Here is a 576,716-nt window from a genome sequence, read left to right as displayed (position 1 = left end):
TCTTCCACCACCACCACTACCACAATCCACCAGAAATGAGGTCTTGAGCAGGATGCAGCAGTGAACTCTTGGCAACAGTCTCCAGCCTTGGCTGGGAAGACAGCCCCATTCCAAAATAATAGCTGCTTCCACCACCGGAGCCTGGGTCTCTTTCAACCAACTCTGACAGCAGCAGCTGTGGTGAGGCTGCTCTCTTCTGCCCTACATCCCATGAGTACACCCAGCCACCCCACAACTGCAGGACGAAGATCCAAACTCCAAGATATCTCATTATGTGTTTGCAAGTCTTCCAAAATATTTCTTCAGTTTTTATAGCTTACATATAAACGGGAAATACAATGGCATGGACAATCCTAACTTTAGTATTCAATGATACATCTTTATATTTCAGGGTCTTATCTAGTTACTTCATAGTTGCATTTCCAAGTTCTAGCTTTCTTCTACTATTCATTGTCTACTGTCTACTTTAAAGTTATGTAAATAATCTGTGGCCATTGTTTTTGTTTTCTTAATGTAGTGCAGCCTTGCCTTATGCAGGGATCTGTTCCGGACCCCCCCCCCTCCCCCGCATAAGGCAAATACCACATAAACTCGAGCCCCAATCGAATGGGGCTTGTGTTTGTGGCAGCGTGGTGGGAGTGTGCCATGAGCGTGTGCGCCATTCCACGTAAAGTGGAAACCGCATATGGTGCACCCACATATGGAGTGGGTGCGCTGTATTCAGCTGTAAATCTGCCTTTGTACTTTCTTTTTTGACTTTCTTCAGTAATTCTTCCAAGTCTTTGCTATTTTCTGCTAGTAGTATGGTGTCATCTGCTTATCTTAAATTGTTGATGCTTCTTCCTCCAATTTTCATGCCTCCTTCCTCTGAATCTAATCCTGCTTTTCTGCTGTATGTATGATGAGTTCAGTGTACAAGTTAAACTGATAAAATGCAGGCTTGCCTGACTCCCTTGCCAATTGGAAACCATACTATTTCTCTGTATTCTCTCCTAAAAGTAGCCTCTTGTCCTGAGTACAGCTTATACATCAGGACAATCAAATTTTGTGGCACCCACCCAAGAAATTGGTCTATGCTTTATAGATTATAGCAAAGTCTTTGATTGTATAGATCTTGAAAACCTGTTTCTTTTGAAATTCTTTGCTGTGCACCATTATGCAACATATGGCCCCGTACAAACAGGCCAAAATAAAGTTGCTTTGGGCCACTTTGGAGATATGCTGTTTAAATGATGCATGCATCCTAAGAGTCTGGAAGCCACACCAAAACCATGCTCCAGTCCTAAGGATTAGAGCGTGGCTTTGGCGCGGCTTCTGGACTCTTAGGACGCATGCATAATTTAAACAGCATGTCTCCAAAGTGATCTGAAGCAGCTTTATTTTGGCCTGTCTGCGTGGGCCCGTATGTTAGCAATATGATTCCCAGTGTCTCTCCATTCCTGAACCCAGTTTGAACATCTGACATTTTTTGCTCTGTATGTGGTAAAAGTCTTTGTTGTAGAATTTTGAGCATCACTTTGCTTGCATGGGAGATTAATGCAATGGTCCTGTGGTTACTGTAATCCCGGGTATCCTCTTTCTGAGGGGACTGGATTTTGAATGCTCAAAATATCAAATGCTCAAAATATTGAATGCTCAAAATATCAAATGCTCAAAATATTGAATGCTCAAAATATTGAGCTTCACTAGCTGTTTGTTAAGAAGAGATTTTGCTTAAAAGTACAGTGACATTTCTCTAACTAATGCTAGGTGGCAAGCATCTGTACTCCCTTTCATTCCTTAAAATAAAGTACAATCTGAACTACCAAATGCTGTTTTTCAGAAAGAGTATTTCCCTCTTAAACATTTCCATTTTTATAAGTTTATACTATTTGAATGGCTTTTTGCCAAAGCTGCATTCAAAATCCTTCTTTCCCAGTTCTTTTATTAGGACTGTGATGGGGTATAATTTTTCAGCCTGGTTTTAGACTGTCTGAAATGTAAAGAACGGGATAATTTAAGAGGGGACTTAATAGACCTCAAATACATTCCTTAACTAGCATCATATTGAAAACATTTTGATTTCTGGTATAGCAAATATGCTGTGGTATTCAGTCTTCATTAAAAAGTGAATGACCACAGTGCCAGGATGTGGGCAGTCTTAAAAAACTAGTGTGCACATTTATGTTGATGTAGTCTTTTGGGAACTGACTTGCTTTTTATCATAAAAGTCACGAGGAGTTACTTGAGGGATTTATTCTGAAACTCTAAACTGCATGTAAATTCCTGAGGATCAAATTAAGCTGAAGGTAAACAGCATTCTGAATGGAGTTTTAGTAAATGGAGATAGAAGCAAAGAGTCCCTGCTTAAAGAAACATTTCTGGCATTGACAGACACTACATCAAGAGGCTCAAAGATGTTGTACATGGATGATAAAAGAGTATCTTTCATAATTTGATATTTGAATCCTCAAATGATCAGTTGTCAGCCACCTAATGAATAGTCAGCAGTTACAGGATGAAACGGTAGAAATGAGAAGTTGCTCTGTGTTGCTTCTAGGATGAAAGACTCAGTTCCTTGTGTGTTACATATGTATAGTGGGGTTTTGTTTTTATCATGGAGGCTGCAGTGACAGTCCGGTTTAGGGCAGCCACTTCTACATCACTTCAAAGGGGAAACTCATAACAGCAATAAAAACAGGCAAAGATGACCCAGAATTATATAAAGTTTGTGTGTACTAATTTATATGTATAGAAGGAAGGTTACAAAAGAAATATGACTAAATAAATGATAATAGAATATATCCCTTACCATAGCAGGGAAATTGGGCTGGGGGGAAATGCCAACTACCTGGCAAGCATGTTCTTAAGCCCTGTCCACTTGTTAGATAAGGGAGTGGAATCAATGTATCAAAATGCAAAGGGAAGAAAATGCAGAGAGCTGAATTGCCAGGTCTCAGGGTCTGGCTGGTCCCTCTTCTTTGGTTCTCAGGGAAGAATCTGAGGCTGAAAGCATTGCCTTGAAAAGTGTGTTTATTTTCTTTATTTGTTTGATGTTGTGTTTCAGTGATACATTCTGTGCCCTTAAGGTGTTGATGCTTAATGTGTCATGCTTAATGATATCACCATGGGCTGCCCCCATAACATCATGGAACTAGGAAGGAGGGGGCAGACCTAGGACCTTATCACACTGCTTAAATAACCCGTCTTACCTCTTCCAAACTGGAGTGCAATTCAGGAGGCAGCTGGGTATTATTGCACAGATTTTGCTGCTGAAGCCACCAGGCAAAGCCAGCCCGGCTGCACCCCAGTCCCAGGCATGTTTCAGCAGCCTTATTTTGAAATTGGGAGCTTTCTGACTGCAAAAAAATGGCCACCAAAGGGCTCCGGGGATCCGGGCTGCAGCCAGGCTGGACTTGCACAGAGGCTTCAGTGGCAAAATCCTTGTGATAGGAGCCAGCTGCCTCCCGAATTACACTTCAAGTTGGAAGAGGTAAACTGGGTTATTTAAGTGGTGCTATAAGGTTCTAGGTCTGCCCCCTCCTACTCTCCTAATGTGAAACTGACAAGTCTGGAGAATTTCCCCTACATATGGATGCTCTATAGACAACTGGGAATCCTGAGTTTGTTTTGTGGAAAGTGTCTGTGCACAGGGGACGCTCTTCTATTCAGATGTCACCCTCCACAGGCCACCAGCTGCCTTTGCCTGCCTGCTTCATATTCATTCTCCTGCTGATCAAATAAATGCTGTCTTGGTGCAGCCATTCCAACCAAAGCTAGTTTACCTCTTGCCACTTGAGATGGTGATTCTTTTAGAGCAGTGATTCCCAAACTTTGGTCCTCCAGGTGTTTTGGACTTCAACTCCCAGAAACCCCAGCTAGTTTGGCCAACAGACAAGAATTCTGAGAGTTGCAGTCCAAAACATCTGGAAGAGCAAAGTTTGGAATCGCCGTTTTAAAGGTACATGCTACTGATTACTATGCAGGTGGGGAGGGATGAATCTACTTTGGGCTTTAGTGTGAACTTTAAAGCAAACTTCCAAGGTGCTGAACATATTGAGGGCTAGGGACCAGGACCTTAGCTCATTTAAGAGAAATTACCAGACACATTTTGCTGTTGATGCTGCCGGCAGACTGCAGCCTGGCTAACTTCCAGCTAGAATCCAAGCTCAGATGGCCTCTTTTCAAAACTGGGAAGCTCCTGGCTTTGCAAATCAGCTGGCTGAGCTCAGATTCTGGCCGAAGTTAGCCAGGCTGCACTCATCCGGTGGCATTGGAGGCAACATGCATCTGATAATACCTGGCTGCATCCCGAATTAGAATTCAAAATGGGAAAGGTAAGATAGGTTTTTTAGCGATACAATAAACTTCTGAGACTAAAAGCCAGAGCACCTCACTGACATGGAGGTCTCCAGCTACCACCATGCCACCTGGGTGGAAAACACAGAGGAAAGGGATTTGAGTCACCATTCACCTTTTATGGAAGGGACAGTCCTGTTCTACAATAGCTGCTGCACTTATTCTCACACTTTTGAGATTGAGAATAGAGCCACCTGTATGCTACCTCTCCTGATCAGGGCACAGGTCCCCATGAAACCTAGGATGATAAGTGCATCCTTGTTTGGACGCCTTCCAAATGAAAATGGGACTCTTACACACAAATCCCTGCACCTGTTCATCTGAAACTTTGCATTTTGATTCCTTCAAAAGACACTATTGTGTCAGGAAATACCCCCCACAACTGCAAAGAAAGAAAAAAGTCATTGCTGTTTTAAAAATTATTTTAAGAAGTCCTAGTGGGAAACACAAAGTTTGAATTTCCATATCTCAGCATGCATTTGGTAACTGAGTCAAGGTGGATTTCTTCTAGATTTATCCATGCTGAATTGGGGCACCTTACAACCAAATCAGTTTGGATTACATAGGCAGTAGTTCCTGGAGATAGCAAAATTGAGGACAATGAGAGGGGGAAAATTATGAAATATCAGGACCTACAAACAGCAATTCAGGACTTCAGAAAAAAGAAAAAAAAAAAAAACATGGTGAGAGGTGTCCTGGGTTCAATTCCAAACAAATAGACGAAACATCTGAATGTAGGTATCTGGCCTACATTTCTTTCCTTCTCTGATATGATTTTTAAAAACATATTTTGCTTGATGAAGAAGCCAGTGGAGCTTCAAAAGCTTGCATGTGTTTTGTACATTTTGGTTTGTCAAAAAGTTTGTACACATTATAATTATTCTGTACTGTAGTGAACATCTGCCATACATAATTAATTTAAATACTGAAAAATGATGAAGGATGTACTTTTATTTTATATTATGTGAATTTCCTTTTAATCTAATGGTGCATCTTCTGGTATTAATTGCATATACAGTACTGATTTTACACTTAATTGTGAAATGCCTGCTTGTGGGGAACAACGTATTATGCAGAATGCCTTTTTAAAATACATACTATTTCTTTCAAATCTCTTATATTTTAAAATAATTCTGTTATTCTTTATACTGGAACTGAGCTAAGTAACACCATTCATTTATTCAAACAAATTTGCTAAATGGCCAGCACAGCTACCCCTGCATATTTTCTCATTCATTTATTGTTTACAAGCTGTAGCATTTTGCTCTTGACAATTTAAGGACACAGAGTCCTACTTTTCTTATGAATTTCTAAGTGACTATTATACATATTCTGGCTTTAATCCACATTTCCTGCTTCATTTTAATGCTTGGCAAACAGAGAGAGGACTCAAACACTATCTGTATAAATTGACATGCCTCAAGCCATGTTGTATGTTAATCAGTGTCATTTAGGGAAAACATCTATTACAACAGCTCAGATGTCAGCGTGTTCTGTTGTTGATTTGGCTGACAATTTCTGTCTGATGCAATTAAAGGAATAATTTGTACTGAAGTACCTGAGTAGGGGGGGGGGTAGATGATATAGTGACTTGGAGGTCTCTCATTCATGAGATCTCCAAACATCGAAGTCAACTTGACAGTAGTTGTTACAGGGCTGGCACAGAGTCATCTTTCATGTGGCCATTGGTAGTGCCACATTGGATTAAGAAACCAGTAATTCCTTTAATTGTTTCAGCAAATCTGTTAATGCTTCAGCGATATAATCTTTTTAGCTAAGCATATAACTTGAATCACTGCTTATCACTGGAAACAGGAGACTAACCAGAGCATGGAAACTTTCTTTTTGGATTCTTCTTCTTGTGTCTTCAAGTTGTTTCTGATTCCTGGTAATCCCCAGGCAAACCTATCATGTTTTTTTCTTGACAAGTTTTTTCAGAGGGAGCTTGCCATTGCCATCTGCTGAGGGTGAGAGAGTGTGACTTTGGCCAGAATCAACCAGTAGGGTTTCATGGCCGAGTGGAGATCCAAACCCTGGCCTCCAGAGTCATAGTCCAGTGCTCAAAACCACTACAACATACTGGTTTACAATTCCCAAAATCCCCCAGCCAGCATAGTCACTGGTCATGCTGTCAGGGATTTGGGAAAGTGCAGTCCAAAAGGTAACCTTCCCAAGCTCTGGCTAATTTGTGTGGCTTTTAAGAAAATAGAGAAGCCACACAGTTAAAAGGAATTCATTGAACAGGTAATGGTAATTTCAACACATGGACCTAAATATCTGTATAGAGAAGGCCATGAGAGGGCACTAGAGTGTACATTATGAGTCTATTGCAAACAACTCCCATTTGAGTGAAGCAAAGGTTCTCTACAGGAGTTCATTTCAGGTACCATGGCTGGAAGATTAAATCCCCATCTGGTCAACAATGACAGAAAAATGTCATTTCAGGTACCACAATAGGAAGGTTAAATCCCCCATCTGGTTAACAATGGCAGATAAATGTCTGCTCAAAGTCGCAGATGTGTGTTCTTAAAGCAGATGATAAAGAGCATTTCAAGGCATTGCCCAACAGAGTTTGCCTTGACATGAAAGAAAGAGTTTGAACTGTACTGACAATAATACTTCAAGCATCAAAGAAGGGAAGATGGAACAACAAGATTGCTTTTATTTGGGAGGAAGGAGGGAAGGGAGTGTAGGGGAATGTAACGGGGAGAGAGCAGAAGAATCTAAGTGATCGGGGCTAGCTTAAAATGTGGATCCTTTAAAATAAGAGACATTGGACAGTTCTAAAGAGAATGTTGCATACACTTTAAGCAACAAGTTCTCTTTTAAAGACCCTGTGCAGACCAGGAATTGAGGCTGGCCTGGGGGTGGAATCGGGGTGTGGTGTCCACATGATGCATGCCCCAACTCTACTCCCAGGTCACCGTGATGCTGCATGCTGCTCCACATGGCGCACAGTGTCACAGCGCTCCTCTGGTGCTGTGCCCACATGACATAGTGCAAAGGAATGCCTTCAAGCTGTGGTGCTGTGGCTATCATGCCCTTTCCAGGGCACAAAAAGGACCCACTTTTTCTGGTTTCTTTTTGCACCCTGGAAAGGCCAGATTGGGGCTGCAGTGTGCAGTTGCTGCAGCCCTGAACCAGTGCACCTGAAGGCAGTGGCAGTCTGCACAGCCCCAAAGTGTCCCTTTTTAATAAGGGAAAATTCATGAAATGTTTTGCATAAATGTTTTGCAGTTGACCCCATGCAACAGTCATATGTAGACCTCACTATTTCCCCTCTTTGCTGGCAAGACTGTAAAATTAAAGGCTCCTATCGACAAACATTGTGGAACTGTGGTGAAGTATCTGAAATTTGGGATCCAGTATTCTCTGAAATAAATAATATCACTAACCAAAGACTCCAGAACTGACTTCCTAGGTTTCTTTCAAGGAGACAATTCAACGACATCTCACAAACACTTAACTGGTTATTTATTAGTAGCTGCCAGACTGATCATCACTTGATTTTGAAAAGATCTAAAGGACAGATCTGTGACAACTTGATATAATAAGGTATGGGAACTAGCTCTGATTGAAAAATTATCTAATATACTTTAAATAGCCAGAAGAAATGAAGAAATACATGGTTTTACTGTGATGAGGAGTAGTTTTGTTGCACATATGAAAAAATAATACTGGTCTTCCAACAAATACAAGTCTTTTGGGCTGTCTGTGTAAGGAAACACAGGCCTGATTTAAACGGGCGCTATGAGGCACCCCCGTCACGTGCGAGGGGCGGCGCTTTCAAACACCCCTTGCCCCTCGCATGTGATGGGGGCATAAAAATGGCAGCGCCCTATACACATGGGTGCTGCCATTTTGACGTGACGGATGCCTAGCGTCCGCACGTCTTGGCACCTTCATGATGCTGCAAGTGTGCCATTGGTGCCGTGCGGTGTCATAATGGTGTCGCAGAAAGAAGGCGCTTTGTGTGGCTTTTTGTTGCGCGAGGGAGCCACGCGGTTTGTCCGCTGCGGCTCCCTCGCGCAACAAACGAGGGCGGTGGGAGAATGCCCTTTTTGGGCAGTCTGTATCCCACCACTGTTAACATGTTTTTATTTTTGTATTATGACTGTGTAACTTAATTGAAAAATAATTTTGCATACCACTGATGGGGGTGTTCAGGGATGGTGTGACAATATAAAATCAATAAAAAGAATTTAAAAACAAACTAAGCAATAAGATGTGAATGCATCCAAAGACATAGTCATATTAGTTTGCATCAGTACATAAAGGGATCTATTATCACATACAATCCAATGTTTCACAGATGAAAACTGTGTGGCCCAGCAATATCAAAGATGACAAGATGGCAAAGGTTATTAATGAAAAAGAAGACACAAGATAGGAGGGATTACAGTGGTTTACTTTATTCACTTTGGAGCAACTGAAGTAAGCTGAGAACAAGGAGTGTGGTATATTGGTGTGAGTACTGGACCATGACTCTGGAGACCAGGGTTCAACCCCCTACTTGGCCGTGGAATTTCATTGAATGACACTCTCTCACCCCCAGAGGGAGGCAAAGGCAAATCTCCTCTGAATGAATCTTACCAAGAAAATCCTGTGATAAATCTGCTTTAGGGTCTCCATAGATCAGAAACAACTTGAAGGTACACAACAACAATGAAAGAAAGAAGAGAAGAGAAGAGAAGAGAAGAGAAGAGAAGAGAAGAGAGGAGGAGGAGAGAGAAACTGGGACATTTAAAAAGTGGGACAACAGAGGATTAATTGGGTCTGCCCCTGTCAGATCAGGATTCTTGAAGAGAATGGTAGCACCTTTGATATAACTAAGAGAAAGAAATGTGTAACATAAGGTTTCATAGACTCAGTCTACAAAAACTTTTGTTACAAACTTCTTTCTCACAGTTATTCTGAAAGCGATACAAGATCGCTTTTCATGATGTCAGTACAGTTGGTCCTATTGCCATTCTGTTAAGTCAATAAATGTTGGTAGTATTACCTCCATTTGTGAAATAATAAGCTAGTAGAATGCCTCCGGCAATGTCTGAAGTGGTATAGAATGGAGAAAATGTGAGAAACTGAGAAAAATGAAGAACAACTATGGAAATGTTTATTTCAGTGTAGGAACTCTTGTGTCTCCTTTTCAGCTTCCAACAAAGTGCACATTTTGTAACTCACGTATACCTTAATACAAAATGCATGAATACTGCATCTACTGCATCAAGGACAAAAGGTCAATATACAAGCCATATACCAAACAGCCTTTTGCATGATTATCTGTGAGGTGAAGCATCAGCAGCTGGAAATAACAATTTAGAATTAACTCATTGCTCCTTCTGTGGTGAAACTGTGACTATTAATTGATGCAGCTGAGCAGTAAGAACTGAAGCATATAAACCAGGCAAAACACACATAACCTCAGTTTAAAAAAAACATGGGGGAGGAAGGCTGTTCAATTACTTTTTCAATTTGGGAACAGATTGTACAGAACTCCTAGTACAACAAAGCAAATATGATATAATAGGCATCACTGAAACCTGGTGGGATGAGTCTCATGATTGGAATGTGGAAATAGAGGGGTATAACCTTATTAAGAGAAATAGGCCAAACAGGAAAGTAGGAGGAATAGCACTATATGTCAGAGATATTTACACCAGTGAGGAGATCCTGGACATCAATCATGGAAGCCAGGTGGAGAGCATCTGGATAAGAATCAAAGGGGAGGGAAACAACAAGGGTGTTACGGTGGGAGTCTACTACAGACCCCCAAGTCAGACTGAGGAATTGGATGATATCTTTCTAGAACAGATGACCACATAGTCAGAAAAGAGAGATGTAGTAGTGATGGGCGACTTCAACTATCCTGATATTTGCTGGAAGTCAAACTCAGCAAAATCCTCAAGGTCTAGCAAATTCCTCACTTGCCTGGAAGACAATTTCATGGTCCAAAAGGTGGAAGAGGCAACAAGGGGGTCAGCTATTTTAGATCTGATCCTAACCAACAAGGATGACTTGGTTAATGGGGTGCAAGTGGTGGGATCATTAGGTGGAAGTGACCATGTTCTCCTGGAGTTTGTAATACAGTGGAAAGGAGAAGCCAGGCAGAGTCAGACACGCATCCTAGACTTTAGGAGAGCGGATTTCAGTAAACTTAGAGAAGTATTGAGGGCGATTCCATGGTCAGAAATACTAAAAGATAAAGGAGTTCAGGACGGATGGGACTTTCTCAAAAGGGAGATACTGAAGGCACAATTTCAAACAGTTCCAGTGAGAAAGAAAAACGGGAGGTGTCTCAAGAAACCAGGATGGATGACTAACGAACTTTCAACTGAGCTGAGTTTGAAGCGGAACATGTATAAGAAATGGAAAAAGGGGGAAATCACAAAAAAGGAATTCAAAGAAATAGCAGGCATGTGTAGGGGTAAAGTCAGAAAAGCTAAAGCGCAGAATGAACTCAGGCTTGCTAGAGAGGTTAAGAACAACAAAAAGGGCTTTTCTGGATATGTCCGCAGCAAAAGGAAGAAGAAGGAAACTGTAGGGCCACTGCGTGGAGAAGATGGCAAAATGCTAACAGGAGATAGAGAAAAGGCAGAATTACTCAACACCTTCTTTGCCTCAGTCTTCTCAGAAAAGGCAAAGGGTGCTCAACCTGAGGATAATGGAGCAGAGGACAGAATAGGGGAATTTCAGCACAGAATAAGTAAAGAGATAGTAGAGGAACACCTTGTTAATCTAAATGAATTTAAGTCTCCGGGACCAGATGAACTCCATCCAAGGGTATTAAAAGAACTGGCAAAAGTAATATCAGAGCCATTGGCAATCATATTTGAAAACTCCTGGAGAACAGGAGAGATCCCAGCAGACTGGCGAAGGGCAAACGTTGTCCCCATCTTCAAAAAGGGGAAAAAAGAGGATCCCAACAATTATCGTCCAGTTAGTCTGACATCAGTTCTAGGAAAGATTCTGGAGCAGATCATTAAACAGAGAGTCTGTGAACATCTAGAAGGCAATGCCATAATCACAAAAAGTCAACATGAGTTTCAGAGAAACAAGTCATTCCAGACAAATCTAATCTCTTTCTTTGATAAAATTACCAGCTTGGTAGATGAAGGGAATGCTGTGGATATAGTATATCTTGATTTCAGTAAGGCCTTTGACAAGGTTTCCCATGACATTCTTGCAAACAAGCTTGTAAAATGTGGGCTAGACAAGGTAACTGTTACATGGATTTGTAACTGGTTGACCGGCCGAACGCAAAGGGTGCTCAACAATGGCTCCTTTTCATCCTGGAGAGAAGTGACCAGTGGGGTCCCACAGGGCTCTGTCCTGGGCCCAGTGCTATTCAACATCTTTATCAATGACCTGGATGACAGAATTGGGAGCATACTTATCAAATTTGCAGATGACACCAAATTAGGGGGAATAGCTAATACCCCAGAGGACAGGATCAAGATTCAAAATGACCTGAATAGACTAGAAAGCTGGGCCAAAGCTAACAAAATGAAATTCAACACAGAGAAATGTAAGGTATTGCACTTAGGGCGGAAAAATAAAATGCACAGATATAGGATGGGGGACACCTGGCTGAATGAAACTACGTGTGAAAGGGATCTAGGAGTCCAAGTAGACCACAAGTTGAACATGAGTGAACAGTGTGATGCGGCAGCTAAAAAGGCCAATGCTATTTTAGGCTGCATCAATAGAAGTATAGTGTCTAGATCAAGAGAAGTAATAGTGCCACTGTATTCTGCTCTGGTCAGGCCCCACCTAGAATATTGTGTCCAGTTCTGGGCGCCACAATTCAGAAAGGACATTGAGAAACTGGAGCGTGTCCAAAGGAGGGCGACAAAAATGGTGAAGGGTCTGGAAACCATGCCCTATGAGGAACGACTTAGGGAGCTGGGGATGTTTAGCCTGGAGAAAAGAAGGTTAAGAGGTGATATGATAGCCCTGTTTAAATATTTGAAAGGATGTCATATTGAGGAGGGAGCAAGCTTGTTTTCTGCTGCTCCAGAGAACAGGACCCGGAACAATGGATGCAAGTTACAGGAAAAGAGATTCCACCTGAACATTAGGAGGAACTTCCTGACAGTAAGGGCTGTTCGACAGTGGAATGCACTTCCTCGAAAGGTGATAGAGTCTCCTTCCTTGGAGGTCTTTAAACAGAGGCTGGATGGCCATCTGTCAGGGATGCTTTGATTTGGATTTCCTGCATGGCAGGGGGTTGGACTGGATGGCCCTAGTGGTCTCTTCCAACTCTACGATTCTATGATTCTATGATTCTAGAATAAAAATTGGAATTTGGAGCAAAGGACCAACTTCTTTGGTCTTACAGTAATTACTATCCTCTGGCACCTTTTTGCTGTATTCATAACTGATGGAAATCTTATAAACTGCAGAGGAATTTAATTCTGCATAAGCATGTTATCATCACAACCTTAAAGTATGGGATCCTTAGGATGGCAGTTGTAGGTGTGCAGTTCCTGTTTCCTAGCCTATATCCTAAGAATAGGGTGGATTGGGAATAAGGATTGTTAATTTAATGAATAAATTGTGTCCCCCCGTATGCTCAAGTATTCTGTTTATTTATGTCCCTTCATTATTGTTGGTCATCTTTCCCATTTAACCGAGAGGAGAGCTATCCTTCTTATTGGCTTGGTTAATGAACCAAAGCTGGTAATGTATTTCATCCAAGCCATGTTTCGTTTTGCATCAGGTTAAGCAGATTTAGAGTACTACTCCCTTCAAGCCTGGAAAGTTAGGCTGATGATTCATCTACTACATAAACGAAGCCCTGTCTCAAAATGCCACAAAATTTATCTCTGCTTTTCATGTCAATCTTTCTCCACTGTAGCATCATCAATCAGCCAGATTGCTTTCATATTTCATTATGTTTCCATGGTGATTTGTCCTGCAAAGTTAAAAATAAAGTCCCTGCTCTATTGCTGAAATTTGGAGGATGAAAGTCTCTCCCTGTAATTGCCTAATAGGTGTCTGGATGAGAAAACATTGGTACACATAGATATGCATACACATACACACATACTGTAATATAAATACACACACACACACACAGAGTTGTGGATAACAAATATTTATTGAAAATGCATGGTTGTTCCATAAGAGATTACATATTGAAAATCAAACAGACAAGTGTACTCCAAAGATTCTACACAATGTTACCAGTAAAACAATTTACATAGGATCGTTCTATTTTGGATTGATCAATTTTCTTGTCTCCTCAATCACCCTTTCTGCTATAAATTCTAACACAGTAGAAAAATATTTCATACCCTCCAACATTTCACAGGTGAAAACCAAGACATATGTGGCAGAGCAATATCAGAGTAGGGTCAAGATGGCAAATATTATTACTGAGGAAGAACATACAAGCTAAGAAGGGCTTCAACTGTTAGATTTTCTTTGAGTCTACTGGAAAGGCAAGTCTCTGCTCCTTTTCATTCCATTGAGTTAATTAAGTATAGACGACTTTTGTGCTTTAAATTCAGTTTTTCAACAATTGAGGTATGCTGAGGACAAAGGAGAAGTGGGAGGAGGAGAGATGAAATGGAGCATTTTAAAAGCATCTGAAAAAATGGGGATGACAGAGGATTAACTTGGACTGTTCCTGTGAAACTGGGACAGTTGGAGGATGTGACAATTATGTGTGCTTTTAACTGGTGTTTAGTCAATACAGTCAAGACTGGCCCAAGACACTATGCTGCCTGGGATAAAGGACAAGATGATACCCTTTGTATTCTTCTTAATGGAAACTGACCAGATAGTTGTCCACCACAAATGAAGGCAACAGCCTTGTTGATGGGTAGTATTGCACATCTGTAATACCCTGTCTATACCTTGAACGGACTTCATGGATGAAACAAAAAAGAGTTTATTGAAAATCAGGTTCAGCATAGTAGCAGCTCATTGCCAGATCTAAAACTATGGGATAAGTTTCACTTCTGTAACCCCTTTCCCAATAGCCAACATTCTTTCCCATTCAGAACCAGGCACCCATATGACCTTGGTTTCCACACAACAATTTGTCCCAGCTGCACACCATCCCCCCTCCCACACTTATTCTTAACATGGTTACAGCACAGCTAAGGAGATCTAACTTAGCATGGCAGAGAGGTCTGAGTGGCAACTCTGGCAACATCTCACCATACCTCCCTGCAAAAAAAATTCTGCCATCCTAACCAGATGCTCCCTCTGCTTAATGGTTGCATTTACCCTGAATGCTCTGAAAAGGCATGTAACTGGTTTTCTAACATTGTCTAACAGCTGGAATATAGTTTTTACACTGATGTTGTTGCTGTTGTTGTTGTTGTGTGCCTTCAAGTTGTTTTTTTAATCCAAAAGTAAATATTGATGTGTCACGTAGACATGCAGACTGTGTGGACTTTTGTTGTTGTTGTCGTCATCGTCACCATCATTGCTATTGCATGCCTTCAAGAGGTTTCCAACTTATGGCAACCCTAAGATGAACCTATCATGGGGTTTTCTTGGCAAGATTTGTTCAGAGGAGGTTTGCCATTGCCTTCCCCTGAGGCTGGGAGCAGGTGACTCACCAAGGTCACCCAGTGGATTTTATGATTGAGTGGGGAATTGGATCCTGGTCTCTAGAGTCACAGTCCAACACTCAGATCATTAAATAAATAAATAATTCAAAAGAACATGCACATCTCTAAATATTAAAGAGCTTTCTAGTACCATGTTTATCTGCCTAATTACTTCCACCCTAAATGAGGTCTTCATGGGCCATTTCCATAACGTATGTGTGAAGAGGCATTAGCAGCATTAGATTTCCAACGGTTTGCTGATTTAGATAATCCTTTCTTTAAAAGATACTGTGATAACCAATAAACCTGAAACAGCAATTTCTGCTGTATAAGATGCCATAATGTTTTGTATAAGTCACTATATGAGCTATATTCATACTTGTTATAGATGTTAAAACAATTAATCATTGGCTAGCCAAAGTTGGTCATTCCAATTTCCTATTCCATTTCTGTTGTAGAGCTTGCATGTCATATTTATTTACTGGCAACAGATATATATATGTGTGTGTATATATATATATATATATATATATATGGAGAGAGAGAGAGAGAGACAAAGGTACAGCATTGGTTAGCCTCAATGAAAGCTTCTAATATTAAAGGAACCCCAAAAACACACAGGGGCTGCAGTGCCAAATCTGGATTGTAGCAAATGTTTCAGTTATAAACTGCCATTTTGCTGATAGAGGTAAGTTAAACAGCTCTTGTAGAATTGAGAAGGGTAGAAACTCCTTGTCCTGCACAAGTATTTGATTTAAGGTAACAATCCCATAATCAGCCCATATTTTCCATAAAAATGTTTTTTTTAAAAAACCAGTCTTCAAATCGGGATTCATCCATAAGGCCAATTTAGCAGAAACCGACCAGGACTAACTAAAGATTAAATAACTTTTTGGACCCTATTAGCTACAATAGCTATCAATATTTTAATGTCACAATTAAAGTAATATAAAGATCATTTAATGATCAGGAAAGGGAAGTTGCTTTCTAAAATATAGTTATACAGTTGAAGTAGTCTTGGCACAACCAAATAAGAAAAAAAACAACACCCCACAACTTTACTCCATTCAGTTGGAAGCACATCAGGACTCTCAGATTTTGCATTTTTCATGCTTGTAATAGCATCATAAAGTTCCACCAACTTTAAGGGATCTGAATTTTTTATTTTTTATTTTTTGTTGTGCTGAAATGTGAAAGATTAATATGAGAAAAGTAGATCTCCATGTTGTTTTGGTCTATTTCTTTATCAAAGCTATAAATATCAGCTTAGAATTTCAAAACTGTAGATTTATGTCTGCAGGCAAGATATATAAGTTGTTGCTTTCATCCTTAATAGCTGAAATAACATTGCACTTGTGGCCTTTAAGGCAATGTGCCAAAATCTTTTTAGGGCATTCCCCGTTCTCCCAATATGTTTGTTGTATACACATCAGGGCAAATTAAGGTTGTTGTGATAGAATATTATTCAGTTCATATTATTATTATTATATTGTTCACTTCATATTCAGTTCATATTTAACTTTTTGCAATTCTTGATAGAGTTGTCCAGATGGAAAGAGAGTGAGTTGAGACACAAAGGTTTTCAGCTGCTTACATAATAATTCTTTTAAAAATACTTTAGTTCTTTTTAAATGGCAAGAATAGGCAATAATTTTATCTTGACTTTAACTTTCCCATTCAGTAACATATGAACTCATGATATCCTTGTTCATTCTGAAATACTTGATCAGATCTGCTGACATTTGAACCCTAAACTGATTGTTGTTGTCAAGAGAAGTATTAAAATGCCCCAAACCTGAAGGTTTAGAGGTGTTAGGAAAATGCAATTTTAAACATACTGGACTATGATCTGATATCACTGTATTACACACCTTTATATTACTAGGCAAAGATGTAGAGATTAAAAAGCAGTGAAATATGAAAGATTTGTGGTGAACTGATGCAATAAAAGTAAATTTCCTAATACCGATGTGTGCAGTTTTCTATGCATCGGTTATGGTTATATTCAGTCATATTTGCTTGTAGAGTGCCTTTCACCAAAGTTTCTCTCCTTGGTGGAAATGTACTTCTATCTAACAAGGGATGCAATACTTCATTAAAATCATTACCAACAATCAAATAGTCATATTCTAACAATCAACAAGGTTACTAAAGCAGTCAAGAAACATTGCAGATATATCACAGATAGGCCCATAAGCATTAGTGCAGGCAATTGACTTTTATCTCACTACTAAAATAAAAACAAAACTTGCCCATCTAGGTCTATTATCACCTGCTGAGCTATAGTATAATGGTATTTATGATTTAAGATTGCCACTGCTGTGCACTATCGTGAAACGTTGATAACATACACCTCTCCAACCCAATCTTTCTGCAGAGTATTTGCATCTTCTACCTTCAGGTGGGTTTCTTGTAGCAATGTTATATCAAGCCTAAGTTCTTGTAGTCAAGTAAGTACTCTTTGCTGCTTTTGAGCATAGCACACTCCCTGGATGTTCCATGAAATTATGTTAAGCATTGAACCATAAATACATTGTAGCATCTACCTCACACCTGTGATTTCCAAACTCACAGAAATTACTAAAAACAAAGTTTGCATAATATAGCACATCTTTCCTAAGTTGCCATAAACACCTATTAGTTCCACAAATCATCTCATCATCACCAGCTCTGATTGTAAAATGCACTGTGACTTGAAAAGGTTTTAACACATGTACTCTTTCCCTCTATGGGAATATTCCAGGATGTTTTCTCTCTCTCTCAAATGAGAGCCAGCTCAGCGGCAATTGTGCCATTGGAAGAGAAGGTGACAATACTGCTAGAGTGGTCGATATTTTTGTACACGGGTGTAATAGCGAGCTAATGGCAACACAGAAGCCAAAAAATCTCGTGACTGCGTTCCACACATCTCTACCAATAAAGTGTTATTATGGTTGTTTTGCACATGCACTGTTTGGGCACAACGGCACATGTCTAGACCAATTGTGCCCTTTCCACACAAAAAAATAAGTCAAATTAAAATTTGCCATTCCCTTTTAGCCAGTGAAAACAAATTTATGCCCCATGCCTTACAAATAAGACCTAAATCCACTGCAACACCGATCATACTCATGAGAAGGAAGTGCCACCAGTGAAATGCATTCTGGGTAAATGCTTCCTCAGTCGTGAGAATGAAATGCCATTGACTTTTGCACCTGCCCAACCGTGCTTCATACTTACGATTGAGAAGTAATTCACAGGACTTGTTGCTGGAGCATTCTGGGGTCTTCACGGGAGAAGCCCCAAATAAGTGCAATGTCGTGCGAAAAGCTTTTCTACAAACTCATGATTATACATCGTACATATCCTTTCCTTGGCACTTCCCCCCTTGTGTGATAATCTCCTCTCTCTCTCTCTTGCAAACATTGCTCTTAGATTAATTAAATGTTTTCTAGATTAACACCTTTACTGCCTTGATTAATACTTTTGATTTCTTCTTGCAATCCTAAAAGAAAAAAAAAATATCTGGGAGTAGGCCCTTTTGATAACATTGCAATTTACTTACAGTTTATTAGTTGCTAATACAAAGAACTGTGATAGAAAGGCAAGGCAATGTAGAAAAAGTACCCATTTTCCTAAGCAGTTCATTAATGGCAATTATTAGGCAGAATTAAACATTTGCCTGTGATGGCAAATGTTTGCTGGGTGGCATAGAGTAAAGGTGAGGTGTTGGGGAATAGATCTGAGTAAGACAGTTATATGCTCCCTCTCATAAGCTAAACTGCTGCTCTCAGAGCTTGTTTACACTGGCCAGAATCCTCTGAGTTGCTGACAGAGTATTCTGGCTCTGAGATGTCCCCAGATTCCCCCATTACTTCCACATTGTATGTATATGTGTGCATGTGCACAATCTTTTGGTGTAAAGAGGGCTAAACCAATAATTGAATCTGCTGAAGTTATCTGTTGTTCTTTCTAACTCATGGCAATCCTAAGGCAACCCTATCATGGGGTTTTCTAACCTTCAAGTTGTTTCTAACTTAAGGCAGTCATAAGGCAACCTATTAGGGGATTTTCTTGGCAAGTTGCTTCAGAAGGGGTTTGCCATTGCCATCTCCTGAGGCTGAGAGATTGTGAGTTGCTTAAGGTTACCCAGTGTATTTCTATTGCTAAGCCAGGATTTGAACCTTTCTCTCCAGAGTCATAGTCCAATGCTCAAATCACTACACTATTGTGCAGCTATTAAAGGTGTTGGGACCTGTGCCACAATATGGCAGATCTGAGGGATCTTTCCTATTTACCCTCAGATAGCCTTCCTCAGCCTGATGCTGTCCAAATGGGACTACAGCCTTCATAATCTCCCCCAATTTGGTGCTCTCCCACTCGAAAGAAGGCATGAGTTGGATTTTAGTTTCTTCCAACAAGAAATTCATGCTCTCTCCATGAAATGAGCTGACTAAAAATGTTACTGAAAACACCTCAGTTTTCCACTGCTCTTCTGATAAATTCCAATGCGTCATGCAGGTGAAAAGGGGATGAATGGGGCTGCTATCTTTTATCTTCTCGATTACCCCCCCCCCCTTCATTGTTAAAGTAAAGGAAATCTCAGAATAAGCCTGACTGAGCAAACAAGGCCATTTGTGTGAAACAAGATCAAGACAATGTAGATGAGAATCCACTTTCTTTTGTTCAGTTCACTCTTATTGGCAATGGAAGCTATCTTCCATAATACACAATTTTGTTTCCATTTACACTGCTGAAGGAAGCTTAGAAACATGAACCCTTTGTACTGTACAGCTGCATTAAGCTGGTGTTGTTGTCATACAGAGATTTTCTGTGTCTGGAGGCTGTTACTAATTTTATGTCTGTTTTCAATGGGCTTCTTCAAGGTTATGAAGAACTCAACTTTATCTTCTTTTCCTTGACAGACCAGTGGTGAGCAACCTGTTGCCCTAGGGTTGGATGTGGCCCCCAGTCTTCACCATTTGCAAAGCTTTAACACAAAAGATCTCTTTCTCCTCCTCTCAAGCAATGAATAAATCTTGCCAAGAAAACCTAATGATACTGCCTTAGAGTTGCCATAAGTCACAATGACTTGAAGGCGCACAATACACAGATGCCTAAATAGCCTAAAGGCATCAGATCCTGTTTGATCTTGGAAGCTAAGCAGGGTCATCCCTGGTTAGTACTTGGATGGAAGACTGCCAGTTAGAATCAGTCTATGGGTGTTTGTGAGTTCTGTGGGCTCTGTTTCAGAGGAAGGAACTGGCAAAATCACCTCTCAGTATTCCTTGCCTAAGAAAACCCGATGAAATTAATGGAGTTGCCATTAAATCAATGGACAACATGAAGGCACACATGCACATCAGACAGGGAGAGATGCTGAAGAGAAAGATATGGAAAATGTTATGACACAGAGAGTGAGAAAGTAAAAGAGAGCCCTGTCCATTTCTTGCATATAGCCCTGAACAAATTACTTTGGCGGGGATGTGGCCCTTGACATAACAAAAGTTGTTCTTTTCATCTTTTAAACTGTAGAGGTAGAATGGGACTATACTGGAGATTTCTGTTTAGGAACAGAATGTGGATATCCTAACCAGAGCTGCAAATGTAACTTTTGTGGGGGTGATATCTCCCAGAAACCCTCAGCTAGCCTGGGCAGCAGCCTTGTCAGCTAGAGAATTCTGGGAGCTGTCATTCAAAAAAGTTACATTTGCAAGGTCTGCCTACACAAACTGTAAATAAATTGACTTATCAGAAGCTGTAGCAGATGTGATGGAAGTTACAAAATGTATATTACTTTCCTTAGAGCTCTGGCTTGACTATGTATTATTCCTGTAGCACTTTTCAGCATACAAAACATCCCCCATGTCAACTTCTTCTGTCACATATTTTAATATCTTGCTATATTTTTGGAAGGAATGCTTGTTAGTCTCCATCATAGAAATATACTTGGAGAGCCCTTACTGTCCTCCTTTGTGTCTTTTATCGTCTTTATGTCCTTTCTCTTTCTCTTTCTCACGTTATATTTCTGGTGATTCACAGCATTTCCTTTGTGAAAATCACTTTAGTTGCTGCTGACCTTTTTTTCTGGTTTCTTTGAACTGATTTTCCAGATGTTCCTTCCTTCTTTTCATGACCTTGCTGTTATCAATGGCAACTAACTTTTCTGACTCACTCTAGAAAAGCAGACAAAAGGCAGCTAGATCATAAATGCCAAGCAAATAAAAATGTCCTTTGCTCCCCCTTCTGGAGAAAAAAAATGCAAACTTAATAGTGCATATTAAATTTAACTTATCAATTATCCTTTTTCTCTTCCCCGAACCCAGGTTCCTCTCCAATAACCAAATTGTAGACTTACTTAAAAAAGAGAAAGGGAGGGGAGAAGAATTTCCTTCCTAGTCAGAGACCTATATAGAACAGTAATAAATGAGTTGCCATCTGCACTTCTAATTAAAAATCCAATCATATAATGTAATGAGTTTTCTAGGTACAATTAGTGACTGCTGGTGGTGTCTTTATGGAAACAGCTCCACAATTATGAGACAAATTGACTCCATTCATATGTTTTTTGAAAGACCCATTTAAAAGTTTGTTCTCTTTTTATTTTGTGAAGAACTTAGACATAAGTCAGCTGGTGCTCTTTAAGTCACATGGAGTGAACACATTAGATATCTGTATGAGCCTAGAGACATTTACAAGGTGTTTTTACACTTAACTATCTGTTTCTACCCTCTGTGAATGAGGATATGGACAGGACTGCAGGTGTTGTAAGCATGCCAGCACCAGTACCTGGGAAAGTTACGTGTTTGGACTACAACACCCAGCATTCCTCCCACCAGCATGGCTACTGGCTTTGCTGGCTGGTGAATTCTGAATGGTGTAGTCCAAAAAGCAGCTGTTCTGAGCTCTAGGCAATAACAGTGGATACAGCATAGGCACAATGCCGTGCTATTGTGCAGTGTGAGATGTAACTGTATTAAGCAGTGATATCCTGACCCAACTGTAGACACCAGTGATTGTAAGCCAAAGAATCAAGGTTCTAATGTTGAATGTTCGGAGTGCCAAGAAGACCACATGTCAATACTTGTCTTTATAGCAGACCTCATATCTTTCTTTACAACATAATAACCATAAATTTATAACTACACAACAGAATTTGGGAAGGCAATGTCAGGAGCTCTTGGGATCTGTAGAGAGCTGCAGTATATCATGAGACATATGAGGCTGCAGATAGCAGCTGCTCAGTAAAGTGTATGGAGAGACTGGACCGAGTCTGTCCATCTAGGCTGGCATCCTGTTAGTGATATGTGTGCGTTTATCTGTGCCTTCAAGTCACCTGTCAACTTACAGTGACCCCATGAATTCCATAGGGTTTTCTTAGGCAAGAAATACTCAGAGATGGTTCTGAAAGTTCCTTCCTCTTATAGTCTACAGCACCTGGCATTTGCTGGTGGTCTCTGGTTTAAATCCTCCTTACACCTGCTTCTGTGTTGCTGCTGTGGTTTGTCATTGCAGAAAGTGATACCCTATTTCAGCCATTGCAAAGCACCCTCCTCAAACTTCACTTACATTGTGATAGCCTGCTTGGCCTTTCCATGGCTGGTGCAGAGCAGAGGGCAATAGATAAGCGCTTGACTGTGTTCCTATACCTGGAGGCTCCTGGGGTCACACTCAGGTATACACTTCCTTGTAGCTGTACTTTTTAACTATTGCCCTACAGATGTATTCAGTTTGTGTAAGTGGAGTTCTACAAGTGTAACTATTTCACATTCAGCTATGCATTCTTGGGTAGTGTGTAACTATTCATCCATTCTTTCAATGTATTGCTTGATCCAGTAGGATTATGGAAAGTGCCACTGTGCATTTTCCAGTTCACTATGGGACAATAAGCAAGCATGCTGACAGATTTACAAGTTGTTGCAAAATGTCAGTGCTCAGCAAAAGAATAATGTAGCACAATCATCATGTTACTGGGTGAGTGTAGATTTACACTATGTAAATGAAATGTCAGATCTCAGATCTTCTTGACCATCAGTGTCTTCCTCGCTTCTTCTTTGCCTCGGCTTCTTCATTTGTTCTCTGATACTGATCTGCTCTTTGTGGTTCTGGCTAGTGGATTGTCCTGTGAGTTATGCTTTCAAGCTCCTGGCTCATTACAGATTACTTGCAGTGGTCTTGACCTGAGATACAAGATCTGAAAAGTTGACAGGTTGTAGAACAGGACTATTAAAGAGCTCACTACTGAAGGCTAGAGCTGAGGCTTTGAGGACGAAGTGGATAATGTTACTTCCAAATTGCTGATATATTATGGACATTTTAAGATTCCCCCCCCCCAACACCCCACTTTAAATCCATTGTCTTAAACATTTAAATAGACCCCACCCCCCAAAATGGAGCTATTAGTAATGAAAAAGTAAAATGAAATATGCAACAGGTAGTGGAGATGAGCAAAAAGGAAAATAAATACTGTACTAGTTTTAAGTCCCTTTCAAAAGAAACTTTTCAAGCTCTAATTTGGATTGATCTATACTGGACTATAGCTGTTTCATGCTCAGTTAGATGCAGACATTTTCCTTCTGAGGACTTTATCACACAGTGTTGTAAGGCATCACAATTGTGTTAGTCTAGGAAATGCAAAAATATTGGGTTGAGGACACTCATTATTGCACAGCACTATGGTGCTGCGTCTGTTCCAGACTCTGCCTTCCTCACACCAGCATCTATAGCCCTGCCTCACTGCCTTATCCCCTTCCCAACATGCCTTTTGGTCTATATTTAGTTTTAATTTTAGTGCAATTGTGTGATCATGGCAATCCATTAAGTAAAAAAAATAAAGAAAAGAAACTGAAAAAAAGAAAAGAAAAATAGCCTGCTTGGGAATACGAGTGGGAGGGAAGAAAAGGAGAGAGGAGAATAATCATGCCCATTTGCACCATATGACTGCCTACATATGAGAACTGCTTTGGGAGGAATTTATCACATGTGCATAAACAGTGAGATGCATATCGTGTGTAAAAGCAGTGCATTTGGGAGACATTAACGGGTTTTGCCCATCAATGCAAAGGTCAGCTCCAGCAACAGATGGACTACAGACCAGCTACTGGACAGACACAGTGTCATGTGATAAGGTGCAGCTATAGAAGTACTATTCTGTTTTAATTCCACTTCTCAAGCCTCATACAATGAAGTACTGCATTCCCCAGCATCATCAGTAATGTTGTATAACAAAATCACAAGACATTCCTAGAAATATAGGCAAATTGAGAGGCATTACTAGCATAATATCTTTTGACCTTACTATGTTTCAGACTCTGACAGTCATAGATAAATTAGAGACACTGACCCCATACATTACCCTTGCATGTTTTGATCAGGATAAACAGAAAAATATGGGAACCATGTCTGGACAGTCTGAATAATCTGAACATATGTAGTAGCTTTCTGTCCCTACATGAACCTTATCTGAGTTTATGAGAAGGTTAAGCATATTAAAAAGAATGATTGGGTATCCCACTGTGCCATCTTTGTTGTGCAGCTGCAGTGCTGTTTCCAGTGTCCCCAAGGAACTTGCAACTCTGACCTTGAATCTGTTCTCATTTGGTAACATTCTCAGACAATTTCTTTAATCACTGGAAATCTCTATAAAGAACACAAGGGACATACAGACAATTGGCATTTCTAATTATGTGTCACAACTATGGGCACACTGTAAGTCCTATAGCTGAAACATACAATCCCCATGGCAATTTTTCGTAACGCATTTCATTTCTCATTGAAAAACTTCCACCCAAGAAACTTAACTTTTGCTGGGACATACACATTTGGTGAGTGGTTTCTTTTGAAAGTCAATGTTGCATGGTTTGTGATGAAAACTGGACTCAGGTTTATTTTTATTTTTTTATCAGTATTTATTTCAGACCTGCTTAAACACACAAACTTTCACTATTAGATGAAAACAAACACACACACAACTTTGAATTGCTCTGGAGAATATTCTGCAAGGTCTCTGAAAGGGAATTTAACAATTAGAGAACAGATCTATCGCCTATAGATTATTGCAACAAACTCAGGAGAAAGTAAAGATAACACAGATACTTCTATACTTCTGAGAATAGCAAAAAGATCCTTGATGTTATTGCATGGCAATGAATGAGACAGAGGCAGGGCAGTGGTAAGTGGCTGTCAGACAGAATGTGGCCATGCTGGCAGAGAGACTGAGGAATCTGTAGTCTCCAAAAGTAAATATTGCAAGCTCTGTTTTGTTTTTGTGCTTTTGCCCATGGAATTATAACATACATGATATCCTGCAAAAAATACTAAAGTGAGTGGGAAGCAATATTCCCCATTTATCCTGACTAAAAAGTAAAAATAAAAATGCTATTGTTGATACTTAAAGGATCACTGTGGTATGTTCCTTCTTCAAGGAATTATTTAAAATTCACTTTCCAATGCCCACTGAGTTCCAAAGAGGTACCAGTCAGGTTGACATCAATTCCAGGAAAGGTTCTAGAATAGTTAATTAAACAGTCAGTGTGAGTGAATGTAGAAAGCAATACTGTAATGAGCCAGCATTGGGAGCCCCCATCTCCCTAGGTGACACTTGACTGGTCTCTAATCTCCCTGTTCTAAGTAAGATCCTAGAGCAATTGGTGGCAACACAACTCCAGACTTTACTAGAGGAAATGGATTGCCTGGACCTATAGCAAGCTGGGTTCAATCCCAGTTATGGGACAGAAGCAGCCTTGGTCACCTTGGTAGATAACAGAGGCATTGCTTTGCAGTGGCTCTGGCCTTTCTTGCCTGAAAGTTCTCACAGAGTAGTGCTGGGGGACTGTTGGCCTTTTGGCCATCAGTATCTGGCAGTCCACAGAGGTCAATGCAGTCCCCTATGCTTTTCAACATCTACCTGAAGCTGCTGGGAGAGGTCATCCAGAGCTTTATGATTGGGTATCATCCTGAGGGCCCCACTTTGCCCACCCCTAACTTAAACATTAGGAAGAACATCCTGATGGTAAATACTGTTGAACCAAAATGGGCTATTTCAGAGAGTGGTGAGCTCTGCTTCATTGGCAGTCTTTATACAGAGGTGGATGGTAACCCTTCAGGAATGTTTTACCTGTATATTCTTTCATGGCAAGGAGTTGGACTTGAGGTCCCTTCCAACTCTGTAATTTTATGACCACGGTGGTACCATTGATGCTTTGCATTCCACTCACAGACTACCACAGTGAGGCTAAGGCAGTGGCCATATTTTTAGGCAAAAATTTCTAGATTCAGTCTCTGGCAACTCCAGGGAAGGCAGGGGAAAACTTTCATGTCACTAATTACCATGGCTCCATCTTACAAAATCCTGGGATTTCTTCTTTGGTGGGAGACTTAGATTTCTCTGCTAGAGATGTCCAGTTCAGTGCTCTCAGCTACAGCACTAGAGAGATGTTTGCATGAAACATTTAAATCCCTAGCTTCCATAGTATAGAGCAACAAGCAGTTAATTTTTTTAAACATCGGACTGCTGCAACTGAGGAACATATACTCCTGTTCACGAAAAACTCAGAGAGCCATTGCTTGTCAGTGTAAGTGAATGCTACTGAGCTGGATGAATCAATGATCTTGTCAAATACCTCATATAAGTCAGCTTCCTATGTTTATAAATCTCTTGTGTATTTTTATATTATATGCACAACATGCACATGCTTCAGAAAGCCCATCCAAGTACTAACTATGCCCAATGCTGCTTTGCTTCTGAGATAAGATGAGATTGTGTGTGAGTGTTCAGGGCAATTTAGCAAAGCTACCTGCTTAGCTTTAAAAATACTACAGCATCAGCTACTCACAGACCACTCATGGGTTTTTGCACAAAGACTTTAAATCATTCCCTCGCATCAGTGTGCCATTGTCTATTGACAAGCCGCACTGAACAACAAAGTGATTAGAGTGTATATAATGGAATCAGTGATGTCCTCTACTAACACTGGTACAGTTTAACAACCTGGCAGTAAGTTATCTTATAATGATATTCAAATGTTAGCTCAGTGTTCTTCAGTTTAATAGTTCAGGCTAGGCTGCTCTGTTTCTTTCCTGGGGTAGACACCACACTTTGGTATGAAGCTTGAGTTTTCCTACCATTCTCTCTCTCTCTCTCTCTCTCTCTCTCTCTCTCCTTGTTCTTTGTTGGCTAAGAAGTTGGATAAGGCAGAGCTGTCATTCAGCCATCCCCCCTCATCCCCACCCCATTCTTTTAAATCTTCAGGCTAAAGTTCCACTAGTGAATAGAGTACAACAATACAACCTATTTATATGCCTGTCATACAAAGGCAAATCTATTTCAAGGGAAATGGATTTGAGCATTTGGGGAAAAAAAAACAATAAACAGACTGACAAAAAGAGGGGAGAGATACAGAGTAAGCCTTACCTTTCCATGAATAATAATAATAATAATAATAATATGAAAACCATTTTAAGCGAAGCTCTCAGAAATGAAAACTATAGAGGATCTATGTTTGGAGATATTTCCTGGAAATGTCTATAAGGGATTGGTTTAAAGTCGTGAATAAAATGTCAACTTGCATTTCCAGCAAAAATAACTCATGGGAGGTTTATTCTGTTTTGTCAAAATGAATTATGTGTGTATAAATTGCCTGAGATCCCTGTGTAAAAGTGCATTACAATCTAATTCTCTGAACAGTGTGCGTATAACTGAATTATAGTCGGGGTGTGTGTGTATTGTATACACTGCTGCTATTGAATCTGCCTCATTTTGTTCAAACCCTCTAGATATGTAACTCTCCTGGTTAGCCACAGAAGTCAGATGATATTACGTTCTTACAGTGTCAAGCCTCTGTTATTAATTTTCCAAACTCTTCTGAGCTTCATTGATGCAACCACATTGTCTGCTGTCTGAATCTACCAACCGCAGGGCAACATACTGAAATCCATTGAAAAGCAACCCCTATAGCAAGCTGGTTCAAGTCTAAAGCTATAGTTACTAATGGTCTTGAACTGGGATGTTAGAAGCTTGAAAAGTTCATCCATTCAATGGAACTACTGCTACTTCTGTTATTATCAAGGCACCATGCTGTAGGGGCTTATGGAGCATTGCATTGTTACTACCTTGGAATGGACAAAGGGTGCATATTCAGTGCAGACCTCCAGTCGCTGAGGCAGAATCAGGCCCCTATAGGGTCTGAATCTGGATTCCCCAGGGAGCTGTGCCCTGTTGCTCATGATAACATCATGATTTTCTAGATTGTATACAGTTTCGTTTCATCAGTCTTAAAAGATAGAGTGCTTTCCCTGTGCCTTAGTTATTAGAAAAAAGAATGGTAAACTAAAACATTATTAATTTTGGTCTCATGGTTTTGCCTTTTGCTCCATCCACCATTAGATTGAGGTCCCTGATAACTTCACTGAAACAGAACTTGACAGTTGGACTGAGATAGTTTCCTGACTCTTGGTGCAGGGCTATTTGAGTAGAAGTAGCAGTAAAAAAAGTGACTATTTCAAGGGTCATAGGGCTCAACATCTTGATTGCGGGCTAATTTTGCACTCCAGACTAATTGTTGAGGACCATGTTGGACCTGAAGAATATCATTCCCACCACAACATGAACCATTCACCCAGGATCCTTTTTACAACCTGGGTTTGTGACAGGTATCATCACTCCCCTGCCCCGAGATAGGTGAGAGTCTTATAAAACCACAATCTCTTATTGCAACACCTCAACCCTATTACTGGGAACAATGTCCTCCACACCTTTACTTCTTACTCTCCTCCAATGCCATGACTGCCCTTACCAGGAAGTTGTGATAAAGTTACTAAACTTTTGAATCACTAGTTTTACAATTACATGATGCTGTGAAGAAAGCAGCACTCCCACTCTCCCTGTTCATGGTTTTGTTTTGCATTTTTACCTATTTCCATCTTCTCAGTCTGCTTTGTGTTCCTATTTGCTCACCTACTGTGATGCACAATTTATAACTTACCCAAAGCTTGGGAAACCATGCTGGCTGGGAGATTTGGGACTTATAAATTTTTAAAAAGTAATGTTTCCAAGCTCTGGATGTATCAAGTGGAATGAAGGAAGCCCACCATAGCAGCCAAGATAGTCAAAACAGTAGGAGCTTAAAATAACCAATCCCAGTCCCTTCTTACTTGTTTTAGTAGCAACTGGAGCCATGGATATCAGCATCTTATACAGTTCACAGCATGGAAATAACCATTATCGTCACCCACTGCTACGCGTGGGTTAAATCACTGTAATAGGGCAACTGCATGGTGAGCATCCTTTTCTTTCATTATATTGAAAAACATCCTATTTCTGAAGCTTTACATTGCAGAATTATGGTGCTAAAAGATGGATTCGTTTTTAATACAAGTGCAGGAAGCTTTATTGATGGACATCATTATTCATCAATCAATGTCCACTTGTCAGTGGTGGATAAATATGCCTCTAGCTATTTGACATTTACAAAAATAAGTTTGGTCTGGAATAGATGGAAAAATATTGGAGAAAATGAGCCCATATACACTAGAGGTACATCCATAAGGAATTGATTGAACTATTGGATCTGACCTAGAGCTGCCTATATTCTACAAAGGTGTTGGTTAGATAAGATGTGATGTTAATGGCAATAATGCATTAAACTAGAACTTGAAAAGCAAAAAAAAAAACCCCATCACTTACTGACAGTTCTAGTACCAAGGTCTTCAAAAGAAATTAGTTCTCATTATAGTTACAGTTTTCAATAGTAACATTTTACATTGCCATTTCTAATAACTAACTAAAATGGTTACATAGAATCTCAGTGCTATAGACTAGTAGCTATTCTGGCTGGGGAATTCTCAATGATGTTCAGAGAAATAATGTTTCCAAGGTGGCAGCTGAATATTTTCTTTAAGAATAGTGATGGGACAATGTCTTCCACTGCACCTAAAGGCAACAGGTGACTTTAGTGGGTGGAGGGTAAACCACATGAAACAGAGAACACTGTGCTACTCTCTTCCAGAATTAGCCACTTAAGGGAATCATCTCATCCTGCCCAGTGGAATACCTAGTCCTGCTTAGATGTAGGGATGGCTAATAGTGTAAATCATATTTTAGAAAGGATTTGGTCATAAACGATATCTCTATCGTTTCAAAATTGAATGTCCCTATTCTGAGTCACTATGACAGGGATCCTGTATGGCACACAGTAGAGCCATTGCTCTACATGCAGCACTATGCTACATCTGTCTTTCAACACCTCCCAACTCACTTTTTAGCTGCTACATCCTTCCTGGTGATTCTGTTGCTAGTGTAAAATGAGGAGATTAGAGAAGCATGTCCCAGTAGCCAGAATGATTGCATCATTTGCTGAAATCCACCAGAGTCCTCCAGAGAACACACTGGATAATGTAATCATTCTGTGTCTGGCTAAGGAGACATAAGCTGATGCTTCTCTGATCCTTCTTCTCTTCACCAGACACAGAATGCTCATAGGATGGGGACTTCATTGGTTAAATGGTGATTCAGGGAGGGCTTTGACTAGTGCAGAAGGTGGAAGGCAATACCAATTTCTGCACTGACCCAAAAAGACATATTAGTATGGACATATGCTACTAATAGGATACCATTTTAGATGTAAAGAGAAAATAACAGTGAATGATTACCATTGTTCATCACTTTGTGGGATCATGAAGTTGGCCACACTGTTGTAGATCAAATGCTGGACAAGCCAAGCCTTTGGCTCCAATAAAACAACTTCTATATACTTAATGAAGAGCCTGAAACCAACATTTTATTTTGTGCTTAATTCAGTCATAAACTGAATTCCCTGAAAGTGTGAAGTTCAAATTGTGCAACATTTAGATTCATTGTCAGATCTAAAAAAACTATAATAATAACATGAACTTTCTTCCAAAAACAAACAATTAAAACAAACAGCTCTGATTGCTTTGGTGGTGACCTAGTCACAACCACACAAGGCACAAGTTAAAATTATATTAGCTGATTTCAGTCCTGCAATTAATTGTAGCACTTGTTGACACAGATAATTCTATTGTAATTCTGGGTTTTGTCTTGCTGCTTTACAATAGCTCATAATTATCTTTGGCATGTTTTCATTATCATCTCACTGAAGTTATTTTCACCCCTGTAATTTAAGCTAGTTTAATTCATGGTTATCATTTTGTAACGCAAAGTTCATTTGACCCAATCCATTTTGATAACTATAGGTGAAAATTAATTTTTGAGTTACATGATTAAAAAATCCAAATAAACCCACAGAACTCAATTTCATCAATTTGAATATTCTTCAAATGAACAAAATGTAACTCTTAACCAGTCTCAGAAGTTGCCAAGGCTCCACCTAGAAGCCTTCCGGTTTGTGCAAGACTATTAGAAGTGATAAAGCACTGAATAGCATATTGCAGCATGTACCTAGTTGACACTGGATTGGTTCTCTTGGACAGAAAGAACTGTAAGAAGGTTTTTCATCTAGTAAGGTCTTGCTTGGGTAACAATTTCATCCTCATCTGTTGCATTATCCTATATAGTTTGGTCCTGACTTCTGATTTGCATCTTAATCCTGCCTCCTGATTTCTCCTTTGGTCCTAATTTTGACTGCGATTCTCACTCTTATCTTCTGGTTGTCCTTCAGTTGAACTTAGGTCTTTTATATTTGCTTTACCCTACAGTTCCTGGTTCCTGTTCCACCTTATATTGCTGCTACAGCGTTGTTATGAGATGTAATGCTATATTGAACACAATGATTATGGTCCCAGATTGGATAATTGTTTTATGACAGAGACTGTCTGCAAAAGAAGGTTCCTTATTCCTAATTTCTTGCTAAATGAGAAGTTTGAGAGGAAGGTCCATGGCGAGACAGATAGAGGATAGTGGTAGATAGAAATATTGGGGAAGAAAACCCGTGTTGATATTGATCCTCCCAGGTACAGAACATAGTACGTAGAAAACGATCTTATGCTGTTGCTTGTGGTATAGCTAGCCCAGTATTGTTAGTTCTGACTGATAGCATCTGTCCAGAATTTTAGGTAAGATTTTTTCCTAGATGTAGCCAGAGATCCTGGTGTCTTCCATACAAATACTAACCAGGCCTGAGCCTGAAATCAGATAAGGTCAGGTATTGTCATATCCAGCAGGATACCAAATTCAGAAATCCAGGCTTCGGTAGTTAATACTCAGAAAAGCTTTATTAAGAAAATATAGAGCTTATTGTCAGAAATGACTAGCAAAATTTAACATTGTCTAATTAAACTGCATACAATTTAAAATTCCAGGTGGTCTTGATTCTTATTTATTATCATTAATAAACATATTTCCCCCTCTTGTTCCTATACCATCCCTTCTATGTTATTACAGCCAGATTTTTTTCCACTGAAACATTATTGAACAAGGTTATGTTTACCTCTCTCCTGTTGTTATCTCAGCATCTGTGTCTGAGATCACCATGTCTCAGCAATAGCCCTTTCTACTCTTTCTACTGTATAACCCATCATTCCAACTTCCCAGCATTTATGGCAGGCAAGAGGCTTATGGAACGCCTCTCGGATGTGTGATGCTCTGTCCTGCATTCCGAATATGATTTTTTAGTTTCAATATCTAACAAACTAACAAATCCAGTATCTGCAAAAATGTTATATGCTGACATAACAAGCTATTTGTACAGGCCCTTCAGGTCAAAGATATGCATATTACCCCACTAATTTAACAAAGTAACTGTACAAGAATAAATTTATGCCATTTGCAAGAGGAGATGAGAAAATCCAAAGAGATTATTTGTTGTAAATGGCCTTTTCCCAATGCAGCTCTCAGCATGAATACACATCATCACACACTGATTCTTATGACTTGGTGCTGGAAAGAAACATTTAGTGCATATTTTATGCTGCTTGTGCCATTGCCAGATATCTGGTAATGCAACTAAAATGGAGTTTTAACTGCCAGCAGAAGATCTACTTTCAGGACTTTGTTTCCTTAGGGAGAAAAAGGGAAAGTATGTTCAGTCACACACAATTACTGTTCTGCTCCTTGGTGCTGTAATTCTCTCCCCTCCTTTTAAGTTTAACTGGGATCTTCCTAGCAAGATTTACATTGATTGGTGGTCTCAGACTTGGATACTGGATATGTTGCTTTAATTTCCTTTACCTGGGAGAATTAACGTGTGAGTTCAAGAGAGAGAAAGAAAAGTAGGAAGGGGAAGATGCAATGAATATGAGGGCGAGAAAGACACAAGAAACTAGACTGTTTTTTTAAAAAAATGGTGAAGAGAAGCAAGTAATTAAGCTGGAGGAAGAAAGAGATGTGACAAATGTGACTGTTGTATCTGCACCAATTTTTCCTGCAGCGAAGTATATTACTTACAAAATATGCAGGTATTCTTCAATTCCCCACTCATTCATGAAACCCACTGGGTGACTTTAGGCAAGTCATATGCTCTCAGCCTCAGGGGAAGGCAATGGCAAACCTCCTCTGAACAAATCTTTTCAAGAAAACCCCATGATAGGGTCACCTTAGAATCTCCATAAGTCAGAAACAACTTGAAGGGACACAGAAGCAGCAGCAGCAGCAGCAGCAACAACAACAACAACAACAACAACAACAACAACAATTGTTTGATGCATCAGATCCAGCTATGTTCCTACACCTCAGAAACAGGCAACATGCAGCCCACGTGGAGTGTGTGGCCTTTGGGACCTCTACTGCTGTCCCTGAAGTCCCTCAGAAGTCCTCAGACCCATTTTTTTTTTTAAAAAAAAATAGGGCTGAGTTGTCCACCCCTGCTATAGCTAGGTGCACAATGACAAAGGCATCCTCCATGATTTCCCAGGTGAGCTCCAGAGATTTTGGAGGATGATGTCAACCAAGTGAGGAGGTAGAAATGCCCAGGGCACTTTGGAACATCTAAGGGCAAATAAAATAAAATAAAAATGCGCTCCAAGTTTCCTTGGGTTGCCACTGTGGCTCCCTAAACATCAACAGTTGCCCACACTTCCAGTAAATGAATAGTGACTTGGTAAATCAACACTTAGGTACATGCCACTGATTTAATGGGTCAAGTTGAACAATAGAATTCAGGCAATTGTCTTCCCAGCAGCCCCATGAGGTAAGCTAGGCTGAGAGACAAGTGTGGGATTTTAGCACTGTCCTCCCCAGTCCTTGCCCTGTCTGTCTGTCTGTCTGTCTGTCTGTCTGTCTGTCTGTCTGTCTGTCTGTCTGTCTGTCTGTCTATCTATCTATCTATCTATCTATCTATCTATCTATCTATCTATCTATCTAGATTGCTGCCCCAGGAGTGGAAAAGAAAAACACATAGTCAGGAGCAGCTAAGTGGATATGCGGCTGCAGCTATGGCAAATCCACTATAGTTTTTATGAGCAGGTTCTTTCTTTTAAAAAAAATCCCATTATTGGTTCATGTTGAAGATACATATAAAATATTACTTCTTACTGGGTATGTCAATATTAACACAAACATACGTAAAATAACTAGAACTTTGGATCCAAGATAAGTACATGTAACTAGGAAGTCAGAATTATTATTACCAGCTTGATTTGGTGTCCTCTTTTTTGTAATATGAATATGGCAACTGTTGTGCAACTGAGTCCTCTTGTTATGATGTAGTGACATTACAATATAATGTGGGCTAAATTAAGTATTTTCAGCCTTTGATACACAAGCTGGCCCATGTCAGGTTACTTGTCTTAAAACAATCTATAGTTCCCATGAACTGATCAAATGGTCATTTCTATTTGTTGTTTTCATCTTACTAGAGCTTTTCATAGAATGCTGTGGTACAGACATGGTTAACCAAGCATGTATGTAAAAATCTGTTAATGTTTTCCACTTCATGGAGACCTCCAACCTGGATGCTATCTATAATATGTATGTACAGTTTGTATGTGAGAGAGTAGATCCAACGTGTAATAGTGGTTTGAGTGCTGGATTGCGACTCTGAAGACCAGGGTTCAATTCCCTGCTTAACCATGAAACCCTCTGGGTAACTTTGGACAGTCATGAGCTTTCAGCCTCAGGGAAAAGCAATGGCAAATTTCATCTGAACAAATATTGTCAAGAAAACTCCTTGCTAAGTTCATCTTAGGGTTGCCATAAGTCAGAAATGACTTAAAGGCAAACAACAAACTATCATTACGCACAAGGACAGAATGAAGCAGGAGTGGTTCACAATGAGTGATGGATTGTCTAGTTATGTCGGGTGATGTTCTCTATTATGGCAAAAACATCTGTCCAAAAGGAAGTCCCTTTGGGACATTCCAACCAAAGATATAAGTCTCAGCAGTATTTGCCACAGTTTCTTCCACTTTTAGGGGAAATGGTATGATCAGTTTTGTGGAGTCTTGTAGATACATAATTTCATCTATAAATCTGAATTCTGCTTTCTTCAAATGTGACGAGATTGATTTAAAAGGTAATCTTGATCAGACTGCATTGTATTCAAGTGCCCACACTCCTTCAGACTCACTGGACATGCCCGATAATTTGTGAGGGCTTTCGGAAACCTGCATCCTTTTCTGCCTGGATAATTCCATTTCTGCCCTTCAGTAAGTGGATGTGAGCTACATTCACATTCATTACTAGCCTAAATTCAGGAATATAGTCAAATTCAAGAATACAGTGGGCAGGCAAGATGATTCTCCTCCTCCCCCATTTCATGTACAAAAGTTCAGCACATTAGCAACTGAATCTTTTTCTGATTGTCATAAAGGGATAACATCTTTTATTGTTCCTGTGAACAGCAGGGTAGCTAAGGGGGCAAAGGGAAAACTTTATAGTGCATGTATCTCTGCCCACTTTATGCCCTTCACTATCTTCTGCCTGAGAGGGTTGATTCATTCTACCAAATGATAGGTCTAGCTGTGTATGTGAGTTTGAAAATGCCACTCAAATTTGTCCAGAGGCCACAATGTTCAGGACTAATTCAGGACTAATTTAGATACACAAAGATACATCTCTGGCATTTTCTGCTTTTGAAAATACAGTACATGGAGACTATGTGAGAATATGAGAAGGGCTTTTATTATAATCTAATAATTTAATAATAGAATTATTTAAGAATACAATAATTATTTTATTAGTCTAATAATATGATATAATAATCATATTAGATTGCAACCATGGGATTAGATTGGTTTGTTTCCTCTTGCTGCTAGGGATGTAAAGAATATTTGCATATTTTCTCTTACTTGATGAGAACAGTGGTCTTGATGCATTAACAAAGTTGTCAAGATTTTTCATTCATTAGCAAGTTCTTTTTTCATTTTTTCTATTTCCTGTGGAATTTATGCAACCCTCCCAAAGTTTGTTTGTTTATGCACAATTTTTGTATTCTATGAGTTTATATTTGTTTTAGTGCAAAAACATTGTAAAAAACATCCTAGTGTTTTTGCACAAACAAAATATTTGTGAGGATTCAGAGTTAGCCTGACCAAACATGAGCTAGAGCTCAAGCCTATGCTTTGGCAGTGGTGGCAGCAAAGAAATCTTCCTCACTTGGATCTTTTCTGACTTGGATGCTGTAACTGATACAGGTCCAGTGGATGTAGCATTGGCCCCTGCTTGTCCTGCTATTGAACATGTTTCAGTTTGTGCCACCTTAGGATGTGGATAGGATCCTTGGAGACGTGAGACCCATGTCCTTCCTTGCTGGTGAAAATAGCCCAAGGAGGACTGGTGCAGTGGGTAAGGTGTATACTGAATGCCTCACTACAGCAAGGCAGGTTTCCATCTTGCTGAAAAGATGCTGTAGTGATCCCATTATTGGGGGAAAAAAATCCTCGTTGGACCCTGCTGGACCCCTTGGACAGTACTGGAGAATTATCAGGCAGTCTCCAATATCCTTTTTTTGGACAAGGGTCTACAATGTGTTTTGCCCTCCCAGTTTCAGGAGTTCCTGGATGAGACGAATCACCTAGATCCATGCCTGGCTATCGGACAGAGACCATTTTGGTTGCCCTGGTAGATGCTAGGCAGGGAACTGCACAGACAGGGTGTGCTCCTATTGGTCCTGCTGGACCTCTCAGTGGCTTTTGATGCCATTGACTATGATATCCTTCTGGATCACCCCTCTTGGATGAGATTTGTGAGGCATTGTTTTACAGTTTTACAGTTTGATCTTCCCTGGAGGGGTGGTCTCAGAAGGTGGTGGTAGGGGTACCTGTTTGACATCTTGGCTTGTGGTGTCCTCTCAGGGCTCAGTTCTGTATCTCATGCTGTTCTTCGAGTTGCAATCCAAAAAACTAACTTTTCCAACCACAGTCTGCAGCTCCTGAAGCATATCAGCTGTGAATCAGGATACTGATGTATTTTTTAAAAATGTACATGCACTCTAATATTGGCACAACTTGCTAAGGTGGGTTTCAGTATACACATAACAGTGATGGGATGCTCTCTATACCAAAAACTAAACCTGGCCAGAAGGCAGTGCCCAGGAGAGAGAGAAAAATACTTTGTATTGTCAAGCTAACAACCTGTGGGATTTTGTATGGTTGTGACCAGAAAATTAGCCTGTTAAAATGTTGTCTTCATATTCTATAGTTCACCCATGTTATAAGCGGGCGTGCTATACACGGATTTGAGCATATGCTCAACTCGCACGGAGCCGCATGGGAGCGCGTGGGGTGCAAGGGGTGGCACGTCCCATTCTAATAAATGGGGTGTGTGTCCTTTGCGTGCGCATGCGTGTGCTGCACTACCACCACATGCATGAGCCCCATTCAAGTGAATGGGCTCGAGCATACGCGGTATTTGGCTTACGTTGGGGGGGGGGTCCGGAATGGATCCCCTGTGTAAGCCAAGGGACCACTGTATATTTATTCCCTTGGGAATAGATTACCATTTTCACTTTTTCTCATTCTGCAAAGGAAACAAAACATTTTCCCCAACAGCTAGATTGTCCTAATACTAGGGGGATACACAAAAGCAGATCATGTTTTCTTCTTTACTGATGAGAACAGAAATAGGAATCTGTTTTTGCTAGGCAATGTGGTTGAAGTTACACCAGATGATGGAAAATGCAGCTGGCTTTGACTGTGCCAGGTAGATAGGTTTATATTACTGTTAGGGGTTTCCTATCAGATTTCTATGAACAGGGCTGTCAGGGTAGGTTGCATGAAGGCTAGACCTGGCCTGAATCCAGTTCTTGACAAAGGAATGTTGATAGCCTGTGTATATCCACAGGGAGCCTAAGACAGCCCAATAAGACTATAAGAGGTGGTCAGAGAACATTATCATCCTTCATGCAAGCTAGCTGCAAGTGGAGCAAAAAAAAAAAAAAAAGCCTTCACTTTGAGTCAGAGAAGAAGAGAAACATAAAAGAAACATAAGAATTTGTTCAAGTACTGAGGCTGAGGCTGAGTAAGCTAACAATATTTTCAGGTGTTGGCTGCTTTTTTCTAGATAACTGATGCAGGTCTAATGCTGACTGTCTCTCTCTAGAAATTTTAAGCAGTGTCTCTGGCTATGATCAGCCTGTGCATTTGTAAATAAACTTGAGAGATACAAAAAGCTCAAAGGTTCCAGCTATTACCTTCCAAAGAAAACCAACCCCCAAGTAACATGGCACCCAAAACTTTTTGCTGGTCAGTATACAGCATAGTGAGACAACCAAATTAGGGGGGTGAGAAGCAGGGGAAGTATCTTTGCATTGGAGGACAAGCTATTAGAGTTACGGGGTTTATTCCTCACAATCCAAACTAACTTGAAATGAAGTGAGGTGGAGGATTCTCTCTCATTCCCAGTGATGATGTGAAAGTAAACTACCAGTCCAGTTTGTTTCTCTATGTTGACCATATGGGCGAGGGTTGCTATGTTTTCTTGGGCGTCAAGCAACAAAATCCTTGCTGTGCAGAGAAGTGGAGTAGAATGTAACATGACATAACAATCCTTCTTCAGGACCAAACTGGCCATGGCATTAAATGCGTCTTTAAAAGTAAGGCACATGCTTTAAAAAGATAGATAGCATCCATTGGGAGATGGGACCAATCTGTATCAGGATCTTAGCATGCTGGGAGAGGAAATTCAACCTGGTAAAGTCTAGAAGAAAGGCTTCTTTCTGCAACTGCTCTTTGCATTCGAGGGAAATTCCATGTTGGTACCAGTGGGGGATTTCTTTAATAAGGAAAATAACAGATTCAAAGCAGCCTAAGAGGAGATCTTTTTTTGTCAGAATCACAGCAGGGTAGGGAAAAGCCATCCAGTTGCTCATGGGAAGTCCGCAAACTAAAAATGAGTACGACAGCACTCTCCCAGAAGGTCCCTGGTCCAGTTCTTGGCATCTTTAGGTATAGATAGGAAACTTCTCCTGTCTGAGACCTATAGGCAATACTGGGCCATATGGTTTGACTCATTGTAAGGCAGCTTCTTTTATATTAATAGTGCATCAAGTCCCATGCTGCTGATTATCTTCACGTCCAGGACCTGTCTTTTTCTGTCATGCTACAAAACTGTGAAGGCAGAAGCCCAAGCTTCTGTTTCATCACCATAGCTCACAACAATAACACATAAATGAAACAATGGTTAGTGCCTTAGTGCTTTATGTATCTTACCTGGGAGAGGCGGGAAATAGAAATAAATAAATAAGTTGGGAACACCCCTAGAATGACACCTGAAAGTTGACTGTGCAATATGTACATTTTCTAATGATCTGCAGTTGTCTTCCATCTTGCCTACAGATGGATATAAAAGCAATGTTGTGGGCTGAATAGTGAACTGTGAGGATCTTTCATTTTAGGAAGGTAGCTTCCTGACTTCATATGTTCAAGTTGTTTTGTAGCATAATGTGGGAAGCCAGTACTGAGCACAGTGCAAGGGTTTGTTCTGTTACAAGACAAGTATGTTGATCTAGGGAGGAGACTTGTTGAACTTACTCAAATACTGGCCCCTCTTATGAAAACACTGCAAGTAACAAATAGTAAATTCCAGTTTAATTAGATTACACATTTAAAGTAATTGAAAGCATGGTCTGAAAAGGCATTTGCAATCATGAGATGCATTAGTGGCTGAACTTAGAATTTATGATGATGAATACTATCTTAGAGAACTGGAGAGACTTATTGTGAGGCAATTAGTACAGTTCTGTTTTCACCTGAATTAATCTCTGACTGTAAAGCTAATCTAAATTGAAATGCTTTTCACCATCTGCTGCCAAAGTCCCCATAAACATGAAAATCCCACAGCGCCAGGGCTTCCTCCACTTTGCTGAGGCAAAGTGAGGAAACCAAGTTGAAAGAAAACCTTTCCTTACTCAAGAAATGTGCCTGAAAGCTGCATTCATAGCTGTGTCTGGGGAGTACATTGACAGTTGCACTGTCTCTCCACACAATGTGTGTTTGTGTATGTTTGTGTCAACTTGAACTGTCAACTTTCAAAAAAAAATTCACAGAAATTGATGACAATTATAGTGATAATCCCTTCTAAGAGGGTTGTGACAAAACAGGAGACTGGCAGTACATGTGGTTAATGTGAACTCAAGTAGCAAGTTCTGGGAGAAAGTATTAAATTGGATAAGTCAGATGTTAGGCAAAACATTATATTATAGAAGAGCTTTACTGTTGATACTGTTGTTGTTAGCTTTCAAGTCATTTCCAACTTTTGGCAACCCAAAGATGAACTTATCATGGAGTTTTGGTGACAAGATTTGTTCTGAGTTTCCTGTTGCTTTCCTCTAAAGCTGAGAAAGTGTGTCTTGTCCAGTGGATTTCCATGGCCAAGTAATGGTTCAAGCCTTGATCTCCAAGTCCAACACTCAAAGCACTGCTCCACACTGGCTCTCTATTGTTAATATCAATATCTGAAAATGAAAATGAAAGACGGCCAATCAAAGGACCTTATAGCATTTTTGTTAAGACCTACAAGACTGAAAATTGTGAAAACATGGCAAACAATAGAAGGTCTTGCTATATAAAGATAGCATTTTGAGAAAAGCTGACATAGAGTTAGAGTAACAAGTGTGTGTGTGTGTAATAAAAGTAACATAGGTAATAAAGGACTTACAAATTTCTTCATATATATATATATATCTTTATATGTGTGTGTGTGTGTGACTTACAAATTTCTTGATATAAATTTGTAATTCTTTTATTACCTATGTTACTTGTTTAAATTCTGGTTTCAGACAACCATCTTACCATTCATATAATAATTTATGATGGTTGACAGAGATATAGATTCATTATTTCAGGCAGTGGGGTGAGAGGGAGAGTGAAGGGCAGTTGATGGATATGCTATATTATATTCATAAGGTAAGAGAAAATTTGTAGTGGAAAGTGTAATTTAAAAACAAACTGTTCTAAAAGGACAAATTTTCAAAATAATTAGTGCTAGGAGTTTTGTGCAAGAGAAGCTTTTACATTTGGATTCTCAAAAATGACCTTGTTTAGCCCTTAAGTTGTTATGAGCAATTGTAATGGAAAGTAGCCCTGATTAAGAAACCTGCAAAATTTGAGAAAGTGAAAGTAGAGTTTTGATCAAATGGGATCTGGGGTGGATTTCCTTCTCCTTACTTAGTGGTGTAGTGTTTGGGCTTTTGGGATGGGATTTGTACGGTAATGGAAAATACTACAGAAATGTTACTAAGCAAGATCCCTACAAAAATTCAGAAGGACAGGTGCTGATAAATTACAAGCAGTTTATAGCTAATTTCATTTTCTTTTCCATTGGAAACAATGGTCCAGGAAGTGAAAAAGGACAAGGGTGGATGATGGATGTAGAGCACACAGAATTTGAGCACCCATTAGTTTCAAAGTGGTCACTCTATGTTATGTCATCCCAAGTCCCAAAACACTTTTATATTTCTGTTTCTGGGAGAGAGAACTATTGAGGAGTACCAAATACTGGTTCAGTCCTATAATAAGCCCAACTTTTCTCTTCCAAAGCATTGTGATTGGAGAGACCTGATAAAACAGTACAATTATCAGTCACAGCATTACATTTTTCCTCCCTCCCTCTTACTGTCCTGGGATTTCCTTTGAGGAGATATGGGGGGAAAACTATTAGTTCTTGTATACACGCTATATATCTGCATTCATGAAAACCCAAACTGCTAAATCCATACTGAACTGCTATTCAGAAAAGTCAAGATTTGCATTCATGAGTCTATCCAAAAGTACCTTGATTTGGCTGAGGATTCATCTGAATGTGAAGCACACCCTATTACAAAAAATAATAGAGCCTTCATTGGACTGAAATGAAAATGTGTTAGTGCTGTAACTAATTTAAAAATTCCCTTAACCACCAACAAAAAGTGAAAGATTCTTTACGCAGTGTAACATACCTACATGGAAAACTCAGTTATATGAATTATACGTACAACCTGCATAATGCAGACATGAACACATGAACACTCTGGCTTCAGCTTAAACTGGGAGTTAGCTATAGGCTGCTGCTTTCCATCTGAGATACGCAAACAACACATTGTACAGTCACATATGATTTCTGTGCTGGCTACATATGATTCCACTATTAAAATGTTTTTCACATAACTAACTGCAATTTGTGAAACCCTCCTCAGAGCTAAGCTTGCAAATATGCCGAGAGTTTACTAAAAGCACTGGTGGCCCTGTCGGCTCCTGGTCTACATATAGCCTTGGGCCTAAATTTCGGCATTCCATGTTCCAGCTAAAAGAGTTGCTGGCCAGATGAAACAGAAAACTAGATCAGATGAGAGAGGCATTTCTTTCCAGTAGGCTTTCTTCCCAGTTGGCTGGGATTATATATGAGAGCAGTGCTTGGAAATGTTACTGTTTTCGGTTACATCACCCAGAATTCCCCAGCCAGTAGGGCTACTAGCCATGTTGGCTGGGAGATTCTGGGTACAGTAGTCCAAACAGGACACATTTCCAAGTTCTGACATGAACACATGGCTAAATAAGAGCCTTTAAATGAGCATCAGAAGGGCTCTTCCACATGGGAGTTAGATCCACCTAGCCAACCTATACATGATAACAGTAACCAGAATAAGCTATTGTCTCATAGGTTAATGGACCAGTGAATCTGCTCTAGATTTTAATCCACCTTTAAAGGAGTTATTCAAGCTGTGCAACCCTGTTCTCCAAATAGATTCATCAGGTTGGATAGTGCCTTTAAAATTCCAATTAAAATCTGGATCATAATCAGTGCCCTTTTAGAGCCAGCAGCTCCCACTGGCTGTGACATCCTGACCAGCAGATCCAATCACTTTATCTAGGCAGGATCCACCACCACTTAACTGTGCCACAGCATGAGAATTTTAGGTCAGGGTTTCCATTCATGAGGATATTCGGGCATTTTCTCTTTTCCAAGAAAATTCAAGCTGTGCCAATTCACTGTAACATGCAGACTAATTACTGCTTGTTTTATGTACCTGACAGGGTGCATTTGCTCATAAGGAGAGAGCTCTTGATCTTAGGCACTTTACCAGTCTACATTCACTCAGACTTCATAACTGTAATCAAGGATGAAAAATAATTGAATCACTTTGCCCTGCAATGAATAATGTATGTCCTCCATATAGCTTGAAAGCATGTAATACAAACAAGAACTCAAAATAAAACACTATGCCCATACACATGCGCTTACTCACACATACACATGGACACACACACACTCTCTCGCACACCCCACACCCATTAGATTATATTGGGAATTTTTGGTCTGTTGTAAGAGAATACTGTTTAGTATGCATTAAAACACTGCCTTGTTCTTTGTTATCGTTTTCAATGCCAGCTTCTTCAGCCATGGAGGAAAATAAAATATGATCTTTTAATAAGCAGAAGAGAAAGGGAAAAGCTGGCAGGTGGGGGAAGCAAAACCTGGTTCAAGAGGAGCATGTGTAAAATACGTTTTTAATGTTGAAGCGTCTGGAAATCTGGAAAGCATAATACAAGCGGATTAGACGATCCAAGATGTTTGAATGAATGTTATTACCCTCTGGGGCTCTATAAGAAATTCCTGAGGAAAGCTGAGGTAGATTGGCTGGCTTGTTTGACAAGAGCATAGTTGAGGTGAAGTGCCTCTAATCTTCCCTTTTGACAGTTCATTACTCTCCTCCACTCATAGTGTGTGCTACACGAGGCTGCCTTTGCAAGCAATGGTTACAAAAGAGAGAACCCTATTTTATATATATATATATATATATATATATATATATATATATATATATATTGCCAGTGCCACTCACAATAGATCTCAGGGCAACTCACCCACCCACCAACCCGCTTGCCCCATTTATGATCCTGTGCCACAATGTCATCTTTATCACTTGCAGTGAGCTTCAGAGGCCCAGTTCAATATGAAGTCATAGAGGCCACAGAAATAACTAAAACCAGATCTCCTTTTCAGAGTATCAAGAGTTCCTGGGTTTCTTGCAAATGCCAACCTTCTTTAGCTTGGTGCCCTCCAGATATTTTGGGCTGTACTTCCTGCCAACTTCAGACAATCTAGCTAGGGGTCAGAAATTATGTGAACTGACAGAAGGACACCAAGTTGTGAAAGGATGGCTGAACCCCAAACATGATTTTCCAGAATCCACAGCATAGTCCTAAGCAGTGGAGTAGCAGAATCCAAAATTCAATGTGTTCAATGGGATTTCCTCACAATCCCTTTGCCTTCAATGGACCTTGATAGCTAATATTTTATATCAGTGTTAACATAGTGTAAATCTGTGAGTGGGCTTGTGCATAGATTGTAAAACACAACCCTTGAGCTGAATGACAACATTATATAAATGAGTGCCCAACACTAATGTAACACAATCAAATGTGCAGCTGAATGTGCAACTGAACATGCATCTACATGCATAATGGCATCATGTGGAACTGTGTTCCATGATCTTAATATGAATGTGGATGCCCTGCATCAGACAAAAATGTTCAAGCACTTCTATAAGAAAACATAGAGTGTAGTGAGATTCCAGCCACTATGAAGTAATTACATTTTGAATTGCCTCATCAGTGCTATCCTACCATATATTCTTAGGTGTAAGTGTTATTGCGGTTGTTGTTGTGTGCCTTCAAGTCATTTCAGACTTATGGCAACCCTAAGGAGAACCTATCATGGGGTTTTCATGGCAAGAATTGTTCAGAGGGTTTTTTTGCCTTCCTCTGAGGCTGAGAGAGAATGTGACTTGCCCAAGGTTATCCAATGGATTTCCATTGCCAAGCAGGGATTTGAATCCAGTTCTCCAGAGTTGTAGTCCAACACTTGAACCACCATACCACATTGGATCCCTGAAAGTGCCCTTGTTCTCAGTGGAATTTATTCTGAGGCAAGCATGCACACTTATGTGGGAGTAAGTCCAATTGAATTCTGTGGGGCTTGCTTCTAATTATACATGCTCAATAGAACTTCCAAGTGAGCATATTGGATTTTGGGTCTAAAACTTTTACCATTGAAAGAATAAGTTTCTTATGCCTCCCACGTTTTATGCACTTTTGATGCCCTTCACTCAGGCAGGAACCTTCACACCTGGGTTGTCATCTAACCTGACAAACTGACCTGCTGTTTCTCTCTCCCTTTCTTTCTCAGCATAGTCATTAGGCTAGGCAATGGTTAGCTTTAACTATGCATATATTTTAAATGAATGGAAATGCACAGATTAAAAGACTTTTATTTCCTCTGGCAAAGTGAGCAATTTCAATTCACACCAAGAGTTTATTGCACAAGAGCAGCAGGAAGCTTCTGTGTGATAGTCTGTCACACAGCCATAGCACTGTAACTGATTAGAATGAAATTAAATACACCCCATGGACAGCCAGCCTAGACAGCCTACAGCCACTGCAGTGTAGTGGTTTGAGTGTTGGGTGAAGGCTTTGAGAGACCAGGATTTGAATACCCACTTTGTCATGGAACCCCACTGGGTGACACTCTCTCAGCCTCAGAGGAAAGCAAATGCAAACACTCTCTAAACAAACCTTGCCAAGAAACCCCCATGATAGGATAGTTTTAGTGTTACTGTAAATCAAAAATGACTTGAAGGCACAGAACAACAACAGTCGACAACTTGAAGACCTCTGGAATATAACCCCAAAATGATGTCTAAAAACATCAACTGCCATGATGCCCTGAGGCAGCAACCTCAACCTGTTTTCCTCCAGATGATTTTGTGCTACAACTTTCATCACCCCTGACTGTTGGCCATGGAGTGGCCATGTAATAGCAAAGTAGATAATTACAATTAACATAGCAGGTCCAATACAATGTAGACCAGTGATTCTTAGTTCTCCAGAGGTTTTGAACTTCAACCCTGGCATCCCTGACCACTTGCCATTCTGGACAGGTGAGAGCATTGCAGTCCAAAGAATATCTATGGTACTAAAGAAGGGAAGGCTGTGAGGTATCTGGGTGAGTACTTCGAGTTCTGTAAGATTATTATGGAAGAGAATACTAGGGCCATATGATTGAGCTTGTTGTTCTTGTTGTGTGACTCAAATTGTTTCCAACATATGGCAACTCTAAGGTGACCCTATCATGGGGTTTTCTGGGCAAGTATTTTTCATAGGAGGCTTGCCATTACCTTCCCCTGAGGTTGAGAGAGTGTGACTTGTCCAAGGTCACCCAAAGGGTTTTATAGCCAGCAGGGAATCAAACCCTGGTCGCCAGAGTCATAATCCAATACTCAAATCACTATGCCAAACTGGCTGTTTGCAGGTAGTCATACAGGAAAATTCCAGAAATTATTACTAATATTAATATTCCAATAGTTTCCATAGTGCTTTACAGAGTAAGGAGACTGGTTGCTGCTTCAAAGTGGAAATGGCGTGCAAAGGGAGGAAACAGAGGCAAGGAAGCAAAGAGCATTTTTTAAAAAGTTAAACACAGACCCCCTTCTGGACTGAACCCTAAACATTTTTACCAGCTTTCCCCCCCCCCCCCCACCTCGGTTGGCCCTGTTCATAACACTTCTTGTACCAGTCCTTTATTGTTTTGAAGAATGGCTTGCATAGGCTGAGAGATGCTCTCTACAGACCTAAAACAAGGTTTTCAGGGGGTCCTGAAAAACATGATAAAATGGTTAACTGCACACCTTTGAGATGCACATGATTGCATGTTTCTGGCTCTGCTGAACAAATGTACTGGTTTTTATTCTGTCCTTCTGATTCTTTTCTTTTTTTTAAAGTGTGATCTTTGATCCTGAAAACAGTGCCGCAGAAACATCCGTTAACAACAACAAAGATCTAAAGTGAGAAGGACTACATTCTGTGAAGCACCACCACATAACAGAAATAATTCTCTTTCTAATGGCTGCCAGAGCTAAGGCACAAAAGAGTATTCCTGGCCTCCCCCTCACTTTCTGAAATGTCAAAATACTGCCTAGCTACAAATGTTACAGATGTTGTAATGATTTCAAGCTGTAACTCAGAGGATGTTTCTGTTGCCAGCATTTCTGGCAGCGGTCGGTAAGCTCCACCAGATTTCTCCAGTGAGGAGAGTTACAGTAGTACATAAAACTGATATAGCTAGTGACTCATTTTATCATTATAGTATTGGATAAATTTCACCCCCTTCTCCAATTTTGTGGAAGTGAAATCAGCAGTTGGAAAGATGCATCTGTGGGAACAAAATTGTACTGAGTTAGCTCACATAATGAATAGTGTGCCAGAAATTTCAACTGCACAGAAGTGATAAAATAATTATTATGAAAATGTACAGATCTCTGTGGGCAAGTTGTCATCATTTTTTAAATGTATACATTTCATATCCTGCATATTTACTAGAAAAGTCTTGATACTCATGTTTCTGACTCTTGACTTGCCTGAGATAATTTACTATCTCAAGGAAGTGTCAAGAAAGAAACATTTTCCTTTCCCTTAAAAAAAAGTATGTGTATGCACACGTGTGTGAGTGAATCATGTTATATGCTTTCCACAACTATGGGCTCTCTAGATATTGAACGACAAGATAATTCCCATTTCTCATCAGCATTTACTTTGCTGGCTGGAGTTGATGAAAGCTGTAGTCTAACAATCTCTGTCTGCTTATCTATCTATCTATCTATCTATCTATCTATCTATCTATCTATCTATCTATCTATCTATAGGCTTGATGTCTCTTGTATGTCTTGTCTGGCAGTGGCTTCCTGGTGTTTTTGCAGGACTCTCCTATTCCTGCTTGCAGGCTCTAGGAACTGAATTCAGGAGCGATTGCCAGCAAAGCAAATGTCTCAGCACTAAACTATAGCCCTGGTTACATTTGTAGTCTAAATTATGTTGGCTCTGCTCGGTTAACTGCATTATGTGCCACACCAGTGGCATAGGTCAACTGATGAGATCTTCAAGGTGTGTGTGTGTGTGAATCGAAGAAATATTTCATTTGTTTGCTTGTTTATAGCATTGGTCTATTGGCTTTCTACTCACCAGGTCCCTGTGGCAATGTAAATGGGTACAAACATCTAAAGCATTAACAGCACAAATAATAAAAAAATGATATCCTGCCTTTCTTCCAGTACCAAGGTGCCCCATAACATGATTTGAAACAAATAGATAGAGGTTGAGTCTCCCTTATCCAGAATTCTGAAATCCAAAATATTCCAAAATCCAAAATTGTCCACATGTGAGACTGATATAGTGATGTCTTTGCTTTCTGATGGCTCAATGTAAGCAAACTTTGTTTCATGTACAACATTATTTAAAATATTGTGTAAAATTACCTATGTATATAAAGTATATATGAAACATAAATGAATTTTATATTTAGACTTGTATCCCATCTCCAAGATATCTCATTATATGTAAATATTCAAAACTCCAAAATCCAGAACACTTTTGGGTCCAAGAATTTTGGAGAGCGGAGACTCAACCTGTGCAATTAAAAACACAATGGCTGAGAACCCACATTAGGAGTGTGTACTAGTGCACATCTTTGTATGCAGAATTATGCATTAAGGCTGGTAGGTTAGTTCTACCTAGAGTAGATCCATTCATTTGTTGAGAAGTGAGTGAGTCAACATGTAGGTAAATCTCACTGTTTCGTTGGGTCTACTATAGTCAGGACCAACAACAGGATTTAGGCCCATTGATTCTCTGCCTTACCCTGTTGAATGATTGTGTTCAGATTTTGTATAATTTGTATTAGTGGATTTTATCTATTTTTATGAGATGTTTTTAATGGTTTTTATATGGTCTGTAAACTGCTTTGATCAATGGAAAAGCGGTATACAAATAAATTATTATTATTATTATTATTATCATCATCAAATGGGCTATGCAGGCTTTGGTTTGAATGGTAGTGTTGCACAATTGAACTGACAGAAAATGTGTGACTGAATGCACAGCTCATGCATGTACACATCATGTGAAATAGCACCACATGCACAGTTCTGCTTCTGGAACCTTGGATTAAATGCAGACATTCCACATTGGACAATAATATCCAAAAGCTTCCAAAGGAGATCTTACGCATGTGTATGACACCAGCAGGATTCTGGTCATTAAGTTATCATATCAAAATACAAAATTATAATCAATCAAAAAAAGACAAGGGTTGAGGGAGGAGGTAGAGCACCTCCCCTGGAAGAAGCCAGTCAGTTGAAGAAAGCCTGCCTCATTTAAAAGTTATTTGGCTGCTGGGAGAAAAATAGAAGGGAGAGAGTCATCCAAGCCACTCTTGGAAAGGAATTCTAGAAAATGGGCACAACCATTGAGAAGCCTTTCTCCTGTGTCCTTGACAGAAGTGCTTCTGAGCATGGTAAGACAGCATTTCATCTATCAAATCTAGAAGAGCAGTCAGAAAATTCAAATCACTATCAGGTTCATGTGGATTCCCCTTTGGGTGTACATTTTGAAACAGAAGACTATCAGTCTTATTACCTAAGTTTTTTTCCTAGCATATATCCCTAAATATCACATCCTTTCCCTAATGCTGTTTAAATAGAACTCACTTTTCTGTACTTAATATGGAAGCATCCATTGATACAGTGTTTTTCAGTAAGTAAAGAACTTTGCAGGCTCTCCTAAGATATTTTGGAATATCCCATCAAGGAAGTTTTGGAAATGAAGGATGTTTATGCCGGGGAAATTGGGATCTCAACAAATATTTGCACTGTTAATTTACTTATATACACAGCCAAGGGGGTTTATATAAGGCAGGTGCCAGATATGAACGTGTTTCCTTGCACAGTTAAATGACTACTGTATGCTTGAAGTTACCTGCACCTATACACAAACATAGCTTATGGGTGTGTATGTGAAGAGGAATAAAGGGGTAATGTCAGTAACCTGAATTTAAATTTACTAAAAAAGCTCTGAAACTGCAATATTTCCAGAACTTTCAAGGTCTCCTTAAGCCTGTTAAATATAAAATGATCATTATAACACCAACTTATTTGTCTTCAGGCAGTCCGACATGGAAGGTAATGAACCAGCAATAGGAAAAAGAGGAGCTTTATGGCTGGGTGAATTTTATGACCATTTCAACTTGTTTTGTTTCAGTAAATGTGGGGCATATGTGGAACAGAAGCTGTCAGTATTGGAAGGTATTCAAAGCACTCACTGTTTGGTGTTTGTGCGTGTGTGTGAAGGGGAGGAGGGAAGAGGTTGAGGCAAAAACATTAAAAGCAAACAAACATCTCTACCGCTGCTTTTAATAATTTTTCTCAACTGCACTGGAGTTTACTGTGTCCTTCCTTGGTTAAGACTAAGTTTCCTTGCCAAAGTCAGTTTGACTACAGTAGCTCACTCTGCAGATTTCGAGAGTATTTTCCAAAACACTTAAAGGAAGCATGAACAAAGTGAACAAAGTGTTCATGTGTCAAGGACTTATTTACAAAGTGTGTCTCCCTGACTGTTTGGGTTGTCCCCATGGCATGTGTGAGTATGCATTTTTAATTTCCAACAGCTACCACCTTATTACCAGGTGTGTGCCAAAGATCAGAGATTAGAAAAATCCCTCTTATCTTTTCTTTTTTTGGATTATAACTCCCAGAATTCCCAGAACCCATGTGTCAGCGTCCATGTTGGCTGTGATATTTTGGGAGTTGTAGTCTAGAAAAGTTACTTTCCCAAGCTTTGAAACTTTCAAAGACAAGTCTTAAGGAAAACTTCTTGAGGGTAGAATTCAGAGACATAGCTGTGTTAATATGGAATACCATTATGCAAAGGGATCTTGCAGCATCTTTGAGACTGTGTGAAAGAAGTCCATAAGCTTTCATAGACTTGATCTACTTCCTCAGATGCATGGTGACTTCTTGACTTTTTAAGTTACTGGATGACCCTTGTGGTCTCTTCCAACTCTATGGAGATTACCACACACAGCCAGGATAGGGACAGGGTTGCTCCTCATCCTTATCCTGTCATTAACCCATCCATGACTGCGATAGCATGAAAGGCTCTCAGATCGTAGCACCGATCCCATCATTAACCCATCATTAAAGTGACATTGTAATAACACAAACTTCCCTTAATGCAAAATGCTGGCCAATGTTACTTTAATGACAGGTTTATGATCGGTTAATGACAGCTTAATGATGGGATCTGCACAACATCATCTGAAAGTCTTTTGCACGATCGTTGTCATTCATGCTTCCCAGATGGGTTAATAATGGGTTCTGTTCAATGTCATCTGAAAGTCCTTGCCATGATCGCAGTGGAAGGATGGAACAGGAATGGGACAAGGATGGGATAACTCCCATGTGATAATTTCTTATGATTCCATGAAGAACAGGAGGGGACTGTTCCTAGCTGTCTAAATGCTGTTGGGCTGCAAGTTGGCTATGCTGACTCAGAATGGTGAAGGCCTTTGCTCAATAATATCTGGAAGGCTACAGTTTTGCCCACCCCTATTGTAGAGCATTAGCTTGAGGAAACCTTCCCTAGCAAGGGTCAAATTGGGTTTCTAAGTTCTGGCAGGGTCAGGCCCTGCTTACCAAAGTGTTACAAAGGAGATTATCACACACAGACTGGATAGGAATGGGAGTGCTCCCCTGTCCTTATATTGTCCATGACAGCGATCATGCGAAAGCCTTTCATAATGTAGTAACACAAACTCCCATTAATACAGAATGCCAGGCAATGCCATTTTAGTGATGGGACAACGATGGGACAATGACAGGATCAGCGCAATGTCATATGAAATTCTTTCGCACAATCGCTGTCACTCACACTTTCTAGACGGGATAACGTCTGGATAAGCATGACGTCATCTGAAAGTTCTTCCTGAGATCATGTGGGAAAGATGGGACATGGGTGTGACAATGATGTCCTGTCCCCTGTGCAATCATCTCCAAAGACTCAGCAGGAGTCAAGATCTAGCTGCAGCGTGTTCGTATTGCGCTCTGCCCAGGAAAAGGAAACTATAGCAGTGAGGGATTTCCCTTCCACCCCATTCCTTTCCTTTGCCACTGTGCTATTGAGAATCCTAAGCAATACTTCCCTTTTTCTGTAACATTATGGAGCTCCAAGGATGCTCTTAATACAGATCTGGCCTTTGGAGGGTACAAAATGGAGCTACAAAAAGAAACTCCCTTTTGTACTCTCCAAAAGTTGCCTTAGCCGTGTCAGCACAGCTCTATGGCGCCCCTTTGGGGCTGCGTCATTTGGACACAGTGCTGATGCGTCATGATGACATGCACTGTCTGGAGCGGCATGTGCAATCATGGTGGCCTGGGGTCAAATTAGAGCAAGTATTGTCAGGACACTGCACCCTGACTCTGCTCATGGGCCGGCCTTTTGGGCTGCTCTGTACAGGACCTTAATCTGTTTATGGTTTTATGTGTTTGAATATATTTTGTACTCCTCCTCAAGCCTTTGGGAGAGGTGGGCAAAACCAACCAACCAACCAACAAATAAATAAATAATAGTTAATAAGGTTGGAGACATGCTGAGGTCCCTAAAGAGGGAATTCCACAACTCATGTGGTGCATGAAAGAAAGCCCTGTCTCCTCTTCTCATCTTCACATCCCCTCAGGCTGGTGAGTTACACATCACAGCCAGCAGATCAGTTTTTTTCCAACCCAGTGAGATGTACAGGCGCCCCTCCTAATGCACGGATCTGAGATCCGTGCTCTTGAATACATGTAGAGGGGCGAGCTCCGCTAATTGCAATGGTGCATGCACAAGGCGTGCACACTCATGCTGCATGCATGGGGGCTTGCTCCCTTCAAGCCTATGAATAAGCTTGAGCCTCCATTTTTGTGGGTTCCCCCCCCCCCCCCCGGAATGGATCTCTGCAAGAACGGAGGGCCAACTATATTGTATTTCTATTTAAATTATAGCAATTCCTATACAGTGAGCCTACTGTATTGGTAGGCTGGCCATCTGGAGATTAGAGCTATCACAAATTGCCCTGCTCCACATTAATCAATGGTGGAACATAAATGTAGCTACATTAATGTGGGCATGTTGTTGCCCATTGACTAATACAGGTTTGAGCTCCCATTATTTTTTCCATCTGTGAGAGGCCTGGAACTGAACCTGCACAGATGGGAAGAGCCCACTGTATACTTTTGTCTATACATATGTATTTGCCTTTGTATTTGCACATGCGAAATTTATCTTTAGTCTTTTTGATGTTATATTTGTTCTTTTCTGGCTATGTGTAACTGGGCACCCCTTGCTATACACAGACATACAGTTAGTAGGATTTTCTTTAGGCCAAAGCAGAAAGGTGGCAGGGTGTGGGTTGCAGGACTTGTTTGGAAGGGTGTTAATTCAACTTTAAGGGTGTTAATTCACTGTTCCTAACAACTAAAACCTTGTTTATTCCAGAGCTTTATTGAAGGTTGGTGCAGATTAGAGGCCATATGTAATGACTCCGTACTTGGCAAAACATAGTTTGCAAGTCAACATGTGCAGGAGCAGACTGCAGATGTGTATAAGAACATTTCAAGCTGAATTGCACTGAGCCATTGAGTTTTATTTTTTTTAAATATCAGCCTAGATTTTTTTTAATGTTCCCATCAAAAATGGCTACTGTAGTACTGAAATCTGCACTATGATACATACTAGGTCAGGGAATATGTAATATTTCTTCCTTAAGCACCCCATAGAGAGAAACTCGCTGGTTTGAATAATGATCTCAAGACCTTGTTCCCCAGTCCTCTCTAATCCTTATTTAATCTGGAAGCAATAGTAGTGGTAACCATATGAAGCTCAGAGGAACACTTCTTCTGCAAGACCTCACTCAGAGAAGACATCACTCTTCCTCTTCAATAAGCCTGATGAAATGTCTCTATAGAATGAGGAATGATGTCACTGCTCTGCAGTTGCTCTGTGGAAGGTGCAGGGGGTAGCTTTGGCCACTAAGGTGGGAGGAAGGGAATACCTTCAGATGCTGCCTGATCAGCTAATTATGTTTCAGAAATAAAAAATAAACATACACCGGTGTAAGATTAATTACTAACAGAATATGACTGGAATCCTGTTGGTGACTTATATGTATGTAACTCAGGGTTATGTACCGTATATACTCGACTATAAGTTGACTTCATGTATAAGTCAAGGGCAGGTTTTGGGGGCAAAATTATAGATTTTGATATGATCCGTAGATAAGTCGAGGGTAAAACCTAGGAGCATGTAACTAAATATCTAAAGGGTGAAGCAAAGGAAAGCAATGCCAAAGAACTTACAAAATTCCAGCAGACATAAATAAATGTTTGTGCTCACACTAAAGGTTGGAAGGATGAGAGAATAGAAGGGAATCAGTCCTTCCAGGACAGATTATCTTCTTGCCCTTCACCAGGGGATTGTTCCCTTTTTATAAGAGTTAAAGTGCAGGACTTACATTGACCCATGGATAAGTCAATCCAGGTTTCTGGGTTCCATTTTTTGACTAAAATTTCTAGACTTATACATGAGTATATACAGTATGTATATGTCTTTTGTTTTGGACATTGTGTGTGATGACATTCACTAATTCCTCATGCAACTTCCAAACACATGGGGGCCCTATCAGTCTATACCACAGGTGTTCCACGGCTGGGGCAGGGCGCAGCGATCAGGCAGCACCTATCCTAGTGGTAATCCTGCAGCTGGTAAAAGAGCTATTCCTCTCTTTGATCTCCATCAAGTCACTGGGGATCTGGGAGAATAACCTAGAGTGCATCTTCACAGTGGAAATAATTCAGTTTGACACCACTAAGTGATGTAACTCTATCCTATGCAATCCTGGGATCTGTAGTTTTACAATATCTTTAGACTTCTCTGCCAAAGAGTGCTGGTGCCTCACAAAACTACAAATCCCAGATACTATAGGATAGAGCCATGGCAGTTAAAGTGGTATAAAACTGCGTTTATAGATACACCCTTAATTTCCACAGTGCAGATGCACTCTTGATTTTTCTTCCCCTGCTCCATCTGGTGAATAAATGGCTGTGCCAGAGCCACTGGGTCTTGACAACTACCAGGGAGTGTGGGGGGTGGGGGTGGGGTGGGGGGTAGGACAGTCCACTATGCATGTGGACTGTTATACTCTGCACACCCTGATGCAGGATTGTGAACTATGGCCGAAAACACATGGGCCAAATAAACTAGTTTACGCCCAGTTTCAAGGTGGGGCATTTAGGTGATGAACACCTTAATACCAGGCAGAAACTGCACCCAATCCACACTCTGGGGCTAAAAAGTGGAATAAGAAGAAGCTGGATTTTTCTGACTTTTCCCAGAAAAAGTGTACCTTCACCTGTACATGTAAATGTCCCAATGCCAGACCAATTCTAAAGAAGCCATCTATCCTAACCCTAACCGTGCATATAAACGTCCCAGCACAGGAGCGCATAGAAAAAGGACTGAACTGCCATACCCAAGTGGTGGGGGTGGCAATGCCCAAGTGAAAGTGTGACACCTCCAATGGATATAACTACAACATACACAAACCAGACAATCCAAGAGGGGCAATGGAGTAAAGGGGGCATGATTGGATACTCCAGTGCCCTGTACTGGTGAAAGATCACAGGTACAAGTGTGATCCAAAACACACTGCAGTAATAATCCAGTTTGAGACTGCTTTAACTGCCCTGGCACAATGCTAAGGAATTATGGGAACTGTAGTTTTGTGAGACATTTAGCCTTCTCTGTCAGAGAGCTCTGGTGCCACAATAAGCCAGAATTCCCAGGATTCCCTAGTACTGAGACAGAAAAGTTAAAGCAGTCTCAGACTAGATTATTTCTGCAGTGTGCTTTGGACCTTAGTGGTTGATCAAGAGGGGGCTACCATGGGATGGCATCTAGGGAGGAGGTGGTCACCCTTGGTGGTGTGTTTGTGTGACGGTATGCAGGGATGGTGAGAAGACAAAACAAAAATTACTCTGCAGCACAGCTTGATGCTGCATTGTGCAGTCAGATCGTACACATCAGGGTTGACTTGGGAGCAGCCAGTGCAGTTGGTGAGGGTTCAATTCGGTTTTGGAAAAAGGAGCCTTGAGCTGCTTTTCCTGCCTATCTGTTTTGCCCCTATGTCTTAAAGACTGTTTGCTTCCTTTTCATAGTTTTCCTCACTGTGCATAAGAAAAATGTCTAGTTGACTCCCAACTATATAGAAATAGGTGGTAATGCGCTATTGAGCCAATCTACTGCTTCTCCTTAAGGCAGATGTTTTTAGGACCTATAGTTCCCATCATCCTTATCCAGTATAGTCAATGATGAAGGAATATGGAAGCTGCAGTCTGAAAGCAACTGGAGAGCCACAGGTGCCAACCTCTGCCTTAAAGCAGGGGTGTCACTAGGGAGGTGTGGAGTGTGTGGGCCGTACCACTTAAAAGAGGTGACACTATTGTTCCCCAAACTTCTGTTTTTTTTGGCAGAAATGGGCTGTGGTGTTCACTTGCATCCCTTTAAAATGCTGGAGCTCAGTGGAAGAGATGGTGTGAGTGGCGCAAAGTTCAGTGGGAGGAGAAAGGAGAGGCCACAGGTTTTTAATTCTTTTTTTAAAAAAAATAAAAAAAATAAAAAATTAAAATTTTATTTAAAAACACCACATTTTGCCTAAATTTCACTTTAGTCACGGTATACATGTAAATATATTTAGGCTGTGTGTATGATATTGTAATTTAAATGTATAATTTTAATTTTGCTAGTTGTCTATGTCACAATTATTGCCATTACATTCAATGATTTTTATATGATTTATGAATAACAACAGTACAAAAATCATTACTAAGGATTCTGTATGGTGTAGTGTGGTTGGAGGTCCATGGGGGACTCTATGAGCTTTTGCACTGCTGATGCCAACCCTAGTGATGCCACTGCCTTAGAGTAGGTTTCAATTGGTTGCTGAACCTTAGAGGCTGAAAATGCTGCTTATTCATATGGTTATCTATTCTCCTTGGCTTTAAGCAATATCTTTCCTCCTGGCTTAGGCTCCCAATGACCATAGTTAAAATGGAACTTGTCACATTGGTCCAAAATACACTGCAGAAATAATCTAGTTTGAGACTGCTTTAACTTTTCTGGCTCAATACTAGGGAATCCTGGGAATTCTGGACCCATCAAGATGGATGTGTCATGGCCTACTTTTGTTCTACAGTATCATACTTTGATTCTGCCTCATATCCTCTCTCTTCCCTAAGATATGCCTTATCTAGAGCTTGGAATTTAAATTTTTAAAGGGAGCTAGTTACTTTACTTATTATCTGATCATGTAAAAGGTCATTGCTCCCATTCTTCAGACTGAACGTCAGCACACACAGTAATGAATACTAGACAGACAACCTGTTCCTTTTCCAGTGAAAAGTAGTATATCAGTAGTGGATATGGCTACTATAGGCAAAAAAAAGTAGCTGTTTCACATTGCTGTGGCAAAAATAACTATTTACTGATCCCTCCATCCTGATCTCATTAACAATATCCTGCTTACTAGGTCTGGTGTCACTTAGTTTCAGAGAGGAGTCTGAAGTTTTCCATTGAAAACTAATGGAAAAGTGGTGCAGGAGTGTGTGTTTGGGAGTTGAAAAGTGATACCTCATTTTGAAGAAACATCATGGAAAGCATTGTTCTGTGGTATACATCCTGTTAAAAAGCAGTCAGATAAACACTTCTACAGTGAGAGGGGCCTAAAAACCCTAAAAGCATCAGACCTCACCTGATTTTTGAAACTAAGCATGGTCAGGCCTGGTTAGTTCTTGGATGGGAAACCACCAATGAATACCACCAGGGTGCTGTAGGCTATATTTCAGAGGAAGGGAATGACAAAACCACCTCTGAGTATTCCTTGGATAAGAAAAACTCTATGAAATTCATGAAGTTGCCATATGTTGATAGGTGACTTGAAGATGCGCAAACACACACAGAGCAGAGCTTGAAAAAAATGTTTTTTTGGAGTAGTGCATTGTCTTTACTGGCTGGGGGATTCTACAAGTTATAGTCCAAAGAAGTAACCCTCCCCAGCTATGTGTTCTGTCTTCCACTGCACAAGACATTTATCTGGATCAGTTTCCTTTTTCTTCTCTACTGCATGCCTTTTACTACAGAATTGTTTTCATAAGCTTTTAACCTTCCTCCCCCCTTCAGAAGGAGCTATATGCCTTTAATGCTTCCTATTACTGCATTTTATTTAAACCCAGAGAGCAGCAGCCCCGTTGGTGGTGGGGAAAGGAAGCCATTCATTCCCAAGAGGCTTTTGGAGAATTAAAAAGAAAACATTTTTTAAATGTTTGATTTTGCTGGCCACTTTGATCTATGAAAAATCCTGACTCCACCAGCCTGAGGTTAGCCAGGCTGTGCAGCAGAAACTCCCCCAAGGCTTTTCTTTAGGTTCTGTATGCATTTTAAATGAAGCCAGGCAAGCCTTATTTATCCATTGATGGGTGAACCTCAAAAGCTTTGGATGTTTGGTTTGGATAAACATTGAAATGTTTAGTGATTTGTCTAAATTTAAACCACCACAGATGCAAGGGAATGAAATGTTAAGCATTTTACTAGTGTATGCACTTAGTTCCTCAGTATAGACATACATTTTCCTTACACAATATTGCTAAACTACAGAGAATGGCCAGATTGGTCTCACTCTTCTCTATTCAAAAGATAGGAAAACTTGTTGTCACCTAATTGGATTTGACACATCCAAATTTATCACATGGTGACTCCAGCCAAACTTGCAAGTGTAAAGAGATCACCAAGAACCATTAGTTTCTGCACATTTTGTAAAATATGCAGCACAGATATAATTTCCACGCCTTCTGTGTTGTCTGATGGAAATTCTTAAATGCGTTTTACATTGTGAGAGGTCACAAGCTGTGATACACAAAACCAAATAGAGCTTAGCTGCCATGAGATGAAGTTTCACAGTCCATTGACCATCTTTCTAGTTGTAGTTACAGACTTTTCAGCCTGCTATCTGTTAAATCTTGATATATCTGTGGTCTGGCAGTAAATTCTAAGAGTCCCCAAAGCCAAGCTTCTGAGAGTCTGAAAACACATGTAGCTTTGTCAATTCATATTAATAAACTAATTCTAACAATTTTCTACTAGGAGCAAATCTTTTGTAAAGCCAAGAGGTCTTATTTATCCATTCAAGACCAAGGCACCTCAAAATACTTAGTGTAACTATAGGGTCTGCTAATCCAGTTTGACACCACTTTATCTGCCATGGCTCCATGCTGTGAAGTTCTGGGAACTATAGTTTGTTGTGGCACCAGATCTCTCTGACAGAGAAGGCTAAATGCCTCACAGAACCACAAACCCCAGAATTCCAAAACCACAAACCCCAGAATTCCATAGCACTGAGCTATGACAATTAAAGTGGTGTCAAACTGATTATTTCTGCAGTGTGTAGCCAGGGACAGTTTACAATAATGGTTGCTAGGAAAATTCACCTCACCTGCCCTTCACTCCAGCCACAGTAAAAATTGCAAATAAGCTCAAGAGGCAACAGAAAACCTCAAAGTAGATAGTAGATGATACAACTGAGCCTGTTAATCAAAAAGCACTGGTGCTTCAACCCTCTGAATCCTAGCTCCACTACCCCACCAATGTATATAAACTACTATATGAGGTCCATCTAGGGTTGCCATAAGTCAGGACCTCCAAAGCGGGACAAATGTAGGACAACATTTTCAAATGTAGGACACATTTTTTAAAAATGGAGGACATGCGAAAAAAATTGATGATTTTTTAAAAAATGTTAATATAAATGCATGTTTCTTAGGCATGATCAAAATGGAGGACATTTGGGCATTATTCCTAGACAGATGGCAGAAATGTACTTCCCTTTCTGGCCACCACCCACCACCTCCCAGTTCCAAAACACACAACAGCACATTTGGGCATTTCACATGGCTTTATTTAACATGGCCTCTTGCATATTTCAGAGGCTTATTCCATAACCAAACCCTTTGGGTTTCACACTTAATATGGGTTAACATGGGTATGCATATTGAACATGTCAAGGTGGTTTAACAAGACGTGGATTTGCCTTGGGTTTCAGGTTTCTTACATCAACTGTACTTCTCAGAAGTGTATACTTGGCCAAGGTACTTTGATTTTAATTCATTGCTCATGTGTTTGTTACATTGGCCATGCCTCTGAGGCTTGCTGAATATCACCATCTTCATCACCATCATCATTGTCAAAACAAGACAGACTTGTCTTAGCATTAAAAACACAAAAAACACACCAAACTGGATTAGATATCATTCATTGGAAATGAAAGTCCACAGAACATTAGCATTGAACCAAAAGCAGTCTCTTGTGCCAGCAAACTACAGGTCCCACTCCTAAGCAAGCTTAGCAATTCCCCCCTTCCTCCTTCTCGTTGCCCCCTGCAACCCCCCCCCCAAACCCTCACCCCCTCATTTCCCCCAGGTCTGTCTCAATTTACTGTAAGGGCGGGATTTGCGGGTCTGATCTCTTGCAAAATCTTTTTCTTGCCTTTTGCAAGGGAGCAAAGCCCTAAGAAGCCCTGGATCCGAGACGAAGAGGGGGGGGGGGCTTAGAGAGAGGGGGTAAATAGATATAGGGTTAGATAGAAGGAGGGTTAAATAAGGGGGTTTGAGAAAGGGGGGCTAGAGAAGGAGGGCTAGAGGGGGTACCTAGAGGGGGTTAGGATTAGATAAAGGGGGATTAGAGAGAGGAGTCAGATAGAGAGGGGTTAGAGGTGGGCTTAGAAGAGACTTAAATAAGGAAGTTAGATAGAGGGGGGTTAGATGGGCTTAAATTCTAAAGCACTAGAGTCATTCTCTCTGCAGGGCTCTCAGACTACATACACACTGCAGAAATAACCCAGTTTGACACTACTTTAACTGCCCTAGCTCAATACTATGGAATTCTGGGAAATGTAGTTTGTTGTGGCTCCAGAGCAGAGCTCTGCTTGTTCAGTGCCAGGAGCTGATCTGCCTATGTAGTTTGGCTATCTGTGAATTTCACAAACTGCTCGGATTGCCAGTGATTGGGCACTATTATTATTATTATTATTATTATTATTATTATTATTATTAAATAAGGGGGTTAGAGAGAGGGGGAGTAGATAGAGAGGGGTTGGAGGGGGGTTTAGATGGAGAGAAGGAGGTAGATAGAAGGGGGTTAGAGAGGGCTTATCTAAAGTGGGGTAACAGAGGGAGAGAGGGAGTCAGAGAGAGGGTTAGAGAGGAGAGGGGTGTGTGTTTGGGGGGCCTTGGGGAGGGGGCTTCCAATGTCCGACGGGGGCGATCCTGGGGGGAGCCTGGGGCCCAGAAGGGGCGTGGAAGGTGCCCTTTTGCCGCTCCCAGGTGCCAGCCCCTTCCTCCTCTTCTGAGACTTGCCGATGCCTCTTCCTCCTTCTCCGACGGCTGGGTCCCTGAGGCATCCCTCCCTTTTGGTGAGGCAGCTCTCCCGGCTCTTCAGAGCCCCTTCCTTGCAAGAGGAGGAGGAGGAGGAGAAGTTGAGGAGGAGGAGGGCTGGGGGGCAGGGGTTCCAGGAAAGGGCCCTTTCCTTGCCCCCAGGCCAGGCTGCCCCAGAGGCCAGGGCCCTTTCCTCCTCCCCCAGCGGCCTGCTGCTGCCAGCCTGCCTGGCCCTGCTCCTCCTTGCACCTTTGTTGCGTGCCCGCGCGCAGGCGCAAAACAACTGAGGCGAGCCCTGCCTGCCTAAGCCTGCTCCTTGGGAGGGCTGGCCAATAGGGGGCAAGGCAGCTCATCACAGTATAGGGATGCAGCAGGGCGAAGAGCCGGGCAGCCACCCGGGACCTGAAGAGGGTGGGACGGGACCGGGAACGCCCCCTAGAAAGCAGGGCAGTACCGCCTCCTGCCGGGATATGGCAACCCTAGGTCCATCAGAGGCACTTCTTTGACTGGGAAGGACTTTTTCACTGGTGGTATTCCATATGTGAAGTGCTCATTTTGGATATGTAAGGAAGGTACCAACTGTTAGCATTGTAGTGCAGTGATGTACCACGCTGACGTTTGGCACCAGATCACCACCTCACAAGCGACAGGCAGCTGTGTGCAAACTAGAGAGATGCCCCTCCCCTTCCAGAAGCTGACAAAAGAGACTCTAGCCAGATGTCTCTTCATGAGGCTTTTATTCTTCGAAGTTTCACTATATACAACACACCAACAAATCATATACAACACACCAACACCGTCCTCCATTGACCAACAACGACCCACAATGTGACTAGAGGCACCTCCCTTATATAGTAAGGGCTCCATGTGGCCTTTTGGACCTGCCTCTTTCTCTTGTGTCACACTGATCCATGGTGACTTTGCACATTTACTGCCTTTTGCAGCAGTTTACTGGACTTGGTGACAATCATCTGAAGTCACTTCCCATGACTCAGCACTGGTGGGAAATGATTTGTCATTATGGCTGACAGTGATCCTTTATATATCCCAACACCAACCTCTGTTATTAAACTTCAACTGTTTATGAGGCTTTTAACAACTTTTAATATTTTTAAGGGCACATCTACCCAAGATGAAAAAAACAAACCTGTAACCTGGTGTAATCAAACCAGATGATGTATGGCCAGTTCCACTGCAAAACTGCTCCTTTTAGCCTTCAGTACAGTTTAAGAAAATTTGCCTGTTTCTCCAAAGCTTGTTGGAAACTCCAGCGTGACCATGGTGTTTTTAGGAGTGTGGCCCTCTAGATCAGGCTTATTGGAGCGGGTTGCAATCATTGCCACTGTTTTCAAAGGGCCAGTACTACTTGCCACCAACTCTAAGTCCAACCACTTGTTGCAAAAAACAAACAAACAAAAATGTTCCTTTATCTTCCGGTCCTCTGCTGCTGCCACCTTCCTGCTCAAACACCCTCTCTGGCAGATCCTCACAGTTGTCGCATTATTTGCCTAGCATTGGAACGATGCACCCATCCATGTTATCAACAAGGAGGAAGAGGTTGCTCTATTTCATCCCCACTGATTACATGGCTGGAGGCCTTGTTTTGACCTCACCAGAAGTGATGTCTCCAGCAATGCTTTTCTGCTAAGGAGCTCCTTTCATGACCAGTGAGGCAGTGGCAGTGGCAATTATTCAGAGGAGGACAGGGCACTGGTGCCAATGCATGGTCACCCCAGCTGACCATCTGGACTGCAGAGAGGCTTTACCATGCTGTCATGCCAACACATGCTTTTCTAGTAGATCATGGGCAGCTGTATCTGGATTTTTTTGGCTGGTGTAGACACTCCCTAAGTTTTGGAATTTGCTGTTGTTGTTGTTGTTGTTGTTGTTGTTATTATTAGCACTGTACATTTCCACAGCAAACCAGTTTTTGTGTGTAGCAAACCAGGTTTTTGTGTTTTATTATTGTACACAAAAAGGAAAAGAATTAAGAGCTGACCAAAATGAATAATTGGTTATCTAATGATTGGTTATCTAATGATACTCTCCACACTGGAATACCTGTCCAGAAGGAGGCCACTTTTTGGTCAATCCAGCCACAGGTTTCTTCTTCTTCTTCAACAACAACAATTATTTCTATCCCATCTGAGCCCCAGTTTGGGACTCAAAGCAGTTTATAACAAATTTAAAAAGGTTAAGCATCCCTTATCTGAAATGCTTTGGACAAGAAGCATTTTAGATTTTTAAAAGATTTTGGAATATTTGCATATATATATTCAGGTATGTGGAAGATTGGACTGCAGTCTAAACATGAAATTCATTTATGTTTCATATACACTTTATACATATAGCCCAAAGGTAATTTTAAAACCATTTTAAGTAATTTTGCAAATGAAACAGTGGCCTGGAACAGACAAGCTGAATGTGCCATGCTGGCGCCGATTTTAGGGTTAGGGACTGCGCACCAACCGCATGGTCCCTAACCCTAGTACGGTGCGGCAGCGTAGTAATGGCAGCATTCCGTCCATATAGGTGCCGCAATTTTGACGTAAGTGACATGCAGTGTCTGCACATAGCTGTGTGTCACTTACATAATGAGTGTGCCATTGGTGCACTTGTTACATCTGCCTGGCGGCCCAAAAAGAACCTGGTTTTTCTGTGTTCTTTTTACTCTGGATGGATGCCATGTGGTCTGCCGTGTGGTCTGTCCCGCACTGGTGTTTGTGTACTTTGAGCCATTAACTTGTGGTGTCATGTTGGTGCTTAGAAAGTTTCAGATTTTGGATTTCCAGATCAGGGATGCTCAACCTTGTTGAAAATCCAAGAAATCAAAAGTTAAAATGAGATTAAACAAATAATTAAAAACAGATTAAAATGTATATCATTAAATCCACACATACACACCTGATAGCACAACAATTAGCAAGAGCCTGCATGTTATTGGGGTGAGATGGGCCTTGTACAATCAGTCATCAAACGTCTGTTTAGGGAGACATACTGGGGTGAATTTTACTCAGTTTCGTAGCTGCCCAGTGCCATCCATGAATGCTTTTTAAAGCTGGCTCTTAAATTTGTGCAGAGATTGATTTGAAGGGGAAGCATGGCCACACTGTGTTCCAATCAGAGTAATTTATAATGGTTTCTAAGTCAGATTTTCACATTAGTCAAAGCCCACGTCTAGGTCATATTTAATATTCAATACGTACTTATAAATAATGGATGCCTGTCATTTCACTTCCATCATTGGGGCCAAACACAGCTTCTTGGAAGTAGGTAAAGGAATCTAGGAAGAATAAAGTCTTTTAGAAGTGCAATTCTTCTCCGGACAAGAGAGAAGATCCACTCCATGTTCCTTCTTTCATTCTTTCTTTCTTTATTTATGTACAGCTCATTTTTCAAGATGCTTAAAATTTCTGTCCCTGAGTTGATTTTAGTCCTTGGTTACTGTAACCTCAGTTGTTTTAGGTCCGAAGTGCTTAGATGAGCCTCTGGCTCATATTTGCTGACTATCTGGGAACACGTTCAAACATAGGAGATCAAACTTCTTATCACTGATTCTGAACGCAATAAAATGTTTCAAAGTGTACTTCAAAACTGGAATCAATTGTAAAGGGTTTGTAATGTAGAGTAAAATATCAGCTACAAAGTGGGTGATTACATGGGTTCTTTGTACTTCATATGTACCCTATCTATTTAGGTGTTAGATCAGGCTAGCTGCAAAAGAGGTTTGATCTCAAACAAGGAGAGCAGAGTTGAAAGTAGTTCTGTTGTCCATCACAACTGAGACTGAATCTATTCCATTTGCCCTGATAATAGGCTTTGAGGTGTTGTAGATCTCCTGCATCAAGCCAACAAAAGCTGCAACAAAGTTTAATTTGCTTAGGGGGTTAAAGAAATAATACCATTTGATATAGTTGAACATCTTAAGGCCTCAAGCTAGTTTGATTTTGAATGTGTTGCAGTGTTTTATCACATCTAAGATGCTGTAGATGATGTCTGTGATTTTCTTAGATTTCTTTTGGATTTATGGAGTTTGTGGCAAAGTAATTTGCCTTTTCTCCCCATTTATATCCTGATTCAAAAGCAACAGTACTCTGTGGGTAGGATTTTATTTACGATCCATACCTGGCTTGATTTCACCCTTTTCTGAAAATTAGGCACTGGATGACAGCTTTGAATGTGTCCAGTAGATTGCTGAGGGCATGCCTGAGGTGGTATTCTCCTTTATAGTAATTATTAATAGTTTATCCAACTGTTTATCAGCTGTTTCCTATCATACAAGAAGCTTTAGCCTATTTGTTGGTGGCTAGCCCCATACTCTCAGGTGTGATTCTTGTGTGTGTGTGTGTGTGTGTGTGTGTGTGTGTGTGTAGATGAATGGTTTATGCATATAGTGAGAGCAAACTCATATGTGTGCGGTGGACATTATTTATAAAAAGCTAACTAACTTAATAAATACACTTCAGGCTAAAAGCCATGTGAGTAGTATTATCTAGCTGCATTGTGCTGCGGCCCACTCCATGTTTCTCTAACCCATTCATCTCATTCATCCTATAAAATCAGCACTCTATTTAGATGAGGAAGGTTTGCAGCACCTCAGACGTCTGGATAGGCAAGTGTATAGTTTAGGGCCATGTGCTTGCATTGGCCAAGCCTTATGCCACTTGCAAATAAGATCTTGGCAATTGTATTTACACCTGCATCACAACAATAACAGAAGCAACCCCTGCATGCACTTAGTTTGAAGAACCTCCCCTCCCTGTCATCGATACTAATTTAAGAAACAGTGTGCTGGAGTAGTCTGCTGAAACACTGAAAATGAAATTGAAATGAATTGCAGAGCTGGTCACTTCAATGAAAATTGCAAAGGAAATAGCCCTGGTGGATGCCGTCCCTCATTTACTCTAACAGTAGAGCCCTTATAACATGGGCCTCCTATATCTGCAAGGTACCAACCGACCAAGCCTTGCTAGTCAGGAACAACTGCAAGGATGGAAAAACTTATAAACTTGAGCTTTTGCACAGAAAATATCATAAAGCTTTTGGTTGGGAAAACACACAGGCTCTCCAAATGGAAAAAAGTAGAGGAAGCTTTTAGGTCTTTTATTTTTTATTTTTTTGGAGGAAAAAAAAGTGAAACATAAGTATGGAATATGTAAAGACATCACAGGTTTGAGTTACTGAAAACAGTAGAGTGGGAGAAGCGGGTATGTTTAACTAATCCACTTCCAGTCTTTTTTGAACTGTAGCGTAGAGCTGCGAAAACTCCTTTGGATTACAGCCCTCTTTTGGATTACAGAATACAGATCTGTAGTCCAAAACCAATGTTTCCAGTCTTTGCTATTGATACAGGCACAGTCATCCTATTTGGACCATAAAAAACCATTGCCAGAGATTATACAGCACTGAACCAAGTAGCACATACTTCTGATTATGTACACCTAGAATTTCACTCTATTTTATGCTCTTGGAATACCTTGCATACTGGAACAGTGTTATAAATGATTAACATCATTTTACAATAAATGTTTTAAAGATGGTCCATTTGATTAAAAGACTTTAATCACTTGACTACTTGTGATTTCAAAGTGATTGATACAATTAAAAGAAATGTCATAGTTTCTCATTACAGATGACATTTAGGATGTGTTTTAAGGCTGTGAAGCTATTCAAAGATGTCCTTAATTGATTAGCTCCCTTTTTAAAAACTGATTGAAATAAGTAACAGTAATATCAGAATTTCTTGACATTCACTTGACAGTAAAATGCAACTAGTTCTTAACACAATACCAGATAATTGAAGCTTACCATTCCATCATTCACATGAGGGGCAACTCTTGGCTTCTATCATGTCAAGATTTCTGTGAATCTGCTCTGGGTTTTATTCCAGACTTTAAAGGAGATGTCCAAAGTGGTAAACATTATTTTTCAAATAGATCCAAACCTGTCTGGAAGAAAGCTCAGAGTGGATGAATCATTTACATGGATCCCTCTGGCTGGCTTAATTCACACTGAAACACAAGTGAAGAAAAATAAATGGCTTTATGAGCACAGTTCAAATGCAGCTCAGTTGGTAAGGTAGGATACCTCACTTTTCAGTAAGCACAGTGTCTTCCAGTTCAAGGAGCCCTGGTGGCGCAGTGGTTAAATGCCAGTATTGTAGCCACAAGGTTTTGTGAGTTCGATCCCACGGACTCCAAGGTTGACTCAGCTTTCCATCCTTTCATAGGTTGATAAAATGAGTACACAGCTTGTTGGGGGCAATTAACTTACAGATTGCAAACCATTCAGAGTGCTGAGTTCACTGATAAGGGGTATTTCTGTACATGCTATTGCTAGTGCTATTCATCCAAAGCAGCTCACCTAGCGTTCCTTCCATACAGCTTGCTTTCTTAAACCCACACATCTTAGTGATAGTAAAAGCAATTGCAAGAAAAGAAAAGAAAACATAGTACAAAAATTAAATCTAAACTTCAAGGAGATATCTGCGGGGCTGTATTTTAAAACTTTTTCAACAGGTGAAGAGACAATTCAAAGTTCAGTACTTTTCCCAAGCTCTGGGTCAGTTTCCTCATACTTCCTCTGGTCCATTAATTTTGTTACAAGCTCCTTTTCTTTTTGTGGTCCAGCTGAGCGCATCTGGAGTTCTACTTGTTACAGCTGCCAGGACAGACATCATAGGAGCAATGAAGGCATGTAATTTATTTATTTATTTCATAACTTTCTTTTCATATGGGTCCCAAGGCAGGATACAGCAATTTGATGCAAAGTACAACTAAAATCTTGTTAAAAGTTTTTAAAAATTAAATATCTGTTAAAAGCCAAAGAGCCTGCCTAAATGAAAAGGCAAAAAAAGAGTAAAGAGGAGGCCAACCAAACTTCATGTAGGAAGGATTTCCCCAACCTGAGAACAACCACTGGAAAGATTTTCTCTCTTCGGTGTCCTTATCTGTGAAAGTGGATAACCCTCTGATGGATAACCTTCTGCCAAAGATCTTAAAAGGTTCATATAGGGAAATAAGGACCTACTGTGAGATATAGGGTAGAAGAATCTATGACAACCACATGTCTTTCCACACCTAGATCTCCCCCCCCCCCATGTCATAAGCCACATTCCCTTGGGGTAATCTGTTGGAGGCAGGATGCCAGCAATGGATCGGGTAGAATGCAAAGCAAAATACTGAACATTTCTGTGGATTTCTGCAGAAAAGGCAAAGCCTTTTTCTGTGGAGTTAAAAGAGTTTTTTGCAACACCACCACCCCTGCAAAAAGCCCAAACTCCTGTGAATCGCATGTGGATGGATCACATTCTATTAGACTGAAATGAGGAATATTTAATTGTGTAGACTAGCTTTTGGGAGAGCTGGGGCTGATGGAAGTTGAAGGAGGGTCAATGGTACTCTATGACTGGGTCAAGGGCTGCAGGTTTGCCAGCCCTCCAACTTCAGTCTCTGAGTTTGAAGCTTTCTCTCAGAATCAGAGCCTTATCACATTATAAAAGACAGACAAGAGATAGATAGATAGAAGTGGCTTTATGCTTAACTTCCCAAATGACATCATAATACTCCCATTCTCACTCCAGAGGGATCCGGTGGTAAACACGTGGATTTTGCCAAACAGATTTTAGTAGCAGGACAAAACGTACGTGTTTACAGCCGTCTCCCTTGACAGTAGAACAGAAGCGAAGCTGTAAACAGAAAGTTGCTTCTATCTCACTCGTCTTTCTTTTGTAATGGATAAGACTCTCTATCTTAGGCCTGGTTGAGTCATTGTATAAATTCAGACTGGAGGCTTCCATTTTAGGTTGTTTTCCCAGATGAAAAAAAAACCTATTTCATATGAAGGATAAAAACTGGAAGGAAGGCCTTCTCTTACTATATAAGTTTTCTACTTGTAGGGTCTTTATTTTATTGTTGACTTTATTTGTTGGTGTATTAAAAGGAGTGGGAAAATTAAAAGATTCCTGAAGGGGTATTGTCCATTCGACCACTATAGACTTACAACCTCCCTCCCCCACCACATCTCAGTGTAATATTAGGACTTAAACCTTTTTTAACATTTAAGTCCCAAAGCAGCAAATAATAACAAAAATAATAATAAGTTGTTAAAAGGTGGGAGGAAGAATGTTCTTACCCCCGAATACCCCTCCAAAGTAATATTTGACAGGTAACATTGTTATTTACAAATTAGATTTTGATGTTCCAGGTGGCTTAGGCAATAGAGGAACAGTTTACAAATTCAAGTTCAAGCCAATGACATTTCTTACAGTCATGGACACTTGAGACATATAATTCGGTGGAAATGCCAATCAGCTCATTATCGGATGTCTCTGCCTTGCTTTGAACTAAAAACAAAAAACAAAAACAGACTAAACTGTTCCTGAGTTTCTAAGCTTTCTAGATGCTTTCTAAGCATCTTTCTAAGCATCTAGAGGAGAAAAGAGTCAGGAAAGGCATAAGAACCATGAGATCAACCCCACCTCCACCCCAAATGTGTGATGATTCACATAGATATATTTGTTTTTCATCCAGTGGAAGGGGTATGGGAGTCCTGAGTAGGATGCTCCTTGCCATGTGGCAGCTGGTGGCTTCCACATTAGTGGTGTGTTCAAACCAAGTTTTACTTCAGACATTAAAGGAGCTGTCCAAGGTGATGCATTCTAGCCCCCAAATAGGTTTGGTACATCGGACAGCTTCTTTAAAGCTGGGGATAAAAACAGAAAGGGAATTGTGATCCATCCCTGCCCCATCATCTTGCTAAGCAATCAATTTCTCTCAGTTTCTCCAATCCTCCATATTTCTTTCCCTGCTGGTACTTTCCTTCCCCACATGCTGGTGCCTTCTCTCCCCATCCCCTCCTTCTCGTTCTGCTTTCTTTCTTGATGCTCAACCTCTCTCCACCCCCAGCTCTTTCTCCCCACCACATACCCAATGCAGCACACACTCTCCCTCTTCCACACTACCTCTCTTCTTTTGATAAGGTGCCAATATAGTTTTTTTCTTTGGCTCCCCCCCCTCTTTCTTTCTTAAAAAACCAAGCATGCTGCAGATAAAGTTGCAGCCTGGCATCTTGATTCACTCCTGTGTGCCTCTTGGCCTTCATGGGCACTCCAGATGCTTGTTTCAAAAGTGGAGATGTGGGTTGAGACTTCAGCTTCCTCCACAACATACTGAAGCTTTTCTAAAAATGTAACCAAAGGAAAAACAAAAGAAAGCAAGGTACAACTACTTTGTGGGGGGCTACGTAGTGTAGTGGTTTGAGCATGTCTGGGGGCATAGGTCCACAACACACGGCAGAAATAATCAAAGTTGAGACCACATTAACTGCCCTGGCTCAATGCTAAGGAATTTTGGGAACTGGAGTTTTGTGAATCATTTAGCCTTCTCTGTCAGAGAGCTCTGGTGCCACAATAAACTACAGTTCGCAGGGTTCCCTAGCACTGAGCAGAGCAGTTAAAGCAGTCTCAGACTGGATTATTTCTGCAGTGTGTTTTGGACCCTGGTTGTGAATCCCTACTTGACCATGGAAATCCACTGAGTGACTTTGAGCAAGGCACACACTTTCAGCCTAATAGGAAGGCAAAGACAAACCCCCTGTGAACAAATCATGACAAGAAAAACCAGTTTCATCTCAGGGTTGCCATTAAGTCAGAAACGACTGGAAGGCACATAACAACAATCATATTGAAGGAAGAAAAGGAAGCGTATGTAAGAAGTGGATGGTGATGGTTTTTGCAGGCTTGCTTGAATATACTGCTCCTCTTCCAACCAACATGTGTGCCAACTGAAATATGAACCCTCGAAGTTGCAGGGCCCCATGGATCCATCCCATGGTCTGGTCTTCAATGGCAGCTCTGTTCACATCATTGATAACCCTACACTTCACGGTTGGCACCAAAATGTATCATCTAGTTCCCACGAAAAGTAGTTGCATTTGAGACAATGTTGAGGAAAGACTTATCTGTAGTATGAGACTGGTGATGTTAGGCTTGCATTAGTTTTCCCCCCCCAACCATGCTAAAGCTGTGTCTGTCATATTATAAACACACATGTGTGAACAGCCTTACATGTGCATGCTCATGCATTTCTTACATCTACAAGAGAACAAACCAAAGGGAAGGGCATGGAAAGAATTAATGTAATGTTTCATTCAGTTCTTGCTTATGTCATCTGGATGCCGACCGAGATGGCAACCCAATAACATTCTCTATTTTAGTTTCCTTGTTTTAATTCAGTGCTCCAATGTTTAACTTTCTCTGAACTGTGACTTCTTAAACACACACACACATTCTCAGAAAGCATCATTTTGGGAGTTCTGGGTGGCCCAAGCTTAGGCTTGTGTGAGTTAAAAACCCTCACCTATTCTTCAAAGTCTTTTTCTTTAAAAAAAAAAATCCTTGAGCATGCTTCTCTCCCCCCCCCCCCCCCTTCTCCACAATATGTTTCTACAGCCTGTAACCAGACTCAGTAAAAACAAATCATCCGGTACTAGCTGGATAAAGAAGAAATATAGTGTCCTCTGCCTTCGGGCAAGAATAGTAGGTTTGTTTTTGTACTGCTGTGGTATTTGGAATGTCCCCATGTGGCCTACAGTAGAATGCTTTCTTTCCTTCCTTCTATTTCACTCTCTCTCACACAGAAGTTCACACATAGGAATCTCACACATACTTTAGCCTTAGGGTTGCTTTCTACGCTACATTGCGTAGGCGCAGGTTGGCTCTCTCCAGTCACTCTTGTGTCTAAAATATACATGAGAGAGGCTCGTGAGAATGAGCAATTTATGTGACTGGATTCCTGTCGGACCCCGGGGTCTAGCTAGCACTTTATGTAGAACAGGTAATTCCACATGTATTATTCATCTGTACAAAAGGTTTCCTTGGCTTGTGTCCTCTCTTTGCAAAATACTGCAAGGAGACCAATAACTTCAGGGCTAATTGTTATTTAAAAAAGACATTAATTAATGTTAATGTAAAGATGCCCATGTGCTAGAAGGAAAGAAAGAACTATAATTTAAAAGTACTGATCTACTTCAAGCTTTCAGTGCTGTTTTTAGTCAGAAGGTGGCAGACTTTCCTAACCAGCACATAGTTTGGCAACACAAGTTGAACATGGGGGGGGGGGGGAGAGTAGTCTGAGGGACGAAGTCAGAGCTTACATAAGTTACTTTTTTGGACCACCACTTTCAAAATGCCTACTGGTTGGGTTATTCTGGGAGTTGCAGTCCAAAATAGTAGCCTGAACTCTGGGGAAAGCTATAGGACTGTCTCTTCATGTTGATGTGCAGCAAAACATCATGGGAATGGGGTGAGCAAGTGAGTCCCTAATAGGTCCATAAGGATGTGCCATGGTAAGATGTAGAGCTAGATGTACCTGTGGTTTTATTCATACAGGGTGAGTGCTGTACCTGAAGGCTTGGATGGGTACGGCATTAAGAGCTATTTAAACCCATGACAGTCAGGTTCCTTTGCAAAGTAAATAAAAATGACCTTTTTGTCTTATTAACTCACTACAAAATCTCACATTATTTCTTAATTATTTATTAGTCTTGTCTAATCCATTTCTTCTGTCCAGGTGGCTACCATTGTAACTTTTCGGGTGGAAAAAAATCTGAAGAAAGCATTTTCATGATGATGTGACAGATTTAATTAAAGCTGAACATTTGATCTATCATTTGCTGGGCTATCATTTCTGGGACTTCTTTCTTCATATTCCCAATGTTCACCCAGTAAATTTCTGCCAATACAAACTTCAGATAGTCATTACATAAGTCTGGTTCAGTCTTTCCACATATGTAATAACGTTCTAATAGATTCTGTTGTTTGTATTTTATTGATTTGCAACATTTGTAAACTGCTCAGAGGACTTTGCTTATGGGTGTTATTAAAATTTCAAGAATGAAATGAAATAACTATTTGTCTACTTGGACTAGTAGTGGCTCTCCAGAGATCTCAGGTCAGAATTGGCTATCAGCTGGTTCCTGAACATTTAAACTGAAATGCCAAGGATAGCACTTTGACTTTCTGCATATAAAACCTATGCTCTCCCTTGCACTACTGTTGTTTTTCAGTACACCAGAATTGACATCATGTTATTTCAGCCACAATTTTTGCCTATTTTTAGCTGTGTGTGTGTGTGTGAAAATAAACTGCTGTTTTAGGGTGTTTGGGAAGAGATTTTTGAGTGAAACATTGTCTGAAAATTGGCACAAGAATTAAATAAAAACATTTCGGTGCGTCTGAGAGCTGGCCTGGGGGCTTCTGTGCAATTTAAGGGGCTGCACTTTGGAGTCTCAAGGAAGCCTGTGGCTGTGTTTCACACTTTGCCTAGCCTTGTATTAGCCCAATCCACTGTCACCATTGGCCAGGCTATTTGGGAATGAAGAGAACTGGAGGCCAGCATCTGGAGAGAGACGGGAAAATAGAAATAAAACTTATTATTATTATTTAGAAGGCCACAAGTTCTCCAGACTTGTTAGGATCCTTGGCTGTTCTCATGCCCATCTTCTTTCCCATTTTTTTACATGCATCTTGAATTTCAATTATGTGGTTCATGCTACATGCCATTTCCCCCCAATCAGGGCTATGTGGTGAAGAGCATTTCTGTCCTGACAAATTTTGTCCAGTGCGCAGAGGTCAAGAGGTTTAATAGAAAGGTTTGAAAGTACCTGAATATTCTTCCAATCTGTGAATGTGAAACACACTATTTCCTCTCCCCTCTCTTTCTCAAAATTGTTATCTAGTTGACTTTTGAATCCATTTCTACTAATTGCTTCACCTACTTTATCTCATAATAATTTATTCCTTGTGCCTATTACCCTTTGATTGAAATAACGCTGCCTGCCTTCCCCTTTCGCTCTTAATTTCCTTTTTATTTTTATTTTTAAAAAACATGCATTCCTTGTTTCTTCAGTCTCATCAGGCTGAAGTGTTTATCTCATTCCACTTGATCAAACCACCTCAGAATCTGAATATTTTTCACAGCCCATTAAGATGTCTGTTTTTGTTGTAATCTTTTTTTTCAAGACAAGTGAATTGATGGAGTATCATTTTGTTTTAATCTAGACTACAGGTAAGAAGTAAATGCTACAAAATAATTTTGCAACTGAATTATATACTTTGTTGACATCTATATTTTCAGATTGTTATATTCTGTTCTAAAACTATGATAATTTTCTTCTAAACTCCAGATAATATCTTGTGACTGAATGATTTGTTGTTAACTGCCATCAAGTTGACTGGTTTATGGCAACCATATGAATCAGAAACCTCCAAGCAGAGCTATTGCTCTGCTCAGGTCCTGCAGGCTCAGGGTTGTGGCTTCTTTGATAGCACCTATCCATCCATAATGTGGTTTTCATCTTTTCCTACTGCCTTATAACCTTACCAACCACAATTGTCTTTTCCACAACACCATGCTGGCTTTTATTTAATAACATCATATTTGCTTAGGAAGAAAATAGCTCAGCAGTGCAGTCATTCAAAAGTGGCACCTGGACAAGTACAGGTAATGTATTTCAGTCTTCACCAGTATGGAATAAGCAATTCTGGCTAGAATCTAGTACTTTAGATTAAAATCCAGAGTGGATTGATCACCTTGCTGAGATGAAAACTGGAAGCCACTAAGCATGAGGTTCACTGTAGTTCTATAAAAATTATATTGGAGCTCTATACTAGGATGTGAACCTCCACAAGATTTGGTTTGGATCTCAACTAAAAAATGACCCAATTTAATATGGAATCAGAAGCCATCCAATTCAACTGAGAAAACACTGAAATTAAGAGATCTGAAAGTTCAGACCTGCTACTGACTATTGCTGGATTTAAATATATATATAGAATCATAGAGTTGGAAGAGACCAAAAGGGCCATTCAGTCCAACCCCCTACCATGCAGGAAATCACAATCAAAGCACCCCCAATAGATGGCCATCCAGCCTCTGTTTGAAGACCTCCAAGGAAGGGGACTCCACTACACTCTGAGGGAGTGTGTTCCACTGTCGGACAGCCCTTACTGTCAGGAAGTTTCTCCTAATGTTGAGGTGGAATCTCTTTTCCTGGAGCTTGCACTCACTGCTCCGGGTCCTAGTCTCTGGAGCGGCAGAAAACAAGCTGGCTCCCACCTCAATATGACATCCCTTCAAATATTTAAACAGGGCTATCATATCACCTCTTACCCTTCTCTTGTCCAGGCTAAACATTCCCAGCTCCCTGAGTCTTTCCCCATAGGGCTTGGTTTCTAGACCCTTCACCATTTTAGTCGCTCTCCTTTGGACACGCTCTAGTTTCTCAATGTCCTTTTTGAATTGTGGTGCCCAGAACTGGACACAATATTCCAGGTGGGGTCTGACCAAAGCAAAATAGAGTGGCACTATTATTTCCCTTGATCTAGACACTATACTTCTATTGATGCAGCCTAAAATTGCATTGGCCTTTTTAATTGCCACATTGCACTGTTGACTCATATTCATATAGATTTTGAAAAAACAACTATAGTTCTCTTTGCCAGAACTGATGGGATTTGCAGGCATAATTGCCTTTTCTGAGATAGTCAAAGCTGCCAGATTTTAGATGAAAGGGTAGAGAGGTTTTTATGCAAGAACAACTTTTTCATTTGGAGGATATCTATAAAACAATGTGCTTATTCCCTCAGGACCCATCTGGACCATCATTATGATGACCAACAACATAGAGGTGCACCTATATAACAGCCTTGCAAAATGTCAGAAAGATAGTTGTAGGGGGGTTGTGCCAGATTCAAATATTTTTAGAGAGAATTATTAGTTTTTCTTTTCCTCCTTCCACAGCTTGTTTTTATGCATTTCTGGATGTATTTATAAGAACATGGTAAGTTTAAGAAGAAGAGTTTGGGATTTAGGAAATTATGACAATTGGAAAACAGTTCAATGAGAGGAGTTCTGTTGAAAGAATATGGCTACTTTATGGTCACATCTTTCCTTATGACCCATTTCTTTTGTACTTGCCATCTTTCCTAACTGAATTGTATCTTTGGGTTTGTTGTTGTTGTCATGAGCCTTCAGTCATTTCTGATTTAGGATGACTCTAAATTGGGCTAACATGGGGTTTTCTTGGCAAGATTTGTTCAGCGTAGGTTTGCCTTTGCCTTCCTTTGAGTGAATGTGACTTACTCAAGGTGGTTTTCATGAGCAAGCTGCAGTTCAAACACTCAACAATGAAACCACTGCACCATGCTGCTTCTCCTCTTTGAGTGTGTGTGTGTGTGTGTATAATCTGAATTGACTCATAGGTAATCATGGAAGATTTTGCTGTGCAGGAAATGTTTTTTTAATAAAATAAAACTGTGATTAATGAGTTTAAAATGTTGTAAAAATAGGCCAAAAAAGAAATCATTTTGCTCCAGATGCTTGGTGCACCGTGTTGTCACCAAGTGCTATCCTATTAGTACAAATTGGAGCTTGATGAGACCAAGCTGAATCAATATGCCAAATGTCACACATAAGCAGAGGGGTCAGGTTGTCAGTAGGGAATATGAACATAGAAACCAATAATGATTAGGAAAGATAGGTGTAAAGGCAAAAAGCAGGATTGTTAGAAAATCTTGACAAAAAGTATTCCTGTGCAAATAAAACTTATTTTTGATGTAACTATAATAATACATTGTTAAAACGACTTCTTTCTGTGCTGGCTCATCAACTATTAAGAGTAGATATTTACAGGCAGAGCAGGGGTCACTTCCAGTTGCTTGCTGAACACCTTCATATCACCTTCTCAAATCTGTTCATTCTTTTTGCATCCTGAAATAAAGGACAGAGCTAACTAGTATAAAAACATTAGTTTGCCTTGTACTGTTAAATGTCTCCCCTTTCTCTTTTGTAAAGTAGAGTAGCCTTTTTGTAAAGCAGCAATATAGAACAGTCAGTTTATAGCTCATGAATGACTAGGACCATGTGAAGGAGACCAGTATAATGCTACCTCAAATCTTAAAAAAGCAGAGCCTCTCACAAGATCTTTGTCAAATTTCATGGGAAACCATAAACCCAAAAATATCTCACAGTGGTTGCTACTTGACAGCAGCAAAAAACTGAAGAAGAGTGGGCACCAGCTCTGTACTTCAACAGCATTTGGTGGGATATCTGAAGCCATTCTGCTTCACATCTGATGGCTCAGCTGTGCTCAGTTATCATAGCTTGACTGAGGAGTCTTGGATCTGCACATACTATTTTATCTTCTTGAATTATTTGAAGTTGTTTTACATCATTGAATGTTGACTTATTGTCTGTACCGGACTCCAAGATCTCTAGATCAGGGGTCGGCAACCCCTGGCCCGCGGGCCTGATCTGGCCCGCGGAGGTGGCAGGACCGGCCCCAGCCCGGTCCTGCCGCCGATTGCCACAGGCGGTATTGCGGTGGTGGTGGCGAGGAGGGCGGGCCACAGACAGTGCGCTGCCGCCGCCGCCGCCACCACCCACCCGCCGCCGGCTTCCTCTAGCCCTGCGTGTGCCTGCAGGGCCGCGCGGAGGGCTAAATAGGAGGAGTTTCTCCTCCTGAGGCTGGCTGGCCAATGGCTACAGGCAGGGGGCAGGCTGTTGGAGCTCCAGCCTGCCCCCATTGGCCAGCCAGCTTCAAGAGGAGAAGCTCCTCCTCTAGTCCTCGGCAGGGCAGGAGGGGGCGGCAGTGCTCCTCCTCCCTCCCGCCCTGCCTGCAGTTGCCTCACAGCTGCGGGCCGGGCGGGAGGGAGGCGGGGGTCCTCCTGCTCCCTCCTGGGTTCCCTGGGGGCCTTTCCTCCTCCAGACCTCTCTCTCCGGAGGGAGGTTTGGCAGAGGAATGGCCCCTGAGGGAGCCCAGGGCCCCAGAGGGCCAGCATCCTGGGCTCTCTGGGGGTTTTCCTCTGCCAAACCTCCCTCCGGAGAGAGAGGTTTGGCGGAGGAAGGACCCCTGAGGGGGCCCAGGGCCCCGGCGGGCCGGCATCCTGGGCTCCCTGGGGGTCTTTCCTCCTCCAAACCTCCCTCCGGAGAGAGAGGTTTGGCAGAGGAAAGACCCCCCAGGGGGCCCAGGGCCCCGGCGGGCCAGCATCTTGGGCTCCCTGGGGGTCTTTCCTCCGCCAAACCTCCCTCTGGAGAGAGAGGTTTGGCGGAGGAAAGACCCACAGGGAGCCCAGGGCCTGGCAGGCCAGCTCCCTGGGGGCCTTTCCTTCCCCAGACCTCCCTCTCCGGAGGGAGGTCTTGCAGAGGAAGGGCCCCTGAGGGAGCCCAGGGCCTGGCGGGCCGGCATCCTGGGCTCCCTGAGGGTCTTTCCTCTGCCAGACCTCTCTCTCCGGAGGGAGGTTTGGCGGAGGAAGGGCCCCTGAGGGGGAAGCCTCCAGTGCTGGCGCCCCCAGCCGGCTCTTTTGCCAGCCTCTGATGGGGCTTGGGGCCCCCTCAGGGGTCGGCAGAGAGGGGGAGGCCTCCAGCGCTGGTGCCCCCAGCCGGCTCTTTTGCTGGCCTCTGATGGGGCCTGGGGCCCCCTCAGGGGCCGGTAGAGAGGGGGAGGCCTCCAGTGCTGGCCCCACCCCTGGAGGGTGGAAGCTCCCCCCCCCCCGCTTCAGCCCCCCAGTTGTCTGAGGGACAGCAACCTGGCCCCCGGCTCAAAAAGGTTGCCTACCCGTTCTAGATATAGAATGGGATAGAAATATTTTGATAAAATAGAAAATAGTTTGACAAAATAAAATAAATAATAAAATAAATACATATTTTTTATTTTTTATTTTTATAACATTACAAACAAACAAACATCTAAAATATGCTTCAAATAAATTCTATACAGAAAAATAGAATGATACATTGAAAAAGCAATAACTTCTATTGTCTGTTTTTTATACTGTCTCTTTTTTCGCTTTTTAATTTTTATCTACTCCCCTCCCCCGCATTATTGAAATTCCATTTGTCTCCTTAAAGTATTATCACATTCTAAACTCTTTCACTATGTCAATTATGTTTCATTAATACCTTTTAATCTGTTACTCAATATCAGCATTTCATTGTTTGTTTGTTTTTACAATATAATAACATTCAGGGCCTCTCTGCTTCGATCAAGTCTGCATCTTTAAAATAAATACATATTTTAAAGCTACATAGAATGGCTTTCTGGACCACTGAAATATCTGTTTACTAGCTGAGCATTCTGTTTCTCTCTTGCTCTGTCAGGTATGGCTGGAAAATTCATAAACAGGGCTCAGTCCCATCTCATCTGCATCTTGTCTTATGCCAGTTGGAGAAGGTAGTGGTGGCTGGTGGTTCTCATACCAGTGGAGCAGTGAATCCACTCCAGGCTTTGGCCCAAAGAACCTATCCAATATGCTAATCTTGGGGACTGGGTTCAGCATCCTGAACAGCACCAGTACAATTGAACTGAGCCCCTGGAATGGATTTACCACCTCACTGACATGGAAGCCACAAGCTGCCACTGGAGGGCCTTTATGACAACCTTCTATAAACTGGTACTTTCCAGATGCATTGGACTACAGTTCCAACTTTCCCCATCAGTAATGGTCACAGCATCTTTGTAGGATTGCAGGAATACCCTATGTCAAAAGGGAGTTGAAATATATATGTGTGACATGCCTCTGGATTGTGTTTATGTAGAAAGAGATTCAATGAGATGTGCTTTTGCTTGAGGACATCTGGGATATGCAGCAGACTCTTGGGAAATGAATGGGAGAGTGACAGCTTTTTTTATTTCAAAATACTGCATAATGACACGCCAGTCTACCACATTTGCCATACAAGATAGGCAGATTCTGCTTGCTTGATAATTAACATAATTTGCATTGAAAGGATTGGAAGCCAAGTCCCATCTCGCCAATGGAGATTTTATGCCAGCTGTGCTGACCAACACTCTCTGAATCATTTGCCCCAGCAGTGCCATCATAAAGCTTGCAAAAATATGAGAAATGAATACATAATAAAGTCACAGCTCTGAAATATTTGTTGCCATCATTATCAAAGATTTGAACACATTGCACCCTGATGTCTGCTCTTTCCCTAGAGGTAGAAAGCATATGATGCTGGGAAAGGGACAGTTTAAACAAACAGAAAAAAAAAATAGAAGACAAAGAAAAGTGACTTCTGCTACTATTGCTTTTCTTTTGGTCCTTTTAATTAATAGACTCCACTTTCCCTCTTGAACCCTGGCAAGAGGTTCAGCCACTTTGTGCTTGTATTTACATGAAGGGTGAGCAGCTACATAATGGCTAGAAGTTAGTGACTGGACTAGCAAAGGACTCTGAGAATTACAGTTAAATGATAGCCATCCAGCCTGCATTTTATGCTTGCTGAAGTTCCTGAAGGGAGTATGACATCCCCCCCCCCCCCCAATTCATATTTATCCCATCCCAGATGGGGAAGTGGACAAGGTTTGTGCATCTTTTTTATAGTTGTAAAAAAAGTGAATTTTAGCATGCACTTGGTAAAATAAAAGCTTAGATGCCCAGGTAAACATGCTGGGTGAGATTTGGGGAGTATGGCAAAAAAGGTAACTTTCCCCAAATCTGCACTCAGACCCATTTCTGCCTACAGTCTTGTTCTCTTTCTGTTCCTGCTGTTTCCTCCTCCTCTTCCTCCTCCTCTCTTCATTCACTGGGTCATACCTGCAGTCTGTCGCGCCAGCTGAAGTTCATTGGGGCACAGTGGCATCCTTGCTCCTGGTATTACCTAGTGTGGGGGGCATAGCTTCTAATGCATGGGGCCTTCCTCAGTGCCTCCACACTGTTCTCCTCTTGAGGAGAACAAGGCAATGGCTTCAAAGTGAGGGGTACAAACTCTGCCTTCCTCAGTGCTGTCATGTCATTTGCCTCATGAAGAGAATGAGACAGCAGCCCTGAGGGGGGCCTTCCTTGGTGCTACCGTGTCATTCTCCTCATGAAGAGAATGAGGCAGCCGCACTAATGTGGGGGGACTGACTAGGTGTCATGTCTCTTCTGTGGTGACACCCAGTGCTGTCTGCACCCCTGTAATCCCCTAGTGATGCCACTGTTGGGGTAGCTGACGTTTCTGAATGTTCTTCAAAGGCAAACCTACATAGCTGCATTGCAGTAATCTTAATTGGATATAACTGAGGAAATTAGCATATCAGCTTTCATTCCCACTCTAGGCACAGGATGTAAACTCACAGGGATGTATTGTATCGCACAGCTCTGTCCCTGGGCAGTACTCATCCCATATGTGACCAGGGCTTCTCTAAGACCCCCCATTCTTTAAAAGGTCCAGGAGAAGCCCAGGTCACATTCAGGATGAGTACTGCCCGGGATGGAGCTGTACAATATCATCCGTTCCTTGTGAGTTTACATCCCGCGCCTAGAGCAAGAATGAAAGCCAGTGTTCTAGTCTCCCAAGGCACCCGGCACTGCAGCCACATCTGAAGTAAAGTGTAATTTTTTTCAGAGACAATAAAGACCAAAAAAGACACCAGTATCTTGGTGCTGGCTGTTACTTTTGTAGGGTGGGGTGGGGGGCTTCATAGCACTTTTGTGTCATGAGTAGCTGTATTGTGGCTTAAAGGCCACAGGTAAAACTTTCCCCTTTGTTGACTTTCCACAGATCTTTGCATCGTGTAAAGAGGAGCAATGGAGCTTTAGCTCTATCATGCTACTATTAAAGACATAGGAGGGTTGTGTGAGGAGGTAAAACTGCAGATATATTGAAAAAGTGAGTTGCTGGCCAGGGCCTATGAAAGGTTGGTGATCCAAGGATAACTACTTGAAGGAATGGGGCTGGTAAAGAAAGAGATGGTGCCACCACCTGAGCAAAGTGACTTTCTGTGACTTGCTCTCATCCTGTGAGCCTTAACTCCTTTGATTGTCTAGTTACAGAAAAGCGGGATACAAATAAAAGTATCATCATCATCATCATCATCATCATCATCATCATCATCATCATCTCTACTGCCTCACTGGCCCTGTGTTATAAGTAGCCATTGCAATTTTACCAGCCCCACTCTTGTAGAGTGATTTGAGGCAAAAGGGGATAAACCTGATAGGGGATTTTTACACTCAGAGCACTTGTTTCATTACTGTTGCACCCCTCTCTTCTCTTTAATGTGCTGATAAGTCCAACCTTTCAAGAGTTTAGAAAAGTTTTGTTTAGACTACACCCCCCATAATCCCCCAGCCAGCATGGCTAGTAGTTAGGCTGGCAAGAGTACAATATTCTGGAAGTGATAGTCCAAAACAACATTTCCCCAGGCTCTGAACCTTGTTACTGAAAACATTTATCTTAAGGTTAGCATTTTCCTTTGCTGTTTCCACTCACCCTTTCTTCCAGTTTTCTCAATCCTCCCCCCTCCAACTCAGAATCAAGGAATACAGAAATCTCTGCAGTTCCCAACCACCCACTCAGTGGTCAGTATGCCTGAATCATACATATGAAGTCATCTGTCAGAGGTCCAGCTCTTCCCATTCTGTTATGAATGACAAACTGTCCTCCGCCAGCCTTTGAAATCCCTTTGGTCCTTTAGGCCAAGTTCTCAAGTGCAGCCCAGGGCAGAGGAAACACAGCCTTGCTTCTCAGAAGCAAGTTGGCAGAGAAACATGTGTGTTGCTACTCTGCCCACCACCACCAGAATTCTCTCAGCATCTCCCTCTATGACCATCTAGCTTTCACTACAGCCATTGCCACCCCTGCTTGAATTGTATTTGTGTTACTTAAGGTCAGTTTTTATAAGGCTCCATTCTGTTAGCAGGAATGCTATTAATTCAAAAGCTCCATGAAAGGCGTTTCTATTGGGCGATCCCAGTGCACCCAGATTTCAAACACCAGTAAACCCTGATTCCAATCTTCTGCCCCCTCCCCTTCTCTCTCTTTCTCTTTCCTACATTAATGGTTTCCAGCTGTGTGTTCTTTGGATCTGTCTCACCATCGGCTTTTTCCATAATGTGGAGCCAGCCCACTTCCAAATCCCAGATGTGCTATTTATTTACTCAGCAGCATCTGGGTCTCGCTATGGTCCTGTCACTGCGACGTGGCAAACTTGTGAAAAATCAGACTGGCAGCCAGTTAACAAGCAGCATTACCCTGTGAGAACATTTCAAAGGGGAAAGTTAAAAGCCAGGAAGGAGTGTGAGGTGGAGGCAGGTGGGGGAGTAGAAAAAGCTGGAAATAAGGAAGGAACACAGAGTGTTTTTCTGTGCTATGTTTTACAAGGTTACAGATGACTAGTACTGACATTAACCCTGGAAGTCAGGGATCTTGGTCTTTTTGAAGGCATTGCTATAAACCATCTGAAGCTAACAGGTTAGGCCAGGGTTGTAGCTAAGCATGTGTTGCAAAATGAGGACACTGCCCTCCATAAGATCTCTGCCTCCTGCCATCAAATGTTCCTTCAGCCCACAAATTTCTAGCATTGCAATATTTTAGAATTTCAGTCAGGCATTTAGAAATATAGTTTAGGCATCCAAAGAAAAGGGACAAGCAAAGTTACCAAGAGAATTCAAATACTGCAAATAGAAGAATTCTAGCTATGAAGTACTTAGACAAGGTCCTGAAGCATAATGATATATCATTGAATACCAAAGTTAGGATTGCCCATGCCATCATATTTCCCATTTCTATGTATGGTTGTGAAACGTGGGCATTAAAGAAAACTGATAGGAAGAAAATCAACTTATTTGAGATGTTATGCTGTAGGAGAGTTCTGCAGACAGCATGGATCTGAACTCTCCCTAGAAGCCAAGGTGCCTAAAATATGGCTGTTATACTTTGGCCATATGATGAGAAGACATGACTGACTACTAGAAATGACAAGCATGCTTGGCAAGCAGAAGGTAGTAGGAAAAGAGGAAGTCTACATTTTAGATGGACAGACTCAATAAAAGTAGCTACGTCCCTGAGTCTGCAAGACCTGAGCAAGGCTGTTGAGGATAGGAGACTTGGGCCCCATTCCCACTGGCTTATAAAGCGGATCAAGACTTGGATTATGGGGGCATCATTCCCATTTGAGCATGCATTCAATCCTCATTGCGCCAATTTTGTTCCCATTGTAATTCGGATCTGATCCCCATGTAATCGATTTTTCCAGGGAAAACCCGAATCAGGGGGCTCGAACCTGGGTTAATTTGACTGTACTTTTTTGGAGGTTTTTCCTGCACCTTCCAAGTCTAATCTGGGGCAAATGAATGGGAAGGGTGTCCGATTCAGGAACTTGGGGATGGGAGGAGCAGTTCTGGCCTGGGGATGGCTGGCCTGGGGCTGTCACCCACTTTGTTCCCTTTCCTGCATTACCGGTGCCATTTCCCCCCATTCACGTAGCCTTTCCCCCAGTGGAGTGGGAAGCAGGCTAAGGCAATCACATGTGTAGACAAATTTATTTTTTTAAAAAATAAGCTTTCGATCGCCTAGGTGCTATGTCAGGTGTCCAAACATAGCAAATTGCTACATTGACCTCCAAACGCAGTAAACACATTACGCCCCCTGCAACTTCCCCCCTGCTCCACATTCATAGACTGACATGTGAGGAGACCCACTGAACACCATTTTTAACTATTATTACATGCCTGCTCGATCGCCCCCCCCCCAGACAGCCCAGGGAGCAATGGGGGAGGCAAAGGGACTTGGGGAATAGAGGCTCCTTCTTCTTTTCCCAGAGGGGTTCTGGGAAGGCAAAGGAGATCTTGGGAGGCAAAGCGACTAGAGGGAATAGAGGCTCCTTCTCCTTTTCCCAGAGGGGAAAAGTGCCCTAGCGATTGATTGACTGCTTAAAAACAAAACAAAACAGAAGAACAGGTTTGAAAGAGGCAAATGGGAACGGGGAACAAAAACAGCCTGCACCAAAATGCATCGAAGCAACTGACATCACTGTGACGTCTAATCGCCTAAGTGCTTGACTGACAGCTGCTTTAAAAAAAAGAGGTTCCGGAAGGACAATGGAAACGGGGAGCAAATTACTCCACTTTAAAATACAGCAGGGAAAAATCAAATTGGAACGAAAACATGGGTCAAAATAAATCAAGTCACTTTACAGCCTTTCCTAATGGGAACGAAGGACCAAATTTGATTAGGACTCGGAAAAAAAATTTGAGCCAGAATCGCAACAATATATGTCGCTTTTTGTGCCCAGTGGGAATGGGGCCTTGAAAGTCTCTCATTGATAGGGTTGCCATAAGTTGAAGTCAACTTGATGTCAGCTAACAACAAGGGTGTGAATTATTTTCACTGTTCCACTCTTTGCAGTGCTAGAAATTTGGAAATGTTCATTGGAGGACCAAAGATTCTAGTTTGGGATGGGGGCAATGAGGGCATTTAAACATAACACATTCAAGAATTGAACACTCAGATCCCAGAGCTTTATGGGGCAATTGCTTTCTCTTGCATTTAGTTATTTAAAATCGCAAGTTCTTTGTGTTCCAAATAAAAATAAATTCATGATTTTGGTACATTGTTATGAAAAGGAAGCTGAAATGGATTTCTTCCTCTTCCTTAGAAGTTATAGGCAGATATCTTAAAATGTACTAACACTTGTCATTATACATGATTCCCTTTGTTTCATTACAGGATTAAGAAATATAAGAAGCCAAGTATCCTTCCAAAATTAGACATTAAGGACAGGAATTTCCATAGAAAATGACAAGACCATGACAGTATCAAAGCTAGGAATGTTGGCTTTCACTTAACTTGTCTTGAACCAAGATTTTATTTTTTTTTTACAATGGGACCAAGGTTTAACTTTCCATTTTATGTGACCCACAGGACACATGTTTAAACGGATGTCAATGACCATTAAAAAGGAATAGGAGTTTCAGATGTGGAAGGCCAAGAAGTCAAAGGTTTATTAAGGCCACCTTCTCAGAAACAAGCTATTCTCCAAAGCTGAAATTTCCTACAGTCCGTGTTTCACTTATAAGTGTTTACACATTTAAAGTATGCATATTTTCATATTCCATAATGTACCCATCAATGATCTATCATTTATGTCTCAAAGAAATACATGTGTATGTCTCCTTCAGATTTCACCAAGAAGATTCAGAGGAAGAGCTTCTTTAAACATATCTGAAAATGAAATATTCCTGCACATTCCTTCCCTCCACCTTGGGCAATGCAGGCTAGGAACTAATTCATTTTCTCTGCCTAATGTAGTTGTAGCTTTTTTGTGGAAGATTTCAGCCAAGCCAATTTCCATCTAGACAGCATCTTTTAGACATTGGTGGTAACCAATAGGATCTGAAAGAGGCACAAACAGGATTTAGAGTCCAAGGAGAAATTATCATGCAGCCAGGGGCATTTCTGGTGGTACAGGGTGTTTGGATAGCACTGGATGACACCTTGGGGTAGGGGTGGGGTTGTGTTTGCCTTCTGGTGTGGAGTGCTCCACTGCAGCTCTTTGCAGGTAGACAGGGACTCCTAAAGACCAAACACTGTGAAGGACTGGGTCTATTTGCCTGGAGGCAGCAAGGAGACTGGCTGGGAGGCTGTTGGCATGCCATGATGAACGCCTAGGTTTCTCAGGGTCTGGAATAGCCCTAACCTGGTTACCCTGGTGATTGAGGTGGCAAAGAGCCTTCAACACTTCAAAAATTGACAAGGTCTCCTCTCCCCACGTGAAGCCGTGACTCAAGTACAATTACACACTTCAGAGCAGAGGGATCATTTTCTCCAGTTTGAGGGACATTCTGGCTTAAAGAATAAGACAGTAAAAAAAAGCTGAAAGGCCCAAGACCACAAGTGCAAGAAAGGACCAGAACAAACCAGTGGTCTTCATGGTGGAAATGGGAGACAAGCACTCAGGAGTCTATTGAAACTGGACATTACTTGGAAGAATGCTCAAGAAGACAGTCTGAGCATTCAGGGAAATGTATATTGCTATGATGCATACACTTTCCCTGCCACAAAAAAAAAAAAAAAAAAAAAAAAAAAAAAAAGGGGGGGGGGAGAGATAATTTGACAACCAGATAGGTAAATTAAGCCTGTGTTTATCTTCCAATGAACAGTCACAAAACAAAACTCATTAAAATGCAAAATAATCCATGTTATTATGAATAATGCACTTGAGGGGGCACCTCTTCTAAACTAAACTAAACAGTTTGGACCTAAGAAACAGGGCAAGTTGTGCGGGAAATATATAGGGGCCTTTTTACTTTCCATTTGCCTGAGAGTCTGGTTAGAGTTATCATCAGTTAGGAAAAACAGAACTCCACAAGAGTGGGGTCAGGGGCACAATTCTCCCCTTCCAATGTGTGAATTCAGAAAGTTTCAGAATTTTTTAAACAAAAATTTCACACTTGCAAAATGATTTTTTGTGAAATTGCTCCTATTGTCCAAACAGGTCAAGTAATTTTAGACTTAGAACAGGGGTAGGCAACCTGCGGCCCGCGGGCCGGATGTGGCCCGGCGAGGCCTTGGGACCGGCCCCAGCCCGGTCCTGCCACCGATTGCCGCCGGGGCAATTGTCTATAGAAGCCTCAGAAACATGCATTTATATTAACATTTTTAAAAAAATCAGCAAATTTTTCGCGTGTCCTCCACTTTTTTAAAAAAAGTGTCCACCGTTTGAAAATTTTGTCCTACATTTGTCCTGGTTTATTTATTTATTTAAATGTTTTTTAAATTATTTAACTATTTATTTTTTGGCTTCGGCCCCCCAGTTGTCTGAGGGACAGCAACCCGGCCCCCGGCTCAAAAAGGTTGCCTACCCCTGACTTAGAAGGATGAAAGGTGACTTAGGAATTCTTGATGCCTGAGAAATCTCTTTTGTTTTTTTTTTTATATCTCCCAGTTAATGTTCATAGGATGAAGTTTGTTAACTCCAACGGAGAAATGTCTGCAGTAAATAAGTGTGTACTTTCTATCATTCATCTTTGTTCCTAAGGGCATTGCAGATCTGATAAGCTGTGGGTTTGTCTTTTTTTGGTCCCTGCTTGGTTTGAAACAAAACAAGTGAATATCTTTTTGATTTTCTCTTCCCTCCTCCCTTCTTCTTCTAAACATATTGTCTGAGAGTTTTGCCTCCAGAGTCTGGCGTCATTGAAAGAAAAACAGACAAAGCAACTTAACCCAACTCCCTATTCTTCTTCTCAGGGACATGTCTTTTTTACTTTTGCTTATTCTAAACTGGCATTTTGTTTTTAGCTTACTTCTTGTTTCTGTTAAATGTTTGGAAAAGCCAGAGAGAGAAATGTGAAATGACCGATTATTTGTGATATATGTAAAAATACTGTAAAAAGAAAGCCTCTCTGCATATCAGGCAGAATTCATTCCTAGTAATACCTTTCCAGTGATAACCCCCTTCTTGTGGAATAACATTTCAAGAGAGGAAGGGTATTCTGTAACCTACTTTATGTTTGTTTACCTTTGGGAGGGGGGGCAAGTTTCATTGTCCCAGATTTTTAAGTCCTCCAGTTTTGTTTTGTTTTTCTTTATCATTGGTAAGCATCCTGTCCTAAATTCAGTATGGTGCTCACAGAAGCACTGGACCTTTCAATCCTGCAGGATGTACTCCTGCAACTGTCTCAAGCTGCAGGGGACAAAAATGCTGTAGAGAGTTCTCCAGCCCCCCCCCCGAAGAGATTTTAGGGTGCTTAGGAGCTGCAGAGGGGAATAGAGACTGAATCCATCCTCAGTTCCACTTTTGCACAACTAGAAGCATTTGATTGTGCTTTTGAGGTTTCAGTGGTGATGCTGGTTTGACTTTTTTTAGTCTGTACCTGTTCTTATTATTGTTCTAAACTTGAATGCTAATTTTATGGTTTTAGCTCTGTTTTATGGTATAATATAATATAATAATTGTTGTTATGTCCCTTCCAGTCATTTCTGATTTATTACAACCATATCATTGCCATTTCTTGGCAGGATTTATTCAGAAGGGATTTGCCATTGCCTTCCTTTTAAGATGAGAGAGTGTGTATTGTCAGAGGCCACCCAGTGGGTTTCCATGGCTGAGTTGGATTTGAATGCTGGGCTCCCAGAGTCCTAGCCTAATACTTAAACTATGACACTATGCTTTCTATTATGGATAATATCCATAATATCATCTTTGCCAGTATTTTTTAAAGAATGTTTTTTCTTTTAAAACTGAAGATGATGAAGAACATGCTTTTTCAAAGTCACCGGATAATACTTATTCACACAATAACGTGCTGGTAAATTTCAAATGCATCTTGCCTCTTCAACTTACCCATGGCAGGATGGTATTTTGTTGTTGCTTTTCTTGTGTTCTGTCCTATCAGAAATAAATACGCCTGGCAAAGTAAGCGAAGCTTTGCAAAACAAGATATGTTTTAAAAGTTTAGTGAGGACAGCAGGCGTAACATTACATTACACACCACTGTGAGGGATTTTGCAGGGTGTGCAATCAGCAGTGGAATTCTGAAAGCTTTTATGGAGTGTGAAGTTTCACAGTTGTTTTGTAAGAAAAGTCCCCACTGTGCAGAGGTCAAGGAAGGAATTCGTTTTTTGAAATCATAGTGGCTGAGGCACTCCTTCTAATTTTAAAAATACATTGCACTTGGTGCAGAGATTAAAGACATTGGCGTAAATCCAATTATTAGTTCCTACTACAGTAGACCAGAAAGGCAGAAATGGGAGGGGGAGGCAAAATAAGGACATTGTGCCCCTGTCAAATGATAATTTCCCCTCCAAATGAAGTTTTCCTCCAGCAACCAGGTGGGGAGAGACAACAGACCTTTGAGCTAGCAGATAAGGAAGTGAAGGTTTGGGGGAGTAGCAGCTCATCTGCTTATTTTTCCCCATCAGCCTTTGCTGAAGTCACTGTGAGCAAAAAAGCAGCCAGGTGGGGAAAGGCAGCAAGCATTTTTAGCCAGCAGTGTGCACCCTGAGATGTGTGCAGTTATATCCCATATAACCCATATAGCTATTACAGGGACAAAGGAGAGAGAAATAACTGCAGAGATGGAAGCAGAAGGCAAGATCATTGTCTACTGCAATGTATGTACGTACAATCTTTGTCTTCTTGCCAATACACCTCACACCAATTACACCAGCAGCAAGTGCAAATGGGTAGCTGTCTTGGAAAAGGTCAGTGCACTACAGCTACATGTTGAGACCCTTCAGTGCATCAGAGAACATGAGGACTTCCTGGATGAAATACAGGGAGAACTGATCCTACAGAACCAATGAGAAGAAAGTGCCAATGGAGAGACCTATCATAGTGAAGAAACACTCTGGAGGGCAGTCATGAACCATAGTGAGAAGATTCAGAACCTCTCCCACAAAGCAGTCACTTTCTACATCTTTATGATCAAACAGGTAGCTAACAACAGAGGATACTGCATGCCATGGAAGGAGTCAAGGTAACCCCAATTGCAACAGAAAGAAAAGAAAGGTGGTGATGGTTGGAGACTCATTGCTCAGGGATATAGAGGCACCAGTGTGCCAGCTTGACAAGATGAATCAGGAAGTGTGCACACATATCCTGAATGTCGCTAACAAAACTCATCAAAACTCATCAAGAACACAAATCAGTACCCCTTTCTTCTTATTCATGGGGGCACCAATGATACTGCCAAGAACATTTTTGAGAAGAGCACCTCTGACTATGAAGCTTTAGGCAGGAAGCTGACAGGGTTTGGGGCACAGGATGGCATTGTCAATAATGCCAGTGAAAGATAAAGGACTACACAGGAACAGGAATGGAACCAAGGTCTTAACTTCTTAGGGGATTATCACATGGAGGCTTATCCTTTACATGCCTTTAAGAAGACGGATCTCTTCTGGTGGGCTTATCCATCCAACCTCTTAGAGGAGATCTTTAAGATAAAATGCTTCACTTCTGGTTATGATGTATGTTTTCTAAATGTTTTAGATGTTCTAGATCAGGGGTAAGCAACCTTTTTGAACCGGGGGCCGGGTTGCTGTCCCTCAGACAACTGGGGGGCCGAAGCCGGGGGGTGGAGCTTCCACCCCGGGGGTGGGGCCGTGTGCTGGGGGTGGAGCCTCCACCCTCTGGGCGGAGCTTCCACCCCAGGGGCGGAGCTTCCATCCCCAGGGGCCAGGCCACCTCCTCTTTGCCGGCCCCTGACGGGGCCCCAGACCCTGTCAGAGGCCGGGAAAGAGCCGGCGGGGACCGCCAGCGCTGGAGGCCTCCCCGTCTTTGCTGGCCCCTGATGCCAGGGGCCCGCCGCCGCCATCGGAGCCCTCCTGGAGGGCCCCCCGATGGCAACTGGCCTCCCAGGGGCCTACTGCCGCCACCAGAACCCTCCTGGAGGGCCCCAGCGACGGCAACGGGCCTCCCAGAGCTCCGGTGCGGCTGCTGGAGCCCCGTTTCAGGGCTCCGGAGGCCACAGCGGGCCTCCCAGAGGCCCGGTGCGGCTGCTGGAGCCCCATTTCAGGGCTCCAGAGGCCGCAGCGGGCCTCTTAATGGGCGCCGCCATTTTGAAGGACAAAATGGCAGCCGAAGCCACCGAAATCGGTGGCGATTTTGGCGGCAGGAGGGACCGGGGGCTGGCGGAAAGGCACCCACGGGCCAGATCCGGCCCGCGGGCCTGAGGTTGCCGACCCCTGTTCTAGATGTTTTAGCTATTTTACTGAATTAATAATAATGTCAGTGTTTTATTGATTGTATTTTATATCTGTACTGTGTTAATTTGTTGATGTAATCCGGCCTCGATCCACAGGGAGAGGCAGGAAAATACAAATAAAAATTATTATTATTATCGTCTCATAAATGTCGCTAAGTCATCCATAAAGTGCGAGGGTGTGATCGCTGGTTGTGCTTTCCCCCCGTGATTAAATTGTCATGGAGGCATCCCGTCATTCACGGAGCAGCCATTTCTCTACATAACGGAAGTTCCAGTTATGTAGAGAAATGGCTGCTCCATGAATACGGACTGAAGTCTGAAGATAACTGTCACAGAGCACGTGGAGGGTTGACTGCTGTAACTATAGCAAAACAATTTCATTTTTGGGTTTGTTTATACCCTTAAAGCCAATCCCAAGTCACCAAGATTCTGTGGGAAATCAAAAGTTTGATTGCTCCTTGATGGATCCTGGAAAGGTTTCCCAAGTGGAAAGTTTGTTCTGATATCCGGGAGATGAGAGAGGTTTTTTGATTGATGATGCTTCATGGACTTTACAACACCTAGACAAGACCTGGGATCCCCAGGAATGGATGACAGGAAGGGGGTGTTTTAGGAATACACAAGAGATAGAAGGGGGATTCTGGTTGTTTCTGATTTGTCATAACTCATTCTTTGGCTTTCATTTCTCATCTGAAATTCAGAGTGAGGGTGAGTGTATGGGGGTGCTTCTTTGTAGTAAGCTCCTCCATCCCCACACCTTTCCACATGTCTGGGTGTACGTGTCATTCACACTAACTGCACTGGTGCTATAGATGCCCTGGCAAACCACATCCACTCATGCTGTTATCTTAATATTGCATATCTGAATTGATAAATATATCAGGAGATATTCAGATACAATTTCGACTAAACATTCTAAGAAACCTTTTGACAGTAAGAGCAGTTCAGCAATGGCCTCATTCACACTATGTAATAACCGATTTTTGAGTTGAATCAGTGAAGTGATTTAGCGCTGAATAGATGTTCACACACTGCTCATTTCAATTCATTCCACTTTGCATTCACATTCATCAATATGATCAAATCAAAATGGAGTTGCATCACAGGGGTGACTGTGCTACAGGGAACTGAATCCAATTGACAGTGCATTCACACTTGCACTGAATCGAGTCATTTAAAAAGATGCCATGGATTTGGAAGAACTGGTTTAAATGGGTTCAGCACTGTACCCTCCTGGCAAACCACACCAGAAATTCGGCGCAAGTGCAAACAAGGACTCTTTAAACAATTTTACACCAGTTTGAAAACTGGTTTATTAGGCAGTGTGAATGAGGCCAATGGAACCAATTGTCTAGAGAGGTGACAGGGGCTCCTTTTTTGGATATATTCAAAAAGAGGCTAGACATATATCTTCTGGGGATGTTTTAGCTGGAGATCCTACACTGAACAGGAGGTTGAATTTGGCTCATGAACCCTTTTCCAACTTTATGATTCTATGAATCCCTAGCAGACATGTTTGCTGGAGGATTTTGAAATTTATTGGCCAACAAAATAACCTTAATAAGTCTGGGTTTGACTCAGAACATGTCAGTTTCAAAGGGTTGGAAACTACATCTCCAAAATCATGACAGAAGTTACACCAGTGCTTAATTTGGACAGAGGGAGCATAATCCTCTCTGGGCGATTTGCCTCTGCATAATTTCTCTAGACAGACTGCATTTCCTCATATAACAAGACTGACTTTTCTAAAAATAAAATGGGTGCTTTCTCTGAATGTCACACACACCAAAATTGTATTTGTTGAAAGTTCCATATTAAGTCCTCTAAACCCTCAACCACACTGTCTAAAAATTACAGTGATTATGAGACTCGAAGCAGAGAAACCTACATAAAACTATTTTCCCCTTTGTTGAGATATTTTTGTTGACATTGTGGAGTTGTAATTTCACAGTTGCCAATGGCATCAGATCTCCCCATAGGTTGACCTACAGTTCTAAAGATGAAGTACAGCATACTAAACAAGTGCCATGTATTAAACCCCAAATTATACCATTAGGAGTTGCAATTTACCCTACAAGGTAAAAGAAAAGAAATCATTTTTTTATTTTTTCACAAATTCATAATTTGAATTTATTAGAAGGCTTTTCCAAGGTGACATGTTATTCTTTTTAGTGAGGCTAGCCTCTTTAATGTTATTGTCCTGAAACTTATAGGGCCTCGCATTTAAGAACATGTGAAAAGGCCAGTTCAAAGTGCATGGGTCCAGCTAGTCTATCAAAAAATTAACTTATTGCTATTCAACTCCTAGAAATTGTCAACCAGCATAAACAATGTTTGTGCAGACTGGGGGATTCTGGGAGCTATAAAAAATCTAGTAGCTATAAGAAATCATTTCCCCCAAATCTCTGGCTGTTCTCCTGTTTCCAGTGGTAAACAACCAGCTATCTCTAGGATGCTCCTTTAGGGTATACAGTTTAGCTTACTGGGATAATGCCATAGCATTTTCAGATAGGCTCAAACAATCAGGGATAAGACTACACAACAAAGGAGGTTTGGGCAAGGAGATGACAACACCAACACCCAAATGCCAGACATTGCAAAACTCAGCAGTGTCTGCTTTTATTAGCCAACATGGGATGATAAAATCCACACTATGCTATGAGATATTAAAAGGAAACTATGCACGGGAGGAAGTAGACTCAAGTCTGCAAAAGCTCATTGGTACCAGCTTCTTTCTTTCAGTTAGTCCCAAAGGTGCTACAAGATCCCTTTGCACATAAATGTTTGACTATAATAACTGAGTCTTAATGAATGTTTACTATGATGAATATGAAGAAATATGATGTAAGGTGTGTGATGCCTTAGAAGCAATGTTAATGATAAGCAATGGCAAACCTCCTTAGAACAAAGTTGCCAAGAAAACCCCATGATAGGTTCACCTTAGGGTGGCCATAAGTTGGAAACAACTTAAAGGCAAACAACAACAAACAACAACAAATATGCCTAGACAATGTGATGTCTATGTTCATCCCTCAAGGGTAGTAGTGTGTGTATCTGTGTATGTATTGTATTAATGAAATAGCCTAAAAGAATAATAGAGGGTCTGTCGATAAGTGGAATGTTAATGCTAAATCTGTTTGTTTAGCATGTACAGCCTCCACATTTGCAGCTTGGACTTTTGTGGGTTTGAGTATTTGTGGTTTTGATTAATATGTTCTCTCTAGGAATCTCTAGGTCCTCCAGTACAACTTGCTGGAAGCTGATCATAGAGTTATGCTGCAGAACCTAGACATTTCTAGAGAAAACATTTCTCTTGGCATTTTTAGGTCCTCCAGCATGATTCTTTGATCACCTTCTGGCAGATGTTGACCATAGAGATGTACTGGAGGACCTAGAAATTCCTAGAGAGGTGTCCTCTCAGATAAAAAGAACCATGTTTTATTTTATTTGCAGTTTTTCCAAATTCATGTGGGTCCTTCATCCCACAGCAAATGTGGAGGGAGCACTATACTATATATCACAAGCTGGGAGCACAGGTAATAAGAAGTGACAGGAAGGACCAGATATAGATTACTTAAGAAATAGCAAACAACCTTCAGTTCCTCAGTCTTAAGGCAATGGGGTGGGGAGCTACACCTACTACAAGTTCCCCACAGAAGCACAGAATCATAGAACTGCAAGAGTTGGAAGTGATGCTAAGGGCCATCATGTCTAGCTGCTACTCAGTGTAGAAAACCCACAACTAAACCATTCCTGCTAAATGACCACCCAACCTCTTTTTAAAAATCTGCAACAAAGAAAAACTCACCTCTTTGCGAGGCAGACTGCAGATGAGTAAATCTCATTGAGTTCAGTGGCACTTACTCTCCTTTGTTCCCACCAAAGAGCCTGAGAAACTGGTGGGACAGAGAGTAGGGCCTCTCTGAAAGATCTTTGATCTCAAAGAGGCTCATACAGGGAAATATCGTCTTTCAAATAAAAGCATCCCCTCCATTTTTCCTCAGATAAGCAGCATATTCCTTTTTCCACACAAGCAGAACATCTTGGGCTGGAAGTCCTTCATAAAAGCAAATGGTTTGCACACAGAATCCTTCAGTTCTCTGGAAAAGGGTTAAGACGTGGGTATATAATATCATCCCCAATTCTGCTGCCCTAATGGATTCACTCAGGCTTTTGTCTGCCTGACCCTGGTACATCTTGGCATTTTATTTTTCCATTTGAAGCCCATTTTGCTTGAAAAGCCCCAGGATTACAAGCATAATTCAAGACATCCATTTCCTGCCATTCAGACCATAAAGGTCAATATATGATGATGTGCCTCCTATTGATGTCATGATAAACAGTGGCTGGAGAATTATAGGTTGTGTTCAGCCTTACTGATGATTACCTAGAGCAGCTACCAGGAGACAGAAAGTAGGAACAGGATGTAACATACTATCTATTTCCCCTCCAAACAGGGCTTGATGCAGGAAAGACCCTTTGTGCATAGATCAGCTTCATATTTTCAAATGTCATAATACTAGCCCAAAAGGTACTAGATTACAGTAAATGTTTCTCTGAGTTCATTTCATTATTTTTTCCAATTTGCAAAGATATATTTGATGCTTCCTCAAGGTCTTCTTGGTCTGAAGGCACAGCGTATGAAACAGAAAGTAAACATAACAATTTGTTCAGAAGACATGGTTAGACATACTGACTGCTGACAATAACACTCTTGCCAAGTGTTTACAGAATGACAGACTGTAACTGTAGAACACCAGTGGGAATCATGTAGTTTGCCCCCCAGACTGTTTGTGATCCTCCAAGGACCTCCAAAACAAAAGAAATGTTTATCTATATTTTTTCAAAAAGCGAGTGAATTTTGCCTCTAGTGGGCATGATTTTCCTCTTTTAAAAGGGCCTCCCCTTACCTTATTTGAGCAATCTGTTCTAAAAGGAAAGAGGTTTCACTTTCATGGGCTGATGCATCCCCTAGAGCAATGATTCCCAAACTTTAGTCTTCCAGGTGTTTTGGACTTCAGTTCCTAGAAGCCCCAGCCAACTTGACCAACATTCAGGAATTCTAGGAGCTGAAGTCCAAAACATCTGGAGGACCAAAGTTTGGGAACCACTGCTCTAGAGGGTCCTCAGGTTGAAAAAAGGATCTTGGGCTCCGAGATCTTCATCACCCATGCTCTAGAGTTTGGACCAATATAGGTTTGCTCCATAAAATGGGAATGAAGATGAAAGGAGTTGGGAAGCTCTGTGTGTTTTTGATATATCACTGGACTCAACACTCAGAAAGGATTCATAGGACCTCACAGCAGAGGTGTTTTGTGCAGCCAATGGGTCACCTTATTCAGACACCAAGCGAAAGTATTCTGCCCCAACTATAGCTTGTGAATCAACCTTAAGAATGGCTACTGACAGAGCACATTCAAATAGTCCATGATTGCTAAATGGGTGGCACAAAATGTGAGCATTACCACAATAAGAATTCTGTCCCGCAATGAAATTTTCCTTAGTCCTCAAATTTGAGCATTTTTGAGATTGAGACGTTGAAAATAATTTGCACCTAGAACTCTTCTATTTGCTGTAGAATTCAGAGACATAGCCATGGTAGTTTGGAAAATCAGTATACAAAGGGATCTTGTAGTACCTTTGGGACTGTGGAGTTTATCAGACAAGGGAAATTGGAAGCATAATCCAATGGCAATCTGAATGCAGTCATGGGGTTTAATGTTATTGCATGATAACCCACTATGTGCAAATTTGGGCAATGGGAAGTCAGTCCAAACGCAATCATGTGGTTTCACGTTATTGCGTGATAGACTGCCACATGCAAATTCGGGCAATGGCATGCTATTTTCGGGCAATGGAAAGCCAGTTCAAACGCAATGCACATTCACGTAATTGCGCTAAACTAGCGACTTTAAGTGAATGCATTCTGGCCCCACTTTCTTTTCATTCGAATTTAAGAGAAATTCCTCCCGTTTGATAAACTCCTGTGTAAAAGAGGCTGTAGCATAAGTTTGTGTAAACTTGGTCTATTTGCATCTGAGGATGTAGACCAAGTCTGTGAAAACTTATGCTACAAATTCTTTTACACGGTTAGTTTCAAAATTGCTACAACATCCCTTTGGATTCTTCTATTTGCTCTGTTTGTATTCCACTGGTCCATTTTATGGAGCCCTTTTTCTTTGGATACCTAAATTGGATTTCTAAATGCTCAGCTGCTCAAGTGAACAAAAATTTCATAGGGAGGGGGGAGAATTCTTTTTGGACCTCCCTTGTGTTATGCCAGCCAAAACCAGTTACAACTGGTGTACAAGCTAAAGCTGATGAAAAGTAGTCCTATCTATGAAAGTCAGCTAGACCTCCAATGACAGTGATAGATCATGGAGCATTCCATGCACTTCTTCATAGGGAAAGCAATTCCATCGTGAACAGGTAGTCTGTGTATCTCACAGATTTGGGAACTACAGTAGTTGCTCACAAGGCATCCATCTTACTAGACTTCAGCCTCATTTTGTTGATCCATTTCTAATCAACCATTGTGCATCCTGGAATCCACAAACATCTGGATAATTTCAACCGGAAAGAAGAAACCCTTAAAGTGAACAAAATTTGGCTACCAGTCCTGAGGAATAGCAAAATAAGGACTCAGCAAATGCAAATGGGAAACCATTCAGAGTAAAGGGCTTTCCCAGAAGATAATGATCACCAATTAGCAGACATTAATACTCTTTGGCATTAGCCTCCCAGCCTGAGGCTGGCCATCAGCACAGAACAATACACATGCAAATCACGCCTACATTCCCAGGCTCACACAGTATATATACACCCAACTTTTTCCAGGTAAAGCATTCTCTGAAGATGCCAGCCACAGATGCTGGCGAAATGTCAGGAAGAAAGTTTTATAGAACATGGCCACATAGCCCGAAAACCCCACAAAAAACCATGGATGCTGGCCATGAAAGCCTTCGACTTCACATTGGAAAATCAAGGTTTGATATTTGAAATACTTTTTTTGAACATTTTCAAACTGTGGATGCTTGAATCCGTGTATATGAAATCTGTATATAAGAAGGGCCGACTGTATGTACAAATTACATCGTTACGTATCTTTCTGTCTCAGACTGATGAGAAAATGGGATAAATAAAACCAAAGACTGGACAAATGAGTAACTAAAATGGACTGATTTATCCATCTCTACCTCCTCTATTTTAAATCTGCTTTTTAAAAAAGGGCTTTGCTTATGCATGCAATATACATTTCCCAGAATTTGCCAAACCATGCTTTCTGAAAATCCTTTTCCCATTCCCTTTCCCTCCTGGGAATTTCACAGACCGCTTCTTCATAAACAAGATGCCAACACGTTAGGAAACTGAGGGTGGGTGGGTGGGGAGGAGACCCCAGAAGCACTGGAAGAACTTCAGTCCATTACTGCCAACCCCCATCCCACACAACCCATGTAAATACCAGAAGGGAAGTGAGTCAGAGTTGGATCTTTTCTTATGTGGACAAGATGTTTTGACAGAGATATGTCTGTGGGTTGACTGGGACAGAGACTCACTCCAGTCTTGCTGGTCATGGGAAACAACAGATCAGTATATGTTATCAGACTCGGCCTTGGGCCAGTCCAGCTGAGATCAAGCAGGAAGTGATGTGCTGACGTCCTGGGAAGCTCTCAACTCTGGGTTCTTTTGAGTACAGTATAATATTTGTACCCTGAGGAATGAGGCTCAATGTGTTTACTGTTTTTCATCACTGAGTTTCCAGGCTATTCATGAATTGACTGCTTGATAGATAGATGCTGGAGAAGGGGGAAAACAGACAGTATAATTGCCTTGAAGAGGTTGCATTGTGTTTTAATGCTAAAGCCTCAACACCAAGCTGTCTTTGGGATGCACCAGTATAATTAGATGTTGAAAGACACATAAATGCACCAGCACGGGCAACAAACTGAATGTAAACACTGGTTAGTGGGCAATAATGTCCCAGGACGGTGGCCTATGTTTGCTGAAAGAAAGGAAAACACCACTTTAAGTTGCCACTCAGCATATTCCCATTTCAGATCAATTGCAATAGGATCAGAGCCAAAAGATTAATAGGCATCTGACAGATCTTGTTGGAAAATGTGTTCATTTTGTCAGGTTTCATGAGTGGTAGCTATTTCTCCATTCAAGCTGAATGATAGTATTCACCCTCCATATTTACTCATCCCGACAGCTAGCAAGATAAACATGTCAGTATATGATTGGCCAAATACTTTCCCATGGAATCTAGAGAAAAGATGCCAGCAGCACTTGCTTTGAAAAGGAAGGCCAGTGCTTTGGAAACAATACAGGACCTGAAGCTGCAAAGCAAACATTTCAGGGACAGAAGCCAAGAGTTTGGATTTAGTGACACAAGTCATCTTTGCCCATCATGACCTTCTCTTCCCATCATGATATATTTCCCAAGCTGGGAGCCATGCCAAAGTGATAAAACCTAAACCGGAGAGGTGGGCGGCCCACAAATGGCCCTTCAGGTGTTGTAGGAGAGACATCTCCCATGATCCCTTCTCATCAGTCATGTTGGCGGGGGCTTCTGGGAGTTGACTCCCATAGCAACTGGAAGGCCAAGGATTCTCTGTATTAAAGACCAAGCCTATGCTACTTCAACAAGAATATCCTGGGGCCTAAAACTATGGCCATGTCCACTTGGATGGGAAAACTTGGCTTACTATTTTGGCTTCCATATCCTCAGAGAGGACAAGCAGTCCATACAATTGGTCCCCACAATGGGTCGATACTAGCAGCGCTGTGTGTACACGTTGTGTGAATGTGTGCTTGTGTGATCAGTTTGTGTCGGTGTGCTGTACTAATTGTATTATTGTACTAATATGTGCTTGTGTGATCAGTTTGTACTTCTGCAAAAGGAATGGCACCAGAGAAAACATGCAAACCTGAAAGTGAATGTGCTGTGTAAGAAAGTAAATTGTAGTGTAGTTGGCACCATTTCAGAAGGTGGGAAAAGAACAGAGAAAGTTAACAATATGATAGGAAAAGCCCCAAAGTGGCAATAGTAGTATCACATCCCGTGACTCTTGAAGCAGTTCAATATTTCCCCACCTTGTTTGCTCCTTCTTGTTGAGACCTTGAGCTGCCTGTAGTTTGAGAAACTGTGAGAAAGGGTGGAAATTGGAGAAGGAGTCCACATGGATACCCTGGAAAGTCTACAGCAGCTGTTGAGTCAGTAGCAGAACACAGCAATAAAAATGAATAAATGAAAACCCATTGCCTTTGCAAGACAATACTGTCATCTTACAATATTACCTTTTCACTCCTCCTGGGTGAAAAAGGCCAGGTCCTGAGATCTGAGAACTCTGGTAGCAATGGCTACCCTCTTAGCATCTACTGAAGGTCAGTTCTTAGCCTTTATCTCTGTTGTCCTTTCAGACATATATACTAAGCTGAATTGGGAGATTTTGTCATTTTAAAGGCCCTTTCACACTATAATTCTACTTTAAGTGACATGGGGGTATCCTATGAAATCTCTAGTGTTGTAATTTAGTGAAGCACAAGAGTTGCTCTCTGCAGTGGCATCACTAACTATGGTGTCACCCAGTGGGGGGAGCGTGCTCACTCCTCCTGTACCCCTGTCTCTGGGCTTTCTCTCATGGGATGAAGCCTGGGGAAGGGCACACAAGTAGCTTCCTGCACTGAAGGGAGAGGAGGGTCCAACTGGGTATCACTCCTCATCTGAGCTGTCCGCAACCTCTACACTTCCCCAATGATACCACTGGTTCTCTGGCTGGGAATTCTAAATATTCCTCCCTAAACTGCAAACCCCAGGACTTAATAAGATGATGCTATGACTGTTAAAGGGGAATAATAATACTATAATTGTGTAGTATAATGAGTTGAATCTGAAAACTATGGCCTTATATGCACAGACCAAAAGGTCAGTTTCCCTCTCTGGTCTGGCAGCATCCGGTTTGGACGATGCACAGCCCAAACCCTGGTTCAGGTACAAAGAGTCTGGAGGATTGTTACATTGGTATTTTGAGAGAGGGATGTGGTGGGAAGGAATGTGAGTGGAGTGGACAATTGCCCATCCTCCTGGCTTTACTAATGGAAGCAATGCCATCAGTAGAACAACTCTGGCCATTGTGTTGGACACACTGGCTCTAGTTCATTGTAACAAGCTTTTGTCCTTTTGAAAGAGACAGCCAATTTATGATTGAATCCACTGTCTCAAAACTGCAGGACACAAAATCTCACCTTGGGGAGATAAGTATGTTGATTCATACTTTCTTGCAGTCCTGACAGAGAATGATTCCTGAAAACACATTTGAGAAAACAATCACAGAAGGTGACAGTTCATTTTAAAGGTGTAGCATGAGTTTCATCTCTTAAGTGCAAATACTGACAATTTCCTGTTGTCAGGTTCTGATGGAAGCCGATTTCAGTGACACGATACAATTAAAACCATTTATCAAATATAGAGCTGGGAGTTGACATGTGCAAAGGTGGATGAGTGATTGCAAGTTATTATAAAAATCATCGCATACTACTTCAAACTTTCCAACGTTAATTTCCCACTCTGCAAAAAGATGCCACTGATATTAACTTTGTTTGGTTAGATGTGAAATAAAAAGTGAGATGTCTGTGATAAGAATAGGGTACAGCAGCAAAAACCTCAAAATGTCTGTAATTACTAAGGACTTTGAAAGTGGTGGTTTTTAAACTAAAGAAAAAGCAAATGTTCTTGGTTGTAGATCTGTCCAAATTTCTGGCTATTGAGTAAGGCTGTGGAATATTAACACAGTTTAAGGCAATACAGCATAGGGTTGCCAGACCACAACTATCCCAAGTCTGAGATTTCAATGCCAAACCTGTGCCTTCAAGTTGCCTGTTGATTTATGGTGACCCCATGAATTTCATAGGATTTTCTTAGGCAAAGAATATCAACATTACCGGTCATTATATTAGTTCCATATCATTATGTCTTCCAGGTAATGAGGGGTGGGGTGGGGGGGTGGATGGCAGGGTACTACTTACAAAAAGTGACAATACTTGTCATGCAGTACTTCTAGGCTCTGTGAACTTTCCCCACTAATTCATGTATACAACGTTTCATGTCTAAAGCCAAAAGGGTTTGACTTTAGTTTACCACACATGGCATAGTGGTTTGAGTCTCGGTTACAACTCTGGAGACCAGGGTTCAATTCCCCACTGGGCCATGTAATCCCATTGGGCCAAGTCACACTCTGTCAGCATCAGAGGATGGCAATGACAATCCCCATCTGAACAAATCTTGGCAAGAAAACCCCATGGGTTTACCTAAGCTGGAAATGGCTTGAAGGCACATAACAACAAAAAACAATCCAAAGAAAACCTGTCAGGTCCCCAGAGGCTGAAACAAGAAAAAGTCTTGGGGCATCCCAAATCCTAACAAGTATTTATGGCCAGTGCATTAAAACACCAGAGCTGGTTTCATAAGATGCATGAAAGGTCAGCCTCTGTTGCCAAGCATATGTACACATCCAGTGTACCTTCTGACTGAGCACACAAGGATCTTAATGGAATCTGGTCTGTTTTGGTCTTTGAGGCCTCATTAGCCTTTTCCTTGCTTTCCCTGAAAAAGATTAACATACCTCTGCCTCCTAAGACTGTTTACAAACTGAATCTTTTTTCCTGCACTGTGATGGTATGAGCATTCATAAAAGCTTAAACACACACACACACACACACACAGAGAGAGAGAGAGAGAGAGAGAGAGAGAGAGAGAGAGAGAGAGAGAGAGCACAAACATTGCTTTTCATCTGGGGCAATGCCATTCTATCTAACAAACCTCCCCCCCCCCAAAAAAAAACATAGTGTTTTTTTTTAAAGCTCTCTGAAGGATGCACTAAGAACACACTTCTCAGCACTTAGCACACATTTCCCATGCCTTTGTGTGTGGATCCTGTTTCGTTAATGTAAAGCATATCACTATTTCTCGCAGAAAGCCTGCCCCTCATTGTGGCAGGGGCACCGAACCTTCTATGTACTTACATTTGAGCATTGTGGTCATTTCACGCCCTTTGCTTTTGTGTATCTTGTACACAACATAAGCTATCTGGAGCTGGGTGTAGGTATTTACAGCATAACAGGGTTGCATTAAAAACAAGGGGGCAAATGCAGAGAAAAGACTGAACTGGAGGACAACTGCCAAAGGACAATTCTAGACATTTTTTCCCCTTACAACCAAGGGATGTGTATTCATGGCAAGGTTGTGCTAGCTTTGTTGGTACACAGTTATGTGCTTGTGGAAAAATACAAGTGAGAGATTTAGGTCCCATTGTTTTAGTAGACCTATTGAATCAATAGAGGGCCAGCATGGTGTAATGGTTTGAGCGTTGGACTAGGAATCCCCACTCTGCCATTAAACCCACTGGGTGACCTCGGGCACGTATGCCCTCCAGCATTTCACAGATGAAAATGGGGTCCTATATAGCCACAACATAGGGTGCAGTCAAAGTGGCAAACGTTATTAATGAGACATAACACACAAGCCAAGGGACACTGCAGCAATTTGCTTTTGTCTGAACCTACTGGAAAGGGCAAGAGTCTGCTCTCTATTCCTTTCCCTCCTGTTGAGGGAGTTTGAATTCAGTTTGAAAGTTTAACTACTTTTAAACTTGTGTAGACTGTGAATTTTTATATATATATTTTATTTTTTTGTAATTTGCCTCAACTCTCAAACTGGGAGGTGATCAAATGAATTAATAAATTTGATGATGAGGAGGAGGATAGCATTAGCATCTGGCAACATCTTGACATACCTTTCTTTAACAAGTGAAATTCTTAATTTTTCCTCTCCTGGAAAATTTATGTGTTCCATTTATTGGTTGAGTCATGACTCTTTTGAGTCTCAGTAATTACTCCGAGGTGAGCATCCTCTGAGCATTACCTAAGTTTGATCCAGCACACTGTGAAGGAAAAATGAAAGGCAAGATCTAACTTTTGCCAAAGCTTTGAATAGACACACATTGCACTACAGTCCCCATAATTCCCCATGGCTAGGGAATTCTGGAAAGTGTGTGTGTGTTCATGGTGCCTATCAACTTATGGTGACCCCATGAATTTCATGTCGTGGGTTCATTGAAGAAAAATAATAGAATCATAGAGTTGGAAGAGACCACAAGGGACATCCAGTCCAACTCCATTCTGCCATGCAGGAACTCACAATCAAAGCATACCTGATAGATGGCCAACTAGCCTCTGTTTAAAAACCTCCAAAGAAGGAGACTCCACCACACTCCGAGGAAGGAGTGAATTCCACTGTCAAACAACTCTTATTGTCTGAAGGTTCTTGGCATCAATGTATAGTGAAACTAGAACAAAATCAACATGGTTGAACTTTGAATTTGAAGTGTTTGTGTAATCTGAACAGAATCTGTGCAAAGAGCAATCAACAGAGTTGAGAGTGATTTGATTCATATTTTAATGTGAAGCAATAAAATCCACATTTTCTAAAAAAAAGAATTATCCTTCAGTACTCACACTTCTCTAGGTTATGCAGTGCAAAAAGAGATGTGTGCAAATATGTGTGTATTAATAGAAACTGCATATTAAAATATATACTTTAGGGAGAAATGTATACTCAGGGAAAGAGCCTGCATACAAAATGCATTCACAAATTGATACAAACCTTTTTTAAAAATATCATCATCTGATAAGGAAATGAGATGAGACAAAGTTGTGACTGGGAAGATCTAAACATTATAGAAAGTGAAAGAGACAAATTTATTCTTCTCTGCTTTAAAAGAAATACTTCATAAGTGAATGGTCTCATTCAGTCTGCAGGGATGGTGGAATTTACTTGCTGCTGTGATTTTTAAAAACTGTTAATACAAGTTGAGTCTGCCTTATCCACAATTTTGAAATATTCCAGAACCCAAAACTTTTTAAATGGGTGGATGAGATAATGACACCTTTACTTTCTGATAGTTCAATATGTACAAATGAACAAAATTATTTAAAAACACAGTATGAAATAACATTCAGGCTGTGTGTATCAGGTGTATATGGATCAAATTAATTTTGTGTTTAGACTTGGGCCCCACCTCCAAGATATCTCATTACGTACATTTATGCAAAGAGAGGTATTTTGAGATATTTTTTAAAAATATTAAAATCTAAAATACCTCTGGTCCCAAGCATTTCAGATAAGGGAACTCAATCTGTATGGGAATCAGGTCTGTCTCCCCCACCCCAGACCATAATATATGTGAAGCATGTATTTAAAGGACGTTTGCAAATCTTCATGTCCTCAACAAGGTGAGTATCATGGTTTTATTGTGGTTTTAATGTTTGTAATTTTATATTGTTTTATGTAATGTTTTCATTGTTTTATTGCAATAAATTTTTAAAGAGTTTTTATTTGTGAGCCATCTTGGGTCCCTTTCGGGGAGAAAGGTGGCATGCAAAATAAATAAATAAGAAAGATAAGGTGACTTGAGGGTGATACTTTCAGACATCGGAGACTATCACATGGGTGAAAATCAGGGGATTAAAAAAGCATTTTCCCAGGAAAGTCACTTGATTGCAGCGAAGATTTTCACACACATCACGATCTGAGAGGATTTATCCCAGGAAGAACTAGGAATGCTCCAGCAATAAACTATTCATGTGAATTTCCCCATGAATGGTTTGTTGCTGGAGCATACCTGGTTCTTCCCAGGATAAGTCCTCTTAGATTGTGACATCATCTGAAAAATCTTCACCGTGATAATGTGACTTTCCCAGGAAAATGCCTTTTTAATCCCCCGATTTTCTCCATTGTTCTGCGGGGGGAAATCAACTGTATTGGTTTTTGCTCTCCCATCTCCAGTTTCCCTCAAAAACCCTCACCCCAATAACTTTTTGACTATATCCTTTTCAAAGGGACAACCAAAGATTACATGGCATCACTTCCAGTTGCTCCTCCTGCCTTTGAGTCTATGCCTACTCTGTGCATGATATTTTCAGCATACAAGCAGAATAAATAGGATGATCGTATGCAGCGCTTTGCAGCTGGGAACCATTCTGTTTCTCCGTATTCAGTTCTGACAGCAGCCCCTTGTCCTGAGTGAAGGTTACACATCAGGACAATCGAATGTAATAGCACTCCCATTTCTTTGAGAACATTCCATGCATTATGCATTTGAGGAAGTAGGCTGAAGTCTATGAAAGCTCTATCTTCTATCTTCTGTCTTTCAGTCAGTTTCAAAAGTGCTGCAAGATCTCTTTGTATTCTTATAGTTAAAGGAAGCATAATTAAGTAGACACTTAACTTGCATTACAAATTTTATCCCATGAGTGATTTTAAAGTAAATGATCAAAGAGAGAAAACAAAAGGAATTCAAACCCAATTTCCATTCTGGTTGGGAGTGAGAGGAATTATAGTCCAAAATTTGGAAGACACCAGATTACGCAAAGACCTGTATAGTATTTAACCAGTTCAAGCCCTTTTACCAGTTTTACATGTTCCTAATTTAACCACTGTACTTCACATCTTAGTAACACCCAGACACTGGACTACTACAATGTGCTCTACATTCACTTGCCTTTGATAGTTGTTTCTATTTTAATAACTTTGTTAGCCACCTTGTAGATTTTCAGACTGAAATGCAGAATGTAAATAGTTTCAGGAGTAAATATAAATAAATTTTACTCCCTCAAGTCATATAAACTAATGTGAAAAAAAGTTTAAAAAACACAATTAAATAAGTCACCTTTATTAAAATACAGTCACTCTTCCAAGTCCGCAGACTTGAAATCCACGGACTTGAAAATCCGCGGAGGGGCGACTGCCATTAACCTTAATGGGGTGCATGCCCGCGGTGCACACCCCACATACACACACCTCATTCAAGCTCATGGGGCAACGGATCCCCTGTGCGTTCCAAGGGGCGACTGTATCAATATTTAAAACAGCATGAAATCATTTAAAAACTTGACATTAACAATAAAAGTGCAGCATGAGCAATCTATTAAAAGATTTTTTTGTATAGCCAGTTAGTCACCAAATGCCTGTTCAAATAAAAAGGTTGCTACCTGACAGCAGAAAAAGAGCAGAGAGGAGCCCAGCTTAGTCTCCCATGGCAGAGAACTCACAGCCTGAGTGCATTCACTGAGAAGGTCCTGTCTGGAGTCCTCACCAAATCTATCTATGATGGTAATGGGACCAAGAGAAAACCCTCCCCAATGATCTCTGTTTTGTTGTTTTGACCCCAGCACCACAAAGTCTTGAGTCATCTCTAAGTAAATTCTTAATTTGTTATGCACATCCTGACATGTAGCCCTACATGGTGCAGATTGGAAAATATGGTAGCAGTTCCATTGGCAACTGCGATATGCAGGGAGAACATATAGCTACACAACAGGTGTAGGCCAAAATCTTTGGAAGGCCAGTTTCCTACCTATCTTCACACTAACTGCAGCAGTCAGTGTCTACCATATAGTAAACAAGTTGTCTGCATTCACCTGAAAAAAACTAGCTGAAAAGTCTTGTTTTCAGCTGTGGAGATTTCAGATGGATGTGAATTTTTTCTTGCTGTGTACAGCAATTATTCTTCCTTGCATGTCAATAAATAGTGCTCAGGGTGAACATGTTGCTGAGTATTTGAAGCTCCCTCTGCAGACTTTGCCAGCTGTTGATGTCTTACTTAATCCACTGCCTTAAACAGATTTGGAAGCATTAGAATGACAGCTGAAAGACTAATGGCACAGATGAAGAAAACATTCAACAACACCTAATACAGAACATAAAATAAATGTCTGCACTGCCTTTCCTCTTTGAAGGCATCGTCAAGGGCTTCAGCAAAACCCACAACTGTTCTGGCTGTTCTGGCTGGAAGAACTGAAATGCACAGATATGGAACATGAAAAGCATTTCATATGAATGATCTCACAATTTGGTGGTGACAACATTGTAAACTACATCTCAATGACACTTCCAAATTTGAAAGATATCCAAGTGGAGCAATTATCAATGGCATATAATTGTAGTTGCTGGGTGTTCTAAGACAAGTTCAGCCAGTCCTCAAGTTCTACCAAAATCTTATACATTTGAATAAACCTGCACAAAAGCCTCCAGCCCAGGTTAAAGCTCTTAAAGCTCCACTATGGAAACATTATACAAAAAATCACTTTGGAAGACTTTGCTCTCAGGCTGCATAGTCAGGTATGAGAGGAGGAAAAAGGAAATGTGATGCCCTAAGCTCCTGCACTGGGTAACACCAGTCTTAGTAATGCCTCTGGTTAGGACATATGGAAAATAAGATTAAACACTACTATAAGACTGAATCTACAAAAGCTTAGACTACAAACATCTCTCTCTCTCAGTTTCAAATGTGCTACAAGATCCTTTTGTGTATGGAAAATATGAATTCATGTTCCTTTTGCTTGAGATTTTCTAGGCAATGTATTGTTTAGTGGGTTTAGATAATGTAAACCTACTGTTTGGTATTCCTTTAATTAGAATTCTCAAGTTTCATAATTTTTCACATATCCACAATGGAAAGATACTCCCTTTAAAAAAAAAAAAAGAAGGCAGAGAAATTGAACCTGGGAAGTCCCTGTTAATATTAATTTTTGAAGAATTTATTAGCATTTTTTTTCAAATTTGTGATGGAAGAACTGGACAGTGAAGAAGGCAGATAGAAAGAAAGTCAACTCATTTGAGATGTGGTGATGGAGAAGACTGCTGACTATACCATGGATGGCCTAAAAGACAAACAAATGGGTCCTTGAACTGATCAAGCCCAAATTCTCCTTGGAAGCCAAGATGACTAAATTGAGGCTGTTGGCTTAGGCCACATCATGAGAAAGCATGAATCATTGGAAAAGGCTAGGAAAATACAAGATAGAAGGCAGCAGAAGGAGAGAAAGCCCACATGCCAGATGACTAGACTCAGTTGAGGAGGTCACAGGCCTGAACTTGCAGAACCTGAGAATAGGGGGTCTTGGAGATGTCTCATTGATAGGATTGCCATGAGTCAAGGTTGATTCAAAGGCAGTTAACGACAACTTTCTTAACTATGCCTGTGATGTAGCATCTCAGCCAACATGCCTAGGAACACATCTACTTCATCAACAGAGGTGTACTTATAATTTGTAACTTGGTTATAAGATACTAGTTGGGTTAAATTTGTGTTCAGTAGTCTCTATTCAGCACTAGTACTGCCTAATTCCATCCTAATGGACACATTTTCCTTCTTCTAGCCTAAAGTGAAAAATGCAAACACAACAGTGAACTCTTCTAATTGAAGAAATGTCTTTAATTCCTCCAGTATGCCAAGGAGAATTGAGTGCTTGGTAAATCTCTATGCAAGAAATGCTATTCACTTCAACTAGCAATTAATGGTTACATTTCTATCTTGTGCTGTCATGAGATTTTTTATTATGCTAATCAATAAAGAGGAGAAAATTAGTCATTTGGGTATGGTTGGAGGGGATGTATATTTCATGAGATGGATATAGATGTTGAGATCACTTTGATATTCACTGGCAGTAAATGGAAGTGTTTCAGATTGTTATGAATGGAAGATAGATAAATACAAAGGGTGCTCAACAATGGCTCCTTTTCATCCTGGAGAGAAGTGACCAGTGGGGTCCCACAGGGCTCTGTCCTGGGCCCAGTGCTATTCAACATCTTTATCAATGACCTGGATGACAGAATTGGGAGCATACTTATCAAATTTGCAGATGATACCAAATTAGGGGGAATAGCTAATACCCCAGAGGACAGGATCAAGATTCAAAATGACCTGAATAGACTAGAAAGCTGGGCCAAAGCTAACAAAATGAAATTCAACACAGAGAAATGTAAGGTATTGCACTTAGGGCGGAAAAATAAAATGCACAGATATAGGATGGGTGACACCTGGCTGAATGAAACTACGTGTGAAAGGGATCTAGGAGTCCAAGTAGACCACAAGTTGAACATGAGTGAACAGTGTGATGCGGCAGCTAAAAAGGCCAATGCTATTTTAGGCTGCATCAATAGAAGTATAGTGTCTAGATCAAGAGAAGTAATAGTGCCACTCTATTCTGCTTTGGTCAGGCCCCACCTAGAATATTGTGTCCAGTTCTGGGTGCCACAATTCAGAAAGGACATTGAGAAACTGGAGCGTGTCCAAAGGAGGGCGACAAAAATGGTGAAGGGTCTGGAAACCATGCCCTATGAGGAACGACTTAGGGAGCTGGGGATGTTTAGCCTGGAGAAAAGAAGGTTAAGAGGTGATATGATAGCCCTGTTTAAATATTTGAAAGGATGTCATATTGAGGAGGGAGCAAGCTTGTTTTCTGCTGCTCCAGAGAACAGGACCCGGAACAATGGATGCAAGCTACAGGAAAAGAGATTCCACCTGAACATTAGGAGGAACTTCCTGACAGTAAGGGCTGTTCGACAGTGGAACGCACTCCCTCGGAGGGTGATAGAGTCTCCTTCCTTGAAGGTCTTTAAACAGAGGCTGGATGGCCATCTGTCAGGGATGCTTTGAATTGGATTTCCTGCATGGCAGGGGGTTGGACTGGATGGCCCTAGTGGTCTCTTCCAACTCTATGATTCTATGATTCTATGATTCTAAGATGGTCAGACAATTTTTCCTGCTGTAGAGGTGCCTGCAGCACTGAAACATGAGACTCATGGGTTTCAGCTCTCAGCCTAGTGAATCATCTCCATAAATAGTTATGATACAGATGTATTTTCTTCCATATGCACATACACATGGCTCAGTCTTATGATGTAATTCTCTATCATTATTTAAAATGCTTGATGGCTAAGAGAGCTCAAATTTAAATAGTTTTGATACAGATGTATTTTCTTCCATTTGCACATGCATGCTCACACACAGACACCAACACACACACAGGGAGAATAATAAATTATAAGGCTTTGGACCAAGGCTAGGCAGTCTACCAGGAAAATTTACACACGTGTAAATGACTGGTGTCAGGTGGTGGCTTCCACAGCAGTGGGAAAGTGAAGTCATTCCAGGTTGTAGTCTGAATCCTGGTGGCACAGTGGTTAAATGCCGGTATTTCAGCCACAACATTGTGAGTTCAATCCCAGAGGGTTCCAGGTTGACTCAGCCTTCCATCCATTCATAGGTCGGTAAAATGGGTATCCAGCTTAATCAGTTTACAGATTGTAAACTGCTTTGAGAGTGCTTAGTTCGCTATGAAGCAGCATAGAAATGTTAAGTACTATTGCTATTGAACGTTAAAGGAGATATCTAGTGTGCTGAATCTGTTTTGGGGATTAAATTTAGTATATCCAATACATACTTTAAATTTCAAACTCAAATCCAGAGATGATTCACTGCCCCACTAGAATGGAATCTACCAGCTGCCACTGTAATTGACCATGCACACATATATTGAACATACCAGATCTATTTGAAAGTTATTTTTTTCATCTATAACTCCCAGAATCCTCAAGACAGAAAGAAATGTAGTTTCCAAACTACAGTCGTCTGTTCTCACGGACTTGGGATCCATGTCCCTTGACTATCAGCAGGAGGCAGGGGATTAAAATGGGGTGCACGCCCATGGCATGCACCTGCATGCTTCCATGGGGGCATGTTTCCATTCAAGCCAATAGGGCTTGAATATGGGTGATTTTTCATTTTTGCCCCGGGGGGGGGGGGGGGAACGGATCCTCTACAAAAATGGAGGGAGGGTTGTATAACTCTCCAGGTGGGTGATTTCTGTTTAGGAAAGATACATGCTTATCTCCTTTTAGGAGACATTTTTGAAACATTCTAAGCATCCCAATTTGTTAGGGGCATTCTTCCTGTTGTTCCACTTTTTCCTGTTGCTTTTAAAATGCCCTGTTTTCTCTCTTCTTCTTCCACTTTCCCCTGTTGTCCTTAGTATTATCTGTGTACTGAGACTGAAATGCAAAAAAATAGTTTGAATTCAGTTAACCCAGAGGAGGAGGTGGGATAGAGAGAAGGGAAGGGAAGGGAGGGGAGGTAGGTTTGCCATAATTCTCTACTAAAAACTGGGACAAAATGTAGGACAAAATTGAGACCACAATATAGGACAATTGTAGGATAAAATTTAGCCCAAAATGTAGGATATTTAAGAAAAATGGAGGGCCTTCATTTTGGGCTAAATTTTATCCAACAATTGTCCTATATTTTGGTCTCAATTTTGTCCTACATTTCATCCTGGTTTTTAGTAGAGAATTGTGGCAACCCAGAGAGGGCTAAACCCTTCCCAGTAAAGCAAATTGTGGCAACTTCTACTGGTTTCTGAATTGTTTCTTATTAATAAATTTTGCTATCATGACCACATTTTAATGTTGCTTTGCAAAATGTTGCAGAATATGAAAATGCTGCCCACCATAATTCCACCCTCCTCAAAATAAGGTGAAACTGAGCATCTTCTCCCCAAATTTACAATTGTGTTTGTGTGAGCATGCCACTTTCTCTGAGTGGTTGCTAGTTTGATAACTCTTTGTGGCTACTGGAATAGGCGGCGGCGGCTGCTGCTGCTGCTGCTGCTGCTGCTGCTGCTGCTGCTGCTGCTGCTGCTTCTTCTTCTTCTTCTTCCTCCTCCTCCTCCCCCTCCTCCCCCCTAACCACCTCCAGTTTGCTAGAAATGCATATTAAACAATGATTTTTTGACAGAATAATATAACAAATTTATTGTAAGTTTTTAGCAGATAAACAGGTCCATTTGCTTGCTGATGACTCATAAGACACTGCAGAATAGAGACAGACTATAAAACCCCACCCCTGAGAATTTAATATAAGTAGCAGAAAATAAACATCACAAGTGGAAGATATTTAATCAGCAAACTGAAACTAATAAAAGTGGCATTCCTAAAATTTCTAGAAGAAAGATAGTTTTTGGAAAAAATACAGGTTTTTTTACAACATTAGTTACAGTAGGTCCGATGCTTTCATGATTTGAATCTGAAAAGATCAACCCTTTTTTCTTGATTTTGTTTTTTAAATTAGACCGGCAACTTCTCTTCCATGTCAGCAATGACATAAGATGCAACAGTCCATACAGCAGCACAGAGATTCATTTCCCTTGGGTTCTGAACTGTCATAGTGTCTCCTTGGGAATGATGAAACCAAAAGTATTTAGTAATATCGTCATGCAGGCTGGCACCTGTGGAAAAAGGGAGAAAAGGTGGTTGCTTTGTTATTCTGGGAAATTTATCAGCATAATGTTGACTTTTTAAATTTACTTTGGCGGGTTACACACCGCCATTTAGTACGTATTCTATACGTACTAGGGTTAGGAAGGGGCGGTGCTTCCGCACCCCCCCTAACCCTAGTACGTATAGAATACGTACAAGATGGCGGCGCCCTGTTCATACGGGTGCCGCCATCTTTACGTATCGGACGCATAGCGTCCAGACGTGTCGTGGCGCCTATGACGTCGTGAATGCGCCAGCGGCGCCTCGCGATGTCACAGAGGCGCCGCAAGAAGGAGCTCCATTTTGGAGCTCCTTTTTTGCTCCACGCGGGAGCCGCGCGGTGTGACTGCTACGGCTCCCACACGGAGCAAGCGGTGTAGCCCATCTTTGGCTTTGATGAAATCCATACAAGCTACTGATAATCTATATATGGAGCAATAACATCTATTCTAAACCAAAATGTTAGGGCCCTTTGTGACTTCCTTGATGAGTACAGTTATTGTGTCAGCTTTGTATGAGTAAAAGAGACAACAAAGATTAAGATAATTACAAAAAGAGGGAGCAGTGTTATGGTTCCAGTGAGCATACTCTCCAACATTTTAAAGATAAAACCTAGGACATGTGTGACCAAAGAACATCTGAGGTACAAAACACACTGCAGAAATAATTCAGTTTGAGAACTCTTTAACTGCCCCAGCTCAGTGCTAGGCTGTCCTGGGAACTCAGTTTATTGTGGCACCAGAGCTCTCTGATGGAGAGAGCTAAATGTCTCACAAAAATACGGTTCCCAGAATTCCATAGCATTAAGTCATGTTAGTTGAAGTGGTATCAAACTGAATTATTTCTGCAGTCCCGATGCAGCCGTTGTTATCAGTTTGTAATATTGTGTGTTGCTGTGCACCATAGCAGAATCTAAAGTTGGATATTTTATTGCTTTGGTCTTAAAGAGTTCTCAGTCTAAATGAAAACATATTCAGGGTTAGCTGTGTTCACCATATGGCAAAGTAAATAACATCCAAAATTTACAAAACAGTGATACCTTTATTCAGTCAAGCAAAATGCACAAAATACATGATGCAAGCTTTCGAAGCTTCATCAGGCTAAGGTGTTAAAAATCAAACAGGAGAACAAAAAATTGAAAAGTGACAATGGAGTTTATCACATAGGGGAAAACTGGAAGTTTAAACAGGGTTTATCCCATGAAAATTGTGTAATTACTATTAAAGCATTATTAAGATTTTCACACACAATGTTCATTATCCCAGGAATAACAAGTGAATAACCAGGCAATAAACAGCAACAAATTATTCACGGGATTATTTTTAGTTAATGGCACTTTAATCACTTTTGATTGTGACATTGTGTGAAAATATTTTCACAGTTTTCACAGTATATTCCCCAGGATAATTGTACTTTAATCATGGCGTCTTGTGAAAATCTTAATTGCGAATGCACGATTTTCACAGGATAAACCCCATTCACACTTCCAATTATCCCTGTGTAATAAACTCCTATGTTGGACATGTTCGTGCATGCTGTGTGTCTTCAGGTAGTTTCTGACTTATGGTGATCCTATCATGGGGATCTCTTGACAGTATTTGTTCCTTTGAGGATGAGAGCATGTGACATGCCCAAGATAACCCAGTGAGTTTCATGGCTGAGTGGGAATTGAAACCTGGTCTCTAGAGTCTTAGCTGAATGCTCAAAGCACTACACCACACTGGCTCTCAGGCCTGCCCGATAAAGGCATCACTGTTTTGTGGATTTTGGATGTTATTGTCCAATGTAACTAAGGCACTGCATCACTGTGGCCAGGTCTGATCTCATCAAGTACAGATACTTGTAGATTATTTCTATACAATATTGCCAAAATCCGACCGTATCTCTCTGCCTCTACTGCCAAGATCCTGGTCCATGCCCTAGTGGTCTCACGACTTAATTACTGTAATGTCCTCCTGGCTGGGCTTCCTCTTTCTCACCTCCATCCTTTAATCTCTGTCCAGCATTCAGCTGCACACATTATCACATCCGCCCACTGCTCTGACCATATCTCTCCTGTGTTGGCATCCCTTCACTGGCTCCCCCTCCTATTCAGTATAAGCTCCTGCTGTCGACGTTTAAAGCCCTCCATGGGCTGGCCCCTCCTTATTTATCAGACCTTCTCTCTCCTCACATTCCCACTAGGGCCCTCCATTCTGGTAGTCAAAGTCAGCTGTCCCAGCCCAGGATTTCCTCTGCCCCATCTTGGTTTCACTCCTTTTCACTCGCTGCCCCTCACTCCTGGAACCTTCTTCCCCCACAAGCAAGAGCCATCACTTCTTTAACCAGCTTCAAAATGGAGTTGAAGACCATCCTGTTCAGAGAAGCGTTCCCAGGCATTGCATAACTGTCACTTGCTATTTGATGTTCTTTTGTTGCCTGTTTTATTGAATCATTTCCTGTATTTCTATGTATTTTATATGTATTATCCTACTAGAGAGGCAGGCTAACTCCAACAGGCCTCCCTGGAAGAAGTTTACCCATCCATTAAGAAGCCAAGCCCTCCCTCCAGTCCATCTGCCTTGGTCCTGGCCTTGGAGGTAGAGAAGAACTGCTGGCCCTCATCCCCTTCCCCTCCACCACTCCCTTCCCCTTTTATGTCGTGTCTTATTAGATTGTAAGCCTGAGGGCAGGGAACCGCCTAATTAAAAGATTGTATGTACAGCACTGTGTAAATTTACAGCGCTTTATAAATAAAGGTTAATAATAATAATGCAGCTTATGCAATATCTTGAACTGGGTAAAGACATTCTTGGCTACAACTGCTACATGTAAAGATGAGTCCAGAAACACCCTCATACTGTGAATCTGATACAACTGTTTAAAACAGGCTGAATTCCTGTACCAGAATCCATTTTCCTTTCAACCAGGAACACCTTGTTCAAATTAATTTTCAGTTTATTAGCCCCCCCCCCCCGACTATTACTGGATCCACCCCATATTCAGTTTATCTAGCCCCTGGCCATTTTCCCAAGGTAAATGCTTCCAGACACCAGTTCAGAACATCAATAGCTTTCCTAGTAACCGATTAAAAATAAAAAAAATAGAGTTGAAGTTATGGAAAGAACTAAGATTGTTTTTTTTTAAAAAAAACAACCTTATGTTGAGTGCTTTGTCTATCTCTAAAAAGGGATGTGATTAACTATAGAAACAGAAACATTTTTATTTAATCAATATTTATTTATTTAAATGCTTAATCAATATTTTATTCACTGAAAATATTTCAGAATTTTTCTTGCCCAGCATATTTCTCAGTGATGGGATTATAATGTTCACTTTGTACATTGAATGAACACGTGTGAGGGGAGAGCCGCTTCTTTTTTTTAGTAAACATTTTGGCCTAAATACAGTTGCTACGTCTACTTCAAAGTAGATCCATTGAATCAATTGGAGCATAGTATTTCAAGTTTTAAACAAAGTTCCATTTATGCAAAAGGCCTTTGCTTTTTAGGACTAAAAATTGGATTTACGCTATTGACAAGATAGGATATGTGTATTTAATTTGACTCTGTTGAAAGCAATTGAATTGTCTAGGATATCAGTCGCCCATGAAACTGGCTGTAGAATTGCCTGCAAGCTGCTAAGGTCATGGGTTTTCTTACAAAAGAAAGCTTCAAACCATTCCAACAGGTTCACTTTAAATTATTGTTCCAAATGTTACTCCATGTGTACATGTTCACTCACGCAGCTGTAGAAAATCTTTTAAGACCCATCTTTTCTAAAGATGAAGGAACAGCTTAATTATACAAACAAATGGAGTACCAGGTGTTCCACTAATCCAAATATGTATGGGATATTTTGGTATAAAATAACACTTAAACTTTGTTCCATTCAAAGAATGCATTCAGTTGGGGTACAGGTTTTGAGATTAATAAACCCTAGGAAAAGTTTAAACAAATTAATAAATCAAAATGTAGATGTGTTGAAATCTCAAAGGTTGTGCTCCAAAGTACTGAGTGTGGTCTTCTGCTTACATACAGAGGTTTTTCAGTCCCTAAAAGGTCAGGGCATCTTCCAGAATACACCTTCTGAATAATGGTTGCCTGCCATGCGAAGATACCATCCCCTTCTGTACATACATGCTCACATGTAATGGTAGTGTGGTTTCCATCCCAACAAAGTGCTTAATGCTCTTTCCCAAAGATTTGGGAACAAATATTTGGTCTACTCTAATGCTAAAGTTGGCTACTTATGATTGCCCCACTGAAGGAAATGAAATTCTGTTCCCAGGTTGACTTTGCAGATTTCATTTCATTTTAAGGTTTCCAGGTTAGCATTATCCCAAATCCTGAGATTTCAAGGTAAAAATCTGAGACCATGGTACAGCGACTGACAATGGCATTGGTGAGGACCCTAGCAAAGTCATTAAATATGATACATTAAGCATTCACCATAGCTGCTCAGAGTATTTCATTAAAAAATAATAAAACCCCAAAGCAACTAACTGTATCAAATGATAATATATATATACACCCCCATACTTTACAAGACAGTTTTCTCACCCTGAGATTCCTCCCCACCCCCCACCACCCCTTACCCTGAGGGCTAGAGAAAAAGGTCCAGGCCCTGAGATCTGGGAACCCTATTTTGAGTTTGTCATTTTGATTCCACTCAAATACTTTGGCATGTCTCATTGATGAAACTGTGGCCAGGAAGATCAAAGGTTGTATAAGTTCCCAGCAGCCTTAGAGGAAGTTAATAGTTTCCTAGCTAGGAGCACCTCCTTGACTGGGAAATAAAACTGTTTTTCAACTCCAATGAGGTGTTACCGAGAAAGAATTTAAAATAGAGTTTGAGAAGTCCCTTAAGCATCTCTTTAAGGAAAAGATGCATTTCAAACAGATGCAAAATACTAAGCATTATGTATGATTGCAAGGAGAAAAGAATAGGGTCAATAAATAAATACAGGCAGAATTCTGTATAAGCTTATACTTAAATAACTAATTAACTAAGTAACTTCTCCTGGCCTGACCCCTCCCCCCCAAACCTGGCAAAAACATAATTCAACCCTGCTCTAATTGCCGACAGAATGGTCTTCTTTCTCCCTAATCAGATGATGCCTAGTAAAGAAGGTGGGGGGGGGGGGGTGAGTTGCATAGCAACACTGTCAAAATTGACCTGAAGTCACACAAGAACAAAGTGATTCTGAATCAGAAACAGTTACATTTAGGTAACTCAAGGCATCCTGTGACCAGAAGAGCACTGCAATGTCTTTTCCAAGCACCCTGATCTCCAGCACTTTGGAGATGCTTCCCTCTAGGTGCTATCAGGCTGCAACAGTAGGCTGGAGGGATAGCATCATCAGCCATAACTATGATGACAGAGCTCTATCACTGTAGTTACATTGATGGTGCAGGCTCTTGGCAAATAGTCACCTAAAAGCTTGCATGAAAGAACCTACACTCAGATGCAAAGGTCAACAACAGAGTTGTTTTGTTATCTCCTCCTAGATACTCAGGAATCTAGGAAATTGGAGAGCTTGGCCTCTTAACCTTATGGCCTGATGGCCAACCACAGCTGACTGGCATAGATGCCAGGCAGTAAGCTTTAAAATGCCAACTACAAAGTTTCCAATTGTATGAATGAAAAGTTACAGTTACATAACGGACATACAGCACTAGAATGGAGCAGAGCAAATGCAGGCCTGTCTACCCATGCAACAGAATTAGTAGCAGGACCTGGAATAAAGGTAAGAATACATAAGTACACTTTTTGGTTGAAGTAGGGGGTGATGTTTTTGACAATATAAAACCTTGCAGAAGATTGCAAAACCACCCAGATTCCTGCCATGTTTGCTATGATTACTTCCTCCATCTGCAATGATAACAATCCTTTCCACCATATTCACACTTTACCACATCTTCACAGCATGTCACAGATATCAGAATCATAGAGTTGGAAGAAAACTGAAAGACCATCAAATCCAACTTCCTGCCATGTGGGAAGACACAATCAAAGTACCCCCATCAGGCCATCCAGCCTCTGTTTAAAAACCTCCAAAGAAAGAAATTCCACCACCCTCCAAGGGAGCATTTACCACTTTGAACTGCTTTTATGGTCAGGAAGTTGTTCCTAATGTTTAGCTGCAGTCTATGTATTAACCAGGAGAAGGCCACAGATGAAGAATCAAACAATTTCCATTTTCTTTATATTTAAGATACTTAAAGAAAGTGAATGTGCATGTGTATGTGTGGCTGGAATCTTGCTGGTTGATCCTGAGCAGAGTAGACTCATTCAGTCAATTGTTGAATAGTGAGTCAACATGTAGGCAAAGCCAATTGATCCAATGGCTTTACTCTACCCAGGCCGAACAATAGGATTCATGTTTGTATAATCCTGTGGCATGGCTTTTGAGGTGCTGCTATTTATGGGGGATTTAGAGTAAAAATAGCCTGATGATGACATTGGCAATATAGGATCTAACTTCCATGTGAGGTATTTCAGTTATTTGGCTGTTGGAAATACACTGTTTTTTAAAAGTAGAAAAGCATCTTGTGTAATGCCTGGAAGCATGTGAGTGGGTGATGGCAGAGGGAGGATGGCAGTCACTAGAGTGTGGTTTCGCCCTCCCACCGCAATCCTCACAATAGCTATATCTGTTCTGGTTAACTTGGGAGCCCTTTAGGATAAGTTATTTTAGATTCTTGTCAGCTTTTGTGCTGCCGAGTGGAACCCCCTTCCTTTTCCGAGACCTGATTTCACACCATTTTAATGCATGCCTAGTTTCCATCTCCAGCTGCCACAATTGCTCTGCGGCAAAGAGTGAAAGGTTAATGTGCTGCAAAAATAACTGATAATCCTGAGCTGTAATTTAGTCTATTTACTGTATCAATAAGAATTAATACAGTGGTACCCCGGGATACGAATTACCCGGGGTACGAATTTTTCGGGATACGAATAAATCCCATAGGGATTTATTGTTTCGGGTTACGAAGGTTTTTTCGGGTTACGAAAAAACCCCGGCGCTGTTTTAAATGGAGCCGCGGCGGAGCCGCGGCTTTTTTTCCATTAGCGCCTATGGGAATTCGGCTTACGAAGGTTTTTCGGGTTACGAAATTAACCGCGGAACGAATTAATTTCGTAACCCGGGGGACCACTGTACTCAGATGAATTAAGCAGAACAGGAAATTGGGTACCCAGCATCTTTTCCCCCCTCTCACTTTTCATTGGCAGTCCTCATTTAATTAGGCACCGAGGCAGCTGAACAAGTGCTTTCCCTTTTGCCATTTTGTTTAAATCTTGAATTTTAAAGGCTTTCAAGAGCAGTGATTCAGGAGGTAAAACAGCAGGACTTCTGATGTTATTTATAAGCTCTATGCCGGAAACTATTTCAAGGTCTGTAACAGGGTAACTCAAGCACCATTTACTTCACCCAGTAATTTCAAGCGTAGAGACTCAATGACAGAGTTAATGGCACCGTTGCCCCACTGGAACTACATTAACTTCTTGATCATCTTGGCTTGATTTGACAAAATTCTCAAAGCATTGTCCGCTGCCAAAGGCACCAACCGGCTCAGTTAATCTTGTGGGATGGTGCTGGCTTTGGATGTTGCAGTGTCTGAAGCGAAAAATTGAAATAACACACACTCTCTCTCCATGCACATTTTGCCTCTAAAATATTGGTGGCAAGCCATAACATTTTTAAAAAGGCAACAACCCAACTTACTCTCAGAGTTAAGGCTCATTTACCTGATGATATCTCATATAGCAGATCTACAAGGAAAGGTCCACAGGGTATCATGAACAGCGGAACTAAGGGCAAACTAGAAAAACATCATAAAAAGACAACTGCATTTAATGATCTGGGTGTTTTTTTTAAAAAAAAAAATAGGGAAAATCAATGTGTTTTAGAGTTTAACCCTTCACCAGACCATGGAAAAGTTACTTTTTTGAACTTCCTGTTGTTGATTGCCTTCAAGTCATTTCTGACTCATGGCAAATATAAGGTGAACCTATAATGAGGATTTCTGAGGCTAAGAGTGTGTAACTTGCCCAAGGTCATCCAATGGGTTTCCACAACGTGCGTGGGGATTTGAACTCTGATCTCTATAGTGGTATTTGTCAGCGCAACTGCTGGGGTCCAACAACCACTGTCAGCAACTCAAACGAGTCCTGGGGTTAAATTGGACCCTTGTAACAGAGCTGGCAATTTCCAGAAGCTGAAGCGTGGCTCCAAAGTCCAATTGGGATGACAGCAACTGGATGTCTTCCAGGACTGCAGCAATGCAGGAACCTCCGGGGACACACAGCAAACCGATGCTGTAGCTTCTTCTGATAAACCACCAGAGAAACAAAGTCCCCAAAGTGCTCTTTATTCACAGTGCTATAATACAAAACCAGATCTCTAAAACTCCAAAACATACCAATCCAACTCCTACTTCAAACCCACAAGCTATCCCTTGCAACCCCTGGGTTTATATAGTCTCCAGACCATGTGGTTTCCCAAACCCAGTGAGTTCAGGTGTGTAACCATGTCATGTGTCTCCTGTGCAATCCAGACACATGTTTCATCATCCATGGCTATATGCACTTGGACACTGAAGTGTCCTTGAGCCAATGAGCTTCAGCTGTGCTGATCAGCCTTGCCACTCTGCTGAATGCTCATGGCCAAACACACACACATCAAGCATTTCCCTGTGTGCTGTGTTTTAACCCTTCAAATCCCTGACAGTATTCCATTGTTCAAACCACTATAGCACATTACCTCCCTTTTTGAACTACAACTCCCCAAATTCCCCAGCCAGCATGGCTGTTGAAGAATTCTGTGTGCCACCATCTAAAAAGTAATTTTCCTAAACCCTGCCCATCAGTTCTGTATCACCATCCCAATGACTTTTACCTTCCTTCCCCACTGCTACTTGCTGGTTTCATCAATGGCAGCTTTTTTCACCAGTGCTATTTTCTGAGTACACTGAACCACCAGAAAGGAAAGGTGTCACTATCCTGTATGGACAATTTTGGATTTTGGAGTATTTTGGATTTTGAAATTTCAGATAAGGGAAAATTAACCTGTACTACATTCATATAATTGCTGAAATGTTTAAGATGTAATGTAGTAGGCAGCCATCTTTTTAGTGCCACCACTGCTTCTCATAATGAAAAACGTTTTATATGTGTGTGTGTGTGTAAAAAATAAAGATAAAGGCATGCAGAGAATTCACAAAAGGCTCCACTAGGGTAATTGACCAAACCCTGAAATTATTCTTAGCCTTTCTCTAATTATCATGGTGGTTTAACCAGATGAGCTACAAGGAAAATGCTAAATACTTTGTAACTCCCCACTCTGCTTGAAAGCCATTAACACTATTAATGATGCTGGAATGCAAGGAAGAGAGAGCAAACCCAGTGGGGAATATTCAGTGCAATTTATAAATGACACAAAGTAGTTACTTTTCTGATGAATGCAAACAAGTTACTATTTCATGGGCGGGGGGGGGGGGGGGAGAAATGGAAAAGAAATGTTGGGTAAGGAAATGAGAAAGGCTGTTGGGATCCATTTTTTCCAAGGAATCAGCTAAGTACTTTGAAAATAAGACTACAAACACGCCGGGAATGTTACTATATGGCCTGGCTCTTTGAAGGTTGAACAAAAATTTAAAATGAAGAAGTATATATTAAATACTTTAACCTTCTTTGGTTGAGGAGATGGTGGAATGTTTAGCTTGTCTTGTAACTAAAAAAGAAGAGCACTCTCCTTCATCTTTCAGTTACCATGGCCCTACTACTCTGACTGCAGAGCTGAAGTAAAACTCACTCTGGCCTCTGCCATGAAACCTGTGTTTGGGGCAAACACCAAAGACCTTTGTGCCAACAGGCCATGATAACTTTCGCATTTGATGGAAGCTACGAAAAGCAGGTGAGGTTTGATCAGCTACCAAGAGATCTTCTTGTAATTGTCCACAAAGTGTGTTGCAGCAAATCAAGACACTCAATACTACTACTAATACTACTACTACTAATAATAATAATAATGAAGTAAACTGATTTGTAAAGAGCCTGATTATTTTTTAAAAAATTACAAGTAGGTATGTAAATGCAAATCTTTACTTATTCCATAATCATACGCAGGTATCAAACAATCAGGACCCAGTGGGTAGGGCTCAAGGTTTCTAGGGTGTGTGACCCCTGTCAAGTCTGATGGGAAAGAAAAGGAATCTCAGAGAAAGAGCACTGCCATGATTTTTTTTTTCTTTTAAAAACCTGTACTGTTGCAGATTGCTCTGTGATAACCAAGGGTCCACATGGCCAGCTCTGTCCTTCCCTCTTCCTCTCAAAGTCTCTTTGAAATACCACCTATATAGAGGTCAGTAGGAGGCAGTGGTCACAATCTGCTAGTGTTAGTGCCTTCAAATTTTCTGTTCTTTCCTCTTGAGCAGGGAAGAAGAAGAACAAACAAGGTGACATTAGAAAGAGGATGAGAGAGATCTCTGAATCTGGAGATAAATACTGTCTTATCTCTGACAAGAGACTGAAGGAACCCATAGTAGAATCAGTGAGGGTGGGATGGAGTAGGAGGCTGGTTTGTGTCAAAAGACAATCTGAGGCACAGAAAGGAGACAGGAAGAAATAGCAAAGGAAGGAGAGCCAAATTCTTTCTTTCTTTCTTTCTTTCTTTCTTTCTTTCCTTCCTTCCTTCCTTCCTTCCTTCCTTTCTTTCTTCTAGCATGCCCAGCCAAACTGCCTTGAAAATGGGGGACTGTTGCTTCTTGGAAACCTTGTGGAGCACTGCAGGGTGTCTTGAGGCTATTGTCTGATTTTTAAAAAAACCCTGCATGTGTTTTGCCTCATTTGGGGAGGGGGTAATGAATGTGTGCAGTTTTGCCAGAGTGCAAATTATGTGCTAACCATGTGTTTTTGAGGGATAGGAGATTGCTATCTGGGTAAGTTTGTATGGGGTTGAAGGGGAAGGGGATGCTATCTATGGAAGAAATGGGTACCTAGGAGGCTAAAGTGGCCAAACAACCTGAAGTAATTATTAACTGTCAAGAAGACATGTTCTTTGTTTTGTTAGCTGGACTTCAAGATGGACTCTTTGATATGTTTCTCCCATAACAAGGCAAATATTTTTTCCCAGTAGCACTGGAAAACTGCAGGCTTCCAAACAGTAGGTGTTCTGCTACTCCATACACATGAACCAAAATAACTTCATATTTGAGAATAAACTAATGATATCCAGAGATATCCTATGCCTGGGTTGAAAGGGATTCTCCATTTTTGGTGATACTGCATTTCAGAAGATGAACTCAATAGACATATGTAAGACTGTGCTGCAATGCCTCAGTCCTATACACAACTACCCAACTGATTTCTCACTGAATCCAGGCCATAAAAACAAGTTCTCAGCAGATATGAATAAGATTCAATTATTAATGAAGAAATTCATAATCAATTCTAATTATGTTATGTATTTGACAATTACTGCTCATTAAGAATTTCTTAAAGGGTGCAAACAATATTTGGATTTTTTCTCATCCTTAATGTATTAGAATACCCCATCCAAAAACAAAACACCATATTAAGTACTGTGATATACATATATTTTGGTCCCTGTTTAAGGGCAAAAAATCCACTACTTTTCCCAGCTAGAGTGAAAAGGGTGCCATCTTGTATTTTTCCTCAAGCAGAAATTTGGTATTTTTTTGGGGGGGGGGGGGGGAGATTATTTGTGTAACAAAAAACTTCATGAAATTTTCACAAAAGGGTCCTAAAATAAATCACTGAAATGTGTAAAACACACACACACAAAACAAAACAAAACAAAACAAAAAAACCCAGAATTTTGACCAGAGGGAAGAATTTATTTTTGGTTCTTATGAATAAGAATGGCATAACCAAAGATATAATAATAGCTCCTGATGACAAAATTTCTAGATTCCTTGATTTCTAAACTAGGATTTCCATGGCTGTCAATTCTGAAACCAATCTTTGGCTAAACTACTCCTTCTCAAAGAATAAAAATGTCTATTCTGTTCATCAGCATTTTTAATTTAGAAGAAAAATCATCCAGTCTACAAAGAATGGAATCTTCAATTCCAAATATTTCTGGATTGTGAAATGTTTATTTTTCTTTAGCCAAGCTTCAAATAAGAAAAGCAAACACAATGCAATGGAGAATACAAATATGTAATTAACATTCTATCTCTTCCACTGGATTAGTTTTGTTGTGTTTTCACATTGTAACAACATAAATCAATTGAAACTGTAGTGATTTAAAGCCTAACCAAGTTGTTATTTTATTACTGAATTTATTCTACTGTGCATGGCACATGCACAATGAAGGAAGTAGATTAAGTAAGGCCATCAATTGCCAGCTAAGCACAAATAATTTCTTCAGGTAATTTCTTTGTTAACCAGATCAGCTAACTTACAGCTCTGGAATGCTGATATGTAAGGAATGTTAAAGGAGATGAAATAAAATGGATACACCTTAACTAATGTGTATGTGTGCACATGTGCCTTCAAGTCGCCTGTTGAGTTATGGTGATCCCATTAATTTCAAAGAGTTTTCTTAGGCAAGGAACACTGAAGAGATGGTTTTGCCGGTTCGTTCTTCTGAATGCTTGCAGCACCTAGTATCAATTGGTGGTTTCTCATAAAGTACTAACCAGGACTGAGCTGTCAAGATCAGAGTGGATCTGGGGCCTTTTGGGTATTAGTATGGACAAAAATGTCCAAACTAAAACAAATAGCAAGGCTATCTAGACAGCACACAGTCTGTTTCTAGCTCATGTCATTTCTACTTTTCCTAAATCTGCTCTGACCTATTTTCAATCAATCCTTGATTTTTTAAAAAGAAATCTGAATGAAAATTCACATTTGCCTCCATTTTATCACAAAAGATGCCATGTTGTCTATATTTTATCCTAATACATGCATTTTAATAACACATTTTGGGGGAAGTTAAGAATTACTTGGGGTCTAGTGATGAGACGTTGGTGTGAGGCCACTGGCAGCTATAACATCAACAAATCACAAAGATACATAGATTTGGAAGTAAAGTGGCCACAGCTTTACTATTTTGCAGCCCTTGGTCTGGAATAATAATAATAATAATAATAATAATAATAATAATAATTTGTTTTATTTATATACCGCTATTCCAAAGATCATAGCGGTGAACAGCAAGTAAGCTAATTAGCAAGTAAGCTAATTGAGGCACAGACCCACTGTTCAGAACCAGCAAGTGAATGATGTAATATATTCTATTGTCCCAGCCTCCTGACCCAAAGCAGGAGGCAGCTACAAGGATGGCAGCTGAAGAAAGCCACTTGGGTTTCCCAGCACTGTGTGGTTCCCTGCCAATGCAGGGTTGAGCAAGAGTGTATGTCTCCACTCCATCCCTGAAGGGGACTTCCATGGGCAATGATGACTTCAAAGCTGAGGTCCCCTCTCATATTGAATCTTGTCCATGCTACACCTCCAAATTTGTGACAAAACATTAAATGAGACACGAGAAAACATTACTGGTACATTTCATAAATTAGTCATGGAAATGAGGGTTAAATTATTTCTAATTTGGAGACATTGAAGACATTAAGTATCTGTAAGAGCAGGGATACTCAAGCAGCAGGTAATGAGGGGCAGTAATGGTAGTCCTTTCCTCTTCCTACCAAGTTTTTGAGTTGAGTACTTCATAGAGTTTGTTTTTCACCCTCTAAACTAGAGGACTCTTTCCCATTGCCAGTGTCAACAACTGCTCCAGCGAGAATGGAAAGAGTGTCATATTGACTTTTGCCTCAAGCAGGAAAATGTCTTGGGTTGCTTTGCCTAAGAGGAAGCAGTATAAAACAAGGAACCAAATCCAATTGCTAGTCCCAACTAGATGGTAAGTCAGCAATTCCTTGAGCGATTGGATTTTGGCTAAATCATTCAGTGATACCACCAAGAGAGAGAGAGAGAGAGAGAGGGAGGGAGGAGGAGGAGGAGGAAGAAGAAGAAGAAGAAGAAAGAAAGAAATCCTCCTTATAGAATTAACATGAGCAAAATGGAAAAGAAAGATTGTACCAAAAAGCAAAGCAGGTCAATATATGCTCTGCAGCCATTCTAGATCTAAAATTGTAGTCCAAAAAGTAATTTTTTCAAGCCTTGGTAGAAGTAATACAGAAGACAATACTGCAGCAAGGGAGGACAGCGTCTTGACAACCTTTATTTTTTATTCGGTTCACAAAGTTAGTTAAAAATTCTGAACCCTATTTCCTGAGGAACAACTGTCACACTGGTAACAAGGCTCGAATAAGACTTCAGTATCTACAGCCAGGCACTAGATACCAGTGAGGAATCATTAAGCTGGACCAGGCAGCTCGAAGGTGAACAGATTTATTTACAGTGCTAAGAGCAGGAACTGTATAGACAGAGTTCCTCTCTGACCAAACGATAGCTCTATCACAGTAACTCACACAGCAACTTACCAACTACTTGTAACCACTATCACCTACGACTGTAACCCACATTGTTTACTTTTAGACACAGCTTTATATATCTTTGGCTCATGTAAAGCATAAACCATTAGCTAATCCTGCTGACACACACACTCACACTCACACAGGTGTATAGAAGAATCCACATCATGGTGTCTGACTTCAAGGACATTTATCTACACATCCTGGCTTTGTCAGACATACCACACACACATAATGATTTAGCATACTACAGAAGTTAATTTTCCACTGCCAACATGGCTGACAACAATCACTCTGAAATTCTTGATAGTTACAGAATCTTCTTAAAGGATTTCTGTTTTGTCCATATGTTTACATTTCTTTTTGCATTAAATCTTGTGGTGAGAATAAATAAATAAAATACTGAATGTAAAATAAAAAAAAACCTGTGTTGAAAGATTGTAAAGGAAGTTAAGGGAGATCACCATCCAAGTCACCAACACTACATTCAGAAGATTTCTGTGTAACGTACCTATGCAACTATGCTTAGTACTGCAGCATGACAGACATGAACCAGCATGCCTGTTGCACATTTAGAATGTTTCCTTAGCTGAAGTGCTATTAATCACAAGGGACTTTCACCACTGTACGTTCTTGGACACAGTACACCAAAGTTCTCCAATGCAACCTTCTATACAGCTGTTTTCAGCTTCTGGAAAATGGCACAGTCCAGGCTGAACTGTAACACAAGGAGGTTATGTATTTTTGCATTTTGTTTGATCTTGAGCAATATAGTTTACACTAAGCCAGCATGGCTTAAAATTCCCCTGCACTCACTCCAACATACTATGACCCTGCCAGAGCCCTATCCAATTGCTCTAGCAGTCTTGCTTTCATGGTGATTTTCTCCTTGTTATACCACACAAACTGAATACTAAACTCATATAACATTGTGATGACATGATGTAGACCATTCAAGGGATATTTTATGTCTGAAAAACAGAATAGAAAATGTTCTCATCTATGCAAATGCATTGGTTTGGGAAATTATGCTACCATTTCTACAATCAAATCTGAATTAATAGATACTTTTGAAATAATTTAATTGATTTACTACTCCAGTTGACCTTCACTTCACTGGTCATTCATAGCTCTTGGTAACCGAAGTTTAATATATGCACTATATGCTTGGGTTCCAGGCTTGCTTATCAAGAGGAGAGGCACCATGAATGCAACTACAAGTCACATACTCCATTAAATATTCTCCTCAAAACAAATGTCACTTCCCAGGCACTTCTACCAAGGACTGTGGAATTGTGTTCCACTAATTTGAAATCAAATGCAAGTGAATGGAAGAGAAGAAAACCAAGCTGGATGTAACACTCTAGTGCCGTCCTAGCCAGGTCAACTCATCTTTAATGAACACTGCTCTCCTGTATATATGTGTGGATGGTCTTGTACTTGAGACACCATTAGTCCATCTAACTTTGTGTCCTCTGTACTGGGCTTCCCTACCCTGATTACTTCCAGATGCTTTGGACTACAACTCCCATCAGTATCAGACAGCATGGCTACTATGGGTCGATGAGAGTTGTCATTCAAAACATCCAGAAGGCACCAAGCTGGGGAAAGCAGGTCTGTCCTGCAGTGATGTAGGAGCTTATCCCATGGCTTACTAAATCGATTTACCTGTATCTGGCTTAAAGCTTAATTTGGGCGGTATCCAGAAGGTTTTTGCCCCTGCTTCCAGGAGCATTCCGGCAGCCATTTTCTTAAACTGGAAAACTCCTGGATCTAAAAAGAGCTGCGAGGATTCTCCAAAGTTCAAACAAGAGACTTCTCCAACTATAATTAAGATTCTGGAAACTGAACCTGGGCCCTTTAGAGTGCAAAGCATGTGCTCTGCCATTGACATAAGCAAAGGATTATTTGTTTAATGTCTAAGCTGGATTCCCCCCTTTATGGAAGACTAGCCAGCTAAGCACACATAGTGACATCACATTAGATATAATAAAGAAAGTATGGGTAGCTGTGTTCTGAGGACTTTGGAAGATTAAAAAGAAACAAAATTCTGCCATTGACACAGACCATTCAGTTTTCAAGTTACACAGACATTATTTAAGAAATTCAAGAAAATGTGCCACAGGCCTGGTACATACCTGTAAAATGGTCTGGAGCAGCAGCTGTTTTTTTCTTTCACAGGGAACCACAGGTGCCAAACCGCGCGGCTTCCCTGCGGAGGAAAAAGAACCTGCAAAAAGTGGGTTCTTTCCCCCTGCGCCAATTATGTCGCAAGTGTGCAACATTCGGATGCTATGCATTCATTACATCATAATGGCAGCACCCGTGTACATGTGGTGCTGCCATTATTGCGCCGCCAGTACGTGCTAGGGACTGTGTGGTTACCGTGCGGTCCCATAACCCTAGCATGGTGCGAGCATGGCACTTTAGTGCCATGTGTACCGTGCCAGAACTGCATAATAATCCATGAGTCATAAAGCACAGAACCACTCTTGTTCATAAATTTAATTCCTAAATTTAGGATTCTTAGAGGTTATTAGTCTGGAGAGCCGTAGTTTGCCAACCCTTGCTTTATACAAACAGCCAAGAGTCCACAAAATAATTCCATTTGCTGATTTCTTTTTTTTCTTAACTCATGTTTGGCCCTAACTTCCAACTCTTGATTTCAGTAAAAAAAAAAAACAAAACACTGCAGAAATAATCCAGTCTGAGACTGCTTTAACTGCCCTGGTTCAGAGCTAGGAAATCCTGGGAATTGTAGTTTATTCTGGCACCAAAGTTCTCTGACAGAGAAGGCTAAATGTCTCACAGAACTACAGTTCCCAGAATTCCTTAGTGTTGGCCAGGGCAGTTAAAGAAGTCTCAAGCTGGATGGACTTTTGTTCTCTGAAGCTGAAATAGGGGTCCACAGACTGCCCCTAAGGGGCAGCGAGACACTACCCTTTTCCAGGTCGGATCAGGGCCGATCTGGCCTTTGGAGATGCAGTTGTATGGAGGTGCCCATCATCCGGACGCAGCACTGGAGGCACGCCATGATGCCATGCGCCATCTGGAACAGCATGTAGCATCATGGCGCCCTGGGGTGGCGTCAGAATCAGGATGCTGCACCCTGACTCCACCCACAGGTCGGCCTTTCTGGCCCGTCTGTATAGGACTATACTCTCCATAGCAGGGATGAGAATCAAGCTGTTGGATATCTCCAGATGTTTTTGGATAGAAAGTCAGCATAACCAATGGTGAGCAAAGCTGGAAGTCGCAGTCTAACAACCCCAGGGTCATTCTCATTCCTGCTCTACAGATACTTTGATGATTGTGAAACATTATTTGTATAAAACACTGTTTGAATTATTTTCTGGGCACCTCTATTACTTGTTTCCTTCCTTTTACTATCTGGTTGCACTTCCTAGAATTATCCACTATTCTGGAAGTTCATCGTGTGTTAGAACATTCTTGTTCTAAAGACAAATAAATAAATAAATTTGGGATCATATTTTGATAAAATGTATTGGTCTAAAGAAAAATAAGTTATCTTCAGCAGAATTCCCTTTAAGAAGACTGGACCAGTCAGCTGAGCAATACAGAAATATCTCCACATCTTTTCATCAATATTGGAAGCCTAGGAAGTAATTATGAAAGCCTTCTGTCACAGGCACTACACTTTTGAAGACATCAATACTTTGTGAAAATACTTCAGAATATAATGCCCTGATTGGTTCTGATGGAAACTGGCAATATATTGAATCGCTTTGGATCTGTTTGTTGCTGGTGTTGTTTTGTTTGGGGACATGTTTGTTGTTTTGATATTTTTCCAGCAGCACAGAATGGGGTAATTTGTTCTATGTCAATCACTAATTTTCTTCATTTGATCTTACATAACAACACATCAGTGAATTCAGACTGCAGTTAAATAAGTTCATTGGAGGTTCCTCAGCATAACAGCAACATAATACTCAAATTAACTGCTTGAAATCTCCAGTTTGCTGCCTTTCCTCACAAATATGGACATTTATCTTTCCAAGAAGCAATGTTGTCTTTTCTATGATTAGAGCAGAACTGGACACCAACTTTGTGGGTGGCAAGAAACTGATGTGTGTTGGCACACGTGCACACACACACACACACACACATGCATTTGCTAAGTCTAACAAACTAAATTTAGTACATTAATCATGACAATAAAGACTAAAGAAGTTGACTTATCCCTATCATTTGTGCTCCCTCCTCAAGTGAAGTATTTGGGGAATGGAGCCTGGAAAAGTTACTATTTTGGACAGCCTCCCAAACCCCCAGACAACCAATGGCTATGATGGCTGGGAGATTTGGAGAGTTGCAATCCAGAAAAATAGCTTTCCTATGGTCAGTTCCAGATAGATGGACATTCAAGTGAAATTCAAAATTCTGACTGTAATACAGTGGAACCTTACCTTATGCAGAGGATCCGTCCCCCCCCCCCCCCCCCCCCGTGTAAGGGAAAAATGCATATGCTCAACTCCATTGAATATAATGGGGCTCGTGCTCATAGCTTTATTCATTATTTTGCTGTGCGGCTTCAGCATAAGCTGAAAGCCACGTATAGTGCGCCCGCCTATGGTGGGGATGCACTGTACTCTAGATGTAAAAAAAGTTGTAATAGGGCATTTTCATTTTTTAAAAAATGTATTATATAATATATTTAGAGCTGACCTTTGAGTTTGGTTCTAGAATTCCCATAGATACCAACATCTGTGGATGCTCAAGTCCCATTAAATACAATGACACAGTGAAATGGTGTGCCTTATATAAAATAGCAAATCAAAGTTTGCTGTTTGGAATTTATTTTTTTAGAATATTTTCAAGCCATGGGTCCATGGCTAAAGAATCTGTGGATATGGGGGATGACTGTATTGCCAATCATGCTATATGCACACATGCAAAATATTACATCTATTGAACTGAGGGTTTTTTTTTCTTTTGCTTTTAGGCTTTCCTAAGCTCAGTACATAAATTCCTGGGTTTCTTTGCTTTAAATGTTAGTTTTGTTTCTTCACTACAGGTTGTTGCCTGGCCACACACTTGTGATCACACTCTGATGTTAACTCTGCCAAATGTGTTCCAGTTTTCATTTGTGAAATGATGGAGGGTATGGAAAGGACTGCATTTTTCTTGAGTGCTATATAGACAGATATGACTCAGCTCCTCCCAGAAGATGTTTCAGATTTTTTAAACCTTATTTTCAGTGAGTGGTGATAAATTACGTGATCACAAAAGTGGTCTTGTAGGTAAACACTCTCTTCTAATACAATCAAAGCTTAAAAAAAAAGACAAATGGGTTTAACATCTGTAGTTGTTTTTCTAAGTGCCAAACAATTAAAAGTGTTCCCTTTGCATGATGCTTCAACTGAATAGCCCCTACTTGTCAGAAGTGCATACTTTTATTGTGGTGGTATTTTCCATCAGGACAACATAATTTGATGGGAGACTAGACAGCTTATGGAAGCAAACAAATGCACATGTTTTCTGTTGTCTTTTCAAAAATTATGTGTGCAAATTAAACCAGAATTTGAAAGTCATGCATTACAAATAATGAATTCACTTGTAACATGCTATTTCTGGGGTCGTGAACATTCAACATTCCAGGGGGAGGAGTGGTACTTATGTTAGGTTAGGGAAAGTGGGTGAGGGGGAGGGATTGCCTTAGTCCATAAGAACATCTATACCCTGACCAGAAAACCTGTCTGGAAAATGAACCACAGTGAGTGTATTTACCTGACCCTGAAGGCTAGGGACAGTCTGGGGATCCTGTTGGTCTACTTTCCACCCCGTGGCCTAACAGACTCCCTAGCCGAGCTGACACAGCTGGCCTTGGAGCTAGTGCTGGAGTCCCCCAGACTTCTTGTTCTGGGGGACCTCAACATCGCCTTCAAGGCTGGCATAACAGATCTATCAGGTGCAGCTCGGGAGTTCATGGCTTCCATGACAGCCATGGGCTTGTCCCAACTAGTCTTGGGTCTGACACATTGTGCTGGTAATACACTCGATGTGGTTTTTAGTATGGAGCAGGAGCAGCCGTGGGCAGAGGTAACTCAAATCTCTGCTCTGTCATGGTTGGACTATTTTCTGGTCAAGGTGGGACTGAAGGCGACTACCCAGATCCCCCTCGGGGGTGGAGGACCTATTAAGATGGTCTGCCCTCAAAAGCTGATGGAACCCAAAAGGTTCCAGGAAGCTCTAGAGGGACTTATGAATGGGACTGACGGCGATTCTGTTGAAGCCTTGGTCGATAAACGACATTACCAGGGCTATAGACAGTATCGCTCCCGAGCTTTCCTACCCGCTTCGAATAAAAAATCTTGGTATACAGAAGATCTTCGAAGGATGAAGCGGGCCGTGCAATGACTAGAGCGCTGCTGGCGGAAACATCAGCGCTTATCCGATAAGACACTCCTTGAGAACTCACTGAAGTCTTATGGATTGGCGATAGGTGCAGCAAAGAATTCTTCCTATGTTGCACGTATCGCGTGTGCAGAGTCCCATCCAGCGGAGCTGTTCAGGGTGGTTAGAGAGCTGACGCAACCGCCTCCCACCCGGAACCCTTTGCTTCAACCAACTGTAGCCTGCTGTGACGCTTTCAATGACTTTTTTGCAGATAAAATCTCCTGGATAAGGGCTGATCTTGATGCCAGCTTTCTTACAGAATCAGTAAGACAGGTGTCCAGAGACTCCGTGGACCATGTAAGACTGGATCACCTTGAGTTTGTGAGTACTGATGAAGTGGACAAGCTCCTTGGAAGTGTAAGGAAGACGACATGCGCTCTCGATCCTTGCCCATCGTGGTTGACCGCCCAGGGAGGGGATGCTATGACTACGCTATTATGATCAATAATTAATGCATCCTTTAGGGAGGGTAAACTTCCATCACAGCTAAAATTAGCAGTCGTGAAACCACTTTTAAAAAAGCCCTCCCTAGATCCCCTGGAGAGAAACAACTACAGACTGGTCTCCCTATTACCTTTTTTGGGCAAGGTGATCGAGAGAGCAGTAGCCTTCCAACTCCAGGCTGTCTTGGATGAAACTGATTATCAAACTGGCTTTAGGGCGGGATATGGAGTGGAGACGGCCATGGTCGCCTTAATTGATGACCTCCGTCTGGGCACAGAGAGGGGAAGTGTGGCCCTGTTAGTGCTCTTGGACATCTCAGCGGCTTTTGATACCATTGACCATGGTATTCTTCTGGAACGCTTCAGGGAGTTGGGTATTGGGGGCACTGCGCTCCAGTGGCTCCGATCCTACCTCTCGGGCAGGTTCCAGATGGTGAGGCTGGGGGACAGTTGCTCTTCTAGAAAAGAGCTGACATCTGGCGTCCCTCAAGGCACCATTCTGTCCCCCATGCTATTTAACATTTACGTGATACCGCTGGGAGAGATCATCCGGAGACATGGGGCATGGGGTTATCAGTACGCTGATGACACCCAAATATGCTTCTCTATGCCCCTGACTGCTACAGTGACTAAGGATGACTTCTCCCCTCTGAATCCCTGCCTTGAGTCAGTAATGGGCTGGATGAGGAAAAACAAACTCAAGCTGAATCCAGAGAAAATGGAGGTACTTGCCATAGGTTCCTTAGGTCCGGGGAGGGAAATTTGTCCACCACTCCTTGATGGGATCACACTTCCCTTGAAGGATGAAGTTCGCAGTTTGGGAGTACTTCTGGATCCGTCTTTACGTTTGTCATCTCAAGTGGATGCAACGGCCAGAAGTGCTTGGTACCAACTTCGGTTGATACGCCAACTGCAACCCTACCTTGACTGAAAGGACCTTGAAGCTGTAGTATACGCTCTGGTAATCTTTCGTCTCGATTTCTGCAATGCGCTCTACATGGGGCTACCCTTATATCAAGTTCGGAAGCTTCAATTAGTACAAAACGCGGCAGCCAGGCTGGTCACTAACTCTTCAAGATTTGACCATATAACACCTATCTTGAAAGATCTACACTGGCTCCCAATTAGCTTCCAGGCACAGTACAAGGTGTTGGTCATTACCTTTAAAGCCCTACATGGCTTGGGGCCGGGTTACTTACGGGAACGCATCTCCCTATATAATCCACCCTGCACTCTTAGAACAAGTGGGAAGAATTTGTTGGAAATACCATCATCCAAACATGTTTCTACTTCCCTGAAGGCATTTAGTATAGCGGCCCCCAGACTTTGGAATGGACTCTCAGAAGAGACCCGCCTTTTTACATATCTAGAAATCTTTAAGAAGACAGTAAAGACAGAACTCTTTTGCCATGCTTATCCTCCTGACCTCCTATGAAGATCATTAGTATGGAACGAGTCCTGCTGACCCCTTGATTGATGGATGCTATTGTTTTTAGATTTGATGTTTTTTATGTTTTATGTTTTTATTTTATTGTGGTTTTAATGTTGTAATTTTAACTTTGTGATTTTAACCTTGTTGTGATCCCACTTCGATCCATGGTGAGAGGTGGGAAGATAGAAATAAATATTATTATTATTATTATTATTATTATTATTATTTTCATCAACAAGACATATAACTTTTATATTGAATTTTTATCCTGTACTGTAATGTTTTAAATTTTGTAAGCCGCCTTGATCATATTTTGGAAAGGCGGGGTAAAAATAAAATTTATTATTATTATTATTATTATTATTATTATTATTAAGAGGTTACCTAGAAGATAAGACACAGAAACCATTCCGTTCTTAGGAAGTACGTGCTTCCTATGGCTGACAGCTAAATGGAAGTCCACAACGAAATTACTGAGTCCAGTAAACCAGAAAAAACAAAAAGCCTTCTATTATACTGGCAGTCATTTATAGATTTATAGTTATTAATTATTGTCAATACTAAAGAAGTAATCGCAACATGTTCATTTTTGTATTAGCATGTACATACTCTGGTTTATGTCTAAATCAAATTGTTAGTCTGAATTAGAGTAGAACCACTGAATCAATGGAATTTTCATAAAAGTGGACATACCAGGTGCACCTTGATTTAATGGGTCTACTTTTGTTCAGACTAACAGTTTGATTTAGGACTTTGTTTTTAGGGCATCATATGGATAGTATGTGTCACGAGACTAGGAAATATAATGAAGACCAGTAATTAGAGCTGTCTGTACATGGATACGGAACGTTTGAGTTCAGATCTTCAGTTAGCTGTGAAATCCACTGGGCTAATCATAGAATCATAGAATCGTAGAGTTGGAAGAGACCACTAGGGCCATCCAGTCCAACCCCCTGCCATGCAGGAAATCCAATTCAAAGCATCCCTGACAGATGGCCATCGAGCCTCTGTTTAAAGACCTCCAAGGAAGGAGACTCTATCACCCTCCGAGGGAGTGCATTCCACTGTCAAACAGCCCTTACTGTCAGGAAGTTCCTCCTAATGTTGAGGTGGAATCTCTTTTCCTGTAGCTTGCATCCATTGTTCCGGGTCCTGTTCTCTGGAGCAGCAGAAAACAAGCTTGCTCCCTCTTCAATATGACATCCTTTCAAATATTTAAACAGGGCTATCATATCACCTCTTAACCTTCTTTTCTCCAGGCTAAACATCCCCAGCTCCCTAAGTCGGTCCTCATAGGGCATGGTTTCCAGACCCTCCACCTGGCTTCCATGATTGATGTCCAGGATCTCTTCACTGGTGTAAATATCTCTGACATATAGTGCTATTCCTCCTCCTTTCCTGTTTGGCCTATTTCTCTTAATAAGGTTATACCCCTCTATTTCCACATTCCAATCATGAGACTCATCCCACCAGGTTTCAGTGATGCCTATTATATCATATTAGCTTTCTTGTACTAGGAGTTCGAGTTCATCTTGCTTATTTCCCATGCTCTGTGCATTAGTGTAGAGACATCGCAGACCATGGTTCCCTTTTACTTGCTGCCTGTGCAAGTTTTTTTGCCTCCCACTGTTGGGCCCTTGCACTGTTTGCCTTGTTTCCTCTATGTCAGTTTGACTATTTTCGCCATCCCTTTCGCCTTCCTTAATATTGTCTCCCTTCCCCTCGGAACTCAGTTTAAAGCTCTCCTGATCAAGTTCTTGAGACTGTTGGCAAAAACATTTCTTCCAACTGGCGTGAGATGCAACCCGTCTGTTGCAAGAAGTCCCTCCTCATGGAACCGCAGCCCATGATCGAAGAATTCAAATCCTTCTCGGTGGCACCATCTGCGAAGCCAGTTGTTCACATCTGCTATTTTCCTCTCCCTTCCTGGACCATGCCCTTCAACTGGCAGAAGAGACGAGATGACAACCTGTATATCCATTCCTTTCAGCTTCCTACCAAGCGCCTCGTAATCCCTTTTGATGTTCTGAATGGTGTGTCTTGCAGTATCATTAGTTCCCACGTGGACCAAAAGGAAGGGGTATTTGTCAGTAGGCTTGACCAGTCTTGTCAGCCTCTCTGTCACATCACGGATCTTTGCACCTGGAAGACAACACACCTCTCGAGACATCTTGTCAGGCCTACAAATCACTGCTTCTGTACCCCTCAGCAAAGAGTCCCCCACTACGACCACACGCCTCCTCCGAGGTTTAGCAGCGACTGTTCCCTCGGGTGGGACTCTCGGGCTCCCCTGCTCTGTCCCTGAAGTCTGTCCATGCTGCTCTTCTTCATCCTCCTTGATAAGGGAAAGAGCTTCGAATCGATTCTCTAGCTGCAAGCTCCCCGAACAATTCCTTCTTGGCTTACTTCTCTTTGTGACATTCCTCCAGCTGTCTGCCTCCTCTGTTTGGCAAGTGACCTCTTCCACCCTAGCATCTTCCTCTGCGTGGTACTCATCCAAGATGGTTAGTTCTATTGTGTCCAGGAAATCCTCTTGTTCCCTAATATGCTGAAGTGTAGCTACTCTGGACTCCAGCTGCTGCACTTTCTCCTCCAAGAGTGCTACCAACTTGCACTTGGTGCATGTGAAGTTCTCCACTTCTGTAGGCAAGAAGAGAAACATCCCACAAGAGATGCAGGTGACTGCGGCAGATCCCTCGTTGTCCATACTGCAAAGTCTTTAGTAATAAATATAACAGTCAATCTACTAGGAATACTTCTTTAAAGGTAAGTACTGGCTGCTATCTTACACTTAAAGGGAAGGTTCTGTTTCAATATCTGATTCTAACCTGATGCCACTTGAGCAGAGTTGTTGAGTTAAAGAAAATGAAAATTCTGGACTGTTCTGGAAGGCTCTGGAAGTTGGTATATAAAGCTAGTCTGCTAGCTCCGCCCCCTTGTGACTCACAGATGTGACTCACAGAAGCTCCGCCCCTTCAGCAACGAGCACACGGTCTCGAGCACACGGTCTCAAAATGGCTGCCAAGTGTACCTTGCTTTGCTGGGTGGCTATGCAAATAAATAAGAAAACTCCTTAGCTCCTTCTTAACCTTATTATTAACCATACAAATATGATTATTATTAATAACATAGAATAACAGAAATATTTAATCCATATTTGGTCATTATTGCAAACTAGCCTCCTGCAATCTGAGTGTCCTCCAGATGTTTTGGACTTCAGCTTCTAACAGTTCCAGACAACATGGCCAATGGTTGGCGGTTATAAAAGTTGCTGTCCTAATTGTCATTGATAAGTGGCAGATTTATTTTATTTTATTTCAAGCCTGCTTTTTAGGGCAAAACCTTCCTAATTTGAAAAATACAATGAAAATCCAGCATAATAATAAACCAACAATGAAGCTATGGGTCAAAATAACACTAGCAAAAAGTATAAACATGTAGATAGGGTGAATGTTGCTTCAAACTTTGTTGAGATTTTGTGTGAAGTGGGCATGAAAGGCATCTCTACCCCATCCCTTGCCTAGCAGTCCTGAACCTAAACTTTGCGCCTTTGCCACATATGCTGGTAACGACAGGAAACAGTGGTGGAGACAGCTTGGCTGCAGTTTTCTTTTTTGAATTTATAATGGCTTATATATTTTAGTTTTTGGGCCTCTCCATTTAAAAACCCATGTTTTAATTAATTTTTCAGTTTTATAGTTCTGAGGTCTAAATTCAATTGTTAATCCCAACTAGAGTAGCTCTATTAAATTGTTAGTCTCAGCTGGAGTAGAGTCATAATGTTCAGCCAACATTATGTGAACCCCATTGATTTAGTCAGTTTGTTTTAGATGGAATAGAATTTAGCTCCTATTATTTTATACTGCATTTTAACACTGTATGTGTTTTGTGAAGCATCCAGAGAACTTGTGGTATGGAGCCTCTATCTAAGTACAGCAATAAAATAAAATGATGTGTGAACTGGGCGTTTATTGAATGTGTATGGATCCTTTAACCAAGGTTAAGTAGGAATGATGCTCTACAGACTCTGTTCATTAAACACCCTGGAGTCATTCCCACTGGCAGAATAACGCGGGTTGTGATTCGGCTCTGACCCCCCTGGATACACAGTTACAGCCACTTTGGCTCCATCCTATGGTATCCTGAGATTTGTAGTGTCATAAAGTATTTAGAATTATGTGCCAGAGAGCTCTACTGCCTCACAAAACCACAAATCCCCAGGATTCCACAGAATGTAGCCATGGCAGTTAAAAGAGTATCAACTACTTTCACTACTAACTGTGAAAGCAGCCTCTATTGGAAGTAATTCTGAAGGACATTATGAGAAGAACTTTGAGGAGTTACTTATTTGGGCTAAAATTCTCAGAATCTCCCAACCAGTTCCCAACCTTTGGTCCTCCATTTGTCTTGGGACCTCAGCTCCCAGAAGCCCCAGCCAGCTTGGTCAATGGTCAGGAATTATGGGAGCTGAAGTCCAAGTCTTCTGGAGGACCAAAGGTTGGAAACCACTGCTCTAGAATGTTATTGTAGTGTGCAGATTGGCCTCCCTTGGGTTTGTCAGCCAATGAGAGCAATCTTTCCCAGAGAAGAATCCACTTATTTTTTAAGGCATATATAGCAAGCTTGGCCACCAGGTAAATGGGCTTTAAAGTCCTTCTTAGCACCATGACGAATGTGCAGTGGCATAAAAGAATTAACTTGTATTTGTGACCTTCTAAAATGCATTTTGCATTTGCTTTGCAGTGTGAGGCAGGATAAATATATGAAGGCTGGGAACAGACAGGGGGAGTCAAATTTTCTCAGTGGGTAACATTTGCTCAGTTCTCATAATTATTGGGAGGGAGATGGGTCATATTTGTGCACTTTGGTTTTCTCTGTTTGCTTCTGAACTGTATAACCCTTGGGAGCCCATCTTCCATTGGTCTCAACCTGGGTAGGGTAACCCCAGCCCAAGGGCTCCCCATATATCCCACAATGGGGACTGGATTTAATCACTGGTTGAGGGATAGCGTGGGGAGAATTTATATTCTTGTAAACAACCTCTGCTTTCAGTATGCACTTTAAAGATGAACAGGACTTTCCAAGGATAGACTAAGTCAAAGTGAAGTGTCCAGTCACTCAGAATTTAACCAGCCAATTCATAAATTGGATTGAGTAGCACCTTTTTTAATGAGTGGTTGTGTGACTACTTGTCTAATGAGTTTCAGAATGGTTCCTTCATTGGTAGCCAGTTCTTTTTGAATAATAAAAGCAACCTGGTTTTTAGTGCCTCCTTCTTGGTCTATTAGGAGGCATTTATATTACAGTTTTCAGGGGATATGAAAAGAATATGAATAAATTGAAGTGGGAAGATATGGCTTGGATTTATGGTATTGTGTTCCTGTTTATAAAAAGAGAGGCACATGGGCAAGATAGCATTGAACTGAATTTTAGATATAACTAATTATATAAATGAAGCTATCAAATCTTATCTGATCTTGGAAGCTAAGCAGAGTCAAGACTGGTTAGTACTTAGAATAATAATAATAATAATAATAATAATAATAATAATAATAATAATTTATTTATATACCGCTTTTCCATTGATCAAAGCGGTTTAACAGCATATATAACATACAATATAAATATTAAAACATGAAGAAGAGGGACTACCATGGAATATCAGGTGCTGTAGGCTATATTCAGTGGAAGACAATGGGAAACCACCTATGACTTAATCTTGCCTAGAAAATCCTGTAGGAATGTTACCATAAACTGGAGTTGACTTGAAAGCACATAGCAACAAAATTATATAAATAAGGGGGGGGGGGGGGGGGAGAGAGGCTGAAGTTGCCATAACTTGAAGGTGGCACACCTTTTCATACTAGCATTCACTAGCTAGCTAGTTACAGATCTGACTTCTGTTAATGAGACAAACTAACTGAAAATAAAGGCCTCACTTGCATTGCAGAAATAATGCAGTTTGACATTGCTTTAACTATCATGCCCCAATGCTATGGAATACTGGGATTTGTAGTTTTGTGAGATATTTAGCCCTCCCTATCAGAGAGCTCTAGTGCCACAAAAAACTACAAATCCCAGGATTCCATAGGATGGAGCCATGGTTGATAAAGCGGTGTCAAAAGGTATTATTTCTACAGTACAGATAAAGCCAAAGGCTTGTATCCAAACAAGTATGGCTAGAATTTCTCTTGATAATGGAGATTTTCCTCTTCCATCTTCCTGTTTAACGGCTTCTGTGCCTCCTAAAAGGATAGCCTGTAAGATCGGGGCAGCACTCCCAGAAGTTATTTTTGTGGATCACAATTTCCCAGATCATCCAGTGAGTACATCTACTGGCCATGCTACGTAAGGATTTCTGGGAGATGCAGTCCAAAAAAGGAACTTTCCTCAGCTTTGGCCAGGGTCATTGTGGGATGTAACAGGGAGATGGAGTGGGGAGGCAGGGACGTAGCCAAGGGGGGGGGGTTCTTGGGGTCCGGACCCCCCCTTCCATTAGAAAAATGAATGGTGTGTGCTGCTGCACCGCTGCACCCAAACCCCATTATAATGGTGGCACTTAGTCTGGACCCCCCCCCCCCCGCTTCCTAAAATCCTAGCTACATCCCTGGGGGAGGGAGACTGTAGCTGAGAAGGAAACTGGAAGATGGGCTTTTAATTCATGCAAGAGGCTCTGTTCAGTTCATGCAAATGTTTCTAAAGAAAAACTCTTGCATATAGAAAGGCATTTACCTAATGTAGAAAGAAATACTCTAAATTTTCCCCTGAGGAGTAGCAATGTTAGTCTGTTACAACAAATATAACTTGTGGCAGTTTAGATTAATGCACTTATATGGAGATAAGATTTTTGGATGAAGTGGACTCTAGTAAACAGAAGCTTATCTAATAATAAATGAGTTAGGGTCAGATCTAGTGTGAGATATATGCAATTAAATCTCTCCTCCCAATGTGCAACTCCTCCAGTCCCTAAATGATGCTAGAAAAACCTCTTGTAAACAGAAGACAGACATTGGGTGAAACCCATTAGCCTTAAAAGTGCCAGACAATTCTTTGTTACTTAATTGTTGACTCATTTTTTATGGCAAACATACCATATGTAATGTTTTACAGCTCCGTGGTACTGCTCATACCATAGATATACTTTTCAGTTTCAATACTTTAAATGGGGTTCTATAAACTGTAAAAAACCACTCATTTTCAAGGAAAAGGAAAGGAGGAAACTTGGTTCCCCAAATGTATTTACTTATTTTAATAGGTGTATATATAAAACACAGGCACTCACACTCCCTTCTGGGAGAGCAGTTTATGGTTCATTACACCCTAGTTATATACTTTTAGCAGCTAGCATTGTGCACGATTTCATCGTCTCTAATATCAAAGTTAATTGTTTATGGAATAGTACTAATCCACACATACCTATGTTGTCATTAACATTTTCATTCAGAAATGGAAACAATTAATGTGCTCAGAACTATTTATTTGATTCTTAGAAGAAAGGTCAGATATTTCAAAGGATAACCATAATTCACACAAGACACTTTTAGAAAAGGCATTTTGTATAGAACCCTTTTATTTAATGAGTGAGACAACAAAGTCCAAAAATGACAAAGTTGTTCAGTAAACAGTGCCTGGAAATAAGACTGGTCTTCCCGAAACCTGTGTGACTGAGTTTGTTCAGGGAATGAGAAGTGAAAATCTAGTGCTGCAGGAAACTAAATTGGACAGCTGTACTAGATGAAAAGGTTGAATTTATAATCTGCAGGGTTAATGTAGGCTCATTACACACATATATACACATTCTTGAGGAAGCTGCTTTGGAGAATGAGACACACCTGCAGTCTGTTGGAACAGACATCACCTCACCACAAAATCCTTCACTTTCAAGATACAGTACTAGAAAAGTCGAGCTTTCTTTCCAGGTTGAAGTCCAAAATATAAATTGATGGCAGTAAAATGCAATATGACCAATTCAGCACTGAATCTATGTTATTTGTTGGTGTTGTTGTTAACTGCCCTTGACTTGACCCCAACTCAAGATGACCCTGTAGATGAGACATCTCCAAGATCTCCTGTCCTTTTCTGCTCTGCTCAGGTCATGTAGACCAGAGATTACCAAACTCCAATCCCCCAGGTATTTTTGACTTGAAACTCCCAGAAGCCTTAGCCATCTAGGCCGGTGGTCTGGCATTCTGGGAGCTGAAATCTGAAACACCTGGAAGATCAGATTTGAGAATCACTGCTGTAGACTCAGCCCCATGACCTCCCTGATTGAATCTATCCACCTTTCTCTTATTCTGCTGTCTTCTACCATTCCCAGAATTATTGTCTTTTCTAGTGAGTCATCATACCATTTTATGATATGACCAAAGTTATGACAGTCTCAGTTTTGTCATCTTGGACTCCAAGGAGAGTTCAGCCTTAATTTTAATCTGTTCAAAGATCCTTAAAACAGATTTTAAAAACTCATATTTTGCTCTGGATCTTCCCAGAAAATCCAGAGCCCTCTGGAGTAGTTCCAGGCACCTAGTCACATGTGTGTCCCACTGTGCTGTCACTGCTGGAACAAGTTGCTGCCCCTGACCTCAGAATGGGGCAACAAGCCATGCAATCAATTTTGGGTGCCTCATTTTCAGACTCAGAGGGAGCGACTTCCAATGGTGCCATGACAGTGGATGGCACAATGGGGCCTGCATTCAAACAGCTGCCTGGCATCACTCCAGTGTGTCCAGGTAATGGGGAATTTAGGGCAACTTCAATTCCAGAATACTCCAGGCTGCTCCTGGAATATTCTGGCCCATATGAATGTGTCCTCAGAGAGGGGAAATTATGCTGAACAGCTGTAAAGTTCCTCATCCCTTTGCTACTGAAGAGAGATTGAGTAATTTTAACTGACTTAGGCCTGTTACAGACTGCCAAAATAAAGCTGCTTCGGGTCTCTTTGGAGGTATGCTGTTTAAATGATGCATGCATCCTAAGAATCCAGAAGCTGCACCAAAGCTGCACTCCGGTGCTTAGGAATGGACTGTGGCTTTGGCGCAACCTCCGGACTCTTAGGACCCATGCATCGTTTAAATAGCATACCTCCAAAGAGACCCGAAGCAGCTTTATTTTGGCAGTCTGTAACAGGCCTTTGACTGAGTAGGGAAAGAAATACCTTATAAAGAAAACCAAAGTTCTGGAGGCTATTGTGCCTTTCTGCTACAGAAGTTTTCTTCTGGAAAGAACTGCTTAGCATTAATAGCTTTATTTATACCATGGTGAATTGTTCACCTTTAACATTACCTTCTCAGTATATTAGTTATGTTTTTCCCAGACAGACTTATACCAGCATCTGTTTGTATCTTTTTAATACCTCCATGGTAGCTCACTCCTTAGCATTTTACTTCAGGGTTGTTTTCTCCTGATCCCAGGGGAGAAACCCCCTCATACGTGATGTGTTAATTTTACTGGAATTACATTGGAAAAAGAAACATGTTGCAAAGCTGTTGTGCCAGACCTTTAATCCATCTAGACCAGTGGTGGGCAAAGTGTCCCCCTGAAGCCCTCCAAGTGCCCACATGGTGTAGTGGGTTTTTGCTTTGGACTAAGACTTTGGAAATCAGGGTTTGATTCCCTGCTCGGCTATGGAAATACACTGGGTGACTTTGGCTGAGTCTCACAGTCTCAGCTCCAGAAAACCCTGTGAGGTCACCCTAGGGTTACCGTAAGTCAGAAATGACTTGGATAGACACAACAACAACGACAATCAATTAATTTCTAAATGTTATACCAAGAAACTGTAAAAGCACATTCTGTTTGTACATATACCTAGCCTGTGGTTTGATAGGGAACTCCACTCCTTCAACAGTTTATGGATTACCTGTGGTGGCTGGTGGCTTCTTTGACAATGAGGTGGTGAAGCCACTCCAGTTTTTAATCTAAACTTTAAAGGAGCTATTTCAGGTGTTGAGCCTCTTTTGGGGATGGAATCTATACTTTGGACATCTCATTTAATAATAATAATAATAATAATAATAATAATAATAATAATAGTTTTTATTTATATATATCCCGCCTCTCCCTGTGGATCAAGGCAGGTTTACAGCAACAAATTTAAAATTACAGTTAGTTAAAATACATTCTCATATCATAAAATCTTAAAAACACATCAGTAACCTATACAAGTATAATATCACCATCTAATTTCCCATACATGTTCTGAATGAAGTGTCATCTTAAAGCTATTATAGCAGGTCAGGGGGATAGACTCGCCAGAAGAGATCCGTCTTGAATGCCTTCTTAAAGGCATCTAAGGTGGTAATAAGACAGATCTACTCCGGCAAGCCATTCCACAGTTTGGGAGCCATAGCAGTGAATGCCATGTGGGAAGTAGACCTTAGTCTGGTCTTTTGGATTTAAAATTCAGACTATAACTGGGAGTAGATTACCATCCTATTGACATAGACTCACTTGTTACAAAAAATGGTGTGGGATGCTGGGAGAATATCCTTGAAATTATAGCACAGAGTAGGGTTGCCATAATTCACTACCACCAAACTGGGACAAAACATAGAAAAATGTAGGACAAAATCTAGGACAAATTGTAGGACAAAATTTAGCCCAAAATGTAGGACATTAAAAAAAGGACACAACCAACTAAAAGCAAAAAACATTAATATATATTTTTAAAAAACACATTAATATAAATTATTATTATTATTAACCTTTATTTATAAAGCGCTGTAAATTTACAAAGCGCTGTACATACAATCTTTTTAATTAGATGGTTCCCTGCCCTCAGGCTTACAAACTAAAAAGACAGACACAAAAGGAGAAGGGACTGGTGGTGGGGAAGGGGATGAAGTCCAGCAGTTCTTCTCTACCTCTGAGGCCTGGACCACGAGAGATGGACTGGAGGGAGGGCTTGGCTTCTTAATGGATGGTTAAAAGGAGGCATCCTGGGGCAGAGAGGGGCTCACCCCTGGGAACGCGTCTCTAAACAATATAGTCATTAACTCAGTTTTGAAACTGGGTAGAGAAGTGATGAGGTGTGCATGTGGTGGAAGAAGGTTCCAGGAGTAAGGGGCAGGAAGTGAGAAGGGACGTATCCGGTAGGGGGCAGTGGCAATCCTAGGCTGGGACAGGAGACCTTGACTACCAGAGCGGAGGGTGCGAGTGGGAATGTAAGGAGAAAGAAGGTCAGATAAGTAAGGAGGGGCCAATCCATGAAGGGCTTTGAAAGTCAACAACAAAAGCTTGTACTGGATGCGGAAGGGGAAGGGGAGCCAATGAAGGGAGGATAAAAGAGGAGATGGAGATCTTGTTGCACCTCTGAGACTAAATGCATCTGAGGAAGCAGGCTCTTTCAGATAATAATAATAATAATAATAATAATAATAGAATTAAGGGACATGTAGATTTTGGAGCACCTCTGAGACTAAATGCATCCGAGAAAGCAGACTCTTTCAGTTAATAATAATAATAATAGAATTAAGGGACATGTAGATTTTGGAGCACCTCTAAGACTAAATGCATCTGAGAAAGCAGACTCTTTCAGTTAATAATAATAATAATAATAATAATAATAATAATAATAGAATTAAGGGACATGTAGATTTTGGAGCACCTCTGAGACTAAATGCATCTGAGGAAGCAGACTCTTTCAGTTAATAATAATAATAATAATAATAATAATAATAATAGAATTAAGGGACATGTAGATTTTGGAGCACCTCTGAGACTAAATGCATCTGAGGAAGCAGACTCTTTCAGTTAATAATAATAATAATAATAATAATAATAATAATAGAATTAAGGGACATGTAGATTTTGGAGCACCTCTGAGACTAAATGCATCTGAGGAAGCAGACTCTTTCAGTTAATAATAATAATAGAATTAAGGGACATTAGGAGGCAGTGGTAGAGAAGGACCAGGGTTCAATCTCTTGCTTGGACATAAAAAAAAACCCCAATGGGCTAAATCACACTCTCTCAGCCTCAGAGGATGCCAATGGCAACCCATCTCTGAAGAAACCTTACAAAACCCTGGGGAAAGTAATTCTCTCTCAGCCTCTCTGGGGAAGGTACCCCCCCCCCCGAAGAAACTATGCCAAGGGAATTCTCAAACCACAAATCCCAGAATTCCATAGCATTGAGCCATGGCAGTTAAAGTGGTGTCAAACTGCATTATTTCTGCCGTGTGTTTTGGACCTTCAACTGCCATGGCTCCATCCTACAGCATCCTTCCTGGAATTTGGGACGCACCAGCACTCTTGGGAAGAGGAGGCCAATGACCTGTGAAAACTACATATCCCTCTACATGGTAGAAATAATAATTATTATCTTATTTACTTACATTCCACCTTTCTCCCAATATAGGAACGCAAGGCAGGGGACAATGAGTATAAAACAATAAACTTTTAAAACAATACAATTGGTTGGGTTTTTTTAATTTTTATATTTATACATTTTAGTGCTTTTGTTGTAGTTTTGTGAGGCACCAGTATTCTTGGGCAGAGGAGGCCAATGATATTGTATAGCCCTCTACGCTGCAAAAATCATCATGATCATGATCATGATCATCATCATCATCATCATCATTATTTTGAGAGCCAGAGTGGCGTAGTAGTTTGAGCTCTGTGTTATGATTCTGGAGATGAAGGTTCGAATCCCGACTCAGCCATGGAAACCCACAGGGTGACCTTGGGCAAGTTGCACTCTCTCAGCCTCAGGGAAGGTAATGAGCTTCCTCTGAAATCTTGCTAAGAAAACACCGTGATAAATCTTAGGTTTGCCATACCTTTTGGCAAATGATAGCCTTTTGGCTGAAGAGCAGTTATTATTATTATTATTATTATTATTATTATTCCTTGGAAAGGAAGCCACATAACAATAAGTAGATGAATGCATCCCTAGACTTTGTATCCTCCCCTCACCTGTCCCAATTAATTTAATAAAAGGAAATTGTTAAATGAGTCTCAGCTTGTACTCCAGAATGGTCATTAGTTAGAGATAATGGGATTTGTAGTCCAGTCACAGCTGGAAAATAGCACTGACCTGGCCTTATTTTACTTCCTTCGCCTTCCGGGCAGGGTTGCCATAAGTCAGAAAGGAGTTGGGCACACAACAACAACAACAATGACAACAACAGTGGAGGAAGGGGGGAGGAGGAGAAAAAAGAAGGGGAAGGAGAAAGAAGCAAAGGAGAAGAAAGAAGAAGAGGAATAGGAAAAAAGATAAAAAGAAGAGGAGGAGGAGGAAGAGAGGAAGAAAAAGAAGAAGAAGAGGAAGAGGAGAAAGAAGAAGAGAAAGAGGGGGGGGAGAAGAGGAAGAGAAATTAGGCCCCAGCTTGCCGGCAAAGCCCTCTGCAGCCCTCGGCCCGCGTGGGGACGAAAGAGGAGAAGCTCTTCCTCTTGAGGCTGGCTGGCCAATGGGGGAGACTGGGGCTAGAACAGCCCCACCCCCTGCTAGCAGTCACAGGCTCTTGCAGCAGGAGGCGGGCTGTCCAGCTATTGGCCAGCCAGCCTGAAGAGTAGGAGCTCCTACTCAGCCCTACGCGCAGCCGCGCAAGAGTGCACAGGGCCAGGACAAAGCAGAAGCGCCGGCAGGCGGCGTGAAGGTCGTAGTAGCGGCCGTGTTGGTGGCGATGATGGCTGCAGAGCGGCCGCGGGCTGCTGCCACTCTGCAGCCATCGCCGCCACCGATGCGGCCGCTACTGCGACCTTCACGCCTCCCGCAGGTTCTTCTACTTTGTCCTGGCCCTGTGCGTTCTTGTGCAGCTGCGCACAGGGCTGAGTAGGAGCAGCCAACTCAACCTGCGGTGGCCAACTCAACCCGGGGCAAACCTGGGCAAGGGGCAAACCCGGGATGGGACCTTCCCAAGCAGCAAAAAAACGAGAATGTCCCGCCCCCCAGGTGGGATATGGCATGCCTAGCGCAGAGGCAGTTTGGGAGAGGAGCATAACTGCAGGGATCTTTTTTTCATCTGCATATACCAATACTAACTGCAGAGAGTACTCCAATTTTCATAAATAGTTTTATTTAGAAATGTACAAGGGTACACACAACCATCCAAAAACCGAAACAATCTTAAAAATCATACAAGGCTACTTAGAAGACAGGTATGAAAAGTTGGATAGATAGAAGTCAGGGGCTGTAAAGGGTGATAATTACCAATCCTGAAGAGAAGGAAAATGCAGCACTGCCTACAATGTGGTTTAGAGTGGCTCAGACCATATCTGAGAATTACACTGAAGGATCCTGATCAGTGAACAACGTGATTAGGACTGGGGCAGATATGTTGTTGTTGTTGCTATTATTATTATTATTATTATTATTATTATTATTATTATTATTATTTTCTTATATCCGGCCTTTCTCTCATATCCTATTTCATACTCTCAAGAGGTGTACTGTGTGATATTCTGTGTGACAAAAGCTTTGATCGCTTTTTCAAGGGACCAACAAAAAGGTCTGGAATGGCTTAATGGCTTTAGCACAAAGGTGACAATGCACTGATTAGATCTGAGACTGATTATTGGGCAAGAAGGTGGTTGTAGGGATATCAAAAGAAGGTGAGGTAAAGGATATATTTACTGATGGCTTTACAATTGCTTCTTTTGCTTCCATGGCAAGAGGAAATGCAAAGAGCCTGGGGGAGTGCAGGGTGCTCAGCAAACCCATTTTCTTGTATTTATCTGTCTCTGCATGTCCTCTGGTCAGCATGATTATTACACGTGTGTAATGCCTAGCTTCCTCAGGTCATCATGACCTCAAACATACCCAACTCTGGATATTAATTATCAAACCGCATATCCAGCAGGAGGAGTGTAAGGTATGCTAACACATTGGAATTTAAAAAAACCAAATAGGCCTCTTTTTGTTCCACCGAGTGGCTTGTTTACTTGGTGAGAACATCAGAGTGCTTGTCTAGTTGGAGCCCCAGCATGCCTTTCCGAACAAGAACACCAAGCAAGCAGGACTGTTTTACAGCTGCACGCACAACATCATGTTCTCATCACAAGCTCTGAGCACAAACTCTTGGTTGGAACATGTGTGGAGTCATAAAAATGTTTTCTATGCAACTGAAGTTTAGAAACAAAACACAAACTGAAGGAAATTGATTGAGGAAGACTTCCTTATGATGAAGCTATGTCTCATTGGGCTGACAAACAAGACAAATCAAAAGGCCATCAGATGTAATTGATTTCGTTTAATTCAAGTGCATTTGGTTTGCATTTGCTAGAAAGGAAGAGGCCACCCACATGTACATATTGTGGATTACTTAATTTAAAATTAAAAACGGGGGGGGGGGGGTTACTGTTACTAAAAGATTTTCTAATTATAAAGAGTTCTTCAGCTATTCCAAAGAAACAGGGCCACTGGAAATAGCTCTTTGTGTTTAATATTGCGGAGTTGTATTCAGTGCTGAGCCGATTTTACAGAAGAAAAGAAAATTGCTAAAATTATTCATAGCTTCTTTCCAGAGTGAAATTAGTGAAGAATTATCTCCTTACACTAAGAGGACAGAGTGTATCTTTACTCTGACAAAGCTACACAGCAGTTGTGAAATACTGCCTTGTTAGTGAACTGAATGTACAAGTGCAACATGCAGAGTTCATCCATGCACAGTGAGCATCCATGTGCAATGGCTGCACATGTGGAAATCTCCTTCTATGACTTTGAATTGAATATAGGCATTATGCATCAAACCAAGTTGTCGACCCACTTCTATAAAACACAACCAGGATCCTGGCCACTGAGCAGTTTGAGAATTTCAGTCTAGAGAAAAAAGAGCCCCAACTTAGGCCTGTTCACTTTGTTCTCCAGAGCCTTCCCAAAATACATGTTTGCTTCCTCTCGTGATCTCCTTATACATTCCTAAACATAATATATAATGCAACCATATGTGCAGGAGGTCATGGATTGTGCTATACACTTCTTGCTTTTATTTTTTAGCCAACTATTCAGTGTGAATCAGACAGGGAATGGAAAAAAAATACAAGACTATATTTCAGTGAGTTATATTTGGTTGGCATACTTTCCCCCTTGTTGTCAAGTAGAGTGGAATGTCCTGCTATTTTTAATCCACTGCTCTAGTAAGAATTATTTTAAACCTTAAATCCCAAAAGGAGATCGTAGGCATATTGCCCTTACATGATTTAAAAAGTTTAAAAACAAAGCTCAGGCATATATTATATAGCCAACCTTCAGAAGCCTTGCGATATTTACATGTTTGAGAGAGTATTCAAAGTAGTAACACAACTGCAGACCAAGGACAGAAACATACTGAAGCTGCATCTGCACTGCAGAAATAATCAAAGTTAACGCCACTTTAAATGTCATGGCTCAGTACTATGAAAGTCTGGGAATTGTAGTTTGTTGTGGCACTAATGTTCTCTGATAGAGAAAGCTAAATGTCTCACAAAACTACAAATCCTAGAATTCCATAGCATTAAGCCATGGCAGTTAAAGTGGCTGCATGACTCAATCAGAAATCAGGTTGCATGATTTTTGCAGTGTGGATGCAGCAAAAATGACAACAGTGCAAAATGAACAAAACCCAGAGTAAAAGAAAACACAAAAATAATATAAAATTCAAACAAAATAAATGAAAGGAGATGTATTTGTGCCAACCTGTACACACAGCAAGGGCTGAGCACACAATCAAAGCCCTTACCATGCCGCTCGGGTGCCATCTTGGTGCATGCCTGTCTACATAGCGTGCCCCATGATGAGGCTTGTGTGCAGCGCCTAAAAGGCACTGCGCACAAGGGCCATCATCATGGTGCCCCTTCTAGGACACAAAAAGAACCTGTCCAGAAGCTGGTTCTTTTTGGTCCCTTTGGAGGCAGCAGCATGTGGTTGCTGTGGCCTCCTTCTGGGGGAAAAATGGGCAGTGTTGAGCTGCCCATCTGTAGCGGCCCTTAGCCCATGAATTTAGACAAGTAAAGCAGGATATGCTATCTCAGTTTGGGGGGGGGGGATGAGAAGCACTTTATTAAATGTAACACATAAACTTAATTTCTGATAGAGAGCTATTCCTGAAAAAATATTGTCAAAGCTGCATCTGTCACAAGAGGGGGGGGGGGAGTAAGGGGGGAAAGGAAAATTGTTGGGAGAACTCAGCAATTTTCAAAATTCATTCAGGAATCTCACCTGGTATTCCAGCTTGCACCCAGTAACTGATATCTGTTCCTTCACCATTTTCAAAGACATCCGTAATGTTGATAGGTTTCAGCAATTTCATTATCTCCTTCATGATTCTACGGGCCTTATCACTGCCTGTGAAAGCCAGGCCACTGGGCATGAACGTTCCTTCATCAGACTCCATAACAATGTCAAAGTTGGAAATATTCACCTAAAAATATGAAATGAACATTTAAAAATGAAAAACTTAAACACAAAGAACTGATTTCAATGATAGTAGTGATTGCAAAACTGGAAATACCAAAGTATTGGAAACTGCTGAAAGGAATTATCATTAGAGGATGGATAAACAGAATCTGGGAAACTGAATTAGCAGCAGGGGGGAGAACTTACCAGAAATTTACTGGAAATTAATACCACACACGACATTCAAGTGACAACTTTAAATTACTTTATTAATTTTGTCATCAGACATGAAATAGCTTATGGACTCCAAGGTATACTGTGATTTCTTTTGAGAAATCCTTTCTCAATATGACCTGGTATGAAAAGTCTCCATTATCTGGAATTTTAAATATTTCAGAAATCCAAAATATTCCAAAACTAAAACTTTTTTCACAGGTGGCTGAAACGATGACACCTTTGCTTTCTGACAGTTCAGTGTATACAAACCTTGTGTCTTGCAATATGTATAAGGTATATATGAAACCTTATTCATAAATGAATTTTGTGTTTAGATTTGGGTCCCATCTTCAAGATGTCTCAGTGTGTGTGTGTGTGTGTGTGTGTGCGTGTGCAAATTCAGGTATTTCAAAATAAAGTAAAAAATCTGAAATCCAAAACCCTTCTAGTTCCAAGCATTTAGGATAAGGGACACTTAACTTGTAGTTGTGTTTGACTGCCATATTATAATGAATGTATGCATTTGAATCTCTGTTCTGCTATGGAAACCGACTGGGTGATCTTGAGCAAGTCATACTCTCTCAGTCTCAGAGGAAGGCAAAAGCCAGGAACACCCTGTGAGAGGTTCTCCTTAGGGTGACCATGTCACAAATGACTTGAAGGCACACAACAGCAACAGCAAGCCAATGACAAGGAGAAGCCAGGCATACTCAGACACGCACTCTAGACTTTAGGAAAGCTGATTTTAGTAAACTTAGAGAAATACTGGGGGTGATCCCATGGTCAGGAATACTAAAAGAGAAGGGAGTTCAAGATGGATGGGAGTTTCTCAAGGGAGAGATAATGAAGGCATAATTTCAAACAGTTCCACTGAGGAAGAAAAATGGGAGATGTCTCAAGAAACCAGGATGGATGACTAAGGAACTTTCAACTGAGCTAAGTTTTAAATGGAACATGTATAAGAAATGGAAAAATGGGGAAATCACCAAAATGGAATTCAAACAAATAGCGAGCATGTGTAGGAGTAAAATTAGAAAAGCTAAAGCACAGCATGAACTCAGGTTTGCTAGACAGGCTAAGAACAATAAAAATGGCTTTTTTTGATATGTCCACAGCAAAAGAAAGAAGAAGGAAATGGTAGGGCGGACTGCTTGGAGAAGATGGCAAAATGCTAACGGGACAGAGAAAAGGCAGAATTATTTAACACCTTCTTTGCCTCAGTCTTCTCAGAAAAAGCAAAGGGTGCTCAACCTGAAGATAATGGAGCAGAGGACAGAATAGGGGAATTTCAGCACAGAATAAGTAAAGAGATAGTACAGGAATATCTGGTTAATCTAAATGAATATAAATCTCCAAGGGTATTAAAAGAACTGGCAAATGAAATATCGGAGCCATTGGCAATAATCTTTGAGAATTCCTGGAGAAAAGGAAAAGTCCCAGCACACTGGAGGAGGGCAAACTGTCCCCATCTTCAAAAAGGGGGAAAAAGAGGATTCCAACAATTATCGTCCAGTTAGTCTGACATCAATACCAGGAAAGATTCTAGAGCAGATCATTAAACAGAGCGTCTGTGAACATCTATCACAAAAAGTCAACATGGGTTTCAGAGAAAGAAGTCATGCCAGACAAATCTAATATCTCTTTTTGATAAAATTATCAGCTTGGTAGATGAAGAGAATGCTGTGTATATAGCATATCTTGATTTCAGTAAGGCTTTTGACAGGATTCCCCATGACATTCTTGCAAACAAGCTAGTGAAATATGGGCTAGACAATGTAACTGTTACATGGATTTGTAATTGGTTGACTGGCCGAACCCAAAGGGTGCTCAACAATGGCTCCTCTTCATCCTGGAGAGAAGTGACCAGTGGGGTAACACAAGGCTCTGTCCTGGGCCCAGTGCTATTCAACATTTTTATCAATAACTTGGATGACAGAATTGGGGGCATACTTATCAAATTTGCAGATGACACCAAATTAGGGGGAATAGCTAATACCCCAGAGGACAGGATCAAAATTCAGAATTACCTTAATAGATTAGAAAGCTGGGCCAAAGGTAACAAAATGAATTTCAACACGGAGAAATGTAAGGTACTGCACTTAGTGCGAAAAAATGAAATGAACAGATATAGGATGGATGACACCTGGTTGAACGAGACTACATGTGAAAGGGGAGTCCACGTAGACCACAAATTGAACGTGAGTCAACAGTGCAATGAGTCAACAGTGCAATAACAAGGCCAATACAATTTTAGGCTGCATCAAGAGAAGTACAGTGTCTAGATCAAGGGAAGTAATAGTGCCACTCTATTCTGCTCTGGTCAGGCCCCACCTGGAATATTGTGTCCAGTTCTGGGCACCACAATTTAAAAAGGATGTGGAGAAACTGGAGCGTGCCCAAAGGAGGGCAATTAAAATGGTGAAGGGTCTGGAAACCATGCCTTTTGAGGAATGACTTAGGGAGCTGGGGATGTTTAGCCTGGAAAAGAGAAGGCTAAGAGGTGATATGATAGCCCTGTTTAAATATTTGAAGGGATGTCATATTGAAGAGGGAGCAAGCTTGTTTTCTGCTGCTCCAGAGAACAGGACCCGGAACAATGGATGCAAGCTACAGGAAAAGAGATTCCACCTCAACATTAGAAAGAACTTTCTGACATTAAGGGCTGTTCGACAGTGGAACAAACTCCCTCGGAGTGTAGTGGAGTCTTCCTCCTTGGAGGTCTTCAAATGGAGGCTAGATGGCCATCTGTTGGGGATGTTTGATTTAGATTTCCTGCATGCCAGGGGGTTGGACTGGATGGCCTGTGCGGTCTCTTCCAAATCTATGATTCTATGAGGCAATGGAGAGTTTTGTTCAATTTGCAGTTTGATTACAAACCAGCAATATCACATTTCCCAAATCAATATGCAATTATCCTTGGGCAGCTGAACTTCTCAGAAATTTGTATTGCAATTCACCAAAAGAAAGAAAAGTGTCAAAACTGTGTATGTTAGGGCAAGAGACTTTACTGATTTGGGTTTTTTAAAGAATTTTTAAAATTTGTTTTACATTGGTTTGTTCCCATTTTATCTTGTTTTTTTCAAAAATGGGACCCACAGTGGATCATCCATGAATTAAAAGAAGGTACAGAAATTAAAAATTAGTAATAAAAAGTTTTTTTAAAAAAATAACATATAATACCAGTGCATCAAAACATTGATATTTTAAAACAATATAAAATCATTTAAAACCATGTTAAGTACAATGCAAAATGTCTCCTCCCCTTTAAAGCCTTTTCTACATAGTTTATTAGTCACCCAATCATCGTTCAAATATAAAGGTTTTAATAATGAAAGTGGATCAGAGCCCATGAAAGTGGATCAAAGGGAGCACCAGCATCATCTCTGTAGCAGAGATTTCCACAACCTGGAAGCAGCCATGAAGAAGGTTCCCTCCTAGGTCCTCACCACACCAAATATACCTGTCAAGGTGGTGGGTCCTACAGAAAGCCCTCCCCATACAAGGCAGGCTTGTATGAGAATAGCTGATCTTTGAGACAGTCTGAACCTAAGTTGTATAGGGTTTTGTAGATTTTGATAAAGAGACATATGCACACATAAGCCACATTTATAGGCATGTATGTCACCAACAGGATCTGACTAATATAAAACAAGTGTGCACCAAAATGTGTATACAGTGAATCCTTGTTATACGCTGGGGTTTGGTTCCAAGATCCCCCATGTATAACAAAATCCGTGTATGCTCAAGTCCCATTAAGTATAATGACATAGCAAAATGGTGTCTCTTATAAAAAATGGAACATCAAGGTAAATTTATACTTTTTTGGAACATTTTCAAACCGTGTATGCTTAAATCCGTGTATAAAATATCCGTGTATAAGAAGGGCCGACTGTACTTGTACGGTAGGTGTGGGGATGGACATGAACAACCTGGAGTAAATTTAAAAAACAAAACAAAACTGATTTCAGACATGCATCTAATAGCAATCCTGTGTAAAAAGTATGCACTTTGGAAAAATGCACATAGAAATGCAGATGAATTTTTGTGGTAGATTTTTAAAAAATTCACAAGCTGGTGGAGAAACAAAATATAATGAACCCAAGACAGATAGAGATTCAGCCATATCTATTAAGGGCAAATCCCCAAATAGTTAAAAAAACCAAACACCTCAGGATAATTTAAAAGCCAAGAGGTTTAATACAAGCAAATACTCTTAGGAAATCTCTCAAAACAACATGAATAAATTTGCCTCTGGATTATGCAGGAAGACTGCTAACTCTGGAGTTTGACTATAGGAAGAAAAGTGATTTCTCCATAGGAAATGTTGTGGAGATTGCTTCTAGTAAATCAAATATTTTCTAGATCAGCAACCCTTTGGCTTTTCAGACCATGTGTAGCATTCCTATCACTACTTCTTAGACTAACACTGAGATATAATTAAGTACCTAGCACATACTTCTTACAAGTTCTGAACAAATATTAATTAAATCAGACACATAGTAATGCAGATACGTGTTACCAAACTGAATAGCTTCATCATAGAATAATACGCTCTTCTGAAGCCTGCAAGCCCTTTGAGAGGTTTTTGAAGACTGGAATTTATATGTTTCATTTTCTTTCCTTCTTTTCTTTCTGACCATCCAAGTGGCTATGATCCACTGTAGAAAAGAAGGTACACAGCAAACTTATGTTCCAAATTCTGTCAGAGACATACCTTCCTTGGGAGCTCCAGAGTCATCAGCAGAGGGAAATCTGTTCCCTAAGAAGGCCCAAATCTTCCATCACAGTCTTCCATAGATAAAGATCTTTCTCAATGAAGGAAAGCTGTGACAGAATTGAACTGATTCTTTGAACTCTGTGTAGACCTCAAAGAGTTGTTGGGACATCTCTCCCTCTCTGTCAAGCTTGTCACCCTCCTTTCAAATGTTGGTGGACTGCAATTCCTGTGATCCCCTACCCAGCAAAACCAAAGATTGCCATTTTCTAGTTTGACAAATCTGGGTACCTAATTTGCATATTAATTGTTCTAGTCCTTTTCTATTACTATGTTCCACACTTTATATTGTTTATATAGTAAACTACTCTGAAAGAGTCAGTACAGTGTAATGGTTAAGGCTGAGAAGGGCTGTTAATAGCAGGATCTCTTGAAGGTGTCTTATTCGTAAGGTTGCCATAAGTCAAATCTGACTTTATAGTATGTACATAACAAAAACAACAAACATCACAGGGGGAGCATTTTATTCCAGATGACATTTTCAAAGGCAGTACTGCACAAGACTATACAGTCATCCCTCCATATTTGCGGCTTTGATATTTGAGGATTTGATTATTCACGGATTTCATTAATATGTTCTCTCTAGGGCTGTCTAGGTCCTCCAGTGCAACTCTATAGTCAACTTTAACTAAAAGTTGCACTGAAAGACCATTTGTAGCTACTCCAGTGCCATTCTATGGTCAGTGTATGTTGGACATTGACCACAGAGTTGCACTGGAGGACCTAGAGATTCCTAGAGAGGTGTCCTCTCAGGTAAAAACAGTGTTTATGTTATTTGCTGGTTTTCCATATTCACGGAGGTCTCGTTCCCTAACCCTAGTAAATATGGAGGGACAACTGTATTACAGTTGTCTTGTCTGACTGTAAGCAGTTCATGAGTACTGTAACTGAGGCTAGACTAGGTCCAATTTGTCCTGTCACAGCTAGCATACTAACTCAAGGTGGCATTCCTAGCTATCAGAGCCACTGGTTTATGCTGAGTATAGTCCTCTCAATGAACCCCAAAATGAAAACTTGGTGTTATTCCAGGGAACACTAACAAATGGGAAAAGAGAGGTCAAGTGTCCTGCCAACTCCATACTGATGCTAGTATCACATGCCAAACATTTGCATGACTTCTTCAGCAAGTATCATCTAGTGTAGATAAAAAAATGTTGGGAGGCAAAATATAACTTGGAGTCATCTCATACATCAGAAGTAGGAATCATGTGGCTTTCCAGGTGCTGTTGAACTGCAGCTCCTAGTATTTCTTTCCACTGTCAATGCTGACCAGGGCTGCTGGGTGTTGCAGTCAAACAACATCTGGAGGACCACATTATTCCCACTCTGCCATTAGTAAATGACCATGAGGTGGAACAGAACACCATATTGTTGGTTTTGATCATCCAGCAAGGATCAGAATCACCACACCATTTGTCTCCTAGGCTCAGCTTATTAAGAGATCGCAGAGGAGACTTTGGCTGAAGTTACTGAAAGCTGCTGAAAGCCCGAGAAGAACCACTGGGGTTGTAGTTCCCCACTTTGGATCATAGATTTTGTCATTTCAAAATATTTCATACATCTTCTGTCTAGCTATTGCCATTTTGGCATCAACATATTGCAACTGCTGTTATTTATCTACAAAGGAGGAAATCACATACAGTCCCGTGTTTTTTATCTCCTCAACAGGAAATGAATGCTTTTCTACAGGAATGCCATAGAATCAATAGCAATCCTCTTCCAAGAACAATGGAATCTTAAGAATATAGGTTTGAACTTTCTAATATGACCTTTAAAAATGCTTTGCACACATTCCAAACACTGGGATAATATGAACTGTACATAAACAATAGGGCTGCATATGTAGCATTACTATAGTTTGACTCTCATGGGAGATGATACTTAGCATCTATATCATACTATACCTGCTTTAAAACAAGGATGGTTAGACTATGATCTATTGATACATCTCTAGATGACATGCATTACACTGCCAAGGATTTCTGACCCTTAAATATTTAACAATAGGAACAACAAGAAGGCTGCTTCTTTCTCAATCACATAGCTGTAATAAAGAATGCTTGTAGGAAAACCAGAAATGGATATGAATAGAATGACGGTGGTTTATAATTCATGGATGGTGTGTTTCAAAATATTTTTAACCAAATATTTTTAAAACACAAACTATTTTAAACAACATTACCTTGCACAATTAAACATATAAAGACAAACCTAGTACAGTGGTCCCCCGGGTTACGAAATTAATTCGTTCCGCTGCCCTTTTCGTAACCCGGAAGACTTTCGCAAGCCGAATTGCCATAGGCGCTAATGGGGAAAAGCCGCGATTTGGTGTGAAATCGCGCCGAAAAGCACCAAAAGTTTTTTCGTAACCCGAAAAAACTTTCGTAACGCGGAACAGTTTTTTTAAATTATTTTTTTTCGTAACCCGGGAATTTCGTAAGGCGGTGCTTTCGTATCCCGGGGTACCACTGTAGTTGACAAGACTGTTAACATATAGACATCTACCATGTTGTAACATAACATTAAAACATTGAACATTTAACAATAACACAATTAACAATAAAATGATTTCCTAAATTTCTGTCGCTCCAAATATTATGCCATAATTAAATAACTTTTATCTCTATTGGAGTTTTTTATATTCCTCTGTCTTATTTATCTAAGATATATACTATCTTTAAAATTAAGGAGGAAAAAAAGAAAAACTAGATCTACATGTCTCAAACTATTGAGACATTTCTCATCAGAGATTTGAAATTTTGTGAATATTTTTACCTCCCCAACCTTTAGGGGCACCTGATAGTTTTGGAGGTGCAGGACAGCCCATGTGGCATAGGCAGCTCTACCCTCCAACAGAACAGAATGGCCAGGAGACTCAGGAGGAACAGCTGGGTGGCTAGCAGCACTGTATCTGTCATTTAAAGTGCTTATCTCATTCTGTTCGGGGGTGAAACCACAGTGTGTGTGTGTGTAAAAATGATGCCCCCCCCCCCCCCAAATAAGAATTCTGTCATTCAGAGGAAATTGTCCTTCAGTCCCAACATTTCTAGCATTGTAGTAAATTTAAACTTAAGTTGAGCATTTGGAAACACTTTTTAGGCATTCAAAGAAAAGAGGAAGACCAAGGGAATGCCAACATTGCAAATATAAGAACTTTAGCTATGAATGATTTTCAGTGATTTGCTCTCGGCAATGCTTGAAATTTAGGGACTGAAGGAAAATTGATTTGGGAGTGCAGAATTCTTATTGTGTAGGATCACCTTTATTTTTTCCCTTCCCAAAGCTATACCTGATTTTGCCTAATAGTAGGGCTGCCACTGCACCTATTCTTATTCTGTGAGGAGGAGTGGAACGGTACAACAGCTCTACATCCTTCAAGCATGCCATATTCTGTGAAAATTATACTGCTGGCTTCTATTCTACCCAACCCCCTTCACAAAAACCTCATAGCTTTTCTAAAAATAATATATGGATCTGGCAAACAAACACACAATCTGGCATCAGCTCTGAAATAAACAAAACAAAACAACAACAGCTAGTTGGCAATCTTCTGTGTCACAGTAATGTAGCCCAGCATGATTTTTTTAACAAATCAATCACAGCTACCATTTTGCAAGTGATGTCAGGGGAAAAAAGTTAGTCTTATAATGGTGACTGCAGTACTGAATATCGCTTGCAAAAATATCTCTTTTTCTTTGGCCATGAGAAATGAAATATCTGACTCAAGTGAATAAGGATAGTAAGTAATGAAGATTGTTATAAGCTAGTCTGAGAGGAGTTAAAGGGAGTAGCAGCAATGCAAGATAGGCAGAACAAAACAAATCTGTGTTCACTTGACAACAATGGAAGAAGAGAAACCAATAGCCTCAGCATGCTAATCTTTAACATAGTAAAAATTCTGACACAAAGAGAGAATGTTTTACTATGTTGGAATTTCATAAGTTGTTGGCAATGCTGCATTTGTCAATTGTTATACATTTCTATAACTGTCCACATATGTTTCTAATATTAAAACATGAACATGATCCACCCTTAGCACATGATATAGCTGCATGCTCCCCTTCCCAACCCCACCCCTTCATTCCTTATGTATTATTGTTAACTGTTTAATTCTGAGCACATGTTGGGAGATGTCTTAAAAACAGTATGTTTCTGTAAGAAAAATCCAGGATGAAAAACAAAGCAAAACAGAGTACAGATGTGTAAATGACTTCTTTGCCTTTGAAGGCCATCCTGCAAGACTTCGGTCACTAAGTCAGAAGAATAATTGTCAAGTATGTCCAAGGGAGTCTCTGACCAGCAAGTAGCTCAGAATTTTAGAATCTTGACTTAATGGTCCTACAAGTCCCCCACTTGTGTGTAGTAACTGTATTACTACAGTTGGGGAAAAAACAATTTATATTTCTCTATTCTCTCCACAGTCCCTATCATGTTTTATAACTGGTTCTACAGTCTCAGAATGTTAAAGAAGCAGCAGCCAAGATGCTAACTCTGGCCAACATACTACACCATGTTCTATGTGTCATAACTTTAAGACTTTGTATGCAAAGGAATCTTGTAGCACCTTTGAGACTAACTGAGAGAAAAAAGCTAATAGCATGAGCTTTCATAAGAAGCTGGTAGCATGACCTTTCATAGACCTGAGCCTACTTCCTCAGATGCATATATGACTCCGATGTATGTTTCTGTAGATATGCTGCAGTATGCAACAAAACCTGTTAGTGAATTGCAAAGATCCACGTGAATTATGTAGAGTATTCTAATGTGCACTGGGTGCTTCTGATGCACATGAACATCAGACACTTCTCATGCTCATGGTACACTTTTGATGCCCACGGGCCTCTTCTGATGCACATTAGATGTTCCTGTTGTGCTCCAGCACTTCCTAGCTGGTGTTTAGATGCACATCGGTGCCCAATGCACATAGAACCCATAGTGCTTCAGTCACTGCACTGGCAACCATTGTGCAAGGGATGTCTGTATGGTGTAATATCCCAGCAGCCTCTAAGTGAATACAGATATTGCAAAACTAATCAGTTATATTTCCTGAACATATAAGTCCACTTAGAAAGACATAAATCCTATGCTGAATTTGAGACATCGGTTTTAAAAAGAAGAATAAACACACTGAGCATTTGCATTTTATTTTGACTCATATGCAGAATTTCAGTGAATAGACTGGGAAAGGTGTGGAAACAGAGAGAGCGGGAGAAGCCCAGAGTCTAAGAAATAGTGGATAGGTTTGAGGAAAACCTTTTTCACTGAATTATCCAAGAATCTAACACTATATGAATCATACACTAAAGAAGTGCAATGGGTGTCATTGTATTTCAACCCATTATAGTGAATATTATACAATAATATAAAATATTATACAATAATATACAATATACAATAGAAACTCCAGAATATAATCAGTGAAGTAGAGTTACTGAAGAGAGTGCACTCCCCAGAAAGACTCCACAGACTTTCCCTTCACACCTGCCTTATGCCTAAAAGGCCTTTCTGAAAAGGCCTCAAAATATTATATGTTTGTAATACAGTCAGCGCTTGACGTTTGTGGCTTTGACACTCGCGGCTTTGATTATTCTTGAGGTCGTGTTTTGTTTTTGTTTTTTGGCTACATCCAGCTTCCCTGGGCTAAGAGAAGTCTGGGAAGGAAGGGGGGGGGCCTGTGCAGCCCCTCAGTTATTTGCAGTATTTCCACTTGCACAGAGGTCTTCTGCCCTAACCCCCATGAAAGTGAATGGCCAACTTTATATACCACTAGGGATGCGGTGGCTCAGCGGTCAAGACACAGACTCTGATGCACGATTGGCAGTGATGGAATGAGCTCCCATCACCAGTCCCAGCTTCTGCCAACCTAGGAATTTGAAAGCATGTAAAAGTGCAAGTACATAAACAGGTACCACGTCAGTGGGAAGGTAACAGCGTTCTATGCAGTGGTACAAGCCACATGACCACAGAGTTGTCTTTGACAATGCTGGTTTGTTGCAAAGGAGATGAGCATCACCCCCTACAGTTGGACACAACTTGACAACCTTGTCAAAAAGGCATACCTATACCTTTACCTTTTATAATATACCACACTATACAATAGAGACCAATCCAGAACATAATCAGAGGAAAAGTTACTGAACATAGTCACACTGCATGTTGGTCAGTAGAGAGATTCCAAACACTTTCCGTTGATATGGGTCCATATAGGGGTATTCTGAAAGAGAATGGGGACCTTGGTATCTTGCTAACAAATCACTCCTCATTCCATTCCATTCCAAGACATACTTTTTTCTTCTTTCCATTCTGCTTCCCCCACCCTTCTTTGCCAAGCTTAGCTGTTCTTTAGCTATCTCACCTGGGCTCCAGAAAGTTCTCTTTCTTTGCCTCCCACCTGTCATTTCAAATAAATCACATAGTCTGCTGTTAACCTAACAAAAGAGCCACATGAAACACTTCCTCCAGTTCTATTATTCTCCTCCCAGGCTCCTGAGGCAGCAGGCTTTCCTTTTTTTTACTGAGTGTGACAAAGGGAGAGATACCCACCTAATGAATACTAACAACTTTATTCAATAAAGCATAGCTTTAATTGGAGGATCTAGAAAATTAAGTGAAATTAGTGAAATGTGGTGTGTTAATAATGTATAAAAGTTACTTCCAAGCTCTGATCATATGACCACACGAATCCTGACCACAAGAAAAAAAATGGAATTAATTCCTGTAGCCCTTATCTAAATCCATTTACAGGTTGAGTCTTCCTTATCCATATAAGGTGTTGGTCATTACCTATAAAGCCCTACATGGCTTGGGTCCAGCTTACCTGAGGGAATGCCTCCTCCCATACAATCCTTCTTGCACTCTCAGATCCTCTGGGAAGAATCTCTTGCAGTCTAAGAAAACCAGACTGGTAACGACTTCCCAGAGGATGTTTTCTGTTGCCGCTCCAAAAATCTGGAATGACCTGCAGGAGGAGATCCACCATATAACATCTTTAGAGGCCTTTAAGAAGGTAATAAAAATGGATCTCTTCCGGCAGGCCTTCCCTAACTGACCTCCTTGAAATGTTTACTCTCCAGTTGCATAGCCGTTCCCACCAAACTGTGATCGTGATTGATTTTATTGGGAGCATTTTATTGGGAATTGTTGTTTTAACGTTATTTTAGGGTGGGAGGGAGTTTTAGGGTGTTTTTCCTATGTTTTTACTTGTGACTTGCTGTGTAGCATTTTTATTGTTATTTTGTTTGTTGTTACCTGCCTCGATCCAATACAAGGAGAGGCGGGATAGAATAATAATAATAATAATAATAATAATAATAATAATAATAATTATTATTATTATTATTATCATCCAGAATTCCAAAATCCGAAATGCTCCAAAATCCAAAACTTTTTCATGAGTGGCTTAGGCCCAGTACATACCTGTTTGAAGGTCTGGAGCAGCGGCGGCGCTTTTTCCTCCTCAGGGAAGCCGCAGCCACCAAATCACATGGCTTCCCTGTGGAGGAAAAAGAACCCGCAAAAAGTGGGTTCGTTTTCTGCCACACCAGTTATGTCCCGAGCGCGCCAATGGTGCACTCGTGATGTAATTGGCGTGATGTGATGTGCTGATGCTATGCATCCGTTATATCATAATGGCAGCGCCTGTGTACACGGCGCTGCCATTATAATGCCACCAGTATGTGCTAGGGCCCATGTGGTTGCTGCACGATCCCACAACCCTAGCACGGCACGAACACAGCGCTTTTGCGCTATCTGTACCGCACCTGAGACACGTTTGCTTTTTGATGGTTCAGTATACACAAACTTTATTTCATGCACAAAATAATTAAACATATTGTGTATAAAATTACCTTCAGGCTATGTGTATAAGGTTTATATGAGACATTAATGAATTTTATGTTGAGAGGTGAAACTCAATCCTTTATTTCGGATAAGAGAAGCTCAACCTAGAGCATAAGAACCATTTTGTTGCACATTCTACAACAGAGAAAGATGTCTTTCTCTTCATCTTTATTTTTATAATAAAATGAACATTTCTTTTCACTAGTCATGTACATGTTTAGCCAGCCATCCTGGAGTTTGGCCCTAATGTTAATTTGGAAAACAAATACAAACTACTTTCAGAAGTATCTATAATGCTGCTAGCACAGAACTATTTTATAATATGTATGCGTTCCCTCCTCCCAAAGCACCAAAGGATTGACATCTTTAATCTGTTTGATTGACCATTCTTACCAAAATGTCCGTGGCAGAGAACTAACCTGGGAATTGGATTTGAATCTTTCAATTCCCATTTCAAAATTGACTACAGTCTTCCACCCCTTTTAAATCCAGATCAGCACTGATTAGAGAAAACACCTTGAAAATTATACACAAGTGGTATTTGACTCCAGTGAAGCTAGCCAGAATGTTGGCGTGGTTGTAATGATAATGGCACATTTCTACACGTGGCTAGACTGCCCCCAAATAAACACATTTTGGCAATTGGTATTTGAACAAATTTCATTGATTACCAACCAAGAAATAAAATTATGTATATAAATGCCTTTGTTATCAATATACAGTATGTGGACACAAACTCAGATTTGAAACATAAAAAAACCCCTCATATTTCTTCATTACAGCAGCCCGTGTAGAAATTGTCAGATAATGGAAAATGGGGGAGGTATCTTTAGATATGTGGTGGAAAAAGGTATGGGACCTATGGTTACTTGAAAAACTGTCTGACAGAATGGCAAGATACGCAGGACAACCAAAATCAGGAACTTTCCTTGACAATTGGTTCCCACTCATTGACTTTGTAAACAAAGACAGAAACAAGAGAAGACAACTGCCATCTCATGTGAACCTTTGGTTGGACATTCTGAACTAGATTTACACAAAGACAGCACTGGACTTTAAAATGACTGCTTACATTGAACAGAAGCTAAGAAGGAGACCTGCATCATAATTCAAAGTTGTGAGATGAATTATTTTATTCTGTTTTATTGTTGTGGCATGTTTTGTACATAGTTGCTTACTAATAATAATAATTTTAAAAAGATTTTAAAAAGTTAAATCTCATATAAATTATGAATGTATACAGTTATGCAAAATTTCCTTTCAAACAGTGAAAAAACTTGTGGTAAAAATAGACCAGTTTGTGTCCTGCTCTCATAGGTAGCTTAATTCTAGATGCTAGAGTGACTGTATGAGCCAAATATTAACTCTGGGCTCAGCTGTTTCTTTCACCTTTCCTCATATTGGAAGACTTGTTCAAATACACAGGCTTTTTAAAATATCAGTCCACTGAGAAAATCACTTTTGTCAGGAAATAACAGAGCTCTTGCCTCTGACTATAACATTCTTTTTCATGATGCAGTTTTCAGCAAAGTACATGACAGCAGAATGTGAAGTCTACATCAACAAACTTTTGTCATTGGGTGCAGTCTGTTGGGAAACATCCACTATTGGAAGGGCTGTCCAGGTCTTGTTTAAAGGGGGGGGGGGGCTCAGATGGAAGAGAATGGAATGGCCTTGAAGCTGGTCATCCACAATTAGCATCAGGACTGTGGGTTCAGCTGATTACAGCTTTCCCCAGAATGGTAAATTGCTCTGTATTCATTAATTCATTGATTCATTATCCTACCTTTCTGGCTGTACAGGACCCAAGCAGGCTTTCAACAAATTAAAAAAAAGTACCACACTCTAAAAGCATGAGATCATGTCTGATCTTGAAAGCTATGTAGGGTCAGCCCTGGCTAATACTTGGATGGGAGATCGCTAATGAATACCAGGAGTCGTAGGCTGTATTTCAGAAGAAGGAAATGACAAAACCACCTAAGAAAACTTTAAGAAATCAATGATTTTGCCACATGTTGCCTCCTTCTTTGGAGGTTTTTAAACACAGGCTGGATGGCCATCTGTCAGGGGTGCTTTGATTGTGTGTTCCTGCATGGCAGGGAGTTGGACTGGATGGCCTTTGTGGTCTCTCCCAACTCTATGATTCCATGGTTCTAACTTGATAAGCAACTTGAAGGCACATACAGTCACACAAACATAGACCCAGACACACATCACCACCCAGTGATAGTAGGAAAGAAAACAATGAGGATCTGTCAGATCCAAAGGCATCTTGAGAGTCGATTGGGAATGACATTGAAGACAGCACTGGAAAAATACCAGGGAATTTTAGTTTAAAGACCAAAAATCAGCAAAACTACTGCTCCATGATTACTTCCTCCTTGAGAGAAAGCTTCTGACAGGATATTGGTTCAGAAATTAAAAGGTCATTTGTAAAAAGGAACAATGCTCATTTTTGGAGTACCAAGAGGGCAACATTTTTATTTTGAAATGTTTTAATGGCAGTGACATTGCCTTTAGAATTTTTGCACAATGAGTAAAACTTATTGTTTAAGAAATTAAGAACTTATTGTTTAGGAATGTTACACATGAATGATCAGGGGTTCAGGCATTTTGGCCATGTTTAATTATTTATTTTGTTGTGTTTTTTTTTTTTAAAAAAAACCATCATAGAATCATAGCATTGGAAGAGACCGCAAGGGCCATCCAGTCCAACCCCCTGCCATGCAGGAAATCTAAATGAAAGCATCCCCGACAGATGGCTATCCAGCCTCTGTTTAAAGACCTCTAAGGAAGGTAAGATAATTCAAAATCTTGTTGGAGAGGTTGTCAGGAAGTAGGATCCTATGTACATATGTGGTGGCAATGTAAATATGTACAAAATTTTTGGGAAATAGTAATATTAGAGATATAAAATATTATGAATATAAAGATAGATAGAAAACCAAATATAGTATTCTAACAAATTTGTTTACTGCTGCGAGATTAATCATAGCAAGAAATTGGAAAACAAAAATAAATGTGAAATTAGAGGACTGGTATAAAGAAGTTTGGACGTTAGCAATTAATGACAAATTAACATGTAAATTGAAAGTAAAAAAAGGATTATGGAAAAGAAATGATTTTGATGAAATATGAAAAAAAATATTAAAAATGTACTAAGAAAAGAAGATGGGAAATTACCTCCACAGGAGGAGTTAAAATTTTGGATGGAGTATAAAGAAGGGAATGGCTCCAGGGGTGGGGTGCACAGAGGGGATATTTAGGATTTTTTTTTAAAAAAAAAATGAATAAGATGCAAAAGTACAAGTATGTATAGAAAGAATATTAAATTTGTTTTGTTTTGTAAAATTAAAAAAACATTAATAATAAAAAAGACCTCTAAGGAAGGAGACTCCACTACACTCTGAGAGACTTTATTCCACTGTTGAACAGCCCTTACTGTCAGGAAGTTCCTCCTAATGTTGAGGTGGAATCTCTTTTGCTGTAGCTTGCATCCATTGCTCTGGGTCCTAGTCTCTGGAGCAGCAGAAAACAAGTTAGGTCCCTCCTCAATATGACATCCCTTCAAGTATTTAAACAGGGCTATCATATCACCTCTTAACCTTCTCTTCTCCAGGCTGAACATACCCAGAGCCCTAAGTCGTTCCTCATAGGGCATGGTTTCCAGACCCTTCACCATTTTAGTCGCCCTCCAACATCCTTTTTAAATTATGGTGCCCAGAACTGGACACAATATTCCAGGTGGGGCCTGACCAGAGCAGAATAGAGTGGCACTATTACTTCCCTTGACGAGTAGAACATTAATAATGTGTCACATTAAGCTGTTAGAGTCTTGAAAAACAATAAATCATTGCCTTTTTTGAGCAATGATTTCTAACTGTTTTGTAAAGACTAGAAGCCCTTGATATTAGAGTACTGAGACCTCTGGGCTTCTTCTCCATGGGATTACTGTGTAATAATATAAAATTAAATAAACAAGATAAAGGCAATTAAAATGTCATTACATGCCAAAGGAGAATGTTTTCAATTGTCATAATCGGGAAAGGGGCATGTGAAGGTGCTGTAAAATACACTAGGATCTCAAATCCTTGCCAGCAAAATACTGTAACATGTCCCAGATAAACTGAATACTCCTGGTGCATGGCATCTACACATGCAACCTCATGACCTGTGAAAGAGCCAGAGCTCTGTTATTTATTCAAAATGAGCCCAAGCATGAGCAAGAAATGTGCAGCTTCCTTTCCTTGCCACACAAGTACAATGTGAATCTGTCTCTCCCTAGAAATGCATCAGTTACTTGGGAAGATGTGCTTTTTCGGTATTCAGCAGCATGGTAGAGGTGGGCAGACTCTGGGCTTCCTGCATCCAAGACCCACCTGTAAATGCAACCTCAAGGATATTTTGTGCTCCCCAGAACTGTTTTGAACTGAGTTCCTTATAATCCTTTCACACAAAGGGTCCCATTCCTGTTTGTTACTCTAAGTTTTCTTCAACCAAGCAGCTTGGTTTAGGTGGGAAAAAGTCATTTTGTTCTTGCTGCTATGAAGCAATTGGGAGTCAGAAACCCTTGTGGGTATACTGCAAATCATTGAGCAATCTGCCAGTAGAAACAGGGCAGCCTTTGGCCTACCTCTGGAATATGATTCCTGCATGGCAGTGCATTAGGTTTTCTATGAATAAACTATCTTTAGCTTTAATTCTTACACTTATGTGCCAGCATGGAAACCCAAATGTTCTGAAACTAATTATGGCACTGCAGTAGAAGCCTTCCCTGTGCAGTTGAAATGATAGTCACCTCATTCAGGTTTCTAAGAAAATATGCAGCCCCTGCAAGTTTTGCAGACTGAAAAGAAACAAAGAGGAAATACAATCTACATGTTCATATATGTCTCAATTTGTATCCTGAGCAGAAGAACCTGCAGGCTTTATTCCCTGACTATGTCTAATAGCATGTATGGCAAATTAATGTCAACCTTATTTTCTAATTTTAGTTTAGCACAGATAATCAGATTAAAGGGCACAAATGAAAAATAGAGGAGGAAAGTTTTCTTCCCCTTGCCCAAAGAGTCTGGGAAACATACAAGATGATTTCAACCCTTTCCTACCTTGGGAATCTGTAGTCCCAACAGATGTTCTTGAATTCCTACTCACGTCACCTCAACCCAGCCTGGTCAAGAGTGAGACGCAATGGGAGTAGTAATTCATCAGCATTAAGAAGTTCAAAGTCTCCCCAACTCTAGTTTATATGTTCAGAAGAAGGAGGACAGTTCCTCTTGCATGCACACCTGATGTTATGCCTCTCCTCTCCTCTCCTCCACTCCCTAGATGTCTTTGCACTGAATAGGATATTTGCAAAGGTTCACCTGTGTGCTTACACCAGTACATAGATATATGTCTCTTCACATGCCCTCCAACATGTCACAGATGAAATCCAGGAACATCAGAGTGGGATCAAGATAATGAATGTTATTAATGAGGAAGAACACAGAAGATAGGAGATGCTGCAGCATGTTGCTTTTGACTGAGTGTATCGGGAAGGGCAAGATGCCCCCTCCCCCTTCTTTCATGTAGATGTTAAACAGTGTTGGGAACAAAACAGAATCCTCAGGGATCTCACAGGCAAAAGGCTGGGGCATCGAACAGATCCTCCAGAACTGCCTTGAGTTTGTCCCTCCAAGAAATACTGGCACCACTGCACAGCAATGAGAGTGGGCCCAGAAGGATACCATGGTGAATGGTATTGAAAGCCACTGAAAGGTCTAGCGGAGACAACAGGGACACACTCCCTCTGTTTAGTTTCCTGCACAGGTTATCCACAAAAGTTACCAAAGCTGTCCCCATCCCATAACCAGGCCTGAGGCCAGATTGAAATTGATATAGATAATCAATCTCATCTAGAAATCCTTGGAGCTGGGAGGCTACCACACACTGCAGAACCTTGCTCAAAGAATGGAATAATGGAGACTAGTCAATAATTATTCAGGATAATGGGATCCAGTGTGGCCTCCCCCCTCCCACTTTTTCCTTTTAGGAATGGCCTCACCACAGTCTCTTATTCATCACTCCCCTTACCCACTCAGCCAGTCCCCCTCTAGCTGATTTCAAAAGCTAGAAAGGGCAAGGATCCAGTATGCATCTGGTGTTTTTGCCTCTCCAAGGGTCCTGTCTACATCCTTAGGCTCCACAAACTGAAAAAAAAAATCCAGTAATACAGAACAAGCAACAAGGCACCATGATTACATCCACTGGACATGTCTCAACTATAGCATCCAAGCCAGAGTGAATCCAAGGGATTACTAAAGAATTAGGCCAATAGATGCAGTATGAAGGTCAAAGCATCTCCAGAAGAAAGCAAATAGGTTCCCTGCCCCAGGCTTCTGAGGCTTCTATTCTTATCTTCCCTCCTTTTCATGACCCTCTGCACTATTACCTTCTCCCTGACTGCACTGCTATTTTAATCATATAGCAGATTTGCCATAGAAAGAAAACAAAGCACTGCACCAATTGCTTTCTGTATGATGAAAAATCTCTTCTCTCTTGATACAGCACTTAAACAGAGAGTCAAGCAAGCTCTGCCACTAGATGTAACACTGCATTTTTTAATTTATTCATTTAAATTTTATTGGTTCATTTTTAATTTTAGGAATCCATTTTATACTTGTACTTAACAAAAAGATTCTAGAACAAAGTCATAAACAAAGTCTCCCAACACCCTGCAAAATAAAAGCAGCAAATCACAATCGTTTTCTAGAAAAAGAAGGGAAATGGAATTCTGCAAGACTGCCTACGAAATTGAAGTTTATTGTTTGTTTCACCTAGGGCACGCAGTCATTGTCCTGGGTCACACCTAAGTAGCAAAGGGCATATTGTTATGCTCCCTTCAATGCAATACTTGGGAGTAAGTCCCACATCAAGAAATGCATTGCAGCATTGAAACACATATGATAGAGTTACGTGTTTTAAACTTGATACAAAGCAAAAGTAGAAAAACAGGAAAGGGAATGGTGGAAACTTTCAGATCCACAAGAATAATTTTATTTAGAGACAATACATTTAATAGAATCATAGAATTACAGAATTGGAAGGGATCTCAACTGTCTCTTAGTCCAACCCCCTGCTAATGTAGAAATGCCCTGCTAAAGTACCCAACCTCTGTTTAAAAAAAAACTCCAGTGAAGGGGTATTCACCATTTTCCAAAGTACAGTGGTCCCTCCACATTCACTGGGGGTAGTGGTGAAGGACCCTCATGACTGTGGAAAAACTGCAAATAAAATAAACAATATTATTTTTATCTGAGAGAAGACCTCTCTAGGAATCTCCAGATTCCCCAGAGCAACTCTATGGACAACATCTGCCAGAAGTTGATCATAGAATTATGACCTACAAATGCCTAGGTAAATGTTTTCTCTAGGAACATCTAGGTTCTCTAGCAAAACACTATGGTCAACTTCTGACAGAGTTGGGCTGGAGGACTTAGAGATTCTTAAAGAGAGCATATTAATCAAAACTGAAAATAATTAAATCTACAAAAGTCAAATCCAACTGTAGGACCAACTGTAATCAGTTCCACAGTCAAACATCTTTTACTATCATGACAGTCTTCCTAATAGTTTAGTCAGACTATTCTTTCCTATAATTTAAATCCATTTTCCATATAACAGCCTTTCAGACATCTGGCGATGCCAATTGTATAACCTCTCAATCTCCTCTTCTTTAGGCTAAATGGACATACATTGTTCAACTGTTCCTCCTAAAATTTGGTTTCCAAATCCTTTGCCAATTTGGTTGTTCTAAACCAGCTTTTCAACATCATTCTCAGGCTGAGCACAGTTTTCTAAGTAAGGTATGATTAAAGCAGAATAGATTATGGCACCAGAAATGGGCCAGATACTGTGTTATGGGTTAGCAATATGCCACAACTTTAATGCAAACCAGATATCATAACTCAATTATATTCCAAGATATCATCATCATCATCATCATCATCAGGTTGACAATCTGAATGCATGTTCAGTTCAAGGGAACATGGGGCCCAATGGTTCCCATGGTTAGCAAATAGACTGGCCAAAAAGGCTGATAGCCAAGTATTTGGGCATATTTATGCCTGCAAAATCCTGTTCAAAATCTTGTGACACTAGACTCTAGACTTCCCCTGAGATTTGGCCCAGGATTCATGCCAGATCTCACCCAAAATCTCAGGATAGTGATATTATAAGACTCGTAGCAAGGAGGACTCCAAGCAACTGCTCAAAGGTCAAGAGCAGTGCAACACTCCTCTGGGCAGCATCAGATTAAGCCATATTGTTAGTTCCCTTAAAGTGGACACTATTCTTTCCCTGATGCATCCCAGAATTTCAAACAATTGTTACTCCTCAAGAATATACCTCAGGAACACACTTCATCAGAAACCTACAACAGAAAAAAAAGTGCAGATAAAAAAAATTTGATGTTCAGAACTCAGCTTGGGAAGTTTACTTTTTGGGACTAAAACTCACAGCAGCCCCCAGCCATGACAGCTACTGGGGTTAATAAACCTGTCCTTTCTTGTGCATTTTGGGATTTACAAAAGGGGAAACCAAGCCACAAGAGAGTGTCTATCCAAACTGAAGCGCTCTCCTTCGAAGACACAGTCACTTGACAACACCTTCTCTGTTTTCTATTCAAGTCCTAAACGAAGTCCCTCTCCTTCCATTAAAGACAACAAAATACAGTGGTATTGGAATACCATAAGGCTGCAGATCTTCAGTCATTTGGGAGTAAGCACTATTCAACTTAATAAGGTATACTTCTTATGCATAGTTTTGGGCTCTATATGTCACATACTAACTCATTCAGGCGTTCTAGAAGGATACCATGGTCAATGGTATTGAAGGCCACTGAGATGTCCAAGAGCACCAACAGGGTCACACTTCCCCTGTCGATGCCCAGACAGAGATCACTGACTAAGGAGACCATGGCTGTCTCAACTCCATATCCCCCCTTGAAGCCAGTTTGAAATGGGCCCAGATAATCGGCTTCAAGACAACCTGGAGCTGGAAGGCAACTGCCCTCTCAGTCACTTTGCCCAGAAATGGTAATAAGGAGACCAGTCTATAATTGGCTCTCACCAGGGGGTCCAGGGAGGTTTTTTTTAAAGCAGTCTAACTACCACTTGTTTTAATTTCGATGGAAATATTCCCTCCCTGAGGGATGCATTGATTATGAGTTGTAATAATATTTTCATTGCATCCCCTCCCTGGGCAGTCAATCACGATGGGCAAGGATCGAGAGGGCACGTTGTCCTCGTTACACTTCCAAGAATCTTGTCCACTTCTTTGGTATTTACAAACTCAAAATGATCCAGTCTAACATAATCCACAGAGTCACTGAACACCTCTCTTCATGATAAAGTCCATCGTCAGGCCTATGATGTTTCTATCTCCCCCCAAAATCCAGTAATCACACTGGTTGGCAAGAAGAGAGGCACCCCCACTTAGAATCATATAATCATGAGTTGGATGAGACCCCAGGGACCATCCAGTCCAACCTCCTGATATGCAGAAATACAGAATCAAAGTACAGCCAACAGATGGCTATCCAGCCTCTATTAAAAAAAACCTCTAAAGAAGGAGGCTCCACCACTCCACTGTCAAACACCTCTTACTAATGTTGAGGTGCAATCTCTTTTCCTGTAGCTTGAATACATTGATCTAGGTCCTATTCTCTGGAGCAGCAGAAAACAAACTTGCTTCATACTCAATATGACACCCCTTCGCATATTTAAACAAGGCTTATACATTTTCTTTCCCTCTCTGAAAGTTCTCACACAAAGCGAGAGTGAGAGACAGGGGGAGGGGCCCTTTGCTGATACCATTGCTGCTGCTTGCCCTGCATCCACAGGCACTAAGCTACACCATTATACTTTGCAACCTGGGGATGTGTATGGCTGTTGCCACACTGCAGAATTAATGCGGTTTGACACCACTGTAACTGACATAGCTCCATCCTATGGAATTTTGAAATTTGTAGTTTGGTGCGGCCCCAGAGTTCCTGACAGAGAATGTCTCACAAAATTACAAATCCCTGAATTCCATACCATTGAGCCATGGAAGTTAAAGCAGTGTCAAACAGCATTAATTCTTCAGTGGAGATGCAGCCTGTGAACAAATGACCTCCTCAGTCTGCTGTCCAGTTGCTTAGTGTTGTTGAGTAACTTCAAGCTCCCATCCCTGAATCTCCTCTTACAATTATTTCTCTTTAAACCATACTTGACTTGTACAGTCCTTCAAACATTATTGTTTATGTTTTATCACTGTATTGACCTCTTCCTAACAGTTATTTTCTCACTAGAAAAGGTCAAATGAAATTCTTCTTTGCAATCAGCCAGACACAAAATAAGCTCAGCCACTCAAATGAGCCATCAGATCATCTTTGAAAAGTAATATTTAAAACTTTAAAGATTGAAACTTTCATGAAGATCAAATTATGGATCATATCTGACTGTGAATAATTACTTTCCGCAAGAAGTGTTCCTAGTTATATAAGAAATGTATGCAGTGACTCTGTAAAGGTTAAGATGTTTTTCATGCAAAGGCGTTATTTATAATATTAATCTGTTTACATTTACCACCTAATGCTAATTAGACATTCCTGCCGATAGATATACTACCAAATATACCATAATTTCAACAGATCAGTTTGATGTAAAGAGAGGGGGGAACCTCCAAAAGCACATTTTATTTTGCAGATTTCTTCTTTTGCCCTGAAAAGAAACCATTTTTCCACCAAGGAATGTTGTGATAGTTGGATATGATTCAGTAATGCTCAGGGCCCATTTTCTATCCCCCTTTATTATTTAGACAATTCTTTCACACTTCAAATATAAAATAGAATTATTTATAACATTTCCCTGTCAAAATTTTCAATAAATAAGATTAGCAGCAGCACAGAAGTACAAACTCTTTGGCAAAGAAAGGGAAAATGAGCCTGCTGGAAAGTGATGTTGAGGGAGAAATTCAATACCTGTGTAGGGGCAGAATAAATATTAACACAAATGGATGTAACCAAACTCTGGGGTCTTCTTTTTTGTTGGAGAATGGCTGAGGAGGTAATTTGAAGCAGGAAAACATAAAGCTCAGTTCTTCCCCTCTTAAGTATTTTTCTATGGTATCTCCCAACACCATCTCTTGACTCCAAATAGACATCTGGATCTTCACAGACAGTGTAGGAATGCCTTTGTAAAGAGGACATGGAAAGAAGTGAGTATTTTTCCCTGTCCTGTCCTGCCCTTTCTCCAAAATATCTCATCCTCCTTTCATCAAACAAAAAGGGGTATTTACATGGCTCTGTGTGTGTAATGTCCAGTTCTCTCATGCATGAGTGCAGTTCTATTGATTTCAGTGGAGCTACTTTTGTGAAGATAGCTAGTGATTTGCTCTATGTTGAATTCAAAGACATAGCCATGTTAGGCCTGGGACAGACCGCTCAAAAAGGACAGCCTGCTGGCAGCCTTTTTTCCTCCGGAGGGAAGTCACAGCCGCCAAACCGCGCAGCTTCCCTGCGGAAGAAAAAGAACCCGAGAAAAGCAGGTTCTTTTTAAGCCGCAGGGGTGGCGTAACAAGTGTGCCACTGGCACACTTGTTACGTAAGCGCTGTGCGGATGCTGTGCGGTGCTTACATAACAATGGCGGTGCCTGTATACACAGGGCGTTGCCATTATTACGCCACCTGTATGTTCTAGGGTTAGGGACTGTGTGGTTGCCGTGCGGTCCCTAACCCTAGAATCGGCGCTGGTACGCTGTTTTATGGCAGTATGTACCGCAGCAATGTCTGGAAAATCATTGTGCAAAGGGATCTTGTAGGATCTTTGAGACTAACTGAAAGAAAGAAGATGGTAGCATGAGCTTTCATAGACTTGAGTCTGAGGACATAGGCTCAAGTCTACAAAAGCTCATGCTACTAGCTTCTTTCTTTCAGTTAATTGCTGAGATGTTACAAAATCCCTTTGCTCTATGTAGGTTAGGGACTTAAATCTTTGACTATTTTACCCTTGCATGCAGGAATAAATAATTACCATAGTTTTGTCGATATGGCAGAAGAGAACAAACATCCTTATGCCATATTCTTTCCATATTCTTATGTCCCATAATGTTGCGGAGGAATTATTCTGTGTAGAATTTTTTTTTGCACAAAAGCCTGTTGTCCACACAGTGAAAGGTCTTCTCACACAAAAATAGTGTTTTCTGTGTAGAAAATATTGTTTTGTGCAAGAAAAAAGTGATATCACTAAAAGCAAATAAACATTTTCATTTTATATTGAGAGTCATGTGTTCTGTACTGCCAAACAAATTTGAAACTTCATTACCAAACATGTATTTTCATTATATATTAAGGGTCATGTGTTCTGTACGGGCAAACAAATTTGAAGCTTCGTTACCAAACATGAAATGTTTGGAAACCTGTATTTTTCTATGTTTTATAGGGGGGGGGGGGGGAAGAAAGAAAAGAAGTGCAATAGTCCTTTGACTGAGCCTTAGACAGAATGTTGGAAGAGCAGGGCAAATATATGTACTTGCACGCATAAGCAAATATCTTGCAATAGTGGGCCAAAAATAACAGATATTTTTGTATAAAGTTTACTTCCTTAATTTTTTTCATAAGTAATTATAAGCTTATTAAAAGTAGGTTAGTCATGACATGTTTGTATAATAATCACATTTGGCTCAGAGACAGTTTTATTAAGTTCTCCTTCATGTGAAATTGTGCTTTGATGAGATATTTTTTAAGAAAATGAACAAATGATGTTATATGCTACTTTCAGCCATTTTAGAAAAAGAGTACTGTTTGAAAGTTTACTGGGCATCAAAAAATGCTAACAATCTCCATGACACACTTCATTCTATTCCATAATTTAATTGGCAAAAATTAAATTCTAAACTTATCATGAAAACATCCTTTTTGATTTCCATGCAAGATTTTATCACAAAATACGCTAACATAAACGAGTCACATACGACAACATGTTTTTGCTCATCTTTTCCTTCACCTCAAATCACAGGCAGTTAGTTATTTCTAAAAGCCACTGATGATATCCAAAAGTCCTAGTGGTAGCAGAAAAGCTTTCATAAATTTGGAAGGCAGGTCATATAGAACATATGCACAGCTCAGCTCATGACAAACCATTAAAGAAAAACATTGCCATCTCCAGTTTGCAGAGCACAAAAATATCCAAGTCAGCAAGCTGAGGGCCAAATGAGACATTTAATAGTGTGGTTGCTAACCATGTCTGTTTTTTTTTTTAAATTAAATGCTAAGCACAATTGCCCAAATTTTCCTTGGGACTGCAACACACAAGGAAAAATGAGGTTTAACCCTTCCCTCTTAAACTGTGAGCATTATGAACCTGCCCTCTGTTAGCCAGGGCAGTTATGAAGCTTAGGAAGAAAGCTTCTGTTTGTATTAATGTGTGATTTGCCTCCTCTAAGCTTCATAGCTATGTATGGGTCAAGAGGTGACTTTCATTGAAATTACAGGTTGACTAAATGCCTTCAGCCACAATTTCTGAGATGACAGTGGCTCATTCTGCTGCCTTTGGTGCTAATGATACTTTGATATTATTGTACTTTAGACTTGATTTTCAGAGCTCAGACAAGTTGCTGTTTTGAACTATAGCATCTTGGCTGGGGCATCTTGGAGGAGTAGTCTATAACAGTAATTTTCCTAGACTGTACTTATTCCCTCTACAAGAAATCATCTTACTCACAAAATCTGGGCCTGATCCAAAGCTTGGAAATGCAAGTTTGGACTACAACTCCCATAATCCACAAGGGATCATGGTTTGGGGATTGTGGAAGCTACTCTCCAACGATGTAAGCTCTGGTCACATCTTTGGGCCCCAGATCCATTATGACATTCTTCTTCCATTTCCTCCTTCCATCCCAACTCTCCCTCTTCCTCTCATACATTACATGTAAGAAATTTAAATGCCAAACTGCCTTCTAATACAAAAGATAAACATTATTCAGTTCCACATCTTACTTTATGCAGCTTGTAGTATTGTTCAGCACCTACTCCACCTTGTTCCTCTCCAGTCCAAAGCACTAAACGCAGAGTTCTCTTGGGACGGAGCCCTAAATTAGTTTTTAAACAGAAAAGAAAATGAGGCTGTTAGGACCAGTAAAATGCTTTGGCTATAAGTGTAGGTAAAACATTTTCTTAGAAATGAGTTGCCCTTTAAAATCCCTTTTCTATCTGTCCTCCTACTCTGTTCACACTATCACAACTCCTACCTTAAGTTTCTATCCAGATCTCCATATTTCCTCTATTTTTTAATTCTCTTTCTCTGCACTCTACACACTTATTTTTCTTTCTGTACCATAGACCAGTGGTTTAAGTACAGAATTATTCTAGTACAGGAGTGAGCACCTGTGGAGGGAGAGGAGGGCCTTTTTAACCCCACTCCCCTGTGTGGGCAACACCAGCATGCCCTACACAACCAGAAGTGATGCCATATCATTTCTTATTTTGATTTTGGCCAATTTTCAGCCAGTTTGGGTGGATATTGAGCATTGGGGTGGGATGGTTATCACACCCGTGCACTTTACGGATGATTTTGTCAAATTTCACAGACGATAAGGCTCCAGGTGTGATAATCACCTTAGTTTCCTCTTTCCTTCCAGTTCTCACAGCTCTCTGTGCCACCTGAAATTTGTTGTTAACTTGCCACAGCAAATACTGAGTGTGCTTGGGAGTTTCGGGAGTAGAAGTGCTCCCAGTTCTTCCATCAAGTACAGTGATACCAACACAGTACTCCCATCTCTGCTGTTCGCTGTCTCTGCAACCATATTTCTCAATTAACTTATTTCCTTTTCTCTTCCTGCCACAAATTGCTTTTCATTTTCTCTTTATAGGACTTTCTTCACTCTGACCTTTGTTATCATTCACCTTTTCTCCCTTCCCATTGTTTCTTTTTTTACTTTAAACATCATGTAATGGTAGCAGATCTATTTGCTTAAATCGAGGGGTACACCAATCACATATAAAGCAGAAGGAGAAGTGTGTCCATTTGTCCTCAGACATTTTGTGTCTAGGGCTGGCTGAGGGGGAAAATGCTTCTGAGGGTAGCAATTTGGCAAAAAGCAAGATCCATATAAACAAGAGCAAACCAGCTCACACAAATAAACTTCAAGTGATGACTGGTGGCTTCTATGTTTCCCAGACAATGAATCTGCTCCAGGTTTCAGTGCAAATGTTAAAGGTACAATATGACTCCTGTATCCATGGGGGTTTTGTTCTAAGAACTCTTGTGGATACCTAAAACCATGGATAATAGGGAACCCTATTATTTTTAAAACTTTATTTTTACAATACACAATTTATAAAATAGTATTATTCAAAATAGGCATATAATATAGTTTTCAAATGCACATGTTTACAATTTACTTCCCATGTTCATCCAGTTTGTATAAACTTTTATCAACATAGTTTCAGATATGGATAAGTGAAACTATGGATATTGAATTTGTGGGTGTGGCGGTCAGACTGTAATATCCAAGGTATAGAATCTTGTTCCAAAAATAATTTGGATAGTTCCTTTACAGTTTAGAGTAAAACCTAGAGCAGATTCACCAGTCCATTGAATGGAAGCCACCAGGTGGCACTGCACACAACACACAACCCTTTCCCTGCCCAAATTAGGCCATCATCTCAGTCATCCTAGAAATATCCCTGCATGACAGAGTGGAATCATTATCCTTGCTTTACATATGGGGAGATGAGCTGATGCTACCTAATATGGATGTAATTCTTTACTAGGTTTCCTAGTGAAGCAATGTGTACTTTTAGCAATTTTCTTCCAGCTGCAAGAAAGTCTTCAAAAAGCACATAGTTTTCAAAACCTATTTCCAATATGCAAAATTTGTACTTGGCTGTTATGCACAGGAAACAGCATTTTCTGTGCAGAATAAAATATTCCTCCAAAGAAATGTTTTCTGTGAAAACAATGTCTCCTGTACAGAAAATGCCACTTTGTATGCAAAACACTCACGTGTAAAGTTTGTGCAGACGAAGTCTCCAATTAAAGCATTTTCTGTGCAGGAAACCATTTTCTGTCCACAAGAAATAATATTTCTTCATATTATCTGCAGGAAACAGTATTTTCAGTGTGGAAAATGGTGTTTTCTGTAGAAAACAACCACATACAAATTTTGTACAAAACAAATCTCAAACTGCAAGACTCTTGTTAGCCCAGGATTCTTCTTGTCATAGCTTTTCATGTTTTTAACTATTTTTTGGAATATTTTTGGATATTCTTTCCATCCCTACTATGTAATGAGTTCAAGACTGAGAGCAAGTTTGAGTTAGAGAGGTCTGGCTCACAGCTAGCTCACACCTTGAGAGTGCATTCTTACATATGTTTTCTAAGAAATGAGTCCTACTATATCTAGTAAGGTTTTCCTGTTAAGTAAGCATAGAGTTCTTTCTTAACACTATGATAGTGTTTAACACAATGATACATGTCTGCTCAAAAGTAATAGTTCAATTATACTTAGAAGTGAGTCTCACTGAGTTCAGTTGGATTTACTCTCAGGTATGCATGTAGTGGGTAGCATCCATAATCCCTGATTGGCTTTGCACATTTTGTTTCAGCAGTTTATCCACATGAGAACCAATAGTAAATACTTAAATGTTGAAATGTTTTATTTCCCTGATGCCGATTTTATAATTTGCTTCAATGGTCATTATGTTATTCCACTACAGTATTTTACTTTAAAGTGCTTTATATTTTTCATAGGCTGTGTACTTCCCAGAGAACTTTAGTTCACTGAGTAGTTTAAAAGTTTACTAGATTAAGTAAATAACTGACTAAATAAACAAATAAATAAATAAAACAGAACCCAAAATATGAAAATATTACCATGTGCATATAGAAAAAGCAGAGTTACTAAAACAGCATTTCATGACTTCAAGTAAACAGAAAATAGACACAGAAGGAACAAATCTGTCATTTGCATAAGCAAAACCTCAAAAATATCCAAGGGATTTACTAGTGCACTTCTTAGCTACTATTACAACACAGGATTAGGGCCTCCTCCCCATCTCACATCAACCAGATGGCCAATGATGTCATATTAAGATAATAAAACATTAATCACGTTGAAGCCATTGCAAGTGGCCACTGCTCAGGGTCAGGTCAGGTGTTGGGGGGGGGTGTTTTCTCATTTTAGTCTACTCAGAAACATGTTCTTTTTAAATTACTGGCTAAAAATGCACCTGAAAATAAAAGGTTTTATGTGATGAATGGCACTAATGTGGTGTGGCACCAAGGGGCAGGCAGTAAGATTTGGAAGAAGTCATTGGATTACTGATGCTATAAATTATTAAATGCTAAATGGCAATGATGGATTAGATTATGTAAGGGTATAAGTGTGCCCATGGGTGGGGTGGGGTGGGGTGAATACCCAGTTCTGGCAAGGGGTTACTACCTTCTTGAGCATATGGCATTAAGTGATGTTTGTAGAAATCAACAAGGACAAGGTTACATATATGAACAAATCACAGGAGTGGGGGGGGGGAAGCAAGTCACCACAAATTTACACTTTTTCTGGAATAAACAGCAAGCAGAAGTCAACTTCTCATGAGTACTGAACAGTATCTAATGCAAGAAATAATGTCAAAACACCACAAGTGGTCACATACAGATCCCTGCTAAACCCACTCAAACACATCATTACTCCCAGATACCAAAATCCATGGATGCTCAAGTTCCATTATATACAATGTAGTAAAATGGTGTTCCTTATATAAAATGGCAAAATCAGCATTTGCTTTTTAGATTTTTTTAATGGGGGAATATTTTCAAGCCATGGATCATTTAATCTGTGGATACAGAATCCATGGATACGGAGGGCTAACTCTAAAACCAAAAATATACATTTTATAAGGTAACAGCTATATTAGCAATAAGAAGAGTTTGGTAAAATGTGTTCCCTTCAGCACTGACTTTGTTCACAGCTGTGCAGACAGTAATGGACAGTGATAACCTTTCTTACTGCTACTCTGTCTATATCATCCCTCTCCTAGCAGTCTTCCAAGTAACAACAGTTGCCCCTCTGTTTTCACAGGGGATCCTTCCGGACCCCCACCCCCACCCCCCCACAAAAACAACAACCACCAATATTCAAAGCTCATTGACCTGAATGGTTCTGGTGTGTGCCCATGGGTGTCGGTGGGTGCATGCCACAGACATGTGCCCCATTTTGTCCCCCTCCATTTGCCGCTCAAGCATAAGAGAGGGATCTGGATCCCAAGTCTGCAAAAATGGTGGGGCGACTGTACAACAATTTTTACAAAGGTGTTTGTGTAGTGGCAGCATGTTGAGGTGCAGTGAATCTACTCTCAATTTTTCCCCAGACTTTACAGGAGCTATCCCAATTAACTTCTTTGGAGGATAGAGTTCAGTCCCTTTAAAGTCTAGAATACAACCCAAAGCCACACACTTAACATGGAAGCTACTACTATATTTGAGAGTCCTGCGATGAATTCCTGCTGGTACATTTGTCTGTACCAGCTTGTAATACTCCTAAGTAATCAGCTATGATCATCACGTGTGGTGAGGGAGAGCAATTATGGTTTTCTCTGAAATCTAATCTAATTCACAGACAGACAATATTGATTGAATGATTGACTCACTCATTACATTTACATTTTGTCTTTCCTTCAATGAGCACAAGAGAGCATAATGACTCTCTTCCTCCCCATTCAGTCCCCATAACAATCCTGTAAGGTAGGTCAAGCTAACAAAGGGTGACCCATCCAAGATCACTTGCTAAAATTATACGATTTTGTTTGGATGCCCCCAAGTCCCAGTTCAGCACCTCCGGTGGGCCACACTTGATTTGGTATAGAGTTGTCTAAGGAGTTATTTGTAGTGTAAATAACATACTTCCACTAACCCTTAACTGGATTGAATGAGTCCTATGAGAGATGCAGCCCAGTGATGAAACTGGGGAGATAAATGGGAACAAGCTGACATTTTGCTGTCAGTGGTCTTCTAAAAGTGAATGGTTAGAAGTTCTAGTGTAGCCTTGCCCAACCTGCTGCCTACTCTGGAACGCTCTAGATATGTTGGACTGCAGCTTTTTTACTACAACTTTCTCCACAACCTCTCACCTACCAACCACTCACTCCACAACCTACTCACCCACCAACCACTAGTCTAGGATTGTTGGAGAGAGAAGGAGGGAAGCGGTGTGGAACAGTGCTCAACAACATTCTTATCATTGTGCCCTCTTCCTGCTCTCCACTGGGAAGGCAATACCCATATTGTGATGAAATAGCTGTGGCTGAAAGTTTAGGTTTAGAAGTTCGGGCCCCATTTGACAGAGCTTTATCATCCTGCTCCACAATTTGTTATAATTACAGCTGCAAACGCTGCACCCCATGCCCAAGGTGGTAAACTTACACACATCTGTAGCTTTCTATATTTGAAAGAGCACCAGTTTAAAAATGTTGGTGAGGTAACCCTGATTCCCTACACAAGTTTTTAAAGGGGTTGTGAAAGCAAGATCTTAAAAGTAATGGCAAGCCATTCGAAATCTTTGAGATTCAGCTGCCATTCTATAACCAATTTTTCCATCAGAAAATTTAGCCCAGTTGAGAATTGCCAATGTGCATCTTGTCTCTTTCAATGCTTTGCCTTTAAAAGAAAGAAAGAAAGAAAGAAAGAAAGAAAGAAAAGATGTACTCAAGAGGAGGAACCTAACTGCATGGATCCATATTTCAAACCAGAGAATATGAAGTAAAAGCAAATTCCTGTCTAAATATTTCTGGGGTTTTGATTTGCAAGATACAATAAGCTCACATCGAATAGCTGAGTCTTCTCAAAATCCACGTGACTTTCCATTTAGCTGGATGGGATTTTAAAGAGAGGTGTAAGTTACACAGGATATATAAGTAACTGTTGTGCTGATATTAGATAGAGAGGCTTAGCAAAATGAATTACTTCAGCTTTCTTAAAGATATTACTTTCTGTCATTACTGCCCTGTAGTCTGATTTCTTTTAAATCCATTTGTGGAGGTGAAATATAATACAAGCAGGATGTGTATGACATGTTTCATTATGGTTGCTTGTTCATTTTTGGCAGCTTCTCCTAGCTTTTCCATTCTAGGCGGGGGAAAGAGGGTGATTTGATTTCACAAGGCACAAGAGATTCCCTGAATGCCACCGGTATTTAACAGTCTGAGTGGAAACTTACTCAACACCTTTTAAACAGGACCTGATGACAATACACCAGACTATCTATAACATGGATGCAGAAACAACCACAACAGCTACATATTTAGACACATATTCCATTACAGCAGCCACAGACTCATGTGTCAAACGCATGACTAATATACAACCTCATGCAGGGCTTGGCATTGTTTTCTATAAATAAAACAGAGATACTGCATTTGCTTTCCCACAATGGTCTGCAACAAAAAAAAAATTAATATAACGGTGGATTTGACACTTCATTATGTCATTTGAACTAGCCAGGAAACACTCAGTTCAGCAACACTGAATTATTTCTTTCTAACATTTTAATCCATTTTTTCCTACAAGCTAAAAGTGTACACATAGGTTCAGATAGTGTTTGTAAAAGTTACTTTATATGACATCTCCCAGACCCTTTCCAGTCTTTTGTGACCATCCAGACTGGGGGGTTCTTGGAGGTATAGTTCGGAAAGGTAACTTTTATAAGCTTGGCATATAAGCCCAGGTCCATCACATGCTGCATGTAGAGTGACAATTGACCCCCTATTGGAAAAACACACACAGTATCAGCATACACATCCATCCACTTCAAGAGGACTTGGCAGCAGAAAATTAACAGTATCAGTACAAGCAGGCCTCCCTATCCATATCTTGATTAATGGATCATTATTGGGATTAGAGCCAATGCATAAAATGGTAGAAATGCTAACCACATAGGAATAACTTATTCAGTCTAATTTCTCTCCAGTGATGTATGAACATAGAAAGCCAGGCTGGGGTTACATGCAGCGCACAGGCTACTTCCAGCCATCACTAACCTTTCCCCAAAGCAACCTCAAAGTTAAAAAAAGAAGGATGAAATATTAAGACTTGAGCACACACTTCCTTATAAAACCCCTTGTTCCTCAACCCTGACCCCAGCACCAAGAACTAGCTCTTACTGACCAAGAAATTCAGGCCTCATTTAAACTGGTTTGCAATTCACCTTCGCTCTGTATCAATGAATCGATTCCAGAAGGTCTGTTGTTCCCACTATGAAAGCAGATCTTTTCATTATCCTTTTGTAATCACTGCTTTTTTGGCACAACTGTCGCCCCCACTTGTTTGCGCCACTTTAAAATGCATGTCAATCATCTACGCGTCATCAGCAATGTAAACGGCAGCCTGGCTTGGGAACTGTATATATATATTTAAAAATGATAAAAGATTTGATTCATTGGTTTTGCATCTACTTTCCTCACTGAGCTGCCATTGGCCCAATCGCTTGACTTGTCACCCGAGTAAATTCAAGTAGTTGCAAAATCAATGAATCAAATCTTCTATCAATTTTTTTTAAAATGACGTGCCCATAGGTCACACCACAAGCACAAAGGCAGTGCTGGGTGTGTGTGTGTGTTATGGTGGATCTACCAAAAACTGAGGAGGGATGGTAAACACCCTTCTGCCATTAGTCCCTCCCCTCCAGAATGCTATGATTCAGATCCGTTGTTCCCACTTGTTAAACATGCTTCAGAATCAAAAAAGTGTCAGGAAAGAATATACAGAATACTATTTTAAAGTGCTGCACTGATTAAAGGAGGCTCTGAAGGGAAAATGGCAAGGGAAGTTGTGGAAAGGTGTTCTTTTTTTTTTTTTTAACAGGACAATTCACCTGCTCACAGGGCTGGCAAGACAATGCATGTTTTAAAGAATTTGGGGGTTGCGTGCATAGACTGTTCAGCCTGTTCACCAGATCTTGCTCCATCTAGCTATTTCCCATTTGCAAATTTTAAAAAAAGTTTGAAAGGAAGGAAATTTTTGAATGATTCAGAGATTATAGTAACAGCAGAACAGTATTTCAATGATCAGACATACAAATTTTTTTGTAAGGGTTAAAAAAAAAACATGGGAAACAATGTGCCAAGTGCATAAAACTTTGGGGTGAATATGTGGAATAGCATGTAAGTTTAATGGCTCTAGGTCATTCCCTTTTTGGTCAGCACCCCCCTCATATGGAACATTGAAATCAAACTATATGCCCTAACTAATACCATGCCCAGTACTAATAATACTATGTTATGGGGTAGGACACAGGTAAGATAATAGCTCCTCCCACTCTCCTCCAATCTCTCCCACAATTCTAGGGTTCTTTGATCATCATCATCATCACCACCACCAACAACAACAACAACTCAGGGACAACCCAGGGCAGACATCCCCCTCCCAACGTATTTCACAATGTTTGTATGTGGAAAATATGCATGAGAAATACATACAATTGAAAATGCACACAAATACTATTTAGTCTCTGAGATGAGAATATGCACATTTCAAAAACATAATTAATGAGTACATTTCAAATTACATATACAAAGAATCAACTTTTCCTGTGGAAAAAATAACCAAAAATCACAAGGTGATTATGGACACAAATCTGAACTATTCTTGATAAATTCAAGTTTTTTATGTTGTCATACCCCCGATTCTTGGCATGTTATCCAGTCACTCAGTCATTTAAATCCACTGAAATACAGGGAGAGGGGAAAAAATGCAAGAAGGCCTCTTTGGATAAGATTACACCAGAGGCATGACCCAAGGAGGAGTGCGAAACTTGGAGGCCCTGATTCCACCTTCTCCTTCCAAACTTTTTTATGTGTAAAATTTGCACATGAGTTAAGCTAAATAATGAATTTACTTGAATAAAACTCTTCTAATTTGAATAATGTGGTTTCCTTATAAATATTTAAAATATGAATATATGTGGATGTGCAGGAGAAAATATTCACACTAAATACATAAAATATTTTTATTTATATACTATGTTGAAGGGGTGTGCAATGTCCACATGTAGATGTAAAGGGGGGGTCTCATGTGTAAAAGATGTGAGTACCAGTCGGTTATACTCTTCTGAATTGGCTTCTCAGTGGAGTTTTCAAGGGAAGCTGTATGATATGAGACAACTGTTTGATTTGGGGGACTGGCAGTACATGAAGAGGAGAAGTTAGTATTATGGAGAAAGTATATAAATTTTCTCTGTGTGTGATTAAAATTATGTGGAAGAAAAGGGTCACTGAGAAGACAGAGAGAGCTCAAAAGCTAGAGGCTGAGGGTGATATGAAATGGTCTCCAGTTACAACTTCAAAGATAATTCTGGCAAAGAACATAGCAGATAAAGGGAACAGAGATGCACTAAGAGGCAAGCACAAGACATTCAGTGTTGGACATCTTCCCTTTAGTGAAGTAATGGTCCAATTAAGTATGAAATGTACAGCAACAGACATAAGACTGGACAGGGATTAGAGGAACATTTGTGATCAATCTATGCTGAGGTAATAGCTGCATGATTTCAAGATAAAAAAAGAAAAATGGCAATGGGAGAATGAGGTAGGAAGAACTCTCTAAAAAGAAAAATATAAAAGAAGATTAGGTTGTACTGGTATTTCTGAAAGGGCTAGGTTTGTTAGTCTGGCTACGGACAGATGAACAACCAGGCCACCAATATTTAGTGTCTACAAGAATGGCTTGAAGATTCTAGGAGCTGAAACCAGAAAAATTAGTTTTTCCAAGTGCTATTACAATTTCTGCTGCAAGATCTGCCTGACTTTCAAACCAAAGCTGAGAAATGCTAAAACTTTTTTTCCATGAAAAAATTCTCCTTTCAGACATGTTGCAGCATTCCTGATGGAAACAGATAAAGGGGCTGTGCAGACCGTCGCTAAGGTGTGGCCTGCAGCTGCCCCTTTTACAGCCAAATCGGGGTCGCGGCAACCACATGCTGCAGCCCTGATCTGATCTGGCCTTTGCAGGGTGCAAATAGGAGCTGCAAAAAGCGGCTCCTTTTTGCGCCCTGTAAAGGGCATGATAGCCATGGATTTACAGTGCTCCTTCAGCGCTGTGTCATACGAATGCAGCAACAGAGGAGTGCCGTGGGGCCACACATGGAGTGGTGTGGTGCGGCGCATGGCGTCACACCGCCCTAGGGGCAGAACCGGGGCATGTGTCATATGGATGCTATGCCCCGACTCTGCCCCAAATCTGGCCTTTCCTGTCGGTGTGCACAACCCCGAAGTCTCCCGTCTTTGCCCTTAGTGACATCAACATCATCACCACATTGTCAAATCTAACTGGAGATGCAGCACTGTGAAGTCATCTGGTTCTATGAGTGATGCGTGTTTTGGGCAAGTGTAAAAGTAAGCAGCTCTGGCCAGAAACAAATAGCATTATACAATCTGAGTAGGCAGATATCACTGTGGAAAAAATGACTTCAGTGTTTCCAGAAAAGAAACCCGCATCAGAGAGAGAATGCTACTCATGATCTGCTCAGTTGTTCATTTGCCCAAAACAAGAATCACTCACAGCAGCAGATGACTTCACAATGCACCATCTCTGATCAGATTTGACAATGTGGTAATGATGGTGATGTCACTGAGTGCAATAATGGGGAAACCTCATTTGTTTTCATCAGGAATGCTGCAACATTCCTGAAAGGAGGGTTTTTTTCCATGGAAAAGTGAGATGTTTTGGCATTTCTCAACTTTGAGAGCCATGGTGCCACAGTGGTTAAATGCTGGTATTGCAGCCACAACATTGTGAGTTCAAACCTAGAGCTCAAACGTTGACTCAGACTTCCATTCTTTCATAGATTAACACAATGAATACGTAGGCTGTAAAGTGTTTAGAGAGTGCCTTTTGGCCTGTGCAAACAGGCTGTGAGTAGTCATCACACTCACTTTGTTTCCACAATGAGCACCCTAACTAACAGATGAGAGTGGCAAAATACTTGGAAGTATTCAGTCTTCCTAAGTACAAGCATGTTCTGTCATTAGTTTTGGTTAATGTTTTACTTCCCACAATGCTACAAGAATACCCAAAATCTTTCTTATACTAGAAAGATTTTGGGGTATTCTTGTAGCTCCACATTTATGTCCTTGAATGACGGGAGAAGCTAAATCTATGCTACATCTGCGCTATTATACTGAGATTGAAATTACTGTCAGATTTAAGCAACTCTTTGACGAAGCTAATTAATGATTTAGTTTTGTAGAAACACAGCTATTGGATGGAGGCTTTTACAGAAATGGTTTTAAAAACTGGATAAACGGTCTGAATGTTTTGGTTTTAATGTTTAATGATGGATTAGCATGAAGACAAGTGAACACAAAAAATTAACATTGACATGTTAAAAGACAATGTGAAATTTTGATTCTAGTTGAGTTTTTTGCTTATCTTTAACCCATCCCTCCCCACCAGTTGTGAGTACATCAATGACTGGACATTTGCATTCCAAGGTATGGTGTTACAAGGCTCATTGATGTCATTAGTCAAAATGTGCAGGTGCAGGTACCATTACTACAGTGGTATTTCTAATTCAACAACATGCATCTTCAACATAAGGACAGGTCAAGCTGTCAATTTTCTTTTATCCCATATTCAACTTTTTCAAATGTCAAGTTGTTTTCATGAAATTTATGGAAAAGATTTTGGGAAATTCTTATAAAAAATGAATGTAAAATCTTCTGCCATCTGCACCAACCAAGTCCAGTAGTTAAAGCAGTTTCTAGTATGGAGAGGACCATGTTGCACTTCTCTGCTACACAATAGTTAAAGATAAGAAATCAAATCATGACTTCTATAAAACTAGTAAGATACAGGAACTTTGGCATTCAGCTTTAATTTTGTTTTAGCTTTTTCTTATTGATTTAAAATGTTTATAATTCTTGTTTGCACATTATTGCATTTTTATTGTTCAGTGTATTACATAATGATATGACATTTCCCCCCCAAAATAAGATGTCCACCAGCAAAAGCATATGGCAATTTTAATTCAACGCCACAAATATGGCTGAATACACATGGACATAAAGGTTGGAGGTCTTTCGTTTTGCTTTTTCTCTTGCATTAAAAATCTCAAGTTCTTTCTGTTGAATTTATTTTGAAACATTCCTATCAGAAGAGAGCTAAATGAAATTCTTATGCATATTGTCCTAGAAGTGCTTTATCTGTCATGAATAACATACCTGCAGAGCCAAGAGGACATCATGTTTCCTGTTTTTAAGTGGTAATTTAAAGTTTGGACTGCAAGCCAAGTAAGCTTTTGTGAGTTTACTAAACCTTTCTTGCATAGTTTCCAAGCCAACAATAACAAAAGTAACAAAATATCTCCAGCACAATTGCCTTAGGGAAAAGACATATGACTCTTGTGCTAACGTCAGCCATTCTCCCCTCTTTGGTGTGTGGTGAGGTTCTTTGCTCTGCTTGTGGTAAATTTCCACTTGTGTTGGGAATGCAGGAAGAATTGTTTACCATGGGAGAGACTATAACTGCTACAACAGGCTCTGGGTGGTGGGGAGACACATCCTACAGAACAATTCTTCTTAGCCATTCTTCCTTGGTGCATTTTCCTTATATGTTTATAGCAGAGATGGCCAACTGGCAGCTTACAGGCAGATTTCATAATCTCTCATGGTTTTATTCAGATCCTGCGATCCCCGTGGAGAGCAGGGATCAGCACTAAAGCCTGGTATTCTTGAGCAGCTGCCAAAGTCCCAGTCCCCTGAAAGCATCCATCACAAATTCCTACCATGGACTCCCTATTTTTTGGCATTTTTCTCAGCACCAATCAGCTATGTCAACAGTGTTACTATATGATGCCCTCGACATTTTACAGAAGAAAACTAGGACACCTCTAGTCAAGCATCATCAGAGTGTCTTGAAGGTGTCCAAATTAACAGTGAGGATGGACACACTAGTTAGGAGAGACTGCAGCAATTTGTTTTTGCTTGAGTCTACTGAGAAGGGCAAGATTCTGTCTCTCTTCTTCTCCCCACTTGCAGAGTTGATTGAGTGCAAACAATTTTTGCACTTTGAACTCAGTTTGGAGCAACTGAACTAAGCTGAGCAGAAAGGGAGAAAGTGGAAGGAGGAGAAATTGGGACATTTTAAAAGCAGCTGAAAAAGTAGGGAAAGAGTCATTGGAACTGTTCCTGCCAGAAAAGGGACAGTTCAAGGCATGCTTTTTGCATGTAGTTAATAAGGTAAAGTTACTGCCAAGGGATTACAGCTGAGGTCAAAACTGGACAATCCAATGAAGTGGCATGGAAGCTGGAGGTGATTAGTAATGATTTTAATACTAATGTTACTAATAAATCATAATTCCTGTGTATCATTGAATGTTATGGTAAAAGTTGTGACACATACAACTCACAAAATTAAAATACCTTTAAATTACAATATCATATGCACAGCCCAAATATATTATTTACATGCACACAGCTTCATGTGGTTAAAGTGAAAATTTGGTAAGATGTCATATTTTTAAAGAAAAGTTAAAAAGAATAAATAATTTTTATTTTTTTTAAAAAAAAAATCTGAGGCCTTTCCTTTCCCTTCCTACTGAGCTACGCCCCACTCACACCACCTCTTCGGTATTTTAAAGGCACACAGCCAAACACCAGAGCCCATTTGTGCCAAAAGGTAAGTGTTTGGGGAGCAACAGTGTCACCTTCCCTTAGGGCAAGGGGTTTCAACCTTTTTGACTCATAGAGCCCTTATTTCTATGGCGAAGCCCCTAAGAGGCCTACCCTTTGTCTTACAAGTTAATGATGTTTAGGAGTATATATAAGAATAAATTCTTATTCTTTAACTTCATTCGATTTTTATTTATTTCTTTTTCCTGGAGCAGCTGCAGAGCATCTTGGAAGTGTACGTAGAGCCCAAAGGGCTCCACGGAGCACAGGTTGGGAACCCCTGCCTTAGAGTACCACCTGGTGCAGCCCACACTCCCCACACACCCCTAATGTGTGTGTGTGGGGGGGGCAGTGGGTAATACAAGGCATAAATACAAGGCAGGGAGTTTAAACCAATACCCAGAATCCAAGAAGCAAGATGAGTTGATGTTTTTATTGCAGTCCTCCCTTCTGCAATAAACCTTGGCAACAGATAGATAGACAGACAGATATATTTATATTTAGGAAGAATGATTTTATTTTGAATAGCAACAGAATACTATTCATCTTAATGGAAAATACAATGAAATATACTAGAGTGCCTACTCACTTTGCTATGCAGAGGTACATATGGATAGCCAAATTCAAGGCTTTTGTTCTCCCTTTTTAAGGAGATTACGGAAGTTGGATTCAAAAGTGCTTCAACCAGAGGACATCTTTAGAGAAGACTGCCCTATGTGGCATAGCCTCACCGTTATGAAAATCTTTGATGTTAGGCTTTCTCCCCAGCCTGAGTAATTAGAAGCTTCTCCACTAAGGTCATTATCACACAACGGAAACTGGAAGTATAATCCAGTGTCATCCCGAATGCAATCATGGGTATTCACATTATTGCGCGAAAGGTTATCACATGCATTCGCTGGCATTCCAAACGCAAGTCCACAGCAATCCAAAATTAAGTAAATTCAGTGAACTAGTGAATTCACAAATCCTATTCCCAGGCTACTTTGCATTCAATTTGATGTTGTTTGGTGTGATATGCATATCTGCTGTGGCCCTGGTATTCCCCCACATCAATTCCCATGATCCTCCATTTTGTTTTGGCTTCCAGGGCTCCTAGGTCTTCCCCGGCAGCTGGGAGGAGAAGCAGCTGTTTTTGACAGGAAAGTGGGGGGAGGCTCTCCATTAGGCATTCTTCAAGCTCTCTCTCTGCTCAAAACAGTGGGCTTGGGGCTTGCCCTGCTCCTGGCCCCTTGTGCCCCTCAGGGACCTTTTTGCCTTCCTTCTTTCCTTCCTCCAGGGCCAGGGGGCTTTAAAAAGAGAGAAAACTGCCCCCCTTTTGATTAGCCCCAAAGAGTTCTTCTTCTTCCCTCATTCCACTTCTTTTGGGGGAGAATGGAGTGGGGCATCCTGGGGAATGGGGGTCTCTTTCCTGCCCTCACGGGCATCGCTCTGGGCTCACAACAAACTCCAACTCCCAGAATTCCATAGCCTTGAGCCACAAAGAGTTAAAATGGTGCCAAACTGGGTTATTTCTCCAGTGTGGATGTAGCTTTAGTCGCCAGCTCTGGTTCCTACACAGCTTCCCCTCCCCTTTCCCCTCTTCCGACTCATGGCGAAGTAATGAATGCACAAATAAAATGAATTGCCTACATAACGTGAAATAAAGGATAATGAATGAACAAATAACGTGAATTGCCTACATAACGTGAAATAAGGGGTAATGAATGAACAAACAACGCGTGAAACAAGGCAAAACCACAGGAACCGGATGCAAGCCCTGCCAGAAGAGTAAAAAGGTCATGATCTGATTCTGTCCTCACTGAGCATGTGCAGGGATGCTAATTCGAATTTTAAACTATGAAGGGTATGTACTCATATGATAATTTCCTTCGCATTTGCCCTACTTTTGCTTTGGGATGGGCACTGTGTTCTTCTGTGCATTTGATAACCATCTGCGTAATAGAGTTCATTTTCTAATTGGCCCTACTTTCTTTTCTTTCAAAATTGGGAGACATTCCTCCCATGTGATAATGGCCTAAGAGTTAGGAGCTAGATATTTATGAAGCTGATTAATGTCCAGGTGAGATATTTAGACATCTATCTCAGCACTGTCTATTCTGATTGGCAGTTGCTCTTCAGGGTTTCAGGCAGAGGACTTTTCCATCAGGCACCACCTTATTTTTTTTTTTAAAAAAATACCCAAACTAGCAATGTTTCAGTATGAGGTTGGGCCTTTATGCCCAATTCTAGGCTTAAAAAAATTATCCTCGTTGCTGAAGCAGCTGTTAACAATTTTCTCTGTAAAAATTGCTTTCTTACACATTCTCAGTACAAGTTTATTTAGATTCCATAGATGCAATATGAGAGCAATTCCAGACTAGAAAAATGCCACGTCCCCTCATCCCCCACCTTTTTCTGACAGAAACATAAGATTTGTTTTGCCCTCTGAACTAGACCCAACCCTGCCATTGTCAGTTTTTTCTTGTGCTTTCCCACTTTGCTCCCATAATTTTCTCTTCTAGCCCCAGGCTAAATGGTATGTTAAATATTTAATATGTGACATATATATTAAAACACATACACATTAAAAATAATAATGCTGCAGTGGCTTCATTCTCAATGGCTTTTTGCATCTCTTCTGATTACCTTTATTATAACTGTTGTGAGTATACTTACATCTGCAATGAAGACAACGCCTATAGCAAATCTAGTCCCAAAGTTACATTTCTAGCAACCCTTTGAAAAAAATGTACATGAGAAGAAGTACAATATGGGTGCAGTGATTCAACTTGTGTGAGACTACCCTTGAAATAAACATATCTATGTAACCATCTTGACCATATAGTAAAGTAAAGTATCATCCAAAATCCACAAAACAATGGAATTTAAAGTTTATTTCCTGGATAGAATCTCACATTACCCACATGGTCAGAAGGCAGAAGGGCCAAGCAGCATGAATACCCTTCCATACCATCTGAACTTAGGACAACAACCACAACATTTTGACAAAATGCAGGGCTATGACTAACACTGTCATTTTTACCTCTTTCTTTCATCTGTATGATTTTTAACACCTTTGCCTGATGAAGAAGCCAGTGGAGCTTTGACAGCTTACAAGATGTATTATTAGTATTTTGGTTGTCCCGATCACTCTTTTGTGGATTTTGGATGATACTATACTACCCTTGAAGAAGACTCAGGAGTGGCAGGTAGTGCAAACTGCTTGACTGCAGACTGGAATAGCATATAGATATCATAAAATGCCAGTCTTAAAAGAATTGCATGAGCTGCCAACACACTTCCAGACTGAATTCAATGTGGTTGTGATGATATTTAAACCTCTAAATGGGACATTGATGCTTGAGTAAGTCTCTCCCTATATATGCTTACCTGAGCAATGGAGTCTGTTCCACAAGTAAGGTCCAATGCATTGTGTTGGGACATGGGAAAGGGCCTTCTCAGCCTTGGCACCTTAATGGTGAAATGGCTTCCCTTTGGATGCCTAAACTGAGACCAATTATGATTTCATTTAGGCACCAAGTAAAAACTGCCCTTCCATGATAACCACCCTTTTCCTATTGCTGTTAACAACAGGAAAAGAACTGTCTGATTTTTCAGCATTAAAGAGATGGTTCTCCTTCCCAGCAAGCAAAGAGGAGCAATGAGAAGTGGAGTGAATGTGTGTGTACTGTGCAGCCATTAATGTGTTTGTCTAGGGATGCGATTCTTTACTAATTTTCTTCTTGAAGGAAGCAATGAGTAGTTTTAGCAATTTACTTTCTGCTGAAAGAAAATCTTTTAAAACCATGCAATTTGCTAAGACTATTACCAGTTCAAGATTTGTTCTGTACAAAATTCACAGGCATTGGCTGGAATCTTGTATGACTTTTCACTCAATGTAAATTTGCATGCTCTTAACTAAGTAGCAAAGGAGCTAAGGAACCCATGTACCGAATTGCAAAGATATGTAATGGCACCAGCAAGAGTGCCCAATGTACATCAGGTTGCCCGATATGCATTGTGGGCCCAATGAGCATCAGGGACCATAATGCGTCATTCCCAGTTTGCTTTGGTCCCTTTCCGAGCTCTATTATGTAGTTATAGAACAGCAGCCCTCTACTGGAGTGAATGTTGTGCATCTTCACAATTCTGTTTCCCACAGACACAAGTCTACTTAGAAGCAGCTGCAACAAGACTGGCTGTTATTTTTATACAGAAATAAGCTTTTGTGTGTGTGCAGAACATCATTTTCTTCACTGAAATACTATCTTGTCTGAATAACATGCCATTTTAAAGAGAGAGGCAAGGCAGCTCCAACAGGCCTTGCCTGCCAAGAAGACGTCCCTCCTTTCAGCCACCATCTTGGGGAGAGAGAGGCAAGGCAGCTCCAACAGGCCTCCGAGGGTACATCTGCTGGACTTTTCCCTTTCCTCACTGCCATTCCCTTCTCCTTTTGTGTCTGTCTTTTTTATATTGTAAGCCTGAGGGCAGGGAAATGTCTGATTTACAAATTGTCAGCCACTCTGATAGCCTTGGCTGAAGAGCGGAGTATAAATAAATTATTATTATTATTATTTCCTACAGAGAAAATGCTGTTTTCTGCATAAAAATACCATTTCCAGATTTTCCACTGAATGAGTCCCCAACTACAGCTTTTTCTTTTTTCTTTTTCTTTTTTGCACAGGAAACAGCAAAATGCTGTTTTTTGTACAAAACAACCAAGTGTCAATTTTGTCTTGAATAAGTCCTGAACTGTGGAGATTCTCATCAGTCCAGGATTTTTCTCACCAAGAAACACTTTAAAAACCCTTTAAAATATTTTCAGATATCCTTTTTATCCTTAGTATGTGCACATGGGTAGTTCTTGACTCTCAAGCTTTGGGGGGCAAAAACAGTTGAGCATGCCATCACTTTGACACTGCATGAGATTTGTTTAAAATATGCAAAACATGTATATTTTTAAAAAGCATTTCCTCACAAAGTCCACATTGTGTACACATTTTATCATACAATTGTTGTTTACTTCATTTCTAATTTATGGCGACTGTAAGGGGAACCTACTATGGGGTTTTCTGCTGAGGCTGAGACAGTGAGACTTGCCCATGGTCACTCAGTGGACTTCTATGACCCAGCAGGGATGTGAACCTTGGTCTACTAGTGTCCTAGTATTTTTTTTAAACTGACAGCTATCTCACAAATTTTGGTAAACAGCAAAAAAAAAAAATGCTTTAATTTCATTGTTGGTTGCAACTACAGCAAAGCCACTGAATCGTTATGAAACTGGTAGGTAAACACTTACATAGCTGTCATTGCTTTAATAGGTCTATTCAAGTTTGAACTAACATTTTGATTCAGATCTAAAGGATAATTGCATCCTGATCCACACACAAAGTTCAAGAAAGTGTGGGTCAATGCATTTCACTTAAGAAGGTAGGCCATAAAATTCCTAATACCATAAAATAGAGATTAAGCTATAGGAGACAGTTTCTTGATGCAGAACTGTATGAACTCTGTCACAAGTTAGTGGATGCAAACCAGACAGAACATGGGTGTGTGGGGGAGTCTGAATAGACATCTTCACATTCAGAGAAGCCATCTTCCACCGCAATGAGTTGCTATGGAAACAGAAACAGGAGCACGTTCCATGGCCTTTATGGGTGCATGGGTTTTCTTTGTTTCCAAGAAGAAAACTGTTCTCTCATTGTCCATTCTGCCTAGGAAGCACTAATGCCAAGGTAACTAATTCCTTAAAACCATAAGAGACACTTATTTCCATGGAACAGCTCCAGATAGACTCTGGAGACAAGCTAGATGTGATATACATTTGGTGTCACTTTTTTGTGACATCTTTTTTAAAAGCAACAACAACCCAAAATCAGCTTTAAGAAGCTGTAAAGTTGAGTACGAGATGTTTGTTTTTCTTCCTTTTTTTCTGCTTAAAATACCCAGGTGCTTTTCTTACTGTAACAGAAAAGATGCAGGTGTGCAGAGACTATATTTCTTTGGGGACAAATGCTCTTCTTCCACTCGGAAAGAATCGTAGGATGCTAGTATTGTAAGGACCCTCAAGGATAATTCAGCCTCTATTCAGTGCAGGAATCCACAGTTAAAGGATCCTTGGGAGATGACCATTTAATCTCTGTTTAAAAACTTCCAAGTAAGGGGAGTTCATTACCATCTTGTAAGGTTATCTTTTAAACTGTTGACCAGCTTTTACTATCAGGAAATTGTTCTTACTTTTTAACTGGAATTTCCTTTCTTGCTATTGGTATCCATTGGTCTAGGTTCTATCCTCTGCAGCAGCAGAAAACAAGCTTGTGTATCTTCCACATGATTGCTTTTCTTACAAGGAGATCTAGCACACCCCAATAAAACACACCCAGCTTCCACAACTGTTTCCCATGGGGCTTGCTATTCAGGCCACATTCGATTATTAGTTGCCCTCCTCTGTATATATTGCAAGTTGCTGATATTCTTCTTAGACATCTCCACTGTCTTGACTCTTAGCTCTTCCCTATAATTTGTTGGCACTACATCAAAAAAGACCATACATGAGGTTAAAGAGCAGAAGAGAGGATACGGCCATTAGTCACAGTGAGGTGACTGTCTCAAGTGACAGATTCTGAGTGTTGCTTGCAGCAGCTTTGAAGGTGTTCTTCCTGAGCCCCTCAAGCAGAAATTTATGTGCAACACAACTGTGCTGCATCCCTGAAACTAGCTTGCCACCCAATTCTCAATTTAATATAAACTTTCAGGGACTAAAGATTTTACTGCATGAGAAAAGAAAGGCGAAATGGATTAGGAAAGTAGTGGCTTTCTCCGTGCCGCTCTTCATGCCCCCGTCACTCTTCCATTCTCTTCTTGAGGGGAGATAGTCATCAAAGCATGTCTTTTGCTGAACGGATTTTTCCCATTCGACAAAAAGCACATTTTGACAACCACCTCCTTTTGGGAAGAGAAAGGAAGTGCTAAAACATGTTGTGGGTCAGCACAGAGAAAGTCGCTATGAACCTGATCTATTTCACCTTTCTTTTCTCATGTGGTAAAGTCCATACCTACGTTATTCTGGAATATCAGTATGAAAAGGGATCTTGTACCACCTTTGAGGCTAACAGTATGAAAGAAGTTGTAGCATAAATTTTCGCAGACTTAATCTGCTTCCTAAAATGCATGGAGTGAAGTAGATCAAGTCTACAAAACTTATAATATAAACTATGGCGCGTTACACACCGCCATAAGGGACGTCCTTAGGACGTCCCATTTTGAAAAAGGGGTGTCTCTTCCAGACACCCCTTACCCTATTACGTACAGAGTCCATAACAAATGGCAGCGGCTGTTCCACACGGCCGCCACCATTTTGATGTAGCGGACGCTCTGCGTCCGCACATCGCAGCCCAGAAGTGACACCACGAGTACGTGCTTTGGCACTTGTGGCGTCTCTTCCGGGTTGCCGGAAGGAGCATGATTTTCACGCACCTTCTTTACAGCGTGGAGGAGTCATGCGGTTTGGCTGCTGCAACTCCTCCGCGCTGCAACCGGCAGCAGCCCAAGACCGCCCCTTTTGGGCGGTCTATAATGGGCCATAGTTACATCAAGATATTTTTCTTTTACAGAGATGTTATTAGGCCTACTGTCCTCTCCCAACCTGACATATACACTGTGAATGACTTTTCTGCCTCATTTCCTGTTCCCCCTTCAAGCCTCCTCTTCCTGCATCTGTTTTAATATCTGAGCTCCATATTTGGTATTGCATAGTAGATACAATTCTGTACTTAGTCAGTGGTGTCCCTGTGCTTGGTGCCACCCAGTGTGAGTGCTGCTGCTTGCTGCTTGAGGAGGGCACAGCTGGCTGCTGATGGCCACTTGGGATCCAGTGTAGCTGCTCCTGAGAACATCTGTGCCGGAGTCTAAATGAAAGGCATCCCCCCGCCACCGAACAGCAGGTGCCGCTGGGGTGGTGTGCTGTCCTCTGACAGCCACTTGGGATTTGGCCGTGCCAGACTATAAATGGAAGGCACTGTTTCCCCATTTTGGGTCTTACACAGCTGCTGGGCAAGCAAGAAAGGGACATGACACCCATTCTCACACAACAAGCTGCCGCGCCAGCCCCACAAAGGGTGTACCAGCCCACCAGATGGACATCCCCTTCTGGAGTGTCATCCGGTACAGTTTCTACCCTACTAGTAATGCCAATGTACTTGGTAGTGAGCAAATTTAGTCAGCTTTGGTTTACTTGGCTTCTCTTCATGGAATGGAGATGGGCCTAGAGAGTGTGGAATGTTACTTTAAAAAAAAAAAAAAAAGGAACTAGTCACTTTCACTACTTTGATCACCCAACAAGTGACTAGTTCTTGTTAATATAGTCCAGAATGTATCTCTGCTTGTTACTAACTACTGTAGAGTACAAGGTAATGCTCTCTGATTGACTCCATGTCTAGTAATCATAACTTTGACTGAAATATCTTGCCTGGACTTTCTATCCTAAGTCACACAGGTGCAGTGTAGTGGACCACATGACTTCTACTACTGTCCTGGACTGCACCCAGCACAAACAAACACACACCAATAAGGATGGCTCAGCAAGGTAATTAGCTATGCAGCTGGAAACAGTCCACAAACCTTGCAAGGAGTGAGCGAGAGAGCAAGCCGAAAGCCAAAGTCAGGAATACAGAGATCATGATAGTCAGTCCAGTCCAAGGTCAGGTCAGCCAGAAGGTAGCAAGAGTCTAGCTCATTCCAAGGTCAAGAGTCAAGGCAACAAGGAGCCAGTGCAGGTAGCAGTCACACCAAAGGATCATGCAATAAACTCTGGCACCAAGTTAGCATCTCACAGGTGGTTAAGTAGGAGATTCCCTCCTTGGTGCCAGTTGAGGCTTGTTTGCCAATTGTCTCTCAGCAATCCTCTTGGACCTGTGTCTGCCAGCACTCTCAGCCCTGCGTTGCCTAAAGGAGGGAACCTCCAAGCCTGGTTCCTCCCCAGAGTCACCACTAGGCTGCTGAACCACCAGAGGAATCCCATCAGCACTAGGACCTGGCTGAACCTCCTCCTCTGGGGCTGGGAGATCAGGGCTGGGCTCTGGCAGAGCAGAATTAACACCAGGTGCAGCCTCAATTACCCCTTGCTCTGGAGTAGACCCATCCTCATCCTCCGAGTCCTGCTCTTGGCTGGCCATGACAACTACAGGGTTAAGTGACTGCTTCTGTATGCTTGCCCCAAGCATGTGTTTAGTGCACCTGACAGCAGAAGTCATATGATTTGCTACACTGCACCCATGTGAGTCTTTCCCGATACAATTCCTTTAAATCCCATGCATCAGGCATACAGAAATACACCCTCTCATCTTATAAAGTTTCCAACATAGCTCACACCAGCCTATCTAGTCAAAAGCATGCCCTATCCTGCTGTTTGGAGCAGCCAGCCTGGCAAAATTCATCCTTCCACCCCCCTCCCCATATACTCACACTGACTTGCTCTCCCTTTCCATTTCTAGCAGTGGCAGCAGTCCCCTTTATTTGGACAGGAAGGCAGAAAAGACAGAGTAACGTTCAAAAATTTGTGATTAAAAAAATCCAAATAATCTGAGTCTGTAGTGCTCTAGACAAGTTTTCAACATGTCTCCTCCTCCTCTGTTTCTGTCTGTCTCTGTAAACCTCTGTTTCTCTCCCTTGTTTCAGGATCCATTTCTCTTCACTAGCTTAGTTTTTACTCTTCATCACCCTCAATACCCCCAGAAGGATCATATGGGCAGCAACCCATGTAATCTTTTCTCTTTCCCCATCCCACTGCTCAGAATAAGTCAAAACATGCCCAGTAACAAGATGTTTTGCTGAGGAAGGGAAGGGGTGCAAATAACACAAAGACAACCAATTCGCAAGAAAAGGCCACAACTTTATTAAATACAGCAACAGTGAAAACAAGAGGGTTGGCCTGAAAGCATGAGGTCTGGATCTGATAGCCACCAAACTGCGTTGGTCGATGAACCGAAATGCCTGATCTTGGCCAGGCTTCAGGATGACAGAGGGGTAACTGGCCTAAAGTGTGCCCCCACTTAAAGAGCCGGCTATGCGCATAAGCGCATCTTCACCCCATGTCACCAGGGGACGCTGAATCGATGTTGCCCCCGCACTGGCGACATCGCTACCCCTCAGAACCCCCGGGACCTGGTGGGACTCCCGATCCAGTGCTCTGCAGCACAGGAAACCACACCCATTAGATCCGAGACCTATGCCACCGCCAAGTTGTGACAAGAAGTACAAGCAAAACAAGGGAGGGTAGGTGGGGTGCCGGCAAAAATGGCACGGATCGCTGGTGCAACACAGGCCTAAATAGGCCTCCCAGCCAATGAATGGCCGAGAAATCAGGTGGGCCCACTCCCTATCCAGCCACTCGGCCAATCAAGGGCAGCAGCTCCCACGATCCACCAATCGGGGCCACTTCCCCCTTCACAAGGGAGGCTGGGAGTTGTAGTCTCCCAGCCCATAAGTGGCCCAGCAGCGCGGCGCTCCACCCCAGCTCCCAGAGGAGTCTGGGAGCTGTAGTCCACACCACGTGGGCGTGAAGCGCCGCCTCGCCGGCTGCTGGGACTGTGTACCCAACGCCGAGCAGGAGCCTTGGCAGGGGCCGTGGGCCACCAGGCAGGCCTCCCGCTGCTGCCGGACCCCCACGGAAGCTGGCTCTTCCCCTGCAGCAACAGGACCAACCCGGTAAGTCAGGTGGTCCCATATTCTAAAGAGCAGTGACTTATAGCTCTAGCAATTACAGCCAGAAAAAGTCACGCTGGTCAAGTTTCAAAAAGTAACTAGCTACCAAAATACTTGTTACAATTAACAAATTACCACTAAGCTCTGCATGAGCAACATCTTGTATTTCTCCTCAGGCAGCAAAATAAGTTGGGTGGGCTCTGGGAATGGAGGAGCTTTGATGCAAAGAAAAATAGTCCATTAGCCCTAATTGACTAACAGAGTGAAATGAAAAACATGCATATCTGAAGATAAGCAGAAGAAAGTCTAGAGGCTAAACCATCAAGGAGAGAGAGACTATATCCATAAGTCACACTCCTCTCTCATGGCTATGTTGTAGATGTTAAACTAAAGATGCACTGTGATATGGTTGGTTAGTGTACCCTGACCTAGTTGCCAAGAAAGGGGCCTCTAAAGATACATACGATCTGTCCAGCAACTATTAATCTCCTGAACTGTAGTCCTTGAAATAAAGATTCCATCTCTGTAATTAAGGAATTGGAATTAGAACTGCAGCCCAGATTCAGTGCCTGGTTTCTTCTGATGTCTCCTGAAAGCAAGGGTGGTAAAGGGAAAGGGAACACCCTCTGGCCGAGCCTGTAAGCAACATGAGGAGTGTGGTTTGAATAAGAATTAAAAGAAAAACCCTGTGCAGCTGACTTTTTGCCCAGACAGCATTCATGCACCGCTGTTTCCAAAAGAACTCACTCAACGCACAGGTGTCCACTTGGGTGAGAAAGAAACTAGGCCAGTGGCCAGCCTGAGCTCAGAAAGAAGCCTAGTTCCACAAGCAAACAATGTCAATATAAAAGAACACATGGTTCTTGGGTTCAAAGAGCTTCATGTATATTTGCTGGACCCTCCAAGATGGGCCCCAGTACAGGACATCTGCTTTGCCCTTTAGGAGATGTGCCCAACAGAGTTGGCATCACCATCCTCCCATAGTATGGCCAAAGACACCATGATCTGGATAATTAGGGGTCTGTCAGCAATGGGCTTTGCAACCCAAATTCAAAGGATGCTTTCTTTGGACCACCCCTGCGAGACCTAAAAGGGAGGGTGATCAGTCACAGGGTGGTTAAAGAAACATGCCATTGGTTTGAATAACAGACAGCAGACTAGAGTCTTTTATACTTTCTGTCTAGCCTCTGCATCCAAGGGCAAGCAAAATGAGTTCACAGAATAACCTCTTTGGTTACTCTGGCTATTTGCTGGATATCCAAATAACTAAGTAACTTTGGTTATTTGCTGGATAAAATTCTAATATAATCCTTCCTAGGTGCACAGGGTGGGCTCTTTTATGCATCAGGATGAATACTTTGCATAGGTTGTGGATTGGCGGGATAGCAGATCAGCTACCAGAAAAAATTCCTTTAAAAAAAAAAAAGCTCTTCCCGGCATCATGTGGCAAAATGATAGCAAGAGGATTCCTCTGCAGAAACAGCTGGGGTGGTGGTGTCCACAGTACACTTTGATACCATACAGTGGATCCTTGTTATACTCTGGGGTTTGGTTCCAAGATCTCCCGTGTATAACAAAATCCGTGTATGCTCAAGTCCCATTAAGTATAATGACGTAGCAAAATGGTGTCCCTAATAAAAAATGGAACATCAAGGTAAATTTATACTTTTTTGGAACATTTTCAAACCGTGTATGCTTAAATCCGTGTATAAAAAATCCGTGTATAAGAAGGGCCGACTGTATTAACAGCCGTGGCTCCATCATATGGAATCCTGGGGTTTGTTTTAATGAAGGACTTAGATTTTTTTTGCCAAGGAGCTCTAATGCTATACTGTAATGAAATGTGCTAGAGAGATCTAAGGCCTCACTAACCTTCAAACCCCAATATTCTAGCATGTGGAGCCTCAACAGTCAAAGTGGTATTAAAGAGTTATAACTGAGGGCCCATTCCAACTGCGCTGGATGGAACTGGGCAGAATCAGGTGCCCCCTCCCGAATCCCTCCGGAAGCAAGTGCCCACTAATAATTTACCTCAATCAGGGTAATTTAACCCTGAATGCCATTGCAGCTCTTGCGGAGAGTTCTCATTTGCGGAACTGGTTTACAATGAAGGCGCCTTTGCTGTCAATCAAATTCAGTTCCGCTTTCATCAAGGTGACATTTCCTACAGCCATTGGGCAATCGTAAGTTTGCTTCCCCCCTCATTTAAAAAACAAAACAAAACAGGCGGCAGTATGCACATATTTTGTCAAATTTAAAAATCTCCAGGTGTGTATGTGTGTGTTGTGTGTATTTGGGTCACTACAGATTATGGATCTTCCCCCTGCCTCTGTTTTCAACCCCAAAATGCAATCTAATGCAATCTCTGCATCCTCCCTCCTTGCGATCCCAGAATGCCTCATACACATACCATTATTATTATTATTATTATTATTATTATTATTATTAATTCCTCACACAAAATGGCATCTCTGCAATCCACCCCAGAATTCCTTACAGAAACATACAGTAGCAAAAGCATTCTGTATCAATTTGCCAAATTGAAAGAGAAACATTTGTAACATTCACATTGTAGCATTCGCATATAAAAATAATTTAGAAAAAAAGTCTATTGCAAAGTTCTGTGCTGGGAACAAGGAAATGAAAGGGAAAGTAGCACAAGCAGACACACATTCTATCTATATATGTATCTACCTGTAGCAAAAAGCATGCACATAGTCTATCAAAAATAAAAAATAAAGAGAGAGAGAGAAAGCTGCCTGGTGCGAGAGGGAAGCTTGTTCCATTCTGTGCCCTCCTTCTGACCTAATTCCCTCCCTTGAACTTGACCCTTCATCCTGCTCTTTCCTTCTCCTCCTCCTGCTCTGTTACCCCAATTGCCCTTCATGGCCCCTTCTTTCCCCCGGCTCGTTCATCCTCCTCCTCCTCCTCCTCCTCCTCCTCCTCCTCCTCCTCCTCTGTCACTTGGCACCCTTTCTTCAAGGCTCTTTCCTTCTCCTCCTGCTCCTGCTCCTACTCTGTTACCCCGATTTCCCTTGGCACCCTTTCAAGGCTCCTTCCTCCTCCTCCTCTTGCTCCATTACCCCCAACTGCCCTTTGGCACCCTTCCTCCAGCAACTTCCTCCTCCTCCTCTTGCTCAGTTATCCGCGATCGCCCTTTCCATTATTCCTCTGGCTCCTTCCTCCTCCTCCTCTTGCTCTGTTACCCCCGATCACCCTTTCCATCCTTCCTCTGGCTTCTTCCTTCTTCTCCTCTTGCTCTGTTACCCCCAATTGCCCTTTCCATCCTTCCTCTGGCTCCTTCCTTCTCCTCCTCCTCCAGATGCTGCCCTCCATGGCACCCTTCTTTCCCCCAGCTCCTTCCTTCTCCTCCTCCTCCTTCTCCAATGAAGGTGAGGAATGTTCTGCCCTCTGCCCTCCCTCTGGCCTAAATCCCTCCCCTGAACTTAACCCGATCATGATCAGGGACAAGTTCATATTCGCCAGACCCGGTTTTTCCCCAAATGATACCGCTTTTACTCTGCTTTCAAAAGAACCGCGCTAAGGGGCATTTGCCCCTCAATGGGTGTGCAAGTTTCAGATTTGCTTGTGGGAGATTTGGGGCGAATATGAACTTCCTGTGGTTAATCCGGGTTCTGATCCAGGGTAAAAGGTAGTCTGAATGGCCCCTGAGTGATGTGAACATTCTTAAAGGCTTTGTCAGATCTTGTTATAGCCCCACTCTCTCTCATTTCTTTTTCTCTGGGGGACTATGTCCATGCCCTTCCTAAGAGAGTGAGGCACTAGGAAGAGATCTGAGTTGGCCATCCACACAGCACCTTAACTATAGGAGTATCAACATATCCCCCACTCTTTATAAGTACATCTGAACCTTGTGACTAAAGACTGGGCACATAAAAGGTGTGTTCCTGTAAGCTCTGTTCACAGTTTAGGATAAACAAATGGATTTGGGAGATGGGGAACTCAGTATATCTGCTCCTGACCCACCTCCACATAATTTATTTCTTTATGGATGACTGTATAACCAAGGCTATTCACAGTAAAGATCTGAAATTCTCTGTGACTATTTCAGCATTGTTCTCTTTGGGGCTTAACAGACCCCCCCCCTTTGGGACGGCCTTCAGCCACCCCTTTCCTCACCGGATAGAGGTCATGGCAACTACACACTGTGCCCCAATCCAGCCTTTCCTCAGTGCGAAAAGAAGCTGCAAAATGCAGCTTCTTTTCATGCTGTGGAAAGGTCGCCCTAGTCACCACAGCGGTAGCTTTCGGCACTTTTTGGAGCTCCTTTGGCTGCACCAATGGAGCACCGTTTAAATACTGCACCAATGGAGCACCATGATGCTCCCTGCAATGTAGTTGGGTATGCGGTGTGGGAGCAGCTGGCATGTATACGCCACACCCCCATGCTGTGGTTTCAAGCTGTTTTTGACCAGTTTTGGTTAGAAAATCACCAAAGAATCTTAAAAAGAAAAATGGATCTGGGGTGATTTTGCGAGGCTTGAGAACCTGCTAAATTGGGTCCCACAGCCTGTATTTGGCCCATAGGCTACAATTTGGCCACCCCTGGCTTTAACAGTTGCCTTGTGCTACAATAGTTCTCATTAAAATGCTTCAGATAGTTAGTTTAAGATATAAAAACATCAAATTAGTCTTGCAGCACCAGTCACAAAACTATCCCAAAGGGCAAGATTAATCTGCTTTCACCTTGTGGTCCGTTAAACTGAAAAGTCATACAAAGGAGTACAAGACTCATTGATAAATCATTCACCTGTACAGCTACCACCCAATTTGAGAGAACTACTGAAGCACACCTGAAGTATTATTAGTGGAAGAAACAGTGTATAGTAAGAGAATGTTTTGCAAAAGCTTCTCTAGATATTTAATGAAACCAAGTTTTGATTTTTTTTTTTTAAGGAAAGAACATCTTGAATAAAATATGGTTTATACTAATTAATGCAGAACCAACAAACAGTAATCCCATTCACTGGATCATGCTTTTTAAAGAAACATGTTGTTTAGAGCTTCAGTCTCACTGCACATTATATATTTACATGTTCCAGTAGCTCCTTATAGTTGACAAAAACTTAGCCATTTGTCATAGTAACATGGTCATGATTGCTGGTTTTCTACTCCATTTCCATTGCAATAATACAGTTTTCCTGTTTAGTAACCATGATAGATGTGGTCATTTTCCACGTGTGGTATGGTGGGCAGGATCCAGAGCAGGGCTTCTGTTGGCATGATTCAGTAGAAAAGCACAATCCAGTGCTTTTCCAAACAGAAGGGGCTCCCTACAATCCCCTTCTCTGGAAGCAGAGAATTGGCTAACCAAATCTCCCATGGGAGAGTGTTCCACAGCCAAGGATAAGCACTGAGAGGTCATCACCAAATGTGCATGTGATGGTGGGTGGACTGAAATAAAACCCAGCCAAAGATCTGAACATAGGGACAGGATCATACAGTCTTTCAAATTGTCCTAGGACTATAGAAAAGGCATTAGGTGCTAGTTCTGTCTACATATCAGCAGAAACATTCAATGCATGGAATTGGAAGATGATACGAGACAGGGAGAGTAGGCTGGTGCACATGAAAAGATAGAAGAAATGGTGTTACAGGCACTAAACAACATGCAAGGAGAGGTTAAGGTGAGCAGATCTAGAAACAAGCTTACAACCAATACAGCAGAACCAAGAATCAAAGTTAACAAATGGCTTGCTGCTAAGCCAGGATGCACAGTCTGACCCCAACGTAGGTAAAGAGATTACACATAGCTTCAAGTCCTGCCAGTTAGGAGTGATCAGGCCTAACTAGCTTACACTATCTAAAAAGAGTTTTCATTTGGCAAGCAAGTTAGAACATAGCCTTTGCAGATGAAGAATTCCAGAGTGAAAACAATTGTCCTTAAGGATTGCCCATGCAACAGTGACTCCACTACCTCTTTCACAAACATTTTCTTTATGGGTGGGTGGGTGCACTCTGAAGCCAAGAGAGCAAGCCACTTGATTTATTATTATTATTTTGGCTGTTACATCAACCCATGCCATGGGTTCCATTTTGTGAGAATTGTGGATGCCATTTCAAATTGTATTTTGACTTCTGTGGATATTCAGAGGGTGTCCCAGGACTCTTGTGATCCCCTATGTTTTTCACTGGTACAATGGGTTTGGGAGCGTCACGCATAGCCCATAGGTTGTGTGATTCCCACTCCTCATCTACTTTTGATCATATTAAGGAATGCATGCTAAATAAAAGACATGCTAAAAATATGATGCAAAATTCAGAAGCAGATTTTTTTAAAGTTAAAGCTGTTAAACTTACAGGTATTATGAAGCATATTTTTTAAAAAAATAAATACACCCACACCCCATTTGCTGTAGCAGGTATTTCTAGTACAGTACTTTAGTAGTAATAGTGAAAAAAATAGAGTAGAAGCAGTGCAATCTTCTTGGACTCAGAGCTTGAAAAGTTACTTTGGGGGATCACAGTTTCCAGAGCTCTCCAGGCAACACAGCCACTGGGAGATTCTGAAAAGCACAGTACAAAAAGGTAGCATTTCCAAGCTCTTCCTCTGGCATATATCTACTACACCCCTAGGGCTGCACACAAATGGATGGTTAAGAGCACAATGCAACTGAGATAATGTAGGCCTGGAAATTGTTAACAAATTTGACTACAATTCATTGACTGTTTTGTTTGATATGGAAAGCAATTGTCTTCCATTTGGATATTCCCTGAACTGAAATGTGGCATTCTGTCAACTGATTAGTCTTCAGATTTAATGCTCCAGCACATATTCAGATTAGTCATTGTATTCTGACTCCAGTAATCAGGAATAATTGTGAATCCCCATTAATGTTCACTCTCAGCTTTTAGTCATTTATCCTGCAGAGATCCCCAGAGCACACTGGCCCAAATATACAGGTATCATTTTTTTTAAAGAGCACTATGCATTTGCTAAAGTAGTCTGTCAGCAACAGTCTCATACCAATAGGAAAGAGCAGCCCTCTCCAGGCAGCTGAAACTGGGTTTGGGCCCCAGTGAAAGATTTTTCAGGCCCCTGAAGTTGAATTGTCCCCTCAAGGTGCCTTGAGTCATTGAGGGGAGAGGAAACACATAACCAGTACCCGACAACCAGCACCCACCACCATCCTGAACTTCACATTTTGAGCCATAACCAGGGGCTGCCCCATCCTGCATTATTTGCCCTGCAGCAACCACATTCATACCACCAAACTGACCTGATTTTTCAGGGACAGTCCTGATTAATTCTCAGTTGCCAGATTTTTTAAGCTGCATTTAAAGTGTACCAGGTTCTCTCCCTTCCTACAACTTTCCTGCTTTTGCCCTAGCTTACTTCAGTTGGTGGAAATTGTGTTAAAACTGCAAATGTATGTTGGACTCATCTAACTCAGCAGTGAGGAAAGAAGGGATGGAGTTTTGGCCTTCCCAGTAGGCTAACACAAAAGCAAACTGCTGCAGCTGATCATAGCTTGTGTGTTCTTCATCAAGAACCCTTGTCACTTTGATTATACATTGAAGTTTTCATGTCCTGGTTTTCATCAGTGAAGACACATGTCCTGGTTTTCATCTGTGAAACACTGGACGGTAGATGATCTAGGGCAGCCATGAGATTGTCTGGAATTGCCTCAGAGGCAGAGAAGTTGGCGAAGAACTGGGTGGCCACTGAGGTAGAAGGACAGCAACAACAGTGACAGCTGCTGCTATTCTTCCTCCTCTAGCCAGCTGAGACAAGAATGGGCTGATCCCCTCTGGGTCTCTGTTGCCAGCCACTGCCACAGTTGTTTGAGATCTCACAGGCCTCCTTCCATAAAACTGAATTGAGGACCCAGAATTCCACACCTGATTGAGTTGCTCTTCCTTCAATGTGAGGTGCATTTACTTGCTCTTCCTCCAATGTAATATACATCATCCTATGCCAGCAATGCCCTGCTACACTCTTCATTGGACAAACAGGACAGTCTCTACACAAGAGGTTAAATGGACAAAAATGTGACATAAGAAATGCCAGTACCCAGAAAATGCAAAATGTTTCAACCTTCAAGGACATATGGTAAGGAATTTACAGGTTGTGGTCCTTGAACAAGGAAATTACAAAGGAAAACCAGAAATAGAAAATATTCACAAATTCCAGTACGTTAGCAGAGGTAGGAACAAAAAAATGGCTTCTTGGCACATTGCATATAGTAACACAAGAGCCCTTGGTACTGCACATATAGCAAAAGGAATTTTCTCAGGGTTTTGAACCCTGAGAAACTGACATTTGCTAAGCAGATTTATTGATTTCACACATTAGCACTGACCACTGTAAAGATCTGAAAGACCTGTATCACACTACCCAGTCCTTTGAAAATTTAGGAACATGATTTGCATCTTTCTGGATCCTATTACATTCTATCTAACTCCCACAAATGTATAAATATGCTGTATATCTGAGGCCTTAATATCACTCTGTACTGCATCTGAAAAAGTGGGTTTATAACCACAAATGTTCATCCAAAAATAAAAACCAGTTTGTCTCTAAAGGTGCTGCCACGTTCCTCTTTTTCTCCCCTTCCCTTCCTCCTTTTATTCTGCAAGAGACTAACACAGCTACTTTTCAGTCTTACCTCACTCCATCTGGATACAATTTTAATGCTATGTCTTCCCACCTAGGACCTCGGCCTTTGTCTCTATGGACTTTATCACACGTAGGTCCTATGTGCTTCCATCCCAAAAATGGTTAAAGTAGTGGCATCTCAGAAAAACAAGCCCATTTGCTATTGGTTATCACACAGAGCACAACAACAGGTTAAAAGCACATTAAAGTGGGCCCAATGTGAATTTGGCTATCAAAAGGCAACAAACAAACCCTCATTTCCTGCTTAGAAATACCTTCTCTGAGCATGCTCCAAAGTGTCATTTCCACAAGTGCACATACCCACATGCTCCCGGGAGGGGAGGGGATACGGGGGGAGGGGGGAATCCTCTTTGCCACAGAAGCTCCAAAAGGTATTTCAGAGAAAGGCAGAATGGAGTTGCCCTTTGCAAACTCCTAAAACCACACACAAAGACTCACACACACAAGAGAGAGAGAGAGAGAGAAAGGAGGCTGGTTCCATAAGCCTGCCAGATTCCATACCCTCCTTTTTGAAGGTATGTCCTGTCCAGGAGGATTTCCAAAGCATCCTCCCTCTGCCTTCTCCCAGCAGCTGTACCCTTAATTAGAGGAGGAAAAGCAGCCAGGGAGCCTAAAGAGAGAAATGTGTGTGTATCCCTTTAACGGACCAGAGCATTCTCCCTCTTTGGCAAGGCACCCTGGGAAATGAAGTCATCTGAGGCTTGCTTTCTACACGGCTGGCATTATGTGAAGGGAGTCCATTCGCAAAAAAAATGGAAACATAAATCCAGTAGTTTTGCGAATTTACTTATTTCCTGATGGATCTCACACTCTCCCTGGATTCTCTTCTGATTGCATGCAGCGTCATGTGGAAAGCAGCTGCGAATTTGTCACTAAATCCTGGATGACCCTGCATTGGCCCCACTTTAAACTTCCAATTTTGCCCCATGTGATAATGTCCCACATTTTATTTTAGGGTTATGTAGTTTACCAAGGGTTTGTGTACTGAACTGTGTAAGAGAAGATTCTAGGACTGAATCTGAGGAGTGAAGAGAATTTGAGGGATTTTCTTCAAGTAACAATTGCATTGGTGCCTTGTTGGTCCATTGAGACCAGAGATGTGCACTATCCAATTTGTATTCCTGTTTTTTTGTTACCTACTTTACAAATGCAAATCTTTGCAAAGTTTCTAATTGTAAGTGCCATATTCATTTTATAAGTTAGCGCCATAGACCCCAAGACAATGGTACAAATAGCACTACAGGGTTACCACAGAAAAAGCAACCATTAGACTGAAACTGAGAAATAATTGCATTCCAAATGGCCAGGGATCGAGCAAAATAATCAAAGTTGCTTTTTTATTTTTAAAAATGCAGCAATATAGTTTCTTATTAGCTATATTATTTGAAAGTAAGTATTTACCAAGATCCTTAATGAGCGATAATGCTTCCCATGATATAAATGCTCCACCACCGTCATCCATGGCTCCCTGCCCCACATCCCAGCTGTCCAGATGTCCACTCACCAGAACAACCTAAAATATAATAAAGAATACATATTTACATGAAAGCTGAATTTAAACTATGTGTTAAATCTTTCAGTAGATTTCATTTTTGATGTCTTAATCATGATAGCACATTGACTTTTTTGTAGTAATGAAAGATGGTACAACTTTTAGTTTTGTCACAACAGGAATTATATAGGCCACAATTCTATATCATGATCTACATTATGTAACTTTATGCACACTTAGCTTGTAGAAGCCTCCAGGTAAACTGAAAAGATGTGTTATCAAGGAAACAGAAAGAGTGTCCCAATCAGGCTCTACTAATGTGCATTAGCAATCTATAGCCAGTGTCCCAATGTGCACCAGGCTCTACCAATGCACACTGGTAGTATCTAACCATTGTCCAGAGTACAGTATCATCTGGACTGCCCAATGCACAGTGTTCTCTTTGCTAGTGCCCCTATGAAATAGCATCACAGCACCCTTTTGTTGAATATTTACATGGCAAAAGTGATTGATTCTATTTGCCACAAACCTACATCAACTTATATCAGTGCTTCTCAATTATTTTCTCTCATGCCCCCCCTAGGAAGAAGAAAACATTTCGCGCCCCCCACGCAACTGTAAATAGTATCATTTGTCTATAAAATTGTTATAAGTACACCTCTGCATAACAGAGCCTCGCGCTCCCCTTTACGGAGCCTCGCGCCCCCCCTGGGGGGCCCGCCCCACTATTTGAGAAAGGCTGACTTATATAGACATAAGTCCCATACTAAATTCCAATCATTATATGTATTTATGTTTGGATGGTCAAGTGCCTGGATTTAACCCCGAGACACATAACCACAAGAGTACATCAGTCAATTTTGTTACTAGATTTTAAATACAGCATGCCCTTCCCATCCGTGAGAGTCTGATTCTGGGCTCCAGGATGGGGAAAAATGTGTATGCTCAACCCCCATTAGAGTCAATGGGTAGTGATCTGTATATAACCATGTCGGCAGAGCCATGAGCACATGGCATCATTGACAATAATGGAGTAGGATGATCTTTGGACAATTGAGTGATCATGGATGGCTAGCCTGCCAATATGGCAGGTCATCTGTGCTGTGGATATCATGTGAAATAGTGATATTGTTTGGGGGGGTGTCACTGAAGGCAGAACTACATATTACAGACAAATGTGTATGACAAAGCCCAGTTTTAAAAAATGAAAATCATCTTGATAAGTCTGTAATTCTGGGTGGAGAAGCAGTATGAGAAGGAGTACCCTTTACCCAATGACTCCCCCCCCCCCCGCGCTTAAAGTCTCCTTTGATATATTTTTTTTCTTGCAAGGCTCCAAAGACATATTTGCCCTTCTCAGAAGTCCAGCTGTTTACTTGTCTAGCTAAAACTAGGTTTATTTGCTGCTGTTAAAAGTCATCAAGAAGCAATTCTTTAATGGAAATTTTGACTTTTAAAATAGATCAACCTGCCATGAAACACTGTAACAGTGTATATATGGTTATTACTTCTCCCTTATTAACTTCCCCAAATTCAGTCCCAGCATCAAAACCAATGTCATCAAACTATGATCAATCCTGCTTTGTGCAGCTTGCAGTTATTTTCACACATTATACAGTTTAGGTACTTACTGGCTCCCATGCAAGTATAGGAGTGTGTGTGTGTGTGTGTGTGTGTGTTTGTGTGCGTGCGTGCATGCGTGCATCCATGCACACAAATTTTCAAATCACCTGTTGAATTTCATAGGGTTTTCTTAGGCAAGAAATACTCTGGTTTTGCTAGTTACTTCCTCTGAAATATAGCTTACAACACCTAGGATTCACTGGTGGTCTCCCATCTAAGTACTGACCAGGACTGACCCAGCTTAGTTTCAAATATCAGACAGGATCTGGTGCCTTATACCTGAGTATATTAAAGATTGCACAGAGCACTAGATGTATGAACCAGCATCTCCAGATTTGGCCCTATTTGATATCTGTTACATTCAAATCATACCTATCTTCTAGTTGAGCTCAAGATGATGTATTCGGAGGTAGCTTAAATTAAGAGGCAATGATGGGCCTAAGCTATGAGTGAGATCCATGCAGCCCTTCAGTTTTTGTTGGACTGCTGCTCTCATCATACCTCACTACTGGTTGTTGTGGCTAGTGCTGCTGGGACTTGCAATCCAACAACATCTGGAACACTGCATAATCCCCATCACAGTCATCCCATGAGAGTCATGGCTCACTGGGGAGTTGAGCCTTGATCTCCCTGGCCTCAGCCCAGCACTCAAGTGTCACACTATAATGAATACTGAAATTTTCACAATCATAGCAACTTGAAAGGGGGGGCTGCCTCCATGTCCAGAGACCACATACAGGCATAACAAGTCACATCATTATCAGTTCCACTTTATCTTACCTGTCCTGCAAACCCACTGCCAGTCTCATATATTTCCACACATATTTATGTACAAAACTACAGGGAACAGACAGAAATTGCGAATGTTGTTTTAGGTTCTGTATATATCATGTTGGCTCAAGATTTGAGGATTGGTAATGACAACATCTGGGAAATCATAGACGAACTTCTTGGGAAAACTTCCTGCATATCAGCATTTGCAATTAACATTGCAAATCACTGGATTAAATATCTCTATACAACATGAATAGATACACACAGCCAATCATTTTCATCTTGTTTTGTGAAAGATGTCAAATACTAAGATTCTGGACCAACCCATGTTTGTAAGTCTCCAAAACTGAGAGTCTAATTGCAGCTATTTCTTTTCCTTTCTTACTATTTAAAACCAAGTTCTTTGCCCCATTTTATACTAAATATCTAGCCTTAAAATATTTTAAACGCTTTTTAATAGCATTTGTTCCCTGTACTGAGCATTTCAATAAACAGAAAACAAAGAACCTGTGGCCCTCCAGCATACCCTACAATTGTTGCAGTTTTCAGGGACTTTCCTAATTAATTCCCTGTAGTAACACTTTTTGAGCTGCTTTCAAAATGTGCAAGTTTCTCTGTCTTCCTCCCACTTTATCCCTCTGTCCTTGGTTTATTTCTATTGCTACAAACAGAGTTTAAGAGTAGGTTTCACGCAATTAATTCAGTGGGGAGAAGCAGGAGAAGAGAGGAATCTTGCTTTTCCCAGTAGGCTCAGGCAAATGTGAACTGCTGCATTATCTCCTATCTTGGGTGTTCTTCCTCATTAATAACTTTTGTCATCTTGAATGCACTCTGACGTTGCTTGCTCACATGTCTACCAGTTTTCACCTATGAAATGTTGGCACATTTGCTCCAGATTTCTATGGACTACTATTCCCACCATCTCTCATTACTGATGGGAATTATAATCTAGCAACATCTGAAAGACCACAGGCAGTTTTTGGAAAGTTATTTTGGACTAGAACTTCCAGTGTATGCTCCTCCACACCAATCAGCAAGAAATCCAAACATATTTGGCTCTCAAAGCTAAGAGTTTACAAGGAGCTCACATACTCAGCACAAGGTGACAAGAAAAAGAAAGAAAAAGAAAATAACAATGAATCTTGTTCACCATAGGATATCACAGATTCATCTCTACACATTTTAAAATAGATGGCGAGGGAACTGAGTTAGATGTTAACCATCAAAACAATCTCTGTTGGCATGACTGTAAATTGGTTGAGGTGTTTTCATCAAACACTGGACTTAGAAAGTGTACCTATGCCTGGAAGTGAATTATAGGTTACTTTATAAATGAATTGGAAAACTGAATTTGCACTAGAAGCAATGGCTTTTCTGTAGCAGTGAAAGACTACCTTGCTAATACAGTGTGATGTTCCCTGGCAACCATAGCTATGTGAGAAGGTCTGACAGAGAATTACTTTTTGTTCCTGTGAAAGGCGTCGCATTACAGCAGCAGGCAACTTTGAATCATAAAGTGGTGTAATCTGTCATGGGATTAAAAATTGCTATCATAAAAGTGTACTCACAAATTGCAGGATGTTACATTCAGGTTAGGGTTCAAGTGGCAGAGGGGGGAAAACAGAAGAAACTGTCTTTTACCAGATCAGACTATTTTTCCCATCCAGCTTAGTAACATTTTCTCCACAGACCCTGAAAAAGTTACTTTTGGGACTTCAGTTCCCAGAATCCCACACCAGGTATCATGTTGACTGGGGCTTTTTCTGGCAACTGTGCTCCCCAAAAGTATTTGCTACTTCAGCTCTCCAGGGTCTCAAATCTGCAGACCTATTTCTTACATCCCCTGTCCCCTATCACTAACTTGATCCTTTTAACTGGAGATACCAGAAAATGAACCTGGGACCTTTTAAAAGTCAGGCACTTATAACTCTTAGATTTCACATTCAAGAACCATTTCTCACACTGTTAATTTTTACATATATGTGTACAGTACCTAAAACCAATGCAATGCTAGACTGCATCAACAGGAGTGTAATGTCCAGATGAAGATTGATAATACCACACTTTTCTGCTTCGGTCACTGGAAATACTGTGTATTTCATCACCGGAAATACTGTGTCCATATTTGGGAACCACAGTTCAAGAGGAATATTGATAAGCTAGAATATGTTCAGACAAGAGTGACCAAGATAGTAAAAGTCAACCCCTATGAAGAACAGTTGAGGTAGCTGGGTATGTTTAACTTGGAGAATTAAAGATTAGAGATGACACGATACTCATATTTAAATAACTGGAGGGATGTTATGTAGAAGATGAAGCAAGCTTGTTTTCTGCTACTATAGAGACTAGAACACATCAACTGATTCAAATTACAGTCGGCCTCAATACCCATGGATTCATTATCCACAGATTCAACCATCCATGGCTTGAAAATATATATTATACCATTTAAAAATGGACATCTTGAAACACAGGTGAATGGGCAAGACAGTTTGTTGGATTCAATGCTATGAGGGTGGTTAATCCACACTTGGTTTTATGACTTCTTTTCTTGGAACACCAGATTGTATGGGAGCATTCCTGGTGTCAAACCTCTGGCAGGAATAGGGTCCAACCTGTGGGTGTCTCCTTGGTAACTGCCGTGGGTGAAATTGTTGTAAAAAACAAGAGGTGGTTCTGTTTTAACAGAATCAGGAGCTTGTTGCTGGCAAGGCATGTATTCTAATGAAAGAATGATTGTTAGCTCTGTCACATCTCAGGTATGGTGCTCAGCAATAGGGTCACCAGCTTTTCAAAGCAAAATATTTACTCAGAGAGTTACTTCTTTGGACAACAACTCCCATTGCCAACATGGCCAACAAACAGGTTCTATTTAACTAGGAAGTAATCTAATAGCAAAGAAACAACTTTTCCACATTCTGCCAAAGAAAAATACCCCAACTAGGCTATCGTTTTTCTACCACTTGGAATGACTGCATGGGGGAGCAGTTCCAATCTTCTTCTTAGACAGCAAAATTGTCTCGTGTTGGCTTAGATAATGTGCAAAGGGTCCTTTTCAGTTATATATGCTCACATTTCTTTCAATAAAGGCAATGAATACTGTTGAAATCATGCCTTCAATACAAATTCAATATAAATATTTATAAGACTTAGAAGGGTAGCTATGAAAGAAGTAGTAAGGTCTCAACTATAAAGATATATCATTGAAAACCAAAGTCAGGATCATCTAGCTCCTAGTACTTCCAATTTGTACAGATTGGTGTGAAAGATGGACAGTGGAGAAAACTGAGAGAATAAGATCAGCTCTTTTGAAATGTGATTGGGGAGGAGCATATTTGCTGAGGTAAGGGGAAGGTGCAATAACGACAATGGACACCCAATTGGCAGAAAAAAGGCCACAACTTTATTAAATACACCAAGCGAGAGGGTTGGCCCGAAAAGCATAAGGTTTGGATCTGGCATTCACCAATCTGTGTTGGTCAAAGAACTGAATTGCCTGGTCATGGCCAGACTTTGGGATGACAGAGTGTTAACCAGCTTATTGGGTGACCACCACCTCGGGTGCGGGTTGTGCGCATATGTGCATCTCTACCCCTCGTCACCAGGGAACACTGAATCGATGTCGCCCCCGCACTGGCGACACCGCTACTCCCTCAGCACTCCTACGTCCCCTTTGGACTCCCAATCCAGTGCTCCTCAGCACAGGAAACCACACCCTTCAGATCTGAGTCCTATGCTGCCCCTTAGAAAGCACGTAGCCCTGCCACCACCCAATCATGGGTCACTTACGGTCCTGGGGCACCTGGGAGTTGGAGCCAAGTGACGCAGCCACTGCGGCGCTTCTGCTCCCAGTACACCTGGGAGTTGGAATCCTGCCGCCAGACTGAAGCACCACCGGCTCCACAGCCATATGGAGCTTAATTTGTCTGCGCCGCCGCCAGGCTGGGAGAAGGAGGACCACCACCCTGAGCTGCCTTTCACCATCCCCAGCAACCGGCCCAGCCCAGTCAGTCAGGCGATCGCCTTCGTCAAAAAGGCAAATAAATGGGTCTGACAGCAAATCAAGCCTGAACTCTCACTAGAAGCCAAAAGACTAAGGGGAGGCTATCATACTTTGAACATATCATGAGATAGAGTTGAAGGTAGGAGGAAAAGAGGAAACTACATTATATGTAAATAAGGAAACCACAACCCGATTCTATGACCCTTAGTTTGTAAGAGCAGAGCAGGGCTGCTAATAAAGGAATTTTTTAAAGGTCTCTCATTCCTAAAGTTGCCATAAACTGAAACTAGCTTGTTGGCATCCAGAATAAATATGTGCATATGACCATGCTCTGAAAAGACAACTGAGCTTACCCAGTTCTGAGTTACATTTTATTTATATTTCATATACCAAGGAATCACTAACATGTGCACTGAGGATCATGTTTTGCCTGTTACAAAAGGGTATTTAGGGATTAGAGCTATTTCCAAGCAACATAACCATGTGAGTCTCAGGTTTACTACAGTTTCACAGCTAAATGACTGCCTTTCTGCCTCTGAATCCTTATCAAGGATAATAGCAGAAGAGAAATTAAATGCTGGGTACATTTCAAATGCTCAGTGACTAATTCAATTTCCTGGCAAGCTAGCACTATGACGAATATCAAGCACTTGTCAGTCATATGCTGTATTCTCACCAGGACAAGCTGCATTGAATAAAACAAAAAACAAGAAAAACCAAGCCTAGGGATTCTTTATGCTCCCACTCACATATGTACAACAACATCAGCGAGTGTTTTCTTTGTCAAAGTCAGGATGCCCCAACTCTTTCAAAAGCAATTTCCCACGCCACATTTATTCTTATACTCTGATATCCACTGTTAGGGCTGTGTGTGTATATATATATACAAGTATGTGTAAGGCATCATAACATTTCAACACAGAGCAATTTGCTTACATAATAATCCATATGCTTTCCTTAAATTGGTTTTTAATCTGCTATGATAATTTCCTTAACAGTCATTGTACTCTGATCTTTCCCAAAATGACTTCCATCAGAATGAAAGATCTCCTGGCTTCGAATTCATTTGCAAAGTCAGCCTTCTCCAAACATTCAAAGGATGTCCCAAAAAAGGGCCCTATTGCATGTCCCATCAATCGAAGAGGCTAGGCTAGTGAGAACTTTATCTGTAGCAGCACCACAACTGCAGAGGTCCTTCTCAGGGGGATCTGAGCATCCATTGGATGGCCAAAACTGAATTATTCCATAACATCTTTAGTCAGTGGCATCCCAGCATTTGGTGTCACCCAGTTTGGGGGGGGGGGTGCTCTGAGGGCAGGGCTTCTGAGGGTAGCACACTCAGGCTATGTCAGCTCAGTCTCCAGGCTTCCCCATCCTTCTCTTCTGAAGGAGAAGGATGTGAAGGCATGGGGCAGAGACTGCTCTGCCTCTGTTGGGCTGCCTCCTCCTTCTCCTCCAGAGGAGAAGGTATGGTATGTGGGTGAGCACACTCAGCATCCATTGGGCTACCCCGTCCTTTTCCTCAGGAGAAGAAGATGGAGATGGCACAGGAGGGAGGGTGCTTAGCCTCCATAAGACCACCCCATCCTTTTTCTCAAAAGAAGAAGGAAATAACTTGGCATTGTAAAACTTTAATAATCTATAAAATATGAATACATAATTTGGAAAAGAAAGATGTTTTAAAGTTTGATTAAAAAAAAGACTGCAAGTCTTCACATCGTAAAGTACCTTGGATTACACTTGAATCAATCTTCATCTCTGTTTTATTTATCTTTATTGCAGTAGGTTAACAGCTCCTAATTAGATGCAATTATCATTAATTGATCACTGATGTCCCAGTCCTTTAATTTTTTTACTAAATTAGTTGGTAAAAATAATATGTTCCTTAACAGCAGGGGTTTTGTACCTTATCTGGAGGAGGTCTCCATGGATGAAAAAGGAGTAGAGGAGTGCCAAGAGGATGAGTCCCAGCTGGAGCCAAGGCAGCTTGCAGCCCCATTGAGAGCCTGGTCCATCCCAGGCACCACCTATAGATTTAGAGGAGTAAATTAAATTTCTGTGCCCTGTCATATGTCAACAGTTCAAACAGGGAGACCAGAAATGCTTTCCTCTGCCATAAATAAACTATGCTGGGTTAATGAGACCAGGTGGACTACGGTAAGTTTCTGCTGGCTCTAAATTAGCTCAGCCAGGATCATTCAGGCACTGTGGGCAATGCTTTCAACACTTGCTAATGACTTTGTGCATTGCAATTTCCTCAGCTTCTTATATCTCTTGGTGTGAAGGACTGTTTGCATTACACTTCTGCTTCTCTGGATACACTGGTGTCACCTTGGGACTAGTGAAGTAAATTTCCCCCTTTATTCTTCCCATCACTTGAAGGGGCAGGAAATGTTATTACTCTTCTTGCTCTTCTGAAGAGAGAGATATTTCAGTTTGGTCACTCCTCATAGAGAAGCTGAACCATTCCTAACAAGCTTCTGAAGAATGAGGGTTATACAACACTCAGCTATCTTTCCATCCCTAACTCTTCTCACAATTAGTGGTGTAAACCATAAAACTCAATTTACACTGTCTAACAAGGAATGATATTTTGTGTTTGTCTTTAGCATAAAATTCACTCTCCCTTTCCCCTCTGCAGCCCGATGGAGTAATTCAAATTGTTTTGACTGAGAATAACACAATTAAAATGAGTTATCTAGGTATTCCTACAGTAGCTGCGTATGCTTATGTACAATGTCAGGTGCACATGAAATACAAAGCATCAGATCTGAAGCTATAATGTATCTTTTGGTGGTGCCTGGAGAGGGTCATAAAACACTCAGCTGACTTTACCTTCCACAGTGTCTAACAGAAGGATGGCCTGTTTTTGACTTTGCTGCTGGACAGATGGGCACTACAGGGCACCCTCATCACGTGCAAGGGGTGATGCTTCCAGACGTCCCTCGCCCCTCACGAGGGCATCAAAATGGTGGTGCCCTGTACAGAAGGGCGCTGCCATTTTGACGCAACGAACGTTTATTTGCGGCATCATTATGATGCCGCAAAAAGAACTCACTTTTTGCAGGTTCTTTTTGCTGTGCAAGGAAGCCACACGGTTTGTCCGCTTCAGCTTCCTCACGCAGCAAAACAAGGTGCCTTAAGAATTGAATTCCTTCCTTTCTTCCTTCCTCCCCCTCCCCTCCTCTTCTGTAACCCAGTGGAGTATTTCAAATTACCTTGACTGAAACTCATATTATTAAAATGAATGGCTAAGGCATTGTTACTTTTATTATTTTATTATTTAAGTGAGGGGGGGGAGAGTCCTGAACATTCAATTTCCCACTGAGTACCTGTCCCATTACTTTTTCTTTTTTTTAACAAATGAAGTATCTGCAAATTCTCACACCTTGGTCAAACAGGTGCCAGACTTCAGAGTTTATAAATATTTTAACTGAGCATTGAGAAAATCCAAATTCCCTATTTTTAATGGACAGCAACAAGTTGTAATCACATTCCTATTTGGGATTGACCTGGCTTTTCCCTGGTCAGCCTCTGTGGGTTTGAGGTGTACATTCTTAGGTGCTTGCCCACTTTGAAACAAGTCAAAGGGCAAGCAACTACAGTGGGGTCAGGGGCCACTTTTCCAGTCGGCCGGGGGCTTGAGGACCACATGTTTCTTTGAACTAATTCTTGAAGAAATATTATTAGAGCCCTAGGAAAGAGAGCTCCAATACCTTTGACTCTGGTGCTTCTCAGGATACCTGATCTGACAGGGCTGCAACTGTTGATCCTTCCACTTTGTTTCAGCTGTATCTGTTCTATTAAACTGCTGGCCTGGCTGGAAGAATATCTCCAGGAACAATCAGAGGCAGCTAAGGACAGATGCTCATGCCTCTAGCCTCACTTCATATATACTATCTCTCTTCTTGGCAAATGGGTGGCCTGTGAAATGAGGAGGGCAAAGAGGCTATTGTGGTGGTGAGTGAGTAGTTGCCATCACCCCTTTGTGCAATGATATACTGGTTGATTTTGAAGTAGGGGCTCTCACCAAGCCATAATAATACCCCTACCAAGAGTCCAAAAGTACAGGTGGTACTGTTGATGTAAAACCACATGCAGAGGTTTACTAAGAGAATGTCTTTTTGTAAAAACTTTTGACCACAACAGGAGCAGCTGATTAAAAAAAACATCTTTACTGGTAAAATCCTTTTACACTCCAGTTACTATGGAGATTGCAGCCAAGCTGAGAGGGAACAGGTGAGCTGAAAGGGTGAGAAATGGCAGATTCCAAAGTCCCAGGTCTTCTATTCTGTATGCCCAGATTTGTACTTCACTACACCTGTACAGAACCTCTTTCTACCAGCACTGCTGCCTCTTCTCTTCCCTCCTCTTGTTCGTTCTCTCTCTCTCTCTCACTCACTCTCTCTCTCTCACACACACACACACACACAGAGAGAGAGAGAGAGAGACTTCAAGTCACCTGTTGACTTATGCCAACTCCATGAATTTCATACAGTTTTCTTAGGCAAGGAATAGTCAGAAGTGGTTTTGTCAATCCCTTCCTCTGAAATACAGCCTAGAGCACATGGTATTCACTGGCAATGAGAATGGTAAGAGATATGATAATAGAATAAATCATATGAGGATCTGGGCATGTTCAGCTTGATAAAGATAAGCTTGAGGGGTAGGATGATTGCACTCTGCAAATACCTCAAGGTCTGCCATAAAGAGGAGGGTTCAGGCTTATTTTCTACTGCCTCTCAAGGTAGAACTAGATCTAATGGTTTTAAGTTACATGAGGGTAGATTTCAATTGAAAATTTTAAAAAACTTAATGATGGTCAAAGTGGTTTGGCAATGGAACTCACTGCCTAGAGAGGTGGTGGGGTCTCTTTCTCTGGATGTGTTCAAAAACTGGCTGGACAGGTATCTGCTGAGGATGCTGTAGCTCAGGGGTAGGCAACCTGCGGCCCGCGGGCCGGATGCAGCCTGGCAAGGCCTTGGGACCGGCCCCAGCCCGGTCCTGCCGCCGATTGCCGCCAGAGCCTTTGGCCTCTCGCGTGAGGGCATGAGGCCTTTGGCCTATCAGGAGGAGGTGGGCAAGGGGGGCAAGTGGCAGGCAAGGGGGGCAATTGTCTATAGAAGCCTCTGAAACATGCATTTATATTAACATTTTTTAAAAAATCAGCAAATTTTTTTGTGTGAACTCCATTTTTTTAAAAAAACGTGTCCTCCATTTGAAAATTTTGTCCTACATTTGTCCTGGTTTATTTATCTAATTATTTTTTTAATTATTTAATTATTTATTTTTTGGCTTCGGCCCTCCAGTTGTCTGAGGGACAGCAACCCGGCCCCCGGCTCAAAAAGGTTGCCTACCCCTGCTGTAGCTGGAGATCCTGCCCATGAGGCCCCTTCTAACTCTGATTCTATTATTCTAAACAAATAAAATTGATTTTGGGCCCTAGGCTCTTCTCCCACTAAAATAGTGTTGATTTCAAAAACTCTATGCAATCTGGACTGCTGTCTTCCCTATTACATCTTCATAATCTTTCCAGCATTACAGCCATTGTACACATTAAAACCTTAACACGCACTGCACATGCCACTGGCCACTCAGTACCAACTCTTTTCCTAGTTTGGTGCATGTGTGCGTGTGTGCGCACACACACAGAACATGCACACAGAGAGAGATCCCCTCAGAAATATAAATTAAAAGTAGTCTTATGTTTAAAAAGGCTTTTTTTTTCTTTGTAGGGGGAGAGAACTTCCTGATTTAGAAAAGAACTGATTAATTACTGACAGATGAAAGCTATCAGTTAAAGTAGAGATTAATCTGCCAGGAATTAATGAAGTCTGCTCAGTCAGGAGCAGGCAGAATAAAGAAATAAATGCTGTTTTAACTGTAAAACTCTTTCCTGCTTACATTTCCAGGTGTGTGTGTGTGTGTGTGCGTGAGAGAGAGAGAGAGAGAGAGAGAGAGAGAGAGAGAGAGAGATACAGACTTAGGAACTGGGTTACTCAGCTAAAAAAAAGGAGACAGGGGGGTGTGAGCAATGAGCATCCCTTCCATCCCTCTCTTTCTCTCCAATCACTGGTAAGTAAAGGGCACCGAAGCCACATCCACAGCATGCCCACTGACCAGTGGCATAACTAGGGGGATGCAGGGAGTGCTGACCACACCAGGTGACACCCCAGAGGAGGGGTGACACCCAATTGGACCCTCTTCCCCCTTCAGTGCAGGAGGGGTGCACACCCTTCCCAGGTGACACCCTCTGCAGCAGGCGACGCCATAGCTAGTGATGCCACTGTCACTGACCACTCAAAATCAGCATAAAAACACAACTGAACTTTCACACAGGAAATCATGGTACAATAAAAATGGGAAAGGAGGTCATTAATGGATTTTTGTGTGTGTTAACAAAAAGAAGTGGTTTCCAAATAATCTCCCACAGGAGAACAACAGAAGAGCACTGGCATTGTGCAATAAGGCTGAGACAATAGTGGGATTAATGCATTGCTATGACGCTATTATGCAACAAGACTCTTGGAGGAAAATCCAATTTCATGTGCGTGTGTGCATGCATATATGTGCATGTATGTGATTGGGACAAAGAATTTCCTTATGCTGAAACTGGAATTCTCAGTTATGATGGGGTTTCTTTTCCATGTTACATATGCTGGGTTTTCATCCTTATGTTTGTTTAGGCTGTAATTCTAAAGACACATAGTGACCACAGTGGGACTTTCTTTCAGCAGTGGCTGGTGATGCTGATGTCATTTGGGTGGTGAACTCGCTTTGTGTTTTAGCCTGAATTGTAAAAGAATGGTCCCAGTTACTGAGCCTTAAAGGATACTTCCTTTATAATGTCCAGAGACGATTCATCATCTAAATGATATCAAATCCCCTGGCAATGGAAACCTTTTCCTGGCCTCTGTTCTTGCATCCTTTTGTCTGCAGCATTCAGTCACAAACCAGATGTGTTTTATCCTCTGATCATTTGTAAAATGGCAACACGGCATACCAGAAGCAATGCACCAATCATCTGTTAAAAGCTTGTTATATGTCCATCTTGCTTTTTTGGCAAAATATGTTCCAGCACACTGAGTACACTGAACAATCTTGTCATATCCTTCTTGTGTGATGGTCAGAATAAGTGTAACTTCCCAAGATCATCCAGTGGGTTTCCATAGTTGACCAAGGATTCAAGTCCTTGTCTCCCAGAGTTTTAGTCCAATACTCAGACCACTACATCATGCTGGCTCTATGCAGCAACTGTACAAAAGTTTAAAACAACAAATACAGTGGTGGTGGGGAGGAGTAATAAAGTCAGAAGCAGATATTGGGCTCTTCCAAGCTAATAATTTGTCCTGCATTTTCTTGCACTTTTATGTATTACTTGCTGCTGCTTCTTGCCTCTTTTTTTTTCTTTTTGGATGATTCTATGTCCAAACCTTCACCCCTCACATAGCCCCAAGCCCATTTTTATGTTTCCACACACCCCAAATTACACCTGAGAGGCAGGTGCAGCCTTCCAGGGTACCAGTGCGATGACAGAAGCCCCAGATTGCCTAGAAATTGCTCAACCTTGGAAGTTGCGCACCCCTGTCTGGGACACACAGGGGAAAGATCCCAGCATGTGGTCAGACACACACAGAAGGCAGTCCTTCAGATATCCTGGCTCAATTTTTTAAAATGTTATTAAACCTTAGCATCTCTGGATTCCATATACCTACTAGAAATAGCAAGGGTAATGTGTAAAGGGCATAGAGAATAAAAGTTAATTTTCAACTACAGTTTCAAGCCCAGCAAGTAGAGGAAAACCCAACCAGTCTTGGCTTGCAAAAAGAATAGATGTGACTAGGATGAAAATGAGTCTAAGGCGGGATACAAACCGCCGGCGCCATTTCCTCCACGTGGGAGCTGCAGCAGCCAAACCGCGCGGCTTCCGCGCGGAGCAAAAAAGAAGCTCCATTTCGGAGCTTCTTCTTGTGGCGCACTGATGAGGTCGCGAAGCGCCGCTGGCGCATTCGCGATGTCATAAGCGCCGCGACACGTCTGGACGCTATGTGTCCAGTACGTAAAAATGGCGGCGCCCATGTGGAAGGGGCGCCGCCATCTTGTACGTATTGTATACGTACTAGGGTTAGGGGGGTGCGGAAGCACCGCCCCTTCCTAACCCTAGTATGTATACAATACGTACTATATGGCGGTGTGTATCCCGCCTAAAACAGTAAGATGAGGACTTATTCTATTTCTTTTTATCAGAACCTTAAACTGCTCTGAAACATAAAACCTTCAAATGTCTTTATAAGAAAAAGAAAAGTTCTTACACAATAATTTGATGTTTTAAAAAGTAATGTGGAAGAAGGAGGAGGAATAGAAAGCAGAAGTAGTAACTCAGAAAAGGATATATTGCACTCCTTGAGGAAGAAAACCATTTTGGAAGGGAGAGTGTATTGCCCAGCAAAAGAGGTAACATTGGGCTGGTACAAACCGGTGGTGAAACGTCGCCCCTCTTTGCTGCGCGGCGTTGCTGCAGCAACCAAAAGGATATATTGCATAGCAAAAAAGAGTCCGTCTAGAGCAGCTTCTTTTTTGTGGTGTCGCAAGCAGGAAGGGACGCCGCCATGATGCCACTTTCTGTCAGTGACGTCTGGTCGCTGTACAGCGGCAGCATCATGGTAGCCCCCGTATGGATGGGAAGCCACCATGATGATGGCATCCAAACGTATTAGGGTTCGGGAGCGTGCAGTTGCTGCGTGCTCCTGAACCCTAAAATCGCCCATATGTACTGGGCCATTGTCACAGGTGATTTGTCTATCTGGAGAAAAGGGGTGTTCAGTTTGTTCCAGATGCATGACGAGCTACAACTAGAGCACCAGGTGTGACCCCTGCTCCTGAATAGAAATAGCCAGACTATGGGCATGTGTTCACAATATATTATGTGTGGGGATACTTTTGAAGACCTTTGGAAACTTTAGCTAGTCCAAAGCGCAGCTGCTAACTTTTAAAATGAGACCAGGTAATTGGAACGTACATCTCTGTTTCATGGGGGGGGGGGGGGGTACAGTGGCAGCTAGTCCATTATTTCAGTCATTATGAACAATGTGAAGTTATAAACACTTTCTACTGTAAGGTGGAAGACAATGGAAATTCCTGTCCTGGCCAATCTCCAGCAGGTGGGAATATGCTAAATCCATCAATTCACTGGGCTGGTTTAGACTTTCTCTTGACAAATTTCCACATCATGGAACATGTCCTACTGCACTGATCATGTACAAAAGTTCTGCATAAATATTTTTTATGAACTTTACTGTATAACGTCTGAGTCACAAGTTTCACTACTGTGAAAGACTAGACTACATGCCCTTTTGCTGGTTTTACGTATCATTTGCTTTTACATCTCCAACAGTAGTCACTACTTGGTGGAAGGAGGAAAAAGAAAATGAGGTTGCCTCTGCACTGCAGAATAAATACAGGTTGACACTGCCTTAACTGGCTTGGCTCAGTGCTATGGAATCCTGGGAGCTTGTTGTGGTACCAGACCTTCTGACATAGAAGGCTATATAGCTCACAAAACTACAAATCTCAGAATTTCACATCACTGAGCCATGGCAGTTAAAGCAGTGTCAAATGAAATTATTTTTGCAGTACAGACCCAGCTTAAGTCTTTCTGTAGGTTATTAACTCTGCCAGAAGGGATATACGGAATCATGTATTCTGTATCAATGCCTTCTGAAACTTGCATTCACCAGATGTGCTAAATAACAAATCTCACTATTCCCCACCCCAGCATGGCAATAATGCTGGGTAGGAGCTGCAGTCCAGATTAGAAAGGTCTGCTGTGTTCAATGATGTGTTGAAAAAAATTCTCCTCAAGTGCAGGATGTGAGCTTCTCCACTCTCCCAAATTCTTACTAGCTCAAATGTATTTTCTTAATTACTGAGGGGGAATACAGACGGGCAGAAAGGGGTGGCGAGATGCCACCCCTTTCTGCCCCGGATGGAGGCTGCAGCAGACAAACGCTGCAGCCTCCGTAAAGCCTAAAAAGAACCCACACATGGCAGGTTCTTTTTATACCAGGCGACAAGTGCCATTGGCACCCTCACACGCAACTATGATGTCCACGCGGCGTGGTGCTACTTGGGCACTGCACCATGCAGACCTCATCATTGCGCACCCCATATGGATAGGCATGTGCAATCATGGTGCCCATGTGCCAACTGTAGGACTGGGCACGTGCAGATGTCTAGCCCTACAAAACCCTGATTTTGGCCCCAGACTGGCAGAAAGCACCAGTCTGTATAGGGCCTTACTTATTTTCTTATCTTTTTCCAAGCACAGGATTCAAGGCAGCTTTCAACCATTTAAAACATCACAACAGGCAGGACTCATATCTATAAGAATGGTGTTTTGATCAACAGACCCACACTGCATTGAATCAAAGTCACTGAGTTGGCCCCATGCCTAGATATACCTATGGTGAAGAGGTAATCCCAAATTAAAACACAATAAAATGATAGAAAAGATGCCAGCGGAATGAGCCATCCTTTCCTGAACAATCACTGATGTCCCTAGGAGTTAGTCCCACAGGATCTTCTTCCTTCTCCATGGCAAGTACTTAGCAAAGACTATGTAGTGACAAACAAGTGGTAATTATTTTATTCCTCTTATGCATATCCAACTGTTCTGTTTTTAACCAATGTACAAAACAAATGCAGGTCATACATTCATTGCATTATATTTTTAACAATCTATGTAAAAGGTTGAGATGGAAAGGAAGAGGTGCTCTGTATGTAGAACTCGACATTTAGTGTGTTTTTGGTGATTTTGTTCAGCTTCATAATGAATCTGATGTCATCTCATCTCCACACCCCACTCATGGCCTACAACATCTTATCAGTTCCATTCCTACTTGCTACCCTGTGTGCTAGTAATGCACTTCCCAGGACATCAGTCAGTGATGTGATTAACATTTCTACAGGACGGTTCTCCCTTTCCATCTTCTTAGCAGGAACCAAATTGTTTACAAAGATAATTCCAAATAATTTTTGTACATTGGATTTTGTATTTTACTGCATGCATGGGAAATGAACAGATATCTGCATTCTCTAAAAGCTGACAGACATCCCTAGAACAGAGCTGGGGAGCTCTCTTTTCCTATTGAAGGCATGATGGTGGTGGTGGTGACAATGACACCGATGATGTCTATTCTATATTTTCCCCTGCCCTCAGACTCAAAGTGACTTAAAAGCTAAAACCAGTACAGATAAAAGTCCATACTATTAAAATATGCAAAAGTATAATTAAATTATAAACAGAATTATAAGCAATTTCAAAAGATACCTATCAAAAAACCAACAATAAATACAGACGGTATAGCGCTTGGTTAAAAACCTTTTCCCCATAAGCAAAGGTCTATGGAAGCAAAAACAACAAAAACAACAACAACAACAACAACAACACAACCTCTTTGCCTCCCTCTGGAAAGATGCCATGCAGAGTGAAAGTCTAGTCTCTCTAGGAAGCAAGTTCTAGAGCTCAAGAAGGCCTTCTCTTATATTCTCACCAGATCTGTTAAGAGAGTGGTGGAATGAAGAGATTCCTTAGGGGCTAATCTCTTCATTCCAGGAGGAATGTCAGTCTGAATCCTAGTTACCTCAACTAGAGCAGACCAACTGAATTAGTGGGATCTAACATGTGTTAACATGTCATTCAGAAATTGATTATATGGGTCTATTATAGTTGACCAAAAGGATTACTGCCATATGTAGCCTGGGGGTGGTGGTGAAGCCAAGTCCAGAAGTGAGCAGGACCACTACTTTTTTTTGTTTTGTGCCACTCTTTTCTCTTTTTTTCTCTTTCTGATTTCCCTTCTCTCTTCCCATCTTTCTTACTTGGTGGGCAGTCAAGAGAGAAACAGACCACTTTTGCCAAAGGACTTAACTGAATCTTTGCAGAGGACTTTTGAAGTCAGGCAAAAGGCCACAAGAAATTATGCTGACAACTGTATATATTGGCCACAAGTGCCCAACATTCAACAAGAAGATAGCATTCATTGATCCACACCAGGATGGTCATCTTCAGCAAGCCTGGCTTGGGTCCAACCTATCTTCGGGACCGCCTCCTTCCATATAATCCTCCCCGCACACTTAGAACATCGGGGGAAAACTTGTTACAGCCTTGTAAAACAAGGCTGTCCACAACCTCCCAGAGGACCTTTTCAGCTATTGCCCCCAGATTGTGGAATGGCCTTGCGGACGAGATCTGTCATATTACCACCCTAAATAGATTTTTAAAAGCTATAAAGACGGATCTCTTTTGGCAGGCCTTTCCTGAATAGTCTCCTGGCCATCAGAAGGAAAATCAAATTGCTGACTTCACCACAGTTTATTGAATTGTTTTTAAAGTATGCTTTATATTTTAAATTCCACATTGTTTAATTGTATTTTAAGGAGGGGGGGGTTGGGTTGAGGCTTTGGACTGTATATTTTAACCTTGTAAGCCGCCCCGAGCATTTTGTAGAGAGGCGGGATATTAATTATTATTATTATTATTATTATTATTATTATTATTATTATTATTATTATTATTAGCCTCAGGGCCAATTTTGATTCTCGTTGCTGAGCCCTATGCCTCCCCCCTCAACAAAACAAACCAAAACCCTGGAAGCAACCAAAAATTCACTTCTGATTAGAAATGAAAACCAGACAAGCAACTTTTCACTAAAGTTAAACCCATTCCAGGAAAACAGTTCTCCTTGTTTTGAATCATTCTTGCTTGGTATCTGCAATGTTCTGGTCTGGGGAGGAATAAACAGGGACCATAAAAAGGTAAGTGAGGCCACAGGCCACATGTTTGCTAAACTTTATCTATATTTTGTATAATCCAAGCAAGTAGTTTAAGTGCATTCTTCCTGGAACCCTGCTAGAAGAAAGATTGTTCCGAAGGCTGTAGCCTACTGAGTCCAGATGTTCCTGCAACTTATGGAGAAGATTTTTATCCACCTTCCACCCACAGCCTTTCCTCCTATGCATCTGAACCCACAAGCAATTATGGAAGAAGTGGTTACCAGTTTGGCGCCAGTATAGGAAATTATCCATCAGAAGCCCATGGGTTCAAGCATATTGCACTACTGATCTGAAGAAAACTTAAACAGGACTCAGGCTGTTGCAAACACCTTGTAGAAAGGGAAAGAATTCATAATTACCTCAAGGATGGATGTGAAGAAGGGGTGGGGGTACTGTGACTAGGGATGAAAAATAGTTTCACTGAAGTTGAGTTTTGACTTCTTCTGGAATAGGGTATAGTTCCAGGCTTCCCCAAAAGATCTTTTGGTGCCAAATGTAGTTAATGTGTGCCTTCAAGTCATTTCCAACTTATGGTGACCCTAAGGCAAACCTGTCATCTTGGCAAGACTTGTTCAGAGAAGGTTAGGCCATTGCCTTCCCCTGAGGCTGAGAACATGTGACTTGCTCAAGGTCACCCAATGGGTTTCATGGATGAGCTGGGAATCAAGCCTTAGTCTCCAGAGATGTAGTCCATTACTCAAACCACTATGCCATGTTGGCAGTCTACTGACACACATATCAGTGATAAATGATCCAGACGATGGTACACAGCAAGGAAGCATTCCAGCCCTTTCACTGATGGAGTCCAGCATCCCTCATAGCCAAAGGTAGAATTAGGCCCCCAAACTAATTCTGCCCAGACTATCCCTGGCCAGCAATCAACTCTCCCATAGCTGGCTATATGGGACCTCTGGACTGAATTGCACTCCCTTAGGAGGAGGTAAATAGAAGATGGGCTCTTAAGGATCATATAGTGCAGCAGCAAACAAAGAAAATCAAAAAGAACACATATGAACCATCTCCCCCTTCATACAGAAAATTCATTCTGCCCTACTCTGTCCATTCTCAGCCTTCCTATCTTTTCCAGCCTCAAACTGCCAAACTAATGAAAAAAAGTATTTACAAAAGTCAGTAATACTGATTAACTCATACCACTAGATAGCTGTTAATATTTGACTATGATGTTAATAAGGGCTCCAAAACCCAAATGTCTGGTGGTAGAGGGTCAACTCATAAGTTTCTTGACAGAAGTATCCATTTGCCACCTCTCAAAACATGTTGCAAAACCATCTCCCTCAGAGACTTGCAAATGGTCTATTTCAGAGCAGTAAACATAATTTCAGAGAACAAAACCGTCAAGACTTTTTTGAAAGCATGCAACTAAAAATACACACACTTTTTTAAACTGTAAGAAAAATGCTTGCAAAAATGTATATGTTAGGAAAATTTTGTACAGATAATCTATGTGAAATTCCAGATGGGAAGACAAAGCAAAGTCTCGCAATTTAATCTGAAGAAGGGATGGTTGAGAATATAGGTGAGATTCAATGCAATGTTGTAAAATTAAGATGGAGCAGGTTGTGGGTTTATCTTTTTAAAAACATTTCTAGCTGTAAAACCATTAGGTCCAGTTTAAAATTACCTAATTGTTCCACTGTAGCACATGAGAGTTTGGTTGTCTATATTCTCTTAAGATACAAATACATCAGCTGTGGATGTATGCAAGCTTACAAAAAGGCCAAATGGTTCTTAAAATAGAGTGGTAAATTTCAGAAATGGAAGGTATCTGTCTGTGGAGATCTAAGAGATGTCTTAGAAAAAGGAGGGCTTATTCTGGAAAAGCTCTATTTGCTCTAGCTTTGCTACCACAAAAGAACAAAAGATTAAAGAACTCAGTGACCAACAGCAAACAGGCTAACTGGGGAAAAAATCTAGCACCTTTAGAAAGAAGAGACATCTGGGAGGTAAAATAGAATAAGTGTGCAGACTGGTTCAGCCAATTCAGGCGGTTTGTTGAAACAGACTTCATTGTGTTTTCTGCTATATACTAAAGTTAAGAGATCTATGCTGTCCTGGGTCTCATTCATTATCTACATTCCATGTGGCCAATTAGCAGGCATGAGGGTATTCTCTGACTAGTGGCTGATAAGGACAAATAGGATGTCCCTTTATATTCCATTAGTGCTCTTCTTTTCAGCTGCTGAGAGGTCACAAGGAAACCAGACACTTTACTTCCAAGACATAAAAAGCCAAATAGGACCCTACCTCCCACAAAAGGCCAAATTCCAAATCACCCTGCCAACAGACTAAATGAGAAGCGGAAAAGACTGAATGGTCATACAAAGCTGGCTACCAAACACATTTGGAAAACACATCTAGCAGCTCATGGATGATAGAGTCTCATGAGTCTCATCATTCAAGAAAAAGTAAAGTAGAAGCTGAAAAATATCCTGGGGATCCACAGTGACTACATGCATGGGACAGGGGGAGGCAGAATTAAATAAGAGATCAGAATTCACCAGGGAAGAAAAAGAGGGTCTTCAAAAGCAGAAGGGAAATTAAATAAGAAATAAAAATGTCTAACCATTTTCTAGGATGCAGTGTGTAGGGGATTTCAGTCATTAAACCAATGATGTTATTTTTACCTCTATTTATTATGAATATATCCATATAGGCTGTTCATTTTCATAATGTATTCTGCTGTGGTTGCTATACAAAGAACATTTGAACATAAGGGCCTCAATCTTATTGTTACTCTCAACTAGAGTAGACACATTGAAACAATAGAATCATAGAGTTGGAAGAGACCACAAGGGCCATCCAGTACAACCCCCTGCCATGCAAGAACTCTCAGTCAATGCATCCCCAACAGATGGCCATCCAGCCTCTGTTTAAAGACCTCCAAGGAGGGAGATTCCACCACTCTCCAAGGAAGTGTGTTCCAGTGTCAAACAGCCCTTACTGTCATGAAGTTCCTCCTAAGGTTCAGGTAGAATCTCTTTTCCTGTAGCTTGCATCCATTATTCCACGTTCTAGTCTCTGGAGCAGCAGAAAACAAGCTTGCTCACTCATCAATATGACATCCCTTCAAATATTCAAACAGGGCTATCATATCAGCTCTTAACCTTCTTTTCTCCAGGCTAAACATCCCCAGCTCCTTGAGTCTTTCCTCATAGGGCATGGTTTCCAGACCCTTCATCATTTTAATCATCCTCCTTTGGACACACTCCAGTTTCTCAATGTCCTTTTTGAATTTTGGTGCCCAGAATTGGACACAATATTCCAGATGGGGCCTGACCAAAGCAGAATATAGTGGCACTATTACTTCCCTTGATCTAGACACTATACTTCTATTGATGCAGCCTAAAATTGCATTGGCCTTTTTAGCTGCCACATCACACTGTTGACTTATATTCATCTTGTGGTCTACTTGGACTCCCAGATCCCTTTCACACTTAGTCTCATTCAGCCAGGTGTGCCCCATCCTATATCTATGCCTTTCATTTTTATGCCCTAAGTGCAGTACCTTACATTTCTCCGTAACGAACAGTCAGCTGTTGTTTCAGTGGGTCTCCACTGAATAACCAAAAAGGATTCAGAGTTCAAAGACATTACCGTGTCTGGAAAATCAATATGCAAAGGGGTCTTGTAGCACCTTTCAGACTAACTGAAAGGGAGAAGTTGGTAGCATGAACTTTCACACACTTGAGCTTACTTCCTCAGATCTTCCAATAGGTCTGTTGCTGGACTTTCCATGTGAGGAAGTAGGTTCAAGTCCATGAAAGCTCATGCTACCAACTTCTCTCTTTCAAAAGGGATTCAGGCAATGAAGTTGCTTTATGTTTATATTTTTATATGGTCCATATAGCCTAGTTCAGAACTTGGAGAAGTTACTTTTCTGAACTCATGTATAGATATGGAGGGCCAACTGTGTAATTTCTGTATAAGATCTCCCACTGTCTCCCACCTTTCTGTACATGCCAGTAGACTCAGGGTCAAACTAGAGAATACACTTAGCAATGCTAATTTAGAATTTAATTTATTTAGAAGCAATGCTCCCCCAAGCTTTTGAGAAATCCTGTTGCTGTAAGGAAAGTGTGTTAATTGCAGGGGATACACACTCCCCTTAATATCTACTCTGATCCTCAGAGAAGCACCACTTGTCAGCAAATTACTCAGACTGAAGCTACCAAGAAAAGAAGCCCTGGTTGGTTTGTGGCACTGAGCCTGACTGTCACTGAAAGAAGCTCCAAACTTATTGCCAGATTTCCTAAATGACAGTGGCCTAAATCCAAGTGCCTGCCCAAGTTATACTCACTGAACCAACTCCTGAATAGTAAGTTAACACTTTTATAAATCCCATTGATTAGTGGGTCCATTCTATTTGGGACTAGCTATTGGATTTAGGCCACTATGTCTTTATTTATTTTTTTAACTCCTCACCTAAAAATTGGATTTATCTGATCACCATCTATTTATTTATATAGTATTTCAGTTTATGAACAAAAGCAGATGAATAGCTGTGGCTTCATTATTTTTGTACGGGATGCAGATATTTATCTATTCAAAAGGAAGCCAACACAAGAAGGAACACATCTGGTTGTTAGCCAGCATTTTTAAATTACAGTTTCATTACACTCTTTTCTTTCTTTTTATTTTTTAAAGGCTTACTGACAGGGAACGTAATGCAGAAACAAACAAATCACAGAGAAGTCAAAACAAATAGTTTCTTTCGATTCATTTCCCTGACAGCTTTCACTGATGGACTGTAATCCCCTCCCTTCCTCCTCCTTTAAAGAATTTCAGAGCTGGAATCCCACGTTGCAAACAGCTTTCAGGACAGGAACAAAGTGAAACAAGCTCTGTTTTTAACAGCAAGCCTCAAGTCAGTGATGTGGAGAGCTTTGGCATCTCTACAAAGGACAAGCAGAATGGGTGCAGTCTAAACAGATATGGCTGTTGGGTTTCTGTTCCGGAACTGCTGAGCACAGAAGTAAACTGTATGAACCTTATTTGCTTGCTCTGAATATCACAAATAGCTAAAGCTTGATTAAGGGGCCTCTTTTCTTTCATCTGATCAAAAAGAGAGAGAGCCTAAAAAGACATCTCAGTGGAAGTGCTGTGTAAAAACGATCTGTGCTTGCAAAAGTACATTTGCTACAATGACACCACAAAAGCTACTGAGAAATGTATTTTGATGCTGCCACAATCCAACAGCAGGAACTCCAGAGTTCACACATTGTTGATTCAGCTCACACCATTCATGGGAGACATCAAGGCTCTAGTATTCAGCCATCACTCATAGTGGGGATCCTGAAATCTCTAACACTCAGTTTTACCCTAAGGCAAAGAACTACCACAAAAATTTCTCCTGATGTGAAATCTGAAGCAAATTAATAGAGTTCCTCATTAGGAAAAATCTTTCAACAAATTTCAAGGAAAGCCAAAGGATATAAGAACATAAGAGGAAACCCACTGGATCAAACTAAAGGTCTGTTCAGCACTCTCTTTCCCACAATGGCCAAGAAAATGCCTATTGGAAGCTCACAAGAGGGGGTGAATGGAATATCACCTTTCTGCTTGGCTTTCCCAGCAACTTGTATTTGTGTGTGTTTTTGTGTTCCTTCAGATCATGATGAATTTCATAGGGTGGTTTTTTTTTTTTTGGGGGGGGGGGAGGGGTTGGTTTGCAAAAGGGATTTTTTTTTTTTTGCCAGTTCCTTCCTCTGAAATAAAGCCTATGGCCCAGTCCAGATGGGCTGGAAAGGACGCCCTTGTCATGTGCGAGGGGTGCCTTGGAGTGGCACTTCCAAATGCCCCGCAACCCTTGCACATGATGAGGGCATCAAAATGGCAGCTCCCTGTACACACGGGTGCTGCCATTGTTATGCAAGAGCCACACGGCATCTGCACAGTGCCACGCAGCACTTGCGTAATGAATATGCCAATGGCGCACTCTGGCGCACTCGTTACACCACCACTGTGGCATAGAAAGAACCCACTTTTTGCGGGTTCTTTTTCCACTGGTGGGAAGCCTTGCCGTTTGGCGGCTGAGGCTTCCCTCCAGCAGAAAAACAGGCACCGACAGGCCGCAATTTTTGGGCAGTCTGTACCCTGCCTATAATACTTATTTATTTGTTGGCAGTTTCCCATCCAAGTATTAACCAGGGCTGACCCTGCTTATGCTCCATGATCAAACAGGACTTTAATGCTGGGCGGCATGACGAATACTCATTGATAATTCTTTTCTCTCATATTCCCCTGTAATGCCACTCCCGTTGGTGAACTTCATAACATCTTGTGATAGTGAATACCTGTGTTAAAATCAGTACTTTGTGAAGTATTCTGTTGACTAGAATGGACTAGATTACTTAACACCAAATTCAAACAAATAAACAAACAAACAAAAAAAAACAAGTGTGGAGACATATTTCATTTTAGAGATGGTGATATGAATGTCCCTGGGCTGTTTATGGATTTCACCTAATACAACATGTGGGTCTAATTTGGAGGTTCTTTGGGGGGCTTTGGAGGATCTGAGAAATATCAAAACATTTTGACAAGCCTACGAATGAGGAGTTATCTCAAGGGGAGTTCTGCAAGTAATTTGTGAATTAAATTAATACAAATATTACATTACTACATTAGTAATTTCCACAAAGCTGGACATATCTGCTGGTTTGATGGAAGTGCTGAGATGGGGCATGTGTGAAATCAAGGGTGTTTCAGTATCTTCTCTTCCATTTCTAGTTACAGTGGACCCTTGTTATACGCTGGGGTTTGGTTCCAAGAACCCCCGTTGATAACAAAATCTGTGTATGCTCAAGTTCCATTAAATATAATGATATAGCAAAATGGTGCCCCTTATAAAAACTGGAAAATCAAGGTTTGATATTTGAAATTTATACTTTTTTTGAACGTTTTCAAACCATGGATGCTTGAATCCGTGTATAAAAAATCTGTGTATAAGAAGGGCCGACTGTATTACCTAACTACAGTACACAAGTGACTGATAGCTGAGTAGGGTTTTACAGAATTCATGATCCATCAGGTTGAACTACTTCTGGTAAGACAGGAGGTCCTCAAATGATGGACAAATAGCTTACTTCTCAAAACTTCAAAAGAAGAATGTTGACTCACAGAATGGAACCTCTAACCAAAATGCATAGTATCAGTGATGAATAGCAGTGGCTGCAGTAGCTGGCTTCCATATCAGTGGAATCCCCTATGGATTTTAGTCCAAATGTTAAAAGAGCTGTCTAAGGTTGTCACATGGATATGGGTGCCACTATTTGCCCGTGACAATCAATAGTATTGTGATATTCCAGATGGCATTATTTCAGATTAGTAGTTACTAATGCTACCTAAAATCACATTAAACAAATGTGCAAACATTTCAAATTGTTTTATATATCTATCTTATATTTTCTCCCAAAGGGCTCAAGGCATCCCTTAGAACTCTAAACCTATTCTCACAAAAATCCTTTGAGGCCAACTGAATAATGAAGACTTCCATGGTCATCAGTGAGCTTCATGGATTCGAAGCTGCGTCTCCCAGTTCCTTTTTGATAGTCTATTTGCAACATCATGACAGGTTTCATGTTCATGTTTCTCATGCTCTCAGTTTTAACATTACTGTTAAGTTTGCTATCTGGTCTAATCCTTCAATGCTTGTTTAGCACAATGAGCTGAATCTTCATTAAATTACACTTAGAAAATACCCACTAAAAACAATAGTGCTTAAATCAATCATGATTCCAATGAGTCTAGTATAAGTATGATTAAATCTATTCCAAATTCAACCCATTATCTTCTCTCTTACAGTTTGAACATAAAAAGATGCCACGTGTTTCAAAGAGAATTGCAGTAAATTCTCAAGTGGCATTCATTTTCTTCCAAGGTGGATCAAACTAATCCTTAAGTTTAACAAGGAAAAACGGGGAGTGAGGAATTTAGCAGTAGCACTTTTGAGACCAATTGATTTGTTCTAACATGGGCATTAATGGATATTAATCCAAAGATGCACTGATAGGGTGATGATATTAAAGCCACAAGTTTTTAGCATAGTTACACAGTTGTCCGACTAAGCTAGAATGTAATGTAATACAGAGAGATGCAAATTGTGACCTAGCCATAAATCTTCAAAGAGCTGTGTGAGATGATGCAGGTCTTTCAATTAGCTGGTAGTAGTCTTTAAAGTCATCTGTTAGTACTGGTGTATGAAAACAATCTGCTGTAAAAAGGCAGTTTCCTTGGGATCAAACCCTCTATGAAGAGATTCCTTTTGTTATATGTGCAGTTATGAGGACTTGTGTATTAACATACCTAGCATGTCAAGAAACAATTGCCTCCATTCATACCTCTGCTAATAGAGTGGAATTTATGGAATATATCTCAAATCAGCTGTTTCTCTTTCCTATCTTCTTTGAAGCTGTTGTTGTTAACTGCCTTCGAGTTGGCCCCAGCTCATGGTGAACCTGTAGATGAGACACTCCCAAGACCCCCTGTCCTCAACTGCTCTGCTTAGGTCCTTTAAATTCAGGTCCATGACCTCCCTGGTTGAATCTATCCACTTAGCATGTGGCCTTCCTCTCTTTCTACTACCATCTACTTTTGCTAGCATTATTGTCTTTTCCAATGATGCATGCCTTCTCATGATGTGGCCAAAGTACGACAGCCTCAGTTTGATCATCTTGGCTTCCAGGGACACTTCTTGCCATGCGGAAGGTGTGCTGGGGCCACCAGAACCTGCTCAAACCCAGCCTCAAAAGGAGCAGATTTTATCCGCACCTTGCCATGGCCTTTTTGGGACCGTGGCAGCAGGTGGCCCTCAGCGATTGGGGCAGGAGTGGCCTCTGGTCACTCCTTTTGCCCCGTCTGCTCAAGGGCTTTGTTTTCTTCTGATTTCTTCACTGCAGTCCCCATTCATTTGCCTATTGGGAACCATTCTGTTTTCCCATACTCTGCTCTATAGTAGCCTCTTGTTCTAAGTACAGATTTCTCATGAGGACTATCATAATCCTTTGAATTCTGATAGAATTAAATTGACTTTGAATCCCCCACACCCCAAAAGAAAAGAACCTTCACTTCTCTTATTGTACCTCCAGGAATTTTAAATGCTCTGCAAGTGGTTTCTTGTTTTTGTCTTTCTAATGTTGATGTGTCCAATTACCTTCTTGCATTGAGATTGCCCTATTTCTCCATTGTAGAATATAGGGGCATTGCTAAATTAGAATGGCATATATTACATTGGAGTATGAGCAAGTTAGTGCACTTCTGACATTGTGAGTGTTGTTGTTGTTGTTGTTGTTGTTGTTATGTGGCTTCAAGTCATTTTTTACTTATGGCAACTCTATCATGGTTTTTTTTGTCAAAATTTGTTCAGATGGGGTTATTCATTGTCTTCCTCTGAGTCTGAGAATGTGTGGCTTGCCCAGAGTTTCCATGGCTGAGAGGAATTTGGATTTCCATGGTTTAGAGAAGTGGCTGAGAGCGATAGGTTACCGTGGCTGAGGAGATTAGAAACCTGGTCTCCCAGACTCCTAGTCCAAAACTCAAGCCACTGCATCACCTTGATGTTACAGTCGGCCTTTCTTATACACTGATTTCTTATACATGGATTCAAGCACCCACAGTTTGAAAATGTTCAAAAAAAAGTATAAATTTCAAATATCAAACCTTGATTTTCCATTTTTATAAGGGACACCCTTTTGCTATGTCATTATATTTAATGGGACTTGAGCATCCATGGATTTTGTTATCCATGGGGAATCTTGGAACCAAACCCCAGCGTATAACAAGGGTCCACTGTATTAGCACCTGTGATGTTGTTGCCAAAGTACATGTAGGGACAGAGTAAGCTTGTGGGTTTGTGGCAGAGTCTTGTCTTTGTATTGCCATCCATTTTAAATATTCTGTTACAGCTGAATAATTGTTGAAGGCTGGGAGGCTGTCTATAGGTCAATAAAGACCTGTCACCTAGAGCTTTTGGGAAGAATGTATTATTTTTCAGAACTGTTTGTAGTTTGTTGATGATATGTTTGAATGGACTCAACTGGGGCTATAGCTGACAACTACTGGTGTTCTATCAACTGTTAATGTCTTTGTAACTGGAGGGCATAATCTAGAGTAGATTTTAGTGCTATTGAGATTAATGGGATTTTAGTCCATTTGTTAAAATGTTCACATCCCATTGATTCAGTCACACACTTATTATTATTATTATTAAACTTTATTTCTAGAGCGCTGTAATTATACACAGCGCTGTGACATACCTTTGTCATGATTGCATCCAACACCTGGATTCCAAGCTATACTACTTATGTTTTCTAACTTGTGTGTATTATGTGCCTTCATGTCACACCCCCAACAAATGGCAACCCCGTGAATTTCACAGGGTTTTCTTAGACAAGGAATACTCAGAGATGGTTTGCTGTTACATTCCTCTAAAATATAGCCTAAAGCACCTGGGATTCCTTGGCTGTCTCCACTGTACTAGCCAGGGCTGACCCTGGCTAACTTCCAAGATCAGACAGGATCATAACTATTCTAAATTCCCTGTCTTCTCCCTCTTTCTTTTTTGCTTATTAAGATTCATTACTTCAAAAACCTGTTAGACTGCATTCCTGAATTAATGGCTTGCAAGAGCTAACAAAGCAGCTTTGGTTGGCTGTCCACTGAAAATCTACGAATTCCTTATAAAATACCTACTAGTAAGAAATAAAAAACATGTTGATGAGCTGCTATAATGGCCTATTCAAAAGAAGGGTAGGATGAACCATTTGTGTTCAAGACAAGGAAAACTGAGTAAAATAGATCAAGGAGCTAAATCCAATTGTTAGTCCCAACTAGACTAGACCCAATAAATCAATAGGAATTTGGTAAATCAGTATTTATATGAGTTGCATTGATTCAATTGATCAGTGGTGACCTGAGATGCCCTTCCAGCTCCAAATGAAAGCAACCAGTGATTCCTTAAAAATCTTTTAGATAAAGTGGAAAGGGAAAATACCCAATGTAATGCCTATCTACTCCTCTAAGACGTACTGAGTTAGTGGTACTTGCAACCTCAAGTTAATGTGGTTTTTACTCTTACTGTGTTTAAAAGGTCACTATGGAAAGAGTCCCTGTATTTTAATCCGAAAATAGCTATATAAACTAGAGACGTGAAGAATATTCATTAATAGCTGCATGATGCATAGTTGGGGGAAAGGGTATCTTAGCATTTGGAGCACCCTACTGAGGAAAAGGAGACCAGCCATGAGATTCTTTGCATTTTGGGACTTCCTTGATTTTACTGCACACAAAAATATTTAGAGGCTGAAAAATTATTTATTTATTCCATTTAAATTCTCCCATTTTTCCTGGAGGGACCCAAGGCATCTCACAGATAAAATCTTTAAAACTGCAATAAAATTCAAAACAATTACAATGTTTATATCCAATATAAAATCATATAAAATATACACAAGTTAAAAACAAACTAAAAACCCACCTGCTTCATAAAACCGCCCTGCTATGTATTCTACACAAAATACACTGATTGTTGTGTGAAAATATTTTTGGCCAAAGAACATGAGTGAAAGAAAACTACATATTGACCTCTTGTACAAGAATCCATATACAGTTGGTCCTCTGTATCCACGGATTCTGCATCCATGGATCTTACCATCCACAAGTTGAAAATATTTAAAGAACTCAGCAAACATTAAGTTTGCCATTTTATATAAGGGACACCATTTTACTATGCTAATTGGACTTGTGCATTTGTGGATTTTAGTATCCATGGGGGTCCTGAAACCAAACTTCAGCAGAATGCAAGGGCCCACTGTATTTATGCTAGTACTGATGCAAAGTTATACAATTTCTGTAACATGTAGGTTTCTGCTCAGAAAAATCACATGTAGTTTTTTTCAGTATGTGCTTTCTGCACAAAACTCAGTGGTCACGGTTATGTATTGTGACACCTATCCATGATGTGATAGCTATGCTCTGTTTCCCACTACCACTACTATTGCTGGTTCTGGCCCATGTAGATGGATAACTGTGGGTATTTCAATCAAAAAACTAACTGTTTCAAGTTCTGGTTCCACTGGTTCCACTGTATATGCTAAGCAACTAATTTTAATGTAGTTTTAGTGTGTGCTGTTGTAGATAAAGGAATCCTTAGTTTTTTACTCCAAGCAAAACGACATGCCAAACAAACAAACAAAAACCCTCACCAGTTGTCAGTTCGTACAGAGTTGCAGGCCGGTATTAGACAATACAGTTACCATGTCTCGTTAAACTTCCTATAAGAAATAAAAGATGTCTGTTCATAATAACTTACGCTTGCCTTCCTCTACATCTTGCAAATTAGCTTGCTTTTGTACTGTGATTGGTCATCAGGAAAAAACATTGGCTTTATTTGCAAGTCTGGTTACTCAGACAAGGAGCTTTGAAGGAACACCACAGCTGGAGGGTGTTACTATAATAGTAGGAAATACACATTTCTCCTAAGTATGCTAGGAAAGGTGGAGGCATATAGAAAGAGAGGAAGATGGTTGCTAGATGTTGGACTATTAAGGAGCTCATGTACATGAATTTACAGGACCTAAGCAAAACAGTGCAGAATAGGGAGTCTTGGAGATGTCTCTTCCACAGGGTTACAATGATTGACTCAAAGGGTGTTAACAGCTACAACAAATTTCTTGATTCTAATTTAAAAACAAACAAACAATGAGATTAAAGAACCAATAAAGCATTAATAATAGTTAATACTTGGGAAAGTCTTAAGATTCTTGGGGTCTTTTTCTTCTTCCCACCATCACAGGCTTTTCTAGTAAGGATACAAAAGAAGAACTTCTCACACACTGCTCCAAGGCAGGGGGAATTTCCTTCCATGGGAGTCTATGATAACCCCCCTCTCTGCTCTCCTCTTGCTGGCATGTCCTTCTTGGGCCAGCGTGTCATATTAGTTTGAGTGCTGGACTAAAACTCTGGAGACCAGAGTTCAATTCCCAGTTCGGCCATGAAATCCACTTGGTGACCTTGGGCAAGTCACATGCTCTCAGCCTCAGGGGAAAGTAATGGCAAACCTCCCCTGCACTAATCATGCCAAGAAAACTCCATTATATGAGTCTTATGGTCACCATAAGTCAGAAACAACCTGAGGCACACAACAACAACAACAACAAAGACCTTTTTATTTAAATTGGCACTTGATGATTAATCGGTTGTGCAAAAAGGTCTTTTCTTTGGGAGAGGTTGCTGTATTTTTATCTTTTTTTGTTATCCATTAAAATGATTGTATACTTTTTAAAATTAATGCTGCTTTATTAAGCTCACTTGTTTCATTGTGTTTCAACATTTTTATAACTGGATTTTTTGGCTTTGCCTTGTATCACCCTTGTTGAAAGTCACCTTGGGTCCTGTGTCAGAAGAAAGGCAGAACATGAAATGAAATAAAATAAAATAAAGCAATGTTGTACCAGGGATTAAAACACCATTTTTAGACACCAGTTATGCTTTTACAGCAAAAATAATTACCAGTAGTTCACCATATCTGTAACGCATCATTGTATATAGTCACACAAATTGCAGTGAATAAAAAAAACCTTTAAGCCCTTTTCCCTCAATGATCTTTCCAAAGGTACTTGTAGATCTGATTACACAACACAGAATGATCAGCAAGAATCAGCCTAGCAGGAAGAATGCACAGAACAAGAGCTATTACTGTGTAGGTCCTAATTTATGAAATCGGATATATACTAGACAGAAGGAGTGTGATTCACATTCATCATCCATAACAATTTTTGGAATTATTTAAACTTGATTTTAAAATGCTTTTTTCCTCAATCTGTGAATGTCCTACTTACTATGAATCGAACCCTGATTATATCAATCTGACTTTTGTTTTTGAACGAGTTGTGTGTCCCACATGTCCCTTGCAAGCTATTCCCTTTCAAGGTTCTCTTTCAACTATCAGAGTGGATTACAATCAATAACCGGATTCAAGAACTGTTGATCCTCTTTCAAGTTGGGGAGTTTGCCAGAGGAGCCATTTAATTTAATGAGCTGTAAATTGGGCAGGACAAGAGGCTATCCTCAAAGCATCACCCAGAATAAGAAACTTGAGAGGTTTGTCATTATGGCTGCTTCATCTTTCCTAGTAAGCAAAGTGTGTCAGAATGAACCTGGACACATACCTGTAGTTGGCTGTTTTCCAGGGGGCACAGCTGCATGCAGGAGACTCTAGCTACTGTTCTTATATGTATGAACATTGGCAGAAATTTACACTTCAACAGCATGTTTACTGGGACTCAGTCAGTGCAATTTATGCAGGCACCTATAAATTTCTCTCCCTTGGCCACTTTGCTTTTCTAATGGTGAATGCTCATCCTCCCACCTATGCTGCACATAACTATGCGGCTTGCAAATTCCTGTAAGAAGTAATACTGCAATCCTTATAAGAGGAAGCTTATATTAAGAGCAGTTGGTCTGGGGCTACGATGCAGTCCAACTTTATTTTACATGGTTAATGGTGCCTGGGTTCTATATGACACTTGCAGCCATGCCACAAGCGGTATAAAATCTTCTCAGCATCATGGCACAGAATAACACCTTGATGGGAAAACTTAATTTCCTCCTGCCTGCCACATATAAGGGCTACATCTGCACTGTAGAAATAATGCAGTTTGACACTGGACTTTATCACATAGGGAAAATCCCAGGTTTCTATAGGGTGAAGACATGGCAAATAAAGTGGTGTCAAACTGGATTTTTTCTACAGTGTAGATACAGGGAAGGAAGGCTAAATAGTTCACAAAAGTACAAATCCCAGGATTCCATAGCATTGAGCCATGGCAGTTACTACATTAATTCTGCAGTGTGGGGCAGCCGTAGTGATCACTCAGCAATGGCATTTTCCTTCCCAGGCTGTTTCACTTCTGAATGTTTCTGTTCGCATGCTAGAGATGACAACAGAAGAAAGGTAAACTGACATCCTTCTGATAAACCTATTCTTGCCACACAAAAATTAAACCTATCTGCTACTGCAAAGGAATTGAATTTATTTATTTACATACATTTTGATTAAAAAAAACTGTTTTATTTTCTCTTCTTGAATCAATATGTGAACTGAAACAATATCCTTCACATTTTTTGAACTACATAATGAAGTTCTTAAATTTAAAAAATGTCTAATTAGGAACATTTGCATAAAAATAGCATATATTAATGGAAATAGAATGCAAAAATGCATTAAGTAAGCAAAACAATATCAAAGTTGTATACAAAGGTACTATTATGAGACTTATACAAAAAATATGTAGAAATGTTATACCAGACCAAAATGCTTAGGACCAGAACTGCTATGGATTTTTGCCTCATATATACCATATACACATAGCCTAATGTAATTTTATACAATATTTTAAATAGTTTTGTGCATCTAACAAAGTTTATGGATGTTGAAAATTCAGAAAGCGGAGATGTCATCATTTCAGTCAGTCATGAAAAAGTTTTCAGATTTTTGGAGCATTTGGGATTTTCAGATTAGGGATGCTCAGTCTATAATGTGATTGTAAATTTTTGCCATCAGGGTTTTTTTTTTAAATAAACTGAAAAGTTTAGGACAAAAGCATACTGACTTTGTTTTATGAGGACATCACAGATGGCACATTGTCATCTGATTCACAGGAGGAAAATGCAAAGTAAAATGAGGGAAACAGCAGGAATCACAAGGGAAAAACAAGATGTGATTTTCTTCAGACATATAGGTTAAATATTTTAACTGCAAAATATTCTAGTTTTTTAAAATTTCTTTGTCCTTATTTGATTTTTTTGTCACAATAAGTGTATTAATTGCTTCATATATGCTAGGTTAATTGTGCCCGTGTACTATTTGAGCCAGCATGGTATAGTAGTTGGAGCATTGAACTTTGACTTGAGAGAGCAGGGTTCTAATTCTCGCTTGGACATAAAACCACTATATCTTCAGCATGTGACACCCTCTCAGCCTCAGAGGAAGGCTAAGGCAAACCCCCTCTGAACAACACTTGTCCAGAAAATCCTGTGATAAGTTTGCCTCAGGGTCACCATCCATCAGAAATGATTTGAATTAACTCTTAATTATCACTTTTTGTTGTTCTTACATCTCATTACCTTCTCACCTGGTTCAGAGGTGAACAAAATTAGGAGGGTCTTTTTAGCAGTCAACAATATCAGTAAAAAGACTTTTCCAGTACCACATTTCAAATGAGTTTTCTTTCTATCAGCTTTCTTCACTGTCCAGCTTTTGCAACCATACATAGAAATGGGAAATATTATGGCATGGATAATCCTAACTTTAGCATTCAATGGCATATCTTTACACTTCAGGATCTTGCCTAGTTCCTTCATAGCTGCCCTTCCAAGTTTTAGGGGCAAACCAGACTGCCCAAAGGGATGGCTTCTGGTCACCCCTTTGAGCACCAAATCAGGGCCGTGGCAACCACATGCCGTGGCCCCAATCTGGCATTTTCCCAGTGTAAAAAGAAGTGGCAGAAAGCCATTCCTTTTTTGCTCCGGGAAAAAGGTGACTTTGCCATGGCAGCAGCAGCTTCGGTGCCACAACACTGCCCACCATGTGGTTGGGTGGGCAGTGTGATACTGGCTTGGGGGCTGAGTCAGGGCATGTGGCATGTGGATGCCATGCCTCAAGCTGCCGGGAAGTGGGTGTATTTTGACGGTGTGTCTTAGTTTTCTTCTGATTCTTGACTTCAGTCTCCATTCTTACTAATGACTCAACCATGGTATGGAAAATCTTGAACTATTTCAATGTCTTCAATGGCCTGTAACACAAGGGCAAAATGATGCCGCTTCAGGCCACATTGGAGGTGTGCCATTTACATGATGCACACCCCAAATGCAGCATGAAGCTGCACTGACACAACGCCAAACAAGAAGAACCGGGCCAAAAAGTAGTAGACAGAATCTGCTCCTTCCTGTGTCCTGGTTCAGTACTGCAGTAATGATTTGGTCAGGCTCTGGATTATATCCTTTGACTGCTTTGGCTAATCTCTTCTTACTATAAATGCCACCCCGTTTCTTCTTAGATGTTCATTTCCTGAGTAAAACACATAGCTTTCCATTATGGCAACTCTCCAGAATTGCAAGGATCTTCCTGGAGAAATGTGTGTGTGTGTGACAAATTTGCCACATTCTGCACTCTGCTGCTTGCAGCAATTGCATCACCCAACTTCAGCAGCTATTCAAATGTATCCCTGGCATTAATTATGCAACCTGTAATTGTACCTAATGAATTGGCAAAGGGTCTCCACTGCAATCATCCTAAAATGGAATCATATTATAATGTGGCTTCCACTGACAAATTATCCTTCCCCTCATCACTATTTTTTTCTTTTCTTTCTTATTTCACATGGACCCTTACAGTAGTTTTGTTCTACATAAAAGTGGCCCACTACTTTCTGATGTTTAGTTGGTCCTCAAAAAGATATTATTAAAGATATCGTGCTACTGTTTCTACATGGATTTTTTCATGGCTGAAACAAAAAAGGCTGCCTACATTTATTTATTGAAAAAGCAATATTTAAAAAAAATCTACATCCACAGCAGCTATGGAAAGTGTCCTCTTTAAATAATTACAGTACTTCCAAGTGCCTTCAGGATTACAGCAGGTGAAGTGTAAAAGGAAAGATAATATTGTCTTTCATTAATACGAAGTGACACCAGTCGAACTGCATTGACTTCAGTGGAGCACTTCAAGATCAGGGTGATGTAAATGAATGTTGTTTGTCACTAAGTACTGGGAACATTTTCTGCTACGCTTTTTAAAATGGGAGAAGAGCAGCAACTAACTCATCTGTCTATGCACAATGAAAAATGTTGACACCACTGAGGCTGGCTGTGTCCTAAGTGAGTGGTTTTTAAATTCCCCATATGCATCTTTAGGAACATCCTTCCACACACATACACACACTTCCTTTTGCATCTGAAATGGGACAATGTCCCATGCAAGATATTTTGCTAACATATTGTAAAGGACAGGATGGTGCCTCCCTTCCATGTACACATGTTAAGCAGTCTGGCAGGTGAGCCTTATTTTTGACAGTGGACAATACAGCTCTAGCCTGTAATGTGTGCCTGCTTTTTCTTCTGCAGTTGGAGATGGCTATCTCACTCTCCTGAGGTAGCCCCTTATGCAATATAGAAAACAGTGCATCTTAGAATGTATCCCTCTCTGTGTTGATGAATGGAGCTGGCAGGGACTTTGTAAACTCCAAGTGCCTTCTGAAACAGTGGTTCTCAACAAGCAAAGAGCCTGATATTTTTGGATTTCAAGTCACATTGGCTATACTAGCTTGGGGCTTTCTGGCAGCTGAAACCCCAAAACACCTGTAACCCAATTTCTTCTGGATGAGAAAGAACAAAAGAAGCTGACATCACTAAAGAATTTGTCCATGTGGAGAGTGCCAACCAGAATCCATATCTCACATTCTTCTTTATTGTATATTTTATAAGGATGATAGACTATGATTAATTACCCCTTTATTAAAAAGACATCCAGGCAGAACCTCTGAATGGTACATGGAATTTTTACTGGCAGATGAAGACAAAAAGATCACAGAGGAATTTGCAAAGTTTATTTTCTCTGCTATAAAAGTTTGTGAAGTCATGTGCTATAAAGGCGAGTAGTGATGTTTTCTCCCGGCTCAAACACTTATGGAACATTGGGGTGGGTTGGATTATGAAGTGGCGAGTCTGTTAACAAAACCCTTGTTATAATGTATTTTACATGTTCGTTTATATGCTGTGTATGTACTACTCTTGATGTTATTTAATTTGTTGCTGTTGTTGTTGGTTTTCTTTTTATACTACCTATGGTTTGTTAACTGAAATAAAGGCATTCATTCATTCATTAAAAGAAGCTGATTTATATACAGTACTTTGGTTTGTCTACCTCAATTATCATCTACCCTACATTCCCCGATGCATAATTATTTCAGGAGAAGATCAATATTATTGCATAATATTTGGGTGCCTTTTAGGGGCACTTGTCTGCCCTCATCAGTCTTTTCTCTTTGAGTAACTGTACCCTCAAACAGAGCTTGAAAACTAATAGTCTCAATTGCAACAAGTAATACTGTGATCATCATTCCTACAGGAACAGCTAAGTTGTTGTATATTGTTCTCTTTTTCCAAGAAACATTTTAAAAGACAATCACCTTCACAAGGCACCTTCTGTAGTCTGAAGTGAATAGGATTTCATAAGAACAACAAAAACTAAAATAAAAGAACTCCAGGTTAAGGAATGAAACATGCCCTGTAGGAGATATTCTCAACATCATGTTGTATCTGGATTGGCAGATCTACAGCACTGTATACATTCAGTTAATTGCACTGTACAATATCATTATAGACATATAAAAACTCAACATAATTAATTGACCATAGTAAAATAATTTAAAATACATACTTGAAAAAGATCAAGAAACTATTAGAACAGTAGGATATTTTGGGGGGGGGGGGGAGGAAATACAGCACCTTCTTACAAACCCTTTCCTTAAAAGCTTTCAGTTCTAACAGCCTGTCTGAATTTTTAAAAAAATTCTTCACTTGCCTATGGACAGACGGGAAGTAAGGAGTCATAAGATGTCAGTTACAAAATGTAGTGGCAGTGTTCCCACCAGTTGTACCTGTGCAGGTGGTGGGACTAAAAGAAGAGTCTCTCCTGTGGATCTCGGGGTCTGGGAGGCTTGTGGGGGTATAGTAAAGAGAAAGCTTCAGATATAAAAGCAAGCTGCAAAGATTGTGAATGGATGTTGATGCTACTTTCTATGGGGGCGTTCCCACTTGTGATTTAAAACGGATTTAAATACAGCGGTTCGTTTTAAAGCGATTCAAAATAAAGCGAGTGTTATCCCGCTTTTCAAATCGCTTTATTTGTATCGTTCCCATTTACGTAACGTTTTATTTTAATTCGCTGTAATTGACCCTGTTTCGTCCCCATTCAAGGATGAATCGCTGTATATTTAAACCGGTTTGGTTACATTTTCGTTCACATTCACTTGTTTTGGCTGTCAATCAAAGCGACATCATCATGACGTCACATTAATTTGGAGTAACATACACCGATGTAGCCTGTACCTGCGTTCCCACTACCTGGCCGTTTTTAATTCGTTATAAATTTCACATTTTTTTTTAAAAGAGCCAATCAGGAGGTGCTTATTCGTCCTCTTCTGTGTCTCTCCATATTAACTGCCATAACTCAGTGCTAGGGAATCCTGGGAATGGTAGTTTATTATGGCACCAGCACTCTCTGGCAGAGGAGGATAAATGTCTCACAAACACAACAAACACAACCATCCCATAGTTCCTCTGGAAAGAGCCTCGGTTCCCCAAATAAGCTTTGGCCGCCCCATGGGGAGAGAATCTTTGGGGAAGATTGCTCCCTGGGCTGTCTGGAGAGCCATGAAGTGGGGATATGTCCTGCAAAACCCATCCCATAGTTCCTCTGGAAAGAGCTTCGGTTCCCCAAATTCGCTTTGCCTGCAGCCTCCCCCATTGATCTCTGGGCTCTCTGGAGGGCTCCCTGGCTGTCTGTAGAGCCATGAAGCGGGGATATGTCCTGCAAAACCCATCCCATAGTTTCTCTGGAAAGAGATTCGGTTCCCCAAATTCGCTTTGCCTGAAGCCTCCCCCATTGATCTTTGGGCTCTCTGGAGGGCTCCCTGGCTGTCTGTAGAGCCATGAAGCGGGGATATGTCCTGCAAAATCCATCCCATAGTTCCTCTGGAAAGAGCTTCGGTTCCCCAAATTCGCTTTGCCTGCAGCCTCCCCCATTGATCTCTGGGCTGTCTGGAGGGCTCCCTGGCTGTCTTGGGAGCCATGAAGCGGGGATGATGTCCTGCAAAACCCATCCCATATTTCCTCTGGAAAGAGCCTCGGTTCCCCAAATTCACTTTGCCTGACCCATTGATCTCTGGGCTGTCCTCCAAAAAGCCCATCTGCTGCTCAGGCAGAGCTGAAAAAGAAAAAAAGAATAGGTCTGAGAAAGCTGTCCTCCAAAATAAAAGGGCTCTTTTGCCATCTCGAGGCAGAAGAAGGCAGCGGTGAGGAGGGATCTTCGGGGAAATGGAGGGCGCCCCTTCCTCACCACCCAGGAGGACAAGGCCCCTCAAATGGAGGGGAATGGAGGACAGACAGGAGCCAAGGAAAGCTCAAAACGGAAATACCAGCCCATGCTTCTAAGCCCTGCTCAAACTGCAGGAGGTTTTAGAAAGTCCTGAAAAGGCTGGCATGGAGGACAGTGGGTTGAAGTGGCTAGAGATTCTGCATCCCCCAAGGAGGAGAAGGCAGTGGGTTGAAGTGGAACACACACACACACACACACACACACATATCCAGGGTTTCCTATGTCTCCCCAGATTCCGTTTGGGAAAGAGAGAAGGAAAGGCTCTATTTCCCCCCGGATTGCTGTGCATCCAGCCTCTCTCCGTTACAAATGGTGTTCAATGGCTCTCCTCACACAGAGGGGAAGTTGCAATCCACCGGTGGAAAGTCTATGCGAATGGAAGAAAATGGCACTGGCGATGCAGAAAGAGACCAAAGAGGGTGACACCCCCAGGCCAGCCCATCACACTCCGCTCCTCCCATCCAGTTGACCCAATTCAAAGGCCGAAATGTTCCTATTTAAATACTCCGAATCCTATCCCGAATCAAGGAAAAATACTAGGGTCGACCCTTCTATTTTTTTACTCAGGTGTATAAGCCTCTAACACGGATTAAAACAAATACACCGAATCAGATTCGAATCTAAGTGGAAACGATATAGGGTTAATCTAGAACTGTTCTAGAGTTAATTCGGGTTCAAGTAGGAATGCTATACCTTGGATTCGATTTGTAACCCGGCGTATAAGCCAGTGAGAACAACCCCTATGCCTCTGCAGGTTTGCTCCCTTTCACCAAGTTAAAATGCCCATTTTTCTTGATATTGCCTATAGACACTGGGCTTCTTTAAACATCTAGTTCTGATCAACAAGCAGTGGCATTACTATGGGGGTGCAGATCACACCGGGTGACACTCCAAGAATGTCAACTAGTTGGACGGTACACTTGGAGGGATTAGTACAGCTGATGGGTAAGCAAGAAAAGGCACTGCATCCCTTCCCCACTTGCCCAGCAGTCCCACACAACCCTAAATAGCCTCCTAATAGGTTGCAATAGCTGTGCTCCTGGGGTGATGATGCCTTCAGGGTCTGGAGTAGCTACAGCCGCACCAGTCTTTGGGAAAGGCTGCAGGAGTGTAGAGAGGCCAGTGGCAGCGGGGAGGGCAAGGCAGACACACACTGGATGACATCAGCCTCAGGAAAGCCACTGTCAACAAGCTTCCCATGAGACAGTGGTCTGAACTGAGTTGTGCTTAACACAGTTCTGCTCGTTCTGGAAAGCGGTGATGTTCATGATTCCTGCTTCTCCTGCAGCAATTTTTATGGCTCATGGAAAGCATCAGGGGCTGGATGTTCTTTCAGAGATTAGCATGAAATACAGTGGATTTTTGGCGAAGAGGGCTGCTGCTGTGTACGACACAATGAATGACACCACACTTCTCTTTACACATTACAGTATAATGTAATCTGTCAAGCAAATAAGGATTTCATTCTTAGCTAAAGTTCTTATTGAAAGATAAAATGAATAATTTTATCAGTCTTTGAAACCTATTTGCAATTTGGGACTAATTCAGCACAAAATTCACACATACTTGTTTTAGACAGAAAGAAGCATTTTATGCACAGGAAATGATATTTTGATATAAAAACATAATGCTGCTTTCCACACAGAAAAGTGCTGTTTTCTATGCAAATCATGCATGTGTGAATTTTGTGCCAAGCAATGTCTCTGGTGATAGCATTTTCTGTACAGAAAACTGCTTTTCCTGTACTGGTAATGATATTTCTGCATAGAAATACTATTTCTGGCACAGACAAAAATTGCCTTCTGCACAAAAGAACAACATGCAAAGTTTGCACAGAATTAGTCCAGAACTGCAAAGATTCTTGACAATCCAGGATTCTTCTCATTAGAGTTTCTGGATGTTTGAAAAAGATGATTTTTGACAATGTTTTGAATATTTTTGAATTTTTCCCATCCCTAGAAGTAAGCATGTGTTTAAAAGCATACCTGTACTAAAGAAGAAAACCTGGCCAGGGTGCCTTGTTATTTCTAATGTGAGCATGTCCTTGAAAATTTACATTGTGTACCACAATTTGTGAAGCACCTCTCAATATTATCCATCATAAAAGAAATACTACACCACAGTTAAGATATCAGTAAAAACAAATGGACCACACTTGTATGTGAACATACCCAATTATTTCCTTGTAGAAAAACATACTTTTTGAATTTAACCGACCTAATGAATGGAACAACATTCAGTCTTTGGATTCCATCCAAGAGCTTGTTAGAAACTGCAGCCAATATTTATGCACAGATTTACTGCTGCAGACATTTGTGGGGGAGTGAGAGCTGGAGGCAGGGTTGGCACATGCAAAGAGGATTATAAAGAAAAGTGTCTTCCAAATGCAGAGGCAATCACAATGAGTAGCTCCCTGGAGCACTTTGCCATATAAAAGGTGCTCAAAGAACATCAAGCAGCATGCAAGAAAAGGGCACATGGAAAATTCACACAAAAAAGTTTGAAACTCCCAGACTGAAGATCTGTGATGAGAAGGCACTGAAATAGCAAGAACAGAATTGGCCACCTGCTGAAGGAGGCCTCTGAAAAGCAATGCAAGACGCAAACTTGCTTTTCTAGCAGAGCTTCCTACCTTGACTCATAGATAGCTGCAGTAAGATTTCTATTTTCAATTATTAAAAAGACAAGAGAGGGGGAAAGTGAATGCTTCAATGCTTCACATGTCACAATTCAGTTTTCCCCAGGATTTTGATTTTTCAGCTATCAAATATTATTTTTCTGCCAAGAACTAAGATTAATCAGGACACAGTAAATGGTCTTATTCTGGCTCTTACGATGCTGGAGACCAGGGTTCAATTCCCAGTTCAGCCATGAAACTCACTGGTGACTTTGAGCAAGTCAGATGCTCTCAACCTCACAAGAAGGCAATAGAAAACCTCCTCTTAACAAATCTTTCTATGAAAACCTGATGATAGGGTCACCATAAGTCAAAAACAACTTGAAGGCCCCCAACAACAACAACAACAACAACAGGGTGGGAAGGCCTCACAACTGTAGAATTTACCTTTGTTTTCATTAGAAACTTGATCAGCGACAGAGAGGTACAAAATAAGATCTGTGTGCCTAGTCAGTCCAGAAATTTGTTATCAGTACTAGAACCAAAGACTCACAAAAGTCATTTCATACACATACACACTATTCTTGTTTTCTACTCAAGTGCTGTTTTTCAATAAGTTAATCAAGCATCATAGAACCATAGCATTGGAAGGGCCTCGAAGGCCTTTCTAGTCCAGCCCCTTTCCATGCAAAAATAGCACTGTTGAGAGATGGCCATCCAACTTCTGTTTTAAAACCTCCAAAGAAAGAAAATCCACCATCTGAAAAAGAGCCCACCACCCTCTCCTTAAATGTGAAAATGTGTTGTTGATCTCGTTGAACAATTGGGAGTCAAAAAACCCTAGGTGATTGGCTTGCCAGACCAGGGCTAACCCAGGCCCTGAGATTTTAGGTTGAAAACTTTAGACCCAGGAATAATTTTTGTGAGATCATGGGATAAAGCCCTGGTCATGTTACAAGGGACAGCCACTGGTGATGTCATTAAGCATGACGTGTTGAGCATCAACCACAGCTGCATAAACTATAGCATTCAAGTGTGAAAAACGAAGTATAACAAATGATGAACACAGACACACATAGGCACACACCTTTCAATGCACTGTTCTCCCCCTCAACCTGAGGAACAGAGAAGAAGTCAGACCATGAGACTGAGGGTGAGGCCCTGAGATGTGGCAACACTCTAGTTCATCTTCTGCCAATCTAGAATTCAACCGGTGCTTCCTGATCTGTCTTCTGTCCACTGCTGTCTAGTGCACTGCTATCTACCCTGGATGACAGCTGCTTTTCTGAATTTCAGGCAGGAGTCACTCCTAGCTATACCTGAAATGACAACAAATAGACTTAAAATCTGTCAGCACAACTGCTGGGGTCCAACAACCACTGTCAGCAACTCAAATGAGTCCTGGGGTTAAATCAGACCCTTGGAGCAGAGCTGGCAAATTTCCAGAAGCAAAAGCGTGGCTCCAAAGTCCAAGTTGGGATGACAGCAACTGGATGTCTTCCAGGAACTGCAGCAATGCAGGAACCTCTGGGGACACACAGCAAACCGATGCTATAGCTTCTTCTGATAAACCACCAGAGAAACTAAGTCTCCCAAAGTGCTCTTTATTCACAGTGCTATAATACAAAACCAGATCTCTAAAACTCCAAACCATACCAATCCAACTGCTTCTACAAACCCACACCACACCCTAGCAACCCCTGGGCTTATATAGTCTCCAGACCATGTGGTCTCTCAAACCCAGTGAGTTCAGGTGTGTAGCCATGTCATGTGTCTCCTGTGCAATCTAGACACGTGGTTTCATCATCCATGGCTACGTGCACTTGGACACTGAAGTGTCCTTGAGCCAATGAGCTTCAGCTGTGCTGATCAGCCTTGCCACTCTGCTGAATGCTCATGGCCAAACACACACACATCAGGCATTTCCCTGTGTGCTGTGTTTTAACCCTTCAAATCCCTGACAAAATCTTCTGCATGCAAAGTGTGTACTCTACCACTCATCTACACAAATGCAAAAAGTAGGCCTTCAAATGAACTTTAGCCTGCACCCACCTCACTTTGCATTCTTTAAGATGCTTTTGGATTCACTTGGACCCAACTATCTTTAATGCCAGTGTGTAGTGTGTAGTGTGTGTGTGTGTGTGTGTGTGTGCGCACATGTGCATGTGCACACACAGATAATACAATGCCACCATATGTTTAAAGAAAACCTTTTATAGTAAGGTGGAGGCATATTTAGAGTGAGTTCCTATTTTTATCGGGGGGGGGGCAGTTCTCATTTCACCTTTGCAAGAAGACTATGAGGTTGACTAGGAAATGAGAATTATCTAAGATTATCTAGGATACTTTGATAGCTGACTGGGAATTGGAACACGGGCTCTGTTGGAAATGGAACAGTGCTCAGCACATAAAGAATAAAAATGTCTTAAAGAGAGAAACAGTGATAGTGTGTCAAGTAGTTCTCAGTAACCCAGTCTCCTCATCTCTTATTCTCATCCTATCCCAACATCTTTGAGATGCAAACTGATACTCTTGCGGAACTTCTCTTCCCATCTTTTATTTTCTCACTTCTACTAAAAGTGAACCTAGCTTAGTTAAGTCTTAGTTTAGCCTTCTTCCAAAGGTTTCCTACCTTTAATGGAATTCCTACAATAAAGCCTTCATTTGCTTCTTCAGCAACTGGCATTTTTGCTCCTTAATCAGAATTACTAGCCACTATACAAACATGTTCTTCAGCATCCTTGATTCTATGTCCCTTGATAAGTTTCAGATGAAAAGCAAACTAGTAGTCACCTGGAAGAATCCATTCAATTCCAAATACTGTATGAAAATTCAAACACTCTGATATAAATTGGTTAAGAAGTCACAATTATTCTAAACCCTCTTCTGAATATTTATTTCTACATTTTTTATATGATCTCAATACTTATTAAGCAGGAACTCTTGCATTAACTGTGCACTGTGAGTTCTTAATCACCCGTGCTCATAATAACCTTCTATTTGACTAGCACTAATAATTTAGAAATTCAAAACATGTCTCTACTTTATGACAGCATTCAAGTAATCTTAAAAACACAAGGTGAATATACTTCTGCTGCTTATTTATTCAGGATGAATATTTTACACCATTTTAAAGGCCACCAAAATTTAATGTGGTGCTTTATATCTCCGCTGCCAAACCCTTCGAAACTCTGAAAGTCAGAATGCAAAAATGATTGTATAATTTTGCAAAATAAACAGAGCCAGGTAAACAGCACTCATAATGATCCTGCGGCCCTTTTCTGGGCTTAGACATTGTTGCTAAAGCAGTATTGTAACATGATGTATGAAAATAGTTGCAGGAAGGGAAATGAATAGAATCAGGAGAATTAACAATTATTTGTGTATATTTTTGTATTCATTAGGCCAGAAGCAACATATAGCCTGCATGGATACATTCCCCTGCACACATACACAAACACACACAAAGGAGAAGCTCCTGAAAGGATAGACATTAAATTCTAATGATACAACTTGAGAAGAGGTTTTGGTAGAGGGCTGAGAAATGTCAGTATTTTAATGTCAATGAAATACACTTGAACTGTCAAAATATACTGAATCTGATGGTTTGTTATGGTCCATCAAAAGAGAGGAATCACATTACTAAAAACCAAGTCAAAAGAATGCAAAATTTGCATAAATTGTTGCATGTTTCCCCCTCTCAGTTATTGCTAACTGAATTCTCAATTTATATATGCATATACAAATTTAGCTATAGTTATCATAATTTAAGTAGAAACACAATACATCTTACCATAGTAAGGAAGAGCATGATGAGACAACCTGTGTGCCTGCTCAGCTCTGCTGTTCTAGCACCCATTGTTGATAGTCAGCTTCAATATCTTCCTGAGTTACCTTCTTTATCTCTAAATTCAATTGGGACCTTTCAATGCAGCAGCTCCTTGTGTGGCTCCTTTCATGTTCTCAAAAGGGATTATTTCCTGAACACAGGATGACCAGATGTCCTAACCACAAAGAAGGACAAGGCACCTCAAAATGTAGGATATTCAAGAAAAAATGTAGGCCATTACAAAATAAAAGCAATTCATGCTTCTTAGTGATGTTCATAGTGGAGGACGTTTTGGAATTCCTCCTGGACCGAGGTTTGAAATGTAGGACATGTCCTAGAAAAGGAGGATATCTGGTCGCTCTGTCTAAACATGGAGAAGCATCTATGGCCGAAATCTGGTTAGTCCCACCTAGCACAGACCCAATGAGTCAGTCAGAACTTGGTGGGTCAACAATTCTGTAAATTCCATCAATTCAGTGACCTACTCTATTGGGAGAATAACAATTGGATTTAGATCTTTCTATCCTGAGTCAGCTTTTGTAGTCACCATTTGGATGACTTTAAAATGGTCTCATTGTAATGAGCAACTGCATCCCAGTCACTGTGCTTGAAATGTCCAGTATGTGGTTCATCTCATCACAGTTTGAGTCTCTGTCTGTTCCAGTGACCAAAAGGACTGCCGACTGACTGTGCTTATGTACACTTACACTCCATGAAGAAAATTCATATGATCACTACTTGTACCTTTAACCTACAGGTCAAGAAGTACTCACCACGTGGTTATCATTTTCAACAGCTTCCCTTTGACAAGTAGAGACGGTATGCACATTTGAGCAGAGGAATAGAATCTAGCATGTGTCTGATCTTTTCTGAATACATCAAGTATTATCATAGCAGATCCGTTACAAGAGGTCTGAAATATCTGAACTTACCTTCTCACAGAACCAGTTCTAAAGATTTGCCCTAAAGTAGCAACCAACAGAGAAGAGAGACTAGCTTTCACATTTCCTAGCATGGCAAAAATCCACTTCATATCTTTGAAAATGCAACTAAATGGACACAGCTAGAAGGATAGGGAAATGGTCACTTACACAACAGAAAAATGATTGTATTACTGCAGCAGTAACAAGCATACTACTGGTAGGGGCAGGGGTGGTTACTGATGAAGGCCCTATAAGAAAATGTAGGTTCATGGATAAGTGAGTAGGCCTTGCAACTGGAAGACATTAGTGCATTTGTCATTTTTTCCATGACACATCCTTCGGGAAATTCACTATTTCCATGCTTCAGTACCTTAGCTACAAAATGGAAGTAACAGTGACCTCACTGAATTTTTGTGAGATAAAATAACAATTAGAACTCATGTGGTTAACTTGTGACTCTCTGAATGTTGTAAGACTGCATCTCCACTAGCCCTACGCATCACAGCAAATTATGAGGGACAATGGGAGTTAATAATAATAATAAAAATAATAATAATAATCTTATTTATGTTTTCCCGCTTCTCCTGGTTGGATCGAAGTGGGGTTACAGACTAAATAAAATCACAGTGTATACATTAAAATTCTCCGACTCAATTATTAACATTAAAATCCAGCATGTTAACTACTAATTACAAACAGCAATACAATACTCAATACAATAGAATGGGGAAATAAAGCAGCATCTCATTCAAGGGGCATGTCAGTCATTATCTTACATCGTATCTGGGTATGCTTGGCAAAATAGTTCAGTTTTAACTGCTTTCCTGAATATCTCCAATGAGGACGCCGAACGGATGTCCTCAGGAAGGCTATTCCACAATCTCGGAGCCCTTATTGAAAAGGCTCTTTGTGAAGTGGAAGCATATTTGGGGTTCATAGTTTCCAATAAATTCTTACCTAATGTTCTAAGGGTGCGGGGCAGATTGTATGGGGAGATGCCGTACAAGTAACTTGGACCCAAGCCATATAGGGCTTTATAGGTCATAACCAACACTTAGGATGTAAGTCTGCTTGCATAATGGACTGCATCAAAAACAACAGAAGGCAGTGGTGGAATTATTGGTTTCCTACATTTAGTTACTCAAATTGCAAGTCACTGAATGTTAAAGTTGCTGTCAGCCCCATATTTGTAAAACAATCCTATGTGTGTTTAATTGGAAGCAAAATCTATTGAGATCAGTGGGGCTTTCTGGCAGGTAAGTGTGCACAGAATTTCAGTCTTAGTTAGATATTAGCTATAAAGTCTGACTCACAGGGCTATTCTATTGATAAAATTCTGTTTTCTCTAGGTTTTTTTTAAATGCTAAAGTTGTTGCCCGCAACGAAATGGGAATGGATTAAGACCAGTAAATATGAAGCATGTGAACTGCCAACAATCCCAACCACAGGACACTTTATAATCCTGTTAAAGCAAGAGGAAAGGATTGTTGCTGCACAGTTACAAGATCTGAGCTATTTTTACATTTACTAGACTTCCTGGGAAAATATATTCCATATTAGGACTGCAAATCCTGCAACACAAGCTAGAGAGAATAGGTAGTCTTTCCTAAAAGGTTATACATTTTGTTGCTGGAGTTCCTGAACTGATTTTACTGACAAAATATCAAGAAAAAATGATTTGCTGTTGTTTGGGTGGGCAGCCCCCCCCCCCCCCCCCCCGTGATACAAAATAGTATTCAATGGATGTTCCCTTTAAATAGCTGCTGCTCTGACTTGCCTTTGCTGATCTTTTACAATAGATCGATAGTTATATCCACAGATAATCATCACCATGAAAGTTCACTGACCTGACTCAATTATTCTAGTAATAATATAAAGCACCTTAATAAAGGATGATTCGCCACATAAGACCATTATGCTCATGCAAACACTACGTGAAAGATTGCACCATATAACTGTAAGTGTTATAACTGTATATTCTTTTCCAAGATGGTGTAAACATTTTTCGCTTCTTGAGGGCCACATTCATCAGAAGGAGGCAATCCGGTATTTGGGATTACAGTTCCCATACATCCTAGCCAGAATGGCCAATGGTCAGAGATCATGGGAAGTATAGTCCAAAACAGCTACAGGATCCTAAACTGATTACTACTGAATTAATATGTTAGGGTAGCAGTGGGAAGGACCAAAGACAATAGTGAATGTAGACAAGCCTTCTTTCTCTCTTCTTCTATCCAGCTGGTTGCCAAAGGAGAAACAGATTTATTTACTTATTCTTACACAAAGATGAATGAGACTAAAAGGGTCTTGTACCAGGAGAAAGGCAGGATAGAAAATAAATGAATGAATGAGGCAAGCTATGGAATGTCTTCCTGGGGAAGAACCACCCAATCCCATCATATCTTGATCAGAATCATAGTGTTGAAGCAGGTCCTATAGGCTACCTAGTCCTCCAAATCTCTGCTAAAGGTAGAAACTCTAGAACAGCAATATTATAGGAGATGGCTGTTTGGTTTCATGCTGAAGATTTCCATTGAAAAAAAAGCATTAATTCCCCCGCCCCAAGAATTTAGATTTGAGAGTGTTGGCAGGTTTTGTGCACTTGTACTTTCTTAATTACTATTTCAAAATACTATTTTTTAAAATGAAAAAAGCATGTGATGCCCTCAAATGTCCCCAGGTCTCATTCCTAAAAGTCTGACATCACAAAGAAAAGTAATGTACTAGGTCCCAATGTGACACAGAGTTAAGGAAGCCATTCTATACACATTTACCTAGGAGTAAGTACAGTACCAGTAAACTCAGTAAGTGTCACTTTTGAGGATTACAGTTAGTGAGTTTAAGCTAATTGAAATCAATGGTAGTCAGCACATTCCACTTTGTGCTAGATTATAATCCAGGAATTCAGCACTCTCTGAGTAATTTCAGACAGAAGTCTTTTTGTGTGATCTATCTGTCAATCTACCACTTACAAATGAAAGTGGGATTGTTATATACCTTCTATACTGATAAGTCCAAAATCTGCTTTGCCACTTCCAAACATCTCATATTATTCAGCCTGTATGTTTTCATGATCATCACTTCCCCTTCACTACAGTACCCTACTTTTTCTCCCCATGTCACCTGGTTAGAGTTGCCAGGTTTTAGAAAGCACAATAAAGGACAATTGAAATTTATGACATGCCAGGTTGCCAATCAAGAAGTAGCTATTAGCTACTTTTGGTTGGCCTAATAAACATATCATTGTTTTGTGGATTTTGAATGCTATTGCACTTTGCTATGTGGCCAACATGGCTACTCCTGGATATGTTTTTCAGATATTAACAAGTTAGTGTTCTAACTAAATATCAAATAAAAGTATTGATTTCACTTATCAGCCAGATTGGTCACAGGGACATCCAGATCTGACCATATTACTCCAATACTAAAATCATTACACTGGCTGCCGATCAGCTTCCAGGCCCAAAACAAAGTGTTGGTTATTACCTTTAAAGCCCTACATGGCTTGGGCCCGAGTTATTTGAGGACGCCTCTCCCTACACACAATCCGCCCCACACTCTCAGAACATCCAGGAAGAAATTATTGGAACATACAAAAAACAGACTAATCATAACTTCCCACAAAGCGTTTGGAATAACTTACTGGAAGAGATCCGTCTCATCACCACCTTAGAAGTCTTTAAGAAGGCACTTAGGATGGATCTCTTCCAGCGAGCCTATCCACCTGATCTTTTATAGTGGATCTTACATAATTTTCTACACCTGATTCAATAGTACAGACACAGACAATGACTTGGCTATGTTAATGATTTTATTGTATTTTGGCGTGTTTTTATTGATTATTTTACATAGTATGGTATTGTGTAAATGTATTGTTTGATTTTATTGGTTGTAATCCCGCCTCGATCTGCAGGGAGAGGTGGGAAATGTAAATAAATTATTATTATTATTATTAATTTAGCTATATATTTCTCTCTAAATATGACATATTGCCCACATTCATAAATGATATGATGCACACAGGATCATCATTTCAGAGTAGAGAGCCAGTGTGGCATAGTGGTTTGAGCGCTGGACTATGACACTGGAGACCAGGGTTCGAATCCTGGCTCAGCCATGGAAACCCACTGGGTGAGCTTGGGCAAGTCACACTCTCTCAGAGAATGGTAATGGCAAACTCCCTCTGAAGAAACTTGCCAAGGAAAGCCCAGGATAGATTTGCTTTAGGGTCACCATAAGTCAGATAAGACTGGAAGGCACCCAACAACAACAACAGCAACACATATCAATCTTTACGAATGTTCCCCCACCTAAAAATATGGAGGAAGTTGCATCTTTTTCAGTCTATATAAAAGGAAAAGCTTTTCAGCTCTCAGTCCTTTGCAATAAGAGACACACTTTCCAGCACTGGGATAAGTGAGTTCCCTTATATCAAGAGACACCTGGCAAACCTACTCCTGGTCAATTTGTACATCCTCTTCTGCCTTCTTCCCATCCCCACCTGATATAACAAGCAGCATGAATGAAGTTCCTTCCCCAAAACCCACCCTCAAAGAGTACTGGAGGTCCCTATGTTCCCAGCATGGTGTAAATGTAGGGCTTAAAACAGAAAGAAACAGGAATTCCCAATTCAGAAGCAATGCAATCTGAACAAGTACAAGATGGTCCTTACAGGAGTTGATGACACCCTGGTGTATATCAGCATGAGAAAGAAGGCCACAAGAAAGACATTCCAGTATAACAGCCTTGCCTGCAACTCCTCTTTGTCTGCATCTATACTTGATTCTTTCAAGACACTATAAAGGAGCAGATGAAACTGACAGAACATAGCGCTCCTTCCAGCTTTTCCTTTTATAATGCCGGGGACATGTGGTGTCCGTTTTGAAGCATGATCTGGGAATGCATATGTAGGCAGAAACATCCTCAGTGGCAAAGAACCACAATAAGAACGCTAAATTAAAGAAACATCTGAACAGCTATCTTCTAAATAAATGGAAAGGCATTATTGGAACATCACATGATGCTTTTCTGCATCTTTACCACAGGGAAAATATGATAGCTAAAAGTAGCCATCCTTATTGTGGTAATTAAGCTGTATTTTCCTCTTTAAAAGGCATAATTATTGCTTTAATTATAACTCTCCCAAGAAATAAAATACAGTGCTCCTGGTTATTTCCATAAGACTGAACACAAATGCAAATATCATAATAATAGTTCATCACAATGCTACCTAATTTTACTTTCAGTGCTTTTTAGTCAATATGGCTCCTTGCCCACAGTCCCGCTTTCTGTCTTGAGGCTGTTGCTTCTCTGGGGTAGAAGTTTGAAAGCTCAATGCTTTCCTTGCAGGCAAAAGCCTCTATCTGGTTTCTACAAGAGCCACTCACTGGGGCTGCAAAAAAGAAGAAGCCCCAAATAGCAAATCTTCTGAAGCTCTCCAAAAGTGATTAGCAGAAAAGATTCATGAAAGAAAACCATTCAGACATTTACAATCTTTCACACCAGAATTTAAAACACTTCACTTTTCCTGGGTCCATGCTATATGTAAGGATTAATCCAAAAGGAAAATAACAGGTAGAAATTTATCTTCAGCTGCAACTCATGTCAAACCCAACTGTCTCAATTTGGCAAGGACAGTCCCAATTAATCCTCTGTTGTCCCCCTTGTTCAACTACTTCAGGATCTTCCAGTTGCTCTCTCTCTCTTTCCTACTTTTCTTCTTTGTCCTCAGTTTAGTTCCATGAGTGCAGGGAGAATTCAAAATGGAAAAGCAGTTTGCACTCAACTCAGCAAGGGTGATGATAACGGGGGCGGGGGGGGGTAATCTTGCCCTTCCCTGCAGGCTCAGTCAAAAGCAAACTGCTGTGGCCCCTGCTAGCTCTTTGCTGTTCCCTATTAATAACTTCTGCTTTCTTGATCACAGTCTGATGGTGCTTGTCCATATGTGTCCTAGCTATCATCTGTGAAATGTTGGAGGGTGTGCAAACCCCATAAAAATGTATCCCTGTGATGTCCTGCCAGGACTGATTGAAACTTTCCCCTGCATTTTCTTTCATTTTGGTTCAGGCCATAGTATGTTTAGTGTAGAAAAGTTCTTTGTATTAGTTGTGGGAGGAGCTGTAGGATTCCCCTGCATTATTTCCAGGTTTGGTTTGCCCTTTCCCAACATGCTCTGCTGTAGCTAGAGGTTTTTAGTTTGGAGCAGTCCGCTGTGAACAGGCAGAGAGCTGTCTTTTGGTGGCAAACAGGCCCAGACAGCCGGAAAGGGCATTTCTTACACTTTAGCCGATTTAGTTACCAAAACAACTTAGCCATTTCAGTTACCAGTTTAGCCAGATCATTTACCAAGTTAGCCATTTTAGTTACTATCAGCAAGAAAATAGAGGAATTCAGGAGCTGAAAGACCCTGCACCAGCTTCATTGAGTGAGGAGAGCAAACTGACATCAGACCCAGAAAGATGACACCCTGAAGATTGCTGAAACTGTAAAGTACCTTTTGTTTAGAGCTGGGGAGGAGAAAACTCTTTATTTTGTCCTTTAAATTAAATTTCCCCCCTTTTTGAACTTTACATTCAGCTTCAGAGCCTTTTTGGGTAGAAGAGTTTGATCTCACCAGGGTACCGGCGTTGCACACCCAAACCTGCCACCACCTTTAGTTGGGTGTGTCTTCACAATCCCTACACCATGTAATACACTCTTCCAATGATTCTCAGTGTTCATTTATTATTGGTTCTCATCTGTAGATGACTATTGGGATGAAAAACACATCTAGGCAACTTTGCATGTTTTGTTACTCATTGGAGCTTTGGCCAGAAAGAAATTCCAAAAGGCGATCCTCTCCCTCCACCGCCATAAAAAGGGAAGTAAAAAGGATGCAAATAAGCTCCTATTTCCTTTGTCCAAAAGTGCCTGCTAAATCAATCACCGACTAGAAAAAGAACTTCATGTTCTAGGATCTTAGTACTATTGTGATTCACATCATTTCCAATATTTCTTATTTTAAGAACTATACTTGTCAACAGCTTGGCTAACAGGGAAATGTATTCATTCATTCATTTCCAGTTATTACAGCAAATAGACAGCATAAGGGGAAAGGTATTCATCAGAACATTTAGGATATTTTTTACAAAAATATTCCATGCTTGGAATCAATCATTTGAAGGGACTACAGAATAAGAGTTAATACTATATTTCCTAATAGCTCACAGGATCTTTGACACTAATCCTTTCTAGGTGAAATAATGAATTTTTTTCAAGTGTATGTCATATATTGTTTTAATACTGTGAGCAATATAATTCTCTTTTAATGTTGGCTTTTGTATATTTTAGCTATATTACACTTGCTTTAAATTCTAAGCCACCTTAACAGGCAGGTATATATCAAGATCAGCAGCAGTATTTACCAATTTGTGAGGACACATGTGAATTTACAGAGCTGCCAAGAGTCTAATGGCTGCTCCATACACAGAACAGTTGAACGCCTGAAGAGCACAACTATGTGGATCATGGCAAAAAGCTCTCTAAGGTGCTAGCTTCAAAGACAATTCAGAAATTCTCACTGGTACATGTGGTAACTGAGGAAGTGAAACATATTCAGGGTGACCAGTGTAGTGAGGTGACCATGAAGGCAGAGAGAGCTGGGAGGGCTGAAGTGGACCAGGTGGGGAAGGAGGAAGCAAAACACCAGGAGGCTGAGTGGAGGGAAAAGACAGCTGGGACTCAGCTAGAAAAGGAGGAGGAGAATGGCCAAGGGGCAGAGCCAGAAAGGGAAGAGAGGAGGAGCCCGGGAAGGGAAATAAAGGAGGAGGGTCAGTGGTGCGCGGGGAGAGGGAGACGTCGCGGAAGAGGAGGATGGGGAGTTGCGGACAAGCGAGGGATAGTGCAGGTGGAGAGAAGCCCTGGGAGAGAAGGGGTCCCAGTATCCCTACAAGCCCGACCAGGCTTCCGAAGACGAGGTCCTCACCAAGAGGTGAAATTGCGGAACCCGCGCACGGAGGGTGAATTTAACTACTCCGACGACGAGGATTGGGGAAGGCCGCCATTCAGGGATTTGGAAGACGAGTGGTGGGACCCTAAGGGAGATAAGTGGGAGTGCGGTCCTCCGCCATTACAGCGAGAGAAGGCCGACTGGGAACCCCTGGAAAAACACTCGGGGGGCCATAGAGTGCATGACTCCAGAAGCCCTGTGCTTGAGGGAAGGGAGCCTTGAGTTTTGAACTGCATTGGACTGGAAAAGCTCTGTATTTGGCCTGTTGGCCGTTGTTGTGTGTATCACGAGGAAAGGGGAAGTAGGGTGTTGTAGATGTATTAAACTTTGTTGCAGCACACGTGAGTGGAGTAAGTTTGTTGCACACGTGGCCTTCATCCTGCCTTTTTAGAAGAGCATGCAGCCAGGAACACCAACCCCGCCCACAACCAGACATCCTCATTTTTCCAGGACATTCTGCAACCTTCTGTCCAGGAGGAATTCCAAAATGTCCTCCATTTTGAGCATGACTAAGAACCATGAATTTACATTCAAATGAGTGTTTTTAGCTTTTATTCGCTCATATCTTCCATTTTTCTGGCATGTCCTACATTTTTCACTCTCTTGTCCTCCTTTGCAGTTAGGACATTTGGCCACCATGCACATATTACACTGATTGGCTGAGACCCTATGCCTGTGTATTCTTTGCACACCCAGTTCTGTATCCTCCCATCATCCAGCAGTGGTCAAGACCCAGGAGGGACCCCTACTGATGTTGCTTATGGATGCGGAGGGGAATGAAGGGGGAACCATTCAGACCTTGGGCTCAGTTCAATTAGGGGGAGAAGTGTGAGTGGGCACCCATGAATTTGCCTATCTCTCCACCTGGGAATTTGGAGCAGCCTGATCTTTATGTTCGGAATCATCTCTTCGATCCCATCCTGCTTCACCAGTAAGCATCAGCAGAAGGTGATCCTATCCAGAATTGATATCTGCAAGGCAGTGGGAAATTTTTGGACATAATGTAAGGGCAAGAAAGTAAACTTCCACGCCTCATCCAAAAGAGACTTAGGTGTGCATAAACTGCACTTACACATGTGTATGTCACTAGCAGGATGCCAGCCGTTGTGTGCCAATTATGTTACTCTCGAGACTCAATTTTAAGTTCCGGTATCAGCCTTTAAAGCCTAAACTGAAGGTGAAGACCTTAGGCCACATTTGCACTGTAGAAATCATGCAGTTTGAAACTGCTTTAACTACCATGGCTCAGTACTAGGGAAGTCTGGGATTTGTAGTCTGTTCTGGTAACAGGGCTCTCTGACAGAGAAGGCTTAATATCTTGCAAAACTAAAAATCCCAGAATTCCATAGCATTGAGCCATGGTTAAAGTGGCATCAAACTACATTATTTTTGCAGTGCAAATGCAGCCCTGGAAGGACTGCTTGCACTGGTATTAGCTGCCTGGCTGTGTACTGAGTCCAGTGTCAGAGGGATTACATTGTCAGATAAAAGGTACATGACTTTGTCAGCAGTTGTCGCTCTTTCATGGAACTGGCTGCCTGAAACTTGTGGTACCATCATCTTTATATTAAAAAAATATTTTTAAAGACTTTCAGTTTAGCCTGGTTTTTATTCACTGATGTCCCTAGTATATGTGAACTGTTCATTTTAAGAAGTGTATTTTTAATTATTGGGGACTGTTGCCATTATTGAAAAATGCACATCAGCTTGGGAGGGCTTTTACATCCTGAAAGGCAGTTTGGAAATCTTTCTCTCTTGACTCTGTTATCACAGTAAACATTTTGATAACATTCCTTTGCCAGATTCCTGAATCATTAAATCACCTCAAAGTAGATACTGGTCTATATAAGTGTTTATGACTGCATATTACACTCAGCCACACTTAAAGCATTCTTTATAGCGCATAAGTTGTACTGATGCCATTATAATGTTCAGAGAGGGTGGTAGTATAAATTACATTGCTAAAGGTAATACAGATCAGTCTGTGCCAGGGTGTTGGCAGCTGATAACTTTTAGTGTTCACTAGCCAGGGTAGACTTGTACTGAAATAGCACAACTGTTGAGAGAAAGAATACAAATGTAATAGAGCCCAAAGCAAAGTGCAGTCTTTCAGCCAAAATGTAGTCATCTACATGTATGTGTCATCTTCAGGACTAAGAGGAGAAAAAGAGAAATGTAGGGTAGGTAAAGAAAGACTAGAACCCTGTGCCAACTTCCTGTAAACTGGACAGAGTTTGGCTAAGTTACTTTTTTGGACTATGGCTTTAAGAATCCATGAGACCATGCTGCCTGGAGAATGCTGCAAGTTGTAACTTTCCCAAATTCTGTTCTCAGATCCATTTCAAGCTCATTGCTCCCTGAAATAGAAAAGCCCATTTCCCCCTTTTTGTTTCTCCTCCCAATTTTTCAGTCATACCTAAACACTGTCTTCCTCCATGATCTCCAAAATGAGATAGGCTGTCATTTTGTCTATCCATGAAAGGAAGAAATTTACACTTTGAGTTTACATTTCTCCCAATTACTACCCTGCCACGGTAAATCCTCTGTTTTGGATGACTGTGTATTTACCCATTCAGAATTCTGGCTGAAATTTTTTTTCTCTCCTGTCAATGCTTCAGGGGACACACCATAAAACAGCAGAAATTAAATTTTGGAGTACAGATCCCCAAATCCACTAACCAGGATAGTCTGTAGTCTAAAAAGTAACTTTTCCAAGCTTTCTGACATACAAATTTAAAACCGAATTTAAAAAAAAAAACATAGAAATCTACCACTTACACATTCTTTCCATGTTTACCATGTATTTTTGAGAACGTGCAATGCTACCCGTCTTTCAACAATCCAAAGCATACATGTGGCTGCAGAAATGTTGGCAGTAAATGGGATGAGGTTTTTCTGCTGAGCTAATAACATGGAACGGCGCCTCTTCTTTCTTTCTGTTTTGGTTATATAAGTTTATAAAGGGGGTGATGTCATTGCAGCAGTGGTAGAAATTCTGCTGAAGAAGCCATTTATCATATCAAAATTATATAAATGACTGAAACCATACACACAACCTAACTTTGAAAAGGATTTTAAACAACACTCGTGAACTCTATACTGAAGGGAGGACAGTGTTCATAAGACAACATCCCTGACCTCTTCAATCCTAAAATTGGATTGCCATTCTAAGTCCACATGGTGGCTTCCATCAATGGTAGTTGGAAGCTCTGATGTCAGTGGGATGGTCAAAGTGGATGTGAGAGATTTTGTGTGCAAAGTGTCTTGAAAATTCATCACAACATGCTGTTGAGTGGTCTTTGCTTTCTTTCTTTCTTTCTTTCTTTCTTTCTTTCTTTCTTTCTTTCTTTTTTTGGCCACAGTATAAAAGCCCTCTGACCATTTGAGCCAACTCTGCTGGATGACAATGTGAAAATGCAACAGTGGTACAGATATATATATATTTAGATGCCAACATTGCCATGGCAGAGGCCTTCAAATGAGTCCATGTTCAGTTGGACTCACTTCAAGTTTTCTACCATCACCATTCTAGTTCTGTCCCACTCATTTTATCACAGTCAACTCCTAAGTGAACTAGGAAGCTTGCTTGGCTCCACTTTGTGGGAGAGGACACTTAGGGACAATTGAGTTGGTCACCCTAAGCCATTTCAGTATGCCAGAGAATACTGTCATGGATTTGACAGGATCACCTGGCAAGGCAACAGGAAACTCCCCAAGAGGCATCAGGAATCCATCTGGATCCACAAGTCTCCTGATGTGGACCATATTAATCAGGCCCCCGTCCTTGCAAAGGCTCAGGGTTCCAGTGAGTCTAAACCCCAACAGGCAGTGATCAATCCATGACAATAGGACTAGTTCCTCCACACGCAGATCACCATCCCTCCCAGAACAGAAAAGCAGGTCAGGAATGTGTCCTGCAGGATGGTGGCAGCATATATTACTTAAGACCGATGGTTGTCATGGCTAACATGAAGTCCTGTGCTGCTCCTGACAGGTGCAACATCTGCATCGATGTTGAAAGCTGAGAGGACTCCAACTCAGCCAGCTGAGGGGAGACAATTGAGCAGTGGGGTGGGCAGTACACTAACAGTATCCCTGTTATGTCCCAGCCACCCACCTGCAAAAACACACACTCAAACACAATAGACTGCAAGGCAGGCACCTGGTAAGGGGAACGAAATCCTGATAGATCCGCTTAAACTCTGGCTTTGGCTGCTGCTGTACAGATGAGCCAGGTGGACAAAGCTGGAAGAGGTTAACCACTTCCAGGTTCATCCAGCCATGTTCCCAACCATAATACAAACCTGATTGGCATGCTCATCTAGGGTCAAGCCCTTCATCAAGGATGTTTTTCCATTCATGGATGTGGCATTTTCAGCTCAAGGAGGCCTGCTGCCAAGGTTATCCAAACTATGTGAAGTGGCAGACGTAACCAACACCCTGTGGCGCTCCCTTTTGCTATGACAATAAGATTGCCTCCTCACACCATATCTCCTTCTGCCTATTACTGTGATAATGGCTGCTCCCTGGGCTGCTTCTTCAGTGTTTTCCATGTAGAACATTTTTTTTACAAAGAGGACAGGTGGTCCTCTGGCTTATTAGCCAGTAACTGGCTGAACACCTGGGGACCAGTTTTCCAGGGATTGCAGGGAACAGTCTGCCAAAAGAGCCACAGAGAAGCAAACAAGCAAGAAGCAAGCAAGCAGGTGGAATACCTTTTCTTGTAATATGAATCCATTAGTTCATATTTTAGTTTCTGTAACAGCAGAAAACAAGATCACTCCAACACCTACATGATATCAGGTGTTTCAATATGGCTATCATGTGGCATGTCTCATGTACAAGGGTTTTGCTTCAGGTTTTTATTTCATGCTCATTTTAAACTGCATAGTCCTGATTTTGCAGCCTTAACTAGGGATAGAATAGCAATTTTAGCATCTGCAGGGAAATCATCAATTTTGTACCTCCCAAGAAGACTCATTGCAAGACAAAGAGCCTGTATAGACAGACCCAAATAAAGCTGCTTCGGGTCACTTTGGAGGTATGTAGTTTACATGATGCATGCGTCCTAAGAGGCCAGAAGTCGTATCAAAGTCACACTCCAGTCCTAAGGACTGGAGTGCAGCTTTGACGCAGCTTCTGGCCTCTTAAGATGTGTGTGTCATTTAAACAGCATACCTCCAAAGTGACCCAAAGCAATTTTATTTTGGCCTCTCTGTATGGGCCCATAGTGTTCCTTGGCTCAGCAATCCACACATTTGCAGGGCTTGGGTTCATTCTGTACACATGAAATCTTGCACAGCTTTGAAATGCTTATGGCTAAATAGGTCTAAACATTTTAAAATGCACAAAGCATGTTTTGGTCAATGGGGAAAATGTGCACAAAAACATACATTATGAAAAGTACATAATTTGAACATTAGGAGAATGCCTATGAAAAATGTGTGCTCATTTTCTTGCACGAAGGAGAAAAAAAGATGTTTTATGCAATGAATGCAGGTGCGTTTTATAGAATCTCAGAGCCTTTCATACCTAACCCTGGATTCATGTGCAGATTGGAATTAAATTATTCTTCAGATTGTACACTTCATACTTTTAAAAATCACAGATGTCATTCTTCAAAGGGGGGGAATGATTAAAGTAGATGCATTTTAAGGATAACATGGGTTTAGAAATGTACATTTTGAAAAAAGTATATTTAGAAATTCATCTAAATATCTCTAAATTTTAATTTTCTGAGTTGCAATTATATTTAAATTTCTTAGCAATATTTTCAGTGGGGAAAAGTTTACTCCCAAACAGGAAGGAACCTATTAAAGAACACATGTGAAACTGACATGAACGAGAAAGAAATATAGTAAAATAAAACAAAATTATTATAGTAGGCCCTCCACCAGTAGTGTCACTAGGGATGGTGCCACCTGGTATGGTAACTCATGGTGTCACCTCTGCTATTCACCTCTTCCTATACCACAGCATACAGAATCCTTAGTAACTTTTTGTACTAATGTTACTCATACATCATAACAAATAATGGTAATAGTTGTGACATAAACAACTAGCATTTATATTGTGTGTATAATATTGTAATTTAAAAGTATAATTTTAATTGTGCTAGTTGTTTTATGTCACAACCTCATTCTGGAGGGGAGGGACTACTGACAGAGAGGTATTTACCATCCCTCATCCACCATTCCCCACCTCTGTCAGTGCTGTCTTTGTGCTTGTTGTGCCATGGATGGGTGCATGTTTTTTTAAAAAAAAATTCTTAGAAAATTTGATTCATTGATTTTGCAACTACTTGCAAAAGGCAAGTAGTTGCTAAACCAATGTATCGATTCTTCGGTCAATTTATTTAAAAAGAAACCCATTGTCCTCCTCTTCATCCTCTTTCTCCTCCGATCCCAGGCTTCATTCTCCTCTTCCCCAGATCTCAGGCTTCATCCTCCTGCCTTGTTCCCCACTGAGTGAGCTTGGGCGGGTCACACTATCTCAGCCTCAGGGTAAGATAAGGGCAAACCTCCTCTGAAGAAATCTCCCCCCCCTCCCCCGCAATTCCCAAGTCTGGTTGCCCGAGCTGCCACTTACATCACACATGATTGACAGGGGATTTTGAAGTGGCACTACTAGTGGGGACAACAATTGTGCAAAAAAAAAAAAAAAAAGCAATTACACTGGAGAAAGGAAAAGATTCCGGTTTAATAGTGGGAATGAGGGACCTTTTGGAATTGATTACCAACACAGAGCAAAGCCGACTCAGAAATCGCTTTAAAGTGCAAGTGGGAATGGGCCCTTAGAGTATATGAGAGTTAATCCTCTATGCAACAAAAAGCAAGTCCAGATTCAACTCTTATGACTCCTTTTGTGCTACATGTTGAAAGCAGAAAACAGCTGTTTTTATGAGAAAAGTAATCTAACTTGAAATTCAGAAGCAAAATAATAGTAGCAGTGCTGGCCTCCTAAATCTTTGGTGAGAAACCCAAAGTGGGTGGCATATCTATTAACAGCTCTTAAACCATCCATCTTGAACAGGGAACAGGGCCTCCCAAAACACCAGCCTCAGCAGATCTGAGAGCCAGGTGGGTACTGAGGGAATAAAGCAGGTCTATATTTATTAGATGATGTCATGTCATACATTGTAATGTATCTCTATTAGATATTACATGCATTACACATTTGGAAAATGTATTAGCTCTCTTCTTGAGAATATGATTCAACAGAGTGAAGTAGTTATACACAGTTCATAAAGGACAATTAAGTTATCCCATTAAAGTACCTTCTGACATTTAAAAAAAGATCCAGCACTTATGAAACATTTGATTCTGGGTACTATAGAACAAAAAAGTAACTTTACCAGTTTCTGAGGGGTATAAATCAGTCATACTTGTGAAATAAATAATACTTTATGGTTTCTTTCCCAGGATTCAAGGAGCTGCAATCAAAAACTGCAATGTTTCTATGAGCTATGGAGTATACCTCACTTATACTTGTGAACTAAACATAGTCAAAAGAAATAGTTTTGAAATTTGGGGGTAATTACCACATTACTCCAGAAAGAATTCTTATGTATATACAGAGAAAGTGTGTGTATGTGTATAATGTATATACATATATATATATTGTGTGTGTGTGTGTGTGTGTGTGTGTAGTATACATACATAAATTATGTTTGTGTGTATATGTATGCATGCACACACATGAACACACGTGTGCATGCACAGGCACACACACACACACACACATATTTGTATACATAAGGTATATATAAGTGTGACAACTACAATGGGCCAGCCTAAAACATTAGCTTGCCTAAGGCAGAGGATAAGAATGCACATTCATCAAACTCATTCGACATACAAATACCAACCAGACAGACAGTTAAATTTCATTTCCACATTGATAAAGAGCAACCTATCCTTCACAGTGGGCAGCAGGGAACCTACAGGAATCTGAGTAGGTCATGTTAACTTACATCTGACAGTATCTACTGTATATACTTATGTATAAGTCTAGAAATTTTAGTCAAAAAATTGACCCCAAAAATCTAAGTTGACTTATCCACGGGTAAATGTTAGTGCCATACTCTAACTCTTACCAAAAAAAGGAATCAGCCTCTGATGAAAGGCAAGAGCTTAATCTGTCCTGGAAGCACTGATTCCCCTTTATTATTTCATCCATCCAGTCTTTAGTGTGAACATAGTGATGTCTGCTTGAATTTTGTAATCCATTTGGTATTGTTTCCCTTTGCTTCATTCTTTACATCCTTTGTTACATGCCCCTAAGTTTTACCCTTGATTTGTCCATGGGTCATATCAAAAGCCATAATTTTGATCCCAAAATCTGTCCTCGACTTATACATGAGGTCAACTTATAGTCAAGTATATATGGGTACTACCTATGGTGGCCATTCCACTTAATTATATACAGCTCTCCATTTAGTAATTATATCCATAGTACCCAAAGTACATAAACCCTTCACCAAAGTTGATTTCAAGGAGTCTGCACAAAAGTGTGATTATGCACAAGGAGGCTCAAACATTGGAGTGTCTGTATGATGGAGGAAAATATACTTAACCAGTGTCTGGATATAAGAGGAGAGTTTTGTGAATATCATGGCTTATCAAACAAACAAACAGAAATCAATGCGTCCTGGAGCAAATTAAATCTGAATTCTCACTAGAAGCCAACATGACCAAAGTGAGGTTATTGTACTTTGGACATATCATGAGATGACATGAGTCAATAGAAAAATATGGTAATGCTCGGCAAAGTGGAAGGAAGGAAGAAAATAGGAAGATCACATTACAGGTGGAATGAGTCAATAAAGGAAGCCATAGTCCTGAGTTCCCAAGACCTATACAGGACTATTGGTAACTAGGCCTCTTAGAGGCCTCTCCTTTTTTGGGTCAACATAAATCAAAGCCACCTGCATGGCAAAGGTCAACAACAAATATGCACTTCATTACTAAACAAAAGAAACAATGAGTAACAATGTTACTTTTTAATTTGTCACTTCCAGGTTCTGCCTCAGATGATAATGCAGGATTACATTTATAGACTGGATCTGCACTGCAGAAATATTCTAGTTTGACACTCCTTTAACTGCCATGGCTCAATGCTATGGAATTCTAGGAAACATAATTTAGTCTTCTCCCTTAGAAAGCCACAACAAACTACAATTCCCAGAATGCTGTAGCACGGAGTCTTGGCAGTTAAAGTGCTGTCAAACTAGATTATTTCTGCCGTATGGATGCAGCCACAGTCCCCTTAGGCTACATCCATACTGCAGAAATTATCCAGGTTGACACCAATTAAACTGCCATGGCTCAGTGCTATGGAATTCTGGAAATTGTAGTTATGGCACCAGAGCTCTCTGACAGAGAAAACTAAATGTCTCACAAAACTACATTTCCAAGAATTTCATATCATTGAGCCATGGCAGTTAAAGTAGCGTCAACCTGCATTATTTCTGCAGTGTGGATGCAGCCTTGGAAACATAAAACAGGAGAAGCTCAATAGGGTTTTCACTTTGTGCTCTGGAATGAAACAAGGAAAGCATCACTTACCTGCTCAGGGTATTTACTGCCAACTATTTCTGCAACTGTGTTAAAAGAATCAGCATCAGGATAGGTTTGGGCTCCCATCTTCAAAGACACAACAACTTTGGTCCCATGAGAAGACATTCGAGCCATTAACTCAGCATCTTCCACTGAAACGCAGGCAACAGGAATCTTGGGGACGCCTATTGCATATGACTGAATTCCGGTGTGTGGACTGTACAGAACAACAACAAAAATAAATGTGTTATAGTGTGCTAGGGATGCTCAAGGACTTCATTTGGTCCACATTTAGAAACAAACCAACTTAATCTGTGCCTTTGAGATTAACGTGCACATTAGATTGTCTGGGCTTTGTATTATCTTCATATTTTATGTTTGCATTTCTTGGCTCAATGTGTACCCAAAATACATTTATAATAAATTTCTTTTGGAAATGCAAATTTATTGAAAAGCTAGATTCAAAGACATAAACTAGCACTGAAATATGAATTTCTCTGTGACTTTTTTTAAAAAATAGGTTAATGCAGAAGAGTTGCGAATGAACACATAGGCGGGATACAGACCTCCCAAAATGGGCGGTCTGCCACCACCCTGGTTCGCTGCATGAGGGAGCCGCAGCAGACAAACCGCGCGGCTCCCTCGTGCAGCAAAAAGAAACCACAAAAAGCGGGTTCTTTCTGTGGCACTGTTATGACGCTGCAAGGCACCAATGGCGCACTTGTGGCATCACAAAGGCACCGAAAGGTGCGGATGCTACGTGTCCATCATGTCAAAATGGCAGCACCCATATGTACAGGGCCCCGCCATTTTGACGCCCTCGTCACATGCGAGGGGCGAGTTGCGTTTGGAAGTGCTACCCCTCACATGTCATGACTGCGCCCCGTAGGGTCCGTCTATCCAGCACCCTATAAAACTAAATTAAATCATATGGAATCCCAATCCTCAAAAGTAAGTTTGAAGAGAGGGCCTTCTTGCTGGCCACTCCTTTCTAGGCAGGGTAAAATATACCCATCCTTGCCCTCCTTCCATCACCAGGCAAAAGACTTTGGAGAACAGATTGCTTTTAAAAGATGTCATGCTGTATTGGTTTTTAATGGCATTTCCATATTTTCTTTTCAATGCATTTTCAAAATTGTTTCAAATGTCGCTGATACTTCAGTTACATTTTAAAGAAACTATTTATTTATATTTGTTTTCATTTGTAAGCAGCCTTGACTGTCAGTTCTGAGGGAGAAGGTCAGATATAAATGAAGTGCAAAAATGAATGAATAAACTCAAACAAAGAAGAGTAGGTTGATCCATCATCCTTACACTCAGTATACAATTTAGAGAAAAAGAGCTTTGGAAAAAGTTACTTCATGGAATGCAGTTCTCAGAATCTCCTAGTCAATGGTAGGCTCTCCCATTTTCCAGGCTCTGGTTCTGTAATTTATTTTAATAACTGGATTTGGTGGAAGAGCATCTTTTGTATAATGTCCAAACCAGGGATGGGCAACTTCTAAGAAAAAGGAATCTACAATGCCTGCCCAACCCATCCTCTGTCCCTCTTTGGCACTGTAGAGGGATTCAATGGAAAAGGAAGAAAGATCTATAGGTATCAGACACCAAAATATAACATACGTCAGGCGTGGGGAAGTGCAGCCCTCTCAGGGCTGTTCTGTGGCTTCCAGGGCCTACCGAAGTCAAACATCTATGAGGATATAGGCATATTTTTGCCACATTAATCACCTTTCCCTGGGTTATCTTTGAACCAGGAGAGGACTTTTAAAAAACCAACAGGAAATGAACTGGGTTTTACATGTGTTTTAAGCATTTAATCTGTTTTAATCATGTTTTTAATAATGGTGATGTTTAATCCCTTTTTAACTTTCATAAATTAATGTTTTAATTGGGTCTTTTTAAAATTATTGCAAGCCACCATTTTGGGAGAAAGACAGAATATAAGTGCAGTAAATATAGTTTTTGTGGGTTTTTCGGGCTATGTGGCCATGTTGTAGAAGATTTTCTTCCTGACGTTTCCCCAGCATCTGTGGCTGGCATCTTCAGAGAATGTTTGCCTGGAAAAAAGTAGGTATATATATACTGTGTGAGCCTGGGAATGCAGGAGTGATTTGCATTCTCTGAAGATGCCAGCCACAGATGCTGGCGAAATGTCAGGAAGAAAATCTTCTAGAACATGGCCACATAGCCTGAAAAACCCACAAAAAACTATGGATGCCAGCCATGAAAGCCTTTGATTTCATGCAGTAAATATAAATTCTGATCACTCTCTGTTGTTAAGAAAGGCCTCTTCTGGGCCTAAAGTGGTTGAGAAGGAGTGAAAGCATGGCAAAATACCTCCACATTTCTAAGAGAGCATTTGGGGGGTGGGGGTACAGGTTTTTGACCATGATGCAGTCCTCCTAGATTTCCTGGTGATTAACTGTGCACCCCTGCTGTCAGTTATTAGCCTCAGACAACAGTCCAAAATATGCAGACTTTTGTAGTCTGGTCAAAATGATACCAAAATTATTCTATTTCAGGGTGGAAATGATGTGGCTCATCAAATGTTGTTGGGCTACAAGTTCCAACAGCCTCAGACAGTTTATTCAATGATAAGGAATGGTAGAACCCATAGTACAACAACAACTAGAAGGCTGCACAATCCCAACACTTACTTTGCTTGATTCCAATGAAAAATACTACAGTTGGCCCTCCACATTTGCAGCTTTGACTTTTGCTTTTATTTGCAGATTGGATTAATGTGCTTTCTCTAAGCATCTCTAGGTTCTCCAGCACAATTCTGTGCCAATATCCTCTGGAAGTCATGATGGAAGATCTAGACATTCCTAGAGGCAATACTCCTCTAAGCATTTATATGTCCTCCAGCACAATTCTATGGTCAACTTCCAGCCGATGTTGACCATAGAGTTGCATTAGAGGACCTAGAGATTCCTAGAGAAGTGTTCTCTCGGGTAAAAAAAAGGTGTGGTTTTTTTCATTTGCAGTTTTCCACTTTCACAGGGAGTCCTGTGCCCCTAACCTCAGTGAATGTGGAGAGACCACTGTTCTGATTTGGCAGGGACATTCCCAACTGAGCACCTGTCACTCCATTTTTCAGCTGCTTTAAAATATATATCCCTGTTTCTTTTTCCTTCTCCCACTTTTCCCCTTGGTCCCCAGTTTCCTTCCATTGCTACAAACTGAGTTCAAAAGCAGTTGGCACTCATTTAAATGGAAGAGAAGATGAGAGGATGGAATCATGGCCTTTCCTGTAGGCTCTGGCAAAAGCAAACTGCTGCACCCTCTTCTAGCTTGTCTATCCTTCCTGATTAATAATCTTTGATGTCTTGACCGCACTGTGATGTTTCTCATGTCCTGGTTTTCTTCTGTGAAATACTGACGGTTATGGAAATAATTGCTTGCTGTAAAAGTAGCAGTACAACTAACTGAGGAAGGCTGGCCAAAACGGCATTGCAAACATTTCCTAGAATCACGACATAAACAGAAGATTGGAACAGGGTTGGATTTGTCCCAGTGCTCCTTAGTTCTACCTCCCTTAACTATGCTCTGACATAACTATGCTTCTGACTAACATGTGCTTTCATGGCCTGCAACACAATGGAAGTCTACCTAGGCTATCTACTTCCTTACTTAAATTCAATCTCAACAAAAGGCAAATCCAACAGGTAAAGATAAGGGTGATGTGTCATTATTTGATTACCGTGTGTTTATCAGAAAGTTCATGGAACAGAATGAAACTTCTGTCTTGGGGTGATAAGTCAGTGATAAAACTATATTTTCTCAAAGTGATATTATTATGTAAAACAACAACTTAACAGTGTGCTAAAGGTTCATGTTATTCCAGAGAAGGAGCCTGTGCCTTTATATGCCTTCAACCAACTCTACAGACTGCTGAAATAGAATAGTGTCTAGAGATAAAACACTGAAAATAGCTTAGTGTCATGTTTCCTTCTTTTGTTAAGCATTCATGGCTGTATCTCAGAGACCTAACCTTGAAATCTACTATTAAACAGAAATATTTATTGATGTAAATTTTTTATGCTGTTTTTCCACACACATAAACAAACATAATAAAAGATTTCTTTTAAACACAAAAGGAATGTATCTTGAAAGTCCATTATAATAATCTGGTCATGTTCCCCAATCCGTTTATCCTTAATAAAATAATAAAATCTTTTTTATACTTTATTAAACAAAGAATCATAGAATCATAGAGTTGGAAGAGACCACAAGGGCCATCCAGTCCAACCCCCTGCCATGCACGAAATCCAAATCAAAGCATCCCCAGCAGATGGTCATCTAGCCTCTGCTTAAAGACCTCCAAAGAAGGAGACGCCACTACACTCCGAGGGACTGTGTTCCACTGTCGAACAGCCCTTACTGTCAGGAAGTTCTTCCTCATGTTGAGGTGGAATCTCTTTTCCTGGAGCTTGCATCCATTGTTCAGGGTCCTGTTCTCTGGAGCAGCAGAAAACAAGCTTGCTCCCTCCTCAATATTACATCCTTTCAAATATTTAAACAGGGCTATCATATCACCTCTTAACCTTCTCTTCTCCAGGCTAAACATCCCCAGCTCCCTGAGTCGAGGCAACCAGCACATTATCAGAGACAAATTGGTGGATTGAGTATCACATTGAAAGCAGCTTCTTAATTTTTCCAATGATTTTCTATGTTGATGGACATCACTGGAATTTTTCATCTAGTCAGATTCAGAAACAATGCTAAACTGCAACCTAGCATTATGAGGAGCCACAGCGAGTTTCCTCCTTTCTATCACCTCCAATAATAATTATTATTATTATTATTATTATTATTTGTATCCCACCTCTCCCTGTATTGGATCAAGGCGGGTAACAACATAAGAACAATAAAAATAAAACACCACAAACCACAAGTAAAAACATAGCAAAACATATAAAATCCAATTCCCTATCTCCCTCCCACCTTAAAATAACATTAAAAATGACAGTTCCCAACTGGAGAGTGAACATTCTGAGGAGGTCAATTTGGGAATGCCTGCCGGAAGGCACAAGGAGAGAAGACTGAAAATCTTTCAGTTTCAGTTTTTAAATCCACTTTACGTCTGAAATTAGTAATCTATGGACCTTATCACATCGACAAAAAACCCGACTGCTCCCCAGCAGGATAAAGTCAGGTTGTGGGTTGCTACTGGGAATTATCGCACATAATTTGTTACCTATTACACTGGGTGATTGCAACCTGGCTGCATCCTGGGTCCCAGCCACGCTTCAGAGGCCATTTTTTCAAGTTGGAAAGCTCCTGGCTTGAAAAAATGGCCCCTGAAGTGTGCCTGCGACCCAGGATGCAGCCAGGTTACAATTGCCTGGTGAAATCAGAGCTGAATTACATGCAATAATTCCCAGTAGCAACCTGCAACTTGACTGTATCCCATTGGGGATCATTCGGTTTTTTTGTCATTTCGATAAGGTCGTATAATTAAGTATAAATGGAGGTAAAGTAACAAACTAGCATCTGAGACCATGAGATCATAATTTGTTTGAACCAGTTAGTTTGACCCTGGTTTGCATTTCTGAGTCCCTTTCACATTACATAGTCCTGCAAAAACAACAACAACAACAACAACAACAACAACAAAAAGATTTTATGACAGCATTACATTGTCCTGCAAAACTGAGGCGGGGTACAAACCGCCGCTTTGCGGCGGTTTGCCGCCGCCGCCGCCGGTAGGTCCGTGGGGGAGCTGGAGCCTTCAGACGGCGCGGCTCCCGCGCGGACCGAAAAAGCAGCTCCAAAATGGAGCTTCTTTTTCAGTCGCGTTTGTGACGTAGCGAGGCGCCAGGGGCGCACTCGCTACGTCATAAAGGCTGCGACACGTACGGACGCTCAGCGTCCGATACGTAAAGATGGCGGCGCCCATGTGGAAGGGGCGCCGCCATCTTGTACGTATAGGATACGTACTAGGGTTAGGGGGGTGCGGAAGCACCGCCCCTTCCTAACCCTAGTACGTATCCTATACGTACTATATGGCGGTATGTATCCCGCCTGAGAGTCATAAAATCTTATTTTTAAAAAAATGTATGCTGGTCTTGAAGGAATTTGGCATTATAAATTTGAAAAAGTCCTCAGATTTGCTCCATCATGTACAGTTTTTTCACAACTTGCTTTGAAGCTTCTATGTTGTAATACTGTATGTGAGTGAGTGGTCCAGCAAATAATTATCTTGCAAAGAGTAAGAAAGGAATTAAGGCTTCCAATAGACTTTCAAAACACTTTAGTTCACTGATATGAATGCAAAAATCTATTCAAAAGCACTAAAAGAGATCACACTGGAATATCAGCGTCTACATTTGATCAATGCTGAGTAACAACTGAATTGATTTAAAAAAAATCAAATTTGTCAAAGAAATGTGTGTGATATGACATTTTATTATGTTTTTTTTTTTAAATTCAGCACCCAAATATACACTAAATATACATTAAAAACAGCTACAATGTTGAAACAAGTTCTTTTCATTGTGCTTTCATTGACATGGCACCATCTTATGGTATCCTGGAATTTGCAGTTTGGTGAAGCACTAGAGCTCTCTGGCTTAGAATTCTACATTCCTCTCCCTGAACTGCAAGTCTCATGATTCTCATGAAGTGGATTCTCAATGGTATAACTGTGCAGTGTGAAAGGGCCCTTGGTATGAAAAAACTGCTCAAACTGGAGTTTGCCAGACCAGATCTAATAGCAAGATGTCATTTAAAGACCAAAAATAGAGGAAAGGGTCTGCTAAGCCAATCAGAAAAGGAGAAGATGGGAACACAAGAGCACAGAATTCTAGATACAATGGCAGAATTCACCCATGTATCTGTCCCAGAGCTAGAGCTCTGAAAAGCCACTTTTTGACATAAATAACCAGACCCCCCCCCCCCGGAAGCTCTAGTTCACCAGGGGGAGTTTAAAAGTTGTAGCCAAAAAAGTTACCTTTGCAAGCTTTACCCTGAACCCGCTATTCTTCTCAAAGCCCCTGGATCAGAAAGAACTTAGTTCAGTAGGAAATGAGCAGTGTTCTAATACCATTCTAACCATGTTGACACAGAGGAAAATCCCATTATGTTCAACAGGGCTTACTCTCCCAGGCATATGTACACAGAATTGCTACCTTAACCAATGAAAGAAGCTTCAATTTTACTTCCTAACTAGGTCAGGCCTGTATGTTTCTTGTAGCAGAGTCAGAATCAGCCCAGCAATCCCCTTCTGGAACCTCTCATAAAATATACTTCACTTTTATGAATGGTTTGGATTCAACATTTTCAAAGCCGTTCTTAGAGAACACGTTGTACAAGTACATGTGTCATGGTGGAAACGATTAATCTCTGCTAAATTCAATCTGCTCCAAGAAATCTTTCATTCTTTTCACCTCTGGTTATCTTTCTAACATTGGTTTTGGTAGTTGGCAATGCAAAAGGTGATCTCCTGAACCTTGGCACCTCTCTAGTTATTAGGAATATGCTAAGAAAATGCTTTGATATAGACTAAGTCTGTGAAAGCTCAAGCTAGACAAAAATAACTAATTTGGAATATGTTGTAGTCATTTTGTTTTGTTTTAGAGAGATATATCATCGAGGAAAAAATTGTTTAAAATCCAAGCAAAGAAGGAGTGGTCATTTTTATTTCTATGTTATATAATATTCTATAATCCGTTTTTGGAAATCTGCTCTTCAAAGCGATTCCTGTGGGTTTATGAGCACGTGCTATTTATATTTTTTTAAGCTACAACTTTGACTACAATTTCCAGAATCCCTCAACCAGCATGGAGTTTCTGGAAGCTGTAAGTATGGGACCTAACTTTTCCAAGCTTTGGAATTTATAGTATACATACACGTAGGATTTTGTGCTCATAGATGTCAGGTTGCAAACGAACGTTTTAGACCTGCTTATCCCTAATTCTTTCTTGGAAACAACTTTTTAATCGTGTGGGAAACGGGGGGTGTAGCTACAAGGTGGGAAAATGAAGGCATTTCTCCCAAATACAAATTCTGGCCCTCACATCGATGAAATTTCCCTTTAAACCTCAAATAGCCACACACAAAAAAAAAAAAGGGGGGGGGGGAGCCAGAAAGTACATTCTGTGGCTGAGAGTTGTAGGATATTGCTCTTTTCTGCTACTAGTATGGTGTCATTTGCCTATCTTTAATTGTTGATCTTCCTTCCTCCAGTTTTCATGTCTCCTTCGTATTCCAAATCTAATCCAGTTTTCCATAGGCTATATTCTGTGTATCAATTAAGTACATAAGGTAATAAAATGCAGCTTTGCCTGAAGTCCTCAGCAATTTGAAATTATGCTGGTCTCTTATATGAGCATAAGTTATACATCAGGACAATAAAATGTTGTGGCACAGCCATTGCTTTTACAGCAATGTATCTTTTTTCATGATCTACACAAAGGCTTTGCTATAATCTATAAAGCATAGGCAGACTTTCTTCTGAAATTCTTTGATCCATTCCATTATTCAATATATGTTTGCACATGTTTGTAATGTGACCCTTCGTTCCTCCTCCTTTTCTGAACCCAGCTTAGACATCTGGCATTTCTTCCTCTATATAGTAGAAATATTTGCTGCAAAATTTTCAGCATCACTTTGCTTGCATGGGACTTTAATGCAATGGTTCAATTGTTACTACAATCCCCAATATGCATTTCTTGGGGATTGGAATGTATATCAAACATTTCCAGTCTCTGGGGCATTGTTTTGTGTCCCATATTTGCTGTTAGATTTGTGTTAGAATTTGAATGGTTTCTGTTTCCTTAGTTTGAAACAGCTTGGAATGCCATCTGTTATTGGATATTTATTTTTCCCCAATCCCAAGTGCCTTGAGAATGTCTTCCACTCCATTTTCTAAACTTTGTGGGTTCATTCACAAGCAGTTCTTCTTGAACGAATCTGTCATCCTTTCCTCTCTTTTATATTCATTGTTTCCATCATCTTTTTATTTTTTCTTGATCATATAGTATATTCTTCTATAATCATACTACATCCCTTCCTTGGTTATCTACTCTGATGATAAATTTTAACAAGCTTGAAATATTTAGAGAGAATAAATGAACAAGATGTGGTTCCATCATCCTTATCTTTTAATTAAGGGATAGAATGTTCATTGTCTATGCTTCTCTAGCCTATCTTTTTGGTCACCTGAGTTCTTAAAGTTGTAAACATAGTAGGCAGATCAATATCAACATTCCCCTTAAGAATTTCTTAAGATATGAAAATGTATATGACAAGAGAATAAGCATATAGCTTTATAATTTTTACATATGTCTTAAGTAAAACAATACACAATTGTAATTACCATCCATTATTGATCATAACAGGTGATATAATTGGTATTGAGAGCCAGCATGTTGTAGTGGTTTGAGTATAGGACTAGGACTCTAGAGATCAGGGTTCCATTTCGCACTCAGCCATGGAAACTCACTGGGAGACCTTAGGCGAGTGATAGATTCACCTTAGGGTTGCTGACAGTTGGAAATGATTTGAAGGGACACGACAACAAATGGCATTATATTGGTAACATATTTGGTTGTTTTTGTTATTAATATTATTGGCTGCACTTCATAATCTCTGTTACAAATGCGTAATTTAGAGTTATGCATCCATAACTGAATTATATTCACGATCACGTAAATTTACATGATTCACAATAGGACAGGGAATACAAAGAGATTGTAAATGCCCCCTATTCCTGCTTTACCAGGCATCAGCCACTATGAGCAATGGAAATCTTTTCACCTGTCAACTGTGACAATGAAGATTACCAGCAACATTTCCACCCCACTCCCAGCAATTTCCAATGTGAGGAGGAACTGCAACAGGAATCCTGCTTCTGATTGTTGTGCTGGAGATTGGTAGCAGAAGAACTGACAGGAGAAAAGACCCCAATTGATCACAGTGACTGCTGTCTGGTAAGGCAAGGGTGATGGCAGTGGGGGAGAGGGGGTATTGGGCCACGTAAAATTACTTAATGAAGTAGGCGGTCTAGACTCTTGGCCATTGTTGCTGTTGTTTTAAATAACTAACAAATACAGGTTGAGTCTCTCTTATCCGAAATGCTTGGGACCACAAGTGTTTTGGATTTTGAATTTTTTGGATTTTGGAATGCCTGTATTTGTATATGCCATATATGCACATAATGAGCTAACTTGGTGATGGGACCGAAGTCTAAACACAAAATTCATTTTATGTTTCATATATACACATTGCCTGAAGGTACTTTTATACAATATTTTTAAAATACTTTTGTGCATGAAACAGAGTTTGTGGACATTGAACCATCAAAAAGCAAAGGTGTCACTACCTCAGCCACCCATGAAAAAAGGTTTTAGTTTCTGGAGTATTCTGGATTTTGAAATTCTGAATAAGGGAGACATAACCTGCAATGTTAATACTGCAACAAAAATGAGGTTGATTTTTTTAAAGATATTGAAAATATACACGTGATCCAAGAAAACTGCTGTGCATTTTCCCTGAATCACAGAACTTGAAAGTAAATGTTTGCAATAGTATATTGCAAATCCCCATCTTCTAAGCATATTTTGAATCAATTACTTTACATCATATATAAAGCAGGGTCTCTGCCATTAGAACACATATTAATTTAGGATTCAAGAGCTTATCTCAGTGGTACAGGATATAAAGCATTTGAATGATATAACTACCAGAATACTTTTGATTAGAGATAGAAAGTTCCACCGTAAGTTCTGCTTTCTTCTTCATTCAGATTTCTTAATGGTGGATTTTTAAAATAAATAAATAAATAATGGAAGTAGAAATTTGCTAATTTTAGTAAATTTCTGAATAAGAATCCGAAAGCAACTTCTTCTGCATCAGCACCAGTACATACAACACGTACATCTGTTGCCAACAAGGAGGGGACTGTATTACACTGGCCTGCCACATATGTATTAAAGATTAGGAGCACCTCAGAAAAAAATGGTGGCAACTCTAACTTGGTGCTAACGTGGTTGAATAACCAAGGAATCAAATCTTTTTAAACACTCAAAGCCTTTGGCCTGGATAGTTAAATCTATCCATTTTGTTTTATGCCACATTTGGTTTTTTTTAAAAATCAAACTTAAAATCAAATTTTAAGAAACAATCAACTCCCTTCTAACCTGAATATGCAGAAATTTTCAGTTCTGGTAAATTCTTATAAATTTGAAACTACTGATTCCCTATCATGTAGTAGATCTATGCAAGATCTTTCTCCTACTCGCCTACCGCCACACAAAATCTGGGCCAAGAACTCACAGCATAATGCTGTGTGGACCTTTTCTCTGAAATTCATGATGATATAACTGAATCCCACCAATTCCATGGTCTGCTGACTACCTTAAACACATCAGGACTGTAAAGTCCGTCTTTTATAAGTCCCTTTATGGACACACTAGTGGAGAAGAGCCAGCAATGATGGAAGGAAAGAGTAAATGAAGCTCCAGTAAATTAACAAACACCACAATATACTTTAATGAAGCTGCTAAAAGTCACAGCTTTTGAACAAATGCAATCAGTAGAAACAAAAAAGTGAGACTTGAATTAGCTGGCAGCTCACAGACTCCCGACACAAACAAGGTACAAGATTTTTCTCCTTTCATTCTTCAGACCCCTTGCCTGGGAAGGTCTTTAAAGATCAAGCACAATATTTAATCTACAAAATGTTTGGGGGCAAAAGTAAAGAGGTAAAAGCACACTGAACATTTTAATTAGAAAATGGCTTTCTCTTCTATTGTTAAAATGTATGATTAAGGCCATCATACTAACTGAGGTTGCAAGTACTGTGTGGCATTGGGTGTGATTAGCCTTATGACTTCACTATTGTCAGATTTCTACTGTTGCTATGTGAACAAAACAAGAGAGAAACCCAAGAAAACAAAACAGATTAATCATAAAAATGGCAACAGTTGGCAAGGATATAGGGACAGGTGTACTACCATGAAGAGTCATGTGTTCACTATTCAAAACAGACTGAAGTTCAATTGTAGTGTCCTGTATACTATCTATCTATCCAACTGCAGACATTGTTATGATATCATTCATACCTCAAATGTCCAATATCACATGAGTATGGGGAGTTTATCACATGGGAGGAATTTCTCTTAAATTCGAATGAAAAGAAAGTGGGGCCAGAATGCATTCACATGAATTCGCTAGTTCAGCGAATTTATGTGAATTCAAATTGCATTCAAACTGACTTTCCATTGCCCGAAAATAGCTTGCCATTGCCTGAAATTGCATGTGGTAGTCTGTCACGCATTAACGTGAAACCCCATGATTGCGCTCAGACTGACTTCCCATTGCCCAAAATTGCGTGTGGTAGTCTATCACGCAATAACATTAAACCCCATGATTGCGTTCGGATTGCCATAGGATTATACTTCCAATTTCCCTTGTCTGATAAACACCTGGGTTAAGATTTGCAATTCTTAACATATCTGGGATATTGTTTTCCAGTTTGGCATGGTTTATTTGCTTCCCAGTTCCATGCCTTTTTGGAAGATTTCTACCCTTCTTTAAAAAAAAAGACACAATAACATAAACTGTAAATTGGTATTATCAAATGTGTGTTACAGATGGGGGTTTATGTAAAGAAAAGAGCCCACCAAATATTGGACAAAAATAGTTTGTTCAAGTTAGTCCATTGGATTCTTTCTCTCTTAATTCTACTTCTCTACTTATTATTTTTATTATTATTATTATTAACCTTTATTTATAAAGCGCTGTAAATTTACACAGCGCTGTACATACAATCTTTAATTGGACGGATCCCTGCCCTCAGGCTTACAATCTAAAAAGACACGACACAAAGGGAGTGGGGGTGGGGAGGGGGCTTCTTTTCTGTTTGCTATTTCCAACATTTGTCTCTTCCTACAGACCATAAAATTCCTCTCGTATTGTAAAGAGCTTGTGTTAATACAGAGAGCACCAGACAGGGTGGGTGGGGTGGATGGATTGGAGGATGACTTGATATTCTCTTTTGCTCAAGGTTTAGGCTTATAAATTTTTTTCCTACTCTTTCCAACAGGTGTTGGCTATACAGTAAACTCTTGGTTAATTTTAAATGCCCTGGGAAAACTATGATTCAGTGGAACAACAGCTTGGATGACAAATGGTACTCCACACCATAACAGATGGTAGTTGCTGAAGCAAGTTACAGCATTGATGTCTCGTTCTGGATTTGCAATAGTCGCTTTAATTTTCCTGTTCATTAATTATTACAAATCTAAACAAATACTCATACTAGAGTAAGTTTCAAACTGTATATTTAAGGGGACATTAATTATGAACAGAGTCAACTTGTTCATCTGAAGGAAGTCAATTCATTCCTTACTTTCAATTTTTCGAACAGGAAGATTTCTATGAGTTTCTGCAATACTAGGATGCATCTGTGTAGAAAGAGGAATACTTGAGCATTTTATTCTGTCCACATTTGTCATCTCACTCACATCTAATGTACTTTGGAACAAGGTTATCAGAGAATCAACATATTGTAGTGGTTTCCCTGTTAAGCTAGAATCAGAGAGGCCCAAGTTCAAATCCCCTTTCATCCATGAGGTTTAATGACTGATCTTGCAAACAGCCCTCTTTCTCACTACAACCTAATTCTCAGGCTTTATGTGAGAATAAAAATAGGAGGAAAGCCATAGACTCTGGCCTGAGCTCCTTGGGTGAAAAATGGGATATAAATGTAAGAAATAAATAGTAAATCCTTCGGTTTTAGAACAACTACAGATTTTGTATTATCATTCTCAGCTAAAAAAAATAAATCAAAAATGCACGAAAAACAGATTTTCAGTTAAAATGTGTACATTACTGAACACCTTGGGGGAAATTTGTGTATGACTTGCAAATTTAGGGCAATAGCAAAGAAAATGCATGTTTTATGAAAAATAAGTTTAAATTTAACAGGGGTTGTTGTTGTTTTGTTTTTAAATACATAAATTGCTAAAGAGGAGCCACATTGAACTTATGAGTTAAAATGATTTCCCAAGGAATCATAAATGACTTTCAGAATGTTGTAGTTCACCAGTCTAACTGGGAATTTATGGTATGAAATTCTCATTCAGATAGACTTTTTGAAAGACCACATAGGAATCATGCAAGAAACAAAATGCCATACAGGGAAAAGGGCTGCAGGCTTTGATCCTTGCTACATTTGCTCTAAATGCTCACTATTTTTAATGGGGATGTCTCCTAACTGTGGATAGAACTGCAATCTTTGTTTTATATCAAAAGATTAAACCCCCAATCTTATCATTGAATTGAATAGACTAAGTGAAGACAGGATTACAGTTAAACCTCCTACAGTGACAAAAATCCAGGTTGCTATAGCACTGTCAAATTTTGATAGCTTTTACATTGTTAGGAAACTGACATTCTTAAGGGCTGGGAAGCAGTAAGCAATAGCATAGAAGTGTCGAAAATTGTTTGAGATCAAAGGTTAGACTCCATGTGTTTTGGATTTCAACACCCATTACCTTTACCCAATAGGTCCTAATTATGGAAGCTGAATCTCCAAAACATCCCAAGGACCAATTGGACTTAATCCTATTTTGCCACACACTAGACTGGCATAAAGTTACAATAGTGGTTGTAACTAAAGAAATTTAATAATGACTGCCCTCCCTTACTACCCCAAGACACAGCAGAAAATAGATGACAAACCATTCAGGGCATGATAGCAGGAGTCTCTACAACCTAAGATAGGAACCAAGAAAACCACAAATATGAAAAAGTGTTCCCCAAGTCTGCATCAGATTTTTACCATGTCAAGGGAACCATGAGCAGGCTAGTGGTGACATATTAGGAGAGAGGCCCTGCAACTGTATTTAAGGTTTTAGTCCCACATGGAAGAAAGAAGGGATATAAATCACAGAATCATAGAGTTGGAAGAGACAGCAAGGGCCATCCAGTCCAACCCCCTGCCATGCAGCAAATCTCAATCAAAGCATCCCCGACAGATGGCCATCCAGCCTCTGTTTAAAGTCCTCTAAGGAAGGAGACTCCATTACCCTCTGAGGGAGTATGTTCCACTGTTGAACAGCCCTTACTGTCAGGAAGTTCCTCCTAATATTGAGGTGGAATCTCTTTTCCTGTAGCTTGTATCCATTGCTCCGGGTCCTAGTCTAAGGTTGGGAGATCAACACTGGCAAGCAGGCTTATTAATTTTGCCAATTTGCAGGTAATTTCAGGAAAGCATATTACCTTCTCCATTCATTATAATTCAATAAGTCAGTAATGGGCTGGATGAGAGAAAACAAACTCAAGCTGAATCCAGAAAAAACAGAGGTACCCCAGGCCCAGGCAGGGAGATTTGCCATCCAGTCCTGGATGGGGTCACACTTCCCCTAAAGGACAAAGTCCGCAGTTTGGGAGTACTCCTGGATTCATCCCTACAGATATCATCCCAGGTGGATACGATGACCAGGAGTGCTTGGTACCAGCTTCGGCTGATAAGCCAATTGCGCCCCTGTCTGGACCGAAAGGACCTTGAAACTGTAGTACATGCATTGGTAACCTCTTGTTTAGATTTCTGTAATGCGCTGTATACCGGGCTACCTTTGTACCAAGTTCAGAAGCTTCAGGCGGGTTACAGACCGCTGAAATGCGGCGGTTTCCCACCGCCGCCACTTGCAGCGTCCAGGAGCCGAAGCGGCCAAACTGCGCGGCTCCCGGACGCTCCGAGGAAGGAGCATGGAAATTGCACTCCTTCCTGGGCCCCGGAAAAGACGTCATGAGGCGCTAGTCGCACACTCGCGGCATCACTTCCGGGGCGCAACGTATGGATGCACAGCGTCCGCTACGTCAATATGGCGGCCGTGTGGAAAGGCCGCCGCCATTTGTTATGGACTCTGTCCCTAATAGGAGTAGGGACGCTTGGAAGAGACGCCCCTTTTACAAAATGGGACGTCCTAAGGACATAACCCGCCTCAGTTAGTTCAAAACGCTGCAGCCAGATTGATCACGGGGACACCTAGATCGGACCATATTACACCCGTATTAAAATCTTTACACTGGCTGCCAATTAGCTTCCGAGCCCAATACAAAGTGTTGGTTATCACCTTTAAAGCCCTAAATGGCTTGGGCCCGAGTTACTTGAGGGAATGTCTCTCCCTACACAATCCGCCCCGCACTCTCAGAACAACTAGGAAGCTCCTACTTGAACATCCCAAAGTGAGATTAATAGCCACTCACCAAAGAGCATTTACAGCTATGGCCCCAACGCTTTGGAATAATCTCCCAGAAGAGATTCGACTCACTTCCACTCTAGACCTACCTGATCTACCTGAGGAGCTCCGTCTGACAACCCCCCTAGAAACATTCAAAAAGAGGCTTAAAACTCTTCTTTTTTGTCAAGCCTTCCCCCCTGAAGAATGAAGTTATCTACCCTGTTGCCATCAATTCCCTGCTTACCCTTGAAGGCGAATGATTGTGCTTAGAGTTCTGTAATTGTATGGTTTTAATTGTCTGTACACCGCTTTGATCTGTGGAAAAGCGGTATATAAATAAAATTTATTATTATTATTATTATTATTATTATTAGACGCCTTTAAAAAGGCGCTGAAAACCCATCTCTTCCAGAAAGCATACCCCTCTGACCCTTTATAAGGGAAATCACCCCAAATATATATCTACCTCAGGATGTTTTTTAAATTGTATTTGTAAGTCGTGTGTTTTTTAGATATGTTATTTTATGAGCTGATTTTAAATGATTGTAATTATGATGTGTCATTGATTTGATACTGGCTGTAATCCCACCTTGATCTGTGGGGAGAGGCAGGAAAATATAAATAAAAAATTTATATTATTATTAATCCTTAAATATGGAGACTCATACAACCACAATGTATACTTAGACATACCCTTTATGTCTTCACTGCAGCTTACACCTAAACAAGTGTGCACAGGAGAGACTTTAATATTCTTGGGAGGACTCAACAACAATTGGTATTTAGAGCTTGATCATTTCATACACTTCTGATTGATAATGCCCAGAATACTCAATTGTATAGGATACTCAAGTATATACTCCTATATACTTGAGTATCCTGGGCATTATCAATCAGTAGTGTACTTAATCAGAAGTATCAGAAGTATGCTTAGGCACATCATGGAAGTGAGGTGGGCTCACCCCCACATAAACCATGTGTCACTATATGACTCATGCTCCAATTTGATGGAGAGCACTTTTGTACACAGATGCTATTTTGTCTGAATAGACAAGAAGACCAACAAATCTAGGAAAGACAGATAGCCACCAGCTGTCTACTCAAAGTGCTTACAGTTACCCTAGTTGAGTATTCTTTATATCACTGTCTGGCCCAGATCCCTCAAATCCAACAGCTGGGCTTGCACAGAGCAGAGGGAAAATATCCGTACATACACTTCCTCCATGTCTCCCCTTATAAGATTCAAGAGGGGGGATGGAGTTGCAGAATACCTAGGCATTCCTGGCTATAGAGCACCATTCCGCCCTTCACTCCTCACATTTGTGGGAAATAGAAGCTTAAATCTAATATATCACTAATACCAAACCACTAGTGTGATGGGAATTTCTTTCCTTCTCCTTCCTGCCCCATGGTGCTGTTCAAAATCACTGGCATATACATTGATGGCTGTGGTGTGTGTATATCCATTACATCAATTTATCTCAGTGAGACAGTCTTATTGGATCCTGTCTAGCTTTCCCTACATGACTCAACTGATAGTGGCAATGTTCTCTCCAAGAGGACATTGAGTGTGGAAGCTATGTGCAATAAAGGAGCTCCTGCTGACCACAAGTGTCCATTCTGAATTAAGAAGAGATTATCTCCTGGGAAACTGAACCACCAAATCATGAGCTTCTCCTCTATCTCTTCCTATGACTATGGGATTAAGTCTTGGAAAAGGAGGTGGAGCTTCTCTTCTTTCTCTGTCATCCTTTCCCAGCTACTACTGTTGTTGCTAGTCAGAACTCAAAAGCTCAAATGATGCCTTGGGGAGGTTGCATGCCCTTTCCCCGTGTAGACCCAAGCTTCTCCTTTCTCCTGTCCTGTTTTCTACTGTGGTATTCGTTCTCACTGAGTCTCCAGCCAGCTTGCAGGATTGTCTCTAGTGAGAGTCTGTTCTTCCTTATCTAAACAGTTCCTTTCATTTGTCTCCTTTGGGGAAAAAAAATACATTCCTCTCACAGAATCCTGGCCAGAATCTTGTTGATGACATACACAGGCTTATTTTAGGAGTACATGTGCATATGTTCTTTAGCAGCTGTTTTGCAAAAAGCCATCCAGTAGTTCCTTGCACAATACCTCTTGTGAGCCTGCTGCAAAGGACAAGTATATGTCTCTTGCTGTTTAGTGTCTGGGAGAGGGAAGCAGCCATTTAGTGCAGCTATCTCCCTCCCAGATCTCCAGCATATTCAATCAAAATCCAGAAGAGGGATAACTGCTGTTTTCTCTGGGTTACAAAAGCCCATTCAGGTTACTCGGATGTCTGGATGCACCACCTAATCTAATGGCCACTAAATGCCCAACGGAGTAGATACCCGCCTTTAGAAGAAGCATTGTACGTCCAAGAGCAGTGACCCAAGTGGAACCAAATAGGCAGAGTGGGAAACAATATAGGGAACTTAGAGGTCAATTCAGGCATTCATAAATTGTGTTAAGCATTCTCAGGGGAACAACCACAAATAGTAAATAATATTTGACTCAACGTGACAACAGTCACTGTTGCTGATAGGAATCCCCACATGTTCTGCCTTTCGAAAAATATTGCACCTATTTACAGCTGTGGAACATTATGGTTTGGATTGTGAAACTGACCACACAAGAATCTACTAGCCCTTCCAGCATTCATGGATACTCTGAGGCAGGCTTCCTCTAACCCGATGCCATCCAGATGTTTTGGACCATAAGTACCATGAGTTCCAGCTAACATGACCAGTGATCAAAGATGATGAAAGTTGAGTCCAACATATCTGGAAGTCACCAAGTTGGGCAGGCTGATCTAAGATAACAAAAATTTAACTTAAATCTACTGTCTGCTGCTTTATCTGCTATTTAGAGTAAATATGCAACATTCCAAACCTTTATGTAACTATCCTGCCCCTCATTTAACTCTAGTTTCTAGCAGAAATACATAATTTAGTCTACAGTCCTGTACAAACACATTTGCTAGTAAACCCCAGTGAATTCAACAAGCTGTACTTCTAAGTACACTTGCGTTAAATCTCACAGCAAGGGATTATTTTTGTATCTTCCCAATTTATTCCTAGTATTTCCAATTTGTCTAAATAGTTACATTCTGTCTTCAAACTGGGCAAAATAGATCAACACCACCAGATCTCTAAAAGGCTAAATATTTGAAATTCTGTTTATTGATTTTTAAGTCAATGTTTGTTTTCAAGGTTTATTTTTGGCCAAGTTTCTGTTACACTTGGCCCACGACTGCATCATTCAGGAGTCTTCTAAAATCTTGACTGTTTGATGCCAAATGTTGCTCCTAGGAGAAAATGCGGATGGCTTAGCAAGGAGATCCAAAGTTTTTTTTAACAAGCATCACTTCCTATAAACTGTGATGATGTTCTAGTACAACCAAATGGGAGTCTTCGCAAAGTCAACTGCAAAATTGCTTTATTCCCAGATTTGGCTCCAGCCAAATTAATATGGAAATAACATGGTTTCTAGCAATGATCCAGCTTTACTAGATGAACAGTTTTTCTTGGACAGTCAGCAAAAGGAGGAGGTTTGAAGGTGGTTGCTTTCATTGCATGATTAGTGGCATACAGTCGGTTGGTTCTAACCAAAGCAGAGTTCTAAGATTTGGACTCCAATTATCGGTGAAGAAAGATTAAAATTCTATCAGTACAAATGTTATAGGTGTTGCTGCTTTTTCCTCTTCTTCCTCCTCTTCCCCTTCTCCTTCCTTCCCAGAGACCCTAAATATTCCCTCACCATCTAAAATAGCCTTCCTCCAATCTGATGCCCTCCAGATGTTTTCAGCATGAGCTCTGGCCAGTATGACCAGTGATCAAGGACGATGAGAGTTGGGGCATGACACACCTAGAAATAACTTCTCTTCCTCCTCCAGCTGCAATTTCAGATAAAAGAAATAGAAACTGAGCATCCAATGGAATTCACATGCACTTGCCCAGTATAGGGTTTGAGAGTTCTTGGTTCAGAAATTTCTGGAGTTTTATTCTAAATAGTCCCTTGAAGTAGGGTTGCCATAATTCTCTATCACAAACCGGGACAAAATGTAGGACAAAATTTAGACCAAAATGCAGGACAATTGTAGGATAAAATTTAGCCCAAAATATAGTACATTTAAGGTCCTCCATTTTTCTTAAATGTCCTACATTTTGGTCTAAATTTTATCCTACAATTGTCTTGCATTTTGGTCTAAATTTTGTCCTACATTTTGTCCCAGTTTGTGGTAGAGAATTATGGCAACCCTACGAAGAAGCCCTTTAAAGACCACACAGAGTTTTTCTGCCAATAAAACAGTCATCTTGAGATGTATCTCTCCTGTGGATTCCTATTGCAAATAGCAATAGCCACAGCAAAATGAGCAGAAGAATCCTTCTCCTGGTTTTTCCAACTGCAGCTAGCAACTACCAAGACACCCTCCTCCACCAACACCACCAAAGTGGAGCTAATTCGCAGGATCTTGAGACAACCACCATGAGTTTCCAAACATTTGCCTTTTAATGCATGAAGAATGAAGTGGGTTTTGGAGATAAGCACAAGACCTGAAGCTGTCCTAACAGTGTGAGGAAAGCCACACAAAGCACTCTCTAATTCTAGAAACATCTAACACCTGCTTATGAATTGTCTAGCAACATAATTTCCAAGAACACAGCACAGCTGGGCTTGGATTTATATTACTGTCATTATAGAGTTGTGTAAGGTGAAAAGGTGACCATCTCTCCAGGCTTTTGAAAGCTTGGCAGCCCAAGTTGTTGCTTATGGGTATTATCAGTCTATGGATATTTGTAGCCCTCCAAAGTGGAGGCTAAATATGTCATAAAGGCTGTGGGAAAATCTATATACTAGGAGGGGTTAAATGAATTTTGGCTCACAGTAGTGGCCAATCCACTATTTAATTGACTGAATAACTGACTGGTTTTTTAAAAATATTTTTGATTGTTTTGGGCTTCATAAAACATTTTACATTTAAATATGTACTGATAAAATTACAGTATTTCTAATAATTGATTGATTTTCAATCCAACCTTTCTCTCAGTATAGCACTCAAGGTGGTTCATAACATAAATCAAAACAATGTACAGCTAAAAATCATTTTAAAATAAAATAAAATAAAATAAAAACAATTATACTGTCCTGCCAAAAAGCACTAATCTAAAACACTGACCTAAAGTGTTAAGGTTTTTCAAACACAACAGTTAGGATAAAGTAAAGTATCTCCTCCTCATGAAGAGAACCTTCTTCAGAACCAATATTCAAAACTACAATAAATGTTCTTTTGTTGGGAGAGCATAGAGCAGGCAGCCTAGGATTGTGTGGGACTAGTGGGAGGGAATTCCACAGTCTGGGAGCAGCCTCTGAGAAGGCCATCACCTTTGTCATCACCAAACATAACCTCACCAAACATGGCAAACATACAATTTCCAGTAACAAGACCAGGTGAAAGCCATCCCCTGAAGACCTCCAAACCTGAGCAGGCTCAAATAGGGTAATATGAAGAACTTCCAATCAGATCAAAAGACATGTGAATTTTCACAGTATAGCTTCTTCGCTTCTGCCATTGTTACCTCTGTTTTTCACTCATTCTGTTCTTTTGGGGGACTTTATGTAGCTGTTTCTTGATTTTGCACTAAGAGTCTGCCAAAGTTTTCTTTAAAAAAGCAAAACAAAGCAGGAGCATGGAATGCTGCACTGGTCCTATGGTTTGGAGAGCAAATGTCCTCCTCCTTTCTTTTCTATTTAAGTTTTTCTTAGAACTATACAGTGGGACCTTGGTATCTGCTGAGGTTTGGTTCCAGCACCTCCCATGGATACCAAAACCCATGGATGCTCAAGTGCCATTAAATAGAATGGCATAGTAAAATGACATCCCATGTGTGTGTGTTCAAGCTGTGGATAAACAATCTGTGGCTATGGAGGGATAAATGTACTGCAAAGCTGGCATTTCATTCATGCACTGATGCACTAACATTTTAGATTTTTTTTTAAAGAAGAGATAGAGAAGATTTTTTCCCCCAATATGTTGTGTGGCACACAGCTTTTTCATCTTGTTTCTGTGGAAAATAGTGTGAAGAATGATTTTATAAAAATGCTGTCTTCTGTGCAGAAAATGATATTTTCTATGCAAAACAACTATGTGACTGTTGCACAGAATAAGTCCCAAATTGCAAAGATTCTCATCAGTTCAGGATTTTTCTTGTCCGGGTTTCTCAAAACTCAATTAATGTTTTTTGAACCATTTGAAAACATATTTTCAAATATTCTTTCCATCCCTAATGTCTAACAGTTAAATTATTTCTATAAAGATCAGAGAGAATAGTCAAAGCTATTCAGAACCAGGCAAGCAGCCCTGTGCTTACTGGGCAAAGAGCTATGGTCCTTATGCATTAAAGTGAAGTGCTCAGAAAGCTGTAAGTTTGGAAAGTGAGTGATCCATCCTTCTTCTGCCTTGCTTTTCTGCAGTAACTCCTTCCTAGCTTGTATCCCCTCCCTACTGCTTCCAGTATGACAGGTTAGACTCCACTAGAAATCATTATTTAGAAATCAGTAGTTAACTTTTTCTTCCTCAGGCTCAGCAGGCTTCTGGATCCAATGAAGTCATCAGGTGGAATCAGCACCTCCAATCAATCTTCCAAAAATAAAAATGTTCAAAAAGGCCAGGCAATGCAAGCTGACAATACCTCCTGATGCTGACTGACAATAGGCTCCGTGTCCAGCTGAGCTCGCTCAGTGCTGTTTGTAAGTAGGACAGACAAGGAAAAGCACAACGGGGGGTTAAAAGGAGGTATTGAAGGCCGGAAATCTACACTGGCTGGGACATTGCCTCTTGTCACTTGCAGACATGGCTTTGTCACTGTGGAGTGGCAGCAGTGACATTAGGCCTCTGTGTGTCACCCAGGACACATTTTATTTAAAACACACACACACACAAAGAGAACAGGACAAAATAACAGGCACTTACATCTTTCATATTAAAATGATCTTTTGGTATCCTGAAAAGTTCAAATAGCATCTGAGGAGGACACTCAGCTCCTTCTGTCCAACTGAGAGAAGAGACAATGGCTTCACAACAAATGCATATGTGGTATTTGTTTCATCTCTTGCTAATTTTTACTAATTAAAAAAAAATACTGCCAGCAGCACTCACTCACACTTTAAGAGCCAGCTTTGGCCAGGCCAGTCTCAATCCACATTCTTTATTTTCAGTATTCTGAAAATATTCAGTATTCAGATTATAATGAAAAATTGGGGGGGGGGGGGGAGTTTGTAGCTATCTAAAGGAAAAATGGGAAAATACAGTTAATATAAGTATGATGGCGGAATAAGAAAAGTGTAAGTAAAAATAATTATAATAGGAATGTGTCATAAATAGAAAACCTTTCATGACGGAGAAAGAAAAGCTCAAGAAAGGAAGTAAACAATTTGTAAATTAAGGATATGTTACATTTAAAAGGAAGGTTAAACATCTGGTCTGACAAAAAAGGGTATGCTAGAAAAGAATCTACATATGAATCAGTAGAAGGAAGGTATAAGGAAGTTTTGAATGTGATTGGATGTATGTTTTTATGTAATTGTTAGATATGATTTCTTTAATTCTGTCCTGTTTTGTTTATTCTTTTTTTCCCTTTATATTTTCTTTTAGGTACAAAAGAGTTGAATTTCAACACAGAATGTATGATATTATATGTAAAGTCGAAGGCTTTCATGGCCGGCATCCATAGCTTTTTGTGGGTTTTTCGGGCTATGTGGCCATGTTCTAGCAGAGTTTCTTTCTGACATTTCACCAGCATCTGTGGCTGGCATCTTCAGAGAATGCTTTGCCTGGAAAAATTGGGTGTATATATACTGTGTGAGCCTGGGAATGCAGGAGTGATTTGCATGTGTATTGTTCTGTGTTGATGGCTGGCCTCAGCCTGGGAGGCTAATGCAAACGAAGATTAATGTCTATTAATTGGTGATCATTAAAGGATTTCTTTTTTAAATAATAAATCTGAAAGTTCTACTGAATTCGCTTCAGAGTTTGGGAAAGGTTTTTGGACAATAACTCCCAGAATTCTCCAGCTATTTTGGCCATGGGCATGCTGCCTACAGAAGTCTGGGTAATGTCACTCAAATAGTAATTTTCACATACTCTGATTTGCATTCATTGTTGCTGTGTGCCTTGTTATTTCTAACTTATGGTGATCCTAAGGCAAACCTATCATAGCATTTTCTTAGCAAGATTTGTTCAGAGGGAGTTTGACCTTCTATTCCTCTGAGGCTGAGAGAGTGTGACTTGCTCAAGGTCACCTACTGGGTTTCCACAACCAAGCAGGGATTTGAACCTGGTCTTCAAGATCCCACTCCAACACTCAAACTATTGCACTACACTTGCATTCATTTGGTGTTATTTAATCAATTAATCCATTTTTGAGGAAGAAGATGTGAACATTTGAGTATTTCATGACAGTTCTCGGTATACTCAGTTGGCCCCTGCTGTTCTCACACACAAAAATCAGAGAAAGGGTTACCATATTCATTCAAGCAGAACTTTTGGTCTTTGTTACTGGGAAATCATGTGCAATACAAAGGATTAGTGATATAGATCAGATTGTGGCTTTCATCACTTGGTACTTCCTTCCCAAATCATCTCTTCAAATCCACTTAATCTCAGTTTTTCTTCAGTCGCTGGGGGTTTGGGACTGGAGCAAGGATGTGGGGCAGGGGTGTTACAACAGTTTTAGCGAAGTCTAACGTATCCTTACTGCTCACCATCTTTTGTTTTTTGGCTCCCCTGATTGCCAATAATCAAGACCAACAATTTGAAGCTAAGCCTGTTTTAATAGCCAGAACTGCAGACATGCTGTCTAAAAAAAGAAGAAGTCTGGTGCTTTTTCTAGTATTGCATATCATAAATGTTAGATAGAACTTATTTCTGAAATGCCACGATTCAATTTTCATATGTTGAGGAGTGAAAATAAGCAGCTGTTCAATTTCTTCATATGTTATAATTCCTTTGCTTTCTGTCACAGTGAAAGGGATGAAGCACATCTTACAGTTGTCATGATGCTGCCTCCAAAAATGGACTTTCTGGTTTTCTTTGCCTACTGTAGCATGGATCAAGGTCATTGTCATCTTTAGGCCATTCTTTATGTGGAATAGGCACTGAGTATGTTAGGAAGATACAAAATGTAATGCCTCCACTTCACTTCCAAACAGAAATAATTTCCACATTATGGTGGGAAGACGGTACATTGCCACAGCAGCAATATAATTCCCCATGCAATGACACAAAGTAATCAATATTGTAAACTCATTAGATCGACAGGAAATGATGGAATTTGCTACTACAGAATATATTGATGACCACCATCTTGGAAGCTCTTGTTGTTGTGTGGCTTCAGTTTTCGACTTATGGTGAACCTATCACAAGGTTTTCTTGGCAAGATTTGCCTTCCTCTGAGGCTGAGAAAGTGTGACTTGCCCAGGATCATCCAGTGGGTTTCCATGGTTGAGTGGGCATTTAAATCATGGTCTCTAGAATCGTCCAATACTCAAACCACTACATCATACTAACTCTCTTGGATGGCTTGCCTTCAAAATCAGATTTTTGGAGAACAGATGGCTAGTAATCATGATGGCATTATATTACCACTGAAATTATAATTCCACACACCAGTTACTGAGGAACAGGAGTGGGATGGTTGTGGCCTTCCTCAAGGCACCTGGCTGATCACTGGGGAACAGAATACTGGCTTAGAGAAGACTTTGGTGATCCAGAATAGCACTGATTTGCTTCCTTGCTGTTGTTAATTGCCACCATGTCAGCCGTGACTATGATGATCCAATGAATGGTAAACCTCCAAAAGCACCAGCCATCAACAGCCCTGCTCAGTTCTTGAAAACTCAGGGCTGTGTCTTTCTTGCTTGAGTCAATCCACCATCCTCTTCCTCTCACCTTCAGTTGTTGTTGTTGTTGTTGTTGTTGTGTGCCTTCAAGTCATTTCCAACTTATGGCAATACTACTGCCTTCTCCTGAAGCTGAGAGTATGTAACTTGCCCAAGGTCATCCAATGGATTTCATGGCTGAGCAGGAAATCAAACCCTGGTCTCCAGAATCATAGTCTAACTCTCAGGCCACTACAACATCTGGAGAGGTCCTTCTCTCTGTCCCACCACCCTCTCAGGTGTGTTTGGTGGGAACAAGAGAGAAGTCCTTCTCAGTGGCTGCTCCCAAGCTTTGGATCTCTCTCCCTACAGAGGCTGAGGGGACTCCATCCCTGCTACCCTTTCAGCGGCAGGTAAAGATATTGTTATGCTGTCAGGCCTTTTCAAGCGGATAAGGGCTGGGATTTAAATGTTGTACATTTTGAATCTTAAGGTTTGTATTTTTAACATGTTACATTTTAATTCATAACTGTTTTAATTTTTTAATTTTTTAATTGTTTTTTAAATTGTATATTTATACTTTTTAAATTTTGTATTATTTTTAAATTGTATTGTTTTTAAATTTGCTGTTAGCTGCTTTGAGTCCCTATGTTGGGAGAAAGGCAGGATATAATAATAATAATATTAATAATAATAATAATAATAATAATAATACACAAGATTAATAAAGGCTTCAACTTTATCAAGCATTATAGTCTTTCCCATTGAGCTTAGATACCATAAAGGCACCAGATCCCATCCGATCTTGAAAGCTAAGGAGGGTCAGCCTAGTTAGTATTTGGATGGGAAACTGACAACAAATACCAGGTGCTATAGGCTATATTTCAAAAGAAGGAACTCACCTCTGAGTATCCCTTGCCTAAGAAAACCCTATTAAGTTCATAGGGTCACCATAAATCAAAAGGCAACTTGAAGGCGCACGCACACACACACCAAAAGAACCCATTCATCCATTCACACAACAGTGCATTTTCTTCCAGTTTCCAAATTTTTAGCATTACAGTAACTTAAAACTTCATTTGAGTATTTAGTTGAGAAAAGTTGACAGACAACTTGAAGGCACAAACATGTGCACACACGTACACAGAGTTTTTTCTACTCAATCACATCATCTCATGATATGGCTCAAGTAAAACAGTCTCAGTTTAGTCATCATGGCTTCCAAGGAGATTTCAGTCTTGCTTTGTTTATTTCTATTTTTTGCAGTCCACAGTATCCGTAGAACACTCCATCAGGACCACATTTCAAATGAATTGATTTTCTTCCTTTCAGCTTTCACACCATACATAGTTAGCAGAAACACACTTTTCAAAATACAATATTCTCTTCCTATGTTCTCCAAAGGTTCAAATCACCATGCTTTGATATCAGCATTGCCTTCTGCTTGAACTCTTGGCCACATGATTGGCTACACAATTTCTGTACAATGGTCAAATACTGATCTCAGTACCAAAGCTTGGAAGAATTAAAAGAACATAAAACCAAAACACTGTGTTTTTGTTTCATTTAGCACCAGCATGTTATTTAAAATGAAATTCATACTGGGTGTGTGTGTTCCCCTTTAGGTGAAATGTGAGAAATTTTAAAAGAAATCCAAAAAAGAGTGAGTAATGTTAAATACAGCTCCTTATCTGAGGTTTTGTACAATCCTTGTTTTAGTTCAGGGTGGACAACATGTGACACCCCAGATAGCATTAGGTTGCAAAAACTTCCACCATCTTTTGTGATAATGGTTACAGCTGGTGGAACCTGCACTTCAACAATATCTGGAGAGACACAAATTCTCTAGCCTTGTTTTAGTCAATAAATAAATATACTGTGAGCATATGGACTCTTCTTATTGCCAAGTGCCACATGATGAAGAGAGCTTCCATCACTAGTCCCAGCTTCTGCCAGCCTAGCAGTTTAAAAGCATGTAAAAATGCAAGGAGATAAACAGGTACCACTTTGGTGGGAAGGTAACAGTGTTCTTTGCAGACATGTTGGCCACATGATCAGAGTCATCTTTGACAACACTGGCTCTTTGGCTTAGTAACAGCAATGAGCACTGCTCCCTAGTCAGACATGATTTGACAACCTTGTCAAAGAGGAAAGCTTTACCATTACCTTTTATTGCTATAGTCTGTTCTTATATTTTTTTCAAAAGATATCAAATTTGAGTGCCAAAAGGGACAGCAATGACAATAGATCCTGAAAGTGAGAAGAAAAAGATAGACTGTGTTGGTCTTCACACTTAAACAGTCAGCTCTCCACATTCACATGGAGTATATCGTGAATACATATCGTAAGCTCCAACCAACATGAATACTACAGATGCTTTTCCCACCATAAGTCCCAGCTCATACTATCCTTTCCTAGCTTGCCACCATGACCCCTCAGCCTCATTCTCAAAATCCTCCCTGCTGATCTACCTCCCCCCCCCCCAGCTGCTGGCTGACAGTTTTAGCAGCAGGAGGAGAATAATAATAATAAATAAATAAAAGTTTTATTTATATACCGCAGCCTTCCATAGATCAGGGCGGTTTACAACAATGAAAAATACATAAAACAACAAATCGCGCGCGGACAGTGCATCAAAAAACAATAAAAGCAATGAAAAAAACAAACCCCAGTTAGCCCTTCCTCATGGCCACGGAAGAGGAGGGAGGCCCTAAAAGATGTTCATGGGGGGAATGCTTGATGAAATAAGAAGGTCTTTAAATCCTTCTTGAATTGGGCCAGGGAGGTAGTCGAGCGGAGCTCAGCGGGCAGCGTATTCCAGAGGGCCGGGGCGGCGATGGAGAACGTCCGCTTAGTGACGGAAGAAAGCCTAGCCCCTGGCACCTTCAGGAGTTGCTGCCCAGATGTTCTGAGGGTGCGGGACGGAATATATGGGGAGAGGCGGTCCTTCAGGTATCCTGGACCCAAGCCATTTAGGGCTTTATAGGTAATTACCAACGCCTTATATTGAGCTCGGAAGCGAATAGGCAGCCAGTGAAGATCTTTTAAAATCGGTGTTATATGGCTGGTCCTGGGAGCACCAGTGACCAGCCGGGCTGCCGTATTCTGCACCAATTGTAGCTTCCGAGATTGGTATAAGGGTTGCCCCATGTAGAGTACATTGCAAAAATCCAATCTTGAGGTTACCAGAGCATGTACGATCGTTTCAAGGTCCCTCTGGGCCAGGTATGGGCGCAGCTGGCGAATCAGCCGAAGCTGATAACATGTGCTCCTGACCGTCGCATTCACCTGAGCAGTCAGGTGAAGCGACGAATCCAGAAGCACCCCCAGACTGCGCACGGAGTCCTTCACAGGGAGCGTGACCCCGTTCAGGACAGGTGGAACCACCGCCATTCCTGGACCAGGGGAACCTATCACTAGTACCTCCGTTTTCTCTGGATTCAGCTTGAGTCGGTTTTCCCTCATCCAGCCCATTACTGACTCAAGACAGGCCACGAGAGGAGAGACGCCATCCCCAGTCACTGCATCAGTCGGAGACATAGAGAAAATAATTTGGGTGTCATCAGCGTACTGATAACCCCGCGCCCCATGTCTCCGGATGACCTCTCCCAGCGGTTTCATGTAAATGTTAAATGTTAAATAGCATGGGAGACAGAGATATGGGGCAAGAAGATCAAGCTACTTGAGCAGCAGCTTAAAATTTGTGAATAAACAAATTCTTGAAAGTGGAACTCATGAATGTGGAGGGCTAACCTGACTCTACAACATTCCTTTTTCAAGATCAGCCTTTGTGGTCCTCTTGTACATGAGTTCAGCTGTATGCAGTGGTGTCACGGTTGGAGTCATCCGGTGCAGTAACTCACAGGAGATTATCACACAGGAAAAGGACAGAATGCTCCCGTCCTTACCCCCTATGGTGCAATCATGCTAAGATTTACAGACAATGTCTGTCATTATCCCGTCCTGAAGTCATCCTCATTGCATGATTGCAATAACTTTTTCAGACAATGTCACACTCATTCCGTCGTTCTCCTGTCACTCAAGTAGCATGGCCCCATCACTTTGTATTAACGGAAACTCCCATTAATACAATGATGGGTGCCAGTGATGGGAGAAGGACAAAATAAGCATGGACATGATAAGGACAACTTCAGGATGGGGTAGGGATAGGAGCGATTCCTCCTTACCCTGTGTGATAATTTCCATAGTGTCAAACACAGTGTCCACTGACCTCCTCCCATATCACACCATATAGAATCCTTAATCATGTTTTTTTGTTCTAAAGTTACTCATAAATTGTAAATCCTGTGTATCGCTGATTGTAATGGTAATAGTTGGGACATACACAACTAGCAAAATTAAAATTATACTTTTGAATTACAATATCATATGCACAGCCTAAATGTAGTTACATGTACATAGTTTCATGTGGTTAAAGTGAAATCTTAGTAAGATGTGATTTTTTAAAAAATAAAAAATTAAAATAAAATATTTTAATTTTTTTTAAAAATAAAAATTTAAAATTTAAAATTGCTTTTTTTTAAAAAAACTGGGCCTCTCCTTTCTCTTCTCATTGAGTCCCACACCATTCACACCCTTTTAAAGTGACATAGGTGACCACCACAGCTTGTTTCTGCCAAAAGGCAGAAGTAGTGGTGTCACCCCCCCTTAGGGTGTCACCTGGTGCAGTCTGAACCCCCGCCCCAACACACACCCCATTGATGCTCCTGGCCATATGACAGGTGACATCCATATTCTGGAAGAGAGGGACCTATATTTTGAACTGCTCCAAAAGATCAGACCATCCGCCTCTTTATCTCAGTCTTTCTGCCAAATGAATGACTTTTTTCTGTCAACAAGCAATTGCCAATTCATTTTCTTTACTAAGTGCTATTGAGTACTATTCTACTTTCCTCTTGCTTTTGTCTTTGCTGTCACCTCTAGCATGCACACGCACACACACACACACACACAGAGAGAGAGAGAGAGAGAGAGAGAGAGAGAGAGAACTTTACGATCTACCATATCTTCTACATTCTTTCATTCCATGTAGTTTGTGACATCGGGACACTGCTTATATTAATATATATGCCTAGCCCATGTTCATATCCTATGTACGTCCCTTCTTTTTCTCTTTTTTTCCCCTCTTGCTTTGTATTTATACTTTAAAAACCTGATAATTGTTTGTTTGTTTTTAAGCTCCTTTCAGAAGCAGGTAAGTTGCAGGTCCCTAAGAAATCTTGGGAGGCCCTAGTATTTTTTAAAGACTTTTAATTTTGGAGTTACTTGATTTTAATCAAATTACTGCTCCTTTTATTCAATTCCACTCCATTATATTATTGTTTTTGTACTTTTTAAAAAATCTTGTAGGTGGTGTTGGAAGGATTCCACGGGCCAAAGGTAGCCTGGAAATCATTTTAATAAATTAATATATAAAATCTGTGATTTACATTTGAAAGAAACTATTTTTTCCCTGAATACCAGGAGTTCTGGAGTCATTCTGAATACCTGGAAGCAAAGCCTGGAAAACATGCATAAGCCATCTTTTGTTTAAAATTAATATAAACAAAGAAATATAGCCCCATCATGATCACCATTATTATTTATAACCTGCTTCCCCCCCCTCTCAGAAATGGACTGATGAAAACCTGCAACAGATTCATTATAATATAACTAAACTATGTATAATATTAAAAAGAATTTAAAACATAAATTTAATAAACAGAAAAGATGAAAGTGGTTAAAAAGCAAAACAGCATATTTTTAAGAACTCTTTTTTTCTCATTTGCTAAAAGTCTGTTGGAATAAAAATTGTTTTTGCCTGTCAACAGAATGACTGCCTCCTTAAGGGACACTGGAACCTTGGCTTGTTGTATAAAAGCAATGACAACTCCCTTTACTCAGTCAGCCACTCTCCCTTAATCCCCTGGCTTTCTTTATGAGTCAGAAAGGGCAATGAAAGGCAAAGCAATACACAGAAAAGTATCATTCTACAGATCAAACATATAAACAAGAATTTCTTGCATCACTACTGAAGTGCTCTCCAGCAAAAAAGCATCATGTGAGGTAAGAGCTAGAAACCTGTGAGTGGCTCACACCAACATAATCCCTGGTCACAGCAATTTATGTACTTTTGAGGGCATTTTGGAAGGAGGTATCTATTACATCCTTGTACAACTCTCCTTGCTTCAGCTGTGCAACATGAACTAGAGCTTCTCAGGTGCAGCACCAGGCTCCTGGATAAATGTGGAGGTGCATTTGGGGACATTCTGGATGCTCTCATGAACTTCAGGAAGAAGGAACAGTCTGACACTGGGCAAGGGGGCACAAGAATGCATCAGGGTAACCCTATGCTCACAGTCAGTAGCAGGTGGAGGGCACAGTGCTAGGCCCAGGAACATAAACAGGGAGGAAGGAGGACAAAGAAGCAGCCTTCACCACTCCCCAAACACTGGCATTAAGTATGTTGTTGTTGTGTGTCTCTAAGTTTTGATTGATTGATTGATTGATTGATTGATTGATTGTCACCCTAAGGTGAACCTATCATAGGGTTTTCTTGGCAAGCATTATAGTGGCAGAGGAATAGGCTTTGCTAGCATGTTTACCTGACCAAGATCTTACTTGACTTTCTGGTAGAAGAAAACAGGAGGATAAGATAAGATAAGATAAGATAAGATAAGATAAGATAAGATAAGATAAGATAAGATAAGACAAGACAAGAGAGAGTAAGTGCTTCCAATAAAGATGCCCCTTCTTTATTGGGAAGAAAAAAGCTTCATATCATGCTGTACATCTAAGTGAAAGAGAGGTGAAGAGCTATTCACACCAAATAACAAGCTCTTACCTATTAATAGAAAATGGAGCGATGGACTTGACCAGAGCTGCCTTCGCTCCCACTTTTGCAGCTTCCACTGCTCCTTGACTTCGGTACAACACTGTTTCTCCGTAGTTAGTATAACGTTGGTTGTAAACAACAATCTTTCCCTGGACTTCTTGAGCTCTTTGATGGAGTTCATTGAATGAAGTCACTACTAAGATTTCAGCTGTAATGCCTGGTGATAATAAAAAAAAATCCACACAGTTATGAAGACAGAACTGGCTTGAGACATTTTGGCACCTGGTCCATATTGGCTGCCTGATAATTAAGACAAGGACACTATGCACTAGAAAGTGCTCTGGTCATTGCCAAAAAAGGAGGGAAAATGTTATCAAAAGAAGAACTAAATTTCCTAAAAGTTGTCCACATGTGTAATGCAGGAGACAGGGTTACCCTAATTCAGTGCTTCTCAATTATTTTCTGTCATGCCCCCACTAGGAAGAAGAAAACATTTCGTGCCCCCCGCGTGACTGTAAATAGTATCATTTGTCTATATTTGCCGAGGTCAAACGAGCCCCCCTTTACGGAGCCTCGTGCCCCCCTTTATGGAGCCATGCACCCCCCCTGGGGGGCGCGCCCCACTATTTGAGAAGTACTGCCCTAATTCATCAACAATAGCTGTTCATTTCATTGGGGGCTGCGTATTTCATTTGTGAGCCAATGGATCAAATTTGACCCATTTCCAACACTGCTGACTGTAATGTCACACATATCGATAGCCTGAAGCAGCTGTCTTGTCCTCCCTTGTGACACACCTATCTATGGGTAGCTTCTTAATGGCTGCTCCCAGGCTCCAGACGAAGCAACTTTCCTAACAACTATGTAGATGAGAGGATAAGTGGCTAAAGGAGAGCATTGCCTTTCCAAATAAGAATTCTGAGGACACAATGAAATTTTCTTTCAGTCATCAAATGTGTGGCATACCCTCCAGATGAAAAATCAGGATATGTGTGGCCAAGCAACATCAGTGTGATCAAGACTGCAAAAATTATTGAGAAGGAACACAAAAGTTAAGGGAGGCTGTGGCAGTTTGCTTTTGTCACTGCCTACTGGAAGGTCAAGACGCTCAACTCCTCTCCCCGTTTCCCTGCTCAGTTAATTGAACGCAAACTGTTTCTGCACTTTGAATTCAGTTTGCAGCAACCAAAACATCATGCTGAGGACAAAAGGGGAAAACGAGAGGAGGAGAGAGAAGCTGGGATATGGTAAAAGCAGTGTAGCACTTGTATTTGCTGTGTTCTCATTCCCCTGGTACTCTGTCTGCCCCTTTTCTTTGGATGCTTTGGATTCTTTGGAAGGGGGAACAAGAAACACCCTTTTTTGCTGCTAGGTTGACTAGTCTGCTACATGTAATAGGTAAGTCAGCTCATCAGCCTTTATTGAAAACTCTCTTTCAGAAGTTACAAAGTTACCTTTGTGGACTACAACATCCAGAATTCCCTACTGATATGGCCTCTGCATTCTCAGTGTCGTAATTGTTAAAAGAAATGTTTCTAAAGCCTACTCTCTTTAGAGAAAAGTAGTTTCCAAAAGAGCAGCTCATTCATGTTCTCAAGTTAACACATATCTTTTTTTATCAGGCATGCAATCAATCTAGGTTCAATAATAAACATTAAGAAGGAAAATTAATGTTATGCTCTCCATTGGGCTTTAAGGTGTGGATGTATGCCTCACACATTTTCCAAGAATTCATACTGTATGTTTTGCCTGGCTGCTGAGTAACATGAAACATTAGTAGGAAGAGCACAGTCTACTGGCAAATTCTTTTTCAAGAGACCCATTCAAAATTAATCCAATATATTTTCTATACATGTGAAAGGTTTGTTTTTTCCCCTTTTTTCACTCAAGGTAAATGTGAAAGTGATTTATATAAATCCAAAATCAGTGGCCTGGCTACAGAAATTCCTTTTAGTAGGTTTTTCTTCATCTTTTCTACAAAAGAGATCTCCAGTTTCTGCATTTCCTGTATAAATAAACACTGTAGCAAAAGCAATTAAAATTTGCACACACATTATCTCTGCTTATCCTGCAGTCTTGCCTAGGAGAACAACTAAATGATTATAAGTAACAGTGGTAGCCAGAAGGGTTTTCTCACTCTTTTATCCAGCATATGTCTTCATTGGCTATTCATTTGGGAACCACATGTCCTGCTTTTTGTGTATGCTTTTACAAAAGCATTTACAAGATGACCAGGATGCTTAATTTACAGTCTTGTGGATTGGTTACAGAGGTAAATGAAAACTATTCAACAACAGGAGCAAACCTTGGCTAGTAAATATAGAAGTCGTAATGGATGCCTGGAATTCCACCATTATGCATTTCACCTGAAAGCCACAAAACATGTCAGCAAAAGCTAAACACAAGAACAAATCCTAGCATCAGCACCCAATCTCTCGCTGCCTCACTACTGCCCAGATTGGTTTGTTCTACAAGACTTAGAAAGAATGAAAGAGAACTAGAACCTTCCCACATTTTTTTTCAGAATATTGCTGCAAACTCTCTGCACATTCTCACCTAATTGATCATAATGCATTTTCTATCCCAAGTTATTTAAAGTCATATAGTCATTACTATGAGCCAGCATGGTGGTGTTTTTTTAGTGTTGCACTTTGACTGCGGGAGATCGATGTCAAATCGGAACTATCTTACAGGATTGTGCAGTGTAGCTACAGGGCGGGGGGGGGGGGAATGAAAGCATTGCCCCTCAATAAAAGTTCTCTCTCAAGTGAAATGAAATCCAGACAAGATTTAAATAATAATGCCAGTACTATGGTTATGGATTTAGCTTTATAGATCTGTCTTCTACTTCAGTGCTACTCAAAGCGGTGGACCAGTGTTGGTCTGTGAACCATTGCTGTCAGTCTTAAGATTTCCAAGAAAGAAACCAACAGTTTTAGCCATTGGGCACAAATATGGTATTGGTTCCTGAGCACTGGTTCCTACATATGCCTGCCCTATATATACTTGAAGATCTGATGGTGGGACCTTGCTCCATGTCCCATTTGTGGGAACAATATATCATGCAGGGACATGGGAGAGGGCTTTCTCTGCTATGGTTCTCCAGTTATGGGCAAGGCCTTTTCCTTGGAGGCCTGATTGGCACCAATATGGATGTCTTTTTGGTGCCAGGTTAAAACGTGGCTTTTTATTAAATCCTTTGGGATTACTTGTAAGTGAACATGGACATGGTTTTAAATCATTAGCCATTTCTGCTTTTTTAAGCTTATAGGTTGCCCTCTTGATTTGCATGCTCTGGATCCACAAATTCAATCAACCACAGGTTGTCACACCTATTATTATAAAAAGACAGCAATGTGAAAGCAGGCACGCTGAAGCATGAACATTTATGTCACAGTCATGAGAAACTGGAGCATGTCCAAAAGAGGGCGACTAAAATGGTGAAGGGTCTGGAAACCATGCCCTATGAGGAACAACTTAGGGAGCTGGGGATGTTTAGCCTGGAGAAGAGAAGGTTAAGATGTTATATGATAGCCCTGTTTAAATACTTGAAGGGATGTCATATTGAGGAGGGAGCAAGCTTGTTTTATGCTGCTCCAGAGAACAGGACATGGAGCAATGGATGCAAACTGCAGGAAAAGAGATCCCACCTCAATATTAGGAGGAACTTCCTGACAGTAAGGGCTGTTTGACAGTGGAACAAACTCCCTTGGAGTGTAGTGGAATCTCCTTGCTTAGAGGTTTTTAAACAGAGGCTGGATGGCCATCTGTCGGGGATGCTTTAATTTAGATTTCCTGCATGTCAGGGGGTTGGACTGGATGGCCCTTGTGGTTTCTTCCAACTCTATGATTCTATGATTCTAATGTAAGGCATAATCATCCATGTTTTTTTCATATCTGCACAGGGTCCTGGAACCGAATCCCCGCGGATCTGAAAGGCCTACGGTAGTATATTTAATATGTTTTTATTCTGTTTAAATAATTCTCTTGTGGTATAGTTTTAAACCAGTTATATCATTTTAATTTTTAATTGTATGTCACCCTGTCTCATCTCATGATAAAGGGTGGGATAGAAAACACAGATTTATGTGTTGTTTTAAATGCTTCTATTTGTTGTGCATCTCCTTGGGAACGTCTGTGGGATGGGAGGTGGAGGAGGAAGAGAAATCTGGACAGCACAGCACTGCACAACTTGACATCCAAATATAAAGACAAAAGAACCATGATAGGGGAGCACAGGGACCTTAAAATTTCCAGTCAAGAGTTATCCCCTGCATCTTGTATGGCTCACCATAGCCTAGTAGTTTTGCTTACATATCCGTGCTAGGTGGAGCCATAAACCACCCCATGTGGATTTACCAATAGCCCCTGTGGCTATTCTGTACCTCATGGAGAGTGGTAAGATCAAAGAAGCATCTAGCTTTGCCCCTATAGACATATCTGAAATGGTACAGCACTGATGAGATTCACCAGGATTCTCCCGAGATCTGACCACCGCTATCATCATTTTGTTTCTGGTTACACAGACATAGCCAGATGCTTATCTGATCCTGTCTCTTCCCCTTGAAGGGAAGAGGGGATAAGTCTGAGGAGTTTGGTGCTGCAGAGGGAGGAAGCAAAAACCAACTGCCACAGAACTTTAAAAAAGAGCATACACAGGTGTAAGGGAAATGTATCTCTGCATATGCCACTGACAGGATGCCAGCCAGTCTGGAGGAATATGGGTCATCTGGGTCACATTCTTCCCCACTCTGGTGAGATAGCATGCTTTGTAACTCTATTCAATCACAGAATACCTAAATAAATAAATAAATAAATAAATAAATAAATAAATAAAATTACAGCATATCTGCATACCACCCTGCTTTAGTGGTGGCATAGCAGTGGTCACCCCAAATGCTGAGCAGGTACTGTGACCAGGGCAGGATAGCAATGATGGAAATCCCATCTGTGAGAGGGGGAAATAATCTGAATCCCTCGGGGCTGCAGTGTTTCTTCCTAAATGAAATCACATAAATTAGCTCCTTATTAAAGTGTGTGTGTGTGTGTGTGTGTGTGTGTGTGTGTGTGTGTAGGGTGGACTGTTTTGCTGACATCAGAGGGACAAAATCAAGAGAGATTGTGGGTAGATTCTGGAAATAGATAAGAAAGATGAAAATTGTTTAATTGGTTGATTGTCCGAGCTTCTAACTCCCCCCATTCCATCCATGTAAAACATGCCACATTTGCGTATTTAGTGCAAAATGTACTGCTGTTGCTGTTGACACGTAAGGGAGGTGAACTGATCTGCTCCAGCCAGTCCTAATGAAGAAGAGTTCCACCCATAAACCTAAGAAATGTCTTAGTGACAGGATCATCCAACGGCCTGGAATTACGCCCAAGGAAACGAAAGCCAGCTATCCGCAAATTTTCATTTTCCACTAGAAAAATCAAGGTCTCTGCAGGCTGGCACTGCAATCTACATGACATATCAGCTCCAGTAACAGATGAGTGGAATTGGCACCAGGTAATTCATCCTAGTCCACCATTTATGCACCATATCAAGCGATAAAACATAATAACATATGCTCATGATTGCTCATCAAGGAAAGAAAGAACAGTAGCTATTCTTGACAGTTCCTTGCTGCATTAATGAAAGACGCCACCTACAAGGTGGTCTCAGGAAACTGGCTCCCTTTCATAGCCTCTGCCACCTTTGAAATTTCTCCTAAAGCTGATTTTCTAATGCTAGACTAAGCTCCCTAAGAGCAGAAAACAGAGAAAATGTTTACTCTGAACACAAAAAGCCCACACAGAAATACATATAAAGTGGGGGAGAAAAAAAGTTGGGCTCCTGCTCTATCTATCTATCTATCTATCTATCTATCTATCTATCTACAGTATCTATCTATAAACGCTTAGTTGATACATCATATTAGTTTTAATTGCTTAATTAACTGATTGAATCTGAATTGATGTATATATAATAAAAACACTTTTGATGGTGATAAGGGAAGAAAAATATATTTCTTTTGCACAGCTTGGAAAAGTAACTCCCCGAATCCTCATTTGAAGGGCTACAACAATATAATTTATCCTTTGCTTTTAGATAGTTGAAGGGTATCTTGTGGCATCTTAAGGCAATTTTTACAAGTACTTATTTTAATGAACTTGAAAATGTAATTTGAGAAACGTGTATTATTTGACCAATCAGAGATGGGGATTTTGTCAACTAAAAAGGGCTTTAAGGAGTCATCTAATTGATTAGAAGTTGCTGCCATAAAGAAGGTAAAGGGCAAAAAAAATAAAGTCATTATATTTTTGGAGTCATCTGAGTATTACACTATTCGTTTTGTGTAAATTTTGGGCATAAAACACAATAGTTGTCTTTTAACATTTAAACAGGAGATTATTTAATTCTAAAATCCATGAGGAAAATGCTTCTAATAAAAATAAATGATATCTAGCATTTGCAATACTTTGAACGTCAATCAAACTCAATAGTTCCTGCAAAAATCTTATAAAATAGGTCAATCTAAGGAAGAAACTGAGTATGAGGAAAAAATTCTGTCACCAGCAACTTTCTCACTCTCTTTCTTATTAGACTTAATTATCTTTATGCATAGGGTGGGAACACAAGAGGCTAACCCTATTTGCAAGATGACACCTGTTGTTGTTGTTGCTGTGTACCTTCAAGTAGTTTCTGACTTATGGCAACCCTAAGGCAAACCTGTCATGGGTTTTTCTTGGCAATATTTGTTCAGAGGAGGTTTGACATTGCCTCTGCCTGAGGCTGAGAGCATGTGACATGCCCCAGGACACCCAGTGGGTTTCACGGCTGAGTCCAACATTCAAACCACTACACCATGTTGGCTCCCACAGCACCTGTACCAACCTACTAAAAGAGCCAATATGTGATTGGTATAAGCCTGAAGGGAGATACTTCTGCATGGGTAGTGCTGCCTTCATGTCTATGGGAAGCATGGCTGACCAGGGTCAGTATAGCTTGTAAGGACTCATGCAGCCCAGTTCCATGAAGATTTATGGAGCAACAAAACTCTGCCAAATCAACGGGACATGTCTTGGTTCATTGTTGTTATTTCCATCTTATGGCAACCCTAAGATGAACCTATCATGGGGTTTTCTTGGCAAGATTTGTTCAGAGGGGGGTTGCCCCTGCCTTCCTCAGAGACTGAGAGAGTGTGACTTGCCCAAGGTCAGCCAGTGGGTTTCCCTGGCTGAGTAGGGATTCGACCCCTGGTCTCCAAAGTCATAATCCAACACTCAAATCACTACATCACACTGGTTGCCTTTAAGTTTAATATAAAGTGACCTCATATATACACTGCTTAAAAAGTGGCAGCAAGTCACCAAAACAAGACAACAAAGACGATAGAGATTTGCATAACATTTTGCATACAGTGGACCCTTGTTAGATGCTGGGGTTTGGTTCCAAGATCCTCCGTGAATAACAAAATCCATGGATGCTCAATGACAAAGCAAAATTGTGTTCCTTATAAAAATTGGAAAATCAAGGTTTGATATTTGAAATTTATACTTTTTTTGAACATTTTCAAATCATGGATGCTTGAATCCGTGTATAAAAATTCTGTGTATAAGAAAGACCAACTGTATTTGGAGCCCTGGTGGTGCAGTGGTTAAATGCCTGTACTGTAGCCATTCACTCAAGACCACAAGGTTGCGAGTTCAAGACCAGCAAAAGGGCCCAAGCTCGACTCAGGCTTGCATCCTTCCGAGGTTGCTAAAATGAGTACCCAGACTGTTGGGGGCAAATTAGCTTACTTGCTAATTAGTTTACTTGCTGTTCACCGCTATGATCTTTGGAATAGCGGTATATAAATAAAACAAATTGTTAATTAATTAATTATTATTTGTATAGAGGAATTTTGCATAAACTGTGTATAGATGCCAATTTAGAAATATTCCCAGTTCAATAGGAACAGAATCCATTTCGGAAGGGTAATAACCAGCCTTTCTCAACCTGTGTGCTTTTTCAGTCTGTTGTCCAGTTGCTAACTGATGATGGGCAGCTTCACTGCTCTTGCTCCTCCATCTTACCGCTCTTTCTCTGTAAAACCATGTGTCCCTCCAGATTGGTCTAAAGAAAGGCTACTGTTTTTGTCCCATTCCCAAATTTTCCTCCAGTTCTCAAATGTTATTGGGGAGGAAGAATTCTTATTGTGGGGAGGGGGGCAATGTCCACATTTTGCCCCTCCCAGAATTGTAACCCTGGGTAGGTCACACAGTCACCCTTGATTAAGATTGCAGAAATAGTACTAATGGCTGAGGGGGATGTTTCACTATTACATCAGAGTGTCAAGCCCTAATAGATTGTGGAAGAATGATTTGTGAGCAGGGAATTAACAGAGATCTGTCTCCTTCTATTCTTGTACCTTTCAAGAAAAAGACTTGTGGATTTTACATTCTGACAAAATTCCACAAGTATTCTGCCACACAGGAAAGTCATTCAGTAGCAGTTGGCTCTAAATCCTGCAGAAGTTTCCATTAAGACAGAAGAGAGCCAAGCTTTATGAAGAAAAATGTTCCTAACTCTTTTTTCTTTCCAAAATTACATTTTCCATGATGTGTTTGATGGTCAAACTGAGAACATTATTTCTGTTTAACCGCTATTTTTAAGCAAATGGTGAGTGTGTGTTTGTGTGTGTTATTGTCCATCAGAAATACACTGGCAAACCCAATGATAGTTTAACTCACAAATCTGTGTTCCACAAGCTATATACAGTATTCTGCCTACAAACTGTAATCTGCCAAGCACTTGGGAGGAAACAAAGTACATATGAGTGGAATACAACAGTGTACAGTTTCTGTGTGTGGCCAAGAGGAAAACAAACATCCAACTTTTGGGGAATTTTAAGCTAAGAGCATCTAAGGGTTAAGATCCCTTTCTTTGGAGATCCAACTGTGGGCAGTAAATTCAGCTGTTGCTTGGAGTGTTATAAACTTTGCTCCAGCTGTGCTCAAAAATGTCATCTTGAAATAAATCCAAATATTATAAAATGCCTCATGCCTCCAGTGACTACTTGTGAAGGACACCATACCAAAGAAAGTGCTGTCCTAGGAACAAAAAATGAGTTATAAGATATACAGTCACCTTCGAAATCCATGGATTCTACATCCATGGATTCAACCATCTACAGCTTGAAAATATTAAAAACAAAACACAAAAAACCCAACAACAACCAAAAAGCAAACCTTGATTTTGTCGTTTTATATAAGGGACACTGTTATATGCCATTATATTCAAAGGGATGTGAGCATCCATGGATTTTGATATCTACTGAGGGTCCTAGAACCAAACCCCAGTGGATACCAAGGGACCACTGTACTATTTAAAAAGCAACCCCAAATCAAACCAAACCAAAAAAATAAAAAATAAATGATGGTCATCTATGATAAATATTGCCAAAAGTTAGTCAGATTACCTTCTGGAGGAGTTGCAATACTGCCACCAAGCCCTAGAATAGCAAGGCTATGGTTACGTGGTTGCACCATTATTGCTGATTCTTCTCCTCTTTCCCAGTGGGGTATTTTTACTTGTTCCAAGTGGACATTTTCCAGCCCATTCTTCTTCAAGGCTTCATACATATACTGAATAGCCAGGTCTAGACTTTTGGAACCACTCAATCTTGGTCCAATGGTATCCACAAAAAGTGCAAGTCTTTCATAGGATCTGTTCTGGGCCTTTCCATAAACAGCAAGATTGATAATTTTCTTAGCAATGTCTGAATAGTCAGCTATTTCCCTCTTAATGTCATCAAATGTTCTTGGTTTGTTACTTAGTGGATTTCCTTCGTTTTGACCAAACAGGTACATTGAGACTATTAAAAACAGAAGCTTCATTTTTCTCTGCTGTGAATTTCCTTGTCAATCTGTGGGAGAGGAAAAAACAACATTAAGCCATAGAACTATTCAGCAGTTTTCTACTTTTTGAGCATGGCAGCTTGTGACAGGATGAAAACGAATCCAAGCAAGTGTTGTCATGTGAAAATGAAATGACGAAAAAGTCATAAAGTGACCGAATTGTAGAGCCAATCTGTGAATATTCATTATTCGGGCCAAATGAGAAAGAGAACTTAAAGAGTCCCCCACCTTTTGTCCTCTACTTAGTACATGGAGAACAAAGCGTGGTTTGTCAGCCACATGCACCCTAGCTTCATTTTTCCTCATGTCCTCACCCCACCCCCCAAATGTGAAGGAGATAATTTAAATTTTTGTTCTAAAATTGTCCATAGTGCAATGTGTATGTCTGTGTTGCAAACCATCTCATCACTTTTTGACTACATTTCAAATGGTTACTCCACAATTTTATATGCTCCAACGTTTCACAAATGAAAACTGGGGCACATGTGGCCAAGTAACATCAGAGTATGACCAAGAGGGCAAAGTTGTCAATGAGGGAGGACAAACAAACTAAGAAAGGCTGAATCAATTTGCTTTTGCCTAGGTTGACTGGGAAGGACAAGATCCCACCCCTCCTCTGTTAGCATAATCTACATCGCTCTTGCTGGAATATGGGGTTTTGTGTTTTCATATCTAGTGTCAGGCATGTTTAAGAGGTCACAATGAACGTTATAAATATTAGGAAATATTCACATAGGAAAGGTACATTGGCCCAAAGACATGTGGAAGACCTAGGCGCAGTACAGACTGCCATAAAGCGGCATACGCATGCCAATTCTAGGGTTAGGGAGCGCACCCCAACCACACGCTCCCTAACTCTAATTCATGTGGACGGTGCTGTAGTTATGCGGTGCTGTCCACATGGGGCGTGTGATGACGTCACATATGCGCCACATCCAAACACTGTGGTGTGTGTGTGATGTCTCCGTGATGCTCCAGGCCACTTAAAGCAGCCTGGCTGCAGCACAGGAAAGAGCTCTGAAACGGAGCTCCTTTTTGCCACGTGCATAGTTCCCATGGCAACCAAACGGCCTCAGGAACAATGCCGAGGAGAAAGGGGCAGGGCTGTGGCTCCCGGGGTGCCCAAGGGCATAGTCCCAAGGACACCCCTTTTCCGGACCACGGAGAAGCGGCATTTTGCTACTTCTCCGTGGCCCGGGAAAAACAACAGATTGGGGACGCAGGGCTGCCAGTGAGGCTACCCTGGCCCCGATCTGGCAAGAAAAGCTAACAATAAAATCTAAATGGGTTTGCTGATTATTCCAACCTTCCTCAGGCTTTTTGCATATCTTCTCACAGTAAGGACTGACTGAGACCCATTGCAAGAGCAGTCAAACACCACCCAGGTCTATGTCCCTATTCAATTGTCCTATCCAACCATCCAGGGATTGTCTCAAATTCCATCAGTATTTTGTTACTCCAAAGTTAAAACCATCAGTCATTCTGGAATCCTATTGTCGATTCCCCAGGAAGACCATCAGATCTTTGTTACACTGCACGATAGCATCAAATACCTCTTGAGGCTATGAAATCAAATATAAATATCAGTTCCAACTCTAGCCTTGTGTGTGCACAGAGAGTCTCTCTCACTCTCTCTGACCTGACCCTGACTTCTCATTATAAGGGCGGGGGGGGGGGGGAGAGTGCAGACACTTAGAATCTCTTCTTGCCCCCATCCCTGGTAGTTTCCTACCCTGGTGTAGTATCATGCGGGAGCAGGAGGCCTTAAGTTCTTGCAGAGTTTGAGAAAGTTAGTGACAGTACAAATGCATTAACACAAAAAGTTAAGATAATTTAGGCTATAAAATTAATTAATGCATTGTTTGTTAATTAAAACATTTAATCTAACACTGAATTAAGAATATGATTTAAAATTCCAAAAAATAAAAATAAAAATGGCCATTATTAGAATAACAAGAAACCCTAGCCATTACTTTAAAAAATGCAAGCAATGGAATTCAACAATTAAAATGACAAGATTATGAGATTCTATTGCCAAATGAAATGAATTAGCAGTAACAAACTAATTTCAATGAATCATTTCCAAGCTATGGGCACTTGGAAAAGTAGTATACTTTAACTCTATTTTGCCAGGGGCTTCACTCCAGCTGCCCCAGTCCTGTACCTGGGCTCTGTCTCTGGATGAATCTACTCCATATCTTATTTCTGGGATTCACCCCTTGCGTTGATGGTTCTTGGAAATAGGAGTTATGCTACATGTTGTCCTAGAGAACTATATTTCACTCAATTCATGTTTTTCTCTCATAAATGTTCCTAGAATTTGTTGTATGCAGTTGAGGGCTCATAACCAAATACCATTGGAGTTCTGGGGGATAGTTGTGTAAATGACCATCCTAGTCAGCTCCCTGATATTTTCTTTTTGTATTTGGGGGGTGGGGGAGAGATTGAGAATTAGGTGTCAGTTACTGAAGCAATAAGTGGCATTTTGTCAAAGATTGCTGTACATAATATGTTGTTTCAAGAACTGCTTAATTCAATTATGTCAGAGAAGGAATCCCTTAAGCAGGGACTAGTATTCTAGATGTCATTTTGCTGTTGCCAGACCAAAAACTGGATAGGACTCCTGTACATTTAAAGGTTTTGTAGAAGAGGAAATTTCAATCTGACTGCTTAAATTCTCTCCTCTACACAACCACTAAAGCAACTGAGGCCTCCTCCAGTTTTTGCTCTGGTACTCTTATCAAGGAACATTCCATAAAAGTAGTGTAATGGCACCCATCCTCTTATTTCCTTGCTGTTACCTTGTTGGGTAAAAGATATCCCAAAACAAAAGAACTTGCAGTCCATTCACACAACTTGGACATTTATCCTGGAGAAGAGGAGGTTAAGACTTGACATGACAGTCATGTTTAAATATCTGAAAGGATATCATATTGAGGAAGCTTGTTTTCTGCTTTTACAAAAACTAGGGCATGGAGTAATTAATTCAAGTTACAGGAACAGAGATTCCACCTAAACATGAGGAAGAACTCTCTGATAGTAAGAACTGTTCGACAGGGGAACACGCTGCCTTGGAGTGTGGTGAGTCTCCTTCTTTGGAGGTTTTTAAAACAGAGGTTGGATGGCCATCTGTCAGAGTCGCTTTGATTGTGTGGTAGGGGGTTAGACTTGGTGGCCCTTGAAGTCTCTTCCAACTCTATGATTCTAAGATACCACAGAATTATAGCACTGTTATTTCATGTTAACTTCCATGGTTCCATCCTATGGAATCTGGGAGTTGCTGTTTTGGGAGGGGCATTTAGAATTCTGAGCCAGAGCACTCTAGTGCCTAACCAAGCTATAAATCTCAAGATGCCATAGGATGCTGCCATGACAGTAAAAGTGTAACAATGGTGCTATAGTTTTGTAGTTTGAACGGACGCCTGAAGAATGGAAATGGAATTAAAGGAAAGAACTGCAAAAAGAGATTAGTTTGTTTGGTTAAGGAAAATAATTCTACTCCTAGCAAAAACACACATATACACCACACAAAATGATGAAGGTAGGATGTGGAAATAACATCTCCTTTTCCTAAAAATGACCCATGTCTCCTTAGAGAGGCTTGTTCACACCTCTACTTTGGACTTGACAGACTACCGCATGCAAAGCATACCTGGTGTTAAATCTTTAGTTTTATCTTCTACATTTTCTCTCCAAACTCATAATCACTTATAATAATCTATCAAAAATAATCTATTGGAATCTAGAACACTTTGAAAGAGTTCTAAGGATCTTTTCTAACACAAAACATGACAGAGAATTAAGATGCCAAATGCATGCCGAATAGTCTTTATTGTTATACATAAAAGAGAACACAGTCATTACCCATTCCTTTTAATATTCACCAAGCTGCAATTAGAATGCTAAATATTATACCCTTGCATGTTAAATGGTATAAGAGAAATAAAAGAATCCCATAGATATCTTTAAGTCTATATTTAAGAGGATTTTGAACAATAGGACCTCACACTAGAACTCTTCATTGTTTGCAAAAACTTAATACAGCCCTTTCTCAGTTTCTGGTAGCCCTATAAACCCTTATTAAGAGCTAATTATAATTGTCATAAGAATAAAGCAGGCTTATCTTTAAAGAATGAATCCGAGATGCAAATTGAACTTTTATTCTACAAAGAATAATATTCTCAGCATCAAGTTATTCCATGTGGGGGTGGACTGCTAATTAGTTAATGGTTTACTTTTTAAAAAATACTTTGAAATTGAAGAGGTTTTTTTCCACTTCTTAATATTTTGAGATATTTTTCTTTTTAATGGATTACAGGGCACAGTCCACTGGGAATGGTTCTAATGCTGGCACAAGCTCTATCAAAAACAAACATGACAAATGCAACAGCACAGTTTTATATACCTGAGAGACTTATCTGACACCAGAATGGTAAATTCTCGCTACCTCTTAAACCATGGCTGTTTCATTTAGGTTCCAAACCAATGTCAATAGCTTCACTATCTTATTATTAATGGTGTCATGTAGAGTTCCCTGAACCCAAAGACAGACTTGAAGCAGGCTTTTGACTTGGCCAAGGGAAGAGAGGAAGGAATGTGGCTGGTCAAAATGTGCAGTACAGTCAGCACTCCATATCGACCGATTCTGCACTCATGGATTCAATCATCCACAACTTGAAAATATGTTTTTAAAATTCCAAAAAGCAAAACTTGATTTTACCATTTTATATAACAGATACCATTTTACTACACCATTGAATAAACTGGAAATTGAGCATCCATAGATTTTGGTATCCATGGGGAGTCCTGGAGCCAAACCTCCAGCAGATACCAAGGGCCCACTCTGTTATTCTTAAAAAGGAACAAGCCGAGTTTCATTTTATTCAAGCAAATGCCCAGGTTAGTTCCAATTATTGGGTCTACAAAACTATTTGATTGTGTTCGGTATTGTTAATGCACTTACATTATCAAGAGGCATTTTAAAACCTATCTCAATGGTCCTTCAATGCAGTGGGGCCTGTGGCCATCCATAGTCACCCCACCCCTGAAATCTAGAATCATAGAATCATAGAGTTGGAAGAGCCCACAAGGGCCATCCAGTCCAACTCCCTGCCATGCAGGAAACCTCAATCAAAGCATCCCCAAGAGATGGCCATCCAGCCTCTGTTTAAAGACCTCCAAGGAAGGAGACTCCACTACACTCTGAGGGAGTGTGTTCCACTGTCAAACAGCCCTTACTGTCAGGAAACTCCTCCTAATGTTGAGGTGGAATCTCTTTTCCTCTAGCTTGCATCCACTGCTCCAGGTCCTAGTCTTAGCAGCAGAAAAAAAGCTAGCTCCCTCCTCAATGTGACATCCCTTCAAGCATTTAAACAGGGCTATCATAGCACCTCTTAACCTTCTCTTCTCTATGCTAAACATCCCCAGCTCCCTGAGTCGTTCCTCATCAGGCTTAGTTTCAGGACCCTTCACCATTTTAGTCGTCCTCCTTTGGACACGCTCCAGTTTCTCAACACCCCTTTAAAACTGTGGTGCCCAGAACAGGACACAGTATTCCAAGTGGGGCCTGACTAGAGCAGAATAGAGTGGCACTATTACTTCCCTTGATCTAGACACTATACTTCTATCGATGCAGCCTAAAATCGCATTGGCCTTGTTAGCTGCTGCATCGCACTGTTGACTCATGTTCAACTTGTGGTCTACTTGGACTCCCAAATCCCTTTCACATGTAGTCTTGTTCAGCCAAGTGTCACCCATCCTATATCTGTGCATTTCAATTTTCCGCCCTAAGTGCAGTACCTTACATTTCTCTGTGTTGAAATTCATTTTTTTTAGCTTTGGTCCAGCTTTCTAATCTATTAAGGCCATTTTGAATTTTGATCCTATCCTCAGGGGTGTTAGCTATTCCTCCTAATTTGGTGTCATCTGCAAATTTGATAAGTATGCCCCCAATTCTGTCATCCAAGTCACTGATAAAGATGTTGAATAGCACTGGGCCCAGGACACAGCCCTGTCGGACCCCACTGGTCACTTCTCTCCCCTACACATGTTAGCTATTTGTTTGAATTCCTCTTGAGTGATTTCCCCATTTTTCCATTTCTTATACATGTTCCGTTTAAAACTCAGCTCAGTTGAGAGTTCCTTAGTCATTCATCCTGGTTTCTTGAGACATCTCCCATTTTTCTTCCTCATTGGAACTGTTTGAAATTGTGCCTTCAGTATCTCCCATTTGAGAAACTCCCATCCGCCTTGAACTCCCTTCTCTTTTGGTATGCCTGATCATGGGATCACCCCCAGTATTTCTCTGTGTTTACTAAAATCAGCTTTCCTAATGTCTAGAATGTGTGTCTGACTATGCCTGGCTTCTCCTTTCCATAGTATAACAAACTCCAGGAGTACATGATCACTCCCTCCACTTGCACTCCATTAACTAGGTCATCCCTGTTGTTTAGGATCAGATCCAAAATAGCATTAGTGTAGAGACATCTTAGACCATGGGTCCCCTTTACCTGGTGCCTGTGCAAGTTTTTTGCCTCCCACTTTTGGGTACTTGCACTGTTTGTCTTATTCCCTCTATGACCACTTGACTATTTTCTCCAGCTCTTTTGCCTTCCAGAATACTGTCTCCCTCCCCCACATAACTCAGTTTAAAGCCCTCCTGATCAAATTTTTGAGACTTGCCAGAAGTCCCTCCTCATGGAACCTCAGACCACGATTCAAAAATCCAAATCATTCTTGGTGGCACCATCTGCGGAGCCAGTTATTCACCTCAGCTATTTTCCTCTCCCTTCCTGGACCATGCCCTTAGACTGGGAGAAGAGATGAGATGACAACCTGTGCATCCATCTCTTTCAACTTCCTACCCAAAGCCTCAAAATCCCTTATGATATTCTGAAGGCTGTGCCTCGGAGTATCATTGGTTCCCACATGAACTAAAAGAAAGGGGTGACAGTCAGTAGGCTTGACAAGTCTTGTCAGCCTCTCTGTCACATCATGGATCTTTGCCCCAGAGAGACAGCACACCTCCCGAGACATCTTGCCAGGCCCACAAACCACTGGTTCAGTATCTCTCAGCAAGGAGTCCCCCATGACCACCACACGCCTCCTCCGAGGCTTAACAGCAGCTGTTCCCTTTGGTGGTACTCCCAGGGTCCCCTGCTCTGTCCCTGAAGTCTGACCCTGTTGCTGTTCCTCATCATCCTTGATAATAGAGATTCAAATCGATTCTGTAGCTGCAAGCTCACAGTTTCCCTACTTCTGTGTGTGACATTCCTCCAACCATCTACTACTGTTGTATGTAAAATGACTTCTCCTCCCCATCAACCTCCTCTATGTGTTTCCCATCCAAGATCCTTTGGTCTGTTCTATCATGGGAAACCTCTTGCTCCATAAGATGCTGAAGTGTAGCTACCTGGGCCTCCAGCTGCTGTACTTTCTTTTCTAGGAGGGCTACCAACTTGCACTTGGTGCAGGTGAAGTTCCCCACATCCCTAGGCATCTATTCTGTCCTTCATTTCAGTAGTTGACTCTTTCAGCCAAACTGAAGCTACAAAAGGCTAATAATAACCCCAAAAATGCTGATGCTATAATTTCTTAGAGTACAGAGTGTTCTGTAGACCTATAGCACTAGAGTACAGCTCATAGAATCCTAGAATTCCAGTGCCATAACTCTACAGAATACTAGATGATGCAGGAAATTAGAACATTTGAACATCGGGGATGTTTTCTGAAGGAAGCAGGTACTCTGGGTGCAAGACATGTTGAGTAGTTAATCCAGTCTGAGTCAGTCACAGGTTATTCAAACACAATAAAGGGAGAAGCAGGAGGGTTGTGGTCAATCAGTCCAGAAAAACTAAGCCATCAAGGAGTAAACAGAGTCCTCAAAATCCAGTCCAATGTCACAAAACCACAAATGCCATAGAGTACTGCCAGTGAACAAGTTAGAATGATTGTCAAAACAAAGCTTTGAGGGAACTACTGGGAGATTTATAGGCAGCTCTGTCAAGGCCACAGGTGCCTAATCAGGTCAGCATAACTCTATAAAGCAGTGGTTCTCAACCTTTGGGCCTCCAGATGTTTTAGACTTCAATTTCCAGAAGTTCCAGTCAGTATGCTTATTGTTCAGGAATTCTGGGAGTAGAAGTCTCAAAAATCTAGAGGACCAAAGGTTGGGAAACACTGTTTTAAGGGATGGGAATTTGGTTTTAGCATCCACATCTTCATTCTTGGGGAACACTCCCCCCACCTCAGTATCCCTGCTCCTTGGACTCAGAAAGATCCTTGGCATCAGGGTGTAAGGGTCCACCCATGTAAGTCACTGCAGGATGGGACTCCTGGCTGCTAGAGTCCTGCCACCAAAGTCTTGGCAGGACCAGGCCCAAGCTGCCAGAGTCGTGGCAGGATCTGGACTAAGCCAACAGGTACAGCTGGCTCCATTCATGCAGGGCAGCTGGAGGTTCAGCCATTTAAAGGCTGCACTGGCCTCTTAACTGTTGCCTCAACACAATCTTCTGTGTCGCCTGTAGCTTCTCTTGTTGTATATTAATAAATAAATAATAAATAAATAAAACTTTTATTTCTATTCTGCTTTTTGCTAAAACAATCAGTGGCTTACAATGTTAAAGGAATACAAAAAATGTACAAATTATCCCCCTCTTAAAAAAGAATTAAACAATTTAAGATTAAAATTGCATATTACACAAGAACAATTAAGACAATAATGGTGGGCAGTCATCACATATATGTGTGGGGAGGTGTCATTACATAGCCAAGTAGTTTATTCTGGGAAGGCCTGCTGGAAGAGATCCATCTTAACAGCTTTATCATTGTTTTATTATTTATTATTAAGTTCACTATCCATTGTCTGAGCCCCAGAAGTCCACCTCAGAATCCAGGTTGCCCATGCCTCAGACCATGACACTGGGAAGGGCTGAAGCAATTTGTGTTTGCCAAAGCCTACTGGGAAGAAAAAAACTCCACACCCTCCTCTCTTCTCTCCTCTGCAAAGTTACAAACTACTTTTGAACTCAGTTTGTACCAATTGAAATAAGTGTAGAAAAAAAGGAGGGGGAATGGGAGGAGGAGAGAGAAAGTGGGACACTTCAAAAGCTGCTGAAAAAGATGGGTGACAGACGATTAATTGAGATGCTCCAACCAAATTGGGACAGTAGGAGAGTACGTTATCTATAGATGAAAGGATCAGTTTTCTGGGGCCAGAATGGCCACAACCTGTGAAAAAAGCAATGACAATACATTGAAAATGTGAGGAACCTAAAATGTTCTGGGGCCTCATTCTTTTTCTTCCAAAGAAAATGTCATTTGTAGGCCACTGTAGGCATAAGAAACAAATTAAAGATAATTATATTACTTATAACTCATTATTTTCAAGCTTTGTACCTATGGGGACAGTATACAAAGTAACACTTCAGACTGTGTCAGAAAGCAACACCCATGGCAGTGAATCAACAGCTGTCAACTCCACTCAACCTCTGGGAAAGCTCCACTCACTGCAGTTGACTCTTGCTACTCCCGGGCTTCTCACGGCAATGTTGTATTTCCTTTATCTCTGCTGTTTTGACATTTCAGACAATGATTTAATTTTTTTTAAAAAAATAATTTATTTATTTTTTAGCGTTATGGACACTGCCTTAGTTCAGCAGCATGAGCCCAACCAATCACTGTCCAAATGTGTCAGAAACAATTCCCATATTCACCATCTAACATTCTAGCAGAGACAATAAGATTGTTGCTAAACACATATATACAGTGCCAGGTTAGGGAAGGCTGGTTTGGGTTTTGGTACATAATAAAGAATCCTATACTGTGGGTTAAATTTCGATTCTTATGCAAAAGGTGTCCAGAGATTCTGTGTACCCTAACATTTGTATTTAATGTAAGCTGGCGGTAGGAAATAACATCTTGTCTATTTCACAGGTAAGAGATGAGCTGCATTATAACAGGCAAAATATTTAAACAAGAATTAAATATTAACAATAGTTATACTAACTGCCCAGAGTGGGTGGAAGGAAAAAACGAAGGCAACCTGGTGTAGTATCCTAGGTTCAGGCCAGGAACCAGAAAATTATACCTTCATATCCTATTTCTACCAGCACTACCAAGTAGCTTTAGCAATACTATCAGCTCCCCTTGCCCAATTCCTTTTTCTTATGAGATATTTGAGTAGGGTTGCCAGTCCAGGCAGTGCCCTGTGTGGTGAACTATCAGGATTACAGATTGGAACATTCATCAGGATGCAGGTGTGTGGAGACATGGGAAAACCCAGATTTCTGTGATCCTTCAGAATATTTTGGGAAGGGTTGCATATCACGGGTGGGTGAAAGCAAAGAAGCTGATTTGTATGACCAGATATAAAAGTGGGTATGGTCAGAATTATCCGTCACCCTCTCTTTCCCTCTACCTCTTTCTCTTTCACATTCTCTCACACACACGCACATCCATATCATCAGTCCATCCACTCCTTAGTCCATTGATGCCTCATCTATTCATTATATTCATGCACACACAGGTACAAACTTTTGCTACTCACTTTTAAAGCCCTGCATGGGCTGGCCCCTCTTTATTTAACCGATCTTCTCTCTCCCTACATCCCTACTCGCACTCTCCGCTCTGGTAGCCAAAGTCTCCTCTCTCAACCCAGGATCTTCTCTGCCCCTTCCCAGATCCATCCCTTCTCTCTTGCTGCCCCTCATTCCTGGAACCTTCTTCCTCTGCATGCATGGCTCATCACTTCCCTAACCAGCTTTAAGGCTGAGCTGAAAACCATATTGTTTGGGGAAGCGTTCTCAGGGAATTTGTGATTGTCATCTGGCTGTCTGATAATATTTGATGTGATGTGATTTGTTTTATATTTGATGTTTTTAATTTGTTTTTTCTTTTCTATATGGTAATTTTATCTATTCCTCTTTTAATTGTTATTATCTTAGAATGTACGCCTTGGGCAGGCTTTTATATACTCTTTAATTTTACCGACTTTGTACAGCGCTGTGTATAATTACAGCGCTTTAGAAATAAAGTTTAATAATAATAATAAACACCCATTTGTACACACAGAGAAGGAGGAAGGGAGATGCCATGTGTTCACATATTTTTCATAAATCCATCCAATCTGCTTCTCTTTCAGAAAGAATCTATACAAAAGATGCATGATTTAAAAATATTTTCTCTCAAAGTTTTTTAAAGTAGTTTACTTTAAATTTTAAAATTTATAATATGTATTCTGCGGAATGTTGTAAGGGGATGAACTGCAAATGAACGGTATCATGAAATTCAGATGAATGTAAGACCCAGCTGGTAAATGTGTTCTGGACCACATTTATGTCCTTGAAGGGGAAATAAGAGCAGGTTGGTTCACTTGGAAATGTGAACTGAATAAATCCATCATCCCTAATTTAGCCAGACAAGAGACACAGACTCAAATGCATAAACTTTATTCATTCAGCACCTTTTCTCTTGCATACACCTCTTGCCTCACCCATCTCTATATAGAAAAAGAGATGTCCGTTTTCTTCCTGCGCCTTCTCTCTGCCTTTCCTTCACAGCTGCATACCACATGGTCCAAATAACAGAAAAAACAGCTTTCACTAGCAGTGAAGCTTTGCTTTTCTAAATCTAAACTGGGCAGAAGGAACAAAGGAAGGAAGGCAGAAACCATGAGGATCCACAGTTAGACCCTTATTACACACAGCCTTCAAAGTGGCAGTATAACGGGATAGTGTTTGATTCCCCTCTCCTGCATGATGGCATTGCCATTGTGTGGTTGAACTGTGGGAGACTGTAGTAAAAGCGAGTCTTTTTACTCACAGGAAAGATCTGTTAATTACCTACTTTAGCCCTGCTGTTGTGTATAATTTGCAGTGCAAAATGTTCAATAGCACTTTCCTGCTGATTTTGCCTACTCAGTGGGCAAGCATGAAGAAATGGAGATCAGACCACCTTCCAGAGCCCTGTTCTGTTGCTGCCTATCCATGGATGTACTAGGCACATAAACTTTCCTACTTCCCTCCCTCTTCCTCCCCATCGTCTTTGCAAAGCTTCCCCTTATCTTCCGCTCGCAAGTAGCCATATGGCTTTCCTGGGAAATGGAGGGGGGAGGGGGGCATAACCGGCAAAGGCAATGCCATGAGGCTCAAGCACTAACAGATTCTGTAACCCTAGATGGGAGGTAAGAATGAGATCCAATTTTTGCAGGCCATGGAACTGCAACGGGGGAAGGTCCCATGCAATAAGGCCCTAAGTCATCACATGAGCACAGGGCAGAGCAAAGTAGAGTGGATGCAAGATGGATCTGAAGGCCCAAAGGCACCATCTTATGGTATTACCATTGCACCATCCTAGAGCAGGTCCACCCTATAGGCTGGTCACTGGCTGGTCTTTGCACCCAAAGGCACCACCTTATGATATGATCCATTGCACCATCCTACAAAAGATTCCACCTCAACATTAAGAAGAACTTCCTGACAGTAAGAGCTGTTCAACAATGGAACACTCCCTTGGAGAGTGGTGGAGTCTCTTTCTTTGGAGGTCTTTAAAGAGAGGCTGGATAGCCATCTGTCTGGAGTGCTTTGATTGTGTATTCCTGCATGGCAGGAGGTTAGACTGGATGGCCCTTATAGTCTCTTTCAGCTCCTTTATTCTAGAGCAGGTCCTCCAGACTGGTCACTGGCTCTCCTCAAAGAACAGTTATAGTATTTTCTGGCCCTTAGCTTGTTCTTTGAGTCTGGCCCTCCTGGCTCTCTCTTACCATGATACAGGGATGCCTGTTTTCTTTAAGTGACTCCTGACTCCCACTTTATCACAGCCTACTGCTCAACAATCTGACAAAATGGCCTGCCACCAAGCCTAAACAACATGGCACCTGGATACTTGAGATTATTTACTCCTCCCTCTATATAGGAATTCTGCCCCTCAAATTAAATTTCTTTCAGTCCCCAAATTTGTAGTGTTGTAGTGAGTTAAAACTTCAGTTGAATGTTCAGAATTAGGCATCCAAAGTGAAGGGGCAGGCAAAGTTGTAAGAGCCAGTGTGGAGTAGTGGTTTGAGCATTGGACCATGACTCTGGTGACTGGGTTCAAATTCTGACTCAGCCATGTAAAGCCACTGGGTGACGTCGAAGGCTTTCATGGCCAGCATCCATAGGTTTTTTGTGGGTTTTTCAGGCTATGTGGCCATGTTCTAGAAGATTTTCTTCCTGACGTTTCGCCAGCATCTGTGGATGGCATCTTTCTCTGAAGATGCCAGCCACAGATGCTGACGAAACGTTGGGAAGAAAATCTTCTAGAACACGGCCACATAGTCTGAAAAACCCACAAAAAAACCACTGGGTGACCTTGGGAAAGCCATACTCTCTGTCTCAGAGGATGGCAATGGCAAACCCCCTTTGAAGAAACTTGCCAAGATAGCCCCATGATAGTTTTGCCTTAGAGTCACCATAAATCAGAAATGACTTCAAGGCATACAACAACAACCAATTTATAAAGTGAAAGCAAACACCACAGATAGAAGATTTCTACGTACAAATAATTTTAATTGTCACTCCTCTCTGCAAAACTAGAAATTTGAAGACAAAGAAAATTCCATAGGGCTTCTTATCTGAGTGGAGCAAAGGCTTCATTTTACCACCCCCTGAAGCTGTAGCCCTGCCTATATAAATCAGTCATTGCAATCTACTGAGGCAGGACTCTGCCATGCAGAAACAGTATAGGACAGGGTCTTCTTTGCTGTCATGCCTTTGGTCATGGAATGCTCCTTTCCTTGGAGGCCCAGCAATTTACCCAAACCTGACAATTTACCCAAAGCCTAGTGATCATGACTTGTGTTTTGGTCTCTTTGGGTTTGGTTTTGTTGAATCGTTTTATATTATTTTATATTTATGGTACCCTGCCCTGAACTCTTCAGAGGAATTATAGGATAGAAATATTTCAGTTGATAAATAAATTCTTCCAGAACATTAATTATGAGAAACTCAGGTAATGAGCAACAAGGTAAAGAGAAGCCACACTGCTCTAAAACTCCCTGAGGGGTTTACAGCCTCCATTCTCAAAATATTTTGAGTACTGCAGTATTCACACTAATTTAAAGATCATTACCCCAGAGAAAGCTGTGTGAAATTTGCACTTGAGATACCTTTAGGATTGTACCCTTAGGCTGGAAGAAGTAGGACTCCTTTAGCCAGAAACAGACAGGAGGCGATAATTTCAGTCATCAGAGTATTAAAATGTAAAAAGGATAATAAAAGGAAAGTGTGATAAACAATATCCGAACAATTAAGTAAAACCTTACACATCAATAACGAGCTGAGTAAAAAAAGACAAAGGGAAAACAGCACAAGTGAATAAAATCTGAGTAATGTTTCTAGTTTTATATGGCAGAATTTCTTCAAATCCTATCTGACTTATACAGATCAAAAAGAGCGCAGATCACTCATAATACAGAACAGGAAACATAGAAAAGAAACAATAGGCTAAGGTTAATAACCACTTAATTGCCCCCAAAGTCTCCTAAATCTGTGAATAATCTAATCATTTCCTATGTGTTTGATTTTCCTCCAAGGAATACAGGAAATCACATACCTAGGAATACATGAGGTGGCTTGGATAACATCGGATTAGACTTTTAAGGCCCCAGGGTAAAAAGAAAGAAACTTGCATACTACACAGGGGAGTCTGATACAGTTAGTAGCATCCAGCAGTAAGTTTGTTATGACAGCTGTGGAATAAGTTGGCTCAGAGGTTAGCTGAATGTGCAATATAAGAGGAATTACGGTTGCTTTTTTAAAGTTATGGAGTTGTTTCCTTTCATGAAAAGAGCGCAGCAAAGGCTAAAAATGTAAGAAACTGAGACATTTTTTTCAAAAAGGATTGCTCTTCTAGTTTGCCAGGAGTTATCTTTTAGAGTTTTGAGGCCTCCAAGCTGTGCTCTGCTATTCAATACATTGCAATGGACTTTGCACTGGTAGATTAAGCCCTTCAGGAATTCCCAAAGTAAATTAAATATAAAGTGGGGCCTCATTATCCACGGACTTGCCATCTGCGGATTTGAGCATCCACGAACAGCAACACCCATTGTAGACAAAAATGTACGAAGACTTGCACACCTGCTCTTGACAAACAACATTCCAAGGATTAGGTTGTGATAAATCAAAGAAGTCAAATTGCTCAAGAGAACTGCCAGGCATGTTGTCAGATCTCAGGGCCTGGCTCTGAGTGTCCAGTTTTCATGGGCCCATCTCCAGGTGGTAAACAAAGGTGCAAATTTTCCAGTTATGGTGGACTCAGCTTCAGGCAAAAGGAAAGACATGTGAACAAATTTCTTGCTCAACTATTAAAGCAGCATATTGCTACAATTTACAAGTTGATTTCTTGCTGCAATTTGCAAGGAGTTTCTACTTAGCTTCCTCCTTCCTCTGGTCATTATAGCACCAAGACTCACTCTTTGCTCTACACCTACCTTCTGGCTAGAAACAAGCAGGTAAGATTATATGTTCTTTACCCTGACTCCCTAAGTGAGAAGGAATAATCCCTTCATTTCACCTTGCTCTGCAAGCATCCCCTTTAGCTAAGATTTCGGTCTTAATTTCCAAATAAATTTTCAAATATTCTCTCTAGATATGTGTGAATAACAAACTATGAGTAAATGTGGTTGGTAATGCATAATGTTTAATGACATCTCTAGAAGTTGTCCATGGGTCTTAGGTTGCATAATGCTTAATGTAATCTCTAGGAGTTGTCCATGGCTCTCAGGTTTTGGCCCTCAAACCTCAGGACCTAGAATGCTCCCAAAACAGTAAGTATAAGATGCTTTTTTTAAAAAAAGTGCTTAATGTTTTGTTTCACCAGGTGTTTGCTTTGATCCAGTCTCACCTCAGAACCAAAACTAATTTGATAGAATATTAGTAACACAGCTTTAGTATTTACCAAACTAATACTAAAAAACACCCCAATAGCAAAAGGCTATCAAGAAACTTAATTAACACGGATCTAACCTGGATCATGCAAGCCTCTGGACTGAAAGTTGTAATGTGATCTTCCTAAGTTTTTTGGAACAGCAGTGAGTAGGGAACTGTCACATTATCTGTCAGCCTCTTGTGCCGGCTTCTCTGCCAGCCCTGTGGAATTCTGGAAACTGAATACAATCAGACTGTCAAATCTCAGAGCAGTTACAAAGGCATTTCTTGGACACCCTCAAGCAGCATTCCAGCAGGGAAGATCCTGTGCAGTTCCGCTGAGGATAATGAACACTGAATATTGCTGGGAAGCTGTTCTTGAAACTGCAAACATCCCTTTAATGCAATTTACTGGTTTTTAATTTGTCAGTTGAATGCTTGAATAACTTCTTTTTACATTTTCTTTCTGAATGGTTAAACACTTATTTTTAAAGTGCTGGTTGATAGTTTTAATTCATATTTATAGATTCCCAGGACCAAGTCTGGTTAGTGCACAAACCTGGCACCAATCTCCATAAAAACCATCCTAATTTTTCCAACGTTGTAATGTATACACCACTTCTGTTTATTTAAGGAGAACTCACTTCTGTGCAGTCAGTTTAGAATAGCAGTGTTAAGACAATTAAGCTTTTTTTAAAAAAATTATTGATCCAGCAATACTAGGAACAAGTTTGCCAATTTTATTATTATAACATGGTTTTCACTGCTGTATATCTGCAGTACTACAGAGAAATACTTGGTTTCCACATTGTATTTTTGAAACACAATAGTGTTTCCAGACATCATTCCTAGGTTGTAAAAACACTTAATCTATAACAAGAGTTTTAGGGCTGTGTTCATATTATGTGTATGTGATATGGCCCAAGGAACACATAAAGCTATGTTTCTGAGGACAGTGTAAGACTTACTAAACCACTTCTTCCATGAAGAATCAATAATGAGCGAACTAATACACCTCACAAATGTAGAGAAAGGAAAGAGTACTTTGAACTACTACTTCTTCATATTTCTGTAACAGGTTCTGTTACATAAGTTCTGTTACATATATTGTTATATAACAACCTAACATAACTTATTGACAGGGATACTGAGACCAGTGTAGATGGACTGGGTCATGACAGCAAAGTAATGAACATTTGTGACAGTGGTTCTTTGTTCTGGTTGGACAACTCCCATTCCTTCTTATGGGAAGTCCTTGCAAATGTGTTAAAAACAGAACTGAAAGTGTTTGTTTTCTGCTCACTACAGAGCTTGGGGAACTTAATTCCCACTAAGCGAAATACAGTATTTGCTCATTTGTTAAATTCTGTTTTTCATTTGGATGACATGCTATAAGCAATTATAGTCAATGCTTAATGTATCATGCATAATGACATCACCAGGGCCACCTCCCTGTGACATCAGTGGATCCAAGACATCACTGGAGCTAGACTCAGGTTTTGGCCCTGAAATGTCAGAGCCTGGGATGCTTCTGACCTGGCAACTGTAATGGCAAAGGATTGGCTCAAGGGAACCTAGCTCAGGTTTATTCTGATCAGATCAACTTGTATATTAAAAGGCTACAACGGGTGATTCCCTTTGAAGAGAGATTCAAGTTTGAAACTCATAAGCATTGGACACGTTGTTTTTGGGAAACTTCTCCAAGTAATAAAGAAGTTTTCCAAGCTGTGCTTTTGATGGCTTGATATCATGACTTTCCTGGAGGAGAGGGGGATGAGTAAGAGGACAAGAAAAGAGAAAGAAAGAGATGAGGGAGGAGAATGGAAGACGTTTAGCTAAATAATGCATGGATTGGGGAAGAAAGAGAAACAGGATAGGAAAGAGGAAGAGAAAAGTGAAATAAAAACTTTTAAAAAGAGAAATGTATCAAGTGCCTAAGCAGAGCTGAAGAAAACAACATTCAGACCAATCCTTTTTCTCCGATCCATGCCATCCATACACACACCTCAGACCAAGAAAGGAAATGGTATTGCAGCTCCATTCATTTACAGTAGGTTGAAGATGTTGGGAACAGAACAGGGAAAATTAACCTTAATATAGAAAAACCACAAAACAGTAGTCTTGTGTTACCATATTCAGTGATTCCTGAAGCAGTGGATACTGAGGCATTCAATATTTCCCCATGCTGATCCACTTTATTTTCTTCTCATTAAGCTCCGGTACTAGCCAAGGGTTGAGAAACTTTGAAAGGAAGAGAAGAAACCAGGAACCATAACCATAGCCCCACCTCACAGTTTATATTTCTGCTCTGACAGAATGTAGGAATGAATTGTTTGGGAAGAAACAAAGGTTATTATATAGATAAATGTTTTTAATTATTTGGCCAAACATGGTCATCACTTAAAACTGAATGTCACAGATATTTATGGTATAGGAAAATGGCTATTCATAAAGATTTTGTAAACAATCCTTTCAGGAAAGCATTGATGGAAATCTGGAATGTGGTTAAGGGAAAATTTTATTTTAAAATGCCTGGATGGGTATCTACCCATGAAGCATTCGCAAACAGGTGGGATACAGGCGAAGATTGGCTGAGGTATGAAAATTTAATTAAATCTACTGAAACCCAAAATATAATCATAAAAACCAGAGAAGAGATATTGATGGAAGGAAGATATGTAAATTGGTTTACATATTATCAAATTAAGAAAAGATTAGTGGAAGATATGGAAACTCCAGGAATTGAATTAAAGCTGACAAATTTAGATAAAATAATTTTTGATGAGGGAGGAAAAAAAATCTCTAAATATTATAATTTGTTTAGGGAAAGGGAATATGAAAAAGAACCTGTGAAACAATTTATGATAGATTGGGCTAAGGATTTGGGGAGAGAAATACCATTGGACGCCTGGGAATTGGCATGGAAAAGAACTAAAGCTTTTACTAGCTGTCAGGACTTAAAAGAGAACTTCCTAAAAGTTAGTAATAGGTGGTACTATACCCCAGCTAGAATAAAGAAGATGTTTAAAAAAGATAGTGATCTTTGCTGGAGATGCCATAAAGAAAAGGGCACAACAATCCACATGTGGTGGAAGTGCGAAAAGATTAAAGAATTTTGGAACGAAATTCACTCTATAATGCAAAAAATCTTAGGTATAACATATAAGAAAAGACCAAAAGTTTATCTTCTAAATATGACTTACTATTTGGATTCAGAGGATGAAAGGAGGGTATGGAAGTTTTTTTTGTATATGACAACATTGGCTAGATTGATACTGGCCAAACACTGGAAAAGTGAAGAAAAATTGCAAATTGAGGACTGGTTAACAAAGCTAAGTGACATAAGACAAATGGATTTACTTACATGTAAACTGAGTGATGAGAAGAAGAAAAATATTGACAAGGAATGGGAACGGGTAGCTGTATTCCTACAAACAAGATGGGGTCTGGATGAAAACCTGGCAAGATGGATTGTATAATAATGTATTTAACTTGAGGATATGGGAGTTAATTTGTGGATTACACGGGAGGAAAATAATCCAGGTATATGATATTAAATGATCGTAGTTCTAAACGGGATTATCTGGACAAATATCTTTGGGGATTTTAAAGAGTTATGCACAATGTTAAGTAAGTTGACTTGGGGCATTACTTGAGTTTGTTATGTTATGTTTTGACTTGATTGAAAATTCCCCATTTGTGAAAAGGAATTGTGTATTGTTTATAGGCAAGAAGCAGTAAGAAAGCAGGAGATCAACACAAAGAAATTTTATTTTTTATGAAGACAGGAAGAATTGACGCCAAAAACATCGGGTGGAAATGTTATAAGTTTTTCATTTACATTGTACTATATAAAATCGTGTAAATCAGCGTAATTGTGGATGGATGTGATGGTAAAATTTAATAAAGAAATATCTATAATATAACTGGGGGGAAAAAATAAAACTGAATGCCAGCTAATGCATTTGGCTATAATGTACTGTATTTCTAAAATTCTTTTTATATCTGTATCATACTTTACAGCATTTTTCATAACACAGTAATTTAAATGGTAACAATGCAACAGGACAGAAGCCAAAGCATTCACAAGATTGTTTAAGCAGAGTAAGCTTTCATTCAAGTGGAAACATTTCACTTAGAGAAAACTATCACTTTAAGAGTTGTTCCATTAACCACCATTGACCTTTGTAATGGGATGTTATTTTTAGTTTTGTATCGTTTTGTTAGTAATTGCTGATGCGGTGACTTTGGAATGATCTGTATGCCGCAATGTAGGCTATAAATATTTTAAATAAATAATATGTACTAACTAGCAACTCTTCTTGCTAAAGAATGCAGCATGAACTCTATATTTTACTGCCTCTTCTACTGTATTGTTTCTTGCTTGGCAGAGGGAGTAGTTTACATCAAAATGTATAGTTGAATGTCAGTCAAGCAGTTGTGCATTTCTTATCCTTACTGGAAAATGTTGAGCACATGGGTTAATTCACAGCTGAATTCTGTGCATATTTATTAGATTTTTGGAAATAAACTTTTTTGGACTGTAGCTTCTGGAGCCCTGTGGTTAGTAACAGCACCGACTGGAGGATTCTGGGAGTGATAGTCCAAAAAAGTAACAACCCCAAACTCTGAGAATGTGATGAGAAATTCAGGAGCTAGTAGTTTTTCTAAACCATTGGATAGATGGTAGGTTTCCCTTTTCCAATTCCCCTGTACATATGGCAGAGTGACAATTGCCAGCTGTCTCAAAGTTATGAGGTGACATAATTTGAATTGCATTCTATTGTGTTACAAGATCTTTCCCCCTTCTCATCGACACAGAAGCATATGCTATTTAGGCTAAGCACTAGGAGGCCTAAAGCAGGTATTTTATTTCAACCACATGGTTCATGCATTCAAAATACCTGTCTGTATATTTGACTGACTATTAAGTAAATCATCCAGATGTATTTACACAGCAGGGAACAATGTGGCAACTATGCAATGAATTTATAGACCATCTCTGATCCTCAACACCACATTCCTCTTCCTTTATAGTCTGGTGTTCAACCATCCTGTGATCATGAGATCCTGGGTCTCGGGGGCTTTAACTCTTTTTGCCTGTAAGCTGGACACATACATTGAGATCAACAATTTAATTCTCAGAAGCTTGAGAGAAAACACACTTAAATTTATATGGGGTCAACAACTTTACTATGGCTAAAGCATTGAAAAAATCATGACAATAGTAAGGACTGAGATGAATATGTCAGCCACAGATGCTAGCGAAACGTCAGGAAGAAAATTTTCTAGAACATGGCCATATAGCCCGAAAAACCCACAAAAAACCAGTGGGGAAAGAATACATTACTACAAAAATTGTACGACAGTAATCAGCCATCAATATGCAAGCAGATATATTCCTTCTACAGATATGTTGTATCATACTCTCCAATATTTCACCTATGAAAACCAGGAAGCGTATGCCCAAGCAATATCAGAATGTAGTCAAGATGGCAAAAGTTATGAGGAAGACCACACCACACAGGCTAGGAGAGGCCACAGCAGTTTGCTTTTGCCTGAGTTTACGAGGAAGGGTAAGAGTCCACCCACTCCTAGCTTCTCCCCCATGATGCAAACTATTTTTGGATTTTGAACTCAGTTTGCAGCAGCTGAAGTAAGCCAAGTAAAGGGGGGGAAGTAGTTAAGGAGAAACAGGAATATTTCAAAAGCAGAAAATGTGAGATGACAGAGGATTAATTAGGACTGTCCCTGCAAAATATGGTTAAGGATGTTCAAAATACTGTTTAGGATACAGACTTCTATGTGTCTACTCAAAACCAAGTTTGAGTTCAATGGGGCTCATTTCCCATGTAAGTGGCTGTGGCATTCAACTTGTAATCTCATTTTTCTAGAGTTTCCTTTCATGTATTTCAAGCATTCTTTTATCCTCGCTATCAAGGATGGAAAATTCACTAGGCAATTTTAGTAGAGTGCAAGGTTATACATACTTTCTTGGGAACAAGTGCAATTGAAATCAGAGGCACAATGAACTCAAAAGAGTGGGCCTTCTCAACATGTGTATATGCGTATGTTCTCCTTATTCAACTCCTTGTGAAGTTTTTTTGGGGAGGGGCTGCGTCACCTATAATCATAACTTGGAGATGAACTGTGGTTTTTCCTCATTGTTTCAAAGAGCAATGGGAAAGATTGATGCTCTCATTCTAACCCATTTTAATTACTGTGAAAACACTCTGTGTTAATTAACACAGTTGAAGATCCTTGTCAAGCAAGATACGCGAAATACAGGGGAGTGCACCTGCAAAGAGATTCAAATCTACACAATTTTCTGGAATAAGCCATTTGCTCAGTTCAGCTCAGAGAAAGCTAATTCTGACCTAACACATTTGAGCAATCAGAAAAGGTCACAATTATTCCCCTGGGTGCACGGAACAGAATGGTTTTCCACAATGATCATTAGATCTACAGTGGGTCACAACCTCCTCTTAAACCTTACAGCCCTACTAAATGAATGGCCTGACTTCTTCTCCAAGACAGCCAGAAGAAATAATAATGGAAAGGCCTAATGTACTTTCCCAGCTTTTTCCTGTGAGAAGCTAATGGATGGAGCCATCCAGGTGGATAAAGCTCTTAATGTTTATCCAGTTCTATTTTTCCCCAGCCCATATTAGACCCAAACTCTGCAACATTAACTCAGATGTGGCAGCTGTGGGCATTAGGATTAGCAACAATATCTTCTGCCGAATATCTTCTGCCGAAATAATTCTCTTCTGCCAACTAATCTCAGCAGTCTGCTGGCAGAACTGCTCTGCTGGCTATGATTTGTTGGGAGAAAGGCCAAAAAGGGTGGGGCAGAGAGGTTTTGAGTCAGTGAGACCAGCTGCACTAAAATGGATCCAAACTTTTTCTAGTCGTGGGACACAGCCAAAAAACAAAGTTAGGATTGGCGTACAGTAGTCTTAAGTAACTTCCAGCATCTATAACCTAGGATAGCTGTGGATTCAAGCATGGATATTGCATAAGTTTAGCTGGCACTCTGCCACCTTTGCCAATACAGTCTAGTGCACACCCATTGAGACGTACATCTCATTAAGCTCAGTGAGACACTCTTGAGTAGGTGACTATGGGTTTCCAGCCTTACAGATGCATTATCTGGAAGAAGTCCAGATAAGGCAGAACCATTCCTCTGCAACTGTAGAGGAGTCATTTGCCTTGGTGGCTGTAATATGATCACCACAAAAGTTCTGCAGATTCAGCCAGTGGAAGGCATCAAAATGGCAAGAGCAGAGCAGATGAGAGTTAGCTATGGGGCCACCAGAGCCAAGGCCCTGTCATTCCATCAGGCCTATCCTTAAGATACAGAGCCCTCCATCTGTCCATCTGCCTCGGTCCAGGCCTCAGAGGGAGAGAAGACTGATGGACCTGATCCCCTTCCCCCCCACCATTCCATTCTCCTTTTGTGTCGTGTCTTCTTAGAGTGTAAGCCTGAAGGCAGAGAACCGTCTAATTAAAAGATTTTATGTACAGTGCTGTGTAAATTTACAGCACTATTTAAATAAAGCTTAATAATAATAATAATAATAATAATAATAATAATAATAATTCTCGAGAGGCCCTGTGAGCTGGACCCTCACCTCCACCCAGAGCTTGGAAATAACTCATTGGAAATAAACTTTTACTTGAATTTAAGTCTTTTTTGCAATAACAAAAACATATCTATTCTATTACAGGTTACCTTAGTGAAGGATAATTTCATTCTTTTTTCAATGTAACTAACTCCTGTAGTTACTTTTGCAGTTATAGGAGTTGACTGGATTAAATGGCAGACTGTTACTTAGTTCAATCACTCACTTGCATTGCACCCTGCATGACTGCTTCATGGATACTGACCTGATAAGGAAGTGGACAGGGACAGAATGGCCTGGAATGGCAGTTTGTTGCATGTGTGCTTGTGTGCCTACATGCATATGTGCGTGCTTATGTTTTTAGGTAGTTTACCTGAGTTACTTTTGTGGATCAGGAAAGCAAAATGTTCCTTTCAAAAGTCATAGTTGTAACTAATTATGGAAGAGGGCTTGAAATGTAACTAATTGTTTTTAAGGCAGTTCGCTAAGCTCTGCCTACAGCAGCCTGGAGCTGACATAACTATACAGTGGGCCCTTGACATCTGCTGGAGTTTGGTTCAGGACCCTTGGGGATACCAAAATCCATGGATGCTCAAGTCCCATTACGTACAATGGCATTTTAATAATAATAATAAATTTTATTTATATCTCCCGCTTCTCCCTTCGGATCGAAGCGGGATTACTACAGTAAAAACATCATAAAATACATATAAAATATATCAATCAAAAATAAAAAGGAGATTTTTATTGCTCACAGTCGTAAGAATCAAGTCATCATATTCAGATGTTCAAAATCAGAATAGAGGAGATCCGTTGGATAGGCCCGCCGGAAGAAGGCTTCCAAAGAAGGTATCAGACGGATCTCTTCCACTAAGTTGTTCCAAAGTCTAGGGGCCATTGCAGAAAACGTTTTACAAGAGGTGGTTTTCAACCTGGTTTTGGGGTGTTCTAATATTTTTGTGCCAGATGTCCTGAGAGTGCGGGGCGGATTGTGTAGGGAGAGGCGTTCTCTCAAGTAACTCGGGCCCAGGCCATGTAGGGCTTTATAGGTAATAACCAACACATTGCATTGCGCCCGGAAGCTAATCGCAGCCAATATAGAGATTTCAACACCGGTGTAATATGCTCTGATCTCAGTGTCCTGGTGATCAGTCTGGCTGCAGCATTCTGAATCAATTGGAGCTTCCGAATTTGGTACAAAGGTAGCCCCATGTAGAGTGCATTACAGAAATCTATTTAGTCAAATGGTGCCCCTTAAATAAAATGGCAAATCAAGCTTTGCTTTTTCGCATTTATATATATTAAAAAGATTTTTTAGCCAGGGGTGGGTGAATCCGTGGATAAAGAATCCGTGGATATGGTGGGCCAGCTGCATTGTCTCCTTTTGAAACTAATGAGAAGGAAATGGAGGAGAAGCAGAAGTGGATGATGGCCTCTCCTTCTCGGGAGGCTTTTAAACAGAGGTTAGATTACTACTTCCCAGGGGTGCTTTAACATTGGCTTCCTACCCTGTTGGAAGGTTGGACTAGGTGGATCTTGGGAGTCTATGATTCCCTCAGCAAAAACCATGGGAGGGGCAGCTGAATAGAAAAAAGATAAAACCACCCTAATTCTTCTCCATGTGCCCTGGGTGGTATGAGCTGGCAGTGCTTTTGAAGTGGTGGATCACGAGTTCAGGCTTAGAAACAAACAAATGGCCAACACAAGCCTTTCAGAACTGGTGAGATATGTTCCCAAGAGACTGTCCCAATTAGAATCTTAGCAGCTGCATTTTCATTTTATAAACATGAAAATGCTTTTCTATTAAATATATTGAATTACAATGCATCCCTGATGATGTAAATTGTTCTTTATTCCAACTGCCAAACTATTAATTCATGCCACTGTTTTGTTTGTTCTGCATCACCTTAATTCATGATTCTTCAATAATATGATACAATAGCTGTTGAGAATGCTACATTCAAGCCATAAATCTTAGAGGATGATTAAGCTTTCTGATATTATACCGTACCAAGATTTCACACACTACCTTGGCAGAAAATGCTAGATTTGAGCAATCTCTGCATATTCCAAATACATGCTTAATCTTTCCTATTATTGCCAGATTAAAACACACACTGAAGTCTTTCAAATGCCGAGGTAGACAAATTGTGTTTCATGTCATTATTGGTTTTATTGGCCAGTGGGCAAAACAGGGTTCATGTCAGAAACGTGCATATGATTTCAGCTTTATGTGCATCCACATGGTTGAACTCACAACAGCATGAGAATGTTACCAGCCTTCCTTATGGCGATCCTGCCATGTTTTAATTGGCATCTATCATGGCATTTCCTTAGCAAGGTTTGTTTAAATGTGGTTTTGCCACTGCCTTCCTCTGAGGCTGAGGAGTGTGCATTGCTCAAGCTGACCCAGTGAGTTTCCATGGTTGAGAGGAGATTCAAACCCTGGTCTCCAGAGTCATAGTCCAATGATCAAACCACTACACCATGCTGGCTCTCCTGCCTAAATTCATCTAAATATGTACACCGAGGTTATGTCTCCATGGATAAAAGCCAAGAGTTAGATGCTACTTTAGGGATTATTCACAGAAACAAATGTTACTTGTCCACACATATTTTAAGAACCAGAGCAATGTTACACATCTCCTGCCTCACATCCACCCACCAAAGCTCACACAGTACAGTGCTAAATTCTGGAGTGTGGGTGTTCTTCGTGACAGTCCCCAAAGCTGGATCTCAAAGGGCAGTCCAAAAATGCACACCATTATGGCAACCCACATCAACAAGCAAATTCTAGCATTTTTCATCTCCACCAGATCACTTGGGAGATCCAGGCTTACATCCTCACTATGCCATGAAATTCACTGAGTGATCTTCAGCCCTGGGCCACTCACCTTCTCCCAACCTGACATACCCCACAGAATAATGTGATGTGAGTAAAGCAGGCAGGAAAAGAGCTATCCAAGTTGCCTTGAGCTCACTAGAGGAAGATGGTATAGTATTTTATTAATAAATAAACAATACACTCATCTCCTATTGAATTCAGTGATCCTGCTCCAAATATGACTAAATTAGGAATGAACTAAATACATCTAGGCTGGTGAATCATTTTCATAGCTGTAGTGTAGATGAAAACTACCCTTTGTAAATGGTCAAAAGAAATCAGCATTAATGCATCAGCATTTTATGCTCCCCTGACATAAAAGACTTTACCAGCTCTATAATCTTCCTAAGAAACTGGCCAGCAAAAAATGGGGGGGGGGGGGGAGAGTGAAGAACTGCTACAAATTACCAACTACATTGCATGTTTTTTTGTTTTTCTCAGAAGTATTCTTATTTGTTGATTGTTTTTGACATCCACTGTAAAATCAGTGACTTTCTATAAAAACAATATACAAAATTCTACATTAGAGCCACTCCAAATGAGAAATAAAATTCTGAAACTCCCATATTTTGTTCTTGTGCAAACCAATTTTATTTTGAATATCTCCACGTTGCATTTTCTTCATTCCAAAGTATTTCCTGGGAGCTCTCAGCATTATCAAGGACTGTTCATTTACCTTCCCAGGTCAGTTTAAATTAACCTAGTATTTTCCAAAATGAAATGTATTTCACCTTGGCATCTTATTCCAGAATTAATAAACCACAGTTATTATTTCCATGGCACAGATTCTACAGAGTTTAAGCAAGAGAAAGAGAACTTTCTGCACTAAAACGGAATTATTCTAATATTTAACCAGTTTAATATTGCCAAAGCACTTTAGTATTCCTGAATAATAATAAAAAGATCCTGTAGAAATTGCAGAAAATGATTTCTGAAATGTAACCCGAGTCTAAATGTGATACACGATCAGTTGTAGAGAGTGGGGCAGAGGGAAACCCAGGATACAGACAACTTTCTGTATCCACAGATTCTTTATTCATGGATAAAAGGCTTTAAAATATTCAAAAACATATAAATTTCAAAGAGCAAGCCTGTTTTTGCAATTTTATACAAGGGACACCATTTTACTATGCCACTGTATCTAATGGGACTTGAGTATCCATGGATTATGGCATCCACGGGAGGTCATGGAACCAAACCCCAGCAGACACCAAGGGCCCACTGTATTTCACAAAAGAATTTGGATTCCACCCAGGAAATATGCAGGTAATATCAAAATAAAAAGAACTGGACATTCTCACTATTTCCAGAGACTTTTTTTTCCTTTCTGGATATTTTCCTTTCTAAGAAAATACTAGAGATTTTTCGTCATTCATCCCTTTCTGGAAGAAAGAGCAGGACTGAGGCCCAGGTGAGGGAAAGGACACTTCAGGTGAACAAGAGGATGCAAAAGCAACAGCAAGTAGGAGGAAGAGAACAAGAGAGGCAGCATCAGAAGAAGCCACAAGACTTCTGAAACCAGTAGCTGGAAACAGAGACCTGGAGCCAATTGACCCACTGTAACTTCTGCTGTCTGCAGAAGGTGGAGGAGCAGCAACAATAACATCGATATTGCCTTTACCTCCATGGCCCAGGTGAGCAGCTCTCAAAGGTTTTCGCCAGCTCCTCTGCCTCTGAGAACAACTTCACAACATGAAGCCAAACCAGTAAAATACATCTCCTGGCTGGCCCAGATTTCTGCAAGCCCCATTTCCCCATTCCTAATCATCATTTTCTTTTTCTTTTTTTAAAAAAAAGGAGGGAGGGAAGATCTGTGGCCCGAGAAGGCACATAGAAGTATGATTCACCTTAAAGGCAAAAACAAGGTTTTGAAATTGGACACAGTCACCTGATTTTTTCCTGATTTTAGTGTAGGGGGTGCACATCCAAGGGACAGAATTGGTCTCCAGACCCATCAACATTGTCCACCCCTCAGGTAGGCAATACTGAGTCTTGGTGGACACTTTTCTGATTTATTCTAAGAATTTCTTTATATCTTTCTGCCTTCTCTGTAGTGAGCCTTCCCTATATGAGGCACCTTGACTAGAAAGGCTCTGTCTGTCTCTAGGCTTTACTCATTGATCTCTGACAGTGATGACACATGGAAAGGAATTTCTGATTAAGGCGTGGAAAGTTCACAAAGGATAATGCACCAAGACATGGTCCTTCAGGCAGCCAAATCTAAAGCTACACAAGATACCGATTTTTCTCTTTCCTCTCTTTTTTCTCCATCTCCCATATACTTTTCCCCCTCCCTTCTTCACATAACAGTTAGCCTTAGAAAAGAAACATTTTAGGGGTAGTTGGGTTGGCCAGAATGCAAAAAACAGCAAAGCACAGAATCCGTCCTGGGACAACTCAAAAGACGCATGAATTTTGTATGTTATTGTTTCTTGCTTTTTGGCAAACATACCCTAGAATGGTTATTTTTAATCTTAGGATACCCAGTTTAGCCACAAACAGGAGATTCCTATACTTAAGGAAGTAGACTTTATGTCTTCATGCACTGTGAACTGATTTTCTGAGGATCATAAGGTAAAGCAACCTGATTTGACTTAATTTGATATCATTCCCTGTTCCAACAGTTATGGCTGCATCCACACTGCAGAAATCATTCAATTTCACATCACTTTAACTGTCATGGTTCAATGTAACTATCCACAGCCTGAAAATATTGAAGAATATACATCAAGTCAAAAAAGCAAACCTTGATTTTGCCATTTTATATACGGGACACCATTTTACTAAGCCACAGAATCCTTAGTAATGCCTTTTTGGACTAATATTACTCACAAATTGTAATTCCTGTATATCACTCAATCTAGTGGCAAGAGTTGTGACATAAAAGGAAGGAGCACATTTAAAATTACCGTATATACTCGACTATAAGTCGACCTCATGTGTAAGTCGAGGGCAAGTTTTGGGGATGAAATTATGGATTTTGATATGACCCATGGCTAAGTCGAGGGTAAAATTTGGGAGTATACAGCAAAGGAAGTAAAGGATGGAGCAAAGCAAAACGATGTCAAAGAACTTACAAAATTCTAGCAGACATAGCTCTTTTGTGCTAACTCTTAAGGCTTGATGGATGAGAAAGTAGAGGGAACCGGGGCTTCCAAGACATACTATACTCTTGCTTTTTACCAGGGGATGATTCTTTCTTTTATTTAAGAGTTAAGATACAGTACTTGCACTGATCTGTGGATAAGTTGACTCAGGTTTTTTTGGATCAATTTTTTAACCTAAATTCTAGACTTATACATAAGTATATACAGTATACCCCTAAATGACAATATCATACGCACAGCCTAAACATGCTTACATTGGGTAAAGTAAACATTTGGTAAGATTTGATGTTTTTAAAGAAAATTTTAAAAGGAACACAATAATAACAACATACAGTAATAGAAGCGATGGGTTTTGGTATCCATGGGGAGTCCTGGAACCAAGCCCTAGTGGATAACAAGGGCCCACTTTAATTTAATTTATGTCCTGAAATGGACCAGCAAAAAGTCATTTAAATAATGTGAGCATCCCTAAATCTTATGGTAAGAGCAAGTTGAAACTCAAACAAGAAAAAGGAAAACATTGGGAGGGGGAGCACACAACATGAAGCCAAACCAATACGATACAAACATTCCCAATCCTCTCTGTACACTATATAAATAATCTATAAGCTGTTTGGGAGATGAATTGCAGCTTGCAAAATGCATTTCATTCCTCCGACTAGCACTCCCTCAGTGGTGTTTGCTACCAACCTTTTTGTTCCACTCAAAGGACTGATACAATAATAATAATTTAAAATGAATGTTTACATTGTTTTTTAATGTTGTTGCTAGTTTAATTACCTTTTGATGATAATATTCGGAATGGTTTTATCTGCGACCGCACCAATTTGTCCACATTTAAAAGCTCAACAAATATAAAGCTTTACTCCTTGTTTTAGGAGTATAGCTAGGAAGGGGCAAAATGAGGGCACTGTCCGCCCCCCATAACAATTATGCTCCCCACCCATGAAATTTTCTACAGCCCCTAAATTTCTAGCATTGCTGTAACTTAATCTGAGCATTTAGAAATACAGTGAGCCCTTAGTATTTGCTGGGGTTTGGTTCTAGGACCCCCCACCCACCCCAATTGATACCAAAATCCATGGATTCTCAAGTCCCATTAAATACCATGGAGTAATGAAATGGTGTCCCTTATATAAAATGGCAAAATGAAGGTTTGCTATTTGGAATGTATGTATTTTTAAAAATATTTTCAAGCTGTGAATGCTTGAACCCATGTATAAAAAAATCCATGGATATGGAGGGCCAACTGTAGAGTTAATTCTCCACATTTGCAGCTTTGACTTTGCGGCTTTGATTAATGTGTCCTCTCTAGGAATCGCTAGGTCCTTCAGAGAAATTCTGCTGGACATTGACCATAGAGTTGGGCTGGTGGACCTAGATATTCCTAGAGGAAACCACTTTTCTGGGCATTTGTAAGTCCTGAAACATAATTCTATGGTCAAATTCTGGCAGATATTGGCCACAGAGTTCTGTTGGGGGACCTAGAGATTCCTAGAGAGGTGTTCTCTCAGATTAAAGGAAGTAGTGTTTTTTTTATTAGTGTGTTTTTTCCACTTTTCTAATGTGGAAGGCTTAGTGTGCAGTTCAGACATCCAAAGAAGCAAAACACACTACAGAAATAATCCAGTTTTAGACAGCTTTAACTACTCTGGCTCAGTGCTGGTAAATCCTGGGAATTGTAGTTTATTGTGGCACCAGAGCTCTCTGACAGAGAAGGCTAAATGTCTCACAAAACTACAGTTCCCAGAATCCCCTAACATTGAGTCAGGGCAGTTGAAGCGGTCTTAAATGGGATTATTTCTGCAGTGTGTTTTGGACCAAAGTTACCAAGGGAGTGCAACTACAGCAAATATGAACATTCTGGATGTGGAGGATTTACAACGTCTCATTCTTTGCCATTCTAGAAATTTGAAAAATGATTTGGGGGGGGGGGGGGGCAGAATTCTTTATTTGGAGGCATTGTTTTCTTGTTGTCCCCTATAGCTACCTTCCTGCCTTATGAACCCCGTATTAAGCGGCAGTTCGGCCAAAGAAACCTGTAACTCTTATTTATACAGCAACAACTTATTCATTAACCTGTTTCATTTCATTAACCACCAAGGCAATGGCAATGGCTCAAAATGATTATTATAAATGTCTTCCAGAGCTACAATTCCCAGAATTCCATAGCATGGAGCCACAGCAGTTAAAGTGGTGCCAAACTGGATTATTTTGGTAGTGCAGATCCAGACTAAATAATAAAAAATCTCATCTTGGTTTGTAAACCCACTTGAATTGTGAAAATAGGATGAAAATTTTGCAGGGAAAGGAGGGGGGATATAAATAATGCCAATCGTCTTCTTCATCTAGATCAACGGCTCTCAACTGGAAGAGCCCCTTTCACACCACCAAGTTAGAGCAGTATCATTCCACATTAACCACCATGGCAACCTCCTGTGGAATCTGGGATTTGTAGTTCCATGAGGCAGGTCTGTCTGGAGTTCCATGGCAGAGAATCCTCAATATCCCTCTCCAAACTGGAAACGAAGAGCCGGCGTGGCATAGTGATTTGAGTTTTGGACTGGGAGACCCGGGTTCGAATCCTCCATTCGGCTATGTAAACCCACCTTGGGCCAGTCACTCTCTCTCAGCCTCAAGGCAAAACAAGGGGAGCAAAAACTGCCAAGCAAACATCTTGACAGATTGGCCATAGGAAATGACTTGAAAGAACTCAAGGAATTTCCATTTCTCGTCCTCCATTTTGAGCATGACAAAGAAGCATGCATTGGCATTTTTCTGTGAGTGTCCTCCATTTTGCCATGCTTCCTTTGAAGTAAGGTCACCCATTACGAATATTATTATATTATTATCCATTAGGTTTCCATGGCGTGGAGGGGAATCAAACCCTTGACCTCCAGAGCCTTAGTCCAACGCTCAAACCACTACGCCACTGGCTAGGCGCTTTCTATGGGGAACCCCAACCCATCACCTTCCGGGCGGCTGGTTTGAGTCTGACAGCCCACCTCACATGTGCGCACGCGCAGCTTCCGACTCTGCGCCTACTATGAGGAACTCCAGCCCTCTAGTCTGCTGGTTTCCACAGCCCACCTCAAATGTACGCATGCGTAGCTTCTGACTCGGCGCCTGCAACGAGGAACTCCAACCCTCTAGTCCGCTGGATTCACAGCCCACCTTGGATGTACGCATGCGCACCCTCTGGCTGGGCACAGAAACCCCAACCCACCACCCCTGGAGACGGCTGGATTCACAGCCCACCTCAGATGTACGCATGCGCAGCCTCCAGCTGGGTACCTAGTATGAGGAACCCCAACCCCCTCGTCCGCTGGATTCACAGCCCACCTTAGATGTACGCATGCGCAGCCTAATATAAGGAATCCCCCCAACCCACCACTTTCAAGACCCCTGGCTGGATCTCAGAAGTACGCATGTGCAGTCTCGCCCCACCACCACTTTAGCGGTCTTTGAGCTCAGGAGCTGCGCAGGCGCATTTCTTCCTGCTGCCCCTCTTTCTCCCCTCCCCCCGCCCACCGAATGTCGTCTCGCGCGCACCTGTCCTCGAGAGCGGGCGGTTGGCGGGAAAAACCGTTGGTCGCGCGTTCTGACGGCCTTTTCTGAGGGGAACTGTTTCTCCTCAGGCGCCAGGCCCTTTCGCTCCTCTCCCTGTTTCTGCTGCTCTCTCAGCCTCACCTGAGAGGCTTTACTTCCTTCCCTCTTGACTCCCCAATGAACCCAGACGGGCTTGAGTTGCCACAGCGCTGAGGAAGGCCGTGGTCCGTTACCTCCTTAGTTTGTCTGGGGTTTTGCAAGAGAGGAGGAAGTTGATAATAAACAAGAAATAAAAGCTTTATTTTTACCCCGCCTCTCCGTTAAAAAGACAATCGAGGCGGCTTACAGTTAAGAAGAATCCATACAATACGCGATATACACAATATCCCAATTATTCCCTCCCTCCCCTGAAGCATCAATTAAACACATTGACCAATTAAAATTGTTTGAGCGGTGTGTGTGGAGGATTTCCCCCCTCGCTTTTCTTTTTTAATAAAGCTTCCAGAATTAAAAAGGTCTCAGGATTTCAAAGATGCTGACTTTGGCTCTTCTGGGTATTTTAGACTTCAACTCCCAGAAGCCTTTGCAAGCTTGACCAACGAATTCTGGGATCTGAAATCCACGAAGCCTCTGGAGGAGCAAAGTTTGGGAAGCACTAATTTTGGGATCCAGTGGTGTAGTGGTTTCATTGGACTGTGGCTGTGGAAACCAGGCTCTGCCATGGAAACTCACTGGGTGACCTTGGTGTAGAGAGATCTTGTAGCACCTTTGAGACTAACTGAATGAAAGAAACTGTGAGCATTCATAGACTTCAGTCTACTTCCTCATTTAATGCCTCTGAGGAAGTAGACTGAAGTCTACAAAAGCTCATGCTGCCAATTTCTTTCGTTCAATTAATCTCAAAGGTGCTACAAGATCTCTCTCTGTACTGATTCCACAGACTAACACGGCTATATCTTTAGGTGACTCTTGGGCAAAGTCATACACTCTCAGCCTTAGAGGATAGCAATGGCAAACCCCCTCTAGGAACAAATCCTGCCAAGAAAACCCTGTGATAGGTTTTCCTTAGGGTCACAATAATAATAATAATAATAATATTCCCTCACTCCCCCAACCCTCCCCCTACTCAATTAAAATAAATAAAATTACAAATTAAAACAGAACAATAGTGTAACCCATTTTAAGATAACAGCGGGAGCGGGTACTTTTTTGAGAGGCAGGTAATCCTACTGTAGAAGGAAATCTGGGAAGGCCTGCCAGAAGAGATCCATCTTATTCACTTTCTTAAATGTATTGATAGTGGTTTTACTGTTTTATTGAGTGTATTTTATATGAAATTATAGTTTTTTATCTTGTAATGTTGTTTCTATTGTTGTAATTCTGCCTCGATCTGCAGGGAGAGGCAGGAAATATAAATAAAAATTATTATTATTATTATTATTATTATTATTATTAATATTATCATCATCAAGAGATGTAATATGGCAAATCTCCTCCGGCAGGTCATTCCAAATTTTTGGAGTGGCAGCTGAGAAGGTCCTCTGCTAAGTTGCAACCAGCCTGGTTTTCTTTGCCATAAGTCCGAAATGACTTTTTAAACACACAGCAACAACAACAAAGCTGGCCTTAAAATGGCTTGAGTGTAGGTTCAAATTCTGGCTCGGCTGTGTCACTGGAAGATCTTGGGTAAGCCTCAGAAGATGGCAATGACAAACCCTCTCTGAACAAATCATGCCAAGAAAACCCAGTGATAGGGTCACCAGAAGTTGGAAATGACTTGAAAGGACACAACGACAACTAGACGTTTGGGTTCCACTCCCTCCAACGTATCACAGGCTGCATCTGCACTGCAGAGATAACGCATATTGAGGCCACTTGAAATGCCATGGCTCAATGCAATGGAATTAGGGGTTTGTGGTGGTGGTGATATTTGGCCCCCTCTTGCCAGAGAGTTTTGGCGCCACAGCAAACTACAAATCCCAGGATTTCACAGCATGGAGCCATGGCAGTTAAAGTGGTGTCAAACTGCATTACTTTTGCAGAACAGCCATCCTATGGAATTCTAGGTTTTGTAGCCTTGTGAGATATTTGGCCTTCTCTGTCAGACAGCTCTGATGCCACAACAGATGTCAAGTTTTGATAGCGTTGAACCATGGTAGTTAAAGTGGTGTCAGACTGCATTATTTCTGCAATGCAGATGAGGCCACAGATGAAAATTGTGACACATGTGGCCAAGCAACAGTCAAGAGTGTGGTCAAGATGAGGGAAAGGTTAATAAGGAGGAAGCTTAGAGACAATGCAGCTATTTGCTTTGGTCTCATAAGAAAGGACAAGACTCTGTGTTCCACCCACCCTGTTAATTGATTGCAACTTGTTTTGCACTTTTGAACTTGGTGTTGCACTTTCTTTTGCACTTTGAACTCAGTATGCAGAAACTGAAGTAAGTTCAGGACAAAAGGGGAAAGTGGAGCTAGAGACCAAAATGGTGAAGCATCAAGAAACAATGCCTTATGTGGAGAGACATGGGGAGCTTGGGGATGTTTAGCCTGGAGAAGAAAAGGTTAAGGAGTGATATGATCACCCTGTTTAAGTATTTGAAGGGGTCTCATATTGAGGATGGCGTAAGCTTGTTTTCTGCTGCTCCAGAAAATAGGACATGGAGCAATGGATGCAAACTACAGGAAAAGACATTCCGCTTAAATATCAGGAAGAACTTCCTAATATAGTTGTTTGACAATGGAACATACTCCCTTGGAGTGTGGTGGAGTCTCCTTTGGAGGTTTTTAAACAGAGGCTGGATGGCCATCTGTTGGGGGTGCTTTGATTGTGAGTTCCTGCATGGAAGAATTAAGTTAGACTGGATGGGGCTTGGGGTCTCTTCCAACTCTATGGGAGAGAAACTAGGATATTTTAAAAACAGCTGAAAAAGTGGGATGACGGGATGAAACTGAGATGGTCCCTGTCAAATCAGGACTTTTTATACAGCAAAACTGTGTGATAATGGCTGGAATAATAATAATAATAATAATAATAATAATAATAGGTTTTATTTATATACCGCCCAATCACTGGGAATCCAAGCGGTTTACAATAGAGGGGATAACAGACAGTTCCCTGCCCACAGGCTTACAATCTAAAAGACACGACATAAAAGGAGAAGGGAATGGTGGGGGGGAGGGAATCAGGTCCAGCATTCTTCTCTCCCTCTGAGGCCTGGACCAAGGCAGGTGGACCGGAGGGAGGGCTCTTCTTCTTCAGGCTAGCCCCTGGTGGAACTGGGCCAGCCTTCTCTCTCCCTCAGAGGCCGGACGATGACAGTTAGGGAGGGAGGAGCCTCTTTCTTCAGGCTAGCCCCTGATGGTACTGGGCCAGCCTTCTCTCTCCCTCAGAGGCCGGACGATGACAGTTAGGGAGGGAGGAGCCTCTTTCTTCAGGCTAGCCCCTGATGGTACTGGGCCAGCCTTCTCTCTCCCTCAGAGGCCGGACGATGACAGTTAGGGAGGGAGGAGCCTCTTTCTTCAGGCTAGCCCCTGATGGTACTGGGCCAGCCTTCTCTCTCCCTCAGAGGCCGGACGATGACAGTTAGGGAGGGAGGAGCCTCTTTCTTCAGGCTAGCCCCTGATGGTACTGGGCCAGCCTTCTCTCTCCCTCAGAGGCCGAACGATGACAGTTAGGGAGGGAGTTGGACCACTACCATCAGTTTTGCATTTGGAGGCTTTCCGGGTCCCCCCCCCCCAACTTTGTACAAACATGCAGATGGCTTTGCAATGCAGTGGCTGGTGGCTGGAGCCCAGGCCCAGTTCCACCCCTGAACCAAAACAGCCACTGGTCTAGGGGCTACAGTGTATACTCTCAGTGTACAGCGTAAGCTCCCATGCTGGAGCCAGTTTCCATCTTTCTCCTCCAAGAGACTGCACTCTGCATACGTCGACTGGTGATACTCAGGCAGTTTTCTGCATATTGGTTTGGGCGTTTAGAAAAATGCCTTACATCCAAAACACACTGCAGAAATAATCCCATTTAAGTCCACTTTAACTGTCCTGGCTCAGTGCTAGGGAATTCTGGGAACTGTAGTTTTTTGAGATATTTATCCTTCTTTGTCAGAGAGCTCTGGTGCCACAATAAACTACAATTCCCAGGATTCCCTAGCACTGAGCCATGGCAGTTAAAGCGGTCTCAAACTGGCCTATTTCTGCAATGTGTTTTGGACCTTAGATGAGTGAAGGCTAACAGGATGTCTCTTGATTCTTGATACATGTCATACAGTGAACACTTAACAGCCATTTGACTTTATGTGTGGTGCAAAAGTGATACAGTTTTGGATGCTTCATGATGTCCATTTTTGTTCATTTAGCTGGCAATACTCCAGACAGTTGTGTACCATTCCAGAGCACCTGGAAAGTGGCAATTCTATCACATATATATGTTTTGCAATGTTTAATTCATTAAAGCTTGGGGCACTTACAAATAATAAAACCCTGTAATTAACCAAAATTGTCTCTTTCATAATGATCTGTTAGTGAATTATTTACCACTTATGGGAATTAGAGAATAAAGTGTAGAAGAAAGAAAGGATGTGGGAATTTATGCAAAGCTACCAGGTGAGGGAGAAGTCTGTAGGTGTGCCATAAACAAGGAGTCAGTACATGACTGTAAGGTTCACTTTCATACTAGCCATCCGTAGTATTTTAACATAAATAGTGACTTGTTTGAAGTCAAACTATTTTCTACTTTCTGTCCTTCCCATTCCTTTTTATTTTTGTGACATTTCTTCCACATATCCTATGGTTATTTTCACACATGGAAGAAAAGCAAGTTTCTACTTGGGAAACTATCCTAAACATCCATAGTCACATGAACAACTGCAGCCAAATTGATTTACATTCACACTGAGCAATACTTAACATGAAACAGAATCAACACAGCTTTTAAATGGTTTTCAGTGACATTACATGTAAATACTGCTGATTATTTCTTTTTCATTTATAGATATGTTTTATGTCATATGTATGCATCATTCAGGCTAGGGGTCCTTATAAATGCAAGTTTTTGCAGTTTCAGCAAAAAAAGGAAAGAAGTATTAAAGGTGTCAAGCTGTGTTGGCATTGTGCTTTTCCCGGTCACTCAAGGCATGACAATGCATAAGCGATAACAAGAGATTATATTTCTTAGAGCACATTAGTATTTGAATGTCCATCAGCTGGATTCAGGAGGTCATTGTCTTTGGCTCCTTCATCCTACCAAAGACTCTGTAAGGTAGTGTTTCTGCTTTACAAGTGAACAATGGGGGCAGAAAAGCTGAAGAATCTGCCTTGTACTGAGTCCATCTGCCAAGTATTGTAAACTGACCGTGTCTCTAAGATTTCAGGCAGGATTCATTTTTAATCTGATGTGATGGAATCCCATCCAAGTATTAACCAAGCCTTTCTCTGCTTAGCTTACCAAATCAACAAGTTCAGCGTGATATGGTAGTAAAATGGAGTTCAGAAGTAAATGTTTTTGTTTTGTTTTGTTTTGTTTTAAGTCCAGGCTTCCCATGTCAGAATCAAAATGCTGACTTGTTAGAATCCATTGATTTCCTTTCAGGTTAAAAACACAATTTCTCCCAGTGCATGACATAAGGAACCATACCTTCAATTATACTGAAGAAACTAATAACTTCATTTTTGTGCAAACATTTGTTTGAGGTTTTTAATCTAGGGAAACTGGTTAATTCTTATGTATCAGAGACAGGAAATGTATGGAGTTCCACATGTGATTTGCACTACAACTCCTATGATCCCTCACTGTGGGCTGTGCCACCTTGTACTGATTGAAATTGCAGTCCAACAACTTCTGCAGGGCCAGATGTCCCCCAGCATTGCTTTGTATAAAATTCACAGCCCCAGGAGGCAAAAAAATTAATCCTAAAATAGGAGTTTATGAATATCTTAAAAACAGTAATTGACTTGTCTCCAATTCACATTGATGGTGGATGAGGCCCTCCTGTTATGCTCCCAGTACACTTATTATTGAACAATAATAAAATAAAACCAGGGTGCCCAAGGCAAACCAGTGCCTCTACCTAGAGCATATGAGGTTAACAGTGAGCTGCACGGCTCTTGCTATTGCTGTGTCCCATTGTTTTGGTTGCTGCCAGAAACCCTTGTTTCAGTCTACTTAATGGTTGGGCTGGCCTTGCTGAAATTGCACCAAGAAGTTGTGGCTTTATTATTTCTTGTAAAATCCTCCTGTCTTGGAAATGTAGTTTGGAGGAAGGGGGGTTGCTTTTTTCTCTTCAAACTCCCTCACATTGTTGATTTCACTTGCCGTCAATTAATAAAAACCTCCATAGGGGCAGGAAGGAAGAGGAGCATAAGATATATGAGATAGTTTAAGTGATGTGAAGTTTGCTGGGCTTTTGGAGCAGAATCTCCAGATGTTCAGATATCATAGTGATAAGTTTGGAGAATAAGTTTCACAGCTGTGAGCCAGCTGCCAAGAACAATCTACACCATATAATTGTGCTATTCTCTCTTGTACTTGGCAGTTCTGTGGCTCTTTAGAGTATTAATACTGTAACATGCCATGAACATTTGAGAAGACATTTTTGTCAGGTAACCTCAAACCAGTTTCAGACCTCCAGTTGGGACTTAAGCCATATACAATAAGCAATCTGGCAAAGTGCAACAAACAGCTGGAGCTAATTGAGCTTTTGGTCAATTTTTTTTTCAAGAGGAAAAGAATATTGTCCAAGCTGTGCAATTATGCTTTTAAACAATGGAAGTAACTGTTTAGATCTAAATATCTTTTTGAGTGTTAGAGACTTTGGATTAGTGCAGTGTGATGTACATTTGAACCAGTTCAACATGTTACACATGGGGTTGACTCTGAAGACAAAACAATGCAAGAAGAGCCATACTGGGCATGTAATCTCACATTTGCTCATGTCAAAGCTAAACAGCTGCACCTACCATCCAACATTCTGTAAACACTGGTACTGCATCTAGCCTAGAGATGACACACATATATGGCCAACCTGACTACTAACCCAGCCATTGATGAACCTTACCCCTGTGCATTTATCTAATTCCCTTTTAGAATTCTCCAAATCAGTATTCATCATCACTGCATCTTAAGTCACAGAATCTTAAGACTTGGAAGGGACTAACAGTATCATCTAGTAGTTCAACCCCTTGTCATGAAGGAATACCTATTTATAGAATTCCTGGGGAGGGATGCCTATCCAACCTCTGTTTAAAGATCTTCAAACAAGGAAAGTCCACTCCCCTCTGAGGCAGTCTGTTCCACTATTGCACAGTTCACACAGGTAAAGAAGTTATTCCAAACTACATATCCAAGACAGGAGGATTTTAGATGAAACATACATGCCACAACTTCTTGGTGCAATTTCAGCAAGGCCAGCCCAAACATTAGGCAGAGTGAAACAAGGCATTCTGGCAGCAGGGTGGGATAAAAATATTTAATTAAATAAAAGGGCATTTATCCATATGTACTAGCATAACACATTTTATGCAAACCTGTGCCCTAATTGCCTGTTGCCTTTGATGATGCGTAAGTGATCACTCCCAAGAGACTTGCTTTTCTTATTGTCTGTTAATATCCTTTGTGACAGGAGATAATAAGTGCCTGCTGGGACTTTTTCAAGTGTTTGACATGAATACTCAAAAAATCAAAGGATTTATAAGGACTAACTAAAGCCAAATATATAGAGTGCAAACTGGATGTATCAAAAGTGCCTTATTATTGTTCTGATCCATCTACAAAACCATTTCAAGAGGTCTTAGTTTTAGCCTTCAAGTCCTTAAACAGCTTGAGATTACATAAGAGCTTTTCCATGTGTGCTGCAGGTCTCCCCACTTCAGAGTTTGAGTTGAAAGAACCCCAGATATATGTTCTCATTTAAGGCACCCTAACTCTGGAACATACTTTGTAGGGAAGCTTAGCTGATCCCCTCCTCCTGCCTTCTTTGGCATTAGATGAAGACCTTTTCATTTCACCAGGCCTTTTACCCTTTGGGTGGTTTGTTTCTCATTTTACCTGGCCATTAAATTCTTTCCACGACTACTCTTCTATGGTTTTGATGGTTGTATTTTTTATGAACTTTAAACTTTACATTACCTCTTCTGAGAGGCAGCCATCTGAAGCAGCAGGATATAAAAGCCACTTCATTTTCACAAAATTATTTAATGCAGAATTGGAAGATCTCCTGAAAGTTCATTCTAATATATATACTAAATGAACAAGATACACACACATATTGCTTGTTATTTATATATGCAATGTATATTATTAATTTGTTGTTTAATTTTTTAAATTTCATTTTGTTTGTTATTATTTACTAATGATATCTTTATGTTCTATTTCTAGACTTCCAGTTGTCTCACTGGTTTGTATGACTTGATCTTTTATCTTAATCTACTTCTGTTTTCATGTATTGCTAAGTACATTTGAAAATGGTTGATAGATTGAGTTAGTATTCACTAATGGTTCCTCATTCTGGAGAGAAGTGACTAGTGGTTAATGGTGTTACAGATTACTGTCCTGGACCCATGTTAGCATCAATGAATTGGATGATGGCATAGAGGGCATACTTATCAGATTCGCAGGTGACAATGAATTACAAGAGGAGTTAATACTCCAAAGGACAGAATCGGGATTTGACAGATTGGAGAAACTAACAATTTTCAGCAGGGAGTTATTAGGGAAAAAAAAAGGAAAAAAATGAAATGAAATGCACATATTCAGAATGAGTGACACCTGGCTACACAATAGTACATATGAACAGGATCTTGGGACCTAAGTAGACCACAAGTTAAATATGAGAACTCTGCGATGGAGTGGCCAGAAAGCCAATGTAATTCTAGGCTACATCAGCAGGAGTATCATGTCCAGATTGAGGGAAGTAATAGTACCACTTGTTGGTCAGACCTCAGCCAGAATAGTACGTCCAATTATGGGCACCACAGTTCAAGGAGAAGATTGGCAAGCTGGACTCTGAGGGAGTGTGTTCCACTGTTAAACAGCCCTTACTGTCAGGAAACTCCTCCTAATGTTGAGGTGGAATCTCTTTTCCTGTAGCTTGCATCCATTGCTCTAGGTCCTAGTCTCTGGAGCAGCAGAAAACAAGCTTGCTCCCTCCTCAATGTGACATCCCTTCAAGTATTTAAACAGGGCTATCATATCACCTCTTAACCTTCTCTTCTCCAGGCAAAACATCCCCAGCTCCCTAAGTTGTTCCTCATCAGGCTTAGTTTCAAGACCCTTCACCATTTTAGTTGCCCTCCTTTGGACACACTCCAGTTTCTCAACATCCTTTTTAAATTGTGATGCCCAGAACAGAACACAGTATTCCAAGTGGGGCCTGACTAGAGCAGAATAGAGTGTCACTATTACTTCCCTTGATCTAGACAATATACTTCTATCGATGCAGCCTAAAATCGCATTGGCCATGTTAGCTGCCGCATTGCACTGTTGACTCATGTTCAACTTGTGGTCTACTTGGACTCCCAGATCCCTTTCACACGTAGTTTCATTCAGCCAGGTGTCCCCCATCCTATATCTGTGCATTTTATTTTTCCACCCTAAGTGCAGTACCTTACATTTCTCCGTGTTGAAATCCATTTTATTAGCTTTGGCCCAGCTTTCTAATCTATTAAGGTCATTTTGAATTTTGATCTTGTCCTCTGGGGTATTAACTACTCCTCCCAGTTTGGTGTCATCTGCAAATTTGATAACTATGCCCCCAATTCTGTCATCCAAGTCACTGATAAAGATGTTGAATAGCATTGGGCCCAGGACAGAGACCTGTGGGACCCCACTGGTCACTTCTCTCCAGGATGAAGAGAAGCCATTGTTGAGCACCCTTTGGGTTTGGCCAGTCAACCAATTACAAATCCATGTAACAGTTACTTTGTCTAGCCCACATTTCACTAGCTTATTTGCAAGAATGTCATGGGGAAGGCCTTTGACAGGGTTCCCCATGGCATTCTTGCATACAAGCTAGTGAATTGAGAGCTAATGTGATAGCCATATTTGAATATCTGGCAGGATGTAATGTAGAAGAAAGTGCAAGTCTGTTTTCAGCTTCTCCAGAGACTAGATCATGAACCAATGGATTCAAATGACAAGGGATTCCACCTAAACATTAGGAAGAACCTGACTGTAAGAGATGTTGCACAGTGGAATAGATTGCCTCACAGTGTGGTGGACACTCCATCTTTGGGGCCATTCACATTACCTTTTACACCGGTTTTGAAATCGAATCTTCCATGTGAAGTTCATATTGGGCCTGATTCTGTCACAATCCATGTCGAGGCTTGCACAAGGAAATGCCCCTTACCCCGGGGTATCCAGAATCGGGCTAAAAACCGTCTTTTCTCAAAAGACCTGGGTTCCGCTAAATCTGAACTTGCCCTCGATCATGATCGGGGCAAATTCAGGGAGGGATTAAGGTCAGAGGGCAGGCAGAGGTCAGAGCATTCCTTCCCCTCATCCGAGGGGAGGGGGAGGAGGAAAGAGCCGAAGGAAAAAGGGGAATCTGGAGGCGAAGGGTGAGAGGAAGCAAAAAGGGGGTGACTGACGGGGTCAATTCAGGGCGGGTCGGGGGGGGCAGAGCAAGACAAGCCTCTCCTATCCATCAGGGATCTTTTCTCTTTGATGTGTATTTTTTTTAATTATTTCTGGCAAGTAATGTGCATGTTCTTGGCAATAGATAGAGAGAGAGAGAGAGAGAGAGAGAGAGAGAGATGGTGAGCAGGAGCACAGGAGCAAGGGTCAATTCAGGGCAGGTGGGGTGACAGAGCAAGACAAGCCTCTCCTATCCATCAGGGACCTTTTCCCTTTGATGTGTATTTTTTTAAAATTATTTTTCTCTGTCTATGCGCATATTCTTTCCTTTGGAATGACTGCTGGATTGTGAATAAATGTTACCAATCGAATGTAATGTTGCAACTTGGCAAACTGATACAGCTTTTGCTAGGGCAGACTATTATTTCCTTTGGAATGACTGCTGAATTGTGAAACAACAGTACCAGGCTCTTTCACCTGGAATCATAAAGCCAATAGGGACCACAAGGGCCATCTAATCCAGCACCTAAAATGAAAGTACTCATGAAAGATGGCCATACAGCCTCTGTTTAAAGACTTCTACACACTGGCGGCATTGCTCCGGAAGGAACTGGGCAAATTCGGGGGGCCCTCTCCCGAATCTCTCCGGAAGCAAGTGCTGACTACCAATCGGGCATTTTAACATGACTGCCCTCTTGGAGAATTTGGGTTTAAGGTGAAGGTGCCTGGCTGTCAATCAAAGTTCCGCGATGGTCATAGGTGACGTTTCCAGCACTGATAGGGGCATCAGAAGTGTGCTTTCCACCCCTTCTTTTTTTTTAAAGGACCAGGCACCACTTGTCAAATTTAAAAACCTCTGGTGTGTGTGTGTGTGTGTGTGTGTTGTGAGCATTTGGTCAGTGTTGTAGGTTATGATCTGCCCTTGGCCCCATTTTCAACCCCAAAATACAAGCTAATGCATCCAGTATCCCCCGCTCCTTGCCACCCCAGAATGCCTCATACACAGGTAATAATAATAATAATAACAATAATATTAATTCCTCACCTTGGAATGCAAGAAAAGGATGCATTTTTTTTTTGCTCTTCCTAGGCTACCCATGAATTTCTAGCAAAAGCTGTATCAATTTGTCAATTTACATAATTGGAAAGAGAAGCATTACATTCGATTGGTAACATTCATTTTCCCTACTATAGTGAGATGTACTACATTTCTACTTAATTTATAATGTGTGTGTGTGTGCGTGTGCCTGGACGCATGCACACGTGTATGCCTTCAAGCCACCTGTTGACTTACGGCAACTCCATGAATTTCAGAAGGCTTTCTTAGGAAAGGAATACTCAAAGCTGGTTTTGCCAGATCCTTCCTCTGAAATATAGCCTACAGCATCTGGTATTCATTGGTGGTCTCTCATCCAAGTACTAGCTTCCAAAATCAGACAGAATCTGATGCCTTTAGGGTATTTTACAAGAAGTAATATTTATAGTACAGTACGTCTATTTAAATTTGCATTCATGCAACATATTAGAACAAACATGTGTCAGTCAAATCACTCTCTTGAGTCTCTCTTTTCCTTGATCCACCCACCTCTGTTATGGCATAGCATCCTACATTGACTTCCTTGCTGTTTCTCCCATGTTGCACACTGCTAACCATTCTCTGGCTCAGTATTTTAATTTCATAAAACCGACAACAAGGTAGGCTTCATTTTTTAATAGAGTGAGGTCTAGAGGTCAGGATTGATCCAAGCCACATTGCTGCCCAAGGCAGAGAAGAAATTGTGCCTCCATCCTACCTCATGCAGGTCATGGTGCATAGTAGCCAAAATCAATCAGGTTATTTTGCACATGAAGAAAAAAAATCAGTAAAAAGTTCAATAACAACAAAGAAAATAACACTTCGCTGCCCTTTTGTGGCCCCCAAAATGCTACTTGAAGCTGCTGTTTCACGCTGGTTAGTGGCAGGCATTACAGCTCCCAGACCCTCTCCACCCAGTATGGTCAGGGACTTTAAAAAGTAACTCCTCCAAGTTCTGAGCTGTTCCTGTTTAAATGTTCCTGTTGTAGTAAAGCAGCTGGACTCTGGATTCTCACTATGTTTTGCTATTCACAAGGCTTTTCCCCAGGATCCAATATCATGGGAATCCTGTCACAGGACTCACTGTGGGAACAATACTGTCCCAGGCAAAACATGTGTTGTACAACAGCTTTGCTCATTTGCCACTTCCAGGAAATAATTTCCAGATTTTGTTCCTGGGATAGGACAATGCTCCAAGCAGCTTTTTATTCTGTTGTGATAAAAAGCGTTCCATGAAAAAGCATAATTAGCTTTCATAAAATATAAGTTGCCTCCTCAAAACTGCATGTATTCCAAAGGCAGTGCATCTTTTCTGAGGTTTTCTTTCTTGTGCAACAAGCCAGAGTATACAATGGATATAGGGAAAATGTGGATGCTTTGATAATGCACCTACTGCCACACTACATATTAGAATCTATATTCTTCCAATTCTCAAACCTAAAAAGAGCAGCAAGAAAATCCTTTGTCCAGAAATAGCAGCTCAGGGGTGTAGCTACTGTGGCGGGCAGGAGTTAATAATAATAATAATAATAAAAGTTTTATTTTTATATTTTTAATGAGGGCATGCTTCCAAATAAAAATTCTACTACCACCAATTGAAATTCTCCTTCAATCCCTACATTTCTAATATTGCAGAGAGCAAGATATTGGAAATCATTCACACCTGTCATTTTGATATTTACTGCATTTTCATTCCATTGATAGCTTTGCCTGACCCATTTCTTTGTATATTTAAACTATGATTGGAATTCATGACTAGAATTACATATGAGTACATGGAGTTATACATTCATGACTGTTAGCATTCATGATCCCTACACAGGAATAGAGTACAAGTCTTTCAATCCTTACTTTCCATGTAGCAGCCACTGTGAGCAATAAGGGTCTCTTCTCTTGTTGATCGGAATACAGCTGACTGATGTTTCCATATCCTCCCATGAACGATTCCCGATTCCTGGAGCAAGAGGTAATCATTGTAACAGAAATCCTGCTTCAGACTTTGGCACCAAAGATTACTTGCAGGAGGAGGTGAAAACAGTCAACTATGTTCTAGTTGACAGGAGAACAAATCCATATCACTTGCACCAGCAGCTGCTTGTTTACCAAGAATGAGGTGTCAGTCTGGGAGACACTACTTAGCTATGAAATTGGCAGCTACATAGCTAACTAGTTCTTCTAGAATGGCTCCTTATATTTCTAACTGTTTAACTGATATTTGAAGTTGCTGCAAAGACAGCAATTTGGGGACTAAAGGAAAATTTCATGGGGGGCTCAGAATTCTTATTTTGGGGACAGTGCCCTCTTTTTGTCATCCTCTGCCCCATATGTTACCCATGCTGCTCCATATAAATTTTGGTATAAATGATAGTCTTTAATGACCCCTAGATGAACTCTAATAGCCTGTCCACCATTGCCAGCAAGGCATGAGGACATGTACACACACCCCTGAGGGGCACCCACATCTTCATATCTAGAGAGTCGCATAAGAGGATTATCATATGACCAGGAAGAGCAAATATTTGCCTTGCCTGAAGCTCTTGCCCCCTCCTAGGGTCTGTTGTCCGAGCAGCTTAAGACCACTAAGACAATCAGACAGGGACATCCAGGTGAAAAGAAAGTAATTAAACACCTTTGTTCTCACCATCAAGCACCTTTGCCAGAAGCAAGATTTTGCCTATAAATACTCCCAGATTGGCCTGTTCACTGGGCCAGTCTGGATTTCAGGGGGAAGCTATGTCCCTTTGAATCCTGGCTCCTGGCCAGTCATTCCATGGCTGAGCCTCATGCTATCCTCATCATATTCCATTTGGATTCTTGGAGGGAGTCTACATTCTGGTACGTATCACCCCAGTGATGCCTAAAATCCTATTCCATGCTAACCTATGCTTTTCCTGAGCCTTGTATGTGTGTGTGTATGCTAGTGAATCGTATGTGTTTTTCCCCTTATAAATATATTGGTTATTAATTCTAGAAGTCTGTCTCAGCTCCATTTATTGGGATCCCCTGGTCTACTCCGTATACACATCGGGAGACGATTCTGCAAGGGCTGTCGTAGCAGGCCCTCCTCTTGCAATATTTGAGCTAAACTACAATAATAAAATTCCCCTAAACGGACCCCTGGTTACACATAGCTATAACTCTCTCTCATCTATGGCTAAACAGGTGCTGTGGTCTTATGCATTATATTTTGTACATTAAAGCAGCATGCAGTTGGCCCTGCACATTTGTGGCTTTGACTTTTGTGGACTTGATTGCTCATGGATTTGATTAATACGGGCCCCATACAGACAGGCCAAAATAAAGCTGCTTTGGATCACTTTGGAGGTATGCTGTTTAAAGATGCATGTGTCCTAAGAGGCCAGAAGCTGTGTGAAAGCCATGCCCCAGTCCTAAGGACTGGAATGTAGCTTTGGTGCAGCTTCCGGATTCTTAGGACACATGCATCATTTACTCCAAAGTGACTAGAAGGAGCTTTATTTTGGCCTGTCTGTATGGGGCCATGGTCTCTAGTAATCTCTAGGTTCTCCAGCAAGGCTCATGGGCAACTTCCACCAGAGATTGAACCGGAGGATCTAGAAATTTCTAGAGCGAACACTTCCCTAGGCAGATATCTGTAGGTTCTCCAATGGATGTTGACTATTGGGTTGCTCTGGAGGACCTAGAGATTCCTAGAGAGGTGTCTGGATGCAGAAATACAAAGGGCATATGCAGCCATACAGGAAACTATGCCTGTGTATGTCATCAACAGGATTCTGGCTTGGCTCTCGCAAATTTACTAGTGCATACCTAGATCCTGGAAAAGGTTGAGTTTTAACTGGATAAAAATATACCATTTCATGACCTTTAAACATAAGCATATCTCTTCTAGGTAGCAGGAAAATGCCTGGTTTGTTGTTGTTGTTTGTCTTTTCAAGAATACCCTTTCCAAAATCTTGAGCTGTGCTATGTGGAAAATTTGGCATGTTCATTAACACTGTGTGCACTTAACCTTCTTTTCATATAAAGCAATTGTTGTTGCGTGTCTCCAAGTCATTTTTTTTTACTTATGACAACCCCAAGGCGAACCTATCATACGGTTTTCTTGGCAGGTTTCTTCAGAGGGGGGTTGCCATTGCCATCCTCTGAGGCTGAGAGAGCGTGACTCCCAAGATCACCCAATGAGTTTTTATGCTTGAGTGGGAAATTGAACCCTGATCTCCAGAGTCATAGTCCAGCACTCAAACTACACCATGCTGGCTTTATAAAGCAATGACACATTATTTGTTTTTCTTTGCCAGATGTTGAAGAATATTTCCTTATCCTTCAGGCCATGAACTCCTTTTGCAGTAGAAATTCAGAGAGATCTAGAGACCTGTTCATTTAAAAAAAAAAATATTTCTAAAACATTTTATTTAAATACAGTGCTACCTCGGGTTACGAAATTAATTCGTTCCGCGGCGCCGTTCGTAACCCGATACATTTCGCAACCCGAAAAGGCGCTGGAAAGCCGCTAGCCGCGCTTCACATTTGAATTTCGCGCCGAAATGAATTTCGTAACCTGAAAAATCTTTTGTAACCCGGAACAGTTTTTTCCAATGTAACTTTTTCGTACCCCGGAAATTTCATAACGCGATCAATTCGTATCCCGGGGTACCACTGTATGTATTTAATTAATTCAACACACCCCCCCCCCCCCCCATATTTAATACTGCTATTTTTTAATGGATGTTAAGTATTTTTTTTTCTTTTGTTAAGTATTTAATCTTTCTTAGGAAGGAAAGAACTGTGCTGATTTGGTTATACATTTTGCAAAATTTAAGCCCTTGAAGCTTAAATATTATTTACTTAAGCACGTCTATTTAGAGCAAAATAAAAATACCAGCTTACCAGCTAGTTCTAGGCATGAAGCCATTTAACTTAGAGATAAGGAAGATGGCCAAGAGCATAACAAAACTAAAAAAGCATATTGCCTAAGTATGAAAGGATTCCACCTATCTGATGGCTGATGATGCGGTTCAAAACACACTGCAGAAATAATCCAGTTTGAGACCGCTTTAACTGTCCTGGCTCAATGCTAGGGAATTCTGGGAACTGTAGTTTTGTGGGACATTTAACCTTCTCTGTCAGAGAGCTCTGGGGCCACAACAAACTGCCATTCCCAGCACTCCCTAGCAGTGAGCAAGGGTAATTAAAGCAGTCTCAAACTGGATGATTTTTGCAGTATGTTTTGGACGGCAATCTGTTGCAATCATCTAATGGCAGAAACAGTGGCTAGTGACACTTCCAGCTGATTGTTCCCAAAATAGCATCATATAAATCTTACTTCCAATTGGAGGGGAAGTTAATAGGAACTAATTAGAACTAGCTCTGATTGGTCAGATAGAAGCTGAAGTCAGTATAAAATCCAGGTCCCTAGACATGGTTGTTACACAGCCTCCAGTGAATCTGTAACACTGGTGTTCTTCCTGGCTTTTAACTACCCTTGAACTGCTGGATAAGAGAGAGGGAAACTGTTCTCTCAATATAAACTAGATTAAATTGAATATGCAATTCTTACTTAGAATAGACAAATTGTTGTTATAATGGATGTTGCAATTATTGCAGTGTCTGTGTATTTTATCTGCAGACGTTTAAGTTCCTCTATGGATTAAGTATAGAGATGCCTGCCAGAGACAAAGCAGATGAACTAAACCATTCCTGACAAATGCTAGTCCATGTGGATCATGTAAAGTGTTCTGTATGATAGTAATTCCTTACAAATACAAGTCTCTGTATATTCCACTGATGTAAGATGTATGAATCCTTTAAAGTAGCACTTTTATGAAGGTACATGTATAGAATCATAGAATCATAGAGTGGGAAGAGACCACAAGGGCCATCCAGTCCAACCCCCTGCCATGCAGGAAATCCAAATCAAAGCATCCCCAACAGATGGCCATCTAGCCTCTGCTTAAAGACCTCCAAGGAAGGAGACTCCACTACACTCCGGGGGAGTTTGTTCCACTGTCAAACAGCCCTTACTGTCAGGAAGTTCTTCCTAATGTTGAGGTGGAATCTCTTTTCCTGTAGCTTGCATCCATTGTTCCGGGTCCTGTTCTCTGGAGCAGCAGAAAACAAGCTTGCTCCCTCCTCAATGTGACATCCTTTCAAATATTTAAACAGGGCTATCATATCACCTCTTAACCTTCTCTTCTCCAGGCTAAACATCCCCAGCTCCCTGAGTCATTCCTCATAGTGCAAGGTTTCCAGACCTTTCACCATTTTAGTCGCCCTCCTCTGGACACGCTCCAGTTTCTCAATGTCCTTTTTGAATTGTGGTGCCCAGAACTGGACACAATATTCCAGGTGGGGCCTGACCAGAGCAGAATACAGTGACACTATTACTTCTCTTGATCTAGACACTATACTTTTATTGATGCAGCCTAGAATTGCATTGGCCTTTTTAGCTGCCGCATCACACTGTTGACTCATGTTCAACTTATGGTCTACTTGGACTCCTAGATCTCTTTCACATGTACTTTCATTCAGCAATGTGTCTCCCATCCTATATCTGTGCATTTCATTTTTCTGCCCTAAGTGCAGTACCTTACATTTCTCTGTGTTGAATTTCATTTTGTTAGCTTTGGCCCTGCTTTCTAGTCTATTCAGATCATTTTGAATGTTGCCCCTGTCCTCTGGAGTATTAACTATTCCTCCTAATTTGGTGTCATCTGCAAATCTGATAAGTGTGCTCCCAATTCTGTCATCCAGGTCATTGATAAAGACGTTGAATAACACTGGGCCCCGAACAGAGCCCTGTGGGACCTCACTGGTCACTTCCCTCCAGGATGAAAAAGAGCCATTGTTGAGCACCCTTTGGGTTCGGCTGGTCAACCAATTACAGATCCATTTAACAGTTACTTTGTCTAGCCCAGATTTTACAAGCTTGTTTGCAAGAATATCATGGGAAACCTTGTCAAAGGCCTTACTGAAATCAAGATATACTATATCCACAGCATTCCCTTCATCTACCAAGCTGGTAATTTTATCAAAGAAAGAGATTAGATTTGTCTGGCATGACTTGTTTCTCTGAAACCCATGTTGACTTTTTGTGATTATGGCATTGCTTTCTAGATGTTCACAGACTCTCTGTTTAATGATCTGCTCTAGAATCTTTCCTGGTATTGATGTCAGACTGACTGGACAATAATTGTTGGGATCCTCTTTTTCCCCCTTTTTGAAGATGGGGACAACGTTTGCCCTCCGCCAGTCTGCTGGGACTTCTCCTGTTCTCCAGGAGTTCTCAAAGATTATTGCCAATGGCTCCGATATTACATTTGCCAGTTCCTTTAGTACCCTTGGATGTAGTTCATCTGGTCCTGGAGACTTAAATTCATTTAGATTAACAAGGTATTCCTCTACTATCTCTTTACTTATTCTGTGCTGAAATTCCCCTATTCTGTCCTCTGCTCCATTATCCTCAGGTTGAGCACCCTTTGCCTTTTCTGAGAAGACTGAGGCAAAGAAGGTGTTGAGTAATTCTGCCTTTTCTCTGTCTTCTGTTAGCATTTTGCCATCTTCTCCACGCAGTGGCCCTATCGTTTCCTTCTTCTTCCTTTTGCTGCGGACATATCCAAAAAAGCCCTTTTTGTTGTTCTTAACCTCTCTAGCAAGCCTGAGTTCATTCTGCGCTTTAGCTTTTCTGACTTTACCCCTGCACATGCCTGCTATTTCTTTGAATTCCTTTTTTGTGATTTCCCCCTTTTTCCATTTCTTATACATGTTCCGTTTCAAACTTAGCTCGGTTGAAAGTTCCTTAGTCATCCATCCTGGTTTTTTGAGACACCTCCCATTTTTCTTTCTCACTGGAACTGTTTGAAATTGTGCCTTCAGTATCTCTCTTTTGAGAAACTCCCATCTGGTCTGAACTCCCTTCTCTTTTAGTATTTCTGACCATGGGATCACCCTCAATACTTCTCTAAGTTTACTGAAATCCGCTCTCCTAAAGTCTAGAATGCGTGTTTGACTATGCCTGGCTTCTCCTCTCCATTGTATAACAAACTCCAGGAGAACATGGTCACTTCCACCTAAGGATCCCACCATTTGCACCCCATTAACCAAGTCATCAGATCCAAAATAGCTGACCCCCTTGTTGCCTCTTCCACCTTTTGGACCGTGAAATAGTCTTCTAGGCAAGTGAGGAATTTGCTAGACCTTGAGGATCTGGCTGAGTTTGACTTCCAACAAATATCAGGGTAGTTGAAGTCACCCATCACTACTACATCTCTCTTTTCTGACTGTGTGGCCATCTGTTCCAGAAAGGCATCATCCAATTCCTCCGTCTGACTTGGGGGTCTGTAGTAGACTCCCACCATAACATCCTTGTAGTTTCCCTCCCCTTTGATTCTTATCCAGATGCTCTCCACCTGGCTTCCATGATTGATGTCCTGGATCTCTTCACTGGTGTAAATATCTCTGACATATAGTGTTATTCCTCCTCCTTTCCTGTTTGGCCTATTTCTCTTAAAAAGGTTATACCCCTCTATTTCCACATTCCAATCATGAGACTCGTCCCACCAGGTTTCAGTGATGCCTATTATATCATATTTGTTTTGCTGTACTAGGAGTTCAAGTTCATCTTGCTTATTTCCCATGCTCTGTGCATTAGTGTAGAGGCATCGCAGACCACGGGTCCCATTTACTTTTTGTTTGTGCAGGTTTATTTGCCTCCCACTGTTGGATCCTTGCACTTTTTTTTCTTGTTTCCTCTATGTCTGTTTGACTATTTTCTCCAGCCCTTTCGCCTTCCTTAATATTGTCTCCCTTCCCCTCGGAACTCAGTTTAAAGCCCTCCTGATCAAGTTCTTGAGACTGTTGGCAAAAACATTTCTTCCAACTGGTGTGAGATGCAACCCGTCCATTGCAAGAAGTCCCTCCTCATGGAACTGCAGCCCATGATCAAAGAATCCAAATTGTTCTTGGCGGCACCATCTGCGAAGCCAGTTGTTCACATCTGCTATTTTCCTCTCCCTTCCTGGACCGTGCCCTTTGACTGGCAGAAGAGACGAGATGACAGCCTGTACATCCATTCCTTTCAGCTTCCTACCAAGCGCCTCGTAATCCCTTTTTATGTTCTGCAGGCTGTGTCTTGCAGTATCATTGGTTCCCACGTGGACCAAGAGCAAGGGGTATTGGTCAGTAGGCTTGACTAGTCTTGTCAGCCTCTCTGTCACATCACGGATCTTTGCCCCTGGGAGACAACACACCTCTCGAGACATCTTGTCAGGCCTACAAATCACTGCTTCTGTACCCCTCATCAAGGAGTCCCCCACTACGACCACACGCCTCCTACGAGATTTAGCAGCAGCTGTTCCCTTGGGTGGGACGCTCAGGCTTGCCTGCTCTGTCCCTGAAGTCTGTCCATGCTGCTCTTCTTCATCCTCCTTGATAAGGGAAAGAACTTTGAATCGATTCTCTAGCTGCAAGCTCCCCGAACAATCCCTTCTTGGCCTACTTCTCTGTGTGACATTCCTCCAGCTATCTTCCTCCTGTGTATGTGAAGTGACCTCCTCGGCTCTAGCATCTTCCTCTGCATGGTATTCATCCAGGATTGTTAGTTCTGTTCTGTCCAGGAAATCCTCCTGCTCCCTAATATGCTGAAGTGTAGCTACTCTGGACTCCAACTGCTGCACTTTCTCCTCCAAGAGGGCTACCAACTTGCACTTGGGGCATGTGAAGTTCTCCACTTCTTTAGGCAAGAAGACAAACATCCCACAAGAGATGCAGGTGACTGCCGTGGTTCCGTCAGTGTCCATACTGAAAAGTCTTAGGAAATTACTGGAACAGGACTGTGGGCTTCCTCCTGAAAAAAAGAATCCTCCAGAAAACACCAACGCTAAGCCCCTGATGCTTCAACAATTTGTGGCAGTGAGCTCGATCAATTCTGTCTTTGCTGTAGGTTTCCTTGGATTAAAAAAAATGAAATAAAAATTGAAATAAAATTTCGGCACATGGCTCTGGGAGAAGAAATAAAGAGCTAGTCTGCTAGCTCTGCCCCTAGTGACTCACAGGTGTGACTCACTGAAGATGTGACTACAAGCACACTCTTCCTAGAGTTTAAAAAACAATTAAACAGTCACCACTTAAAATGGCTGCCCAGCTACCTCTTTCCTCCTCTTCTCTGTAGCAGGAACTACAGAGACTCTTATAATGTAAGAGATGGAATAATATTTCACGCTATTTATTAAATGGGACAAAATAGTAAGCATACATTTACACAGTCATCTATGCACCAAATGATAAACTTTTACTTTACATTTCACATTAGGCATTCCATCTGCTTTGTCTCTGGCAGGCATCTCTATACTTAATCCATAGAGGAACTTAAACATCTGCAGATAAAATTCACAGACACAGCAATAATCAGTTGATGGCCTAGGCAACCAGAAGATGACAAGATGGACCTCCAAAAGATAGAGATTAGCTAATGAAAAATTCTTACCCCCCCCCCCCCCCGAGTCTTAAGAGATAGGGTTGGGAAACGAGCTGTTTTATTCTGCCAATGCTTGCACATTAATACCAACCTGAATCCTATTGTTAGTACCAACTAGAATAAACCCATTGAATCAATGGGACTTAATATCAGTGTTGAATTACCAAGTAGCCACTGACTTATTTGGGTCGAGATAAGACTAGCAGTAGGATTTAGGCAATCAATAAAAGAGTAAAGTTATATTAGGATTTCTTGCTGAAGCTTCTACTGTAGGCTGCAGCTGGAAGAAATGCATCCAAATGCTCATTATTTTGCAGAAAGCAGAGTCCCATCCTTAACCCCAACTAACTGGGTGGTGAGGGCAAGATGCCAGAAGGCAATGTTAACTGAGCTATCTCACAATTACAAGCAGGATGAGAGCAGAATGAAATGTGCCTTCAATTTTCATCCGGAAAAAAGATTGCCATGCTCCATAAATCAAACTTCTGGAAGATACAGTATATAGAAATATAGCTCTGCTGCAAGGTTACAGAACTAGGCTTCCACAGCTGGAGGGAATCATAGTAATATGATACTTAAACTGATCATGACATATTTTAAATGGCTATCATTTCATATGTGTGTGTCTGTATGTGTTTTCAAGTAGCGTGTCAATTTATGTCAGTACCATGAATTTCATAGGTTTTTATTAAGCAAAAAAATATTCAGAAGTGGTTTTGCCAGTTCCTTCCCGTGAAATACAGCTTACAGCACCTGAAATACAGCTTCCAAAGTCAGGCAGGATCTGGTGCCTTTAGGGTATTTAGGCCTATTCTATTATTTCATAGAATCCTAGAATCAGTGTTTGGAGGGCCCTCACAGGCCATCAAATCCAACCTCCTGCTCAGTGCAGGCTCCCTAGCTAAAACAACTCCAGCAGGTCACTCTCCAGCCTCTTTGTAAAGATGTCTAGAGAAGGAGACCCCACCACCTCTCTAGGAAATTGGTTCCATTGTTGAAGTGCTCTTATTGTCCAGACGTTCCTTCTAATCTTCATGAGATCTATTTTCTTGTAACTTCAAACAATTAGACCTGGACCTGCCCCCCCTCCTATCCTCTCTGTGACAACCCGTGAGATATTTAGAGTTCAGTCATGCCACCCTCAGTCCTCTCTTCACTAAGCTGAATAAGCCAGCTCCCTCATCCTTTCCTCACGTTTTCTTCTCCATACCTTTTATCATCCTTGTTGCCCTTCTGTGAACCTGCTCCAGCATGTCTATATCCTTCTTACAATAAACTGAATGCAGTACGCCAGATGAGGCCTGACCAGCACAGAATATAATGGGATTTCCCTCAGCTTAGAAACTATACTTCTATTAATGCAGACTAAAATAGCACTCACCTCCTTTGCTGCAACATCACACTTCTGGCTCATGTTCAATTTAGGACCAACAAGAGTCTGGAGGTTCTTTTTGCATGTAGTACTGCCAAGCCATATATCCACCATCCTATGCCTATGCATTTTTGTGTGTGTGGCCTAAATGCAGAATTTTGCATTTAACTATTGAATTTCATTTTTTAAAATTTCTGCCCAATTTTCTACTTTATCTAGGACCTTCTGGATTCTGTTCCTGTCTTCCAATGTGTTAGTCACCCCTCCCAGTTTTGTGTCATCAGCTAACTTGATAAGGATTCCTTCCACTCCATCATCAAAGTCATTGAAGCCACCTGTTCTATAGATGCTTCATAGATTGTAAGTGCAGCAAAACAGCAATGTCTAAAGTTTTGGTCCAAGTAGTTGTTAGCTATTCCCATTTCATGTGTAAGAATAAATACAGCATGAAGGTCATCTTAAATTTTCTGCTGCAATACCTAATAATTGTGCAAAAGAGTCATCCATTTTATTTTTTGGCAGCTGTTGTTAATTTCATGGGGTCAGTCAGTAACTTGGATTCCTTAAATCAGCAGTATGTGTCTTTTGCTATTCAATATTGCTGATTTCCCATCATGTATCTGTGCCACCTTCCATGAATAATAGTCTTCTGATTCAGCTTTAGTCGTGAAATGCTTAGATAACAATTGCTTTTCTCACTCCTACTCGCTTGCACACAATAGAATGAATGATACTAACAATACATCTTGGGCTGGTTACTTAGATTTGACAGGAATATGTGTCTAACACATCCCTATAGGTTTAATAATTCACTCATAATCTAGTGCTTTTGTAAAAAGCCTATTTGAACTAAAAGGAGAGATTCGGTAAGTAAAATACTAGTCTTTTCTATGGAAAGTTTTGTTAAGGATTTGTGGCAAGATTACAGCCCACATATATACAGTTACAGAAGGAAAGAATGTCTATCTGCTGCTTAAACTGTTAGCCCTCCAGATGTTGTTGCACTGCAGATCTGCAGGGTGCAACTACACTGTAGAAATAATGCAATTTGATAACTTTTAAGTGTTGTATGTGCTATGGAATCCTGGGGTTTCTACTTTTACAGCGTCTTCAACTTTCTCTGCTAAAATGTTGGCACCTCACAAAACTACAAATCCCAGGATTCTGTAGGATTTCCAGTGTAGATGCACCCTTAGACAGCAAAGCCATGGTTCCATGGTGAGAGAACATGACTCCAACAGCATCTTGAGGGAAACACATTTTTTATCTCCATGTTATATCAAAGTTCATGGCACAACAGGAAAGAGACCCTATTGCACCAGGTTGTCTATCTGCTTTCCCATCTTCAGTATATTGAAGATTAACCTCTAGCTGAAAGCAAACCAATTGAAATGGATAGTATCAGAAAAATATGCATATACAGGCATACCTCACTTAACAAAACCACTTAGGCCTCTTTTCCTCCTCTGCCTTTGTCTAACTGGTAGTACTTTTTTAGCAGCATCTGCACGGAGAGGATGGTGAAGGAGGGCTGGAGAAACACAGATTTTCAGTACCAAGTTACAGCAACATTAAAATAGAATTAATTATGAACACTATTAAAACAATTTAACACATATGCTTATTTTTTTTTAAAAAAATATTTAAAACAATACAATTAAGCCAATGTAGTAGTCTTTTAAAAACCCATTCCTTAAAGGCTTAAAAGCCTATTGAAATAATGAAGTCTTTGCCTACTGATGGAAGGACAGCAAAGAGAGAACCATTATAGCCTCCCTAGGAAGGGGATTAAAGAGCCTAGGGGCAGCCAGTGAGAAGGTCCTGTCTTGAGTCACCACTAACTATGAAGGTGGTGGGGCTGAAAGAGGGGCCTCTCCCGAGGATCTCAAGGCTTGGGCTGAGCTATAGAGAGAGATATGGGGTATCAGACTGTCTGGACCTTTTACTGTTGTTTGTATTTATTCCCAATTGCCAGCATCCTGTATTGGCTACTTAGGTGGGTTACAGACCGCCGAAAAGTGGCGGTCTGCTGCCGCCGCCGGTTACAGCGTCTGGGAACCGCAGCAGCCAAACGGCGTGGTTCCCAGACGCTGCAAAGGAACGCGAAAATCGCGCTCCTTCTTGCAACCTGGAAGAGATGCCGCAAGTGCCGAAGCGCACTCGCGGCATCATTTCTGGGGTGCGATGTGCATCCACAGTGCATCTGCTACATCAAGATGGTGGCGGCCGTGTGGAACGGCCGCCTCCATTTTGTACGGACTGGGTCCGTATTAGGGTTAGGGGCGTCAGGAAGTGATGCCCCTTTCTAACCCTAATATGGACCCAGTCCGTATTTTCAGGCCCGTCTGTAACAGGCCTAAGTTAAATATATTTAGTTCTTGTTGTGTGCCTTCAAGTTGCTTCTGATTCATGGTGACCCTAAGGCAACACTATCACAGGGGGCTCTGGGATGAGATATATAAAAATTACCAGGCAGCTTGGTGTCATGTGGTCTGCCTGTCAGTATTCGGCCTGCCTTGGGAGTAGGCCATGCAGACAGCAGGGGTTAAAACTGCTTTTGGAAAAAGCAGAATCAAGCCATTTTTTCCTGCCTGCCTACTCCAGCCCTTAGTAATCTTTCCTGGCCTGATCCTCCCAAATCTGGTGTAAACATTATTCACATGTGTTCCAGTCATGGGTCTCCTTTTCCCAATGCAGCCAGTAAAATAGTTTTGGGGGGAAAGTTAAGATCATGGCAACAGTGTTAAAATTGTGATTAAGTAGTGATTGTGAATATGAAATAGTTACACATGGAGAAAAGGATATTGTATTATTTGCAGTATTTAAGACAGAGTAACCTAAAGCTCTCCATACACTGTTGGACTGCATCTCCTATCATGCCTCCCCATTGGTTATGCTGGCCAGGGCTGATGGCTGATTCAATGCATGTTTACATTACCTAAACAATTTCCTTCCGACCATTGAGAAAATGTGTCATCTTTCCATTTAAATATTTGTCAGCTAACTAAAATGAATAGCTCCACCTTTAAGAGATCTACTCTACTATAAACGATCTGGAAGACTTGACATCAGACTATATACATATGATATACTGTCCTTGGGTCCAGTAGACTTTACTTTGGCATTTTAAACCCATGGTGTGCTTTACAACTGCAGCAACAAAGGGCTTTTTGCCAGAATTTTATGTCTTAGTGCAGTCATTATTCCAAGCAGCTGTTCTTTTGTAAGCTTAACTTCATTACATTTTAGCTATTAAGGATTGCTGAGTGCCGTTTTAAGCTTGTGCCAAATCAGAAGTAGTATACTATGTAGTTCAGTTAACTATCCAATTTGCCTTTTGGTCTCTTTTAAGAAACTATTTATTTTTAGTCTGCTGAAATTATGAGGTCTTGTCATTTGAGTATCTGCTATGCAACAACTGAAGAACCTGTGGCCCTCCAGATGTTGAAGTCCATTACCCATTAGCCCCTAACCAGTCTGACAGTGATATGATGGTGATCCGAAGCTTCTCCTCCCCTGTAGTAAACTGTTGGTTGGAAACTATGGGTTGGATCCAGATAATGTCACACTGAGAGTGGATCCACTGAAATCAATGGAACATGCTAGTAATGCTAATATTATGTCTCATTTATTTTAGTTAATCTGTGTTAAGGAAGACAAAACCTTTTAATCCTACATTGTTGGCATGACTAGAGTAGACCCATACTGAACTAATGGAATTTATATAACTGTTGACTTACTAAGTCAAGTTAGCTGAGTCTAATAATAAAACTTAGGCAAGTCTGGATCCAGCCCTTTGAAGAAACAACTGTGTGAAAAATGTGTAGGGACACTTCTAAAAAAGCTGAACTACTATAAGTTCAACTTGCCTATGTTATTCTGCTTCTGCCTTCCAGAGAATCAGCTGCCTGTTGCCACCATCTTTAAATACAATTTGTTTCAGAAACCCCCGAGGCACTATTTTCTATAGCTGTTCTGTACCTTGCATTGTAAGTTCATTTTGTTTCTGCCATAGGGATGGAAAACCTGTGGCTTTCCAGGTGTTATTAGACTCCAGTTTCCATCAGCGCCAGGTAGCATATGCAATGCCTTGGAATGCAGAAAGTCATGAACATGTAGTGGATCCCCCACTCTGTTCTACTCCATCCTTGCTTCACTTTCTCCATGCTCTTTCATATGCCTTTTGCATGTCTATCTTAGAGAGAATAATAAAGCAGGGATGGTGAATGTGTAGCCCTCCAGATGTGATTGGGATTGCAACTCCTATAAATCTATACCATGGCCCAAAGTGAGGATTATGGTCCAAAAGCATCTGGAGATACCCATCTTGCTGTACAAAACTGCAAAGTTGTGTTCAGCACAGAATTTGTGGTTGGCATGTGTAAGGCCAGAGCTAATTATTCAGAATTCATCACCTGTTTGGGAAGCCTAAGTTGCAGCAGCTTCCTCAGAAAAATGCATGAAGCTGCAAGAATGGGGAGAAGCAACAGACAAGGAGGGGTATTAATCTACCTCCTCCTCCTCCTCCTCTGTTGCAAAGTTGTTTACAGGCCAATTTTTGCAACAAAGGAAGGGTTAAACATCACACCTTCCATATGTTGCTTTTGTGTTCTCTCACCACCTTTTATTAAATATATATAAAGCCAGGATTTCTGCAACATATGGTGGCCACCCAGTGTCTAGTTTTGGCCAAGTTTTAGCTATTTCTAATTCTCATCGCAGAGATTTATTGGCACTGAATCAATCTGCCACTTTACGTTAAGTTACTTGACATTTTCCTGTTGCTCATTTCAAAAGTTGAGTAAGGGGGAAAATCATTAAAACACATGGAGAATATATTCATCTGAATTGGACCGCTACAGACATTGCACATAATGAATAGTATTTAAAAGTTTCTTTAGCACTGAAAAGATTTAACAATTGTAAGTATGTTTCCATTTTAACAAGGCAGTTCTGCTACTTCTTCTGTAAAACTCTTTTTAGCAACCTTTGGGGCTTTTATTTCCAGAAAAACCCTTTCATCATGTAATGAGGCAATTTTTAACATTATACACCAAGTCATCATTACATAAAATAGGACCCCCCAAAAATCCACAATAACGTATTTCATTATTAGGCCACATGATTTATTCAGTAGTGTTTATGTTCCCAAATTACAGTTTATGTCTATCCATGTAAGACTACAAAAGTTACCATTAGAATTTTCTGTGCTTATAAAATACCAACATTTTCTTTTTTTTAACTGTTATATACTCATTAACACCAGTTTGCAACAAGTTACATAGAATCATAGGCACTTCAAAGGCTTTAAAAGACGTTTACAACTTAAATGCATTTTTAAGAACAAAAAAAAATATTTTAAAATTCCTACTCGTACCTTCAAATTGCAAGAAATTAATGAACAGTGGCCACAGAAATTTGCAGGAATTTCTTGGAATACTGTTAAGGGTCTTTGGGTTTGTGTAGACCTGTCAGTAGCTTACTGCAAAATCTCTCATAAAGAAGATCTGTTTTGTAAGGGTACGACTACATCATTTGCAGTAATAGTCCAATTTTACACATTAATTTGCTGCTGTAAGTTTCAATGAAGCTACAGGAACACTGAGAAACAAAGCAAGGTGTAAAATGGATTTTCTGACAGTAAAATTTATACAAAGTGGAAGTTAAAGTTTACATAGCTGAAAAAATACATTTACACTAAGAGTTACCATTATTTGAGTTATCTGAAGACAAATTGCACCATGACAACTACAAAAAGGCATTTCGTTTTATTTTTGGAAACAGATAAATTAATGAAAGAAAAACTAACTTGTAAGATCATTCAGACATGCTGACAAAAATTAAACAACTTTCATTGAACCATAGGATAAAACAATCATTTTCATTTATGCATAAAGTTTTAAAATGATTCAGTGAACATCAATGGCTATATAAAATAACGGGTTGCCACTGTTATTCACAGAACACTGCAAAATGCTAAGATTTTACTTTACATTTTCTTTAAAGGAATACATGAAAAGTTTTAAATACAATGGGATTTTTTTTTATCATAAAGGTGCCATAAAGGCTCTTTAATGAAAAAAAAGTTCTTCATTATTCTATGCAAAAAAGCTTTATTTTAAAAGTTCAGTGATCTCTTAAACAGAGACACTAAGTTGAGAGTTTTATGCATAAAACTCTTTAGTAGGTGCCTTCTGATAGGCAGCACTCGATGGCTTACGTTCCCCGAGGTCGTAGCTGCCTTCATCCTTCTTCCTCATGCGATATACCAAAAGCAAGATAAGGAAGATTGCAAAGAGAAAGCCAATAACTCCACCAGCGATAACAGCTGCAGAAGAAAGAGAGCAAAAGTTTCATCAGGAATGCCAAAGGATGGTTCATAGTCTCTAATTTGTTCCTCACAAGAAAGGGAACAACATAACAACTGCATAATTTGAAAATGTAGATGCTGCTCATAACACAACTAGCTGTTCTTAAGAGCAATTCTGGACAATAAATAACATTTTAAAAATCCAGAGTTTTTGAAGAGTTGCTATAAGATTTTCTTGAAGGTTTGACAGCTCACTCCTGAAATGCCTTTACTTAGAAGTTAGGTACCACTGAGTTAAAAAGGATTTACTCCCTGGAACATAAGCTTTGAATTGCATCCTTTAGGGTCAAACTAGATGTAGAATGAAATGAGTCTTTGAATCTTATGCTTGGGATTCACCTCCTGGCAGCCATCTCTCACAGGTGAAAACTTTCATTTTTTTCCTCATATTATCCTTGAAGTAGAATGTCCTGATGTTAATATTATTAAGACTGAAGGAAAGGAAAGCTGGGCATTGAAGGGAAAAGGATAATAAAAAGGGGACAGACTCACAGTAGAATGCATAATATTCTGAGCTGCATATGAAAAGGCTGGGGAGGGAGGGGTTAGTTTAATTCTTATGCACTTGGATAAAAATAATAATCACAAACCGAATTGTGGGATGTTTTCTGTCCTATTAGAAATTCCCATATTTGCAATATGGTTAGGGTGGTACAGTTTAATGCACATTTCCTATTTCCTGAACCTACTAAGAATGCCACTGTCCTCCCAACCTATTGATAACTAGAATGTATTACTTCTGCTTCTCAGAATCATGCCACTTTATTCTGCTTTGGTCACACTTCACCTGGAATACTGTGTGCAATTCTGGGCACCACAGTTCAAGAAGGATATTGGCATGTCCAAAGAAGAGCAACCAAAATTATCAACCATCTTAATAATCCCTGTCGTCCCTTCCAAAAATTCTATGATTCTGTGGTTCACCTAACTGTGAACACTTCTATCCCTTTTTTGTACATTGCAGGGATTAAAATGTACTAGCAACAAACAACAGATCTGTGAGGACAATTTTGTCTTAGCTGCTTGTGTGTGTGTTTTTTTAACTGTACTGTATATAGTAAGTGGCAGAATCTTAAGGACATTCTTTTCACATTTTCAGGTGACAACACTGTAGAATATCACATTGTTGGTTCAGTTCTGTGTGGATTCTCCAAAAAATGACTGTAGGGCACTAAAACACCTCCTCTGTGACACTCACCTGCCAATACTTCTGTTCTCTGAAAAAGGTTTTCTGAGTGTTTTTGAGTGAAAACATCAGCATCTTCACCTGGTTCATTTTTATCGTTTTTATTTTCAGCATCTGGCTTAAGTATTTTCTTCTTATCAATCTCTTCAGGTGACTGCAGCACAAAATAAAATAAAACATGGCACTAAGTCAAAAATGACAACAGCAGCAGCAATTACGGAAGTGCTAAATCATAAAAATTAACATTCTCACTTTAAATTTTATAATACAGTTTCTGTACTTAAACCCTGCACAATTCTCTCCTCAACCCTGCTACTGGAAGCCCCCAAGCCTCTTTCAGATTGTTGTTATTATTGTGTGCCTTCAATTTGTTTCCGACTTACAACAATCCTGAAGTGAACCTTTCAGAGTTTTCTTGGCAAAATTTTTTCAGAGGCAATTTGAGACTGAGAGCATGTGTCTTACCCAAGGTCGCTCAGTGGGTGTCCATGGCTGAACAGGGATTTGAACCCTGATCTACAGGTCCTAGTCTAATGCTCAAATCACTACACCACACCAGCTTTCAAATTACAATTCAACCTGTTATATAGTTTAGTTTATTTGTGTGACATAAAAAGAAAATTGCTTATATTTATTACTGTTCATTGTATTGATCCTACATTTTATCTTGAAATTTAGTTCTATTTTTGTTTTGTTTTTTACCAAAAGATGCATAATTTAATGATAAACCACATGGTTTGTATTCAAATGGCCCCAAGTCCAATCCCTGGCATATACTTGGTAGAGCAGGAAAAGAACTCCTGGCTGAAACTACAGAGCCACTGTCAGTCTTTGTGGGCAAGAGGTATGGAACATTTGGGTGTAAACCCAGCCTTCCTTTTCTCTCACCATTATTTGGTGATTTTCTCAGCTTTTGTAGTTTTATTTCCCTTTATTCTAAAAAGTTGAAATGCCTCTCCCAAGGCTTAAGAGCTTTAAACTGAGCTGTGCTGATATTTTTGGTCGTGCCCTGCCCACCAAACCCCCCTCAGATATGATGGAAAGTAGGCTCCTCAGTAGTAACCTCCTTCAAATCTTCCCCTGCCCAAAACTGGATGCAATTGGAGCAGAAAAGAAAGGTTTCTTTCATGGCCATCATCACCACAGAAAAAAACCTTATCACATTGCTTATTAAAGCAACTTACCTCCCCCAGCTTAAATTTTAAATTGGGCGGCATCCTGATATTATCACAAGGATTTTGCCACTGGATCTGCCACCCGGGTCCATCCCTGCTCCCAGGGGTGCTCAGCATGCCTCTTTTTCAACTGGGAATTTTCCTTCTTAAGAAATTGGCTGCTGGAGCACTCCTGGGAGGGGGAATGCTTCTCAAAACACCACAGTGCTAGAGCTTGGTGTATGACTGGGTTGAGGACAGTTGCAAACAATCATATCCTGTTAAGCAAGGGATAGGCACTGTGCAACCCTCCAGATGTTGTTGAACCACAACTCCCAGCATCCATATCCAGAACAGCCAGTGAAGAGGAATGTTGCCAGTAACAACCCAGGAACATCATATAATTCCCACACTTGAGTTAAGAGGAAAAACAGCAAGTGGAGTAAGGTTTATGTACCTCCTTCTGCCTCTCCCTTGAAAGCCCAGGATTTTCCTCACCATAACATAGCAGAGTGGAATCAAAACCACATTTGGAATTAATGTGCAACCACACATGTAGCTCGCCCTTCCACCTGTAGGCATTTTAAACTTGGCATCACAACATTTTATAATTTGTCAGCTTAAGGATTCTTGGCTAGAAAAAGCTGATCCTAACTACCCTTCCAAATGAATGCAGGATCCCTGTTCAAGAAAAGACTTGTTGAATTGAAACCTATATATTCCCCATTGCTTCCCTAAAACTTTTGTCCTGGAAAACAAACTTCTCAGAATATACATAGAAAAACTAGGAAACAAACACACTACTTGAAATTCTAGATGCTGACTTTGAACTCAAAGAAAATATTGTTTGATACATTTCCAAATACAGGTGTAGGCTAGTTTTAAAACAGGAGACGCAAACTCTATGTTTCTCTTAATAGACTGCTGTAAATATCAAATAGAGTTGTCGTTATGGTTAATCCACAGCTTTGCACTCAATCTAGTAAATCCTCTTAAAGCATATAGGAAATGGCATCTAAGGTTATATTGTAATACTACAATTTTAGAGAAGCAAGTCACCACCACCTCCTCCTGTACACACCTTTGTTTGTGCAGGTACCTTGGTCTGAGTTTTCAGTGTAGTTCGCTCAGTCCTAGGGGCATCACTAGCTGGAATCACTGGACGCTCTGGAGGCATTCTAGATGTTGAGTCTATCATTGTGTTATCTCCTTCCTCTTCATCTCCTGAAGGTGATGAAGAACATCAACAAAAAAATGCATCTGTACAAATTTGCTCATCTGCTTTATTTCCAAAATCTGTGTACCATTCTCAATGCTGCTCACAACAAAGGGTAACAATAAAAATTATTAAAATGTGGAAACAGAATCACCAATAATGTTTACTTACTAAAAAAAATCATGCACATTCTTCCAAGAAGTTACAGGAAATCACATTTCCCACCTTGCTTTACCCATAGAACAGCTCCCAACATACTTGAGGATGAGAAATAAAAACACCACCAAAGGTTCTCTGAGCCTTATGGCTGAAGATCAAACCAGACCTACCTAACAACCAGATATATCACCTTACAAGACTCCTGGAACAGAACCATCTTCCCAAAAACTAGAGGCTAAGTATTCGTGGCAAACCTTTCTAAGTAATGAGTTGCTTAGGGAGCTGAGTATGTTTAGCCTGGAGAAGATAAGGTTAAGGGGTGACATGATAACCATGTTTAAATATGTGAAAGGATGTCACATGGACAATGGAGCAAGTTTGTTTTCTGCTGCTCCAGAGATTAGGACATAGAGCAATGGGTTCAAACTACAGGAAAAGAGCTTCCACCTAAACATTAGGAAGAACTTCCTGACCATCAGAGCTGTTCGATAGTGGAACACGTTGCCTCTGAGTGTGGTGGAGTCTCCTTCTCTGGAGGTTTTTAAAAGGAGATTGGATGGTCATCTGTTGGGAGTACTTTGATTGTGTATTTCTGCATGACAGAGGGTTGGAGTGAATAAACCTTGTGGTCTCTTCCAATTCTATGATTCTACAAGAAACCGCAAAGATCTAAACAGGCCCTCCTTTTTCCTCTAGTTCATTTTGTTTCTGGAAGTTTTATCATCCAGATCAGACCTTCATCTGATTACCTGAATACACAGAAGGCATATATAGAAGGTATATGAGATCTAATAGCTTTGACATGAAACGTGTGAAGACTTTTATGTGCATGTCAAAACAGTCACACTGCCCTCATTCCTGTATGACTCCTGCAGAACTCATTACCTGTCACAAATAAACATAAAAAAGCAACTACTGAATCAAGCCAAGGCTGGCATTCTGTTTCTCACAGTGACCAAGGAGATGCCTTTCAGATAGATTTCTTCACTTATGCTTTGCGTCAAGATTAACAAGTCAGAGAGTATATATGAAAAAAAGGAACCTTAACATTTCAGATAAATCTACTGAATTAATCAAAACACCCATCTCTCTCCATTAGATGTAATGATCACAGATGGTTCTCTTAAGCCTGCTTAGACAGCCTTTAAGAACACTGGCTGGCTATGATAGCTGTGGGATTATGGAATCTGTAGTCTAAAGAATTAGCTTTTTGCAATCCTTCAAAGTAAATATTCAATATTTACTTTCAAAAACATTCAAATATATTAAATATTCAAAAATATACATTTCTGTAGTACAAAAATGTAAATATTAGAAGAAAATTAGCTTTTAAAAACTCACAGGAGGATTAAAATAGCTCTTAACATGCTAGGCCTTAATTTTTCACACCCCATTCCCAAAATATCTCTTCCTCTCCCCTGACCCAGCTATCATGTAGCAGATTCACCATGTTAGACAACTGCTGAGATCACCCGGAAGGCTTTAGCTCTTTTTCCAACTATGTTAGGTTTCCACCTACACAGATTTATTTTGACAGGGAAGCATTCAAGCATGTGAAACACAAAACACATACAGTAGCGTGGCATGGTTGTGGGAGGGGGAACAGGGTATTGTCTTCCCAAATAAGAATTGTAACCCCTAATGACATTTTCATTAAGTCCCCAGAGTTCTTGCACTGTGGCAATTTAAAACATCAGCTTAGCATTTAGAAATACAGGTTAGGCATCTGAAGTAAAAGGAGTAGGCAACGGTACCAAGGGAATGCAAACACATTTGACTTGTGAATGGTTTTCAGCGTCTCACTCTTTGCAATGCTACAAATTTGGGGACTGAAGGAAAATTTCATTTGGGAGCAGTAAACATCTCGGAAGGAGTACCCACATTCCTCGCTAGCTAAACTTCAGAACAGGACTTGGGAAAGTTACTTTTTGGATTAAAACTCCTGGATTACTCCAGCTAGTATGGCTGGTAATGTTATGCTAGGTGGGAAATTGTAGGCATAGTAGTCTAAAAAAATAAATTTTCTGGTTCTGCAGAGTAGTCTGAAAATAATTTAAGCATGTAATCTGATGTTTTGTGAGAACTGGCTATGACTTATTCAGGTGCTGGCTAATCAGTGTTCTTTGGAATTTATTTAGCTCTATAAAAGAATGGACAGCTATCAGTTATCTGATTATGAAGTGACTGCTTTGCAATGAAATCTAATCATTCACTTTATTTCTTTTGTCTACATAAACAATTTCATTCCCATTAGTTTTGATGGCAGTACATGGCTTTCTAAGTTTAATTTTCCATTCCTTAGGTGCATGGAAATGGTTGCACAGCACATAGGCTGGTATGAACACTTATTAAATATAAATCTGCACAGTTAAAGGTTAGTTCAACACTAAACCCCCATTCTGTCCCATCCCAATGTAGTTAGTAAATTCAGAATATCATAGTTTAAAAATAGATGTCTTGACTCCATCAAATACGCAAAACAATTATTTAAATAGGAACTTTCAGGAAAGCACAGGGATACTATCTTAGAGGAAAGCACATGAAATTTCACAATTAGAAGGGTGTATTTTGTATACTTAACCAGCCCTTCCTAATTCAGGCCATCACATTTTCTATATGAAAAATCAGACTGAAATTAGGTTCTGTATTCTCACTCCTGATAAATTTATGAAGTAGAATCAAATAGAACCACAGTCATAGCTTGATTTTACCCTATGCCTCTGTCAGCTCCATGCAACTGAATCCAAAAAGTTAGTTTCTTCTACTATAACACATAGCAGTCCCCACGCAGAGTGGTCATAGGTGGGCCACTCTGGAAATTGTAGTCCAAAAAAGTAAGATTTCCTTGTTTTACTTAAATCAAATGCTTCACCAAGCTCGTCCCGATAAATTGAGACTGACACTCCTTTTTAGAAACAAAATGTTCCAAGCATCTTAGGTAAATAGCACCATTGCTTCGTCAAAGATTTAGCATTCTAAATTATCATATACTTGTTAATAGTACCAACATCTACCAACTGATCTGGGTGCATAAAAAAGAACGTGAAGATCCATGTAAGATAAACAAGAAGTTTATTTGGACCAGATCAGACAATCTGTCATCTATTCCAATATTATTGACTCTGACAGGTCTCTGAGAGAGAAAGTAGCTCTCTAGCTTCTCAGGCAAATGCAGTGATCAACACATTTATGACAGCCTTACTGGCCAACTGCAAATGAGTTATCACCATAACTAGAGTTCAGATTTTTTTTTTAAATGTTTTTGGACATCTCCCTCCTCAAAGATACTAAATAATCAAAAACTTTAAAAATATTATTTAATCACTAGAAATGAATAAAACACTCTAGGGCACAATTCCCACCTGAGGCTTGGGGAATTCTTTGAGTACAAAGGAAGACCACACAGCACTGCTTCCCATGTCCAGTTGGCAGGCAGGCTGTTATTCATTTTCTTGCAGGGAGAGAGTGATTTACTCCTTCCACCCATTGCCATTGAAACATCCTTAAATATGAAGACTTTTATAAGCACAGTGTGTACTTAGAAGTGTTCTCCGTGTGTTCAGTGTAGGTCACTCCCAAGTAAGTATGCATAGTAGAGACTGAAGGCAGCCTTTATTATTCCTGGGAGGGCTCAATGACACTCACTGCCTTCATATTTCCCCATGCTTGATTATTTCGTGCATTTCGGTGTGGTAATGCTTGAAGAGGCTCACATTCATACAGGTCTTGATGGTCCACTTTTGCCAGATCATTTCTGGGAAGGTTAAGTCCAGGTAGTTTTAGGAAAGTCTTGAGTTCCTCCTGCCCTCTCTGTTTCAGAGTCCATGTCTCAGCAGGAGTGGGACAGAAAAGACTTAAGGCAGTAAATGTGCACTTGGAAAGCAGAAAGTCAATACCACAGAAATTTGAGGATGCGGAGAGGTCACCTCCATGTTTCAGTTCAGGTTGAGAAGCCTGGGACTCATCTTCCTTGCCAGAGCCTGGCTCCCCTCTTACCGTGACCAGCAATATGACCATCCATGGGCAGAGATTCTTTGTGTTTCCTGCTACCTGTTTAATTCGAGGTGCCATGGATTACACCTGATACCTGATGCACGTAAATCATTTGCTTTACCACAGAGCGATAGGGAAAGCATCCCATATGACCATAACAAATGTTCTCTTGTGTGATATTGGCTTACCTGAGCCTGACCCAGAAGTATAATCGTCATCATCTATTGGATAGACGCCTGATGCTTCTTCAATAGAGCTGTTGTCAAGATATAGGTCTTTATCAGAGGTCAGTGCTGCTCTCTGGAAATTAAAGTAAAATACACAAAGGGTGGTTTGCTTCATCTTCACAAACAAAACATTCACTTCTATCCCAATAACTCATCAAAGAGATCAAGGATGTAGTTTACACATACTTTTGAGAAACAACTATAGAACATCAAATACTTCTTAAACTGTGGAACTCTGGTTTGAGGATATATCCACCTCAGCTAATGTTGCAGTGAGTTTGATGAAATATTAGACAACTGATGGATGGTCTGTACACCTTAAGCCAAGATATAACTAAAGTATTTGTAACAGACATACTGTCAGAATTTGGTTTCCTTGACTCAAGGGAAGTTTGTTCTTCCTTTGTACTTAATGACTTACAACTAATGCACTCAATAGGAGCCAAATTATATCCACAAAACATTTTGCAGCAAAACTACCTCTCCCTCCATTTATACAGACATCAGTTACCCCTGGAAAATAAAATTTCCCTGGGCTACCAATACTTTGGAGCTGTAGCAGTACACCAGATACTATAACTGAGGAAGAGATCTCTCATGTTCCTTCTAATATGAGACAAACAAAGTGAGAAGGAGGGGAAGTGGGTGCTCATAGGCGGATAGAGAAAATATGGGTGTATGTGTATATCCTCAAAAATGTTCAGGAGGAAGGTAATACCACCATAGTCCTCCACACAGTGTCATCAAAATCAGAATTCAAAATGACCCCATTGGATTGTAGAACTGGATCAAAACTACAAAATCAATGTCAACAAGGATAACTGGAGGGTGCTACATTTAGCCAAGAAAAATTAAATGCAAAAATATAGGAAGGGTGACATTTGTCTTCATAACAGTCCATGTGATTCCAGGGGTCTTAATAAAACACAAGCTAAATGTGTCAACATTGTGATATGGCAGCCAAAATGGCTAATTAAATTTTAGGCTGCATCGACAGGAGTATAATGTTCAGAGTAGTAGTGCCAGTCTAGCTTGCTGGTCAGACCTATTCAGTTCTGGGCACCACATGTGTCCAGAAAAGGGCGATCAAGATGATTAGTATGAAAACCAGGCCTTATTAAGAATATCTTAAGGAGCAGGATACATTCAGTTTGGAGAAGAGAAAACAGAAAGATAAAATGAAGCAATGTCAGGTTTTCTGTTGCTCCACAGATGAAAACATATGGATTTAAATTAGAAGAAAAAAGATTCCACCTTAATATTAGGTAGAATGTGTGTACTGTTTGACAGTGGAATAGACTGCCTGAGAGGATACTGGACTTTCTTTCTTTGAAGGCCTTTAAACAGAAACTGGATGGGCATCCTCAGGAATGCTTTATTCCTGCATGTCAGGGGATTGGACTACATGGCTCTTGTGCTCCTTTCCAGTTATAGGTTTGTACAATAGGAGGCACAACAGGGTACAGTTTTAGATGTAACTTGTCTCAGAACAGACTGAGGTGCTTCCTAATTGCCTGGGAAAATAGCTGTTTGCTGATCCCAATTACAGGTGACTTAGCAAGTAGTCAATCACTGATTTGAAATCTCCCACTCCAAGTGGCAACAAATTAAAACGTAAAAGCACACACTTCCACCAACAAACACCTCATTAAAGAAAAGTAGCATGAACAGTCACGTAACTAACAACACCAACAGCTATTACTCAAGTCTCCTGAAATAGAGAAGGATGGTATCGTTATTTCCTCAAGCCAATAATAATAATAATAATAATAATAATAATAAATTTTATTTCTACCCTGCCCTTCCATAGATATGATCGGGGCGGCTTACAAATTTTTAAAACATTTCAATACAGGATAAAAATTCAATATAACAGTTAAAAACATTACTACAAAAAAACAGGAACAGGAAAACAATAAAATACACATGTCAAGGGCAATTTGCTATTGTTACAGCCCTTGAAGAGGCAGGCCCATTCACTCATTACACCTTGGAATACGATCTGGTTGGGCATTTAGGCTGAAAGATTATCTCACACAAGCAATTGTCCAATCAACTTCATGATGAAAAAAGAAAAAAAAAAGTGCTGATGAAATTATGGAGACACTCTGCACTCCCATATGTTTTGGAGTACAACTCCACCAGGCCTACAGCCTTGGCCATGGTGTCAGAGCTGACAAAGCCAAAGTCCAACACACCTGAAGGGCCAAACATTCCTGGCCTTTTAAGTGGAATGTACGGCAACTACTTTAATGAAAATGCCACTGTATTCAGCGGGACTCACACCCAGAGAGGTGTGCACAGATTTTCAGCCTTAGGCATTCAGTGCAGGCAAAATACTAGAGTTTTAGCAACTCTGCTCGCACACTGAGACAAGGACTGCATACCCATCCATCAATTATTATCTCACTTACATTGATATTCTTAGAGTATAATGCTGCAAAATCCTCTGACCTAAATTCTTCACATATTACAAGCCAATGATCATTGGTATCCAGTCTGGTTACAGAAAAAAGCAGGAATAAATCTAAATCTAGTGGATGTGCAGCAGATTAGTGACCACTAAGCACTAAATACAGGTTACTTCCATCTCAAATATGTGCTGAATTTAGCCTGCACATCTGGGAGTTATTACTTTATTTTATCTCATCAACATTTTTTTAAAAAAAATATAGTTTTTTGTGTTATACTAGACCCATATCTTATGGTAAAGTCATCTTCTCCAGCCACAGATACGTGGTTGCAGAAGTATTATATATATAGAAAGCTATGTTTCTTTCATCTATTCATCCTGAAAATATATCTAAGATGAAAATATGCTCATGACCATTATCAACTAGAAAGAAATAGGACAAAACAAGTAGAGAGAAAGTACTTCTTCTTCAAGACCATTTGCTCCAACAGGGCCACAGTCAGTTCCATAGCATTTGTACTTATGTTTAAATCATATTTCTTTGGCTGGCAGACTTGGCACAAAAACAAAGAGTATGAAGTTAAAATATTATGCCTACTTACTGGGGAATAAATTAATTCTTCTGGACTATAATCCACAAAATCTTCCAGCCACCTTGGCTGTCCTACATTGGGGATTCTGGAAGTTGTAAATCAAAAAAGCAGTCTCACCAAAGTGTGAATGAACTAAATTACAACTAAACACAATGGGATTGATTTTCGAGGAAATAGATACATGTTTTTATTGTAAGAGTATTTTATATATCAGATATTCGTCATGATTTCCTCTCCCTAGCAGACTCCAATCTGTTAAAGGAGTCAGCTATGTGAGAATTCTCTGAATTTTCTGTAAAATTATATTTCTGAATTTTTTTTTGTGGGGGGGGGGGGGGAGAAAAGAACTAAAAAAGGTCGACCCAAATAGATATTACCTTCTTAGTTTTGGGCCACAATGAAACTCATGACACAATTTTAGTGAACAGTAAAATAATATAATACCTTGGTTTTTTAAACAAAGAATAATCTAAGATTTGGAGTTTCCTATTCCTTAGTTTGTTGCTGTGTGCCTTCAAGTCATTTCCAGCTTCTAGAGGCGCTAAGGCAACCCTATCACAATTTTTCTTAGCAAGATCTATTCGGGGGGGGGGGGTACCTTTGCTTTCCTCTGAGCTGAGAGCATGTGCAAAAAGGTTTAAATAATATTGGCTAATATATGAATAGGTATAATAAAAGTTCATTTCTAGGATGAACAATTTAAGATTACACACATGCATGGTTCATAAAATCATGAACCCTACCCGCTGTGTCAGTATATACCTTTGCTTCTCTAAGGCTACGGGAGTAATGCTCCTCAGTGGGTGGTTTCTCCCTATGAATTTGGCTCCAGATTCAGCATGTTCCATCAAGTACTCTTTCCACATTTTACAATGAAGAGAGCATTGGCTGAGAACATCTGCCTGAAAAATCTGTCCTCTGAGGTTGAATAGTCCACAAAAACCAAGTTAAAAATTCATTGCTTCCTCTCCCATGCTTTTCCTGGTACTAAATGAACCTGAGAAAGAGAGATTATAGAGGTACTTAGGACATCAGCTGCATCTGTTAATGTGTTTTATATGGTGCTTGATACAACTGAACTCTTGCCCAAACTTGGGGAGAGGGGGACTTCTCATCTCTGAGGGAGGATGAGTGATACCTTTGGCTAAATAGGCTCAGCTAATCTCATGGTGCTCAAAATCCATCTGCTTTCCTGACAAGGAAATAGAATAGATGCAAACTTATTTTGGAGGACTATACACAGAGATCCTATTTCAGGCAGACTACCTTGGAAAACAGCAAAGAGGCTGCTTAATTGCCACAGAGGAAGAGACAGATTATTTATGGATATGTCCATTCAACACACATTTTTATTTTTATTTTTTGGGTGGTTTGTCTTGCCAAGTTCTCTTATGGCTGTGACTCAAGTTATGACAAGGAGCAGAAAAGGACATTTGAACACAGCGCTGTCCTGTTCCATTAGCCTTTACAGGCCTTCCCTGTTGTGGAGAATTGCAGGTGTGTTGGACTACACTACAGTTGCTACAATTTCCAGCCAATACCTCCAATGGCCATGCTGGCTGGAGACAATAGGAGCTGCAGTTTCCCAATGTATCTGGAATCTTATCGGGTTGGATAAAGCTGGTATATATACTATTTCAGTGCTGTCTGAAAACATTGCAAGTCACGTAAATCACGTAAGAGCCTTTCGCAATCTACCTATGTGCGCACATGTGTTCACAGATATAAAACATGAAACATCCTCCCATGTCAAGTGCCAGAAAGTAATGCAACATAAAATTACTCTTTAGTAGAAGCTAATTTACACACATCCACCTTGCTCTGTCCCATGTAAACTGCCAAAATCTTTAATACTTTCAGATGCTTTTTCCCTCCAGGCAATGCTAAAAAAATCAACCCCCCTCCCATTTTGAGAAAAGATATGTACTTACTTATTTGTAAATAATTTCTTTTCTTTTTTGCAAGAACTGTGGCATAACTAAATTACATTTGAGTAGAACTTTGAAGAACTAGCACCGTTCCTTTTGCAGCAACACTGGTTTTAGTTAGCTTTATAGTTACAGACCTCTGTGGCTTCGCTACTTTACTGTATTCTGTAACATGAACCAGTCAGTGACTTGTAATGTTTTATTTTTTAAAAAGTAAATAAAAAGGCAATTATTTACATTACTTCTGAGTAATGGGGAAGCAAAAATGATGTTTTTTTTAAAAAAAATAGATACAATAATAAATAACTACCTGCTTCTTATCAAATGTAGCCAATTATTTTTAAAGCAACTTCCCAAGCTCTGGAGAAGATGTTTTGTGCATAAGCTGAGAAAGCTGTGCCATTCTGCAAGTCTCTGAACCAATCAGTATCAACAATGATGGAACTTCTTTTTAAGCTCTGGCCATAATGAATTGGCAGTAAAGCACATCATTTATATCCCCGGTACTAAATAAATAAATAAAAATAAGATTCTAATACATATGTTTAAAAACTCCTACATCTCAGAATCATTGTAACAAAGGGGCTCAACAGACGAGCGGCTTGTGCTGCCCGTCTTTTCCCCTCGTCTGTGCTGCAGCAGCCGCACTGACGCGCTGCCAAAAAGAAGCTGCCTAGAGCAGCTTCTTTTTGGCAGCGCAGCAAACAGGAAAGGGTGCCACAATGTTGCCACTTCCTGTCTGTGACGTGTGGATGCTGTGCCATCATGGTGGCACTCGTGAGGACCAGAGGCCACCATGATGGCACCGCTGCCACGTGCTAGGGTCCAGAGCGTGTGGTTGCTGTGTGCTCCTGAACCCTAGTTTCAGCCCAGTTATGGCACTTCCTGCCCGTCTATACTGGGCCAAAGTTAAATCGTAATTGCTTTTCTGCTGTCTTACACTGGGGATATTGGAAGCAATAAAGATCAATGGGATTTCTACCTTACCTTACCTTACCTTACCTTACCTTACCTTACCTTACCTTACCTTACCTGTTTTTATGTACTGCTTTCCTAAAAAGTCAACAAGGTGGTGTACAATTCAAATGAAAAACATTAAAACCACATAAGCAGCAATTTAGTAAAGCCTACTACTTGCTATGTAAAGCCCCAAACTGAAGAAATAAGTCTTAACTCTTTTGGGAAAACCTGGTAGAGACTGGAGTTCGTATTTCATGATCTTGGGAGTGATGAGAAAGATTTTAAGCCACAAACATCTAGTCAGTGCTAAACTCAGAACAAGTGCAAGAAAAGAGCATTGCTTAGAGAGCTCTTGATGCATTCTGAGAACCTTCCAAAGTAGGGAGGGCTGATCTAAATTTTCATAAATTTAACAAAGCATGAAAAGGAAACCAGCATGGTGTAAGACAGCCAGTTTGGAGTAGTGATTTGAATGTTGGACTGGGACTCTGGGAGATCAGGGTTCAAATCCCTGCTCAGCCATGGAAGCTCACTGGGTCACTTTGGAAAAGTCACACTTTTTCAGCCTCAGAGTTAAGAAATGATAAATCTTTTTTGAATAAATCTTGCCAAGATAATCTCATAATACAGCGACCCTACATAGGAAACAATTTGAAGGCACACAACCACAACAGCAATGGAAGAGAATTGTGAAGTGTTTTACTTTATCCCTCACCAAGACAGATGGGGGAGGAACTCACCATGCACCGAGTGCCTAATCTCTAGGATATTTTCTGATTGCATTAAGAATTCCACTATACCGCAGAGCATAAAAATGTCCATTTCCAGAGTGGTGTTTCTGCAGAATCAAAGATATTCAACAATACCCAAACAACAAGAACCAGGGGAAAAAAACTATTCATATGAACATTTATTCAGAACATCTATTAGTGGTCCTCATTTTCCCTCCCTCTCTCTTCCCTGCCCCGCAAAGTAACCACCACTAATGCAACAGATTTATTGAGAAAATTTTTGCCTGGAGGAAAAAGCTATAGATGGCAGGTTTGTGAAACTTCGGGACATTGTACTTAACTCTTCAGATGACTCTTCATGTGACATTGTTGTAAAATGCCTATCTTACAGGTCTAGTTCTATGTCAAAAAGGCATACAATGGATACTCTGTAGGTCTAGTTCAACGAAAATGTGACTCGGGGGGGGGGGGAGACTAAAATGCCCTACCTGACTGAATGAACTAATTCAGTATCTCTGCTACTAACACAAAATGGCAATGTGGTCTATGTAGTTACTCAAGGAGCCTTCCATGTAGGGCTGTTAGACAGTGGAACACACTTCCTTGAAGAGTGGGGGAGTCTCCCTCCTTGGAGGTCTTTAAACAGAGGCTGGATGGCCATCTGTCAGGGGTGCTTTGATTGAGAGTTCTGGGCACCACAATTCAAAAAGGACATTGAGAAACTGGAGCGTGTCCAAAGGAGGGTGACTAAAATGGTGAAAGGCCTGGAAACCATGCCCTACGAGGAACGCCTTAGGGAGCTGGGGATGTTTAGCCTGGAGAAGAGAAGATTAAGAGGTGATATGATAGCCCTGTTCAAATATTTGAAGGGATGTCATATTGAGGAGGGAGCAAGCTTGTTTTCTGCTGCTCCAGAGACTAGGACCCGAAGCAATGGATGCAAACTGCAGGAAAAGAGATTCCACCTCAACATTAGGAGGAACTTCCTGACAGTAAGGGCTGTTCGACAGTGGAACAAACTCCCTCGGAGTGTAGTGGAGTCTCCTTCCTTGGAGGTCTTCAAACAGAGGCTGGATAGCCATCTGTCGGGGATGCTTTGATTGTGATTTCCTGCATGGCAGGGGGTTGGACTGGATGGCCCCTGTGGTCTCTTCCAACTCTATGATTCTATGAGAGTTCCTGCATGGCAGGGGGTTGGACTGGATTGCCCTTGCGGTCTCTTCCAACTCCATGATTCTAGTGTCAACATACCTATGTTGTACTAAAGCTAAGGAGTATACCTCTGCATTTTACTTTTGCTATTGATTACATTTTTATTTGTATCACACCCAGCACTTCACCAAGAACTCACAGCTCTCCATCTTAACCTAACAACAATCCTATGAGGTAGGTTAGAAAGAGAGACAGTACGAGCTCTCCTTAATGTTTTTATGTCTAAAAGAGATGTCCGGGACTCAGCCACTGTACTGCACTGCCCCTATACTAATTTCAATGTACATACAGGGCAATGGTGGCAATTGAGGTGTGTCTGGGAACCAATTTTGCTGCTCTTGGGACTAACTGTCAGATGTGGCAACTGATAAAAACACCAAAGCCCCTACCCCCCAATCCATCCAGAAGTGGCAAAATTTATACTACATAAATATAGCACTATATTTCACTAATTGGTGAAATCATAAATCCTGGGCATCTAGAATTCTCTGCCAGAGACTCTAGTGCCTCCACAAACTACAACCCCTAGGATTTCACAGAATGATCGTATGGCATTTGAAGTGAAATATGGCGCTATAAATATATAGTGTGAATAGACCCTAGGTTGTAAAAAGCTGATTATTAGAATCTTAAACAGAGCAGGGCCCTAGATTACTACACCTGAAGGCTTCAAGCAACGGTAACTCCTCTCACTGGCTCTTCTTTTTTTTTTTTTTTACCAGTAAATGGGAATTCCCAGGAGTATGAAGGAATGAGGCCCAAAAACAGCCTTGTGACTCTGTATGTTGTTTCTGGACACACTTCATCCATGCAGTGAACTGTATAAGGCAATGTATTCTCCCTTCTCCCTAGCTGACACAAAAGGTTTTACTGTAACTTCAAATGACACTCAGCTTATATAAAAATGCTTTAAGTATTGAAGGACGTGTGCAGACCTTCCTTATGTAAGCATGAAACAATACTAAGTCAGCATTTGTATGTGCATCACCAGTAGGATTTTGAATTCAGGCATTTGCCTGTGGCAATGCAAACACAGCCCTGGAGAGGAAAAACTATGTTTTGGATTTCAGGATTGCTTGGTTTGCCAGTGCAGTTACTATAATACTCAAACTAGATGCCAGAAAAATTATTCATGTTCTTTGTACCTAATGAAGAACTTTGTCCCAATGCTGCATATACATAAATAAAAAAGAGAGATTGCTTGAGGCCCTAAACTCTCACTGCAGATTTTTTCAAACTAACTTTAGTGTCTCCAGCCACGCTGAATATCAAATTATTTAGGCAATAATTGCAATAGGTGAAAATAGTTCCTTTGCACATAGCAAAGAAAGGCTCTTAAAAGAAATGGGGATCTACTGAGCTATGTAAACTGATTTAATTGTGTAACATTTGGAAGATGGCTTGATAGGAAGCCTAGTATTCTTTGCTGTATAAATATACAGACACATAAACACAACCATAGAACAGAAATGCATGAGCAATAGAACAGAAATGAAAACTAAGTCTAGAAAAAGTTGGAATAGCTGCATATGATAAAATATTAAACCCTGAATTGTAATTCCAGCTTGAAGTTTTAAACAGAAAAGTTATTTTTCCACCTGTAACAGCAGCCAGGCAGCCAAACCACCATTTCACAGATGGATTTACTTCCAGTAGCACAACAGTTCTGCATGCTCATCTAACAGCTAAAAAGAGAGCCTTCATTTTCAGCTTTTAATAAACACACATACGATATATTCCCCATTACAGCTCAAGATGTTGATGTATAATTTCCAAATTCTATTAACATCAATCTTTCTTGGGTCTGCAAACATTAATTCAGAGAATGATTGGTTAATGATGACCCAGATGTAAATTTATTCCCCTTGAGAATGCTCATATCGGGGGAAAAACAGGAGGAGAGCATCTTTTGACCTTTTTAGGAATGCATTTGCCAGCTATTATTGTTATTGAAGCTAAGAACATTGTACTCCCCCTGCGTGCGCACATACACACACACACTTACTGGTCTTTGTTTCTCTGATCCATTTCATATCTTTCAGAAGACCTTTCTTTCCAGCCCCAGAGAATATGACTGGATGATTAAAGCTGCCTGGGTAACCTCACTGGCATGAATGCCGATAACTCTTCACCTAATAGCCTTCCCTTGGCCTCATTGCCCCAGCCTAGTGACAATTATTTCAATCTCTCCAAGTGGCCAAATTGCAAGACATCTCCTCCTGGAAACCTGCTGAAGCTCATACCAAATAATTTTATTTTTAAAATGCTGTTTCTACTTTTTAAAAAAATCCTTATAAAACCAGCTATGATCAGTAAGTATCTGGTGCCAGATGAGGATAGCTTTGCAAGAAATCATCATCCATGGTCATAGCTCCAATTGATTTTGCAGGGCTGAAACAGAGTTTTCTGGGCTAGGAAACCAAACAATCTCTCTCCTCTCCCTAAGCAAGGCTGGATTATCAATGGTGCAACTGGAGCAAATGCTCCAGTGCCTTTAGTGGCTAGGGGTCTCATGCCAACCGTTATTACACTGTGATGCTGTTAAAGAGAGAAATGCTCTTGGAAAGAAGGGAGCTGTAGCTGTAACTCTTTCCCTGCACAGGGATGATACTGGCAATCCTGGTCTTGTTTTCCAGTTGTGGAGCAAAGTGAGTAGACAGGTATGCTGAGGTTGCTACATCTGAGATTCTGACTGTCACACCAGCTGGGACAAAGGCAAGGGAAATGCTTCAAAATGCCTTCCCCTTCTTCAGGCCTAGAAGTCATTCATTGAATCTGCCCCAGTCAGGATTCCTTTCCACCCAGGAGTGCCACTGAGTCTAATCCACTACAACCTAAAGCTGGCCTTCCAACAGTGATGCTTTCTCACATCCACAAACTAGTTCTGTTCTGGAACTGCTCCAAGGCCACCAGTCACACTAATCCTTGTTCCTAAAATAGCATTTCCCAATGCTAACATGAACATGGAAAGTGAACTTCTGGATTTGTAAATAGAAAAATAAATTATGCAAGAGATGCCTAACATTTGCTGGTTGTTACATAATTTGAAGGGAAGTGGGTAATTAGATAGGTACACGTAATGCATTTTATTAGTCCTGAAAATACTACCGGAATCTATGGCATCACAGCATAATAACATAACATCTACTAAATTTCTCAAAACATCATGAATAGAAAACAGTAGTACATTGATGTACATAAGCAGTCATTGCCAGTCTTCACCTTCCATTCCCAATGTGTCACAGTAACAAATGCCCATTTTCTTAAAAATAAAGCAGGCTTATTGTGGTAAAGTAGGCCTATCATTTAGCAAAATCATCTTGTAAAGGATGTTAAATGAATGGACTATGTAATGAGACAGCAAATTCCTACTGGAGTCAAATGTAAGTTACATATTTTAAAAGTTCAGGAAACAATAGCTGCAGAAGAAAATACCTAACCATATTCCTTCTAAATCCCATTATTTCTTATCGGGAAAACATGTTTGTTTGTTTTTTGATGGGGTCATCATAAATCAACAGGTGACTTGAAGGTAGGGTTGCCATAACCTGGCTGCAACCGGGATTTTCCTGGTTTTGGCGGCACCGTCCCCCTCCCGTCCCGGGTGCCGCCAAAACCCGGGACAACCCCAGTTGCAGACAGGTTGCCGCAACCTGCGGGGCCTCACTGCCCTCCTCCTCCTCCACCGCGCAAGGCTGCGTGGAGGAGTCGGAGGAAGAGGAGGGCAGGGAGGCCTGGGGCAGAGGAGGCGAAGGTAGAGGCGGCGCCTCCATGTGCGACCTTCCGCCGCCTCCCCGCGCCACCCACCTCCTCCTCCTCTGCCCCAGGCCGCACGGCCGTGTGGAGGAAACGAAGGTGGAGGCAGTGCGCCTCCTGCACGTGACCGCGCCACCCTCCCTGCCTCCTGCGCGTGACCGCGCCACCCACATCCGCCCCAGGCCGCATGGCGAATGGAGGAGGAGGAGGAGGAGGGGTAGGAGGAGGAGGAAAAGGAGGAGGGGTGAGGAGGAGAGTGAGTGAGTGAGTGAGTGAGTGGCCAGAGGCCTCAAGGTGTTTTTATTTTTTTTGGGGGGGGGTGCTTTTAATGCTAACAAGTCTCCCTTGTTTTGACAATGATAGTGTGGTGGTGGTGGTGGTGATGATGATGATATGAGTCAGCTTCAGAGGCATGCACGCACTGTTTCTGAAGCCGAGAGAGTGTGACTTTCCAAAGTGCCTTTTCTGTGTGTTTTTGGTTCTTTAATGGTGATACTGATATCAGCAAGCCTCTGAGGCATGGTCAATGTAAATTGCTGTGATTTTTACAAACTCATGCGCAGTGAAGAAAAACCAAAGTCCCTTGACCAAGTAAACACTTCTGAGAAGTACACTTGGTGCAAGAACTGTGAAACCACCTTGACATGTTCAGTATGCATAGCCATATTAAACAATGCTAAGTGTTAAATCCAAGGGGTTTGGTTATGGAATAAGTCTCTGATGCAAGAGCCCATGTTAAGTAAAGCCATGTGAAATGCCCAAATGTGCTGTTGTGTGTGTTTTGGAATGCAGGTTGGGGGTGTTTGGCCAGAAAGGGAAGTATATTTCTGCCATCTGTCTAGAAATAATGCCCAAATGTCCTCCATTTTGATCATGCCTAAGAAACATGCATTTATATTAACATTTTTTAAAAAGCACCAATTTTTTGTGTGTCCTCCATTTTTAGAAAAACATGTCCTACATTTGAAAATGTTGTCCTACATTTATCCCGGTTTGGAGGTCCTGACTTATGGCAACCCTACTTGAAGGCATATACACACAGAGTGAAGTTGGATTCCCTGTTGGTTGGATAGTTGCACTTTCATTTTTTCTGGAAAACTTAAAATGACTGGAAAGAGGATCTAGAACACAGCAAAGCACAATGCCATTCAGGGCACCTTGTATTTCAGAAGGAAGTCACCTGTGCTAATTCACTAACAATGGAAGCTGGTTTCTACCATGAGATGGAGGCATGTTTGACTGCATCAGCTCCCATCATTCTTGGACATCATTTTGCAGATTACATTTGTAGAGATGGCATCTCAGTGACGTACTGTGCCAATGCAAAGCCCTGAAGCTTCTGCATCATTAGGCAACTATCCTGTCACCTCTTTTGTTTTCTCCAGGTAAAATACATCCATTCACTCAACTGTTCTTCCTAAGGCCTGGTGCCCAATTCACAAGACTATACTATACCCCCACACAGCAATTAAACTGAGTTTTTCAACTTTGACAGAGACTTGGCAGTGGGGAAAGTGGGCATGCGTTGAATTCATTCATGGACTGCCATGCAACAGATGGCACTGAATGAGTAGCAAGAATTCATCTTGTGTCTTCAAAGCAAAACAGAATAATTTCTAAATAGGACGTATACCTAAACTCTCATATAAAATACTTAAAATTCAAGCCTACCTATTCCAATGTGTGATATTTATCATGCAAATAAGAGAGTGAGAGATGAAAGTTAGTAAACAGCCATTAAATGTTGTTTTCATATTGCTGGCTGTGATGAAAAGGCACATTAATCTTGCTCTGTTTCTGGTAACAGCACCTAAGCTGTTTATGCCCTCTCCTTCTGTTTAGATTTAGTTCACAAGACTGCCAGGCAATTCATCTTTATTAGAACTGGATGAAAAGGGTCTTGCACATGGTGAGTTGTATCTGATGGTGTCTCTTGCTGATAGAAAGCACCCTGAATCATGTACAGTTAAGCTCTAAATTTTTGCCAGTTTGGGGCAAACCCCAAAGCTGCTCCAGAGGTTTGGAGAGCCCTCCAGAATAGTTAGAGCTATAGAGTACAGCACTGCAGTAGAAAAACAGAATACTGAAATTGGTCACCCTCCTTGCAAGAGCAGAGGTGCTTGCCACTAGTGCAAAAGAGCCACTGGGTACAAGCCTATTTTGGCTATTTTCAAGTACAAAGATCAGATGGTCTATAAGCAAAAGTAAACAAGAACTGATAAATGACAGTATAAAATGCTAAACTTGCTTCTAGCTGGTCTCATAGGAAAATAAATAAACATTGAGAAATCTGTCCTGCAAATCCAGCTCTTTATAAAATTGATAGATGTAGATTTCAAATATTATCACATGGTGAGTTTTGTCCTTGCTTGTTCTGAATCAATGAGGTCTTTAAAATATCCAGCATTTCAAAATACAGTCGCCCCTCTGTTTTCGTGGACTTGAAGTCTGTGGTCTCAATTATTCATGGAGGGGCAAGCCCCATTGGCTAAAATGGCATGCGTGCAGGAGCATGCAGCCATTTGACCAATCGGGGCTTGAATATATGCAAGTTTCTATTTTTGCGCTGGGGGGGCAGAATGGATCCCCGCAAAAACACATAAAAGCCAAGAACCTTAGGGCTGCATCTCATACACAGAAAATCTAATTTTCTTCAGCTTTGCCGGAGGTGCCATGGTTGGGCAACTGAATGATTGTTGAATCCATTTGTAAGTCTGCTCTTCATTCAATCTATATGATTCAGAAAACAGTGATAATGTATCCTGTGTCATCAATGGGTTTAAGATCACTGAGAAGCAGACAGACCTAAATTCATGTTTTAAAAATACATGTAAACCTAAGATTCTTCCTAGTCCACTCCAACACCCCTGTACACCCCAAGGCTATTTGCCCCTACAATCCAGGGAGCATATGCTGCAAAAACACAACACTCAGAAGGTGTCTCTACAGTTGGCGTTCTCAACAGATGCATTGGCAGACAACTCTTTGCATCTCTAATGGCAATTCTGGCTGGGGTTTATGGGAAATGTACTTCAAATCATTTTTAATTGAAAGATTTTAAAGTGGAAAATATGCAAAAATAGTAGACATAGGGGCTTGACAGACTGCCCCTAAGGGGCAGCCTCCAACTGCCCCTTTCCTAGCTGGATTGGGGACGCGGCAACCTCACGCCGCGGCCCCAATCTATCTTTTCAAGGGCGCAAAAGGGCACCCTAGCCATGGAGGAGCAGCTATATGGCATCCCTTTGGCGTTGCGTCATCTAGAAGAAGCGCAAGAGGCACACCATGATGCTGCATACTGTCTGGAGCAGTATGTGGCATCAGGGCACCCTGGGGGGCAGAGTTGGGCGTGCGTCATCCGGACACTATGCCCTGACTCTGCTCTCAGGCTGGCCGTTCAGGCCAGTCTGTATGAGCCCATACACAACATTTTCCCTTGAATAAAAGAAACCCTTGACAAAAATGCTACATCAGAAGGTTTAAAAAGCCATTTCAAGTTTTCTGAAAGTGTTTTGTGCTCCAAATATGATTGGATGCCCATTAATAATATTTTTAATAACGCCCTTTCACCCATTTCTTGCTGGATCTGTGGCTTCAACATGTCACATAGCATAACAAAAGTAAATCAGCTGAAAGCTCAGTAGGAAAGCCATTATTAAAAATACTAAATTTAAAGAAGTATCAAGAACGAAGAAGAAAGCAAGCAAGCAAAAAAACAACAAAAAACAACTCAAACTCTAGAAGAACAGTAATGTAATGGGTATAATCACACACAAGACTCATTTTAAAGTGGCCATCTTGATGTCTAGTGCTCTTTTCTTCCCTGCAGACAACATAAAGAAGCATTTCTGTCTTCCTACTTACTCAGTGGCAGTAGGGCAAAGGTTAGGAACACCCTGACATTCTGCTGGAACCACCTGTCATCCTGATATATGAAGTACTAAAATAGTCACTCCATGTTGGCAGCTTAACTATACTTGTGAACTAAACTTTCACTAGTAATGTCAGGATTTTGACCAGGGGAAAGGGGGCTTAATACAAACTGCTGAACAATGGACATTGCCAAGAAGCACTGCACCTAAGGACTAAAAAAATTCAGTTTTAAACAGCAATATGTGGCTTCCATACTGCAATCTGAGCAGACCGCCGAAAAGCGGCGGTCTGCTGCCGCCACCGGTTGCAGCGTCCAGGAACCACAGCAGCCAAACGGCACGATTCCTGGACGCTGCAAAGAAGGAGCGTGAAAATCACGCTCCTTCCTGCGCCCTGGAAGAGACGCCGCAAGTGCCGAAGCGCGCACTTGCGGCGTCATTTTTGGGGTGTGATGTGCGGACGCAGCGCGTCCGCTATGTCAAGATGGCGGCGGCTGTGTGGAACGGCCACTGCCATTTCATATGGACTCAGTCCGTACTAGGGTTAGGGGCGTCTGGAAGAGAGTCCGTGCTAGGGTGCCCGTTTGTAACGGGCTGAAGTCTTTAAAATTTCTTGAACTTTTCCACCATGAACTAGCCACCACCACTACCTATGTTTTTCAACAGGACACACCTTCAAATTTGTAAGATATTAATTTATTCAGTGCCTCTCTCTACTCTTAACTCAAGATAAGGAGTGGCCTTAGGCCAGTACCTAACACTTGTCCTTGCACAATACTTCTTCCTACCTACAGCCTTGCTTTAGCTGCAAGGAAAGAGGCCAAAAGCCCCTATGTTATGCATTTGTTGTTGTTAGCTGCTATCAAGACTTCAACTTATGGTGACCCTATGAATGAGAGACCTCCAAGTCACCCTGTCATCAACACCCCTGCTTGGGTCTTGCAGACTAAAGTGTCTACCCATCTGTCATAGGGTCTTCTACCTTACCAAACATTATTTTCATTTTTAATTAGTCATGTCTTCTCATGATATGTCCAAAGTACGGAGTCCCAGAAGTTTACCGCACTGTTCCTTCTGGGTCCATTCTGAGGACGGAACAGAAGGCGCAGGAATGAGTACGGAACGAGTGGGGGACAGATTTTACCGCACACACCAGTCCCTCATTCATTCCGTTCCTCCTCTCTTCCGTTCTCAATCCGTTCCAGAGGGGGCAATTTTTGAGAACTGTTCAGAACAGTTCTCAAAAAGCGTTCCCTCTGGAACGGAATGGGCACGGAAGAGAGGGGGAATGGAACGAGTGAGGGACTGGTGTGTGCGGTAAAATCCGTCCCCCACTCGTTCCGTTTCCTGCCGGGCCGTTCTCAGAACGTCCCACAAGCCCGGTGCGATAAAGTCTTCAGTTTAGTAATCTGGACTTCTAGGGAGACTTCAGACTTCATTAGCTCTAGGATCCATTTATTGGACCTTTTAGCAGTCCAGAGTATCCGCAGAACTTTCCTCCATCACCATATTATAAATGAGCTGATCTTCATCCTATCAGCTTTCTTCACTGTTCAGCTTTCACAACCATGCATAGAAATGAGAAATATGATGGCTGGACAATCCTAACTTTAATATCCAATGATATATCTTTACACTTCAGGATCTTGACTAGTTCTTTCATAGCTGTCCATCGAAGTCCTAGCCTTCTTCTGATTTCTTGACTACTGTCTCCATTCCAATGTATTTTAGTTTATTCACTTACAGCTCTCATGTAACTGACTCAATGCACATTATGCTAAGCTTGACTAACATGTCACCATGTATGACAGATGACATTGCTGTCTACTGTCCCTCTGTCAGGATAGACTAATGTGACAGGTAGAAACTTTCCAAAGTTTCACACAAAGATATTTCCTAATTGAGTATGATACGTATAAGTGAAGATCCTCATGGTGAGGAAATTCTGAGATTTCTAGTCAAAAAAGTAACATTCCTAACATCTGATTTGGATGTTGTGAAGGGTTCTGCAGTAGAAAGCTCAGTGAAGTTTGTGGAATCTTTTTGGTTCTTATTCAACGTTAATTGAAAAATAAATGCTAAAAATACATCAACTCCTGAGTTAGATTTTGGCCACTGTAGATATCTACAAAAACGTACTACATACATATTACAAGAGGGAGCATTTAAGTTGAAGATCAACTGAGAGCTGAAATGGTACTGCTTACATGTTCATATGTATATTGTTTATTAAAAAAAACATTTCAGCTTTACCAAGTTATAATCATTCTCCAACTATCACACACTAGAAGATGAGAGGAAAAAAGTATGCGTAGCCAGTGTTAACATAAGTAGTACCTAAAAATACAAACCGATCGGCAGGATGATTTGTACTTTTGTAATTGATGGTTACATGGCAACTAACCTGTTTCACATATAATGTTATAATTAAGTGGTTTCAGATTATATAGTTCACCAGTGCAAAATGAGAGTAGTTCATATTCTATGGGAGAAATATCTATTGCTGGGAAGGAGAAGACACATTTAGATGCAGCAGCTGAAGCTATAAAACCAGTAATATTGCTGGTTGTTTGGCCAGTCACAAATTAGCTCTAACTAATTGTCTGTGCAGCACACTGACTCCCTAGAGCACTACTATATGGTTAAATAGAGAGGTGGACTGAGAGAGAATGTCCTACTTAGTTAACAATTAGCATCAGATCACAGTATGAGGAAAATGTTTCTCATGATCCACATCTGGAATTACTTCTCAATTCACTATGTTCTTTTTGTGCACACTCTCTGTTGACTGTTGCTATGAATGTTCTTAGGAGAAATATTCTAAGCAAATATAGTACAGTACTTCTATTGTAGGAAGAGCTCCAAGGTCATTCATTCAAGCTCTTTTCACAGAATTATTCATCAAGGAAGCTGCTCAAACTAAGTAATCACACAGAAGTTGAAACACAACTATTTGGGGGGGGGGGGGTGATTCTTACTGCAGTTCTATATGAAAAATGAAATGGAAATTGTAGTACCGGTTAACTGATGAGGATGATGATAATGGTAATGAAAATGACTAAGATGATAGTATAGAATTATAGACTCTTAGCACTGGAAGCGAACACATGGGACATCTAATCTCCCAATACCATTACATCTCTCCTTTTTGAATGCTAGGTCATACAGGATTACACAACTAAATTACTCCTGAGAGATGCCCATCCAACGGCTGTTTAAAGACCACCAAAAAAGGAGAATCTACCGATCTTTGATGCAGATCATTCCATAGTTCTTACATTTAATTTTTTCCCTAAAGATTAGGTAGAATCTCTATTATAATTTAAATCAATTGGTTCATGTTTTGGTCTTTGGAGCAGCAGAAAGCAAGCTCACTAGCTCTTCTGCATGACACCCCTTCAGATATTTAGATAGCTATCTTCTATGTCACCCCTCAACCTTCTCTTGTAAAAAAATGAACATACCCAGCTTTAAGTCATTCCTCATAAGTCTTGGTTTCCAAACAGCTGATTATTTTGATTGCCCTTCTCTGAATATGTTCCAGCTTGTAAATATCCTTCTTGACCGGTGGCACCTAGAACTGGACACAGTCTGGTGAGGTCTGACCAAAGCAGAAGAGAGTGGCACTACCATTTCCCTTGCTTTGAACACTATACTCTTTTCAAGGCAGACTAAAAAGCCACTCTGATAGCCACTAGGACTGAAGGGCAGGGTATAAATACCATAAATAAATAAATAAATAAATAAATAAATAAATAAATTCACGTTGGCTTTTTTGCCCATCACATCACACTGCTGGCTCACGCTTAGCCTGTGCTCTACTAAGAACCATAAATATTTACATATGTACTATTTTCAAGCCTGGTTTCACCCACCCCATTTTTGTGATTGTACTATTTTTCATGCCAGGTTTCACCCTCCCTATTTTTGTGCATTTCATTTTTCCCCTATCTAGATACAGTACTTTACATTTATACCTATTGAAACTCATTTTCCTTAGCTCTTCAATCTGTCAAGGTCATTTTGCATTCTGGGCCTGTCTTCTGGGAGTATTTCTACCCTTCCCATTTGGTACAGTCTGCAAATTTAATAAGCATCTCTTCTATTCAATAATCTAAATCATTTATAAAGATGCTGAACAACACCAGGCTGAGGATAGGACCCTGAGGCATTCCACTACTCATTGTCCTCCAAGATGAAGAGCAACCATTGGTGAGTATTCTCTGGATTCAGTTGGTCAACTAATTGTTCTTAACTGCTCTCATGTTGACCCTGAGTCGTGGCTACCCTGTGGATGAGACATCCCCCAAATCCTCTGTCCTCCACTGCACTGCATAGGTACTGCAGATTCAGGCCCCATAACCTCCTTGATTGAGTCCATCCATCTCTGCCTCTTTATACTACCTTCTACCTTTCCTAGCATAATTGTCATTTTTAATGAGTCATGCCTTTCATTAACTTGGCTTCTAGGGAGAGTTCTGGTGCCCAAACCGTTACACCAAAGTGGCTGTATGAGTTGAACAACAGACCTGCTAGACATTTGTTTTCCTTTTTGGTGATTCTCCCCTTCTTTTATTTCTTATACATGTCTTTTTAAAATCTTACATGAATTCTTTGTACATTTAGCCTAGTTTTTCTAAATCATCTCACTCTTCTTCCTTGTTGGAGTTGTTTGCAACTATGTCTCCAATATCTCATCTTTAGGAAAATCCCATGCATGATGAACTCCCTTTCTTTTGAACATTTCTGAGCATGAGATCTCACTTAGTATTTCCTAAGGTTACTGAAATCAATTTTCTTGAAGTCCAGAGTTTCTGTCTGACTATGTTTGGCTTCCCCTTTCCTCTGTGTAACTAATTCCAAGAAGACATTGTCATTCCCAAGGATCCCACTATTTTCTAGCTCACTAATCAGCTAATCTCTGGGTGCTTTTATAATGACCAAGGAATCGGCCTTAACTTCAGTTTTTCTGGTCACATTTGTACCTTTTTCCTCCTCAATCATCATTGTATCATCAACAGCTCTCTATTGGTTAGGATGTTGGTTAGCTGGAGGCTGATCTGCTTGTTATCACCTCCACCTTCTGTACAATGAAATTGTCACAAGACTACTGAGGAATTTGTTGGATATTGCATTCTTGGCAGAATTTGACTTCCAGCAAATATCAAGGTGGTTCACATTTTCCAATACTATTATATCTCTCCTTTTTGAATGCTTGGTCATTTCTTTCAAGAAGGCATCATTCAAACCTTACATCTGGCCTGGTGACTTATAGCAGACCCTCATAATGATTTTGCTGTTTTTCTCTCACCTTTAAGTTTGACCCAAAAGCTATCATAATTACCAAATGCTTTCAGATAGAATAATGACAAATAATAATATCTCAGTATATTTTGTCATCTAAATTTAACATTTCCTCTTCCCTGTGCCATGGTATAAAACAAGACCATGTTGATATATAGTAATGGAAAAAGCAAGAATGTCTATTTTTAATTTCTTTTGGGTTTGTATCATGTATTTCAATTTTTGCTTACTGCCTTGGTCGTAAATATGAGTTTTTCTGTTTCCTGGTCTTTTTCACATTTATATTATTTACAGATTTCAATTAAAAATGGTTAAAAATTAAAGAATTCATGTTTGCAGAGTATATTTTTTCTACATAGCAACAAAAATGTCTGCTAATTCTGCCATGTAATTGTCATTAAGGGATACTATTATGAAATTTATGCTGATGATAATTCTGTGAAAATAATGCTTGGATGAACAATGAGACTGTTTAACAATAACCCTGAAGAAAATGGGGCCTTTAAATGGAAAATAATGTGTTGTTCAACATATTACTCATTCAGTTTTGAATCAATGTCATCAAACTGTCCAAGTGATGAAATCAGAGAATGATGGAGTTGTGGCAAGGGAAGAATAGAACTACATTTGCCCTGAAGACCTTCCATTAGTTCACCTGAAACGAACTTCCACACAGAGAGTAGCTGTGTTAAGAATTTCAACCAAGCACAAGAAAATGATGGAAAGTGGCATTCAGAGAGAATGTGTATTTTGTAGGACTGACACACATTTCATTAAGAATAAGTAGGCTATGAAGAAAAAGCCTTGCTGTATTTATGAGTTATGTTTTGCAAGTGGAGGACTCTCTCTACAACAGGTGTGGCTACTCTTTAGCCGAAGCTTGGTTTTACAACCAAACTGATCAATATGACTTGGGATGTTGCTCATGACTGGATATTATTGTTTGGAATAGCTTCTGGGAAGCCTTTGGGAAGGTATGGGAAAGAGAGGAATGCCACAAAACATGTTTTGACTGTGTCTAGCAATTACAATAAACCCTCCATATTTGCTGGGGTTAGGGGCACAGGACCTCCATGAAAGTAGAAAACCTTAAAATAATTTTAAAAACCACTATTTTTTTTTTTTTTTACTTTAGGGAATACCTCTCTTGGAATACCTAGGTACTCCAGCTCAACTGTATGGTCAACATCTGCAAGAAATTGACCAAAGAATCATGATGGAGAACCTACAAATGTCTAGAGATGTATTTTCTCTAGTAATCTCTAAGTCCTCCAGCGCAACCCTATGGTCAAAGTCTGGCAGAGTTTCACAAGAGGACCTACAGATTCCTATAGAGAATGTATTAAATCTGCAAATAATCAAATTAGAAAGAGTCAAAGCCACAAATGTGGTGGGCCAACTGTAGTGGTTTGAGCATTGGACTACAAATTTGGAGACCAGCGATAGAATCCCTGCTCAGCTATGGAAACCCATTGAGTGACCTTGGACAAGCACTCTCTCTCAGCCTCAGAGGAAGGCAAAGACAAATTACAGTGTGCCTGGGTCATACGTGGGTGGCTTTTACGCGGCTTCCAGCTTATGCTGGAAGCCCCGCGCCATTCAATGAATGGAGCGCATGTCCGTGGCACACACACTGCCACATGCACAAGCCCCATTTTCCCCAATGGGACTCAAGCATAGGCAGAACTTGCCTTGTATGGTGGGGTCCAGAACGGATCCCTGTGTAAGGCAAGGGACCACTGTACCGTCTAAACAAATATTGCCAAACCCCTCCCCCCCAATGATGACCTTATGGTCGCTGTAAGTCAGAATTGACTTGAAGGCAAAACAATAACTGCTACTACTCACTGATTTAGTGGATCTGCTCTAATTTTTATTAAGTCTGTGTCCAACCTGTTGGTTTTTTAAAAACTGTGAGTAATGACATAATTTGATGTCTTATCAACAGCACAGAACACATTTAAATAAGAATTCTAATAAAAGGCAGCTGTACAAAAACGAAAACCATTGCATTTTTTAAAAAAGTTCATTTCTTCAAGGTTAATCAGCTGTCTCTAAAGTTTTCTATTTTCCACAAAAGAAAAATGGCATTTCTACCATTTCAATCTCTCAGGGAAGGCTATGGCCTTCAAGCTTGTAAAGGCAGAATATCAAATGTTAGGAGAAAGTAGAGAATACTAAGAGCTCAGTGTTGTAACTCTGAAAAATCAGATTACAGATAAAAAACATCCCCTTCTTTTAAAGCCCTTTATTATGAAATAGCTATTCATAGATTCTTGAAATACCTACAATTCTTTTCATTCAGTACTAAGAAACTCTTATAAGCTTAATGAAATGAAGAAACACTATCCCCCAACAAAGACAATATGCTTCAAGAAACAGGTGGAATGCTCATTCAGTGTCTCACAACAGTGGAGAACCTCTACAGAGAAAGAGAAAGGTCATTAAGAAAAATAAAATAAATAAAATGGCATAAAGTAACCTTTCCTTAGGAAATGTCAACTGCAAAAATGCTTGGGTAACAAAGTTTAATATGAGAGAGGAAATATGTCTTTTATTATGATACAAATAGGTCTACGCAAAATAGTTTTAAAAATCAAGAATGCTGATCCTACAGGTGGAAACTCTCTCTGGTATAGAAGGAGCAGATAAGAAATGTCATCATTGCAGACAGACAGACAGGCACAGAGAGAGAGAGAGAGAGTTGTTGTTGTTGTTGTGTGCCTTCAAGTAATTTCTTACTTGAAATAGCAAAACTATCACAAGCTGAGAATATGTGACTTGCCAAGGTCACCCAATGGGGGTTTCATGGCCGAGCAAGGAATTGAATCCTGATCTCCAGAGCTGCAGTCCAACACGCTCACATGTACTTTAAAGGATTTTCAATTTCAAATTTTCAAGATAAAAGAAAATGGGATGAAACTGACAACAGTGTTTACAAGTTGGACTTGCCATGGAGCAGAATGTTTCTGCATAGGAGTCAAGGCATTCCATTCCATTACTGCCTTTTCCCCCTGTCCAGTCTCACCCAACTTCGCCAAACAATCAGCCACTCAGCTTTCTGTGCCCATTCCGCATGCTCAGTCCAAATTAGGTGGTGGTGATGGTAGGAGCATGGTTGCATAATGACTGGCACTTGGAGAAATGAGATTGCTGGTGTACAGTATAACTGGCCCACTACAAAATGATAATGTTAGTAGTAAGTTGGTTGTTGTTTTGAAAGATACAGCAAGTAATGCAACAGAACTTCTTATTATAGGAACAAAGCAGACTGATTACAGACAGGACTATCAGTGTTCAAATCTTTCAGTTACAGTCAACCAGTTCTAGAATCCACAAAGTGCTGAGAGACAGAAAAACCACATAGATCCAAAGTACACCAAACATTTGGACCCGCAGCTTTCCACTACCACCTCTTTAACAGAAACCTCAAAAAGGGAGAGACTGAAAGCTTCAAAGGATACCAGAGAAGAATTTATAAAGCCATTTTAATCCACAAAATCTAATCATTTCTATCAAGCAGTTGTAAGATTAAAGAGCAAAAGCCAACTATTTAAAACAAAGTTGACTGTTTTGGTCAGGATACAGAAAAGAATCTCACAGTGTTTAATGGTGAAAGTCTCAAGAAACAAGGAGTTAAAGAACATGGTACAACAACTAGATAAATCTAAGAGACAAAATAATGGATAACGGGTGGCTAATAACTCAGATCACCAGTTGGCACCTTCTAATAATGATGATTCTCATTCAGCTTCAGGAACAAAATTCACATTTTCTCTATGAGAACCCAATCACTCTAACCTATCAACATTCACAAAACTTAAAATTCAGGAACAAGTCTTTATAAATGGGAAAATAGATAAAATGACCTACCTAGACTTCCAGCCCCCCCCCCCCCAATCTTGAAATATTTTCCAGAGCTAACAATAGAGAGCTGGCACCCAGCAGTGTTCCAAACAGAGAAAAGATTGCAACTACTGAGGAAAGTATTTTATAGATATTACCAGATGGGAGGTAAAACTGTGATAAAAGCAGTATTTAAGTAGTACATTAACATCCTCAGTGCTTGAACTGTGAACAGCCAGGTCTTATGAAAAGAAGGAAAGAAGACTGTAGAATCATACTGCTGGAAAAGACCACAAGGGATATCAAGTCCAAACCATATCATCCAGGAATAAACAATCAAAGCATAGGTGGCCATCCAGCCACTGATTTAAAAAATCCCAAAGAAGGAGATGCCATTACTGTCGAACAGCTCTTACCATCAGGAAGTTCTTCCTAATGCTAGAGAGGTTAAGAACAATAAAAAGGGCTTTTGTGGGTATGTTTGCAGCAAAAAGAAGAAGAAGGAAATGGTATGGCCACTATGTGGAGAAGATGGAGAAATGTTAACAGGGAACAGAGAAAAAGCAGAATTACTCAACACCTTCTTAGCTTCAATCTTCTCAGAAAAGGCAAAGGGTGCTCACCCTGACGAAAATGGAGCAGAGGACAGAATAGGGGAATTTCAACACAGAATAAGTAAAGTGATAGTACAGGAATACCTATTTAACCTAAATAAATATAAGTCTCCAGGACCGGATGAACTACATCCAAGGGTATTTAAAAAACTGGCAAATATAATATTGGAGCCATTGGCAATAATCTTTGAGAACTCCTGGAGAACAGGAGAAGTGCCAGCAGACTGGAGGAGGGCAAACGTTGTTCCCATCTTAAAAAAGGGGGAAAAGGAGGATCCCAACAATTATCATCCAGTTAGTTGCACATCTAAACCAGGAAAGATTCTAGAGCAGATTATTAAACAGAGAGTCTGTGAACATTTAGAAGAGAATGCCATAATGACAAAAAGTCAACCTGGGTTACAGCGAAACAAGTCATGCCAGACAAATCTTGTCTCTTTTTGTGATAGAATTACCAGCTTGGTAGATGAAGGGAATGCTGTGGATATAGTATATCTTGATTTCAGTAAGGCCCTTGACAAAGTTCCCCATGACATTCTTGCAAACAAGCTAGTGAAATGTGGGCTAGACAAGGCAAATGTTACATGGATTTGTAATTGGTTGACAGGCCAAACCCAAAGGGTGCTCAACAATGGCTTCTCTTCATCCTGGAGAGAAGTGACCAGTGGGGTCCCACAAGCCTCTGTCCTGGGCCCAGTGCTATTCAACATCTTTATCAATGATTTAGATGAAAGAATAGAGGGCATGCTTATCAAATTTGCAGATGACACCAAATTAGGAGGAATAGCTAATACCTCAGAGGACAGGATTAAAATTCAAAATGACCTTAATACATTAGAAAGCTGGGCCAAAGCTAACAAAATGAATTTCAACAAAGCGAAATGTAAGGTACTGCACTTTGGGCAAAACAAAGAAATGCATAGATATAGGATGGGGGACACCTGGCCTAAGGAGACTACGTGTGAAAGGGATCTAGCAGTCCTTGTAGACCACAAGTTGAACATGAGTCAACAGTATGATGAGGCAGCTAAAAAGGCCAAAGTGATTCTAGGCTGCATCAATAGAAATATAGTGTCTAGATCAAGGGAAGTAATAGTGCCACTCTATTCTGCCTTGGTCAGACTTCACCTAGAATATTATGTCCATTGCTGGGCACCACAATTCAAAAAGGATGTTGACAAACTGGAGTGTGTCCAGAGGAGGGTGACTAACTTGACATGGAGCACAGCATGGTCCTGACAGCCTTTGCTGTCCTGTGATACCCCAAGTTATTAGAATTTCTTTATGGCACATTCCCCTTGCCCAAAGGTGAAAAGATCCTATTTCTGCAATCCTGAGCTTGGTCTAAACAAGAACACAAGTATGGAGTTTGCCAGAAGAAACTGCTGCAAGAAATTACTGAAGAAATGGACTGTTGCCACCTTGCACTGAAATATGGTAGTGTGGTAAACTCTTCATCCTTCCAGTTCAAAACAAGGTGCCCAGAAGGTTGCATGCCTCCTTTGAAAGGGGAATCCCACTTCAAAACGGCTTGTGGGAGCACAATTGTACTTTAAAACAAAGTACATGCTCCTGGAATTCAGCAGGTGGTGGAATGGGAGCAGAGGCCACAAAACCAGACAGGGGTTGTTACAGCAGTGTGTCTCAAGGTAAACGTGTGTCACAGACAAGTCTTCACCTCAAGTGTGTCAGAAACTGGCACCATATTTGTGCTAACAGTCTAGAATTGTTTCTTTCTTTCCTGGAAACTCACCAGCAACCAATGACGCATGGACTGCCACTGGTCCATGGATCAATACTTTGTTCCACAGGTCTACAAGGCACTTGCTTACCTTTCCTCGTTGAAAAGGTGGTTGGACAAATTCACACATGATAACACCATGAGCAGTTTACTAGTCATCCTCTCTAGGTTCAGAGTCAGCATGTAACTGAATACCAGTTGCTGTTGACAAACAGCGGAAGCGCTTACCCTACAGTGAAGGCACTATTTGCATTGCGGAGCAGCACTACTCCTCGTTTGCTCTTCTTAAAAGCTATAAAAACTAACAATTGGGGGGGGGGCATGGCATAGAAACATTAGCAATAATCTATAAGGTATGGAGAGGGGATATTTTCCATCATTATCCCTAAGGTACTACCTCATCCTCCTCTGTTGTCTTCTCCTTCCCCTCAGTTTATTTTTTATTTTTTGTCAAATGTCAATATCATTTGAAACAATTTTACAAATTCATTTTCACTTACTGTTTTTGTTAGTTGTCAACTGCACTGGAATCCTGGTGTCAGTCAGGAAAGTAAGAAATAAACATTTTGTATAAACAAATACCTAACTATAGCTTTCATGAGCTTAAATTCAAATATTGGTCCCAACTAGAGTTGATCTGTTAAATCAATGGAAACTTGGTAAGTCAAGACACATGGAAATTTCCTTGATTGAATGATTCTATTTTATTTGGGACTTCATTTTCTCCTCATGGAGAACAACAATCGTCAGGTATATCACTGTGGAAAACAGGATACTGACTCAGATAGATGTGTGGGCTGCAGATATCAGTTTATTTTCTTATGAGTCTAGAGTACTATTTTGTCAGAGAACTGATGACAATAGACCTTGGTAATATGCACAGAGCTGGATTCACATTCAATGGCATATCAATGGAATGATGTTTTTTACTGTCATTGTCTCTCTGGGATGGAAAAACAACAGCTGCATCTCCATAATGAAAATTAAACCACAGTGAAGCAATTACTGTGACCAAGGATCTTTGCAGGATCCAAATGCTTTCCAAAGCTAGATTTCTTTGGGTCACCAGTGATTAAGTAGCAACTGTCTGCCTTTTACAGTATCATGTTTATTGCATCTCTTCTATCCTTCTCAAAGAAAAAAAAATGGTGGAGTTTGCCAACATGAAATCCAATGCCCTAGAAACAACAGTTCAGCTACAGATAAAGAACCAGGCCAACAGCTGCTTTCTGTACAACACAGTCTTTTCTATCTCTAACATCTTTTTGAGTCAACTCCCAAAACATTTGCTGTTGGTTTATCTTTAGGATTTAGCACAGCTCCACTGTTTATGTTGTCTGTAAGAACATGTTGCTATTCACCAAAAAAGGGGATGCCACCGAATGAATCTCACTTATTACAATGTGCATTTATAAGGCTTGTCAGATATCCCTAGGCTCAGACCTTGGCTGAAACTTCCATCCCTAAACATTTATAATTGAGAAACCGTAATTGTTGTTGTTTGCTTTCAAGTCATTTCTGAATTATGGTGACCCTAAGGCAAACCTGTCATGGGGTTTTCTTGGCAAAATTTGTTCAGAGGCAGTTACCTTTGCCTTCCTCTGAGGCTGAGAGTGTGTGACTTGCCCATGGTCACCCAACAGGTCTCCATGGCTGAGCAGGGATTTAAACCCTGGTCTCCAAAAACATCGTCCAACACTCAAAACCCACTACACCTAACAAAAGACTTACTTCCATTATTTCATTGGAAGCTGGAAAAAAGATAGAACAAATTGCCATTTTTGTTCATCACCTAATTGCTAGGAAGTCATAAAGTAGGATTACTGGCTTTCAATGCATCTCACCCCAATTTTCTTTGACATTAGTATATCATTTGAATTAGGGAGAGTCACCATAGGCACAAAACATATTTTCTGTCACCTTAAGAATTCACAGCTTGGAAAAACACATAGTTTTGGTCTATAGCTCTGAATCAATAGGAACTTGATAAGTCAACCTGTATATAAACTTTATTGATTCAACCTATAGCCTGCGCTCAATGGTACCAACAGTTGGATTTGATCATGGACGCCAATTTGAGGGCTAAATACAAATAAGTGACTATCAAATTTTAAAACAGTTTGAGACACATAGTATATACTGCTTATTATTAATCACAGTGATGTATTATGCACTGCCAAAGCAGTATTAAACCAACAAATTAACTTACAGAAGACAATGAGAAGCATATAATTTTGCATAATGATCATGAAAATCTATGATAAAAACTCTAGGTGTTTGTGCCTGCATTATTACTTTAAAAAAATCATTAGATTCCACTACCTAATTCCAAATGTTTTTGTCCTCAGCCATAATACATTTTAGAAGATAAGAAATGTTCTAAAGATCATCTACTCCAACAGTCAGCAATCAGGTAATATCTCATTTTAGCCAAACAACTCATGAAGAGGATTCTCCCAGATCAAAAATGAAACACTTCAATGCCCATAGGCTAAATTCAAACCAGTGATTTCTAACCAGATTCATCCCCAACCCATACCATGGCTAAATCACCACATGGGGGCAGTGTACAGCTATACAGGTTAAGGTAAACCATTAGTACCAAAATATGGAACAGAGGATTTTTGTGCCCCACTTTACTACCAATGTGACCCCCTTCCATTTATACATCAAAAGCAAAATGAGAGGTATCTGTGTGGCAATAAATAAACTTAACATGTATTCATTACATATATCAGACAGCTCATGCTTGTAATACATGCTATTTGGCTGTGCTTCACAATAATTCATAAAAGCTAATGGGGAAATACACTCCTTTTAGAATCTGACACCTCTTCATTACAAGAGATGCACAGTTCTCTATCATAAAACTCTTTCATTCTGCAGACTTGCCAACTAACTGCATTGGAAAAACAACCAAACATTTCCGTTTGCCAACAGTAAAATCCAGCACATGATTCAACTTTGGTTTATTGTTTCGGTGTCCTAAAAGCACTTCAGAAACACAAAAGTTTCTAATGAAATTTGCATGAAGGCCAAATCCCATTTTCTTCTCAGAATTTATTTTGTTCTATTACTTACTTCTACCTATTATTCTGTTTGAAAATCAATAAAATGCACTTCTAACTACTGTTTGGAGACTGCCCTACACAAAGGAACCCCACTCTTCCCAGAAGGCACCTGACTCCATCTCTGCCTCTGAGGGGAAAGAAGGCAGGGCCTCCCATCTGCCCTACACAAAGGAACTCTGCTCCCCCCCCCCCCCCAAGAAGGCACCTGGCTCCATCTCACTCTCCTGCTGGTCCCAGAATTCTCCACAGGAAGAAGGACAAGTATAACCTGTGCTCCCTGGAAGAACTTCCTGCTTGCATCGGACTCGTCCCCAGAAGGACTGAGCTGGCAATATTATTATTGCTTTCGTTATTATTGCTATTGTTGTTTTTGTTGACCTTTTATTGTAAACCCCTCAAACTCCTTAACACCTCAGTTAGAGAGCCAGCTACACCTCTTTCTTTTCTCTGTGAACCCCATCCTTCTCATGGCTCGCCACATTTCCCCTAACCTGATCCCCATTCGGCCTCTCCCTGTCTCCCTGCTTCCCTTCCTCTGTTCCCTCTGGAACTGCCGCTCTGCTGCCCCTAAAGCAACAGCAATCCACGACCTTTTTCTCTCCAAATCCCTTAATCTCCTTGCTCTCACTGAAACCTGGCTCCCAGCCCATGATACTGCAACCTCTGCTGCCCTTTCTTTTGGTGGTCTCTCCTTCACCCACACAAGCCGCCCTGAGGGTCGAGGAGGAGGGGTTGGTATCTTGCTATCTAACTCCTGCCAGTTTCAAGTTCTATCTTTCCCCCCCAGCTATCATTTCTCTTCTTTTGAGTTTCATCCTATTAGACTCTTTTCTCCTCTACAGCTCCGGGTCGCAGTTATTTATCGCCCTCCTGGCTCTGCCACCCAGTTCCTCTCAGACTCTGAATCATGGCTGACATTCTTTCTTTCAGATTCAGTCCCCACTTTGATCCTAGGTGACTTCAATATCCACGTTGACGATTCCAATAACACTATAACATCTCGCTTTAACTCTCTGCTAGCTTCTTTTGGCCTCCAACCACATTCCAACTCTTCAACTCATTCTCTTGGTCACTGTCTTGACCTAGTTCTTGCTGCAAACTGCGCCATTTCTGACTACCTGGCACTTGACTTTCCACTATCTGATCATCATTTAATCTCCTTTGCTCTTACTTATACTACTCCTCCTCACCATACTATTCAACGCCATTTTCATGATCTTCAATCTGTTGACTCTAACCATCTTGGTCTGACCCTGGTTTCATCTCTCTCTTCCCTAAATCTCGGGGATTCTGCTGATTCAGCTATGTCTTTATTTAACTCCACTCTTTCCTCAACTCTTGACCATTTTGCCCCTGTCTCTGTACGCACTTCTTCCTCTAAGACTAGACCTCAGCCCTGGCTTACCCCCAACATTAAGTTTCTTCGGTCCTGCTCTAGAGTGGCGGAACGTCTTTGGAGAAAGTCCAAAATTTTATCCATTTCAAATTTGTTCTTTCTTCCTTCTCTATGGCAAAACAGAATTATTACAAATCATTGATCTCCGCCAATGAGAGGTGCCCACAGCGTTTGTTCTCCACCTTCAACACTTTGCTTAAACCTCCCTCTCCTCCTGTCTCTTCATCATTCTCTCCTAATGACTTTGCTAATTATTTCATCTCTAAGATTACCACTATTCGCTCTGAGATAGTTCCCCCCGATTCTTCTTCTGCTCATAATCTTCTTTCACCCTCGCCTAACAAATTTTCTGTGTTTCCTCCTGACTCTTTGGATGAACTCTCTACACTTCTGAACTCTTCCAAAACTGCAACCTGTCCTCTTGATCCAATTCCTACTCGTCTTCTAATCTCTATAGCTCCCTCCTTTCTGCCCTCGCTTCTCCATATCTTCAATCTCTCTCTCTCTACAGGCTCCTTCCCTTCGGACTTCAAACATGCTCTCATTTCCCCAATTCTGAAAAAAACTTCTCTCGACCCCTCCTCTTTGTCTAGCTATCGTCCGATTTCTCTTCTTCCCTTTCTTTCTAAGGTTTTGGAACGGGTTGTTTATTCACGCTGTCTTGAGTTTCTTGAAGCCAACTCCATCCTTGATCCCTTTCAGTCTGATTTCCGCCCACGGCATTCTACTGAGACAGCTCTCACTAAGATTTCGAATGACCTTTTACAGGCCAAGGCTAATGGCCTTTACTCTGTTCTCATCCTTCTTGATTTGTCTGCAGCCTTTGACACTGTTGATCACTGTCTCCTAATTGACATACTCTCTGACCTTGGGTTCTCAGACTCTGTTCTCGACTGGTTTAGATGTTACTTGTCTGGCAGATCTTTTGCAGTAGTTGCAGGGGGCCAGACTTCTTCTCCTGTTCCCTTATCTGTTGGAGTTCCCCAGGGCTCTGTTCTGGGTCCCTTTCTGTTTTCTCTCTACCCACTGTCCTTAGGAAAACTCATTAGCTCTTTTGGCTTTTCCTACCATCTGTATGCCGATGACACCCAGCTGTATCTTTCCGCCCGACCTTTCTCCAAGGCTTGAACAGCAAGTTTCGACTTGCCACACAGCTGTCTCGCAGTGGATGCGCCATCGGCGTTTGAAGCTCAACATGTCAAGACAGAGCTTCTTGTCTTTCCTCCCAAGCCCACCCTTCAACTCTCCTTTTCTGTCTCTGTGGACAACATTTCTATTCAACCAGTCCAGCAAGCCCGCAGTCTTGGTTTTATCTTTGACTCTTCTCTGTCATGTATCACTCAGATCCAGACCACAGCCAAGGCTTGTAGATTCTTTTTGTACAATATTGCCAAAATCCGACCATATCTCTCCGCCTTTACTGCCAAGATCCTGGTCCATGCCCTAGTGATCTCACGACTTGATTACTGTAACGTCCTCCTGGCTGGGCTTCCTCTTTCTCACCTCCGTCCTTTAATCTCTGTCCAGCATTCAGCTGCATGCATTATCACTTCCACCCACCGCTCTGACCACATCTCTCCTGTGTTGGCATCCCTTCACTGGCTCCCCCTCCCTTTCCGCATTCAGTATAAGCTCCTGCTGTCAACGTTTAAAGCCCTCCATGGACTGGCCCCTCCTTACTTATCAGACCTTCTTTCTCCTCACCTTCCCACCAGGGCCCTCCGTTCTGGTAGTCAAGGTCTGCTGTCTCAGCCCAGGATTTCCTCTGCCCCATCCCGGATTCGCCCCTTTTCACTTGCTGCCCCTCACTCTTGGAACCTTCTTCCCCCACAAGCAAGAGCCATCACTTCTTTAACCAGCTTCAAAACGGAGTTGAAAACCATCTTGTTCAGAGAAGCCTTCCCAGGCATTGCATAATTGTCGCTTACTATTTGATGTTCTTTTGGTGCCTGTTTATCAAACCATTTCCTGTATTGCTATGTACTGTATATGCATTATCCTACTTGAGAGTATGTATTTTCCCTGGAAAATGATTAACCATCCATTATGAAGCCTTGGTCCAGGCCTTGGAGGTAGAGAGGAACTGCTGGACCTGTTACCCTTTCCCTCCACCACTCCCTTCTCCTTCTGTGTCATGTCTTTTTAGATTGTAAGCCCGAGGGCAGGGATCCGTCTAACTAAAAAGATTGCATGTACAGCGCTGTGTAAATTTACAGCGCTTCATAAATAAAGGTTAATAATAATAATAATAATAATAATAATGGAGGGCTGTGCAAAATCCACAAAAGGTTTAAGACTTTAGAGTGGAGGTCCAGCAACACAGAAGTATGGATTCTTAACATTATCATATATTATTCCAATCAACAAAAAACCTTTTGAACAAATGGAAAATGACTTCACAAGTCAAAGCTAAGAAGACACCCCACCATTCTTTAACTCTGAAATGAAATAGCTTCATTTCCTTTCATGTGGATTTGAAATAGTGTAATACAGCCTGTCCACCCCAACCGTGGGCTTACCATCTATGGATTTGAGCATCCATGGATGGAAAGCCCCATTGGCTTTAATGTCAGTGCATGCACGTGGCTGTGGCAGTGTGGCCACACACGTGCGCACCACCATTAAAAACCATGGGACTTCAGGGGTGGCTTCAGAAGATGGTGGGATGCCTATTCAACACCCTGGCCACTGGTGTCCCCTCAGGGCTCAGTTCTGTCCCCCATGCTATTTAATATAGAATCATAGAGTTGGAAGAGACCACAAGGGCCATCCAGTCCAACCCCCTGCCATGCAGGAAATCCAAATCAAAGCATCCCCGACAGATGGCTATCAAGCCTCTGTTTAAAGACCTTCAAGGAAGGAGACTCCACTACACTCCGAGGGAGTTTGTTCCACTGTTGAACAGCCCTCACTGTTAGGAAGCTCCTCCTAATGTTGAACTGGAATCTCTTTTCCTTGCATCCATTGTTCCGTGTTCTAGTCTCTGGAACAGCAGAAAACAAGCTTGCTCCCTCCTCAATATGACATCCCTTCAAATATTTAAACAGGGCTATCATATCATCTCTTAACCTTTTCTTCTCCAGGCTAAACATCCCCAGCTCCCTAAGGTGTTCCTCATAGGGCATGGTTTCCAGACCCTTCACCTTTTTAGTTGCCCTCCTTTGGACACGCTCCAGTTTCTCAATGTTCTTTTTGAATTGTGTTGCCCAGAACTGGACACAATATTCCAGGTGGGGCCTGACTAAAGCAGAATACAGCGGCACTATTACTTCTCTTGATCACTATACTTTTACTGATGCAGCCTAAAATAGCATTGTCCTTTTTAGTTGCCGCATCACACTGACTCAGCTAGCTATTTGTTTGCATTTGTTTTTGGCGATTTCCCTCTTTTTCCATTTCTTATACATGTTCCATTTAAAACTTACAGTAGTTCCTGAGTCATCCATCCTGGTTTCTTGAGACACCTCCCATTTTTCTTCCTTATTAGAACTGTTTTAAATTGTGCCTTCAGTATCTCCCTTTTGAGAAACTCCCATCTATCCTGAACTCCATTCTTTTTTAGTATTCCTGACCATGGGATCACCCACACCATGAACGTTCATCACATATCAGTAAGATCTGACTTTATCCACAAGTAAATCTAGTCACTTGGAGTTCACAATTGTGAGAACAGCATTCCCTTTAGCCATGCCATAAGCCATGTGGGATAGTCTGTAAATAATTACATCTGGACATATAATAAAAGGAAGATGATGTCTTCAAGAAAATGTTCCAAATGTATGATGTTGGTTTCTCTCAAATGAGGCCAGCAAATACCCTGAGGTACTAAGAGTTAAGAACACTATTGTTCCTCTCTTACTTACACGGTAGCATGCATTCTATAAAAACGTGAAGACCTTTGCTTGTTTCTTTCTACAACAACAGTGCAGAAAACTGTGCAAATTGCCACAGCTTTCTATTTTCAATCCAACAATTTGTCAAAGAGAAGTTAAAAGATCTGGGAAAGCATGGTTATCTATTATGGTATGGTGTATGTCTCTTCCCTGTGGCTCCAGCAGACTGCTCAAAGTATTCAGATAAATCACTCAGAAGGCAGCATGCAGTGGGATTTTTTCTCCTTTACAAACTGTGGCAAATTTCCACACTGAAAGCACATCAGGCCATTATTTCATGCTTGTGGGTAGTCAATGATCACACAGTTTTCAGTCACCCAGTCATTGTCAATCTCCATAAATCTTCACTTACTTCATTCCTGCATGCTAGAATGAAAAATATCAAGTTCCTTTCCTGCTGCATGAGATTCCTAGAACTTGTGTGTCTGTATTCAATTATGTTGCAATTTTGAGATTTTTTGTCAAAAATTTATATCAAAATGTAAAATATACTTTCTGTAGAAGATTGTATTTTGTGCACAAAGAAAACCCACAATAAAAAAACACTGGTTGGAGTTTATCACACTGGGGCTAATTTCAGCATTAAAGAGAGATTATAGAACATTTAAAGCTTCCCACAAACAAAGCCAAAATGACGAGTAATTGCACGAATGATTATCACACACTATTGTGTAAATAAAGTGGTATCAGAAATGCCTTTTTGCTGAAATTCTGAAAGTAAAAAGATGTGCGTTAATGCTTCTTTATGACCACTTTAATGGTGGGTTTTGGGCGACGTCATGTGAAATCATTTTGCGTAATTATGTGATTTTTCCAGGATATTCATGGGATAAACTCCCAATCTCCTTCGTGTGATAAACTCTGTTGTTTCACTATCATTCAGGGCTAAAAAAATAATCTCATGGCAGTTAGCTATTTGTTTAACAGAGTACCTTGCTATGTGGAGATACCCTTTCTCTTGGAGACGAGAAAGCCTAAAACAGTCTTTATATCTTTGTTCTGTAGGCACAATTTTTTTTACTGAATCACAACTCTCGTGTCACATTTTCAGTTGACTTTATGAATTTTTGAAGAATCACGACAAAGCTAATCATTTTTTTTAAAAAAAATCCAATTAAACTTGGGTTTGAAATTATGTTATATCTGCTGAATTATGTAAAAATGGCTGTTTCTTTAGAGACCAAGTTTTATGATTTTTTTTCTATAAATAATCACAGAGGAATGGTAGGACTTTGTTTGTTAGATTTTGAAAGAGTAGTCACAAATCTAGTGCAATAATGGAACATTTGGAAATTATATGAAATGACTGAACTCACTGTAAGAAATCAATGGAAAATATACGCTGATATTGTTAACAGTACATTGGCATATTATACAATTGTAAGTAAGAGATTAAGCACAGGCAACCAGGATATTTGCTCTCTGACTTCATATGCTATACAGTCTGCCCTTGCCTTACATGGACTTTGCATACGCTGCTTTGAGCATATGCGGTCCATGGGTGGTGAGGGGGAAAATTGTGCGTGCTCCATGGGAGCGCACCACCATAACAATTAATGGGACTCGAACACAGGCGGTTTCCTCCATAAACGGGGGGAAGGGTCTGGGATGGATCCCCTGCATATGGAGAGGACGGACTGTATTACTTGGTTTCTCTATTGGGACAAAAATAACTGATAATAGACACATTTTTTAAAAAAAATGTATGCATGTATACACACATGTATTAATATTTTGAATAAATACCTTTTAAAACATTAGAAGATCACAAGTAAAAACAATATTTCCTGAGCAAATGAGTCCCTAAGACAACATGGGATTCCCAACAATTAACCTCACATATCAGTTGGCAGATTTCCTCCCAGAACTCACCTGAATCAGTGACACCTGTCTGAAGGCCAGGGACCAACTGACTCCCCTCCCTTGGCCATAGTTCACCACATGAAGCCTAGATATTTCTATTTTTCTCTGCAGTCACTTTCAGAATGGTGAGAGAAAGTAATACTGCTTCCCGTTGCCATTTTGAGAAGGGCAGCTGAGGAAAACGGTGTTCGTTCAGGTTACACAGGGGTACTTGTGATGGTAGGGAGTGACTATTTTCATGTTTTTTCAAATGTCTGAGGGTCCTTCTGCATGGTTTGAGGCACAAATTGCCTTAAAATCACTTCATTTAAAAAAAATGGGATTGGGGGATTTGTGGGGAGCTCCAGGGGTCATAAAAATGAGGTCCAACGGCTACATGCAGCTTGCTGGTCACTCATGCACTAGAAGGAGTAAAGATGCAGCCATCCCTTAAGCTCCTACATACAGTTTTAATAGTCCCATTGTATACAACTATACTGAGTTCCAGTGATATATTACTGACATTTTGTCTTAATGCACTTCTCACCAAGTCCCTTTTCAAAAGAAAATTAACAGTAGTTAAACTAAATAACGAAAAAGGATATATTCTTTCCCCCCCTCTTTGATATAATACAAATATATGTAGGGGTATGAATATGAGATATATTAATAACACACACACACACACCTGTTACATTGTATATAATATGTCTGGAAGTATATAATATCATTACTGTATTTAGTATTCCACCATTATAATAACAAAAGTAGAATGTTTTATGGATCTTTTTATTTATCAGTAAAGTAATTGAAAATGGGAATAAAGGAAGTTAGCAGTAAAATCAATTTGCTGGGTATTTGTGACAAAGGTTGTAACCTACCCACTCATTTGCAAGACAACTGGCAAAATTAGCACACTATGAGGCAGCTGCATACTAATACATTCCCAAGGACAGACAGAAACACAATGCTACTCTAAAAAGAATTAAAACATTCAATCAAGAATAGACTAAAATAAAGACAAGACAAGTAAGATTGCATATAATGCCCAAACAAAGTCAAATAATATAATGTATCCTTTGTGGTTAAATCTATCAACCTTCTCTTAGTACTGTACTATTTTAGTTTTAATAGTATGAAGTGCTTTTAATGAGCGAAGGGATTTAAAAAAAACTGTACAATGTGAAGAATTTAATTTTCGTGAATTCCAATATAAATTGATCAGAAGGCATCTCCAAAGCCAATGAGTGAATCAGAGCTACGTTATCGCTAAACTTGATTACTTCCCTGAGGTTCCAATCCAAACATGTTTTAAAAACAAGTCAAGCTATGTTTCAAACTATGTACTTTTAGAGAATATTGGGGGTTTTTTTAGAAATACATCCTGAAATATGACTTCAGTGTGGGTTATCATGCAGAGTAAGACAAATTCTCTGCCTGAGAATTCTAAATACCCCTCCTTAAAACTGCAAATCCCAGAATGCAACAGGAGGCAGCTAGAGCAGTTAAAGTGGAATAGTAGCACTATAAGAGTATAGTGTGATAAACATCAAAGAAAACTGCATATTAATGCAAAAAGAGGACAAAACATATGTATGAATGAACACACGCAAAACTGACATGGATTAGAAATAAGACCTATTTGTCCATCCCTAGCTTTAAATACTAAGTTGTCTGAATATTCATGTAAGTCACACTTAATCCTTTTATAATTGTCATTTCACAGTAATGATCTCACAACCCTGTCCTAAGATTTACTAGGGCTATACGTTAAATACAAATATTAAAAACATTTCCTTTGTGAACTTTTTTCAGAAGGAAGCCACAAATACAGATGCATATGCATACATACACACTTCTATGTTTTTCAGCCAAACATTTCTTAACAAACAAAATTTGTGGCCCAAACATGTAAGTAGTACTCTGACTGTCTTCCTAACTCTGATCATTCTTGTCTGCAAGTCCCACAAATGTGATGCAATGACATCAGACAAAGTAAAAGTGGCATTTTGGCTTCAAACGGATGAGGCTACGCAGACAGAGACATCTCTCTGAATTTTCATCAACACAACCATACTGCATAATCCAACTACAGAGCCTAGAAATTTTACTATTCATCTTCATCCAGTGTATTTTACAAAGCTGGGAAAAGTTGTTCTTGAGACTCATGTAGACTAGGAATGCTGGGAACCACAATCCAGAAGAGTAACTTTTCTAAGCCCTGTAAATCTGAATGGGAGGCAACAGGTAAGGCCATTATAGAGCAGTCATCTGTTTGTCAGACCCACTGAAGAACACATTTTTTCAAGTCCTGATTTGTTTAAAAACTTCAAACTGGACACATAAGATAAACAAACTTATTCAACCAACACCCCATTACCTGTGTTGCATTAAAACACACTCAGACTGTGTATTCCTGTTGTACTGACATTGGGAAATCCAATGCAACTCTGATTCTGACAGTGTACAAAGCATACCATCCAGGTATGTTTCGTTCTCTCTCTCACACACACATATCCATTATTCATTTTAAGATGGACCTCTTTTGCAAAAGTTCCATGGCTTTCTGCTGCTCATGAGATGCTCCTTTATTACCATGGGTATAACAAGGGACCCAAAAGTAGGAGGGTATACCATGGACCCTTCCCACCAATGAGAATTCAGTTCTGAGCCCAAACAAAGACGTTAGAAAACACAGATGGTTGTGCCTTATTCAGTGGCAGAGAAATGTGCATGGATATGTCCATGCACTGCCAATGAATAATATGGGGGTGTGACATTCTCAGAAAGCTTATTAAGAATCACACCGTATAGCACTTCAAATAAATCATTCATATTTTTCAGATGGTCCCAAGTCAGAATGTGAGAAAAATAATGGGTGTGGTATATGAAACCAAAGACCAAACTAAACTGACCAGCTTAACATGTGATGCCCACTGGCCTACAGAAACCCCAAAAATGTTTCACAAACTAATCACACCTAGAGGAAAGATTGTTCTCCAATACCCTTGTCTCCAATTCCCTCCTCCATCCAACCTTAAAATAATTCTAGAGCAGAAACCATATAGTTCCACTAAGCACTACAGAGTATCATGAATTTGGTTAAAAGCTTCAAAATGAATAGCCAAAAAATAATTTTAAAAAAATAAAAACATTTTATTTGGCTACACAGCACACACAACACTGGTCTACATGATGCCAGAAATGCAGTTGGAAAACATTATAAGAAGTGCACACATGAGAATGAACTATCCCATTGACAGCAGGCCTATTAGAAATGTCAGCTTGACTCTATGAGAAGTGCCAAGGCTGATGTAGTGTTTCCGATGTGGCAATTTAAGTGGGGCTGGGAGGGAGTATGATATGCTAGATTTACTGGTCCACTAGCCAGGAAGAAAGTGTGGAAAAGCCTTCAGGAACTGGTAGAAACTTAACTACTGTGTTTCTGGTCTTAGGACTTCAGAAGTAACCAGCTATGAGCAACATCAACACAAGGTACCACTTCTTTGAGGATGGGTCAATTTTTTTCTGTAGAGAATGGCTGGGGTGCTATCAGGTAGCCCAAAGAGCCTGTTATAACCCTTTCATTTTATGTGGACAACAAAACCTTCCAACATGGGTGGAATTACTTAGTTTATCCTGATATTTCAGGCTTTGACTCCCCAAACCTATCATCAACGTGGCCAACGGCAAGGCATGGTAACAACTGTAGTTTGAAATATGTGAATAGCCAAAATTTCTCACCATGGCCTTATAGTATTTCCTCATTACTTCCAAATGCTTAAGTGTTCATTGTGAAAAGGACTGACATCACCATGTTCATGTACTATATGCATGTGAGCAGTTTTTCCTCGTCACTGCTGTTGTTTTGGCAATAAACATGTTTCTGTGTTACCAGAAAAGACCTGTTTCACAAACAAACCTGTTCCCAGATGAGCAGCATTCTAATTTTAAAACACGTTACCCAATTCAACCTGAATCAAAGTTGGCACTTTTTCAAGAAGTGCCATTCAAAGAAGCTACTGAATCCTCATTTTCCAGCATCCTCCAGGTAATTTGTATTTCCTTTCCTCCCTTTCTCACACACATTTGCTTCATTCCCTTGCATTAAAGTACACACACATATAAAAGAAACATCCTATGGTACCTAGAGCATCTCCCCTTGGAAAAGGCAAAGTAAATTAGAGTGTATAATATTCTAGATTACTTTACATAGGAAATGAAAAGAGTACACAGTTGCAGGCATTAAAAAAAAGCAACAGTTTTTGGCCTTTGAGACTTTTCACATGCTTGTTGCATTACAAGTTACAAAACAAAACAAAACAAAACAAAAAACTGGTCTTCTGCACAGTAACTACACAGTTTACACCTTGGCAAAACAGAAAATAATATTTGCGGCTAAATATAATGTGCATATGGAGCACTGTGAAGGGCATAGGATGTGCTTAATTACACTTTCCAAGTTTCAGTGCACATCACCTTTCCTTATCTAATTTACAGAAAAGCTGCTTATAAGTCCTGTACATCTCAACCTACAGCCTAAAATAAGCAGAATGTATATGTACATATGGGCATAATCTCATATGGACATGATCTCAGCATCTGGCACACCTGCACAAATGAAAACCCTACATTTGGGGATGTACAAAGACATAATCATACGACTGTGGACCAGGAGCAGGCACACAAAATATTTGCCTATGGCTACTGCTGTCAAAAGCCTTGACTGTCCCAAATTGATTTAGACACAAATCACATTTCACCATATTATCAAATATCAACTGTTTGACAATCAAAAATGTCATAATGGGCTTATGACAATCAGCGATATACATTTACAATTGTTACAGCTTCCAGTATATCATCACAAAATCTCCCAAACTTGTTACTACTCCATTCTGTTTCATAGCAACCTCCATCCCCAAGAGAAATTTCTTGGCCATGCTCTCAACAGCCCTAATGGATTATCTCAAAGGCCACCTTGCTTCCCACAATGGTAAACTAGATGCCTTTAAAAGCAACCCACAAATGGGACAGAAATATAATCATCGTCCTCTTCCTCTGTTTCTATCAAGTACTGTTAATTCATGCCACCTTTGAACATGACTGTAGACATCACAGCTAGTAGCCATTGACAGACTTACCCTGCATTAATTTATTTGAGTTCTTTTTACAAACCACCTGCAACAGTCATGCAAAGTTATATTCCCAGCAACTACAGAACATCTACAGCAAGGATGGGAATCATGAGGTACTCCAGATTTTACTGGGAGACATAGAATCATAGAGCTGGAAGAGACCATAAGGACCACCAAATCCAACCCCCTGCCATGTAGGAACTCACAATCAAAGCATCCCCGACAGATAGCCATCCAGCCTCTGTTTAAAAAAAAACTCCAAAAAAGGAGACTCAACCAAGGGAGTGTGTACCACTGTCAAACAGCTTTTACTGTCAAGAAGTTCCTCCTAATGTTAAGATGGGATCTCTTTTCCTGTAGCTTGCATCCATTGTTCTGTGTTCTAGTCTCTGGAGCAGCAAAAAACAAGCTTGCTCCATCCTCAACGTGACAGCCCTTCAAATGCTTAAACAGGGCTATCATATCACCTCTTAACCGTCTCTTCTCCAAGCTAAATATACGCAGCTCCAACAACATCTAGAGAGCCATTAAGTCCCATCCCTGAACAGTGGGATATTTTTCTGCTGGAGACTAAATTCCAAAATGATGCTAATCTTTGAGCCACTACAAGAAACCTGTGAAGGTTTGCCCCAAGAGGCTTTCTGGTGGACTCTTTACAGCCCTGAATGGACAACTCTGTGAGGCATGATCCTGCTGTATTGTTGTGCAAAAATATACACTTGGGAAAATCACAGCAAGAAATTTCCTCCTACAATATGCCACTTAAATCATAGATCAAAAACACCTTTTATCCTAAAAGCCACATTCTAATGGAGTGTAGGGTGAAAGCCAAAAATGAACAGGTCAAAGCAAGGATGGAAAACCTTTGTGTGCCTGGAGACCAAAGATTTTGCACACAAAACCCTCATTAAGCCAAGAATTGACCAAAAATTACCATTCAAAAATCAACATATCTAATGGCTAGATAACCATCCCTCCCTATTTTGAAGTGACACTTCTGGAGGTCTGTAGAAGAAGAAACCCCAATTCTAGGGACAATTTTTTTCCAGCAAACTGGGAAGGCTCTTTAAAAGCCTGGGGAATATATATTTGTGGTAACTTATGCAAGATTTCAGCATTTGGCATGCAAATGGACCAAAGAGGCCACATTTGTTCACTTCTGAGTTGAAGCCACATGCTCAACCCATTCTTTCCCACACACAAACAAACCCTTGAGCATAAGTTCTTTTTCCTTGGGTTGACTTCAAAGCGGCTGGAGTTCATCTAGCACAGGTGGTTTTAGCCATGCCTATAAGGACTTTGGGTGGTATTTTAATAAAGCATGCTTACTAAAAAAAAAAAAAAGCATGATAAAATTTTAAATCAAAGTTGTATCCTACAATGAACTAGAGATCCATTTATCTACCCTGCAAATGCAAAACAGACCTTGCAGCCAGAATGCTAGCAATTTTAAAATGTGGACAGTATACTATACAGTATATACTGATAAAAATGCAGATATATAAGAACAAAAATGCATAGTGTTTTCATATTTCTTGCCTGCTTATTATGCTTTCTTCCACTCCTGTTTTTTGTCCCAGTAGGTGATTCGGGGGAAATTATAACCAGTTGTGCACCTGGAAACATTTCAAAGTCATTGATGCATGAGCTATTACATTCCACACATCGCAACTCTCCAGAAATATCGAAATGTCTTCTCTAAATTTGTAACTCACAGTCCTATACTTCTCTCACCCTACAATGCCAGCTCTAGGATTCCCAAATCTGTTTAGCACTTTTCTCTAGTCCTCAGAGGAAGAGAGAAATCTTATAATGAGAGCATTGCCTTGAAAGTTACAAACATCTGTATATTCTTGGCTCCATGTTGCTGCAAGCTGCTTTGGAGCAATTGCTGTAGACTGTTTACTGCACTAAGGAGTACTGTATAGGGAAAACCTTCTGTAGTTGGATTAGAACTCCTAGGTGTTCTTAAAAGCACTGCCTGCAAACATGTGTGTAGGTTTCTGTTCAACACACAACTTGGAAAACTTTATTACCAAATTTTTAAAAATATATTTTCAAATCTGCTCAAGCGTGAATCACATTTTCATCCCAACAACTACATGCTCTGAGCAACTGCAGTTGATGCTTGATCTATCATGTTTAATGACATCAGAAGAACCCACCCTTCGACTTAGGTTTTGGACCTGAAATCTCTGGGCCTGGGATATTCCTAGCTTAGCAATTCCACGTAGCACACATTTTCATGCCAACAAGTGTTCAAATTAAAATATGCAGCTCAATATGCACAATGACTCCTAGCAGAAACCACCAATGAAGTAAAAAGGAAGCTATCTTGGGTTCTATATTGGGAGAAAGGCAGGATATAGTCACCATAATACTAGCAGAAAACTACAGAGACATGAAATAACTACTAAAAACATCAAGGAAGAAAGTGCAAAGGCAGGCAAACTTACTGCTGAACATAAAGAAAACAAAAATTTACAAAAAGAATTTATGCAAATTGAATCTAGACTAGTGGTAGGCAACCTACGGCCCGCGGGCCAGATGCGGCCCAGCAAGGCCTTGGGACCGGCCCCAGCCCGGTCCTGCCGCCGATTGCCGCCGGAGCCTTTGGCCTCGCGTGAGGGTGTGGGGCCTTTGGCTTATCAGGAGGAGGCGGGCAAGGGGGGGCAAGCGGCGGGCAAGGGGGACAATTGTCTATAGAAGCCTCAGAAACATGCATTTATATTAACATTTTTAAAAAAATCAGCAAATTTTTTGCGTGTCCTCCATTATTTTTTTAAAAAGTGTCCTCCATTTGAAAATTTTGTCCTACATTGGTCCCGGTTTATTTATTTATTTAATTTTTTAAAAAAGAAAATTAATTATTTATTTTTTGACTTCGGCCCCCCAGTTGTCTGAGGGACAGCAACCCGGCCCCCGGCTCAAAAAAGTTGCCTACCCCTGATCTAGACAATGAGGAAATAGAAATAGTAAAAGAATTCTCATGCCTGGGATCAAACACTGATAAGAATGGGGGCTGAAGCCAGGAAATCAAAAGATTAAGCATGGGAAGGGCGGCTATGAAAGAACTAGAAGAGTCTAAAATACAAAGATGTACAACTCAGCATAAACATTAGAATCATACAAGTCATTGTATTCCTTATTACCATGTATGGATGTGACAGCTGAACAGTTAAGAAAGAAAATAGAAAGAAAATCAATTCATCTGAGATGTGATGCTGGAGAAGAGTGCTGAGGATCCTATGGACAGCCAAAAAGACAAACAAGTGGGTCCTAGAGAAGAACAAGCCAGAAATCTCCCTGGAAGCCAAGATGACAAAACTGAAGCTGTCATACTTTGGACACATCACGAGAAGACATAACTCATTGGAAAAAACAATAATGCTGGGAAAAGTGGAGGGAAGTAGAAAGAGAGGAAGGCTGCATGCTATATGGATGGACTCTATTAAGGAGGTCATAGGTATGAGTTCACAGGAACTAAGCAGAGCAGTAGAGGGCAGGTAGCCTTGGAGATGTCTCATCCACAGGGTTGCAATGGGTCAAAATTGACTTGAGGATGGTTAACAACAAAAATATATAGTCAGCATGGTGTAGTGGTTTGAACATTGGACCAGGACTCTGGAGACTAGGATTCAAATCCTGATTTAGTCAAGTAAACCCACTGGTTCAGCTTGGGCAAATCACATGCTGTCAGTGTCAGAGGATGGCAATAGCAAATGCTCTCTGAACTTGTCAAGAAAACCCCATGATAGATTTGCCTTAGAGTTGCCATAATTTGGAAATGACTTGAAGGCATACAACAACAACACGTGTGTGTGTGTGTGTGTGTGTGCGCGCGCGCGCCTCTTATCCTTACTCCATAGCAACAAGGATGCAATACCATACTGCAACTTCCAGGACCAAAAGAGCCAACCATGAGTGCATATGTACAAAGAGCCATCTGAACTAGCACCATATCTTCTCATGTATATTGGTATTTAAATGTGCATATATGACATCCCACTGCAATGTGCTTGTTGTGCATCAGCAAATGTAATACTTGGAACTCCATCTATAGTTTGAAGAGATGCAACTGAAGGTAGGGATGGAGTATTTTCTTAATTCATATTTCACAACAAACAATCAGTTCATATTTTCCAAGTTATGTTCAGCAGTAAGCCTGCCTGCCTTTGCACTTTCTTCCTAGGAATATGTGCATTTCAGTTCTATGAACAAAGCAAGTGCACAGTAATTCAAATATTTGGTAAACTAGCATATCAAGATGTGTATGATTAGAAATTTTTCATACAACAGACACACACACACACGTTCAGGTAGATACCTTTTTTTAAAAAAAGTCACAAATTCATGCAGAAATGAGATGGATTTACCTCAGGGTGATAAAAATGAGAAATCAGAATTGACAAATCCATCCCAAAGTAAATCTTTGCTGTAGATGTTTGTTGTTGTGTGTCTTCAAGTCGTGGCAACCCTAAGACCAATCTATGATGGCATTTTCTTAGTAGGATCTGTACAGAGCGGGGTTTTGCCCTTGCCTTCCTCTGAGGCTGAGGAAGTCACAAGAGAATGTGACTTGCCCAAGGTCTTCCAGTGGGTTTCCATGACCAAGTGGGGATTCGAACCTTCGTCTCCAGAGTCATAGTCCAACAGTCAAAGCACACCATGCTGTCCTTTAACCAGTAACTATACCTTCTGAATATTTATTTTAAACAGCTGAGTGTTTATAGTAAACTAGCTTGTTCAATCATATAATGTAACAGTCAGCCTGATATAAGGTTTAAAAAGGTCAAGTATCATTTAGAATCCATTCACGTTTGCATTAACGTTATTTTGTCACCAGAAAATTCCCTTACTTCATTCGGCAAGAAGAGACTTGCTGTTTATGTTATTATTTACATTTTGTTTCTTAATGTTTGCAATGACTGAGTGACCTTGATTGTGGGAATATTTAAAATATGTTCTCAGTAGGATTTGAAAACATACTGCTCAACCTGAGTGTGCCGAATTACTTTTTAAAAATAAAATCAGTATGGCTGTAAACGCAGGTGGGCACTTAGCACCAAAATCTCAAGTTTCAAATTTCCTCCTTTTACTACATATGGCAGAACTATTAAACATGCCATTTTATCACTGCAACTTGTTTCACGTTTTAGACCCACCCACACCCACCCCTGCGGATACCAATATTCATGGATGCTCAAGTCCCATTATAGACAATTGGGTAGTAAAATGGCATCCCTTATAAAAAAAAATGGCAAGATCAAGGTTTGCTTTTTGGAATTTATATTTTTTTGAATTTTCTTGGTGTGGATGGTTGAATCCATGCATACAGAAGGCTGAGCTGCCATGTTACATAAGGGACACCACTTTACTATGCCATTGTATTTGATGGGAGTTGAGCATTAAATCCCACTGATTTTGGTATAGACACAGGGAGGGGTCCTGGAACCAAACCTTGTGGATACCAAGGGCCCACTGTAATTCCTAAAATTCCATTAGTTCATTGAATGACTCCAAAGAATTTCATGATTGCCCAGACAATCACAGTATTCTAGCTCCATTTAAGTGGGATCTACAACAAAATACTTCAGTATGCAATCTTGCTATTCAGGATTTCAACTACATTATTTTTTCTTTCACAGTTCTCTGTGCCTCCCCAACAGTGATTCAGTATTGTGTGTCAACTGATATGCTTGGGTATGTTTTCTATAGGGTTTTTGTACTTCAGAGGTTCTGGGGCTTCTTACAAATGGGTGGCATCACTTTGGCTACATAAGAACTGGTGGTACAAGTTCCTGCATGGCAGGGGGCTGGACTGGATGGCCCTTGTGGTCTCTTCCAATTCTACGATTCTATGATTCTACGTCTGAACAATTTTGTTGGACAAAACAGCAATAAGAAAAGCTGGCTTGTTTATCATATCTGGTAAATGGCCATGTTGCCAAAAAACAACCACCCAATCCTATACCCCTGACATATTAAGTCACCACATTATTCTTCTGATATTTCATCCCCTAGTGCTTTGTGGGAAGGACACAGATTCTACTTGAGGTAAGTAAAAGAAAGCAAAGAGACAACCCCTGGCTATCTGAAAACATTTCATCCATCAGTTCATTTAGAACAAAAGTAGCAAAGAGGTCTCCAAAGACACCTGTTCCTCTTTTGTTGATATGCGAAGGAACATACTGCCTTCTGAACTGTCAACATACAGAGTGCTTTTGCTGCTGTGACTTCCTGCGCACAAGACTTTCAAAAGGAGAGTTAAAAATAAAACAAAATAGAAAACAAAATCTATTTCAAATGTTCTTCTCTTTGATCTCTTTGTTCTTTCTCCTTTTCTACTAAGGAGGAGGTTAACATCTCCCAAGAGAAGCTCAACTCCCAGCAAGCAGGCCGAGCAAAGCTCCCCAAAGTAGTGACCTACTGTATACAAACCGTATTAATCAGGATTATGCACACCTCCCTCTCCTACCCCACTAGAAGAGCTTGAGATAACCACTTGCAGCCATTAAAAGGCTCTTGTGTTGCTTTCACTGTCTTCAGGCTGGGTGCCCAGCAATCTTTGGCAATGAGGATGCTTATTGTTGGCTTACATGCCTCCCTAAATAAACAGAGTGGGAAGCCACACACAGTAGACAAGCAGCAGTGCATCTCCAAGGTAGTTGCAACACACATAAATATTTATGCCTTTTCATTTTCTGCTTAAATAATGCAATTATTTGAAATGGCAAGTGTCACTTCTGCTTCTCAGAAGTGCTCACTTCACCCAACCTGTAATTTCTAATTACAAAGGCCAATAAAAACAACCAAGTTTAATGTACAATTATTTGAAAGCCAAAAATACCCCCCAAAAAACAAGGAATCCAGACACATGCTCACTTGTGCATGCTCTCTCTCTCTCTCTCTCTCTCTCTCTGGGAAACTCAGCAGTCCACATGGATAGTAATTACTGTCTTCAAGGATATGCAGAGGAAGAGAAGAATGAAAACAGGTATACTCCAAAGTTATTTCATAAGTACAGCTGGCCCTCCATATTCATGGACTCCTTATCCACTGGTCCAAACAGCCATGGCTTGAAAATATTTTAAAAATACATGCATTCCAAAAAGCAAGCCCTGATTTTGCCATTTTATATAAGGGATGCCATTTTACTATGCCACTGTATTTGATGAGACTTGAGCATCCACAGATTTTGGTATCCACGGAGTCTTGGAACCAAACCCCAGTTGTATACCAAGGGCCCACTGTATCCCCATGACCACCACCACTACACAACCAGATAGGTCAAAGGACAGATAAGAATTGTGGATTTTCAGACCCGGTGAAAAAATGAAGTTTCCCAAAACTCTTAGGTCTTTTGCCTCTGAGATTGCCCTTCCTCTTACAGGGCTTGTGTCCACTGTTGGCTGCAGAGTGTTCTTTGTGAGAGAAGGAGAGCAAAGGAGAACAAAATCATAACAGCTGCTGGTTCTCTGGCCAAGAGCCAGGGACAGTCTGGACTTCATTTTGCAGTGGAAACTCTTGCTAGGCTGCTTTAAATCAGAAAGAGAGAAGGATCCCCAAAGGCTATTGGCAGTCACCCCACCCTCTTTTTGTATTCTCCCCTCACCTCCTTGACAGCACCCAACCTATTTTGGTGCATTTTAATTTTTAAAAAAATTAAAGAGGAGGAAGCACTCCAAAACAGTAAATTACTGCTCCTGAAAGAACAATTTATCCCTTCAAAAATTCCACTCTACTCCAAAGCAGCTGAAAATTGCCTCCAAATCCTAGAAATACAAACCAGAAGTAGACTTCCAGTCACTTCTGGTTTAGATTATGGGGCTTTTTTTGTTTTTGTTTTGGCAGTAAGGCTCGCTGTGGGGGTGAAAACTGGCCCCCATTGTCCATCTGATATAAAGGTGCAGCTGAAAACACAGGTTATGTTTTCACTGTGTTTTAATTAACACTGATGACGTTCGTGATATCTACAGTACATACAAGCTTGCAACAAATGACAATAAGCAATTGTTTCACATCACTAAGTGTACAACATTATTCTTTGCCAATCCATTATTAATTTTTTTTTACAATGACACTCTGCTTCTAATCTATCTGTGCATTGGGGGACTCCTTAACAACAAGATCATTATTAAAAAAATAATCCACTGTATCAACAGCTAGACCAAGGATTGCCTCGGCAGATATTGTGATTCATTTTAATTACCCTCAGTTTGCATCTACACTGCCAAAATAATCCATCTTGACACCACTTTAACTTCCATGGCTCAGTGCTATGGAATTCTGGGAATTGTAGTTTTGTGAGACATTTAGCCTTCTCTGTCAGAAAGCTCGGGTGCTACAACAAAGTCCATAGCACTGAGCCATGGCAGTTGAAGTCGTGTCAAACTGGATTATTTCTGCAATACAGATGCAGACTAAGGTCTGGTACATACCTGTGAAAAAGGGTGGCCTGATTCCCTCTGGAGGGACACCACAGCAGCCAAACTGTGTGGCGACCCTCCGGAGTAAAAAGAACTCAGTTCTTCCTGGGTTTTTTTTTTGTCGCGTTGCATATGTGACAAGTGCGCCACTGGCACACTCGTGACATACACAACATGCAGCGACATGCAGATGCTGTGTGGCATCTGTGGCATCATCATGACGGCACCCATGTGGAGAGGATGCTGCCATGATAACAACGTCCATACATACTAGGGTTAGGGAGCATGCGGTTGCCGCGCGCTCCCTAACCCTAGGACCCCCAGTGGCATGCCACTTTAGACCAGTGTGTACCAGGGCCTTAGACAAAACTGAAGATGAAGTTGTCCCAAGTCACAGTGAGTGAACCAAAAGGGAAATAGTGTTCCAAATGAAAGAACTTCAGGTTATTTATTTACTATATTTATAGACCAACTTTCAGCCCCAATAGCTCCCATGCAAGTTTACAATAAAGCCAACCATTCTGCCCTATATCCTGAATGGTAATGAATTCCATGAAGGAAAAGGGAGCTACAGGAAAACAGCCCCCACCTATGCAGCTTGCAGAGTAGCCATGGATGATTTGACATGACTCTGGCATGCTGTGAGAATAATGCAGTGTAAGGAGACACAGCACATACCTGTCATTTCACAGCTCAGGAAACAACAGGAACTTGCTGCCAGCACCCTTTCCAAATTCCAAGCCTGGCAACTCCTCTGGGAACCCATGACAAATCTAGACAGCACAGTTATTTGCAGACTAGACACTGCCCTTACATAACCCATCACATAGTTCTTTTGAAAGTGTGGAAAAGACAGCCAAAGAAACAAAAATATGGAGACAGCAATACCAGGTCAAGTTCAGAAGGATAAAAGTTTGTGATGCTTGAGGGTGTACTTCTAAGAAAAATAAATATATAATAGACTTGGCTGAAAAATCCTAGGTACCAGATTTTTTTAACAGAAATAACAAACATGACACTAGTGCCAAAAACCTCAAACACCAGTTCTTGTTGTACTTTTAAACATTATTTACATATATCTAGCTAGAGTGGACGGAAAATGGGAAGTAATTTAGGGCATGTCTACACAGACCATTTCCCGTGATTTCTCTCCATCCTCTTATCACCACGTTCCAATTCGACTGCAAACTGTCTACATGTGAGAAGGGCAGTCCCACAGTGAATTTGGACCATCCCTCCCTTAATCTGCTTTTTAAAAAAATACCGTTTGTTCCAGATCTTCCCAGAACATCTGGAGCACTCCAGAGCAACACTAGGCAGCTGTTTACACAGTGTCTTGCTGTGCCACTTGGCACCTCTACCATCATCACAAGTTGTTTCTCTGAGGTCTAAACAAAGTGCCTAGCCAGGTGATTGATGCTGGGCATATCATTTTTGACCTCAAAGGGAGCAATTCGCAGTAGTGGTGGGCAGCACAGCAGGACACTGTGTATACAACTGCCTAGTGTCGCTCCAGAATGCACCAGAAATGGGGGGAATTTGGGCCAGCTTTGGTGGCGCAGTGGTTAAATGCCTTTACTGCAGTCACTCACTCAAAACCATAAGGTTGTGAGTTCAATACCAGCAAAAGGACTCAAGCTTGACTCAGGCTTGCATCCTTCCGAGGTCGCTAAAATGAGTACCCAGATTGAGTACCTAAGCAGTATATACAGTGTGCCTGCATTTTACGTGGGCACACTATATGTTACTTTCAGCATATGCTGAAAGCCGTGCTGGAAGAGCCCCTCACATGCCCCGGAAGAACTAATGGGGCGTACACCCATGGCGTGTGCATGCCGTTGCACCACTGCACACCAGAGACACAAGCCCCATTAGTTCTAATGGGGCTCCAGCATATGCTGATTTACCCTTACACGGAGGGATCCGGAATGGATCCCCACGTAAGGGGAGGGTCCACTGTAAATGAAACTGTTTGGTATATAAATGAAGCTTTGGAACAAAAATATTTCAGGGATACCTTGTAGTATTTTGGCCAATATAGACTTGCCCTTATTGCACATAGAGAGATAGAGCACTGGGGGACAAACTGATCAATGGGAGTTTTCCCTTAGTTCCAAACATCAAATGCATGCATGTGAGGCTTGTTTTCTATCAGGAGAATGGTGATGACAAAACGCTTAAAGCCCCTTCTTCCCCATACTCTAATCCTGATCTGATTCTCCTCCTCTCTCTGTACAACCAGCTGCTTTATTTAAGAGAGAGACTGAATAGGAACGCATGAATAAATCAGTCTGGAGAGTACTGCATGAAACATGTCTATGTAACCTGGCCCTCAGGTTTTTGTCTAGTGCATATTACTTGCTGATCCAACAAGTAATATGCATGCAGATTTCTATAACTGGATTTGAGCAGCAGGCAGGAAACAGGAAATTACAAAGAAGGAAGGAAGGAAGGAAGGAAGGAAGGAAGGAAGGAAGGAAGGAAGGAAAAAGGTTTGTCCTAAAACTTGGGTCTTAACTGATGGTAATTTGACAGTTTTGCCCAGTTTTTGCTTTGAACCACTGGAATGTTTAAAAAGAAAGTTAGGATTTTTAAGAGAATATCAGAATGTGTGTGTGTGTGTGTGTGTGTAAATCAGCTCTCCTATTTTAACCTTTTATTTGCTCTGATTTCTTTCTTGGATGGAAGACTATCTAAAGGCAAGTATCAGTGCTTTCTGGTGGGTCCAGAGACTTAATAAACTGCTCGTGATGCAGGGTGTGCATGAGCAAGCTCTCAGACAGCAGCTGCCCATCTGTACATAATCTGTCAAGAGTTGTGCCATGGAGTCTCACTTCTCTCTTGCCCAGCGAGACAGCTTGGCAGTAGGCCTGAGTTGGTTGGACTGTATGTTCCAGACACATTATGTGCCTGCGACTGGTGTGTCTGACTCAGCAAATGCCAGGAATGTGTAGCCCCCCCCCCCCCCCCCCGGTTTGTTCTACTGTACACAATATGCAGCAGTTGTGTATGGCCTTTCTCTATTCATACAGTGACAGGATGCCTCAACATTATTTAGCACAACCTAAATATACCTTGGAAGAGGTAGTTAATTGGCAAAGGACTGACAGAAGGTAAAGGATGTTGGAGTCCTAGGTTGATGTCACACTGAAGAATTAATGTAGTTTGATGCTGTTTTAACTCTCATGGCTCCACCCTATAGAATTCTGGGATTTGTAGTTTGTTGTTGCATCAGAGCTTTCTGACACAGAAGACTAAATATCTCACAAAACAACAAACCTCCATAGCATTGAGCCATGGCAGTTAAAGCAGTGTCAAGCTGCATTAATAGTGCAGTACGGATGCAGATTCTTCTCAGTAAAGAATCTGTAGCTCAAGTCTCTTGAGCTATAGAGCTATAGAATTCCAGCTATTATACCATTCAGGTCTTTACAGCTTCAAGGGTTTGTTGCAGAAGGCTTACTCTTACATCAGAACCACCTTGAAAAGCCCTTTGCAAGTTTCAACTGATGTATAAGGGTGCCATTCCTCCCTGGTAAAATGCTCATTAAGAATATATTACTGAAGGCTTGGGGGGTCATTGGTTTCATATTGCCTTTTAAGACAATGCTTTTTTAAAAAAAATTAATGAAACACTGGGATGCTCTGAGTGCTGGACTATGACTCTAGTAGAGCAGGGTTTGACTTCCCATTTAACCATGGAAACCCACAAGTCCACAAGTCACACACTCTCAGCCTTAGAAAAAGACATTAGCAAACTGCCTCTGAATAAATCTTGCCACAAATATCTTACGATAAGGTCACTGTCCTGTCTTGGAGGCCAGCCAGGAGCAATGTACTAAGCAAAGCCCGTTGATAAGATAGTAGCAGACTCAGTCATGTACAGAAGTTTACTAGGCCAGTTATAGTTCTCAGAGGTCAGGCAATCCAAATCAGTAGGGTACAGCAAGAAAGCCAAGGCATCAGTTCAAGGGAGCATTCATCCAATAGCACAGTCAGTTTATGATGCAAGGTCCAAGATTCTTCAGAAACACGAAGGAGGAATCAAAAGACGAGTGGAGTGCCGTCTGTTGTCAGCAAGGACCTCCTGAGGGAGTTACTGGATTATTTATGGCCTGGCAGCCTCTCACAGCTCTGGCCTGATTAATGAGCATTTCCTATATACAGTAAACACTCCTATCATCTCAAAGCACTGCTTGACACTGTAGATGGGAACTCTGTAGCCCTCCAGGTTGTTATTTAACTATAACTACTGGCATCCCTAGCCTGTGTAGCCAATGGCATGGAATGCTAAAAGCCATAATCCAATACATAAATAAATTAATCTGAACTATCACAATATACCCATACCCACTTTAGATAATCTCAGATTATTTTTCCCATGGAAAACAGCATTTTCATTGCAGGAAAAAGCATTTTCATTGATTTTCATTGCAGAAAATGCTAATTACCACACAGTAAATATGGTTTTCTATGCAAATAAGAATGTGCAAATTTTACATAGAATAAATCCCAAACTGCAAAGATTCCTGTCAGTCCAGCATTCTCCTTGTATGTTGAGAAACACATTTTTAAAAAATATTGTTCAATATTCTTTCCATTCCTACTCTTCCTCTATCCTGTATCTTCCCAACATCTCGATCTGTATGAGTATTACTACTGGTCCAAAGGCAATCCTTTTCAGTGGAGAGTAAATCTGAACTTCTGAAGTCTAGCATTCTAACCAAGGGCTAGTCTACATATAAGTGTATTATGTGAACTGCTACGGATGTTCACATACTCACCTCGATGCTTGTCTTTACTTTCTTGTGCAAATTCGCATCTATTTGCCCTCCCCTCTGCCCAAAATGTGCAGCCATGCAAAGCGGACAGAGGACCACACGTTTGATAATGCGCATCCTCCAATGAAAATCTCCATTCCTTTTTCTGCAGAATTTATGGAGTTACTCCATCTGCAAAAAGCCAAATTCCTCCAAATTGAACATGGAGGATTGCATTCTATTCAAAGAGAATGAGGAGTACTTAAATAGTGTAGACAATCCCCAGGATACCACAGTGGCTCCCTGGGGGTGCACTGAGAGTTGTGGGAGTTAAGCCTTGTTCCTCCCTGTCTCCAGAGCACAGCAAATGTAGAAATAGGTGATTCTCGGGATGCACATGCGCATCTGGCTGAAGGCTCACTTTACTTAGATGTCTCCTGCCACTCCCTTATGAGTCTTCTACCTGTACCTCAGCACAACCCAAAGCTGCCAAACGCACATGTGCATCCCGAGAACACACCCTATTTCTACTTTTAAAAAAACATACACACACCAAATACATACTTACACAGCTTTTCTCTATCAAGCTCCACAGTTCTGTCCCCAGGGGCAACTCACTCCTCCCAAACCACTTTGAGAAGCACATGCATATCCAGGAAACCCATTTTGCCAAGGGGAAGCAGAAGCAAAGATGCTTTTAATATGTTAGTTCACATATGTGGAGAAGACACATCTCTCAGGACGAGGAGAAGGAGAGAGAACGAGAAGGCAACAGAGACAGAAAAAAATTTCTAGAGTGGAATTTTAAAATAAAAAATACTTCCTTTTTATTCAGGTACTGAGCAAGACATTTGGGCACAGCCTTCATTCACAAAAGCCTCCTGCAAACAAATCTCTCATAATAAAAGCTAATTGACAACTGCAGAGCGCAAAATGAGGGACTGCCACTGCTTAATTGCAGGTCAGTTCTGTTAAGCTTCATGCTGTATTTAACGCTTGCCTAGCAAGGGGGCTGCTGCCTATGCAAGTGCTCTACAGCGAAGTTTCGCTGCGCGTGAGCATATAAGCCATGAAGTATTTACCTCAAAACCCTTTCCCAACAAATTAGCAGGACAAGGCCGACTTGCACACTTTCTCAGCAGAAGTAGGTCAGGGCTTTGCTGAATGGCTCGATTTGAAGACTGTGCCCAGAATGCAGATCAAATGTTTCCTTTTAGTGGGTTAGAAATAACAGCTTCAGAGGTAAATTTATGTATTACCAGTTATTAACAAAACAATAGACTATGGCCTGCTTCTTAACCTACAGGCAGTTTAATCGCTTAAACTTGTCACCTCCCTTGAAATAGCCAACTGGGATACAGCAAGTGAAATTGACAGAAGCAATATTATATCTGGTTTGACTTTTGAAGCAAAGCCGACTCAAAGGGATTCAACAAAGCAACATTTCTATAATGAGTTTCCTGAACAGAGCCAGGGAAAAGACAATTAGGTTGGTGTTACAGTTTCACTGGTGTTATGGGGATCGCACAACTGTTGCAAAGGTGGCCAAATGCTACCTTGATATACACTCAGGTGGGTGGAGAGGTGAGTATGTAATGCGAATGTTTGCCAAGACTTTAACAACTAGCACAAACTGCTGGTAGAGACACACTAGCAAATAGAAGCATAACAAACTATTTGTTTTTCTGAAAAATAGAAAGAGGAAATGCTTGCTATTCTGATACAAGTGCCAGCAACAACACTGCTTCTCAGGTTTCTGATGTGTGGGACTGGCAATTTGTATCCCTAATAAGCCAGGAACCAGTACCCTATTTTTTGCCCATTGGCTAGAATTGTTTCTTTTGTTTCTGTTTTAAAATGTTTTTTATTAATTTTAACACAAACATTCTAGTTTACAATAAAAGCAATATGCATTCAGAAAATAAAAAGAGAGAAAGAAGAAAAAAGAAAAAAAGACATGTAACTAAAACCCAGTAGGACTCTGCACCCCCCCCCCAGCCTGAATGTAATGAAAAGAAAAATTAAAGAGGAAAGAAAATCACAAATACTGTAATGATCCAGCTAAATAATCCTACTAAAATTACTAAAAGCCATAACCACAGATTATTGCATCATATATGTCTTATTGCTTTTAAAAATCCATAAATGATTTCCAGTCTTTCAGAAAATCTTCACTTAGCTCATTGTAACTGTCATCTTGGCCTCAGAGGGAGCGATCAGGCAGACCCAGCAAAATCAGGGACTGCCTGAAGGACGAGACTTCTCCCTCCTTTAACTGTCACCTTGTATTTGTATTGTATTCAATTTTTACTGTACACCGCTATGATCATTGCAGAATAGCGGTCTATAAATAAAACGTATTATTATTATTATCCTTTAAAATCTATGTTATATTGGCCATTTGAGATAACTGTCTACCACCTTAGCAATACATTCTCCCATTTTCAGTGCCTTTGTCCGTATCCAGGTTCGAGCAAATAATATTCTTGCTGCTGTTGTCATATATTGAATAAGTAATCCATATTTACTCTCCAGTTCTTTGCCCATGAATACTCAACACAAATACTGCTGGTAATAAAATCTACCTTAATATTTTTTTATCCCCCCCCCCCTTTTTGGATTAACAGATAAATCTTGGACCTGAAAAAAAATCTTTTCACCTTACAAGTCCGTGACATACGAAAAAAAGAGTCATCCCTATCTTCACACACCCCAACATTGACTTGAAACATTCTGAGACATTTTCAGCAGCATATTTGGGGTTTAATACCATCTATACATCACCTTATGTAGATTCATGGGAAGGATTCATTCTTTCTTTCTTTCTTTCTTTCTTTCCTGGAAACTCTGCAGACTGGCAGGAAATGGTTTGCAAACTGGTACCCATTCAGGGCTACCACTTTGAACAGTATTGCCATAGACTAGTATGAAACCACGCCACAATTCTCATCACTGCCTTGCTGAGCTATATTGAATGCTTCACCACATTTAAATCCAGAACTTCTTTTTAAAAGTAATTTGTAACTCACTGCAAGTGTTTGTTTTAAACTTACTATTTTTTAGCACAACTGATAACACATATGTTATCGAGTGCCCAAACTGCAACCCAAACCCCACTTATTTATCGCAAAGTGCCATGTACCTTTGGATTTCTAATGACAAATTCTAGTAAAGCCTGTGTTGGGACGATGGTGTGTGTGCCCACAGAGAGGGCTCTGAGTGCCACCTCTGGCACGCGTGCCATAGGTTCGCCATCACTGTTGTATGTTATTCTGTGGAGGGCAGGAGGAATCTTGAGATTGATAAGAGAATGGTACAAAGCTTGAAGAATTCTATTCAAAATGCCTCTAAAATGCCCTTCAAAAGTAGGCTTGCCATAATTCTCTACTATAAACCGGGACAAAACGTAGGACAAAATTCAGACCAAAATATAGGACAATTGTAGGATAAAATTTAGCCCAAAATGTAGGACATTTAAGGTCCTCCATTTTTCTTAAATATCCTACAGTTTCGTCTAAATTTTATACTACAATTGTCCTATATTTTGGTCTAAATTTTGTCCTACATTTTGTAGGCAACCCTATTCAAAAGTAACTTATAAAAGTAACTAGAAAATTTTATTTTTTGCTTCCAAGAAGTAGTGCTGTTGTTCCTACCCTTCTTACTTTTGAAATCAAACTTCATGACACCCTTGTTCACATCCTCTGCTGTTAATTCCATTGCAGGTAACTGTGTTATTTGAAACTTGCTGTTTCTATTTACCTCACTGTTCTATTCAAAATACACTTATCACATAGAGTTTGAAAGCAAAAAGGCAGGTGATTTTACCTTCAGTGCCGTGCTGCATTATGTGGAAAAGAAGATGGTAGTGGGTGGGAGATATTTTAAGTGGTAGGTATCTTGAAATCCCCACTACAGAGGCAATACACCATGAGCTATTTTAGTTGCAAATGCAGAAAGTATTTGGAGAAAGCAGCATTCCTGCCTCCTCACCCCAAATACAAAGAAAGAGTTTTTTTAAATCCTCCATTATTCTTGGGTTGAGATTAAAAGTTTTACTTCCCAGCCATTTCCTGCACAAGAGGTACACCAACACAGAATTATCCACTCAGATACTACCTGCTGCAGATCTGATTTATATGATTGGATTGGGGAAGACTCAGAATGAATGAATTCAACCTTATTTCTTTTCAGATGGATCCTATAAATGTTTTTCAAATGGGCATTACAGTTATACCTTAGCAAAATAGATGTGTTCCTGAGCATTACTTCTTTAACAGAAAATTTGGTACCAGGGCAGCAATAACATGAAAAGTATAGGGGAGGTGGGTTGCAATACCACAAGAAAGAGCAGTTTAGCATTTGTCACCAATTTTTTTTTAACCAAAATTAATAATGTGCACAGGTGAAATAAAATACCCACATCAGGTAAGCCTTAAATAAGTACCTAAATAAAAAACTTCTAGAAACCACTTGGAGGCTTCTTCCAAAATTCCTTCACCAGCCTCCACTATGATATTCATTTTGTAGCCGTTGTTAACATGCTAGGAATGGCTGGTGAAATAGGCTTACCTGTTCTCCCCTTTTCTCTCGGTTTTGCTGCTCATGCATACACAGAAGGGATTATAAAGGTAGCTGCTGTTTACTGTGCCTATTGTAGGCAGACACATTCTGCTAAGGAAGGATCAGCTGGAGTAGAATTCCACTCTCCAGGTTCAAGGTTTATTGCATTGTTTACTAAAGACATACTGCACTGCTAAAGCCCAACACTGAAAGTCATGTTTCTCCAGCCCTCCATCATACTCCTAGTGTTGATGCTGCTAAAAAAAAATACAGTTACACAGAGGGCAAGGACAAAAATAAAGTATGGATGGGCATGAAAATGTTTGTAAAAAGGAGCTTCTTTCTCAGAGGCTTTGTAACTGAGGTATGCCTGTATTAAGTTTTGCCTCCTTTGAAATGAAACTCGCTCACTTCTTGTTCTTAACCTGCCCACACTTCAAACATTGGATTGGGCACAATCCTCCAGATACATCTTCAAGACCTGTCCCAAGCTGTGCATTCTATTTGCAAACTGCCATCCTTCTCATAAAGGCTTGCTCAGAAAAAAATTCTCATATACTACACTTAAAGATCCACAGGGCCCTCTGCGTCACTCAGCTGTTTACAAATGAATGCCATTCTGGCCTTTTCCAGAAAATCCACCACATAGTTAACGTTGCCAAGGTCTGCAATAGGAGGGCCTACTAATCCTAGCCAATAGTGAACTATGGGGAAAGTCATTCATTAGCATCTGAAGCCTAAATGGGCAACTATGAAGGGACAAGGAGCCAATTTCACCCCACACAGACCACACATCTCCATCGCAAGCTCAAATATCTTCATTTTTATTCACAGTCCCTTCCAAAATGGTGACAAGGAGTGATATCTCATCACTTGTTGTCACAATTTTCAGAAAGACTGCAAAGGAAAACAGAGGTAATGGGATGAGTGTAAAGTCTAGGGTGCTGATAGGGTACAAGGCATCTTGCATACTTTGGAGGGCTTTCTCTGTGGTTTTAGAACAGGTTGCCCCAAATCATGCCAACCCTTTTTTAAAATGGGGGTTTGCTAGCTTTCAGGGGTTGATGTGAGGGCTTCAAGGCTACAAACGTGGGGTGAAGGAGCACATACCACCTTTGTCCAACCCAGACCTGGAAGGTCAGATTCCTGATCCAAAAAGATACAAAGAAAAAAAGCTTTTTTTTATAATCTCCCCCTTATTCTATCAGTAATGCATTACCAAAGTCTCAACTCCTTTTAAATTACAATACACTAGTAAAAGCAATAAATACTATGCTACAACTTGCACATCCCTTCCCTATATAATATATATGTTTATTATTCTGAAACAGATGTAATATGAACACATGAAGCTACTTTATACAGAAGTAATATATAATATGAACGCATGAAGCTACTTTATACAAAAAGGGATCATTCTGTCAGAAGCTCACCAAATGTTGAGGTTTTGGTTTGTATGAAATGCTAGTGACTGAATCTGGGACCTTCTGCAGGGAATCCATATGTCCTAGTTTACAGAAGTCAGTTTTCTATCTGAAGTACTGTTAAAATGAAATTCAGCTGAAAGAGAAGGCACTATTAGCAGGAAGACCCAGATGGCCATGAAAAGGCCCATGTGCAGCTAGTAGTCAGACAGCAGACTAGTAGGAACAAGCCATCTGACATAGTCTGTCCACTATGGTGAGAAGTACTGCACTGCTATTTAAAGTACAGTAATTAGAATAATAGAATTGGAGACCAACCCCCAGCTCAACATAGGAACTCCACTTACAATAGCCCCTGTAAGTAGCTGTCAAGGCTCTTTTTGAAGATGTCCAGAGAAAGAGACCTTGCCATCAATTTAGGTAATTGGTCCCAGTGCCAAATGACTCTTACCATCAATTAGTTCCTTTGAACATTCAATCAAAATCTACCCATCTGTAACTTAAAACCATTAGACCTGGTCCTACCTTCTGGAGCAGCAGAGAACAAACCAGCTCCCTCCTCTCTGTAACAACGCTTTAGATATTTAAAGAGTGCAATCATGTCACCCTAAGTCTTCTCTTCACCAGGCTGAACATGCTCAACTTCCTCAACCTTTACTCATATGTTTTGTTCTCTAGGCCTCTTATCATCCTTGTTCCTTTTCTCTGAATCCACTTCAACTTGTCTATATTCTTCTTAAAATGAAATGCCCAGAACTGAACACTGTCGTAGTTCACTTGGGGAAATGAGAAGGTGGGTGATTGATTATCAGTCTGAAGGTCAAGACCCTGGGTATCAGTAAAAACTGGAGAACCAAAACCAATTGGGGGGGGGGGCACAAAGAGTAGTGTGGATTCAGAAACAGGGCAGAGTCTATGAGCTTTCTAGGATATCTCTCATGGGGCAGTTGGGCAACAGTTTCCAGCATTTGCTGCCTGCCTTATCTAGGGAGGCTAAGTATTCAATGCAGTCAACTGGGGCCACACCAATGTAGGTCCAGGTGTGCCAAGCCTTTTTCGAAACACTCCAGTCCTGCTAGTATCTCCAAGGGAGATCCAGTGAGGAGTTGTTTTTAAACTTAGAACCCTTGGTATCTGCTGGGGTTTAGTTCCAGGCCCCACCCATGAATAACATAATCTGTGGATGCTCAAGTCCCATTAAATACAATGGAAGTACAATGGTGTCCCTTATATAAAATGGCAAAATCAAGACTTGCTTTTTGGAATTTACATATTTTTGAATATTTTCAAGCTGTGGATGGTTGAATCCATGGTTAAAGAATCCATGGATACCAGAGGCCAGATGTATTTATATTCAAAGGCACAGCTAATGTTAGTCTGAAAAACCAATGTGCAAAGGGTATTGTAGCAACTTTTTAAGACTGACTGAAAGAAACTGGTAGCATGAGCCTTCAGACTGGATGCATTGGAGGAAGCAGACTCATGTCTACAAATACTCATGCTATTAGCGTCTTTCTTTCAGTTAGTCTCAAAGGTGCTACAAGATCCCTTTGCACACTATATTTATAAGTTAGGATATGCAAACCTCTGTTCTCCCTTGTCCCTTTTTTCCTTTTAGTGATGCAGTTTCCCATGCAGAAAGCAGTACAAATTCCACAACCAGAGTACCATAGTGGAAAGGGCCCCACTAAACGCCCTTGTTGTGTTTGTGGCTCAGGCTTCATGGTCAACATGCATAGGATTGGGCTGTCACTCAACTCCAGTCCCCCGTACCTCAGCTTAAATGGATTGTGGATCAGGCTGCTAGAAATGCAAGCCAAAGTGTAAACATAAAGCTAATGCCAAGCTCAGCAAACTTAATAGGCTTGGCAAAACGAGGGCTCCACAGCCATTTAGTCTCCTGTATGCTTCATGTGGTTCCTTTCTTTAAAAACTGCACATTACAACTGAAATGCCGAGCCTCACAGCTAAGAAATAATCAAAGCGTCTCTGCTAGAGAAATTATAAACAAACCCATCAAGGACAGGAAGTTGTGTACAGTATTTCAATGCAAAGAGTTATGTATGTAATTTTCATTGAGCTAATAAAAGGAACTGTACTGTTACTCCAAAGTTTCTGCCTCGGGGTGGTGATTCTTTTCTCCTTAAATTCCAACAGTACACAACACAGAAGCTTTAAAAAAAAGGCAAAAAAGCAAACACATATAAATAAAAACTTTGCAGTAGACCAGAGGTGGGAAGAAGGCAGATTTGGATATGCAGATAGGTGTCAGGATGCTTTCTAATAGATCAGCAAAGCTGTACTGATTCCAGATGGTTTAATAATAGTGACAAAAAGCTATTTCCCCCTTCCAATTTAGGCTTCTGATATTAAGAAAAGCTTTGAGAGAAAAAAAGAATATGCTTGTGTGTGTGTGTGTGGGGGGGGGGAAGGGTGACACGTGTGTGTGTGTGTGTGTGTGAGAGAGAGAGAGAGAGAGAGAGAAAATTTTGATGTGAACACCAATCATTCCCAGGATAAGCAGATTATTAGAAAAGCATCCAAATGAACATCATCATAACAGCATGAGTACACCCAATCTAGTCCAGTTTTGGAAACTAAGCAGGGTCTGGCCTGGTAAGTACTTGAATCTCCAGAGAGGGCTAGGAAAAATCCTGTCTTAAACCGTGGAGAACCATTACAACCTATCAGAGTCAGCAATACTGAGCAAGACAGTTCAATGGCCTGACTTGATATGGCAGCTTTCAATGTTCCTATGTACAATCTTCTGGCTAACAGTTTTGCATCAGGCTGAAGGTGGTGGACCTCTGGTGAAAAACCAAGTATTTATTTTTATTTATTTATGGTATTTATACCCCGCCCTTCAGCCCTAAAGGCTATCAGAGCGGCTTACAATTATTATTTTTAATTAGATGGTAGAGTAGACCCAGCAAGCCTAATATCTTTCTCACCTAATGAAGTAGTAGCTAGCAATAAGTTTTCCTCACATTCATAGCTGCTAGACTACAATAGAATGATTCCAAATGCTAGTCCAGAGTATGTAACTGAATCATGGGAGCTTTGAATGTGTTCCTCCAAACTGACAAAACATAAACACAGTGGTGTTGTTAACAATTATTTGTCATTGTGTGCCTTCAAGTGTTTTCTGACTTATGGTGACCCTAAGCAATCCTATCATGGGGTTTTCTTGGCAACATATATTCAGAGGTGATTTGCTATTGCCCAGTTGATTTGCCCAAGGTCACCCAGTGGGTTTCATGGCCAAGCTGGGATCAAACCCTGGCTTCCAGAGTCCTAGTCCAACACTCAAACCACTATGCCACACTGGCTCCCAATTATACCTGCCTTTTGCCCAAATATAACACCCTAGCATGTTGAACAAATCAACATTTGAACAAGTTAACTATTATATATAAATAATGGTTTAAGTTCCATTTATTTTAATGGGGACTTCTACTAACTGACAGTACACTCCTATGTCAATCTCACTCTGCTGGTGTGTGCTGGTAATAAAGATGAAACACTCTGAAACACTCTGCTGTCTCACCACAGTGAGACAGCAGAGTGTTTCAGAGTGTTTCATGGGTTCTCAAAGACTCTGCCACCAGAGGATAAACTATGGCAGGTTCTACCAGGCTGGTAAGGCATTGGAAAAAGCCTAAAATCCTGCTCAACAACAGCAGAGCGGAAAGCTCTACCAGCACAATTAAGCAGATAGAGACAGTGGGAGAGCAGGCAGTGCAGTGGGTAGCTACCCCAGTAGTCATTCCAGGATTTTTCCAGTGGCTATGTCAGTTGCAGGGAGGGTGGACAGAATTGTGTCCAAATGAGAATGGGCAACCATTTTCCTAAGGGGATAATGGTTACCTCTCTCTCTCTGTGTGTGTGTGTGTGTGTGTGTGTGATGTGCCTTCAAGTTGTTTCTGACTTATGGCAACTCTAATCATGGTACTTTCTTGGCAAGGTTTGTACAGAGGTTTGCCATTACCTCCTCCTGAGAGAGTGTGACTTGCTCACGGTCACCCAGTGGATTTCATGGCTAAGCTGGGAATCGAACCCTGGTCTCTAGAGTCGTAGTCTGACACTCAAACCACTATGCCAGGCTAGGTTCCTCTTTATGCAAGTATTTAAATAGTATAACACCAGCAAAAGAATGCTAGCTGTCGTTAAGTATGCTGAGATCTATTACCAGAAGGATAGCCAGCAGGTAAAAAAAATTGTCCACATTATTATTATTATTATTATTATTATTATTAACCAACGATTTATTTATTTCATTAAAACAGTTTTATCCCGCGATCTCAGGATAGCTTTCAATAAAATCAGTTTGACCAATTTCAACAATTTAGAATAGCAACAAATCATTTAAAAGTGTATCAAACAATTTATCAAGTTAAAACAAGACAATTAAGATCAGTTTAAACCATTGAAAACGTCTGAAATCCATAGCACATGGACAGACTTTGATAAAATCAATTAGGCCCCAGAGGCTTTAATAAAGAGGCATGTTTTGCTATGCAAATAATCACTAAGCATTGCATCTAGGGTTGCCATAAGTCAGGAGCTCCAAACCGGGACAAATGTAGGACAAATGTAGGGCAACATTTTCAAATGTAGGACACATTTTTTAAAAATGGAGAACACGCAAAAAATTGAGTATTTTAAAAATGTTAATATAAATGCATGTTATTTAGGCATTATCAAAATGGAGGACATTTTGACATTATTCCTAGACAGATGGCAGAAATGTACTTGCCCTCGGGTTCAACTGTACTTCTCAGAAGTGCGTACTTGGTCAAGGGACTGTGGTTTTTCTTCACTGCGCATGAGTTTGTAAAAATCACAGCAAGTTACATTGGCCGTGCCTCAGAGGCTTGTTGATATCAATACCACCACCATCATCATCATCATCATCATCATCATCATCATCATCATCATCATCATCACTATAATTGTCCAAGAAAGGCAGACTTGTTAGCATTCAAAGCGCCATAAATACACAGAAAATGCACTTGCATATATTTAATAATAAAAAATAATGGGGAAAAATAAAAAACAAGGCAGGGGTGTATATATTTCATAATAAAAATTAATGTAATAAAATAAAACAAGCAATAATAAAAATTAATGAAATAAAATAAAAACAAGCAATAATAAAAATTAAACACCAGCCAACCTGCCTCCTGAGAGGAACCTCTGCTGAATGCTGACCTTCCCTCCATCTTCCCACTCTTCTGGGACTCCCTGGAAGTAGCAGCAGCAGCATCTCCAGCTCAGCAGAGAGAGAGAGAGGTGGGGCCTGCCTTTCCCCTTAAAAGGGCACTGTCTCAGCCTTCTCCTCCCTTGTGAACACCAGCCAACCTGCCTCCTGAGAGGAACCTCTGCTGAATGCTGACCCTCCCTCCATCTTCCCACTCTTCTGGGACTCCCTGGAAGTAGCAGCAGCAGCATCTCCAGCTCAGCAGAGAGAGAGAGGTGGGGCCTGCCTTTCCCCTTAAAAGGGCACTGTCTCAGCCTTCTCCTCCCTTGTGAACACCAGCCAGCCTGCCTCCTGAGAGGAACCTCTGCTGAATGCTGACCTTCCCTCCATCTTCCCACTCTTCTGGGACTCCCTGGAAGTAGCAGCAGCAGCATCTCCAGCTCAGCAGAGAGAGAGAGGTGGGGCCTGCCTTTCCCCTTAAAAGGGCACTGTCTCAGCCTTCTCCTCCCTTGTGAACACCAGCCAACCTGCCTCCTGAGAGGAACCTCTGCTGAATGCTGACCTTCCCTCCATCTTCCCACTCTTCTGGGACTCCCTGGAAGTAGCAGCAGCAGCATCTCCAGCTCAGCAGAGAGAGAGAGGTGGGGCCTGCCTTTCCCCTTAAAAGGGCACTGTCTCAGCCTTCTCCTCCCTTGTGAACACCAGCCAGCCTGCCTCCTGAGAGGAACCTCTGCTGAATGCTGACCTTCCCTCCATCTTCCCACTCTTCTGGGACTCCCTGGAAGTAGCAGCAGCAGCATCTCCAGCTCAGCAGAGAGAGAGAGGTGGGGCCTGCCTTTCCCCTTAAAAGGGCACTGTCTCAGCCTTCTCCTCCCTTGTGAACACCAGCCAGCCTGCCTCCTGAGAGGAACCTCTGCTGAATGCTGACCTTCCCTCCATCTTCCCACTCTTCTGGGACTCCCTGGAAGTAGCAGCAGCAGCATCTCCAGCTCAGCAGAGAGAGAGAGGTGGGGCCTGCCTTTCCCCTTAAAAGGGCACTGTCTCAGCCTTCTCCTCCCTTGTGAACACCAGCCAGCCTGCCTCCTGAGAGGAACCTCTGCTGAATGCTGACCTTCCCTCCATCTTCCCACTCTTCTGGGACTCCCTGGAAGTAGCAGCAGCAGCATCTCCAGCTCAGCAGAGAGAGAGAGGTGGGGCCTGCCTTTCCCCTTAAAAGGGCACTGTCTCAGCCTTCTCCTCCCCTGTGAACACCAGCCAGCCTGCCTCCTGAGAGGAACCTCTGCTGCTGACCTTCCCTCCATCTTCCCACTGTTCTGGGACTCCTTGGAAGTAGCAGCAACAGCTCCAGCTCAGCAGAGAGAGAAGCGGGGCAGTAACCCCTCAGACATCCGGAAGCTCCCATAGCTACCCTTCTCCTCCGTCAACTCCCTCATGTCTTGGGATCCTCACCCCATCCCTTCCAGCACTGTTGGACTGTATCTTTATTTTTCTGCTTTTCTCTTTTCTACATTTTCTCCTGCCATCTGTTTGTCACCCAAACCTCTCTTCTCCATGGCTCCTCGCACCTCTCCTTCTCCTTATCTCATCCCTATCCGCCCCCTCCCTATCTCCCAACTCCCATTCTCTTGTGCTCTCTGGAATTGCCGCTCCGCTGCTCCAAAAGCAGCGGCAATCCATGATCTTTTTCTATCTCAATCATTTAATCTTCTTGCCCTCACTGAAACCTGGCTTCCGGCCCACGATACCGCTACCTCTGCTGCCCTTTCTCTTGGCGGTCTCTCTTTTACCCACACTGGCCGCCCTGAGGGTCGCGGAGGAGGGGTCGGCATCTTATTATCAAAGTCCTGCCAGTTTCAGGTTCTCTCTTCTCCCCCCAGCTACTCCTTCTCCTCATTTGAATTACACTCTATTAGACTCTATTTTCCTCTGCAACTTCGGGTTGCCATCATCTATCGTCCTCCTGGTTCAGCGTCTCAGTTTTTCACAGATTTTGAATCTTGGTTGACATTTTTTCTTTCGGATACTGTCCCCTCCCTGATCTTAGGTGACTTTAACATCCACCTCGACGATCCCAAGAATTCCTCAACCTCTCGCTTCAGCTCTCTCTTAGCTTCCTTCGGTCTCCAACCCCATTCCAACTCTCCAACCCATTCCCTTGGTCACTGTCTCGACTTAGTTCTCCCCTCCAAGTGTGTCGTGTCTGACTACTTGGCTTCTGATTTCCCACTATCTGACCATCACCTACTTTCCTTTACTCTTACCTACATCCCACCTCCCCGTCATACCGTCCTTCGCCAGTTCCGTGATCTTCATTCTATTAACCTTAACCATCTCACTCAGTCCTTGGATTCATCCTTCGCTTCTCTCAATCTTGGGGACTCTGCTGACTCAGCTATGTCTTTACTGAATTCTACTCTCTCTTCAACTCTTGACAGCTTTGCCCCAGTATCTACGCGCGTGTCCTCCTCTTCTTCTATGACTAGGCCTCAGCCCTGGATCACTCCCACTGTTAGATTTCTCCGGTCCTGCTCCCGAGCAGCCGAACGTCTCTGGAGAAAGTCCAGGGAGTGGGCTGACTTTATCCATTTTAAGTTCGTTCTTTTATCTTTTTCACGCGCCCTGTCGATGGCAAAACAAGACTATTTCAAATCATTGATCTGCGCCAACGAGAGGCGCCCGCAGCGCTTGTTCTCCTGTTTCAACACACTGTTAAAACCCTCTCCTCCCTCTGTCTCTCCACTATTGTCTCCCTCCGACTTCGTCAACTACTTCATTACAAAGATCACTACCATTCGTTCTGAGTTAACTCTTCTTGATTTGGCTCCCACCACTAATCTCCTCGCCTCTCCTACTAATAAACTTTCTGTGTTTCCTCCTGTTTCTTTGGAAGAACTCTCTTCGCTGCTGAACTCATCCAAACCTACCACCTGTTCTCTTGACCCACTTCCTTCTCGTCTTCTAATCTCTATAGCCCCCTCTTTGTTACCCTCCCTCCTCTATATCTTTAACCTCTCTCTCTCTTCGGGTTCCTTCCCCTCAGTCTTCAAACATGCCTTAGTTTCCCCTATCCTGAAAAAACCCTCTCTCGACCCCTCTTCCTTGGCTAGCTATCGTCCAATCTCTCTCCTTCCTTTTCTCTCCAAGGTGTTGGAACGAGTCGTCTATTCACGCTGTCTTGAGTTTCTTGAAACCAACTCCATTCTGGATCCCTTCCAGTCTGGTTTTCGCCCACGGCACTCCACAGAGACGGCCCTTACTAAGATCTCAAATGATCTTTTGCGGGCCAAGGCGAATGGCCTTTATTCTATCCTTGTCTTACTCGATCTGTCTGCGGCCTTCGACACCGTGGACCACTGTCTCCTAATAGAAGTACTCTCTGACCTTGGTTTCTCGGGCCTTGTTCTCGATTGGTTCACATCTTACTTGTCAGATCGATCTTTTTCAGTGGTCTCAGGTGGTCAGACCTCGTCTTCTGTCCCCTTATCTGTTGGAGTTCCTCAGGGCTCTGTTTTGGGTCCCCTTCTGTTCTCTTTATACACACTCTCCCTTGGCAAACTTATCAGTTCTTTTGGTTTCTCCTACCATCTTTACGCCGATGATACCCAGCTGTACCTTTCCACCCCTAATCTTTCACCAGAGCTAGAGCAGCAAGTGTCATCCTGTTTAACAGCTGTCTCCCACTGGATGCACCATCGGCGTCTGAAGCTCAATATGTCCAAGACTGAGCTTCTTGTTTTCCCTCCTAAGCCCACCCTTCACTATTCCTTTTCTATTTCCGTCAATAACATCTCGATTCAGCCGGTCCAGGAAGCCCGCAGTCTCGGTTTCATCTTTGACTCCTCTTTGTCATTTATCCCACAGATCCAGACTACAGCCAAAGTCTGTAGATTTTTTCTCTATAATATCGCCAAAATCCGTCCATATCTCTCAGCTTCTACCGCAAAGACACTGGTCCATGCCCTAGTGGTCTCACGACTAGACTACTGTAACCTCCTCTTGGCAGGGCTTCCCCTCTCTCATCTCCACCCATTAATTTCTGTTCAGCATTCAGCTGCACGCATTATTTCACTCGCTCGCCGTTATGATCATGTCTCCCCTCTGTTGTCTTCCCTTCACTGGCTCCCTCTTCCTTTCCGCATCAGGTACAAACTTTTGCTACTCACCTTTAAAGCCCTGCATGGGCTGGCCCCTCTTTATTTAACTGATCTTCTCTCTCCCTACATCCCTACTCGCACTCTCCGCTCTGGTAGCCAAAGTCTCCTCTCTCAACCCAGGATCTCCTCTGCCCCATCCCGGATCCGTCCCTTCTCTCTTGCTGCCCCTCATTCCTGGAACCTTCTTCCTCTGCATGCACGGCTCATCACTTCCCTAACCAGCTTTAAAGCTGAGCTGAAAACCATATTGTTTAGGGAAGCGTTCTCAGGGAATTTGTGATTGTTATCTGGCTGTTTGACAATATTTGATGTGATGTGATTTGTTTGATATTTGATGTTTTTACTCTGTTTTTTCCTTTCTATATGGTAATTTTATCTATTCCTCTTTTAATTGTTATTATCTTAGAATGTACGCCTTGGGCAGGCTTTTATTTACTTCTAATTTTACCGACTTTGTACAGCGCTGTGTATAATTACAGCGCTATAGAAATAAAGTTTAATAATAATAATAATAATAATAAATAAAATAAAAACAAGCAATAATAAAAATTAAAGAAATAAAATAAAAACAAGCAATAATAAAAATTAAAGAAATAAAATAAAAACAAGCAATAATAAAAATTAATGAAATAAAATAAAAACAAGCAATAATAAAAATTAAAGAAATAAAATAAAAACAAGCAATAATAAAAATTAATAAAATAAAATAAAATAAGTATTTTATATTTTTAAAAATAATTTTAAAACCCCCAAAAACCAAGGCAGACCTAATGGTTTTCCTCCTCCTCCTCCTCCTCCTCTGGCCCAATTCTGCCCTGGCCTTCAGGCACCCTTCCTCCGGCTCCTTCCTCCTCCTCCTCCTCCTGCTTAGGCTGGCTGGCGCACGCGCGCGGAGGGAAGTGGGGCAGGCGCGTGCACAGAGGGAAGCGGGGCAGGCGCGCGCACTGCCGCTGGCCCCTGCTGAGGCCTGGGTGGCGCGCGCCGAGGAGCCCGTCCTCTTTGGCCAGCTGGCCAATGGCTGGCTGGCCAAAGCAAGGGACGAGCTCCTGTTTTGGAGCCCCGTGCGCGCGCGGGGGTGGACAAGCCCTGACGCGGTGGCGGCGGTGCTTCTGCCGCCGAGGAGGAGGAGGAAGGCGGAGCCGCAGGAGGAGGTGGGTTGGCACTGCCCAGCCCACCAAGAAGAGGAGGAGGAGGAGATGGGTTGGCGCCGCAGCCAGCTGTATTAGCGGCAGCGGCTATGGCTGCAGGAGGAGCGGACCCCGAACCGGGAACAAGGCATGGGGGTCCCCCAAACCGGGCCGGGACCGTTAGGGGCCCCCCAAAAGCGTGATTGTCACGGGGGCCGCCGGGTTATGGCATCCCTAATTGCATCAGTGGTGCTGCCACCAATACCAATGAAATGATAGATCATTTCCAAAAGGATCTAATCTTTGTGGGTGTTCGTCTAATTGAAGAATAGCCAATTATTCCATACTTGTGTGAATTCACACATATTTTGTATGAATGGTTTTCCAAAGCAAGATGCCACCTTCACTACTGCAAATGTTCTGAGCATACAAATGAAATTCTTTTGAGATGAGGAGAGGAAGAGTACAAAGTGTGTATTTGTGTTCAGCATGCAACTCAAACACAGCTTTAAAAATGTTAGTAAAACTATCCAAAATAAATTCACCTTTGGCCAGAAACAATTTACCCTATCACGGTCATGTGTCTCTGTGCACACAAGTATGATTTAAGTGGGGGTGGGGGGGTGGGGTGGGACACCTTCACATAATTTTAAAAAATCTGATTCATAATTTGCTACTTACAGGTTAATTATAAAATACTAAACTCATACGTTGTTCATTGTGGATTTCTTAGCATTTCACTCTCAGCAAAGTCAAGAACCAGACAATAGTTCTCAAATGATTGCTGGAAATGGGTCCCTTAAGATTTAAAGTCACTATACTGGTTTTCCCCAGGGTTGTTTCAGAAAACACTTGGCATTTAAAAATGATTATATTTTATTTGATTTTGTTCCTCAAGACTATGGAACTTCAGAAAAAACAACAGCAACACTATTACTGACATTAAAGGTCAAAAGATTAATCTCTCTTTGCTCATGAAGGGTGTAAATATGCTTTGCTGTGTACAAGAATTAGCATTATTTGTGCAGTGTAAATCTGTGGCTAAAATTACTAGTGCTGCAGACAGCAAACCCCTAATTTGCATTGTGAACAGGAGCTAAGGACAACTCAATGCAACAAAATGTTGTCCACCAAACAGCCTGAAGTAATTCTCCCATACTAACTACAACAGGAAACCATGTCATACCACTTTAGTAATATGTCTTGAACCAAACCCAAATTGTTTACTCATTATTTGCAGCAGCTAAGATGAGGCAAAAACATTCAACGGAGGTCTGTATGACTTCCATACAAGTAGTGCCTTACAGGGGACTAAATGCAACCTCTCCATCTTCAAAGAACACAACCCAAGTCTGTTTAAAAGAAACAGTCGCATCTAATAAGATGACAGAGTGCTTTTCAGAAGCCAGACAAGTGCTCTTTTATTCAGTCTCCAGATCACAACATAAATAATTATTCGCCATAAGGAAAACATTTGAACTGCTGACCGGGAAAAGTTAACTCATTTTACAAGGTAATTAAATAACCATTTGGTAATAATAATTTAATTAATAACTCATTCTAGATTTTCTTCATGAAGATGAGTTTAAATAAAATCACCATTTTCCCTCTGCTAGCTCTCAAAAAAAGAGGACAAACAAGGACGGCTCTTAATTACACAAATTATTTAGTTCAATCTGTTAATGTATTTTTATCTCACATTCAAGACTTTTAATAATTCAAGTAGACCATTAATACTGTACCCCATGAACTCCCTGATCTTCCCCAGGATGTGTTGCTGATGTAAGTTACCAGAGCATAGGAAAGCTAAGACTATGACTTCCAGAATCTGCCCGGCAGCATGGCCAGTGCAAACCAAGGCAAACCAAGATGGCCTTGTGTTGAGTGGCAATTGTGGCGGTGACTTTTGCTTGGCTTCCAAACGGCCTGGAGAGAGTAAAAGGCTCTCTGGGGCTGCTTGGAATCCTCCCTCTCTTCACACTAGCTAGTGGGAGAAAGAAAGAAAGAAAGAAAGAAAGAAAGCGAGCTCTTAGCTTGGAACTGGTACTGAGGCTGAAACATAATGGTAGCAAAAATGCAGTAATTTATTTATTTATTTACGGTATTTATACCCCGCCCTTCAGACCTAAAGGCTCTCAGAGCAGCTTACAATTATTATTATTTTTAATTAGACGATTCCCTGCCCTCAGGCTTAAAATCTAAAAAGACACGACACAAAAGGAGAAGAGAATGGTGGTGGGGAAGGGGATCAGGTCCAGCAGTTCTTCTCTGCCCAGCAGCATAGCCAGTGGCAACTGTCAACCTATTTAGTGTAACCCACAGCTTGAGGCAGCACATCCAGAGCAAAAGTACCACCATTCAGTTCAGAATAAGCAGGGCTTATTATGATGTGTAGAACAGACAGGGTTGCCATTTGTCCTGGAAAATCCTTGATTGAATCGATTAAAAAATGTCCCGGCCAGCTAGGCCAGTTGAAGCAATAAATCCCCAAGTTCTCCTTCATCACAGGTCGATGGCAGGTTAAAATGTGGCAGTGGTGATGATGCAAGAAGACTGGCACTGATGGTAGCCTCATCTTGCCCCGCAGGCTCCGGTTGCTAATGCATGGGGTAGCATTGCCACTTTATTCTTCCATTCCCTTCCCATTTCCGTCGATAGGCCCAGAAGGTGGGAAAGTTAAGGAGGCAAACCAAGATGGCCTTGTGTTGAGTGGCAATTGTGGCGGTGACTTTTGCTTGGGACTAGGCTGCAGCACAGTGGAATTTGGCTTCCAAACGGCCTGGAGAGAGTAAAAGGCTCTCTGGGGCTGCTTAGAATCCTCCCTCTCTTCACACTAGCTAGTGGGAGAAAGAAAGAAAGAAAGAAAGAAAGAAAGAAAGAAAGAAAGAAAGAAAGAAAGAAAGAAAGCGAGCTCTTAGCTTGGAACTGGTACTGAGGCTGAAACATAATGGTAGCAAAAGTGCAGTAATTTATTTATTTATTTACGGTATTTATACCCCACCCTTCAGACCTAAAGGCTCTCAGAGCAGCTTACAATTATTATTATTTTTAATTAGACGATTCCCTGCCCTCAGGCTTAAAATCTAAAAAGACATGACACAAAAGGAGAAGAGAATGGTGGTGGGGAAGGGGATCAGGTCCAGCAGTTCTTCTCTCCCTCTGAGGCCTGGACCAAGGCAGATAGACTGCAGAGAGGGCTCTTCTTCTTAATCGAGACCGGGCCCGATGACGTTGGGCCTGTCCTTTCACTCCCTCCAGGTCAGAAAATGACATTTGGCAAGACGGGAGGGCTCTTCTTCTTCAGGCCCGATGGCATTGGGCCTGTCTTTAGGTGTGGTTGAGTAGGGTTTGTAAGGAAACGTATCACCTCCATCCTCTCCAATATGGTGGCCTTAATCTCGACGATCTCATCTGGAGGTGTGTAGCTTCCGGTGTTCCCACTGGTCTCCTCCCCCTTGCATTTCCGGGATGCAATGACCAAGGCATACGACAAGATGCCAAAGGCTGACCAGACCCACTTCTTTATCTTCTTGACATTGCTGTGGTGTTTTACAATCATCCCGATGGTTCTGACTGCCTTCACCTGTTCTTCCGTCTCTTGAAACATATGAGAGCATCTAACCACTCTGGACAGGAAAGAATGTATTGCCCCATGCACGTCGCAGTTTGGTGAACAAATTACAGCATGCTTTGACAATCCTCTTCACAGCACTCCAAAAAATGGTGTACCACAAGGCCCAGATTATTTCAGGCCAGATAGTCTACTATTTCAGTGGCTGCTTTGGGGCCATAATCCAGAATCCTCTGGCAAAAGCGATGCAGACATTCTGATGAAGAGTGAAGTTTTACGTCAAAAGCAAAAAGCTTTTGAGGGCAAGGTCCTTCTCACTCCTGAGATCTCTCTGGGGCCTTCACACTTTCCTTTAGGTCTCTCACTACTGAAGGCTGTAACTTCACCTCTGAAAAATTCACTGGAAAAGGCGCTTCCTTTACAAGAATCCTCTTGGGTTCTGGGACTCCAACAGAAGCCTCCAGTTCCACATCCATCTTTTTGGGGTGGCTTCAGCAAGGAAGGAACCTTTGGCCCCTTTCTTGCATTTCTGGAAACAAGAATTGACCGTGTGCTTGATCTCTCCTCCAATCCTTTTGAAAGTCTTCACTGCTGGCATTGTGGTGGCCCTGAAAGGCATTAATGTGCTGAATTTGCAAAAATCAGAATGCAAATTAATAACATGTATAATTATAATAATTTGCTCAATGTGCAAATCAGATGCTCGGATATGATGGAGTGGAATATGGCAACCCTAAGAGCAGAGTGCACCTGTTAAGGTTTGTAGCCATCCAACTATGCTGTCTTCCAGCACTGTTTTCCCTTCAAGTCTGTTGTGACTTATGAAGACCCTAAAGTAAACAGATCACTGGATTTTCTGATTTGTGGAGCCCTTTTAAGAACCAGTTTCTATGACAGAGCCCCTAAGAGGCCATCCCTATGTCTTAACAGTTAGTGGTGTTTAGGAGTAGTGTTACTTTTTGTTTCTTATTCTTAAATTTCATTCAATGTTTACTTCTTTCATTTTCCTGGAGAGGATGTAGAGCACCCAGGAAGTGCACACAGAGCCCTAAGGGCGCCACAGAGCACAGGTCGGGAACTGCTGCTCTATTGGTATTACGAGTTACAATTTTTAGTTGCTTCCAAAAGTCATGCTGAAAAATCACAGATCTGAAAGTTTCACCACCAAAATGGATATCATAAGAAAAGTGGAGGCTGTTCAAAGAAAAAAATCATTCCTCTATACATTTTGGAAGAAACTTTCAATTGGTCTCTAGTAGATTTTTTTTGTTTTTATTTATTAATGTTTTTGTTTACTAATGCCTTACCTGACCTGGTTGTTTTATTTCACATGTGCATAACGTTAGTTTTGAATTGCTGAAACATGCTGAACTGCTCTCCTTTTGTGTGTGTGTGATGTAGGAAGCTCTTCTTATTCTTTCCATGTTATTTCTACCTCTGATACCAACATTTTTTAGAGCCAGCATGGAGTAATGTTTTGAATGCTGGACTACAACTCTGGAGACCAGGTTTAGATTCCTTGCTCAGCCATGAAACCCATTGGGTGACTTTGGGCAAGTCACACTCTCTCAGCCTCAGAGGAAGGCAAGACAAATGCCTCTGAACAAATATTGCCAAGAAAACACCATGGTTTTCATAAGTCAGAAATGACTTGATGGCACACAAAAATAACCAAGTAAAGCCTACAAACACATCTTCATTAATTGAGATATACCTGTATGTTTTTTGCAACCTGTGATTTGCACAAAGGTGTATTTTTTTCATTGAAGAGAGGTTAACAACTTTAAAGCTGTACACAAAGCAGTTTCCCACATTTTCAAACAAGTGTGTGAAGCTAAACCTCAAAATCCTTTTAACACCCACTGGGTCAATGTTCAACATTTGGTTTTTCAATTATTATTACTTTTAAGTCAGAATTCTCTCATCTTTGTATGATTAAAAAACAAATTTAAAGCACATGTTCAGTTCTTCTGTATAGACCTGCAATTTGACCAGTTGCTATTCCCTCAAGCAGAAGTCAGTTAAAAATGATCCAAATTCCCCAGTATGTAGTAAACATGCCATAGATCAGGAATTGGGGGAATCTTTGGTCCTCCAGATGTTTTTGACTTGAAATGCCAGCCAGCATAGCCAAGGGGACTGTGGGAGCTGTAGTGCAAAACATGCAGAGAGCTAAAATTTCTTCACAGGCCAGATTTGCATGCTCCAGGCTAATACACAAAAGCAGCAAGCCTAATATAGAATGAAAACTCAAAAAACTGCAAAAGCATGGAATGTACGTATATGAGTGTCTTAACATCTGTTCCTAGTATACCACTGAAATAAACACAAGTGGATCCTTTTGGCTTAACTCCTACTTGTTCACCTGTTGCTGCTTCCCCTGTATGGGAAGCTGACATCTAAGATGGGAATGAGGCACCTCTTCCTGTTTCGGGACTAGATTTTGAAGTTCTTAGTTTCTCAGCCATGGCATGTGGTGCCCATAACATAAAATGGGCAAGCATTGCTGGGAAAGGCAGGAATTATGCACTGCAGGAGTGTGCAAAGCGCACACTTGGAATACAGAAGGTGCCAGGTTCTGTCTTTAGCAGCTTTACAGTGGACTGATAAAATCCCCTCTGAGATGTTCTGCCAATATAAAGTTTGGGCAACTAGTGACCTTCTGGCTGTTGCTCTACTGCAAATCCCATCGTCTCTTACCAATGACTATGCTGGCTAGGACTAATAAGAGTAGCTGTCTAACAACACCACAAATTGTTGGAGAGACAAATTTTCTGTGCGTAATGTAGGCAATAAGGACACGGTGGCTCAGTGGTTAAGATGCTGACTCTGATGACTGCAAGATCGACTACCTTCACCTTTTTTAATGTAGCCAATACTGCACTATGCGAACCAATGCTCTCACCTAGGAACTTTTCACACTAAATAATTATAACACTATGATTCCACATTAATTGCCACGGTTCCATTATACTAAGTCCTGGAATTTGTAGTTTATTGAGAGATGCACAGGATTCTCAGGCAGTATCTTCAAATGTTCTGTTATAACTGAAGGAAAAGGGATCTGAGGTGGCACTTTCAAAACAACCAGAACAAAGTGAAGTGTACCTGTACACTTATGTATTGTCTTTCCTCTCCTGTAATATATGGGAATATTTCTGACATTTCATAACCTCAGCTGGAAACTTCAATGAAGTAACAACTAAAATTATCCCTGGGTGCATCTACACTGCAGAAATAATCCAGTTTGGCACCACATTAACTGCTGTGGTTCAGTGCTACAGAATTCTTGGAACTGTAATTTTGTGAGCTATTTAGCCTTCTCTGTCAAAGAGCTCTGCTGCCACAACAAACGGTATATCCCAGAAATCCATAGCACTGAGCCATGGCAGTTAATGTGGTGTCAAACTGGATTATTTCTGCAGTGCAGATGCAGCCTCTGCCATACATGAATAGAGGTTTTTTTAAATAAGAAAAAAAACAACATATTCATTCCTCAGTAGAATGACTACCTAAACATCACACTACATATCAAACCTTGGAAGTCATGAGCTACAGGTTTAGTATCCAGAATTCCAAATTCCAGAATTCTCCAAAATTCAAATTTGTCCACAAGGGCGGCTGAGATAGTGACACCTTTGCTTTCTGATGGTTCAATGTATACAAACTTTGTTTCATGCACAAAACTATTAAAATATTGTGTATAAAATTACCTTAATGCTATGTGTATAATGTGTATATGAAACAGAAATGAATTTCACGTTCAGACTTGGGTCCCATCTCTAAGACTCCAAGACTCCCATCTCATTATTTATATGTAAATATTCCAAAATCCAAAAGAAAAAAAATATCTGAAATTCAAAACACTTCTGGTCCCAAGCGTTTAGGATAAAGGAGACTCAATTTGTTTAGGTAATATTAATAGCTAGTTACTTTGGGGCAGAAAGGTTAACAAAGCCATATTTCAAAAACAAAATGCATAAGAAGAAAATTACTTTATTGATACAGTGAGTTATAGTTTTTAGTTGCTTCCGAAAGACATGTTTGAAGGGGCATGTCTTGTCAGCATTTTGACAGATTTGATCAAGTTTTATACCATTCTCTTATCAATCCCATGGTTGGTTTTGCTGGGGTTTGGTTTCAAGATCCCCCGTGCATAACAAAATCCGTGTATGCTCAAGTCCCATTAACTATAATGACATAGCAAAATGGTGTCCCTTATAAAAATGGAAAATTAAGATTTGATATTTGAAATTTATACTTTTTTTGAACATTTTCAAACCATGTATGCTTGAATCTGTGTATAAAAACCAGTATATAAGAAGGGCCGACTGTACTGGAAAAGTAATGAGAAGCACAAGTGATGTAATGAGTTATTTGTTTTCATCTCTGTAGTAAGCAGCAGTATGGGCTACTGTTTAAGTACTGCTTAAATGAGTAACATAAATCATTACCTTTAAAAATGGAACTTTTTGCAAGTAACTTTACTGATAATATCTTCCCAGTGTATTACCTGCTGAAACTACTCAAGAAAGTGATCTACAGTGACAACGTGGAATATTTTCAAGGCATCCAAATATAGTTTATGGATAAGCTACAAGTGCCACAACCACAATTGATGGCTTTCAGTATTTACTGTAATCCTGGTACAGTTTTCTTAGCAAGACTTGCTCCCTCATTTAGCATGCCACAATTCCTCATTTCTGTTGCAAGGACAGCAAAAAACAAACAAATCCTCTCTCTGGAACAACTGTTGAGTAGAACTTACTTTTTCCAAAACAAAAACAATTAAAGGGCAGCAAGAGAACAAACAAACACTACATGGATCGGTCATGTTTGGAAGACAAAAAATTTAAATGATGCTGAAGTGTTAAAATCTGTTTATGCACTTAAAAGACAGAATTAAGCTACAGCACTGCTGTGTTCAGATTACATGCTTACAGTAAACTAAATGTATTCTCCACAGTAAATCAGTGTGAAATTTAACTCAAAAGAATAATTTCATAAGCAGTCAGTTTGCAAGTGAGGAAGTGGAAACTTGGATAGAATTGTGACTTTTACATTGGTAAAAACAGCAGTTAATAAAACACTCCATCAATGCTGTGATCTGAATTATGTTTACTCAGAAATGTCACTGATATCAATAGGCTTTCTTTAGGTAAACATGGAATAACAGAATCATAGAATCATAAAACTGGAAGAAAACACAAGGACCATACAGCCCAACCCTGGGCCATGCAGGAATACACAATAAAAGCACCCCCAACAGATGGCCATTGAGCCTCTGTTTTAAAACCAACAAAAAAGGGAGACTCGACCATACTCCGAGGAGTATGTTCCACTGTTGAACAGCGCTTAATGTCAGGAAATTCTTCCTAATATTGAGGTGGAATCTCTTTTCTTGTAGTTTGAATCCATTGTTCTGGGTCCTATTCTCTGGAACAGCAGAATACAAGCTAGTTCCATCCTCAATATTAAAACCCTTCAAATATTTAAACAGGGCTATCATATCACCACTTAACCGTCTCTTCTCTTCTCCCTTAGGGAGCTGGGGATGTTTAGCCTGGAGAAAAGAAGGTTAAGAGGTGATATGATAGCCCTGTTTAAATATTTGAAAGGATGTCATATTGAAGAGGGAGCAAGCTTGTTTTCTGTTGCTCCAGAGAACAGGACCCGGAACAATGGATGCAAGCTACAGGAAAAGAGATTCCACCTGAACATTAGGAGGAACTTCCTGACAGTAAGGGCTGTTCAACAGTGGAATGCACTCCCTCGGAGGGTGATAGAGTCTCCTTCCTTGGAGGTCTTTAAACAGAGGCTGGATGGCCATCTGTCAGGGATGCTTTGATTTGGATTTCCTGCATGGCGGGGGGTTGGACTGGATGGCCCTAGTGGTCTCTTCCAACTCTACGATTCTATGATTCTCCAGGCTAAACATACCCAACTCCCTAAGTCTCTCCTCTTAGGGGATGGTTTCCAGATCTTTCACCATTCTGGCTGCCCACCTCTGGACACGCTCCAGCTTTTCAACATCCTTCCTGAGCTGTGGTGCCCAGAGCTGGACACAATATTCCAGGTGAATATTCCAAGCATCATGGTATGAAGATGGCCTTGAGTTCCCAAAGGCTATGCCAATGAAGCATAGCTCTGGCCATTTCTATCAGACACTGAGCATGGCCCCAGAACTAGACAATGCATCTGTCATCTGTGGACCACCTACCTTAGTATGGCCATCAGGTGACAATGGTTGAGAGCCTACTAACAGACTGCATAGCATAAATATGACTACACTGCAGTACTGAATTGTGCATACTGTGTATAATTGGAGACATATTCATGCACTCTCTCACTGTGCAACAACTGCCCCCAATGCCCCACTCATAGAGATAATTCTTACCAAACCTTCTAGGAAGCACTCCTAGGCTGCATCCACACTGCAGAAAGAATCCATGCTGACATCACATGGCCCAATGCTATGAAATTCTGGGAACTGTAATTTGTGGCAGCACCAGTGCTCTCTGTCAAAGGCTAAATGTCTCACAAAATGACAGTTTCCAGAACTCCCTAGCATTGGGCTATGACAGTTAAAGTGGTGTCAACCTGGATTATTTCTGCAGTGTAGATGCAGCCCTAGGCTTATGCAATAGTTTATGTTAGCATCATAGGGCTTGCACAACCTGGAACGTGTTTTTGCATTACAAAACCTCTGAGAAAGTGTAACTGCACATATAATGGCATTCATACTACCATAAAGCTGCAAGAGGATTCCTGTTGTCTAAGCAACTGTGCATGGAATAATTGCTATTTACACTGATGGAGGGACTACAGTACTTCAATTGATGAAATCAAAGATTTTGAACATAATCAATGTATAGTATGGTTAATTACACAGCCTTCAGTTCAGATACAGACAACCTGCTACCCTTCTGATATTTTAGAAGCTAAAGTCCATCATTTCTGAAGAATGGTCACACCAGCTGGGGATAACAACTGCTGAGTAGGTTCATGTGTTTTAACTTAATGTGTTAAAATGGTTTTATGTGTTTATCTATGTTGTACCCCACCTCAAGCCTTGGGGAGAGATAGATAAGAAATATTATTAGTAGTATTATTACTATTAACGCAAACTGCCACACAAAAGACACCAGGTCCTGAAAGTCTGAAGGAGGACTCTCCAAGATGGTGCCAGAGGCAAGTTAGGGATGAGTGCCTCCCTAACTCTTTCAAGGTAGGCTAAAAAATGCTGCAATGCTGACCCATCCTCTCAGTTAACAGAATGTAGGCACATGTGTGAATGCATGAACATCTACACGTTTATCACTCACAGTTTTCAACTGACCTGTTGTAATGGATTGTAAACTGAATGACATTCCATAAAACCACAAATCCTCATTCATCTTATTTCATCAGGGCAAAAATGAGTGCTACTTATTCAGCTACCAAAAATTTCAGAGGGCAAAAATACAGTGAATAGCTCTGTGATGGATGCCTTTATTAGAGAAGCAGAACATAATGGTGACACTAAAAGCTACATTAACTAGAAAACAAAGCTTTTGCAGCATTTCTGGGAGGAAAAATCCTCACAAAAATGGTTGTCATCAATTTCTACCATGGCCATTTTTTTAAGAAAAGGAAGTTTAAAAACATTAAAAGATTTTGCCTGGCAAGGTGATTTGATCACTGCAGTTAGGCTATGAGAAAGATCCAACCTAGAAACTGACATATGCAGTTCAATCCTAAATTATACACAGAAATAAAACCTTGAAATGAGTGTGCACAGGATCTTTGTTTAGGCACAACCAGTTCTATGTAAACATAACTGGGAACTGGACTTAAGTCTTCTTTAACTCAGCAGGACATTTCTTTGTAAACATTTATATGATGTGCCTACCACCTTTATAAACTCTAGACAACATACAAAGTCATCCCAAAATGTTTTTTTTAAAAAAATAATGGAGGGGAAGTCACTACATCCTGCATTAGATAGATAGATATTTGTTATACATGGAGGAGCTCTTGTACATCTCTATGATTAAAGGTGCAAGAAAGATTATCTGGAATGCTTCTTACAGACACTAAACCAAGAAGAGACAGGAAGGTCCCCTCCCACTTCTTTTCACAATGTACACAATTCCAGGACAAAAACGAAAAAAAAATTCTAGCAAGCAAATGAACACCAAACGAACAGAGAAAAAGACATTAAAGCCATCCCCCTCCAAAAAAAAGGAACAGCTAAATGTGTGGGAGGAGGAATATTCTCAGATTTCAGCTTGGCTTCATTCACTCATACTATCCAGTAGTTTTGATGCTTGTGTTGGAAATCAACATGGGAGATTGTGAATGCAAATAACCTTCTCCAGAGAACATTGATTGTAAATTCAATAGATTCCAGAAGCGTCCAACTACTTCTAACCTTGAACAGAAAGTAAAGGGCCAGAAAGGAGAGGAGAAGGCAATACAACCATAAACAAGGAGAGTCCCCCCCCCCTGTACAGTTTACAGCAATGCTAAACCAAGGGGGGGGGGGGAGATGGAAGAGACCACAAGGCACATTGGATCAGGATCTGCAGCTGAACCTCACTGTTCTCCAGGGATAGGCGTACTTTCAGCAACAGAAGTCCCCAGGGATTTGAGCTATTTTGTAAAGAGACTTTCCCCTACTCCACAAAGGAAAGAGAAAGGAGAGGGCAGTTTCAATTGCACAAGGCTCAGAAATGTATTCAGTTCTGAAGTTGCAGAACCAAATCTCACTGACCTCAATGGGGCTTAATTGTGAGTAGACAGATTTCCCTATTTCTAAACTGAACTGTACAGAAAGGAAGCCATGAGGCTGAACAGCAACAACTAAAAGATCATACCACTTCACTGCACACCCTGAGTAAGCACCATAGTTACAATCCAGAGGAATCCCCTTGTGGCTTTCTAAAGTTAGGATGAGCCTATTAGCCAACTGCAAAGCGATTCCCAAGAGTTAAAAACAACATTTCTCCAACTTCATCCCACAATCTATGTGCATCCAGTAAGCAATTCTCAATCCAGTAAAGGGGGTGGGGATTTAACACCTCATTTCCCTTAATTGCATTTATTTAGTTGCTTCCAGGGAATAATGCCAGCAACACCACACATAGTTTCGGAGGGTATTGCAAAAATATTAAATGAAATTAAAATTTAAAAATTCAGTTTTGATCAACTAAGCAGAACACACCAAGCAGGGCTTTTTCAACGGAAGATGACAAGCCAGAATCACCATCATATCATGTTCTCCTTGAGTCCTTCCCTGCAAGGCGACAACATCATAAACCTGTCTGGAGTATGAAAACAGGCCACCAGGGAAGGTTGGGGAGATTGGGGGGGGGGGGGGCTCAACCACAGCACCCATTTTCTGAAGAGCCATTTTGAGGATGCATTTTTGGAAAGCTTTCCCCATCTCAACACATCTGTTTCCAAACTGTAATGTGGTGGAGGTTGTTTAAATGAATAATGGAAAAGGAGAGGAACCACCCTCACCAAATCTCAAAAGCCTTGTCAGATGCTCCTTCAAAATAAGAAAGGTCCCTCTCTCTGCAAAAGACTGGCCCTGATTCAAAGTGTGGAGGGAGGTTTGGAGAAATCACAGCCTCAGAGAATATTAGGGATTTTCCTCCTCTCTCGCCCCAACTTTTCCTGCTGCTACCATTTGGTGGAAAAGTTTTCATCTTTGCAAGTGACCTCTGCAAAAACCTCTCTGCTCAGCAGATGTGGGAACGGCGGGGGCGCCCCATCCTTTCCCCCAAACTCTCCCCCTCAAACCCCCAAAGTGCCTAGCTTTAGCCAAAGCCCCACAGCAGCAACACAACACACACAGCACACACACAGCAGGGGCTTCTCATCCTTCCTCCCAAACTCTCTCTCTGCCCAATCCCCAAAGTGCTTTGCTTTAACCAAAGCCCCACAGCAGCAACACAACACAATATTCACACAGCAGGGGCTTCACATTCTTCCTCCGGAAATCTCCCTCTCCAACCCCTAAAGTGCCTGGCTTTAGCCAAAGCCCCACAGCAGCAACACAACACACAACAAAGCAGGGGCTTCTCATTCTTCCTCCCACTCTCCCTCTCCAATCTCCAAAGTGCCTGGTTTTAGTCAAAGCCCTACAGCAGCAACACAACACACAGGACAACACACACACAACACAGACACAGGGGGCGTCTCAACCTTTCTCCCAAACTCTCCCTCTCCAATCTCCAGAGTGCTTGGCTTAAACCAAAGCCCCACAGCGGCAACACAACACAGACAACACAGAAGAAGCAACACCACACCACACCACACAACACACACATCATAGATACAGGGGGCGTCTCATCCATCCTCCCAAGCTCTCCCTTTCCAAACCCTAAAATGCCTAACTTTAGCCAAAGCCCCAACAACAACAACAACACACAACGCCACACAGATTCGGAGCCAAGGCTAGTTGCTCTGGAACTGGAGAAGCAAGGCTTAATAAAAAGAGCTGCATCCAGATTTTCCTAAAGAGTTGCATCTCAATTTTTCCAAAGAGCTCCATTTAAATGTATCTAAATCTTCCAAAACACGAATACTGACACTGGCAGACGCCAGATCCTCCGTGGCACTTGGGGGGAGAGGAGGGTAAACTCATGCCAGCAGCAGCCCTCGGGCGTTTCAACCAGGAGAAGGGGAACTTTCCGCAGGCGCTCCTTCTTCCCGAGCTCCGTGCGTAAAAACGCGCAAAGGCTCCTGCGGGGCTCTGCCTGAGCTGAGAGGGGGGCAGGGACCCTCGGAAGCAATCCACCGGGGGTCGAGAGGCTCTGGGGGGTGGCAGCCCAGGGCTGCCTTTCCCCTTCTGCCCCCCAAGCCCAAGCCCCCCAAGCCCAGACCCAAAGAGGGCCCCCTCCAACTCACCGTCTCGGCCGAGGCGCAGGAGGCCATCCAGGCGCAGGCGAGCAGCAGCCACACGGTCCACATTATTCCCGGGTTGCTGGTCTCTCTCGCCTGGGGCAAGCTCCAAAAACAGATCAAAAAAGAGGAAGAGAGAGAAAGAGAGAGAGAGAGAGACTCTTCCCCAGAAGGAAAAATAGATCTAGATACTCGGGATTTCAACCCAAAAAGGAGCAGAAGAAGAAGAAGAAGCAGAAGAAGGGTAGGATCCCAAGAGGAGGAGGAGGAGGAGGAGGATGTTCTTGGCTGAAGCAATGGAGGCGCGGGCTCCCTCCTTCCTTCCTTCCTTCTCCCTCCAAGCCCTCCTCACTTGTTGGCTGGCTTCGGGGCGGAGTTGGGCGGCTCGGTGGGGAGCTTCAAGGGGGCGGTGGGCTCCGGTTCCAGGAGCGCCCCTCTGCTTCTCCTTGGCCCCTCTCCTCTGGGCTGCTTCCCTCACAACTCTTGCCTTTGGTTCCCTCCAAGGAGGCAAAGTTTGGCCACAAAGGAGGAGGAGGAGGAGGGCCTGGGGGTGGGTCTGTGGGGCAAGGCTGTGGGTGGTGAGGGAACCGTGGTATTTCCACGCGAGGAGGAGAGGAAGGAGGCTGCCTTCCAGAGTGGCCCTCCTGCCTCCTTGGCTTCCTGTCTGTTTCTCCTTCTTCTTCTCCTCTCTTGAGTGTCCCCTCCTCCTCCTCCTCCTCCTCATTAAAGGGGGATTATCCCCCCACACGCACACACACCGCAGATTGGCAGCTCCTTCAGCCAGTGGGAAATAAGGGGGAGGAGAAAGAGGGGGGTCTCAGTTGGGAACCCCAGCCCTGCTTGGCCTCTTGCAAAAGGCGCGCAAAGAAGAGAGAGCCCTGGCGCTTCTCTGGCTTTGGAGAGCGCGCCTTGCAAGCATTGGGAGGCAGTGGCCTTGCTGAGGGGGTGCAGGGGGGGGGGCAGTGGCGTCACTAGGGCAGGTGTCACCCGGTGTGGGAACTCATGGTGTCACCCCCCCATACATACCCACACCATTGACCTCCTCCTATTGCCACACCACACAAAATCCTTAGTCATGCTCCCCTCCCCTTTTATTTTTTGCACTAGAATCATAGAACAGTCATGCAAAGCTGCATTCCCAGCAACTACACAACATCTGCAGCAAGGATGGGAATCATGTGGTGCTCCAGAACTTTACTGGGAGACACGGGGCCTTATGGCTCGTGCGGTCTCTTCCAACTCTATGATTCTATGATTGTGCGAGGCACTTACTGGGCTGGAATCATGGCCCAAACGCTTCGGAGAAGCATGGAGGTGGGATCGCTAGTCACACTTCTCAAACATCACGGAGGCATTTAGCTGTTCTTCCGTCGACTAATCATTCACGAAACAGCTATTTTTGTAATAACACAAAGATCCCATTATTACAGAAGTGGCTGCTCCGCGAACGATTCTTCAACAGGTGAAAAGTGGGGCGCGCTTCAGTGACGCTTCAGAAGCACAACCGGCAATCCCACCTCCGCACTTCTGAAGCGTTTGGGCCACAATTCCAGCGCAGTAAGTGCCTCGTGTGATAAAGTCCTTAGGCTACTTTCACATGGAGGCTTACCATGGGTAAAATGTTTCTGTAGCGTTCCTGAAGCGCGAAGGTGTGATAGCCCGTCACGCTTCTAAATCGTCATTGAGGCATCACACTTCTCTCCCACTGTCAAAACATTCGCGGAGCAGCCATTTCTTCAATAACGGAAGTTCAAAATTCAGGAATCTTTTACCAACACTTTAGCAACAGTTAGTGCCTCCCTATGATAATCCCCATAGACTCATAGAGTTGGAAGAGACTACAAGGACCATCCAATCAACCTCCCTCCATGCAGGAACCCTCACTCAAAGCATCACTGACAGATGGCCATCCAGCCTCTGTTTAAAGACCTCTACAGAAGGAGACTCCACCACTCTCTGAGGGAGTGTGTTCCACTGTCAAACAGCTCCTACTGTCAGGAAGTTTCTCCTAATGTTGAGGTGGAATCTTTTCCTGTAGCTTGCATCCTGTAGCTTGGGTCCTCAAGAAGCATGGAATATCGGATAAGCAACTCAATCGGAAAAACCTCTAAAATACGAAGACTTAATCAAATGGGAAGAAACAAAACCAACCCTAAAGACAAAAAAGGAATTAGAAGACAATGGGCATATATGCCATTGGTTTTCATACCGACAGATCAGCGAAAGATTTAAAATAGATGCAAAATTGGAAGGTTTTGGCAAAGCTGAGAATGAATTAGATGAAATCTTATTAAAATCAAACAAATCTACAATTTCCAAATTATACAAACTTCTTTTGAAAAGAGAATTAGAAAATGAAACCATAAAATAATGCACTATTAAATGGGTGAAAAACAGGTCATACAATAAAATTGGAAAATTGGGGTCAAGACTTAAGATGTATGCTCTCTATGGATATAAAAGAAAATTTTTACAAAATGGTACACCACTGGTACTTTACACCAAACAAATTAGCTAAAATAAAACAAAATGAAAAAGACAAATGCTGGGAATGTGATTTAAACCAGAGAACATTATTCCACATTTGGTGAACATGTCCACTAGCAATCAAATTTTGGAAAAACAGACACAATGTAATATAAACAGTATTACAAATCCAAATCAAATTTAAACCAGAAAGTTTTTTGTTAAACATTATAGAAGAAAAAGAAGGAAGGAAACACCTGAAATTTATATTGTACATGATCACGGTGGCTAGACTGACATACGCAAAAAAAAAAATGAAAATCTAAGGAAATACCAACAATAGATGAATGGTTAAGAAAATATCTTGACATGATTGAATTAGACAGACAAACCATGGCATTAAATGGAAAATGGAAAGAGGGATGGAATAAAGACTAGGAGTTATTAACAAACTTTTGTAAAATATATTGGTCTTAAACAAACAATGAAAAAGAAAATAGATAACAATACTGGACAAATGATCAAAAATAATATGATCAAAATAAAAATAATGTAATTACTTATGTATGTATGAATGTATATATGTATGAATGTAGCTAGAGACGTTCTAATGTATGTATAAACACTGAAAAGAAAAATATCATATTAGAAAAAGCAATTTTAAAAAGGAAAACATTGAAATGAAACTACAAACACCTGTTTCAGTAAAGAAAGGTGGCCAAAAATAACAAAATATTTACTGTTTGCCTCCGACACTAACAGCAGACAGAAAATCAAATCAATAAAATAGGAAAATGACATAAAGAAATAAGAGGACTAGATAGATATTTATCAAAATGTACAGATATTGATTATAAATGACATTTTGTGATAAAACACGGATCAAAGAAGGAATAGTAATTGTTATAGAAAGAATAATGAACTGTTTTGGCTTCAACAAAACCCAACGAAATAAACAGTATGTTAAATAAGGTAGGAGGGAGGGAGGGGTGATTAACTATAGAAGACCACAACATGACAATGTATACGGATACGTAAGAAAGCACGAAGATGTAAATATATGTAACATAGTAATGGTTATTTTAATATGTGTGAATTATAGATGTTGAATAAAGATATTTAAACAAATAAAAATTAAGTGTGGCAGTGGTTATGAAGCAGGAAACCATGCAAGAAAACTGTCGTGGATAGGAGCCTCACCCTACTGCACACCTGTAGCATTGCCACCTTATTCTTGCATTCCCCAAACCCTTTCTCCAGTAGGCCCTGAAGCTGGGAAAGAAACAGAGGCAAGCAGAGATGGCCATGTGTTGGGTGGTGATTGTGTCAGCAGCTTGAGCCTAGGGCTAGGCAGCACAGTGAAACCTCACTTCTAAACAGCCTCAAGAGAGTTATAGGAGTCTCTTTACACTCTTGGAATCTTCCTTCTCTTCTCACCAGTTAGGCGGAAAAAGAAGAAAAAAAGAACTCTTAGCTTGGTACTTGAGACTGAAACATAATTGTAAAAAAGTACATATTCAATACATGTGTTGAATATATGTATTAAAGTAAACTAATAGGCATAATTATCATAATTTGCATAATACGCATTAAAGTCAGATTTATAAGATGTTTTGGACTGCAAAACCAAATTATTTGCATAATATGCAAATTAGATGCCCAGATATGAGGGACTGGAATATGGCAACCCAACCAACAAAGTCACTAATATAAATTAATTCCTGTATGCCACTTAGCCATTATACTAACAAGGACTGCAAAATCTATCTGTCTGGCAGCAGAGGTCCAGTTCATTCCACCAGTGTTGGAAGTTATAGCCCCAAACATTCAGAGAGAGAAAGATTCCCTACCCCTTCTTATAATAGGAAAGGAGAATGTACAGCCTTCCAGATGTTGTCAAATTGTAACTTTCAGCATCATATGGCTGCTGGGAGCTACAAGATTCATTACCAGTGTCTAGGAAAACTGGGAAATGCAGTTCAACAACATGTGATGCGCTACACAATTCTCACCTTTGCCCTGTAGTTTAGTGTAGCCTTGCACAACCTGAAGCTCTGCAGATGTTTTGAACTGCAATTTCCATCAGCCCTGTTTAGCATAAGTGATGAAGAATCATGGGCGTTGAAGTATAAAACATCTGGTGGGTTCTAGGTCAGGAAAGGGACATATAGTTACAAACACATAGCTTGGAACCCAAGTATTTATTGTATCACCTCCTCACATATTAACATGTTCTTTTTGAGGCCATCTTCCTGGTTGTGACACCTTATCTTTGAAATGTCCTCTCCCAAAGACTGGCCTGACTCCAAATCTTATATCTTTTTGGTTCTGAGTAGATAAAATAATAACAACTTTTTATTTATCTAGATCATATAAAGCTGACTTTAATGATTCCAATAGGACCTTTAATCTGCTTTATTGCTTTTCCATGGTTGCATGCCTTTTCTTTTAATGCTGTGGGAGGCCTTTGGAAGGGCGATACTGAACATATTTAATTAAATTAAATACTGACAGAAGGCATTGGCAGAGGCATCGTGAATCTTGATACTTAAGTAACTACTAGAGAAGACTTGAAACGGCCAAAAAAATCAATAAGATTAGGCCTAGAATGTCTGAAAATGGAATATTATAACTGAAGTCTCAGTGCAATTGTATGCATGCCCACTCAGAAGTATGTTCTGCCAAATTCATAGAATCATAGAGTTGGAAGAAACCACAAGGGCCATCCAGTCCAACCCCCTGCCATGCAGGAAGACACAATCAAAGCACTCCTGACAAATGGCCATACAACCTCTGTTTAAAATCCTCCAGAGAGGGAGACTCCACCACATCCCAAGGCAGTGTGTTCCATTACTGAACAGCTCTTACTGACGGAAAGTTCTTCCTAATGTTGTGAAATCTCTTTTCCTCTAGTTTGAATCCATGGCTCTGTGTCTTAGTTTATAGAACAGCAGAAAACAAGTTTGATCCATCCTCAATATGACACCCCTTCAAATATTTAAACAAGGCTGTCATGTCACCTCTTCAACTTTTCTTCCCCAAACATACCCACCTCTTTAAGCCACCCCTCATAGGGCATCTTTCACCATTTTGGTCACCCTCCTCTGGACACACTCCAGCTTGTCAAAATCCCACTTGAACTGTGGTGCCCAGAACTGGACACAGTATTCCAGGTGAGGTCTGATCAAAGCAGAATAAAATAGCACTTCCCTTGATCTAGACATTACATTCCTATTGATGCAGCCTAGGATCACTTTGGCCTTTTCAGCTGCTGCATTACACTGTCGACTCGTGTTCAGTTTGTGCTCTACTAAAACTCTTTCACATGTACTGTTCACATTACCTTTCACATGTACTGTTGTCAAGCCAGATGCCACCCATTCTGTATCTGAGCCTTTAATTTTTGTTCTGCTCAAATGTAGTACCTTACATTTCTCTCTTCTGAGACTGATTTTGTTAGTTCTGGCCCATATCTCAAAATGGTTAAGGTCATTTTGAATTCTGATAATGTTCTCTGGGGTATTAGCTACACCTCCTAATTTAGTGTCATCTGCTGCAAATTTGATAAGTGTGCCCTCTATTCCATCATCTAGGTCAGGGGTGCACAAGATGCGGCCCGGGGGCCGGATGCAGCCCATCAAAGAATTTCTGGAGGCCCGGGGCCCCATTGTAAGGAGGATGGGGGTGTCCTGGCTCCCAGAGTCTTCGCCCATTCGCACGGAGCTTTGGAGGATGAAAGCAATGGACTCTTTCCCCAGAGTTTGCCCCTACTTCCCAGGGGAGATTTTGCTGGGGGCAGGCTTATAGCTCCTCTCACCCCATTGGCCAGGCAGGCCCAGAGGGATGAGCTTTTTGCAGGCAAGCAGCGGAGGGCAGAGAGAGAGCGAGAGAGCAGACAGCAAAAGAGCTAGAGATCACGAGACAGCCTTGGGCCCTTCTTCTGGTGAGTGAGGGGGAGGATGGGAGAAAGAGAGGAGGACACCCGACCACCGCGTTGTCCTCTTACTCCTCTGCCAAGTCATTCGCTTTGAGCGGCCTAGGGGTTTTGCCTTTGAGTGGCAAGGCTGCCCACATGGCAAAACCCCCAGACTGTTCAAAAGCGAACAACTCGGCAGAGAAGGAGGAGGACAACGCAGTTCTCGGGCGTCCTTCTCTCTTTCTCCTGTCAACCCCCTCCTCCTCCTCCCAAGGCTGCCCGCCCAGCAATGGAAGAAAGAGACAAAAGAGGATGGGGGAAAGAGACAAGGACGCCCACCCACCGCATTGTTTACCTCCTCCTCTGCCAAGTCATACACCTTCAAATGGCAAGGCTGCCCACCTGGCAAAACCCCCAGGCTGCTCCAAGGTGAAAGACTTGGCAGAGGAGTAGGAGGACAACGCGGTGGGCTGGTGTCCTTGTCTCTTTCCCCCATCCTCCTCCTCGTTCTCTGAAAGGAAAGGAGGAAGGAGGGAAGGAAGGAAGGAAGGAAAGAATCATGGAAGCGAAGAAGTGGAGAAGGAAAGAAAGAAGGTAGTGAAAGAGGAAGAAAAGAAAGAATATGCATGGTTGTGAAAGCTGGACAGTGAAGAAAACTGACAGGAAGAAAATCAACTAATTAGAAATGTGCCATTGCAGGAGAGTTCAATGGACTGCGAAAAAGGAATGCCAAAAAACCAAACAAATGGATCCTAGAGCAAATCAAGCCTGAACTCTCCCTAGAAGCCAAGATGACTAAACTGAGGCTGTTGTACTTTGACCATATCATCAGAAAGCTTGGCTTGATTCACTAGAAAAGACAATAATGCTTGATAAGGTTGAAGGCAGTAGGAAAAGAGGAAGACCACATTCCAGGAAGCCATGGCCCTGAATCTGCAAGATCTGAGCAGATGTGAGCCGGTTAACAGATGTGCACACATGAAGAAAATAATATTTTTGCCTAGCAATATTATTTTTTCTGCATAGAAAAATGCTGCTTTCAGTACCAAACAAATGTGTGATTTCTGAACAGAATAAGTCTCAAACAGAAGATTCTTGCCCATTTTTCAACCACTTAAAAATATTTTTATATGTTCTTCCCATCTTTATTTCTGCACTTGCTATGTACTGGTATAGAAACCAGGCCAACGTGTAACTGAAATAATTTGGGTGCCATGCTTATGTGGATACCACTAGTATATCAACCATTTTTTCTTTTACTTTTGGAGTCTACTATCTCAAGCTGTGAGATGAGAAAGTTCTTAATATAGTTCTAAAAATTTAATAAATAAAAGGTTTGTGACTTGATGTTCTTTCTTTGCCCTATTCCTTACTTTGGAACTGACTACATCTCCTGGCAACACAGCCAATGGTTGGAGATGGTGGCTAGAATCCAGTTAGTGTCTTATGCACGCATACATTCCCATATGGAAGTGGTTGGCCATTTTTGTCCTAGGTGGAATATGATGCCACTTATATGAAGATATCCATGCACACATAGCTGTACACAGGTGTGGATATGCATGCAAATGGAGATGCACAGATGAATGTGCATTTGTGCATATGCACATCAAGCTGAACATGTGGTTGCACAATCAGGTGTGTGTATTCAGTTGCATAATATTCTCATTCAACACAAGATTCAGTAGCACAAGCAACATGTAACTTCACATGTGCAGATTGATGCCATGAAATAATTCCCAATGTAGGATCTCATCCTCTCTGTGTTATACTGTAATACAAAATGTCTAGAGTGCATCAAAAGAAACAACTAACAGTCTCTCACCAACAGTAGTGGTGGTGGCACTGTTGTTCAGTGTGCTTAACTATAAAATGGACTGATATTGAATTTTGGGATATGTCATTCCCAAATTTGCAGGTATGACCATTCAGTATGTCACCCTCCTTTTACCAGCTCACTCATTTTCTATCTCCACTCCCCCCCACCCCGCCTTGCAGAATATGTTTGCATTTCTTTGAGATATGATACACAAAGACAGTTATTAATCTTTTTTTATCTCACTCATCTTGCCTTCAGTTTAGTTTTTAATTGGAAATAGCTGTTGTTTTCATGCTTGCTTCTGGGAACAGCATATCTTCCCTTTCACATTTCTAGCAAATGTTAATAATGAGGCCTCATGAAGAGATTCCAAAGGTCTGAGGCAGAGTTTGGAACTGAGGGATTCTGGGAGGTATAATCCAAAGGATTTCTGGAAGCTGTAATCCAAAAAGTAACATTTTCCAGGCTCTAGCCTAATGTCCCACACTCAGTCCCTGCCATCTCCAGGTAAGGATGGGAATGGGAAACACTCCTCACAGACTTCCCAAAAAGAACTTCTGCTAGCCGTTGTGGACAATTCAAAGTAAGATGGAACTATTTATTCATGTAAGAAACATACACACTGCTTTCTCCCTCCAAATAAGAGGAGACAGCCAAAATGTTTACTGAGAAAAACATAAAAACAACAGCCCAAATTTAATCTAAATCTAACAAGTCTCATTCACTTCAGTAAGCCCACTCTTGGAAGGATTAGTGAAGGATTTGATCCAATAGTAATAACACATTTATACACAACAAGCTAAAACCAGCAGTCGAGAGAAAGGCAAAGAACCTATCCAGTCAGTAAATAAGATTAAGCAACAGCAGTTTAAACAACTGCTTGTTTAAAGAAATATTTCTTGCTGTCAAATACAAATATAGAGGAAGGTGACCTAACCTCTATGGACAGGGAGTTCCATAAACAGGACACTGCTACTGAGAAAACTGTCCCGGGTCTGATAGTACAAAGTGATTCTCTGTGTTCTAGGAATAATAATTCCTCATCCATCTGGAGACCAGGGTTCGATTGTGAGCACAGCCATTAAACCTACTGGGTGACATTAGGAAGTCACATGCTCTCTGCCTCAGGGGAAGGCAATGGCAAAACTCCTCTGAACAAATCTTTCCAAGAAAACCCCATAATAAGTTTGTCTTAGGGTCATCATAAGTCAGAAATGACTTGAAAGCACAGCACAGCAAGCAACAACTCCTTCATGCCTAAATATTCCGAAGACTCTAGAGCCTGTCTGATCTTGGAAGCAATGCAGTTAGTATAAGTTAGTACTTGGAAGGGAGACTAACAGGCAATATCAGGTGCTGTGGTCTATATTCATCAGAAGACAATGGCCAGCCACTTCAAAGTATTCTTTGCCTAAGAAAACTCTATGGTATTCAAGGGGTCACCATTATTTAACAGGGAACCTCAAAGTCCACATTTACTACTCAATGTGATAATGAATGAATGAGTCTTTATTTATATACCGCCGTTCCTTCGATCACGGCAGTTTACAGAATAATAAAATACAAGTTACATTAGCAAAAAATAAATAAATAAATATGTCTTTGCTTGCCTACAAAGCTAGCAATGAGCTAGTGGTTGCAATGAACCAATATCTAGACCAAGGAAAGATCTGGGGCAGCATCTAGACATGGAGAGGGGATTTTGGGTCCTAGAACCAAATTTGATAAGTATCTGGCATTCTGGGGCACTTGAAATGACTATTATGCCATTCAGATGATACCATTCTTAGTTTGTTACCTAGCTTCTTAAGGGCTTTTAAAAATTCATTCCAAAGGATTAAAATGCTTCTCCCAAGGTATATTTACTGGAACGAAAAGCTTTAAGGTGTACTATACTGCTATTTTTTAATCCCATCTCTTTTGGTTTTGATCCCACCCGCCACCAGCCTGTGACCCTTGAGAATTTCTCTAAAAATGAATCTGACTCTCAGACTGAAAGAGGTTTTCATTCTTGATTTAGACCAAGAATAGGGAATGTGTGGCCTTCCAGATGTGAACTGCATATCTTAACTGCATATCTTAAAATTCCTAGTGAGCATAGCCAATGGTTAGAAATACAGGGAGTTGAAGTTCAACAACATCTGGAATGGCACAGGTTTCATGTCACCTATCACTAATCTAAATACCAGAAAGACTCCAGATCCCATTCTGATCTTGGAAGCTAACCAGGGCTAGCCCTGGATAGTATTTGGGAGTGACAGATTATCAATGAATATCAAGTGTTGAAGTGTTCAAAGGAAGGAACTGGCAAAGCCACCTCTGAGCATCCCTCGTCCAAGAAAAGCCAATGAAATTCATGGAGTTGACATAAACTGACAGGATTGAAGACACATAAGACTTTTTCAAACGGTGAAAAAAAGATGGGAGCATAGCGCTATGCTCCCGTTAATATAATGCAATAACGTGAAGATTTTCATATGACGTCATGCAATGTTGCCATTATCACACAATTATCCCATGAATAAGGAGGCAAAATCATGCCGCTTTTTACTCACAGGGAAATCCCATGAATAAAAAGTGGCATGATTTTGCTGCATTATTCATGGGATAATCATGTGAAAATGGCAATGTCATGCAAAAATCTTTGCGTGATTGCACAATATTGATGGGAGCATAGCGCTATGCTTTCATCTTTTCCCCGCATGTGATAAAGTGCATACACATTAGGAATCACTTGCTATGTTTTATAATATAAACAACTGATATAATAACAAATTCGCAAACATATTGTTTTATCAAGTAGCCTAATGTAATATAAGAGCTATGGAATGCTCTTACAGACATGGGAGTGCTACTACATTTGATAGTCCTCATGAGGAATCTGTACCTAGAACAAAAGGATATGGTAAGAACAGAATACAGTGGGGCCTTGGTATCCACAGGGGATTTGTTCTGGATCCCCCTGTGGATACTCAAATTCATGGATGTTCATTCGTTGTTCCCAGTGGCAGTGCATGCATGTGACTGTGCTGCCATTAGGGACAATGACATTTCAGGTGAAGGTGGCAGAAGAGGCCACCTGCCACCCACCAGCGGTGAGAGCAGTGAGTAGCTTTTTGGGAAGCCAGGGCACTGACAAGCATCTGGGCAGAAGTGAGGAGGGGGAGGACGTGTAGGGCCATGGCACTCAGCCCCATGGAGAGGCAACTGGGCCCGCTCAGGAGGACCCCACACCTGGCCTCAGAGGAGGAGAAAGTAGGTGTCGAGGCCAAACTCAGCCCACAGGGGTTCTGCAGCAGGTTACTCCCAGAGGCTGGTCTTCTTATATCTGTGCATTATATTTTAAATTCCACAGTCTAAGAATTGGCCTACAGTTTTTTTAAAAAAAAATTTTTAAAGAAGTATTCAGTTCCCAGTGTAAAGCTGTGTCTTTCAAAATGTATGTGAATGAACTTGTGATGACTGGATGCCATCTTATGACAAAATTCTCTGACTCTGGAAAAATAGTCTCAATCAAGATGGTCAGATTGTCTTATCTTCATAGCATTTCCCTGCTACAGTATTTTCTGTTTGCAAGGGTGTTTGTGTGTGTCTGTGTCTGTGCATGAGCATGTATTTGTATATGTGTGTGTATGTGTGTGTGAGAGAGAGAGAGAGAGAAAGAGAGAAATGTTTCATCTTGGAGACTTTCACGACATCATAGGATTTCACTATTTGCATTCTTATTAGATAATACCTCCATCAGAGCAGAACTGTGATTTTCTGAATGTATAATACAACTTTTATTGAATCAGAAATTTATATTAAAGTTCAATGTCTATTTCTCATAGTGCTCTCATTTAAGTTGTAGCTTATCTCAACAAATAAATGCCATTAATCTCCTTAGAAAAATGACTCACCTGGCAATTTATTAGAATTAAAGGATTACTTACAAAGTAGTATTCAGTGAGATAGTTCTGCAAGATTCAAAGTCTTTAAAGTTTATATGAAGACAGAATTGTATTTGGATTCTCTTTTGCAATGTATTCAAATTTATGAAAAATCCATTATGTTGATGTACCAGTAGCATCAGACATGACTTACAAGCAGTAAAAGAAAAGATATTCTAGAAATGTAATCCATCCTTCCTCCAGTAGAGGTGCAATAGGGAAAATGAAGAGAAAAACAGAAGTAATTTTGTTCATGGATACTGTGGTAATTCTTTTGAACTGAGCAAAGGTATGGGGTGAAAATCAGCATAGGTCAGAGAATAGTCTGTAATCTGATGCTGACTACATTAAAGTCAAATTTGTGAGCTGTAGAAGGCTAGACAAAAGGCTACTTCAGCTAAGCCACAAATTTGGTTTACCAGTAAAATGGCCAGAATTATGACTGGCAAATTGGGTGTGGAGGACAAGATGCATGTGTGTGTGTGCCTTCAAGTTGCCTGTCAGTTTATAGTTAACCCATAATTGCATGATGTTTTCTTAGACAAGGGGTGGTTTGCCATTGTCTTCCTCTGAAATGTAGCATTTGGTATTCCTTGGGGATCCCCATCTAAGTAATAACCAGGCCTGACCATGCTTAGCTTCCAAGGCCAGATCAACTTTTGTGTCTACAGGTTATTGAGGCCAATTATCCAGCAGGGCAGGATGACCAAATTTGCAAACATCCAGATATTCTTGGACTGCAACTACCAACTGCATCTCCAATGGCTATACCAGCTATACTACTAAAATTGAGGTCTACCAATGTGTAGTAGCAGAAATTACTCAAGAATGGAGATAAAGCATCAATAATGTAAATGTTATTTACATGGAAATGTCATGATAATGTTTTTCAGATTTTGGAATATTTGCATATACATCATGAGATTATGCTGATGCCTTAGGTGATCTCATTGTGGTGGGTGTCTGTGCTTACTCCCTTGCTAGTGTCAACCGGATCCTCCGATAGCGTATGGCCATGTTTCCACAGTGGGGTCATTTCCAGGTCACCCATCCCAACATCCCTTTTAATATTAAATTGATATTCAAATTGAGGGGTGATTGAGGGCCTGAGCGTGGGGTAACAATTCAAAGTAATTAAAAATATAGGCCATTTGCTTTCTAGGGACAGCACAGCATGAAGAAACCTAAATTTCTGGTTTGCACAAGGGAAACTGGAGGAGGTTCTTGTCCTTTTAGTGGTTGTGTAGAAGAGTTAATTTCAGCATGTGTTAATTGTTAAATGTTCATTTGAGAAGCAAGACATGAAATGCCCTCTTCTACACAGTCATGAAGGTACAGGAACCCTCTCCAGTTTTTAGTCTGGCAAACCTAGTTACTACTGCTGTTTTGAAATAGAAACAAGATGGACGTGTGTTCCAAGAGGCTACTGGCCACCAATTGTTCAGCTACTCAAATAAAGCATAATTACAGATGTGAGTTACTAATTACAGATGTGAATTTGCTTGGTCTAGGAGGGGGGAAAGCTCTATAGCTTAGCTCCTAGAACAAATAAAAAACTTATCCAGATTCCTTGGGGCTCTTTCACACTAAACAGTCATAGTGCTAGGATTTCAGATTAATTGCTACAGTTCAATTCTACAGAATCCTAGGATTTGCAATTTAGGGAGGCATACTTAGAATCCTCAGCCAGAGAGAGACAGTGACTCTCTAAATTATAAAATGTAGTTTAGAGAATGCTATTATGGCAGTAGAATCTTAATGCTGTAATTGTGTAGTGTGAAATGGCCCTGTTTTTATGACTGTGTTTGCCCTCGCCAGTTACTCACTACACAGCCCTGCCTCTACTTTAATGGTATGGGTTTCACTAGAGTTCAGAAAAGTTACTCTGGGGTTACAAATACCAGACTCCCCCTGCTAGCATGAGGGTTTTTTCCAAAAAAGTAATATTGCCACATGATAGAATTATTTTCAAAAATAGTAGTATGTGCAAGTATGTTTTGCTATGTTGGCTGGGGTATTCTGGGAGTTGGAGTCCAAACTCCTAATCTTTGCTTTCCACTAACTGCTAATGGTCAGAATTTCTTGCCAAGACTTTTGACAGGCCAATTAAAATTATCTTTGGGTTTCAGTGTGAAGGTGACTTGGCAACTAGACAGTCATCTGCGGACATCAGAAGTTTCCATGTTTTGCATACTTACTTGAAAGCAACTCCTATTAATTCAATAACAGTGGAGGACATCAGTATGCAAAGTGGGGGGCATGTAAGTTATGAACTGTTTTTACATCAGATGCCAGTTGCTTTCACATTACTGGCCGGAACCCTTTGCTTCTAGTTGCCATGAATCTCTTTCTTAATAAGGTTCCTGAAGCCATGTATTTTAATAAATAAATTTATTAAATTATTTAAGGTGCTAGGGAGATACTTACAAATATAACACAGAAGCCAACATGACAGAGCTTCTCAATAACAGCATCCAACCTGAGGTTGTGTTGCTATTTCTCTTTCCAAAAGCAATGATCCTAAATGTAACATGTTTGTTTTGTATCTGGTTTTTTCCACAGGAATGTAGCAGCCATTGGTGATATGGGATCAGACCTTTTCAGAACTACTGTTCTCCCCAGGGAGGGCTGCCAGACCCAAAATTATAATCTTTTTGGTGCTAATTTAAGAAGTTTCTCTTCTCCTGGGCATTTATAGGATGGGATTGGTTGAGTTTTAAATATGTTTTAGTGCAATTGAATATCCTTATAATTTTTGGGGGGAGATAGGATGTTGCTTTCTATCAGGGTGGACAACTACAGCAAATGTGAGGGCCAGCTTTTGCCCCTTTGGTGGACCCCATTTTTTAAAAAAGCAGCTGAAAACAAAACTGGAAGTAGGGTTTCTTTGTGGGTTTTTCAAGTGCTGTGTCCCAGTTCTAGAAGATGCCAGCCACAGATGCTGGCAAAACGTCAGGAATAAACTCTTCTAGAACATGACCACAGAGCCCGAAAAACCCACAAAAAAAAAAAAAAAAACTATGGATGCCGGCCATGAAAGCCTTCAACTTCACAAAACTGGAAGTGATTTTCTACAGCTAGTTTTGGGTAGCACCAATTTTTTGAGGGTAGAAGTAAAGGTGGGTGTAGAAGAGCACGTTGGTTGGGATGAGTGATTTTTCACCTGAGAAGCTGCCTATTTTTTAACATTTGGGGGGGGCCTTGGGTAAACCTGGGATTCCAAAAGGTCCCACTTCGCTCTACCTCTCACTGTTTTTCAAAAACCTATTATTTATTTATTAAAATATTTATATTCTGCCCTTTATTGTGGGATCTCTGAACAGACATAAAATATAAGCAATTTAAAATGCTTCCAGATAAAAGCCATGAATAATGTAAGCAAGATAAAAACCTATTAAGCAAGACTACAGTTAAAACATCTTTAAAAGCTAAAGCAACATAAAACCACATACATATAAATTGGGTCTCCAAAACCTTTAGTAAAAATTCATGTTTTTGCTTGGTGCTGGAAAGAAACCAGTATTGGCATCAGATGGACTTCCGTAAGGAAGATATTTACACAGAATCGGGGTGCCACAACTGAGGAGGCTTGCTCCCATGCCCTCCCACTTCAAATTGTCCCCACAGGTGAGAGCATAGAAGACTTGTCCTGCATCCCTCAATTCTTGGTCAGATATAAGGAGATATAGGGAGAGGTATTTCTTCAATTTCCCAATAATTTAAGGTAGTGATTCCCAAATTTTGGACTTCCAGATGTTTTTAACTTCAACTCACAGAATTCCTGGCTGTTGGCCAAGCTGGCTGAGAATTCTGGGAGTAGAAGTCCAAAACAGCTGGAGTTTGGGAATCACTGGTTTAGGGCTTTAAATGTCATTACCAGTCTGTTGAACTCAGACCGGAAATGAATTGGCAGCCAGTGCAGCTATTTTAGGACTGGTGTTATATGTTATCCATATGGTACCTCTGCATATTTTATCTCTAAGAAGCTTAAAGTCTTTTTTTCTTTTCTTTTAAAGAAAAAGGTATTATGTCAATGAAAACACTACAGCCACCATCACTATTCCTCATATGGCATTGTGCTTATTGTACCACTGGTACAATAAATCTGTCTTTGATGCTTCCATGCATTGTTTATCCCTGACTTCTGTTTCTTGGTCATGCCAGAGTATGGCACTGAGCCAAAAATATTTTTCCATTTTTGCATATATTAAAAAAAATAAAAACACTTCATTTCTCTTCCTTTTTGTAGCTCTTTCCTCTGCACTGTAGGATTTGACAATCACAGGCTTGAATTATTAAATGGCCTGAATTTTGACATGAAGGATGGATTGTTAGGATTTTAATAAATATAATAATAATCTATAATATTATAATATTATCAATTATAAGTAATATAAATTATTATATTATAATAAATATTTGAAATGTTGTGCGTATATTCAGTATCCAACAGTATAATTAAAAGCATGCACTGGGGGCATCGTGTGCCCTTTTATCCTGCAGGTTCAGGCAAGGCATCTTTTTGAATGGCAAGGCCAAACTCATCTGTCAAAGAAGGAGGCCCAGGTCAGTTCCCAGGAAGCACTTTGGATGCAGAGAGAAGCACAGAGAGCAGGAACAGCATGGAGAGGCAGCTACAAAAGATCAGGGAAATCTACGTAGTTGACAGAACCATGTTCCCCTGTCCTGTGTCCTCAGAGTTGTTGGACTACAATATCCATCACCCATCATCAGTGATATATAGGATAGTGGGATTTCTAGATAAACACAGTCAAAAGGCATGAAGGTTAGGGTCAATTGGCACAGACAATTTTTAAAAGATATGGAGCAAGTAATATGCCAGGTGTGAGCTACGTACCCACATAACCATTTGGTTCATACTCAGTCATCTTCAAATGCACTTACTAAAGGGATGGCAAATGTATAGCCCTCCAGATGTTTTTCAATTGCATCTCCCATCATCCTGCACCAGGGTGATTAGGACTGATGGAGGTTGTAGTTTAATAATATCTACAGGGTTATACAGTATATTTTCTTTCACTTGGGCACCATTACATGTAATATGATTATTTCTTATGCCCGGGACAGACCGCCCCAAAAGTGCGGGCTTTCGGCAGCCTGTTTCCCTCCGGAGTGATACCACAGCCGCCAAACTACACGGCATCCCTCTGGAGTAAGGGAGGACGTCATGAGTGCACCAATGGTGCACTCGTGACATAAGTGATGTGCAGCAATGTGTATATGCTGTGTGTCGCTTATGTCAAGATGACGACGCCCGTTTGGATGGGACACCGCCATGATGCCACCACCATGCCGCGCTAGGGTTAGGGACTGTGCGGTTGATGCGTGGTCCCTAATCCTAGAATCAGCGGCGACACGGCACTTTGGGACCGTCTGTCCCAGGCCACAGTATATTAAAAAAAACCTATACTATCAATCCCTTTTTGGAGTAAAAGGTGCAAAATATTTTAGAAATGATAAGAATTCTTATCTTAAATGTTGTTGTTGTATGTCTTCAAGTTGTTTTTGACTTGTGGTGAGCCTAAGATGTACCTATCATGGGGTATTCTTGGCAAAGATTGCTTCAGAGTGGGTTTCCCATCGCCTTCTTTGAGACTGAGGCCGTGTGATTTGCCCAAGGGCACACAGGGGGTTTCCATGGCCAAGCAGGGATTTGAACCCTGTTCCTGCAGAGTCCACATCTAACCCTCAAACCATTACACTACACTGGCTCTGTTAAAAATGAAAGATAGCTAAAATGTCATTGAAACAGTTTACTAATTCTGATTTCTTTTTTAAAGTTAAACAGCCTTTGTTATGGCCATAGGTCCACTGTAAACACACCTGACCTACATTCCTACATATATATTTATTTGGGAGCAAGCTCCATTATACTCAGCAGGACTTCAATTCAGTTTGAAAAGTGATTGGACTGCAAAAAGATAGAGAAACAAGGAAATTGCTCTTTCTACCCACGAACAAGCTTCAAGATTTCTTGGCGAGAAGCATCTGGAGAAGTGTAAAGGACTGATCTCAATGCCTTGCAACAGCAATAAAAGAGGCAGTGCAAATGTATTTGGCACTAGTCAACATTTGTTGTATAAACCACCAGTGGTTTTCCTTCCGCTGGGAAAGGAAAGAAGCTGGAACCACATTAAAAGAATGGAGAGGCTGACAGATCTCCTTCACAACTTCAGCAAAGAATATGAGCAGAAGAACAAAGTGGTGGATTCATTCATTCATGGGGAAGGGTGGTGGAGTAATTAATTATCTGAAATACAGTAATTAAAATCCCTTGTTTTTTGTGGGCTTCTTAGTGAGACGACACTAGCAGCATACATTAAAAAAATATTAGAATAAACTGGAAATTATTGGAACAGACATTCACATGGCACTGACACTGAAAACGGTCCTCTGTCTTTTCTCTGAAAAAAAAAATGTAGCTCTGAAAATATTACACAACAGCAATGTTCTTTTGGCTTCATTTTTTTAAATGCAAGCACTGGATATTGAATTAACAAGTGTGGTAAGAAAGGATTAACAAAAGAAGACAAAATATCTCATGGGACTGCTCTAAATAGTAGCTTCCTCGATGTATTTTGTTGTTGGCAATTTCAAGTCAGGTTGGATTAACCAGTGTTGATCCTGGAAATTAAAGAAAGTGTAAACATGTTTTTAAATAAATAAATATGTCAGATTATTTGGTGCAGAGTTTGTTCGTTTGCTTTGCTTTGCTTCTATTTTTTTGCACTGAGCAGATTTGTACACATGCCTTTGAGTATCATATGCCTTTGAGAACAATGCAGTGGCTACCTAATACTTCACCTGCTGTAGTAATTGATTAGTTCTTTCCAGCCAAAAGGAGCACCCTGAGTACTTGGAAATAGCTAAGCAGCTCCAGAAAGGTGCTCCAATAAAATGTCTCACCTCCTATAACTTCCTGGGGTAATACCAGGACTAGGGACCTAATCGCACACACTTTTGCTCCCAATCTGGGCATGGGCAGGGAACATGTGTGGCCGAGTGAAAATGCATTTTATTGCATGCCGCACTGTCCTCAAGGTGGCCCCATGCCATTGCCCGGTGCTAAGCCATCCCCGATCAGGGCTCAGCTGCGTGATTTTGCTCTACTGAAAAGCTTCCGCCTTTCAAAATTCATGTGTCTGAGCCCTGATTGGGAATGGCTTAGTGCCAGGCAATGGCATGGGGCCGCCTTGAGGAAAGTATGGCATGTGATAAAATGCGTTTTCACTCAGCCACGTGCATCCCCTGCCCATGCTCAGATCAGGAGCAAAAGTGTGTGCAATAAGGTCCTAGGTCCAAGATATTTTGGTGCAAGAAGGAGCAGCAAAAGGTATTGCCTCACTTTTGTCAAGGTACTTTGTAGTATTGTTCTTCTTCCTGGCTTCTCTTCACTCTGTCCCTAACTCTTCATCAGTAAGGCAACAGCTGTGATGGGAATGAACAGCTGCAACTGAAATGTGGGATTTGGAAGGTGAGGAAGGACAGGTACCTTTGTCCTACTCATCCTGCTCCAAAGTCTGTTAAGGATTACAGTTACAGGATTTCTGTTCTAGATCCAGTCTAACAGCCCTAGGTCTTACATAAGTGGGTAGTGGAAGGGTCTTTAGACTGAGGTGTCATTAGTAAGGTGCCGGGGGTATAGACCACACCTAACACCCAAAATGGGGTGACACCATTGCTTCCCAAATATCTTCCCAGAAACGGGCTGTGTTCACCTGCATCGCTTTAAAATGCTGAACAGATGGTGTGAGTGAGGTGAGGCTCAGTGGACAGAGAAAGGAGAGGCCACAGTTTTGTTTTTTAAAATGTTTTTAAATTTTTTTTAATTTTTTTATTCTTTTAAAATTTTCATTTAAAACATCACATCTTACCAAATTTTCACTTCAACCACATGATACTATGTACATGTAAATGTAAGTAGGAAGTGCATATGATATTGTAACATAAACATATGCATAATTCTAATTTGGCTAGTTGTTTATTTCACAACTATTAGTATTCAGTAATATACAGGAATTATGGTTTATGAATAACATTAATACCAAAAACATTACTAAGGCGGGTTACAGACCGCCTGTTTGGGGCGGGCTACACCCGCCCCTTTCCCCAGTGTATCAGGGCCTCAGTGGTTACACCGGCAGCCGCTGAGGCCCTGATCCGCCGCTTTCCAGGCTGCGGGAAAACGGCAAAAGGCCGCTTCCTCACAGCCTGAAAAGGGGTGTCCCTGGGGCTTCAAGCCTCAAGGACACACCGCGGTGGCGGGGAGGAGGAGAAAGGGGCTGCTTGGCCCCTTTCTCCTTTGGTCCGCTGGGCGCAGCCATGTGAAGGCTGCACCCAGCAGACCAAACCAGGAAGGAGCTCCAAAACGGAGCTCCTTCCTGCTCCGCGCTAAGGGTGCACTAAGCGCCCTGGCGTGGAGCAAGGACGTCACGTCCGCGCTTCCCCGTATAGAGGCGGCACGGTCGTGACGTCCTCATGGCAGCGGCCATGTGGAATGGCCGCCGCCATTTTGTGCACGCAGAGCACGCACTAGGGTTAGGGGGGTGCGGAAGCACTGCCCCTTTCTAACCCTAGTACGTGCTCTGTGTGTACTTTCCTGCCCGTTTGTAACAGGCCTATGGGTTCTGAATGGTGTAGGAGGAGGTTGATGGGAGACGTGACATTATGAGTTACAACACTGTGTGACACTAACCCTGGTGGCACCACTGTTTCAGAAATACACACCCCATCCTGGGTCTCATTAATCCAGATCAAGTTAAGTGTTTCACTTTGGAAAAGGAAACTAGAGTTTGGGATCTCTGGAGTGAGGACAGAGGTGGGGAAACTTTCTGCTGCAGCTATTATTCTCAGAATTCCCTAATCATTCATGGATGGAGATTCTGGAGTCCAGGAATCAAATTTACTGAAGTGTGTGTGGGGGAAAGGCTCCATTCTCCTCCTCTCCACCCCAATCAAAATCAAGATCTTTTCCCCTGCTCTCCAGCTGATGCTTCCTAAACCAGGTGGTAGAAAAAGTGGCAAGTCTCCCAGATTACCATAAGCCATTGTGAAAGCCTCTAAGTTCCACAGGGTTGCTCATGTGTGCTTTTCAGAATTGCACCAACAGTCCCACTGATGTCCTTGTGGTGTTTCTTTTGCAAGTGAGAATTGGCCATCTTACTTGAGCTCCATAAACCTGACGTGCATCTCAAGAACATTTTTGTATATACTGTGTGGGTGTCTTATTTACTCCCTACTGAAAGAAAATATATTCTTTAGCTGAATCCTTCCACTCAGACACGCTCTCCATCATCGAGGGACTGCTAGTCTCTTTCAAGGTTTCTAGCCTTTTATTTTTATTTTTATTTTTTTTTTGGTATCTATTTGCATTGCATCTGTCTCCTCGGTGTGCACATGTGTATAAATAAATATGCCAGCAGTGTAGCTTTATGCATTTTTTATTACTTTCAGATTGTGTGTCCTATAAGTAATCAAAAAGTTTGAAGTATGGCTCAATGTGTTATGATGAGTTTGTCAGGCTGCTCCAGTTTTAAAAGTGGCATTTTCTCTTTACCTACTACATTCATTTTTTTCTTTTCTTTTCCTTTTCTTTTTTCTTCATGTGGTATGCAATAATTTTGCAATACTGTCACAGGGTGAAGCTGTCACACAGTAAGGAAGAGGATTAGGGGTGACACCTCTTATAGATAAGAAAGCCAGCTGCTGCTCAATTTATGTACGTTAATTCACTTTTTTGCTCTTCTAAAATAGCTTATTGAATAGAAATGAAGCCATCAAGAAGGCAATAAATAAATAAAGTACACTCTCCCCACAAAAGCAGTGTAGGTGTAGAAGGAAGACTATATTATTCTGGCTGTGGGTTAGGAATGGTGAAGGAGGAGAAAGCCCACTTCTTTCATTCATATTCATATCAACAGTTATATCCATATATATGATTTTAAAGTATTAAACAGTAATTCAGAGACAAGTTTGTCTTGAATCCCAGAAGGATGCAGTTAAGCACTTAGAATATCTATTAGAGTGACTAACAAAACAGAAATATTTGCATATTATGGCAAGATGTTTTGTCTTCTGTCTTCTCTTAAGCTGCTTTGAGTGAAAATAAGCTGTACCCAAGGTGGTACTTATAGAAAACAAGAGGATGGAATTTCCTAAAGTCGATAGATGATGTTATCTTTTAAGTTTAGGGAGACCAGAATGACATTTAGGTTGGGGATGGTGGTGTCACCATTGACAGGCATGTCATTATTAATTTTGACTAGTTGCAGATATGTGTTTACAAGACAATGAAAACACATAACAATTTGTATTAAATAACAACTATTGCCAGCTGAAGCAGGTAACAACCTAACCAGAATGAAAAGAGCAAAAAAATAATAAATGAAATATTACAAAATTGAGTAAATAAACATAAATAACATTAATATGCATCAAGCAAAAGGGAAAATCTAGAAGACACTACTAAGTGAATACAAAGGTGCCTCTAACACACCTCCCCTCGTCCACTACTTTAACAGGAGAAGCTGGGGAGCTATGTCAGAAAATATAGATTGCAGATAAAATATTCTCAAAAGAAAATGCAAAACATCTATTTCTACCAAGCTTGTAGTGTAGAGAATCTCCTGTTGTGAAACCTGGAAGAAGGGGTATATAGTGAGGTGGCCATATTTGCAGATGACAGTAAGTTATTTAGGATGATGAGAGCAAAAAGAGACCGTAAAGAGTTCTCAGAGGATATGGTGAATGCAAATTCAATGAAAAAAAATTAAAGTGATAATACTGGACCAAACCCTTCCCCTCAATTCACAAAATACACTGAAGGGGTGTGAGTTTGGAATAACTCATGAAGGTATCTGGAGGTAATTGCTGGTATCACCATGAAAATGTCAACCCAGTGTGTGTGGCTGCTATGTAATTAGAAAAAGGATAAAAATAAATAAACCAATCAATATCATATTGACCCATATCACATGAGAAAAGAAAGCCAGAACGGAGTGGGAAAGTAGAGGCTTTCTCTGTGACTCTCTACATGATGTTGAAGCTCTTCTGTTCTCTTCTTGAGGGATATGGTCAGGAAAGCATGTCTTTTGTTGCACTGGAAAAATCTGTTTGACAAAAGGTATGCTTTTATGACCATCTTCCTTGGGAAGAGAACAGAAGTGCTAAGCTGGTATACAAGGTGTCATGGTGAAAGCCTCTACTCTCCTGCTTCACTTCAGCTTTCTTTTCTTATGCAATAAGACCCACTGTTATTATGCAAAGTCATAGAAGAATATCGCACAGCATTCTGAGAACGTTCTGGGAACCCGATGGGAACAGAACACATTTCAGTTTACCGCATGTATGTGTTCCCATTGGGTTCCCAAAACGTTCCTGATGTGTTCCACATGCGTTCCAGGGTGGGGACGGATTAGATGTGTTCCCAGCGAGCTATAACATTCTCAGAACGTTCCATAAGAAGTCTGTGCAGTATTCTTATCCATTCCCAATTCCGTTCTCTCATTCCTCCATCTCCTGATTGGCTGAAACAATGCCCTTCACTTTAGTCCTCCAAAGTCCTAGAGTGTACTAAATTTTTCATTGCTCTCCCATGTATGACGCGCCGCCCTCTTTGACAAAACTAACTTTTTTCCTATTTCCCCCAAACTATATATATATATATATATATATATATATATATATATGCGCACATTGGCAATATGGTTCTAAATGTTGTGTGTGTATATATGCATATATTTAAATATATGGCTCTGTATGTGTCTGCTTTCTGCACACAGACACACAAATATATACACACACACACACAGAAACTATACATAAAATGGCTAATGTGTGCATATTTGTGTGTGTGTGTGCGTGTGTGTGTGTGTGTGTCTTGGTTTGTTCTGTGCACACACCCAAACACCCAAAAATACAGACATATTTATATAGATAGAATTCATAGCAGTAACTTTCACAGGGCTTCCCTCCCCTTTAGTTGACTGACAGAGAAAAGGGAGGCATGCAGGAAGGAATGTAGACAGGGATTGGTTGGTTTGGGTCAGATGTGGGGAGAGAAGGAGACTATTGGATGGCCAGGTTTAGGGCATTGAAGCCCGTGAGGCCATAGGGGAAGAGAGCCCTCAAAACGGAATACGCATGCGCTACAGCAAAACATTCTGGGAACGTTCTCAAGAAAAAGGGATGCACTGTGCGGTAAAATGCATTCCCATAATGTTTCCATCACGTTCCACTTTCTTGAATGAGATAATACCCGTTCCCAGAACGTTCCCAGAACGTTCCATCTCGTAACATTCTGAGAACGATATGCGATAATCTTCATAGTGTGGCTGCATCTGGAATACCATGTAGAGTTCTGGTTGCTGCTCTTAAAAAGCATATTGTAGAGATGAGAAAGGTACAGAGAAGGGCAACCCATATGATTGGTGTAACTTCCCTACTATGGTAAATTGCAGTGTCTGAGGTTTGCTTAGCTTAAACAAAAGGCAAGTAAGGGAAGACATGATTAAGACGTATAAAAATAAGCATGTCTCATAATCCTAAAATTCACGGTCATCTACTTAAACTGAATGTTGGGAGGGAGGATAGAGAAAAATAAGCAGAGTACAGTATGGAATTCACTGTCAACAAGATGTGATGGCTCCCCCCTTGGTTGGCTTTAAAGGGGGACTGGCTAAATTCATGGTAGATGAGGCAAGGGCACTGGCCACTTCAGTGGTATCAGTAGCATAGTGTGGTGAGTATGTACTGCACCAGGTGATACCCATGAGACAGGGTGACACTACAAGAGATGTGATGGTGGTGTGCTCACCACCCTGAGAAAAATTCATCTTGGTTGTCAGTGGTGGTGGTGTGGCCAGTGGTGAGTGCTGAGGTGCCTTTGTGTTGGCCTCTGCCATATTTGTCCTGCTGATTCCTGCCATAGCTGCTCTTGCTTCAGGGGAGAGGAGGATCCACTACACTTCTGCTCCTCACCTTGGCTGGGCCAACCATGTATTCCCAGTGAGTAGTGGCACTCCAGCTAGTCAAGAACAAGGAGAGGGGAATTTTTGCAGACAGGGGGGCTTGTCCAAGGTCCAGCATATGCTTTCACATGTGAAGAAGCAAAGTATTGATGTGGGGGGCATTGTGTATTGTTACATGTGTGTGGGCTCCCCAATTCCCACAATGGCTGCCCCTCCACCTTCTGGCCTGCAAGGGGCATGGCCATGGGAGTCATACCATGAGCTGTACTGGGGTGACACCAATCCTAGTGATGCCACTGGGCCAATCATATGGTAAAACAAACAACAGTCAAACAGCAGCATTGGCAAGTTTGGTACTTGGGTTGGCTATTGCCAAAGTTGCCTATAACACCCCTTTCTCAAATAAGAATTGAGTCTTCAAAGAATTTACTTCTAATAGATCCAATTTGGTGATGACAATGGAGCAGAGATTACTGAAAATGTTTGACATTCACAATTCTCTGTGCGTCGACTTTCATAATTGAATGGGATAAAATTAGTTCAAAGCACAATATTCAACAGAGATGGCCAATAGAACTGTCTTGCCTCTAGAGTTTTGGATATCAGAAACAACTGTGCTGAATTCAATTGGTGTCAGCACAGCATGAGCTGAGAATTATACCCCTTGTTCAATGAGACACTCACTGATAAGAGATTAATGGCTGAAAAGGATTTAAAATTCCATGGAAGGATTTAAAATTCTGTTCCAAGTGCAGGAGACAAACTCATTAAGCACCCCGTCATACAAGGAATTAGCTCCAAATGTGTGAATGCAAATATTATAAGGGGAACAAAATGGCTCATGATATCTGATGACAATTGGGTTTCTTTGGGAACAAAAGCAAGGCCATTCTATGAAACCAAAGGAGAAAATGAAACACATCCAGATAAAACCATTCTGTAGTTTCCTATCTGGCAATGCCTTGTGGATGGAAATAGATATGTTTGTCATGGTTCTTCAAGCCACCAGCCTAGACCTCGGAAAACCATGAAATCATTTCTTAATAGGTTGGTTGGTTTATGCATTTCTACAAGCTTTCCCCACCCTGCAATAAGAAGACTTCTAGTGGTTTATAATTAAATGGAACAAATTCATTTGGTTAATTGTTTTAATTAGGTACAAAGTGAATAAAAGCATATAAATTTAAAAGATAGTTTAGAAAACATGCAAATAAAAGAAAATACAGTACCCACCCAATCATTAGTAATCTAATTAGTAATCTATCCCAGTAATGTCTATAGCAGTCAGTTCCAGTTTTGGATTCTCACAAGTTGTTCAATTTCCTTGAAGTCCCGCCAGCATGGCCAAAGTTGAAAAATTCTGGGACTTGTAGTTCAACAGTCTCTGGGAACTCTGGTTTGCAGTACACAGAGTGGAAGCAGCCCTTGTAGGTTTCAGACTTTTCTAGCCCTACCTGGAAGATGGAACATGGGGCATTTTTCATAAATATAAATAAGCAAAGAGCAAATGAATTGGCTCATTCTTACAACTGTCCAGCAGATGCATATAGGAAGGCCATAAGTAGATTTTGTTGTTTTTAACTCCTTTTGAATCTATCCATCTGGAATGCAGTCTTCCTCTTTTCCTATTGCCCTCCACTTTACCAAGCATTATAATCTAGTGAGTCCTGTGTTCTCATGATAGGCCCAAACAGGACAGCCTCGGTTTAGTTCTCTTTACTTCCAGGTAGAGTTCAGGCCTGATTTGCTCTTGGACCCATCCAGTCATCTTTTTAGCAGTCCACAGTATTCTCAGAAGACCTCTTATCAAGCTTATTTCAAATGAGTTTATTTTTTTCCCTATCAGCTTTCTTAACTGTCCAGCTCTCACAATCATACATCAAAATGGTTAATACTATGGCATGGACAATCCTCACTTTAGTATTTAATTATATATCTTTACACAATAACAGCATTTTCCTGCTCATGTTCAGCAAGAGGTATTGAGAGGCATAGTGCCTTGGATACTAGAGATAATATATAGCCATCATCAAGCTGTCATGTACTTGGCCATTGAGCTGCAATTCTTTTCCAAGTTCTTCCCTAACTGTCTGTGTAACAAGCTTAAAGTGAGCTGCTTTCCCCCTTCCTGTGCTTATCTACTGATTCCTATTGATTTTGTGCCATGATAATAGATCCTATTGGTCTTTGTCCAGCTTCCCTACAGTCCTTGCATGCTCTTTTAGTTATCACCTGCTGCTGTCCACAGGTTGAAGTCAACTTGATGGCAATTAGCAACAAAACTGTCATCTATACATCTATAACTGTCTCTTGGGGTTTTCCCTGCAGTTTAGCCTTTGTACATTCTGAACCTAAAGAGCCATGTTTACGAACTATTGTCCATTTCTGCAAAGGATACAAAAACCAATAGCTCCTCTTTTTACCAAGATATATGAATGCAGAAACAGCCCATCATCACACAAGTCTGTAATTGTACAGAAAGGATGCATCTTGCTTTGTGATCACAAACTGCCATGCAGATTTATGACACAACTTATGCAACTTACAGTAACTGAGTGTTGATAAATCAAGTGAGCGAATCCTCAAAGGTTCCCTGACACAGAGTTGGTTCCTGCATCCTTGAAAATAGACAGGGGTTGGTGGCGGTGGGGGGATGATCATGTATAAAAATAAACCAGCTGCTAACATCAAAGAGGTGGCTTTGCTTAGTAGAGTTCCATCACTGGGTATCAGCCAATCAGCATCAGCACTATTCCTAGCATTTTATTAAAACTCTGAATTTGGAGCATTAATTAAATATACCCCAGCAATATGTGTATGTTTATTTAACATGTTCCAGCTGGCTGCCATCCAGTGACTGTGCAAACTCATGGTTCAAGGACTTTGATCTGTGTGGAACTTTGTAGATGCGGAAGGAAATGGGAGGAAAACAATAAGACAGAAGAACATCAGTTCTGGGGGTGGAAAACGAGGAGAACACTCAATGGAGTCAGAAGTGCCTCTTGATCTTGGAAGAGGAAGTGGGTAAACTCCCCCCCCCTCCTTTTTGATGTTAAGCATCATCTAAATCAAGAGTTTTCAGTGAAGCATGTAAGAACTCATCTGGAGTGGTGAAAAGCCTTGGATTTGGTAGGAGTTGTTCCTGTAGGGATTGGGGGGGGGGGGGGATAGTCTGAATATTGAAATGATGTTCTTCCCATCCCACTCTGTCTGATGAAGTCTCAAGACCAGCTGTGACCTTTGAAATCCAGGACAAGATATTTTAAAAAAAATTATCTTGCCTCTCGTGAAGACTCTTTGCCTCAGTTCCTCGACACTTCCAGACAGTCTCTGATAACCCCTCGCATTAGAAAAGATGGCGAGGGAAGGAAACCAAATCTCCCACAGAACAATGCAAACTGATGTATTTGTGGCATGACTGGATATGGGAATGGGAGTAATCACTGAGGCAGAGGAGCAGAATAGCCCAACTTTTAATGGGGACTATTGTCCATCTGGAGGAAAGCTAGTTAGGTCTTTCCCTGAACAGAGTCTCAAAACTGCCGGGTTAGACTGTGCTAATTGCAAAAAAAGAAAAGAGAAGCAAACAAATTTCCTCATTCTGGGCTGGTACTTAAACAGAATTTGTCCACAGATCTCCCTCTTTATCAGTGTTTCATGGTGTATACTCAGTTTCATGTCATGAAGTGCTAACACTGAGGCCCCATTCCCACTGGGCATATAAAGCGATGTATATCGTTGCGAGTCTGGATCAGATCAAGTTTCTGAGTCGTATTCGAATCAGGTCCATCGTTCCCATTACAAAAGGGAGCAAACGGACTCGGTTTTTCTTGACCCATGTTCTTGTTTCCATTGATATTTCTCTGTTGTATTTTGACGTGGGTTTTTTTGTTCCTCGTTCCCATTGCCTTTCTGGAACAATTTTTTTTAAAAATCTGTCAATCAAGCACTTAGGCGATTTGACGTCACAGTGACGTCTAATCCCCCTTCTTCTTCTTCTTCTTCTTCTTCTTCTTCTTCTTCTTCTTCTTCTTCTCCCTCCTTCTTCTTCAAACCACCCCAATATGCAGCAGCTATCCACCCCTTTTCTGTTTCAAAAAAGAAAACGAGGCTGGATGCAGGAGCCACATTCAGGGTTTGGGTTTTTTTCTCTCTCTCTCTCTTTTTCCTTTCTGCTCACAAAAAGTTTTCGCCAGCTTCCCTTTCTCCATATCCCTTCCCCTCTTTCCTTTCTTTTCCCCTCCCTCTGCAAAAAACCCAGTTTAACTTTCTTCTTTTTTTTTTAAAAAAAGAGTTTTACACACTCAAATATTTATTATTATTATTATTATTATTATTATTTGCAAAGAGAGGGAGAGAAGGATGGTTCTGTGGGGAATTTGAAGAGAAAAAAGTTGAGGGGTTGATAAGGTAAATAAAGAGAGAGGGAGTTGTATTTCTTAGCATTCCTCCCTTTAATTTTTTTTTTGGGGGGTGCTTAGGCAGCCTTAGGACCTTTTATTACAGTTGGGATCCTCGGGGTTTTCCAAGGCAGAAAGAGGCCCCCACTTGCAACTCAATGGGGCTCCTCACGAGCAAGAGCCTCTGGTCCAGCATTCCTGCCTCAGGAGGATTTGGCGGAAGGCATTTCCTTCCCAGTAAGCCCCCACAAAGCTGAGGAGAACCTGAGTATGGAGGCTCCTGGCCTTCATTGGTCTCCTCCCGCTCAGGGGGACCCTTCTTCTTCAAACCACCCCAATATGCAGCAGCCAGCCACCCTTTTTCTGTCTCAAAAAAGGAAACAAGGCTGGATGCAGGAGCCACATTCAGGTTTTCTCTCTCTCTCTCTCTCTCTTTCTTTTTCCTATCTGCTCACAAAAAGTTTTCGCCAGCCTCCCTTTCCCCGTATCCCTTCGCCTCTTTCCTTTCTTTTTCCCTCCCTCACCAAAAAACCCAGTTTAACTTTTTCTTTAAAAAAAGTTTTACACACCACCAGGGAAAGGCTACGCGAATGGGGGGAAATGGCTCTGGGAATGCCAGGAAAGAACAAAGCTGGTGACATCCCCGGGACAGCGTCTTGAACATTGCTCCTCCCCCGATTCGGACACCCTTGTCGTTCCCATTAATTTGCTGCGGATCCAACATAGCAGCTGCAAAAAAAAAAAAAAAAAACCCCAAAAAAACCCCCACCCTCTGGAAAAGTGGTGTCAGGATAACCTGAGTTATCCACCGCTGATTCGGGTTTTAGCTAGAGAAATCAATCAAAGTTGGATTGAACACGGATTCAAATGGGAATGATTTTTCTTAAACAAGGACCGAGCATGAGTTCAAATGGGAATGATGTTCCTATAATCCAATTCTTGATTCAATTTATAGCCTAGTGGGAATGGGGCCTCAGTATCTCCATCCTGCATCCCATGTGAACTCACCTCAGATACTGAAAAAGTTTTTTTTCCTTTTCTTTTTGGACTGTAATTCTCAGAAATCCCAGCTCTACAAGGAATTCCCTGTTAAGGAAAAAGCAACATGGGATATACAGTGAATGAAATAAAACATGTATGTGAGAGTCAGGGTGACTCAGCAGAAGCAATTAAGAGCCTCACAGGTGTAGAAGATAATGTAATTAACAAGTCCTAAATGCCAAGGACAGAAATGCAAAGTGGATAATTGAACACACCTGAGAATTGTTAAGTGGTCAAGGCTGAGATGATGAAATCATTAATTCTGGGTAGAAACAAGAGAACCAATGAGAATGGATGTACACGCCCACTGGGTGGATACTGACAAGAGTGGGTGGTATTATCCAAGGACTATAATAATGACTATGAATCCTAATGTATTTTGTGGGTAGTAGCAGTGGGTAGTAGTAGTGAGGAGTATTGTTGTATTGGAGTTGTGTTGGATAATTTTGGAGCTGTATATAGTAGAATAAAGTAGATCTTTTATATAAGACTACTGAGTTGTCTGGTGTCTTGGGTGAAGATACAAGAGCCAGCTGGATCCTGAAGAAGTGGGAAGACTGACAGTGGAAGCAAGAGTGAGAAGGCTTGGAGAGTTTGTCAGGGTCTTCAGCCTATTCTCTGTAACTCTGCTGCTTTTGAAGCAAAGCTTTTACCACTGACCAAAACTGGTCAGCGCCGGTGCGTAACAAGGTGGTGAGTTCGAGCCAGAGGTGAAGAGCTACAACTCCCATCATCCCTGACATTCCCTTGTGCTGCTCCCAGGGCCTTTCTTCCAGCACAGCTATAGCAACTGATATGGCCACATGGATTCTATCTTTCATAGACTCATAGAGATGGAAGAGACTTCAATGGTCATTAAGTCAAACCCCTTGCCATTCAGGAATACACAATCAAAGCACCCCTGACAAATGGCCATCCAGCCTCCATTTCAAAACCTCCAAGAAGGAGACTCCATCATCCTCTGAGGCAAGGTATTCCAATGTGAAACGGCTCTTAATGTCAGGAAGTACTTTCTAAAGTTTCCTAATCTTTCTTCCTTGGCTGGACAGAATAGGAAAAGGTAGGGCCAAACACAAACTAGTTTAGCCAGTCCACACTCATTTGGTTCTTGAATAGGCAAGTACAGGGTGTGGAGAGCTGCTTCTGCCACCAGTCCAATAAGTGGTAGAGGGTGGCTTCCATGGGACAATGAATCCACCCTAGGCTTTAGTCTGGAGGAGCTAACCAAGGTGCTGAACCTGTTTTGTAGTTCACTGCCCCACTGTATAGCTCCTTTAAAATGTGGACTAAGGTTGCATCCACATTGCATAAGTAAAGCAGTTTGACACCACCTTAACTGTCATGACTCGATCCTAAAGAATCCTGTGATTTGTAGTTTGATGAGGCACCAGAGCTCTCTGACAAACCAGGCTGAATACTTCACAAAACCACAAATGCCAGGATTCCACAAGATGGAGCCATGACAGTTAAAGTGGATTTCAAACTGCTTTATTTCTACAGTGTGGCATGTCTTTGTGACTCAGGTCTAATCTGCACCGCAGAAATGATGTCATTTGACATTGTTTTCACTGCCATGGCTCAATGCTTAGGAATTCTGGGATTTGTAGTTTTGTGAGATGTTTAGCCTTCTCTGTCAGAGAAAAGTGGTTCCACAACAAACTACAAATTTCATAGCATTGAGCCATTGCAGTTAAAGTGGTGTCAAGCTGCTTTATTTCTGCAGTGTGGCAGATCTCTGAAACTCAAAGTGAATTACCACTCCAGTGAGATGGAAGCCATGGGCCACCACTGGATCTAAGGAAAGCATAGGACCCTTTAAAATAACGACAAGAGCTGCAGCTTCAAATGCTCTACCATTCATCACTAGGGGAATCCAGTTTTTATACAATGTTCCCAACAGAAATCTAACCACCACATTTTTGCATATTCCATGTCATCTTCAGAGACTTCCCCATGTTCAGTTCTCATAAAACCTCAACTGTTGATTATGCTGATAGTTCTGATGGGAACAGAAGTCCAAAGCCAATGTGGGCCAAGCACTTCCCATTATTTGGTCCAGGAGAGCAGTTCAGTGTTCTCAAAATACCATTGAATTGGCAGGTAAAGGCTTGAGGAGAAGACCCATTATTCCTCTTTGCTTGTTCCCCAAAAGCGATTTTAAACCAGCCACATCTTAACCCCGAAGCTGTGGTCAGTGGTGGTGGTTGGTGCATCTACACTGCTTTTAGGCCAGACTTTAAAGGAGATGTTGAAGATTCTGTACCAATATAGGCGAATAACGATACACCACCTCTGAAAATGATCTGTTCTAAAATGCAGGAATCCTTCCATCCTGAAACATTGACATTTCTGGCCTCACATGATAAAGTACAAATGTTAAATCTATTGATTTTGGCTTGCATGAGAGGGAAAAAAAACCCAGCAGGACAGAAGCTTCAGGATGACTCACAGAACATCAGGTCCTGTGATTCTCAGGTCCCTTGTGCTTCCGCAAGGTATTTAAAAATCTACTTTTGTTTGTTTTAAATCCAAGCATTGATTCTGCCAGGAGAGGGGGAATATCTGAAAGACTGAATAAAAACAGCTGTAAAATCTGACAGGATGAGAGTTTCCTTGTAAGATTTCCTTTTTTCAAAGTGGCAAATTCTGCTTCATGTCTTTTATTTAGCTAAGGTCTCTTCAGCTAGAGCACTTTGATATCACTTTGCCATGGCAGCATCCTGTAGAATCCTATGTCTTGTCATCTGGTGAGGCACTAGAAGTCTCTGACAGAGAATTCTTAAAACCACATGAGCCTACAAATCCCTGGATTCTGTAGGAAGAGGCACTGGCAATTAAAGTGGTATCAAACTGGTATAATTAGCTATGCTAGACCTAAGAGAATAATCAAGAAGATGGTACTGTGCAAGAGATGTCCTGTTTGTTCCTTGTGTCATTCTTTAAAGTTCTGCATCAGTTTAACTGGACTTAAAATAATTAAACATTAAACATGAATTGACATGAATTGCAATGCTCTTTAACACTACACAGTTCTAGCTCTACCATTTCACTTTAACTGCCATGCAATGGCATCACCAGAGGGATGTGGAGGATGTGGATTACCCTGGGTGACACCCTAGAGGACACCCAGAGCCAGTGGCATCACTATGTGGTGCAGGGGGTACGGACCACACAAGTGACACCATAAGAGGAGGTGATACCACTGTTCCTCTAACAATTACCTTTGGGCAGAAATGGGCTGTGGTATTCACCTGTGTCCCTTTGAAATGCTGAAGAGAAGGTGTGTCGACATGGAAGAAAATTAAAGAAGATCTGGGAAAGTGGTCTAAACTCAAACTATCTTTCCTGGGAAAAATTGCGATGATCAAAATGAACGTGCTTCCAAGACTAAACTTCTTATTTCAAAATCTACCAGTTATCTCCCATATGAAGTATATAGACAATTGGCAGAAAGAATTAACGGAATTCATCTGGAATGGCCGGAAGCCAAGAATAAAATGGAAAGTACTAACGGAAGAAACATCAAAAGGTGGATGTGCATTACCAAATCTTAAAGCCTACTATTACGCGTCCAGCCTAAGTTGGATTGAAGACTGGGTTAAATTGGAAAATAAAAGCTTATTGCTATTGGAAAGCACACAGTTACAATTCGGTTTCCACGCATTCATGTGGTACAATAAAATCAAAGCGAACAAAGTGTTTTCACATCATTTTATAAGAAACTCTCTATTAAAAGTTTGGGTAAAAATCAAGGAACTTTTCTTCCCCAAATTACCTCTATGGGTCTCTAGCCAAGAAGCCTTATTCCAAAGAACTAGAACATATGGCTCTTCACGATGGTTAACATATAAAGAACTCCTAGAAAAAACAGGGGAATTTAAGTCCATACAACTTATGAAAACAGAAGGCCTACTGGAAGATTGGTACCTATATAGGCAACTATGGGAAAGATTCAAAATAGATAAAATAAATCTGAGTATAAAAAAACAATCTGAAACGGACGAAATATTTTTTGATAAGAAAGGAAGACATATGTCCAAGTTTTATAAAGTTATAAACAGAAGATTTTTGGAACAGGAAACAGTTAAAGATACCATGATAAAATGGGCAAGAGAGATTGGCAAACCTATAGAGATGGAAAATTGGGAAAAGACCTGGCGAGAGAATAGCAAGTATACACTATGTCAAAATTACAAGGAAAACTTCTTGAAGATGTACTACCACTGGTACATATCACCGAATAAATTAAACTTAATATATAAGGCAGGTAACGCAAGATGGTGGAAATGTCAGAAACCCAATGCTAATTTTTTCCACATGTGGTGGGAATGTAAATATGCTGGTCAATACTGGAAAGAAATTCACTGTGCAATATTAGAGATGTTCCAAATTCCTATCCCCTTTGATCCCCTCCTCTTTTTGCTGAACATGACTACCACAATAATGGATAAAAGTTTAGAGAAGAAATATAGAAGAATAACTCTGTATACAGTAACGTCAGCCAGAATAGTATACGCCAGTTATTGGAAAAAACCTATAATACCCACAAAAGAAGAATGGTTTCATAAACTATTAGAAGCAATGGAAATGGACATTCTAACGGCTCGTCTGAAAAACACCCAAACAGAAACAATATGTGAAAGAGAAAAGGAATGGCTATGCGTGAAAAAGTATATAAAGGGGGAAATAATCTGATAATAAATATGTGCTTATGGCAGAAAGATTAGAGAAATAGCGAACACAAATAATAAAGAAAGACAAAGGTAAAATAGACTCAAGGTTTGGTATAATAGTTATTCTGAATAGGAGGAACCTGCAGAGCACAGACTTTCTTTTTTCTTTTTCGATATATCACATTGATGTTGAAATACACTTTGTTATTAGAGGAACTGGTACAACAATTGAAAATTAGAGAAGAGGAAACAAACTTATACAAGATAAACAAGAATGGTGGAGATCACTATGGAAGTGTAAAATACATGATGTAAATTTTGATGTAAGATCTAAGATATGACTAACGGATGGATGAAAGCTGATATGTTCCTTTATTGTGTTTTAATATGTTTTATGTGTATGTCTTAGTTTGTTTTGTTACATGTATTTATAATAAAAAAAATAAAAAAAAAAGTTTAAAATTTTTCTTTAAAAACATCACATTTAATCACATTTTAACTTCAGCCACATGAAACTATGTATGTGTTTATGTAAATGCACTGAGGCTGTGCTATGATATCGTAATTTAAAGGTATAATTTTAATTTTGCTAGTTGTTTATGTCACAATTATTGCCATTACATTCAGTAATGTACAGGAATTACTATTAATGAGTAATACCACTACAAAAAAAAAAAAATGACTAAGGATTCTGTATGGTATGGCAGGGGAGGGGGTTAATGAGGGAGAGTGACACCATGAGTTACCACACCGGATGACATCAAACCTAGTGACACCACTGCCCACAGGGGGGTTGCATCTGGTGGGGTGGTACACCCAGAGGGACTGGCACAGCTACTGGGCAAATGAGAAAGGGAGCCTTCCCATGTGCCCTAAACAGGCCCTCCAGAGGCTGCAATGGGACCTCCCTCAGTAGCCACGACTGCTTGGGGATGGCTGCTTTCAAGATTTGTTGTGACTGCAACTGCACCAGAACCTGAAGGCTTGGGGGTTGGCTGCCTTCAGCATCTGGCACAGCAGCAGCCACGCCAGACCCTGACGCTCCTTTGGAGGACACTGAGTGACACCAACTTGAGGAACACCACTGCTGCCATCCTATAGAACCCTGAGATTTCCAGTTTGGTCAGTTACTAGTGCTTTGTGGAAGAGAATTCTAAATACTCAGGGATACTACAGATCCCAAAATTCCATAGGATGGAGCCACGGTGGTGAAAAATGGCATCAACATGATATAAATGTGTAGTGCGAAACAGAGTTAAGATTATAGCACCATTCCCATATTCTCTCTATGAGCAGAGATAATATATAGGGGACAGAGTAGAGTTGTCATATTTCCTCTAATTTCTGGTTTATTGAATATAAAAGCATGCCTGTTTATGAGCAGCTTCTCTTTCATAGGCAGTATATGAGATCAGGATACCTGGGAAACGGGGGGTCTCACTCATGAGGAGTGGCTCTGCATGCTATATGAGGCTATTAGTCTCAGTTCTATGACTAGAGCTAGATAAGAGACAGGCTGGAACCCTAAGCTTAAATTTAAGAAACCCCAAAGCATTATATAACAATGATCTGTTGATTTGCTCAGTGTCCCCTCATAATCTGAGACCCTAAATAGTGGTTTACCTAATTTGGTGCTATCTATTTTCAATGCTTCATAATTCTTTTACAATCTAATGATGCCTCATTGACTTTTTTCCTCCCTCACTACTGTGGCCTCATCTGTGGATCTCATACTGTGGATACTCATCTCCATCACCTCATCAGATCTAATCTCTGAGTCTTGCCTGACATATTTAATAATTCATACTTCAAAGGGTTTGGAGCCACTAAACCACATTTAATCCCTAATTCTCCTTACCTGCTTATGCCATCAGATCCTTCACTGACCTTTGCTCTCTGTTGTTCTCAATGAATAGTTTTCGAAGAGATAGCCATGTTGGTATGTATATGCATAAAAAGGAAACAAGGAATGGGAATATATTCATTAAAGGATGTCTGGAAAGAGTACGGATTATTTAGCTGTTGCTACAATAAAAGGGAGAGCCACCATGATATAGTGGTTTGAGTGTTGGACTAGGACTCTGGGAGACCCGAGGTCTAATTCCTGCTCAGAGGAAGGCAACGGCAATCCCCTATGAACAAATATTGCCCCCATGATAGGGTCACAATAAATCAGAAACAACCTGAAGGTGTGTTGGTTCATACACACACAATAAAAGAGCTATCCCTAGAAATTGGTGTCCTAGGCAACAACTTTCTGTCACCTATTGATGAAAATCTGTTGTCCATTGTTGCTAATCAATTTGTCTATGGCCTCCTTCATCAGAGGAAGTCATGAAGAAAAAGGGCAATCAACAAAGGGCAGGTTAGTGAAACTTTCAAACTGAGCTTGCTGTAAGACTTGTTAATGCCTTTATCTAAAATGTTCACACAGCATTAGGGCCCCTGGGAGGTATGCAAATGCCTTGGCTTTGCCTTTCCTCAGATTCTACCAAATACTTTTCTTCTCACCAGATGACCATTGTTAGATGGATGATAAAAGGCAATATACTTTCTGTAGAAATCCAGATCCCCAGCTAACCTGATCTTTCCCTTTGCTAGGATGTTATTAATGAATGATAACTCTGGAGATTCCGAGTCAAGACAACAACAACAACAACAACAACAACAAGAAAACCCCAAACAACCTAAAACCTGTGATGCAAGATCTATGATGCACACATGTATCTTACTGGCAATCTCCCAACTCTTTTCAAAGATAAAGTACAGGATGAACATCTGGTTCATACTATTAAAATCTTAATTAAAACTGAATTTCTTTTCCAGAATAACACCATCTGTCACAATCTCAATCTCTTGCATTCTAAACAGAGATCTTACTGACCCCCCCCCACCCCAAAAAACGCATCATTACTGTCTCTAGAATCTCTTTTCTTGAAGAGCTAAATGGCAAGAAAAGATCTTGCTGTTTCATTTTTTGCTTGGTCCAAGGAGCCATTGTGCCATGTTCATTTGTCTTGATTGATAACAGGGAAATGTAATTGCAGCAGCAATTATTAATCTAGGTTAGAGCATCCTTATGCTACGATGAATGCAGTCTTTTCATTCTGCAATACACTCTGAGGGATTAGAGTTTAAAATACTCTGTGCTTATCCTTTTAAACATTGGATATTGGTTTTGTGTGTGCATCTATGTGTACACCTTTAAATAGAGATATAGTAGCATTAAGCTTATCCAAAGCAAACTACTAAAGCAAGAAGATTAACACTTCCACTGGTAACTGATATTTCAAAAGAATCTTTCTTTTACTAGGTTCTACACATGCAGAACATTGCTCAGTCAGGTAAACTTTTTAAAGTTAAACAAACAAACAAAAAAGATGTGATTTTTGAACTGGTGAACTACAAAATAGGCGTGCATTCCCATTCTCTCTCTGTTTAAGAAAAATACAAATCCATCCACTTTTGTGAGTTTGGATGAGTATCACAATGCAGAATGCAGAGGTTTAATGAACTGCTGTTGATGAATGATATTTTTAATTGTCTATTTTTATTAGTCTCTCTGCTTAACAGAGTTTATAGGGCAAATTGTTGTTTTGATAATATTTTCTCAGCAATTGTATTTTATAATTTTATTTGTGAGCTACACTGTTATCATTATTGCTATGTGCTTTCAAGGTTACTCCAGTTTATGGCAACACTATCCTAGGGTTTTCTTGGCAAGATTTATTCAGAGAAGTTCGCCAATGCCTTCCTCTCTGGTAAAGAGCATGTGACTTACACTGTTTATAGTAACAGATCCTTTAATGCACCTTTGCTTCCTATTGTCCTCAAGGAACAGTTTTCAAAGAGCTAGCCATGTTAGTCTATTTCTGCATAAAACAGAAAAGTTGATTGAATATATTAATTAAAGATGGTCTGTAAAGATTTTGGATACTTTAGCTGTTGCTGCAATAAGCAAGAGAGCCAGTGTGCCTGTTTGGGGCGTTTCCCTCCACCGGGAGGAGGCCGGTGGCAGCGGCCTCTGTAAAATCTCGGCTCGCCGGCCCCGACGGAGGATGCCTCCACACCCCCCACGCCATCGGGGAGAGAGGCCAGAGGACTCGCCTGCGCCTGTTTGGGGCGTCCCCACTGCCGCTGCTGCTAGCGCGGCCGGAAGAACTGTGGCTTGCGCCCTGATACCATCTGGGCAATCTGGAGTCTTTTGTTTTTGTGGTAACTCTGGGGGTTGGAGGGCTAATTGCTGTTTGGATATTGTTATTGCTGTTATTGTTGTTATGTAATATTGGCTGTTTTGTGATATGCACTGAGAATTATATTGTTGCCTTTGTATTGAGATGTATTGCCATTGATGTTATGATGTTACGATGTTTTTGAGATATGCTGTATTTTATGTTATTGTTTGCGAACTGTTGTAAACCGCTTTAATTCATTTTAGAAAAGCGGTATACAAATAAATCTTATTATTATTATTATTATTAGTGTTGTGTAGTGTTCGAGTGTTGGCCAAGGACTCTGGGATCCAGCATGCAAATCCCCATTCTGCTGGTGAAATCTAATGGGTGATCTTGGGTAAGTCACAGCGTCCCAGCCTCAGAGGAAAGCAAAGGCAAACCCCCTCTGAATAAATCTTGCTATGAAAATCCTGTGATAGGTTTGCTTTAGGGTCATCATAAGCCAAAAAGGACTTGAAGTTTGTTTTTGGTATATTAGTATATTATTTTAGTAATTTTGCATGTTTATAGTGTTGCATTTTATCATCCAATTTTCATTATATATGTTTGATGTTCTGCTCTATGGGCATCATAAATAAACATTGTTATTGTTATTATAACATGCCCAGTATCTCATAATAATAAAAGGCCCTGAAATGGAACAGTACCTTCCACCTCTGTAGTTCCATGCTATCATTACAGATATGCTTTTAAATAAAGAATGGTACTTTTTAAATTATAGAGACACTCTATTACAGAGGAGTTTTCTCCCTTTCTTATGCTAGCTTCTGAGCATGAGTTGTCAGGACAGCTTCCTCTACTGACAAATACAGCTTTCACTGTTCATATCAAGATTCTTATTATCACAGGGCCTGTGGCTATTTTACCTCTTCCTATGCTACATTCTGCTCCTCATCTGTAGTTTCATAGGTCAGCAGGATCTTCGCCATACAGCCATAGTGTCTAGATGATACTATGGGTAACATTGTCAGCTTCCTCCTAAATTGATCTAAATAAGACAAGGCAACACATATCTCTCCATGGGCTTGGATTATCTCAAGAATACAGTATTACAAGAAGAACAAGCTCACTCAGAACACCACGTGTGGAAGGATTCTCAGTGGAGCTGCCCTGTAAATAGCTTTTGATATGGGTATTTATACTCCTTTAAGTGGGGATGTGGGGGACTGGGAATTGCTGGGCTTGGCTCAATTCCCTCAGTTCTTATTCCTCTCAACAAAATAACGTGGCAAAATGTTATCTTTTAATGAAATCTGAACCAGTGTTTGCAAGGAATTTAATTGCATTTCTGACATTCCAAGGTCCCTGCACAGTGACAACGAATTGCATTATGGGCATTAATATGTCCACTTCTTACTTACCTCATTCCAGATGCCCAACTTATTTTGTACAGCTCATGTGCAAAACTAGTTCACAGTACAGCTGGAAGCTCTTTCCTTCATGTTAGCAATGGAGGAAAGCAAATGCCAACAGAACCAGCAGCCTTATTCCAGTGGCAGACTGAGCATGAGTCTTGAGTCTGGTTCCAAAACAAAGAAAGGGAATGAATAATGTCCATCTTGGGCACTTTCAGGTTTCACAGCCTGTTCTTTCCTTCATCTGTTTTATTTTTGTCTGTTTTATTTTCCTTGGCATTGTTGCTCATTCTCTCCTGACATCTTCACACTAACGATAAGCTGCTCTGAATGAGGAACTAGGCTAGATTCTGAGATGGTCCTTGTCTTCCCATGGTGACTTGATTCAGCAACTGCTCTGTCCTTCAGATATGGAAGGACACCACCAGATGCAAGGGCAGCAGTTCATTCCTCTGATTAGCTTTCAAGCGGAACAGAGCACAAGGTGCTTCTGATACCCCTGGCTGCATCTGCTGACATGTCTGATTATTAAGCTTTCTCATAAGCTACCTTGACAAAATGGTGCCATGCAACACTGGTCTGTGAAATCCTCCAGAGTTCAACAAGCAGTTAGGCAGAGAGGAAATTGCAACAAGGAACTAGATGGTGGTGCACAGGAAGCTTTTCTCACTTCAAAGTGCTTTTAATTGCCAGTTTGTGAGCATCTCCTCAAACAGGAGCTCAGGAAAAGCAGCAAGGACAGGCATAGAATGCATACACACTCTTCTTTGGCCATGACCATTCACTTTCAGAGCCGCTGGTCCATGAGCTTCTTTGGGCTACGACAACAACACTTTGCTTTCCACCCATAAGACGTTGATTAAAGCATGCTCTCTACAATATAGCTTAACAAGCCAAGAACTCATTCTCTTAGACTGCCAGGCCAAGGTCAAGAGAATTCATTCTACATAGTTCTTCTTGCAGTGATGAACTACAAAGAAGAACTGGAAGGCTGAATAAAAGTTGTGGTGGTGGTAACAAAGATAAGATGGTGTCAGCCTGTTTGTAAGAGCCAAGAGAGATACCATCAACCTAAAAAGCCTGAGGTTTGCACTTGAAATGAGCTTTTTTTAAAAAAAGGAAAGGCTATTATTTTGGATGGAGGCAAAGGAATTTGTGGTAAGCTTCACCTACCCTAACACCCTCCAGATCTTTTGAGAGAACCTGATGCCTATAGAAATGCAAATGCTTCGAATCTGTTCATTGTCTTGAGAGTAAAACATATTTATAGAATCATAGAACTGGAAGGGGCCATATGGACCATTAGGTCAAATCCCTTACTCAATGCAAGATCTCCAGGTAGAGCATCCCTGGCATCCCGTACTTCTGAAGACATCCAGAGGAGCAGACCCTACCACCCCTCTAGGCAATTGGTTCAATTGCAAAACCTCTCTCACTGTCAAGAGGTTCCTTCTAATGATCAGATGAAATCTATCCTCCTGTTACTTAAAACCATTAGTTCTGGTTCTACCCTCTAAGGCAGCAGAGAATAAACCTGCACTGTTCCCTTTGTGACTGCCTTTGAGATATTTAAATAGTGTCTCTGTAATTTAAAGGGTATCATTCTTTATTTATGTCAGGACCAAAAGCTTATAATGACCCCTGGCCCTAACTGATAGCCAGTAGAGAAATCTACACAGGCAAAAGGCTTGTGAGTATCTGGAGAGATTTAAGACAACTCGAATCAGGCCATATGTATCAAATATGTTGGCAAGCTGCTTGCAGAGATCTCCTTGTGGATGTACCAATTCTAATACAGTTGGTCCTCCACATTTGCAGCTTTGACTTTTCCAGATTTGATTATTCATGGATTCGGCCTCTCTAGGAATTTCTAGATCCTCCATCAAGACTCAGTTTCTGCCAAAAGTTACACTGGAGAACCTAGAGATTTGTAGAGAGAACACTTCTTCAGGCATTTTAAGTCCTCCAGAGCAAATTCATAGTCAGGCAGATCATGGCCATAGAACTGCCCTGGAGGACCTAGCATTTCCTAGAGAGATGTTCTCTCAGGTTAAAAAAAAAATAGGTTTTTTATTTGTGTTCCCCCCCCCCCCCCCACACACACACACACTTTCCCCACTATTCTCCAAACCCTGTGAATGTGGAGGGCCCACTGTATTTACATTAGAAGCATTAAACAAAAATAAACATTACTCTCCCAGATGAAGACGGGTGATAAAAAAAGGAAATGGTTAATGGTATGACTCTCCTGATGAAGGCTGCTGCTGTTTTACATACTATAATGCAAATGTTCTATATTTCAAAACTTAAGAATTTCCCTTTGAAGAATATTAATAAAATAATAATAAAAGATTCGATACAGAGAAAGTACACCAGGCAGGCTTCAGGGCTTTTTAATGGGTTTTTCAATTCATTGGGAAAGCAATAGATATAATAGGAATGGGTTTAAAACATACACACATACATTCAAACCAGGAAGAACTGCAGGATTTTCATCAAAATTGTGATTTGTTGATTTAAAGTTCCAGTCAGGAAAAAGAAAAACAGGAGAATGGCATAGCAACCTGTATATGGACTATTCCATCCTGCAACATTTTATGTGTCCCATTAAACTTTTGAAATATTTACGTAATACACAGTTGCAAAGTTTTTGCAATAGAAGCTTTGAACTTTCATTTATTTATTTAGTGAGGATAAACTATTTTAAGTGTATACCTGAAGTTCCTGTTTGTTTTCTTTCAAAACAAAAATGAAGATCTTATTCGGACACAACCTCCTCTTTCTTAAACACCTCAAATAAGTGTCTGTCTGCTGCCCACTCCATTCATATTATACATTTTAGATTTGGTCAGCATTTTGAATGAATAGCTGTTAACCTAATCAGAAAAGTAAATATTGTGCTTCTATTTTGCTACTGAATGCATCTGAAGCACAACCTTCTCTCTGCCTCCCTGCCCCCCCCCCCCCATTGATATTCAAAGCAAACAATGAGATTATAAAAATCATACTTGCTCAAACAGGATTAGGAAATCAATTTTAGCTGAGTTTGTAAAAGGAAGTATCATTTTCCTCTTCATTTGGGAACGCTTGGCATATATAATACATATCATATATCATATTTGTGATTTCCTGCATGACAGAGGGTTGGACTGGATGGACCTTGTGGTCTCTTCCAACTCTATGATTCTATGCTTCTATGATATCCAAATATCACTGCAGCTCCCTGAGGGCAATGCAATTCATATCCATGATGTTTTTCGAAGTGTGCTTCCCACCTTCTCTATTCTTGGATTCCTGGCACTGTAGATTCCTAACTTTGATGATGCTGACTTTTGCCCATAAAAATGCAAGCATAAGGCAGCCCCACACCATAAGGCAGAAAGATTTGACAGGAGATTTCAGGAGTGACAAAAGCCTGTTTCACGCTCCCCCCTTACTACGTATTCATTCAATGTATGCAGGGAACGAAATCATGCCAGCAAGTTATGTTTCAAACATTAATGTGTCCCTCTGTCCCCTTCTTTGACGTCTATGCATGAAAGTAGCCCCTATGTGTGCATATTTGTACGCTGATCACCCCTGCAAGAGAAGCTGGTGAAAGAGAATCCACTAGTGCTGGATTTTCCCTCTTTCAAAGAGCTGGCATTCTCCCAATGCCAGACTGTCTTGTTTCCATAGAATGTCTGTGGCTGGGCATGAAAGATCCTTGCTCTCAAATTTGACAGAGATATTTATATATATGCCTGTGGAAAACAACTGTGTTACTTCTGAAAATGATGCACAATGATGAAATAGATGCAAATAAAACAGAGAATGAAGAAGTACCTTTTTATCTAGGTGAGTGTGTAAGCACATTAGCATAACTTACAGAAAAATGTGTATTAGTTTCCAGCCCAAATTTTATAGACTCCTGGAGTAGGAAGCTCTTCCTAAAGTGGAATCTTTTTTCCTCTATTTTGAATCCATTGCTTTGTGTCTTAATCTGGAGCAGCAGGAAACAAGCTTGCTTCTTCTTAAATACGACATCTTGGCTATTTCCTACCCAAAATCGAGATAAAGCACTTAGCAGATGACGAAGTGGAAAGAACACCTTAGCTGCCAAAGCACATGTGAGCACAACTCACTTCAGAACTTGGACATGTAAGGAGAAAAGTGTCTGATGAAGAACCAAATAGAACAAGCAGGCATGTAGAAATTGGAATGTTATGAGAAAAGAAATACCACATCTTTTTAATTGCAATGGAATTAAAAATGTAATCTGGTTACCTTAAACTTGTCTGAGAAACACATTAATACATTAAACTGCCATTCTGTTATTTATCTTAGCCTTAGAAACCACAGAACTGACAAAAATATGTAATATAATATTTTGGTTGACACCATTGCTCCTATGTGGCAAATCTTGTTGTCTCCCCCACCCTAGCAATTTTCAGATGTGTATCAGATCCCATAATTGCCTGAGGCTTCTGAGACTTGTGGTCTTGAGCATCTGGAAAGTACTATGTTGGGAAAGACTGTCCTAAAACATGGCATCTAACAGACAGTTTACATCCTCTGTTACATTTGTTCTCATTCTTCAACTCTTGTCTATTGCCCACAACATGTATGCTGCTCACTCACCTTCCAAAGACCAGGGATTGTTGGAGAGAATAGTGTAAGATTTGAAAAATGACTTCAAAAGCACTATAAAAATATTTTAAACACCTTCAAAAGTAAAGTACCGACATACCTCAGTTAACAAAGGCTCTGACAGTGAAGCTTCTTTTTGTAAAGTATTTTTATACTCTTGGTTTCCCCTTTTCTCCTTGCTCTTTAACTAGCTGAATTTTTTTAGCAGCCTCAGCACTGGGAGGATGGTAAAGGAAGCCTGGAGAAACACAGATTTTGGTGTTGGGTTGCAGCAGCATGTCTGCAGTAAACAATGCAATGAACAAAACATGTGGTGTAAAAGAGTGAGATTCTACTGTAGCTGATCCTACAGGAGCCATATACCTCAATCCCCTCCAAATGCCCTTTCTGAGCTTGTATAAACAGCGAAACAGAAAGAAAGACAAGCTTGCTGCACCAAGCCCCTCAGCATGTTAAAGGAATATACATCTATTGAGCCAGCAAAATGGAAATTATAAGAAAAATAAAGGCTAGTGAAAGAGAAGGTTATCCCTGGATGCATTTTGGAAGAAACCTTTATGTGGTCTCTAAAAAGTTCAAAATATTTTGTTTACTTATTCAATGACTTGATTGTTTCATGTCCATATAATAGTATGGCTCTGTAGTTGGAGCATAAACCTGGATTATGGTTATTTTTGATGGTCCGAAACACACTGCAGAAATAATCCAGTTTGTGACCCCTTTAACTGCCCTTTCTCAGTGAGAGGAAAGTGAAGTAGGCTTCGAGTCGGTGGAGGAACCCCTTCTCCAGCTGCAATGTCTTCTGGGCAGCTGCTTCCTCCTCCTCCTCCTCTTCTTCCTTCTGCCACCTCCACCTGTGCCTTTTCTTCCTCCCTCCTCTTCCCTGCTGCTGCCACCTCTTCCTTCCTCCTCCTCCTCCTCCAACTCCTCTGTCCCCCCCCCCCCCCTCCAATGGGCTTGCCATCCACAGATGTTGGAATCTGCAGATGGCAAGTCTGTGAATATGGAAGGCCTACTGTACATTCCCTGTTCCTGTTACATTTACTGTGCATTGTCTTCCTTGACTGAAAATGGGTGTCCTGAAACACAAGACATCACACAAAGGAAAAGGAAAACAAGCAGCACATTTGGGGAGCTTAATATGTAGGGATTATTTGTGCAAAAGCACCCATGGTTTTTCAGTGAAGAAAATGTGTTTCCTGGGGGGGGGGGGGGGGGATAATACAAATTGCACAAATTCATTTATTCTTGCAAATAAAATATGTTTCCTACATTATAAAGAAATATATATAAATAAATATATATAATTTTTGCAGGAATCAGTGTGTCCTGAGCAAAAATACCACTTTTTGCACAACAAACATACTTTCTGTCTCCAAACATGTATATTGCATTTAAAAACACATATGTGGTGTCAGACTTCATTATTTGTGCACAGCAGATGCAGTAAGAGTTCTAAATCTTTGCTTGTCACTCATGCATGAATGAATAATTTCAGTGATTTTTTCTCCCTTTCCCACCAAGAATAGGAAGTTTTCAGTACGCTTTTCAAACACTAGTTACACTTCAGGACTCTACTAGGGAAAATTTGTGCAAATATATTTTCGTGCAAACAAATTTTCCCAAACAAGTCCTGAAGTGCAACTAGTGTTCGAAAATTGTACTGAAAACTTCCTATTCTTGGTAGGAAAGGGAGACAAATCACTGAAATTATTCATCCTTGCATGAGTGACAAGCAAAAATTTACAACTCTTGCTGCATCTGCAGTGCAGAAATAATGAGGTTTGCCATTGCTCAATGCTATGGAATGCTGGGATTTGTAGGCTTGTGAGATATTTAGCCTTTTCTATCAAAGAGCTCTGGTGTCACAACAAACTACAAATCCCAGGATTATATAGCTGTGTCAAACTGCATTATTTCTGCAGTGCAGATGCAGCCTCTGGCTTGCACCATATTTTTGTGCCTTTCTGTTAGCCCAAGCAAGAAAGGTATTACAGCATCGTGGATTTTGATCATTACTCCCAATTGTTTTTCAATTATGCCATGTGCCTTTGGTGCGCTTAGTCCATTTCTCCCTCTTACATATCAGCTCCTTGGAAACACAAAAATCCCATGGAAACACAATTCAGATAACACTGACACGTCATATGCAGTTATCTAAACACTTGCAAAACTTTTGATCACAGTAGATAGTACCTTGTAACTTTTGTTTAAAGCACAGACTTTGTTTACTATTTAACCAGCTGGATGTGAATGCAGGCAGATATGTGTAATAGGTTTGCACACAAAGGGAGGGATATATTAACAGTACACAAATACTGTAATTGCACAGCAGCTTCCCTTTCAATTTGGCTATGCTGAGTATAGAATTTTTCATTCAGCTGCCAACTCTGAAAAATGGCTAGTATAAGGGTATGTCCGCCTCTGTAAAACAGCCATTGATTTAATAGAGCCAGCCAAAAGAAGTTGGAGACTTGCATTCTCTCTGTTTTTGTGGTTGATCAAGTAATATTTAGTCACCACAATAGAATCTAATTAGGCCTCCTGCTTTAATTCATGACTCTATGTTACCCTGGAGAGCTTGCATAATAAGAGAGGGAAATATATGATCACGTTGAAAGCAGAATATTACCATCAACATAATGCCCTGCAAGGAAATGAAGGATATTTATTCATGTTATATGTTTGCTGTGAACAGCAGCCCTCAGACAATTTGATTATGGGAATGCTTAGTGCCAAAATGAAACATGCCAGTTGCCTGAATTGAACCCATGGCACCCCTCAATTCTTCCCACTTAGAAATGTCAGGTGCTTCTACTAATGCTGTGTAGTTTCATGGCATAGGCCTGCCGCAAACTGAAGATCTATCCATGTTCAGTATTTTCTACATATACAAACCATGAAAATATCATGTACACAGTTTCCAGATGCAGATTACAATGTCCATACTGCATATGGAAAAGGATTTTCTACTAGACTGATGTTTCCAGATTACAAGCAGAACTGGATGGTGCAATGTTGTCTTTTCTCTCTTCAGCCAGTGGCCTGGATCCAGATCAAGATGACTTTCCCACCCGTTGGCAGCATCTTCAGCCCTCTGAAAATGGTACACAGGTAGTCTATTCACTATGCTGAATAGAGCAAAGTGAGGTGCTGAGATTTCCAAGATTAAACAGAGGCACAAGATGGCTGGGGCAATCCGAGGATTTGTAGTCCAGAATTGATATTTCCATGCTCTGAAACAAAATCCTACATTCCATGAAAGGCAGGCCCTGGATTCAACTACCTGCTTGTATACAGAATACATTCTGAAGTTACATAACATTGGTCAGATATTCAGTCATTTAATAGTCTAGTAGAAAATCTTTTTCCATGTGCAGTATGGACACTGTGCACATTCCGTCTCTTCTGTCTTTTCAATAAGAGGATCCAACAGCTTTTACAATAGCAAATAGACTTAATACTTGAGATTAACAGATCAGAATATTTCTGTTCTCTGACTGTTTTACAGTGATTGATTCTTAGGCCCATCACCTTTCAGCCACAACCTGTGAAATTAAAAGTAAATAAATACAAAAAAGGTCATTATTTTTATTTATCAAAACACACACAAAATATGTATTTTGTACAAATCTTGTCCTAATAGATGCATTTTTGCATGTATTTAATACTAAAATATGCTCTTCTGCACACAATTTGGTTATATGTTTTAAAGTTTGGAATTCTGTTGCAAATTTTGGAGATGTGCAAAAAAAATCGAAAGATAACTGTATTCTGATCTGTGTATTAGTCTGGTAAGTGTGCATGAGGACAGTTTGCTGAAAATGCAAGCCCAACAAAATTCTCAAATATCTTTACCTAGTACATTGCCTTCCATGTATAAAATCTTGTATAAGATCTCGGCCTCAGAGGGAGCCATCAGGCAGACCCAGCAACATCAGGGACTGCCTGAAGGAAGAGGCCCCTCCCTCCTCAACTGTCATCTCGGCCTCAGAGGGAGCCATCAGGCAGACCCAGCAACATCAGGGACTGCCTGAAGGAAGAGGCCCCTCCCTCCTCAACTGTCATCTCGGCCTCAGAGGGAGCCATCAGGCAGACCCAGCAACATCAGGGACTGCCTGAAGGAAGAGGCCCCTCCCTCCTCAACTGTCATCTCGGCCTCAGAGGGAGCCATCAGGCAGACCCAGCAACATCTTGGACTGCCTGAAGGAAGAGGCCCCTCCCTCCTCAACTGTCATCTCGGCCTCAGAGGGAGCCATCAGGCAGACCCAGCAACATCAGGGACTGCCTGAAGGAAGAGGCCCCTCCCTCCTCAACTGTCATCTCGGCCTCAGAGGGAGCCATCAGGCAGACCCAGCAACATCTTGGACTGCCTGAAGGAAGAGGCCCCTCCCTCCTCAACTGTCATCTCGGCCTCAGAGGGAGCCATCAGGCAGACCCAGCAACATCAGGGACTGCCTGAAGGAAGAGGCCCCTCCCTCCTCAACTGTCATCTCGGCCTCAGAGGGAGCCATCAGGCAGACCCAGCAACATCAGGGACTGCCTGAAGGAAGAGGCCCCTCCCTCCTCAACTGTCATCTTGGCCTCAGAGGGAGCCATCAGGCAGACCCAGCAACATCAGGGACTGCCTGAAGGAAGAGGCCCCTCCCTCCTCAACTGTCATCTCGGCCTCAGAGGGAGCCATCAGGCAGACCCAGCAACATCAGGGACTGCCTGAAGGAAGAGGCCCCTCCCTCCTCAACTGTCATCTCGGCCTCAGAGGGAGCCATCAGGCAGACCCAGCAACATCAGGGACTGCCTGAAGGAAGAGGCCCCTCCCTCCTCAACTGTCATCTCGGCCTCAGAGGGAGCCATCAGGCAGACCCAGCAACATCTTGGACTGCCTGAAGGAAGAGGCCCCTCCCTCCTCAACTGTCATCTCGGCCTCAGAGGGAGCCATCAGGCAGACCCAGCAACATCAGGGACTGCCTGAAGGAAGAGGCCCCTCCCTCCTCAACTGTCATCTCGGCCTCAGAGGGAGCCATCAGGCAGACCCAGCAACATCAGGGACTGCCTGAAGGAAGAGGCCCCTCCCTCCTCAACTGTCATCTCGGCCTCAGAGGGAGCCATCAGGCAGACCCAGCAACATCTTGGACTGCCTGAAGGAAGAGGCCCCTCCCTCCTCAACTGTCATCTCGGCCTCAGAGGGAGCCATCAGGCAGACCCAGCAACATCAGGGACTGCCTGAAGGAAGAGGCCCCTCCCTCCTCAACTGTCATCTCGGCCTCAGAGGGAGCCATCAGGCAGACCCAGCAACATCAGGGACTGCCTGAAGGAAGAGGCCCCTCCCTCCTCAACTGTCATCTCGGCCTCAGAGGGAGCCATCAGGCAGACCCAGCAACATCTTGGACTGCCTGAAGGAAGAGGCCCCTCCCTCCTCAACTGTCATCTCGGCCTCAGAGGGAGCCATCAGGCAGACCCAGCAACATCAGGGACTGCCTGAAGGAAGAGGCCCCTCCCTCCTCAACTGTCATCTCGGCCTCAGAGGGAGCCATCAGGCAGACCCAGCAACATCTTGGACTGCCTGAAGGAAGAGGCCCCTCCCTCCTCAACTGTCATCTCGGCCTCAGAGGGAGCCATCAGGCAGACCCAGCAACATCAGGGACTGCCTGAAGGAAGAGGCCCCTCCCTCCTCAACTGTCATCTCGGCCTCAGAGGGAGCCATCAGGCAGACCCAGCAACATCAGGGACTGCCTGAAGGAAGAGGCCCCTCCCTCCTCAACTGTCATCTCGGCCTCAGAGGGAGCCATCAGGCAGACCCAGCAACATCAGGGACTGCCTGAAGGAAGAGGCCCCTCCCTCCTCAACTGTCATCTCGGCCTCAGAGGGAGCCATCAGGCAGACCCAGCAACATCTTGGACTGCCTGAAGGAAGAGGCCCCTCCCTCCTCAACTGTCATCTCGGCCTCAGAGGGAGTCATCAGGCAGACCCAGCAACATCAGGGACTGCCTGAAGGAAGAGGCCCCTCCCTCCTCAACTGTCATCTCGGCCTCAGAGGGAGCCATCAGGCAGACCCAGCAACATCAGGGACTGCCTGAAGGAAGAGGCCCCTCCCTCCTCAACTGTCATCTCGGCCTCAGAGGGAGCCATCAGGCAGACCCAGCAACATCTTGGACTGCCTGAAGGAAGAGGCCCCTCCCTCCTCAACTGTCATCTCGGCCTCAGAGGGAGTCATCAGGCAGACCCAGCAACATCAGGGACTGCCTGAAGGAAGAGGCCCCTCCCTCCTCAACTGTCATCTCGGCCTCAGAGTAAGCAATCAGGCAGACCCAGCAACATCTTGGACTGCCTGAAGGAAGAGGCCCCTCCCTCCTCAACTGTCATCTCGGCCTCAGAGGGAGTCATCAGGCAGACCCAGCAACATCAGGGACAGCCTGAAGGAAGAGGCCCCTCCCTCCTCAACTGTCATCTCGGCCTCAGAGGGAGCCATCAGGCAGACCCAGCAACATCTTGGACTGCCTGAAGGACGAGACTTCTCCATCCTTTAACTGTATTTTGTATTGTATTACGATTTTGCTGTACACCGCTATGATCATCGCGGAATAGCGGTCTATAAATAAAACATATTATTATTATTATTATTATTATTATTATTATTATTATTATTAAAAGCCAGTGTAAGATTTCCCCTGGGGCCTTCCTGTTTTCATATCTTGGCTTGTAAACAGAGATTAAACTAGATTTTCCTGGTTTAGATGTAACAGAAACATCAAGGGGGCTTAGTAGAACACAAGCTGAACATGAGTCAACAGTATAATGTGGCAGCTAAAAAGGCCAATGCAATTCTAGGCTGCATCTATAGAAGTACTAGTGTCTAGACTGAGGAAAATAATAATAGCAATCTATTCTTCTTTGATTAGACCTCACCTGGAATACCTGGCATCACAATTTAAGAAGAATGTTGACAAGCTGGAGCATGTCCAGAGGAGGGTGAACAAGACAGTGAGAGGTTTAGAAACCTTAGAAACCATGTCCTATGAGGAGTGGCTTAGAGAGCTGGGTATGTTTTGCTTAGGGAGGAGAAGGTTAAGAGGGGACATGATAGCCATGTTTAAATATTTGAAAGTATGTCATATGGAAGAAAGAGCAGGTTTGTTTTCTGCTGTTCCAGATTCACAGAAGAGCAACAACAACAATAAGAGGTATGGAGAACAAAAAATTTGAGGAAAGATTGTGGGCGCTGGGCATGTTCAGCCTGGTATCGTTTCTGCTTCTCACAACATCACTCTATTCTCTTTAGTCAGACTTTACATGAAATACTGTGTCCAGTTCTGGGCACCACAGTTCAAGGAGGATATTGACATGTCCAAAGAAGAGCAACCAAGATGATCAAAGGTCTCAGAACCAAGCCTTATGAAGAATGACTGAGGAGTTGAATATATTAAGTTTGGGGAAAAGAAGACTCAGAGGTGACATGACTGCACTCTTTGAATATCTAAAGGGCTGTCACAGAGAGGAGGGACCAGATTTGTTCACTGCTGCTCCAAAGAGTCGAACTAGGACTAATGGTTTTAAATTACAGGGGGGTATATTTCAACTGAACATTCAAAGGAACTTCTTCACAATAAGAATGGTTTGGCAATGGAAGCAACTATCTAAAGAGGTGGTGGGGTTTCCTTCTCTTGTAGTTGTGTGCCATCCAGTCATTTCCAATCTAGGATGACCCTAAGACAAACCTATCACAGGGTTTTCTTGCCATCCTCTGAGGCTGAGACAGTGTGACAGTGGGTCTCCAGAGTCACAGTCCAATGCTCAGACCACTACACCACACTGCTCTGGACATCTTCAAGAAGAGGCTGGACTTGCTGGGGATGCTCTAGATCAGGGGTTTCCAACCTGGGGGTCGTGCGACCCTTTCGCAGGGGTCGCCAGGTTGGGAATCCCCCCGCCTCCCCCTCCCCTTTTCTCTGTGGGTGCCGGCGCTAGCGCAGGCACCGCACGGGGAAAAGGGGAGGGGGCGGGGCTCCCTCCTCTTTCCCTTCTCCCTGCAAGGGCTGGCCCTGGCACAGGCACTCGCAAGGAGAAGGGCAGGCAGAGAAAATTCTAAATACTCCTCCTTAAAACTGCAAATCCCAGAATGCAACAGGAGGCAGCTAGAGGAGTCAAAGTGGAATAGTAGCTCTTTAAGAGTATAGTGTGATAAACATCAAATGTAAAGAGTTGACTGGTTGAGTTGCAGTTCTCTTGTATCCTGAGGGATTTCTGAGGGATTTCGTAGCCTGGGTGGCTAAGTTAATAATAAGAATACAAAGATACATCTGGAACTAAGTGACCAATAAAGACTAAAATAACAACTTGATATCATTGATACTTTATAACAATTCTATTTTTAAATAAACTTTTATTGTTGTTTAAAAAACCACTTGGCCTGAGTTTTAAAAGACAGAAACACTCTACTAAACACTAAGAGTCTAGAGTGGGTCGTCACATAATTTGGTGGCAACGGTGGGAGGAGAACTCCCAGGTGCCTGCAACCATAGGAAAGGATTGTGGGTGCGCACCACAGACCCCACATGACTTTTCTTTTGTTTTTGTGTCAGGGACTGAGCAACAATTCCCACCCACCCCCATCTGTTGCTGAACTGTTATTCCCAGCATCCCTCACCACTGTTTATGATGGATAAAAGTGATAGGCATTGTATTTCAATCACATTTGGAGGACCCCTTGTTGCCCACCTTGCCTCACATCAATCCTACATGCTGAATATAATGATCCCATACTTACTGGCAACCTGTGGCAGCTTTTGCATAGGAAGGGATTCATTTATCCTTTCACTTGGTCCGTCTTTGAAGAGAGGAAATAAGTAGCTCATTAGAATACCTTACTTTATCAAACTATGGATGAGCATTTCATGTATTTCCTTATAAAGTTCACAACCAGAATGCTTTGATAAGGAGAACAATCTGCCGCATGTATGAGCAAAAAATTAAAATGAAAAAAGTCCTACCTAACAAGTCCCATTAGACCTTATTAAACTATAATTACAGCAAGGCCAAATTCAAAATATCCTGAATAAATTATAAATATGCTACAGAACATTTCAGTACGCTCAGTGGGAAATATTTATTGTCATGATCTGGGTACATTAGGTGATAACCTGCTCTGCTTTTATTCAGAGCTTGAAAGTAAATACCTGCAAATATGGTGCAGGGGGTAGTCCAGGATATAGTGTCTAATAATATTAATCGTATAGATAATTTGCTTTTTATTCTAATTTGCATGCAGGCATGTTTTAGTTTTCAGTGTTGTTTTAGATTAGCTAGGTGTTTTTTACACCATGAGCCAGTGGCATGTAGAAATGAAAACCTTTGCTTTCATTTTTAAAAGTAGTTACTTTTGAGAAATTGTAAGTTACTGTTTAAAATTATAACTACAACAGTAATTGTTTTATGGCACGCGTATTATCAGTGCAACTATTTTTTAAAGTTAATTTCTAAGTTCAGCTTTCACACTGGCATACCCAAGGCATGTTTTTCAAATTGGATAGGGAAAGAAATCTGTTTCATCAGTTTTAGAACAGGATTGCAGGTATTTAGCCAGGTCTATCAGAAAGCTCTGGTGCTTCACCTAAGTACAAATCCCAGGATTCTGTAGGATAGAGTAATGGCAGTTAAAGTGGTGTCAAAACTGCTTTAATTCTGCAATTTTCTGAGGGTGCATCTACACTGTAGAAATAATGCAGTTTGACAACACTTTGAGTACTGCAGCTTCATCCTATGGAATATTATGATCTGTAGCTTTGCTAAAGTCTGCTGGTACTTCATAAAACTACAAATCTCAGCATTTTGTAAGATGGAGCCATGAGAGTTAAAATGGTGTCAAACTGCATTGTGTCTACAGTGTAGATGAACCCATAGCTATTTGTGAAGTAACTAATGTCTTTGTTACTATACTTGTTTGCTGTGTGCCTTCCAAGTCATTTCTGACTTGTGACACACCTAAGGTGAACCCACCTTGGGATTTTCTCAGTAATCTTTTTTCAGATGAGGTTTGATACTGCTTTCCTCTGAGGCTGAGAGAGTGTGACTTGCTCAAGGTTATCCAACGGCTTTCCATTGCCAAATGGATATTCAAGCCCTTGTCTCCAACAGTCCTAACACATACTGGCTGCTGCACACTTTGACACTGAGAATGTGTGCCAGTGGGAAGCATTCACTGCTGTTCCCTAGGCAGCAAAATGTCTTGGAGTGGTCTTTGTTCAGGATAACCTGACTGTACTAAGGAGTCACTTGAGGTTTGTCCATTTTGTCTTCAATAAGAGGACAAATGGCCAATTAGATATCATGTTTGCCTTCAAAAAAGAACATTTTAATTAATTAATCTCTTTCCCCTTAAGTACAGGCTCTATAGAGTTAGGATGGCACCAGTTTTAAAGCAGCTGCTGAAATGCACAAGGAAATTAATAGAATAAATTGCTAGCTAACTGCTCTGAACTTTCATGAAAGCAAAACTAAAAAAAGCAACAAAGACATTTGGAGAGTGGGAGAGTGATGTGTAAAGGCGAACAGAAATTCGGTCAACCCTGAAGCTGAAATTACAGTCCACTTTCGCAAACAACAGCTAAGCCTTGTTTGCATTCACATATTTGCAAAGTGAGAAAAACTGAAGTGATTAGAATACATCTTTGTATTTAAAATGGTTCCTTTTTTCCCCGATCCTGCATTAACAGGATTATCAAAAGGCACAACAATTTAGAAAGACAGTCTTGGGACTGCTGGTGAACACTCCACAAACAGAAAATGAGATAGGAAAATGGGCCAAACAATGTTCCTTGCAGGGTTGTGGCTATGGGAGGGGGCAAAATGAGGACATTGCCCCCAATAAAAAAAATCTGCCACCCAAATCAAATTTTCCTTTAGATCACAAATTTCTAGTATTGCAGAGAGACACTGCAGTTTAGGAAGTGGTATTTAGAATTATCATCCAGAGAGCTCTAGTGCCTCACTCCAGGATCCCATAGGATGCAGCCACAAAACTAAGGTGGAATCACAGTGCTACAATTGCAATAATAATAATAATAATAATAATAATAATAATAGCAGCAGCAGCAGCAGAAATTATAGCACTATGATTTCTTAACCCCGCCTCTTCTCAAGGATCAACATCAGTTAAAGCAAGTCAGTTAAAACACGCATTAGTTTAAAAGGAATTTTATGAAAGGGCCCAAGGATTCATGTTTCAGGTTTGACATGAAACATATACTGTGATGCAGAACCTCTGGATAGGCAGTTGGGGCTACCATATTCTGGTACTGTGTTTACCACTAACCATTGACGGCCGTTAATCATGGCCTCATCTGCACTACAGAAAAAATGCAGTTTGCTACTTCTTTAACTGCCATGGCCGAATGCTATGGAATCCTGAGTTTTGTAGTCTGTTTTGGCACCACAGTTGTCTGACAGAGAAGGTAAAATATCTCACAAAACTATAAATTCCAGAATTCCATAGCACTGAGCCATGGCAGTTAAAGCGGTGTCAAACTGCATTATTACAGCAGTGCAGATGAGGCTCATGTGTCAGCTGTCAGACTATGTAAAACCGAGGTGTGGAAGTCATTTTGTTTTAATTCAAAGGGTATATTTATTACACTGATAATGTGAGGTTTTCTGAATTCGTTTAGTCTAACAAAACCCAAACAGATGGGAACTATATCTGTTTTAAGATTCTGGTGATTTCATAGATAATTATTAAAATATTGCGGCATACATTCACCTGAAAAGAAAATGGGTCTTATTCTTACTCAACTCTGGCACCGAGAAGTGAAGATTGTTCTAGCATTACTTGTTTTAATTATTGGTATTCATAACTCCCTACTTATCACGACACATCTTCTATTTTAAGCAACTAACAGATCTAGTGCAGATAAAGAACAAACTACAAAGGCGAAAAGGGATTATTTTAAAATGCTCTCATTATTCGAAAGGTCTGCCATTCATTTTTAGACACCTCTAACATTTTTGTAATTGCTGCTTATTTTGAACAGTATTCTGCATGGCTTTGGTTACAGACAGACAAAACACAATTTAGAAATGTAAACTGGATGTCTCATGCCAAGAAGAAAAGGCTATAATTCACATTATGCTTCAGCTTTTAAGGCAAAAAATGCCAGTGCTTGTGATTATCTGTCTATCATTTTTGTACAGTATTCCACTCTTGAGGTACTAACTCAGATGAGTAGCATCTTTTTTTAATAAATAAATAAATAAATAAATAAATAAATAAATAAAGAAAGAAAGAAAGAAAGAAAGAAAGAAAGATTTTAGTTTGCTTCATGGCAAAGCTGCAGAAGTGGCCCCTAGAAGGTAAGTATATGCCATACAATTCCTGAGGACATTTCAGGACTTACTTCCTCACACACGTTTACTAAATTCTTTTGCAGGCCATTTTTTGGGGGGGAAATTTTCTTCTTTCTCACCTTTGTTTTGGAAGCCCTTTTTGTTGTTCAAGGCCTCTTTGCATAAGTCTATCCTGTTATCTTCCACAGTGCCTGAGGCCCTTCTTATAGTGTAACATTATTGTATAATTCATCCTTGTTCATGTAAAATTTAACTCCATTAAAATCGTTAATAATTTAAAAGCGTACATGCTATGGCAACTGTAGTTTGTTGTGGCACTAGAGCTCCCTGACTAAGGGCCAGAGCAGACGGGAAGGAAAAAAGTGGCTAAATCCTGGGTTTTCTGAAAGAGGATTAAATCCTTGTTGTCTGCACTGCCTGCTCGGAAGGCAGGACAAACATCCACAAGCTGTCCACACCATGTGGCATCAAGTCATGCTGTGCAGATAATTATCTTGTCGCCTCCCCACCATGCATGTGCACCATGACACATGCAACCTCCAATTACCTCCCTGTTTCCATCCAGATACCATTCCATTTGATGCCCATCTAGGGTTGCCATAATTGTCCACTTTTACCAGGGACAAAATGTGGAACAAATTCAAGACCAAACTGTAGGACAACTGCAGGACAAAACTCAGCCCAAAATGTAGGACATTGAAGAAAAATGGTGGACCTTAAATGTCCTACATTTTGAGCTGAGTTTTGTCCTGCAGTTGCCCTACAGTTTGGTCTTGAATTTGTCCTACATTTTGTCCCTGGTAAAAGTGGACAATTATGGCAACCCTATGCCCATCCCTATGAATGGCCACACAGTCACACATGCAATGCACCATCTGTACAGTGCATTGGTGCATCACTGCACCCAGTGATACATTGGCAAAGCACAATCATAGACACCTCATACACACATGCCTCCTTCACCCCCACTTCATCCCATGCCCCCTTTTGGACAGTCTAGTTTGTGTATGTTGTAATTACATCTTTTGCATTATTGGTGATCGTGTTTTTCCTTTGCTGCAGTTCCGTACTAGTGCTGGGCTCTTTATATGCAAGTGTGATGATGCAGATTTTCTACCTTAAGTTGGACTATCACAGCTTCTTTTTGCTCTGGTTTTTAGCCCTGGAACACAGTTTTCTTTTGCTTTCCACCTGGTTGAACCTCATGTATCACCTAAACACCCTGCCTCCAAAGCAGTTAGAAGCTGCTTTATTTGACCAGTGTGGACTGCCCCAGAGAAGGTTAAATGTCTCACAAAACTACAATCCCCAGAATTCCATAGCATTCAGCCATGACATTTATAGTCATATCATATTGGTTATTCCTGCAGTGCGGATGCAGCCAAGATCTCCTCCTTTGAGTTGGCATATGATAGACAGAATAATAAATAGTGGATTACAGCCCTAAAGCAATTTCATCCAAAGAACCATCTTTCCTCTAACTACAGGCTACCTACATACCTCCCTTCTAAAGACACAGACATTATTTAGCTTATTGTCATTTCTGTCTTATGGTGGCACTAAGGTGAGCCTATCAAGGGGTTTTTCTTTACCTACATTCTATAAAGGCATTGTGTACGCTGGGAAAGGCTTTCTAAAGAAAATGTATCCTCAAATAATCTTTCCTGATTTTAGCAGAACTTAATCAATCGTCATTGATAAACAATTGCAGAATATTTGTAGATGTCCCAGCTAAACACTTCAAATTGTGATCATGATCAGTGGCTAAATTATAACTTACCAATTTGTTTTGACATCTCTGTATCTAAACTCTGACTTTTAGTTTTTCCAGCCTACGTAGTGGGTAGTTCCAGAAGCAGAATGGTATAGTGGTTTAAGCATTAAACTATGACTAGGATTTGAATCCACTCAGCCATGGAAACCCAGTGGGTGAGCTTGAACACATCACTTTCTCTCATCCTCAGATGGAGGCAAAAGCAAACCACCTCAGAACAAGCCTTGCCAAGAAAACCCAGTAACAGGTTCACCTTAGAGTGGCCATAAGTGAGAAATGATTTGAGGGCACATAACAGCAACAACAATCTTCCATTTATTTCAAATGAAAACAGTATCTGAAATAATCAATGAGAGTTCCCATCTACAGGAGACTAGGTTGGTTCCCCCTCCGTTTTCCTTTCCTTCACAGTGTAGCTTCCTTCTCCAGTGTGGCTAGTGAGTTTCATGTCAGTGTGGTACTTAATCTGTTCCAAATTTTAATCCAGTCTTTAAATGAGCTCCCTAAAAACTTTATTTCACACAGCTTTCAAACAGCCAATAAAACTGGAAAATAGCCCATTTGGCGATACTTATTACACTATGCCATCTTTGTCTTGTTGCTACATTGCCCTCCAAGTGTAGCTAGAGCACACCTTGTCATAGATGGGCGAAACCCATCAATAAACTCCCAAATGTGCTGCTGTAGCATTAGTCCTCACATGCAATAAGTTCATTTTGTGGCAGTTCTGGTATTGGGCAATGACTCCTCTTCTACCCTTGACCCCTTCCCCTTGCTATTTCAGAGTAGGCTGTTTTTCCTTTTTAAAAAACTTTCTTTTCTTTTCCCTTTTTTAAAAATGGTATTAGCATACCTCTGGAATTGTGTAAAGAATAAACTAAAATAAAATCTCTGAAAGGCACACTGGTTAGGGCATAGGACAGGAAGGTGAGATTAGGAAGAAGTGCAGCAGAAAGTGCAAGATGTGAAAGACAGAATGCTCCCAAACCAGTATGAATCCAGCTCCTTTTATCAGAACAATTGCTGTGAGATTTGTCAAGAACAGCTCATGTGATAAACTCCTAAGGTTCTGAGTGTATTTTATGGATGGGATTCAGTGGCAGATCATTTAAAATTTATATTAAAACTGAAGCACTTGCATTATATAATTTTTAATCTGCTGTTTTGGCTGTATTTTAACCTGTTTATTGGTGCTGTAGTTTTCTTGATGTTGATTTTAGAATTGTGTTCTAATTTGTTTTTGTCAGTTATGTTCTCCCTCCTAAATTCTGCATGCAGTCATTGGCACAGGGATATGGGAAATAAACAACTAAGCAGAGAAGCATTGAACTAATAACAAAATCCAAAAATCATAAACTCAACAGAATTACTTTTTAGTGCTAGGGTTTCATTAAAAATAAATGAGCAGGTTCTTTATGTCCCTATTGAAACATACATACCGGTAGTACTCACATGTGATTACACTCAGAACACCTTTATGAAGCCAAACAAGAAAAAAAGATGTTGCCAAATTCAGATATGCTTCATACAGATATATTGTTGGGGGGTGGAAATCTATTTCTTTTTACACAAAAAGTGACCTGGAACACAGCCAAATAAAATGTGGGAGTGGGAAGACTCGGCCTTCCTCATTTTTCTGTACTTTAAAAGTAAAAAAAAAAAATAGAAACCTCAATCCAATCTTACAAGCAAATGGGGCAAAATTGTAAATAAGCTATGCAGCTGACCCGTCATATCAAATCTGGCCTTTTTTTTAAGTGACATTTGGGGAGATCTTTTCAGAAGTTCATGTGATCTATAGCTCTTCTCCATCTGCTGCCCATGACTTCAAAATGGCCAGCTAGATGTCCTCTGGAATTGTGAACTCCCTGCTAATAGTTGGCAGTGGTTTTATCCATTCTGAGAGGCTGTGCAGACCACCCCTAAGGGGCAGCCTGCAGCTGCCTCCAGCTGTGCCAGATCGGGGCAGTGGCAACTGCACACCATGACCTCGATCTAGCTTTTCCAGGGCACAAAAAGAAGCTGCAAAAAGTGGCTCCTTTTTGCGCCCTGGAAAGGGTGTGATAGCCAAGGCACCACGGCTTTAAGGCACTCCTTTGGTGCTGCATTGTGTGGTTGCAATGCCAGAGGAGTGCTGTCATGTGGACACCACACCCCAACGCTGCCCCCAGGCCAGCCTTTATGGCCGGTGTGCACAGACCCTGACTTCCTCTGAAAGAGTCTTGTTCAATAGCAAGCCTCTTTCACGCTACACAGTTATAGCACTTCAATACCATCTAAATTCTATCCTACAGAATCCTGGCATTTGTAATTTGATGCTGTCTTTAGTATTCTCTGCTGGATCATTCTAGTACCTCAGTAAATTACAAATCCCAGGAATCTGTAGGATGCAGTGATAGCAGCTGAAGTGATAAAGTACTATATTCTGTAGTGTGAAAGAGACCAACATGATTGTAGCCTGAGAACATGACCTAGAGTAGTCTCATGAATACAGAACCTGGCCATATTTATTCTATAAATAAAAATACTACAAACTTACCAACACGGCAAATCATTTCTGCATATGCACATACACTCAAACACACACACACACACACATCTGTGTCTGTGTCATTCTAGTCAACAGGAATGAATTAGGTACATGATTTCCCAACCAAATAAATGTGCAATCACAGCAGTCTTTTAGGAAAGAGTTATTGTATAAATGTTTGCTTAAGAAGATCAAGGTTATTAGTTAACATTTGTTTCCTCCCAACCCAAAGTGCAGTTAATAATTATTAAGGCAAACCAAAATGTAGGAATAGATTATTTTGACCTACGTTAAGCATGAATGTCAGAAACTGTTACCAGGGTTTCTACATGATGCTTCCCCTGAGAACCGATATGGGTGTTGAAACATTATGGTACAGCTGCAATACTGATAGAGGCTTATCTGGATTTAATTTGCATCATGGCAGCAATTTTATGATCGAAACCCCTAGACATCCATTCATGTTATTTGATTTGCTGCAGTTCAATAATCTGCATTTCAGCTCTTAAGTAAAGGGAGAGTCCAAATTAACCTGAAAATGAGATAGAGAACCATGGTAGGGATTGTGAGTACTGGATCACAGTTTACAATACCTATATTTATTTCACAGCTGCACAACTGGCAATTCCCAGAAACCAGAATTTGGAAAAGTGACTTCTTAGGACCATTACTCAGGGAATCCTCTGGTCAACATAGCTAGTAGCCGGGCAATTTTGGGAAATGTAATCCAAAACTAATGCTTAAAATGTAAGCATTCTTGCCATCATGGGTGTGTGTGTGGACATGAAAGACAACTTGCTCCACCATATGGATATACTTACACTGTGTTTACGGAAGAGGCCATTACTCAGTGAAAGAGCACACGTTTTTCACAAAGAAGGTCATCAGTATCCCTAGTTACCAGAGCTTTAGAACACAGTGCTGGGATAAAAAGAAAATTCTGTTTGAGATTTTGGAAAGCCACTGGCAGTCAGAATAAACAATACTGGGATAGATGAACTAGGCAGGGTGAGCTTACAACTGCATTAAGAAGATGCAGCCCTTTGAAATATATCAGGATCGTTGGAGAATTCACTTTTCCCTGGAAAGCAATCATGCTTAGACTTTTCACTTAGGAAAACACAAAAATAGATACTTTAGAAAATACACTGTCAGGGATGGAGGAACTATTTTTCATACCCTTCAATCATCCTGATTTGGCAGACAGTCTAGATTAATTCTCTGTCATCCCACTTTTGCAGCAGCTTTTAAAATTTCCCAATTTTTCTTTCCTCCTCCTATTTCCTTTCTTTGTCTTCAGTTTTCTTTAATTGCAGCAAACTAAGTTCAAAGTATAAAATAATTTGTATTCAATTAACTTGATAGGCTTGCCATTTGCCCTGGAAAACTGAGAAAATCACAGAGGTGAGCAGAAATGGGAGCTGAGTGTGAGGGCAGCTGGGGGCAGAAGAGAAACAAAGGAACAAAGGATGTATCTTGCATCTCTTTACAGCAATGGTTCCCAACCTTCCTAAGGCCGCGACCCTTTAATACAGTTCCTCATGTTGTGGTGACCCAAACCCATGAAATTATTTTCATTGCTACTTCATAACTGTAATTAAATGGGTGTTTTCCAATGGTCTTAGGTGACCCCCATGAAAGGGTCATTCGACCCCCAAAGGGGTCCTGACCCACAGGTTGGGAACCACTGCTTTACAGCCTTGCAAATAAAGGTACATACTGCACTACATGTGTATTCTAATATCCAAAATATTCCAAAATTGAAGCCTCAAAACTTTGTATCTGCAGTCAAAAAGTTTCAGTTTAGGGAGGTTTTTGGATTTTGGACTTCTGGATTAAGGGTGCTCAATCTGTACCATATGAATTTACTCAAAATATCATACATGTACAAGGAAGCTTTTCCATACATATAAACTTTATATGCTGCAGGACTCATCTGTGGTGTATCTACAGTTGTGTGAGAAAATTAATTCTGATCTTTGACAAATGTGCTAACGTGCAGACATGGAATGCTTCATCAGAGCAAAGCGAATTTAGTAATCTTGGCTTTTGAAAGGAACCTATTTGAAGGAATTTTAAGTGGACAGTTTCTCTGTAAGTTTGCAGAGAAATCACAGTCCATTAAACTCTATCATTAAAGTTTAATCATTACACTTTCCCCCAAAGAAACCTTTTTGAGAGTGACCCAAACCCGTCTCACCCCAGCTAATCTCAAAACTGTCACATAAACTAGCTGATACATTTGCCTTGCTAGGATCTGTAAACCTGTTATGCTTACTTGCTAATTAGCTTACTTGCTGTTCACCGCTATGATCTTTGGAATAGCAGTATATAAATAAAACAAATTATTATTATTATTATTATTATTATTATTATGCGTGACATGAACAGTTTGTGTTATTTATTTCAATAAACAGGCAAGTAGACATGATAGGAACAATATGGAACTGACACACCCTGGCTCCCTGCAATGACAAAACCTGAGCAAGAACAGCAAATGTGCACACATGTAGACACATGTTGAAGTCCAGGGGCAGGTCATTCCCTGAGCTGGAGCAACAAGTACAAGTACAACAGTGCAATGCAGCAGCTAACAAGGCCAATGCAATTTTAGGCTGCATCAATAGAAGTATAGTGTCTAGATCAAGGGAAGTAATAGTACAACTCTATTCTGCTCTGGTCAGGCCCCACCCAGAATATTGCATCCAGTTCTGGGCACCACAATTTAAAAAGGATGTTGAGAAACTGGAGCATGTCCAAAGGAGGGCGACTAAAATGGTGAAGGGTCTGGAAACCATGTCTTATGAGGAATGACTTAGGGAGCTGGGGATGTTTAGCCTGTAGAAGAGAAGGTTAAGAGGTGATATGATAGCCCTGTTTAAATACTTGAAGGGATGTCATATTGAGGAGGGAGCTGACTTGTTTTCTGCTGTTCCAGAGACTTGGACCTGGAGCAGTGGATGCAAGCTACAGGAAAAGAGATTCCACCTCAACATTAAGAAGAACTTCCTGACAGTAAGGGCTGTTTGACAGTGGAACACACTCCCTCGGAATGTAGTGGAGTCTCCTTTTTTGGAGGTCTTTAAGCAGAGACTGGATAGCCATCTGTCGGGGATGCTTTGACTGAGAGTTCCTGCATGGCAGGGGGTTGGACTGGATGGCCCTTGCGGTCTCTTCCAACTCTATGATTTTATGATTCTATGCAGACACACATATGCTGAAGCCCAAATACAAATTAATTTGACAAGCTGGCCACAAGTGTGTCTCCACCATCAGCAGTATGATAGGAGATTTTCAGATGGGAAAAAAAATCCGGGAATAAAAAACATAATGCCAGAATAATTGCGTGATCACGCTGTAGATTTTCAGATACATCATGCTCATCCATGACTTTATCTGATGAAGATCCAGGAATACTCCAGCAACACAGGGAAGTCCCGTGAATGGTTTGTTGCTGGAGTATTCCTGGATCTTCAGCAAATAAGTCTTGGATGAGTGTGACATCATCTGAATATCTTCAGTACAATCACGCGGATATGCTTGGAGTATGGTTTTTACTCCTGGCCTTTTCCCCCATCTGAAAATCTCCATAGAATTATAGAGTTGGAAGGGCATCCAGTCCAATCGACAGCCATGCAGGAATGCACAATCAAAGTACTCCTGACTGTGTTTAAAAACCTCTTAAGAAGGAGACTCCATTCCGAGAACATGTTTCACTATCAAACAGCTCTATCCAACAGAAAGTTTTTCCTAATTTTTAAGTGAAATCTCTTTTCCTGGAGCTTGAATCCATTGCTCCATGTCCCATTCTCTGGAGCTGAAGAAAACTAATTCACTCCATCTTCAGGATGGCACCCCTTCAAATACAGTGAGCCCTTAGAATCTGCTGGGGTATGGTTCCACGATCCCTCATTGATACCAAAATCCGTGGATGTTTACATCCCATTAAATATAATGGCATAGTAAAATGGTGTCCCTTATATAAAATGGCACAATCAAGGTTTGCCTGTGGGGATTTATATATACTTTATATTAAAGTATTTTTAATCTGTGGGTGTTTGAATCCGTGTATAAAAATTCCATGGATAAGGAGGGCTAAATGTACTTAGAGCTATCATGTCACCTCTTAACCATCTTTTCTCCAGGCTAAACATACCCAGCTCTCTAAGTTAATCCTCATAAGGCATGGTTTCCAGATCTTTCACCATTTTGGTTGCTTTCCTCTGGACATACTCTAGCTTGTCACCATCCTTCTTGAATTGTAGTGACCAGAACTGGACACAATATTTCATGTGAGGTCTGACCGAGGCAAAATAGAGGGATAATATTACTTCCCTCAGTCTAGACACTATGTTTGTATTGATGCAGTCTAGAATTGCATAAAACTCTAAAATTAGAATAGCAGCAATGTTTGGTGAGGTGGAAGACTAAGAAAAGAGGAGTTGGATGGATTAAATCAAAGAAACTGAAGCCCTGAACTTGCAAGTCCTGAGCAAGGCAGTTGATGATGGTGAGTTGGAGGTCTCTCTTTCATAGGGCCACCATAAATTGAAGTCAATCTAATGACATTTAAAACTTCAAACTAACAGCAACCCATGGACCAGTGCTTATAACTTAAATAAATACTAATGAAAAAGAAAACAATGGACAACAAGTATATGTTAAATGATTAAGAATTTAGCTGTCCTTACATGAAATCCAGAATTATTTTCTTGAAGCAGCTATCAAGCCAACCCAACCGTTGGTCCAATGATCAGCTGGGTCACATGTCCCTAAATCCAGTCCTGAATATTTTCTTCTGGTGTGCCCTGCTTTCTTTGAGCCTATCTCCCAATACCCAAAGCCATCTCAGGCCAGAACAGTATTGGTGTATAGGCAGGCATCAATGCTCCAGAAATCAAAGCAAGCATTTGACTAAGCCCCTACTTTACACCAGCCTGGCACGAAGCAAAATAAGCACATAATCCACCTAACAACGTTGGCCTCTGGCTCATAAAAATAATCAATCTCTGTATGAAAACCAAGCATTTCCCAAAACCGTCATGCTGATTTTGAAAACAATTTTACAGCTAAAGGGACGGATGCCCAACTGGTATAAGTCATTACACAAAGGAGGTTTAAATAATCTAGCCAAAAAGCACAAGGGAGTTCCCCTTCAGTTATAATGGAACACAGATGCCATAACACAGCACATGAAATCCTGCTTACAAGTCCTAATAGCTCTCATTCCAATGTAAAATTCTTCTCAGGGGTCATTCCTCAGGGTAACAAGCAGGGAAGACAAGCCACTGCATTTGAGCTGGGTTTTACCTTAGCTGTAAAGAAAGAAAAGCAAAACATTTAGCCTAGTTCTGACATTACAAAGAAAACCAAGGACACCAGACAAAGATACAATATGATCATTCTTTTTCTTTCTCCACCCAGAAAAAAAAATACAGGCACTGAAGTGTAGGGTGGAGACGTACATACTTGGGATACATGCAACAGATAGTTATATTTATTTTATTCTAGGTGTGATGTTCATGTAAATCATACCACAAACTGTTCCTAAATAGTATTCATACTGCACAATTGTAACCCTAGGGGATCTTGGTATTTGTCTGTTACTGAGGAACTTAGGACTTTGTCACACAAGGCTGTCAAAGTGGAATTACAGCAGGATAGTATCATCTGTGGTTGTACCATATCACATGACGCTGTGCCTGTCCTGTAGCTGCTTTGCTTTCATCCATTTCTGGAATGAGCCTTCTCTTTGATTGACAAACTTGTCAATGCCTCCTAATTGTCCTGCTTTAATTTTCTATTGATTCAAATGTGATAAATGTCAGGGATGATGGGAGTTGTAGCTCTTCACCTCTGGCTCTAACTCACCACCTTGTTATGCACTGGAGCTGACCAGCTTTGGCCAGTGGTTAATGCTTTTCTCCAAAGCAGCAGAGTTTCAGAGAATAGGCTGAAGACCCTGACAAACTCTCCAAGCCTTCTCACTCTTGCTTCCACAGAAGTCTTCAAACTTCTCCAGGATCCTGCTGGCTCTTGTATCTTCACTCAAGACACCAGACAACTCAGTAGTCTTTTTTTTTTAATTTTTATTTATAAATACATCTTACAATACAAACATCTAAAATATTCTATCCCATTTGAACCTACATTAACATAACACCCATATACATAACCCAAAAACACAAAAGCACAAAAACAAAAAATACATTTTTCCATCCAGTCGCATACATCTAACATAAAACATAAAACACTGTGACTTCCCTTGGTCAATCCTTGAACCGTTTCATTTTTCATTATTCCTGCATATCTTCAATTTCCTTTAATCTTTCTGTTTTCTCTTCACATGAATACATTATTTCTACTCCTTATTACAAATTTAACTTCCGTTATTTTCCATACTTCCATACTCATCTATTTTTTATCTAATTTTATCAATTTTTCCTCATTACTTTTAAATTTCATTTTGTATGTTTGGTCATTTTTTCCTTATAAATACATACAATTTTTCCCAATTATTTGTATCAAAATTTTCCCTTCCTTCCAGTTTCTCTGTCTCCTTTTTGTTTTCAATTAGTCTCTTTGAAATTATATCTGCTTCCATCATATCTAATACTTTGTTCATCCATTCCTCAGGCTTAATGTCTTTTTTAATTTTCCAATATCTGGCATATATCAATCTAGCAGCCATCAACATATAAAAGATCATTTTGCCAAACTGTTTTTCCACTTTTTCTTCTATCATATTAAGTAGTAAGACTTCTGGCTTGAATTGTAATTCTATTCCAATTATTTCTTTAATCTCCTGTTTTATCATTTTCCAAAATTCTTTAGCTTCTGAACACTCCCACCACATGTGAAAAAAGGTACCCTTTTCCTTAACACATTTCCAGCATTTATTTTGTCCTTGTCTATATATTTTGCACACAATTCAGTAGTCTTATATAAAAGATCTACTTTATTCTACTATATACAAATACTAATGCCCTCACAATCTCCAATATATCTCCAAACAACTACCCACAAAATACATTGGCAAACATAGCAATTATTATAGCCATTGTTAAACACCACCCACTTAGTCAGTTTCCACCCAGTGGGCGTGTACACTCATTTTGATTGGTTCTCATAGTTCAACCCATACTTGAGGATTTCATCATTTCACCTTGTACACTTAATGATTCTCAGGTGTTTTCAATTATACACTCTACATTTCTGTCCTTGGCATTTAGGACTGCTAAATTACATTAGCTTTATCACCTGTGTGGCTTAATTGCTTTTGCTTAGTCATAGTGACTCTCACATACATGTTTTATTTCTTCTACTGTATATCCCATGTTGCATTTTCCTTAACAATAAATTCCTCCTGCGGCAGTTCCAATATACCACCAGTCAAATGGAGCAAATGCAGCGGCATCCTGCACCACGGTGTCACCTGGTGCAGAGGGCAGAGCTTGAAGCAGAGCCAAAAGGGCCTGCTCCTAACTCCCTGTCCTTCATGACTTTACTTTGGAGTAAAGCCTCATGGGGCAGGGGTGGGCCCTCTCCCTCCCTGTCCTGTGTGGCTTTGCTCTAAAGTAAAGCTGTGCGGGGCATGGATGGGGGAGCCAGGCCCTCTTCCTCCCTGCCACATGCAATGGTGCATGGCAGGGAGGTGGAGGGCACTCATTGGGTGTCACCCCCTTCAGTAGTGTCACCCGGTGTGGTCCACATCCCCTGCACTCTCTATTGACACTACTGAGATGGTGGGCATGATTATGCTCCTTTCCCCCTTTGCTCCCTCCCCATTGCTATTCCCAAGAAGGGTGTTTTTCTTTTCTGTTTTTCCAATTTCTTTTTCTTTTTACTTAATTGTTATGGCTGCACAATTAAACATAAACATAAAAAAAAATACAGACTGAATGGTGTGCTGGGAAGGGAATAGGGCAGAGAGGTGGACTTATGAAGACCAGCATGCAAAAAACAGAGCCTGGCAGTATAGCAACACCATGGCAAAAATGTGCAAAAATGATTGTCCTCAAACCGGTATGTTTGCATTTCCTACAATAATGCATTTGTGGCATCTTAATAACCTAGTGGGATAAAGTCCTTAGAATTCACTGTTAGAGATCCTCTAGTGCTGTTGATCTGCATGATGTTGACGAGGTGCTCTAAGGTTGACTAACTCCCCTAAACTACATCATCATAACTCTCTGGCAGAAAAGCCTGAGTTCCTCCAGAAACTACAAATCCAAAGAAATCATAGTAAATAGCCATGGCTATTAAAGTAGTATCAAAGCACTATAATTGGTGCAGTGTGAACACACCCCAGGCTTTAGCAGGGTTTATTTTAAGAGAGATATGGCAGGAAAGGGCCATGAGCCCTGATTGCAGACTGAACCAGACTTTTCTGCCATGAAATGAAAGATTGCTGGGATAGTATGATAGTAGTATGGTAGTATGATATTTAGCCACTCTGAGTCCCAGTTCTGGGAAAAGAGCAGGATACAAATGTAATGATGATGGTAATAATAATAATAATAATAATAATATGTTGGCTGAGAGACTGGGCTGGAAGGTCCTGGTTCAAATCCTGTCCCTGAGAGGAACTCATGGGGGCAGACTCTTCTGAATTTGTTTCAGTGTATTTTTGATCTGGGTCATTACCTGACATGCCACACTAGATTTTTTTGTCCAGTTCTAAACTGATTTTACAAGCCACACAGATTGGCTTTCAAGTGCAAAATCAGAGTAAGGGTGCGTGTCAGTAGTGTGCTTCTCATTTTCAAGAAACCCAGTACTGTGTTAGCCACACAAATCAGGGAAGAGCTGCAGACCCCTTCCTTTTAATCCATGCATCCGCACATGTGCTTGTCCCAGTAATATCTTTATTACTGTGCATATATGCACATATGTGCATATTCAAATGTTTTGTCAAAGTGTTCATTCCTAATGTATTTATTTGTATTTTAAAGCCCTTCTTATCTCTGAATTACTACTCTGTGCATGCCCCTCTTGAGTTGTCTCCAATTTAAACAATTTAGTCTAAGATGTGTCAACTCAGACATAAGCCCCATTAACTTCAGTGGAACTTACTTACAGATAATGGCTTATAGATGTGTGATTTATTGAACATATATGAAAAGAGAGAAGGTGGTGGGAAAGTGGACACACAGGGAAGGAGATTTTCTCTGCCCTCCATATCTGAGCTCTGGCTATTTTTGGTATGTTTACTGCTTGGCAACCCGTTTCACCCCTTCTCTCATCCCTGCTAGCATACTTCACTTTGGAATTGAAATCTGGGACATTGGATGTGAGCATCAATTCATGTTATTACCTTGGATCAATGTGGGTCGGTTGCCTATAAACTCTGATGAGCTGAATGGTGGCAGCCAAACCAAGCCAAACAGGATCTGCTTAGTACTTTTCTCTGCTTTTTCTGTGCTACATTGAGCAGAGGGTTGATCTAGATGGCCCATGAGGCCTCTTCCAACTCTATGATTCTATGACTCTTTTGCCCCCTTTTCTCCCTTTTTGTCCAGTTTTCATTGCCTGTGGGTGGAAGTGGAGATGATGGTAGGAGGAAGCCCACTTCTTTCTTTGTAATAAACATTATTTTGAACAGTGACTGGTGAGGAATAAGGTGATGTGTTACATCTACATCATCTTGGGCTGGATTTTTTTTTAAGGTGGCTTGTGTGGAAATTATTTCCTCAGGTTTTTTTTAAAACAGCAATAGGGGACAGCAGGGTTGGCATCCAGGATGTAGCTATTTACAATTGTGTTATCAACTGCTCTGAGTCCCAGTTCTGGGGAAAGAGTGGGATACAAATAATAATAATAATAATAATAATAATAATAATAATAATAATATCACTAAATATCAAATGAAAGTTTTCACAGAGCCATATATTCCTCTGTAACAGCAATGTATTTCCACATTCATAAATTATATGACACACACATTTCCTAAAATAAAGGGAGGGATGCAAAGAGAAAGTAGACTGGATGTGGGTCACAAGGCCTTGGTACCAAACTTCCTTTAATCTAGATCAGTGGTACTCCAATTGTTGGTCTGTAGACCAGTTTCAGTCCATGGGCAATTGGGTGCTGGTCCACAGAGAGTTTCCAGCAAAGAAAGAAAGAGGGTACAATGTGGTACTGGTTCTTGGTGCATTAGAAAACAGTTGCCATTGCCCCACATAAGATAGACTGAGAAGAACTGTTGTGACTGATAATCCACAGGAGGCATATAAAACACTTGGAAGTGCAATATGAATGTTCAATTATTATTATGGATTGGCTCAGAGAGCTTTTTCTCAGTCTCATCTTCTTTAACAGAGGTGCTCTGAGGGTGTGGTGAACCTTTCATAATGTTTGGGTCTAATATAATGTTTCATACCCCAAATATAAACTCTGAAGCCATGTGCAGTAATGTGCATGCTGCTGTCAGACCTCAGATGGCAGGAAAGCTAAGGAAAGCAGTGTCCTCTGCATAAAACAGGTTTTCAGTGCATCTGTCCCACTTTTACTTTTAATGAAATTCATGCATTTTAAGCTAGAAAAAACAAACAGTTCCTGGGAACACAGAGCTCTCTGGCTGGCAGGATAGCATTCCTTATTCCCAAATCCAATCTCATCTGCAGTGAGAGAGGGCAGTTTAGTAAGGCTTGAAACATCTGGACAGCAGCTGATGATGACTCCAGGGACTTAATCAAAATAACCAGGAAGAATACATTTTTGCAGCACTCAAGACAATATTATTGAATCCCAGATAGAAACTGATCTTTCATGTGACTCAGGAAATAAACTTCCTCCCACTCTTTCTCAGATCTCCCCAGCACCACCTCTATATATGCAAAGAGCAAAAATGGAAATTCTTCTCCTTTTCCAGCCCAGACTAAGCAACCATGATTTCCAAAATAACTCCATATTTAGATAGAACTGTACATCTCATACTTGAAAGATGGAGTCACACATTTGGCAGCTTTCCCACCATTGGTTTTCAGAAATAAGAACAGCTGCTTGAATACCACTTTCTTCCATCAAATCTGATTTGTTGAAAACATACTTGAACTGCCAGCTAGAATGAGAGGACCTTTTAAAACTATCTCCAGACAGGACACTTAACATTCTTTGGGTCTTAAAATGCATCCTGTGGAAAGCAAGTTGTAGCCCTTTTCAACACATTTTCTCTGGTGAATGTTACCTACTGGGCTGAGTCAACATTAGACAGCTCACCAACCTAAGTACAATGCACATGCACAGCAATGTAGAACAGATTCAGAAGTGCAGGGTACATTTATGACATTCACATCATAAAGATTATACACCTTCTAAGATTATACACCTTCAAGTGTTTGTTCAGGAGGTACCTTAACTAGTTAACAGATAAGTCCAAAAACTATAGTCTTCATTTTCATCCCATTAGTTAATATACTGTATTAGCATCTACATCATGCAATTGCAACAGTTTTATACCACTTTATCTGACATGGCTCTACCCTATGGTATCTTGGGATTTGCAGTTTAATGAGATACTTAGGTATTTAGAATTCTCTAGTGAACCAACTTGATCTACACCATTAGAGCACTCAGGCAAAGGATTTTAAATAACTCACCAAAATACAAATCCCATCATTCCACAGGATGAATAGCAATAGCAAGTACATTTCTATACTGCTTATCAGTGCACTTAAACACTCCCTAAACAGTTTACAACTGTAAACTTGCCCCAACAAGCTGGGTACTCATTTTAGCAACCTACAGAAGAATGCCAGGCTGAGTCGACCCTTGAGCCCCTGACTGGTACTGAACATACAATCTTGTGGTTTGTGAATGAGTGGCTGCAGAACTGGCATTTAACCACTGTGCCACCAGGGCTCCCTCCTAAAGCCTTGGCTGAAAATGGAATCAAAGAATTACAATTGTTCGTGTGGAGACTGTACTGGAATGGCTTGTGGTATGCAAAATATGAACATTGTACTTATAATAAAGCAAATGCAATTATCCATTTCCTTTATTCAGAATACTACATCATTAGAATTCTTTAGCATGGAATTCTAAATACTTTACCAAACTACGAGATGGAATCATGGATATTGAAGCCCTTTCCAGGAGGCTCAGGCAAAAGAAAAAGGCTCTCCTAGCTTCTCTGTTCTTCTTCATTCATAAATTTTGCCATCTTGAATGCACTCTGAATGTTGCTTGGCCACATGTGTCCAGGTTTTCATCTTTGAAAAGCTGGAGGATAGATTACTTTTAAAGTTGAATTTCAGTGAACCAAAGACAAACTACAAAGAAAAAAACTCACTTGACAGAAACCATTATTTCTGTAAGGACCTGATCCTGAAACAACACACCCTTGCGCTCCTCCATAATCATAGCTATCTGGAACATCAATTCATACAGAAAAAGAAAGGAACAACCCATTGCACAAAGGGGACAGGAGCAAATTCACAGAAGATCAATACATCTGCGAAGCAATGTGAAGGAAGGAAAGGAAGAGGAGTCTGCACTGTTAACATGCTTGCCTTGGTTTCCCATTTCTAAATTCTGTCCAAGTCATATAACATACCACAAGCTGAATGTAGTTCAGTTCTTCACACATTCCCTTTTGAATATTTAAACTGGAGAAAGCCAGGAGAACAGGAATGAATGAATGAATGAATGAATGAATGAATGAATGAATACAACAACTTTTCAATCATTTTAAAATTCCAAAGCAATCAAGCTTTGTACTAATGTCTGCTACTTATTATTCCAAGTGCTCTGCATGACACAGATGAGAGCACTCTGTGGCTAGCATTAATCATTTCTGGTGCAAAATTGTCACTATTTTACAGGGGTGAAAAACATTGGATATTATCAGACGGGTGACAGGACGTCCTTGTCCTGTCCTTACAACATGATCACAAAAAGATTTTCATAGGATGTCGTGCTTATCCTGTCAGTGTCCCGTCATTAAACTGTGATTGACTGCAATCACGCAAAAGACTTTCACATGACCTTGCACTTATCCTGTTATTGTCCCATCATTGAAGTTGAATTGTCCCATCTTTGCCTTTCATTTTGTTTTAATGGAAAACTGCATTAATGCAATTCCATTTCAGTGACATTTTAATGACAGGATCAGTGCAAATGTATGAATGTCTTTCTCACGATTGCTGTCACAGATGGGATAAGGACAGGCTTTGCTCCCGTCCCCCATCTGATAATCTCCATTGTCCCCATAAGCTACATTCAGGATATTATATATTTTTTCAAAAAAAGGAAAACTTTGACACTAGTTTTCACTTTCAGTGGGGTGAGACAAAAGACTTTCACTCTTAAACAGAAGTTGGGAAAGGATATAACACCCAGTGATAACAATATACTCCTAGAAAACAGATAGAAAAGTTTTGCAATGACACTAATTTTATTACAATTATATGTCACTCTCTCTCTGAGGAACTTAAAGCAGCATTTTAGTTTCAACTCTGTGAGGTAGGTTGCTTTCACACCAGGGCTCTTCAGCACTGTTGAGGCATTGTTTTTCCACAATCAGCTGGAAGCTGAATTAAAATGTTGTGGTTCCAGATGGTGCTTGATGTGATGCTCTATAATTTCTCAATTCCTGTCCCCATGGTCGAGTTAGCTTTTTAACTTTTACTCACTGTTTTTACTTTTTACATTGATTTAAGCAAAGGTACTTTGCAACTTTAACAAATGCATCATCTTTTTAGCTTCTATTAAATTTCCTGTTAAGTGTGGCATGGTATTACTAATGTATTACTTCCTGTTTCCCACTGAACTGAATAAATAAGGGTAATTTAAGGGACATTTAACTGTAATGTTCTACTGGATGCAGAAACTACAAGGAAGAAACTTCTAATAAGCTACAAGGAGCAATCTTCAAATTAAAGAAACAAGACTTCTTCAGAAAATTTCCACCATATGTTCCAAGAACATGTGGAGAGGGATGAAGGTTTTAGGGTGACCCCCCCCCCCCCAACAACTACATTCCCATCCCAGTGAGCTTTAACACCAGATGTTCACATGCTAGGCAGAAAGTCTGAAGGTGGAATTTATGTATATTTCAGTTTAACATCCAACTCAAGCTCTGGTAGTCTTGAAAACTATCAGTATAGTCCACACCAGAGAAGCTCACGTGATGAATGAATGAATGAGATTTTATTTATATACCGCCGTTCCTTCGATCACGGCAGTTTACAAGATACTAATAAAATACAATACAGTACGAAACATTTGAACAAAGAGACCTCTAGAACAGTGGTTTCTAAACTTGAGCCTTCAACTAACTGTTCATCCTCTAGAAGTCCCAGGCAGTATAGCTAATGATCAGAGATTTTGAGAGCTGTAAGCCAACATTTGGCAACCCAGGATTGGGCACCTCTTTTCTGGGGAAGAATGATGGTGACTGACTGAATAGACTGGAGTGGGAAAGTAGGGTCTGAAGGAAATAACTTGCAAGCTGAATAAAGAGTGGTTGGAAGAATGAGGTTTGGTTGGAAGTATAAAGAATCAGGAAGGCTTAAGCGCCCAAGCCACAAAGAACGCCTTTCTCAGTCCACCCAAATTCTTCAAACATTCCTTCTAAATGAGACAGAATTAGGAAAGGACACAGAACAGACTGGAGCAAAACATAGCATAAGACTCAACATCACGGCCCAAAAATGTTGTCATTGGAGAGCCTTGGGAAATTGCTTCCTGTGATTAGAAGGTAGACCAGTCAGTCACTCAAATCTTTTCTCCTTCCTAATTTTCCATTTTTGGTAACATGTGGAGAAAAATGTATCAACTTTTTGTAGAACACTCTTTGCCTTTCTATAGCTGTCCAAATCAATGAATTGTTTCAGGAGCTTCAGGAAGGTCTACACTGTACATCAGTTTGGAGGGAATGTTACATCAAAGAGTCAACAAATCTCTCCTAAGGCCCCAAATTGACTCAGGATTTAGTCAAATTCAGTGCACATTTCCAATGCAAAGCATGTGCATTATCACTAAGCTATGTCCAACAAGCTCTATAATGAAATTTTGATATATACAAAATCACTGTATTGTATTGAGTGGTGGTAGAGTGCTTTAAAAAAATTCTTTCCTGAATTTCCTATGTGGGATTCTGACCTGGCAGGATAGGAGTTCAGCAGTGCCAAAAGCAGGAGAAGAAGTTGTTGCCTGTTCCAAGGCCTCATAATGATAGCTACTTCCATGACTGCTTCATTCATATTCCAGGCAAGTCAGTTTTGGGGATGGAGAAGTGGGAAGGACTGAGAAGGAGGATGAACTAGGGAAAACTAGGTTTTCATGTAGGACATATTGGGTGGCATCCTGTTAATGACATAACTGTGTGTAATAGTGCATCTATACTGTAGAAATAATACTGTCTAATACCATTTTAGGTGCTGTAGCTCCATCCTATGAAATCCTGGGATTCATAGTTTTAAAAGGTCTTTAGCCTTCTTTGCCAAAGAGTGCTTTTGTAGGATGGTGCCATGGCAGTTGAAGTGGTGTCAAATGGCATTATTTCTTTATTGTTGTTGCTAACTGCCCACAAGTCAATCTTGACTCAAGGTGACCCTGTGGATGAGACAGCCCCAAGATTCCCTGTCCTCCACTGCTCTGCTCAGGTCCTGCGAATTCATACCTGTGATCTCCTTAATACAGTCCATCGATCTAACATGTGGTCTTCCTCTGTTTCTGCTTCTCACCACATTTCCTAGCATTATTGTTTTTTCCAATGAGTCATTTCTTCTCATGATGTGGCCAAAGTACGACAGCCTAAGTTTTATCATCTTGGAAAATTTCCAGCTTGATCTCCTCTAGGACCCATTTGTTTGTCTTTTTGGCTGTCTATGGAATCCTTAGCACTCTTTTCCAGCACCACATCTCATATGGATTTATTTTCTTCCAGTCCGCTTTCTTAACTATACAGCTCTCGCATCCATGCACAGTTACAGTTATTATTATCCATACAGGGTAACATGCATTATTTCTACATGTGGTGACTTACTGGTTATCTGATGATCAGAAGGTTGGCAGTTCGAGACCCGACTGCTGCATGATGGGGTGAGCATCTGTCACTAGTCCCAGCTTCTGCCAACCTTGCTGTTCGAAAGCATGCAAGTGCAAGTAGATAAATAGGTACCACTTCTCAGAGTGTAGGTAATAGCGTTTGGTGCAGTCATGCTGGCCACATGACCACCCGAGCAGTCTTTGGGCAATGCTAGCTCTTTGGCTTAGAAATGGAGATGAGCATTGCCCCCTACAATCAATTATGACTAGACATTCATGTCAAGGGACTACCTTTACTTTTACTTTAGATATACCCTGGTTTGATTGTTGGACGATGACTCTGGAGACCAAGGTTCCATTTGCAGCTTGGTCATGAAATGCAATGGCAAAACTCTTCTGAACAACTCTTGCCAAGAAGAACCCATTATAGGTTTGCTTTAGGGTCACCAAAAATCAGAAATTACTTGAAGGCACACAACAACAAGATATACTCTTAGTGAGGCTCCAATTGGGATCGATTTATTGGTGTCTTTTTGGATGGGATGCAGGGAGCTATTATTTTGCTCTTTGTAATCCATCCAACCCCCCATCCCTAGCAGCTGTCATGATCCAGCCATGGCTGCTTTGGGCTCACAGCGGAAAGACAATAATGGTGCACTCAATTTCTGACCACCCTCTCTTTTCTTCTTCCCTTTAAGCTGAGCCTAGCGGCTTCTTCATCCTCTGAATTGCCTCTCTCCCTCCCTTTCCCACTGGTAAGCAGCACCAGGATTCCCTCCCAGGGTCTGACAGCTGGGGAGGGCAGAACTGTACAGGGGGAGATTTATGTAGGATTGCTTTATGTAGGACAGTGGTTCCCAAAGTTTGACCTCCAGATGTTTTGGACTTCAGCTCCCAGAATTCCTGACGATTGACAAAGTTGGCTGGGACTTCTAGGAGCTGAAGTCCAAAACACCTGGAGGTCGAAAGTTTGAGAATCATTGATGTAGGATTTCAGCTGTTAGGTGCCTTCTTGTTTGAGGTTCATATGTCACCCTATAGCAGCTGTAACAAGTCAATCACTTCTGTTGAAGTCAAAGTAAATCTGCTATACAAGAAAACACAAGACAGGATACACCCCTATAGAAATCTAAGCTAATAGTTTCACCTCATTCCCACTACAAAATAAACCATTTTTGGAGTCAAACCGATGATGTGATTTAGTGCTCAACAGATGTTCACACTGTTTGAGCCTTTGATTTACCTACCCATTTCAATTTAATCCATTTCACGTTCACATTCAGTGATGGATCGATTTAACATGGAGTCGCCTGATAGGGGTGACCATGCCACAGGAACCGATCCCAATTCACAGCCCATTCACACTAGTGCTGAATCGATTTATTGCAAAAGATGTGGGGAATTTAGTGGATCTGGAAGAAGTGCTTTAAATGGGTCTAGCACTGAGCTCCTCTCAACAAACCGTGCCAGGGATTTGGTGCAAGTGTGAACAAGGCCCATTTAAACCACTTCAGACAGGTTTACAAACCGGTTTATTATGTAGTGGGAATGGAGGCATTATTTGTCTGCCTAGCCCAATATACTTTGAAAAGATTAAATGAATAGAGGTATAATTAGGATGATGTGTAAATAAATTTAGGATTGGGGTTAACATACTGCTTTGCTAGTTGCCTAAAGCAATCTGATTCGTCCCCTTTCAGAAGAATACAGCCATTTGTTTGACTTTTATAAAACAGAATTAAAAGTCTGGGGACTGTTTTTTTCCAATTCTGAATAATAATAATAATAATAATAATAATAATAATAATAATAATAAAAAACAACTTTTATTTATACCCCACCTTTTTGTAAAAACAATCAAAGCAGCTTTGATAATAAATTTATTACCAATAAATTTGCCCAATCTTGGAACTGCTGCAAAAGGAATATATCTGATCTGAGGCCTAATGGCATAGCAGTGGGGTTGGGAGCTTATTGTCAGGTTTCCTCATCTATGAACAGATGGGCTCTAACCATACTTTGCAGGCACAGCAGCGATGGGTCAGAGGTGAATTTGTTTGATAAGTATTGCCAAAGGTGCTACTTTTCCACCTTCAATTGCAGTTTAAAAACCAAGTATGACAAAGTCTATAATCTCAGGCTACCTCTTCATGATGAATTTAGCTTGCAATCTTCACAATAGCTGGGAGAATGGGAATAGCTGGGAATTGATTTTCCCGGCAATGAAACATAATTCCATGAGTAATCCCAGCTGTAATGCAAAGTATTTTGAGATGATTTGCTCTTGAAAGCACAGGTAATACCTATATTTTTCAATTCTCCTTGAATGTATGGCTATGGGAATTCTCATAATGACGACCTGCACTTCAAAATGTACAATCACATCAGTATTTTGGCAACAAACCGAACTGTGCAATAATCCCACTATTTTTAAATAAGAAAGTCTGTGAGTGCTGCCACACTACAGAAGCATGTTTTCTACCACTTAGCTAGGGCTCCAAGCCTGTCTTCTCATTTGATGGGGCAGAACAGAGAGGCAAGGGAGTTCCTTGTTCTGTATTTGTACAATCCTTGGACTGAGAGAAGCAGATTTTCAGTGGCACTGCCACTAAGGAACACCTCTTATTTTTGTCAAATGCCAGCTGTGATATATAATATCACAGGAGAAGGGTTGAAAAATAATGGCAAAGCCAGGCTAAATGCTAAATGAAAAATTGCTGTTATTTTCTGAAATTCATAAATACACTCATGATACATAAAACAGTGCCTCTCTGAGCTCTCTGCTGAAGCTCAAAAAAGCAGAATTAACAACAATGGTGTTTGCAGTGCTCCTCTGAGTCCATTGATCTGATGGAACAGTTGTGATCATTAAATACTTGAGCCTCCAAATGTTCTGAGGGCAACATTACCTTTGGAGATATTGGCAAATGTATTATCTTATGAAGGTAAACCTTTTAGGTACAAGTGGTTATGTACTGTTCTCTCGTTTCCTAGTACCACAGGTCATGGCTTCTCTTGGTCACTCCAATTAATTTGTCATGTATCCTAAGAAAACAAAAATCAAGGCTTCCCCTCTCCCAGCCACTTGGAGACAAGACCAAATAAAAAGCACAAAATGGGTCACAAGGGGCAGATGTGTGTGGGTAGAGTGAAAGAGGACATGGGGATCAGTCTTACTACAAATTCTATTTCTTGTCTTCTTAGAATTTTATTACACAATAGAGAGCGACAGCTCAGTCCAGTGAAAAGGGAGAGAGAACGAGGAAAGCCAAGTTCCAGTCTCAATTTGCCATGAACTCATTGGGTGGACTCATAATGCCATGACAACCATGTTTGTTTGTTTCATCTTTTTTAAAAAAAAATACACATAGAAACCATGGTTAACACTTGCACTATCTGATTAAGAAATTGCATTATACTGTATTAAGAAATACAGCAGCAGAGAGTGTGATACTGACAACCCTTTAGAAAGAGAAGGAAGACATGTTACATTCATAGTCCTCCCCATGGAGAAGCCTCAGAGCAAGTTTGAAAAATAAAAACAATGCAAATTACAGAAGAGGAGGGAGTGTGTAGGCTGGCATTGGCATCCAGCAAAGTTGAGCACATGTCAGAGCCCAGAAGGGGTGTTCTCTTGTTGAAAACTATTTAAAATACATTCAGGTTGGTGGCATGAACTTAGTTTAGCACTATGGAAAAGAATCAAGAAGATGGGGCTACCACCACTTTCATGTCCCCTGAACTAGAGCCAACAGCATTAGTACTGCCCCTTTGCCTGGTGCATCTCTTCTTGCTACAAGGCTGGGTATCACTGCTCACCTCTGCTGTTGGCTGGCACCTGGCCTAATGGACTTACCAGAGTGCAGGGGGTTGGCAGCACTTGGAATTTATGTCAGAAATTGAAACTGAAGACCACAGCTTCTGTTCCCCAGCTATACAGTTTGTGAGTGTAGAAATAAGCATGACTGCAAAAATACCCAAAAGAGCCTGCTTAAACTGGTCATATTGATGGGGTAGGAAGCTGTAGAAAGTATGGCCTTATAGGAAAGACTTGGATTAATACATAGTTATCATAGTTCCCTACAAGTGGACAGACTTTTGAATTCTGCCTGTTTTCTTATCCTTCATTCCAATTTTCTCATGATTATGCCTAGACTCTTATCCACGAAGAGTCCTATTAACCCATCTTAACTGAACCATCTTTGAATTGCTAAGAATTGGAAATAATGCTGACATTTCAAGAGTCCAGACATTCCGCTAGTTTGTAAAAGAGTTTAAGCAAAAGGTCATGAAAGAAGCCTTGCATACTGCAAATCCAATAATCAGGATAAATTTAATATGTGTGTGGCAAGACAAGAGCCAAGGTAAATTCTGGCTGTGTTTCTCAGGCCAGCAATATGAAAGCATGGAAATATGATCATAGAACCTTTTGTGGTAAAGAAACCATATCGATTGGAGGCAATTTCTTTCCCCTGAATGAATATATGCCAAAATGTGAATTTATTTGTTTTTGGAAATTTTAATAGGAAGAACTCAAAGACCTGCAAATGAAATAGCCCTCTTGCTCAGATGGCATTGCATTTGTGATAGAGACAATTGAGCATTCACAGCTTTCATTGGTGGGCCAAGTGCTTAGTCTGAGGTGGTATTATTAAACCTGAGGTATGCCCATTGCCATGATCACAAATCCCTTCTCCCACTTTAACAACCAGCAGCAGCACTGGGCAATGGAAACCTGTTCTGCTGCCAACTGGGATACTATAGATTTAGAATGATGTTTGCATCCTCCTCCTGCCAGTGATCTATGATGCAACATTCAGAACAGGCCTCCTATCACAACTCCTAGTTTCATCACAAGTTGCTGGAAACACCATCCTGCTGTCCACTGCTTGCTAGCAGAACAGGTCTCCATTGCCATGTGGTTACTGGTTGTAAAGATTATTAATACTGATTGGAATTCACAATCACAGTTATGAATGCATAACCTAGTGATGCATTTGTAACTGATTCATATTCATGATCCATACATATTCAAAAGTATAGGGAATACATAGAGATTGTTAAAGCCCCTCAAACCCAACTTAATGGCCAACAGGCACTACAAATGACAGGGGCCTGTTCTCTTCTTGTTTGGGACCCAGAGAATTATGTTTTCAACTACTATCAGCCATCTCTAGCATGAGGAGGAATTACAACAGTTAGAAATGGATTTAGAAATATGACATTATACCACAACTTAAGAGGAAGCTTTTATAAATTACAGTGCAAATGGTATTTGATTCCACAAAGGTTGAATAAGATCTATCTAAGGCGGGATACAGACCGCCGCTTTACGGCGGTCTCCCGCCGGCGCCATTTGCTCCGCGAGGGAGCTGCAGCAGCCAAACCGCGCGGCTCCCGCGCGGAGCAAAACAGAAGCTCCATTTCGGAGCTTCTTTTTGCGACGCCTTTATGACGTCGCGAGGCGCCGCTGGCGCATTCGCGACGTCATAGGCGCCGCGACACGTCTGGACGCTATGCGTCCAGTACGTAAACATGGCGGCCCCCATGTGGAAGTGGCGCCGCCATGTTGTACGTATTCTATACGTACTAGGGTTAGGGGGGTGCGGAAGCACCGCCCCTTCCTAACCCAAGTACGTATAGAAGACGTACTATATGGCGGTTTGTATCCCGCCTAAAAGTTACTGATAAATGCTGAAGATGTGGACCACCAGCTGCAGATATTTATCATATACTTTGGACATGCTTGTTTATAAGACAATTTTTGGCTCTTTATACTGGAAGAAATTGAAAATATGACAGCTTATGTTTTGTCATTGGATCCATTGATAATATTATTTTGTTATTTAAAAGGGAGTGAGTTAGTAAAATTGGAAGATGTAGTTGCAGTTCAGTAAGAGAAACAAGTTGACAATTGACAAGTTGTACAAGAGAACTAGTTGCCTGTGCATATATGCATATATGTGTGTATATGCAGACATTTTGCAGTTAGAGGTCTTCAGATTTTCATCTGATAGTGACCCACTAGCTCTGGTAAAAAAATTTTTGCCTCAAACTGAGGGGGTGGGGGCTGGTCAAGTCGAACAAAAAGCATCCCAGTCCAACTTTATCATTCTTTAATATGGCATGGCATAGCATACCCTCCCACTATCCAAATATGGCACAGACAGTCCCAATCAATTCTCTGTTATCCCACTTTTCCAGCTGCTTTTGGAATATTCTAGTTCAGTGTTTCTTAACCTTCCTAATGCCACAACCCTTTAATACAGTTCCTCATGTTGTGGTGACCTCCACCCGATGGTCTTGGTTCCTAAGACCTTTGGAAATATGTATTTTCCGATAGTCTTAAGTGACCTCTATGAAAGAGTTGTTTGCCCCCCAAAGGGGCCACGACCCACAGGTTGAGAACCACTGTTCTAGTTTCTCTCTCTTACTCCTCCCACTTTCATCCTTCATTCTCAGCTTACTTGAGTTGCTGGAACTGGAGTTCAAAGTCCACAGCTAGCTTGTACTCAATTAAGTACTCAGCATAGGAGAGTGGAGTGAAAGGGCAAAATTATGCCCTTCCCTGTAAACCCAGACAAAAGCAAACAGATGCAGCCTCTCCTAGTTTATGTGTTCTTGCTCATTAATAACATTTGCCAGCTTGATGTTACCAGGCCACATTTGTCCCATTTTTCCTCTGTGACATATTGGAGGGCATGAAACCATCCCAGTATGGGATCTTGGATTATGTGAGCAGTACTGTGTGCAGCTCTTTGGGCTGAAGACCATGTGAGCTGAAAGCCCTTTCAACTGCAGAAGAGGGAGCTGGGATGCAAAATGGGAACATCTTTATTATTATTATTATTATTATTATTATTATTATTAACCTTTATTTATAAAGCGTTGTAAATCTTTATTCCTCCATCAAACAACTTGGAGACACTCCCACAAGAAAAAGAAAAGGCTATAGGCTTGGCCACTCACATGTAGTTTTCCTTAGGAATTCAACAATGTAAAGTCTGACACTGAGACACTGTAAATTATATTTTTGGAGAGTGAAGTATGGAGCCAGCAAATTGAACTTAACGCTGCTCAGCTCTTACTTTTGAATTCAAAATGGCTATTTTGGAAAGCTTACGTTTGCAGGGCCACAGCTCCTAGATTCCTCCAGGATAGCAATCCATGCTCTCCAACATGGGAGTGCTAGCGCAAGGCAGCAGTGGTGGGAAAGAATCAAGAACGTGGCAAGCTGAGTCACTGCCATTATATTTGAACAGAAAATTCAGCCTTCAGTGTCCTTGAAACAAGGTAGATGAAAGGGAAAAACATCTTTTATGATTGTATCCGGGATGTTCTGTCTTAATGGTTCAAGGATTGAACAAGACCTAGAAATGTTTTCTCCACCACCACCTAAACCCTAAACCTCATCAACACACACACACCCCGCCGCCACCACCAGAAGATCCAGGAGCTACATATTATCTTGCTGCTTGGCTGAGGAGATGTTCTACTACTGAGAAGATTAAAACACCGGATACTACCTGACCCTGGTTGCTAGGAAGCAGCAAGCACTGATGGGAAGGCTGTACTCTCCTATTTTCACCACTGAACCTTTGAAGAGCTGGAGCAGAAATAGCAGCAACAACATCCAAAATCCAATGGAGAGAACATTTTATGCCATCATCTCTTCCAGAGCCTGCCAAAATCATATTTCAGATCAGATGAGATCATTATGCATTGGTTCATCATATTTATAATACTATGATTGTGTGTTTTAAAGACACACATGCAAACCAGCAATTTTGGCTCTCCCCCCCCCCCCCATTTTGTAATCTCCCCTCTGCTTTCCTCAAGGTTCTGGTGGCCCATGCTACATCCTTTGGAACAGTGTCTCCCAAACTTTGGTCTTTCGAGTGTTTTGGACTTCAGTTCCTAAAAGCCCTATCCAGTTTGGCCAACAATCAGGAATTCTGGGAGCTGAAGTCCAAAACATCTGGAGGACTAAAGTTTGGGAACCATTTGGTTTAGAACTATGGACATGCCTTGCTTCAGCTTCTTTCACAGGACTGGCTAGGCAGGAGCAATAGCATTTCAAAACAAAACAAAGTATTTTTTATTAGAAATCCAGCCTCAGGAAATTGACAGATGTTAAAAACAATGATGCAATTAACACTGGTTAATTATATGTTCTTACACATCTTTAAGAGGAGTGCTTTTAATGAATTAATGTGGTTGCCATAGAATTCGAGGTAAGAATAATAACACTGATTCCTTCCTCCTTTTTTTTGTTGTTTTATTTATGTGCACTGAAGTTGGAAGATTAGTAGCTATTGTAAAGGGATTATGCCACAGTTTATCCTGTTCAGCAGTGATAAAGTTCTCTGCTTTCTAGCATGCAGGCTGAGCACTTTTCTATGTCTAAAAAGTGTCAAGAACCCAATGAAGACCTATTATTTCTGAATTTGGGGTTTGAAACACAAATGATATGCTATCTTATACTACATTTACCTATCTCTAATCCTACATATGTTTACTTAGAAGTACCATTGGGTTCTGTGGGGCCTGCTTCTAGATAAGTATGTACAGGGTTGCAGTCTTAGACTGTCATTTATTTACATGTTTTCTGGAAATAAAGCTATCAAAATGTAAGCACAATACTGTATGTAGCACTACTAATATAGCCTTAGGAGAAACTATATTGATTAGCTCCACAGTAGCATTTATACTGAGAAAGTCAATATCATGAGCTCAGTAAGCCTTCAATAGTCATGAGATAAGCCTTACCATTTTTGACAGATGCAGAAAGATTTCTAAGAATACATTCCTCGGAGTAAGTATCACTGAGTCCGTGGGTTGATTTCTGAGTAGACATGTCTAAGACTGTACTGTCTGGGGGTCTATAGGCTTAACATGATCAGATGCATGTTATATTGTGAAAGGGGTAACAATGGGAACTGTCTGATGTTCAGATATGCCATTTAAGAGCAGAAGATTGCTCATGTCTTCAATTAAACAGATCATGTCTGATAATTCTTCAGAAACATTTATATATCAGAGCTAAAAAGTTATTTCTTTGAAATATCATTCCCAGAATCCCTCAGCCAGCATGGCTAGTGACCAAATCATTGGCTTCATTCATTAAGTTACTATTGTGATGAAGCACTAAATGTACAACTGGATTGCTCCCTTTGAACAGATGTGCAGTGCGCATGCATAAAAGGGAAGGCCACAAACTATATGAGGATGCTCACATAACTGTCCCTCCTTCAATGGGACACATGAGTTTCTTATGCTTTGGAGCACACATAGCTTGCATGGTATGCAGAGGACATACATACAAGGAAGACATATGCACAGACCTCCAATTCTTTTCTTAATGGCCACTTGCACTACTGCTGCATGAACCAATGTGCTCCTAATGATAACAAGGAAGGATGAATTTGTCAGTTTTGATTTTTCTCTGGTTCTCTTTTTCCTAATCTTAAATTTGTCCTGTTTTGTTTCTGTATTAATTTTTAACTTCTTTATTGAAAGCACTCATAAAAGCATTTTTGTAGGCTATTTCTTCTAAATCTATGCAGTTATGTACATATTTCTGTTTAATATGTGCATTTTTCAAGGAAATCCATCTATATGTTCATTTTTTGTTTTAAAAATCCATAGTATACATATTTTTACATGCAGTTTCCTCTAATATGTCTGTCAGAATCCATATGCATGGTTCTGTCATGTTGGCATGATGATATAATGATATTAGGGGATGAAGATATGAGGGGATGGTGATATGGCGATTTAATACTGTATAGTATGTTGGCCATTGAGAAGGGGATATCAATTATGTTAAATCCAAGCCTGGAAAACAAACGGGAAGGGCAGATGGCCAGTGGCTAAAAGTTTTATTACCCCAGTCTTCCTGTCATGGATCTGAGCGGTGAAACAGGGATGATCTTCTTCCTGAAGGGAGATGAAATGATAACACAGGAGGGGAAAGAGGGAAACATGAAGATCAAAGGGGAGCAATCGGGGCTAGAAAGGGGGACTGGAGGATGGGAACGTATTTGTAATGGTCCGAGGGGGAACATTTTCAGTTCTGACACTGAACCCGGGATGGGGAACTTTCTGCCTTAATATCTTGAATAAGTCTCTAGTTTCTACTACGCAGGGACGTAGCCAGGATTTTAGGAAGGGGGAGGGGGTCCAGACTAAGTGCCACCATTATAATGGGGCTTGGGTGCGGCGGTGCAGCAGCACACACCATTCATTTTTCTAATGGAAGGGGGGGTCCGGACCCCAAGATCCCCCCTTGGCTACGTCCCTGTACTACGCTACAATGCTGTCTTGGTTCTTGAGAATCGGGTCCTCCAATCCTGCCAAGATCTATGTTTTGTACACATTTTTGTGCAGAGAACTGCATTGCAACATTCTGAAAAGTAACTTTACCTGCAGATAGTTGGACTCCAGTAAACTTATTGATTTGAGACAAATGAACTGAGTCAGTACTTATCTAAATACAAACTGAACCAAATATGCCCTAGAAGTTCTCCCTCTCTCCTAGAACAGGGTTCCCCTGAGCCCATTTGGTTTTCTTCATTCACTACCCATATGGTGTAGCAAAGTTTAAGTCTCCACAAAGAAGGAAATTTGATGTCTTTATTGTCAGTAATACATGAAGATATGGATGTTTAGGAACTCCTAGACAAGATCCTGAAGTGCAAAGATAAATCACTGGATGCTAAAGTTAGGATTGTCCATGGCATTCTATATCCAATATCTATGTATAGTTGTGAAAGCTTAACAGTGAAGAAAGCTGATAGGAAGAAAATAAACTCTTATAAACTCTGGTGCTGGAGAAGAGTTCGATGGATACCATGGACTGCTAAAATAGAAAATGAATGGACTTTAGAGCAAATCAAGCCTGACTTCTCCCTAGAAGCCACATTGACTAAACTGAGATTGTTGTACTTTGGACATATCTTGACATATCTTGAGAAGATATGACTCAGTATAAGAACAACAATGCTTGGTAAGGTAGAAGGTGGTAGGAAAAGAGGAAGACCACATTCCAAATGGATAGACTCAGTAAAGGAAGCCACGGCCCTGAGTCTGCAAGACCTGAGCAGAACTGTTGAGGACTGGGTGATTTGAAGGGTTCTCATTCATAGGGTTGCCATAAATCAAAATCAACTTGATGGCAGTTAATAATTAAAAGGAAGGTGGAGAGAAAGGAAATCTTGTGGAATGCCACTCATATAAAATTTATGAAGAAAGATGAAAAAAAAATTAACAGTAGCAATAGAAGCACCATTTCAGCGATAGAAAACTGGAGACAATAATTTCTTGTTCTGTCTTCTAGTAATCATTTTGACCTTGAAGGAAAATAACTAGTTCTTGTTTTCTTGAAATTAGGTCGATTTTCTAAATTCAGTCCACAGGAGGGCATAAAAGAAAATCATCTGGTGGACTGCTTGGCCTACACATCTTCACACATACATACATAGAGAGAGAGAGAGCAAACAAGAGGAGTTTAAATTATCTGTGTATTCTGCAAGACAGGAGCCCCAGCCCAACTGCAAGCAGATGCAAAAGTTTGCTATAAGCAGATGCCAGCAGCAAATGTGTGCCATGCATGTAAACAGCAAATACTATTCAATTCTTTTCACTTGTACCTTTATTGAGGAGACATTTAGATGCAAGGCTCATGTAACAGTAGAAAGATACAATTTGTTCAACCTAATAATACATAAAATAAACAATAACCAGAAACAGTGGATTGAGAAGTATGATGGGTTCAGTTGAAAAGGCTGTATAGTTAATTTGTTGTAGGTTATAGTGTTAGTTTGACAACAATCTGGTTACTTCTCTTTCTTTGCCAATTACGTATACAGTCCTAATCAAAGCAATATATCCATACATCACTTATAGTAGTTCTGCTGCCTTAGAATGGGTTTAGGTGGTTAGCCTAGTTCTGGCCAAAGTCTTCTGTGCACTGCAAGTGGATCTCTGTTGTGCATCTTGATGTTTGTGTAGTCCAAGAGAATAAACAATGCCTCCATAATACAGTCATTTTTATCCATCCATTATTTTTTGTTTATATAAGAGTTTTTCATATAAAGCAATGGTCCAGATGAGATTATACTATGTTGGGATTTACTAGTGTAACACTGTTCAGGTTGTGTGAGCTCTTTATGCACACTCAATTAAGTTAATCACAAAATCACATATAATATCTAAATTACAGTGACCACAGGCCAGCACATGCTTGAATTATGGTCTTCAAATTACTGTGTACCACTAGGACTGTTGGTAGAAATGCCTGTGTTGAAAGGCAAACAAAAGAGTAACATGGAAGCGGCATTCCAAGTTATACAAAGAACAATTTACAAGTTAACTTTCCACAGCTCACAAGGGCAGAATTATTCCCCTCCAAGTTCTTTCATGGCTCATGTTCTAAACACAACCTCCCCTCAAAAAACCCCACATCATTACAAAATCAGAGAGTGTTAATTACCTGCTTCATGGTTACAAAAGTATTGCTTATGCATTTTTATTCCCTAAATGCATATCTCTCTGTTTCTTCAACAATTGTTTGCTCTGCAGGTAGAGGTCCAAGACAGAAAGAAAGAGAGATTTGTCTGGAGAAACCCTGTATGCAAAAGGCCTGTGCTGGCTGAACATATAGTCAGCTGCATTTTGTACTTACTCTCAGAAACCGCAATTACTTCAATAGGAGATGCTACAACAGATGAACTAAGGTGTCACATATGAAAGGTTGTGATACATTGGTTATCTTAAATGTCACATTAAACTGTGGTGCATAGTCTGTGGTCTTCAGGCCTCAACTAGCCCTCAGTTGCTCTCACTTTTCCTCACAGCTGGGCAGTGAGGAAAAACATTGTTCTGGAGCTGCTCTTCGTAATGCTAGGACAACAATCTTCAATAGGATTCCTGGGTTTCAGAGGACGTGATAGCCTCAAGCACTGGGTAATCCTACAGCTGAGATCAAAGTTTTGCAGCTGCTGTTGCTTCTAACAGCAAAGAACAATCTTAGTAGAGCTCTCTGGGGACAGAAGAGGTGAAAACCACTCCCAACCCAAAGCTATCTCACTTCTGAGATTGCTATTTTCCCACCACTAGTAGCAGTGGAGAAACAATTATTAGTTCAGTGAAGACTTCATTCTCTGTGTGTAGTTTTTCATGTCTGCCTCCTCAGGCATGGATAGGAAGCTTCAACTCCTATATTCCTGTGTAATCAGATGTATGTGTACATGTGTGCATGTGGAGGGCAGATTATGAGAAAATTGTGCATTCAGGGATGTGCCAAGCAGAGAGATGGTGGTTCTCTAACAGCGTTTAAACTTTTGTGATGGGTCTGTATTTTAGAATGGAGTTTGCAACCCTGTATTTGCTTTCATGTTAATGGTGGACAGGTGGAGAGTTGCCAGGAGGGTTAAAGAGTAGAAGACTCAATCTGACCTAGTTAGATTTGCTAACCTAGTCTAAAAACAGCCATGGTTGTCATGACCATGGCCAAGAGGACTTTAGGTTCAGAGGTGTTGGTTCTGGCCAACTCTGGAGTGGCAAACCTCATCGACTCAGATGTGTCAGACTTGTCCAGCTCAGAGGCAGGGCCAAAGCTCTTCTGTTGATGCCATGCTCTCTGAGTCTTTATACAAACTACTGACGGAGAATATTTCACAGCTGTTCAGGAGACCTCACACAGGGCAACAAGAAGAATAGCTTCCAATATGCACCTTGCTTCAATAATAGGTAGAGCTGAACTAAGACCTCTTATAATGTGGCCCTGGACTTCTATATCTCCAGGGTTCCTTCTGCTAAGTTGCTTAAAGAGACAACTTCCTGGCTTATTTCCTGTCACTTCAATGCCTTGCATGGAACTCCTGCTGAGCACACTGCTGACACTGACATACCAACTCTGGGATTGTGCAGCTCCTGAAGAAGAACAGCCTGGGCCTTTACTTGGGCTAGGTTCAGAGAATGCCATGGTTATTATGGTCATGGGGACCTTAGGTTCTGTGGTGTTGTGTCATCTGAGCTTTGGACTGTCAGGCCTCACCAGCTCTGATGAGTCATGGTTAGCTAGCTCAGAAGTGGGACCAAGGAACACTTTTTCTTCTGTTGACTCCATGGTCTCTTAGACTCTGTACTGACAACTACTGGATTTCTGAGGAAGGTTATGTACCCTACTTCAGTTTTCCAATTCGCTCATGCAAATGTTCCTCAACCTTTCCTTTGTATTGTTTTGATAAATGAAATTTTGGAACATGCATTTGCCAAGGTGGCATGAAATTTGGTTGTGGGAAAGCTATGAGTTGATGGTTAAACACTTTGTGTAAGGACCCAGTATGGCAGCTGGCTTTAGTGAAATAATGAGAGGATGTTGTAATACTGCAAGGTTCCTTGCCTTCCATTCGCATGTTACACTGAACTGTTCAAGCAATATGAGTTGTAGGCAGGTCATGATGCACTCCTGTCCCATACTTTCCATGGGTAAAGGAGTCCAGATGTCACTCCATTCTCTACTAATTCAAGCATACAGTGAACTTAATGAAGAATATCCATGAATTCCATACAGGATAGTATATCTGAACTTTTATCATCCATCTGCTGAAGCTGGAGGCAATATGAAGCAAACTGAAGAAATGCTTGACAATACAACTGATTGAGTTCTGAAAATAACCCAGTCAGCGTCCCCCTCCTTCCTGCTTTCTTTCAGTTCTTCCTTCTTTCTTTTACAATGAATAACAATTATTTGAGTTCTTGCATACTTTGCAAGAGTCAGAATTTACTTTAATTTGTATCTGAAGAAGTGTGGGTCAGCAGCACAGCTAAGAAAGAATGACTCGACTTCTCTGCATAACTTAACCTTAACCTTAAATTTGATATTTACATCAAGGAATACCAGTTCACTTAAGATACTACTGGGATACACAGATATCAGGAAAGAGTAGCCACCAAGGCATCAGGCAGCCCTGGTGACCAATCCAGTTCTTGCCATTCCTTCCTTTCATTGATCTTTTGGAAGCTCACTTTGCAGGCTCAAGCAAAAATGTAAGAAGTCCACATCTTACCTAGCTGCTCAAAACTAGCATAATTCCAGAGAGGCATTCTAGAAGGAAACTTCTGGCCAAAGGTATTGTCAAAAGGTCAATCTCATCTAGCATTCTGTTCATATTGTGAGCAGCAAACTGCCAATGATGGGGCCCATGTGCAGGAAATCGACAGCTTCCAAAGTATATCCAGAAGTGTAGGAAGGAAAGATACGCCATCATTAGTCACTGATATCCTGACTCTCCAGGAATTTGTCCAATTCCTTTTTAAAGCTGTTCAATAAGCAGCTATTACTACCTCTTGTGCTACTGAATTCCAGTTTCTGCAGTGTGTAAAACAGCTCTTTTTATATGTCCCGAATGTCCCACCATTTAGATCAGTGGATGGCCCTGGGTTTTAATTTTATGAGAAAGGAAGAAATGCTTTTTCTTATCCATGGATGTATCCACACCGCAAGTTGTAGCAGTTCAATATCACTTTACATGTCCTGGCTCTAGCCTATAAAATCCTTGGATTTGTGGTTTGGGAAGGCACTTAGAATTCTTTGCTAGAGGCCTCCTCCAGTGCTGTAGTTCAAGTGAGTGCATTAAGATTCTCTAGAATTCACCAAACTAGAAACTCCTGGATTCCATATGATGGAGCCATGGACATCAACACTGTATCAAACTGCTATAATGGTGTAGCATGGTGCTGTAGGCTATATTACATTTTATAAAAAAATGAAAAACAAAGAGTCATAGTAAGCACAATCCCTTTAATGTCAAAGGGGAAAAGACAGAAAGGAAGCTGCTTTAGACATGATAGTAAGCAACCCAACCTGATGTTTTGCTTTTCTTCTCTTCTCCCTACATCTTAATGATCAATCCAAATTCACCACTTGCCAGTGGTGTGGCAATGTGAGTTGTCTGTTTCATTTTAAGCCTACACACTTGCTTACTGTCAGACTTAAATATTGCGGATCAGCCTTAGTCTTGTCTCCAGGTCCCATGACTTGAATGACATGGTCATCTTCCACTAGTGACATCAACAATCCTGGAGCTACATATTACAGTTCTTTTTATAAGGCTCTACAGCAAAATGTTGTCAGATGTTGTCAGACTGCAACTTCCAGAATCTTTCAACATTGGTTATGCTGGCTTGGCCAGACAGGAGTTGCTATCTGCCAATATCTAGAGGGCTGTACTTTGACCATCCTTGATCTGCTGTCAGAACAGGCAGGTTCTGACAACCTTGACCTCTGTCCCTCACTCCAGGTGGTGGATCCTTTATCAGCTTCATGTGTATATAGAAGACCTACAGACAAAAACAGCTCATATGGATGCCAGCTGTCTTTTTCTATTTCCTCTTGCAAGGGCTTCTGGGAAACTGGAGACAATGAGATCAAGGCAGGCAAATTAGGCCCAGCTGTGTCTCATTCCATGCCAGCAGGACAAGACTAAAGAGAAAGCGTCCTCAAACTGACACAGCTACAGTGGGGAAAACAAATCACATTAATTTGCTTTTGGATTCTGTCCTTATCCTCTGCATGACTTTGCGTCAGCCCTAGACATAATGCATCTTACTTTTCAAGCCAGACCTCCAAACGCTACTTACCAAACATCACCAGGCTATGCAGCATAATTCATCGTTTGCTGAAGTGCTTAAAGATTTTCCACTGAAAGTGGCCACTGAAGTGTGCTTTAAAAGGGTATTTCATCGTTCACAATACAACTGCCTACAAAAAGCCATGTGATTCCAGAGGAAAACAGATTCTTCAGTCCAGTAGTGATTAAATATAATGGGGGGGGGGGGTGGTGGCTAGTGGGGAGGATAGCTAACATACTGGAGATGTAATATGCACCTTATTCTAGAATCACAAAATAAGGACTTCTTGTACATGGAGATAGATTTCTACTCAAAGACAACAGCTGTGTATCCACTGCAAAGTGACCTGCATGATTCTAAGCACTTCAGCAGTTGTTCCATTGCTTCTCATCTTTTCTCCATATTTTCCTAATGCTTTATTGGGGGCTGGGGGGGGGGGGATATGGCACATGCAGTCAAAGGGAATGAATGTGCTGAGCACAGCACATTCCAAATGTGGTGAAACGAGCTAGACGTGCAAAAATGAATATGAACCAACAGTGTTTCCTTCCTTGGCACCATTTCCGTGCCTTGAGACACCTCTTTGCTTTTATAGCAGATTCAACAGAAGGGGCTGGGCGGAGGCTCACTTAAATCATAACATAGTAATAAAGGACAGTTTAAAGACAGTGAAAACATACCTTTCTGTTTTGCCCCTCCCTTGTGGGTACATCACATGGGGGAAATTATTTTAGTGAAGTAGAAGTCCTAGGGCTAAAAAATTGTCACTTTAATGACAGATATTTTTGCAGTTGCAGATACATGTATATAGTTGCATTTCTAATTAACATGCTAATTTCGGCTTCACCCTGGAACCAGAGATTATCATCACCATTCATATTAATATCCCACCATTTCCCCAAACCTGGCATGCAAGGCACTTGCAACATTAAAACAAATTGCAGAAAACAGCAGAATAGAAATGGACTGGCTGAGTGAAAGTCACCAGTGGAAAAGCAGCACTAGTGAAGGCCCAGACTATCTGAAAGACCATAAGAACCGGTCCAAA

At 40.9% G+C, this 576,716-nt stretch overlaps 2 protein-coding genes across 5 annotated transcripts; both read right to left on the bottom strand.

The window, feature by feature from the left end:
* Positions 1-113,670: 113,670 nt before the first annotated feature.
* CPQ (carboxypeptidase Q) lies at positions 113,671-356,895 on the bottom strand. 2 transcript variants are annotated; one of them, XM_089518924.1, is made up of 9 exons: positions 356,747-356,895; positions 323,238-323,684; positions 313,804-314,011; positions 309,126-309,209; positions 280,888-281,095; positions 215,466-215,577; positions 181,076-181,167; positions 154,050-154,251; positions 113,671-114,155 (listed from the first exon to the last, which is right to left on the bottom strand). In XM_089518924.1, exons 2-9 carry the CDS (start codon positions 323,653-323,655, stop codon positions 113,995-113,997), a joined length of 1,485 nt encoding a protein of 494 aa, XP_089375050.1. In that variant the 5' UTR covers positions 323,656-323,684; positions 356,747-356,895; the 3' UTR covers positions 113,671-113,994. The 2 variants fall into 2 exon arrangements, with proteins under 2 accessions (XP_089375050.1, XP_089375051.1); XM_089518925.1 differs by lacking the exon at positions 309,126-309,209.
* Positions 356,896-385,962: 29,067 nt separating this feature from the next.
* SDC2 (syndecan 2) lies at positions 385,963-481,653 on the bottom strand. 3 transcript variants are annotated; one of them, XM_089517681.1, is made up of 6 exons: positions 398,283-398,383; positions 397,530-397,605; positions 394,476-394,587; positions 390,001-390,143; positions 387,778-387,919; positions 385,963-386,537 (listed from the first exon to the last, which is right to left on the bottom strand). In XM_089517681.1, the coding sequence occupies exons 1-6, from the start codon at positions 398,366-398,368 to the stop codon at positions 386,374-386,376; spliced, it is 723 nt and encodes a 240-aa protein (XP_089373807.1). In that variant the 5' UTR covers positions 398,369-398,383; the 3' UTR covers positions 385,963-386,373. The 3 variants fall into 3 exon arrangements, with proteins under 3 accessions (XP_089373807.1, XP_089373808.1, XP_089373809.1); XM_089517682.1 differs by lacking the exons at positions 397,530-397,605; positions 398,283-398,383 and adding an exon at positions 480,952-481,653; XM_089517683.1 differs by lacking the exons at positions 397,530-397,605; positions 398,283-398,383 and adding an exon at positions 460,792-460,924.
* Positions 481,654-576,716: the final 95,063 nt, after the last annotated feature.

Source organism: Sceloporus occidentalis, unplaced genomic scaffold (genome assembly GCF_023333645.1).
Source record: "Sceloporus occidentalis isolate IW3139 unplaced genomic scaffold, rSceOcc1.0.p SCAF_3, whole genome shotgun sequence".
NCBI classification, from domain to species: Eukaryota; Metazoa; Chordata; class Lepidosauria; order Squamata; family Phrynosomatidae; genus Sceloporus; species Sceloporus occidentalis.
This window is presented reverse-complemented; position numbering and strand designations above follow the sequence as displayed.

What these genes read in the sequence shown, in the direction of transcription:
- CPQ (XM_089518924.1), bottom strand. Translation starts at nt 323,655, where the DNA reads ATGAAGCTTCTGTTTTTAATAGTCTCAATGTACCTGTTTGGTCAAAAC. An exon ending in GCTCCATTTTCTATTAATAG is followed by an intron (nt 309,210 to 313,803) that starts GTAAGAGCTTGT and finishes TCTCACTTTCAG; the next exon opens with GATCTATTGTCATTGCTGTC. An exon ending in GCAGTAAATACCCTGAGCAG is followed by an intron (nt 215,578 to 280,887) that starts GTAAGTGATGCT and finishes ATTATATTTTAG; the next exon opens with GTTGTTCTGGTGAGTGGACA.
- SDC2 (XM_089517681.1), bottom strand. Translation starts at nt 398,368, where the DNA reads ATGGAACATGCTGAATCTGGAGCCAAATTCATAGGGAGAAACCACCCA. An exon ending in GTAGCCTTAGAGAAGCAAAG is followed by an intron (nt 397,606 to 398,282) that starts GTATATACTGAC and finishes TACAACTTCCAG; the next exon opens with AATCCCCAATGTAGGACAGC. An exon ending in AAGAATTAATTTATTCCCCA is followed by an intron (nt 394,588 to 397,529) that starts GTAAGTAGGCAT and finishes TTTAATTTCCAG; the next exon opens with AGAGCAGCACTGACCTCTGA.